Source organism: Aotus nancymaae, unplaced genomic scaffold, assembly GCF_030222135.1.
Source record: "Aotus nancymaae isolate 86718 unplaced genomic scaffold, 86718_ANA_hifiasm-v0.15.2.pri h1tg000062l, whole genome shotgun sequence".
NCBI classification, from domain to species: Eukaryota; Metazoa; Chordata; class Mammalia; order Primates; family Aotidae; genus Aotus; species Aotus nancymaae.
Genome location: NW_026988476.1, coordinates 39,680,215 through 40,180,925, shown reverse-complemented (window position 1 = coordinate 40,180,925; position 500,711 = coordinate 39,680,215). Strand labels below are relative to the sequence as shown.

At 39.8% G+C, this 500,711-nt stretch overlaps 5 protein-coding genes, 2 non-coding genes and 2 pseudogenes across 12 annotated transcripts; 6 read left to right on the top strand and 3 right to left on the bottom strand.

Moving 5' to 3' along the window:
- The first annotated feature begins 143,044 nt into the window (after positions 1-143,044).
- On the top strand, positions 143,045-198,313 carry SPPL2A (signal peptide peptidase like 2A). Of its 2 annotated transcripts, XM_064365672.1 has the most exons (16): positions 153,314-153,391; positions 158,548-158,658; positions 159,261-159,443; positions 159,926-160,015; positions 160,854-160,987; positions 169,070-169,218; positions 171,701-171,797; positions 172,228-172,329; positions 175,846-175,927; positions 177,241-177,315; positions 181,587-181,643; positions 181,838-181,891; positions 182,589-182,691; positions 185,537-185,614; positions 187,287-187,447; positions 198,009-198,313. In XM_064365672.1, exons 2-16 carry the CDS (start codon positions 158,590-158,592, stop codon positions 198,081-198,083), a joined length of 1,509 nt encoding a protein of 502 aa, XP_064221742.1. In that variant the 5' UTR covers positions 153,314-153,391; positions 158,548-158,589; the 3' UTR covers positions 198,084-198,313. The 2 variants fall into 2 exon arrangements, with proteins under 2 accessions (XP_021528825.2, XP_064221742.1); XM_021673150.2 differs by lacking the exons at positions 153,314-153,391; positions 181,838-181,891 and adding an exon at positions 143,045-143,116.
- LOC135270531 (U6 spliceosomal RNA) lies at positions 191,174-191,280 on the bottom strand. The gene has a single exon (XR_010338692.1). It is a non-coding gene; the product is annotated as a U6 spliceosomal RNA (small nuclear RNA).
- A 3,830-nt stretch (positions 198,314-202,143) lies between the features above and the next one.
- On the bottom strand, positions 202,144-202,221 carry LOC135270503 (small nucleolar RNA U3; annotated as a pseudogene).
- Positions 202,222-220,610: 18,389 nt separating this feature from the next.
- Positions 220,611-343,583, top strand: TRPM7 (transient receptor potential cation channel subfamily M member 7). 5 transcript variants are annotated; one of them, XM_064365668.1, is made up of 39 exons: positions 220,611-220,694; positions 244,324-244,403; positions 249,505-249,543; positions 253,969-254,167; positions 258,924-259,137; positions 263,292-263,416; positions 264,885-265,056; positions 267,000-267,174; positions 268,838-268,961; positions 270,427-270,499; positions 273,915-274,015; positions 277,797-277,931; positions 280,239-280,292; positions 286,163-286,303; positions 286,585-286,719; positions 287,290-287,570; positions 295,185-295,413; positions 296,497-296,652; positions 296,731-296,874; positions 299,126-299,254; positions 301,075-301,353; positions 306,389-306,563; positions 309,325-309,451; positions 311,204-311,388; positions 312,147-312,279; positions 312,946-313,661; positions 315,755-315,822; positions 320,614-320,719; positions 323,849-323,916; positions 325,820-325,854; positions 328,061-328,086; positions 330,919-330,969; positions 331,049-331,114; positions 331,827-332,110; positions 332,237-332,319; positions 332,471-332,676; positions 337,536-337,587; positions 337,694-337,800; positions 342,085-343,583. In XM_064365668.1, exons 1-39 carry the CDS (start codon positions 220,692-220,694, stop codon positions 342,213-342,215), a joined length of 5,607 nt encoding a protein of 1,868 aa, XP_064221738.1. In that variant the 5' UTR covers positions 220,611-220,691; the 3' UTR covers positions 342,216-343,583. The 5 variants fall into 5 exon arrangements, with proteins under 5 accessions (XP_064221738.1, XP_064221737.1, XP_064221739.1 ...); XM_064365667.1 differs by having other exon boundaries at positions 323,846-323,916; XM_064365669.1 differs by lacking the exons at positions 306,389-306,563; positions 309,325-309,451; positions 311,204-311,388; ... (13 more) ...; positions 337,694-337,800; positions 342,085-343,583 and having other exon boundaries at positions 301,075-301,362.
- Positions 343,584-348,101: 4,518 nt separating this feature from the next.
- On the top strand, positions 348,102-406,566 carry USP50 (ubiquitin specific peptidase 50). The gene is given in 7 exon segments (XM_064365722.1): positions 348,102-348,177; positions 356,949-357,196; positions 359,608-359,824; positions 361,474-361,566; positions 361,569-361,594; positions 406,269-406,351; positions 406,353-406,566. Coding segments are annotated over 7 exon segments (843 nt in total). The 3' UTR covers positions 406,453-406,566.
- LOC135270510 (U4 spliceosomal RNA) lies at positions 361,625-361,767 on the top strand. The gene has a single exon (XR_010338672.1). It is a non-coding gene; the product is annotated as a U4 spliceosomal RNA (small nuclear RNA).
- Positions 406,567-407,307: 741 nt separating the features above from the next.
- USP8 (ubiquitin specific peptidase 8) lies at positions 407,308-491,476 on the bottom strand. Its single transcript, XM_012442299.3, has 20 exons — positions 491,350-491,476; positions 475,402-475,557; positions 472,389-472,533; positions 466,528-466,613; positions 448,431-448,593; positions 446,824-446,866; positions 443,960-444,104; positions 436,832-436,994; positions 432,916-433,060; positions 432,409-432,632; positions 427,028-427,609; positions 422,824-422,910; positions 417,200-417,280; positions 416,251-416,513; positions 413,569-413,781; positions 412,221-412,431; positions 410,580-410,816; positions 409,765-409,907; positions 408,349-408,481; positions 407,308-408,176 (listed from the first exon to the last, which is right to left on the bottom strand). Exons 2-20 carry the CDS (start codon positions 475,503-475,505, stop codon positions 407,991-407,993), a joined length of 3,354 nt encoding a protein of 1,117 aa, XP_012297722.2. The 5' UTR covers positions 475,506-475,557; positions 491,350-491,476; the 3' UTR covers positions 407,308-407,990.
- Positions 423,895-424,366, top strand: LOC135270385 (large ribosomal subunit protein eL22-like). The gene has a single exon (XM_064365666.1). The coding sequence runs from the start codon at positions 423,923-423,925 to the stop codon at positions 424,307-424,309; it is 387 nt and encodes a 128-aa protein (XP_064221736.1). The 5' UTR covers positions 423,895-423,922; the 3' UTR covers positions 424,310-424,366.
- A 1,950-nt stretch (positions 491,477-493,426) lies between the features above and the next one.
- On the top strand, positions 493,427-494,033 carry LOC105709988 (serine hydrolase RBBP9-like; annotated as a pseudogene).
- Positions 494,034-500,711: the final 6,678 nt, after the last annotated feature.

Sequence of the window (500,711 nt, the reverse complement as noted above, 5' to 3'; positions counted from 1 at the left end):
GTGGAGATTTCTGTAAATGTCTATTAGGTTTGCTTGGTCCAGGTCTGAGTTCAAGTCCTGGATATCCTTGTTAATTTTCTGTCTGATTGATCTGTCTAATATTGATAGTGGAGTGTTAAGGTCTCCCACTATTATTGTGTGGGAGTCTAAGTCTCTGTAGATCATTAAGAACTTGCTTTATGTACCTGGATGCTCCTGTATTGGGTGGGTATATATTTAGGATCGTTAGCTCTTCTTGATGCATTGATCCTTTTACTATTATGTAATGCCCTTCTTTTTGGCTTTTGATCTTTGTTGGTTTAAAGTCCATTTTATGAGAGACTAGGATTGCAACTCCTGCTTTTTTTTGCTCTCCATTTGCTTGTTAAATCTTCATCCCTTTATTTTGAGCCTATGTATGTCCTTGCATGTGAGATGGGTTTCCTGGATATAGCACACCAATGGGTTTTGACTTTTTATCCAATTTGCCAGTCTGTTTCTTTTGATTGGGGCATTTATCCCATTTACATTTAAGGTTAATATAGTTATGTGTGAATTTGATCCTGCCATTTTGATGCTAGCTGGATGTTTTGCCCGTTAGTTGACGCATTTTCTTCATCGTGTTGATGGTCTTTACCATTTGGTATGTTTCTGGAGTGTCCAGTACTGGTTGTTCCTTTCCTTGTTTAGTGCTTCTTTCAGGAGCTCTTGTAAGGCAGACCTGGTGGTGACAAAATCTCTCAGCAATTGCTTATCTGTAAAGAAATTTATTTCTCCTTCGCTTATGAAGCTTAGTTTGGCTGGATATGAAATTCTAGGTTGAAAGTTCTTTTCTTTAAGGATGTTGAATATTGGCCCCCACTCTCTTCTGGCTTGTAGGGTTTCTGCAGAGAGATCCACTGTGAGTCTGATGGGCTTCCCTTTGTGGGTAACCTGATCTTTCTCTCTGCTGCCCTTAGCATTTTTTCCTTCATTTCAACCCTGGTGAATCTGACGATTATGTGCCTTGGGGTTGCTCTTCTTGATGAATATCTTTCTGGTGTTCTCTGTATTTCGTGGACTTCAATGGTGGCCTGCCTTGCTAGGTTGGGGAAGTTCTCCTGGATAATATCCTGAAGAGTGTTTTCCAGCTTGGATTCATTCTCTCTGTCACATTCAGGTACACCTATCAAACATAGATTAGGTCTTTTCACATAATCCCATATTTCTTGGAGGCTTTGTTCATTTTTTTTCACTCTTTTTTCTCTATTCTTGCCTTCTTTTTTATTTCATTGAGTTGATCTTCTGTCTTTGATATGCTTTCTTCTGCTTGGTCGATTTGGCTATTGAAACTTGTGTATACATTGCGAAGTCCTCGTGCTGTGTTTTTCAGCTCCACCAAGTTGTTTATATTCTTCTTTAAGCTGTTTATTCTAGTTAGCATCTCATCTAACCTTTTTTCTAGGTTTCTTAGTTTCTTTGCATTGGGTTAGCACATGTTCTTTTAGCTGTGAGAAGTTTGTTATTACCCACCTTCTGAAGCCTGTTTCTGTCAATTCATCAGATTAATTCTCCATCCATCTTTGATCCCTAGCTGGTGAGAAGCTGTAATGCCTTGAAGGAGCAGAGGCATTCTGGTTTTTGGTGTTTTCATCCTTTTTGCACTGGTTTCTTCCCATCTTAGTGGCTTTATCTACCTGTGGTCTTTATACTTCGTGACTTTCGGATGAGGTCTCTGAGTGGATGTCCTTTTTGTTGATGTTGAAGCTATTTCTGTTTCTTAGCTTTCCTTCTAACAGTCAGGCCCCTCTGCTGCAGGACTGACTGCTGGAGGTCCACTCCAGACCCTGCTTGCCTGGGGATCACCCGCAGGGGCTGCAGAACAGTAAGGGTTGCTGCTGGTTTCTTCTTCTGTTATCTTCCTCCCAGAAGGGTACCCACCAGATGTCAGCCTCAGCTCTCCTTTATGAGGTGTCTCTTTGGGTATACAGGGGTCGGGGAGCTGCTTGAGGAGGCAGTCTGTCCCTTATAGGAGCTCAAGTGCTGTGCTGGGAGCTCCATGCTCCGTGCAGAGCTGCTGGGCAGGTACCTTTAAGTCTGCTGCAGCGGAACTCATAACTGCCTCTTTTCCCAGGTGCTCTGACCTAGGAAGGTCAGCTTTATTTATAAGTTCCTGATGTGTTGCTGCCTTTATTCAGAGATGCCCTGTCCCGCACAGAGTAGTCTAGTCACAGTCTGTCAGCAGAGGTGTTGCTGAGCTGCCTCAGGCTCTGCCCAGCTGCTGTGTGAACTGCCTCGGTATTGGTGGTCTGCCTCAGTAGTGGCGGATGCCCTTCCCCCCACTGAGGTGGACCATCCCAGGTCCAGCTGCACTTGCTGCAAAACTCTCAATCCAGAGTGTTTCAGATTGCTTGTTTTGTAGGGGTGGTACCTGCTGAGCCAGATTGCCTGACCCTCTGTCTCAGCCCCCTCCCTTTCAGTTGAATGGGCAGCTCTGTCTCCTAGGTGTTCCAGGCAACAGGTGAAACAGCCACCTAGATTTGTGTGATTTTCTGTGTGCCAACCTGTGGAACCAGCTGTGCTGAAAACTCATGGCGTTTTTTGGCTTGGGAATCTCCTGGTCTGTGGGCAGTAAAAACTTGTTTGGAAATGCGGTGGGCACTCACCCTCTGTGTTGTTCTTGCTGGGAACTACACTCCGGAGCTGTTCCTATTTGGCCATCTTGGATCCTCCCCTGAACCAACGTTCTTTCATGGAACACCATTTTTAGATGAAAGTGATAAACAGTGGTTTTCTTGAAAATAAACAGTGAGCCTTTCAGTTGTAGGGAAATAAAAAATCTTTTTCCTCTTACCCTTCTAAGTTCTCAGCCGGGGTCCCTGTGAAAAAAACAAACATAAGTTTATTAAAATGTATGGTGCATATAACACATAGCAATACCTAGAAATGAGTAACTCAAAGAAGATAGAACTCTGACATATATAGCATCTTTAACAAAATATAATACATTTGTAGAGAAATAACAGAACAAAGGAAAGCAGTTTAGTCTTCCAGGGTTGGGAATCTTGGGGAAGGAAAATATATGAGAAGAAACTAACAGAGTGCAGATTCCTCTGGTGCCATCTCTGTGCTAATAGAGTTACCTCCAGTAAAGGAAGTTGTATCCTGCCTTTAAACAGAAAAGGAGGAGGGTAGAGAGAGTGTTTCCTGCCTTTGTTGCTGCTTAATTGCCTTCAGCTCAAAATAATATTCATGTCAAAGAGGAATATTTTGGGGTGACAGAGTCTGGTTTCCTTTACACTTCAAGGAAGATAACTGACAATATTTGTTTCCAGCAATAAAATCAAGCTTTCAAGTGAAAACTAAAATTTTGAAAAATGTTTGTTTACTACAATTTTGATAATTTCCTGATACATAAAGACCGTTCTGATAAGATTCGTGATTATATTAGTGCATTTTTTGTATTGTTATAATTAAATGTGTCAACATTTGGAAGGTCTACATAATTCAGTGAACCAATATTTTCCAAATGATCAATGCACAATGTTATAAAATTATGTACCAGCAGAACATCCATTTAAAGCAAATAGTGTAACCATAATAGAGCTGTTGCCTAATATGTGACAAATCAATATGCCCACACACCAGGTTGTAGCAGAGAGAGAGGTTTAATTGTAGGGCTGCCAAATGAGGAGATGGAAGGAAACCTCAAATCCGTTTCCCCAAGGAATGTGGAGCTAGGATTTTTAAGCATTTTGGATTAGGCCAAAATGTAGAGATTGATCAGAGAGTGCAGGGTGAAGCCATGGGACAAAGAGATGATACTGCTTCGGTTCCTCTGTGGGGATTTTTAAACTGGTTGGCATCAGCTGTTCAGCTGGAATTCAGGATCTGCTTAAGCAATTCTTTTTTTTTTTTTTTTTTTTGAGACGGAGTTTCGCTCTTGTTACCCAGGCTGGAGTGCAATGACGCGATCTCGGCTCGCCACAACCTCTGCCTCCTGAGTTCAAGCAATTCTCCTACCTCAGCCTCCCGAGTAGCTGGGATTACAGGCACGCGCCACCATGCCCCAGCTAATTTTTTGTATTTTTAGTAGAGACAGGGTTTCACCATGTTCACCAGGATGGTCTCGATATCTTGACCTCGTGATCCACCCGCCTCGGCCTCCCAAAGTGCTGGGATTACAGGCGTGAGCCACCACACCTGGCCAACAATAAATGGCTTTATAACATATATAGATGTAATATGTATGACAGTAACACAAAGGAGAAAGTATAAGTGGAACTATATTGGAGCAAAGTTTCTATATTTTACTAGAGTTATTAATCTGAAATCAATTTTGATAAATCAAGATGCATATTGTAATTCTAAAAGTGGCTATTTAGAAAATAACTTAAAAAAATTAACACAGAAATTAAAATGAGATATAACAAATATCTATTAAACATAAAAGACAGTAAAGGAGGAACAGAGGAACAAAAAAGACAAGTGGCCTATAGAGAACAAATAGAAAAATGGCAGACATGAATTCAACCATATTGATAAATTATATTAAATCTGAATGGGGGGTGGGCACAGTAGCTCATGCCTATAAATCTAGTGCCTTGGAGGGCCAAGGCAGGAGGATCACTTGTGGCCAGAAGTTCAAGAACATCCTAGGCAGAATAGCAAGACCCTGTCTCTACAAAATAAAATAAAAAATTAGCCAGGCATGGTGATGTGCACCTGCAGTCCTAGCTACTTGAGAGGCTGAGGCAGGAGGATCCCTTGAGTCCGGAATTTCAAGGCTGCAGTGAGCTATGATTGTGCCACTGCACTCCACTCTAGGTGACAGAATAAGACCCTGTCTCTAAAATTAAAAAAAAAAAAATCCGTATCGGTTATTTCATTCATTCTGTTAATATGGTACATTACATTGGTTGATTTTCTTTTGTTGAACCATCCTTGCATTCCAGAAATAAATCCCATTTGGTCATGGTGTATAACCCTTTTTATTAATTGTTTGCTAGCAGTATTTTGAGACTTTTTTAAATCAATCAATATTCATCAGGGATATTGGTCTGTGATTTTCTTTTCTTGTAGTAACTTTGTCTGATTTTCCTATCAGTGTAATGCTAGCCTCTTAAAATGAGTTTGGGAGTGTTCCTTCCTCTTCAGTTTTTGGAAGAGTTTCAAGAGGTTTGAGAGAGTTTGGTGTTCTTTCTTCTTTAAGCTTTTTTTTTTTTTTCCAGAGACCAGGTCTCACACTATGTTGCCCAGGATGATCTTGAACTCCTGGACTCAAACAAGCCTCTTGGCTCTGCCTCCTAAAGAGCTGAGATTACAGGCATGAGTCATCATTCTTCTTTAAATATTTGGTAGAATTCACCAGTGAAGCCATCTCATCCTGGGCTTTTCCTTGTTGACAGATTTTTGATTACTGATTCAATCTCATGCTAAGTGTAGGCTATTCAAATTTTCTTTTACTTTATGATTCATTCTTGACACATAGGAATTTATCCATTTCTTCTGGGTTATCCAGTTTGTTAGTGTATAGTTGTTCATAGTATTCTCTTATCCTATTTATTTCTGTGGCTTTGGTTGTAATGTTCCCTCTTTAATTTCCGATTTTGGTTATTTGAGTATTTATTTCTTAATCTAGCTATGGGTTGTCAATGCAGTTACTCTTTTTGAAAAACAAATTTTGGTTTCACTGATTTCTCTATTGTGTTTCTATTCTATATTGCACTTATCTCTGCACAAATTTTTAGTTTGCTCTTCTTTTTCTAGTTCCCTAATGTGTACAGTTAGGTTGAAAACTATTCCACCTTTTTTTTTTTTTTTTTTTTTTTGAGACAGAGGCTCCTTTCATTACCCAGGCTGGAGTGCAGTAGCACAATCTTGACTCACTGCAACCTCTCCACTTCCCAGGTTCAAGTGATTCTTGTGCCTCAGCCACTTGAGTAGCCAGGGTTACAAGTGTGCGCCACCAACCACTCCTGGCTAACTTTTGTATTTTTAGTAGACACGGGGGGTTTCACCATGTTGGCCAGGCTGGTCTCAGACTCCTAACCTCAAGTGATCTGCCTGCCTTGGCCTCCCAAAGTGCTGAGATTACAAGCTTGAGCTGTCACATCTGGCCTCTTCCACTTTTTTAATGAATGTGTTTACAGCTATAAATTTCTCTCAGCACTCTTTTGCTGTGTGTCATATGTTTTGGTATGCTGTGTTTTAATTGTCATAAATCTTAAGGTATTTTCCAGTTTCCCCTTGTATTTCTTCTTTGACCTATTTTTGTTTAAAAGTGTGTGGTTCTGTCAGTGAAATCTGCTTAAAAAGAAATTTAAAAAAATAAAAGTGTGTGGTTTAATTTCTACATATTTGTGAGTTTTCCAGTTTTCTTTCTGTTACTAATTTCTAGTTTCATTCCATTGTGGTCAGAAAATATATTTTGTATTTCAGGCTTTTTAAATGTATTAGTGTTTGTGTTGTGGCCTAACATACAATCTGTCCTGGAGAATGTTCCATGTACACTTGAGAAGAATGTGTGTTCTGCTGCTGTTGGGCAGAGTGTGCACATGTCTGTTAGATATAATTGGTTTATAGCATTGTACAAGTCCTCTATTTCCTATTAATTTTCTGTCTGGTTTCTAACCATTTTTGAAAGTGTGTATTGAAGTCTCCAACTATTTTGAATCACTATTTTTCCCTTCAATTTGGTTTTGGTTTTTAGGGTGTTTTTTGGAGTTTTTCTGAGACAGAGTCTTGCTCTGTCACCCAGGCTGGAGTGCAGTGGTGTGATCTTGGCTCACTGCAACCTCTCTGCCTCCCTAGTTCAAGCAATTCTCCTGCCTCAGCCTCCCAAGTAGCTGGGATTACAGGTGCACACCACTACACCCAGCTAATTTTTGTATTTTTAGTAGAAATGGAGTTTTATCATGTTTGCCAGGCTGATCTCGAACTCCTGACCTCAAGTGATCCACCCGCCTCAACCTCCCAAAGTGCTGGGATTACAGGCATGAGCCACCGCATCTGGCCTGATCAATTGCTTTTTGATGAAGTAGCCAAGACATTTCAATGGAGAAAGGACCATCTTTTCAACAAATAGTATTGGGACAATTGAATATTCATATGCCAAAAAGTGAACCTAGGCTCTTATTTCATATCATATACAAAATGGAACTCAAAATGGATCTCAGACCAACATGCAAGAATTAAAACTATAAAAGTTCTAAAAGAAAACACAGGAGATGGCCAGGCATTGATGGCTCACTCCTGTAATCCCAGCACTTTGGAAGGCCGAGGCAGGTGGATAATGTGAGGTCAGGAGTTCAAGACCAGCCTAACATGGTGAAACCCTGTCTTTACTAAAACTACAAAATATTAGCTAGGTGTGGTGGTGCACACCTGTAATCCTGCTACTCCGGAGGCTGAGGCAGGAGAATCACTCGAATCCAGGAGGCAGAGTTTGCAGTAAACCGAAATCGTAGCATTGCATTCCAGCCTGGGCAACAAGAGGAAACTCTGTCTCAAAAAAATAAAGAAAATAAAAAGAAAACACAGGAGAAAATTTTAATGACCTTGGGCTAGGCAGAGTTCTTAAATATGACATCAAAAGCACAGTTCACAAAAAAGTCTGATAAATTGGATTTTATCAAAATTAAAACTTTCGTGTTTCAAAAGACATCTGTAATAAATTGAAAAAATAAGATGTACACTGAAAGAAAATATTTACAACTCATATATTTGATAAAGGGCTCATATCCAAAATATACAAAGAACTCATAACTTAGTAATAAGACGAATAATCTAATTTTAAAATGAAGTAAACATTTGAATAGACATTTCACCAGAGAGAATATGCAAATGGCTAATAATCACTCAAGAAGATGTTCAACATCATTAGTCATTAGGGAATTGCAAATCAAAACCACAATAAGATAGCATTAACACACCCACTAGGCTATAACCAAAAAGTCAGACAATACCTAGTGATGGAGGGGTTGTGGGAAAACCTTCATATATTGCTGGTGAGAATATAAAATGGAACAGCCACATTGTGAAACTGTTTGGCAGTTTCTTAAAAAGATTTGCCATATGACCCAGTGATTCTACTACTAAGTATCTACTCAAGAGAAATGAAAACATATAGTCATGCAAACACTTGTACACAAATGTTCATAGTAACATCATTTATAATAGCCAAAAACTGGAGACAACCCAAGTGTTCATCAACTGATGAATGAATAAATGTAATGTAGTTTATCTATATATGATGGACTATTATTCAGCCATAAAAAGGAATGAAGTACTGATACATCCTACAACATGGGTGAACTTTGACAACATTATGCTACGTGAAAGAAACCAGTCACAAAAAACTATATATGATTTCACTTATATGAAATGACCAGGAAAGGAAAATTTTTAGAGACAAAAAGCAGATTAGCAGTTGTCTGAAATTGAAGGTAAAAGTCAGGATTGACTGCAAATTCTCAAGAGGAACTTTCTGGGTGTTAAAAATGTTTTAAAACTGGATTGTGACAGTGGTTGCACAATGCTATCAATTTACTAAAAATTATTCACCATACACTTATAATGGATGAAGTCTTATGGTACATAAGATATATTTCAATAAAACTGTAAGAAAATGTCTCATGAATTTCAGAAATGCTAATGTATTATTGATTGACAGTTTGCAGAAATAGAAAGATAAAAGAATTTGTGTAGAAAAATTAGTAGATTGAGAAGAGTTTGTAGGGAGTGGTCAGAGAAAACCTTGGGAATGGCCAGAAGTTAGTCAGGAAACTCTCCAGGCTGAGAAAGGCCTATAAAAAGAGACACTAAGTGGAGTTCTGGGGACTGCAGCAACCGGGATTTAGGCAACTTTAAAGTATACAGTTCCACTCTCACACCCAAGGGGGCGCCAGAGCAGCAAGCCTCAGTAGAGATTGTAGACATTCCCAGCCCCTAGTGCTGGGTCACTGTAGCGCATGCATTCAAAACCTGACCCAAGTTCTTTAGAGAGCAGGGCTCTCCATTTTGTTTTATTATCTTTCTTGAAAGGCAGAGGAACTTGCCTGAAGGTGGCTTCCTTTTAAGTCTGAAAATGCAGCAGGAAAAGCCAGGCGAGGCCCTGTGACTCTCTATGGAGAGAGGCAGTGGTTACAGCCCAAAGAAATAACCCTAAGAAGAACTTTTTCAGAGTGACACATACTAGTTTCTTCCTCTCCTTTCATGACTCAGATCCATATTTCACACAGACCTTTGCCTGTGTTTTCTTTCCTTTGCCTTGACTGCTAGCCAGCAGACTGTGTCCACAGTGTTTTCCCACTCCTGCTCCCCAGTCCGAATCAGCCTGGTAAAAACATTAGCTGGAAGAGATCTGTTTGCCGGGTAAATTCCTCTACAACAAAATACCTTTGCAATGATAATCTCTGTTTAACCAAAAGTTCTCCACAGCGCAGCTTACCTAGTTCAAGCAGTAATCCGTGAAATAAAACTCTACTCCATACCATATATTTAGACAGTCAAGTTGAGCTATTTGTAAAGAGATTTGACCTGTAATACTTTTCTTTTCCCCAAGGAGCTGGAAATACAAGTAGAGGCAAAAGCTGAGTCCCCTTTGCACTTGGAGAGTATTTTCCCACGTGCACTCATTTTAAAAATCCAGTTCCCAGGAAATCTTTGTAAGGAATTTTCCCAATAGTCTACCAGAGTCAGGACAAGAAAGAAAGACAGGCTCCAGATTGGCTAAGCAGAGACCTTCCCAGAAGAAAACAATGGGAATTTAATATTCAAGCAGGCCCTGATCCAGAGCATTATGGGAACTGATCAAGGGATCAAAAATGAATCAAGTTAAAAGAAACAAAATAACATTCCAAAGAGGTGATAGTACTGTTGAAGCCTGAGGCTATACTCCACCATGCCCGGCCCTGTACTAATATATTAATGAGAATCAAGACTTAAAAAAACTACAGTATGTAGATCAGATGACAGAATTAATTGCATCAGTAGGCCTTATATACTAAGAGCAAGATGTTACATACAGATGATGCTCCTTGATTTACAATGGGGTTACATCCCAATAAATTCATCATAAGTTGAAAATATAAGTGGAAAATGTATTTAATACACCTCGCCTGCTGAACATCATAGACTAGCCTACCTTAAAAGTCTCAGATCACTTATGTTAGCCTAGAGTTATTTTATAATAAAGTACTGGATATTTCATGTAATTTATTGAATACTGTACTGAAAGGAAAACAGAATGGTTGTATGGGTGCTCAAAGTATGGTTTCTACTGAATGCATATCACTTTTGCATCTGGTAAATTTGAAAAATTTTAAGTTGGGGACCATCTGTACTGCAAAGGGCAATGTTATTAGGGGAAGCCATTTTCTCCCTCTCCTAGGCCCATAAAATAGAAACTTCCTCTTGAGAAGAGTGACTCATCTGACTGGACCACTGAGGAAGGAACTGAGCATGCTCATCCCCTTTTGCAACCTTCTTGGGCTAGCCTGCCTACTAGACAGGTGCATCATCCCACCAACCCCACCACTGAAGCATACGCACCTCCCCACACACATACACTCCTGCCTACCCAAAAAGTTTAGGAGTCAAGTATAGTCATGTATCACTTAAAAACAGGGATACATTATGAGAAATATGTAATTAGGTAAGTGACTCCCAACCTCTTTGGCACCAGGGAGGGACCAGTTTTGTGGAAGACAATTTTTCCACAGACTGGAAGGGGTGATGTATGGTTTTGGAATGAAACTGTTCCACCACAGATCATCAGGCATTAGATTCTCATAAAGAGCATGCAACCTAGATCCTTCCCATGTGCAGTTCACAATAGGGTTTGCGTTCCTATGACAATCTAATGCCGCTCCTGATCTGACAGGAGGTGGAGCTCAGACAGTAATGCCTGCGTCCTGCTCACCACCATCACCTCCTGCTGTGTGACCTGGTTCCTAACAGGCCAGGGACCAGTATCTGAAACCAGGAGGTAATGCTGGGTCCTGCATTAGGTAATTTCTTTGTTGTGCAAACATCATAAATCACACTTAAATCTAGATGCTATAGCCTACTACACACCTGGGCTATGTGATATATCCTATTGCTCTTAGGCTACAAACTTATACAACATGTTAGTGTACTGAATACTCTAGGCAATTATAATATAATGGTAAGTATGTGTGCATATAAACATATCTAAACATAGAAAAGGTACAGTAAAAATACAGTATTAGAATATATGCCATATATGTGTTCATCATTAATTAAAGAGTCCTTATGCAGTGCATGACTGTGTTAGGAAGTCTGATTGTGAGACCTGACCTGCAACTTCTCTACTTTGTCCTCACCCTCATGAAAGCTGATGCTTTTATCTCCATCTGTCTGATTCTTGTGTCTATTTCTAAATAGGAATTCAGATGGTTAACAGCTGTGATTTGTCTCTCCAAGGCCCCCAAATCAAGACTTTAAGTAGCCTTGCCACTGAAAAGGTTGAAAATCAGTGAAAAATGCAAATAAATGACTCTAGTAGAAGAGTAAATTCATCGTATGCCCTTGAGCAACGGTTGAGCTCCTCAGTCAAAGAAGAGAGCCACCTTTTCCATAAGAGAATGCAACTCAAGGGGAATGCAGGTAGGGCAGTGAAGGATAAAGAGACAGCTTCCCAGAAGCCTCAAGTAGGGGAACCAGCATCACTACCAGATTTCCTCATGTCTGTAGTGTGAAGTGGTAGCAAAAGCCCCACATTGGGACCCAGAAAACTTGTGATGAAGTCCAAGCTGTTTTCAGATGTGTAGCCTTTACCATTTTGAGCCTCAGTTTTCTTAGGTCTAAATGAGCATAAATATCTTCCCACCTACCCTATAGGGTTACTGTGAGAATCACATTTATATCATGTATAAATGTTCATGTATACTGGAAAGCATAATAAAAATATAAAATAGCATGAAAAAAGTAGGGAGGAGAAGGTGCTTCATATTTTGTGATAGAAGTGCTGGATATTTTCCATCTGTTCACCCAACTCTACTCTCTACACTGATCCGTATTCTAAAGGCTGAATTGTCTGGATTGCATCAATGGGTCCCTTGACTTTGGGCTGCTGGTTGAGTTTAAAAAGGAGCAACAGAAGGAATTGGATAGGGGTAGATTTGGATGATTTGATTAGATTCTCTTGGTACATCCCTGCTGGATCTCCCATGTTGGCTGCATCTCGCATCTCTCTGTGGAGGCCGATGCTTGTATCAAATTGCCTTTTTTTTTTTTTTTTTTTTGGCAGTCACCCAGGCTGTAGTGCAGTGGCACAATCATAGCTCACTGCAGCCTACACCTCGTGGGTTCAAGCAGTCCTCCCACTCAGCCTCCTTAGTAGCTGGGACTACAGGCATGCACTACAATGCCCAACTTTTTTTTTTTAGTAGAGACAAGATCTCATTATGTTGCCTAAGCTGGTCTTGAACTCCTAAACTCAAACAATCCTCCTGCCTCAGCCTTCCAAAGTGCTGGAACTATAGGCGTGAACTACACACCTGGCCCCAAATTGCCTTCTCCACACGGTTTTCTCTCCAGACCAGTAGCATTGGCATCATCAGGGAATTTATGAAAAATTTTACTCCTACCTCAGACCTAGTGAAGCAGAAACTCCAGGGTGAGGCCTAACAATCTGTGTTTTAACAACTCCAGGTGATTCTGATGCATACTAAAGTTTGAAAACCCCCTGTTGTAAGGACTTACTCTCATTTGCTTGCAGTAACCCTAGAATACTGCCCAATTCATTTCTGCTTCCCCAGAACACTTTTACTTTATAAATAGTCCTTTTATTATACTCTCCTCAAATTAGTCCTTTTCTTTTTCTTTTTTATTTATTTTTTAGGCTCTTTCTTTGAATTCTAAACATTTTTTATTTTGTCTTTTTAGTAGAGACGGGGTTTTACCATGTTGGCCAAACTGGTCTCAAACTCCTGACCTCATGATCCGCCTGCCTGGGCCTCTTGAAGTGCTGGGATTACAGGCATGAGCCACCACACCCGACCTAAATTATTCATTTGAAATATGCTATCATTTCCTGCAGGACTCTGATGTTGAGATCTCAAAAATAAGACAAGTAACTGCTTTGTATTATACCTGCATAAAGGATAGGCACACAGATCAAGGTGAAAGAAAAAAATCTGTCAACGGAATACCCAAATAAAATTTAGTTTGAGATCATTGTGGACTACACACTCCCAAAATCTTTTAGGTCAAAGCTCACAGTGAGTCTCTGTGTCTCAGGAAATGTCTCTATTTAGTAAACTAAGAAATGATGTAACATCCTTGCAAGACATATGACTAAAATCTGAGGTTTTTGTGTGGGCTTTGGCTGTAATTTTGGTTTCTACCAAGGGCTTTAGTTTGAAGAGGGAAGCACTAAAATAAGTTGCTACTTACAAAAAGAAGCTGCTGGTATTTCTTTTGTTTAGCTAAGACCAAAGCTAGAGTGAGCTAAATTCATATCATTTATTTTTCGTCTAGCATAAAAGTTATATGGGCCAATACATAACATTTGAGCACCGTAGAAGTTAAGTTCAAAGGGTCAGTGTGACTTGAGTGTATAATGCCCAAGACAAAGAGAGACAAAGAGGTGTTTGTTTCCTCAAGTCTCTTGTCATAGAGACTCCTCTTGTTTCCAGAGCATAAATCCAAGGCAGAAATATTCAACAGAGGTTGGGAAGGAAGCCTAGAGTAGAAACTGAGAAGCCCTGCCCCAGCAAGTCATTTCCTTTGGAAATATAAGTGTTAAGCAGCCTGGAGTCAGGTTAAGAAAGAGGCTTTGGGAAAATTTAGGCCAAAGTGTTAACTCAGGTTTTTCTTACCTTTGTGCATTGAGTCCATTGGTTTTCAAAACATATCTCTTATTTCTGCCTCATGATTTATTTATTCAGTCAGTGAGAGCTGGACCCTGAAAAATGGTGAAGTAGGTTAAACTTGTCTTCAAATTTTTTCCTTAATCCACTTTTTAAAACAATTTCTCTCACACAACACACACACACACACACACACACACACACACACACACACACAGAGAGAGAGAGAGAGAGAGAGAGAGAGAGAGAGAGAGATCTGGTATCTTCAAGCCCTAACCTGTCTGTTCATGGCTACCACTTGAACAATCTTCCCAGATTTTCCCCTTTGAACTATTCTAGAGTCCAGTCAGAATTTAAAGGAATAAGATCCTATCCCTCGTAGTCTATTATAGACATGATTTTCTCATTAGCCCTGATGGGCAATGGCTTGATGCTAGAAACCCTCTCACCTAAGGCAGCCCAGTGGAGTGGACCAATCAGGAACCAAAGGCTTTATTATCTGTGTGACCTCGGGAAAGTTACATAGATTCTTGGGGTTGAAAGGAACTAGTCCTTGAATATATAGCACATCACTGAGGTGTAATCCATCTTGTATTTCATTTTCTACTGAAAATAATTTCTACTACTTCTTTAGCACTTCCTATGGGCTAGGGCCTAGGCAAAGTATGTGGTATACTTTATCACTAGTCCTGAAATTAACCCAGCAAGTGGTTAGTACTAGTCGCATTTTACAAATGTAGAAAGTGAGACTTGATTGTGTGACATAATTCATCCAAGTAAGTGGCAGAGCCAGGATTCATACCTTTGATTCCAAAGTTGGAGCTGTGTGATTGCCTAAGAGATCCCATTTTTTTGCCCTATAATCGAAGCATAATTTATAATGAGCTGAATTCTATCTTCCTCTAACTCTGGCTTACCACCACCTCCAAGTCCTACCCCTCTGGGTATAGCAAGCAAAGCCTGCTCCCTCTTCCACATGCCACTCCTTCAGATATTTGAAAACTACAAACTACTTCAACCATCCTGAAATTGTTCAACTTTTCCTCCTACAAATGTTTAAAGTCCCTTAACAGTCCTGTGATTGTCCTTCACTTTGTCTACGCCCCATTAAAAAAAAAAAAAAAACTTGAAGCTTAAGATACGTACAGAAAACTACACCAATTATAAAGTGGTGCAATTGACTTTTACACAGTGAACACTACTTGGTCAAGAAACAGAAATATTACCAGAACCCTAGAAGTTCATGCTACCTTTTTTATCTCTGCCTCCCCCAGAAGTAACCACCATCCTGACTTTTAACATGTGAATTATGTCAATAGAATCACACACTATGTACCCTTTTATATCTGGCTTCTTTTGCTCAACATAGTAAGAGTTGTCCATGTCATATTGTGTTTAGCTATAATTGGTTCATTCTCATTGCTTTCTGTATACTTTTTTAAAAACTGCTAAAATAGACAAAGTTTATCACCTTTTTTCAAGTGTACAGTTTAGTAGTAGTGAGTATATTCACAATGCTCTATTACCATCACCACCATCCATCTCCACAATTTTTTAATCTTCCCAAAGCAAAACTCTGTACTTTAAACAATTACTCTCCATTTGCCTTTCTACTGACCCCCCAGAAACCACATTTGACTTTCTGTCTCTATGAATTTGACTATTCTAGGTATGTCATATAAATGTAATCATATAGTATTTGCTCTTTTGAAGCTGGCTTATTTTTTACTTAGCATAATGTCCTCAAGGTTCATTCATGTTGTAGCATATGTGAGAATTTCCTCCCTTTGTAAGACTGAATAATATTCCATGATGTGGATATACCACATTTTGTTTGATTCTGTGTACTTTTTTTTTTTAAGACAAGAGTCTCTCTCTGTTGCCCAGGGTGGAGTGCAGTGGTGCAATCTTAGCCCACTGCAACCTCTGCCTCCAAGGTTCAAGCAATTCTCCTGCCTCAGCCTCCTGAGTAGCTGGGACTACAGGCATGCACCACCATGCCTGGCTAATTTTTGTATTTTTATAGATAAAGGGTTTCACTATGTTGGCTAGGCTGGTCTCAAAATCCTGACCTCAAGTGATCCACCCACCTCAGCCTCCCAAAGTACTAGGATTATAGGCATGAGCCACTGCGCCCATCTGATTCTGTGTACTTTTTAAAGCATGTTGTCTAAATGGGATTTAGTGTCCCCAGGTCTGGTGTAAGCAGGCACTTTGCACAGTCACCACTGCTCTGATACACTTTAAAAATTGCTTCCAAGCCTGGCTCCCCTCTAGACAGAGTGCCCCATATGTGTTACCCATCTTTGTTTCCTCAGCACCCTGCTCTAAGTAGAAACTCAATGAATAATATTGTTAGTAAATGAATGAAAGTGTAACAACCCTATGAATTCCCTTCATTTTACCTCTCTGAGCCTCAATTTCCTCATTCTTGATCTAAAGGGCTTGGACTATTGATTTCTCAAGTCTTGCCTACTTTAACAGCTCTTATTTTGTGACAGACTTGTACTTAACAAGACTCTTCAATGATCTATTCAAAAGGGTTTTCTAACAAAAACAACAGTAATTTTTTAAAATACATTTATGTGTTCTAGTTTATGTAACTTCATCTTATCCTCTTGATGTCCCTGTGAGGTAATGTAAGAATACGAGGCTCTGCACAAGAGAAGCCTGCACAAGGATATAGGAGACAGACTTCCAAAGTAGTTCACTAAGGTATTCTCTGTTAGGAGGACGTTTGCCAACCGAATTTCTCTCATTCCACATCTGCAATCGGCAGGGTGAATCGGCAGGCTTCCCTAATCTGTAGGGAAGCTGCAATTCCCAACCTGGGTCACTAGATGGCCACATAACTGCATCCAGAGGGGATAGACAAGGAAAACAGCTCTGTCCCAGAACCAGAATCCACCGGGGACCAGAATCGTCCCAAAGTGGCAGTAAACCAAATTAGCCTTTTTCTGGGAGCCTTTCTAGATATAAAATGGTTAGGAGGTGCTCAGTGTTCTGAAATACACCGTGAGGGCATTACACTGAAAATGCTATTTACTCTATTCCTGCATAAGTTAAAACAATCGTAATATTTTTATCCTCCATCTTGTGGCTGTTTGATCTCACTCTTTACTCTCTTCCTTCTCCCTCACCCATCAGAATTCATAAGAAGAGGCACAAGGGTAATTTTTTTTTAGACAGAGTCTCACTTTGTCTCCCAGGCTGGAGTGCAGTGATGCGATCTCAGCTCATTGCAACCTCTGCCTCCTGGGTTCAAGCTATTCTCATGCCTCAGCCTCCCAAGTAGCTGGGATTACAGTCGCCTGCCACCACGCCTGCTAATTTTTGTATTTTTAGTAGAGACGGGGTTTCACCATATTGGTCAGGTTGGTCTCGAACTCTGGACCTCAGGTGATCCAACCATCTCAGCTTCCCAAAGTGCTGGGATTACAGGCGTGAGTACAGGCATGAGCCACCCTGCCAGGCCTAAGGGCAAATTTTTTATGGTCCCATGACTGAAACACAGTGACTTAAAATGTATCAAGGGACAGTAAGTTTACAGGTTAATCAGTAGCTCTCCAGCTGGAATTTTAAAAGGAGACCAAGTTTACTGTTTTATGAAAAAAAAAAAAAAAAAAAAAAACTCACATGTGTTTTAAGAACATTTGGAAACTTCTATATCAGATCAGATAAAAATCCATACAAATAGATATTCTTTCCTTCATAATTGCTGTAACATCAGTGTACATGCCTCCAGATGTTTTTTCAAAGTGCATACTAGCATGTTTCTTCTTTATAAAAACTAACACTTAAAAATAATCTTTACAGCTTTATTATAAAAAGAACTATTGATCAAACTGAGGACTGAGCTCTGATTTTTTATCTTGCTTAAATTCCTGGGGGTCTAGGGAGTCATGCCCTACAAACCATAAATTCTCATCAGATGGGTTTTATTTGACCCTGTATATCGTGACTTACTTTTCAGTCTGACTCTGGCATAACATTATGAGACAAGTAAAATATACTTAACCCCCAAATATATTTCCTTGCCATATCTTGAAATTGCCCTGTAAAGTCTCTTCTGGGAAAAATCCACATTCTGTAGAGAATCCCCTTCCCCTTTTGTTTTCCTTTCTTTCTTTTCAGATCCAGGAGATAATCAACTAAGAGCCAAGTACCCTTTTATGTCCAATAAGGAACATTGTACAACCTGCTTTCTCTCTGAAGTCTATCTGAGAGATTCCTCTGCATAATAAAACTTGGTCTCCACAATCCTTTACCTTAACCTGAATTCCTTTCCATTGATCCTAGGTCTTCATGTAAACTCAACCAATTGTCAACCAGAAAATGTTTAAATTTACCTATAGCCTAGAAACCCCTGCTTTTGAGTTGTCCCACCTTTCTGAACCAAACCAATGTATTTCTTAAATGTATTTGATTGATGTCTCATGCCTCCCCAAAATATATAAAACCAAGCTATACCCCAACCACCTTGGGCACATGTTCTGAGCACCTCCTTAGGGCTGTGTCACAGGTCATGGTAACTTATACTTGGCTCAGAATAAATCTCATCAATGGCCGGGCGTGGTGGCTCACGCTTGTAATCCAAGCGTGGGCCAAGGTGGGCGGATCACCTGAGGATCACCTGAGGTCGGGAGTTCAAGACCAGCCTGGCCAACGTGGTGAAACCCCGTCTTTAAATTAAAAAAATATATATATATATCGTCAAATATTTTACAGTTTGACTCTTTTCGTCGACAATAATCTGGAGCCCAAACTGGGGCCTCAGAGAAGACTCAGGAGCCTAAAGGAATTGCCTGAAACCAGAGCCAAGGAACCAGCAGGGGCCCATTGAAGCCTCACCAAGTTTGAGCTTCTTTTTCAGTGGAACTGGTAAGTCCTACTGAGCCCCAGATGTCCTGTTTTGGTTGATGGTCCTTGATTTATTCTAAGCTGTTTTTTTCTCTGTCTCTTTTCTCCTAGGAAGTTGGTTAAAATCTTAATTTTAGTTTCAGAAGTGCATTCAAAAGGGTCTTACTCCATTGCCTTTTCTCTCAAAATTAATCTCAATTGGCTTGTCTGTGTGCACTCTTGCATGAGGAACTGAAGTGTTATTTTTCTTTCTTTTTTTTTTTTTTTTGAGACGGAGTTTCGCTCTTGTTACCCAGGCTGGAGTGCAATGTTGCGATCTCGGCTCACTGCAACCTCCGCCTCCTGGGTTCAGGCAATTCTCCTGCCTCAGCCTCCTGAGTAGCTGGGATTACAGGCACGTGCCACCGTGCCCAGCTAATTTTTTGTATTTTTAGTAGAGACGGGGTTTCACCGTGTTGACCAGGATGGTCTCGATCTCTTGCCCTCGTGATCCACCCGCCTCGGCTTCCCAAAGTGCTGGGATTAAGTTTCGCGCTTGTTACCCAGGCTGGAGTGCAATGGTGCCATCTCGGCTCACCGCAACCTCCGCCTCCTGGGTTCAGGCAATTCTCCTGCCTCAGCCTCCTGAGTAGCTGGGACTACAGGCACGCGCCACCATGCCCAGATAATTTTTTTGTATTTTTAGTAGAGACGGGGTTTCACCATGTTGACCAGGATGGTCTCGATCTCTTGACCTCGTGATCCACCCGCCTCGGCCTCCCAAAGTGCTGGGATTACAGGCGTGAGCTACCGCGCCCGGCCCATGAACTGTTATTTTTCATAAATAAATGAGAGACTGAGTTGCTCAGCTCTGAAGAGAAAGGCCATTTTGCTCCTCCCAACCGAAAGGCACCTCTGGGTGACCAGGGGACTCATGGAGTGTTTGGGGGGTTGATCCCCTGTGATGTGCAGCAGCCCTATGGGAAACTCCCCAACAAATACTAATTTGAAAAGGCTTATCCAGGAAACACATATAAGGGCTTATCACCCAGCGTTTTGAGCCCTCTCAGAGGTAAGAGACCCCTGAAGAGAGAAACTGAGACATTTAAGAGTGTAGAAATGACTCAGTGGTGACACACTGTGGAGTCCTGCCCACAAGCAGCACATATAAATCCACTACACAAAAATCTTAGCCACATGTCAGTTCTCTTTAAAAAAAAAAAAGGCGGGGGGGAATAACCCTTCAAAAAACAGGAAAGGCAAGGAGAGCGGTCCCCCATGGGCTCCCCAGCTAGGTTTATGTTTAATAATTATGGTACCTTTACTTGCAAGTATTTATACAAATGGAAAGATCTAACTAACAATGACCTAGGTCTAAGGTTTCCAAAATGGGGAACTTTTGATGTCCCTAAACTGGTTTTCCTGCATGCTAGATTAGAAAAATTAGGCTCCCAAATCAAAGAAAATAAATGGCAATCGTACTTTAGCTGGCACCTAGAATCATCAAAAAGAGAGAACGATAAGCTTGCCTCCCTCCAGGAAGTTAATTACAAATTTTTTCAAACTGTCTCAGAATTTAAAAAATCAGTAAAAGCCACTTCTAAAATCAGGAAGGCTCCAGAAACCGTCTCCCCGTCTGCTCCTGACCCTCTGCTCTCTGAACTTATCTAGACAGTTTTATTTTTCCTCCTCCTTTCCCTCCTCCCTTGCCTCAAGCCACAGGGGGACCAGAAATAGCTGCACAAAATAATATAGTAGTTGCTCCTTTTAGAGTAAAACCCACAGGCAGAGAGGATCATAACATAATATATACCCCTGGACCAAATCAGAGTTAAGGCCCTGGTATCTGGATTCTCCAATCCTACTGAAGATCCCTTTGGGTTTGCTAAGAATTCCAATTAATTCTTAAGACTTATGATCCACGGTTCTCTGACCTATGTCAGCTGATTCAGTTACTGGTCTCCAAAAACAAAGCTGAAGAATGGTTTAGAACAGCGGATTGGAAACAGCCTTTAGAAGATTTTGACAAAATAGGTGCAAATGCAAAGCTTTGCAATTGCCTCTGTGAAACCATACCACAGATATTCCCCAAGGTTATAGATTCGGCAAAGGTGCAACAATGTAAAATCGGCAAAGGTGCAACAATGTAAAATACGCCCAAATGAAAACATGCCTGACTTTTAAATCAAATTTGAAAAGATATTCAAACAGTTTTCAGGAATACCTCCTGAAAACTTTGAGCATGATAAAAGTGACACTTTACTAAATTCTGGGTTTATTCAAGGTTTAGATAAGTAGTTAGCAAACCTAATAAAGAAGAATAATGTGGCTTGGGCTTGCTTTCCCACTAGCCACCACCTAGTCACCCTAGCTGACCAATTGTCACAAGCAATCATTAAGAAAGAAAAGGAAACAGTCTCTAAAATTATGTTTACAACCAAAACAACTTAGTAACTAAGTTGGGAGTTTACGAGGGTCCCATGGTCCCCAGGGATCTAAGCAATCCCAAGAGGAAGCAATTTGCCACTATTGCAAAAAGAAAGGACATTTTTAAAAAGAATGCAAAAAAAGTTAAATGGGTGCTTGCACAAAGGGGAAGCACCAGAACAAGTGAAAAATCAGAATAAGGATGCTCTGAGGCAACAGAGAGGGTTCTCCCCTACTTCTAACTAATGCTTTAGGAGAAGTAGAAATATCCAGAAATGGGGAAAATATCAAAGCCCTTGTTGACACTGATGCTATACTGTCAGTCCTCAACCCTGCCTTGATTTAAAACCCTCTCCCTTGGAGTAAAGAAAAAGTACACGATAGGGGTTTCAAAGTCTCCTATTATAGCCTTTAAATGAAATCCCCTTCCATTTCAATTAGGAGAACTAGTGGAGGATCACATTTTTCTTACAGTAGATAGTGCCCCCCACCCCGTCCCCGACACACCTGCTGGGAACGGGATTTCCTAGAGACTCATAATGCGCACATCTCATTTTCACAAAAGGGAGAAATTATTCTCAACTTGGAAGACATAGAAGACTTACAAAAGCCCACATATTATATTATGTTTGGGAAAACTACTCAATATTCTGGAGAGGAAGAATTAGAGCCTTTCTTATCTAACGTACCAGACTCCTTATATACAAGCTTTTCCACAGCTATTGGGAGATTTAAGTTAGCAGTCCCTATAGAAATAACCATAAATACGTCCAAACTCCTGCCAAATGTGAGGCAATATCCCCTTAAACCTGAAGCCTTACTAGGAATCAAATCAATTTTCAGGACTATTTAAATAAAGAACTCATAATACTCTGCACCAGCCCTTGAAATACACCAATCCTCCCAGTTAAAGAGCCAATGGGAAAGGCTGGAGATTTGTTCACGACCTAGGAGCTATAAATAAAATAATAATTGCCAGGAGCGGTGGCTCACGCCTGTAATTCCAGCACTTTGGGAGGCCGAGGCGGGTGGATCATGAGGTCAAGAGATCAAGACCATCCTGGTCAACATGGTGAAACCCCGTCTCTACTAAAAATACAAAAAATTATCTGGGAATTGCCTGAACCCAGGAGGTGGAGGTTGCGGTGAGCCGAGATGGCACCATTGCACTCCAGCCTGGGTAACAAGAGCGAAACTCCGTCTCAAAAAAATAATAATAAATAAAATAAAATAAAATAAATAATAATTCCTAGACATCCTGTTGTTCCTAACCCTCACACCTTACTTTCCAATATTCCTATCACTTCCAGCCACTTTTTTGTTATTGATTTATGTAGTGCATTTTTCAGCATATCTGTAGAGCAAAGTAGCCGGTATCTTTTCACTTTCACTTGGGGAAATTGCCAGTATACATGGATAGTCTTATTCCAGGGCTACTCTGAAAGTCCCACTTACTTTTCTCAAATACTAAAGGCAGATTTAGATGACATTAAATTTCTAAATCAATCTGCTCTAATTCAGTATGTGGATGATTTATTGTTGTGTTCTTCCTTCCTGCAAAAATGCAGAGAAGATACAGTCCACCTATTACAACAGCTTGCTTTTAAGGGACACAAAAAGTCAAAAGATAGATTATAATTTTGACTCCCCCAAATTAAATATTTGGGGCATATGATTTCCCCAAGGGGTCTATTAATAAACCCTGAGAGAATCTCTGCTGTTAGGACCTTTCCCCTGCCCAAAACTAAGAATCAAGAGGCTTCTTACGATTAACAGGCTATTGCAGGAGTTGGGTTTCAAACTACTCCTTAATGGCTCAACCCCTATTTAAAAAACTAAAACAGAGCCAGCCAGGCCCAATCCACTGGAAAAAGGGGGAAAAACAACACAGAGAAGATCTAAAACTGGCTCTGACCCGAGCGCTTGCTCTAGGTCACCCCAATTGCAGTCTTCCTTTTTCTCTCTTTGTACATGAAATAAAAGGGAAAGCTCTAGGAGTATTAACTCAAAAACATGGTAACAATCACAGACCAATTGGTTATTTCAGTCAATAGTTAGATCCAGTTGCAAGGGGGCACCCTCATTGTAAGAGGGCTGTATCAGCTGCAGCCACACTATGCAAAAACATCAAAGAATTTGTCCTAGGGTCCCCTCTGACCATCTATGTCCCTTACTCTGTGAAATATCTTCTAAGCTCTCACCACAGTCAACATTATTCTGTAAGCCACCTTGACTCTTAAGAAGTACTCCTGCTTTCTGCCTTCAACATCACTTTGAAGCTCTGTGACACTCTTAACCCTGCTACTGTGCTCCCCGTTCCCGGCAGACAACAAAAGGAAGAGGAACATTACTGCATTCTACTAACTAATATTTTATCCTCCCCTAAGCAAGATTTATAGGAAACTCCCATTGAGAATGATGAATTAATTTGATTCACAGATGGTTCTTATTTAAGGGACAACCAGGGACATTACCAGGCAGGATATGCCATCACTTCCATAACAGACATAATTGAAAGTGCCCAACTCCAAGGAGTCAAATCTGCCCAGATGGCTGAATTAATAGCATCAACTAAAGCTTTTAAATTAGCTGAAGGAAAAGTGGCAAATATATACCGAGAGCCAATATGCTTTCGGAATAGCCCATGATTTTGGCATGCTATGGAAACAGAGAGGATTTCTTACCTCATCCAGACAGCCCATATGAAATGGGCACCAAGTCACGGAGTTACTAGAAGCAATTCAGAAGCCAAAGCAACTTGCAATCACAAAAATTCCTGGGCACACAAAGAATAACACTGAAGAAGCAAAAGGAAGTAATCTAGCTGATGCTGCAGCAAAGAATACTGCCCTAGGAAAGATGGCCTATCCTGTAAGGGAATGTACCTTTTGTCTTAAAAATACCCTCACTAACATTCTTTTACAATGTCAACAAGCATCTACCCCTCAAGAGAAACAACCCGGCAGCAGAAGGGAGGCATGTTTGACCCAAGTAAGGAATTATGGCTAGGGCCTAACAAAAAACCCATAGTTCCCATAGGTGTCCAATTGCCTTTCCTTCAGTTTGTTCATGAAATGACTCATTGGGCCCTTAAACAAATGGTATCATGGGTAAAACAATACTTTTGGAAACCATCGCCTACAGTAGCCCAAAAGGTATATTCTCGATGTACTATATGCCCAAAACAGAACCCTGGCAAGCCCTTATGTGGCTCCCAAGGTCATTTTCCTTTGCCAATAGGACCTTTTGGTATGGCAGTTGGGATTATAGACATGAGTCACCCAGCCACGCTCCTCTTTTCAAACCTGAAAATTTCTTCTCATCCCCTGCAAACCTCAGCCTCCTGGGTTCAAGCAATTCTCCGCCTTAGCCTCCTGAGTAGCTGGGATTACAGGCATGCGCCACCACGCCTGGCTAATTTTATATTTTTAGTAGAGATGGGGTTTCTCTATGTTAGTCAGGCTGGTCTCGAACTCCTGACCTCAGATGATCTGCCCACCTCAGCCTCCTAAATTACTGGGATTACAGACATGAGCCACGTGCCCAGCCACACTTCTCTTTTCAAACCTGAAAATTTCTTCTCGTCCCTTGCAAACCTCAGCAATCTTTCTGCAGGCAGAGTCTACATCATTTGGTATGATATAGACCAGGAGGAAATGAAGACTATTATATGGAACAGCACCATTCTAAACATTCCCCAAGGTCCCCACTTTTTAGGGTACCTCTGTTATAGGGCTGCAAACTAGTATGACGCCCTGCAGGAATACTTGCCTAATAGTGCCTCAGGGCAATCACTGAGGGGGTCTAACCAGGTAGAACATTGCATAACAATAGATACTAGGGATGATCAGTTGAGACAAGTGCCTGGTTCCAATGTCTCCTGTATATACTACCATAGCATGGCCTGCCCAAATAACCACCAGTCCTGTGCTTGTGGCTGGATGCTCCTATGCAGCACCAACCATACTGACACTGCCCTTAAAGAACTGTTTATGGGAGTCAATTGGTAGACAGAGGTCCCTGACAGCACAGATTCCACCCTAAGACCAGGGCACCTCTGGGAAGCTTTATAGAATACCTAGACAAGGGTAACCTTCACTCATCTAACAATTGTTTGGGATACCCAGCGGTTCTGCATTGACTCCATTTATCCAAATTGTACAAATGCCATCAGTATACAATGGCAACAGCATTCCTAGTGGATTCACCAAAATTGGCCACCCACAAAACTAAAGCGTGACCTCACTGGAGTAATCATAGCTGGGCAAGGCATACTGGGGCAAGCTGAGTTCATGGCTAAAGAAGAGAGACATTCTTTAGAAAAAATATTCCCTATCAAAAATAGGCCACATAGAAGGAATGCTATTCCAGGAAGAGGGAAAAGGATGGGAAATGCTTTAAAAGATAATGCAGCATTCATTAAATGGATAGAAGAAACCAGACAAACCATGAAAACATATTCCCAAACCCAAAGATGAGAACAAGCATGTACTCTTACCTGATAGCAGCTCATGTCTATTTTATTACAAATGGAATCTAAGGTGGCTATGAAGCAGTGGCCTACAATCTTCAGTGCTGAGGCACAATCCAAACACTTGTGGGAAGTATGTGGTCCCCTAAACTTATGGAGGTTTTTGGATGGTAAATGTGACCTTAAACCTTGTATTCACAGAGCATAGGCACTGAAGTTAAATGAGGCTCAAAGATACTACCCCTGGGAAATAATTGGGCTATTTTAGCTGATAATAACACATGGTATCCCATCTCCCTTTCAGGTTACAAAAACAGAAAAGGAGAATGGCTATGCGCTTAAACCACTTGGAACCCTGATTTTTCCCAAACTTGGCCTCTAATATTCACCCCCATGGGACATAGCATCTGGTATGTGGGGAAGGGCCGTTTCTGTTGGAAGGGATGACAAAACAACACTATAGAATTATATGACTTCTCCTGTAACAAAACCTCCTTTTCTCTCCCAAATACCAGTATGTGGTGCAACACAGAAGTGGTGGGAAAAATAGATTTGTCCACTGTTAATAAGTCCTATAACTATTTAGACATTGAGGACCAGGCATTCCTTGCATTTGACTTATACCCTCCTCAGGATGTTATACCAATGGAGAGAAATTGGCCAGAAGAGAGACTAAATTTATTAGATTCTGATTTAGTGTCAATCCTATAATCCTTAAATAAGATTTATCATAAGCTTCAGATGACCCTTGATATGGAGGGTAAACACATTGTGAGTCTGACCAAATAATATGATGATGCATGCAGTGTTTTGTTTTGTTTTGTTTTGTTTTGTTTTTTTGGCTGGTTAGGTTGTTTACTGCCCTCTGACTCTACCTATAACCTTCTTGAACACCTGATCTTTGCTGTCTTTGTGGCATTTGTCACTGTGTTAGCATTATATATGTCTCATAAATGTTATGCCAGTTACAGCAAAATGAGGAAGGCACAATTAAAGACCCGGATCATGATAGCTCACAAAATAGACATGATCCAGGATTTTTTTTTTAAACTAAACCCTAGGTGTGACTCTATCTCACCCCTTAAACTATTGGCTATTACATCAGGTCAGACTATGTCCTCCCCATTATCCAAATCGCAAATATTTAAAACTATTATCACCAACCAGACTACTCTAGGAATGAGCATTCTTAGCATCGTGGGACCTGTTTCTGTTTGTTGGCCTGCATATGCATTTTCTGGAATCCTTTTTGGCCAAGAAGAGGGACTGAGGACTAAGCTCTGTTTTTTTGGTTTTTCGTTTTGGTTTTTTTTTGTCCAAATTCCTACCTAAGGGGTCTAGGGAGTCATGCCCTACAAACTATAAATTCTCATCAGATGGGTTTTATTTCACCCTATATATCATGACTTACTTTTCAGTCTGACTCTGGCATAACATTATGAGACAAGGAAAAGATATTTAACCTCCAAATATATTTCTTTGCTATACCTTGAAATTGCCCTGCAAAGTCTCTTGTGGGAAAAATCCACCTTCTAGAGAATCTCCTTGCCCCTTTGTTTTCTTTCCTTTCTTTCCAGATCCAGGAGATAATCAACTAAGAGCCAGATACCTTTTTACGTCAGATAAGAAACATTTTACAAGGCCAGGCGTATTGGCTCACGCCTGTAATCCCAGCACTTTGGGAGGCTGAGGTGGGCGGATCACTTGAGGTCAGGAGTTTGAGACCAGCCTGACCAACATGGTGAAACCCCGTCTCTACTAAAAATACAAAAATTAGCTAGGTATGGTGGTGCCCACCTGTAATCCCAGCTACTCGGGAGACTGAGACAGGAGAATTGCTTGAACCTGGGAGGCGGAGGTTGCAGTGAACTGAGATTGTGCTCCTGCCCACCAGCCTGGGAGACAGAGCAAGACTCCATCTTGGGGGGAAAAAAAAGAAACATTTTACAACCTGTTTTCTCTCTAAAGTCTGATATCTGAGGTATTCCTCTGCATAATAAAACTTAGTCTCCAAAATCCTTTATCTTAACCTGAACATTCCTTTCCATTGATCCTAGGTCTTCAGATAAACTTAACCAATTGTCAACCAGAAAATGTTTACATTTACCTATAGCCTAGAAACCCCTGCTTTGAGTTGAGTTGTCCCACCTTTCTGAACCAAACCTGTGTATTTCTTAAATGTATCTGGGTTGTTTGTTTGTTTGTTTGTTTGAGATGAAGTCTCCCTGGGTTGCCCAGGCTAGAGTGCAGTGGCACCATCTCAGCTCACGGCAACCTCCGCCTCCCAGGTTCAAGCGATTCTCCTGCCTCAGTCTCCAGAATAGCTGGGATTACAGGTGTGCACCACCACACCCAGCTAATTTTTGTTTTTTAGTAGAGATGGGGTTTTACCATGTTGATCAGGCTGGTCTCAAACTCCTGACCTCAAGTGATCTGCCCGCCTCGGCCTCCCAAAGTGCTGGGATTACAGGTGTGATCCACTGCACCCAGCCCTTAAATGTATTTGATTGATGTCTCGTGCCTCCCTGAAATATATAAAATAAAGCTGTACCCCAACCACCTTGGGCACATGTTCCCAGGACCTACTGAGGGCTACATCATGGGCCATGGTCACTTATATTTGGCTCAGAATAGATTTCTTCAAATATTTTACAGAGTTCGACTCTTTTAATCAACAAAACCATGACACCTAACTACTAATCTCACTCCACATCTTCTTCTTTTACTTTAAATATTCATGGCCTTTGGTAAAGTTCTGTTCAATTATTTCTTTCTGTCTTTTAAAAATAATTATATTTATTTAGACCTCCTTCTAAATCCTTAAGCATTATTGGCATTTCTGCTACAAAGGTATTCTCACCAATTCCTACCAACTTTCTCCATTCTTTGAAATTGCACATTTGATGACTGAACCTAGGTTATATTTTTTAGGTTGATTTATCACTTTTGAAACATGTTACTTTGTTTTATTATCATTGCTTCTCTTGTTTTGGGCCCTACTAACTTTAGGTGGGATTAGCACACTTTACTATTCATCATTCTCTGGTCTTCTTGGAAGTTCTGTGACACTCCAGTTTTGTTCATTCTTTAGCATGGTAAATGCCTGGATGGAATAAAAACAGACAGAAAAGTAAAATATAAATAAATAAGTAGCTATTTTGGCAACAACAGAGAACAATTTCAACTACATGTTATTAGTGTTATATATGAATATAATGAAATAATGAATGTGAAGGCACTTTGAATTACAAAAGTATGCCATGCAAATGTAAATTAATGTAATATTTGGCTGGATTTGAAGTGGAAATTAACAACTGCTAAAATAATGGCTTGTTAAGATTTACCAGATTCTTGGGGTTAAATATCTGTGGGGAGAGCATGGAGACACATCACTAACATCATTTCTTAAACTACTTGAATACTCTTTACGTTATTTACTTATTAGTGTTCTGGCTACTATTGTGACTTAACACATCTTAGTAACAGAGCAGTGGAAGAATGCATTTTTAAAGTAACCCAGAGATTACAGTGAATATCAGGGACATAAATCAGCACAAAGTCTTAAAAGTGACTGGTTTGACAAGACGAAGCCAGTGTAATTTGGCTTTTCTATTAGCTTGGCTATAAAGTTGGCTATTAACTTAGCACTTAATTGGATCCTCCTGCAGTGGAACCATAAGAGCATTCAGTCCTGCAGGCTAAAGAACATGGTGTACCTGCTGAATAGTGTTTAAGGTACTTTAAAAGTCTAGTTATAATTGAATAATGACTAAACACAACTCTATTATATCAGACTTTTAGAGGTGGTAGGTATAGTGTCTACCTGCACACAAAATTGTGTCTGAACATCTGAACCTGAATCCATTTACAAACTGTGTGACTTTAATCATATATTTTAGCCTTTATGAGCCTGTTTCTTCATCTGTATACTAAAGTAACAGCATCTGTCCTTCTTACTTCAAAAAATTATAAGAAGTCAGATCATACACAGAAAAGAGACATAAACACCACACAAACATTAATTATAATTTTTTTTTAAATTAAATATGGGATTTCACCATGTTGGTCAGGCTGTTCTTGAACTCCCGACCTCAGGTGATCCGCCTGCCTTGGCCTCCAAAGTGCTTGGATTACAGGCGTTAGCCACTACACCCGGCCACATTAATTATAATTACCAAATGTAGCTATCATATCTTACAAATTAGGAAACTGAGGCCCAGAAAAGCTGAATGATTGGTTAAGGACCTATTGTGGCTGAGTTATATCTAGAACACAGATTTTCGAGGCCTCTTTTCTTCTCAATATATCAATCAGTACTGGTTTTGACATTTTATATATACTAAGGTCTCCATGACTCATTTACATACTATTTATTACTCAGCCATAAAAACTCATTAAAACTTAACTTTAAGTTTGTTGGAAGCTAGATTTAATTACCATGTATGTGTAGATGCATTACTGAACTTTCAGCTATAGCTGGGCTAGTCCCTGAAGGAAAAAGGTTTTTGTTTTTATTTTACATGTCAGTGCTTGGTTAAAATGTCTGTTTTTATAAAAGAGTCACATGAGATACTCTAAACCCTAAATCTCATTACTGGGAAGAATCTAAAAAACAAATCCAAACCTTGTATGAAAGCCAAACCTTCATTGTACTTTCCAGTCTTCCTAAAATAACATTTTTCTTCTTCATCCTAGCATATATTTTAAACCTTTAATTTTACTATTCACATAAAAAAAACCAGTTATGGCCGCAAAGATAATTTATTCTAATATTATTTTTGTCCTAATAAATTTATCAGTAGTATGTGAAAATAGCATTATATCTAAAGATGCTTTTGTTTTAAATGAAGCTATTTTGAGTTTTTCCTTATAATTTGTGATAGAGTAGGACTAAATAAGGTCTAAAGTTTGCCTCTACCTCTAAGGTCCTGTGAACTAGAATTCAGAATTATAGGAGGAAACTAGATCAATATTTATTTTTCCAGCTACAGTTGCATGGAGATTTGGGGCTAGTTTCTTTTTCACAGAAAAAAGAAATACACAAGGACATGTTCATCCTTAAGGACTTATTAAGGAATGTTTTCAAAGCTTTGTGAGGCTGGGTGCAATGGCTCACACCTTTAATCCCAGCAGTTTGGGAGGCTGACGTGGGCGGATCACCTGAGGTCAGGAGTTCAAGACCAGCCTGGGCAACATGGTGAAACCCCGTCTTTGCTAAAAATACAAAAATTAGCTGGGAGTGGTGGTGTGCACCTGTAATCCCAGCTACTCAGGAGCTGAGGCAGGAAAATTGCTTGGACCCAGGAAGTAGAGGTTGTAGTGAGCTGAGATCACGCCATTGCACTCTATCCTGAGCGAAAGAGCAGGACTCCATCTCAAAAAAAAAAAAAAAAAAAAAAAAAGTCTGTGAATGTGTGGTAATTTAATTTTACAGTGTTCCACCATGGAGAACACATGGACTTTGTAGCTGAAGATTTGACTCATGTACTGGCTGATCTGAGCTTAAGCCTCTCTAACTCTCAATTTTCTAATCTTTTAAATGGGTTTTTTTCAACCGGATGCCCAAACTTAACCCATAAGATTTATTTTTTAAAGGAAGGGGGAGGGCAGGGTACTGAAATAATCTAAAAAAGCTATTATTTTAAAGGTAGAATTTTTCAATCTAGAAAGATGTAAAAACTTGACTATTCATTGTATTCACCCTTTGTTCTGGAAAAATTGCCCAACTGGGCCCTTTACAAAAAGTAAAACTTCTAGCTAACCTGGGTCATGAAGAGCACTTTGAGAAAACTTAACTGCGGATATTTCCAGCAGAGAAGCTAACTAAGTATTCTGGTTAATACAGCAATTATTGTGAGTTTCTGAGCTTGTACTTCGTCTCTGCCTGCTTTGTTGCTTTTGAGGTGGAGGCAGTGTCTCTTTTCTTTCCGTATGTATCTAAATAGATTGGGCAGCCTTCTTGCTTGTCCCTGGGAAAATACGTATTCTTGCCTGAGAAGGTGCTATCCAGAAATCTGAAGCTGAGGCCCAGGAGATGGCAGGGTGTTCCTTACTTGACACAGAATGCTACATCATCAGCCCACCCCTGAGCTGTACTCTTTGCCTTATTTCTCCAAGAATATATGAGCTTCAGCCCCTTCCTCCTTTTTCCAGAAGTGCCAAAACAAAAAGGTTAACAAAGCTAACAGCCAGAGCATCTCTATGCTATCAATTTTCCCACAAAGTGGTTGAGATGAGATCTTGAACTATTTTAATGCAAACAAAATTCTTTTTTCCAAACTTCTAAATCACTTTAAACATTCTGTTCACCGTTTTTCAACCCAGTGGTTTTTCTTCATTCTGACTAATTTCATGAAAGGAGGGAATAGATATTTTATCATAAGAGAGTAGTAGGCTTTCAAGAATGCTTGTGGAATGAGGAGGAATTATTGAGTCCTTCCAGAAATGAGTGAAGGGAGAGGTGGCACTGTGTAGCACAGATCTACTGACAAGAGCTTCTCAACAGGGTTTGATGATTCTGATAGCCTGATACCCGTTTTTTTGGTTTTTTTTTTCTTAGTTTAGGCTACTATAACAGCATATCACAGACTGGGTGGCTTAAACAGCAAAAATTTATTTCTTTCAGTTCTGGAGGCTAGGAAGTCTAAGATCAAAGTGCTGGAAGATATGATGTCTGGTGAAGGCCTGCTTCCTGGTTCATAGATGGCCATCTTCTCACTATGTTCTTACATGGCAGAAAGAGGGCTAGAGAATTCTCTGAAGTCTTTCTTATAAGGGTACTAATCCCATTCCTGAAGGCTTCACCTTCATGACCTAATCACCTCCAAAGGTCTCACTTCTTAGTACCATCATATTGGGGGTTAGGATTTCAACATATGAATTTGCAAGGTACACAAATATTCAGTTCATACATTTCTAGTCTCTTTCTCCTGGGGTCGGTATATATTAAAGGAGCAGAATCTTACTCCTTCCCCCTTGGAAGGTATGCTTCAGTGGAAAGGCAAAGATTGCAGTATTTTAGATAGCTCCTGATACTGTGTCCATAGAGGGAAACCCGTAGGCATAGGCTATTTAAAATAATTTCAGTCCTTTCTTTTTATGGACTTGTTATGTTCAGAAAAAGCAAACTTAGCAAATTAAATTAAATTAAATACATGCATTCATTTAACAAATATGTATTGAGGGCCTATCTTACAACAGACACTATTCCAGGTACTCAAGATACAGTAATGAATAAGAGTCTCTGCCTTCCCAGAGTTTGCATTCCAGCGGGGACAAGGATAACAAATAGGTAGCCACACAGTAAGCCAGGTGGTAGATACAGCAAGAGAAAAATACAGCAAGATAAGGAGGATATGGAGTGTCATTATATATGAGGGAAGAGATGTAACATTGATTTCTCTTCCAGATATTCATTGCCACATAACAAAACACCCTAAATCCTATTGGTTAAAAAATATTAGCTGGGTGTGGTGGCATGCTCCTATAGTCTCAGCTGTTCAGGAGGCTGCGGCAAGAAGATTGCTTGAGCCCAGGAGTTTGAGTTTACAGTGAGCTATGACTGTGCCACTGCACTCCAGCCTGCGTGATAGGGTGAGACCCTGTCTCTAAAATTAAAAACAAACAAAAAAAATGTATGATCTTGTAGGTTCCCTGGGGTCTTTACACAGTTGAGGTCATAGGACAATTGAGGCCAGAGTTATCTGAAAAACTGAATGGGGTGGACATTCCAAATGACTTCTTCATTTACATGGCTGGCCCCTCAGCTGGGAAGGCTGGAACAACCAAGGTCTGGCCAGATACTCTGCATTTATCTTTCTATGTAGCTATCTTGGGCTTTCTCATAGAATGGTGGGACTGAGTAGTCAGGCTTCTGACATGCTGGTGGCTTCTCCTGAAGCAAGTATTCCAAAAAATCCAGGTGGAAGCTGCAAGGCTTCTTATGATGTAGACTTGGAAGTCATGCAAGCTTCACCTCCACCACACCTATTGGTCAAAACAAGTCACAGGGCCCACTAGATTCAAGGAGAGAGGACTCTATGAGGCTGAGAATATTGGAAGATGTGGCACATTAGGGGGCCATTTTTGGACACTCACTACCACAGTTATTAAAGGGATGGCCTCACTGATAAAGTGATATTAGTGTGGAGATGGAAGGGAAGCGAGGGAGAAGCCATGTGGATATCTAGAAGAGATCTAGCAGGGTGAACAGCAAACACAATGTCCTGAGGCAGAAGTAGTCATAGTATATTTATGAAAACAAGGAGACCAGTGTGGACAGAGTGAGATTAATGGACAGAAGTAGAAGTAATTCAGATAGGGAAGGAGGGGTTAGATGATATATAGCCTTATAAGCTTTTTAATGACTTTAACTTTTATTTGGAGTGATATGAGAAGCCAATCCATGATACTGAGCAGAAGGATGATAGGACCTGACTTCTATCTTTCTTTTTTAGGCTAGTCATTTGAAGCTGTGGGAGTGGGGAAGACTGACTTCTGTATTAAAGGCTTACTCCGGATCCTAATATTGAGTGAAGACTGTAGGGAGACACAGAGGTAGGAAACAAGTTATTGCCATCATCCAGGCCAATAGAAAATGAAGCTTGGAGCAGAGTAGTAACAGTAATATAAAATAAATTCTAATATATTTTAAAGGTAGAGCCCTCAGTATTTTCTGATGTTCTATGACAGAAAGAGAATTAAAGATGGCACAAGGGTATTTTTTTTTTTTTTTTGCCAGGCCTATTAGAATAATGGAGTTACCATTTATTAAGCTGGGAAAGACTACATGAGCTACAGTTAGGGGGAGTTGGTCTTCAGGAATTTGGTTTTGTACGTGCTAAGTTTCAGATGCCTATTAGATGTCAAAGTTGAAGTAAAAGTAAATACAAAGTTTATCAGGTCATGTTCATGCTCTGATTTTGTATAACTGCATGCATTAATAAAAATTGTTGCACTTAGCAGAAGGTAAAAGATTTGGGTAGCACACAGCATTCTGTGAAAGCTGGAGACCCATGCTGAGGGTCTCCAGTGAACTCTAAGTTCACATTTTGACATAAATGAATAGGCAGTAGTGTCATGAAAAGAGCATATAGGCTTTGATCTCAGGCCGACTTGGGTCTGGATGCAGGCTCTACCCTTTATTAGCAGTGAGGCTTCTGCATATTACATAATCTGAAACTCAGTTTTCTCATTTATAAAATGAGAATAATGACACCTTGGAATGCATTTGTTAGAATTAGGTGAGCTAATGCTGGCACACAACAGATATTTGGTAAATGGTAGACATTATGAATGTGCCCACTGTTTTTTTTTAACTAATTTTTTACATGTCCTCTTCCTCTGACAGACATCAGGGGAGGTGACAGAAAGCAGGGCAGGATTCAGTAGAGGACAGTCCTACTGAGGTGCTGACCTGTGTGGTTCCACCTTACTCCTGGACATACACCTACAAACTTTGGGCAGGTCTCTGGGTGACAGCTTGATAGGGTAACAGCAGTGAGAAGCAAAAGCAGTCTGTACATCTAGCATCCTCTCAGGCTGCCCAGCAAGACATGTGAACTGTAGTTCAGCAGCAGTGTGGGTAGGGGACACATGCTTAGGTCCCTGGGTTACACAGGCTTGCATTCACTTACTGACCTTTCAAACAATAGAGGCACAGCAACACCAGGCAGAGGAACACTGCTGCCAGTGAACATGCCTAGGACAGTGCTATCTTGTTGTTTTAACCTTCAGTAAATATGCTGCCCTTGAGGTAAATGACAACTAGAGTAGGGGTCTGTAGCCAGTGCTGTGTGCCATCTGCCCTCCTGTGGGAATTGGGGTATTGGGAGTACATAGGCATTTTTAAGAAAACAGTTAAGGAAGGTGATCTACTGAGAGAAAAGCAGGGGACAGGTATGACAAGCCATCTAGGAGTATAGGTGATGTGATAGAATAGCCAGGCAGCATGGCTGGGCACAGTGGCTCATGCCTGCAATCCCAACACTTTGGGAGGCCGAGGTGGGCATATCATTTGAGGTCAGAAGTTGGAGACAAACCTGACCAACATGGTGAAACTCTGTCTCTACTAAAACTAGAAAAATTCCCCAGGCATGGTGGCAGGTGCCTGTAATCCCAGCTACTTGGGAGTCTGAGACAGGAGAATTGCTTGAACCGGGGAGGTGGAGGTTGCAGTGAGCCAAGAGAGGTCATGCCACTGCACTCCAGCCTAGACAACAGAGCAAGACCCTGCCTCAAAAAAAAAACAAAAACAAAAACAAAACAGCCAGGCAGCATGGAGGGCCAAGGATGTCCATGATCATGAACTTAAAGTGAGTCTAGTCAGTATGGTTGCATGTCTTCCCCCAACACTTTTAAGCACGAACTAGGCAGAGAGTTGGTTTTAAACACAGCTAGGATTTTGCCAGGCACATACTGTACTCTGAAAGGAGAGAGAGGCAAATAACTTGGTGCATGCAAGGACCACAAATGGAAGCTGGCTAAGGAGGGCAATGAGGACACAATGGCCATGATGGGCAGTAGAAGGTGTCAGAGTCAATGGACTCTGGGTCCCCATGGAATTGAGGACATTCTTTGAGCAAATCTTGGCATTACAATTCTTTTTTTTTTTTTTTGAGACAGAGTCTCTAGGTCAGCAGGCTAGAGTGCAGTGGCAGCAATCTCAGCTCACTGCAACCTCCGCCTCCCGGGTTCAAGTGATTCTCCTGCCTCAGCCTCCCAAGTAGCTGAGTGCGCCACCACACTCAGCTAATTTTTGTGTTTTTAGTAGAAATGGGGTTTCACCATATTGGCCAGGATGATCTCAATCTCTTGACCTTGTGATCCACCCACCTTGGCCTCCCAAAGTGCTAGAATTACAGTTCTTTTTTTTTTTAAAGGTGTTTAAGAATGGGACATTTCTTTGCCATCTTCTCACTTCACCTTCTTTATTCTCACTTTTTTCATTACCTTTGCACCATTTAAATAGTAAGTTTATGAGGTAGAGTGTTGCTAGCTGCTTTGCTTCTATTGGGGCATGGGGGGCAGGCGGGGCAGGGGATGGGACATCCCTCAGAGTACAAACTCTTATAATTCTGGCAAATAAAGAGTTAAATAGTATTATTTGAAAGTCCTTTAATATTATCCAGATTTGGCTTAGAGATAGGATTATGCTGCTGAACTTTATTTTTCTTCTTAATTTACAAAGAGTTCTCTTAACTCAAATATTCCAGTGCTTTGTTGGAATTTTCTGTAATGCAGCCTATTACAGAGCAATTTTGAGGGGAGTTGCAACTTGACCCCTATCTTGGAGCACGATCCTAATAAAATATAGGTCTCCTGACCAGAGCTTCTTGCTCAGCTTCCTAACAGGAATGTCTTCTCTCCAAAATGGCTGCAGGAGATCAAATGACAGAGGCAGTTTTATCAGTTTGTTGTGCTGGTCTTTCACCTGCCTGAAAACTATCTTTAAATGATTGCTTTCCAAATGCAATGACACAGCAGTCTGTTTTCTAGAGACCTGTAGTTCAAATAAGCTTCTTGTGTGGAATGTTGCCCTGGTGATTCTGGAGGTGATTTAAGGTAGAAAGAGCAGTTCCCAAAGACACAGAAAGGACCAAAAATAATAGAATCTTTAAGATTTTGAAATATTAAAAAGTGAAAATGACCCACTAAGTCCACTACCCCTGCCTTGAATTGTCTCCATTTTCATCTTCCCATCTCTACACAGGATTGCAGAGAAGTTGTTCTAAAAGAGAGCTTTCTGCCCGTTTGGAAATTAGGTCCAATGTTCTGTCAATGTCTTGAGAATTTTCTAAAGTTATCTTATATTTATCTTTATGCAGATTTACTCTTCCACACTTGTACTCATTCTTTCATTGGCTACTAAGGGATATTCCCAGTTTGGAAAGTAATTCATTTCTTGTTGCTACAACAAACAAACCTAATGGTTAAATTATTTTCTTACCACAAGAAAAATTAATCATGATAACCTAGGGCATAAATCTTGATTTTTGGTTTTTTGAACCTATGGAAAACATAGTCTTGTGAAAGGTGACTTGAATTCTCCCTGAGTTCAACTACTTCATCTTCCTGGCATTGTGGAATGGTGGGAAGAGAAAGAGAGCTGAAGTCAGAAGCCTCAAATCCCAACTCTGCTTTTATAAGCTGCATCACAGTTTATATTATTCTTAATTTATAGCTCCAGCCTTTTTATCTGTAAAATGTTAAGAAGCATACCTATATTTGTTACCAATAATCAGGTAACAAATAGGAAAACTACTTTATAAACAGTAAAACATTGTAAACACTGTGTTTATTTGTAGAGTTTACTACAAGATGCCCCATGTTAGCTTGTTTGGGGTCCTCCCTGAGCCCCTGTCTATCTTCCCTCCTCTCTCTTTCCCCAGCTTTCTCTCTCCTTTTTCTAGTGTTCAGCTTTCCTCCATGGAATATTACTGTAGCAGAGTTCCCAGAAATGACACAAAAACTAAAACTGCAGCCAAAGAAGAAAGTAATAACAGTGTACAGAGACCTTCCATCTACAAAACACATTTTTAGAGGGTACTATAAGAATGGGCAACGGAGGAACAAGAGGAAAAAGCAGATTGGAGAAGCCAGTGACAAAAAAGCAGGAGATGGGGGGAGGAAGAGTAACACAGGCAGGAAAGAGTCAACTAGAAAGAGAGAGAATACACATCACTCCCAAGTGTCTGAGCTCAGTTGGGAAAGGAGGATAGAGGGCTGCATAATGCCAATAAATAATAAAAGTACATAAAAGGGAGTTTGTACAGAAAAGAGAAAAGTAAGCACAACAGAACAACATTCTTTTCCAGGAGTGAGTATCAGGTAGCACGGCAGGTAGGCACTGTGATAAACTAAAGTTATGATGCAGTATAAACTGCTAGGAAGAGTTTAATAGGAGTATGTGATTCCTACAGCTAATTACTAGAAAGAAAATGTAATCACTGTTATATTTGTATTACAGGTAAAATTATACTATGACCAGTAAAATATAGAAAAGATTTGCCTAAAATGCAAATGCTCTGTGCAGATGAGGGAGCATGTGTAGGAAGTTAATTTGGAGCAACACACAATCCCATCTACATGCTGCCTGCCTCCGTGGAATAAAGTGGCACTCTGCAGAAGCTCAGAAGTGGGTTTTTGGTAGACACCAGGTGTGGAAATTGGAAAAATGCAGGGGCTGGAGGAGGAATAACCAGTAAGACTTGAACTGGTATTCACAGAGGGAAGAGTGTTCTACATGGAACAGCAATCCTGTTAAGGACTAGACTCTCTAGTGGAATTTCTTTTTTTTTTTTTTGAGGCGGAGTTTCGCTCTTGTTACCCAGGCTGGAGTGCAATGGCGCGATCTCGGCTCACCACAACCTCCGCCTCCTGGGTTCAAGCAATTCTCCTGCCTCAGCCTCCCGAGTAGCTGGGATTACAGGCACGCGCCACCATGCCCAGCTAATTTTTGTATTTTTAGTAGAGACGGGGTTTCACCTTGTTGACCAGGATGGTCTCGATCTCTTGACCTCGTGATCCACCCACCTCGGCCTCCCAAAGTGCTGGGATTATAGGCGTGAGCCACCGCGCCCAGGGTGGAATTTCTTGAGTAGGATAATTGCTAATACCTAGTCTACTTTGTAATTAAAGAGAGCCACATAAGCGCACATGCAGACCTAGGCTCCTGTGTAAAGATTACCAACCAATCCTCAACCTTCTGACAAACATATATAAGGTGTCTTTCTTTGAACCTGGGTAAGGGCAGTAGCAGACCATATTACATCCTGGTCGTTTACTCTCACAAGACTGTTTCAGAACCTAACATTAGGGGTAGAAACCAGAATAGTGAGCTAACGTTGGGAGCTACATACTCTACATCTTCAAGCTTCTCAGATAACAAAACCATAGAAGAGGTAAACTATATCTGTTTTCACATTCCTGAAGTATCCTATGACTCATCGCTTTCTTTTTTCTTAATTGTTCCTTCTCTTTCATATCACATCCATCTCATCTCAGATGAACCTAATCTCTTACCCCACTGTGAGCACCACAAAGAGTCTTTCCTTATAGTGTTGTCTTGAGATTCACCAGGTTGATTTCACTTCTGCTTTGGCTGCTCTGAAACCAACCACTTTATGCAAAATTGAATGTAGGTGCTTTATCTAAAGGTTAGGCAAGGTGCTAGTGAAGAGAGGTCCTCTTCTGTTAGCTGGGGAAGACTGCACTTTCTCTCCCAAGTAGTTCAGGTAAAAGCCTTGCTGCCAGGCCTCTAGGCAGCTTTCAAAGCCATCAGTTCTCTTATTATGCTTAGTGGCCAACAGAAAGAAAAAACAAACACATAAACAAAAATTCCAGGCTATTCCATGGGCCTCAAAACTAGGACTTCATGACTTCTGAGGTCTGACCTCACTTGCAGGTTCAGAATCCTAAGGCGGTAGCTTCTACTGTCATGTTCATGTGAACAAGTTAAGCAACTTTTATGTTGCCAGTCTCTGAAGTCATTGTGTAAGGGAAAGCATGCAGAGAGAATGAAAACCTTTTGCCCTGAGGAAAAAAACTCTTCAGCTTCCACTTTGAATACACCCAGCGAGACTGAGCAAGAAAACATCTTTCATAACTACTTGCTGGGTGTTATAACAGAAGTCAGGGATAGGTTCTTTGTCTAAATCAGGGCTGTTCTGGTTTTAAGGCAAGAAAGCAGGCTGGATACAGTGGCTCACACCTGTAATGCCAGCACTTTGGAAGGCTGAGGTGGGTCAATCACCAGAGGTCAGGAGTTTGAGACCAGCCTGGCCAGCATGGGGAAACCCCAACTCTACTAAAAATACAAAAAAATTACCTGGGTGTGGCAGCAGGTGACTGTAATCCCAGCTACTCAAGAGGCTGAGGCACGAGAATCGCTTGAACCTGGGAGGTGGAAGTTGGCACTATTGCATTCCAGCCTAACCCCTAACCTTAACCCTAACCCTGGAGACTGGAGCCTGGAGCCTGGGCGACAGAGTGAGACTCTGTCAGAAAACAAACAAACAAACAAAAAAGCAAATGTAGGAGAGCCAGTCCTGCACTTATAAACACTCAACTTTAGAAAAACTAGTACACAGTGCCTTTTATGTCACAGGGCAAAAGGGGTTTATCTATCTGCTTGTGTGGGAAAATTCCAAATAAATCTTATACACATATCAATTACCAAATAAAATACCCTAAAAGCAGTCCATCACATTTCTCTTTTTGTCTTGGTTTTCCAAATAGGCAGTGAGGTTGCTGGAAATGGTGGTGCATGTCTGTAGCCCCAGCTACTTCGGAGGCTGAGGTGGGAGAATCAATTGAGCCCAGAAGTTCAAATCCAGCCTGAGCAATATAACTAGACCCCTAAAAAATGGGAGAAAATACCCTAAATATTATTAAATTGATCTGTTTACCTACAATTCTGAAAATTCCTTGGTTGAAACTGTAACCAAGAAAACCAGATTTTGATGAGTTTTTTTTAAATTTTTTTTTAATTGCATTTTAGGTTTTGGGGTACATGTGAAGAACATGCAAGATTGTTGCATAGGTACACACGTGGCAGTGTAATTTGCTGCCTTCCTCCCCTTCACCTATATCTGGCATTTCTCCCCATGCTATCTCTCCCCAACTCCCCACCCCCCGCTGTCCCTCCCCTATTTCCCCCCAACAGAACCCAGTGTGTGATGCTCCCCTCCCTGTGTCCATGTGTGTTAATTGTTCATCACCCGCCTATGAGTGAGAACATGCGGTGTTTGATTATCTGTTCTTGTGTCAGTTTGCTGAGAATGATGGTTTCCAGGTTCATCTATGTACCTACAAAGGACACAAACTCATCGTTTTTGATAGCTGCATAATATTCCATGGTGTATATGTGCCACATTTTCCCTGTCCAGTCTATCATCAATGGGCATTTGGGTTGGTTCCAGGTCTTTGCTATTGTAAACTGTGCTGCAATGAACATTCGTGTACACGTGTCCTTAAAGTAGAACGATTTATAATCCTTTGGATATATACCCAGTAATGGGATTGCTGGGTCAAATGGAATTTCTATTTGTAGGTCCTTGAGGAATCGCCACACTGTCTTCCACAATGGTTGAACTAATTTACACTCCCACCAACAGTGTAAAAGTGTTCCTATTTCTCCACATCCTCTCCAGCATCTGTTGTCTCCAGATTTTTTAATGATCGCCGTTCTAACTGGCGTGAGATGGTATCTCAATGTAGTTTTGATTTGCATTTCTCTAATGACCAGTGATGATGAGCATTTTTTCATATGTTTGTTGGCCTCTTGTATGTCTTCTTTTGTAAAGTGTCTGTTGATATCCTTCGCCCACTTTTGAATGGGCTTGTTTGTTTTTTTCTTGTAAATCTGTTTTAGTTTTTTGTAAATTCTGAATATCAGCCCTTTGTCAGATGGGTAGACTGCAAAAATTTTTTCCCATTCTGTTGGTTGCCAATTCACTCTAATGACAGTTTCTTTTGCTGTGCAGAAGTTGTGGAGTTTAATTAGGTCCCATTTGCCTATTTTGGCTTTTGTTGCCAATGCTTTTGGTGTTTTGGTCATGAAGTCCTTGCCTACGCCTATGTCCTGAATGGTTTTGCCTAGATTTTCTTCTAGGGTTTTTATGGTGTTAGGTCTTATGTTTAAGTCTTTAATCCATCTGGAGTTAATTTTAGTGTAAGGTGTCAGGAAGGGGTCCAGTTTCTGCTTTCTGCATATGGATAGCCAGTTTTCCCAACACCGTTTATTAAACAGGGAATCCTTTCCCCATTGTTTGTTTTTCTCGGGTTTGTGAAAGATCAGATGGTTGTAGATATGTTGTGTTGCCTCCGAGGCCTCTGTTCTGTTCCATTGGTCTATATCTCTGTTTTGGTACCAGTACCATGCTGTTTTGATTACTGTAGCCTTGTAGTAGAGTTTGAAGTCCGATAGTGTGATGCCTCCTACTTTGTTCGTTTTGCTTAGAATTGATTTGGCTATGTGGGCTCTCTTTTGATTCCATATGAAGTTTAAGGTGGTTTTTTCCAGTTCTGTGAAGAAGGTCATTGGTAGCTTGATGGGGATAGCATTGAATCTGTAAATTACTTTGGGCAGTATGGCCATTTTCAAGATATTGATTCTTCCTAACCATGAACATGGAATGTTTCTCCATCTGTTTGTGTCCTCTCTTATTTCATTGAGCAGTGGTTTGTAGTTCTCTTGAAGAGGTCCTTTACGTTCCTTGTTAGTTGTACTCCTAGGTATTTTGTTCTCTTGTAGCAATTGTGAATGGCAGTTCGCTCTTGATTTGGCTCTCTTTAAGTCTGTTATTGGTGTATAGGAATGCTTGTGATTTTTGCACATTGATTTTGTATCCTGAGACTTTGCTGAAGTTGCTTATCAGTTTCAGGAGATTTTGGGCTGAGACAATGCGGTCTTCTAGATATACAATCATGTCGTCTGCAAATAGAAACAATTTGACTTCCTCCTTTCCTAATTGAATACCCTTTATTTCTTCTTCTTGCCTGATTGCTCTGGCTAGAACTTCCAGTACTATATTGAATAGGAGTGGTGAGAGAGGGCATCCTTGTCTAGTGCCAGATTTCAAAGGGAATGCTTCCAGTTCTTTCCCATTCAGTATGATATTGGCTGTTGGTTTGTTGTAAATAGCTTTTATTATTTTGGGATATGTTCCATCAATACCTAGTTTATTGAGGGTTTTTAGCATAAAGGGCTGTTGAATTTTGTCGAAGGCCTTCTCTGCATCAATTGAGATAATCAGGTGTTTTTTGTCTTTGGTTCTGTTTATGTGGTGAATTACGTTTATAGACTTGCGTATGTTAAACCAGCCTTGCATCCCCAGGACGAATCCTACTTCATTGTGATGAATAAGCTTTTTGATGTGCTGTTGCAATCGGTTTGCCAGTATTTTATTGAAGATTTTTGCATCTATGTTCATCATGGATATTGGCCTGTAGTTTTCTTTTCTTGTTGAGTCTCTGCCGGGTTTTGGTATCAGGATGATGTTGGTCTCATAAAATGATTTGGGAAGAATTCCCTCTTTTTGGATTATTTGGAATAGTTTCAGAAGGAATGGTACCAGCTCCTCTTTGTATGTCTGGTAGAATTTGGCTGTGAACCCATCTGGACCTGGGCTTTTTAGGGTGGTAGGCTCTTGATTGCTGCCTCGACTTCAGACCTTGTTATTGGTCTATTCAGGGTTTTGACTTCTTCCTGGTTTAGGCTTGGGAGGATGCAAGTGTCCAGGAATTTATCTATTTCTTCCAGGTTTTCTAGGTTATGTGCATAGAGTCGTTTGTAATAATCTCTGATGATGGTTTGAATTTCTGTGGAATCTGTGGTGATATCCCCTTTATTGTTTTTTATTGCATCTATTTGGTTATTCTCCCTTTTCTTTTTTATTAATCGGGCTAGTGGTCTGTCTATTTTGTTGATCTTTTCAAAAAATCAGCTCCTGGATTTATTGATTTTTTTGAAGTGTTTTTTGTGTCTATCTCCTTCAATTCTGCTCTGATCTTAGTTTTTTCTTGTCTTCTGTTAGGTTTTGAGTTTTTTTGATCTCGTTCCTCTAGCTCTTTCAATTTTGATGATAGGGTGTCAATTTTAGATCTCTTCTTGCTTCTCATGTGGGCACTTATTGCTATATATTTTCCTCTAGAGACTGCTTTAAATGTGTCCCAGAGATTCTGGTATGTTGTGTCTTCATTCTCGTTGGTTTCAAAGAACATCTTTATTTCTGCCTTCATTTCATTGTTTATCCAGTCAACATTCAAGAACCAGTTGTTCAATTTCCATGAAGTTGTGCGGTTCTGAGTTAGTTTCTGAATTCAGAGTTCTAACTTGATTGCACTGTGGTCTGAGAGACTGTTTGTTATGATTTCCATTCTTTTGCATTTGCTGAGGAGTGATTTACTTCCAATTATGTGGTCAATTTTAGAGTAGGTGTGATGTGTTGCTGAGAAGAATGTATATTCTGTGGATTTGGGGTGGAGAGTTCTGTAAATGTCTATTAGGTTTGCTTGTTCCAGGACTGAGTTCAAGTCCTGGATATCCTTGTTGATTTTCTGTCTTGTTGATCTGTCTAATATTGACAATGGGGTGTTAAAGTCTCCCACTATTATTGTGTGGGAGTCTAAGTCTCTTTGTAAGTCATTAAGAACTTGCGTTATGTATCTGGGTGCTCCTGTATTGGTTGCGTGTATATTTAGAATCATTAGCTCTTCTTGTTGCATTGATCCTTTTACCATTATGTAATGTCCTTCTTTGTCTCTTTTGATCTTTGTTGCTTTAAAGTCTATTTTATCAGAGACGAGAATTGCAACTCCTGCTTTTTTTTGCTCTCCATTCACTTGGTAAATCTTCCTCCATCCCTTTATTTTCAGCCTTTATGTATCCTTGCATGTGAGATGGGTTTCCTGGATATGGCACACCGATGGGTTTTGGCTTTTTATTTAATTTACCAGTCTGTGTCTTTTGATTGGGGCATTTAGTTTATTTACATTTAGGGTTAATATTGTTATGTGTGAATTTAATACTGTCATTTTGATGTTAGCTGGCTGTTTTCCCATTAGTTGATGCAGATTCTTCATTGTGTTGATGCTCTTTACCATTTGGTATGTTTTTGGAGTGGCTGGTACTGGTTGTTCCTTTCTACGTTTAGTGCCTCTTTCAGGAGCTCTTGTAAAGCAGGCCTGGTGGTGATGAAATCTCTGAGTACTTGCTTGTTCACAAAGGATTTTATGTTTCCTTCCCTTATGAAGCTTAGTTTGGCTGGATATGAAATTCTGGGTTTAAAGTTCTTTTCTTTAAGGATGTTGAATATTGGCCCCCACTCTCTTCTGGCTTGTAGGGTTTCTGCAGAGAGATCTGCTGTGAGTCTGATGGGCTTCCCTTTGTGGGTAACCCGACCTTTCTCTCTGGCTGCCCTTAGCATTTTCTCCTTCATTTCAACCCTGGTGAATCTGACAATTATATGCCTTGGGGTTGCTCTTCTTGAGGAATATCTTTGTGGTGTTCTCCGTATTTCCTGGACTTGAATATTAGCCTGCCTTGCTAGGTTGGGGAAGTTTTCCTGGATTATATCCTGAAGAGTATTTTCCAGCTTGGATTCATTCTCTTCGTCACATTCATGTACACCTATCAAACGTAGATTAGGTCTTTTCACATAGTCCCATATTTTTTGGAGACTTTGTTCATTCCTTTTTACCCTTTTTTCTCTAATCTTGCCTTCTCATTTTATTTCATTGAGTTGATCTTCGACTTCTGATATCCTTTCTTCTGCTTGGTAAATTCGGCTGTTGAAACTTGTGCGTGCTTCACGAAGTTCTCGTGTTGTGTTTTTCAGCTCCATCAATTCACTTATATTGCACTCTAAGTTGTCCATTCTCATTAGCATTTCGTCAAATCTTCTTTCAACGTTCTTAGTTTCTTTGCAATTGGGTTAGAACATGTTCTTTTAGCTCACAGAAGTTTCTTATTACCCACCTTCTGAAGCCTGATTCTGTCATTTCTTCACACTCATTCTCCATCCAGCCTTGTTCCCTTGCTGGTGAGGAGTTGTGATCCCTTGTAGGAGGAGAGGTGTTCTGGTTTCGGGTGTTTTCATCCTTTTTGTGCTGGTTTCTTCCCATTTTTGTGGATTTATCCACCTGTCATCTTTGTAGTTGCTGACTTTCAGATTGGGTCTCTGAGTGGACATCCAGTTTGTTGATGATTAAGTTATTTCTGTTTCTTAGTTTTCCTTCTAACAGTCTGGCCCCTCTGCTGTAGGACTGCTGAGGTCCACTCCAGGCCCTGCTTGCCTGGGGATCACCTGCAGCAGCTGTAGAACAGTAAGGGTTGCTACCAGTTTCTTCTTCTGCTATCTTTGTCCCAGAAGGATACCCGCCAAATGCCAGTCTGATGTCTCCTTTATGAGGTGACTCTTTGGATATACGGGGGTCAGGGAGCTGGTCGAGGAGTCAGTCTGTCCTTTATAGGAGCTCAAGTGCTGAACTGTGAGCTCTGTTGTTCATTCAGAGCTGCTGGGCAGGTACGTTTAAGTCTGCTGCAGCAGAACTCATAAACCCTTTTTTTCCCCAGGTGTTCTGTCCCAGGGAGTTAGGGCTTTATTTATGAGTTTCCATTGTGCTGCTGCCTTTTTTTTCAGGACTGCCCTGCCCAGCAAGGAGGCACCCTAGTCACTGTCTGCCTGCAGAGGCTTTGCTGAGCTGCTGTGGGCTCCGCCCAGCTGCCGTATGAACTTCCCTGCATTTCTGTTTATATGGCTGTAGTTAGAACTGCCTCGGCAATGTGGCCCACCTCTGTAATGACGGACTCTCTCTCTGTAATGGCAGGTTGCCTTGGCAATGGCGGGCTGCCTCAGCAATGGTGGACTACCTCCGTAGTGGTGGAGTGCCTCAGTAATGGTGGACGCCCCTCCCCCACAGAGCTGGACCGTCATGGGTTCAGCTGTGCTTGCTGTGAAACTCTCAACCGAGAGCGTTTCCAATTGCTGTTTTTGTTTTTTTTGTGGGGGTGGGACCAGCTGAGCCTGATCACCTGGCTCCCTGCCTCAAAGCATTTTTTTTTTTTTTTTTTTTTTTTTTTAGTTGAATGGTGGACTCTCTCCCAGGTGTTCCAGTCGCCTAGTCGCCTGTTGAAAAGGCGCCAGGATCTGTGTGATTTCCCATGCGGCAACCCACTGAGCTGGCTGAAACAGCGGCGCTGAGATTCGTGGCACTATTTTGCCTGGGAATCTCCTGGCCTGGCTCCCTGTTTCAGTCCCCTTTTAATCAGATGAATGGGCGACTCTGCCTTCCCAGAGCTCCAATCACCAGCTAAAAGGGCACCCTAATCAGTGTATTTTGTATGGAGAACCACCGCACTTGGGCACCTGCAAAACAGCCACGCCGGCCACAACAGCCGTGCTGGCAACCCGTGTGGCTCCTCCACCTGGGAATCTCCTGGTCTGTGGGCAATAAAAATCTGTCTGGAAATGCGGCGTCCACTCACCCTCTGCGTTTTCACTAGGAGCTGCAATCCTGAGCTGCTCCTAACCAGCCATCTTCTTCATGAGATTTTTAAAAAATAGGTAGCTAGGTTTTATTCTCACTTTTAGTAGTTCCCCATAGCATAAATATACTCCTAACATTACATTCATGCTTCATTACTTGACTGTTGTCTTTTTGCTCTTGATTTAATAGGTTTATATTTTAATGTTCCTATTTCTTTTATTGTGTCTATCCCTCACCTAATTTGGAAGAATAAAGAACATACAGAAGAAATTTTTTTTCTTGTTTTGTTTTTTTTTTTTTTTGAGACGAGTCTTGCTGTTGCCCAGTCTGGACTGCAGTGGTATGATCTTGGCTCACTGCAACCTTTGCCTCCCAGATTCAAGCATTTCTCCTGCCTCATCCCCACAAGTAGCTGGGATTATAGGCTCGTGCCACCACACTGGGCTAATATTTTTAGTAGAGACGAGGTTTCACCATGTTGACCAGTCTGGTCTCAAACTCCTGCCCGCAGGTGATCTGCATGCCTTGGCCTCCCAAAGTGCTGGGATTACAGATGTGAGCCACTGTTCTCAGCCTAAATATACTATTTTGAAATAACAGTAATGGTTATGGTTTCCAATCAATGAAAAGACTTTTTCTCTTTGCTATGAAGTGAATATTTGTGTGTCCCCACCCTGTGGGGACATTTATATGTTGAAGCCTAATTCCCAATGTAATGGTATCTAATCCCCCTCCCAGAGGTACCTCTGGGAGATGATTAGGTCATGACAGGGGGAGCCCTCATTAATGGAATTAGTACCTTGTAAGAAGAAACTCTATAGAGTTTGCTGCTTCTGTCTCTCTTTGCTTTCCACTATGTGAGGATACAATGAGAAGATGGTAATCTGCAAACCAAGAAGCAAGCCCTCACCAGATACTTGGCACCTTAATTTTGGAATTCCCAGCCTCCAGAACTGTGAGAAATAAACATTTGTTTTTAAGCCACCTAGTCTATGGTATATTTGTTACAGTATAACAAATATACCATATATACGGTATATGGTATATTACAGTATATGCTTTAACAAATATACCATATATATAGTATAACTATATATATATACACACACACAGTATATAGTATAACAAATATATGTAATGAACTCACTAAGACACTCCTATTCCAAACATATACAAATAAAACAAAATATAACAACAAAAAATAAAATACATGGATGAGTTCAAAAACAAGAAAGGTAAATCTCTAGATGCCAAAAATGAAGCAGAAACTAAAAGCCATAAAAAGATGTGAGTGAGTGGCAAGGCAGCCAATCTGTACCTTTCCATGAATCAGAAAATAGACCAACTCCCTGAGCAAATTCACCCATGGGTTCAGGAATTGGTGAGTAGAGTTTAGGCTTGATATTACCCCCATACACCATCTTGCCCAGGTGTCTTGATATAGGATATAACTGGCTTACCTGTGCCCAGCATCCCTGAACAGTGAGAGCAGAAGCTACATCACTCAGAGGGGTTTTGAAATTGGAAGTGGGCCTTTGGTGCTGAATAATAAAGTTTAAATGCATATATGTAGAGAGGATACTAAATCTTAAGTCCACAAAAGACAGAGAACTGATTGTACACTCATGCTTATAGCAGCATTATTTGTAACAGCCAAAAGGTAGAAGTAACCTAAATGTCCATAAATGAAGGTATAGATAAATAAAATGTGATGTATACATACAGTGGAATGCTTTTCAGTCATAAAAAGGAAGGAAATTCTGACATATGCTATAACATGGATGAACCTTGAGGGGTAGTATGCTAAATAAGCCAGTCACACACACACAAAAACACTATAATGATTCCACTTCTCTGAGATATTTACAGTAGTCAAATTCTTTAAGACAGAAAGTAGAATAGTGAATGCCAATGCCAGTGGAGGAGGGAGAAATGGGGAGTCATTGTTTCAGGGGGATGGGATTTCAGGTTGAGAAGATGAAAACTTTGGAGATAGATGGTGGTGATGGTAGCACAACAATGTGAATATACTTAATGCCACTGAACTTTACATTGAAAAAGAAGGTGAGGATGGCAAAATGCAAAAATGTATTTTGCCACAATTTTTAAAAATTAAAAAGTCATAAATAATTTTTAGTGAGACCATAATTTTTGTAAAAGATAAGGACCTTTTCAGGCAGCTCTGCTGCAGAAACAAAGAAAGAAAAAGAATATAAAAAAAAAAGATAAGGAGCTGGAACCAAAGTCCCCATATAATTCCAGGAGCCACAAGGGTGCTCTTGAAGTAAACCAGGAAGCAAGTACTGTGGTCCTCAGCAAGGGAAGTAGCAAGGAATACTGCTGAAATGAATCAGATGAATTCAAAGAAATCAGAAGCACAGACCAGTGTCAGTCATGGACAAAAGATCTGAATTCACACTACCTGCAAGGTGTAGGAACTCTAAGTAAAAAAATGCACATGAGGAGAGATCCAAGATGACTGATCACTAGCAGCTCGGGCTCGTAGTTCCCAGTGAAAGCGCAGAGAATGAGAGAACGCCACACTTTCAGACGAATATTTGTTGCTCATGGACCAGGAGATTCCCAGCAGAGGAGCCCCACGTGTCACCAGGGCGACTCTTGTGGCCGGCGCGGCAGTTTTGCTGGTGCCTTAGCGTGCCAGTTTTTGGTGCAGAGTCCGGAGATTCCTGGGCAGAAAAGAACCATCAATCTTAACACCACTATTTTGGCCGGCGCAGTGGATTGCTCAGATTTCGGCGCTGGGAATCAACAAGTTTGACGTCAGCTCAGAGACCTAGTTAGAAAGTCGGTAATTACAAAGACAACAGACGGATAAATATATAATGAAGGGAAGAAATCAGCGTAAAAAGGCAGAGAATACTCAAAATCAGAATGCCTCTCCCTCTACAGGGGATCGCAATTCCTCATCAGTAACAGAACAAGACTTAATAGATTACGAGTGTGTTCCAATAACAGAAGCAGGTTTCAAAACGTGGGTGATAAGAAACTTCTGTGAATTAAAAGAACTTGTTCTAACCCAATGCAAAGAAACTAAGAACCTTGAAAAAAGGTTTGACGAAATGTTAACGAGAATGGACAATTTAGAGAGGAATGTAAGTGAATTGATGGAGCTGAAAAACACAACACGAGAACTTCACGAAGCATGCACAAGTTTAAACAGTCGAATTGATCAAGTAGAAGAAAGGATATCAGAAGTCGAGAACCAGCTCAGTGAAATGAAATGAGAAGACAAGATTGGAGAAAAAAGGATGAAAAGGAAAGAGCAAAGTCTCCAGGAAATATGGGACTATGTGAAAAGTCCTAATTTATGTTTGATAGGTGTACCTGAATGTGATGAAGAGAATGAATCCAAGTTGGAAAATACTCTTCAGGATATCATTCAGGAAAACTTTCCCAACCTGGCAATGCAGGGTAATATTCAACTCCAGGTAATACAGAGAACACCACAAAGATATTCTTCAAGAAGACCAACCCCAAGGCACATAATTGCCAGATTTATTAGGGTCAAAATGAAGGAGAAAATACTAAGGGCAGCCAGAGAGAAAGGTCAGGTTACCCATAAAGGGAACCTGTCAGACTTACAGCAGATCTCTCAGCAGAAACCCTACAAGCCAGAAAAGAGTGGGGACCAATATTTAACATCCTTAAAGAAAAGAACTTTCAACCCAGAATTTCCTATCCAGCCAAACTAAGCTTTATAATCGAAGGAAAAATTAAATCCTTTGTGAACAAACAAGTACTTAGAGAGTTCACCACCACCAGGCCTGCTTTACAAGAGCTTCTGAAAGAAGCACTATACATATAAAGGAACAACCAATATCAGCCTTTCCAAAAATATATCAAAAAGAAAAGAACATCAACACAACGAAAAATTTACACTAACTAATGGGCAAAACAGCCAGCTAGCATCAAATGCCAGTATTAAAGTTATATATATTCTAATCGGATAAAAAGCCAAAACCCATTGGTATGCTGCATCCAGACCCATCTCACATGCAACGATACACAAAGACTCAAAACAAAGAGAAGGAGGAAGATTTATCAACCAATCAGAGAGTAAAAATAAACAAATAAACAAAAAGCAGGAGATGCAATTCTCGCCTCTGATAAAGTAGACTTTAAAGCAACAAAGAGCAAAAGAGGCAAAGAAGGACATTACATAATGGCAAAAGGATCAATGTAACAAGAAGAGCTAATGATTTTATAGATCAAGACAGAAAGTTAACAAGGACATTTAGGACTTGAACTCAGACCTGGAACAAGTAAACTTAATAAACATTTATAGAACTCTCCACTTCAAATACACAAAACACACATTACCACCTCACACCTATTCCAAAAGTGACTACATAATTGGAAGTAAATCACTCCTCAGTAATCGCATAGCATTTCATAGGTTTAAATGAAATATTGGTTGGCTGCTCGTTTGTTATTTTCTTCCCTTATTCCTTCCTGTTTACATCAAGTATAATTATTGGTATAAAAGAGGTTTTCAATACCCATTACTAAACTGCATTCTAGCCTGGGCAAGAAAGCAATACTCCCATTCTCTCTCTCTCTTTCTCTTCCTTTTTCCTCCTCTTCTTTATTCTTTTTCTTTCTTTCTTTCAAAAAAGAAAGAAAAATGCACATGAAAAGAAGTCCAAATACAGTGTTTCTTGTAGGGACAGAGACAGGGAAACATAAAATTTCCTGAGACCCCTCCCAACCCAGGGCACAAGAGACTCCCATGTAAAACAACCAGCTACAGATGAACTCACAGCCAAAACTTACAGATCACATGCAGAAACACCTCGCTGGGCAGAAGAAAAAGTACATTGCATATCTTCCATTTGCCCCTGTAGATCCACTCTCCACTATTCTACATCTTCTATTGCTGGAGGCAGACCTACATGGACACATCAGTGAGTTCTCATGTCCTCTGGCCTCTTGTTGGATTCAGCCAATGGGAAAAACCCTAGCAGAAGATTGGAGAGTGGGATCAGTTTTATTCCCCAGTTGACTCTCTCTCAGCTGTTGGCTGTGTCCCTCAACAGAAGGTCATTGCACCACTCAAGGTGATTTTCTCTTCATGAGTTGCTTTCAAATTCTACACACTTCTCCCTATCCTAGCCTCTTCAGATCAAGGAGTAGTAATAGCTCCACTGCAACCATTTCCAGGTTATTGCACTATCCTCTGTGGCCACACTACACCCTGCTCACACCTCTGTAAATGGTTCCTTTGTAGATAAACCACTGTGCAATCAGACGAATTTTAGTACATTATCTATTTCCTGTTAGGAATCTGATGAAATAATCATAAACAGGACATGGGGGAATTTGAAATTTAAGAGCTAGAAATTTTTAAAATAAGCAGAAAGAGACTTTAAAAAGAGTAGATTCAAACCCATAAAAATAATAAAAATTTTAAAAATAAATAAATAAATTCTTTTCTTTTTCTTTTTTGAGATGGAGTTTCACTCCTGTTGCCCAGGCTGGAGTGCAATGGTGTGATCTCAGCTCACTGCAACCTCCGCCTCCTGGGTTCAAGCAATTCTCCTGCCTCAACCTCCCAAGTAGCTGGAATTACAGGCGCCTACCAGCACGCCTAGCTAATTTTGTATTTTTTTTTTAGTAGAGACAGGGTTTCGCCATGTTGGTCAGGCTGGTCTCAAACTCCTGACCTCAGTTGATCCACTCACCTCGGCCTCCCAAAGTGCTAAGATTAAAGGCATGAGCCACCACGCCTGGCGAATTTTCTTTTCTTTTTTTTTTTTTGAGACAACATTTTGCTCTCGTTGCCCAGGCTGTAGTGCAATGGTGCAATCTCGGTTCACTGCAACCTCCACCTGGGTTTAAGCTATTCTCCTGCCTCAGCCTCCCAAGTATCTGGGATTACAGGCACGCGCCACCATGTCTGGCTAATTTTGTATTTTTAGTAGAGACGGGGTTTCACCATGTTAGTCAGGCTGGTCTCAAACTCCTGACTTCAGGTGATCTGCCTGCTTGGCCTCCCAATATGCTGGGATTACAGGCAAAAACCACCACATCCAGCCAAAAATGTTTATTAAATAAAATAAAAACAAGAGTAGAGGCCAGGTGTGGTGACTCACACCTATAATCTCAGCACTTTGGGAAGTGGAAGGGGGCAGATCACTTGAGCCCAGGAGTTCTGGACCAGCCTGGTAAACAAGGCAAAACCCCATCTCTGAAAAAAAAAAAAAACCTACAAAAAAAGTTATGTGGATGTGGTGATACACATCTGTAGTCCTAGCTACCTGGCAGGCTGAGGGGGAAGGTCACTTGAGCCCAGGAAGTCGAGGCTGCAGTGAACTGTGACCATGCCACTGCACTCCAGAGCCTGGGTGACAGTGAGACCTCGTCAAACAAAAAAAAGAAAAAAAAAGAGTGAGAGAGAGACGGAAAATAGAAAAGATAGGAACTTCAGGAGAAAGCAGAAAGAATGGGAGGAGGAGATAATATTTGAAGAGATAATGGCCAAGAATTTTCAGGAATTAAAGAGTAATAAATCCTCATACTGGAGAAATATGCTGGAGCCAGCTTATGAGAGCTGTTTATTAAATATTTAGAAAGTATGCAAGCCAAATGTTAACCACCATTATTAAAATTAAATTGCATAAACTTATGATTAAATATATTAAAAACAAAAGTACTAAATATGTAAAGCTTATTAATTCCTAATTATTTTACTACATTTTACTTTGTTTATGCTCTTGAAGTTATTTATAGCTATCATGTTTGCATGGCTAAAATAAAATGGTATGCGACTTTGCATCCCTTCTCAAATCCTTATTTAAAGATGTCACATTGGTAGCTTGAAATAGGTTATTAAAGGCTGGGCTCCGTGGCTCATGGCTGTAATCCCAGCACTTTGGGAGTCCGAGGTGGTGGCAGATCACCTGACGTCAGGGGTTCGAGATCAGCCTGACCAACATGGAGAAACCCTGTCTCTGTTAAAAATACAAAATTAGCTGGGCGTGGTGGTGCATGCCTGTAATCCCAGCTACTAGAGAGGCTGAGGCAGGAGAATCGCTTGAACCTGGGAGGTGGAGGTTGTGGTGAGCCAAGATCATGCCATTGCACTCCAGCCTTGGCAACAAGAGTGAAACTCCATCGAAAGAAAGAAAGAAAAGGAAGGAAGGAAGGAAGAGAGAGAGAGAGAGAAAGAGGGAGGGAGAGAAGGAAGGGAAGGAAGGAAAGAAGAAAGAAGAAAAAAAGAAAGGAGGGAGGAAAGGAAGGGAGGGAGGGAGGGAAGGAGGGAGGGAGGGAGGGAGAGAGAGGTTATTGAGGGAATGTTTATGTCACAGAAACTGGCAAATTGCTACAAATCAGCCCCTACTCCCACATTTACCAGCACACCACTGTCCAAACATTATACTATTCAAACAACAAAAAATACTTCTACACACTCCATGGTGAAATTGAAAAATGTTAAGAAAAAAAATCTGAAAAAACTACCAGAGATTCAAGATAACCTTTGTACCCAAAACAAAAACAAGCAAAAAACCTACCAGAGAAATCAATTAATTGAAAACATGAAATCAACCGAGAAAATCAATAAAGCAAAAAGCTGTTTCCTTGAAAAGATCAATAAAATCAATAAGCCTCTAGCCAGGATAACTAAGAAAAAAAACATTACTGATACCAGAAATGAAAGAGTAGATATTACTACAGATCTCATGGACATTAGGAGAATAATAAAAGAATACTATGAATAACTCTATGTCCACATATATGATGACCTAGATGTAACGGAGCAATTCCTTCAAAGAAACAATCTTCCAAGACTCACACAAGAAGAAATAGACAATCTGAATAGGCCTATATCTATTTAAAAATGTGACAATAATTAGTAACTTTCCAAATCAGAAAACACCAGGCTCAGATGTGTTCACCATTCTACCAAACATTCATGGAAGAAATTACATCAATTCTCTATTATCTTCTCCAAAAGATAGAAGTGCAGAGAATACTTTATAAGTCATTCTATGAGGCTAGCCTTGCCCTAATACCAAAATCGGAAAAAGACATAACAAGAAAAGGTAACTACAGACTAGTATCTCTCATGAATGTAGCTGTAAAAATTCCCCCCAAAATATTAACAAATTGAGTCCAATGATATATAAATTAAAACCAAGTGAAACTTATCCCAAGTTTACAAGGCAGGTTCAATATGCAAAAATATGAAATCCCTATTGATAGACTAAAATCACATAGTCATATCAATGGATGCAGAAAAGGCATTTTTTTAAAAATCCAACACATATTCATGGTAAAAACTCAGCAGATAAGAAACAGACATGGATCTTCCTCAATTTGATAAAGAAGAACTATAAAAAACTTACACATTAAAATCGTAATGTGGTGAGAAACTTGAAGCTTTCCCACTAAGATCAGGAACAAGGCTAGGATATCTTCTCTTACCACTGCTTTTGAACATCTGAAAGTCCTAGCTACTGCAATAAGATTTTTAAAAGAAAACAACCAGTATATAGATTGGAAAGGGAGAAATAAACAGTCTTTGTTTACAGATGATGTGATAATCTATGTAGAAAATCCAGAAGATTCAACCAAAAAGCTCTCCTCAAACTAATAAGCTAATCATATCCTGTAATTAGCCAGACTATAGGACATAGGTTAATATATAAAAGTCAATCACTTTCCTATTTACTGGCAATGAACAAATGGAATTTGAAATTAAAAACACATTAACATTTACATTAGCATTTCCAAAAATGAAAGCTTAGGTATTATGATGGTATTAGGTTTCTTTTCCTTTTTCTTTTTCTTTTTTTGAGACAGAGTTTCACTCTTGTCACTCAGGCTGGAGTGCAAGGCGCAATCCCAGCTCACTGCAACCTTCGCCTCTTGGGTTCAAGCGATTCTTCTGCGTCAGCCTCCCAAGTAGCTGGATTACAGGTGCCTGCCACTACACCCAGCTAATTTTTGTATTTTTAGTGGAGACGGGGTTTCACCATGTTGGCCAGGCTGGTCTCAAACTCCTGATTTCAGGTAATTCACCCGCCTCAGCCTCCCAAATTGCTGGGATTACAGGCATGAGGCACCGCGCCTGGCCTATGATGGTTAATTTTATGTGTCAATTTGATTGGGCCAAGGGATGCCCAGATCTCTGGTTAGACATTTCTAGGTGTATCTGTGAGGGTGTTTCTGGAGAAATTAGCATTTGAATTGGTGACCTGAATAAAGTCGGCCCTTCACCATATGGGTGGGCATCACCCAGTATGTTGAGGGACTGCATAGAACAAAAAGGTGAAGGAAAATTGAATGTGTTCTTTGCCTGACTGCTTAGGTTGGGACATTAATCTTCTGCTCATAGTGCTCCTGGTTCTCAGGCCTATAGACTCAAACTGGAATCTACACCATCCGCTATCCAGGTCTCAGGCCTTTGAACTACACCATCAGTTTTCTTGGGTCTCCAGCTTTAGATGGCAAATCATGGGACTTCTCAGCTTCTATAATCACATGAGCTAATACTTTCTAATAAATATCTACATACATATGTTCTGACTAATACAGAAATTGGTACCAAGAAGTGAGGTGCTGCTGTAACAAATGCCTTAAAATGTGGATGCATCTTTAGAACTAGGTAATGGATAGAAGTTGAAAGAGTTTTGAGGTGCATGCTAGATAAAACCAGTGGTGCCATGAAGAAATTTTTAAAGATGATTCTGGTAAGGGCTCAGAAAGAAAGGATTTCTGGAGAGAAAGCCTCCATCTTCTTAGAGATATAAAAGTAATTACATACACAAAGTTGGTAAATATATAGATAGTAAGACCACTCTGATAGTAAGACCACATCCTCAGATGGAAATGAGGAACGTGTTATTGGACAATGGAGAAGAGGCTATCTTTTTTTGTTGTTGTTGAGACAGAATCTTGTTCTGTTTCCCAGGCTGGAGTGCAGTGGCATGATCTCAGCTCACTCTCCTGCCTCAGCCTCCCAAGTAGTTGGGACTACAGGTGTGTGCTACCATGCCCTGCTAATTTTTTGTATTTTCAGTAGAGATGGAGTTTTACCATGTTAGCCAGGATGGTCTCGATCTCCTGACTTTGTGATCCGCCCACTTCAGCCTCCCAAACTGCTGGGATTACAGGTATGAGCCACCATACCTGGCCTAGAGGCTATCTTTTTAAATTTTTATTTCAATAGTTTGGGGGAACAGTTGGTCTTTTGTTACATGGATAAGTTATTTAGTGGTGATTTCTGAGATTTTAGTGCACCCATAACCCAAGCAGTGTACACTGTGCCTGATATATAGTCTTTTATCCCTTACCCCCCTCCCACTCATCCCTCCAAGTCCCCAAAGTCTGTTCTATCATTCTGATGCCTTTGTATCCTCATAGCTTAGCTCCCACTTATAAGCAAGAACATAGGATATTTGGTTTTCCATTCCTGAATTACTTCACTCAGAATGATGGTCTCCAGCTCCATCCAAGTTGCTGCAAAGGCCATTATTTCATTTTGTTTTATGGCTAAGTAGTATTCCATGGTGTATATGTACCATATTTTCTTTATTCACTTTTTGATTGATGGGCATTTAGGTTGGTCCCACATTTTTGCAATTATGAATTGTGCTGCTATAGACATGTGAGTGCATGTGTCTTTTTCATATAGTGATTTATTTTCCTTTGGGTAGATACCCAGTAGTGGGATTGCTGGATTGAATGGTAGTTCTACTTTTAGTTCTTTAAGGAATCTCCACACTGTTTTTCATAGTGGTTGTACTAGTTTACATTCCCATCCGCCATGTAGAAGTGTTCCCTTTTCACCATATCCACATCAACACCTTTTTTAAAAATTATTTTTAAATTCTGGCCATTCTTGCAGGAGTAAGCTGCTTTTTCATTGTGGTTTTAATTTGCATTTTTCCTGATAACTAGTGATGTTGAGCATTTTTTTCATGTTTGTTGGTTGGTTGTTTATATATCTTCTTTTGAGAATTGTCTATTCATGTCCTTTGCCCACTTTTTGATAGGATTATTTGTTTTGTTTTGTTTTGTTTTTCTTGCTGATTTGAGTTCCTTGTAGATTCTGGATATTAGTCCTTTGTCAGATGCATGGTTTGCAAATATTTTCTTCGACTCTGTGGTTGTCTGTTTATTCTGACTATTGTTTTGCTGGCAGAAGCTTTTTAGTTTCATTAGGTCCCATTTGTTTATTTCTGTTTTTGCTGCATTTGCTTTTGGGTTCTTAGTCATGAATTATTTGCCTAAGTCAAAGTCTAGAAGAGTTTTTCTAAATTATCTTCTGGGATTTTTATGTTTTCAGGTCTTAGATTTAAGTCTTTGGTTCATCTTGAGTTGATTTTCGAATAAGGTAAGAGATGAAGATTCAGCTTCATTCTTCTACATGTGGCTTGCCAGTTATTCCAGCATTATTTATTGAATAGGGTATCCTTTTCCCACTTTATGTTTTTGTATGCTCTGTTGAAGATCAGTTGGCTGTAAGTATTTGGCTTTATTTCTGGGTTCTCTATTCTGTTCCATTAGTCTACATGCCTACTTTTATATCAGTACCATGCTGTTTTGGTAACTATAGCCTTATAGTATAGTTTGAAGTCAGGTAATGTGATGCCTCCAGATTTGTTCTTTTTGCTTAGTACTGCTTTGGCTATGCAGGCTCTTTTATGGTTCCATATGAATTTTAGGATTGTTTTAACTAGTTCTGTGAAGAATGATAATGGTATTTTGATGGGAATTGCATTGAATCTGTAGATTGCTTTTGGCAGTATGGTCATTTTCACAATATTGGTACTATCCATCCATGAGCATAGGATACATTTCCATTTGTTTGTGTCATCTACGAGTTCTTTCAGATTTTTTTTCTGTTGCCCAGGCTGGAGTGCGGTGGGACAATCTTTGCTCACTGCAACCTCTGCCTGCCAGGTTCAAGCAATTCTCCTGCCTCAGCCTCCCAAGTAGCTGGAATTACAGGTGTGTGCACCCATGTCTGGCTAATTTTTGTACTTTTAGTAGAGATAAGGTTTCACCATGTTGGCCAGACTGGTCTCGAACTCCTGACCTTGTGATCTGCCTGCCTTGGCCTCCCAACGTACTGGGATTACAGGCATGAGCCACCACACCCTGCCCTATGAATTCTTTCAGTTTTGTACTTTTTCTTATAGAGATATTTTACCTCTTTGGCTAAATATTTTCCAAAGGTTTGTTTGTTTTTGCTATGTTTTGCTTTGTTTTTAGATAGAGTCTCACTCTGTTGCCCAGGCTGGAGTGCGGTGGTGCCATCTCAGCTCACTGCAACTTCCGCCTCCCAGGTTCAAGTGATTCTCCTGCCTCAGTCTCCTGAGTAGCTGGGATTACAAGCAACCACCACCACCACCACCATGCCAAGCTAATTTTTTTTTTTTGTATTTTTAGTAGAGGCAGGGTTTCATCATGTTGGCCAGGCCTAAGTAGTTTATTTATATATTTTCTTTTTGCAGCTGTTGTAAAAGGGATTAAGTTCTTGATTTGATTCTCATTTTGGTTGTTGTTAGTGTATAGCAGTGCTACTGTTTTATGTACATTGATTTTGTATCCTGACACTTTACTGAATTCATCTATCAGATTTATGAGCTTTTTGGATGCATCTTGAGAGTTTTCTAGGTATGCAGTCATATCACTGGTGAACAGCAACAGTTTGACTTCCTCTTTTCCAATTTGGATGCTTTTTATTTCTCTTGTCTAATTGCTCTGGCTAGGACTTCCAATACTATATTGAATAGAAGTGGTGAAAGTGGGCATCCTTGCATTGTTACAGTTCTCAGTTACCAATAATAATTCTTTCAATGATTACCCATTCAGTATAGTGATGTTAGCTGTGGGTTTGTCATAGATGCCTTTTATTACTTTGAGGTATGTCCCTTCTATGCCAATTTTGATGAGGGTTTTTATTAAAAAGGGATGCTGGATTTTTTCAAATCCTTTTTCTGCATCTATTGAGTTGATCATATGTTTTTTGTTTGTTTCTTTGTTTGTTTGTTTGTTTGAGACAGAGTCTCACTCTGTCACCCAGGCTGGAGTGCAGTGGTATGGTCTTAGCTCACTGCAACCTCTGCCTCCCGGGTTCAAGTGATTCTCCTGCCTCAGCCTCCTGAATAGGTGAGATTACAGGCACCCACCACCACACCCAGCTAATTTTTGTATTTTTAATAGAGATGGGGTTTCCCTATGTTGGCCAGACTGTCTCGAATTCCTGACCTCAGGTGATCCACCCATCTCGGCCTCCCAAAGTGCTGGGATTACAGACATGAGCCACCACACCCAGCCTGATTTTTGTTTTTAATTCTGCTTATGTGGGGTGTCACATTTATTGGCTTGTGTATGTTAAACCATCCCTGCATCCCTGGTATGTAATCCACTTGATCATGGTATATTATCTTTTTGATATGCTGTTGGATTCAGTTACCTAGTATTTTGTTGAGGTTTTTGAATCTATATTCATCAGGAATATTAGCCTGTAGTTTTCTTTTTTTGTTACATTCTGTTTGGATATTAGGGTGATACTGTCTTCATAGAATGATTTAGGGAGGATTCCCTCTTTCTCTATGTTATGGAATAGTTTTAGTAGGATTGGCATCAATTCTTCTGTGAATGTCTGATAGAATTCAGCTGTGAATCCATCTGGCCGTGGGCTTTTTATGTTGGCTTTTTTTTTTTTTTTGAGATGGAGTTTCACTATGTTGGTCAGGCTGGTCTTGAACTCCTGACCTCAAGTGATCCACCTGCCTTGGCCTGGATATATATCCAAAGGATTGTAAATCATTCTATTATAAGGACACATGCACACGAATGTTCATTGCAGCACTGTTTACAGTAGCAAAGACTTGGAACCAACCCAAATGCCCATCAATGATAGACTGGACAGGGACAATGTGGCACATATACACCATGGAGTACTATGCAGCCATAAAAAACGATTAGTTCATGTCCTTTGTAGGGACATGGATGAACCTGGAAACCATCATTTGCAGCAAACTGACACAAGAACAGAAAATCAAACACCGCATGTTCTCCCTCATAGGTGGGTGTTGAACAATGAGAACACATGGACACAGGGAGGGGAGCATCACACACTGGGGTCTGTCAGGGGGAAATAGGGGAGGGATAGCAGGGTGTGGGTAGTTGGGGAGAGATAGCATGGGGAGAAGTGCCAGATATAGGTGATGGGGAGGAAGGCAGCAAATCACACTGCCATGTGTGTACCTATGCAACAATCTTGCATGTTCTTCACATGTACCCCAAAACCTAAAATGCAATAAAAATAATAATAATAATACATAATAAATTTTTTAAAAATAAGAATAAAAAAGACACATGATAAATATTGATGAAGATGTGAAGAAATTAGAATCCTCATACCTGCTGGTAGGAATATAAGATGGTCCAGACACTTTGGGAAATAGTCTGGCAGTTCCTCAAAGTTACCACATGATCAAGCAACTCCACTCCTAGGTGTATGTCCAAGAGAAATAAAATCATATGTCTACACAAAAACTTGTACAAAATTGTTCATAGAAGCATTATATACAAAGCCAAAAACTAGAAACAACCCAAATATCCATGAACTGATGAAAAGATAAATAAAATCTGGTATATCTCTTTAATGGAACATTATTCAGACATAAAAAGAAGTGTTGATGCATCTACAACATGGAAGAACTTTGAAAACATGATGCTAAGTGAAGGAAGTCAGTCACAAGTCCAAACATTGTATGATTTCATTATATAAACTGTCAAGAATAGGCAAATCTATAGAGATAGAAAGTAGATTACTGGTTGCCTAGAACTATGGAGGTTGGGAGAAATGGGGAATGACTGCTAATGAGTACAGGATTTTCAGGGAGGTGATGATAATGCTCTAAAACTGATGGAGGTGATGGCTGTACAATTCTGCATATATACTAAAAACTGCTGAATTGCATACTTTAAGTGGATGTATTGTATGTAAATTATATCTTCTTCAAAGAGCTTTATATATTTTATATTTAGACATATTTCCAGAGTTTGCAATTTAATTGGGTCAGGACATCAGGTTTAAAAAAAGAAAACACCCTCTCCGGGTCATCCAAATGCACAGCAAGTTTTGAGAACCACTGACCTGAGCTGGTTAGCTGGCTAGAGATTGGTTTAGACAGGGGCGTATGTGCAATTCTGGCCAATGAGATGTAATAAGTCTGCCATTGAGATTTCTGGGAAAGCTTTCTAAGAGAATTGTAGGAAAAGAAAGCCTCTTCTTCTGAACCTTATATCTAGAACTGCAACAGCAGTCTCACAGCCATGGAAGAGTTAGGTCAAGGAAAAAGCTGACACACTAAGGATGGAAGAAAACAAATATGGAAAAGAACCTGGGACCTAGGTGACTTAGTTCAGCTGCATAATTAACCAAAGCTTGAGTCAGTTACCTGAACTCTGGACTTCTTATAACATGAGATAAATTTCCTAATTTTTTTTTTTTTTTGAGACGGATTTTTGCTCTTGTTGCCCAGGCTGGAGTGCAATGGCACAATCTCGGCTCACTGCAACCTTTGCCTCCTGGGTTCAAGTGATTCTCCTGCCTCAACCTCCTGAGTAGCTGGGATTACAGGTGCCCGCCAACACGCCCAGTTAATTTTTTGTATTTTTAGTAGAGACAGGGTTTTACTATGTTGGCCAGCCTGGTCTTGAACTCCTGACCTCAGGTGATCCACCCACCTCGGCCTCCCAAAGTCCTGGGGTTACAGGCATGAGCCACTACGCCCAGCCATATTTCCTTATTTTTAAAATCTCTTTGAGGTAGGTTTTCTGTTACTGTCAGATGAAAGCATCTTCATATATTGATAAACAACATTTAAGGGCCAAATGAAGACTAGCCTACAAAGAGAACAAGAAACAATGAACAGAGATGTACACAGAAAACCAGAAGACTATACCATCACAAAAGCCAGATACAAAGGACTGTTTCAGAAAGAAGAAATAGTCACCAGTGTAAAATATTTCAAAGTAGGTGAGATAGGATTGAGAGCACTGTGAAATCCAGTTCATTTTGATTTACATCCACTTGCCATAGTATACCTGCATAGACAATCTCTGCATATAGACTTATACCATCCAATACAGTATCTACTAGGCATGAGTGTCTCAGTTTAAATTGATTAAAAGTAAATAAAATGTAAAATTCACATTTTTAGCAACATTAGCCAGATTGCAATTGCTCAATAGCCACAGTATTAGGCAACATAGATATCAGACACTTTCATCATCACAAGAAGTTTCGTTGGACAGCTTGAAATAGACAATTTGGAGACCCTGACTCTTAGACATTTTGAATTCCAAGGCCAAGTCTATTTCTCCTTCTATTCACCTTTCTCTTCTTGAACTCTAATCTTCTAAACTGGTCTATCTATAATATTTTTCAGAATAAGCATATTGTAGCTATTCATTCTTTCTTTTTGTGCCAAATATTTTCCATTTGTCATTCAGATCTACTGTCCACTTTCTTCTGCTCTGTTCTATACTGCAGGAGGCTGACCTTAGATGAAGTAGATCAACAGCTTCTCATTTCTGGTTGTGTTTGGCCATTGGGAAGCACCAACAGTAGATTACAGGGAAGGAGGAGAAAAAAACAAGATACTTATGCCCTGGCTTGCTCCCTGCAGGACTGGTGCACTGGATGAGTCCCTCCATCAAAGGTCTCAGCCCTACAAGTGGGCCTCTTTATATGTCTGTCTAGTTCCAGGATCCCCTCAGGTAGCCCCTCTCACTCACCACTTTAAGCCTAGGAGTGGTAAAGGGAGCTCTGCTGTTACTCGTCCTGGAGTATTATACTTTCCCATGTGGTTTTCCTAGGTATTGCCCACACCTTTAGAAAATATGTATTTTGTTAAATTCTCCTTCCAATTATTTTAATTGAAGTGTACAAGGGGACCCAAACTAATAGACTTTCTTACATTCATTAATTATCTAAAAAGACGTGCCTATAAGTAGGGTGATCAACTTCCATTTGGCCCAGAATTGAGTTCTTTCCCAAGATGAGTGCTAAACTCAGAACAGTTCCAAAAAAACTGAGATCGTGACTACCCCATCTATAAGTATCTTTTAATATGACATTCACTTACATGATAGTCTTTAAAAATTCCTAGGTACAGGCCAGCCATGGTGGCTCACACCTGTAATCTCAATACTTTTGGAGCCAAAGAGGGAGGATTGCTTGAGGCCAGGAGTTTGAGACCAGCCCGGGCAACATAGTAACACTCTGTCTCTATAATATATATATATTTAAATTCTGGGTACAAGTAATTATCTCTCCTTTATTATACTACCGGTTTAACCTTTGTTCCTCTCTACCTATCTGGATTTTATCTTGGGAGCTATTGGTTTCTGTCTGATATTTCTCATCTACTTGTATTCAGTGCCTTTGTTCCTTGATGTTTTGTGCCTTCCTATGCTAGTGGAATCGTTTTTCTAGTGTGGGCAGAAGGCACATACAGCACCTGTCTGGAGAGATAAACTGCATAATACTTGAAGATGTTTCCTTAAATCTATAATGTTTGTGGAAGTAAATTATAGGTTATTTTCTTGCAATTGCCTGTCTTGGAATCTGTGAGTGACCTTTCATTCAGGGTGATTAGGATTTGAAAGTTTCTCAATTATTTCTGGTGTAGATAAAAAGAATACAAAACTGGTATAAGGGTTACTATAGGAAGAGACTTCAGCCCACTCAACATGTATCTTCTAGGATGCTAACTTCTAGTTAAAAAGATAAATATCCTCTAAATGAATGCAATGTTTCCTAAGAGCTCTTCTAAGGTTCAGGGTATGGATTTGGTACCAGGGTCTGAGATCTCAGAACTATAAGAACAAGCAAAGCCAGGATCAGTTACTGCTTTAGCCCTAAAGGTAAATACGAGGCTAAGCAAGAATTGTGGAGGCTCCAGGAATGACAACAGTGCTCATCCTTGGAAAGATTACACAACAATCTCCCAGACCCTCCATGACACTAACAGCTATTACCTACTCAAATTCAAGTCACACTTCTCTATGGAATCTCTTTATGTGGAAAATCTTGATTTTTTCACTTTATGATACTTGCTTTTTATTTTTTCCCCTATTCCCAAATAGAGGCTTTTTGTCTCCTGTCTCTTCCCTGTTTGCTGATCCTCCTACTACCTGACAGGACAGTTGATCAATGCACATCTATATGTGTTCTATGCAGGATAGAAGTGTGTCTAAAAATTGAAAGAGTTAGAAATCTTTCTGATGGGTACTTTGGGAGGCCGCGGCCGGTGGATCACTTGATGTCAAGAGTTTGAGACCAGCCTGACCAACATGGTGAAACCCTGTCTCTACTAAAAATACAAAAAATTAGCTGGGGGTGGTGGCGGGTGCTTATAGTCCCACCTACTGGGGAGGCTGAGGCAGAAGAATCAATTGCTTGAACCTAGGAGACGGAGGTTGCAGTGAGCCAAGATCACACCACCACACTCCAGCCTGGGTGACAGAGCGAGAGTCTGTCTCAAAAAGAAAAAAAAAAAAGAAAAAAAAGAAATATTTCTGATGGGCCAAACTCGCAGGTAAGGGGGGAAATGCTTTTTTTTGGAAACTTGGTGAAGCCTAACTTAAAATTCATGATATCGTCCCACTTTATGGTTCTTAATCCTGACTGCATATTAGAATTACCTAAGAAGTTTCCTACTCCCAGGCAATTGAGTCAGACCATCTGGGATTTGAGGCCCCCAGAGTGGTTATTTTTTAAAGCTGTCCGGGTGATTCTAATGTGCAAACAGGGTTAAGAACCTCCACCTTACTTTTTTTTTTTTTCTTTAAACATAGTTATTTTTATTCAGGTTTCATTACTCCAGTTTCAGGAGAAAGTGTAGTAAGTGTGTCTCAACAGATTTTTTTTTCAGTGTTTCAGCGTTTGACGCTGAATTGCTTATTTCCCTTGGAAATGTTTCTTTTTAAATTTTTTTTCAATAGTTTTTGGGATACAGGTGGTTTTTGGTTACATGGATGAGTATTTTAGTAGTGAACTCTGATATTTTTGTACACCTGTCACTTGAGCAGTGTACAGTGTACCCAATATGTTGTCTTTTATCCTTTGTCCCCTTCCCAGCCTCCTGGCAACCGAGTCTCCAAAGTCCATTATATCACTCTATGTTTTTACATCCTCATGGCTTAGCTCCCACTTATAAATGAGAACATATGGTATTTGGTTTTCCATTCCTGAGTTAATTCACTTAGAATAATGCTGCGCCTTACTTTTAAGGATGCAAGTGCATATGCATATTATGACTGTCTCTACTATGAAAGCAGAAATCACTGATATACCTAGAAACACATGGAGAGACATTCATTCTCTTTGTTTCTCACCATATAAAAAAAAAAAACCCCAAACCAACACTGTTCAGCATGACACCAACTGGCTGACATGGCACATTCTTGATGACCATTATCTCAATTTCCCTGTGAATCACTACACGGTTTTTTTCAGTTCACCCAAATCTCCTCCCACAGGCGGGTGCAGGGAGCAGCTGTCTATTGTGCAATAGCAGTGGACTAGAAGATAGAAGACATGGATTCTAACCACATACTGTCCCTAACTAGCTGTGAGGCATGAGGCAGGACACTCATTACCTCTGAGGCTTTGTAAAATAGCAATGATTTTACTGTCTGGTCTATACACTTCATAAGTTTGAATAATAATCAAATGAAACATGAAAGCAATAAGCCATAAATTGTCATGTCAAGATAACAACATGACTATGGACTTAAGAACCTCTGAGATAGAGCAGAACCATTCCTCTCCTTATTTTCTCTAGGTAGTCCTCTATGCACCTGCAGTTTCCCCTTTAGTCTCAAGGGAAACTATGTGCCCTCATAAAGAGATGAAGTAAGACAGGTATATGTACAAGAAAGTATTTTTGCAGTGCTTACAAAAGAATACCATGTGCCTATTTCAAAAATGAGATAGCGGCCAGGTGCAGTGCTCACACCTGTAATCCCAGCACTTTGGGAGGCCAAGGCGGGCAGATCTCCTGAGGTCAGGCATTCGAGACCAGCCTGGCCAGCATGGTAAAACCCCATCTTTACTAAAAATACAAAAGTTGGGCATGGGGGCAGGTATCTGTAATCCCAGCTACTCGGGAAGCTGAAGCAGGAAAATTACTCGAGCCCGGGAGGCAGAGGTTGCAGAGAGCCAAGATTGCACCATTGCACTCCATCCTGGGCAACAGAGTGAGACTCTGTCTAAAACAAAAATAAAACAGAATTTTTAAAAATGAGGTAGCGCTATACAACCCATACAAAACGATGTTAATGATATATAGTTAAGTGGAAAAAACTAAGTTGTAGTACAGTATACAGGGTATAATCTCATCTTAAAATTACATAAGAATGTTTGGTAACGTGAAAAATGTCTAGAAGGATACTTTCCAATCTGTTTCCACTGGGCACTAGGGTTGACTGAGGAAGGGACTTTTTATTTTTACTTTGTAAATTTCTGTAATATTTGAATAGTTTTATAATAAGCACATATCATTTTCATAATTTAAAAATATATACTAAAATCTAAATTGAAGGAAAACAGATGGTGAGAGTATTACAGCCCAGGATTAGTGAAGAGTCAGAGAGTGGTCCACGCACAGTGGCTCACACCCATAATTCTAACACTTTGGAAGGCTGAGGAAGGAAGATCGCTTGAACCCAGAAGTTCAAGACCAGCCTGGGCAATCTAGTGAGACCATGTCTCTTTGAAAAAATTTAAAATTGGCCAGGCGTGGCTCACGCCTATAATCCCAGCAATTTGGGAGGCCGAGGCGGGTGGATCACGAGGTCAAGAGATCGAGACCATCCTGGTCGACAAGGTGAAACCCCGTCTCTACTAAAAATCCAAAAATTAGCTGGGCATGGTGGTGCGCGCCTGTAATCCCAGCTACTCAGGAGACTGAGGCAGGAGAATTGCTTGAACCCAGGAGGCGGAGGTTGCGGTGAGCCGAGATCACACCATTGCACTCCAGTCTGGGTAGCAACAGTGAAACTCCGTCTCAAAAAAAAAAAAAAAAAAAATCGGCCAGGCATGGTGGTGTACACCTGTAGTCCCAGCTACTTGGGAGGCTGAGGCAGGAGGATCTTTTGACCCCAGGAGATTGAGGATGCAGTGAACTGTCATCACACCACTGCACTCCAGCCTGTACCACAGAGCAAGACCCTGTCTCAAAAAATAAATAAGTAGATAATAAATAAATAAAGAGTCACAAAGAATAATTTTCCTAAAGTTGTTCCAGTGCCTGGACCCAGACAAAGCATGCTATAAGGGAAACATACAGCTCTCACAATCCATTATCAACAACCTTTGAGAATTCACAAAGAAGATTAGAGGTGACAGAAAGCGGAAAATGGTTGAGGGTTCTGATTTTCAAAAATCAGAAATTGTGAACTACAAATCTTGAGGGTTATCACCAAGAAAAATCTAGAATGGACTATTATCAAACATTTGGTTTATGAACATGTTAAAAGGCAGGCTTGTGGTAATCATCAGCAGATGACACAGATTCACAAAGAACAAACCATAATAAACCTATTATTTTTTGTTAGGGTAACTAGATCAGTAGCTCAGGGGAGTCTCACAGACTTAGTAAACGTTGATTTCAGCAAAGCTGTTCACAAAGTCTCCCACAAATCATTTTGGAAAATACACACAATGCAAATTATTAAAGGATTCATAACTGTTTATAAAATCATATCCAATGACTATATCTGGATATATGTATCCAACACGTTAAGTGCCTGTCTTTGGCCCACTTCTCTTTCTTTTTCTTTTTCTTTTTTTTTTTTTTTGAGATGGAGTCTTGCTCTGTGGCCCAGGCTGGAGTGCAATGGTGCGATCTCGGCTCACTGCAATCTCCCTCTCAGGTTCAAGCAATTCTCCTGCTTCAGCCTCCTGAATAGCTGGGATTATAGGTGCATGCCACCACACCCAGCTAATTTTTGTATTTTTGGTAGAGATGGGGTTTCACCATGTTGGCTAGGATGGTCTTGATCTCCTGATTTAGTGATCCACCTGCCTCGGCCACCCAAAGGGCTGGGATTACAGGTGTGAGGAACCATGCCTGGCCCTCTTTCATTTTTTTTTTTTTTTTTGAGACGGAGTTTTCGCTCTTGTTACCCAGGCTGGAGTGCAATGGCACAATCTCGGCTCACCACAACCTCCGCCTCCTGGGTTCAAGCAATTAGCTGCGCCACCATGCCCAGCTAATTTTTGTATTTTTTAGTAGAGACGGGGTTTCACCTTGTTGACCAGGATGGTCTCGATCTCTTGACCTCGTGATCCACCCGCCTCGGCCTCCCAAAGTGCTGGGATTATAGGTGTGAGCCACCGCGCCCGGCCCCCCCTTTCATATTTTTAACAATAACCTAGACACAGACATTGAAGGCAGCCTTACCAAGTTCTCAGATGACACAAAGATGAAAGGAATAACCACTAGCTAAAGCACAGGATCTATGTTCAAGATATTATTAATTCACCAGAATGCCAAGCTGAAACCAGAGATGGAACTAATGGGTGGTAGGATGAGAAATTTCAGTTTCATGCAAGAAAGAACTTTTAACTATAGTTGTCTAACAATGGGGTAGGTAATTATTGGGGGAGAGGATAGGAGATCAGCCCATTAAATGTTTCTACAGATACAAAAACTAGTTGATTCTGACTGAAAAATTAATAACAGATATTAAATGCTAACAGATTTCAAAGATAGTGGAAATTAACAAAGGGCATCAAATTTGTTTTTATAATGAAACAAACCCAGAGCAGGACCTTGAAGAATCAGTAAATGATATAGATGCATGAAAGAGAGTAGATCACTCCAGAAGCAAGACTAACATGGCATTTTCCAGTCACAAAGTGACTGAGCTGGCTATGGTTTTGGTGAGTAAAGGAAAACAAGGTTGGGGCCAGATTATGGAGGATCTAGGACCAGGAAAGAAGTTTATACTTTGTACAGTGGAGAAAGGATCAGTCAGGCTCTGCTTGCACGCATCTGAAACAAATTCTGGCAAATTCAAGAGAGGAATTTATTGGAAAAATATGAGGAGCTCCCAGAACACATGCAAAGACTAGAGAACCAGGCCTGGAAACATTAGAAAGCAAAATGGACTCTAAGGCTAAAAAGTAGGAACTTGAAAAGTAGTCTTGAAGCAGGCCAAGGCTCCAGGCTAGCAATGAATGCATGCCCAGCCATGTTTAATCTCTTTATTACATTGCTAAAGATTCAAATTAGAGGAATAAACATTCCAAAGCCCTACTTTGAGTTACATGTTTTTCCCTTAGCTGAAGAAGAGAAGTACTAGATTAATAGTTGGGTTTTTTTAATCCAATAGGAAGAAATAATCCCCAAAAGGGAATTGAGGTGTGAAGGAGAAATAAGCACTGAGCAGCTAATGGACAACAAAAGCTCACTATTGGCACTGTTGGAGGTTTTGAGCAAGGAGGCAATGTGTTGAAAATAGTGCTATATGGCGATCTGGCAATTTGCAAATGGACTGAAGGAATGGAAATCTAAAGGCAGATAGTGAGTTTTCCAGGTATATAGTGTGGCAGTGGGAATAGGATAGCAATGATGTTCAAAATAAAAACAGCAAGCCTTGACAACTGCCTAAAGGTTAAGGAAAAGGAGAGGAAAGAGTCAAAAATTCCCATAAATGTTCTTCCTAAAGACTGAAGGAATGATGGTGGTAGAAGTATCACAGCTTAGAAAGAGAGCAACATCTAGGAAATGATGCTTACAGTGTTAAGTTTAGCTGACAGGGAAAATGCTCACTAGGAACTAGGACTAAGTAATCCATGAGAACTTCTTTGGAGATATAGACTTAGGAGGATTTGGGATAAAGATTACAATAAAGACCTGGCTGTCTTACAGAATATATAAAATAATATGCAGAAATGGTTGAAAATTTCCCTCCAAATTGTAAGAAAAAAAGAGTATCCCCCCAATAAATGAGTTAGTAGAGGAAGTTTTGGGAACTTAAAATGAGAACTTCTGTACTATAAACTTTTAACCATAAGCAGTATGAATTTTTCCATTTTTATTCTTATCCCATTTTCTCCCTCTACCCCAGATACCCACTCTAATTATGTCCTTAAAAAATACATATATATACACACACATATATATTTTTAAGTGATATATATACATGCATACACATATATCCCTGTAAAATGCGTGGAGTTTTGTGAAGTTTGTGTTTAAATTTAAATACATGGCATTATGTGGCAGACCTCATTTTGTTATTTTTTCACTGAACACATCATGTTGCTATAAGAACAAGAAAGCCAGTTGCTGCTTCGAAATTATGCGACAAGTTTACATTTCCACCAGCAGGTCATGAGAGTTCTCAGTTCTAACATTTTCACCAACACTCAGTAATATCTTGTTTTTGCCAATTTGATTAATATGAAATTGTGCCCAGTTGTTTACAGTCTTTTCTTCCTAGTGAGATGAAATACCTCTGAAGCCCTTAGGTTTCTCTTTCAATACACTGCTCGATTGTATTATTTCTCCATTTTTCTGTTGTTTCCTTTTATTTATTGATTTGCACTAGTATCATTTATGTTCTAGAGCTGTGCAGTCCAGTACAGTAGCCACTAGCCATTAACCATTAAGCCAAGAGCTCTCAAATACTTGAAATATAGCAGTCTAAATTGAGATATAACATTAGTATAACATGCACACCAGATTTTAAAAACTCAGTACAAAAACAAAGAATGCAAAATATCTCAATAATCTTTATATTTATAATAAGTTGAAATTACAGTATTTTCGATATATTAAATAAAATGTATTTTTAGAATTAATTTTACCTATTTATTTTTACTTCTTATATTGTGGTGACTAGAAAATTCAAAATAACGTGCATGGCTGGCTTGTATTTGTCCAAGACACAAATTATATTTCTATTGCAAATGCTGTTCTAGATATCCTTAGCTAGTTTTAGACATTGACGATATCTTCTCTGGCTCTGTCCTCCATCTTAAGTTTGTATATGGTGTCTCATCAAATCTATCCATTTTTCACCAGGCCACCACATTACACAACAACAGCATCTATGTAAATGGCCCCTGAAGTTAGGCACTGAATAACGTATGCAGCCATATGTAGCCCTGATGTTTGCCTGGTGAATTGTATTTTGTGCATCTTGTTTAATATTTTCTTCCCCACAGCTAGATCACAAAATTGTCCTTGTATTATTTTTATAATTAAAAAAGAGAAAAACAGGATGGTGTTGTGCCATAGGAGCCATAGAAGAAACTGGTTTATAAGGTCAAAAAATGCAGATTTTAGCCAAAAAGGATGATGATAGGGAAAATCATTTATGCTGGATTTTATTATTTTTGACAGCAATTTTATCTTTTTCATTATGTTTGGGTTAGACAAATGTTAAAATTTACATTCCAATGAGCACATTAACAGATGGTAAGGAAGACAGGCCACAAGCATGCTGAGTGACAGGCTGACTCCAGTTTCTAGTCTAAATATTCACTGAGATTAGTTTTCACAATAAGTAAATAACCTTGATGTAGATAATAAACAGCTGGCAATAATTGCAAAAATCATAGGAGAATGTTTAGATTTATACTTATATTATTCTGAAACATGCTTTTTGGAATATCACTTGCTTACTCTGAAAAGTCATTCAGTCTCCATTCCCTGTGAAATCCAAACTGCTTAAATCTGTCAGTGGAGACACCCTAAACTGGCCCCATCCAGTTTCATGTGTCTCATTTTCCCAGCAAACTGTACATTCTACATAGATAGGTACCATGTCTAGCATTCATACTTCTTCATCAACATCTTGAGAGATGTCATGGTTTAAAATTTTCTATATTACTTGAGTAAATGCTCTGTGCTTAACATGACATGGCTAAAATTTATTTGAGCAACAATTTTCACCTTGAAGTAACTCACCTGACCTCATACACAGAAAAATACCAATGACAGAAGCAAGTAGAAAATAATATGTTCAAAATGAGATAGCAAATGATAAGGTATTTAAAAGTTGAGGTCAACCTCAGAACTGCTAATATGCCCATTACAACCACAGAAATATAGGTTTGCAGTAATAAGTATTGTAGTCTTCTTCAAACCCTTTAATTCAAGAAAGAAGTGAAGGGTTCCAAAAAGTCAAAGGTAATCAGACCAACTCACCTCAGACCAAGTTCAGGATGTTTAGAGATTGAAGTCATTTATTCCCGATTAATACTGGGAATTCCAACTCACTTTAAGTATTAACACTTACCAGACTTTAAAACAGTTAATTCCAAATTAAAAGCTGACCTTTCTTTTTACTCAGCCTCTAAATATATGCTTAATTATGACTGTGTGAATGTATAATTTTCATTTTTAAGAGTTTGTAATACTTGTAGTACAAGTCTAGGTATTACATTAAGAAAACCAAATGTTTTTTATGACAGTTATAACTTCAGTGTCTACTGGAAAAATTTGCAAAGGAAAGAATTTGTCTTTTAACATTGTATTTGACATAGAATAGAAATGTATTTCCCAAGGCAAAATTGTACGTACATACTTTACAAAATTCAGCTATGATTGTTCCCAAGCCCAATTCTTCTCTGTGTCCACTCCTCCATCTAGATTTATTTTCCTTCTTGTTGAAGTACATTTTTTGGTGGTTTGTTCAAGTATCTAGGGATAATAAACTATTTGTATATCAGCAAAGGTATTTTACCTTTACTCTTCAATGATAATTAATCATGATATAGAATTTTATTTTGACAGCTATTAAAAATGAAATTATACATTCATATACTCATAATGAAACATCAGCACACTGAAGATATTATTTTACTGTTTTCTGGCATTTATTTTTGCTAATGAGGAGTTCAATTGTCTTTCCTCTCTGGTTAACCTTCTGTTAGTTTTAGAATATTATTTTCTTTTTCCTTGTTCTCCCATTTCATTAGAAGTAGCTAGATGTTAACTTAGTTTTTAAATCCATCTTGAACACAAATATGCTCTTTATGTATTTTATATTTTTTTTGCCTGAGAGTTTCTCTTCAGCTAATTATAACTTCTATAGTGTCCTATGAATACCTGGGGAATAGAAGCCTCCCTGTGGGATGGTTTCATTGTTACTTATGCCTGAGCCCTGTGGGTTTTTTAAATCTTTATATTTGTTTCTTGATTTTGGACACTCAATATTTAGGATAACCCCCACTCAGAGGTGGTTCCTAAGGCCTCTGTTGCTTGCAGGTCATCATCCTGTTTTCATCTATGAAGGGTTGGCTCATGTTTGCAGTAACTCCTGGCCTTTGGGTTTTCCTGGTCCCCATTCTTAGACAGTGCAGTAATTTTGCAGCTCCTTGCAGGCACCAGGCACAAGGCAGCAGCTTCAGCTCCCAGCCCTTAGATGTGCCCTATCCCAAAGACACAGATCAATTTGATTCCTCCTATAGGCAGCAAAGCTTCAACTCCTTCTCCCTTTTATATCTATACATTTATGGAGAATTTTTTTTCTTGATTTTGAGCTTGAGTAGATATTTCTTAAATTATTATTATTACTTTTAGTTCAACATTCTGTATGTAGAGTGGGGCAAAAATGATTCTACATAGCCATCTGGACTAGATCCTTTCACATTACCTTTTTTTCTTGTTTTTGTTTTTGTTACTTTGGTATAGATGATTTTAAGAAACCAGAGAGTAGATCCAAGAACAAATGTTAACTGTGGCCTTCTGTCTGTTTATCTTTCCATACTGGGAAGTTCTTAGCAATTAGAGCCATCAAAACAAAACTGGAAAATTTTTTCTTTATTCAGAACAGGTAACTTTAGGAGCACAATAAAATCTAAAGACATCCTATTAAAAGTGACAGCTGTATCATAGTAGAAGCATTAACTTGACATTTATAGATTGGATTCAAGTAGAAAATTGGTCTAAAGATCAAAACTTTCTGAGATCATTTGGAATAAAAGCTAATCCTCACATTGAAATTAATGCAATGAATAGTGGCCTTTTGTTGAAGCACTGATGAGATCACATCTAGTCCAAGCAGAAGTCTGTCAATCTCATACTGTGGTCTACGTTTAATCAGGCCTTTGTTTTCAAGTTCACAAACACTAGAAATTCAATCTAAGGTTTACACATTGTTAACTCTAACGTCATCAATTTACAGCTTTGAAGTTGAATCTGCTAGTCCATAGGGCATGAGGTCTTTTAGGTCTGCATAAAGTTCATCAAAATTTTGTCAACAATATTTGGGTTTTTTTTGTTTGTTTATTTGAGACAGGGTCTAATTCTGTTTCCCAGGCTGGAGTGCAGTCGTGCAATCTCAGCTCACTACAGCCTCCACCTCCCAGGTTCAAGCGATTCTCCTGCCTCAGCCTCCCAAGTAGCTAGGATTACAGACATGTGCCACCAGGCCTGGCTAATTTTTGTACATTTTTTCTAGTAGAGACAGAGTTTCACCATGTTGGCCAGGTTGGTCTCGAACTCCTGGCCTCAAGTGATCAGCCTGCCTCCCAAACCACTGGAATTACAGGAGTGAACCACCACATCTGGCCTCAACAATACATGATATGAATCAAAAACACATAAACTAAGAAAGCTTTGAGGGCATAATTATGTATTCTTAAAATTAAGGGAAAAAATCAACACGAGATTATAGTGAAATCCATACTCAAATCCTGCTGATAAATTGTTACAATCCTTTTGGAAAATAATATGACAACATAGGTGGCAAAAACCACAGTATTTTTTTTTTAACACCATTAAGGTCACTTCTGAGAGTTTACGCTATATAAATCATTCAACAGAAGATTAAAACTAAGTACCTGAAGTTATTAATATGCAATAGTGAAAAATCAGAAACAAGTTAAATGTCTTTGTAAGTTATAATCTTTTAAGTTTTGAATTACCTTAACTAATGATGGCTTAATGAGCAATAACATGACTTGTAAAGACTGACACGTAGTTCCAGAACTAGAATCTCTTGAAGCATAAGACATTTTGTTGCATTGTCATCATCAAAGTAATATTAACTTCTCAATCCCTAGTCAGGTACTCTGCTTTTAAAGAGACTTGGATATTCTTTAACTCTGCTTCCACGATTCCTACTACTACCAAACTATTATGTCTCACATTGAAATGTCCTCAAAAAGAGTATCTGATTATTTGGGGCATTTACTTTGCAATATTGGGGGGGTCTTTGTTGGGCAGAGCTTGCCCACAAGACTATCATAGATCTCTGACCAAGGTCCAACGTCTACAGCCCTGATCCAATTAGCAGTACTAAGGATGGTAAGGTGACACAGTGCTTTTTATTTTTGGTCTTGAGATTACGTGATTTTTGCAAGCTGAAAGAGAAAATAAAAGGTTTTTTTTAAATGAATATTACTTAGTTATACATGTAATACAAGTTGCCCTTAATTGTCCAGATAAAAACATGACCATACTCTGATCAGCATGATTCATATTTGCAGACAGATTTCTAAAATTAGGACAGGTCATTGCCCAGCAAAGAGATACTTCATTATGTAACCATTTCTGAGATTCTATAATAAGAAAATATAGTGCACTTGTTTATCATTTCCTGGACCTTAAAATCTATTCCTGTTATTTTTTCCTAAAACTGTAGCTATAGAAAAACATAAATACTTATCAAATAGGCAGAAAAGGTGCCAAGAGGTTTACTCATACTCATGTTTATCAGAACAAAACATGTCTAGAAAGGAGTTGCCTATGTTATGCATGAACAATGTGAAATGAAACTTTATGAAAAACATAAGCATGAACAAGATAAAGGAAAACACAGCAACTATGCAAATAAACTCAGCAAAGAAAGCAGCAGTAAGGAAAGGAGGATGGCACACCAAATACTATCTAAACATAACACAGAGACTAGAAAAATGTAAGAGCTATTTGTGTTAGCATGTTTGTGATAAAATAAGAACTTATTGCAAAATGATAAAATAACAAAATAAAAGGTGTAAAAGAGAGATTGCATAATCTAGGAATCAAAACTGTATTTAGTTAGGAGCCAGAAACTATACAACTTATTTTAACAGAAAAAGTTGAAGAACTGCTAACTAGGTCATCAAGAATTAACAAGGGAAAAATAAAACACTAAGATTATATATAGATATACAGATTATAGATAGATTGTAAAAAGGAACTTCTTCCCGTGGGGCTTGAGGAACAGAGGGAAAAAGCTAGAATAATTAAAATTTAGAAGCTTGGAGGAGGAGCTCCAAAAAACTGAGTATCAGATCTCTGAAAAGGAGGTGCTACTTAGCTGGTGCTATGGTCTTTTTGCTCAGAGAAGGGTGTCTATGGAATTAGCACCTAAATATCTAAGGAAGTGGTGCTGACCAGCTGATACTAGGTATTTGAGGGGATGTGATGAGTTTAGTTCTCCAAGTGTTAAGCAAACTGTGACTGTAACCTGGACTGTATAGCTGATGTACTGATACTGGATCAAACTTACTCAGCCAGAGTTAAAAATGAGACTGGGGCACTGCTATAAGAGGAGGAAACCAACAGGAAAGAAGGAAGTCCATCCTCCCTCTTCCAGCCCTTCACACTCTCTCTCTCTGATATTCCCTCTTGGAAGCAACTCACAGAGAGCAGCTGGCAAAGCAGAAAGGTGGTTTGCATAGTCCCAGCACCAGGATCATAAAACAAGATTAGGAAAGGGTGGATGTGGCACTGAGACATGATATTTAATAACTGGCCAAAGGACCAAAACACTGCTCTTACAGAATTAATAAACAAATTTGGAACAGCAAAAAATAAAAATTAAAACAAAACACAAAAAAACAGATCTGTGCTCAGTGAGTTGGCAAAAAAAACAAAAAACAAAAAAAAAAACCAGATCTAAAGACAAGAAAGGAAAGAAAGAAGGAAGGTCACTGCTACCAGTGACTCAACTTGCACGGCCTTTGTTAAGGCACACTTGATTCTAACATTAAATTGTTTGAACTTCTTTTTCACTGTTTTATTTGACAGTGGCCTCTCCTGTCATGCTGGTGGATACGTTAGCTAGCAGAATAGCCATAGTTATGACCTGGCCCTGAACAGCCAAAATAGGCCATATCAGATATCAGAAACTTGAATGATCCTCTGTTATCAATGGAGATATAGACAAAAGTAAAGTGTATGGTCTCTGAAAATAACCTATGAAGTGCTCAGCAAATGTCACATTCTACATTGTCAGTGATTAATTTTATTGTTACCTTGAAATGTATTTCAAAAATTGTTCTGTTTTTTTGCCATTACTCTAATATAAAACTATTCTCTTTTTTCCTACAGTGTGATTTGCACCATTTATTACTTTCTAAATGACATCTCTTTCTTACTCTGTGTAACATGTGTGTATCTTCCTGAAGAATCAATAAGCAGGCAAGGGTTTTAAAAGAAATGTGTGTGTGTGTGTGTGTGTGTGTGTGTGTGTTTTTAAGCTTTGGGAATTTTTGACATCATTCCTTGTGTTCAGGTTCAAAACTAAACTTCACTGGAGTATATAAACTGTTATAGTTAAGGGAACGCTTTATTGTTTCATGCTAAAAACTTTTCCTAGTACAGAATCTGTTGAGTGCTGGGATCTGCTTCCTCAACATTTCAGAAGACGCCAAAACTGAAATCATAATTTTCATATTTGATTGTTCTTTTACAAATAAAATCTAAATAATTATTGGAATTCATACAGATCCTGTAGGCATTGAACTTGAAAGAAACAGATGTAAATTAATTTTATTAGTTGTTTTTACCTTAAAGTTCTTCTGTGGCAAAGCGGTTTTAAACTGGATGTCTTGACAGCAGACTATTTGCACCAAAAATCATCACTTTTGCACCAAAAAGTCATCACATTCAAATATGCAGTTGCATATTAGCAAGTGAAAATTTGAAGATAAAAAGAAAGCTAGTAAGAAAAGAAAATGGGAGTTGGGGAAGAAAAGAAGAAATACATAAATATATGGCCGGGCGCGGTGGCTCACGCCTGTAATCCCAGCACTTTGGGAGGCCGAGGCAGGTGGATCACGAGGTCAAGCGATCGAGACCATCCTGGTCAACATGGTGAAACCCCGCCTCTACTAAAAATACAAAAAATTATCTGGGCATGGTGGCGCGTGCCTGTAGTCCCAGCTACTCAGGAGGCTGAGGCAGGAGAATTGCCTGAACCCAGGAGGCGGAGGTTGCGGTGAGCCGAGATTGCGCCATTGCACTCCAGCCTGGGTAACAAGAGTGAAACTCCGTCTCAAAAAAAAAAAAAAAAAAAAAAAAGAAATACATAAATATTTTAAACAATTTCTCCCACCAGTGTTACCAGATAAAGATACCAATTCTGCTGTGAACCTCTTTACTACCTAGCTGTGGAGCTCCTTGAAAGATAAGCAGGCAGTCAAGTGAGCCCGCCCTATCCCTGTCTGCCCCCATGCCTTGGAGGGTAGAGTTACAACCCAGATTACCTAAACACCACCAACCTTACAGCCTCAAGGTAAAGGGAACACAAACACACCTAAAACTACTGCCCACTCCTTTCTTCTGCAAACTTTCTCTTCCTTGTCCTTTCCTGTTCCTCTGTTCTTTCTAGAAAGAACTTCTGGAAACTTCTCTGGCTCTTAGAGTTATGGGTGTTGGCAAGCATAGGAATGCAGCATTTTATGGGTCCTTCTCTCTAAATTTGTACGTGGGCAGGGATTCATGCTACTGGGACTGTCTGTCAAGGTTGTACCATCGACGAAGGATAGACACTGGCATAATGGTGAACTCTTGATTTTTCCTTTTCAAGACAGAATCTTGCTGTGTCACCCTGGCTGGAGTGCAGTAGTGTGATCCCAGCTCACTGCAACCTTTGCTTCCTGGGTTCAAGCAATTGTCCTGTCTCAGCCTCCCGAGTAAAGCAATTCTCCTGTCTCAGCCTTCCAAGTAGCTGGGATTACAGGCACCCACCACCATGCCCGGCTAAATTTTGTATTTTTAGTAGAGACAGTATTTCACCATGTTGGCCAGGCTGGTCTCAAACTCCTGATTTCAAGTGATCCACCTGCCTCAGCCTCCCAAAGCGCTGGGATTACAGGCATGAGCCACTGTGTCCGGCCATGAACTGTTGATTTTTCTGACAGCTCCCAGATCACCTGAAGGTGAATTTGATTCCTCATGGTCTGAGGATCACCATTTCAGAAGTACCCTCTTATCTTTATTCCTTTGTTAGAGGAATTTACTTCCATGTTCTAGTTTAGTTTGAGTGCTCCTTAAAGGCCAGGGCTATGAGAAAGCTATCTTCCAGAGAACTCATAATCTTTATTATTTACCAAATCCGTGAGCTACTTATTGGACATTTGCTAATTGAACAAAATCCAAAAAATAAAAATAATTTAATACTCCAAATAATGTATTTTTAAAGTTTCAACAAGAAATAGAAAGTGTTTAAAATGTGGACACAGGAAAACCATATGGTGGTTTCTAAAAGAATTAAACATAGAATTACCATATAATGTAGTAATTCCATTTCTGAGTATTTACCCAAAAGAACTGTTGGCAAGTTTGGCAAAATGGTCATAGACCAAAAAATTAAACAAAAAAAAATAATTAAAAGCAGAGACACAAACAGATATTTGTACATCAACGTTTATAGCAGCATTATTCACAATAGCCAAAAGGTGAAAGCAAACCAAGTGGCCATCAACAAGTGAATGGATAAATAACATGTGATATATACATACAATAGAATATTATTAAGCTTTAAAAAGAAATGAAATTCTGACATATGCAACAATATGGATGAACCTTGAAGACATTATGTTAAGTGAAATAAGCCAGACACAAAAGGACAAATATATGATTCCACTCATGTGAGGTACCTAAAGTAGTCAAATTCATAGACAAAAAGTACAGCTGGGCACTGTGGCTTCACCTGTAATCCCAATACTTTGGGAAGTGGAGGTGGGAGGATCTCTGGAGCCCAGAAGTATGAGACCAGCCTGAATAACATAGCAAGACCCTGTCACTAAAAAAATAAAATAAAAAAATAGCCAGGTTTGATGGAGCACACCTATAGTCCCAGCTACTCAGGAGGCTGAGGCAGGAGGATTCCTTGAGCCCATGAGTTTGAGGCTACAGTGAACTATGATTTCCACCACTGCACTCCAGCCCCAGTCTGAGCAAGAGAGAGAGACCCTGTCTCTAAAAGTAAAAAAAAATAAAAAAGCAGAAATGGTGTTTGCCAGAGGCTGTAGGGTAGGAAGAATGGGGAGTTATTTAATGAGTATGAAGTTTCAGTTTAAGAAAATGAAAATTTTCTGGAGATGGATGGTCGTAATTGTTACACAACAGTGTGAATGTACTTAATACCACTGAACTGTACACTTAGAATGGTTAAAATTGTAAACTTTTATGCTATATATATATTTCCACAATTTTTTAAAAAAAGAAATAAAACTTTAAAGAATATTGGTCTCTAGAAAGTATTTTTTTTTATAAAGGCGGGGTTTTACCATGTTGGTCAAGCTGTTCTTGAACTCCTGACCTCAGGTGATCCACACGCCTTGGCCTCCAAAGTGCTTGGATTACAGGAGCCACCACACCCTGTCAGGCGGTTAGCTGTCTCTAAAATCATTGGTCGCAGCCAGCACCAGGGAAAGGCAGTCTCCCTATAGATAGGAAAAACCTGAAACCTAGTGATCAGTAGCTTCTCAAGAGTTGGTCGAGTGGGCTCCGACGTGCGCACTAAGAAGCCAAATGGCAGAGTTTAACTGGTGTTTGACCTCCTAGGGACATGCAGCCGGTAAGGGAAGAACACCTCAAGTGAGAGTGCGTACAACTCCAGTAAACACGCTACACGTGCTCACTTCCCAAGTGCTAGCAGGCCGCTACGCATGCAGACAGCCAACCCCAAGGGAAGAATAAGGGAAAAAGGACGCAAGACCCCAGAAGTATGCCAACGTACCAACATATAAAGTAAAGCCCCAAGTCAAAAGTGCACTTGATCTTTTTTATTTTTTTTAGACAGAGTTTCGCTCTTGTTGCCCAGGCTGGAGTACAATGGAACGATCTCGGCTTACTGCAAACTCCGCCTCCCAAGTTCAAACGATTCTCCTGCCTCAGCCTCCCGAATAGCTGGGATTACAGGCACGCGCCATCATGCCTGGCTAATTTTTGTATTTTTAGTACAGAAGGGATTTCACCATGTTGGCCAGACTGGTCTCGAACTCCTGACCTCAAGTGATCCACCCGCCTTAGCCTCCCAAAATGTTGGGATTACAGGCGTGAGCCACCGCGCCCCGCCTACTTGGTCTTTCAAGTTGTCAGGTTGGTCCTCTTCCAAGTGTACTTTACTTTCTTTTCATTCCTGCTCTAAAGCTTCACCGCACCACCACCCCCACCCCCACCCCCGCCCAACCTCTTTTTGCCCAGGCTGGAGAGCAATGGCGTGATCTCAGCTCACTGCAACCTTGGACTCCGGGGTTCAAGTGATTCTCCTGCCTTAGCTTCTCAAGTAGCTGAGATTACAGGCACCAGCTACCATGCATGACTGATTTTGTATTTTTGGTAGAGATGGGCTTTCACCATGTTAGCCAGGTTAGTCTCAAACTCCTGACCTCAGGCGATCAGCCCGCTTTGGCCTCCCAAAGTGATGGGATTACAGGTGTGAGCCACCATGCCGGCCTGCTGCTCCAAAGCTTTTTTTTTTTTTTTTTTTTTTGAAACGGAGATTCTCTCTTTTGCTCAGGCTGGAGTGCAATGGTGCGATCTCAGCTCATGGCAACCTCTCTCCTGCCTCAGCCTCCCGAGTAGCTGGGATTACAGGCATGCGCCACCAGGCCCGGCTAATTTTGTGTTTTTAGTAGACACAGATTTCTCCATGTTGGTCGGGCTGGTCTCAAACTCCCGACCTCAGGTGATCCGCCTGCATAGGCCTCCCAAAATGCTGGGATTACAGGCGTGAGCTACCGCGCCCAGCCTCTAAAGCTTTTTAATAAACTTTGTCGCTCCTGCTCTAAGACTTCCCCAAGTCTCTTCTGCCTTATGCCCTTCAGTCGAATTCTTTTTCTGAGGAGGCAAGAATTAAAGTTGCTACAGACTCCCAACGGTAACATATTTTCGTGCTGTGTGACTGGAATAACTTCCACCGCTAACGCTATTATACTTTTTTTTTTTTTTTTTTGCGACGGAGTTTCACTCTTGTTACCCAGGCTGGAGTGCAATGGCGCTATCTCAGCTCACCGCAACCTCCGCCTCCTGGGTTCAGGCAATTCTCCTGCCTCAGCCTCCTGAGTAGCTGGGATTACAGGCACGCGCCACCATGCCCAGCTAATTTTTTGTATTTTTAGTAGAGACGGGGTTTCACCATGTTGACCAGGATGGTCTCGATCTCTTGACCTCGTGATCCACCCGCCTCGGCCTCCCAAAGTGCTGGGATTACAGGCTTGAGCCACCGCGCCCGGTCCGCTATTATACTTTTTTTAAAAAACTTTCATTTTGGGTTTGGTGGTACATGTGCAGTTTTGTTACATAGGTAAACACATGTCATGGGGTCTGTTATACATTATTATTTCCTCACCCAGGTATCAAGCCCAGTACCCAATAGTTATCTTTTCTGCTCCTCTCCCTCCTCCCAGCCTCCTCAAGTAGACCCCACTGTGTTGTTTCCTTCTTTGTATTCATAAGTTCTTATCATTTAGCTTCACTTATAAGTGAGAACATGTGGTAGCTGGTTGTCTGTTCCTGTGTTTGCTAAGGATGATAGCCTCCAGCTCTATCCATGTTCCTGCAAAAGACATGATCTCTTTCTTTTTACAGCTGTATCCATTTAAATTTCTGGTATGGTAAATAATGATAGTTATGGCTGGGCAGGGTGGCTTATACCTGTAATCCCAGCACTTTGGGAGGCTGAGATGGGCCGATCATGAGGTCAAGAGATCGAGACCGTCCTTGCCAACATGGTGAAACCCTGTCTCTACTAAAAATACAAAAAGTAGCTGGGCATGGTGGCCCACGCCTGTAATCCCAGCTACTCAGGAGGCTGAGGCAGGAGAATCGCTTGAACCCAGGAGGCGGAGATTGTAGTGAGCCAAGATCACGCCATTGCACTCCAGCCTGTCGACAGAGCAAAACTCTGTCTCAATAAACAAATAAATAAAATAGTTACAGTCCACATGAGGAAAAGCTCTTTAAGGTCATCCATGTGTATAGGGGTCCTGAAACCAAAAAGTTTAAAACCTCCTGGTTCAGTTTATAGGGTGATCAGACTAAACCTATTAAGATGCCAGCAAACTGACATTTTTATCTTAGAATTCTATCCATTACCTCAGGTTAATCAAGGATTAGCCAACCTCTTCTAAATTCAGACAACCCAAAATTGTCTGTGAATGTAAACAGTTGTGTCAAATGTGAGTTAAGTGATACTTGCTGATAAATAATTCTGAGTCTGCAAACTTCTGGGCCAGACTTCATTGCTACTGGATCAAAATTCATGCCTGTGCGTAGAGGATGGTAATTAAATATCCTAACACAAATGAGAGGTTTGGAAGAAATGTACTCTTTAATTGGGTACCTTATCTATTCTGTGGTCACTTAAATATAACCCACTAACTATAGAGTTCTTACTCTACTTAAACATGCAATTTAAAATCCATTATCCAGCAATATAATTCGAAAAGGCTGTATAAAGTCTAGTTATGCAATAGTAACATCAGAAATATAGTCATAGTTTAAGATAGGTCATTCATTAGTCTCTTTTTTTTCTTAATTCTTCCTAAGGTATTCTATCATACACTCTAGTTTCTTAAGATAGTCTTCTTATTAGTTGGCATAACAATGTTTTGCTATCTGAAAGCTCCCTCAGAAAAAATGATACTGGTAAATGCTGACTGAAATGAAATGTCTTTATTTTTTTTTCCTTTGCAGGAACTCAGGTCTTTATCAGATCACTTACTGGTACAGTGGTTAAAAACATAAACCACTTTGAGAGATAGACAGACCTGCATTTTAGTCTCCACTGGGATACTCAGCCACTGTGTGACCTCAGGGAAATTGCTTACCCTCTTTAAATCGGTTTACCCATCAGTAAAATGGAGATACTAACACCTTTACTCAGTGGATTAAGAAATAATTAAATTAAGTAATTGGTAAAAAGCAATTAGCCCAGTCATGTCCATACTGCGCATCCGATAAATATTAGCTACTATTCATAAATTGTTATTGGCCTTTGTTACATAATTGAATTAGCTCTAGTTAGAAGTAAGAGAGGCCGGTCGTGGTGGCTCACACCTATAATCCCAGCACTTTGGGAAGCTGAGGCTGATGGATCACCTGAGGTCAGGAGTTTGAGACCAACCTGGCCAACATGGCAAAACTTTGTCTCTACTAAAAAACTACAAAAATTAGCCGGGCATGGTTGTGGGCACCTGTAATCCCAGCTAATAGGGAGGCTGAGACAAGGAGAAATGCTTGAAACTGGGAGGTAGAGGCTGCAATGAGCCGAGATGGCACCACTGCACTCTAGCCTGAGCAACAGAGCAAGACTCCATCTCAAAAGAAAAAATAAAATAAGAACAACAAAAGCAAAAGACAAAAAAATTAAAAAAAAAAAAACAAAGTAAGTCTCCTCCAACCCTGTCTCGTTGGTTCTGTAATGAATAATTTTACATTCTAACACCTCTGTGATTTAGATACATCTTAAAACTGATAATACATATTCATTGCTTAACTGGCAAGTTATTTTTATTTTATTATGCTAAATAAAATAATGGCATATCTTACAATTCATGGGTCTTAAGTTCAATGAAATGCAGTAATTGAGCTTTCTACTAAAAAATAGTAACAGCACACAAATAATTCCCCATAATGCATCCTCTATCATTGTACTTATCACACTAACCTGTGATCTGTCCCCCAGCCCTCAGCCCTAAAACACTTATCATCTGGCACAAAGATATTGCTTACATTTGTTGAATAGCTGCGTGCTTAGACTTGATCTGACCTTATTCACCTCTCATACTGTAAGCCTCTGAGTGTACCCAATGGGAGTCTATTTCTCTTTTCTCGGAATTCAACAGTCTTTAATTATATTGTGTCCAGTGTTGCTCATACTTGTTTTATGCATGTGAATCTCATCTACCTGGCTATACTGTAAGCTTATAAGGACTGTCTGAGTCTGATAAATGTTTTGCCTATCCTAAAGTGCTGGCAGCATGACATTTACAGATGCTACTTGTCTTTACCTTGGGGTTACCACCTGATAAACCCATCCAAGTTGAAATATCTCGAGTTGAAACTGCATTTAATACACCTAACCTACTGAACACCACAGCTTAGCCTAGCATACTTTAAATGTGCTCAGAACATTTACATTAGCCTATAGTCAGGCAAAATCAACTAACATAAAGGCTATTTTATCCTAAAGTATTGAATATCTCATGTAATTTATTGAATACTATGCATTACTTCAAAATTACTTCAAAAGTAATGATGGTTTTGTACCATCATAAAGTTGAAATATCGTAAGTCAAACCATCATAAGTAGGGGATAGTCTGTACTTAGTGATCAATTGCCTAAAAGGTTTTTTGACACTGTGTTAGGAAATATGATATCAGAAGTTTGCATTAGGAGATATAATCGCTTGAGATCAGGAGTTTGAGACAAGCCTAGCCAACATGGTGAAACCCCATCTAGTCTGATTCCCCTAGAATCTGGGCAGGAAAATGTTTGAATTCCTCAGGCTACTCTAACAGTTCAAAGCCCTGAGAGTCTCTTCCTCCACAACTACTGGTTGCTAATGAAGCTTTTGCCTGTTAATTGAAATAGTCAGATGTACAGTGAAAGTATTAAACTATAGAATAGATGGTCTTTGGCATAGCTGATACTGTCAGTGCATCACCCACAGCTTCTCTGATCCTTTTTTATTAGCTCTGGGGCCCATCTCCCACTTTCTGTTTGGTTTCCTGATCCACTTCACTATTATTCCCCGAAACCTAGAATTGTCCCAAGGGAACCATAGTGATTGTCTGAGTAGTGTCTGAGAATGAAAGCACAACTTATTTGCCTCAAAGCTAGATAATTCTGAAGGCATAATTTATGCTCCAGAGCTCTCCACAGGATCAGCCTGAGGCCAGACATCATCTGAAATTGTACCTTTGCTTGGCTTCTTTCCCCCTTCCCTATCTTAGTCCTCATTCTCTTCTTAAAGTAGTTAGTGAGGCAATTCAGATCTCTACTTAATAGTGTCTGGGTTGTAGCATAAAAGTAGTGAAAAAAAGCTTTGTGTTCCATGATTTTAAATTTTGCAATTTAATAAGTTTTTGTTATTCACACAGAATGTGTATCTTTGAAACTCATAACGAGCAATATAAACCATCAACAAAACCAGACCTCAGAAGTCTTTCTGCCCTACCCTTTAGAAGGACACATTCTGCCCTGAGCAGGATGATAGGAATAAAGAAAGAGCACTTTGGGAGGCCGAGGTGGGTGGATCGCTTGAGGTCAGGAGTTTGAGACCAGCCTGGGCAACGTGGTGAAACCCCATCTCTAGTAAAAATACAAAAATTAGCCATGCGTGGTGTTAAGCGCCTGTATACCAGCTACTTGGGAGCCTGAGGCAGGAGAATTGCTTGAACCTAGGAGGTGGAGGCTGCAGTGAGCCTGTAGCAGGATCAGCAGGGAACAAACCTCTTGAACACTGAACTGAGAAAGGAAGTGGCTTTTCATTCGGCCTCGAGCTGCAGGAAGCTAATGCCTTGACCACCAAGCTCCCCAAGAAGCAGCCTCTTTCCCTTTTTAAGGGCTTACAACTTTAAAGGGGGAGCAGAAGTGAAACTGTGTCATTGTCCACTAGCTGGACATTCGACCTCACAACCTTTGGCTTTATTGATTTGCTAGTTCATATGCAGCACAGGAACAGGCAGGGGAGGGGGCTTACAGAAACAAGACAAAGGCAGTAAATTATTGGTTGGCAGAGGTATTTCCAGGAGGGGCCTGGGTTGTGCAAATGTGGAGGATGTGACCTAGCACCGAGCTCCGGCCAGTAATGATACATTCTTTGCAACTCTTTCAAGGCTTATAGATAGCAGAGATGCTGGGAACCGAAAAGGTAGTTATTGTCCCAGTCCTTGGGCCTCATTATGGCCTGGTCAGTGGCGTCAGCAAGTCGCTTGACCACAGATTCCAGTTCTTTGGTATTTTATCTCTCTTTACCCTTCTTCTCATCCAGAGGGAGGAGGTGGAGGCCTGCAAGGAGGGAGATGGGGAGGGGGTCTCCCCTCTCATTCCCCACTTTGAGAACCTTACTTACCATTTTTTTTAGTGAGAGTTCTCACTTTTACCTTCAGTCTTACTGTCAAGATTTTCTGGTGAGACAGATTGGTAGTGGTTCGTGTAATAGGCCTGGGTCAAAGTCTTTTCTTGAACCATGGTAGTAATAAATTCTTTTACCACCTGAAGGAGCAAGGACATTAAGCAAGGGAGCAATATGCATGTTCCTACTATTAATAGCACACTTATGACAATGGTCTTGAGTCCTCCTATAGCAGGAAACCAATTTCCAAACGTTGATCCAGGGTTGAACCCATGCCAGACCTGCACGGGCACATGCTAGTTTTGTCATGTTCCTTACAGTCCAGCTTTCCCATCAGTACTGTCATACCCTTTTCTATTTTGGTCAAACAATATTGTCCAATGATGGAAGTTTTTAAAATTCAAAAGCTATTACTTAGGCCTTTTTGCAAATAAGTCATACTAGGGACAGGGTCAGTAGGCACATGCTTGTGTGCTTTTGATGGCCACCAGTCCCCCATAGTAGTTCCTCCACATACATAACAGGAATGCACTTTTAAAGTCTTGACCACATTCTCAACTAACTGAAAGATCAAGTTTTGTTCTTTCTGAGGGAATTCTGGAACTGGTTTATTTAATATATTATAAAAAGTTTGAAACACCAGTGGGGTGATCGTTTCTAGATATTACCCTGAATTAGAATGACAACCCAGGGGTTTAGTCCTTAACCTTATCTTGAATACAGTGGACATGGTAGGCTTAGATGGGTTATAACATATATTAGATTGGTCGTTTCCTGGGCTGCATCCTTTTAGGATTCCAGTACATTCATAGTAACTGTAAAACAAGAGAACTGTGGTAGCCTTTTGCCCTAGCTTAGTGACGTTGTGTATATACTGGGAACAATCCTCAGATGGGAAGTTTACATTTACTGGGGTAGCAAAGATATAAGGCATGGGGGCAGTCCTCATGCTTCGGCGGTGCGTAGACCAGTCAGATTCCGGGGTGTGACTGTAGCAGGGCTTGTTGTCTCAGTTCTCCTTAAGGTGATCTTGCATGGTTATGGAGATCTGGCTTCACTTCCCAGGTGTCTGGTGCTGCAGGTTTTACACAGCTATGATGGACCCGTGCAGGAACTCCCTCAACCTTCACGGCAGTTGGAGTGGTTAAAATGACAGTTTGGGGTCCTTTCCATCTCGGTTGTAGGGGAGCCACATTCCAGTCCTTGATCCAAACTTGGTTACCTGGTGAAGAAGGGTGAGATGGGGAGAATAAGCTAACAGAACATCTTTCATTAACTCATTTAGACACCTTCTCCGCCACCTTTCCCAAAGCCTGTAACTGCTAATATAATTCAGTTTCCCCGAATTCCCAGGGAGTTCCTGGGAGTTCCCAGAGGATGCAGGGAGGCCTATGATACAGGATCTCATATGGGGAATATCCAGTTTTTTTAGAAGGTCTACATCTAATTTTAAACAAAACCATAGGAAGGACCTGTACCCATTTTAACCCATATCATGGCACACATTTCCTAAGCTATTCTTAATAGTTCAGTTGATTCGCTCCACTCTGTCTGAACTCTGAGGCTGGTAGGCGGCATGTAGTTTCCAGCTGATTCCTAGTATTCTTGCTGTACTCTGCACCAGGTTGGCTACAAATGCAGGCCCATTGTTTGAGCCTACTTGCAAAGGCAGTTCAAATCTAGGGATGATGTTTTTTAAGAGAACATGAGTCACTTCACGGACCTTCTTAGTCCGTGTTGGATAGGCTTCTACCCACCCGGAGTAAGTACATACCAGAACTAGCAGGTACCTATTACCTACGCATTTAGGCATCTCAGTGAAGTTCACTTGCAAGTCTTTAAAAGGAGTGCTTCCATAAGCCTGGATTCCTGGTGGGACCGTAGGTCCTTGTCTGGCATTATGCTGTTTGCATGTAACACACTGTTGTGTTACTGTTTCTGCTTGTGCAGATAAAGGAGAAATGTAAAAATACAGGCCTAACAATTTTTCAAGGGTTTCTTGACCAAGGTGGGAGGTTTCATGGACAGCCAAGAGCACTGCAGATTCTAGCACTTGTGGTACTGCTACCTGTCCATCTGGCAGGCATATTTATTCTTCCTCTGTTTTCTTTCCACCTTCAGTTTGGAGGAAGTCTTTCTTCTCCTCTAAGTAAACTGGCACCAAATCCAGGACCTGGGGCAGTAGGGGGGCTGCAACTGATGCCTGATATGGGATGGATGCGGCCCTCTGGGCCTTCGCATTTAAATGGGCATTTCCCTGGGCTACGTGGTGGAAGTTTGCTGATGTTCTCAGCAGTGGACAACTGCCACTTTTCGGGGCTTCCATACTGCTTCCAGTAGCTGCAAAATTTCCTGTTGGTACTTTATTTCTTTGCCCCTAAAGTAGGCCCTTCTCCTTGTACAGTGCCCCATGTACTTGGAGAGTGAGGAATGCATACCGTGAGTCAGTAAAGATGTTAACAGTTTCCCTTCACTTAATTCCAAGGCACAAGTTCAGGCTATTAACTCCATTTTCTATGCTGAGGTGCCTAGAGGTAATGGCTTGGCCTCTAGAGTTGAATCCAGAGTAACCACCGCATATCCAGCACACCTTTCCCCTAGAGGGTTGACAAAGCTGCTTCCGTCCACATACAGTTCCCAATCAGCCTGAGACCATAGCTGGTCCCGCAGATCCAGCCAACTAGAATAAACTGAGTTCAGTACTTCTAGGCAATTATGTGTTACCAGGTTCTCTGACACCAAGAGTAAGGTGGCTGGGTTTAGGGTGTTGCAAACTTTTATGGTTATCCATGGATTCTCACACAGTAAGCCCTGGTACTTAGTCAAGTGGACATTGATGAGCCAGTGATGGCCCTTCGTGTTTATTAAGGTGAACACAGCATGGGGGGCTTTTATCTTTAAATTCTGTCCCACAGTTAGCTTGTCAGCCTCTTGTGCCAGTAGGGCAGTGGCCGTTAATGCTTCTAGGCATGGAAGCTTCATCCAGTTTTTTGAACAAGTACACCACAGGTCAAGGCCATGGTCCCACAGTCTGAGTCAAGACCCCAACTGTTATTTTTCCTCTCTCAGACAAATACAGTGTAAAGGGTTTTGTCAGGTCCGGCAACCCCAGAGCCAGGGCAGACATCAGTTTTTCTTTTAACTGAGAGAAGGCCTGCTGCTGCTCTGAGCATCACTCAAATGGCTTTCCATCTCCCCAATTTGTGGCTTCATACAGGAGTTTAGCCAGAACTGCAAAGTTAGGGATCCACAGCTTGTAGAATACTACTGCCCCCAAGAATTCTCGTACCTGCCTTTGAGTCTTTGGCACTGGCAGGTTACTAATAACCTGCTTCCTTTCTATTCCTAGGCTTTGCTGCCCCTGCTGGATAGTAAATCCCAGATAGTGCACCTGTTGTTGGCAAATCTGGGCCTTCTTTTTAGAGACCTTGTATTCACAGGTCTCCAGGTGTCTGAGCAACAAGTCAGTTCCCTGGGCACATCCAGCTGCTGCCAGGTGCCCCAGCAAAAGGTCATCCACATACTGAAGCAGCACACAACCTAGGTCCTTGGCAGGGAATCTCTGGAGGTCCTAAGCCAATGCGTCTCTGAAGATGGTGGGGAGTTCTTGAACCCCTGTGGAAGCCGAGTCCAGGTGTACTGTGTGGTTACACCTGACTCTGGATCTTCCCACTGAAAGGCAAACAGTTTCTGGCTCTCAGGGGCTAACTGGATACTGAAGAAAGCATCTTTTCTTTCAAAAAGAAAAAAAGCTAGTTTGAGTAAGTGAACCAGCTTGTCTCAGCTGGCAACAGTCCTAGCAACGTATAGGGATTGGGCACCGTGGGGTGCAAGGTCACAGTTGCCTGGTTGATCAAGTGCAGATTCTGCACTGGTCTGTAGTCCTTAATCCCTGGCTTGGGGACAAGCAGGAGAGCGCATTCCAAGGAGACTGGCAAGGAACTATAATACCATAGCTTTCAGGCATCTGAGATGGACCTGGATGCCATTAAGAGCTTCCCTTGGGACTGGTTACTGTCTTTGTCTGACTGATAGTGCCCAGTCAGACAAAGACACCACCCAGATAACCACCAGGGCTTGGTTTACTGCCAACCCTGGGGGGTTGTCTTCTGCCCCAACCAGTGGCCATTGCTTGGCCAGTGCAGGGGTTAATTCTCATCTGGGCTCAGTCAGAAAGAGTCTCCCACTCCTCCCTCGGGACTGTGAGAGCCATGATAATTCCTGCCTGAGGCAGTTCAAGCTGCAGGGAGCCCTTATCAGTAAACGTGATAGTAGCTCTTAGTTTGCCAAAGAGGCCTGTGAGGAGGGAGATGGGGAGGGGGTCTCCCCTCTCAAGCCCAGATCGTGCCACTGCACTCCAGCCTGGGAGACAGAGCGAGACCCTGTCTCAAAGGAAAAAAAAGAAGAAGAAAGAAAAGAAAAAAAGAAACAAATAGGACAACAAACAGTAAGAACTGACCAAATATTTCACAATCAATTCTAATTGATTTACAGGTGACATTTATCTATTTCCATTTTTGACAGTGCTTTTCTGATGAGCATCTTAGTGGCTTTTTGGAACTAAATAATGTAAAATGAGTTCACTAATCCCCTAGTGCTGTCCAGCATACAGTCCACATTTGGATAAAATGCTGTATGATCGCATTATAGAAATGCATCCCCTAATTGGCTCCAGTTCCCCTCTTGCTATATCCCTTGTAATACTTTGGATTCTCAAAAACAAATCTCAGGATCTATTCTAATGAATGGAATAGTTACATAGAATAACACACTTTGGCCAGCAGTTTCACAAATTTGATTTTTAAAATTTCTTTAAAACTCTTAGATGTGGTAGATGCTGGTGGATGGTGAAAAGAGCACAAGCCTTGAAATGAGACAGCTCTGAAAATTGTTTCTTTTTTTTTTTTGAGACGGAGTTTCACTTTTGTTACCCAGGCTGGAGTGCAATGGCACGATCTCGGCTCACCGCAACCTCCGCCTCCTGCATTCAGGCAATTCTCCTGCCTCAGCCTCCTGAGTAGCTGGGATTACAGGCACGCGCCACCATGCCCAGCTAATTTTTTGTATTTTTAGTAGAGACGGGGTTTCACCATGTTGACCAGGATGGTCTCGATCTCTTGACCTCATGATCCGCCCGCCTCGGCCTCCCAAAGTGCTGGGATTACAGGCGCGTGAGCCACCGCGCCCGGCTGAAAATTATTTCTAGTTCTTCCCCTTCTTTTTTGCCCTGAAGTGAGTTGTTTAATCTTCCTGAGCCTCAGTTTAATTTCCTTAACAAAACTGTTACAAATAAATGAGTGGCCCAGGCATGGTTGCTCACGCCTTTAATCCCCATACTTTGGGAGGCCAAGGCGGGTGGATCACCTGAGGTCAGGAGTTCAAGACCAGCCTGGCCAACATGGTGAAACTCTGTATCTACTGAAAAAAACCACACACACACACAAATTAGCCGGGCATGGTGGCAGGGGCCTGTAATCCCAGCTACTCAGGAGGCTAAGACAAGAGAATCGCTTGAACCCGGGAGGTGGAGGTTGCAGTGATCTGAGATCACACCATTGCGCTCCAGCCTGGGTGACAAGAGCAAAACTTCATCTCAAAAAAAAAAAAACTAGCCAGGCATGGTGACACCTGCCTGTATTAAACCCAGGAGGCAAAGGTTGGAATGAGCCGAGATTGTGCCATTGCATTCCAGCCTAGGCGACAGAGAGAGACTCCATCTCAAAAAAAAAAAAAAATGAGATAATATATATCTGTGGGTGGCAGGGGCAACTGAGATGTTAATCTGTGTTTTGCTCAGGCTGCTGTGGGTATTTTTCCCTCACTCATCTAAAAAAAGTAGTGCTCTGCCCCAGGGAATGGGTAATAGCCCTAATGTTGCAGAGCCAAAATTAAAAGTTGCCTGACACTTAGAATACAGCCTTCCATCTAGTGTCAGAGGTGATATTGCTGGATTGTTGCAGGTAGCAAGAGGCACCAAGGGTTGGGAGAAGAAGTAGACCAATACTGGAATTAAAGTTATTTGGGGACTATCTCTCCAAGTTTAGAAGAATGTGTTTATAGGTTTCAAGAAAATCAGGGACACGTGCCCTACTCCCACACAGTACTTGTGTCCAAGGCCTCTGATGGTGATGGCTGACTTGGCAGTGTGCTGCACTGCAGGGGGCAAGAAGGGTTGGCCACTAGACTTCAAGGTTTTCAATTTTAATGTTCATTTCTGTCTCAACCTGTCCTCAAAAATAGAGGAATCACCTACCCACAAGGACAGAACCACCTGTAGACCTAGGAGAGATGAGCTCTTGTCCTGTGTCCCACACTTTAGAGAGCCCTACTCTGGCCCTCCGTGGGCTTGTGCCTTTATTTCTGGTACAAGAGGTACACAAGGGACATGTCCACCTGGAGATCACACCTCACTCTTACAGACAATGCTTCATATAAATGGGACCCCAGAATTCCCAGCCCAAATAGCCTGAACTAGTTCCAGGTCTTTCCAGGATCTACATTCCTGAAGGCAGCCATGCCTCTGTGTACACACCCTCACATGAAGGACAGACAGTTAAAAGGTGACTTTTTGGCAGGAATGGGGATTGGCGAACAGAGCTTGGATGTGTAAGCTGGTCTATACACACACATGCATGCAATTACCTTTATTGTCCTGGACAGAGCTGGGATGGGAAGTCAAAAAGGGAAAGTGTAAGAAGGAAAAAACACCAAATATACAGGAGAAACCAACTGTTTTTTTCTATACTTACACCAGTCTCAATACTTCATGTCTGACACCAGATGTGTGCAGTTTTGCTCCCATACTAAGCAACTCTCCAATTCTCTATGGGAACCAACTGGGAATTAAACTCACTTCTGACACCATCTAGTGGGAGTCAGTGTAGATTCCGAAGGTTAAGGGGTCAGTCCCACAAGACCGCCCCCACGTCAACTACCAATCACAAGTCCAGGTTGCCACCTGTGCTCTGACAGACTGTCCATAAACCAGAGGTTCTTATGACCTCCTCGTTAGGCTCAATCATTTGCTAGAATGGCTCACAGAACTCATGGAAACACCTTACTTACATTACCCGTTTATCACAAAGGATACAATTCCTGAACAGCCAAATAAAAGAGATGCATCAGGCAAAGTATGTGGTAAGGGGCATGCAGCTTCCATGCCCTCTCTAGGTATGCTGCCCTCCCAGCATGTCCACACATCCCCAGCCTGGAAGCTCTCTGAATACTGTCCTTCTGACTCTTTACAGAGCCCTCATTATATAGGCATGATTGAATAAATCACTGGCCATTGGTATCAACTCAACCTTTAGCCCTTTCCTGCCTGGAGGTCAGGGGATGGGGCTGAACATTCCAACCTTCTAATCACATGAATGGTACCTCATCATCCAGCCCCCATCCTTAAGCTATCTAGGGACCACCAAGAGCTGCCTCATTAGAAAAAACACTGCTATCACCCAGGAAATTGCAAGGGGCTTAGAAGCTCTATGCAGGAAAAGGAAGAAGACTCAGTATATGTTTCTTATTTTGAATCGCAGTATCATCACAGGCCACAGCTAGGGCCTAAGGCCAGCTTTTCTTACACCAGCACAATCAGGTACAGAAGCCTAAAATGTCTTCAAATTCTAAATTTGAACCAGGACTTCCAGCTTATTATGAAAATGTATTTATCAAGACAGAATGACAGAATCTATTTAACAGGTTGTCAGCTTGATTTATAACTTTCAAATATTTTTATTTATTTATTTATTTTATTGCATTTTAGGTTTGGGGGTACATGTGAAGAACATGCAAGATTGTTGCATAGGTACACACATGGCAGTGTGATTTGCTGCCTTCCTCCCCATCACCTATAGCTGGCATTTCTCCCCACGCTATCTCTCCCCAACTCCCCACCCCCAGCTGTCCCTCCCCTATTTCCCCCTGACAGACCCCAGTGTGTGATGCTCCCCTCCCTGTGTCCATGTGTTCTCATTATTCAACACCCACCTATGAGCAAGAACGTGCGGTGTTTGATTTTCTGTTCTTGTGTCAGTTTACTGAGAATGATGGTTTCCAGATTCATCCATGTCCCTACAAAGGATGCGAACTCATCATTTTTTGATGGCTGCATAGTATTCCATAGTGTATATGTGCCACATTTTCCCTGTCCAGTCTATCATCGATGGGCATTTGGGTTGATTCCAAGTCTTTGCTATTGTAAACAGTGCCGCTACGAACATATCTGTGCATTTGTCTTTATAGTAGAACAATTTATAATCCTTTGAGTATATACCCAGTAATGGGATTGCTGGGTCAAATGGAATTTCTATTTCTAGGTCCTTGAGGAATCGCCACACTGTCTTCCACAATGGTTGAACTAATTTACACTCCCACCAACAGTGTAAAAGTGTTCCTATTTTTCCACATACTCTCCAGCATCTGTTGTCTCCAGATTTTTTAATGATCGCCATTCTAACTGGTGTGAGATGGTATCTCAATGTAGTTTTGATTGGCATTTCTCTAATGACCAGTGATGATGAGTATTTTTTCATATGTTTGTTGGCCTCATGTATGTCTTCTTTTGTAAAGTGTCTGTTCATATCCTTCGCCCACTTTTGAATGGGCTTCTTTGGGTTTTTTTTGTACACCTGTTTTAGTTCTTTGTAGATTCTGGATATCAGCCCTTTCTCAGGTGGGTAGACTGCAAGAATTTTTTCCCATTCTGTTGGTTGCCAATTCACTCTGATAACTGTTTCTTTTGCTGTGCTGAAGCTGTGGAATTTGATTAGGTCCCATTTGTCTATTTTGGCTTTTGTTGCCAATGCTTTTGGTGTTTTGGTCATGAAGTCCTTGCCTATGCCTATGTCCTGAATGGTTTTACCTAGGTTTTCTTCTAGGGTTTTTATGGTGTTAGGTGTTATGTTTAAGTCGTTAATCCATCTGGAGTTAATTTTAGTGTAAGGTGTCAGGAAGGGGTCCAGTTTCTGCTTTCTGCACATGGCTAGCCAGTTTTCCCAACACCATTTGTTAAACAGGGAATCCTTTCCCCATTGCTTGTTTTTGTCAGATTTGTCAAAGATCGGATGGTTGTAGATGTGTTGTGTTGCCTCCAAGGCCTCTGTTCTGTTCCATTGGTCTATATCTCTGTTTTGGTACCAGTACCATGCTGTTTTAATTACTATAGCCTTGTAGTATAGTTTGAAGTCCGGTAGTGTGATGCCTCCCGCTTTGTTCTTTTTGCTTAGAATTGACTTGGCTATGTGGGCTCTCTTTTGGTTCCATATGAAGTTTAAGGTGGTTTTTTCCAGTTCTGTCAAGAAGGTCATTGGTAGCTTGATAGGGATAGCATTGAATCTATAAATTACTTTGGGCAGTATGGCTATTTTCATGATATTGATTCTTCCTAACCACGAACATGGAATGTTTCTCCATCTGTTTGTGTCCTCTCTTATTTCATTGAGCAGTGGTTTGTAGTTCTCCTTGAAGAGGTCCTTTACGTTCCTTGTTAGTTGTATTCCTAGGTATTTTATTCTCTTTGTAGCAATTGTGAATGGCAGTTCGTTCTTGATTTGGTTCTCTTTAAGTCTGTTGGTGTATAGGAATGCTTGTGATTTTTGCACATTGATTTTGTATCCTGAGACTTTGCTGAAGTTGCTTATCAGTTTCAGGAGATTTTGGGCTGAGACAATGCGGTCTTCTAGATATACAATCATGTCGTCTGCAAATAGAAACAATTTGACTTCCTCCTTTCCTAATTGAATACCCTTTATTTCTTTTTCTTGCCTGATTGCTCTGGCTAGAACTTCCAGTACTATATTGAATAGGAGTGGTGAGAGAGGGCATCCTTATCTAGTGCGAGATTTCAAAGGGAATGCTTCCAGTTTTTGCCCATTCAGTATGATATTGGCTGTTGGTTTGTTGTAAATAGCTTTTATTATTTTGGGATACGTTCCATCAATACCTAGTTTCTTGAGGATTTTTAGCATAAAGCTCTGTTGAATTTTGTCGAAAGCCTTCTCTGCATCAATTGAGATAATCATGTGTTTTTTGTCTTTGGTTCTGTTTATGTGGTGAATTATGTTTATAGACTTGCATATGTTGAACCAGCCTTGCATCCCCCTGATGAAGCCTACTTGATCATGGTGGATAAGCTTTTTGATGTGCTGTTGCAATCGGTTTGCCAGTATTTTATTGAAGATTTTTGCATCTATGTTCATCATGGATATTGGCCTGAAGTTTTCTTTTCATGCTGAGTCTCTGCTGGGTTTTGGTATCAGGATGAAGTTGGTCTCATAAAATGATTTGGGAAGGATTCCCTCTTTTTGGATTATTTGGAATAGTTTCAGAAGGAATGGTACCAGCTCCTCTTTGTATGTCTGGTAGAATTTGGCTGTGAACCCATCTGGACCTTGGCTTTTTTTGGGTGGTAGGCTCTTAACTGCTGCCTAACTTCAGACCTTGTTATTGGTCTATTCGGAGTCTTGACTTCTTCCTGGTTTAGGCTTGGGAGGATGCAAGTGTCCAGGAATTTATCCATTTCTCCAGGTTTACTAGTTTATGTGCATAGAGTTGTTTGTAATAATCTCTGATGATGGTTTGAATTTCTGTGGAATCTGTGGTGATATCCCCTTTATCGTTTTTTATTACATCTATTTGATTATTCTCTCTTTTCTTTTTTACTAATCTGGCTAGTGTTCTGTCTATTTTGTTGATCTTTTTGAAAAACCAGCTCCTGGATTTATTGATTTTTTGGTGTTTTTTGTGTCTCTATCTCCTTCACTTCTGCTCTGATCTTAGTTATTTCTTGTCTTCTGCTAGGTTTTGAGTTTTTTTGATCTTGCTCCTCTAGCTCTTTCAATTTCGATGATAGAGTGTTGATTTTAGATCTTTCCTTGCTTCTCGTGGGAATTTATTGCTATATATTTTCCTCTAGACACTGCTTTAAATGTGTCCTAGAGATTCTGGTATGTTGTGTCTTCGTTCTCATTGGTTTTGAAGAACATCTTTATTTCTGCCTTCATTTTATTGTTTATCCAGTCAACATTCAAGAGCCAGTTGTTCAATTTCCATGAAGCTGTGTGGTTCTGAGTTAGTTTCTGAATTCTGAGTTCTAACTTGATGGCACTGTGGTCTGAGACACTGTTTGTTATGATTTCCATTCTTTTGCATTTGCTTAGGAGTGATTTACTTCCAATTATGTGATCAGTTTTACAGTAGGTGTGATGTGGTGCTGAGAAGAATGTATATTCTATGGATTTGGGGTGGAGATTTCTGTAGATGTCTATTAGGTTTGCTTGGTCCAAGTCTGAGTTCAAGTTCTGGATATTCTTGTTAATTTTCTGTCTTGTTGATCTGTCTAATATTGACTATCAGGTGTTAAAGTCTCCTACTATTATTGTGTGGGAGTCTAAGTCTCTTTGTAAGTCATTAAGAACTTGCCTTATGTATCTGAGTGCTCCTGTATTAGGTGCATATATATTTAGAATCATTAGCTCTTCTTGTTGCATTGGTCCTTTTACCATTATGTAATGTCCTTCTTTGTCTCTTTTGATCTTTGTTGCTTTAAAGTCTATTTTATCAGAGACGAGAATTGCAACTCCTGCTTTTTTTTGCTCTCCATTCGCTTGGTAAATCTTCCCTTTATTTTGAGCCTTTGTGTATCCTTGCATGTGAGATGGGTTTCCTGGATACAGCACACCGATAGGTTTTGGCTTTTTATCCAATTTGCCAGTCTGTGTCTTTTGATTGAGACATTTAGCCCATTTACATTTAGGGTTAATATTGTCATGTGTGAATTTGATACTGCCATTTTGATGCTAGCTGGCTGTTTTTCCCGTCAGTTGATGCAGATTCTTCATTGTGTTGATGCTCTTTACCATTTGGTATGTTTTTGGAGTGGCTGGTACTGGTTGTTCCTTTCTATGTTTAGTGCCTCTTTCAGGAGCTCTTGTAAAGCAAGCCTGGTGGTGATAAAATCTCTGAGTACTTGCTTGTTTGTAAAGGATTTTATGTTTCCTTCACTTATGAAGCTTAGTTTGGCTGGATATGAAATTCTGAGTTGAAAGTTCTTTTCTTTAAGGATGTTGAATATTGGCCCCCACTCTCTTCTGGCTTGTATGGTTTCTGCTGAGAGATCTGCTGTGAGTCTGATGGGCTTCCCTTTATGGGTAACCCGACCTTTCTCTCTGGCTGCCCTTAGCATTTTCTCCTTCATTTCAACCCTGGTGAATCTGACGATTATGTGCCTTGGGGTTGCTCTTGAGGAACTTCTTTGTGGTGTTCTCTGTATTTCCTGGACTTGAATATTGGCCTGCCTTGCTAGGTTGGGGAAGTTTTCTGGGACACTATCCTGAAGAGTATTTTCCAGCTTGTATGCATTCTCTCCGTCACATTGAGGTACATCTATGAAACGTAGATTAGGTCTTTTCACATAGTCCCATATTTCTTAGAGACTTTGTTCATTCCTTTTTACCCTTTTTTCTCTAATCTTGCCTTCTCATTTTATTTCATTGAGTTGATCTTCGACCTCTGATAACCTTTCTTCTGCTAGGTCAATTTGGCTGTTGAAATTTGTGTATGCTTTGCGAAGTTCTTGTGTTGTGTTTTTCAGCTCCATCAATTCACTTATATTCCTCTCTAAGTTGTTTATTCTCATTAGCATTTCATCAAATCTTTTTTCAAGGTTCTTAGTTTCTTTGCATTGGGTTAGAACATGTTCTTTTAGCTCACGGAAGTTTCTTATTACTCACCTTCTGAAGCCTGATTCTGTCAATTCATCACACTCATTCTCCATCCAGCCTTGTTCCCTTGCTGGTGAGGTGTTGTGATCCCTTGGAGGAGGAGAGGCATTCTGGTTTTGGGTGTTGTCTTCCTTTTTGTGCTGGTTTCTTCCCATCTTTGTGGATTTATCCACCTGTCGTCTTTGTAGTTGCTGACTTTCAGATTGGATCTCTGAGTGGACGTCCAGTTTGTTGATGATGAAGTTGTTTCTTTCTGTTTCTTAGTTTTCTTCTAACAGTCTGGCACCTCTGCTGTAGGACTGCTGAGGTCCACTCCAGGCCCTGCTTGCCTGAGAATCACCTGCAGTGGCTGCAGAACAGTAAGGGTTGTTGCCAGTTTCTTCGTCTGCTATCTTTGTCCCAGAAAGATACCTGCCATATGTCAGTCTGAGCTCTCTTTTATGAGGTGACTCTATGAATATATGGGGGTCAGGGAGCTGCTTGAAGGGACAGTCTGTCCTTTATAGGTGCTCAAGTGCTGAGCTATGAGCTCTGTTGTTCATTCAGAGCTACTGGGCAGGTACATTTAAGTCTGCTGCAGCAGAACTCATAAACGCCCCCCTTTTTTTTTCCCAGGTGCTCTGTCCCAGGGCATTAGGGCTTTAATTATGAGCTTCTGTTGTGCTGCTGCCTTTTTTCAGGGCTTCCCTGCCCAGCGAGGAGGCAGCCTAGTCACTGTCTGCCTGCAGAGGCTTTGCTGAGTTGCTGTGGGCTCCGCCCAGCTGCCATGTGAACTTTCCTGCAGTCTTCTTTACATGAGTATAGTTAGAACTGCCTCGGGAATGGTGGCCCACTTCTATAATGGCAGACTCTCTCTGTAATGGCGGGCTGCCTTGGCAATGGTGGGCTGCCTTGGCAATGGCGGGCTGCCTCAGCAATTGCAGACTACCTTTGTAGTGGTGAACTGCCTCAGTAATGGCAGATGCCCCTTCCCCACAGAGCTGGACCATCCTGGGTTCAGCTGTGCTTGCTGCGAAACTCTCAATCCAGAGCATTTCGATTGCTGTTTTTTTGTGGGGGTGGGACCAGCCAAGCCTGATCACCTGGCTCCCTGCCTCAGAGCCCTTTTTTTTCTTTTTTTTTTTATTTGAATGGTCGACGCTGTCTCCCAGGTGTTCCAGTTGCCTGTTGAAAAGGCACTGGGATCTGTGTGATTTCCAGTGCAGCGACCCACTGCATGGGCTGAAATAGTTGCACTGAGATTCATGGCGCTTTTTTGCCCAGGAATCTCCCAGCCTGGCTCCCTGTTTCAGTCCCCTTTTATATCAGTTGCATGGGCAACTCTGTCTCCGAGGAGCTCCAATCACCAGCTAAAATGGCGCCGGGACCTGTGTATTTTGTATGGAGAAACGCTGCGCCGGGGCGCCAGCCAAAACAGCCACGATGGCCAACACAGCTGTGCCGGCCAACACAGCCACGCTGGTGACCCGTGGGGCTCCTCCACCTGGGAATCTCCTGGTCTGTGGGCAATAAAAATCTGTCTGGAAATGTGGCGTCCATTCACCCTCCCTGCTTTCACTGGGAGCTGCAATCCTGAGCTGCTCCTAATCGGCCATTTTGGATCCCTCCAAATATTTAGCATATAGTATATGTACTTCCATTTGTACTCTCATCCTAGATCCTGAAAATATTAGGGGTGGCCCAGCCAAGAAACCATAGGACTAGGATCATCAATACCCAGCAGTGGTAGCCAGTGTGGTCTGAAGACCAGAGAGCTCACCTCTGAATATTCTGGAATGTATAGGATCCTGAGAAGGTGAAGATATCCCTAGTAAATGCCCCCCTCCTGAAAGTAAACATGACAAAACCCAGTTTTTCCTTCTTCCTTGACCAATGTGGTTCAGAGCCTGATTTAACTTTATTTAGAAGAAAGCAAGGCAAGGACTTTTGCCTGTCCTGTTCACTGCTTTCTCCCTCCCTAGCACTTATAACAGTACCAATTCATTCTTTATTTCTTTTTCTTTTTCTTTCTTTCTTTCTTCTGTCTCTCTTTCTTTCTTTCTCTCTCTTTTGTTCATTTGTTCATTCGTTTGTTCATCTTAGAGACAGGGTCTCGGTATGTTGCCCAGATTGATCTCGAATGCCTGGTCTTAACCGATCTCCTGCCTCAGCCTCGTAAAGTGATAGGATTACAGGAATGAGCCACCGTGCTTGGCCCCAATATACTTTTTTTTTTTTTTTTAATCAGAGTCTCGCTCTGTTGCCCAGGCTGGAGTACAGTGGTACAATCTTGGCTCACTGCAACTTCCACCTCCTGGTTCAAGTGATTCTCTTGCCTCAGCCTTCCAAGTAGCTGGGATTATAGGCACCAGCCACCATGCTCAACTAATTTTTGTATTGTTAGTAGAGATAAGGTTTCATCATGTTGGCCAAGCTGGTCTAAAACTCCTGACCTCAAGTGATCTGCCTGCCTCAGCCTCCCAAAGTGCTGGGATTACAGGTATGAGCTACCGTGCCTGGCCCTAATATACTTTCAATGAATAAATGAATTCTTGCTCCCAGTGTGAGGGACCAAACTCATGCCTTCCACATGTGTAAAGCTCCTGGTTTTGTGCTACCTTGTATTAGTTGTCAATGTCAGGTACATTTTATTTTATTTTATTATTATTTATTTTATTTTTAGAGACAGGGTCTCACTATGTTGCCCAGGCTGGACTCAAACTCCTCCCACCTCAGCCTCCTAAGTAGCTGGGGCTACAGGTGCTCACCACTGCCAGGTATGTTTTGTTTATGCTGAACACCATATGATACTTATTTGTATCTAACTTGTCAGATGAATCTAGAATACCCTGTTTATTTACTAAATTATTTTAGCACCTGTGGACTGTCTGCTAGGCCCAGACTACTGGCTAGGACTTGCCCATCAGGTTCTCTTGCTTACTATCATCATAAAGAAATGACATCCTACTTTCTGATGAAGCCCCTATCTATTAAAATCTCAGAGTTTCTTGGGTCCTGGATCTGAAACCACTTCTGTTTCACCCACAGCTTTGGGGCTCTAGACTTTCTCTATTTATGACTTTCCTATCCTTCTGGTGCAGGCCTGTTCACTGGTTGTCCCTGCATTTAAGGTAGTACGTGCCTTCTCTCCCATCCTAGATGCAACCCTAAAGTTAGAAATCCCACTTCCAAAGGGCTCATCACCAGGCGTCTGCACCAGCAGACATGTCCTTTGATCTCTGGGCCAGAAAGTAACACTCCTACTGTCACTCTTTAGGGCAGTTTATTCAAGGGAAATATAGAAAGAGTGACCATCTAAAAGGCATCTTCTTTCTTGACCTTCTAAAGGCTGAGGAGTACTGTTTTAGAGATCTCTTTAAGTCCCTGTGCACCTCTTTGTGCTTCTCAGCTCCCTGCCATCTGCAGAGAATGCATCCATTCTCTAAGGACTAAAAACCATATGATCTCTATCCTGTTGTTTGGCTGTGATCACAATTGCAGCTAGGATTTTATTAGTCTGAGTTTGACCACCTTCTGAGTTCAACTAGCTTCGTAATTTTGCTGCTGTGGAATTCTACTAGTAGTACCAAGCTCAGTAAGCTCCTAATCTATACACTGGAGGCTCCTTGCAGGCAAGAACTGTGCCTCTGGTTATGTATTCTCAGTACTCAACATCCTGCCTGGCATGTAATATTATTCAGTGAAATAATAAGCAGTCTCTCCCTCTGGAGACAGCTTCAGTCGACATGGGGAGAAATGCCAGATATAGTATGCACCTAAAGTAAAATAAAGAAATTTAAAAACAACTGTAAGGGATCTGAGATTTTACCCTACTTGCAAGTTAATGCATTAGCCTGTCATAGTTTCATGGATGCTAATAGAAGACATGAAACTCCTGGATCAAAGATAAAAATAGTTTATTACCCACAGCAATAGCAGTAGCTACAGTGTCTGCATTTTTTGAGCCAGTTCCCCAAGTCCCATTCCCCACAAGGTAATGTGAATAGGGCCAGTTAACGCCTGTACAGGGAACTCTGAGCTTAGGGAATCTGAATCTTTTTTTCCCAGAGTTTTTATGGTTTTATTTAACACAACTAAAACTTACACATGAGCTATGTGAGACAACAAAATTTCAACAAATTGAGTTTCAAGATCTTTTTTGTTTTCTTTTCTTTTTGGTTTTTGTTTGTTTGTTTGTTTTTTGAGACAGAGTCTCACTCTGTTGCCCAGGCTGGAGTGCAGTGGCGATCTTGGCTCACTGCAACCTCCACCCCACCAGGTTCAAGCCATTCTCCTTCCTCAGCCTCTTGAGTAGCTGGGATTACAGCCTTCCTCAGCCTCTCGAGTAGCTGGGATTATAGGTGCCTGCCACCATGCTGAACTGGTTTTTGTATTTTTAGTAGAGATGGGGTTTCACCACGTTGTCCAAGCTTGTCTCAAACTCCCAATCTCAGGTGGTCAGCCCACCTTGGCCTCCTAAAGTGCTGGGATTACAGGCTTGAGCCATCGTGCCCAGCTGAGTTTCAAAGATCTGATTGGCTTTTGTTGGCAATTTATAAACCAGGCAGCCACCTCTCGGACACTTGGAAAGTCGAAGACAGTCTACAAAATAGAAAGGAGTTCTGATGAGCTAAACAGAATGGGAGAGTTTAACAGGCAGAAAAAAGTGGAGAAAAGCAGAAACAAGAAAGAAATAACAGATGGTCATTTCAAAGTTATCTTCCTTATAGGGACATAGGCAAAATCTTGTTGGCTTAATGGGATTTGGCTATAATCTGTCTCCTGATTTCTCAGAGGGTTGTATCTTACAAGTGTACAGCTTAGGTTTCGGTTTGGTGAACGTCAGCATGAATGACTCCATTTCAGGTCTGCTGTCTTTTAACAGCTGTCTATTCATTTTCTTTGCTGGGCAACCTGGCCTTGGGATTGGTGATTCATGGCCAGTCAGGCTTCTCTTCCCTCTATGACTTTTCAGTTCTTAGACATTGTGAGCAGTCTCAACACAGTAAGATTTATTGCACATCAGCAGCACTTACAGCTCCTTGACATTGTAGACTAGAAACCCAGAAGCCACTGAGCAGAATGTGCTTTGTCTTCTTGTTGTTCCCATAACCAATGTTGGGCATCAAGATCTGGCATTTGAACTTTCTCCACACATCTGGTATCAATGCCTCTGGGTTAGAGTCAGATTGCAAACAGTCCTTGTTATCTGGGTACCCTGTCAATCTATCCTTTCCTGCCTCTGTGGATTTTTAGGGTTTTTTTGTTTGTTTGTTTTTTGTTTTATTTTTATTTTTTATTTTTTATTGCATTTTAAGTTTTGGGGTACATGTGAAGAACATGCAAGATTGTTGCATAGGTGCATACGTAGCAGTGTGATTTGCTGCCTTCCTGCCCTTCACCTGTATCTGGCATTTCTCCCCATGCTATCTCTCCCCAACTCCCCACCCACCGCTGTCCCTCCCCTATTTCCCCCCAACAGACCCCAGTGTGTAGTGCTCCCCTCCCTGTGTCCATGTGTTCTCGTTGTTCAACACCCGCCTATGAATGAGAACATGCAGTGTTTGATTTTGTGATGAGAAATAACCAGAGTAAACACACACACACACACAAACACAAAATCTATAAACGTATTTCCATTGCAAAAGAACAAAACAATTAAAATATTCTCAAACTCTCTGAATATCATATTAGAAATATGTGTTTCTTTTTTCTTTCTTTTTTTTTTTTTTTTTTTTTTTTTGCTTTTTTCTTTTTCCAGGCTTTAGACTCAGGCTGAAGGAAATTGTGTCTCTAATTACATTTGATTGGTTCGGTCATTTGGAATTATACAACTAGATCTTTCAAGTAAAAAAATCCTATTCACCACTACTGAATTTAACTTTACATCGTAAACATTTAGTCTAATGGGATAATTGTCTTATTAAAAATAAATTAAAATTGTTTCATCTTTAAGCAATTGGCACAGTGTATTCTCCATATATTTTCTCTACTTGGTGGCAGTATAAACTGGAAGTACAGGTTAAGCCACCTCTTGGACACTGGGAAAGTTGAAGACAGGCAGCAGAAAGGCCTGTCACAGCTGGTGTTATGACTTGTTAATAGGCCCAACCCAACTGCCCTTGCAGTAGTTCAGGGAATTAAAAAAGGCATCCTCAGGGGTATACAGCAAGAATATTTCTTGCATGACAGGATTGGAAAAATAAAGGGGGTTTCTTTGAAAATTGTGCTTGATGGCCCAGGTCAAAATATATGCCAAAGGATAAAAATTCTTTTTTTGGCCGGGCGCAATGGTTCACCCCTGTAATCCCAGCTCTTTGGGAGGCAGAGGCGGGCAGATCACCTGAGGTCGGGAGTTCGAGAGCAGCCTGACCAATATGGAGAAACCCCATCTCTACTAAAAATACAAAATTAGCTGGGTGTGGTGGCGCATGCCTGTAATCTCAGGAGGCTGAGACAGGAGAATCGCCTGAACTCAGGAGGCGGAGGTTGAAATGAGCTAAGATCGTGCCATTGCACTCCAGCCTGGGCAACAAGAGCGAAACTCCGTCTCAATTTTTTTTTTTTTGAGATGGAGTCTTACCTGTCACCCAGGCTGGAGTGCAATGGCACGATCTCGGCTCACTGCAACCTCCGCCTCCTGGGTTCAGGCAATTCTTCTGCCTTAGCCTCCTGAGTAGCTGGGATTACAGGCACGTGCCACCATGCCCAGCTAATTTTTTGTATTTTTAGTAGAGACGGGGTTTCACCATGTTGAACAGGATGGTCTCGATCTCTTGACCTCGTGATCCACCCGCCTCGGCCTCCCAAAGTGCTGGGATTACAGGCAAAAAAAGAATTTTTTGTATTTTTTAGTAAAGATGGGGGTTTCTCCATGTTGGCCAGGCTGGTCACTGGTCTCGAACTCCTGACCTTAGGTGATTCACCCATCTCAGCCTCCCAAAGTGCTGGGATTACAGGCATGAGTCACCATGCCTGACCAAAAAATTCTTTTCATTCAACGTTCTTATCAATCATCTTATTGTTGCTCTCATCTTGTCTATAAGTAAACCTGGAAAAAGCTATGGTCTCTGAAATCCATCAGCCTGGGTTCAAATCCCAATTCAATGTCTTGGCCAGAATATTTAATTTCTTTTTTTTTTTTTTTTAAGAGGAAAGCTCACTCTGTCGCCCAGGCTGGAGTGCAATGGCGTGATCTCGGCTCACTGCAACCTCTGCCTCCTGGGTTCAAGTGATTCTCCTGCCTCAGCCTCAGCCTCCCGAGTAGCTGGGACTACAGGCTCACACCACCATGCCCAGGTAATTTTCGTACTTTTAGTAGAGATAGGGTATCACTATGTTGGCCAGGCTGGTCTTGAATTCCTGACCTCGTGATCCATCTGCCTCGGCCTCCCAAAGTGGTGGGATTACAGGTGTGAGCCACCACGCCTGGCTTAACTTTCAAAGATTTATTTTCCTTACCTGTAAACAGGAATATAATAGCACCTAAAGGATTTTTATACAGATTAAATGAGAATATAGAGCTCTAAGCATAGTGACTGATCAATGGTAAGCAGCAAAGAACTGTTTTGTTGTCTTGCAAGTGTTAAAATAAAATTTAAAACCAAACTTTGATATAAGTTTGTAATAAAGAAAGCAGACCATGCTAAAAACTCCTGAAGAATTAATCACAAGACTGGTAAGAGAAGATTTTAATGGCAAATAATCCATTTATTAATCATTCTATCCTCTTTCTAATCTCTTCACCCTCTGATACTAAAAGTTATATGCATAGTTTTGAAATATGGAATATTTCATCAGAATATACTACTTTGCCTGGGCACAGTGGCTCACACCTGTAATCCCAGCATTTTGGGAGGCCGAGACGGGTGGATCACCTAAGGTCAGGAGCTCAAGACCAGCCTGGCCAACGTGGTGAAACCCCGTCTCTACTAAAAATACAAAAATTAGCTGGGTGTGGTGGCACACGCCTGTAATCCGAGCTACTCGGGAGGCTGAGGAAAGAGAATCGATTGACCACAGGAGGTGGAGGTTGCAGTGAGCCGAGATTGTGCCATTGCACTCCAACCTGTGCAATGGGAGTGAGACTCCATCTCAAAAATATACACATACCTATGCATATATGTGTGTGTGTGTGTGTGTGTGTGTGTGTGTGTGTGTTTATAACTTTGCCATATTATTTAGGAATTACAGTCCTGTTACTGCTTGTATTTTTTCCAACTGGTTACATGAAAAAGCCCATTAAGAGATTTATAAACATGAAAATTAAAAAATGGTTTTTCTTTTCATTTTAAAACTTATTTATCACACAGTAATATTATAAGAAAAACTTTCAATGAAATTACATAAAACAGCCAGGTGACGTGGCTCACACTTGTAATCCCAGTACTTTGGGAGGCAAGTAGATCACTTGAGGTCAGGAGTTCAAGACCAGCCCGGCCAACATGGTAAAACCCCCATCTCTACTAAAAATACAAAAATTAGCTGGGCACCTATTTTTTATATATATATATATATTATACACCTATAATCCCAGCTACTTGGGAGGCTGAGACTGGAGAATTGCTTGAACCCAGGAAGTGGAAGTTGTAGTGAGTCGAGATATGCCAGTGCACTCCAGCCTGGGCAACAGAGCCAGACTTCCTCTTAAGGCAAAAAAAAAAAAAAAAAAAAAAAAAATGACATAAAACGCTCTGGAATCATACAAGACTTAACCTTTACTTTGTCCAAATGCCAAGGAGTTTGGCCCAGTTCAGGTTACTCGTGTTCAACATCTTTCAGTTGTTCAGCTCTGGACCTAAGAGAGGTTTGAACTGAAAGTTTGGTCTTCTCACCAGGTTCAGAGAAATTCAAAATCTTGGTTTGGCCCAGAATTGATCTGTTCCCTCCCAAAATCCTCCAATGAGAATTTACCTGAGACAAGTTAAAATCAGACCAGTCACCAAGGTCTGGGTTAGGAATCAGAATTCTTCACTTTGGTCCACCATCTGCCTTCATTATAAAAAATAAAAAAGAAAAAGAAAAAAACTTAACACATTTTTTAAAGTAAATGCAGGGTGCAGTAGCCAGTAATACTCACATAATACTGTTCTCATTTCTCATACGCTGCCCAGTCTATTGCCGTTAGTTGGGGCCATGTGACTAGTTCTGGTTAATGGGCTACGAGAGGAAATGATGTATGTCACTTCCAAGCTGAGGAAGAAAAATGCCGGATTCTCTAGGCTTTCTTTTGCCATTCTAACTCAAGTGGCCTCCTGGGTCCCTGAGTGATGTGTGGAGTAAAATCCACAGCACACCTGTCTGGAACAGCATGGTTAAGTAAATGTATTTGTCCATTTTCACACTGCTATAAAGAACTACCTGAGACTAGGTAATTTATGAAGAAAAGAAGTTTAATTGACTCCGAGTTCTGCAGGTTGTACAGAAAGCATAGCTGAGAGGCCACAGGAAACACGATCACGGCAGAAGGTGAAGGGGAAGCAGGCATATCTTACTATATCAGAGCAGGAGAGAAAGAGAGCAAAGCAGGAAGAGCCACACACTTTCCAAACAGCTGGATCTCATGAGAACTCATTCACTTTCCTAGGAACAGCAACAGGTAAACTGCCCTCATGATTCAATCACCTCCCACCAGGTCCTTCCTACAATGCATGGAGATTACAATTTGAAATGAGATTTGGGTGGGGACACAGAGCCAAGTCATATCAGTGAGAAATGCAATTTTGTGTGTTAAGGACTGAGATTTGGCAGCTGTTTGTGACTATAACTTTATTTAATCTGACTTATATCATAACAGTTCGCAAATGCAACATGCTCTTTCAGTCCTCATTTGCACATGGTGTTCACAACACCTAAAAAGTAGGTCTTCACACCTTATCCGTCCTTTCATTTCCTATCTATACTTCAAGATCCAACCTTAATATCTTCTTCTGTCTAATGAAAGGCAGCATGGCAGATAGAGGAAAGAGTATATGTTTTGAGATTGGTGGGGCTCAGGTTCAAATTTGGGTTCCATCTCTTACAAGCTAAGTGAGTTTGGGAAAGTTGTTAACCTTTCTCTGCTTTAGTTTACTCATCTATAAAATCAGAAAAATAGCTTCATTGGGTGGTTGTGAGATAAAGTAACATAGGATATGTAAATTGCTTAGCACAGTGCTTGGCCCATAGAAAAAACTCAATAATTACTAATTGTGTTATTATTCCCAGACCACCATAACCCAAGCTAAATTCAGATGCATTTTCCCCTGGGTTTCCATAATGCCTCTATATAACACTGATCATCTTACATTATATTTATTTGTATCCATAACTATACCCTCCATTAATCTATGAATATAACTAGAAGTCAGCGGCATTGTCTGAGATTTTATTCTCAGTTCCAGTCTTAGCACCTACAATACTGTTTGGCAATAGTAAGTGCTCCACAAATATTTGCTTTAAAAATAGAAAAAAGGGAAAAAAAAGCCAGATATTGTGGCTCATGCTTGAATCCCAGCACTTTGGGAGGCCAAGGCAGGAGGATTGCTTGAGGCCAGGAGTTTGAGACTAGCTTGGGCAACATAGGGAGACTCTGTCTCTACAAAAGAGCAAAAAAAAAACAGGTAAAAATACAAAAATGTTTTTCCCACACTCACAAACCATTTAACACAATACTTGTGACACCATGTTTGTGTGGGGAAAAAAAACCTCACAAGTATTTCTGCAGCAGACACTAGCTGGGTGTCCTCTAATTCAATTAAATCCTGACACTATTTACCTAGAGATAGTGTCAGATCGGACCAGCTCAAAGCTAAGTCCCATAAGGATGCCCCCTACTTCAGATGCCAGTGACAAATAGTAAGTTGTCACCTGTACTTCTGACTAACCAGCTATAAATCATGGATTCCCATGAAACTCTCACTGGCTTTGATTAATTCACTAGAACAGCTCACAGAACTCAGAGAAACATGTTAGTTAAATTTACCCATTTATTACAAAGGATACAGATGAACAGCCAGATGGAAGAAATGAATAGGTCATAGTACATGGAATGGGTGCAGAGCTTCCATGCCCTCTCAGGGAGCAGCACCCTCCAAGAACCTTCACGTTTTCAACTATCTGGAAGTTCTCTGAACCCAGTCCTTTTGGGTTTTTATGGGAGGCTTCATTATGTAGGCATGATTGATTACATCATTGGCCATTGATGATCAACTCAACCCTCTCCCCTCTATGGCAGTTTGGGGAGTGCCAATCATGGCTCAGTCTTTCCAGTGATCAGCCCAAATCCTGAAGCTATCTAGAGGCCCCCAGCCACCAGTCATGTCATTAGCATACAAAAGACACTCTTACCATTCAGGAGATTCCAGAGTTTTAAGGGCTGTATGCCAAGAAACAGGGAAGAAGACCAAATATATACAGTCCTGTGTTGGTATCTTTGGGGGATTTGTTCCAGGACCTCCCTTAGATACTAAAATTCCCAGATGCTCAAGTCCCTTTTATAAAATGACATAGCATTTGCATATAACCTAGGCACATCCTCTTGTATACTTTCAATCATCTCCAGATTACTTACAATACCTAATACAATTAAATGCTTTGTAAATGGTTGTTATATTGTATTGTTTAGGGAATAACGAAAAAGAAAAAAGTGTATACAGTACAGATGTAACCATCTTTTTTTCCTGAATATTTTCTTTTTTATTTTATTTTATTTTATTTTTTTATTATTATTATTATTTTTATTTTTTATTTTTTTCCCGAATATTTTCAATTTGTGGTTAATTCATTCCACTATGAAATATGGCATACAATATGGCACCTCTGGTTCAGAGCTCTAAGATGGAGTCAGAAGGCCATTTTACAAAGGACCTGTAACCTTGATTTTTGAAAACCCAGGAACTTGCCTTTACCTTTGAATTGGGCCAAATTGCAATCACCACAACATCCTGGAAAACAGCTGAATTTCACCAGCACTGCAACTCCTGAATAGGATCAACCAATGAACTACAGACTCATGTACTAAGCCAGCTGCCTTTACCAATGACAATTCTTTCAAAACAACTTGTGTAATCACCCTTAACTTCGTTATAAATCTCCTCTCTCCTCCCTCTTACTGGAACACAATTTGGCTTCTAGCCAAATTTAAGTCTCCCAAATTACAAGTCCTAAGACCCCAGTAAAGGCCTTGTCTTACTGCTTTGCAGTCTGGTCTTTTGCCTCTTCTGCATTGACACTAATGTATGCAGAACAGATACAGATAACCAAATGTATACATTTTATTGTAAATTACAATATTATAATTTGTTAAATAAATTCGTCTTTATGGGCCCAGTACACTCGGTCGTCAATGAACTTTTTATTGACTGAATAAAGTAATGAATAAATCAATGAATGACTATATGATTATAGCTTACTTTTCCCCATAAATTAACTTTTTGGCCAGGCACAGTGGCTCATCCCAGCACTTTGGGAGGCTGAGGTGGGAGGATCACTGGAGCCCAGGAGTTTGAGACCAGCCTGGGCAACATAGAGAGACCCCATCTTTATAATAAAAAAAAAAAGAAATTATTTAAAAAATAAAAAGTAGGCTGGGCACAGTGGCTCACGCCTGTAACCCCAGCACTTTGGGAGGCTGAGGCAGGCAGATCACTTGAGATCAGGAGTTTGAGACCAGCTTGGCCAACATGGTGAAACCTCATCTCTATCAAACATATAAAAATTAGCCAGGTGTGGTGGCACATGCCTGTAATCCCAGCTACTCAGGAGGCTGAGGCAGGAGAATCGCTTGAACCAAGAAGGCAGAGGTTGCAGTGAGCCGATATCATGTCACTGTACTCCAGCCTGGGTGACAGAGCGAGGCTCTGTCTCAAAAATAAAATAAAATAGGCCAGGTGCAGTGGCTCACACCTGTAATCCCAGCACTTTAGGAGGCCGAGGTGGGCGGATCACCTGAGGTCAGGAGTTCAAGACCAGCCTGGCCAGCATGGTGAAACCCCATCTCTACTAAAAATACCAAAATTAGCTGGGTGTGGTGGTACATGCCTGTAATCCCAACTACTCTGGAGGCTAAGGCAGGAGAATCATTTGAACCCAGGAGGTGGAGGTTGCAGGGAGCTGAGATTATGCCACTTTATTTCAGCTTGGGTGAAAGAGCAAGACTCCGTCTCAAAAAAAAACTACATTCAGAGCATTATATTCACCCCAGTTCCTTGACCCATCCAGGGCTGGAATAAAAAAACACTTAAACAGCCTGGTATATGCCAGTCATCACCCACAATTTATAAGGCCTTGGAAGGAAAGAGCAGGTCCTTTCATTAGCACTTACCACTGGGATCCTGTGTTGTCTACCACTTCCTCCCTGCTGTATCTAACCTGAGATTTGGTCAGTGCTACTCATGGAAGAGCTGAGTTGCAGCTTTTTTTTTTTGGATGGAGTCTTGCTCTGTTGCCCAGGCTGAAGTGCAGTGGTGCTATCTTGGCTCACTACAACCCTCTATCTCCCAGGTTCAAGTGATTCTCCTGACTCAGCCTCCTGAGTAGCTGGGATTGCAGACATGCACCACCACGTCCGGCTAATTTTTGTTTTTTTGGTAGACAAGGGGTTTTAACCATGTTGGCCAGGCTGGTCTCAAACTCCTGACCTCAAATGATCCACTTGCCTCAGCCTCCCAAAGTGCCGGGATTACAGGCACGAGCCACTGTGCCCAGACAGGATTTGTAGCTTTTAATGCTCATGAGGTAGCCTGTTCTGGTAATGGGCACTGCTTCCTGAGCCCGAGTTCCACTTTTGCTTGAACAACTTAGTCTTGATTTTGGGGATTTTAGCTTAATATACAAGGAGTTCCTAGAATAAGACCTTGCTTTTCTTCTGCTGAGTCCTGTTGCAGAGGCATGTTCTATACTAATGAACCATGGTTAACATCCTAAAGCCAGCTTTCTGTACATTTGGAGTTGTGAGTTTTGTCTGTTCTCTTCATACCCTGCCCCTGACTCATGCTGGGGAATCTTACTGTGCTCTGGTGCCCTAGTTGGCAGATCAATCATTTGTTTTAACTATGCCCATTTCCCTTGAAGTCTATTGGGCCCATTTGCCCTACTGAATTGCCAGAGCATTTACTTCCAGCTGGGCCCACACCTACATTTTACTACCTGGTGTGGATGGGTCTGGAGCCAGATATCCTCTTGACCTTCCTCTCCAGCCTACAATGACCTGTGTGGTGCCTCACAGAGAAGTTCTGATATAGTACATTTCAGAGGTTATAGAGGCATTTTGTTTTCACATTGGCATTTTGTACTTTAATAAATCTTTTTATTATGATAAATGTGTTTTACTTGTAGAGTATCATAAGTGAGTTAATCGTTTTAGGGCCTTATATCTTTATGAGATATGGATCTACTGCATTTGGTATATGTTTGTCATGCACACATTCTTTTACTGTGTTAAATCCAGCCTACCTCAGCTTAAAGTTTTGATGACTCAACATACAGGTTTACAAAGGTTCCAGCCAGTTGCCCTGTTGTAAAGTCATTGTGTAAGCAAACTTTGAAGTGTTTTCCTTCCTTAATCTTACTTTTTTCCTACAGTTCTTCCAAATATGTCTTGCTTTCATTAGCTGGCTTATAACTTTACTATCTAGCTAAATAGGCCTAGTTGTTTCTCAACAATGACTTCTATTATTGAGTTTATGAAAGTAAGAAAATAAAATCAAACCTGCTGCTTGTAGGTACAAGTTGTCAATTGTCAATTCACAGGAAAGCAGCTGCTTTAAGTAGGCTGTCCTACACCCCTGGCAGCAACAATGACAATAAAAGCCTCACCCCACAGATGTTCTGGAAACACCCAGTTTCCACGCTGGAAGGGCAAATCTATTTTCACACAAGCATCACCACCTACACTAAGGGTGCCTGCAGAGTCCAGTAAAGATAGCTAACACTGAGTGGTTTTTTTTGTTTGTTTTTGTTTTTGTTGTTTTGTTTGAGAGAGAATCTCACTCTGTCGCCCAGGCTGGAGTGCAGTGACGTGATCTCAGCTCACTGCAGCATCTGCCTCTCAGGCTCAAGAGATTCTCCTGCTTCAGCCTCTGGAGTAGCTGGGATTACAGGCACCCACCACCATGCCTGGCTCATTTTTGTATTTTTAGTAGAGACGGGGTTTCACCATGTTGGCCAGCCTAGTCTCGAACTCCTAACCGCAAGTGATCCACCTACTTCAGGATTACAGGCATGAGCTACTGCGTCCAGCCAACACTGTGTGTTTATTATGTGCCAAGCATTATGCTGCACTTTTTATGTATTTATTTAATCACTGCAGCATTTTTAGAAGGCAGATACTACTATGATTGAAACAGCTTTTGCAAAATTATGACTGAGACAGTGAAAGATCTAATTTAACCAACTCCATCTTGCTTCTAACCTCCAAGCTATCCTTGTTTGTTACTGGGTGTAGGCTGCTGAACTAACTTTGGGAGAAACTTAGTTTATAGTTTAAAACAAAAATGTTTAAAACAAAGACAACTGTAAGGGTTCTTAGGTTCTTGCTGAGTTTAAAAATGAGGCCAGCACAAGAAGATCCAATGCGAATTTATTCAGCTCCTGGGCGAGGTTCTGTGGTCCGACAGGAGGGGCCAGAGAAGTCACACGGAGGCCTCTCAGACATGGGGTTTTATAGGGAGCAGGCAAGCTTGCTATTGGCAGGTAGGCAGGGTTTGAATGCTATTGGGTAGATTTACAAGACTTGACTGCTATGGGGTAGATTTACAAGACTCGACTGCTATTGGGTATCTAAGACTCGAATGCTATTGGGTAGATTTACAAGACTACTTTTGCATTTTGGCAGGGTTCTTTAAGGGAGGGCTAGGCTGTGTGAGGAGGGGTGAGCTCCTGGGCGGGGGTGGGGGGGTTGGGGGGTGTGTCCGAGCTCCTGGCAAGGCGACTGGCCTTACAACAACAGCCCTTTCCCAAAGCAGACCTCCTTCTTGCCTGGGGACTAGATTGCCTTTGTAGGACGAACAGCCACAAGATTAGAAATTAAGGTTTAGCTGGGCACCGTGGCTTACGTCTGTAATCCCAGCAGTTTGGGAGGCTGAGATGGGTGGATCACGAGGTCAGGAGATTGAGACCATCTTGGCTAACATGGTGAAACCCCGTCTCTATTAAAAATACAAAAAAAAATTAGCCGGGTGTGGTGGCATGTGCCTGTAGTCCCAGCTACTCTGGAGGCTGAGGCAGGAGAATTGCTTGAACCCAGGGGGCAGAGGTTGCAGTGAGCTGAGATTGTGCCACTGCACTCCAGCCTGGGTGACAGAACAAGACTCCATCTCAAAAAAGAAAGAAAGAAAGAAAAGCAATTATTGTTTAGAAATCATGCAGCTGGAGGCTACAAGATCCTGACCCTCCCTAAACTGCTCTTAAGATCAGTACTTGAGATATTTTGCTAAGCCTAAACTTGATGTATCAGTTTGCACCACCTAGATTAATAAACTGCCTCCTCTGATCTTGTGGCCCCCACCTAAGAACTGACTCAGCACTAGAAGACAGCTTGGACTTCCTGTGATTTCATCCCTAACCAGTCAGCACTCCTGGCTCACTGGCTTCCCCCAACCAACCAAGTTCTTAAGAACTGATCTGAGGCCGGGCGCGGTGGCTCACGCCTATAACCCCAGCACTTTGGGAGGCCGAGGCGGGTGGATCACGAGGTCAAGAGATCGAGACCATCCTGGTCAACAAGGTGAAACCCCGTCTCTACTAAAAATACAAAAATTATCTGGGCATGGTGGCACGTGCCTGTAATCCCAGCTACTCGGGAGGCTGAGGTAGGAGAATTGCTTGAACTCAGGAGGCGGAGGCTGTGGCGAGCCGAGATCACGTCATTGCACTCCAGCCTGGGTAACAAGAGTGAAACTCCGTCTCAAAAAAAAAAAAAAAGAACTGATTTGAGTAATAGTAAAACTCCTTCTCTCTTACAGCTGGCCCTGCATGAACTATTCTTTCTCTATTGCACTTCCCCTGACTTGATAAAGGGGTTCTGTCTAGGCAGGGAGCAAGGTGAACCCCTTGGATGGTTACATTATCACCTGTATTTTACAGATAAGGAAACTGAAGCTTATATGTCTTGGGTAACATGGAGAATGTCACAGTGTCAATTAGGATGGATTCAACTACAAGAAATAAAAACTTAGAGGAATAGCTTATACCAGTGTTTCTCAAAATTTAATATGGATAAGAATCACTTGGGACTGGGCATGGTGGCTCACACTTGTAATCCCAGCACTTTGGGAGACCAAAGCAGGCGGATCACTTGAGCCCAGTAGTTTTAGACCAGCCTAGGCAATGTGGGCGACCCATCTCTACAAAACACAAAAATTAGCTGGGTGTGGTGTCGGATGCCTGTAGTCTCAGGTACTTGGGAGGCTGGAGTGGGAAGAATTGAATGAGCCCAGGAGGTCAAGCTTGCAGTAAGCCGTGATCACACCATTGCACTCCAGCCTGGGTGACGGAGTGAGACCTTGTCTTAAAAAAAAGAAAATCTTCCTGTTAAATGCAGATTATAATTCAGTGGTGGGGGTGGGGTGTGGTTCTGCAATCAAGGGATGCCATTACTAGTCTGCAGACCACACTTTGAATATCAAGTGCTTACGCCACAAGAACACTTACTGCTCACCTAATGGAGTGATTTGGAGGTAGGTGGTTCCAGATTAATTCAGCAACTCTACAGTTGATGAATTAATAGTAGGCTCTTGAGTAGCTGGGATTACAGGTGCCCACTACCACACCTGGCTAATTTTTGTATTTGTAATAGAGACAGGATTTCACCATATTAGCCAGGCTGGTCTGAACTCCTGACTTAGGTGATCCATCCGCCACGGCCTCCCAAAGAGCTGGGACTACAGGCGGGAGCCACTGCACTCAGCCTTCTATCTTTCTGATATACCGTCATAAGTAAACTGACTTCTTTTTTTTTTTTTGACAGAGGTTTACTCTTGTTGTCCAGGCTACAGTGCAATGGTGCGATCACTCCCAGGTTCAAGTGATTCTCCTGTCTCAGCCTCCCAAGTAGCTGGGATTACAGGCATGCCCCACCATTCCCAGCTAATTTTTTGTATTTTTAGTAGAGACCTCTACTGAAAATAGAGACCTTTAGACCCAACCTCAGGTGATCTACCCGCCTTGGCCTCCCAAAGTGCTGGGATTACAGGTGTGAACCACCTCACCTGGCCAGTAAACTGACTTTTTAATCTTAGGCTATTTTCTCATGGTCATAAGATGGCCACCTCTGCTCCAAACATCATATTTATAGCTCCAAGCTGTAAATATGATTTATGCCCTGAGACTGCACACACAGCCAAATGGAAAAAAAATCTAGTAAGAAAGACCTGGAAGTTGATGGAAATAGAAGTAGAAGACGTAAAGCCTAAAAAAGGCCGATAGGCAGGCACTAAACAGTGTCTGCCATAGCTAAGAAGTGGTATAGTCAGGATTCGAATGAACCTGTGTTAAAAGCTGTATCACCTCGCATCTGTTGACTTGCCTGTCACTGAGGTGACCTGGAAAATCTCAGAAGGCAACCCTAGAATATGATTGTTCTATACATGTTAAACTCTGATGACCTGTACCATGCCAGCCTGAAGAATGAGTATGCTATAAAAAAGGGAAAGAATTGTTCAGTGCCTAGAGATGAAGAGCCAGATAAGCATTGTCTAATCACAAATATTCTGCTCAGCAGAGAGCTATTCCGTTTTAAGGAAGGGATTATTTTTCTGGATTAGATGTACCCATAAAAATATTCCTTAAAGGCCAGGCGCGGTGGCTCATGCCTGTAATCCCAGCACTTTGGGAGGCCGAGGCAGGTGGATCACGAGGTCAAGAGAGCGAGACCATCCTGGTCAACATGGTGAAACCCCGTCTCTACTAAAAATACAAAAAATTAGCTGGGCATAGTGGCGCGTGCCTGTAATCCCAGTTACTCGGGAGGCTGAGGCAGGAGAATTGCTTGAACCCAGGAGGCGGAGGTTGCGGTGAGCCGAGATCGCGCCATTGCACTCCAGCCTGGGTAACAAGAGCGAAACTCCGTCTCAAAAAAAAAATATATATATATATATATATATATATATATATATATTCCTTAAAAAGATATCTTCTATTTTAACTCCATGCTCACCAAGAAAATCACTGATTCTTCATTCGATTTGCCAGGTAATTGGATACCAGAAAGAGATGGGTCTGTGGAGTGCTCTGATAACTCGACGCAAGTTTTTGTTTCTCTGAGGGTGCGTAATTCCCATTTGAAATAAATACATGGATTAAGAGAAGAGCTCCAAGACAACCCATGTCCAGATTGAAACTTGTTATGCAATAAAAGTGGAACCACAAGTCATTATGAAAGAAACAGATTGTGTAGGAGATGTTGGAAAACTAGTTCACCATATGGAAGAAAATAAAACATAATCCACATCTAACATCACATATGGAACCTAGACCGTTTCAGGACCTAAATGTGAATGGTAAAGCTATAAAGTTCACAGATTAAAAATATAGACCAGTATATTTGTAACTTAGAGGCAATTTTTTTTTCTTTTAGGTTCTGTTTTTGTAAAAAATAAATTTTTAAACAAAATTTTAAAAGCACATTGAGAAATCAGTTTACATGGAGTAGTCTGTTTCTCAGGGAGCATGTAAGAAGAGGGTGTTCACTGAAGAAATGTATAGGGTGTTTGGGAGTATGAAGCAACTTGGGTGCCATCACTGAGAGAATAGGTTGGGCTGGGTGTGGTAGCTCATGCCTGGAATCCCAGCACTTTTGGAGGCCAGTGAGTGGATCACCTGAGGTCAGAAGTTCAAGACCAGCCTGGCCAACATGGTGAAACCCGGTCTGTACTAAAAATACAAAAATTAGCCAGGTGTGGTGGCACAGCACCTGTAATCTCAGCTGCTCTGGAGGCTGAGGCAGGACAATTGCTTGAACCCAGGAGGAGGAGGTTGCGGTGAGGCAAGATTACATTACTGCACTCTAACCTGGGTGAGCCACAGAGTGAGACTCCATCTCAAAAGAAAAAAAAGAGAATAGGTTGGATGTAATGGATCAGGTGTACCCTATAACAACAAGCACATAAAATCATACATATTTTGTATAATACATTCAAATAAAAAGATACCTGTTAAATACATTAAGTTGCCCACGGGAGTAGGGGAAAGGAAATAGAGTTTGGTGATAAAATGGAATGAATGGATGAATGGATAGGTACGTAAATAGAATGGGGGGGGGTCTTCATGGGAACAATGATAACATGCCAGTTACTGAAGAATGCCTTTAATTCAACCCTCTGTACCCAAGATCCAAATACATAAAAAAAATACATAAATTAACACATGTAGACGTGCATATATGAAGCAGAAAATCTGAGACTTGGAGAGACTGATGGGGTAGCAGGAGGAATTTATTTAACGTGATCACAAGCCCAGTGGAATTGCTTCCGAAGACAGAGCAAAGTAGAAAGAAACTGAGGGCCTTTTAAGCATCTTTGTGATACAGGATGACTAAGCAGGAAGTAATTTTACAGAACCAAGAACAAAGAACAGTTATTTAACCTGTAACATGTCTTGTGATGTAGGTTGCTTTTGAAAAATGGCATTTTGAGAAACATATTGTACCTTCTTTGGGTGTTATCTTGCCCTGTGACCTTGCAGCTGATCTGCAAGAAAAACAGGAGTCTTGAGATGCCTGGGAACTTTGCTGAGAATGTGGGAGAATAGATAAGGAAGGTTTTACAGGAAGTTAGTTAATTTTAAGCAGAGCTAGGGGTCAGGTTTTATATTGAACACAACATAGTAAATTTGCTTTATTGTACAGCAATTGCAAATTATTAATTTCTCTCTTCATATATACAGACATTTATGTACAGTTACATATATAAATTATTTGAAGTTAAAATAAATACATGAAGATTCTTGTTTATTAGTTTCCCTGTGATTTCTTTTTTCTCTTTTTTATTTTATTTATTTATTTTTTGAGAAGGAGTCTTGCTCTGTCATCCAGGCTGGAGTGCAGTGGGGTGATTTCAGCTCACAGCAACCTCACCTCCTGGGTTCAAGCAATTCTCCTGCTTCAGTTTCCCAAGTAGCTCTGGGACTACAGGCATGTGCCACCATGCCTGGCTAATTTTTGTATTTTTAGTGGAAATGGGGTTTCACCATGTAGACCAGGCTAATCTTTAACTCCTGTCCTCAAGTGATCCACCTGTCTCGGCCTTCCAAAGTGCTGGGATTACAGGTGTGAGCCACCTCGCCCATCCACTCTTATTGTGATTTCTTATAGAAAATTCAGTCTCAGGACTCACAAAGGTGAATCAGAGCCTGCACCTGGAGACCCATCAAAGCCCTGCCCCCCTAAGTAACCCTAGTCCACGAACATCATGTCTCTTTCTAACTACAACCATAAATTTGGAAGATTTCAGTTATTAAAATTGGATTACATCTTTCTATCTAGTTAGAATGTATCCTTCATTTCCTTCAAACAGGAAGCTATACGTTTTCTTTTCTTTTTTCTTTTTTTTCGAGAGGCTACTTTTTGTATTTTTAGTAGAGATGGGGTTTCACCATGTTAGCCAGGCTGGTCTCGAACTCCTGACCTCAGGTGATCCACCCACCTCGACCTCCAAAAGTGCTAGGATTACAGGCGTGAGCCACTGCGCCCAGGCTACATTTTCATTTTTATTTCTACTTAGTTACTGTTTCTTTGTCTAACTAAGTTCTTCTGATAGGAAGAGTTAGGCTGTTATTAACGATATATAAACTTATTCACACTAACAATTTTCACGTTCTTGCTATTAATACGGTAAATAATTTTCTTGGTCAATGTTTTTTTGGTGTGAAAGTAGGCATCTTTTTTTTTTGTTTTAGAATTAACTCCTGATATTTGAGGGATAACATTTAAGGTGAAGACCCTATAAATAGAAAACTCTCTCACTGAATTGTAAACTGGCATTTAGAATGGAAAAAGAAAAAAAGGAATGTGTCCATAAATGGAAGAGAATGTTTGTACAGGAGGCCAACTGTTGTTTTTAAACTAACCTTGATGCTAGGATTTAACCCTTTGCTCCTAAGGACATTAAATAGGTTAATTTCTAGCCACTTGGAATCAAAGGGCAACAGGGACAAAATTATGAAAATTCTTAGGTAATGCTTCAATTTGGAAATTCTGTAATCTAAGTGCCAAGTAAAAGGTCAAGACAAATCCTTTTTAGGCTGGCTTTTTATAAAGGCAAGTTTGTGAGATACATAACTAATATATTTAAGGAAAACAGCTGCACAAGTAACGCAAACTGTTAAAATATCTGCCTGATTAAAAAAATCCAAATGAATATACATGAACTTTTATAATAACCAATAGAAAACTTAGAACAACTAAAAATGTGTCTACACTTTGTGCTTTTATACTTCCAGTCCAGCTTTAAAGGAACATTATGACTTTGTGGCTTTATGCTTTCTTCCTTTTAAAATGCCATTTATATGCGTACAGGTGTAGCTCACTGCTAGTTCCTGACGTTCCAGTTTGCCTCCAGGCTAGACTAGCTCAGAATGCATTTTGCAGATGCTAGACACTACAGGCCCTAATCTCCCATAAGATATAGGACCTAAAGTCAAAATTGTAACAAATTCTAGTTATATGCCTTCCAGACTAAAATCTGTGGACCAAGTCACTGTAGTTGCAGAAATAAAAAATGAAATCAATCCAATCAAACTGCCAGTATGAAGAAATAATTCAATAAAAGGAGTTCTCCAAGGAAGCAAGTTTTCCTAGACAAATAGGAATAAGTGTTTGAAAAACGAATTACTAAATTGATAAGGAGTAATCTAGGAAATATTTGCTTCTTTAGGATTTTATTCAAGAACCAAGATGTATTACATTATTTAAACAATTGCTCAAACAAACAAGATTGCAGGCACTGTCATTTGTCTCCTGGTGCTTTCCAATTTGAGAATGAAAATTGAAAAAGAAGAAAAAGGCATAGAGATGATTAGAGGAAGCTGACTCCCAGAATTTTGAAACTATTTTGTCTTGTATCTGTTATTTAGGCTTTGGGCAGAGAAAGGGCTATAAAATATGATGACTATTTAAGTTATTATCCAGATATTTTGAGAGTAAAAGGGAGCATTGTTAATAAATATGCAAGGCCAAGACCAGGCACTGTGGCTCATGCCTGTAATCTCAGCACTTAGGGAAGCCGAGGCAAGATAATCGCTTGAATCCGGGAGGCAGAGGTTGCCAGTGAGCCGAGAGTGTGCCACTGTACTCCAGCCTGGGCAACAGAGCAAGACTCTGTCTCAAATAAATAAGCAAGGGCAATAGGTATAAGCCATGACTGTCCCAGACAAAATGAATGTATAGTCCCCCAAACTATAAACATGGTACTAGTTCAGAAACACTAAAGATGCTTAGCTGATGTCTGAAATTCCACAAGTTTATTCCTTTTTTTTTTTTTTTTTTTTGAGATGGAATTTTGCTCTTGGAGTGCAGTGGCGTGATTTCACCTCACTGCAACCTCTGCCTCCCAGGTTGAAGCAATTCTCTTGCCTCAGCCTCCCAAGTAGCTGGGATTACAGGCACCTGCCATCATGCCTAGCTATTTTTTGTATTTTTTAGTAGAGACAGGGTTTCACCATGTTGGCTATGCTGGTCTCAAACTCCTGACCTCAGGTGATCCACCCAACTTGGCCTCCCAGAGTGCTAGGATTACAGGTGTGAGCCACTGCTTTATTCCTTTGACTTAAGTCAACAAGGCAGTTCGCTCAGTTTCCTGGAAGAAGTAACCACTAAATCTATCTGTCTATATATGTGTGTGTGTGTCTGTGTATTTGAGACAGAGTCTTGCTCTGTCGCCCTGGCTGGAGTGCATAGGCATGATCACAACTCACTGTACCTTTCATGCCTGAGCTCAAGCCATCCTCTTGCCTCAGCCTGCCTAGTAGCTGGGACTACAGGCATGAGCCACCACAGCAGGCTAATTCCTTCCTTCCTTCCTTTCTTTCTTTTCTTTTTTTTTTTAAGAGATGAGGTCTCACTGTGTTATCCAGGTTGGTCTTGAACTCCTGAGTTTAAACAATCCTTCTGCCTCAGCCTCCTAAACTGCTGGGATTACAGATGTGAGCTACCCTTCTTCCTAGTCAATCATTTATATTTTAACATGAACAAACTTTTCAGAGCCTTCTTAGAGGGCAAGTTGGGAATGACTCTTTAGCTAATCTGTAGATCTCTGAACTATTTTTGGCTGAGGGAGGAGGAAAAAGATAGACCCACCCCAACCCAGAGAAGTATCCACATGCAACCACAGGTGTCAGCCAGGCCTCCTTAGCCCAAAGGATCTGTGCTTACCTTTGCTCATAAAACACACATGTTCCCCCAAAGATCCCATTTCATATCAGAATATAGAGAATGAGCTCCCAGCTGCTCATGGATCATTCTGCTCCAAGTAAGCCAGTTTAGAAGCTCACAGGATAACTTCCTTCTTTATGAAGCTGAGTGACTGCTTTGCCTTCATTACACCACCTAGAGAAAGTCCCTGGTCAGAGCTCTAACAGTTCCATACCACACCCAAAGTGGGAGCACTGAGGATGAATGGGGTGAAGAACCCTGAATTAATGCTAAAAAGCATCCTTTCTTACGGAAAAGATTAAGGATTTTTTTTTGTACTTCTTGCCTCTGAGCAATTTATCTCTCAAAGCAATTTATATCTCTGATTTGATCACCATTTAAACAATCCATGCATTAAAAACAGCCACAAAATAAATAAATGAATAAATTAAAGTCTCTAGGCTGTAATTTGGGCCATCTTTGACCAGTAATTTGCATCAATGCCATCCTTGCTTTTCACAACAGGTTATACAAGCAAGGTAATAGCCAGTGATCACTCACTTTTTATGAATATATAAATGAATACTAGAGGATGTCTCTGGAGAAGATTACAGGTTATATAGAAAGCTACTTTTAGAAATAAGGTCCTGAAATAGAAACTTACAATCTGAGCAGAAATCAAATGGCTCCAGGATTCCTGAACCAAGTTGTTCTTGCCAAAAGATCTGCTAGGGCAAATGCATCACCCATAAAAAGGCTAAAAACCAGCCTATAGTCAACCTCAGCAAGGTTTGCTGTCTAGAGTAGCCCGCATCCAATAGAACATTCTGCAGTGATGGACATGTTCAATATCTGTGCTGCCTGACATAGTAGCTATTAGCCAAGGGGGCTGGCTATTGAATACTTGAAATGTGACAAGTACATCAGAGGAACTGAATTCTTATTTTATTTTAATAAATTTAAATTCAAATAGCCACATGTGACTAATGGCTACTTTATTGAACAACACAAATCTACAGGTTAATCCACCCTAAAGAAAGCAATCCAGGCCAGGTGCAGTGGCTCACGCCTGTAATCCCAACACTTTGGGAGGACAAGGAAGGCAGATCACCTGAGGTTACGAGTTCAAGACCAGCCTGACCAACATGGTGAAACCCTGTCTCTACTAAAAAAAATACAGCATTAGCTGGGTGTGGTGGCACGTTCTTGTAATCCCAGCTACTTGGGAGGCTGAAGCAGGAGAAGTGCTTGAACCCGGGAGGCAGAGGTTGCAGTGAGCCAAGATCGTGCCATTGCACTCTAGCCTGGGCAACAAGAATGAAACTCCATCTCAAAAAAAACAAAAAGAAAGAAAGAAATCAATCAAAAAGTCATCTTTGAATTCAGCAAGGAATCTGAGAAGATAACATTTGATATATCAGTATTTTAGCTGTATAAAAAACTCTACTTTCCCCTATTAAATTATCTCAAGTCTTCACAATGGTTTTCTAGGCCTTTCATAATCTGGCCTTCCACCCCTCACTACCTTTACCCATTACCTCTAGGATTTCAGCTCCTGCTCTATCTATCCTTACTCATGCAGCCTGGGATTCTAGTGGCCCTCTTGCAGTATTCCTGCCTGAGAGTCTCTGCATTTGCTGTTTTCTCTGCCTAAACCACTCTCTTCTTACCTATACTCTCAGCTTGTTCCTTCCCTTCCTTTCAATTCATGTTCAAATATTATGTTCTCAGTGAGGCCTTTCCTGACCACCCTATTTAGAATTGTAATGCCTACCACCACCCAGACTCCTTATTTGTTTCCTTAACTTCACTTTTCTCTTTAGTGTTTATCCTTTCCTAATATGCTTTTTCTTTCTTTTCTTGTTTTTGAGACAGATTGGAGTGCAGAGGCACAACCATGGCCCACGGCAGCCTCAACCTCCCAGGCTCAAGTGATCCTCCCACCTCATCCTCGCTAGTAGCTAGGACTACAGACACATGCCACCATGCCCAGCTAGTTTTTTGTTTTTGGGGCTTTTTTTTTCTGTAGAGATGGAGTCTTCCTATGTTGCCCAGGTTGGTTGCAAACTCCTGGGCTCAAGCAATTCTCCTACCTCGACTTCCCAAAGTGTTGGGATTACAGGTGTGAGCCACCATGTCCAGCCTTTTCTAACATACTGCTAACAGAATTCAGTCCCTCTATTTTGTCTGTCTCCCCATGTAGAATGTGAACTCTATGAGGACAAGAATTTTTGTTAGTTTTGTTTACTTCAGTACTCAGTGGTGTACTCATAGATGTTTAACATCTAGCTCAGGGATGGGGGCAACACCCTGATTTGCCAATTTCTGTGGTGTAAATACTTCCACTATGGCCAGTTTCAAGCTACCAACATAGAGCTGAATGTAATCTGAAATTTAAGAAAAGACAAAACTAATATGTGGTGATTGAAGTCAGAAAGTAGTTATTCTTAGGAGCAAATGCCAGCTAGAAGAGAACACTAGAGGGACGTTGGAGTAGCTAGAAGTGCTCAGTTTCTTATAAAGGATGCTGGTCACACAGATGTGTTGAATTTGGGAATGCTCATCAAAGTCTACACTTACAATATGCACACTTTCCAGTCTTTATATTATACTTCAAGAAAAAAGTAAATTTAAATAATATATAGGGCCAGGCGCAGTGCCTCATGCCTGTAATCCCAGCCCTTTGGGAGGCTGAGGTGGGCGGATGACTTGTGGTCAGGAGTTCAAGACCAGCCTGGCCAACATGGTGAAACCTTACCTCTACTGAAAATACAGAAAATAGCTGGGCATGGTGGCCCACACCTGTAATCCTAGCTACTTGGGAGGCTGAGGCAGGAGAATTGCTTGAACCTGGGAGGCGGGAGATTGCAGTGAGCCAAGATTACACCACTGCACTCCAGGCTGGGCAACAGAGCAAGACTCTGTCTCAAAAATAAATAAATAAATAAATATAAATATATTATATACATATATATATGTATACTGAGTGCTCTCTTGACCAGGCACAGTGGTCACTCAGGTAATCCCAGCACTTTGGAATGCTGAGATGGGCAGATCACTTGAGGTTGAGATCAGACTGGGCAACATGGAGATCAGCCTGGGCAACATGGAAAAACCCCATCTCTACAAAAAAATATAAAAAATAGCTGGTTGTGGTGGTGTGCACCTGTATCCCCAGCTAGTTGGGAGACTGAGGTGGGAGGATCACTTGAGCCTGGGAGATGGACGTTGCAATGAACTGAGACTGTGCTACTGCACTCCGGTTTGGGCAACAGAGTCAGACCATGTCTCAAGAAAATTAATTAATTAATTATTTTAAAAAGAATATATAGTGCCCTTTTATGTTCATAAGTTGTAAAATACTATTCTCACTCCTCCCAATTTCCAGAGCTCCACCCTATTGTTACTGAATTTTAAACTCATGGCCTTAAGTCTTTATCTTGAGATAGTGGGTTACCTCTCTATATACACCTTCATTTAAACTGATGTTCCCATCTCAGCTGATCCAAGTGGCTGGAAATGACCGGCTATACTTGCTGATGGGGTCGCACACGAATGCCTAGACTAGGCCAGCAATATCACATGGCCCTATCATTGTGATCTCTGGCATGTACACCTGAAACAGAATGCCAAGTATAAGTTAATGAAAAACAAGAAAAACTGGAGGATGGGGCTAATAATGTCAAGACTTCTTAAAGAGAAAATATAATTATATAGTTTGTATTTTCAGCAAAGAACTCATGGGGGTCAGGCTACACATTGTTATGAATGTAACATTCCTACCAAATTGGATCCTTGGTATTAACATTTAAATACTGACTTAAAGGCCAGCCTGGGCTCATGCCTATAATCCCAGCACTCCGGGAGGCAGAGGCAGGTGGATCACCTGAGGTCAGGAGTTCGAGACCAACCTGGCTAATATGGCGAAACCCCATCTCTGTTAAAATACAAAAATTAGATGGGTGTGGTGGCACGCACCCGTAATCCCAGCTACTTGGGAGGCTGAGGCAGGAGAATTGCTTGAACCCGGGAGGTGGAGATTGTAGTGAGCCAAGATCACACCACTGCACTCCAGCCTGGGAGACAAGAGCGAGACTCCATATAAAAACAAACAAACAAACAAACAAACAGAAGAAAAACTAACACATACTGATTTAAAATGCACTTATTTATTTATTTATTTAGAGACAGGGTCTTGCTCTATTCCCCAGGCTGGAGTGAAATGGTGAGATCTCAGCTCACTGCAACCTCCGCCTCCCAGGTACAAGCGATTCTCCTGCCCCAGCCTCCCAAGTAGCTGGGTCTACAGGTGCATGCCACTGCATCCAGCTAATTTTTGTATTTTTAGTAAAGACAGGTTTCATCATGTTGGCCAAGCTGGCCTCAAACTCCTGACCTCATGATTCGCCGCCTCAGGCTCCCAAAGTGCTGGGATTACAGGCATGAACCATGACGCCTGGCCTAAGATGCTAATTTGCTTTTATGAATTCTTGTCATAATTTTTTTTTTTAGACAGAGTTTTTGCTCTTGTTGCCCAGGCTGGAGTGCCATGGCACAATCTTGGCTCACTGCAACCTCCGACTCTTGGGTTCAAGTGATTCTCCTGCCTCAGTCTCCCGAGTAGCTGGGATCACAGGCATGCACCACCATGCCCAGCTAATTTTGTATTTTTAGTAGAGACCAGACCTCAGGTGATCTGCCTGCATTGGCCTCCCAAAGTGCTTGGATTACAGACATGAGCCACTGCGCCTGGCTGATGTCATCATTGACAGGGAGGCAGCAATGGTTTATTCCTTATTCCTCCTGCACATAATATTTCTTATTCCTCCGCACATAATAGGAGTGGCTATTAAGGGAATTGCACTATTAGTCAAAAATCCTGAATCTGTTTTCTGCTGAGCAGGCAACAGTTCATAGAATCATAGTACAATAGAGCCAGAAAAGTCATGTGGAAAGTATACTGCTATATAATAAATGGCACCTTAGAAGTCTAAAATTATCCTTGTGCATCAAAAAACATCTTACTGCATTTACTTGCTTTGGATGATAGTTTATTTATCTGGAGGGTCCCATAAATAAATAACTTTAGGCTCGGCGCAGTGGCTCACACCTGTAATCCCAACACTTTGAGAAGCCAAAGCGGGCACTTGAAACCTGGAGATCGAGACCAGCCTCGAACATGGTGAAACCCTGTCTCTACAAAAACAATACAAAAATTAGCTGGGCGTGGTGGTGTGCGCCTGTAGTCCCAGCTACTGGGGAGGCTGAGGCAGGAGGATTGCTTGAGCCAGGGAGGTAGAGGTTGCAGTGAGCTAAGATAGTGCTGCTGCTCTCCAGCCTGGGTGACAGAGCAAGACTCTGTTTCAAATAATAATAATAATAACAACAATAATAATAATAAACAACTCTGATTTTATAAGCCCAGAGTAGTCTCATTATGTCAATAGTTAATACTGTAGAGTCCAATCAAGAAAATCATATAAATTAATTCATCTGGAGTCAGAGGATTTGAGTAACATGTGAATCAATCCACTATGCCTGAAAACTTTGGAAATGGATTGGGTTTTGCTTTTCCCAGCAATATCTAAAGTCAACTACTGTTCCTTGCAGCAACACTGCCTCTCTGCTCCTAGTCACCTCCTGTGAACCAGGAACCAGGAAGCACTCAAGTCACATGCTTTGCTCAAGGAGAAATGTCTCATAAACAGGTATCAAGGAGGCAAGCATTTAGCCAGTAAGGTATTCAGAAAAACACCACCAGGAAACTCTGAGCAGCATTTTAATCTGTGAACAAGATAATTACCGAGACTGAGGTGGTAACATTGATTATTCCCATTCAAAGGGTAATAAGCATATTGTCCCCTAGAAGTTGTGTTCTGAGATAGGTATTAACAGAAAAACCCAAACTCAACAACACAACCACTAAATGAAAATGGTGGGATCCAGCAATCCCATTTCTGTGTATATATATCCAAAGGAAATGAAACCAGTATGTCAGAGATATCTGCCTGGCCATGTTCATTGCAGTCTTATTCATAACAGCCAAGATATGGAAAACAACCGAAGTGCCCATCAATGGATACATGGATTTTAAAATGTGGTGTGTATATATATATATATGCTAAGTGAAAGAAGTGAGGCACAAAAAGACAAATACTTCATGATATCACTGTTAGAAACAGATGCTCGGTGCTGCAAAGAAAAACTAGAACTGAGACAAAGGATCTTTTAGCAATGCAATTTTTACTTCCTGGACTGCAGGAAGGGGACTCTTGCTAGCCATCTTGCCACAAGAGTACAATGAACAAAGGAAAACACACAAATTTATCCCTTAGGCATTTGGGGTCATCGTCCTTACTGCTGTGTCTGATCTCCATTGACTGGAGCCAGACCTCACAATTTAAACTAAAACCTGATTGGCTAATAACTTAAAACTTTTCTAAACAGGTGAAAGCAATGGAGAGCTGAGACATGCCTGTGAGCACATTCAGCACACATATTTTGGTTAAAGTACAAAGACATAGAATGTACTATGTGCTTATAAGCATGGCATGTCTAACAGCTAAATAGGATAGGGCTTAACAAAGTTATTAGCACACTTACTCTTTAACAAGAAAGGAAGCTTTAAAAAAAGAACTTTTCTACTTCCCACAGTCACTTAAATGTGGAATCCAAAACAGTTGAATTCATGGAAGTAGAGAGTAGAATGGTGGCTACCAGAGACCTAGAGGTAGTGAGTGAACAGGGAAAGGGGAGACATTGGTCAAAGGTGCAAAGTTTCAGTTAGACAGGAGGAACAGCTTCTGGGGATCAATTGCACAGCATGGTGACTATGGTTAATAACAATGTCTTGTATACAGTATTTAAAATAGCTAACAGAGTGGATTTTAAATATTCTCCCCACAAAGAAATGAAAAGTATTTGAGATGATGGATACGTTAATTAGCCTGATTTGATTATTCCACAATGTTTGCATGCATTGAAACATCACTTGTTCCTCATAAATATATATAATTATTATTTGTCAGTTAAAAATAAAATAAAGCTTTTTTTAAAAAACTCATGAGATAACTTTTCCCACTTTTAGAAAAGAAAAGAATGAAGCAATAAGATTCGGTTCATATCCACGTTGGCTGGAAACTTCTAGAAATTATTTGAGTTTACTAGTGATAAAAAGTTGATTTCTCTGCTTGAACCTGGGAGGTGGAGGTTGCAGCAAGCCAAGATCGTGCCACTGCACTCCAGCCTGGGCAACAAAGCGAAACTCCATCCCCCACCCCCCCCAAAAAAACAAGTTGATTTCTCTATACCAGTAGTTCTGTTAGGCATATGATGTTTTAAATTTGCATCTCTCTAATGACCAATGATGTTGAGCGTCTTTTCATATGCTTACTCATCATATGTGCATCTTATCTGGTGAATTATCTATTCAACTATTTTCTTCATTTTTAAAATTTTTGTCTTCTTATTTGGTTATAAGAGCTCTTTATATATTCTGGATTCTTTTTTGTTTGTTTGTTTTTGAATGTAGGTTTTGCAAACATTTTCTCCCAGTCTAGGCTAGGCTTTCATTCTCTTAACAGTATCTTCTAGAGAGCAGGTTTTATTTTGATGAAGCCCAATTTATTGATTTTTCTTCTTTTGTAAAAGTTTTGCTTTTTGTGTCCTATTGAGAAATCTTCACCTAACAACATGTTACTAACATTTTCTCCCATGTTTTCATGTAGAAAATTTTCAGTTTTAGCTCTTTCACTTAGTTCTATGATCTATTTTGAGTTATGTTTAGAATATGGGTTGAGGTAAGAATTGAGTTTCATTTTTCGGGGCATAGATATCCAGTTGTTCCCATACCAGTTGTTTTTAAAAAGATTATCCTTTTCCCATTGAATTGCTTTGGTGCCTTCCTTGAAAATCAATTGGCTCTATATAAAGTCCATGCATAGGTCTAATTATGGACTCTCCATTCTTTTCCATTGATCTATATTTATACCAACACCACACTGTCTCAATTACTGTAGCTTTAAGTAAGTCTTGAAATCAGATGTTTAAGTCCTTGAACTTAGCTCTATTTTTTTTTTCAAAATTGTTTAGGCTATTCTAGCTTCTTTGTATTTTCATGTAAATTTTGCAACTGGCAAGCCAAACAAGTTTCTTTTTTCTTTTTTGAGACGGAGTTTTACTCTTATGGCCCAGGCTGGAGTGCAATGGTAGGATCTCGGCTCACTGCAACCTCTGCCTCCTGGGTTCAAGCGATTCTCTAGCCTCAGCCACCCAAGTAGCTGGGACTACAAGCATGCGCCACCATACCTGGCTAAGTTTTTTTGTATTTTTGGTAAAGACAGAGTTTCACCATTTTGGCCAGGCTGGTCTCGAACTCCTGACCTCAGGTAATCCGCCTGCCTCTCAAAGTGCTGGGATTACAGGGATGAGCCGCCATGCCCGGCCTGGCATGCCAGTTTCTGTAACATTTCTCATCGAGTTAAAGGAGGAAACAGAGACCAGAGTAAGGAAATTAAAAGCCAATTTATTCAGCTCCCGGGCAAGGTTCTATGGTCCTGGAAAGGGGCCAAAGAAGTTGCACTTCTCTTCTTGGGGCGTGGGGTTTTATAGGGACTGGAGATAGCTGATTGGCTGCGGGGAAACAAAGCGGAGGTAGTTTCATTGGTTATGAAAGGACTGGGCTACTGGCAAGGGGCTGGTCGAGGATGTACGGGGCAAGCTGCCATAGGGCAGGTCTTTGGCAGGATTTTTCAAAATTTCGGCGAGTGCAGGACTGAGATTGGAATGCGGAAATGGGTGCGGGGAGCCCGCATGGAGGGGGCAAATGCTGAGTAATGCGCTCAGAATGGTGACGTAGTTTTCAGGTGAGGAGAGAGAAGGGCGTGTCCATTTGGCTCCCAGCGAGGCAACTGGCCTTACAGTTTCTACTAAAAACAATTGGCTGTTATTTTAATTGGAGTTACATTATTCTAAAGATTAATTGACATTTTAACAATATTGAATTTCCCAACGTATCAGCTTAGTGTATCTCCCCATTTACTAGGTCCTCTTTAAAACTCACAGCAATATTTTGCAGTTTTCAATGTTTCAAACTTTTTTTTTTTCTGAGATGGAGTTTTGCTCTGTTGCCCAGGCTGGAGTGCAGTGGGGCTCACTGCAAACTCCGCCTCCCAGGTTCAAGCAATGCTCTTGCCTCAGCCTCCTGAGTAGCTGGGATTACAGGTGTGCACCACCGTGCCCAGCTAATTTTTGTATTTTTAGTAGAGATGGGGTTTCACCATGTTGGTCAGGCTGGTCTCAAACTCCTGACCCCATGATCTGCCTGCCTCAGCCTCCCAAAGTGCTGGGATTACAGGCATGAGCCACCACGCCTGGCCCATAATCTTAAAAATTGAATCTGTGGCCAGGCATGGTGGCTCACGCCTGTAATCCCAGCACTTTGGGAGGCCCAGATGGGAAGACTGCTTGAGCCCAGGTGTTCAAGGCAGGCGGATCACTCGACGTCAGGAGTTCAAGACCAACCTGGGCAATGTGGTGAAACCCCATCTCTACTAAAAATACAAAAATGAGCCAGGCATAGTGGTGTGCCCCTATAATTCCAGCTACTCAGGAGGCTGAGGCAGGAGAATCGCTTGAAACCAGGAGGTGGAGGTCGTGGTGAGCTGAGATCACGCCACTACACTCTAGCCTGGGTGACAAAGTGAGACACTGTCTCAAAAAAAAAAAAAGCAGATTCTGATCCAGCAGGTTTTTTGTTGTTGTTGTTGTCACTCAGGCTGGAGCATAATAGTGCAATATCAGCTCACTGCAACCTCTGCCTCCCAGGTTCAAGCAAGTCTCCTGCCTCTCAGCTTCTGGAGTAGCTCAGATTACAGGTGCTTGCTATCATGCCTGGCTAATTTTTTTTTTTTTTTAAGTAGGGATGGGGTTTACACCATCTTGGCTAGGCTGGTCTCAAAACTCCTGACCTCAGGTGATCCACCCACCTCGACTTCCCAAAATGCTGGGATTACAAGTGTGAGCCACCATGCCCAGCTGATCCAGCAGGTCTTAATCACACCTATTCCATGATTATGTATTTCTAACAAGCATCCAGGTAATACTCTGATGTTGGTCCAGAGTATATGGTTATAGACTTTATTATGAATAGTAGTGAAACTACTGGTCTTCTAAACAGTACAGGGGTTCCTTAGGAGTTTTCTGAAGAGATTACAGTCACAATGCATCTGTAGTCTGATGGCACAGACATTTGTGTTTGGGCAAGCAGTTCTCCCATTCCTCTCATGAGTTTATTTAAAACTCTTCAGTAGACTTGTCAGTGGGTCCCACTTTCACCATCTGCCTCAGCCTCCCAAGGTGCTAGGATTACAGGCATGAGCCATTGCACTCAGCCCATATATCTAATTTCTAATTATCTAGGGATTTTCCAGACATCTTTCTGTTACTGATTTCCATTTCTGTTGTGGTCAGAGAACATACTTGGTATGATTTAAACCTCTTAAACTTATCAAGATGTGTTTTATGGCCAAATAGTTCATTTGGTAAAGGTCCTGTGTACCCTTGAAATTACGCAGTTGGTGGGTGGAGTGTTCTATAAATGCCAATTAGATCAAGTTGGTAGATGGTGTTGATCAAGTCTTCTGTATCCCTGCTGATTTTCTGCCTACTTGTTCTTTCAATTATTGAAAGGTTTCACTTGAAATATTTAACTATAATTATTAATTCATCTATTTTTCCTTTCTGTTTAATTTGTATTGGAGCATAGAATTTATTTAGTTTCATTTTAATTTCTCAGATGACTCTAATATGCAGCCAGAGTTGAAGGACATTGCTTCAAACCAATGGTTCTCAAACTTCAGCATGCATCAGAATCATATAGGGGGTTTGTTATTAATAGAATAGATTGATGGACCCTACTTCCAGAGTTTCTGGGGTGAGGCCCAAGAATTTGAATTTCTTATAGTTCCCAGGTGTTTCTGATATGCTGGTCCAGGAGCCACACTTTAAGAATGACAGTCTAAGACAACATTTCTCAACCTTAGCTGAATATTAGAATCATCTAAGGAGCGTTAACAATCCTGATTCACCAGGCCGCATCCAGAAAATTAAACTTAGGATCTGTGTGGGGAGAGGGGAAGTATTGGGACTGAAACATCAATATTCTTTAAAGTTCCCCTGTGTGATTCTATAAGTAGCCAAGATTGAGGATCGCTGGTCTATACAGATGTTCCTTGACTTACAATGGGATTACATCCTGATAAACCCATAAGTTGAAAATGCATTCAATACACCTACTTTACTGAACACCATAGCTTAGCCTAGCTTATCTTTTTTTTTTTTGAGACAGAGTCTTAGTCTGTCACCAGGCTGGAATGCAGTGGCATGATCTCAGCTCACTGCAACCTCTTTCTCCCAGATTCAAGTGATTCCCCTGCCTCAGCCTCCTGAGTAGCTAGAACTACAGGCACGTGCTACCACGCCTGGCTAATATTTTGTATTTTAGTAGAGAACAGGGTTTCACCATGGCCAGGATGGTCTCGATCTCCTGACCTCGTGATCTGCCCGCCTCGGGCTCCCAAAGAGCTGGGATTATACACATGAGCCACCGCGCACAGCCTAGCCTAGCTTAAACATGCTCAGAACACTTACACTGGTCCATAGTTGGGCAAAATCACCTAATCCAAAGCCTATTTTGTAATAAAGTGTTGAATATCTCATATAACTTATTGAATACTGTACTGAAAGTGAAATACAATGTTTGCATGGATATTCGAAGTATGGTTTTTAATGAATGTATATTGTTTTCACACCATCATAAAGACAAAAAATTGTAAGTCAAACCATTATCAGGAACCATGTACTAAAGTAATTATCCAGTTGCCCAAAAAAGTCCTTGCAGCTCATTATCCCCTGGGTAAAAACACTGTGCAGTGCTGGCAAACAACACGTCCTATGAATGATCTAGTGTGCAGGGACAGGACAATGAGTTTCAGCTCCTCTTCCTCTGCTGTCCATCTGGCCGTTTCTCTTTTGTAAAATGAAGCCGATATTTTCTGCCTGTTTCCTGGAATATAGAAAGGTTCTGGCCAGGCGTTGTGGCTCACGCCTGTAATCCCAGCACTTTGCGGGGCGGAGGCAGGCAGATCATCCTGGTCAGTATGGTGAAACCCTGTCTTTACTAAAAAAAAAAAAAAAAATTAGCTGGGTGTGGTGGCGCGGCCCTGTAATGCCAACTACTCAGGAGGCTGAGGCAGAAGAGTCACTTGAACCCTGGAGGCAGAGGTTGCAGTGAGCCGAGATTGGACCACTGCACTCCAGCCTGGATGACAGAGCGAGACTCTGTCTCAAAAATAAAAACTAAAAATAAAAGAAAGGCTCTGACATGCTATCTTTTATTATATAGAAAAAGAATAAATTGGATGGGCGCAGTGGCTCACATCTGTAATCCCAGTATTTTGGGAGGCCAAGGTGGGTGAATCACTTGAAGTCAGGAGTTCGAGACCAGTCTCTACTAAATACAAAAAAATTAGCTGGGCATGGTGGTGGGCGCTTGTAATCCCAGCTACGTGGAAGGCTGCAGCAGGTGAATTGCTTGAACCTGGGAGGCGGAGGCTGCAGTGAGCTGAGATTGCACTACTGCACTCCAACCTGGGCCACAGAGTGAAACTCCGTGGAAAGAAAAAGGAAAGAAGGAAGGAAGGAAAGAAAGAAAAAGAAAAATTCTGGTTGGGTGTGGTGGCTCATGCCTGTAATCCCAGCACTTTGGGAGGCCAAGGAGAGCAGATCATGAGGTCAGGAGTTCAAGACCAGCCTGGTCAACATAATGAAACCCAGTCTCTACTACAAATACAAAAAATTAGCTGGGCATGGTGGTGGGCACCTGTAATCCCAGCTACTTGGGAGGCTGAGGCAGGAGAAGCACTTGAACCCAGGAGGCGGAGGTTGCAGTGAGCAGAGATCGCACCACTGCAATCCAGCCTGGGTGACAGTGTCAAGGCTCCATCTAAATAAAAAAAGAAGAAGAAATTCTATCAACTAAATATATTTACAAATCAAAATGGTCTTTAATCTATTTATACTTATTTTTCATAATTGTGTTTTTATATGTAATTTCTTTATAGAAGAAAAATACTGACTAAAAAATACCCAGATATTCTTTATCCTACCTAATACTTGCAGGGAAATTCATGTGTAACAGCCTTTTCAGCAGTAAAGTCATTAAACAGGAATCTTTTAATTTTCCATAAATCCTCCCATTTTCCTTCATTTCATCCTGCACAGGGACTTTGATCAAAGAGAAACCATTCTGGCAGAAGAATTATGACAAATGGTGCTGACATTTTAGATTACAGCCTTCTATTTTGCTGATTCTCCTTCCCAGCCCCTCCTCCTTTCGTTCTTTCTTTAATTTCCAGAGTAATTTTACACACATTACAAATCAGTTAATTTTTACAACAATCATGCAACATAGGCTGAAGAGGTATTACTGTCCACATTTTTCAGGTGAGAAAACTAAAGCAGATAAAGACAGATTGCACAAGGAACCAGCCATATAACACATGTTCCTTGGCTGCCAACATTGTTTTTTTCCAACCAAGAGAATGGAAAAATGAGCACAAATGGAAGCAAGAAAACTAGAGAGCTTCAGGCCCAGAAAAGTGGCTCATGCCTGTAGTCTGTGAACCCCAAATATCTGAGATAGGTCTCAGTCAATTTAGGAAGTTAATTTTGCCAAAGTTAAGGACATGTGCCCATGACACAGCCTCAGGAGGTCCTGACGACATGTGCCCAAGGTGGTCGGGGCACAGCTTGGTTTTTATACATTTTAGGGAGACATGAGACATCAATCAATATGTAAGATGTACGTTGGTTCCATCTGGAAAGGCAAAGGTGGACAACTTGAAGCGGGGAGAAGGCTTCCAGGTCATATGTAGGCAAGAGAAAAATGGTTGCATTCTTTTGAGTTTCTGATTAGCCTTTCAAAGGAAACAATCAGATACGCATTTACCTCAGTGAGCAAAGGGATGACTTTGAGTTCTGTCTGTCCTTTGTCCACAAGGAAACTCGTTATGAAGGAGGTATATAGCTCTTTATCTTAGTAGCTATCTTTTATTAAGGAATAGAATGGGAGGCAGGTTTGCACTAAGCAGTTCCCCCACTTGACTTTTCCCTTTGGCTTAGTGATTTTGGGGTCCCAAGACTTATTTTCCTTTCACAAGTTCCAGAACTTTGGGAGGTAGGCAGATCACCTGAGCTCAGGAGTTCAAGACCAGCCTGGGTAACACAGCGAAACCTCATCTCTACAAAAAAAATACCAGAATTAGCCAGTCGTGTTGGCGCATGCCTGTAGTCTCAGCTACCCAGGAGGATAAAGTAAGAGAATTACCTGAGCTGGGATGTTGAGGCTGCAGTGAGCCGAGATCGTGCCACTGCACTTCAGTCTGGGCCACAGAGTGAGACCCTGTCTCAAAAATAAAAACAAACAAAAACTAGAGCTTTTCCGATAGCCCAGGAGCCAATTTGGCAATTCAGTAGGCAAAGGGATATGAGAAGCAGAAGGCGATATTTAGAGATGAAATCATCTAGTCCATCACAGCTTTTCTATAAAGGGGGAACCTGGGTCGGGTACAGTGGCACCACTGCACTCCAGCCTGGACAACAGGAGCGAAACTCCATCTCAAAAAACAAAGGTGGCAGGGGGTGATCTGGCTTGCTGTGGGCAACTTGAAGGTATGAAAAGAGTTCAGAATTGACAGGCAGCAAATGAGGCAGTTCTGGCCTCACTGTGCTCCTAAGCTTCAGACCAACCCACATAGCCATCAATCAACAGATATTTACACGTGGATATCCTACAAGCATTTCAGACTCACATCCAAAAGTATTTCTCCTCCCTCATTTATCCTATCAACTTGACCTGCTTCACCTGTGGCACCCAACTCAATAAATAGCCCAGGGCAAGACCCTGGGAATCGTACCTCTCCCTTTATCTCCATGGTCTTCTCAATCACCAAATTCTTCTACCAAACTTTTAGATCCATGTCCTCCTCCCCATTTCTTCTGCCACAGTTCAAGTCCTCACTGTCCCTGGATTGTTACTGTAGATGGTCTAACAGGTCTCCTGGCTTCCATTTCTTGCCCTGTTTCAACACGTCTGCCGCCCTACCAGCCACCACAGAGAGCTTTCTAAAACAGAAAGTGTATGTCATTGCCCTGTTTATTATTCATTTGTTCTTTACCCCTGGCATGACAAAGCCCAAAGTCACAAACAGTCCCAATGTATTTGTGATTTGGCCTCTGACCTCTTCTCACATGTCATCTTTCACCACTCATAACTTCAGCCAAGCTCAAGTTTTGCAGTTCCTTCAATGCCACCTTTGGCTTTGACACTAAGGGCTCACTCTTCCTGGAAGTGTCCCCCTTCTTCTACCCTTTGCCTTGCTAAAATTAACTGACATAGACTCAGCTCAGGTTGGTGTTTTTCCCGTCACCCCTTTTATACCTCCTTTTGATATTTCCATAATATCTTGGGCAAACAAGAGGCACTACTCACCCTGAACTGTGTTTGCTCACAGGTCTGTGTCCCTTACTAAACTATGAGCTGTGGGGTGGTAGGGACACTGTCCTTTTCAGCATTTGAATATTTAAATATTTAAATTTAAATTTTCATCCAACAAATATCTGAGGACCTACTATATGGCAAATGCTGCAGATATAAAGGGTATAGCAGTGAACAAAGCAAAGACACTCTTTGCTATCAAGAGGAGGTGACATAAATAAATAAGCCTATACATAGAATGCAAAGTGCTATGCATAAAATTAAAATAAACCATGATATGAAAGTGACTGAACAGGCTGGGCACAGTGGCTTACACCTATAATCCCAGCACTTTGGGAGGCCAAGGTGGGTGCATCACCTGAGGACGGGAGTTCGAGACCAGTTTGACCAACATGGAGAAACCCTGTCTCTACTAAAAATACAAAATTAGCCAGGCATGGTGGTGCATGCCCGTAATCCAGGCTACTCAGGAGGCTCAGGCAGGAGAATCACTTGAACCCAGGAGGTGGAAGTTGCGGTGAGCTGAGATCTTGCCATTGCACTCCAGCCTGGGCAACAAGAGGGAAACTCCATCTCACAAAAGAAGGAAGGAAGGAAGGAGGGAAGGAGGGAGGGAGGGAGGGAGGAAGGGAGGGAGGGAAAGAAAAAGAAAGGAAGAAAGAAAGGAAGAAAAGGAAGGAAGGGAGGGAGGGAGGAAGAAAGTGACTGCACAGGTACTTTAGATTGGGTATGTCGGGAAGTCCTGTCTGGTGAAGCAACATTGAAGCTGATACATGAAGGCAGGTATTCTGAGTTTTGGAGAGCAGAGCACTCCAGTAGGGAAGACTACCAGAGCAAAGGCCGGAAGGGCCAAAGGTCCGTGCGCCTTAAAGTGTAGGAAAGTGGTAAAGATGGAAAGACAGGAAGGCAGGGGCCACATTTAACTTTGCAGGCCAGAGTAGAGTTTTGATTTTATTCCAAGTGTTACACGATTGGAGAGAGACACGATCTGATTTATATGTTTTGAAAGATCACTCTGGGACTGCTACGTGGCCATTGGGCTGTCCAGAGGGGAAACTGAGGCCCATCCGGAGGAGAGAGACGTTGGTGACCTGGATAGAGTGGTGGCAGTTCTGGAGAAAGTGGATGGATTTGGGTTATGCGGTGAGTTAGATTGGCCAGGATCAAATGACAGGCAGATGAATTAGGGTGACCCTTAGATTTCTGGCTCCATGGAACACTAGGGTAGTTACTGGGGAACCCAGCAGACGCTCAGACGCTTCCAAGCCTTGAGAAGCAGGCCTCGAGAAATCCCTTCTCCTGCCAGGCTTCGGCGTAAGTTAAAATCAGGCAGCCGGAAAGCGACAGGCCCAGGCCCGCAGCCGGTGGCCTCGCAGAGCCGGAACGCCCGGACGCCGGGAGAGCGCGGGGACTTTTCAAGCCCGGCGCGGGGGTTTCCGTATCTTACGGGCGGGGCCGGAAGAGGAAGTCGGCGCTGCCGTGGCGGTCCCTGCAGCAGTGACGGTCCCATCCTAGCCCGGCCAGCCCCTGTCCGGTCCGGTCCGGCCACGGAGGCAGCTTAGCCTCGGGACCCCGAGCGTACCCCGCCGAGTGAGCCGCGCCGCGCCCCCCACCCGGCTCCCACCAGCCCGATGGGGCCGCAGCGGCGGCTGCCCCCTGCCGCGGCCGCACTGCTCTTGGGTTTCCTGCTCCCGCTGGTAAGGGGGCGGAAGGGCGCGCAGGCCTCCCAGTGGCTGGGCGGGGCCGGAGCCAGGCCCGGGGCTCCCTTCCCCTTCTCCCCACCCCGGCCCTCCGCCCGGCCTCCCCTCTGCCCGCGCCTACTTGGCCAGCTCTCGCGCTTCCCTTTCCTCTCCTCCCCTTCCCATTACTCACCTCCTTCTTTCCAGCCTCCCCTTTCCCCCCCTTTTCCCCCAACTTTCTTGCCCCCCACTCGGTTCCCAACGGTTGAAGTCCGGCGAAATACCTACCCAAAAAGATCAGAGGAGCCTCTTAGATTACATTGACCTTGGTGCTTCTCGATAGTTGCTGACTGTCCCAGTGTGTTTTAAATTGACCTCTGGATTTTATTGTCTAAGCCTTCCTTAACCGCTTCATACCCCTGGGAAGAAAAAAAAAATTATACAAGAAGCCAGGGTGTTTAGCGGTTCAAGGACTGCACTTTAATTGCAATAAATTAAAGACACAGATGTCTTTTTAAATTTTCCTTCCCACACAATAGTTCCTGCTTCGCCTTAGGGCTCATTTGGTTCTGTCATAAGGGTTTTTTTGTGGGGGCGGCCGGGAAGGGTTGTTTTGTAATAACAGTAATTTAAAATAAGTTTTAAAAGAAGACACCAAAATGTAATGCCTTTAGTTGTTTTCAGTTTTCTGCCTAATATAAAGGGTTGGGTGGGGAGGGTCGGTTAAATATAAGTAACAAATACGTGTTCATAGGTTTGTTGTCATAATTACAGAGAAGTAATAGTGTTTTAAAATTCGGCCTCAAGTAATTTGAGCTTCAATGTGGGAGGGGGGTTGTCAGGAACCTAGTGTTTCAGTTTTTGTTTCTAGTAACTTTCACTTAGGGAGTTTCAGGTTGGAAACTTATGAATGTTACTTATACAGAATTGGTGCAGTGTAAGCCTGTTTTGTTCTATTAGAATGTGTGATTTCTTTGAAAAACAATGTTTTGCGGACTCTCCAGTTTAAAGGGTTAGTAGTAATGAATATATACAATACAAAAGTGTCTTTAATATTTATTGAAAAACCAAAATCTAAGCCAAAAAGTAAGTGCCTTTTGGTGTATTCATAACTTTGATAGGCAACATGAGGAACCTGAGAGAATGTGTCTAAAAATTGCTGGGGGAGGGGAGTACGATATAAAAAGAGTAACAAAATAGCAGCGTTAGTTTGAGTTTTTAAAGGTGTTTACTGTGTAATACAGACATATAATACTTATGTCCAAAAGATATTCGGATACTATGTCGATGTATGCAAAACTATAACCTAGATATAAAACTTCCCAAAGTGTTTTTGTGCTCATTTTCGTTTGAATGTCTTGAGCTGATTTTAAGAATGAATATTTAAAAAAAATGAATATATATAATATCACGTTCATACTAATCCTTTCTCAACATAAATTAATAGCTTAGTGATATATCGGTTCTTCATAAACTCACATTGAAATTCTTCTTAAAATCCCTGAGCCCTCTCAATAGAAAACTCTACTTAAGTAGACTTGTCATATTATTTCACAGCCTTCACAAATCTAAAGATCATCCCTGTCCTAAATTGTATCTAGGCTGTGTCCCACATTCTGGATTTTAGGCTTTTTATATTGCACCTTTGTACTTTGTTGTACCTCACCATGGTAATCTCGGGTTGTATACTTCTCGGTCCTAGGGTGGTTGTGAGGATTAAGTAACGTTCTTCTACTCAGCAGATATTTGGTATACATCTTATTATATGGTAGATACTGTCCTGATGACTGAGTAAACTGACAAGATCTGTTTAAATTGTAAGGATCTTTTTTCGATACCAGCCAGTATCACTGATTTTTCTATTTCTTGTTGATTTCTTTATGGATTTGTTTTCTTCTTGATTCCTCCTTCCTTTAATTTCTTGAGGTGGTCTTTCTCATTCCTTTCATGTTTTGAGAACTTGAGCAGATCTGGTTTCCTTTTCCTCAGCTTGAGCTCTCTTTTCTTCTTTCTGGATACCTAGTTCCTTTCCTCCAACTCTGAAGTCTTTTACCATTTTCTCCCTAAAGCCCTTTGTTTATTCCTCTTCCCTAATTTTATAGCTCCAGGTAGCCTTTCTGAGTTCATTTGATTAGAGATGCCAGCGCAGTCATTTCATTTCTCCTCTCTGGGCTCTTGAAGCTGGCACTACTTTTCCTTAGTCATGTAATAACAGGGCCAACATCCTCATCTATAATAGAAGTTGCACATAGTCTTCTGAAACCACTGGCACATCCATGTAGAAGAGGCAGCGGAATTAGTATTGGAAAGGCTTTTAAAGATCATTTAGCCTACCCTCCTCATTATGCTCGTCTTCACATCAGCATGACCTCACTGTGTATTTTGAACTCAAGCTACAGCACTTCTGGCTGTTTTAATATTTTTTAAATCCATTGGGTCTAGAAATAAAATGAATGCCTAGCAGGTAGTTAACTGTGTCTTGACCTTGCCATAATTACATTTTATTTTATCTTTATTTATTTATTTATTTATTTATTTCTGAGACAGAGTCTCACTCTGTCGCCCAGTCTGGAGTGCAATGAGGCAATCTCGGCTCACTGCAACCTCCGCCTCCCGGGTTCAAGTGATTCTCCTACCTCAGCCTCCCGAGTACCTAGGATTACAGGTGCCCGCTACCACATTTGGCTAATTTTTGTACTTTTAGTAGAGATGGGGTTTTACTGTGTTGCCCAGGCTGGTCTCGAATTCCTGACCTCAGGTGATCTGCCTGCCTCGGTCTCCCAAAGTGCTGGGATAACAGGCGTGAGTCACCATGCCTGGCTATCATAACTACATTTTACACCTCTCCTTCCCCAGTTCAACCCTGGTCCTGGGCCCCAGTGGTCAGACTTTTATTTCACAGTGTGGATCCAGTCATGGGATTCTGTTTCAAAGAAAATGGATGATGTTTATTCTGGCTCTGTCTTTTTACTTTATTTTTATTTTATTATTATTTATTAATTTATTTTGAAATGGAGTTTCACTCTTGTTGCCCAGGTTAGAGTGCAATTGTGAAATCTCTGCTCACCTCAACCTCCACCTCCTGGGTTCAAGCTATTCTCCTGCCTCAGCCTCCTGAGTAGCTGGGATTACAGGCATGTGCCACCACACCCAGCTAATTTTGTATTTTTAGTAGAAACGAGGTTTTTCCATGTTGGTCAGGCTGGTCTCAACGCCCTACCTCAGGTGATCTGCTGCCTTGGCCTCCCAGAGTGCTGGGATTATAGGCATGAGCCACCGTGCCTGGCATCTCTTTCTAAATTGCTCCTAAGTTCTCTGAAGAATCCTGAGTCTTCCTCACAGTGTCTTTTTTTTTTTTTTTGATTGGAGTCTCACTCTGTCACCCAGGCTAGAGTGCAGTGGCGTGACCTGAGCTCACTGCAACCTCTGCCTCCCAGGTTCAAGCGATTCTCCTGCCTCAGCCTCCCAAGTAGCTAGAACTACAGGTGCCTGCCACCATGCCTGGCTAATTTTTGTATATTTAATAGAGATGGGGTTTCACCATTTTGGCCAGGCTAGTCTTGAACTCCTGATCTCATGATCCGCCTGCCTCAGTCTCCCAAAGTGCTGGGATTACAGGTGTGAGCCACCACGCCTGGCTCCTCACAGTGTCTTTATTAAAGTTCTGTTTGAGAGACTGAGGCGAGAGGATTGCTTGAGGTCAGGAGTTTGAGACCAGCTTGGTCAACATAGCAAGACCCCACCTCTACAAAAAATTAAAAAATTAGCTGAGCGTGGTGATTTATGTCTCTATTCCCAGCTACTTTGGAGACTGAGGTAGGAGGATCACTTAAGCCCAGGAGTTTGAGGCTGCAGTGAGGTATGATCATGCCACTGTACTCCATCCTGGGTGACAGAGAAGACTGTGTTTGTCTTAAAACACACACACACACACACACACACACACACACACACACACACAAATAGTTTTGTTGATTTTTTTTTCCTTCAAAGACTGTGAAGTAGAATATAGCTGCATCTTGAACTTGATACAATGAAATGATAATCAGGATCCCCAGTAGAAAAATCTGTTGCTGAAAATTTGCATTCCATTTATATACTACACCAACTCAAAGAATCTTCAGTTCTTTCTCTTCTGCTCTCTTCTCTCAACCTCCAGGGGAAAGTAGGTATGTTCTGCTACCCAGGCAGTCAGAAATCTGCTGAGCTGCTGTGCTATGGAATGAATTGTGTCCCCCGACCCCTGACAGCCCCACCCCAAATTCATATGGTGAAGCCATAACCCCCAAAGTATTGGTATTTGGAGATGGGTCCTTCAAGAGATCATTAGGTTTAAATGAGGTCATGAAGATGGGACCCTCATGATAGGATTAGTACCCTTTTAAGAAAAGACATCAGGCTAGGTGTGGTGGCTCATGCCTGTATTCCCAGCACTTTGGGAGGCCAAGGCAGGTGGATCATGGGATCAGGAGTTTGAGACCAGCCTGGCCAACATGGTTGAAACCTTGTCTCTACTGAAAATACGAAAATTAGCCGGGCATAGTGGCGGGTGCCTATAATCCCAGCTACTCAGGAGGCCGAGGCAGGACAATCACTTGAACCTGGGAGGCAGAGATTGCAGTGAGCTGAGATTGTGCCTCTGTACTCCAGCCTGGGCAACAGAGCAAGACTCTGTCTTGGAAAAAAAAAAAAAAAAGAAGAGAAAGATATCAGAGAGCTTTCTCTCCCTTTGCCATTCTTTGCCATGTGCGGACACAGTGAGAAGGTAACTATAAACCAGGAAGAGAGCCTTCACTAGAAACTGGCCCACCTGGCATCTTGGTCCAGAACTGTGAGAAAATAAATTTCTGTTGTTTTGAGAAAATAAATTTCTGTTGTTTAAACCACCCGGTTTGTGGTACTTTATTGTGGAGCCTGAGCTGACAATGACATTCTAGGTTTATTACATTCCTCCTTTTAACTTTCAGGTTCTTCAGAATTTTTCTTTTACCTTGCCTCTGAGCTGTCTGTGAATTTCCACATCCCGTTGACTCTTTTCTAAGCCACTGATGGCTGTATATCTCTTTCCCAAAATGCAACACCTATAATCTCCTTTGAAACTCAAAAAATCCTGAGAAGATTCAGGAAAATTATGACTTATCCTAGATCATATGGAAAGTCATGAAAAATATGACTAGAACTAAGGTCTTTTGGTATCTTTCCACTAAATTGTGCAGTAATTTTTTTTCTTATTAATGTAATTTAAATATGTATGTTTTAATAGAGATAGAATCTTGCTATGTAGCCCAGGCTGGTCTTAAACTCCAGGGCTCAAACAGTCCTTCCCCCTCAGCCTCTCAAAGTGCTAGAATTACAGGTGTGAGTCACCGTACACAGCCAATAACTTTTTTCTGATCAATAATGGGCCACAAGACTGATAGGATAGATTTGTTAACTTTATTTATGAGGCTTAAAAATAGGAAACGTTGGCCAGGCATGGTGGCTCATGCTTGTAATCCCAGCACTTTGGGAAGCTGAGGCAGGAGAACTGCTTGAGGCCAGATGTTTGAGACCAGGCTGGGCAGTACAGTAAGACCCTGTCTTTAAAAAAGTTTAAAAATTAACTGGGTACAGTGGCTCATGCCTGTAGTCCCAGCTACTCAGGAGGGTCAGGTGAATCACACAGAAGTTGAAGGCAGCAGTGAGCTATGACCCTTCCACTGTTCTGTAGCCAGGGTGACAGAGATTCTGTCAATAGATAGATAGATAGATATGCTTATTATATATTAAATCAATTGTTAAAAATCACCTGAAATTTTGTCTGTTTATGAAAATCCAAACCATAAAGTCTCCAAGTATAGGCCCTTCCCTCAAGATATTAAATTTTTTATTTTTTATTTTTATTTTTATTATTTATTTTTTTGAGATGGAGTTTCACTCTTGTTGCCCAGGTTGGAGTGCAGTGGCGTGATCTCGGCTCATTGCAACCTCTGCCTCCCCAGTTCAAGCGATTCTCCTGCCTCAGCCTCCCAAGTACCTGGGGTTACAGGCATGTACCAGCATGCTGGCTAATTTTGTATTTTTAGTAGAGACGGGGTTTCTTCATGTTAGGCTGGTCTCCAATGTCCAACCTCAGGTGATCCACCCACCTCGGCCTCCCAAAGTGCTGGGATTACAGGCATGAGCCACCGCACCCAGCCAACATTTTTTTTAAAGTTGATTACCTTTAGGCCAGAGTTTGCCAAGCTTTACCATGCTCTGTTGTTTTAAATCTGTTCTGACTTATGCATTTATATTACTTGCCTGGCCTTGTAGGCATTTGAGTTTGTGAATTCTAATGTAAATCATAAATTCTGTAAACTTGAGATATATTTTTAAGTGGTAAGATTGTTTAGAGAAAACCAGGAAGAAGGCTGGATCTAGGTAACAAGTGGTGTATAAGCCCTGTGAAGAAGCAGGATCTTTACCTAACTTATTCTCTGCCGTCTCCCCTATATCTTACAGACTGCAGAGTATTGAATGAATGAATGAATGAATAGCTGCCTTGTCTTCTCCTCACATCCTTTTACCCCTGAGCCTGTGCATTCTATGTTGCCAGATTGCCCAGATGGAAGGAATGATTCTGTTCATGCTTTTCCCATGGCCCACAGACAACTTTGATTCCCTGTAAATCCCTATTTGATGTCCTAGCTCCGACTTAATCACTATTTAAGTAATTATTCATAATCTCTGTAAATGTAATTATAGTCACTTTCAGGGCATCCTTTCTACAAACCTTGAATACTGGAAGCAGGAATAGAAACAATGTATGTTGACTTGATTATATAAGTTATTAGGAAGGAAAGAGTGAATGGTCAGAAAGATTTTAGGCCTGACTTTGGAACATGTGTCATTCAGATAATCTCAACTCTGCCTTTCCTGTAGGGGCTCCTTTCAACTCTTTCATTGTGTTGCTGTTGATTTAAACTGATGCCTGTGTAAAAGAGAAAGATATTTGTAAAGAGAGGGATATCTCTTCCATTGCTATAGTATAAGGGCAGGTGACTGTTGCTCCTTCAAATTTACCAGTGATTACACTGTAACTTTATATATTCTGGTTTATGAATATAGATTTTTAAAAATTGCTAGTTCTCGTTCTAAAAAAAAGTTGTTTATTAACAACATTTGTCCCCAAGCCTTCCTCGTATTTGGTATCTAAAAATAGAAGTATGCATAGTTTAATTTGTACATTTTATTTTATTTTTGAGACAGAATTTTGCTCTTACTGCCCAGGCTGGAGTGCAATGGCACGATCTCAGCTCACCACAACCTCCACCTCCTGGGTTCAAGCAATTCTCCTACCTCAGCCTCCCTAGTAGCTTGGATTGCAGGCATGTGCCACCATGCCTGGCTAATTTTGTATTTTTAGTAGAGACAAGGTTTCTCCATGCTGGTCAGGCTGGTCTCAAACTCCCAACCTCAGGTGATCCGCCTACCTCTGGCCCCCCAAAGTGCTGGGATTATAGGCATGAGTCACCATAGGCCCGGCCTATTTGTACATTTTATAAAGAAAGATTACAAAGGGGTTAATTGGAGAGAGAGAGAGAGTTATAGTCACATTCACATATTATCTTTTTAAATTGAAGACATAGACATAAGTATATCTAATGGAAAACAATACAAATAACACGAACCAGGTTTAACTGACAGACTGTGGAGGCGAGTGATTAAAGTAGGACCCAGTAACACATCTATGGAAGAGTTCTGAATAAACTCAGGAGAAGAATGGGAGAACTGCTTGCCTAAACACAAATGTCTGTGCCATCAGACTGCAGATGCATTGTGATTGTAATCTCTTGAGAAAACTCCTAAGAGGACTCTTGTACCGTCTAGAAGACTACTATTCATAATGAAGTCTATAACCGTGTACTCTGGATCAACATCAGAGCATCACCTGAAAGCTTGTTAGAAATGCATAATCATGTCAGGAATAGGTACAAATAAGAACTGTTGGATCAGAATCTGCATTTTTTTTTTTGTTTGAGATGTAGTCTTGCTCTCTCACCCAGGCTGGAGTGCAGTGGTGTGATCTTGGCTCACTGCAACCTCCGCCTCCCGGGTTCGAGCAATTCTTCTGCCTCAGCCTCCAGAGTACCTGGGACTACAGGCACATGCCACCATGTCTGGCTAATTTTTATATTTTTAGTAGAGACAGGTTTTCACCATATTGGCCAGGCTGGTGTGGAACTTCTGACCTCAAGATCTGCCTGCCTTGTCCTCCCAAAGTGCTGGGATTACAGGAGTGAACCACCATGCCTCGTTTTTTTGAGGGGGGCAGGTTGGAGGGATGGAGTTTCGCTCTTGTTTCCCAGGCTAGAGTGCAATGGCATGGTCTGGGCTCACTGCATCCTCCACCTTCCAGGTTCAAGTGATTCTCCTGCCTCAGCCTCCTTCCACTACGCCTGGCTAATTTTTATATTTTTAGTAGAGATGGGGTTTCACGATGTTGGCCAGGCTGGTCTCAAACTCCTGACCTCAGGTGATCTGCCCATCTCACCTTCCCAAAGTGCTGGGATTACAGGTGTGAGCCACCGTGACTGGCCAGAGTTGTCATTGCTTTAGATTTTCAGAAATATTTTGATACTTGTCATACTAAAAGCTATTTAGTAGAAAAGTGATCAGAGGAATAGGCAACATTAAGATAGATTTAAACATTAAAATTCTTCTTTTTTTTTTTTTAAATTGAGACAGAGTCTAACTCTGTCTCCCAGGCTGGAGTGCAGTGGTACAATCTCAACTCACTGCAACCTCCACCTCCTGGGTCAAAGCAATTCTCAGGCCTCAGCCTCCCAAGTAGCTGGGATTATAGGCGCCTGCCACCATGCCTGCCTAATTTTTGTATTTTTAGTAGAGACGGGGTTTCCCCATGTTGGCCAGGCTGGAAACATTAAAATTCTTTAATTTGAAAAGAAAATTCAGCGTATTTGAATACGCTGAATATTCAGCGTGTTATTTGATCCTGTTATGAGATTGATATGATGGCCCTGGAGGACTCTTGATTCGAAGACCAGTCTGAAGGAATTTGCCTGTAAAAGGAAGAATTGGGATGAGCAGTGAGGACCAATTATAATAGGAAAGGAGTTCCATGAGCCCTGGAGTCCTAGAATTAGGAATATTTAGAAGAATGTAAGGCAAGAATTTAGGATGTGGGAGGAACTGATTGGTTATCAGAGGAATTTGAGAAGTGATAGGAAACCCCATGCCAGTATTGTAGAAGGGAGGGAGTTAGCAACTAATGCAGAGAAATATGTGATCATTATTAAAACTGGAGTGTGATTGTTGGGCACTGAGAAAGAGGTGCCTGGGGATCTAGCTGTGTGAAGGGACTTGAAGTGAGAGCAGAGTTGAAAGACTGCTGATCTCTGTTTTAGAGAACTCAGTTCTAGCCCTGAGACCAACTGACATCCTTTTGATCATTTTGGGTCTGTTTAATCTATAAGATGAACAGACTAGAGTATGTTATTTCTAAATCCCTTCTACTCCTTAAACAGTTTTTTTCAATTGAGAATGGTATCTGACTATGTTGCCCAGGCTCATCTCAAATCCTGGCCTCAAGCGATCTTCCCACCTCAGCTTCCCAATGTGCTAGGATTCCAGGCATGAGCTACCATGCCCAGCCTCTTTTAGCTTTTGATACTAAGCTTTTTACTAAAATAATTTTTTTTAAGATTTTTAATTAAGTCATAGAAGACCAGACCACAGTTGATTACAAAGAAAAATTCAAGCTGGGCTCGGTGGCTCATGTTTGTAATCCCAGCACTTTGGGAGGCCGAAGTGGGCAGATCACCTGAGGTCAGGAGTTTGAGACCAGCCTGGCCTACATGGAGAAACCCCATCTCTTTAAAAAAAAAAAAAAAGAAAGAAAGAAAAATAGAAAAATTCAGACATTCTGGAGCATGTCTCTAACTTGGAAGGTGAAAAGAAAGGGCCTTTGTCAAATGATATAATACTAGCATGAGTGGACCACCTAATTTGGCACTTGTAATGTTTTCAATAGACACTAACTTTCAAGCCCATTTTCTATATGCTTCCCAACTTAATTGACACAGAACTGTGGTTTCCACTATTCTGTTCTTTTATAGCTTTGTTACTCAAGGTGTGGTCCATTGACCAGCAGCATCAGCATCACCTAGGAGCTTATTACAAATGCAGAATATCAGGCCAACCACAGTGGCTCATACCTGTAATCCCAGCACTTTGAGAGGCTGAGGTGGGAGGATCACGAGGCCAGGAGTTTGAGACCAGCCTGAGTACCATGGTGAGATCTTGTCTCCTGTAAGTACTGCTCCAATAGCAGTGGTTCTCAAACTTTAACTGATATCAGAATCTCCAGAAAGGCTTGTTAAAACATAAATTGGCCAGAACTTCTGATTCAGTAGGTCTGGAATGGGACCCGAGAATTGCTTTTTTTTTTTTTAAGAGACAGGGTCTCCTTCTGTCACCTAGGCTGGAGTACAGTGGCATGGTCATGGCTCCCTGAAGCCTCAACCTCAAAGGCTCAAGCAATCCTTTCACCTCAGCCTTTAGAGTAGCTGGGACTAAAGGTATACACCACTACGCCCAGCAATTTTTTTATTTTTTTTTGAAGAAACAGGGTCTCTCCATATTGCCCAGACTGGTCTCAAACTCCTGGCCTCAAGCGGCCCTCCTGCATCAGCCTTCCAAAGGGTTGGGATTAGAAGCATGAGCTACCATGCCCATCCAGATTTGCATTTTTAATACGTTAAGAATTATTAAAGTTTTCCCTAGGAAGTCTTTAACTTTAATTACATCCTGTTCATGATTATCTGTTTCAGGTTTGCTTTTAATCTCCCCAGACTTTACTTTCTTGTTTTGCTAATTTTTTTTTTCAAGATGGGGTTTCACCATATTGGCCAGGCTGATCTCGAACTCCTGACCTCATGATTTGCCCACCTCGGACTCCCAAAGTGGTGGGATTACAGGTGTGAGCCACCTCGACCTGCCACTTTCTTGTTTTGTGTTCTTTTTTCAGCAGCTTTATTGACATATAATTTGCATACCAAACATTCTATCCATTTAAAGTGTACAGGTCAATAAGTATATTCACAGATACATGCAACTATCAACTATCACCACAGCCAATTTTGTAACATTTTCATCATCAGCAAAAGAAACTCAATAAGTGGCACACTGAGGAATTTTAGGGGAGTGAAACTGTTTATTACAATGCTGTAATGATGGACATGTGTCATTGTACACTTACCAAAACCCATAAGATGTACAACACCAAATTAACCTTAAAGGAAACTGTGGGCTTTGGATGATAATGATGTGTCAATGAAGGTTCATCGGTTGTAACAAATGTAACACTTTGCTTTGGGATATTGATAGTGGGAGAGGCTACACATGTGTAGGATAAGAGGATATATTGAAACTCTGTATTCTCTGCTTAATTTTGCTGTGAGCCTAAAACTGCTCTAAAATAAAGTCTTAAAGAAGTTCAGGCATGGTGGCTCACACCTGTAATCCCAGCACTTTGGGAGGCCAAGACCAGTGGATCACCTGAGGTCCGGAATTCGAGACCAGCCTGGCCAACATGGCAAAACCCCATCTCTACCAAAAATACAGAAATTAGCCAGGCATGGTGGTGTGTACCTGTAATCCCAGCTACTCAGGAGGCTGAGGCAGGACAATCGCTTGAACCTGGGAGGTAGAGATTGCAGTGAGCCGAGATCACGCCATTGCACTCCAGCCTGGGCTTCAGCATGAGACTCTTTCCAAAAAAAAAGGAACAAAGAAAGGAAGGAGGGAGGGAGGGAACCTCATACCCTTTACCTGTACCCCTTATCTCCACATCCCACCAGGACCCAAGTAACCACTAATCTTCTCACCATTAATCTTTTGTAGTTCTTTTACATTGCACAAGTGCTTGGCAAGGTGCTAGATATATTTATTAAGAGCTTAGTATGTATTAACAATTGCATCATCTAATTTAATCCTTATCATAACTGTGAGGTCTGAGTGTTTATTGTTATCTCAAAGCTGAGGATATTGAAACTTAAAGATAGGTTAAATCACTTGTAACCAGTAAATGGTGAAACTAGCATTGTATCCTTGGATTATCATTTTAAACCTCATGCTCTTAACCTAACCTTTGTACCATAATATCTATTGTAGTAAACTGAATTTTTGAAGCTATGCAATATCTATGAGAAATTTTACTGAGATATTTAAAATGTACTGGAAAGGCTTAACTTGTTGGGGAATGCTGCATACTGGCTCCCTCACAAAATTTGCTGTATATTCTTTTAATAGCCTCTTTGTGTATCTCTCCACATTTTTCTTCAAGCTCATATAAATGTACAGATACATTGTAGGGGTTTCTTATGGGGTTATTATATAAAAATAGGATTATACTATAAATATCACTCTAAAACTTACTTTTCTCACTATGGACATCTTCTATTTTTTTTTCTCTCTTTTTATTTTTTATTTTATTTTTTTATTTTTGGTTCATTTGTTATTTTATGGATATCTTCTGTTTCTGGAGATAGACCTAACTCTTTCTTTTGAGTAGCTGTGTACTGTGCATATCATAATGCAACAGGTACCTTATTGGTGGAGGTTGGGTTTTTTTGCTATTACATACAATATTGCAGTGAATATACTTATAACTTTATTTTTGCGCTTTTGCATACTATATATGTAGATAAGAATCAGAGGATTCCATGTATTAAAGTTTTTGATAGATGCTGCTAATTATTTATTAAAAAGGTTATACCTTTTTTGTGCAGCATGCACAGTTAGGACCCAGATCCTGATCTGGGTACCTTTCCTCTCCTCAAGGAGCTTAATAGAATGGCTAGATCTGGATGTGTAGCAGATAAAGGACAAAGTCAGCCTAGGATACCTTGTGCCAAAAAAAACAAGAAGTCCTCAAAGATGAATGAAGTCTTGGGTTTCTTTTGTGTTTTTTATTTGTTTGTTTTTTCCTGCTCAGAGTAAGACTGTGCCCATAGAAGGGTTTTTTTGTTTTGTTTTGTTTGAGATGGAGTCTCACTCTGTCGCCCAGGATGTAGTGCAGTGGCATGATCTCGGCTCACTGCAACCTCCACTCCCCGGGTTCAAGTGATTTTCCTGCCTCAGCCTCCTGAGTAGCTGGGATCACAGGCATCCACCACACCACACCCAGCTAATTTTTGTGTTTTTAATAGAAACGGGGTTTCACCATGTTGGTTAGGCTGATCTCAAACTCCTGACCTCAAGTGATCCACCCGCCATGGCCTCCCAGAGTGCTGGGATTACAGGCATGAGCCGCTTCATCTGGCCTAATTTTTGTATTTTTAGTAGAGATGGGGTTTCACCATGTCGGCCAGGCTGGTCTGGAACTCCTGATCTCAGGTGATCCCCCCATCTCAGCCTCCAAAGTGCTAGTATTACAGGTGTGAGTCTTGTATAAAGGACACAAAGAGTCAGGTAGGAGAGGCTCTAAATGACCAAATTCGGGACAGTTTGGATATCAAGCAAATCATTGTAATTATACCACCCTGAATTTTTTAAAACATAAATTTATCTCTATTGATACTAAAAGATGGTAGGGGAAAGAGTAGAGCTCTTTTAAAAAGAAGGATACGGCCGGGCGCGGTGGCTCAAGCCTGTAATCCCAGCACTTTGGGAGGCCAAGGCGGGTGGATCACTTGTCAGGAGTTCAAGACCAGCCTGGCCAACATGACGAAACCCCCATCTACTAAAAATACAAAAAAATTAGTTGGGCATGGTGGCAGTCGCCTGTAATCCCAGCTACTCTGGAGGCTAAAGCAGAAGAATCACTTGAACCCAGGAGGCAGAGGTTGGAGTGAACCGAGATCATGCCATTGCACACCAGCCTGGGCAACAATAGCGAAACTCCGTATAAAAAAAAAAAAAAAAAAATGGAGACTAGCCAGTAAGGGTAGAAGGAAAGACAATATTTTAAAAATTCACCATCTTGTAATCCTCAGTGTGATATGGGAAATTACTTTTAGGCAAGGATCATTATGGAGGCTAATATCCTGGTGAGAAGAAGCTGTTGGGCTGTTCACATGGTGTCATAGATTACTTACTTATCAAACATAAAAGGGAAAAACATATCTTTACACTGGAGAAATCCTACAGTTACCACCTTAAGCAGATCGTCAAATCAGCAACACTAGTGCAGGAAATCATGGTGTTAATGTGTCATTTTGTTGGTTGCAGTAAGAAGTACCCAATTCACTTGTGAAACATTCTTTCCAAAAATAAACCCTCCTGATTACTTTCTATAGTTAGAATTGAAAATGATTCTACTATATGACCTTCCTTAGGCAGGTTATGATAGTGACTTGTCTGAGTCTGAGAGCCCTTGTTTGTAAAACTGGGACACTGAATCAAAAAAATGTATGAAAGTAACCTAGCATGAAGTTTGTTATATCGTAAGAATGTAACGTATTAGTTCAGCTGTGCTGTCAGAATCCAGTCATAGCCACCAAGTATATAGCTGAATGAAAACTGTATTTCTCTTTTTCTCATCTTATTTTCTTATCTAATTCTATGTAAGGTAGTGGGAAATGAGACAAAGCTTTTCTTTTTCTGTGCTTTAAATTCTGGATTGGTCTTTTTGAATAGGCAGTTGGAGAATGTTGAAAACATGAGCAAGAATAATTTACTTAAAGTTCCAGCTGGTTCTCTTCCAAAGATAGCCCTTAGAAATAATAATGTACTTTTTTTCTTTGTACTCTAGTTCCTAGTAGAATATGGAAAGTAAGACAGATTGAGGATTTTGAGTACATGTCATTTTATAGAATATAAACAGTGGCCAGGTGCAGTGGCTCACGCCTGTAATCCCAGCACTTTGGCAAGTCTGGAGTTCAAGACTAGACTGACCAACATGGTGAAACCCCGTCTCTACCAAGAATACAAAACTTAGCCAGGCGTGGTGGCATGCACCTGTAGTACCAGCTACTTAGGAGGCTGAGGCAGGAGAATTGCTTAACCCTGGGAGGTGGAGGTTGCAGTGAGCCGAGATCGTGCCACTGCACTCCAGTCTGGGTGACAGAGCAAGACACAGTCTCAAATAAATAAATAAACAAACAAACAATGAAGTAGTAATTCATAGGAGATTGGAAAGGAAAGTTTCCAGCTGTCAAGGGAAGACTGAAGTTACATCATAGCAAGACTCCTCCCTGGGGTACGACCCTTATAACAAGTCATAATTGTTATTCCCTTAAGAAAGTGACCTATTTTCCTTAAAGAAGGTGTGCTGGGCAATTATGTATAGTTTTAATATTCCTAAGCCTCCTTTTCATTTCTTCAAACAAGATTAAATAAATTCATGGAAGGCCATCCCTCTCAAGGAAATGTGATCAACCCTGTACATAAATAGCTTTATTAATATCCTTAGTTGTTGAAAAGCCAAATCATTGCTGGTTTGAAAGTTATTGTTTGTCTCCTAGACAGCCGCTCAGGAAGCAATCTTGCATGCGTCTGGAAATGGCATGTCCAAGGACTACTGCATGCTTTATAACCCTTATTGGACAGCTCTTCCAAGTACCCTAGAAAATACAGTAAGTAAATCACAGTTACTATTCATAAACATAAAAATAGTGAAGAAGGCTGGGTAGAATGGCTAATACCTGTAATCCCAGCACTTTTGGAAGTCAAGATGGGAGGATCGTTTGAGACCAAGTGGTCAAGACCAACTGGGCAACTTACTGACACCCCATCTCTACTAAAAAAAAAAAAATTGGGGAGCCGCGATAGCTCCGGCCAGATGTCCTGGAGCTTGAGGAGGCGAGGTTATGAGTTCGATGCCAACCTGGGCAATATGATGAACCTCTCATTCATTAAAAAATAAATAAATAAATAAATAAATAAATAAATAAATAAATAATTGAAGAAATGAGAATGTGTGACAATTGTGTTTTACTGTATAAAACCGTTGTAATATGTGGTTGTTAATAACTAATAATTTCATTGATTTTTCTCAAGTGTTTTTCTCTCTGGGAAAATAGAGAATTTTAAATACTTAATTCTAAGCCTAAATATTTCTAATTTAAAAGATAGTGTCTTAAACCAATATTGATAACTGAATGCAGTATTTATAACTGAATGCATTTAGGATGAAATATGATTTTTATCATGTTAAGAAGAAATTTCTTGTTTTCAGACTTCCATTAGTTTGATGAATCTGACCTCCACACCACTATGCAACCTTTCTGATATTCCTCCTGTTGGCATAAAGAACAAAGCAGTTGTGGTGCCATGGGGAAGCTGCCATTTTCTTGAAAAAGCCAGAATTGCACAGAAAGGAGGTGCTGAAGCAATGTTAGTTGTCAACAACAGTGTCTTAGTAAGTTATAAAAACAATCATAACTTATTTTGAGCTTATGATGTGAAATTTCACAGAAATGGAATAGACATCTTTATATATGGTTTAGAGGCTGAGTTTTGAGCAATCTGATAGCAAGATTCTTTGTAAATAAATAAGACCTCATAGGCATTCACTTGGAAAGTTTTGCAGGTTTTCTATTCCTAAAACAGGTAAGACTTTGTTAGGAACAAATACATATATATGCATATATATAGACATATGCATATTATACTTACATAATAGGATATATATCATATTATAAATGCCATGTGTAATAGCATTCATCAATTTAAGTTCATGTTAAAAGGATTCAATTTTGAGAACTTACAGAATATTAAGAAAGAATACCTGAAATTTTGTCTTATAACTTAAAGAAAGATATAATATTTATATTTCATGGAATAGTATTTTATTCTATAAATATTTTAGTAAACAAGTTTTCATACTTTTTTTTTTTTTAGTTTCCTCCCTCAGGTAACAGATCTGAATTTCCTGATGTGAAAATACTGATTGCATTTATAAGCCACAAAGACTTTAAAGATATGAATCAGGTAAATTAGTAATTACATATTAGATAAAGTTTATAAATAGTATATCTTTTTATTTTTAATTGCTGCTATTTAATTTCGAGTGTTACATTTGCTCCATTTGCTAACAAGAGGGTATAAGGCCTGGCCGGGCGCGGTGGCTCAAGCCTGTAATCCCAGCACTTTGGGAGGCCGAGGCGGGTGGATCATGAGGTCAAGAGATCGAGACCATCCTGGTCAACATGGTGAAACCCCGTCACTACTAATACAAAAAAATTAGCTGGGCATGGTGGTACGTGCCTGTAATCCCAGCTACTCAGGAGGCTAAGGCAGGAGAATTGCCTGAACCCAGGAGGCGGAGGTTGCGGTGAGCCGAGATCACGCCATTGCACTCCAGCCTGAGTAACGAGCGAAACTCCGTCTCAAAAAAAAAAAAAAAAAAGAGGGTATAAGGCCTATCAAGTTTTTCTTTGGAAAGTACTCACGTCTCATTTGGCACAGTGTCTCAAAGCCTACTAAACCTGAGAAAGGATGTTTGTCTTCAGTTCTTTAAAAATCTCTTGTCTCAAGAATGCACTCTAGAAAAAAAGGAAAAAAAAAATGTCTTGTCATGTCATTTATTTTAACTTTAAATTCTTGAACCAAATATGATTGTGTGGAACACTGCACTTTCAAGATTTTATAAACCAAAGCATGTCATACTTTTGACTAGAGAATATATTACATCATCAGACAATAATTCTAGTCTTCTTGACTGTCTGATGTATAATATCCATTCCAGAGTAAAATGTGGACTATTGCTGTTACGACTATAGTACAGAGAAAAGTTATTCCTGTGTTTAACTGTTATTTTGTCTTTCAGACTCTAGGAAATAATGTTACAGTGAAAATGTATTCTCCATCGTGGCCTAACTTTGATTATACTATGGTGGTTATTTTTGTAATTTCTGTGTTCACTGTGGCATTAGGTGGATACTGGAGTGGACTAGTTGAATTGTAAGTTTAATTAACTTTAGCATTTTTGTAATAAATGGTTAATTTTTTTTGCAATCATTGTAATCATATAACAACATTTAAAAATGTTATCTGCCCTCAGAATATGATGCCAGTAAGCCCAGTCTGCAGGTTTGTCGTCATGTGGATCACTTACATTTTCTCTAGGAAGAAAAGATTCATAGATTTCTCTAACTCTTCCAATGGCAGAGGAACATTAATGTCACATCAGAGACTTTTTTTTTTTTTTTTTGAAACACAGTCTCACTCTGTCACCCAGGCTGGAATGCAGTGGTATGATCTCGGCTTACTGCAACCTCCACCTCCCAGGTTCAAGCGATTCTCCTGCCTCTGCCTCCTAAGTAGCTGGGACTACAGGCACGTGCCACCACGTCTGGCTAATTTTTTGTATTTTTAGTAGAGACGGGTTTTACCATGTCGGCCAGGATGGTCTCAATCTCCTGACCTCGTGATCTGCCCACCTCGGCCTCCCAAAGTGCTGGGATTACAGGCATGAGCCACCACACCCAGGCTCCATGTTTGTTTTTGATTTTGCTTTATAAAAACCACTGATAAATTGAGGCATCTCTCAAATATAGGATTTCTCACATTAAAAATTATATTTTCTGTTTTTTCTTTTTTTCTTTTTAAGATGGAATCTCACTCTGTCACCCAGGCTGGATGATCTCAGCTCACTGCAGCCTTTGCCTCTTAGGTTCAAGCAATTCTGCCTCAGCCCTCCGAGTAGCTGGAATTACAGGGATTACATGGTGCCTGACACCATGCCTGGCTAATTTTTGTATTTCTAGTAGAGATGAGGTTTCACCATGTTAGCCAGGCTGTTCTCGAACTCCTGACCTCAGGTGATCCACCCACCTCAACCTCTCAAAGTGCTGGGATAACAGGCGTGAGCCACCATGCTCAGCCTAAAACTTATATTTTCTAACCTTGGCAACATAGTGAGACCTCATCTCTACTAAAAATAAAAAAATTAGCCAGGCGTAGTGACACATGCCTCTAGCCCCAGCTACTCAGGAGGGGGAGGTGGGATGATTGCTTGAGCCCAGGAGTTCCAGCAGTCCAACCTGGGCAACAGAGAGAGACCTTATCTCAAAAAAAAAAAAAAAAAAACCAGGTTCAGTGACTCATGCCTGTAACCTCAGTCCTTTGGGAGGTTGAGGTGGGCAGTTCACTTGAGCCCAGGAGTTCAAGACCAGCCTGGGCAACATGGTGAAACCCTGTCTCAGCTGGATGTGGTGGCTCACACCTGTAATCCTAGCTCTTTGGGAGGCCAAGGTGGGTGGATCACCTGAGGTCAGGGGTTCAAGACCAGCCTGGCCAACATGATGAAACCCCATCTGTACTAAAAATACAAAAATTTAGCCAGGTGTGATGGTCTCAGCTACTATAGGCACATGCCACCACACCTGGCTAAAGGCAGGAGAATCACTTGAACCCAGGAGATAGAAGTTGCAGTGAGCCAAGATCGTGCCACTGCACTCCAGCCTGGGCAACACAGGGAGACTCCATCTCCAAAACAAAAAAATAAAAAACAAAAATTATATTTTCTAAATATTTTTATTGAAAGAAATGAATAAACCACAAACTGTATTGTTTGCCATAAATTCATACATCGAAAAGTAAAACGCAATCCAACTGAATCTGTATATCCTCCTTCTTCTCCAACAATAGCTTTAAATGTTTTCTATATACTTTATAAGTTTTATTAAAATTAGTTCTAATGTATGCAGATTAGGGGAAATGAGTTATAATAAATTATCTTTCAAATTACCTTCTACAGGTAATTTGAAACCCTTCTAACCCTACTGTCCCTGTAACCGCATCTCCTGCTAAAGTGAATAATGATGTAATGTACTATTTGTGGGGGCCCAAAGCATCTGTAATCTTAATTTCCTAAATAGCCAAAGATTTCAACTTTCTGCCAATTTAAACAAAAAGACTCAAATGGCCAAAATTATGCAGTTAGATGAAAAATCTATAGCATGAAGGTTAATTTAAAGTTTTTTTTTTTTTTTTTTTTTTTTTTGAGACGGAGTTTCACTCTTGTTACCCAGGCTGGAATGCAATGGCACAGTCTCGGCTTACCGCAACCTCCGCCTCCTAGGCTCAAGCAATTCTCCTGTCTCAGCCTCCAGAGTAGTTGGGACTACAGGCACTGGGACTACCCAGCTAATTTTTGTATTTTTAGTAGAGATGGGGTTTCACCACGTTGATCAGGATGGTCTCGATCTCTTGACCTTGTAATCCACCCGCCTCGGCCTCCCAAAGTGCTGGGATTATAGGCGTGAGCCGCTGTGCCCAGCCAGATTAATTAAAATTTTAAAGTATGTCATAATTTAAATATAGAAATTTCATATGTACATAAAATTTGGATATTCCTATTTAATAGTAACCTGAACTTGGTCTCCCTACAGTTTTGTACCTTTGGCTCTAAATTAAAATAGGCAATATACTATAGGAGAGTCAATGTATATTCATAACTCACAATGAAAAACAAAAGAAAAAAACTGCCCAAAGCATATTATTTCATGTATGAAGGGCAGAATATATTTCCCTTGTGAATTGATGTATAGCTTCCATTTAAAAGGTCTTATTTGTAACTAAATGAAGCTAGGGTTATTTGTAATTTCTTAAATACTAAAATTTGACTGACTTACATCAAGAGGGAAATTTTAGAGTTTAACAAGTGTAGGTTCCTGGAGTGTTGAACTGTAAACATTTTACGTATTTGGAAAGCATGTTTCAACATATATCAGTCACATCTTTCATATAAGTAAGCATGTTTTTGTCCTTGATTATTAACCTTTATTCTTTTTTTTTTTGAGATGAAGTCTCATTGTGTCGCCCAGGCTGCGGTACAATGGCACGATCTCAACTCACTGCACCCTCCGCCTCCCAGGTTGAAGCGATTCTCCTGCCTCAGCCTCCCAAGTAGCTGGAATTACAGGTGTGAGTCACCACACCCAGCTAATTTTTTTGTATTTTTTTTTTTTTAGTAGAGATTTTTTAGTAGAGATGGGGTTTTGCCATGTTGGCCAGGCTGATCTTGAGCTCCTGACCTCAGGTAATCCACCTGTCTCGGCCTTCCAAAGTGCTGGGATTACAGGCGTGAGCCACTGTGCCCGGCCTGCATTTTTAACAAGTTCCCAAGTGATTTTGCTTGCCCACGAACCACACTTTGAGTTTAGCAAGGCAAGCTTTTTTTTTTTTTTTTTTTGAGACGGAGTCTTGCTCTGTTGCCAGGCTGGAGTGCAGTGGCGCAATCTCGGCTCACTGCAACCTCTGTCTCCTGGGTTCAAGTGGTTCTTCTGCCTCAGCCTCCCTAGTAGCTGGGACCACAGGTGCATGCCACCACGCCCGGCTAATATTTGTATTTTTAGTAGAGACGGGGTTCCACCATGTCCAGGATGGTCTCGATCTCTTGACCTCATGATCTGCCCGCCTCAGCCTCCCAAAGTGCCTGGATTACAGGTGTGAGCCACCATGCCTGGCTGGCAAGCTTTTTTATATACATGCTAGGACAAGCTCCTCCTTGAGAAAATTGGAAATTGGAGGAGAATACATACCAGCTTTTTTATTCGTAAAACATGACAATAGAGCAGAAACAAGTAATTTGTTGCCTTCAGTAACCAGACTGGGAAAGGAAATGTCCCATACCTGCAGGATCATGGGTTTTAAAATTGAGGGGGCTGATTCTAAGAGCAAAATAAAGATAGAGAGAAGTAAGTGTATGTGGGAGGAGAAGGGGGTGGTGACCATATGGAGAAAGAGAATATGAATCAGTGATATAAAGGAAAAAGTTCCATAAAAAGAATTATTACAAACATAAGACACATCATTTAGCAGGTAAAGACAATTGGTTAGAAAGAGAATAAGGCTCAGGAAGGGAAAATTTGCCAGAACAGGGCCTCACAACCCAAAATTACTCTACCAAGTGAAAGATGTACCTTAAGCAAAAGGGATAGATGCCTGGGTTCTATGGAAAGACTTTTCAGCAGAGTGTTAACTTTTTTTTTTTTGAGATGGAGTTTCACTCTTGTAGCCCAGGCTGGAGTGTAATGGCACCATCTCAGTTCACTGCAGCCTCTGCCTCCTGGGTTCAAGCAATTCTTCTGCCTCAGCCTCCTGAGTAGCTGGGATTACAGGCATGCACCACCACGCCCAGCTAATTTTTGTATTATTAATAGAGATGAGGTTTCACCATGTTGGCCAGGCTGGTCTTGAACCCCTGACCTCAGGTGATGAGCCTGCCTCGGCCTCCCAAAGTGCTGGGATTACAGGCATGAGCCACCACACCCAGCCTAAAATCTTTTTTGTTGTTTTTTTTTTGAGACGGAGTCTTGCTGTGTCAGCCAGGCTGGAGTACAGTGGCACAATCTCAGCTCACTGCAACCCCCGCCTTCTGAATTCAAGTGATTCCCCTACCTCAGCCTCCAATGTAGCTGGGACTACAGGCACGGGCAACCATGCCCGGCTGATTTTTTGTATTTTAGTAGAGGTGGGGTTTCACCATGTTGGCCAGGATGGTCTCGATCTCCTGACCTCGTGATCCACCCATCTCGGCCTCCCAAAGTGCTGGGATTACAGGTATGAGCCACCGCACCCAGCATAATCTTTTTATAATAAGGTCAGTGGTCAAGCTTAGGTTTGTATTGCATATGGCTCTCAAGCGGATATGAAAGTACTTTTTTTTTCAAAAAAGATGAAATGTAATTTTTTTTTTTAAAAACCCGACTTATTTTTTTTTGAGATGGAGTCTCACTCTCACCCGGGCTGGAGTGCAGTGGTGTGCCATCTTTACTCACCACAATCTCTGCCTCCCAGGTTCAAGCGATTTTGCTCCCTCAGCCTCCCTACTAGCTGGGATTACAGGCCCACGCTACCACACCTGGCTAATTTTTGTATTTTTAGTGGAGATGGAGTTTCACCTTGTTGGCCAGGCTGGTCTGAACTCCTGACCTCAAGATACTCCTGATCCACCCACCTCAGCCTCCCAAAGTCCTGGGGTTACGAATGTGAGCCACCATGCCCGGCAGAATTATAATATTTTAATGTGATGTAAATCTAATACTCTGCATGCTTTCCTTCAAGAAATTGCCTGTGCTTTTTAGTCTAATGACTATGAATATATAAATCTTTAATTATTACAGCTTATAGGTGATTGTGACAAAAAATTGTCTTTAAATATATCTCTGCAGTGACAGAGACCAAAATTAGCACCTTTTTACACTCAAGTACCACATTTATAGAAATTTAATACCCTGTCATTCAGCTCTAGAGTTTCAGGGGAGGTGCTAGTGTGTCTCTATCAACTCTCTCCTTGCTCTTTTCCCAGGCAACCTACTTAGAATCACAGATGCTTAATATGGTGGCCATCTCAGCCAACATTTTTCTTATAAGAAAGTGGCTTGTTGGTACACAGTTGGCAAATATGCAGTTTGAAAGGAATAAACTGGGCCGGGCGCGGTGGCTCGCGTCTGTCATCCCAGCACTTTGGGAGGCTGAGGCAGGCGGATCACGAGGTCAAGAGATGGAGACCATCCTGGCCAACATGGTGAAACCCCGTCTCTGCTAAAAAAATATAAACAAATTAGCCGGGCATGGTGGTGCGCACCTGTAGTCCCAGCTACTCAGGAGACTGAGGTGGAAGAATCACTTAAATCTGGAGGCGGAAGTTGCAGTGAGCGGAGGTTGCAGTGAGCCGAAATTGTGCCATTGCACTCCAGCCTGGTGAGAGAACGAGACTTTATTTCAAAAAAAAAGAAGAAAAGAAGATAGGAATAAACTGTTTTAGGCCAGGTGTGGTGGCTCATGCCTGTAATCCCAGCACCTGGGGAGGCTAAGGCAGTTGACTCACTTGAGTATTGTGACCAGCCTGGGTAACAGGGCAAAATTCCCCCTTTTTTAATTTTTAAATTTAATTTTAAAAAATACATTAAAAGAAATAAACTTTTTTAAACCTAAAGTTTGTATTGAGCTCAGACCTAATGAGCAGGGTCAGGATTTGCACAGGAGGGAGCAGAGTTAGAACAGGGTTATTGAAAAGTATTCAGTAGTAGTAGTAATAATATGTCATTGGTTGCATATAACTAGGAGGAAACAGTAAGGTTGACAACAGAGATTGCCCAACAAACAGTAGTTGCAGCTCTTTTCCTCTTCAACTTCTGTTTCTCTTATTAGCTCTGTGGCCTAGCAAGGGTTGAGACGATATTTTGCTATCTTAAATAAAGGTAGGACAAAGTTATGTCTTGAATTTCTTTTGAATCCTTCATAATACACTGATGAATATAGACTAGGTATATAGTAAATGCTAAGTTGATTGAGAGGATAATTTAGAGTTTACATTTAAGAGAAGATAATTTTTAGCTGGGCATGGTGGGGCACGCCTGTAATTCCAGCATTTTAGGAGGCTGAGGCAGGCAGATCACTTGAGGTCAGGGATTTGAGACCAGCCTGGCCAACACGGTAAAACCCTGTCTCTACTAAAAATACAAAAATTAGGTGGGACACAGTGGCTCATGCCTGTAATCCCAGCACTTTGGGAGGCTGAGGCAGGATCACAAGGTCAGGATATCGAGACCATCCTGGCCAACATGGTGAAACCCCGTCTCTACTAAAAATATGAAAAAATTAACTGGTTGTGGTGGTGCGCACCTGTAGTCTCAGCTACTCAGGATGCTGAGGCAGGAGAATCACTTGAACCTGGGAGGTGGAGGTTGCAGTGAGCCGAGATTGCATCACTGCACTCCAGCCTGGCGACAGAGTGAGACATCGTCTCAAAAAAAAATAATAAAAAACAATTACCTGGTATGGTGGCACGCGCCTGTGGTACCACCTACTTGGGAGGCTGAGGCAGGAGAATCCCTTAAACCCAGGAGGCAGAGCTTGCATTTAGCTGAGATCTCATCACTGCCCTCCAGCCTGGGCAACAGAACGGGACTCTTTCTCAAAAAAAAAAAGAGAAGCTACTTTTAGAAGTACTTCACTATCTGTAAGTTGATAATAGTAAGTTTGTAAGAAGCATTGGTTTTAGCTTGAAATTTGTTATGTCAGTATAATTTTCAAATTATATAATGTAAACATCCACAAATATTAATTTGTTTATATAATGAATATCTCTTTCAACAATTTTACCTGCAGAAAAAAATGTTTTAAAAGTTAGTGGTTAGGAACAGATCATCTCTGGAGGATAGTACTTAAGGGGTTTTTAGTTTCTAGATTAAATTTTTTTTTTTTTTAATTGAGACAGAATCTTACGCTGTCACCCAGGCTGGAATGCAGTAACACGATCTTGGCTCACTGCAGACTTCGCCTCCTGGGATCAAGCAATTCTCCTGTCTCAGCCTCCCGAGTAGTTGGGACTACTACTAACAGGAGCACACCACCACACCTGGCTAATTATTGTAATTTTAATAAAGATGGAGTTTCACCATACTGGTTAGGCTGGTCTCAAAATCCTGACCTCAGGTGATCTACCCGCCTCGGCCTCCCAAAGTGCTGGGATTACAGGTGTGAGCCACCGCGTCCAGCCTAGATTAAATATTTCTTCTAGATTAAATATTTCTTTTCGGGGTGCAGTTTTTAAAAGATATATTAGTTGCTATAACAAGGTATCTTAGGCTGGGCACAGTAGCTCATGCCTATAATCCCAGCACTTTGGGAGGCCAAGGCGGGCGGATCGCCTGAGGTCAGGAGTTCAAGACCAGCCTGACCAACATGGAGAAACCCCATCTGTATTGAAAATACAAAATTAGCCAGGCGAGGTGACACATGCCTGTAATCCCAGCTACTCAGGAAGCTGAGACAGGAGAATCACTTGAACCTGGGAGGTGGAGGTTGCGGTGAGCCGAGATTGCACCATTGTACTGCAGCCTGGGCAACGAGAGCGAAACTCTGTCTCAAAAAAAAAAAAAATACAAGATATCCTAGAAAAATAATAAAAAATATTTTGATAAATAAAAATACATTGCTTTCTTGATCAGAAACTAAATTGGTGTTAGAGAGAGATTTTTTTAATGACTATGCTTGGCTAAGATTTGCTAAAGTTCTTGTGTGTTTACACAGGGAGAACTTGAAAGGAGTGACAACTGCAGATAGAGAAATGAGGAAAAAAAAGGAAGAATATCTAACATTTGGTCCTCTTACAGTTGTAATATTTGTGGTCATCTGCTGTGTTATGATGGTCTTACTTTATTTCTTCTACAAATGGTTGGGTAAGAAGTCATATTTTATGTTTGCTATTGTTAACATACATTCTTTTCATTGATTAATACTAGATTTATCTTTTCCTTTTAGCCATTCTACCTGGAAAACTTATGTGAATAATTTGGTTAATATTAATTTTTTAATTGTCTCACTGACTAATACTAGATTTATATTTTCCTTTAAGCCATTCTACCTGGAAAACTTACGTGTAAAATTTTATTAATATATTTTTTTTTATTGTCAGAGTGTTAGGTCTCTGTTACTCTGAGATAAAAATACTCAGATTAAAAATACTCTCTGTTTTCAGATGAGAACACTTCTTCATGGATGACTTGAAATAATTGCCATGGTCCCTAAGTTTTTCTCTCTGTAGATGAAGAATGATATAGCTCAATATCTAAGCAGTGGACTAAGGAGTTCTTGGTGGCTGTGTTTAGTTACATGAAATAGAATATTATTCAAATTATGATGTATTGCCTCTTTTTCCAAAGTATAGCAGTTTGCAAATAAAGGTGTTTTATTGCTTGAATTTTATTTTACTTATATAGGCAGTTAGGATCATATTATATCTGAAGACACACAGGTACTTCCCTGTGATCTAGAGAGTAGTAGCTAGTCCTTTATTTCCTTGAAGAAAGTGGGAGTAGGAACTGTAATGGCTTGTCCATCTCCTGAGCAGTCTTATTAATGGTCTAACAGAATGAAAATTTGCCATCCCCGGACAGTATACAGCACAAAGAGAAGGGAAACCAGGGAAAAAGGAGTGTACCTGATAAGGACTAGCAAAAAGCTTGTTTAAGAACCACTAAAGGCTACCATGCTTATGTGTATAGCATTAGCATAAATTTCTGGTTTAGAGAACTAGGCCCTAGGATTTGTTTCATTCAGTTTTTGTTCAGTTTCTCTTGTCCTGTGACAGCATTTTAAAAACTAGACCTATGACATCTTTTTTTGGTTTGTTTGTTTGTTTTTTGAGACAGAGTCTTGCTCTGCTCTGTCACCCAGGTGGGAGTGCAATGGTATAATCTGGGCTCACTGCAACCTGTCCCTCCCACATTCAAGCCATTCTCCTGCCTCAGCCTCCTGAGTAGCTGGGACTACAGGCGCATGCCACCATGCCCAGCTAATATTTGTATTTATATTTTATTTATTTATTTATTTATTGAGCTGGAGTCCTGCTTTTGTCACCCATGCTGGAGTGCAATGGTGCAATCTTGGCTCACCACAACCTTTGCCTCCAGAGTTCAAATGATTCTCTTGCTTCAGCCTCCCGAGAAGCTGGGATTACAGGCATCTGCCACCATGCCCAGCTAATTTTTGTGTTTTTAGTAGAGACGGGGTTTCACCATGTTGACCAGGCTGGTCTCAAAGTCCTGACCTCAGGTGTTCAGCCTGCCTTGGCCTCCCAAAGTGCTGGGATTGCAGGCATGAGCCACTGTACCTAGCTTATGGTGTGTATTTTTTAATTTGAAAGAACTCATTCTGGCTTGATGCGGTGGCTCTCACCTGTAATACCAGCACTTTGGGAGGCCAAGGTTCGTGGATCACTTGAGGGCAGGGGTTCAAGACTAGCCTTGCCAACATGATAAAACCCTGTGTCTACTAAAAATATAAAAATTAGCTGGGCATGGTGGCATGTGCCTGTAATCCCAGCTACTCTGGAGGCTGAGGCAGGAGAATTGCTTGAGCTGGGAAGGCGGAGGTTATGGCTAGCCAAGATCGCACCATTGCATTCCAGCCTAGGTGACAGAGTGAGACTCCATCTCAAAAATAAATTTAAAAAAAAACCCTCATTTTGTGAATATCACTCATTTCAACCTGTTGCTGATAGAGCGAGTACTAGGATGATATTTGTATTATGTTGGCATCAAACAGATGATTTTATTAATACTCCTTCAGATTAATTTGTGTTACCAACTCTCAGTTGATAGTAGTCATTGATAGAGAAAAGAGAGCCCTCTACCCAAAAGCATATTTTAATTTTTGATGAGAAATTTCCTTAAATTAATCATTATTTAAAAAGAAGACAGTTGGCTCACACCTGTAATCCTAGCACTTTGGGAGGCCAAGGCAGGGGGATCACTGAGGTCCAGGGTTTGAGACCAGCGGGGACAACATGGCAAAACTCCGTCTCTACTAAAACTACAAAAGTTGGCCGAATGTGGTGGCGTATGCCTGTAGTCCCAGCTACTCATGAGGCTGAGGCAGGAGAATTGCTTGAACTCAGGAGGCGAAGGTTGCAGTGAGCCGAGATCGAGCCACTGCACTCCGGCCTGGGCGACTGGACGACTGGGCAAGACTCTTTCTCAAAAATAAAAAACCCTCAAGATCTAAATTTCAGCTTAGTAAGTAATTCAGGTCATAGTATAGTCACTTCATTGGAAGTATGATTCAATAAAGAAAGCTAAAGAAGTAACATTGCTTATATAAATATTTTCTTATCACCTTTCTTTCTGTTCTCATGTAATTTAGTGTTTTGTTTTTTTCTAGTTTATGTTATGATAGCAATTTTCTGCATAGCATCAGCAATGAGTCTGTACAACTGTCTGGCTGCACTAATTCATAAGATACCATATGGACAATGCACGTACGTATCTCTTACAGAAAATCTTATGATGTTGGTATTTATAATTTAAAACATTACAAGAAAAAGTAGAAGTATTATTTGAAAAGTATGCAGTCTGATACACACTGGACCTATAGGTGTTTAAATTTAAATTTAAGTAAAATTAAATAAAATTAAAAATTGAGTTTTTCATTCTCATTAGCCACATTTCAAGTACTCAATAGCCACATGTGGCAGTAGCTACCATATTGTACAGCACAGATATAGTACGTTTTCATCATCATGGAAAATTATACTGGACATTTTATTATGTCATTTGTTTTACTTAAAATCAAGACTTCTAAATTGGTATTTCAGTCACTTTTGACTGTGGTTAACATTTGCCACTTCTTATATCAAGTGAACATTGTACTTCATCTGCAGTGTTAATTATTTCAATTTGCTTTTTTAGGATTGTGTGTCGTGGCAAAAGCATGGAAGTGAGACTTATTTTTCTCGCTGGACTGTGCATAGCAGTAGCTGTTGTTTGGGCTGTGTTTCGAAATGAAGACAGGTATGAATACTCAATATATTTGCTTTTAGATTAAGGATGAATTGTTTCATATCTTTCCCTGAAACTTATTCATTATGATTATTATGGAATTTTTTTTTACTTCTGTGCCAGAACACCAGTCTTGTAATGAACTACTTTTAAAGTAAGCAGATCTTTTGCTAATGCATTTGAATGCATATAGAGAAGGAAATATGAATTACGATTTCAACACGTACCCTGAAATAGACTTTAATAGTATACTTAATTTTGGTATAGCCACACAGTAGAGTGCAGTGCAGCTCTAAACAGTGAAGATCTCTAGAACTGATTTGCAGCCAGTTCCAGAAGAGAGAGAGACACAGAGAGAGAGAAAGTGAGTGTAGAAACAATCCAAATGTCCATCAAACCTTGAATGGATGAATACATTATGTTATATTTACACCATGGAATACTATTCACCAGTAAGTAAGCCATATACCATATGCACAAGCATGAATGAATCTCAGATGTAATGCTAAGTCAAAGTCCTCAGAAACAAAAGAGAACATACTCTATGATATATAAAGTGCAAAAAGGAGCACAATCTATATTTTTATCTTTGATTATTATGGGAACATAACTATATATATTTATGGGATATATGTGATGTTTTGATACAGGCATACAATGTGTAATGATCAGATCAGGGTAATTGTGGTATCCATTACCTCAAGCCTTTATCATTTCTTTGTGTTGGGAACATTCCAGTTTCACTCTTTTAGTTATTTTACAATATATAATAAGTTATTACTAACTGTATCACCTTACTGTACTACCAAACACTAGATCTTATTTATTTTATTTAACTCTATTTTTGTACCCATTAACCATCTTTACTACCCCCACCCTCTACCTGTTTTAGCCTCTGGTAGCCATCATTCTACTATCTCCATGAATTCAATTTTTTATTTTTATTTTCTTAATTTTAGTTCCCACTATGAGTGAGAACATGCAGTAGTTGTCTTTCTGTACTAGGCTTATTTCACTTAACATGCTGTCTTCCAGTTCCAGCCATGTTTTTGCAAATGACAAGACTTCATTCTTTTTTGTGGCTGAATAATATTCCATTGTGTTTGTGTATAATTTTATATGTATGTATAATTTCCTTTATCCGTTTATTCACTGATGAACACTTAGGTTGATTCCATATGTTCGCTATTGTGAATAGTGCTACAATAAACATGAGAGTTCAGATATCTCTTTGATATACTGATTTCATTTATTTTGGATGTATATCCAGTGGTGGGATTGCTGGATAATATGGTAGTTCTTATTTCCGTTTTTTGAGGAATTTCTATACTGTTCTTCATAGTGGCTGTACTAATTCCCACCAACAATGTACAAGGTTTCTCACATCCTTTTCCCACATCCTTGCCAGCATTCTGGAATAAGATGATATCTCATTGTAGTTTTGATTTACATTTCTCTGACCGCAACCAGATTTCATCTGATTGGAAATCTTCAGCATTTTTTCATATATCTATTGGTCATTTGTATATTTTTGGAGAAACACCTATTCAGATATTTTACCCAATTTTTAATCAGGTTATTTGTTTTTTTCCTATTGAGTTGTATGAGCTCCTTATATATTCTGGTTATTAATCCCTTGTCAGATGAGTAGTTTGCAGATTCTTTTTTCATTTTGTAGATTGTCTCTTCCGTTGTAATGCAAAAGCTTTTTAGCTTGATTTGATTCCATTTGTCCATTTTTGCTTTGGTTGTCTGTGCTTTTGAAGTCTTACTCAAGAAATCTTAGCCAAGACCAATATCCTGGAACATTTCCCCAATGTTTTTTTTTGTTTTTTGTTTTTGTTTGTTTGTTTGTTTATAAAGATGGGGTTTCACCATGATGGTCAGGCTGGTCTTGGACTCCTGACCTCAGGTGATCCACCCACCTCAGCCTCCCAAAGTGCTAGGATTACAGGCGTGAGCCACTGCGCCTGGCCTTCCCCAATGTTTTCGTCTAGTAGTTTCATAGTTTCAGGTCTTAGATTTAAGTATTTAATCCCCTTTGATTTGATATTTGTATTTTTTTAAGTGAAAAAAGCAAAGTGCAAAAATATATAGAGAGTATGTTGTCTTTTATGAAAGAAAGAAGGAAATATAAGAAAATATACAGATATCTGTTCACTTGCAGGAAGACAAGAAAAAATATATACTTAGGTTTATATAATGGTTTATTAATAAAACTATTGAAGATTGAAAGGATTTAATGGCTGAAAATTTTAGAAACAAAGCTCATACAACTTTATGTAGCTTCAGGTAGAATAATCAATGGATAATGCTCATGTCATTTTCTGATTGCAGCAAGTGGTTGCATAGCTCTTGTTTTCTTTTTTTTTTTTTTTTTGAGACAGAGTCTTGCTCTGTTGCCCATGCTGGTGCAGTAGCTCAATCTTGGCTCATTGCAACCTCCTCCCAGTTTCAAGCCATTCTCCTGCCTCAGCCTCCTGAGTAGCTGGGATTACAGGTGCCTGCCATTATGCTGGGCTAATTTTTGTATTTCTAGTTGAGATGGGTTTCACCATGTTGGTCAGGCTGGTCTTGAACTCCTGACCTCATGACCCGCCCACCTCAGCCTTCCAAAGTGCTGGGATTACAGACATGAGCTACCGCACCCAGCCACTAGCTCTTGTATTCTTTATATTCAAACTATTTGGATCTGTGTTAACACTGATAATCTTTTGTTAATAGCTGTTTTCTAGAATGAGACATCTGTATAAGTTAAAAGGTTAAAGATAAATACTTACTTATGTCTGATATATGTTCTTCTGAGGTAGGCTTTTCAACTATTTCTTAGTATAATAATATTCATGGCCGGGCGCAGTGGCTCATGCCTGTAATCCCAGCACTTTGGGAGGACGAGGTGGGCGGATCATGAGGTCAAGAGATCGAGACCATCCTGGCAAACATGGTGAAACCCCGTCTCTATTAAAAATACAAAAAAATTAGCTGGGTGTGGTGGTGCGTGCCTGTAGTCCCAGCTACTCGGGAGGCTGAGGCAGGAGAATTGCTTGAACCTGGGAGGCGGAGGTTGCAGTGAGCTGAGGTCGTGCCACTGCACTCCAGCCTGGCTCCTGGTGACGGAGTGAGACTCTGTCTCAAAATAATAATAATAATAATAATAATATTCATTATTCTACTAGGACAGTAAAATTACCAAATATGGAATGTATGAGGGGTTTTGTTGTTATGCTTGCTGTTTAATAATTGAATAGTCAAAAATCAGCCAGGCATGATGGCGCATGCCTGTAGTCCCAGCTACTCCAGAGGCTGAAGCACAAAAATTGCTCGAACCCAGGAGGCAGACATTGCAGTGAGCTGAGATTGCACCACTGTACTTCAGCCTGGATGACAGAGTGAGATGTTGTCTCAAAAAATATATATGGAATAGTCAAATCATAGCAATTAAACAGTATTACCTCAATGATCTATGTCTTTTCAAAAGCTTCATCTAAAAATTGATAAAACAATACAGTAATATCTTTTGATTTTTAGGTGGGCTTGGATTTTACAGGATATCTTGGGGATTGCTTTCTGTCTGAATTTAATTAAAACACTGAAGTTGCCCAACTTCAAGGTAATGTATACGATACTACTTTACTAGTTAAAATAAATTTTTAAAAGACAACTTTATTAATCATAATTTACATACAATTAAATGCACCAATTTTCGGTGTACTGTTTATGGAAATTTTACAAACATGTACCTTTATAACCACTATGCTAGTGAAGTTGTAGAACATTTCTCATCTCTTCCAAAAGCTCTACCGTGGCCTTTGCAATCAGTCCTAACTCCCAGGCCCAGACAACCACTGATTTGCTGGCTAAACGATTTTAGTTTTTTTTTTCCTTTCTTTTACTTGAATAAATGTAAGGGGTTCAAGTGTAGTTTTGTTACATGGATATATTGGGTAGTGGTGAAATGTGGGATTATAGTATAGCCATCACTCGACGAATGTGTGTTGTCCCCATTGAGTAATTTCTCATTCCTTACTCCTTCTAACCCTACAACCATGCCGAGTATCCAGTGCCTACTATTCCCCACTCTTATCCATGTGTACACATTATTTTAGCTAAATGTTTTTGTTTGTTTTTATAGAGATGGAGGTCTTGCTATGCTGCTGTTCTCAAACTTCTAGCCCCAAGTGTCCTCCCGACTTGGCCTCCCAAAGTGCTGGGATTGCAGGCATGAGCCACTGCATCCTGCCTAAAATATTTTTAATCACTCATACACTATGCCACATTCATAAAATCCTTAACACGACTTAATATCAGGGAAGCACATTTCTTTTTTTTTTTTTTTTTTGAGACAGAGTCTCATTCCGTCACCAGGCACCAGGCTGGTGTGCAGTGGTGCGGCCTCGGCTCACTGGCAACCTCCGCCTCCCGGGTTCAAGCAATTCTGCCTCAGCCTCCCAAGTAGCTGGGACTACAGTCATATGCCACCACGCCCAGCTAATTTTTTTGTATTTTTAGTAGAGTCAGGGTTTCACCATGTTGGCCAGGATGGTCTCGATCTCTTGACCTCGTGATCTGCCCGCCTTGGCATCCCAAAGTGCTGGGATTATACACGTGAGCCACCGCACCTAGCCTAGCACATTTCTTTCATTCGGTGATTTTTTTAAAAAACAAGATAAAGACCCCAAAACCTAAAATGCAATTAAAAATAAATAAATAAATAAATAATAAAAAAATTAAAAGATAAAAGATAAAGAAGATAAGGGTTTTAATACGTAGAATAAAACTACACATAGTATTAACCATAAGATGTCTTTTTAAAAATAATATTCAAATGTACATTCATATGTTTATTTGCACTTGAAAAATAATTTAATGTCTTAATTTACATATAGGAAGATTGACCTTTAATTTTGTTTCTTTCTTCAACAGTCCTGTGTGATACTTCTAGGCCTTCTCCTTCTCTATGATGTATTTTTTGTTTTCATAACACCATTCATCACAAAGGTATGACCATATTTTTGAAATTCATGAAGAAACATAAAAAAAAGTAAGAATCTTAAGTCTGCTCCTAGGTTATTAATTTTGCAGATGTTTACCACTGAGTTATAATTCTCTTAAGAGAATTGTCATTGAAATTGGCCTTTTAATTTTCAAGCCTTTAATCATTTTGTTAGATTTTTAAAATGTCTTTTGGCTGGTACAAATTTGAGAATGTCTGTAATTTTCTTCCATTTTTAAAGTAATTTTTCTTATGAGCTAAATGTTTACTGTATGCAATATAGACAGTAAAAAAAAGTAAAATATCATTTCTGAAGCCTTAGTTTGAGACTAAGAAAGAGTAGCACACTAGAAATCGGAAGGCCTAGAATGCAGCTTTGCAACCCTGCAGCCATAGGCAAGTTTACTTAGCCCTTTCTGCTTCCATTTACTAATCCATTGTATGAGGGAGTATTGCTAGCTGTTCATCCTCCCACGCACTTCAGTGGAATTCTTCTGGTTCCAACTAACAGAACCCAACCTAAGCCTTCTGTACCCAAAAAGTCCCATTTATCTAGACTGTGTTTGTAGGCCAGGACGGGCTGGCATCAAGAGAAACTAGACCCAGGGCCACATACTCTCCCTTTTTTGCTTCTGTCCGTTTGTTCATTCTCTCAGACTGGCTTTTTCCATGAGGTTAGAATCAGCAACTGGCAGTTCCTAATCATATATTCCCAGGTCTGCCACTTGTTCTTCAGTAAAATGAGGAGAGGTGTTGGGTGAGTATGGTGGTCCTTAATTATTTGTCCCATTTTTCTACCTTGATCTTTTTCCTGTCTCATGAATATAATATTATTAACTATTGCTTAATTCCTCCACTTCCTCCCATTTTGAGTCTTTCTTTGTAACTTTATTTTATCCTTTGTCACTCTCACATGTTTAAGTATTTGATATTCTCTACTTTACTCCTCATTCCTTCTGTTTTTTTAAGGGTGAGTCTTGAGGCTGAAGTGCAATGGCACAATCCTGATTCACTGCAGTCTCAAACTCCTGGGCTCAAGCAGTCCTCCCACCTTGGCTTCCCAAAGTATTGGGATTACAGGCATAAGCCGTGACGCCTGGCTTCATGTCTTCTTTACCCATTCATTAAACCTACCACCTATGAAATCACTGTAAAAATCTACACTTCGGATATTTGCTATAATGGCATAAAGACAAACTGTACCCTGTTGGGGAGCTAAAATTGTAATAGGTAATGAATATAATCAACTGCCCCAAAATACAGCTAACCAATCAAACCTTTTTTTTTCTTCGTTGAATCAGGGTCTTGATCTGCCACCCAAGCTGGAGAGCAGTGGCTCAATTACAACTTACTGCAGACTTAACTTCCTCAGGCCCAGGTGATCCTCCCACCTCAGCCTCCCAAATAGCTGATACTACAGGGGCATACCACCACACCCAGCCAATTTCTGGATTTTTTGTCGAGATGGGGTTTACCATATTGCCCAGACTGGTCTCAGATTCTTGAGTTCAAGAGATCCTTCTGCCTCAGCCTCCCAAAGTGCTAGGATTTACAAGTGTGAACCACCATGCCTGTCATAACCAAACCATTTTACTAGCACCTTTCTGTCACTTAATGATGAGCCATTTGATTCATTGACTTCACTGAACAATAGTAACCTAAAAAAATAATTCATAGAACTAGTATTATGGGTTATAACTAAACTTGTTAATTTGGCCAGGCACGGTGGCTCACACTTGTAATCCCAGCACTTTGGGAGTGCAGGCCGGCAGATACTTGAGGTCAGGGATTTGAGACTAACCTGGCCAACATGGTGAAACTCTGTCTGTACTAAAAATACAATAATTTAGAGACCAGGCATGGTGGCTCATGCCTGTAATCCCAGCACTTTGGGAGGTCAAGGCAGATGGGTCCCTTGAGGTCAGGAGTTTGAGACCAGCCTAGCCAACATGGTGAAACTCCGTCTCCACTAAAAAGACAAATATTAGCCATGCGCAGTGGCAGGCACCTGTAATCCCAGCTACTTGGGGGGCTGAGGCAGGAGAATCACTTGAACTCAGGAGGCAGGGGTTTCAGTGAGCCAAGATTGTACCGCTTCACTTCAGCCTGAGTGACAGAGCAAGACTCCATCTCAAAAAATAAAATAAAATAAATAAAAAATAATAATTAGCCAAGTGTGTTGATGCTTACCTGTAGACCTAGCTACTTGGGAGACTGAGATAGGAGGATCACTTGAACCCTGGAGGTGGAGGTTACAGTGAGCCAAGATTGCACCACTACACTCCAGGTTAGGCAACAGAGTGAGACTCCATCTCAAAAAATAAAATAAAATAGTTAATTTATTAGGGCATTTTTAACTCGGTTCAAAAATGTGTTTTTGTATGATATCTTGTCAAAGATCTTATAACAAAAGTGAAATGTTCCCTCTACAAAGCCATTTCCATAAATCAACAGATAGTCCATAACATATGACACGTATATTACACAGTAGATATAGCTGTAAACTGTAACTAAACTATTTTTTAAAATAACTTTTCCATTCTGACACTACTATCACTTTGTAGATAAACATATCTGCCAGCAAACCATTTGCATTCCCTTATACATAGAATGTTTCAGAATTCTAAAGGTAGGATAATAGTAAAGGTGTCTTATAGCCTTCTTTCTTTTGTGCTTAAGAAATTTTTCATCTTAGGAAATTATTTCTGTCTTAGTTCCTACTGACTAGGAACATGATTTCTAGCAACCTGAAATGGTGAAAAAAGCTAAGTGCTCTTTGGAGTTCACTGCAGTAAATTTACTTTAATATCTTCTTCTCAGTTTGATTTGTTTGTTTTTATTAAGGCAGCAGACCTTACTTTAGTAGGCAACTGAAAATCAGATATTGCTGATTTTCCTGGTTTTCACTGTAAATTCGATAAAATATTGCATATTGTAAGCATGTTCTTGACCCACGTATTTGTTGCCTTCTAGTGAGTTGGCAAGGCAGGTCGCCATAAGAGTACAGCAATAAGAGCCTGTCTTATTTTTTTCCATTCACCACTGTGCTCAGTATTGTGTCTTACAAATAGTAGCTATTCAGGTATCTTTAAATGTATGGGAGAATGTCAACGATGGTCTTCAGTTAAATGTTTTAAGTAACAATTAGAAAGTGAACCAAAATGAACTTTTTATCTGGAAATGTTATCAAACCTGGGAATCTGCTTTAAAGAATTCTACTTAGTATGTTTGTTTTCCTAAACTCCTTTGGCTTAACGCTTGTATAACCCAAAGCTTAACATGAGCAAAAGATTTCTGCAGCTAGGAGTTTTTGTCCTCCTTTCTGCTCAGCTCAGCAATCAATGAGGTCGTTTTAAAAACACTCAAGTGGTTTATCCTGTGCACCCCACCCACATGGAAAATATTATAGTCAATCAAATTTTGTTGAAATTCAGGATTTGTTTATCTTCCCTGTACCTGTTTTGCTGATATGTTTATCATAATATGAAACATAAAATGAGTGGTTTATGCAATCTTAGCTTGCTACCTTACAATGTTTTCCCTCTCCACAACAGACTTGGCTATCAGGAAATTTTTTTTAAATGAACCCCTCTCACAGCCCACATGAAAAGTCTTTATCTAGACACAAGGGAGGGAAATTTAGCTAAGGTTAATGTTTTGATTGGATCGTAAGAAAGCAGGCAGGGCTGAAATTGGATAAAAGTTAGGCTAGAGAAGCTTCTCAGGTTCTATAGGGTTGGGTCTTTTCAAGTTTGATTTTATTGTTTTGTTATTGTGGTGAGTAGCAAGAAGGTCAGATGTGTATTTATTCAAGTAAAGTTACCAATATTTTTTATAAAGCTAAATATAAAAGATTTTAATATGACCTTCTTCACTGACATTGCTGAAAACCACACAGAGCATATAGTGTATGACATAATGTAACTAAAAGTACTGAACCTAAAATTTATATCCCATTACAAATGTCAGATATTAATATGTCAGTACAAATCAGAACTGAAGGTTCACTTGAATTATTTTTACATGATTCATTTGCCAGTTTCTGAGACTTGTTGAGCTCTGATAAAGTGGAACAACTGTGCTCGGTGAACTTTATTTTAGATGACTTCAATTTTTGCTATCTACAGAAACTTTTAGGAAAAAGGCAGTCTGTAGCCCATTTTCAGTCAGTGTACAGTAGGCCATATGCCATGGGGCTTAAATCATACTTGAATAGTGGCAGATTGTTCTCTTTAAATAATTAGACAACTTCCTTTCTCTTCCTTCTCAATTTTAGAATGGTGAGAGTATCATGGTTGAACTTGCAGCTGGACCTTTTGGAAATAATGAAAAGGTAGGGATGGCAATGAAATAGAAATGGCTGTCCAGTGTATGTATGTGTATCCAGTTAATAGTTTGCCTTCCTGTGTAATTCATTGGTCACATAGTGCATGTTAAGGTATTGTAAAACTTATTTCTCAGAAAATATAGCTCTTTTCTTAGTTATTCTAAATTATTAAATACCTATTGACTTGGGTTTCATCCTAGAATGATGGAAACTTGGTGGAAGCCACTGGTCAACCCTCAGCTCCCCATGAGAAAGTAAGGATTGTATTTCAGATATGTTCATTGGACTTTAAATCATACCCTCTGAGACAAGACCCTTCTTTGGGGGAAAAAAATCCAGGTTGCCAAAAAAAAATCTGTTTCAAGTCCTGAGTTCTATTCTTGATAAAGAGAAAAAAAAAAAAGGTTAAATGTGGGGATAGTTGATTAATGCTGTTAATCCTATATGTGTGTTGGGTTTTATTTTTACAAAACTAATCTATTTCTTTTGGAAATAGAAACAGAGTATTTCAAGTTCCTTTAAACTGTCAAAAGAATTATTCTAATGTTAACCATTCCCTTTCTAGAAGATATGGGTGGCCAGGCATGGTGGCTCACGCCTGTAATCCCAGCACTTTGGGAGGCCAAGGCAGGGAATCACCTGAAGTCAGGAGTTCGAGATCAGCCTGGCCAACATGGTGAAACCCCGTCTCTACAAAAATTAGCTGGGCATGGTGGCTCATGCCTGTAATCCCAGCTACTTTGGAGGCTGAGGCAGGAGAATCACTTGAATCCGGGTGGCGGAGGTTGCATTTGCAGTGAGCTGAGATCTCACCATTGCACTCCACCTGGGTGACAGAGTGAGACTCTGTCTCCAAAAAATAAATGAATAAAAGATGTGGGTAAAGATTGCTAAGAGGTTCATTGGTGGCCTCTTTTTTGTTTTGTTTTGTTTTGTTTTATTTTTGAACAGTTGCCAGTAGTCATCAGAGTACCAAAGCTGACCTATTTCTCAGTAATGAGTGTGTGCCTCATGCCTGTTTCAATATTGGGTTTTGGAGACATTATTGTACCAGGTAAGCAATTGTAACAATTTTAGTAAAAAAGATATACTGATGATTTTAAATCGTCATTTGTATGGAATCTGTTAAAAGTTACCTATTCTGATTTAACTATTTCTGGCTGTCACTAGAGCTGGAATTGTCATAACAAAAAAGCTTATTGAGGGGCAGAAGATAAAGCCCAAATGGTAAGAACGAAAGTACTGCAATAGCTCCTATGGCTCAAAAAGTTAGTTAGAGGAAGCAACTAGGATCAGTTTAACCTTCTTCAAGAAGTATATTTGTGACCCTTTTTATAAGTTGAATATAATAATGCTAAACATATAGTTTATATTACTTATATTTTAAGATAACAGTTACGTTTTAGAAAAAGTAGTTTAAGAGTATTAGGCAAGGCCACGATCAAGAGGAGAAACATGGAAGAACACCAGCTTGTAGGACTGCATGATACAAAAAGACACAGTCTATAGTGGAATTGATCACCTTCTCTTAGCATGTCTGCTCTGGCAGTTAGTGTAGTTCTGCCTTATTTTCCTCATGGCACTGCCTGTAGAATAAACTTAATCCAAGCCCAGTAATAATTTAGTTTAGAAGTAATTGCCCGGGCCTGGTGGCTCACGCCTGTAATCCCAGCACTCTGGGAGGCCGAGGCCAGCGGATCACCTGAGGTTGGGAGTTCAAGATCAGCCTGACCAACATGGTGAAACCCCGTCTTTAAAAAAAAAAAAAGAAGAAGAAGAAGTAATTAATAATATTCCTCTATCAGCTGAGTTTTTCCTTCTTCATTTTTCTTACAGTCTCCTATGTATTAACTGCCTGTGGTGGATGAGTAAGGAGTACTGGTGCTTCTGAAAAAGCCCTTCTATTTACGTAGTAAAACCAGGTAGAGAGAGAGAAGCTAGCAGTGTTGCCTTGCAAGTTGACTTGGCAAAGTCCAGTGTAGCAGCTCTCTTAGCTCAGTGAATCTCCATTCAGATAATTGGTAAAATAAGGAAAACATTCTATTGAGTAACCTTACACTTCTTTGAATATCATTAAACTTATACCTGATTTTACCATTTCCACACCAAGTGCTATAAAAGATCTTCTATATAGAGCTTGGCATAAAACTGGTAAAAATAGTATTTAAATATTACATTATTGAAGTAAATGTCAAAGGTCTAAAACAAAAATATTTCCCCAAAGAGCAGAGGTGCTGACAATACATGACTTAATCCTAAAAGCTAAATTTGAATTTAGGGAGGAAAAAAGTATAATTTTAAAAAAATTTGGATATGTGATTAAATAGCAAAAACAATAAGGAACTTCAAGATCAAGATAATGGTAGAAAAAGAAAAAAGAAGAAACAAGGAACTTAATTTATTAATTTTGTAGAGATCAAAACTAATTAATTCAAATAACTAATAAAGATAGTAAAATTATTTTATAATTTTTTAAGTGGTTAACTGCCATTCTTTCTGTTTTTATAAAATGATAAATAAATACAAGGTGAGATTTCTTCTTTGGGAAGAAGAAATGGTTGAACAAATTTCTTACAAGAAATAGGTATTAAATGAGTTCTTTCTACATAATTGCACGTTTACAAATGAAAGCATGAGCCTAGCGTGGTAGCTCACGCCTGTAATCCCAGCCCTTTGGGAGGCTGAGGCGAGCAGATCAGTTGAGGTCAGGACTTCAAGACCAGTCTGGACAACATGGTGAAACCCAATCTCTACTAAAAATACAAAAATTAGTCAGGCGTGGTGGCACACGCCTATATTCCCAACTACTTGGGAGGCTGAGGCAGGGGAACCACCTAAACCCAGGAGGCGGAGGTTGCAGTGAACCGAGATTGCACCACTGCACTCCAGCCTGGGTGACAGAACGAGACTCTGTCTCAAAAAAAAAAAAGACTTAATAGTTTTCCGGTCTGTGTATATACCACATTTTCTTTATTCATTCATCTGTTGACGGACACACAGTTTGCTTCCATATCTTAGCTATTGTGAATAATGCTGCAGTGAATATAAGAATCCAAATATCTCTTTGACATACTAATTTCACTTCCTTTGGATATATACTCAGTAGTGGGATTACTAGATCATACGGTGGTTGTAATTTTAATTTTCTGAAGAACCACCATACTGGTTTCCATAATGGCTACACTAATTTACATTCCCATCAACAATGTACAAGGGTTCCCTTTTTGTTACATCCTCTCTAAGACTTACTTTTAGTCTTTTTGATGATAGCCATTCTAAAATATGTAAGGTGATATCTCATTGTGGTTTTAATTTGTATTTTTCTGATGATTAGTGATTTTGAGCAATTTTTTCATATATCTGTTGGCTGTTTGTGTGTCTTCTTTTGAGAACTGGCTATTCAAATTCTTAGCCCATTTTCTAATTGGGTTGTTTACTTATTACTGAGTTGTTTAAGTTTCTTATATTAATATATTTTAGATATTAACCCCTTATCAGATATATAGTTTGCAAATATTTTCTCCCATTTCATAGGTGCTCACTTTGTTGACTGTTTCCTTGGCTGTGCAGAAGTTTTTTAGTTTACTGTAAACCTATTTTTCTGTTCAATACATTTTTTAACTATAAATTTTAAAAGTTTTCTTTGTGACATGGAATATTGATCAGCTAATAAAAATGACAGTTAAAAATTATTTAATAGCTTGAGGAAACGTTTAAAATATGTTATTAAGCATTTTAAAAATCAGCATATAAAACTTTGTCCAGAATTTGAAGTACTTGAATGTTCTCATAATGCAACAATGAAGATTCAATGCAACATTTACTATTACTGTAGTTAACAGTTGAATTTGCATTGCTGTTGTTTTAAGAAAATAATGTGGAGTTTCTTTTTTTTTAAGGCCTATTGATTGCGTACTGTAGAAGATTTGATGTTCAGACTGGTTCTTCTTATATATACTATGTTTCCTCTACAGTTGGTAAATTTTTGTTTTTTCTTTGTATTAAATGTTGAATTTTATTATCCAGAGGAAAAGACAGAGGTCTAAAAAAATGAAGGAGTACAGTTTGGGCATGGTGGTTCACCCCTGTAGTTCTAGCACTTGAGGGCCAAGGTGAGCAGATTGCTTGAACCCAGGAGTTCGAGACCAGCCTGGGCAACACAGTAAGACCCCATCTCTATAAAAAATATTTTAAGGTAATCCCAGCACTTTGGGAGGCCAAGGCAGGCATATCACAAGGGCAAGAGATTGATACCATCCTGGCTAACATGGTGAAATCCCATTTCTACTAAAAATACAGAAAACAATTAGCTGGGCATGGTGTCACGTGCCTGTAGTCCCAGCTACTCTGGAGGATGAGGAAGGAGAATTGCTTGAACCCGGGAGGCAGAGGTTGCAGTGAGCCAAGATTGCACCACTGCACTCCAGCCTGGGTGACAGATTGAGATTCTGACTCAAAAGAAAAAAAAATTAAAAATAGCTTGGTATGGTGGTTGTGCCTATGGTCCCAGCTACTCAGGAGACTGAGATGGAGAAACACTTAAGCTCAGGAGGTTAAGGCTGCAGTAAGCCATGATCGTACCATTTCACTATAGCCTGGGTGAAAGACTGAGTCCCTGTCTCAAAAAAAAAAGAAAGAGAGAGAAAAGAACAGAAAAAAGTGAGGGAGAAGATGAAAAAAAGAAAAAAGTATAAAGAAGTTTAAAAGGCAGTCTTGGACAGGCACAGTGGCTGGCCAGACGTGGTGGCTCATACCTATAATCCTAGCACTTTGAGAGGCCAAGATGGGTGGATCACTTGAGGTAAGGAGTTTGATACCAGCCTGGCCAACATGGTGAAATCTCATCCTACTAAAAATAAAAATAATAGCTGGGTATGGTGGCACACACCTGTAGTCCCAGCCACTCAGAAGGCTGACGTAGGAAAAGTGCTTGAACTCAGGAAGCGGAGGTTTCATTGAGACAAGATTGCACCACTGCCCTCCAGCCTGGGCAACTGAGCGAGGCTCTGTCTCAAAAAGAGCAGTTTGAGGCCTCTCAGTATCGTACTCTGCAGGACTTTAACATATTAGTATCCAAAGGCAGACTATAAGAGAGTTCATTAATTTTCCTGTGTACCTTTGGACAATCACTGAAACTCCCTGATACTCCATTGCCTCATCTTTAAAATTAGGAACTAAACTAAATTGTTTATAAAGGCAATATTCTGAGATCCTGTGTTCCTAGTAAAACCCTGAGTCAATAAGAAAAGTTCAAAAGTATGTGCTTATTAACAAAGCTTAGAAAGTATGTAATCAGTGTTAGGAAGATTTTTTAAAACAACCTTCAGTACCTATTGGTACAGATTTAGTTATCTAAAATATGAAACCATTTAACATCTTTAATAGCAACAGATAATTGAAATTCTCATGAATTATTATCTTTATCAATGATTCATGGTTAGGTTAATAATAATTGAAATGCTAACCAGTTTCCAAATTTGTCCAAAAGCTCCGTAGAAGTTCTGTCCTAATCCTATCTAGGAAAATGATGAAGTCATAGAGCAAAAATGTCCTCAGAAATATTTGAAAACCAATACTTAAATGAGGGAGGAAAAAACCCACCTTTGGTAACATGTAGAAATGACTGATAGCTTGATATTCTTCTTCCAGCCTATGCTATTGGCATGATACTTACATTTGTTGTTCTGGTGCTGATGAAGAAGGGGCAACCTGCTCTCCTCTATTTAGTACCTTGCACACTTATTACTGCCTCAGTTGTTGCCTGGAGACGTAAGGAAATGAAAAAATTCTGGAAAGGTAACAGTTATCAGGTATGTGCTTATACTTTGGTTACCAAGTTATCTTATGACTTAATATCCTGATTGATTTTGGGTAGGAACAGACTATATACAGCAAAGCTTTTATGTACTTTTATGTACAAAAAGTACTGTAATACCCCATTACTCACTGTCCACTTGCTGCATCATCATTTGTCACCTCCCCTGCAATCTAATGCCAAAAGCCTGGTGATTCAAGACAAAACTAAAAAAAAAAAAAAAAAAAAAAAAACAGCAGAGGGCATCAGGGAAAACAAAATAGCATTTGTGTTTTCAGAACCTACACAAGCTGGGCACGGTGACTCACGCCTGTAATCCCAGCACTTTGGGAGGCCAAGGTGGGCGAATCATGAGATCAAGAGATTGAGACCATCTTGGCCAACATGGTGCCCCATCTCTACTAAAAAATATAAAAATTAGCTGGCGCTCACCTGTAGTCCCAGCTACTCAGGATGCTGAGGCAGGAGAATTGCTTGTACCCGGGACCTGGAAGTTGCAGTGAGCCGAGATCACGCCACTGCACTCCAGCCTGGCACCTGACAACAGAACGATACTCTGTTTCTAAATAAATAAATTAATTAAGTACTTAATTTTGAGACTGACATTAGCTATTTATAGTAAGAGTCCTAAAGTTTTACAGATAAAAGGTGTACTCTTCTGCTGGGCGTGGTGGCTCATGCCTGTAATCCCAGAATTTTGGGAGGCCAGGGCGGGTGGATCACCTGAAATCAGGAGTTTGAGACCAGCCTGACCAAAATGGAGAAACCCTGTCTCTATTAAAAATACAAAATTAGCTAGGCATGGTGGCAATGCCTGTAATCCCAGCTACTTGGGAGGCTGAGGGAGGAGAACTACTTGAACCCAGGAAAATGTACTCTTCAGCTTCTAAAAAACTTGACACCAGAGTCTCTTTTGTTTGAGTGGTTTCTTCATTGAAGTTAAACCTTTTTCGTTTTCTTTTTCTTTTTCCTAAGTGTTCTTGGTATTCCAGTAAAGTCTGTTTGCATTGAAATTAAGAAGAGTTGGGAAACCCTAGCCTATTGAGGTCAGGGCCATGGCACTGACCCCTTCATGAAGGCACTTTGTGAGGCAGTTACCTTTGCTTTGCCCTATTATAACTACTACCCTCCTCCATCCACTCTCATGCTTTGGTGTCAGTGGTCACGTGAACAAAAAGACACTTTGGGTGGGTGGCTGCAATTCTGATAGTAGATAAACAGTTCAAAGTTCATGTTCATCTTGTGCTTGATCTTTCCTGTCATTTATAGTGTTATTTAATGAGAGGTGGTTAACACATTAAGTGACAGACTACTTTGATTTGAAAAAACACTGGTTTAGAATTGTTTTGGGGAAATCCAAAAATTTCTTTGAGATTTGGTTAAACTAGTAATACCTGTCTTGCCTACCTCACAAAGCTGTTGTGTCATCTTATACTATATATATATATATACACACACACATTTTTTTTTTAATAAAAACAGGGTTTCACCATGTTGGTCAGGCTGGTCTTGAACTCCCAATCTCAGGTGATCCGTCTGCCTTGGCCTCCAAAGTGCTTGGATTACAGGTGTGAGCCACCACGCCCAGCCTCATCTTATACTATTACATGTAGAATTAGTTTATGATCCTAAGGCCCTTGACTAAACTGGTAAGGTAACTTTTAACTTTTCCATGACGATGACACTCACATAGGTTTTTTATTTTTATAGGTTTTTAAAAATAAAAGTGTATCCTATGATACATACTATACTAATAACCTCTGAAAATCACATTTCAACAAGTACTCTTCATCATTTTTTAATGGGTTTATATTTCTTCATTTAGCAAATGTTTATGAGTGATTCTGTTAGAGGATATTATTTTCGGTATTGGTGATACAAGATGATCAAGTTAGAAAGAGGCCCTATTTTCATGAACTCTTGAAAGTTACAGTCAAGTGGGGAACAGAGATAGAGTCACTAACAATAAAATGTGATAAACGTATTAGTTACAGCAGGTGCCATGAAAACCATAGATGGGACATCCAGTGCTTGTGGTTTCAGGGCAGGGTCCTAGGTGATTTGGGGAAGACTTTCTAAAGAATATTGAGTTTATGCCGGGCACGGTGGCTCACGCCTGTAATCCCAGCACTTTGGGAGGCCGAGGTGGGTGAATCACAAGGTCAGGAGTTCGAGACCAGCCTGGCCAAGATGGTGAAACCCTGTCTCTACTAAAAGTACAAAAATTAGCTGGGTACAGTGGCACACACCTGTAATCCCAGCTACTCAGGAGGCTGAGGCAGGAGAATTGCTTGAACCTGGGAGGCAGAGGTTGCAGTGAACCGAGATCACACCATTGCACTCCAGCCTAAGTGACAAAGTGAGACTCCATCTCAAGAAAAAAAAAATATATATATGTTAAGCTTATGTCAAGACTTTAAGACTGGGCTATGTGTTCCATGTTGAAGGAACCATGTCTTCAGAGGCTCAGAGGAAAAAGAACATGGCACATTCTAGGAACTTGGTGAAGGTTAGGATGGCTATAATGTTGAGTAAGGGTTAGAGGAGCTACAGGAAATGAAAACTGGAGAAGAAAGCAAGAGTAAGGGCCATGTAGCATCTTATAAGCCACATTAAAGAGTTTAGACTCTATACTGAGCACTGGAGACCACTTAAGCTTTTAAGAAATCTAGAAAATGAAGGGAGCAAAACTGCAGACAATTGTTGCAGTAAGAAGTGATAGAAGGCCAGGCATGGTTGTTTACACCGAGAATTGCAGCACTTTGGGAGGCCAAGCCAGGAATATCACTTGACCCCAGGAGTTTGAGACCAACCTGGGCAACATGTGAGACCCCATCTCTACAAAAAGGAAAAAATTTGCTGGATGTGGTGGCACATGCCTTTGGTCCTAGCTACTCAGGAGCCTGAGATGGGAAGATTGCCTGAGCCCAGGAGATAGGGGCTTCAGTGGGCCATGATACCACCACTGCACTCAGCCTGGGCAACAAAGCGAGTGAGACCCTGTCTCAAAAAAAAAAAAAGAAAAAAAAAAGAAGTGATAGAAGCCTAAATTAGCAAAGTAGTGAGATGGAAAGATATGGACAAACTTAAGATAAATTTAGAGGCATAATTAATAGGGTCTGATGATGGATTCAGTATGGGTGGAGGAAGAAGTAGAGTCCAGGGCTTCTAGATTGGGAAACAGAGTTGGGGGATAGTAATATGTTCTTTGAGATAAAGGAAAGGCAAAATGGTTAAGGAAGATGATGATGAATTCAGTCTTGAACATTTCAAAAGTACCTATTGCATCACCACACAGAGAGAAATTATAGGCAGTTGAATAAATGGGTCTGATGTACAGGAGACAGACCTGGCTAGAAATAAGTAGATACTCAGGAATGTCATTAGCATACAGAATAGAGTGAGAATGTAGAAGCAGAAGAAAAGACTCAGGACAGGCCTGTAAGCAAGAGATTTCTACTATTAGGGGTACTTATCAGATTAAATGTAAATCAGGACAAAGGGACAAGCAACATCAGGAAACTTTGTTACGAGTTGACATTAAATCTTTGTTTAGTTTAGAGTTGAAATTTAGGATTGTTAGTGAGAGCACATGTGCTGTCTTACAGAATTATTTATGTTCTTGTTATTTTCATTGTCAGCATTTATTTTTACTTATAAAAAATTTCTTTCCCTTTAATACAGCTTTTATTTATTTATTTATTTATTTATTTATTTATTTATTTTAATGGAACGCTTCACGAATTTGCGTGTCATCGTTGCACAGGGGCCATGCTAATCTTCTCTGTATCGTTCTAGTTTTAGTATATGTGCTGCCAAAGTGAGCACTAATGCAGCTTTTAAAGTTTTTTTTTTTTAATTAAAAATATGTGCTTATAGGCTGGGTACAGTGGCTCATGCCTGTAATTCCAGCACTTTGGGAGGCCGAGGCAGGGGGATCACCTGAGGTCAGGAGTTTGAGACCAGCCTGTCCAACATGGCAAAACCCCATCTCTACTAAAAATACAAAAGTTAGTCGGGCATGGTGGCGCATGCCTGTAATCTCAGCTACTTGGGAGGCTGAGGCGGAAGAAGCGCTTGAACCCAGGAGGTGGAGGTTGTAGTGAGCTGAGATCGAGCCATTGCACTCCAGCCTGGGTGATAGAGCAAGACTCTGTCTCAAAAATAAATAAATAAATAAGCAAGCTTATAGGAAATTTGGAAAATATTTTTTAAAAATATAAAAAGAAAATAAATCCACCCATAATCCTACCACCTAGAGATAGTTAAGGTTTAAGTGAATTTCCTTCTGTGCCTTCTCTAGAAAAATGAAAAGGTGGGTGACTGACACTATAAGTAGTTCTCTTTATTTTTCACTGCATTTTTATATTATTTCATTTTAAATTCCTTATAAAATTATTTTAATGGCTGTATAATATTCTCTCATATGCATATGTCATACTTTTATTATTTACTTCAATCCAGTAATTTCTCTTTAAGGTATTTCCAAAAACTGGTTAAAAATTTTGGGGAAAATGATGTGAAAAGATGTTTATTATAGTAATTCTAGTCTTCTTTGTTCTATTTTAATATCTTGTAGGTTAATATTATTATTGGTAGTTAATGTACTAAAATTTTTACATAGACCTTCACTGTTTTTGTTTCAGTAATTTTTCTTTAATTGCAAAGTAATGCATATTTGCATTTTTAAAATAAGCAATACAAAAGTGTCTAAAGTAAACGTGAAAGTCCCTTTTTTAACCATTCTTCCTCCACCCCTACCCTTACGGGGCAGCTACTGTAAACAGTTTCTTTGTAGCTTCCATATCTTTTTATGCTAACTCATACTGGAAATAGTTGAATATTTAGAGTTGTATAAATAAAGTTATTAACATTGCATTTCTTTGGAAATATCTACAGCACATTTTTTCCTCTGGTTGATTCTAGCACCTTTCCTCCTTTTCTTTCCATGATTGTTACTGACACAGGATTGTAGTTAAGGAAATAATTCAACTAAGGGGTTCATTTATATTCCCATTGAGCAAATGCTTTGCCCTGGACCATCCAAGTTTCATTCTTAGGCCGAGAGTGGAGGCTCACACTATAATTGGGAAGCCAAGGTGGGTGGATCACTTGAGGTCAGGAGTTTGAGACCAGCCTGGCCAACATGGCTAAACCCCCTCTCTACTAAAAATGTAAGAAAAAAGTAGCCTAGCATGGTAGAAATTGGAAAAAAAAAAGAAAAAGAAATAGTAAAAAAGATCAAAAGGCCAAGTGCAGTGTCTCATACCTGTAATCCTGGCACGCTGCAAGGCCGAGGCAGGCATATCACAAGGTCAGAAGATCGTGACCATCCTGGCCAACATGGTAAAACCCCATCTCTACGAAAAGTACAAAAATTAGCCGGGTATGGTGGCAGACGCCTGTAATCTCAGCAACTCAGGAGGCTGAGGCAGGAGAATTGCTTGAATCCGAGAGGCAGAGGTTGCAGTGAGCCGAGATCATGCCACTGCACTCCAGCCTGGGTGAAGAGCAAGACTCCATCTCAGAAAAAAAAAAAAGAAACCCATGGTGGTGGATTAGCTTGAGGCCTGGTGTGAGGCAGTTGGATATTGAAATCTGTTAAGGCTGGGCAGAGACTTCAGAAATAGAGTGGGGAATTTCTACTGCCTGGTGAGACAGAGGGAGACTTGATAGGGGCCCACTGTATGATAGACCTGACAGTCAGCTCTGGCTCATCTCTTAGGCTAACAGTGTAATAATCATTTGCTTCTCTCTCCCAACCTTCATCATCTCCTAAGCTTTGTCAGTTTCTATTTCCAGAATATCCCTATTTAATTCTCAACTTAAATTCTGCCTTCTCCAAGCAGATCTCTAAGAAATTAGAAGGAAGTAGGTACTCCAATTAAACTCAGGTTTATCTTTCACTGTATTTTTTTAGACTTTGTACTTTAAATACTTATTAACATCTGCCCTGCAGTGCCTCCCTCACTAAGTATTAGCTCCTACGTATTAGGAATCCACAGTGCTTATGACAGTATTTTTTATGCTGTAAATTCTCAGTTAATATTACTGAAAGTCTTCATGCAGTGCAGTTGTAATGCTCAATCCTTCATCCACTAGCCTTTTAGTTATTTTTGCATGTGTGTATAAGCTTCCTTATTATATTTCAGCAGCCCTTATAAAATGATTGTAATTGTCATATGCCACTGTAAAAGTGAGGCACTTTTAGAACATTAAACTAGACATGTATCTCTACAGTCTTTACGTGCAATCTTTTTTGTAACATTGCAAGTTTTTGCTGCTTTTTTGAAATAATCAAATATAAAACAGGTAATATAAGTTACAATCTAAGGCTAAGGCAAATTTGTTCATCCTATTAGTCATTTGGTTCACTCGAATGGCTGATAATAGAGTTGAGTGCAAGAATAGTGGTAGTAAAAAGCAGGACTTTTCACTGGAGACTTTTTAAATGTCCAGGTAGCCCTGACAGTCTTTTCGTGCTGTTTTTAGTGGGCAAATTGTACCTCACTTGTTGTAACTTGGAGACCTTCTTGAAGTACTTTAGGATCTTATTTCGAGTCTTTTAGCCCTTTCTGTGAATTTCTCTCATCAAAAGAAGTAATGTTTCTATAGGTTTCACTAAAATAATACTAATTTGGAAATACTAATTGTAAATTCTTTTCTATAGCCCAAAGCTAGTTATACCATATTTCCTATGACCTTTTTTTGTGGAATGCTTCAAGAGCTACAGTGTTCAGTCTCACTTACTTGATTTTATGTGAAGTCTTAGTTCTAATTGTATAAAGCAAATAAAGGTATGTTTTCTTAGCAGAGAAAAATCAAGCAGAATCATAATTACTTTGGCATGTAGCACAATGAAGAGGAGTCATCATTTTAGGGGATATTTTTTGTTTCTGTAATGAAATCAGCAAAGTTAAATGTGTATGTGTGTAGCAACATCCAATGGGCTATTTTACTCTGGGCAGGTAGTAAGTTTTCAGTTTGTTGATACATAGTAAACAGTTGAATTGTCTCTGTTAAATGTCACTAGTACTTCTCATTATTTTTAGAAGTCACAAGCTGTAACTGACAAGTCAGAATACAGAGATAACTTAGAACAACTCTGCTTTAGTATCAGCAAGTCTCCAGTTACCCTGCTTTAGTGAGTGTTTTGTTAGACTATTTCTGGAGATTGGTTCAGTTATAAGCAAGCAGAGCTATCAGAAAATGCCAGGTTAGCTGACCTGATTTCAGAGGCCATCTTTCCAAATCAAGTTTTCCTATTTCCAAATATGATGAAAATGTTTGCCAATTTTGTCAATTAATTGTATTATTTATGTTAACTCGTTGTATTATTTATTTATTTATTTTAAATTTTTTTTTTTCTTGAGCCACTGATTTTACTATATTTGGGCTACATTTTTCTTAAGAGAATCACCACAAAGTAATAACATAAATACCTTTTTTAAGGGCTGGGCGCGGTGGCTCATGCCTGTAATCCCAGCACTTTGGGAGGCCGAGGCGGGTGGATCACGAGGTCAAGAGATCGAGACCATCCTGTTCAACAAGGTGAAACCCCGTCTCTACTAAAAATACAAAAAATTAGCTGGGCATGGTGGTGCGTGCCTGTAATCCCAGCTATTCAGGGGGCTGAGGCAGGAGAATTGCCTGAACCCAGGAGGCGGAGGTTGCGGTGAGCCGAGATCGTGCCATTGCACTCCAGCCTGGGTAACAAGAGCTAAACTCCGTCTCCAAAAAAAAAAAAAAAAAAATACCTTTTTTTGTAATCCCAGCACTTTGGGAGGCTGAGGTGGGCAGATCACCTGAGGTCAGGAGTTCGAGACCAGCCTGACCAATATGGTGAAACCCTATCTTAAAAAAAAAAAAAAAAAGTATAAAATCTCTTTTAATAACTTTTCACTTATACATCATTAAGGAACAACATGCACACTAAATAGGGACAAAGACCATTATTTTGCATATTTTTTCATTCCCCAATTTCTGACAGAATTTTCAGAATTGTTTCTTAGTTAATGAATAGCAAATTGATTTATTGGTTAAATTAGCAACTATGGAGCTACCTAACAGTACAAAATAAATGAATAATTCACCAGAAACTAGCTCTAAGATATTAATTTTAATTACTTTGCAGCAACGTAATTTAGTATCAAATGTTTAACAAGTACCCATTATAATTGCTAAACTGTGAAGTCACTATTATTTGTATCTGACCAGCTATACAAAACTCATCAGTTTTTCTCTTGACAAAAGGTAGTAAAAACTGCAAACAATAAAGAAGACACTACTCATTAAAAGTCATGTTTACTATTCTCTGAATAGCTGAAAAGAAAGGAAAAAAAAGTCATGTTTACTAATCTAGCACCATAATTCCAGTCTTAGGACCTCCCGTGCAGTTGGAAAGGGAATACAGGAAGAAATGTAGGGTAGTTCTCAAATTGGGGTCCCATTTTGCTTGCTGTAAAGCAAAAAACTCAGGGTCTAGCAAAGAAGAGGAGCGCTGAGGCTGAAGATGAAAACAAAAGCTTTTGGTTCAAACGGTAAAGGAGGCCCCGTTTCGTCTTGGCATCCAAGTCCTTTTTAATTTCTTCAAGTTTTTTAGCCAGGTTTGGTATGTCATAGTTCTGACCCAGATACATTCCAACCACATTGCCCAATGTAAATCCAAACAGGAACTGGAGCATGATGTCGGTGGGGAGGGCGAGGAGGGTACGGAGGTCGGCTGCAGCTCCGCGGGCCGGTCCCATTGTTGTATTTTTGAAAACTTTGTTCTTTATGTTTCTGAATTGTTTTTTGTTTTTTTGTTTTGTTTTGTTTTGTTTTGAGACGTTGTTTCGCTCTTGTTACCCAGGCTGGAGTGCGGTGGCGCCATCTCGGCTCACCACAGCCTCCATCTCCTGGGTTCAAGCAATTCTCCTGCCTTAGCCTCCCAAGTAGCTGGGACTACAGGTGCGCGCCACTATGCCCAACTAATTTTTGTATTTTTAGTAGAGATGAGGGTTTCACCATGTTGACCAGGATGATCTCGATCTCTTGACCTCGTGATCCGCCTGCCCCGGCCTCCCAAAGTGCTGGGATTGTAGGCGTGAGCCACCGCACCCGGCCTCTGTATTGTTTTTATTGAAAAGTCAGTAAAGAAAAGTAAATAGAGAATAGAGATGCTTACTTCTCAATAAGTGGACTTTGAAAGTGTTTTTTTTAATTAATATATTTCTATGTTCAGGGATTAGATTATATAGTGCCAGTGAGGTACCTGAAGATTAGGAAAGAAGAGGCACATTAGATGAGACTAACACACTACCTACTGTGCTAACGAGGCACCTGGGAAGCATGGTATAATTTAGGGTATGTGGGCTGTCATTTTCCTTAGATTACAGTTGCCAGGGTAAGCAGATCATGGGGAAGAAAAAGGGTTTCTCCACCATCCATTCTGCTGAGGCTGCTCAATTCTCTCTCCACACAGCCCTAACCTCTTACACCCAGAACTTTTAAATTCCTAGAAGAAAAGGAGTTTAAATATATCTTACATACTTTTCCTTTCCCCCTTCACTTAAATTGACTAAAATTAAGTGTTCAACATCTTCACCTTATGTTTCATGTAGTGAACTGCTTAATAAATGTTGTCTGTCTACAGTTGTCAGCCAAAAGCCTCAGCTCATGTTGTATTCTTTTTGCCTGGCAAGTCAAGAGACCCTATTTGGAGATGATTCCACTTTCTTTTTCTTCTTTCAAAAAACACTAAAGCCTACAGAACCACATTTCAAAAATAGGAGCATTTATTTTGCTAATCTTTCCTTCTTCTTGATAAAGGAAAGGAAAAAAGTGCATCGCAATACTGAAATTTAATCACCAGCCTAAAAGTCTTTGACAGTCTTCACAAAGACATTAAATTCTTTTTTCTATTTTTAGTAATTTTATCTGAATTACTGAAACACTGAGCATTTAAGCAGTTTCTTCTTCATTTCCAAATATAAGAATTTTTTATGAGAATATAGGCAGAGCTGAAGTGACCATTTGAGAATCATTTAACTGGTAATTGCTTTAAAATAATCTATAGCAAATGTATTCTTGATTTTGTTTTCAGATATCATTTTCAGATATCATTTCAGATACCAAATTCATTTTTTATAGAAATTATTGTAATAATTACCTTATGGTTATTTCAATGTGTCGATAATATTACACTGTCCCAGAGCCAGCAGGTATTTTTACAGTGACTCATGGGGTCATTTTTAGTTTTTCCACTTGTATGATTGGACACTGCCTGGAATAGTATCCTGGAATAAGTGTCAGGAACATCTTCCTTTTGTGGTGGAGTTCTCACTGCCGTGAAGGGCAGTATTCATACTGGGAAATGGAGATAACGGAAGATCCAGAGAACACAAATTGGCCCTGGGTCACATGACTAGGCTTCCTAACAGTGCTCCAGAAGGAATGCTCAGTTTCATAGAGCAATATGTGTTTTTTAGAAAAACTTGGAATCCTTTTGCTAATGTAGTAAATACTGGGGGCAAGTTGAAATTTTGCATTTCCTAATGTCTTTTATTTATGCCTAGATGATGGACCATCTGGACTATGCAACAAATGAAGAAAACCCTGTGATGTCTGGTGAACAGATTGTCCAGCAATAATAATATGTGGAACTGCTATAATGTATCACTGATTTTCTACAAATAGACTGACTTTTTAAATTGACTTTCGAATTGACAATCTGAAAGAGTCTTCAATGATATGCTTGCAAATATATATTTTTATGAGCTGGTACTAACAGTTACATCATAAATAATTAAAATGCTTTGCTTTTAATGTTAAAGTTGTGCCTTCACATTAAATAAAAGCATATGGTCTGTGTAGTTACCGAGATGTATTATATACAGTATATTTTTCTAAAAAAAAAAATTGCCTTGACCCACCCCTATACTTTTTTACTAAAATCTGTTTTTTTCAGTTCTAATGTTAGATAAAAGTATTACTATCAAAGTGAGTTTCTGAATGGGTTTTACTGTAAAGAATTATGCAGATTATTTCTGCTCTATAGAAATAACTAAGACCATGCAAGAAGGCGATTCAGCAGTAAAAATTCACACCTTATATCACTGCAGAGGTTAGAAATACATAATTTTTGAATAAATATAAGTGTATATTTTCATGGTATTTTTTAAGCCCAATCTTTTCATAAGCTTCAGAACTGAAAATTACTTCAGACTGCACGTGTATATTAAGAACATTTTTTTCTATGTATAGAGAAACATATAGAACAATAGAACAAGTCACTAAAATTAGGAGACAAACTGAAATCTAGTTTTCATTGATCTGCTGTTTTTTTGAAAATGTAGCTTAAATTTCAATATTAACATTTAGTTTCACTTTGGTATTTCTGATCTTTGAAATTTGGTTCTCTTGATGTTCAGGTTTGATTTTTTTTTAATTATTTTTCTTAAGAAATTATGTATTAATACATATGGCTCATTGTTGAGTATAACATTTCTAAAATTATCCCACATTCTTCCACCCCACCCATTATCTTTTTTTTTTTTTTTTCCTGATTCCCTCCTCTTACCCCATAGGTAATGACTGTTAATCTTGGTGGAGGATGTACAAAGTGTGGTTCAGAGGAAAGAACTGGCAACAACAGCAAGAGACTTGGTGTTAGTCTCAGTTTAATTGCAATAACAAGGAAGAGTTGAGTAATTTGCCGCAGCTCAAGACACTTGTATCTCAGTTTTCTCATTGACAAAATGAGTAGGTTAGACCAGCTAATTACTCTGGTACCTTCCAACTTGAAAAAACTTTCCTCATTATTTGGTAATTTTCATATGTGGCATGAACATTCTCCTGGGAGTCAGAGGTCAAATTACCTTTCCATTTTCTTTTATCTAAGAAATTTCAAAATGACAAGTGATAACAAAGGCAGCAGGATTTTTCATTTCTCTAAATAATGTATAAAATATGTGAACAGATCTATATCTTTCATCTAAGTCCAGTTCAACTTATTAAAAAATAAACCTAATGCCTCTTAAAATGGATTAGACCTATGATGTTTGAACTAAATTTTGTATTAGACACTTTATAAAACTTGTTTGCCTTTGCTGAATAAATTGCAAATAGAGAAGCTCCATTGACAATCAGTCCCTCTTTCTGCTTAATGCAGTTATGGGTCCTTTCATTTATGGCAAATGACTTCCCTGACAGGAGTTAATTTTGCCTCTATTGTAGAGAATTTGATTTTTTTCCAAGGAATCTAATTTATTTGGCAGACTTTGAGAGAGAAGAACAGATTAAGTGCCACTTCTCCCGCCAAGTGCCATTTCTAAACTCTTTTTTTTTTTTTTTTTTTAAAGTTGGGGTTTCACCATGTTGGTCAGGCTGGTCTTGAACTCCCGACCTCAGGTGATCTGCCCGCCTTGGCCTCCAAAGTGCTTGGATTACAAGCATGAGCCACCACGCCCGGCCATTTTTAAACTCTTTTTTTTGTTGTTGTTTTGTTTTGTTTTGTTTTGTTTTTGAGATGGAGTTTCGCTTTTGTTACCCAGGCTGGAGTGCAATGGCGCGATCTCGGCTCACCGCAACCTCCGCCTCCTGGGTTCAGGCAATTCTCCTGCCTCAGCCTCCTGAGTAGCTGGGATTACAGGCATGCGCCACCATGCCCAGCTAATAAACTCTTAACTATATCTTCATTTATAATATTCATAAGGTATTTGCCAAAATACGGCTTTTTTTGTAAAATTACCTGCACCCTCATCCCAGCTTTATGATATTTAAAAGCCTCAATCACATTTTATGAAGAATGTTAAAGAAAATTACTGGGTTTTTTGTTTGTTTTACTACATTGAAATAATTTCTCAAAATAATTTGGTTTCATATAGCTGGAGTAGTAATTAATATTTTAACTTCATCATCTAGATTTTGCTCCTCAATAGCATAGTAACTGGTGCATCCAGAAATCTGAAATCTGAGTTATTTGATACAAATTCGACTTTATCCAACCATTAGTTACTAAGGAGGTAAAATCTTGTTCTAATCTGCTATTAAAATCTTATTGGTTAAATAGAGAAATGAGAAAAAGTGTAATTACTCAAGTTTCTTCATCCTCAATGTCAACTTTATATTGTAATTAAATGTGTAGCAACCAAGCTGAAAATAGTGATTAAGAAATTAACATACAGAAATATTTTATTTGGGGATTCAAAATGAACAAAAGAAAGAGGGGATGAAAATTTGACTTAAAAAAGCTGTCATCTCCAAGATTGTGGCGAAAAAGAAAAAAAAAAAAAGCTGTCATCTCTTCCTTTCTTGCACTCCCACCACCAATGATTTTAAGAGGAAGAGAAGCTGCTTTTTCCCTAAACATGTCTTTAATGATATACTGTATTTATTATTGTTGCAAAAAAAGGTTCTTAGAAAATTCCTATAAACATTTTTGTGGCTTATCAAACAGAAATCACTATCTTAAATTATAATGTAGATTGCTTTTACCTTGATTTAGTCTAGTAAAACTAAATGTGAGGCTTGTGGGAAAGACATTGATATTCTAATACATTATATTTTCTTCTCGCGTATAGATTTTCTTTCTTGAAACCAAATTTTGCTCTTGTTGCCCAGGCTGGAGTGCAATGGCACGATCTCAGCTCACCACAACCTCCGCCTCTCAGGTTCAAGCAATTCTCCTGCCTCAGCCACCCAAGTAGCTGGGATTACAGGCAGGTGCCATCACACCCAGCTAATTTTGTATTTTTAGTTAGAGACGAGGTTTCTCCATGTTGGTAAGGCTGGTCTCAAACTCCCACCTCAGGTGATCCTCCTGCCTTGGCCTCCCAAAGTGCTGGGATTCCAGTTGTGAGCCACTGCGCTCGGTGCTTGAGGATTTTTTTTTTTTTAGATTAGCAATTCCTTATTAGTAGACTCTACAATTTATTTCTCTTTTAAAGAAAGAGAATTTTAACCCATCTGCTATTGGCATTCATATATTTTACTTACATGTCCATAGAGATTTTAGTGAATTTATACATTTATAGTAAATACAAGTGAGCTTTCCAGTTTTTATGGCTCTTTCAATTTATGCTTTAGTATAAACAAATATTATATATATTTTAAAAATTATTATATATATATACATTTTATATATATATATAAATTATTTTTACATTTTTTAAAATTGTTGTGGGTACATAGTAGGTGTATATATTTATGGGATATTTTGATACAAGAATGCAATGTGAAATAAGTGCATCATGGAGAATGAGGTATTCATTTCCTCAAGCATTTTTCCTTTGAGTTACAGACATATTTTACATTTGACTTAAAAATATTTGAACTAAGGCCAGACGAGGTGGCTCACACCTGTAATCCCAACACTTTGGGAGGCCGAGACAGGCATATCACAAGGTCAGGAGTTCGAGACCAGCCTGGCCAACATGGCGAAACCCTGTCTCTACTAAAATTACAAAAATTAGCCAGGCGTGGTGGTACGCGCCTGTAATCCCAGCTACTGGGGAGGCTGAGACAGGAGAACTGCTTGAACCTGGGAGACGGAGGTTGCAGTGAGCCGAGATCGTGGCATTGCACTCCAACCAGGGCAACAAAGCGAGACTCCATCTCAAAAAACAAAAATTTGAACTAATTTAAGCTTGATCTCTAAAATTTCAGCCTGATTTTGACCAATGAAATTTTTCCTTTTTTTGTATTTTTTTAATTTTTATTTTTTTCTACACATTAAGAGAAACTTTTCTAGTAACACACTATAGAAATGATCCCTGAAAGTATAGTCTTTTTTTGTTTGTTTTTTACCAATGAAATTTCAAAAACAAAAATTGTACTTCAGTCTACAATTGAATGGAATTCAGTGTAGACCAGTAAGATAAAATGTACTGGTCTGAAAGGCTTTATAGTTTCCCATTGTTAAGAAAAAATTGGAATTTATTTAGGATGTTGCTGGATAACTAGTTCTACAATTTAAAAAAATTCATTAGCAGTGCCTTATTTACATTAGAGGAAATAAAGGGGTTAATGAAGATAATGCTAATAAAATCAAAATATCAAATATAAGCTGGGTGTGGTGGCACGTACCTGTAATCCCAGCTATACCAGCTATTCGGGAGGCTGAGATGGGAGGGTCCCTTGAGTCCAGGAGTTTGAGATTGCAGGGAGCTGTGACCGTGCCTGTGAATAGTGACTGCACTCCAGCCTGGGTGACATAACAAGACCCCACCTCAAAGAAATATATATATTTCTACACTTATAAAATAAATACGCATTTCCTGGAAGAAAGGTACTCTGTAAATTCAAGAGATGTGAATCAAATTACTCAACTTTTTGGAATTTGATCCTCTGATACTCACGTGAGATTACTGAATTTTCAGAGGAAAAAAATTGACAGGATAATATATAGGCCATATTTATAGTGAAGATCATAAGTATAAATTAACTCGTTTAATGTTTCCATACTTGGGATAGCCTCTATATAAAAATGTTCATTGGAAGAAAAATAATTTTTAAAACTAAATTTGTATAGTAGTCCTCCATTACTGGCAATTAGGGAGCAACCAACAAAATGTAGAATATTTAATGCCATTATGTGGTTCTTTGATTAGGCATGAAAAGGATTGCAAACAGTTTTTCTGTTCCTTCGGAATATGAATCTTTTTAATGTCTAAATTTAACCTGCAACATTTTCTAGTAGGACAAGTCAATGTAAATTAGGTAATTTTTGCCTGTTTTAGACCTTCTGTTGTATTTTGTTCAAATGAAAACATTTAAAAAATTTTGATTGAATGTTTACTACTCAGATAATTGGTTTGAGTGTGGAATTTCTTTTTTAACACTTTGATATGTAAGTGTAATTAATAACTTTTATAACACTAATAGGCTTTATATTTTATGAAATATGTTTTAAAATTTGAAATTTTTAAGTGTTAATTTAGCAGTACTTTAAACTATCATTATGTGCCAGTACTGACAAGAAAAACAATTTTTTATGTATTTAATTTACTATGGTATTCAATAAATTCTATTTTAAAATAAAATTTGAATTTGTTTTATTTTGAATGATGAAAAAATTAAAAAAGAAACAACAAGGCCGGGCACAGTGGCTCATGCCTATAATCCCAGCACTTTGGGAGGCCAAGGTGGGAGGATCACGAGGTCAGGAGTTCAAGACCAGCCTCCTGGCCAACATGGTGAAACCCCGTCTCTACTAAAAATACAAAAATTAGCTGGGTATGGTGGCATATTCCTGTAATCCCAGCTACTTGGGAGGCTGAGGCAGGAGAATTGCTTGAACCCAGGACCCGGAAGGTGGAGGTTGCAGTGAGCCAAAATTGCGCCACTGCACTCCAGCCTGGGCTACGGAGTGAGACTCTGTCTCAAAAAGAAAAAAACAGTGTACTAGATCATGTTCATATAACACAAAATGGTAATAATTACTTGAGAAATTGTGTATTTAGGTCTTACAAATTATCCTTTTTTTAATTTTTTTATTTTTTCTTGCATTGGAAACAAATTCTCCTTAAAACCTAGAATCTGGCTGGGCGCAGTGGCTCACGCCTGTAATCCCAGCACTTTGCGGGGCTGAGGCAGGCAGATCACCTCAGGTTGAGAGTTCGAGACCAGCCTGACCAACATGGAGAAAACCATCTCAAAGAAACAGAGTCTCGCTCTGTTGCCTAGGCTGGAGTGCAGTGGTGCCATCTGGGCTCACTGCAACCTCTGCCTCCTGGGTTCAAGGAATTTCCTGCCTCAGCCTTCCCAGTCGCTGAGATTACAGGCGCCTGCCACCAAGCCCGGCTAATTTTTGTATTTTTAGTAGAGTTGGAGTTTCACTATACTATCTTGGCCAGGCTGGTCTTTAACTCCTCACCTTATGATCCACCCACCTCGGCCTCCCAAAGTGCTGAGATTACAGGCATAAGCCACCACACCCAGACCTCATATCATTTTCTTTAGGTAATAAGCCTTGTGGGCAGGTCGAGGTAACTCAGGCCTGTAATCCCAGCACTTTGGGAGGCCAAGGGGTGGCGGGGAGGGGATCACGTGAGGTCAGGAGTTCAAGACCAGCCAGACCAACATGGAGAAACTGTCTCTACTAAAAATACAAAAATAATAATCATAATTAGCCGGGTGTGGTGGCGGGTGCCTGTAGTCCCAGCTGCTCCGAGAGGCTGAGGGAGGAAAATCGCTTGAACCCAGGAGGTGGAGGTTGCAGTGAGCCGAGATCATGTCACTGCACTCCAGCCTGGGCAACAGAGGGAGGTTCCATCTCAAAAACAAACAAGCCTTGTAAACACTCTAATGTGTGCAGTGAGAGAAAAGGGAGAAATATTTAATCCATTGTCAAACATTTTGTCTTTAGGATTAAATAAAGCTCATTTACGTCCTCTAAAAACGACACTTATTTGCTTGAAATACATTTTGTTTTACTAGAAATTAGGAAGTAGGACTAAATTTTATATTAAAGTCATTTTTGCTTTTAAAATCCTATGAAAATTCTAGAGTTTAGATCAATAGTTTTTACTTAATTTATTTATTTGAAGTGGTGTCTCTCTCTGTCGCCCAGGCTGGAGTGCAGTGGCGCGATCTGGGCTCACTGCAACCTCTGCCTCCCGGGTTCAAGCAATTTTCTGCCTCAGCCTCCCCAGTAGCTAGGATTACAGGCATCTGTCACCACATCCGGCTAATTTTTGTATTTTTAGTAGAGATGGGCTTTCACCATCTTGGCCAGGCTGGTCTTAAACTCCTGACCTCGTGATCCACCCATCTGGGTCTCCCAAAGTGCTGGGATTACAGGCGTCAGCCACCACACCCGGCCAACTATTGTTTACAACAATAGTTGTAAACTTTATTTTCTTGTGGCCTTTACCATACTGACCCACAACAAATTAAAAATAAAGCAAAAATTAAAATATCACTGGAAAGTATTAGTGCTAGAAAATAAAAACAATGACCAATTCTAGGTAACACTAATGATAAAATGTTCTCTCTAAAAAAATCTTGGAAATTCCAATTACCTGCATATGAGCCCTTAGATTAGAAGCATTGCACTTGGAGCAATAGCCAGACTTCTTAGCAGACTTCTGGAGAGGGATTGCTGTAAACTATAGTAAGACACTAATTCTTTCTTCCTTAGGAGGTTATGGGTAAATATTATATAGTTCTTAGCCTTAGCTAAAACTGAATGTCTATGGTTTGGCATATCATTCCATCAAAAACAATTTAACAATTTAGATCAGAGTCACTTCTCTAGATTAATTGGGAAAAGGTAATTGGCTTCTAATTAATAATCACCTATAAAGAGGTTCTGCTACCTATTTTAATTAATATAGAAAACCAAATAATTTTTTCATAAATTTGAAAAATGTTTCATCCACAAATGTATTAATATGTATGTGCAACACTTTTTTTTTCCATTTTGTTTTTCGTTCTTTTTGCGCAACACTTTTCAACTGAAGCCTCACCAACTATTGACCAAATTCACTCCAGTCCCTTTCAGTGCAGAGAAATAAAATATACAAATGCAGTTGCCGAGTCCTCTCCATTCTCTCTTCCAGATGTCTCTCAAAAGAGTTTCAAGGACTGGGCACGGTGGCTCATGACTGTAATCTCAGCATTTTGGGAGGCCGACATAGGTGGAACACAAGGTCAGGAGTTCAAGACCAGCCTGGCGAAGATGGTGAAACCTCATCTCTACTAAAAATACAAAAATTGGACAGGTGTGGTGCCGGGTGCCTGTAATCCCAGCTGCAGGTGTGGTGGCCAGCACTTGTAATGCCAGAGACTCGGGAGGCTGAGGCAGGAGAATTGCTGGAACCTGGGAGGCAGAGGTTGCAGTGAGCTGAGATTGTGCCACTGCACTCTAGCCTGGGCAACAGAGAGAGACTCTACTCAAAAAAAAAAAAAAAAAAAAAAAAAAAAAAAAAAAAAAAAGAAGGCCGAACATGGTGGCTCCCGCCTATAATCCCATCACTTTGGGAGGCCAAGGCGGGTGGATCACAAGGTCAGGAGTTTGACACCAGTCTGGCCAACATAGTGAAACCCCGTCTCTTTATTAAAAAAAAGAATAGTAAGACAAGGCTTGGCTTGGTAGCTCATGCCTGTAATCTCAGCACTTTGGGAGACTGAGGCAGAATTCAAGATCAGCCTGGGCAACATAGTGGGACTCCATCTCTAAAAATTAAAAATAAAAAAAAAATAGAGGGACAGGTGTGGTGGCTCATGCCAGCACTTTGGAAGGCTGAGGCAGGCAGATCACTTGAGGTCAGGAGTTCAAGACCAGCCTGGCCAAAATAGTAAAACCCTGTCTCTACTAAAAATACAAAAATTAGCAGGGCATGTTGGTGGGCCCCTGTAATCCCAGCTACTGGGGAGGCTGAGGCAGGAGAATTGCTTGAACCCAGGAGGTGGAGGTTGCAGTGAGCCAAGATCTTGCAGTGAGCAATAGAGCAAGACTGTCTTCAGACAAAAAAAAGAAAAGAAAAGAGATAGAGGAAAAATAAAAATAGTGAGACAAGTATATACACACTCACACATATAAACACCCATAGAGTAACTCCAAATTGATGCCATTTATATTGCATTTTAGAATATTCCTTAGCTAACCTTGTAATGTTAAAATCTTACTATAATAAATTGACATCAAGGTAACAATGTTAATATATCATAGAAATGTGATTATATCCAGTATCAGAAAATCAGATCTTTTTTTTTTTTTTTTGAGATGGAGTCTTGCTCTGTCCCCCAGGCTGGGGCTGAAGTGCAGTGACTCAATATCAGCTCACTGCAACCTCCACCTCCCAAGTTCAAGCAGTTCTCCTGCTTCAGCCTCCTGAGTAGCTAGGATTACAGGCACCCACCACCACATCCAGCTAATTTTTTTGTATTTTTAGTAGAGATGGGTTTTCACCACGTTGGCCAGGTGAGTCTCGAACTCCTGATCTCAGGCAACCCGCCTTGGCTTCCCAAAGTGCTGGGATTACAGGCATGAGCCACTATGCTCGGCCAAAATCAGATCTTTTTTGAGATTCCTCGTATTCAATTTTTAACTAATATCCTACTTTAAAAAAAAAACTTTTCTGATTTAGCAATTTAGAATAATTATGAAACCAAAAAGCCTAACTGTTGAGCTAGATAATCAAATTTAAACATATTTACCTTCCTTTTTTATATATCTTACTACTTGGATTTACTCCAAACCATTGATGTATTGGTGTGAATAAAAATCATTCACAATTAAAACCACCAATTAAAGATTGAAAAATGGACAACAAATATTAAATTAAAATCAATAGCACAGTTTCATGATACCTAACATCGAAAAGCACTTAGGTGTAAAACTTCATTGTTCCATTCTTTAGTTTTAAATGGTTAAGTCTCTACCTTAGAGTGAAATGTAGGGATTTGTCATTTTTTACATAAATGACATCAGTTTGTTTTTTTTTACTTTCTTGGGAAATAGTTGAATCAAATGATTTAGAAATAGTTATACCATTAAAATTAATGTTAATTAAAATTAGCCATATATGATTGTATATCGTAGTTTGATGTATTTGCTCTTAGACCCCTCTAACCTCTCTGTCCAGCAAAAAAAATTTATTCATTAAACACTCACATATGCTTCAGACAAATCCATGCAGTCCCAACAATAACATTCTTTTTTTTTTTTAATCTCGGCTCAGTGCAACCTCTGCCTCCTAGGTTCAAGGGATACTCCTGCCTCAGCCTCCAGAGTAGCTGGGATTACAGGTGCGCACCACCACACATGACTAATTTTTGTATTTTATTTTATTATTTATTTGTTTATTTTTTTGAGTCAGAGTCTTGCTCTGTCGCCCAGGCTGGAGTGCAATGGCATGATCTTGGATGACTGCAACCTCCGCCTCCTGGGTTCAAGTGAGTCTCCTGCCTCAGCCTCCCAAGTAGCTGGGACTACAGGCGAATGCCACCACGCCCGGCTAATTTTTTCTATTTTTATTAGAGACAGGGTTTCACCATGCTAGCCAGGATGGTCTGGATCTCCTGACCTTGTGATCCACCCACCTCGACCTCCCAAAGTGCTGGGATTACAGGCATGAGCCACCGTGCCCAGCCTATTTAGAGATGGAGTTTAATTCTGTTGCCCAGGCTGGAGTCCAGTGTCTCAATCTCAGCGCACTGCAATTTCCACCTCCCTGGTTCAAGCAATTCTCCCGCCTCAGCCCCCTAAGTAACTGGGATTACAGGTGCTCGCCACCACACCCAGCTAATTTTTTGTATATTTAGTAGAGCCAGGGTTTCACCATGTTGGCCAGGCTGATCTCAAATTTCTGATCTCAGGTGTTCCACCCGCCTCGGCCTCCCAAAGTGCCAGGAGTACAGGTGTGAGCCACTACGCCAGCCTGTATTCTATTTTAGTAGAGACAGGGTTTCGCCATGTTGGCCAGGCTGGTCTTGAACTCCTGATTTCAGGTGATCTACCTGCTTCGGCCTCCCAAAGTGCTGGGATTACAGGTGTGAGCCACCATGTCCGGCCCCAACAATAACATTCTTAACATAGGGCTTTGCTAAATTCAAAGGGGAACTTCTCTCTATGGTTACTGGTAATTTGTTCTGGCTTTTGCCCAAATCTAGTCACCTGGGGCAGAGTTTCAAAGCTTTAGGAAGATACGTTTTTTCCCTTTTAGAAATAAACATGGGCCAAAGATAAGGTTATTAAAAGTAGGAAAATATGTTTAAAATTTTTTTTGGTTGTATATTGTGTAACTGATTAGCATATCAAATATAATATAATTGAAAGAAGCCTGATTTTCATCCTCTCAATTATTCAAGAAATACTTATTGAATACTTATGATATGCCAGCCCTGTACTACGGTACCGGGGTTAGAGATTAATATTTGAAACATTCCAGGTATTTTTAGTTGGCATTTTATAAGCTTTCCACTAGCAAATGGGGTTAATTCTTTTGAAAGAGTCCCTAAGAAAGAAAATCCATTAATCCTCTATCCAAAGTACAGCAAAATTTGTTGGAACTGGTTTAATCACCTTCTGCTTATATAAACAAAGAATTCTGTAGTCATTTGCCAAGCATTTATGAGTTTCTGAGTTTAAGTGACAAAATTACACAAAATGGACATTTCATATATTGACCCTATGTTTGTTTGCATGCTATAATCGATTTTAACTCTTTTAATGTTGTCAATGTTATAAGTCATTTCTTTTATTTTTAAAAATTTTTCTTAGAGACAGGACCTTGCTTTGTTGCCCAGGCTGGAGTGCCCAGGCTGGAGTGGCGTGATTGTGGTTCAATGCAGCCTCAAACTCCTGGGCTCAAGTAATCTTCCTGTCTTTGTCTTCCACACCCTGGGATTACAGGCGTGAGTCCCTGTGCCTGGCCCCTTTTTTTTGACACAGCGTCTTGCTCTGTAGCCTCCGCTGGAGTGGGGTGGTGCGATCACAGCTCACCGCAGCCTCGACCTCCGTTGGTGACTCTCCCACCTCAGCCTTCTGAGTAGCTGGGACCAGAGGCACACACCACCATGCCCAGCTAATTTTTTGCATTTTTTGTAGAGATGAAGTTTCGCCATGTTGCGCGGGCTGGTCTCCAATTCCTGGGCTCAAACAACCCACCCATCTCAGACTCCCACAGACTCCCACTTACAGGTGTGATCCAATGTACCAGCCCTAACTAGTTTATTTTTAGTTTTGAGACACAACGTGTGAGGCTGGGCATGATGGCTCACACTTGTAATCCCAGCACTTTGGGAGGCTGAGGCGGGTAGATCACAAGGTCAGGAGTTCAAGATCAATATGGCCAATATCGTGAAACTCTGTCTCTATTAAAAATACAAAAATTAGCCGGGTGTGGTGGCCAGCCCCTGTAGTCCCAGCTGCTCCGGAGGCTGAGACAAGAGAATGGCTTGAACCCGGGAGGCGGAGGTTGTGCTGAGATCGCACCACTGCACTCCAGCCTGGGTGACAGAGCAAGACTTCATCTCAAAAAAAAAAAAAAAAAAAAGAGATACAGTGTGTGTCCCTTTTTTAGTTGCCCAGGGACTCACATTAGTGGCAGATCCATTCAGAGAGAAGCCAGAAACATGATTAATGTGGAAACTATCACATAAGCCAATAATTTGTACCTAGTGCATTAAACAAAGATCTTTGACTAGTTGATTAAACAGGTTGAGGTAAAGATTTTGTGAAAGACTGAATCATATATAACCTGTTTTCTATTGTTAGTGACAAATTTCTCAGTGTGTCTTACTGTCACAAGAGGTAATATAGCATAATGCTCAAGGGCACAAATTCTGGAATTAGACCATAATGGTTGAAATCCTGGCTCTGCCCTGTGCCTCAATCTCCTCCTTTGTGCAGTGGGGGAATAATAGATTCTGGCCTACAGAGTTGAGAGGATCTAATTAGTTAACACATGTTAAGTGAATAGAACAGCGCCCAGCAAGTAAAAAAACACACAATAAATGCTAGCTTTTCAGTATAAGGAGGGAAGGACTCTCATGTCTTCAATTGTCCTACTTCAGATCCTTCAGGATTCTGCTTCTAGTTTGTGTTTTGTTTTGTTTTCTAGAGACAAGAGTCTTCCGATGTTGCCCAGGCTGGACCTAAGTGATCTTGCCTTGGCCTCCAAAAGTGCTGGGGTTACTGGTGAGTGCCACTATGACTGTCCTGCTTTTGCTTATCTAAAGTTAAACTCTGGCCTGGTGTGTTGGCTCACGCCTGTAATCCCAGCATTTTGGGAAGTCAAGGTGGGCAGACCACCTGAGGTCAGCGGTTCGAGACCAGCTTGGCCAATGTGGCGAAACCCCATCTCTACTAAAAATACACAAAAAAATTAGCCGGGTGTGGTGGTGGGAGCCTGTAATCCCAGCTACTCAGGAGACTGAGGCAGAGAATTTCTTAAACCTCGGAGGTGGAGGTTGTAGTGAGCCGAGATCACGCCACTGCACTCCAGCCTGAGTAACAAGAGCGAGACTCCCTCCAGTTTTTTAAATTTATTAATAAATAAATTAATAATAAAATAAATTTAAACCTCTGTTTTTGTGAATGTCAAGGTTTCTAAAACACATTTTAAATAATTGTGGAAAGTTATAAAGCCTAGACAATGTAAGAGACGGTAATTTTTTTTCTTTTTTGAGGCGGAGTTTCGCTCTGTCACCCAGGCTGGAGTGCAATGGCATGATCTCAGCTCACTGCAACCTTCGCCTCCCAGGTTCAAGCAATTCTCCTGCCTCAACCTCCCGAGTAGCTGGGATTACAGGTACGTGCCACCACACTTGGCTAATTTTGCATTTTAGTAGAGACGGAGTTTCTCCATGTTGGTCAGGCTGGTTTGGAACTCCTGACCTCAGGTGATCCGCCCCCTTCTGCCTCCCAAAGTGCTGGGATTACAGCGTGAGCCACCCCTCACCTGGCCTTTTTTCTTTTTTTGATGGGGTTTCACTATATTGCCCAGGCTCACCTCAAACTCCTGAGCTCAAATAATCCACCCATCTCGGCCTCCCAAAGTGTTGGGATAATGGGTGTGAGGCACCATGTCCAGCAAAATACCATAATGATTCAATGTACCAATTGTCATTCGTTTCAGAAAGTTAACAAACACTCCAAAAATTGGCTGGGTGTGGTGGCTCGTGACTGTACTCCCAGCATTTTCAGAGGCTGAGGCAGATGGATCACCTGAGGTCAGGAGTTCAAGACCAGCCTGGCCAACATAGTGAAACCTCGTCTCTACTAAAAATATGAAAACGAGCCACGTGTGGTGGTGTGTGCTTGTAGTCCCAGCTACACAGAAGGCTGAGGCAAGAGAATCACTTGAACCTGGGAGGCAGAGGTTGCAGCAAGCCGAGCTGCTTATGCTAGTGCTCTCTAGACTGCATGACAGAGCAATACTCTGTCTCAGAGAGAGAGAGAGAGAGAGAGAGAGAGAGAGAGAGAGAGAGGGAGAGAGGAGAGATGACCAATTGTAAGCTAGAGTTTGCCATTTGTATACTTTGATGAAATGTTTGTTCAGATTTTTTACTTTCTCTTTGATGTTTTCAACTTCAGATTTTTAAATTGGGTTGTTTTCTTAGCAATTTTTGTTTGTTTGTTTGTTTTTGAGACAGAGTTTTGCTCTTATTGCCCAGACTGGAGTGCAATGGCATGATCTTGGCTCACTGTAACCTCTGCCTCCCGGGTTCAAGCGATTCTCCTGCCTGAGCCTCCCGAGTGGCTGGGATAACAGGCATGCACCACCATGCCCAGCTAATCTTGTATTTTAGTAGCTACGGAGTTTCTCCATGTTGGTCAGGCTTTATTGTTTCTTTTGTTTTTGAGACAGTCTTACTCTGTCACCCAGGCTGGAGTACAGTGGCACAATTTCAGCTCACTATAACCTCTGCCTCCCAGGTTCAAGGGACTCTTATGCCTCAGCCTCCTGAGTAGCTGGAATTACAGGTGCATGTCACCATGCCTGACTACTTTTTCTTTTTTAATTTTTTTTCCCTTACACCCCCACTTTGCTGGTATTTCTTTTTCTTTTTCTTTTTCTACCTGACTACTTTTTGTATTTTTAGTAGAGTTGAGGTTTCTCCCCATTGGCCCAGCTGGTCTCAAACTCCTGATCTCAAGTGATCCACCAGTCTCGGCTTCCCAAAGTGCTGGGAGGACAGGCATGAGCCACCACACCCATCCTAGAAGTTCTGGTTTTGTTTTGTTTTTAAGATGGAGTTTCATTCTTGTTGCCCACACTGGAGTGCAGTGGTATAATATCAGCTCACTGCAACCTCGGGCTCCAGGGTTCCAGGGATTCTCCTGCCTCAGCCTCCCGAGTAGCTGGGATTACAGGCGCCCGCCACGATGGCCAACCAATTTTTTGTATTTTTAGTAGAGACAGGGTTTCATCATATTGGCCAGGCTGGTCTCAAACTCCTGACCTCAAGTGATCCGCCTGCCTTGGCCTCCCAAAGTGCTGGGATTACAGGTGTGAACCACTGTGCCCGGTCTAGAAGTTTTTAATTTTAATGAAATCCAACATCAATATTTTTTCTTACATGCATTGTGCTTTCAGTGTTATGTCTGAAAAGTCATTTTCAACCTCAAGATCACCCAGATTTTCTTCTGAGTTTTATTGTTTTTTATTTTACATTAGGTCTAAAATCTCTGTTGAGCTAATCTTTGTGAAGGGTATAAGATCTGTGTTAGATTCATTTTTTTTTTAATGTGGACGTCCAGCTGTTCCAGCACCATTTGTTGAAAAGACTATCCTTTCTCTGTTGAATTGCCTTTTCTCTTTTGTCAAAGATCAGTTGAATGTGTTTGTGTGGGTCTACTTCTGAGCTATTTTGTTCTACTGATTTAGTTTGTTTATCCTTTTGCCAAAACACACTGTCTTTATTACTATAGTTTTGTAGTAAGTCTTGAAGTTGGGTAGCATCCTGTCAGTCCTCAACTTTGTTCTTCTCCAATATTGTGTTGGCTATTCTGTGTCTTTTGCTTTTCCACATAAACTTTAGAATTAGTTTTTCTATATTCGGAAAATAACTAGCTAATATTTTGATTGAGAGTGCACTGAATCTATAGGTCAAGTAGGGAAGAACTGATATCTTAACAATATTGAGTCTTCTTATTTGTATAGATGGATTATCTCTTTGTTTAGAGCTTCTTTGATTTTTTTTGTCAGAGTTTTGTATATAAATCTTGTTCATATTTTGTATGATTTATACCTAAGTGTTACTTTGTTTTTTTTTTTTTTTTTTAAAAGATGGGGTTTCACCATGTTGGTCAGGCTGGTCTTGAACTCCCGACCTCAGGTGATCTGCCTACCTTGGCCTCCAAAGTGCTTGGATTACAGGCGTGAGCCACCGCGCCCGGCCTAAGTGTTACCTTTTTTTTTTTGGTGCTAATGTAAATGGTAATGTGCTTAAATTACAAATTTTAATTGTTCATTTCACCATATAATCTTTTTTAAGAGATGGGGTCTTTTTTAATGTGGACGTCCAGCTGTCCACATTAAAAGACTTACCAATTACGTCCACTACAAGACTTACTAATTGTTCATTTCACCGTATAATCTTTTTTAAGAGATGGGGTCTTACTGTTTTGCCCATAACTCCTAGACTCAAGTGACCCTTCTGCCTTAGCCTCCTGAGTAGCTGGGACCACTATGCCTAGCTTCTATATAATTTTTTATTTTTTTTGGAGACAGGGTCTTACTATGTTACCCAGGTTGAAGTGTGGTGATGCAATCTTGGCTCACTGCAACCTCTACCTCCTGGTTTCAAGACACCCTACCACTTCAGCCTCCCAAGTAGCTGGTATGACAGCCACATGCCACCATGCCCAGATAATTTTTGTATTTTTAGTGGAGATGGGGTTTCCCCATATTACCGAGGCTAGTCTTGAAATCCTGGACTCAAGTGATCTGCCCATCTTAGCCTCCCAAAGTGCTGGGATTACAAGTGTGAGCCACTGCACCTGGCCTCTTATATGATTTCATCTGAATACAAAAATTGCTTTAAAATAGTGACCTTGCTATGATACTTCTGTACCACAAAATGATGGCCATACCAATAGACTGAAGCATTGAGATGAAAGAAGTGTAATCAGAGTTAGTGCTTAAGGCAGTGGTCCTCAAGCTGAGGCATATCTGCCATGGTGACATACAAAGACTTTCCAAGTAATATGAGTAGTATAAGCGGAATTGATATTCACATAATTGATTTTATAAGGGAAATTTAATTTCATGTTTCTCTTACTTTCACCATGCCTGGCCCACATGTACCTTTTTATAGGACTGCTTAGCTGTTAGTTTTCTCCAGAGTAAGTTATCCAAAGGAGCAAAGTGGAATCCAAAATGTCTTTTATGACCAAGCCTCAGAAGTCATACATCATAATCATATCCCATTGAGTACACAAGTCAGACCTACTCAATATGGGAGGGTCTGCGCAAGGGTGAGAATATCAAAAGGTGACTAATATTGAGGGGTCCATTGAGGGCCCCCACAGCAATTAAAACATTTATCTTCAGCTGGGTGTGGTGGCTCACGCCTGTAATCCCAGCACTTTGGGAGGCTGAGGTGGGTGGATCACTTGAGGTCAGGAGTTTGAGACCAGCCTGGCCAAAACAGTCAACCCTGTGTCTACTAAAAATACAAAAATTAGCCAGGTGTGGTAGCAGGCACCTGTAGTCCCAACCATTCAGGAGGCTGAGGCAAGGGAATCACTTGAACCCAGGAGGTACAGGTTGCAGTGAGCCAAGATCATGCCACTATACTCTAGACTAGGCAACAGAGCAAGACTGTCTCAAAAAAAATTAGTAATAATAAGAATAGAACTAATTTAGGTTCAAATAATTCTTTTTTTTTTTTGAGACGGAGTCTTGCTCTGTCACCAGAGCTGGAGTGCAGTGGCACGATCTTGGCTCACTGCAACCTCTGCCTCCTGGGTTCAAGCAATTCTCCTGCCTCAGTCTCCTGAGTAGCTGGGACTACAGGTGTGCGCCACCACACCCAGCTAATTTTTTTTTGGTATTTTAGTAGAGACAAGGTTTCACCATGTTGGCCAGGATGATCTCGATCTCCTGACCTTGTGATCCAACTGCCTCAGACTCCCAAAGAGCTGAGATTACAGGCGTGAGCCACCTCGCCCGGTCAACAAATATATATATATATATTTTTGTTAAGACTGGGTTTCACCATTTTGGTCAGGCTGGTCTTGAACTCCCGACCTCAGGTGATCTGCCCGCCTTGGCCTCCAGAGTGCTTGGATTACATGTGTGAGCCACCACGCCCAGCCAAATAATTCTTAAATCATTTCTGTGCCTAAAACCCTTCAGGGTCGGGCGCGGTGGCTCATGCCTATAATCCCAGCACTTTGGGAGGCCGAGGTGGGTGGATCATGAGGTCAAGAGATCGAGACCATCTTGGTCAACATGATGATACCCCGTCTCTACTAAAAATACAAAAATTAGCTGGGCATGGTGGCGCGCGCCTGTAGTCCCAGCTACTCTGGAGGCTGAGGCAGGATAATTGCTCGAACCCAGGAAGCAGAGGTTGCGGTGAGCTGAGATTGCGCCATTGCACTCCAGCCTGGGTAACAAGAGCGAAACTCTGTCTTAAAAAACAAAAACAAAAACAAAAAACCCTTCAGTAGGCCAGGTGCAGTGGCTCACGCGTATAATCCCAGCAATCTGGGAGGCCAAGGCGGGCAGATCACTTGGAAGTCAGGAGTTGAGGCTGCGTTGAGCCAGAATGAGAAACACTGGTCTTATGAGACAGAGGAAGATACAAGACTGAGTCATAATGAAGATAAATGTTGTTTGTTTGTTTGTTTTTTGAGACAAAGTCTTGCTCCCAAAGACTCTGGGAGGCAGAGGTGGGCAGATCACTTGAGGTCAGGAGTCCAAGACTAGCCTGGCCAACATGGTGAAACCCTGTCTCTACTCAAAATAGAAAAATTAGCCGGGCATGGTGGCAGGCGCCTGTAATCCCAGCTACTCGGGAGGCTGAGGCAGGAGAATCATGTGAACCCGGGAGGTAGAGGTTGCAGTGAGCCAAGATCATGCCACTGCATTCTAGCCTGGGCATCAGACCAAGACTCTGTCTCAGGAAAAAAAAAAAAAAAATTTCAAGAGAGTCTTAATCATTTCATTATTTCATTATTTATTTATTTATTTTGAGACAGGGTCTTGCCCTGTCACCTAGGCTGGAGTACAGTGGCATGATCTTGCTCAACGCAGGTTCAACCTATTGGGCTCAAGCAATCCTCCCACCTCAAGCTTCTGAGTAGCTGGGACTGCAGGCATGCACCGCCACACTGGGCTAATTTTTCTTCTTCTTTTTTTTTGTAGAGACAGTGTTTCACCATGTTGCCCAGAATGTATTGTTTTATTCTCATATTATTTTGCATAGCACTTTAAACAGTGTAGTAGTAAGTGTTGAATTGTTGTAACCTGGCAAGGACAAAGAAGAGTATTAGTATGTCATCTAGTGAGAGTGAAAAAAAGACACGTCATTGACCAAAATGGAAACAAAACCCTTCTGGAAAAAAAGTGTAACAACATTTACTTCTTTCTTTATTTAGGACGGAGTCTCACTCTGTCACCCAGGCTGGAATGTAGCGGCATGATCTTGGCTCACTGCAACTTCCGCCTCCCGGGTTCAAGGGATTCTCCTCCCCTCCCTCAGCCTCCCAAGTAGTTGGGATTACAGGCACTCACCACCATGCCCAGCTAATTTTTGTATTTTTAGTAGACACAAGGTTTCACCATGTTGGTCAGGCTGGTCTCGAACTCCTGACCTCAGGTGATCAGCCTGCCTCAGCCTCCCAAAGTGTTGGGATTACAGGCATGAGTCACTGTGCCCAGTCTATTTTTAAATTATTATTATTATTATTGTTTTTGAGATGGAGTCTCCCTCTGTTGTCCAGGCTGGAGTGCAGTGGCGCAATCTCAGCTCACTGCAACCTCTGCCTCCTGGGTTCAAGCAATTCTCCTGCCTCAGCCTCCCCAGTAGCTGGGACTACAGGCACGTGCCACCATGCCTGGCTAATTTTTCTGGTATTTTTAGTAGAGACGGGGTTTCACCATATTGGCCAGGCTGGTCTCGAACTCCTGACCTTGTGATCTGCCTGCCTCGGCCTCCCAAAGTGCTGGGATTACAGGTGTGAGCCACTGCACCCAGCCAGAACATTTAACAAACATTTTCTGAAACACTGAATTATCTATCTTGTCATCACTGAACATTGACTATGAATGCTCCTGATATTCTCAGACACTGAATATATATATGTATATGCATATATATTTATATATGTATATGTGTATCCATGTATATATTTATACATATATTTCAAGATTTATTTGTTTTTTAGAGACATGGTCTTGCTATGTAGTCCAGGCTTGAGTGCAGTGGCTATCCATAGGCACTATCCAACTACTGATCAGCATGAATTTTGACCTGCTCAATTTCTGTCTTGGGTTGGTTCACCACTCTTTAGGCAATCTGATCGTTCCCGGCTCCCAGTAAGTCACCATGTTGATGCTGAACTTAGCACAGGCACCCAACACACACAGCGCACTATAGCCCAGAACTGGACTCACATGATCCTTCTGCCTCAACCTCTGGGGTAGCTGAGAACACAGACATGGGCCACTGTGCCTGGCTCAGTACCTATTTTTTTGAATGCATAAATTCATTCTCAAAAATTGATTGCTGATTGAAAGTCAGCATCTGTGAATTTCTTTTTTTTCTTTTTCTTTTTTTTTTTTTTAGCATCTGTGAATTTCAAGGCTGGTGACCATTTGAAAATTAAGGAATTTATTTTGATTAGTTCAATTAAGGATAAATTTTGTTCCCCATTTCCAACTCTAAAATTTCCAATTTACAAAAGAGTTCTGGCAAGTGTCAAGGAGCTCATATTGTTTCATTTCTACACCATCCAAGGGTATTTATGAATATAACGAGACCAGAGTTACAAAGTTCTAACAAAATATAAAGCACTCTAATCTCATTTGATTTTGATTTTCCAGTTTGTCTGTCTCCTCCTTCTAGATTATAAAGCCCCTACAGGCAGGAAGTGTGTAGGCCCAACTGAAATCCAGAAGATAAACATTTATTGAGTGCATGCATAAATTAGTCAAGATGCCTTCCCCAAGGCTGACAATTCAATGTGACACATATTTTTTCCTTTTTTTCTTTCTGAATATCAGCCGCTGATTGCATAATAAGTGGCACATATATTAAAACATTTTTAAGCCTTGGTTCGGCTGGACCTGCCAGATGGGGAAGAAATACACAATACCTGAAGATTGTTCACAAGCTAGGGGAACCAGTGGGTGGATTTGTTTTTTTGTAGAGAAGATCCTACTTCAGTGAATTGTGGGTCATCATGTTTGAGGCAATAATTATGTTGAGTGAAAGAAGCTAGATGGAAAAAAAAGGTGCATGCTGTATGATTCCTGTATATAAAACTTTAGCATATGCAAACTTACCTGTACCGAAAGTAGATCTGTAGATGATAAGGGATGTGATGGAGAGGAACGGGAGGAAGGGATTATAAAGCCGGGAGGAAACTTAGAGGTGAATATGTTGTTTATGGTGATTTCACGGGTGCATAGGTATGTCAAAACTTATCAAATTGGACATTTAAATATGTGCAGTTTGTCGTTTCAATTATTTTAAAATAAAGTCTTTTTTTTAAAAAGAGGTAAGACAGAGTCAGATCCCTGAGGGTCAGATTGAGGAACTCTTGAAGTCTCCAGGAGCAGAAAGGAGATATTAAAGCAATGTTTTAAGAAAATTAAACTGATGGTGGTCTTCCTTTTAGATGAGGAATAATATTTAGCAAACTATTGCTAATAGCCTAACCTGGGCTTGTGTGATAGCAAGAGGAATGGAAAGGTGGATAGGTAAATATTAGTTCCAGGGAACAACCCAGTCTTTGGTTCAGAAGGTGTGGTGTATGCATGTATGTGGGTGATTATCTCTGGAGGGAAAAGGATAGTCCCACAGTTAAACCAAGAAGATTCACCAGCAGCAGCAACAGGAGACGCTAGAGGAAGAACATGATTGGGGTAAGATCATTTTGCACTTTGGACGAGTTGAGAGTAACGTTTAAAGCCTCTACCAGCTCTGAAGCACTGAGAGGGTGTTGGGACACTCGAGTTTGCTGGAGCGGGCAGACAGAGGCCAGGCCTAGTTAGCGGAATGAGCCCACACAGCAACTCCAGACTGCGTCCGGAAGCCTGGAACCTTAACCCTCAACCTCCGATTCCCTAAGCTCCACTCTCGTAGCTGAGGCAGCTGTTTGTGTAAGTCCCGCTTAGGTATCCAACCGAGATATGGCGTGAATACCCCACCACCTTCGGGAAACCGGAGGCGGTCGGCACGGGGGCGCGCTCCCGCCCGGCGCGTGCACGCGGCGCGCTTGGAGGCGGCCTGGGAGCGAGGGAGCGCGCGCCCTTCACGTGACCCGACCCGCTGGCGGCGACGCACGCGCCGCGCGGCTCACGTGGTCCGTCTCCAGCCCCGTCGCCGGCGGAGGCGGGCGCGGGCGCGTCCCTGTGGCCAGTCACCCGGAGGAGTTGGTCGCACAATTATGAAAGACTCGGCTTCTGCTGTTAGCGCCGGAGCTGAGTTAGTTCTGAGAAGGTTTCTCTGGGCGTTCCTTGTCCGGCGGCCTCTGCTGCCGCCTCCAGAGACGCTTCCCGATAGATGGCTACAGGCCGCGGAGGAGGAGGAGGTGGAGTTGCTGCCCTTCCGGAGTCCGCCCCGTGAGGAGAATGGTACTGGACCCACGCAGGCCCGGGCGGGGAATGGTCCTGGGGTTGCGGGCGGTAAAGGAGAGGACCTGGCAGGCAAGTGTGTGGGGAGCCGCGTTCCAGCGGCGAAGGACCCCCGAATTGCCTTGAGGCTTCCGGATTTGTCCTGGCGGGACGAGTGTGCATTTCGTTCGGGGGTGAGGGGCGGGAGCAGGTAGCAAGTTCGACGCGACACCTCTTCGCGGGAATCCCCTGAGCCGAGACCCGTCTTCCAGCGAGAGCCTCTCGAGGCGGCAGAGGCGCGAGCCGGGGACTACCTGACTGGGTTGAACTAAGCCGCCGCAGCGCGCCCGACGCTGTGCTCAGCCTTCAAGCTCCGCATCTCCTGGGAGCACGGTCCTCCTGGCGCCAGTTGCTGGTAGATAAGGGAGCCAAAAGCTCTGCTCAGGTTCAGCATGGGAAAAGGGAGGGAGGGCTGGAAGGGCGCAGAGTGGGTAGAGGACACGGGTTTGGAGCTGTGCCTTGTTTGCTGTGCAGCGGATACTCTTACAGGTACATTTCCTTTTTGGAGCCAAAAGGGAGGGATTTGACAATATTGAAGGTAGATCTTTTTTCTTTAGCAAGAATTAAGGATTTTCGTGGGTGGGGAGAGACTTCTGTGGGGACCAAGATGTACTGTCAGTCAGTATTTAAGTCGAGCTACCTTATGCATTGCCCCAGAGTGTTTTAAACCAAAAGGTACAGAATGGAGAGAGGGAGGCGGTGCATTGCAGCTTCCGATAGACCTTTTTATTTTTGTTTTTGGATATCAGGAAAATATTTTGAAAATTTCTTAAAATGAAAGTCATTTAGATCAGGGACCTGAAGCACAGAGGAGGTAATTTTGGTCAGTACTTGAATTTGATAGGCTTTATGCAGACAACTCTCCCTCTGCTGCAGACAGCTCTCTCTCTACTGCAGACAACTCTCCCTCTGCTGCAGACAACTCTCTCTGCTGGAGTCTGGCAAGTTTGCTTTTCACTGAACCCTAATTCAGGTGCTATACAAAACTAAAATAAGGGTTTTACTTATCTCACAAATGTAGTTATATTTTGAGTAAACAATGTGTCTTCCACTATTTTACACCTTATTCTTTTTTGTTTGTTTTGAGACAGGGTCTCACTCTGTCGCCCAGGCTCCAGTGCAGTGATGCGGTCTCAGCTCACTGCAACCTCCGCCTCCTGGGTTCAAGTGGTTCTCCTGCCTCAGCCTCCCTAGTAGCTGGGACTGTAGCCACCACGCCCGGCTAAGTTTTACGTTTTTGGTGGAGACGGGGTTTCCCGTGTTTGGCCAGGCTGTCTCGAATTCCTGACCTCAGGTGATCCGCCCAAAGTGCTGGGATTACTGGCAGGAGCTGCTCCCAAAGTGCTGGGATTACAGGCAGGAGCTACTCCCAAAGTGCTGGGATTACAGGCGGGAGAGCTACGGAGCCAGGCTAAACTGGAAGATTTCAAACATACAAAGATAAATTGTAGAATAAACTACCGTATACCCATTAGCCAGTTTCAACAGCTTCAACCATGTCAATTTTATTTCTTCTATTATTCCTTCTGTTCTTCCTCAATTGGAAAATTTTAAAGCAAATCCCAGACAAATGTCATTTATGGATATTTTATTGTGTTCTTGCTTAAAAAGACAAGGACTTTTAACATAATTACAATATTATTAGCACACCTAAATATTAATAATTGCTTAATATCATTAAACATTCAGCATATTTCCCTGATTATCTCATGTTTTAGTGAGTTGATTTGTTTGAATCAAGTTCCAAAGAATTCTGCACAGAGCATTTGGTTGGTAACACAACTCTAGTGCCTTCTCTTGTGGTGTGGGCGTGTCATTTACCATTTATTTGTTGGAAAAACCCCGTCATTTGCCTTGTAGAATTTCCTACAGTTTAGATTTTGTTGAATACATCCTGTAGTGTCGTCTAACATGTTTCTTTCTCCTGTGTATTTTCTTTTTTCCTTTTTTTTTGAGACGCAATTTGCTCTGTCGCCTAGGCTGGAATGCAGTGGAGCGGTCTCTGCTCACTGCAACCACCACCTCCCAGGTTCAAGCGATTCTCCTGCCTCAGCCTTCCCAGTAGCTGGGATTACAGGCACCCTCTACCATGCCTGGCTAATTTCTTTTGTATTTTTAGTAGAAACGGGGTTTCACCATGTTGGCCAGGCTCATCTCCTCGTCCTGACCTCATGATCCGCCCGCCTTGACCTCCCAAAGTGCTGGGATTACAGGAGGGAACCACCGTGCCCGGCCTTTTTTTCCTTCGTTTTTGAGATGAAGTCTCGCTCTGTTTCCCAGGCTGAGTTCAGTGTTGCAATCTTGGCTCACTGCAACTTCGCCCTCTGGGTTCAAGTGATTCCTGCTTCAACCTCCCAAGTAGCTGGGACTACAGGTGAGAGCCACTATGCTTAGCTAATTTTTGTATTTTTAGTGAAGACCGGGTTTTGCCATATTGGCCAGGATTGTCTCACACTCCTGACCTCTAGTGATCCGCCCACCTCGCGTCCCAAAGTGTTGGGATTACACGTGTATGTCACTGCACCTGGCCTCTCCTTTGTATTTCCTGTGAACTAGCATTTAATCTAAAGACTTGATCAGGACCAGACATGGTGGCTCACCCCTGTAATCCCAGCACTTTCGGAGGCCAAGGCAGGCCGATCACCTGAAGTCAGGAGTTTGAGACCAGCCTGCCAATATGGTGAAACCCTGTCTCTACTAAAAATACAAAATTAGCCAGGTGTGGTGACGCATGCCTGTAGTCCCAGCTGCTCAGGAGGCTGAGGCAGGAGAATCGCTTGAACCCAGGAGATGGAGGTTGGAGTCAGCTGAGATTGTGCCACTGTACTCCAGCCTGGGTGACAGAGACTCCATGTCAAAAAAAAAAAAAAAGACTTAATTAGTAGTGGGCATGGTGGTGCTCACCTGCAATCCCAGCTACTCCAAAGGCTAAGGCAGAGAGAATCGAGTGAACCTGGGAGGTGGCGGTTGCAGGGAGACAAAATTGTGCCACCGTACTCCAGCCTGGGTGACAGAGTGAGACTTTGTCTCAAATATAGAAAAGACTTGATGGGGAGGGCAGTAATCCCCGCACCTTTGGGAGGTCGTGGCAGGTAGATCATGGATCACCAAGAGTTCAAAACCAGCCTGGCCAACATGGTGAATGAAACCCCGTCTCTACTAAAAATACAAAAATTAGTTAGGCATCGTGGTGGATGCCTGTGATCCTAGCTTACTGGGGAGGCTGAGGCAGGAGAATCGCTTGACCTGGAGGCAGAGGTTTCAGTGAGCCAAGATCAAGCTGTTGCACTTTATCCTGGGTGACAGAACGAGATTCTGCCTCAAAAAAAAAAAAAAAAAAAAAGAGTCGATCAGATTTCAGTTTCATACTTTGAACAGTACTCCCAGATAGTATTATGTACTTTTCGTTGCATTACTTTAAGAGGCACATGTTGTCTGTTTTTTTTGTTTGTTTTGTATTTTTGAGATGGATTCTTGCCCTTGTCACCCAGGCTGGAGTGCATGATCTTGGCTCACTGTAACCTCCACTTGCCGGGTACAAGTGATTCTCCTGCCTCAGCTTCCTGAATAGCTGGGATTACAGGCACCTGCCACCATGCCTGACTAATTTTTGTATTTTTAGTTGAGACAGGGTTTCTCCATGTTGGCCAGGCTGGTCTCTCTTGACCTCGTGATCAGCTCTCCTTAGCCTCCCAAAGTGCCGGGGTTACAGGCAAGAACCACTGCACCCAGCCTCTCTCTCTCTTTTTTATAATGTTAAGATTGACCAGTGGATTCGTGTTGTCGGATGCGTGATCTCTCAGTTGTGAAGTTCCCCATCAGTTACTCATGTAGTAGTTTTTGTAGTAGCCATGTAGTTTTTGTCATTGATCTACTATTTTTCATTCTGGGTTTCTCTTTCTCCTTTCTTTTTGGAAAATCTTTCAACATATAAATAAATTGAAGTTTGTTTGTTTGTTTTAAGTGACCTCCCTGTTAAATGTCTGCTTTAAGTCTGGTACCTGGAACAGGGTGTAGTGGCTCATGCTTGTAGTTCGAGCACTTTGAGAGGCTGAGGTGGGTGGATCCCTTAAGCCTAGGAGAGTACAAGATCAGCCTGGGAAACATGGCGAAACCCAGTCTCTATCAAAAAAATTATAAATTAGCTGGGCATGGTGACACACACCACACACCTGTGGTCCCAGCTGCTTGGGGGGCTGAGGTTGCACTGAGCTGAGATCATGCCATCCAGCCTGGGTGAAAGAACCAGATCGTGTCTCAAAAAAAAATAAATAAATAAAGTTTGGTATTTGGAAGCAAAATTTGGTGATTAAGGTTAGTTTAGGACATAAGGATTACTTGCCTAGGGGGATTGTAACTGAGTCCATTTATGTGAATCAGAAAAAGGAACTTAGATGGGTGTCACTTTTAGATGGTGCTTTGCAATTATTAGGTTAGTTTCAATGTGAATGCAGCATTTGACTTGGACCACTTGCAGTTTATAAAAGTATGATTAGTTTTTCTGCTCATATGTACTTTATTGATTAAAAAAAGAAAAACATGATTAGTTCTACTTGGGTACTTTTAGAGATTTTGTTGACTTTTTGGTGCAGTTCATTTGGGATGTAGAAAATTGCTCTGTATTTTTTTTTTTTTTTTTTTTTTAGACGGAGTTTCACTCTCGTCACCCAGGCTGGAGTGCAGTGGTGCCATCTCGGGTCACTTCCTGGTTTCAAGCGAGTCTCCTGCCTTAGCCTCCTGACTAGCTGAGATTACAGGCATCCACCACAACGCCCAGCTAATTTTTATATTTTTAGTAGAGATGGGGTTTCACCATGTTGACCAGGCTGGTCTTGAATTTCTGACCTCATGCTCTGGATTTTTTTAACCTGTTTTTCTGTGAGTATTTAGTTTTCTGACCACGTAGAGGTTTTAGAACCCTGTTAAATTTTGGTGTGTGAAAGTAAGCAGTTTTTTTTTTCTTAGCTCTCTACAAGCTAGGTAAGCAGTTTTTTGAAGTTGATAGACTTGACCCTTGACCTGACTATTTTTGCCAGGTCACAGTCTTTTGTTTTTGTTTTTGTTTTTTGAGACGTAGTTTCACTCTTTTGCCCAGGCTGGAGTGCAGTGCCATGATCTTGGCTCACTGCAACCTCCGCCTTCTGGTTTCAAGGAGCAATATTAGGATTAAATCTGTGGAATACTGTTTGCCCCTCTTACCATCGTATGAACATGTCAATAACATGACACCTCAACTATTCAACTGCCAGACTTCTGGAAACCTTAACCTTTCGAAACCAAGCTCCTTGTGAAAAGTGAGAAAAAAGCTTTTGAGGTAAGTTATCAGTAATATAGCAACCTTGAGACAGAGTTCACTGATTGAAAAATATGTGCAAAGTGAAATTTAGCAGGCTTAGTTTTCTGCTTTTGCTGGCAGTTTGATAGTGCACTGGAGATGATAGGAGGAAAGTTACCTGAGAAGCAGACTATTACTATTAGGACACTGCAGAAACATTAATTAGTCTAGAAAGACAGGGCTATACATTACCCTTTAGTATATGCGATAGTCTTCCCAGTCTGAGTATAATTTATCATACCCAATACCCAGAAGATACTTTGGACTAAGAGAAATGTGTAATAGACTTTAGGCACATTTTTACAGTAGCTAACGTGTCAGCATTTAGCTGTGGCTATTGCTGTAAATGCTTCACACACACACACACACTCTTTATGTTTTTTTTTTTTTTTGAGACGAGTCTTGCTCTGTCACCCAGGCTGGAGTGCAGTGGGGTAATCTCGGCTCCCTGCAACCTCTGCCTCCTGAGTTCAAGCAATTCTCCTGCCTCAGCCTCCTGAGTAGCTGGGATTACAGGCGCCCACCACCACATATGGCTAATTTTTGTATTTTTAGTAGAGATGGGGTTTCATTATGTTGACTAGGCTGGTCTTGAACTCCTGACCTCAAGTGATCCACCCACCTCGGCCTCCCAAAAAAGTGCTGGTATTAGAGACATCAGCCACCTCTGGCCATGCATTTTATTTTGACAAGTACAGAGACGCATACTCTGAGGCTATCCTTAGTAGATTAGAAAAGTTATAAGGTAAATAGATTTCTGAATGGGTGTAACTCTTTGTTAAAAACTGCAGGAAAGGCTTGGCATGGAGGCTCACGCCTGTAATTCCAGCACTTTGGGAGGCTGAGGTGGCTGGATTGCTTCAGGCCAGGAGTTTGAGATCAGCGTGGCCAACGTGGATAACCCCATCTCTACTAAAAATATAAAAATCAGGTGGACGTGGTGGTGTGCGCCTGTAATCCCAGATTCTTGGGACACTGAGCCATGAGAACTGCTGGAACCCAGGAGGCGGAAGTTGCAGTGAGCTGAGATCGCGCAATTGCACTCCAGCCTGAGTGGGACTCGAATAAATAAAACCTGCAGAAGCCTATCATGCATGTATCAACAAAGTATCAACACCCTACTAACTGACAGATAATGGGTTGATATGGCTTACAATGTGAATGTCCAAGTTTTCTTTTCTTTTCTTTTTTTTTTGGATAGTGTCTTGCTCTGTTGCCCAGGTCAGAGTGCAGTGGCATGATCATGGCTTACTGCAGTCCCAACCTCTCAGGCTTAAGTGATGCTCCCACTTCAGTCTCCCAAGTAGCTGGAACTACAAGCCCATACTACCAACCTGGCTAATTAAAAAAAAAATTGGGGCTGTGCGTGGTGGCTCACGCCTGTAATCCAAGCACTTTGGAGGCCAAGGCCGGCGGATCACCTGAGGTTGGGATTTCAAGACCAGCCTGACCAACATGGTGAAACCCCGTCTTTAAAAAAAAAAAATTTTGGCCAGGGGCAGTGGCCTACGCCTGTAATCCCAGCACTTTGGGCGGAACACAAGGTCAGGAGATTGAGACCATCCTGGCCTACATGGTGATACCCTGTCTCTACTAAAAATACAAAAAATTAGCCAGATGTGGTGGCACACACCTGTAGTTCCAGCTACTCAAGAGGCTGAGGCAGAAGAATCACTTGAACTCACGAGGCGGAGGTTGCCATGAGCCGAGATCACGGCGTTGCACTCCAGCCTGGGCGACAGCGAGACTCTGTCTCAAAAAAAAATTATTTTATTTTATTAATTTTTTTTTTTTTTTTTTTTTTTAAGATGAGGTTTCACCATGTTGGCCAGGGTGGTCTTGATCTCCTGACCTCGTGATCCACCCACCTCGGCCTCCCAAAGTGCTGGGATTGCAGGCGTGAGCCACCGCGCCCGGCCTAAAAAAATTTTTTTTTTTTTGTAAAGATGGTGCTATTGTTGCCCAGGTTGATCTTGAACTCCTAGGCTTAAGTGGTCCTCCTGCTTCAGCCTCCCACAGTATTGGGATTACAGGCATGAGTCACTGCACCTCGCCTTATGTTTTTAATATATAGAACTTTTCTGCTGATTGTTACAGAATTATAGATGCTTTTCAATAGTATCTTTAAGACTCACAGGGTTCACATCTAAAATTTCAATAATATCTAATTATTAGTTAATTAGTTGAGTAGTTGGCAGCCAGTTTAGAGTATGAGTGGAATTCTGCGACATAATAAAATTATGTATATATATTTAAAAAAAAGAATAGAACTTGAGATTAGGGCCTGTAAGAGTGCCAGAAAGTCAGATGTATTGGACTCTGATAGGGGAAGTCAGAGAGTGCCAGCTTATTTCAACATGTTGCTTTAGGCTAGTCTTATTTGTCATTGTCTGTGTCATCCTTGGCAGGCATGTTGACCCATGTACAAATTTATCATATAACTCTGAATTTCTAGGTCTTTAGTGTCATTTAACTTTTCTTTCTTTTTTTTACTTCCACATGAATTTTTTTAGTAGGCAATTTCTTTTAATTTGATTATCTTTCTTTTGAGTATGGGTCACATTTTCCTGTTTCTTACCATATCTAGTCATTCTGGAGTGTATATTGGACATCGGGATTGTTACTTAATAGAGGGTTCTCCTTTAATCCTCTGCTGTATGTGTGTGTGTGTTGTTGTTGTTGTTATGTACTGAATGTCTGTGACCTCCCCGCCTCCCCAGGAATTCATATCTTGAAGCCCTAACCTCCAGTGCGATGGTGTCTGGAGATGAGGACTTTTGGAGATGGAGGTAATCAGGGATAGATGAGGTCATGAGGATGGGGCCGTGGATCTGATAGGATTTATGTCCTTAGAAGAAGAGATACCAGAGAGCTTATTCACTCCTTCTTCACTATGTGAAGACACAGTGAGGAGGCAGCTCTCTGAGAGCCCTCATCAGACACTGGCCCTCTGGAATCTTGATCTTAAACTTCCAGTCTCCATAACTGTAAGCAAATTTATTTCAGTTGTTATCCCCACAAGTCTGTGTGGTATTTGTTGTGGCAGTCCAAGCAGACTTAAGGCAGTTGTTGATTGACTTTATTGTATTCAGAAGTCCAAACTGTCTCTCCTACAGTGGACAGCAGGAATATCTGCCTAGTTATTTTATTTAGCTGGGCTTCTTGGAGGCTGCCCCATGTGTACATTCTTCGTGGGTCAGCAGGAGATTTGTGTAGAGTCAATATGAAGTATTTAGGACTCCTTTTGTTTTTTCCCCCCTTTGACTTTCTTTTAACAGGAAGGACTCCTTTTCTTGACTCTTTTGCAGAAACTTTCCCATCACTTTCCAGCTTCTGTTGTCACCTTGAACTGGGTGTTCTGGTTCTTCAACCCAGTAAGACTGTGGGATTTCTATTGGTATTTAGCTGTTCATCAGATATGGGATGGGGACTGTCTTCAGGCAAAAAGCCTTAAAAATTGGGAAACTCACTCAGTACCATTCCTTTATTCTAAGTACAGATGTATAGATTCCATGTAGTTTCTACTTGCTTTTGGTTGCTCTTCAGTATCCTCAAGTCTTGATCATTAAAAAATAAAACGATAGAGATAAGGGCTTGCTGTGTTGACCAGGCTGGTCTCAAACTCCTGGGCCTTAAGCAGTCCTCCCATCTTGGCCCCCCAAAGTGCTAGGATTACACGGGTGAGCCACTGCGCCTGGCCTCTGATATTTGTCCAGAGTTTATGGTGGTTATCTGTGGGATGGTTAGCCCAATAGGACTTGCTTCTCCATAGCTGGAATCTTCTTTCTAATTTTAATATATAGAATCATAGAATGTATTTATTTGTTAAAAAAAAATTGGTTTCCACATGTTACTTTAACAGCAGAATTTTTTAGGAATCTTTAATTTTTTTTCCCCTAAATTTTTGCTAGCAGCATCTGGGCAAGAAGGATGTGCTTGCTGGTAGTGATTTGTTTAGAGAGTAAGATGTGCTTAGGTTTATATGTGCTATGTGTGCCCCTTATTGCTGGTAGACTGGTGTAAGAATTTATAATTTAAGGAATTTTGAAGTGATCACCATCATGGTTGAAATCTGACTATGTGCCATGCATTGTGCTAAAACAACTTGCATGGATTATTATTATTTTTTTTTTTGAGATGGAGTTTCGCTCTTGTTACCCAGGCTGGAGTGCAATGGCGCCATCTCGGCTCACCGCAACCTCCGCCTCCCGGATTCAGGCAATTCTCCTGCCTCAGCCTCCTGTGTAGCTGGTATTACAGGCACTTGCCACCATGCCCAGCTAATTTTTTGCATTTTTAGTAGAGACGGGGTTTCACCATGTTGACCAGGATGGTCTCGATCTCTTGACCTCGTGATCCACCTGCCTCCGCCTCCCAAAGTGCTGGGATTACAGGCGTGAGCCACCGCGCTCAGCCTGCATGGATCATTTTAATAGTCAGAGTAACTACTTGTTAGCCTGTTTTACAAATAAGGAAACAGAAGTTCTGAAACTTGCACAAGGTTGCACACATAGTAAACAGCACAGCTGGGATTCTAACTCAGATCAGTCTCTAAATCCAATATCTGTGCTGTTTAACCACTGAAGATCACCAGGTGATCTTTAAGATTCCCTCCACTACTAGCAGTCTGTGGATATAGTTATTTTTTACATTACTTGAAACATACAGATTAAAATTTCAGATTTGTGTTTGTAGTTTGCCACCTCTTGGTAAAATTTGGTAGTGCAGCCTAGCAAAACAAAAGCAAAGTGTATAAAACCAGGAATTTTTATATTTGTAATCCAGGGCACATTTGAATGGGTAACTGATGGCAGAGCAGATACTTTGAATTTCAAAAACTGTAAAAACCTTTTTTTATCATTAGGTGATATTTACAACTTTTAGCTGGGGTATGTGAATATTGGAAATGTGAGGCCAGTTCCTCTGTAATCCATAAAGGCCGTAAATGATGAAAATGCTATGTGTGGTGAGAATATATTTAAATTTGGCTGTCACATAAACAGAATGAGAGGTAATAAGTTTTTGAAGTAAGCAAAATTGGTGAATGAAGTAGGGAAGCTGTAGGAAATTTTCTTTCTTTCTTTTTTCTTTATGAGATGGAGTTTTGTTCTTGTCACCCATGCTGGAGTGCAATGGCTCAGTCTTGGCTCATTGCAATCTCAGTGTCCTGGGTTCAAGTGATTCTCCTTCCTCACCCTCCTCAGTAGCTGAGATTACAAAGTTCTGCCACTATGCCTAGCTAACTTTTGTATTATTAGTAGAGACAGGGTTTCACTGTGTTGGTCAGGCTGGTCTCAGACTCCTGACCTCAGGTGATCCACCCGTCTCAGCCTCCCAAAGTGCTGGAATTACAGGTGTGAGCCACTGCGCCCGGCCAGGAGATTTTTTGAAGTGTGCTAATGTCATTATATGTCCCTGTAGGCACAAAATTTAGTAAAAATCTGTTAACATGGGAGTGACACAATTTAAGTGACTTTTAGCAAATTGTTTGCTAAGGTTTTAGGTGGATTTGCCAGTGAGGAACAACTGTGGTTTCCAGCTCTTGGAAAAAAACCCCATAAACTACTGTGGGATGTAGTTGAGGGGATGATATATTCAAAATGTTGAAGGAGGAAGAAAACCAAAGAACCTGCCAACCAAGAGTACTGTACCTGGCACAGCTGTCCTTCAGAAATGAAGGAGGATAAAGATTTTCCCAAACAAAAGCTCAGAGTTCATACCACTAGACCTGTGTTACAAGAAATGCTAACAGAATTTCTTCAAGCTGAAAGATAAGGATGCTAATTAGTAACAAAAAAAGTATGAAAGTATAAAACTTACTGGTAAATGTAAGTATGGAGTTAATTTAGAATACTCTAATACCATAATGGTGGTATGTAAATCATTTATATTTTTAGTATGAAGGTTAAAGACAAAACTATTAAAAATAATAGCAACAGTAATTTGTTAAGGGATACACAATACAAAAAGATATAAATTATGACATTAAAAATTTATTAGAAACCAGGCACTGGCTGGGTGCCCTGGCTCACGCTGTAATCCCAGCACTTTGGGCGGCTGAGGCTGGTAGATCACCTGAGGTCAGGAGTTTGAAACCGGCCTGACCAACATGGTGAAACTCAGTTTCTACTAAAAATTAAAAAAATTAGCTGGGCATGATGGCAAGTCCCTGTAATCACAGCTACTCAGGAGGCTGAGGCTAGAGAATCACTTGAACCCAGGAGGCAGAGGTTGCAGTGAGCTGAAATTGCATCATTGAATTCCAGCCTGGGCAGTGAGCAAAATTCCATCTCAAAAAAAAAAAAAAAAAACAGGCACAGTGGCTCATGCCTATATTCCCAGCTACTTGGGAGACTGAGGTAGGAGAATTGCTTGAGACCAGCCTGGAACATAGTGAGACCCCCATCTCTAGAAAAAAAAAAATAGCCAGTCATGGTGGCATCCTAACTACTCGGGAGACTGAGGCAGGAACATTTCTTGAGCCAAGAAGGTAGAGGCTGTAGTGAGCTGATTGCACCACTGCACTCCATCCACTGCACTCCATCCAGCCTGGGTGACAGCAAAACCTTGTCTCAAAAATAAATAAAAGACACAGAATGGTTGAGTGGATTTTTTTAAAAAAAAAACTCAACCTATATGCTGCCTGTAGGAGACTCATTTCACCTGTCAAGACACACTTAGATTGAAATTAAAGAAATTGCCAAGGTATGGAATCAACCTAAGTGTTGATCAGTGGATGAATGGGTAAAGAAAGTATGGCATATGAATACAGTCATGCATCGCTTAATGACAAGGATATGTTCTGAGAAATGTGTCATTAGGCGATTTATTGTTCTGTGAACATTGTAGACTTGTACTTACACAAACCTAGATTGTAGAGCCTTCTAGATACCTAAGTTATGTGGTAGAGCCTGTTGCTTTTAGGCTACAAACCTGTATAACATGTTACTATACTGATACTGTAGGCAACTGTAACACAATGGTAAGTATTTATGTGGATAAGCACATCTAAACATAGAAAAGATACAGTGAAAATATGGGCTAAAATTTTTTTTAAATCAGGCTGGACATGGTAGCTCATGCCTGTAATCCCAGCACTTTGGGAGTCCGAGGTGGGTGGATCACTTGAGGTCAGGAGTTTGAGACCAGCCTGGTCAACATGGTGAGACCCATCTCTAATAAAAACTCAAAAATTAACTGGGCATGGTGGCACATGCCTGTAATCTCAGCTACTTGGGGATCAGACGTGAGAACTGCTTGAACTTGGGAGGCAGAGATTGTAATGAGCCGAGATCATGCTACTGTACTCCAGCCTGGGTGACAGAATGAGACTAAAAAAAGTACACAAAGTTAATGTACACAAATCAATAGCTCTTCTATACACCAGCAGCAACCAAACTAAGGATCGAATCAAGAACTCAACCCCCTTTACAATAGCTGCAAAAAAAAAAAAAAAAAAAAAAACAAGAAACAACTTAGGACTATCCCTAATCAAGGGTGAAAGACTTCTGCAAGGAAGACTACCAAACGTTGCTGAAAGAACTCATAGATAACACAAACAAATGGAAACATCCCATGCTCATGGATGGGTAGAATCAATATTGTGAAAATGGCTGTATTGCCAAAAGCAGTCTACAAATTCAATGCAGTTCCCATCAAAATACCTTAGTCATTCTTCGCAGAATGAGAAAAAAAATTCAAAAATTCATATGGAACCAAAAAAGAGCCCACATAGCCAAAGCACAACTAAACAAAAATAACATATCTGGAGGCATCACACTACCTGATTTCAAACTATGCTGTAAGGCCATAGTCACCAAAACAGCATGGTACTGGTATAAAAATGTGCACATAGACCAATGGAACAGAATAGAAACCCCAGAAAGAAACCTTAAATACTTACAGCCAACTGATCTTCAACAAAGCGAGCAACATAAAATGGGGAAAGGACATGCTGTTCAACAAATGGTTCTGGGATAATTGGCAAGCCATATGTAGGAGAATGAAATTGGATTCTCATCTCACATCTTATACAAAAATCAAGATGGATCAAGGACTTAAATCTAAGACCTGAAACTGCAAACATTCTAGACAATAACATTGGAAAAACTCTTCTAGACATTGGCTTAGGCAAGGATTTCATGACCAAGAACCCAAAAGCAAATGCAAGAAAAACAGATAAATAGCTGGGACTTAATTAAACTAAAGAGCTTTTATTTATTTATTTATTTTTAAGACAGAGTTTCATCATGTTGATCAGGCTGGTCTTGAACTCCCGACCTCAGGTGATCCGCCTGCCTTGGCCTCCAAAGTGCTTGGGTTACAGGTGTGAGCCACTACGCCCGGCCAACTAAAGAGCTTTTGCAGAGCAAAAGAAGCAGTCAGCAGAGTAAACAGACAACCCGCAGAGTGGGACAAAATCTTCACAATCTATACATCTGACAAAGTACTAATATCCAGAATCTACAATGAACTCAAACTAGCAAGAAAAAAACAGTGCGACCAAAAAGTGGACTAAGGACGTGAATAGACAGTTCTCAAAAGAAGATAATAGAAATGGCCAACAAACGTGAAAAAATGCTTAACATCACTAATGATTAGGGAAATCCAAGTCAAAACCACAATGTGGCTGGACATGGTGGTGGCTCATGCCTGTAATCCCAGTACTTTGGAAGGCCGAGGTGGATGGATCACTTAAGGTCAGGAGTTTGAGACCAGCCTGGCCTAACATTGTGAAAACTTGTCTCTACTAAAAATACAAGAATTAGTTGGGGTGGTGGTGGGTTCCTGTAATCCCAGCTACTTGGAGGCTGAGGCAGGAGAATCACTTGAACGTGGGAGGTGGAGGTTGCAGTGAGCCGAAATCGCACCATTGCACTCCAGCCTGGGCGTCAGGGCGAGACTTCATCTCAAAAATAAATAAAAATGAATAAATTTGCTCATGCTCTATTTACTTTTTGCATATGTTCCATTTATATCATAGGTTTTAAATATGCTCATAAATGGAAAATGATTTAAGTAAATCTATATAGTTGATCAAAGAGCAGTCTGAGAGCTCAGTTCACATGTATTTTTACTATTTGAGTGGATTGTTTGGATATGTTAAATATTTCGTTGTATCTGATTTGGTGGACTTCATTAGCATAATGTGATAATTGCATGAGACTGAACTGTGGTCACTGCTAGTTGTTTCTGAATAGCTCAGAGGAAGAAATTCCAAACAAATCTGTGTCTCACTTTATACTACATGTGTCTGAATTTTATTGATAAGTGATGATATTAACAAATTGTAAATAAAAGCAGTAAGAATATTAATAGCAGTAAGTAAAATTACTAATCTGCTTTTTTTTTTACAAACTAGTTTTGATTTTTCTAGAATTAGAGAAGTAAACCTTTTTTTTTTTTTTTTTGAGCTAGGATCTGGCTCTCTGTTGCCCAGGCTAGAGTGAAAGATTTGTTGTGTTTTATTTTTAAAGATGGGGAGAATAGTAACATGTTGCATGCTGATAGGAATGAGCCAGTAAAAAAAGAAAAGGGGGAAATTGGTGGAGTGTCCTTAATTTATAAGGGAGGGTTATAGGGTCTGGGGCATGCAAGGTTATCAGTTAAGAGTAAAAATGGCAGAGGAGGGTTAGAAGTTTGAGGAGAGAAGGAAATGGTGTGAAATAGGAGATTGAGAAAACGGTTCAGGAAAATAGAATGTGATTATTGGTCATCAAGTAGGGGGTGTTTGAGGTTGGGGCTTTAAATTAGTGAAATGAGAGGGCATTTGTTGTGTTTTCTGTAGTCATATTAGCAATACATTGGCAGTCATAGAGTAGGTAGGGGATTGGATTGAATCACAATTGAGTTTGCCAGGTATACACTAGGTATGCCAGGCTTGATCTTGGCTCACTGCAGCCTCAACCTTCTGGGTTCAAACGATCCTTTTGCCTCAGCTCCCCCCGAGTAGCTGGTACTACTGGTGCATGCCACCACACTCGGCCAATTTTTTGTATTTTTTTTTTGTAGAGACAGGGTTGTGCCAAGTTACCCAGGCTGGTCTTGAATTCCTGAGCTCCAGCAATCTGCCCCCATTGGCTTCCCAAAGTCCTGAGATTATAGGCAAGAGCCCCTGCGCCTGGCATACTTAACATGTTTTGAAATGTTTTGACACAGAGTTGTTGATAGTATCCTCTTACTGTTATTTTTTTGCTTTTCTTTCTTTAGTAAAGTGAAAGCAAGTTTATTAGGAGAATAAACAAAAGAATGGCTAGTCCGTAGGTTGAGCATTCCTGAGGGCTACTGGTTGCCCACTTTTATGGTTATTTCTTGATTATATGCTAAGTAAGGAGTGGAATATTCATGAGTTTTCTGGGAAAGGGGTGGCACTTCCCAGAACTGAGGGTCTTTCCCCTTCTGGATGTTGCCATGGCATCTGTAAACTGTCAAGGTGTTGGTTAGAGTGTCTTTTAGCATGCTGGTGCATTTTAATTAGCATATAATGAGCAGTGAGGATGACCAGAGGTCTACTCTCTTACCATCTTGGTTTTGGTGGATTTTGGCTAGCTTTTTTATTGCAATCTGTTTTATCAGTAGGTTGCAGTAAAACCTGCTGTTTTATGGCCTGTATCTTATGTTGAACTCTTATCTCATCCTGTGACTTAGAATGCCTGATCTGGGAATGCAACTGAGCAGTTCTCAGCCTTATTTTACTCAGCCCCTATTCAAGACAGAGTCAGTGTGATTTAAACACCTCTGACATTTCCTCCCTCCCTTTGGTAAGAGAATCCTTCATCCTAAGGGTTGCAGAGAGATGAAGATCCACCTTTTGTCACTTCTTCATGTTGAATGGGGTGATGATATTCCTGCGTAACTCTTAGGGTCTCTTGTATCCATGGTAGAGAGGGACTCATTCAGAACACATCAGTATGCTGAGGATCCATAACTCTGAGTTCTGACAAAAGATGATATCTGAAAGATTAATAAGTGTTTAAGAAAAATTCAGTAAACTTATTCTGCATTCCTATACAAAGAGTACAACAGCAATATATTTCATAACAGTAAAGCAAAATAAGTAAAACTATCCCAAGTAAGCTAAATTAGAAGTCTTTCCATGAATTGGCAAGTGTTGAAACCAAGCTGATATGCAATTGCTGATTCCATTATCTGCCCAAAATTAGAATATTGATCCAGATTTTTACATTAGCCATCCCCCCTTTTTTTCTGTGCGTCAGTCAGAGATCACTAGTTCAGGAGTAAGCAAGGTCAGCCTAAATCGCAGGGGAAAACAAAAACAACTGATGAGACTAGAATCTAGTGACTGGTGTACTATAATTCTAGAACCATAATTTTTCTCTCTCTCCAGTGTCCCATTTTTACTAAGGACAAATTACTATATGACCCATTTGCTTTGTTATACTTGGCCAGATTATTTGTGTAAAGTACAGCAAGAATAATTATTTTTCACATAGCGTTTTTAAAATGGCTTTGATGGAACTCTGTTCCATAAGGAATCTCAAGTAAGACTTAAAGCTGAGCCCAGCATGGTTTTTTTTCTTTTCTTTTTACTCTGTTGCTCAGGCTGGAGTGCACTGGCATGACCTTGGCTCACTGCTGCAGCCTCTGAACTACAACTGCTGAACTACAGATGCGAGCCACCACACCCAGCTAAGTCTACACCTCAGCCTCCCGTGTAGTTGGAATTACAGACACTCACCACCACGCCTAATTTTTTGTATTTGTATTTTATTTTATTGGGATGGAATCTTGCTCTGTTGCACAGGCTGGTGTACAGTGCGTGATCTCAGCTCACTGCAATCTCTGCCTCCCGGGTTCCAGCGATTCTCCTGCCTCAGCCTCCGGAGTAGCTGGAACTACAGACATGTGCCACCATGCCTTGCTAATGTTTGTATTTTTCAGTAGAGATGGGGTTTCACCATATGGGCCAGGCTTGTCTTGAATTCCTGACCTTGTGATTTCCCCGCCTTGGCCTCCCAAAGTGCTGGGATTACAGGTATGAGCCACCACACCCAGCTAATTTTTTGTATTTTTAGTAGAGATGAGGTTTTACCATGTTGGCCAGGCTGATCTTGAACTCCTGATCTCAGGTGATCCACCCACCTCAGCCTCCCAGTGTGCTGAAGTTACAGGCGTGAGCCACCGCACCCAGCCATGAGCCACTGCACCTGGCCTCAACTGTGGGTTTGTACCCTCAAATAGCTATATGTGTTGGGTAAATTTCTTTCCTCTTGAGGTCCCAAGATAACTTGGGGCTCCTGGCCCGTCAGAAAGTGACATTCTTTACTTACTACAGGTCAGGAACCCTGTACAGGGACTATGTAGAGAAGGTATGAGGCCAGTTTTTCCAAGTGGCTTTTAATTGGCTCTACAAGTCAAGTTTGATTCCTTAAAGGAAAGCATACCATTCCAGTGAAAGCCTTGGTAAAATAACCAGTTTCTCCATTCGTGTCCTGTTGCGAAAGAAAACGGATAGATTCTTGCTGTGCTTACACAAATATCTTTTGTAGGCCAGGCATGGTGGCTCATGCTTGTAATCCCAGCACTTTGGGAGGCTGAGGTGGGCAGATCATTTGAGGTCAGGAGTTTGAGACCAGCCTGGCCAACATAGTGAAACCCTGTCTCTACTAAAAGTACAAAAATTAGCTGGGTGTGGTGGCGGGCACCTGTAACCCCAGCTACTTGGGAGGCTGAGGGAGGAGAAGTGCTTGAACCTAGGAGTCAGGCGGAGGTAGCAGTGAGTTGAGATTGTGCTACTGTACTCCAGCCTGGGCAACAGAGCAAAACTGTCTCAAAACAACAACAAAAGCCCAATCTATTGCCATAAGTTAAGAATACTCACAAATAGTCTCCAAATTTTGGAGAAATCAGATAGAGAGAAACAAAAATGGTCTTTTTGTTCACAGGAGTATACTTTTTTTTTTGAGATGGAGTTTCGCTCTTGTTACCCAGGCTGGAGTGCAATGGCGCAATCTCGGCTCACCGCAACTTCTACCTCCTGGGTTCAGGCAACTCTCCTGCCTCAGCCTCCTGAGTAGCTGAGATTACAGGCACGCGCCACCATGCCCAGCTAATGTTTTGTATTTTTAGTAGAGACAGGGTTTCACCATGTTGACCAGGATGGTCTCGATCTCTTGACCTCATGATCCACCTGCCTCGGCCTCCCAAAGTGCTGGGATTACAGGTGTGAGCCACCGTGCCCGGCTCACGGGAGTATACTTTACTCAATTGTTAATAGCTGTCACTACCTCAAAAATTTCCTTGAATCCGAAAAACAAAATAAAGAATCAACAACATTTTAAGCAAAAAAGTAAAAAAAAAATTACTTCAGTCTTCCATTAGTTCAGTCCATAAAGTTAAATCCTGTTCTGTTTGATACACATGAACATACCAGGTCTCTGTGAGAGTCCTGAAATATTTATCCTCTCCTAATGTTACAATCTTCAAAGTTATCAGAAACCTGTATTTAAGAGCACCTATGAAAGTCCTATAGCTGATTATAAACCACCTTTTGAAGAGGATCAAAACATGACGACAGTTGTATGTTTATGACAAAAAGTATTAGGACAGCCATAGTCAAAGACACAATTGACAAAGAATTTTGGTTACCTTTGTGGCACATAATAATTTAACATGGTAATCATAATTATTACTGATAAGGTACATTAAATCATATCAGAGTTACAGGAGCTTTTCATAATTTTGAAACACATAGCAATAACATAGTTATACAAATGCAGCCAAAGAAAGCCAAATACCATTTCATGTTTGTCAATGCTTCCTGTATGATTTTTTTTTAAACAGAAAAATCCTCTGATTTTTATATAAAATAAGCCAAATTTCACTGTTGGGTTTGTCCATTATTGATGTGTGAAACCCAATTCTTAATAAAACCTTATAGACACATTTATTCAATTTTGTTTTTATTTTTTAGTTGGGGACAGAGTCTCCCTCTGTTGCCCAGGCTGGAGTGCAGTGGCAGAATCTCAGCTCACTGCTACCTATGCCTCCCAGGTTCAAGCAATTCTCCTGCCTCAGCCTCTCTAATAGCTGGAACTACAGATGTGAGCCACCACACCCAGCTAAGTTTTTGTATTTTTAGTAGAGATGGGGTTTCACCACATTGGCCAGGCTGGTCTCAAACTCCTGGCCTTAAGTGATCCACCTACTTTGGCCTCCCAAAGTGCTTAGGATTACAGGCGTGAACCACTGTGCCCAGCCAAAAACACTTATTTTTAATGAATTAAAGCTCTTTCATGTCACACATACACACAACACATAATAGATAGATAGGAGATCCATCAGTTGTAAGGTCTTTCATTTGCCAGTTTCTTAATTAGATTACTGGCTTCAAGATAGAGCTCTTGGAGGAACGGAGCAAGGAAATCATTCAGTTTCTAGGGCCTAGTGATCAGCACAGCTTCTAGGGGGCCAAGAGCATGTTTCTTGGATTCAGAGGTGCAGAGAGCTGTGTATTCCTCCGTAACTGCCATTAGCCACCCCCAAAGTCGGCCAGTTGGTGCTACAATCTATTTCCTTTGGGTTGGAGTTTTCAGTATCATCCCTTTGTGGTTCACCAGAAAGATATTACAGGAGAGGGTCCCAATCCATACCCCAGGGGAGGGTTCTTAGATCTTGTCCAAGACAGAATTTGAGGCAAATCCATACAGTAAAGTGAAAGCAAGTTTATTAGGAAAGTAAATAAACAAAAGAATGGCTACTCCACAGGAAGAACAGCTGGTTATTTTCTGTTTTATCTTTAAATTGTCTTGTATCTTTTCACTGTATTACTTGTGCTGACACTGCTGCCACCGCCACTACCGGTGCTACTGCTGCTGCTTCCTCTTCCTATTCTACTTCTTCCTCTTCCTTTTCTTCTTCTTCTTTCTCCCTTCTTCCTTCTCTTCTCACTCTGTCACCCAGGCTGGAGTACAGTGGCATGATCACAGCTCACTGCAGCCTCAAACTCCCTGGGTTCAGCTGATCCTCCAACTTCAGCCTCCTGAGTAGCTGGATCTACAGGCACATGCCACCACACCTGCCTAGTTTTTTGTAGAGTTGGGGTTTTGCCAGGTTGCCCAGGCTGATCTGAACTCTTGGACTCAGATGATCTGCATGGCTTATTGTTGAGTCTTGATAAAGGTTTACCTATTTTGTTAATGTAGGAACCAACTTTCAACTTTTGCTTGTCTTGCTATTTTATTAAAATCTGTTCCTCAATTTTATTTTTCCTTTGACTTGGTTCTTTCAATATATTTTTAAAGTTCGACAGTTAGCTCAATTATTTTAAGCCTTTTTTCAAAATTATTTTTTGAGAGGGAGTCTTGCAGGCTGGAGTGCAGTGGCACAACCTGGGCTCAGTGCAACCTTTGCCTTCCAGGTTCAAGTGATTCTCCTGCCTCAACCTCCCAAGTAGCTGGGATTACAGGCACCTGCCACCATACCCTGATAATTTTTGTGTTTTAGTAGTGATGGGGTTTCACCATGTTGGTCAGGCTTTTTTTTTTAACTCCTGACCTCAAGTGATCTGCCCACCTCAGCCTCCCAAAGTGCTGGGATTACAGGTGTGAACCACCACGCCTGACCCAGCCTTTATTTTCAAATGTAATCACTTAAGCCTATGCATTTTTCTATACATGTACCGTTAGACTGCATTGTAGAGGTTTTCAAATGCATAGAAGTTTTACTATTCACTTCTAAGAATTTAAAATTTCTTTTCTTTTTCTTTCTTTTTTTTTTTAAGACAGAGTCTTGCTCTGTCACCAGGCCGGAGTGCAGTGGCGTGATCTCAGCTCACTGCAACCTCCGCCTCCTGGGTTCAAGGGATTCTCCTGCCTCAGCCTCCTGAGTAGTTGGGACTACAGGCATACGCCACCAAGCCCTGCTAACTTTTGTATTTTTAGTAGAGACAGGGTTTCACCATGTTGGTCAAGATGATCTCAATCTCTTGACCTCGTGATCCATCCGCCTTGGCCTCCCAAAGTGCTAGGATTACAGGCATGAGCCACTGGGCCAAGCCTAGATTTAAAAATTTCTAATTAATGAATTTTTTTTTTTGCTCCTCACGTTATATAAAATACTGCATATTGGTGGTTTAAAAATTTTATTTATATTATATTAATTGCATGGTGATCAGTGGGTATGATCTGAAAGATATACAGTGTATGAAATTTGCTGAATCTTATGGTCAAGCATGTGATCAATTTTTTTTTTTTTGAGATGGAGTTTCGCTTTTGTTACCCAGGCTGGAGTGCAATGGCGCAATCTCGGCTCACCGCAACCTCCGCCTCCTGGGGTTCAGGCAATTCTTCTGCCTCAGCCTCCCGAGTAGCTGGGACTACAGGCGTGCGCCACCATGCCCAGCTAATTTTTGTATTTTTTAGTAGAGACGGGGTTTCACCTTGTTGACCAGGATGGTCTCGATCTCTTGACCTCATGATCCACCCGCCTCGGCCTCCCGAAGTGCTGGGATTATAGATGTGAGCCACTGTGCCTGGCCCCAATTGTTTTTTTTTTTTTTTTTTGAGACAAAATTTCACTCTTGTTGCCCAGGTTGGAGTGTAATGCTGTGATCTCGGCTCTCTACAACCTCCACCGGGTTCAAGCAGTTCTCCTGACTCAGCCTCCTGAGTAAATGGGATTACAGGCATCCACCACCATACCCAACTAATTTTTTATGTTTAGTAAAGACTGGGTTTCACCATGTTGGTCAGGCTGGTCTTGAACTCCTGGCCTCTGGTGATACACTCACCTCAGTGCCCAAATTGTTTATATTGTAGGTGTGAGCCACCACGCCTGGTCCGTGATCAATTTTTATAAATGCCCCATGTGTGCTTGAGAAGAGTGAATGGATTTTCTGTTTCTAATATTCAGAAATATGCCTATATTTATTAAGTGAAGCTTGTTAATATGTTGTTAAAATCTTCTAAATATTTCTGCTAATGAGTTATTTATTTTTAAGACAAGGGCTTGGCTCTGTCAACAAGGTTGGATTGCAGTGGTGTGATCTTGGCTCACTGCAGCCTTGACCTCCCAGGCTCAAGTGATCCTCTCACCTCAGCCCCCTGAGTAGCCGGGACTACAGATATGCACCACCACACCTGGCTGACTTTTTAATTGTTTTGTAGAGGTGGAGTCTCGCTGTGTTATCCAGCTGGTCTTGAACTCATGGACTTATGCAATCCTTCTGCCTCACAGAGTGCTGGGATTACAGGCGTGAGCCACCATGCTGGACTTCTGCTATTAGTTTTTGTTTGATTGACTTCTTAGTAATTGAGGGAAATGTGTTAATCATCTACTATGAGCCTAGATTTGTCTAATGCTATTAATTTTTTCCTTTATGTATTTTGAAACTATTTTATTTGGTTAATCATATTTAGGATTATCGTAGCAATCTGGTGGATTTAACATTTGTAATAACCTTTTCTCTCCCTATTGCTGTGTGGCATCCTTTCTGATACTGTCTTTCTTCTAATTAGAATTTGCTTTATGTCTTTTTATTTCTGTATCATTAATCATTCCATGCCCTTATGCTTTAGGTATTTATCTTAGAAATGGAATGTAGCTGGGGTTTATTTTTTATAAATTTATCACTTTTAATTGTCTTTTTTTCAAATTTTTTTGTTTTGTTTTTTGAGACAGGGTCTCTCACTCTTTCACTCAGGATGGAGTGTGGTGGCCTGATTATGGCTCACTGCAGCCTTAGCTTCCTGGGCTTATGGTTTCCTCCTGCCTCAGACTTCCAAGTAGCTGGGACTACAGGAGCGCACCACCACACCTGGCTAATTTTTTAACTTTTGGTAAACATGGAGTTTCACCATGTTGTCCAGGCTAGTCTTGACATCTGTGGCTAAAACAGTCCTCTCACCTTGGTTCCCAAAATATTGAGATTACAGGTGTGAGCTACTGTGCCCTGCCAGTTGTCTTTTAAATGGCTCATATCCTAGAACAATACCAGCCCCTCTTAAGGTTTTTGGTTCACAGTGGGAATCTGAAACTTGGCTTTCCTCCTCTTTGACTATTTGAAGCAATGCGATCTATATAGTACTATTAATTTAATAATCTAAGTCACTTGAGATTTAAGCGGAATTATTCTGATGTTTTGGGGTACCATCCTCAGTAAGACTATAGTAAATAGTAAATGTAGTAAATTAAAAATTATGTAGTATAGAAGTGTTTATGTATTTATTGTGAAATTGTTTTCTTCTTATTTAGTGGGTTAACTTGTAAACAGTTCTTTAAAATGTTTTGTTTTAGTCCCAGAAATCCTGGATAGAAAGCACTTTGACCAAGAGGGAATGTGTATATATTATACCAAGTTCCAAGGACCCTCACAGGTAAGCACACCTTTGTTACTTCTGGGTTCTTCTAGGAATTTTAGTGTAAATTATATAATTTAGTGTAAATTATATAAATTATATTATTTCTTTATTGGAAAAAAACACTAAATAAATTATTTGTAGTTAGTTACTTCTTATAGTTACTGTTAATTATTTAATTTCGGAGGGATTGGGTGGAGGAAACAGCATTGAAATTCAGTATTTTGGAGTCCTCATTGCCATTTACAGCATACGACCTCTTCTTTGAAGTGTTCCTCCATCTCTGAACTCCCTCAGATCATAGTTTAGTGTTTTACAAAGGTTAGGGAGTTAAGACCTTTTTTTTGTTTCACGGATTCACTGATACTGGAAATTTAAATTTGTTTATCTATTGGGCATCTACTGAGTATCCAACACTATGGTTCATGTTGAAGAAAGCAATATGAATCTAATAGTCATTCTTTTCGTTTGCCAATATACAGATACAGATTATTATTTACTGAAAAATCTGTTATCAGAGACTGTGGGTGTCTGTGTCTTTGGTCTTTAAAACAGCTTTGATAATAGAAAAAAAATTAAAAGTAAAGGACATTAAGTTAGTAACCAAAGAAAAAGTTAAGCTCATAAATAAGAAACATTTTTGCTAAAATTATTCTTTTTACCTTTTTTCCTTTTTTTTTTGAAACAGAGTCTTACTCTGTCACCCAGGCTAGTCCATTACCTGCATTCAAGTGATTCCCCTGCTTCAGTCTCCCGAGTAGCTGGGATTACAAGCGTGCACCACCATGCCTGGCGAGTTGTTGAATTTTTAGTAGAGACAGGGTTTCACCCTGATAGCCAGACTGGCCTCGAACTCCTGACCTCAGGCGATCCGCCCGCCTCACCCTCCAGAAGTGCTGGGATTACAGGTGTGAGCCACTGCGCCTGACAAATTTTTCTTTTTTCTAAGGCCTAAAGATAGAAAAAAGCTTAAACAAGGAAATCTAAGATATAGTTATTTCCTAACCTATAGACCTCTTCATGGGCACTTAGAAAACATGAAAATCAATTGACAAAAGTATTTGCAAGATTTTTGAATCTTCTTTCATTTTCCATCTCCCATCACACTTTATTCTCTATCCATTTACCTTCTCTGCAACTTTTATTTCTATTAGATGTATAACACTTAGAAAAACATAGCTAATAGACAATTTTAATTAACTGAAATCTTTATAGAGTATGTCACTTCTCTTATTTATAGTGGGTACTTAGTAAATATTTGTTGAATAGAATTTCCAAAACCTTTTGTTAAATTACACAAATGTAAATTTGTGTAATTTAATTTTAAATTTCTCTTTATTTTAACATTTAAAAAATTCATTTTGAGGCCGGGTGTGGTGGCTCATGCCTGTAATCCCAGCACTTTGGGAGGCAGAGGCAGGCAGATTACCTGAGCTCAGGAGTTCAAGACCACCCTGGGCAACATGGTGAAACCCCATCTCTATTTGAAAAAAAAAAAAAAAAAAAAGAAGAAAACAAAAAGAAAAAAATAAAAAATTCATATTGAATGGATCTCTCGCAACAAACACATTTCCATTGTAAGTGTAATGTGCATGATACATTTTAAAAACTTCTGAGAAACAGAAAGTTGGCTCAATACTTAGAGTTTCAATACATTAAGACTGTCAATAACATCTGGTGTCTTTATTTTTAATTTTTCCTCAGTGTATTGTTTTTGTTTTAAAATATTGCTACATTCAGTCTGTATGCAAAATGTTGTATCTGTTTTTTTTGTACCACAGATATTTTATAAGAATGATAGTTAATAGGCCAGGCACAGTGGCTCATGCCTGTAATCCCAGCACTTTGGGAGGCCGAGGTGGGTGGATCACGAGGTCAGGAGTTTGAGACCAGCCTCGCCAACATGATGAAACCCCATCTCTACTTAAAATACAAAAATTAGCAGGCATGGTGGTGGGTGCCTCTAATCCTAGCTACTTGGGAGGCTGAGGTGGGAGAATCAATGTGAAATTGGAAAGTGGAGGTTGCAGTGAGCCAAGATTGCCCCACTGCACTCCAGCCTGCACTACAAGAATAAGGGTAGTTAATATTCTGTTACTGTGTATACCAAAATTTATATACCTGTTCTACTATTGAGCAATTGAATAGTTTTCCATTTTTAGCCATTTTAAATTAAAATTAGGCCACAATGAAGATCTTTGTGGATAAAACCTTTTTTTACTTAAGATTTTCCCCCTTTAGGTTATGCAATGCCAAAATCTTTTCAAAAGTATTAAACCAATATAAATCATGACCCAGTTGTGAATGAGATTGTCTGCTTTACTGAGTAATGACTAGACTAACATTTTCCATCACCGTCAATAAAATATGATAAGTAGAAAATAGTGTGTGTGTGTGTGTGTGTGTGTGTGTGTGTGTGTGTGTGTGTATATATATATATATATTTTTTTTTTTTTTTTTTAGGCTGGGCATGGTGGCTCATACCTGTGATTCCAGCATTTTGGGAGATTGAGTCAGTTAAAGTCTGCCTTCTGGGTTAAAGGGGTGATTCTCCTGCCTCAACCACCCGAGTAGCTGGGACTGCAGGCATGTGCCACCACGCCTGGTTAGTTTTTTGTATTTTTAGTAGAGACAAGGTTTCACCATGTTGGTCAGGCTGGTCTCAAACTCCTGACCTCAGGTGATCTGCCTGCTTCAGCCTCCCAAAGTGTTGGGCCGTGCCTGGCATACATTTATTCATTTATTTTTAATTGACAGTAATTATAATAGTATATATTTTAAATTTGCATTTACTTACTATTGAGAAAATGTTTTATGTTTTTAAAGTACCTCTCAAGTTTTTAAATAAATTCTATAAACATTTTTGATCGGTTCTTTTTGGATCATTAAAATAGATAACCTTAACATCTCTTCCAATTATTAGGTTCTATGATTTATTCTGATTTCTTACTACTTATTAGAGACGTGTTTTATTATGAGGTCATATCACATTTCTCAGCCAGAGAGGATAAATGACATTTCGCAAGTCACATGACTGTTCATAAAGATAGGATTAGTATTTAAGCCTCCTTAGTTCAGTGTGCCAGTTCTAAAATAAAACACCGATTTTCTCCTGTAGAAATTGTTTTGCTCTATTAAAAAAATAAATTGTGTTATCATTAAGGAGTTTATTTCCTATGGGTTTATTAATTCTACTTTGCAATGGAAATAATAAAAGCACTCAAGTTGTTACAGAAATTCCAAGTTGTTTTTAAGTATCCCCACCTTTAACCATTCATATGAGATATAATTTATAAACACAGTGAGCTGGTCACTTCTTTCTACACTAGTTGAATTCTTATTTTTATGTGAATAGGTAATTCACACTTGATTCAGAACTTAAAATACTGTAAGTAAAAGTCTCCTTTCTACTACTGTGCTTTAGCTATTGGTTAGTTCCCCTTGCTAATAAAAATCTGATGCTATCCATTCCTTGAAATGCCTTCCAGAAAGTTAGATACAGTCTTTGCATGTCCAAGCAGATGTTTATCCCCCTCCCCCTTTAAAATATATGGTGTAGCCCATTGCGTCTGTAACTTACCTTGGCGATCACTAGTTTGTTAATTGTTTTATCCTAATTATGTCTGAATTATAATTTGTTTTAGTAATCCCTTATTGATGAACATTTTAGCTATTTTCACTTTTTCTTTTGGCCATTAGAAAAAAAATGCTGCAGTCAGTAACGTTGTACAGTTTGCATTTTATACATATACTACAAAGATGTTTTAGCCTGTACTTTTAGAATTGGAATTAGTGTGTGAGAGTCAATGTTTTTTATTTTGATGGATATTGCCAGTTGGCCTTCTATAGGGATTACATAAATATATACTGTCACCCACTGATACGAGACTACCTATCTCTGTATTCTCACCAAGATAGTGTTTTTTTTTTTTTTTTTTTGAGACAGGTTTTCACTCTGTCACCCAGGCTGGAGTGCAGTGGGGCATGATCATGGCTCACTTTAGCCTTGACCTCCTGTGTTCAAGCAATTCTTCCACCTCAGCCTCCCTAGTAGCTAGGACTATAGGCCTGCACCACTACCCCTAACTAATTTTATGTAGTTTTGTAGAGATGGAGTTTCACCATGTTGCCCAGGCTGGTCTTACCTGGACTCAAACAATTCATCTGCGCCTCCCAGAGTGTTGGGATTATAGGTGTGGAACACCGCACCCGGCCAAGATAAGGTCTTAAAATATGCTTTAAAAATCTTTTGTAATCAAATAATCTTCTCGTGTATGTTTTCATTATGAACTGTCAGTTCATTTAGTTTTCCTTTATAATTTTGGATCTTAAAAATTGATTTGCTGGACGCCTCTAATCCCAGCACTTTGAGAGGCCGAGGTGGGCAGATCACCTGAGATCAGGAGTTCAAGACTAGCCTGACCAACATGGCAAAAACCTGTCTCCACTAAAAATACAAAATTAGCTGGGTGCAGTGAGTCATGCCTGTAATCCCAGTGCTTTGGGAGGCCGAAGCGGGCCAATCATTTGAGGTCAGGAGACTAGCCTGGCCAACATGGCGAAACCTTGTCTACTAAAAATACAAAAATTAGCCAGGTGTGGTGGCACGTGCCTGTAATCCCAGCTGCTCAGGAAGCTGAGGCAGAGGAATTGCTTGAACCTGGGAGGCGGAGGTTGCAGTGAACCTAGATCACACCATTGCGCCCTAGCCTGGAAGACAAGAGAGAAACTCTGTCTTAAAAAAAAAAAATTGATTTGAAGAAGCTCTTTATATATTGGGGAACTAACCCTTTGCAGTTTTTTTGGTTGTTTGTCTTTAGACTTTATTACTGGCAGATTTTTGCCACATATAAATGTTGTATTTCTGTGCAGTTAAATCAGGCAGTGTTTTATGATTTCCGGATTTTACATCACAACTAATTATATTTAAAATATTGAAATATCAGTTAAAATATAGTTATTTGAATTATAAATTAAGGTATAATCATCTGTGATATCTATTGAAAAATTAAACTAAGTATGTAAATTTTCTTTGTATTTTATGGATTTTATATGCTTTAGTTTAAAATCAGAATGTTTTTCCCCTGAAATAACTTACTTACTGTTTTGTGTTCAATAGATGCCTTCCAGGATGTCAAATTTGTCAGCAACTTGTCAGGTAAGTTTGACTTAACTACCCTGCACAAATTTTGAAAAATAAATGTAATCTATTAGAAATATGAGTTAGAATACAATGGCATGAAACTCACATGCTATTATATTTGATGGGTACTTTACCTAGACTTGGAAGGTGAAGGGTCAGACAAAACTGTTTGAAACTCAGGTGAAGCTACCTAAGAAGAGTTGTAAAGTTGTGTCCATTGGGCAAAAGTTGAAGGACAGGAATTTTAGGCAGTGAGAGCAGTGTGTGGGAAGGTCTGATAGTGAAAGAAATCATGGTTCTGTCAGGAGACTGCAGAATGTCAGATGTTCAGATGGGGATTTGAGAGATTCGAGCCTGGAAAAATAAGAACCAGATCATTTAAGCTTTTTGTCTCATTTATTAATTTATTAATTTTTTTATTGTTTTTTTTTCCTCCTCCTCCTCGTCCCAATTTTTTATTGTTAATAGAATTTCAGTTACTCTACAAGGCTTTTTGTATACTTGCACATACTTTTGATTTTCATGTTAAAAGGATATTATATAGGCAATTAATAACATGCTATATGTTTTTTATTTTTGAGATGGAGTCTTCCTCTGTCACCCAGGCTGAAGTGCAGTGGTGCAATCTTGGCTCACTGCAAACTCCACTTCCTGGCTTGAAATGATTCTGCTGCCTCAGCCTCCCGAGTAGCTGGGATTACAGGTGCTTGCCACCATGCCCAGCTAGTTTTTGTATTTTTAGTAGAGATGGGCTTTCGCCATGTTGGCCAGGCTGGTCTTGAACTCCTGACCTCAGGTGATCCACCTGCCTCCGCCTCACAAAGTGTTAGGATTACAATCAGGAGCCACTGCGCCTGGCCGATTTTATTTTTTGTAAGAACAGTTTACATTTTTAGATTTGATTGGAAGAAAATAGACAAGTTGCTAAGGTTTTGGAGTGATTCTGGCAAAAAGATGAGAACCTGAAGTAAGATGTTTTTGACAATGAAGAGAAGTAGGCATTTTTGAAGGGATTAATGAGATAAATGCAATAGGATTTGGTGCATGTGAAGAGAAGGGAAGATTTGAGCATGGTAGCTACATTTCCTACTTAGGCAACTGAGTAAATTGCAATATGTATTAGGGTCTGATAAGAAAGTAAAAGAGGAAGAAGAGAAGGTCTCTGGGTGGTAGACTAGGAATAAAAGTACATAGAATGAGTTCATTTTAGATATATTGAGGAGTTTTTCAAGGAAGTTCATAAAAACAAAACAAGCAAAAAACCTGACAGGCTGGATGTGATGGCTCATATCTGTAATCCCAGCACTTGGGGAAGTTGAGGCAGGAGGATTGTTTGAGCCTACGAGTTTGAGACAAGCCCAGGTAACATAGTGAGAAAACACACACACACACACACACACACTCTCTCTCTCTCTCTCTCTCTCGCTCACTCACTCTCTCTCTCGCTCTCGCTCTCTTTCTCGGTATGCTCAGGAACTTGAGACTGCAATAAGCCCTGATATCTCTCTGAGACTGCAATAAGCCCTGATATCTCTCGCTCGCGCACGCGTGTGCACGTGCACACACACACACACACACACACAAAATATCTTCGCATGCTCAGGAACTTGAGACTGCAATAAGCCCTGATCACACCACAGCACTCCTGACTGGGCAACAGAGCAAGACCCTGTCTCCAAAAAAAAAAATCAACTTAAAGACCTGACAGTCTTTCATATTTGCCCCTATACTTACACAACTCCAGTCCTATTATTTCTTATAGATGGTGAGGTTCCATCTGGTGTCGCTTGTTTCAGGAGGCCAAAGAGTTTCCTTTATTTAGCATTTCATGTAGTACAACTATACTGAATAAGAAATTTCTCAGTGAGTGTGTGTGTGTGTTTTCTCACTATGTTACCTGGGCTTGTCTCAAACTCGTAGGCTCAAACAATCCTCCTGCCTCAACTTCCCCAAGTGCTGGGATTACAGATATGAGCCATCACATCCAGCCTGTCAGGTTTTTTGCTTGTTTTGTTTTTATGAACTTCCTTGAAAAACTCCTCAATATATCTAAAATGAACTCATTCTATGTACTTTTATTCCTAGTCTACCACCCAGAGACCTTCTCTTCTTCCTCTTTTACTGTCTTATCAGACCCTAATACATATTGCAATTTACACAGTCTTACTGTGTTGCCAATATCAAATTTCTGGGCTTAAGCGAGCCACCTGCCTCAACCTCCCAAAGTGCTAGGATTATAGGCGTGAGCCATCATGCCCAACAAGCATGGTTTTAATAGTTGGAACTCATTTATAATACTTGTTTTTGTATCATTTTGTGATAATTCCATCATCTCTTTCATTTCCTGTTGTCATTTAGTGATTTTTATTTATAGTTTTCTGCTTCTTTGCATGCCTCAGTGTTCTTTAAAATTTTTATTTATTTACTTTTTTGAGACAGGGTCTCTCTCTGTCACCCAGGCTGGAGTGCAGTAGTACCATCTCAGCTCACTGCAACCTCTGCCTCCTGGGCTCAAGCAATCCCCTACTTCAGCCTCCCAAGTAACTTGGACTACAGGCATGCATCACTGACTTGGGGAGCTGAGGCAGTAGACAGACTTTTGTATGTTTTGTAGAGATGGGGTTCGCCATGTTGCCCAAACTGGTCTGAACTCCTATGCTCAAGCCATCCACTGGTCTCCATTTCCCAAAGTAATAGGATTACATGTGTGAGCCACCACGCCTGGCCAATGCCTGGGAATTTTTTTGATGGATGCTGAAAACAGTGAATTTTATGTTTTGGGGTGCTGGGATTTGTTATATTCCACTAGGGAGTTTTGGACTTACTGTAGCATGCAGTTAGATTACTTTGGATCAGTTTGAACCTTTCAGGTCTTGCTCTTACACTTTGTCAGGGCATGGGCTGTCTAGGTCTAATTTAGTCCTGCTAATTCAATGATACTTTTTTGAGGGCTCTATCATAAACCTTGTGTTTTTGGGTTTTTTTTTCTTGAACTATTATGCCCAAAACCTTGTGTTTTATGAGATCTCTACTCTGGCTCATGGGAACATAAACTGTTCCCTGCCCTTCATAAGCTTCAGAAGTTGTTTTGGCTCTTGCTGTCTACTAACTCTTAACTTTGCCTTAAGTAGTTATTCTTTTTTTTTTTTCTTTTGAGATGGAGTCTCACTCTGTCGCCCAAATGGAGTGCAGTGGCCTCATCTCTGTTCACTACAACCTCCGCCTCCTAGGTTCAAGTGATTCTCCTGCCTCACCCCGCAAAGTAGATGGGATTACAGGCATGCACCACCATGCCCAGCTAATTTTTTGTATTTTTAGTAGAGACAGGGTTTCACCATATCGCCAGGCTGGTCTCAAATGCCGAACCTCAGGTGATCCGCCCATCTAGGCCTCCCAAAGTGCTGGGATTACAGGCATGAGCCACTGAACCCGGCCAGGTAGTTATTCTTACACATGCCTTAGGAGATCTTCTGCAGATATTTGGAACTTTCTCTTTGTAGCTCCCTCCTTGTTTTGTTTTCTACCTCACAAACTCTAGCTGACTTGGCTTCCTCAAACTCTGATCTGATTTTAAGATTTTGTTAAATCAGTGAGACTGCCCAGCTCCATTAGGTTCCTACTTTCTGTGTTATAGTCCAGTATGTACTGTTGGGTAGAATGCCATTCCACCTTTCCTCTTTGTACCCAAGCCTCAGACACCGTTGATCACCGTTTTGTGACTATATAGCTTAGTTCATGTTTTCTTGAATTTTGTATACATGGAATTATATAAATATATAATCTTTGGCATCTAGGTTCTTTCACTCAGCATGATGATTTTGAGATTTATCCATACTGTAGTATCATTAGTGGTTCATTCATTTTTTTTTTATTGAATACTATTTCTTTTTCTTTTCTTTTCTGTTTTTTTTTTAAAATTCAGTTGGAGTCCTGCTTGCTGTTTTGTCCAGGATAGACTACAATGGTATGACCAAGGCTCACTGCAGCCTTGTTGGGCTCAAGCCTCTCACCTTAGTCTGCTGAGTATCTGGGACTACAGATGTAGTCCCATTTGGCTAATTTTTAAAAAAATTTAGTCAAGTCAAGGTCTTGCTATGTTTCTCAGGATGGTCTTGAACTTTTGGCCTCGAGGTCCTCCAGTCTCGGCCTCCCACAGTGCAGGGATTACCGCGTGAGCCACTACACCCAATGTAAATACTATTTCTGTTATGTGCCTATATCACATTTTATAGATGCCCCAGGTTAAATTTGGATGATGACTTCATCTTAGACTAATTACTTAACTATTTCAGTGCTACATTGAAGGCATTAATATATGGATATCCAAAAATGAAAAAGTTCATTTTTATACTATTTGTTGGTTTATTCATTTTAATTCTGTTTTTTCATTAACTGTAATTTTTTGAAAGGTCTTTTAATCATCTGACCTTTTTCTTTTAGGTGTTTTTGTGGTCGCTTGGTCAAGCAACATGCTTGTTTTACTGCAAGTCTTGCCATGAAATACTCAGATGTGAAATTGGGTGACTGTTTTAATCAGGCAGTAGAAGAATGGTCTGTGGAAAAGCATACAGAACAGAGCCCAACAGATGCTTATGGAGTCATAAATTTTCAAGGGGGTTCTCATTCCTACAGAGCTAAGGTATGTCACATATTTGATTTTCTTTTTTACTTTATTTGTCTTGTTATTTAAATAATAAACATTATCACAATTTGTTTGGCAACATTGACAGGAAGTTGGTCTCTGTCATTTCTTTGCATAAAGTACATAGGTACATACAAATATAGAATTGTATCTTTCTGGTGGATTGAACATTTCATCATTATAAAATGTACTTTGTTTCTTGTCATTTTTCTTGACAAGGTCTGCTTTTTCTGGAATCCGTATAGTTAAGTCATCTTTTTTCCTTTTCAGTTTTAACCTTTTCTTTCTTTTTTTTTTTTTTTTTTTTTTGGTCAGCAACTTAACATTCTTGGAGTATACACTTTTAACCTTTTCTTATGCTTAAAAGATCTCTTTTAATTGTTTTTAAAAATGCTGTCTCCTGTGTATTTAAGTGTAAATTTACCATTATGTTATTAGTTATTTGTCTCACTTTTGTCTTTGTTGTTTTTTTTTCTTACATTATTTTGGATTAAGTATTTTTTTATTTTTCAGTATTAAGTATTTTTTATTATTTTCTTACTCCTTTATTAGCTTATTATTTATACAGTCATCCTTCAGGGGGCTTGGTTTCAAGACTTCCCTCAGATACCAAAGTCTACAGATAACATAGTATTTGGATATAGTCTATGCACACCCTCTTGTATAATTCAAATCATCTCTAGATTCCTTGTAATCCCTAATATAGGCCAAGCTCAGTGGCTCATGGCTATAATCCCAACAATTCTGAGAGTATGGGAGAATGGCTTGAGGCCAGGAGTTGGAGACCAGCCTGGGCAAAATAGTGAGACTCTGTCTCTACTTAAAATAAAAATATTAATAAAATGCCCAGTACAATGTAAATGCTATATAAATAGTTGTTAAATTGCGTTTTTTGATTTGTTTTGTTTTTTGAGATGGAGTTTTGCTCTTGTTGCCCAGGTTGGAGTGCAATAGTATGATCTCAGCTCATTGCAACCTCTGCTTCCCGGGTTCAAGCAATTCTCCTGCTGCAAGCTTCTGAGGAGCTGGGATTACGGGTGCTTGCCACCACGGCCAGCTAATTTTTGTATTTTTTTACAGACAAGGTTTTACTATTTTGGTCAGGCTGGTCTTGAACTCCTGACCTTGTGATCTACCCGCCTTGGCCTCCCAAAGTGCTGGGATTACAGGCGTGAGCCACTGTGCCCGGCAAATTGCATTGTTTAGGGAATAATGACAAGTAAATAAAGGCTAGTACAGGCTCAGTTTTTTTTCTTGAGTATATTTGATCCACGGTTGCTTAAAACCGTAAGTGTAGATCCCACGGATACAAGAGGCCTACTATACATTCTTTTTCTATTCTTTAGAAAAAGAATATTGGCCAGGCACGGCGACTCATGCCTCTCCCACCACTTTAGGAGGTGAAGGCGGCTGAATTATCTGAGGTCAGGAGTTCGAGACCAGCCTGGTCAATATAATGAAACCCCTTCTCTACTCAAAATAAAAAAATTAGTCAGGTGTGGTGGCACAAGCCTATAGTTCCAGCTACCAGGAGGCTGAGGCTGGATAATGGCCTAAATTCAGGAGGTAGAGGTTGCAGTGGTCCGAGATCGTGGCACTGCACTCCAGCTTGGGCGACAGAGCAAGACTCGGTCTCAAAAATAAAAACAACCAAAAAAAGAAAAAGAATATTATAATAAATGTGATAAAATGCATTTTTAAACTTATCTTGTGCAGTCATGCATCACTTAACAATGAGAATGTGTTTTTAGAGATGTGTTAGGCAATTTCGTCATGCTAACACCATAGAGTGTATTCAGACCTAGATGGTATAGCTTATTACGTCTAGGCTATGTGCTATATAGCCTATTGCTTTTAGGCTATAAACCTCTATGGCGTGTTATTGTACTGAATATGGTGGGCAGGTGTAACACAGTGGTAAATATGTATCTAAATATATCTAAACTTAGAAAAAGATATAGAAGGTATGGTATTATAATATTATGGAACCACCTCATGTATGCAGTTTGTCATTGATCAAAGTGTGTGGCACATGACTGTACTATAAATTAGTCCTTTACCACTTTTTCAACAGTGCAAGAACTTTTAGAATATTTGTAATTGCATTTATTTCTCTTAAGACTTATGTGTTCTTGTCAGCATAAATTTTAATTTTCTGTTTATTTCAAACCCCCAAAACATAGTTATTATTTGTTTAGATTTAAACATTTTAACCTTGGTATGGTAGCTCATACCTGTAATCCCAGCATTTTTGGAGGCCTAGGCAGGAAGATCACTTGAGTTCAGGAGTATCAGACCAGCCTGGGCAACATAGTGAGACCTTGTCTCTAATAAAATTCAAAAATACTAGCTGGGCATGGTGGTACATACCTGTAGTCCCAGTTAATTGGGAGGCTGAAGTGGGAGGATCTCTTGAGCCTAAGAAGTCGAGGCTGCATTGAGTCCTGACTGTGTCACTGCACTCTGGCTGAAGCGGGAGGATCTCTTGAGCCTAAGGAATCAAGGCTGCATTGAGCCCTGACCATGTCACTGCATTCTAGCCTGGACAACAGAGCCAGGCCCTGTCTGAAAAACAAACAAATACTAACAACAAAAACCATTTTAACCTCTGCATTGCTCTGCCTGCCTCTGTGTTCTGATGAGAAAAAAACTGTGCCAAACAGTGAGCTCATCATCTCTCCAAGTTTTCCTTTTCTCTTGGATCCTGATCCCCCAAGTTCTCACTGACTTTGTACCCAGATGTCTTTTTGTTATTGTTGCTGAGACAGAGTCTCGCTCTGTCAACCAGGCTGGAATGCAGTGGTGCGATCTCAGCTTACTGCAACTTCTGCCTTCTAGGTTCAAGCGATTCTCCGGCCTCTCAGCATTTTGAGTAGCTGGGATTACAGGCTCTTGCCGCTACGACCAGCTAATTTTTTTGTATTTTTGGTAGAGATAGGGTTTCACCATGTTGGCCAGGCTGGTCTTGAACTGCTGACCTCAAGTAATCCACCTGCCTTGGCCTCCCAAAGTGCTGGGATTAGAGGTGTTAGCCACCATGCCCGGCCACCTGCTAATGTTTTAAAGCAGGTATTACTCTTTTTTCTAGTTTTTCTAGTTTCCAGGGGACAAAGTATGTCCAAACCAATCTAGCCTATCACTGTAGGACGTGGAATTTCTCATTTATTTCTAATATAGTCTTGAAAGCATTAACTTTATTTATTTATTTATTTATTTGAGACAGAGTCTCACTCTGTCACCAGGCGCCAGGCTGGAGTGCAGTGGTACGACCTCGGCTCGCTGCATCCTCCTCCTCCCGGGTTCAAGCAATTCTCCTGCCTCAGCCTCCCAAGTAGCTGGGACTACAGGTGCACGCCACCACGCCCAGCTAATTTTTTTGTATTTTTAGTAGAGATGGGGTTTCACCATGTTGGCCAGGATGGTCTCCACCTCTTGACCTCGTGATCCACCCGCCTTGACCTCCCAAAGTGCTGGGATTACAGGCGTGAGCCACCATGCCCGGCCAAAAACATTAACTTTAGATTGCTTCTCTAATACTGTTTATGTGTCCAAGTATAATAATGAGTTAAACAAAACTGAAACAGAAAGACTTGATATAGAATAAAGCTGGCTGAGCGTGATGGCTATAATCTCAGCACTTTGGGAGACTGAGGTGTGTGGATCACCTTGAGGTCAGGAGTTTGAGACCGGCCTAACCAACATGGCAAAACCCTGTCCCTGATGAGCTCAGGTGATCCACCTGCCTTGGCCTTCTAAAGTGCTGGGATTAGGAGTGAGCCATTGCGCCCAGGCATTTGGTTTCATTTGTTTGTCAGTACTGAGATTTTCAGTGGTATTTGATACTTGTAAAGGAATGGAAAATACATCATTTTGCAAATATGGTTTCTTAGAGATGATTTTTAAATGTCTTAATGTCTGAATATTTGAAGTTTCTTATGAGCTAATCTATATATGTGCTTTAGGCCAAGAGAATGAATTAATGTGGATGTAGCAAGTACATCTTGTGATACCACTTAAACAGAAAGTTAATTTTTAAAATTTTTTAAAATATTTCAAACCAGAGGAAGTTATTTTACACATGATAGCTTTTTTCTATTTTTCTAATGAAAGATTTTTTCAAAAATTAAACTGGAGAATCCATCTAAACACTATGAAATGTTGATTAGGATTTTCTGATTATTTCCCAATTTGATCAAATCCACTGTTACTTCCAGCGAAGAAAATCATCTATATTAAAAATATCTTTTTAAATTATACTCCAGAGTCACAGTCGTTTATAAATGGACTAGATCATTGACAAACTTTCAAACAGGTAATTCACTATTTGCCTCTCCTCGTAGCAAGAGTCTTAGAAGCCTCCATTTTTTTCTGCCACAGTTCTCTTTTTTTTTTCTTTTCCTATCCTCTTCTGCCAGTCTAATGCTTCTCACTCACTGTGTAGTCATAGTTAAAGAAGGCAATAAATACTTCAGGTAGTTGGTGAATTGAGTCAATGGTAATTGAGTTTAAACAGAAAGAGTAACATTTGTGTCTAAATGTTTAAAAGTTAGTTTCACTATTTCTGTAGATCTCACAGAATGATTTTTTCATTTGCTATTGCTTATTCCTTGAAGTATAAATATATTCAAAGTAGCCTATGAAATCTCTTTTTACATAATCCGATTCATAAGAAATTTTCCAAAGTTGTGTAATGTCGTATTATGAAACCTATGAACATGTTCAGTTATTTTGTCCTTTAAAAATTTTTTTTTAGTATGTGAGGCTATCATACGACACCAAACCTGAAGTCATTCTGCAACTTCTGCTTAAAGAATGGCAAATGGAATTACCCAAACTTGTTATCTCTGTACATGGGGGCATGCAGAAATTTGAGCTTCACCCACGAATCAAGCAGTTGCTTGGAAAAGGTCTTATTAAAGCTGCAGTTACAACCGGAGCCTGGATTTTAACTGGAGGAGTAAACACTGGTAATGTGATGATTATACCAATTTTAGTGTGTTTTAAATTTTTTCGTAATATCAATTAGATATTTGAAATAAAGATCAACACCGAATATAGACATATTTAACTCTTGTTTAATAATCTAGAGTTTGTAGGTAAAAATGTTAATAGGACTTGTTTAGTTATTATTTTGTCTTAAAAAAACACTTTAGATTCTGATGAAGCTAGGGAAATTTGAGTTTAAAAAAGAAAAAAAAAAACACTTTAGAGCGGGGTTTGAGAAACTATAGCCTGTGTGCTAAATCCAGCCCAAACCTTGAATAAAGATTTATTGGAACACTCATTTATTTACTGTGTTAGCCCGTTTTCGTTCTGCTATAAAGAACTTTCTAAGACTGGGTAATTTATAAAGGAAAGAGGTTGAATTGACCCACAGTTCAGCATGACTGGGAAGGCCTCAAGAAACTGAATCATGGTGGAAGGTGAAGGGGAAGCAAGGCACCTTTTTCACAAAGCGGCAGGAAGAATTGCCTAGCGAAGAGGGAAGAGCCCCTTATAAAACCATCAGATCTTGTGAGAACTCAGTCACTCTCACCAGGACAGCACTGGGGAAACCACTCCCATGATTCAGTTACTTCTACCTGGTCTCTCCCAAGAAACCTGGGGATTATGGGGATTACAATTCAAGATCAGATTTGGATAGGGACACAAAGCTTAACCATATTAGTTGATGTATTGTCTGTGGCTATTTTTGTGTTACAACAGCAAAGGTGAATAGTTGTGACAGAGACAGTATGCCCCGGTAAGCTAAAAAACTGTTTAGCCTTTTACAAAAAGGTTTTTGACCCTACTGTAGAGCAAAGTATTATTCCCATCACTTTCTGACTAGTGGTAAATCGATACAAGAATGGCAGTCCATTGCCTCAGCAGCAGTAAGAAGTAGCTTTCAAAAATTAATTTGTAATATGCTACTGTCTTTTATTCTGTATCTTCCCTATCACATATACAGTTCAATTATAAGGAGGTCAGATTAATTTCAGTGCCTAAAGCATTTATTTAAGTCAGCTTGCAAACATCTAATTCATTATCAGCAACTTTATTTTTTTGAGACGGAGTCATGCTTTGTCACCCCAACTGGAGTGCATTGGTGCCATCTCAGCTCACTGCAACCTCCACCTCTCGGGTTCAAGCAATTGTCATGCCTCAGCCTCCCAAGTAGCTGGGATTACAGGTTCCCGCCACCACAAGCGGCTAATTTTTGTATTTTTAGTAGAGATGGGGTTTTGCCATGTTGGTCAGGCTGGTCTTGAACTCCTGACTTCAGGTGATGCACCGCCTTGGCCTCCCAAAGTGCTGGGATTACAGGTGTGAGCCTGTAATCCCAGGACTTTTGAACCTCATTGTGTCAGAAATTTTTCAGGCTGCTAAGAATTTATCATTCCATAAAACAGTAAAAATATCTACCTTCATGGAACTTATATTTTAGTAGGGGAGATGCAGATAAGAAACAGATAACTCAGTAATGTATAACATGGTAGATGTTGATAAGTGTTATGCAGACACATGAAGTCAAGAAGAGGGATAGTGAGGGATGATGGAAGGGCTACTATTTTGTTACATGGTCAAGGAGAGCTGATAAGGTGACATTTGAGGAGAGAAGGAAATGAGGAAGCAAAATATAAGAAAAACATAAAGCAGAGCATGTAAAGGGGAGGAGATGGTTTGTGTGTTGGAAGAATAGTAAGAACAGTCTAATATACAAAGAGTGCTAGGTGATGAAGTCAGAAGTTACTGATGTATGGTGTTAGAGAAACATGGTAACTAGTAAAGACAAAAGCAGATCATCACGTGAGGCCTTGTGGACCATTATAAGCACTTTGGCTTCTGTTCTGAATGAGAAGAGGTTTTAAGTAGAGAGTCAACAGTTGCAAAGATCACTTAGGTGATGTTTTCGAAATGTAGTGTTAAGTAGGCAGGGAAGCAGTTGAAAGACCTATGAAAATGCTATTTACATAATCTGGGTGAGGGATGAAATCTTATGCGTTATGGAGATCACATTGAGTGATGCATTAGTTTGCCAGGGCTGCTATAACAAAGTATCACAGACTGGGTGGCTTAAACAGCAGAAATTTGTTTTCTTATGGTTTGAGCGGCTAGAAGTCTTAAGAGTAAGTGTCAGTAAATTTGCTTTCTCCTGGGGTCTCTCTCTCTGGCTTGCAGATGGTCACCTTCATGCCATGTCCTTCCTCTCATGGCCTCCTATGTATAGGTATTTCTGGTGTTTCCTTTTGTATTCAAATTTCTTGGTAAGATTACCAGTTGACGGCCAGACGCGGTGGCTCACACCTGTAATCCCAGCACTTTGGGAGGCCGAGGCGAGACCAGCCTGACCAACATGGAGAAACCCTGTCTATAATAAAAATGCAAAATGAGCTGGGCATGTTGGTGCATGCCTGTAGTCCCAGCTACTTGGCTGAGGCAGGAGAATCAATTGAACCTGGGAGGCTGAGGTTGCAGTGAGCCGAGACCACACCACTGCATTCCAGCCTGACCAACGAGAATGAAATTCTGTCTTAAAAAAACAAAACAAAGAAAACACCAGTTGGATATTCAGGGCCACTCCAAAGGCCTCATTTTAAATTAATTGTCACCTATTTAAAGGCCCTGCCTCTAAGTACGGTAATATTTTGAGGTATCATCACGTTTAAAGGCCCTGTCTCCAACTACAGTCATATTTTGAGGTATTGGAAGTTAGTGGACACAATTCAGACCATAAGAAGTAATAATGGGCCAGGCATGGTGGTTCATGCCTGTAATCCCAGCACTTTGAGAAGCTGAGGTGGGAGGATCACTTGAGCCCAGGAGTTCAAAACTAGCCTGGGCAACATGGTGAGACACTGTTTCTACCAAAAAAAAAAAAGAATAACCAGGCATGGTGGTGTGTGCCTACCATCGTAACTACTTGGAAGACTGAGGTGGAAGGATTGTTTGAGATTGGGATGACAAGGCTACAGTGAGCCAAGCCATGATCACACCACTACACTCCAGCCTGGGCAATAGAGTGAGACCTCGTCTCCCTCCCTAAAAAAAAGAAGTGATAATGAGGAGTTACATGTTCTTTGGAACTGCCTTTTATTACTTTTCTCCCTCATTTTTGACTGAAAAGAGACTTTTGTAGTTGTTTATTGTGTATTTGTTTTGCGTATGGCCCTGTGCCACTGAACTGTATTCTTAATATTTTCTAAATGATGTGTAGAGGAATAATAAAAAACTGCAGTTACTTATAGGAAAACTGCAAAAACGGACGACGTAATAACGTGGTAAAAGTTAGTGTTATATGTGTTTCTGGCAGTTGTGATTTGATATTATGGGGTTTAGTGGTTTTTGTTCCTTTTGTGTCCTTGTGGGGTTTTTTTTTGTTTTGGTTTTTTTTTTTGGAGACGGAGTCTCTCACTGTCACCCCAGGCTGGAGTGCAATGGCGCAGTCTCGGCTCACTGCAACCTCCGCCTCCTGGATTCAAGCACTTCTCCTGCCTGAGCCTCTCAAGTAGCTGGGATTACAGGCGCCCTCTACCACACCCTGCTAATGTTTGTATTTTTGGTGGAGACGGGGTTTCACCATGTTGGCCAGGCTGTTCTCAAACTCCTGACCTTATGATCTGCCCACCTTGGCCTTCCAAAGTTCTGGGATTACAGGCGTGAGCCACCAAGCCTGGCTGGTCCTGGTATATTCTTTTGTAGGTTTGGCTATGACCTTGTTTTAAGTTTGTTATGACCTTGTTGCTTTATGTCTTGTATGTATAAAGAAATATATCACATATTATAGTGTTATAGATTGAGCATAGGATTGTTTTGAACACAATAAAGACTGTAATCCCAGAACTTTGGGAGGCTGGGGCAGGACAATCACATGAGCCCAAAATTCAAGACCTGCTTGGACAACATGGGAAGACCTTGTCTCTACCAAAAACAAAACAAACAAACAAACAAAAAACAAATTAGCAGGCTGTGTTACCATGTACCTGTAGTCTACCTACTTGGGAGGCTTAGAAGGGAGTATCACTTGAGTCCAGGAGTTTAAGGCTGCAGTGAGTTGTCATTGCACCACTGCATTCTTTCCTGGGGTACACTGTCTCCAAGAAAATAAAATTAACAAAATGAAAAAATTTTTTATGAACAGGTGTGGCAAAACATGTTGGAGATGCCCTCAAAGAACATGCTTCCAGATCATCTCGAAAGATTTGCACTATCGGAATAGCTCCATGGGGAGTGATTGAAAACAGAAATGATCTTGTTGGGAGAGATGTAAGAATTATTTTTAAAATTTCTTATGTTTGAAATTATGTATAAATAAAATTATAGTAACAATAGTGCCAGTTTAAAATATTTGTGATTATATTATACTTTTCAAATTAAGTTCAAAAAGCATTTTTCTGAGGATTTCTTCTGATCTTATTGAAAATGCATAAATATAAATAATTCATAACTATAAATAAGTTCATAAGTTTAAATGCTGTTATAGTATTGGCACATTTTGCTTTTAGTCTTTTATTTATAAAGTTATTTCATGTTTTTCATGTATGCTAGTCTTTGTAATTAAATTTTTAATGACTACATAAGAATTTTATTCTAAGAATAGGAAGTAGGAGTCAGATACTAGCGTTTTGTTTGAATAGGTTAAAGACGTGTGAATTGGTTATAGATATTTATCAAGACTATTAAAAAGAACTACTGACTGGGTGCCGTGGCTCACATCTGTACTCCCAGCACTTTGAAAGCTGAGGTGGACCAATCACTGGAGATCAGCAGTTCAAGACCAGCCTGGCCAACATGGTGAAACTCCATCTCTACTAAAAATACAAAAGTTAGCTGGGCGTGGTAGCACAGGCCTCCCCAGCTACTCGATAGGCTGAGGTGGGAGAATCGCTTGAAACCGGGAGGCAGAGGTTGCAGTGAGCTGAGATTGTGCCACTGCACTTCAGCCTGGGTGACAAAGCAAAATCAGTCTCATAAATAAATTAATACATACAGTTACTGAATTATAACAATCTCTTACTAAATTTCTAATGTTAGTTTTAAAGAGTCTACTCAATGGCTAGAAAAATAACAATATGACATTTTATTGTTTTTTACTGTGACTTTTTTTTTTTTTTTTGAGATGGAATTTTGCTCTTGTTGCCCAGGCTGGAGTACAGTGGCGAGATCTGGGCACACTGCAACCTCTGCCGCCTGCATTCAAATGATTCTCCTGCCTCAGCCTCCTGAGTAGCTGGGACTACAGGTGCCTGCCATCATGCCAGGCTAATTTTTGTAGTTTTTGTAGAGATGGGGTTTCACCACATTGGGCAGGCTGGTCTTGAACTCCTAACCTCAGGTGATCCACCTTCCTCAGCCTCCCAAAGTGCTGGGATTATAGACGTGAGCCACCATGCTCAGCCACAATGTCTTTTATATATTGTAGTTTATTCACTTAATCTGATAATAGTTTCTTTGCACTATTTACTTATTTACTGCTTCTCTCTTTGCATGTGATGATGAAATGTATGATTTTGTAATAGGGGTCAAGATACAATCATGTGTTTCAACCCATTGATTAATCTTCAACTGCTTAAAAGCTTATACTTTTTGATACATTCTTTGTTATTTCATATTTATTTCTATATGTAAAATAGAATTTTATTTCTTACTTGTCTTTACAGATTATTTCAAAATTTATTTTACATTATACTGTATTTAATCCTGCTCACTAACTCTTATGTTTGCTGTTGTTTAGGTGGTTGCTCCTTATCAAACCTTATTGAACCCCCTGAGCAAATTGAATGTTTTGAATAATCTACATTCTCATTTCATATTGGTGGATGATGGCACTGTTGGAAAGTATGGGGCAGAAGTCAGACTGAGAAGAGAACTTGAAAAAACTATTAATCAGCAAAGAATTCATGCTAGTAAGGGAATTCACAAATTTGTTACTGTTGGAATTGTTCTGGGCTATATTAATAGCCAACAGCATTCTAAGAAGATAGAATGTTCTTTGAAGTGCTTTTTCTTACATAGCAAGATAATATATGAAACAACCAACAGTGGTTGAACTTAGACAAAGTGGTAAGACCAAGGAAAAGGAGTCAGAATTGGGCACTCAGTTATCAAGGCTAAAACCAAAAAAGGTTCATTGGAAGCCCTGTTGTTATTGCAATCCCATTGCAGCCCAAGGAATTCATAAATATTCTTAATGTGTGATTTATTCCAATACAAGGCTATGAAATTCAAGATTGAAAACTAAATGGGAAAAAAAATTACTGAAAGAAAGAAATCAGCTTAAAATTTATAAAATGAGTATCACTGTTTGGCTAAATGTGTCTTTAAAGTTATATTCCTGGGACTGGTTTTCCTTTCCAACCATGTCTGTATTTTCTTGGTTCAACATTTAATTTTCATTTCAAATAAAGGAAAAGTTGTAATCTAAGGACATCAAGAAGTTGAGCTCTGTGACGAAGTGAAATAAAAATTTAAAAACTACAGAACAGTGTTTACAGATTATGGTGGAATCAGAGCTTTTGCAAAAAGTTAAGAAGGCTGGGCGCGGTGGCTCACGCCTGTAATCCCAACACTTTGGGAGGCTGAGGCAGGTGGATCACCTGAGGTCAGGTGTTCAAGACCAGCTTGACCAATATGGTGAAATGCTGTATCTCCTAAAAATACAAAAAATTAGCTGGGTGTGCCTGTAATCCCAGCTACTCAGGAGGCTGAGACAGGAGAATCACTTGAGCTCAGGAGGCAGAGGTTGCAGTGAGCAGAGATCTCATCACTGCATTCCAGCTTGGGTGACAGAGCGAAACTCCTTCTCAAAAAAAAAAAGTTAAGAATGGTTTATAGTTCTAAAGTTACCTTTTGTTTGTTTGCATTTTCTCAGTGCACTGCAAGTTATTGTAAAAGCAAAAATTCGTATTCTTTACTAATTTTGTTCTGTTACTCTTCTAGATTTCTTGGAATTTTATTGATCAGTTCCAATTATGTAATTCTGTCATCCATTTCTTCTTTAATTTTTAAGTTTTTTGATTTTTTCTTTTTTACAAACCCTGCATGTGGCATTTGAGACAGTCATTAATTTCTATATTAATGTCTCAGTACATTTGGAATCAGAAATACATGTTTTGAAAATGAATAAAAACAGGCCGGGTGCAGTGGCTCATGCCTGTAATCCCAGCACTTTGGGAGGCTGAGGCGAGTAGATCACAGGTCAGGACTTCAAGACCAGCCTGGCCAATATGGTGAAACCCTGTCTCTAATAAAAATACAAAAATTAGCCAGGCGTGGTGGCGTGCGCCTGTAGTTCCAGCTGCTCGCAAGTCTGAGGCAGGAGAATTGCTTGAACTGGGGAGGGAGAGGTTGCAGTGAGATGAGATTGCACCACTGCACTCCATCCTGGGCAACAGAGCAATACTCTGACTCAGAGAAAAAAAAGAAAAACTGATAGATGTTAGAAGCTCAACTAATGTAGTATTAAAAAGCAAACTAAAAAATTAGTGTTTTACATTTCTCGTCAAGAGCTCAATAAAATATAGAAAACAAATTTTTACTTTTAAGTAGTGGACATGTAAATTATTTGATGTGTGTTAAATTATCTATTGGATTTTCTAATTTTGTCATTTAGAGAACAACCTGTAAGATAGTGACAAAGTAATATATTCTTTATTTCATTTACTTATGTGAATTGGTATCAGGTGGAATGCTTAAAGTCAAGTCAACACAGTCTTACACATGTTTTTGCTTTTTATTTTAATTTTCAGTAAAATTAAAATTAGAGTACTGAATTTTGCCTACTTTTTTTTCTTGGAGAGAAACTTGCTTGGGATGAAATAATTTTTTAATTTAACTTTGCTCTTTTTAGGAATTGGCCAAGGTGTCCCTGTGGTGGCACTTATATTTGAGGGGGGGCCAAATGTTATCCTCACAGTTCTTGAATACCTTCAGGAAAGCCCCCCTGTTCCAGTAGTTGTATGTGAAGGAACAGGCAGAGCTGCAGATCTACTAGCATATATTCATAAACAAACAGAAGAAGGAGGGTAAGTTTATGACAACATTTTAATGAATTTATATATTTTATTATTATTTTTTGAGACGGGAGTCTTGCACTGTGTCCCAGCCTGGATGGAATGCAGTTGTGCAATCTTGGCTCACTACAACCTCTGCCTCCTGGTTTCAAGTGATTCTCCTGCCTCAGCCTCCTGAGTAGCTGAGATTACAGGCATGAGCCACCATGTCCAGCTAATTTTTGTATTTTTTTTGTATTTTTTTTTTTAAGTAGAGATGGGGTTTCACTGTGTTGGCCAGGCTGGTCTTGAACTCCTGCCCTCAAGTGATCCACCCATCTTAGCCTCCCAAAGTTCTGGGATTATAGGTGTGAGCCACCGTGCCTGGCCCATTTTAATGAATTTACTCAAGAGGCTTGTGGATTTTAGAATACAGAGTTGGATTCCTCTCTGTGTTTTATGAACATGAAAATTTCAGCTTTAATAAAATACTTTGTTTTTTTTTCTTCATTTTTTTTTTTTTTTTTGAGATGGAGTTTCGCTCTTATTACCCAGGCTGGAGTGCAATGGCATGATCTCGGCTCACCACAACCTCTGCCTCCTGGGTTCAAGCAATTCTCCTGCCTCAGCCTCCCAAGTAGCAGGGACTACAGGCACGCACCACCATGCTCGGCTAATTTTTTATATGTTTAGTAGAGACGGGATTTCACCATGTTGACCAGGATGGTCTCGATCTCTTGACCTCGTGACCCACCCGCCTCGGCCTCCCAAAGTGTTGGGATTATAGGCGTGAGCCACCGCGCCCGGCCTTAATAAAATACTTTGTTAAAGATTGAGGAAATAGCCTGACTCTCATGTTATTGGAACAAATTAAAACTATCTTCATGGAACACAGTTTTGTAAGATCAGTCAAATATAGAGGCACTTATCTTTTAACCTAGTAGTTTCATCTCTGGGAATTGTTCCTACAGATGTACATCTGTGAAATAATGTATGTATAAAGTTACTCATTACTGGGTTCTTTTATGTAAGAGTTAAAGATTGGAACAAAGTACAACATGAGATTACCAAAATATATACATGGAAGAAGGAAGGTATAGAGAAGCATATATATTGTGCCACATTTTATATATAATAAAAGGAAAGGGGATAATTATTTGTGTATGCAGAAAGACATTTTGGAAAGTTATATGAGTAAATGATTCCTGAAAATCATTGTGATAAAACTGGGCAGTTGAAAGACAGTGGGAAGGAGACTTAACACTGTTAATTTTAATATTTTAACATTTTATGTTTTCTACTATATTTTTGAGCCATGTAAATATATTAAGTATTCATAAAAGAAAAATGTGAGTGCTTATGTTTAAAAATATCATAGTGAAATACTACTTTATACATCATAATTATCTTAAAATTATTTTTATACAGTGTCTTATGTGAGTACTGATACTGCCACACATACTTTTTGATAAAATTCATAAAGTAGTTCAACGAGAAAAATGACTTCATATATTTTCCTTTCAAGATTTATATTGGTAGTCTCATGAAGGAGAAAACAATCTCACTCAAGGTCAAGTATTTAATATTAATACGTTATTTTCAAAGATCTTACATGGATCTACCTGTACTTCATATTGATCATACGAATAATGAAAGATGAAATCAGTGAATTAATTTATGTTTCGTTTTATTCCAGGAATCTTCCTGATGCAGCAGAGCCCGATATTATTTCCACTATCAAAAAAACATTTAACTTTGGTCAGAGTGAAGCAGTTCATTTATTTCAAACACTGATGGAGTGCATGAAAAGAAAGGAGCTTGTAAGTAGATTTCAGCAGAAATTTTAAAAACTAAGCCTTTTTAATTTCTTGCAAAGCACATTCTAAGTTGGTGAAATACTTTTGTTTTTAATTTGGATTTTAAACTTTGAAATCTTTATTAACCATATAAATATGTCATTTATTGGTCTGTTCAAGCTGAGAGGTTTTATAGGAGGATTGTAGTTTTTTATATGGCGTTGAGATTGTGTATTTGTGCCTCTGTTTTAGGAAAGTAACTAGGGCTCAACAGATCATGTTGAGTACCAAGGAAGAACTGTAAAGAGTTGTTAATGGCTTCTCTAATAAAATATTTGAAAAAAAATCTTAAATGTGCTTCAGTCTATTAAAGATCAGTGGTGCTTACTTTCAGTCATGTAAATGTGGGCTTAAGTTTTCAAAGATAAAATTTTTTAGCAAGCCTATAAATAGATAAGTAACATGATTTGATTTGCTGTCTTTTGTAAACTATGAAATAAAGTTGGCTGGAAATTTTTTATTGGAGTATAATAATCTTTCATTTCTTTCGTTCTTTATTTTTTGGAGACATAGTCTTGCTCTGTTGCTCAGGCTGTAGTGCAGTGGTGCTCAGCTCACTGCAACCTGTGCCTTCTGGGTGCAAGCGATTCTCCTGCCTCAGCCTGCTGAGTAGCTGGGACTACAGGTGTGTGCCACCATGGCTGGCTGATTTTTGTATTTTCACTAGAGATGGTGTTTCACCATGTTAGCCAGGCTGGTCTCAAACTCCTGACCTCAGGTAATCCTCCCACCTTGGCCTCCCAAAGTACTGGAATTACAAACACAAGCCATGTGCCTGGCCAACTTTCACTTTATGAAAAATGTTATTAAATTAAATGGTGTTATGTTTCAAGTAATTTAAAGACATTTACAATAAAAAGATTGACTAAAACATTTCTCATTCAAGAATGCATATATTATATGAACATGTAAATTTTCATTCTGTGGAAGGACCTGTAGGATTTATTTACTCTGATAAGGAATCTGTAGCCTCATTCCCTAAATTGTTTTCTCTAGTAAGGGACATGAGATAGTTCAAAATATGAATATAATATGAAACCAAATATTTTTATATACTTGCCATTTTAATTGGTAAATGATAAAGTCTTTAAAAATTTTTTGGCTTTTTGGTTGAAATAAAGTTACTGACTATATACATAAACATACATATGTGTATGTATTATGTATATATTATATATATACATTATATATATTATATATATTATATATGTATGTGTTATGTGTATGTATTATGTGTAATATAATATAATATATTATGTATTATATATGTAATATATACATAATACATATCTTATGTATACATAATACATACATTTCTAGATACATACATATGTATTTTGCCTCCCATAGAGTTGAAAATTACTGAGTTTTATGATGCCTTTGATTTAAAAATATAAAGGCATAATGTTTTGAATGTATCTTTGAATAGATCACTGTTTTCCATATTGGGTCAGATGAACATCAAGATATAGATGTAGCAATACTTACTGCACTGCTGAAAGGTAAGCCTCTAAGAACTTTTTTATTTGTAAGACCTTTATTTTATATATGTGTGTGTGTGTGTGTGTGTGTGTGTGTGTGTGTATGTATACAGAAGATAGAAGCTTTTAATATGGCTAAATGCTTGCTGAGTGAATTTTCAGTCATTTTTCTTTGTGAAAGACACAATGTTGGTTTCCTTGGCAGTAAGATAGCTTTTGACTTAATTTTGTAGAATTTAAGAAATAAAAGTTTTTAGCAAGGTTTATGCCACCAAACCTATTTAATAGTCCTATTAAGAATGTGTAACATCCTGGGCCAGGCACTGGGGCTCACACCCATAATCCCAACACTTTGGGAGGCCAAGGCAGGAGGATCGCTTGAGGCCAGGAGTTTGAGACCAGCCTGGACAACATAGACTCGTCTCTACAAAAAATTTAAAAATTGGGAGGCTAAGGTGGAATCACTTGAGCCTGGAAGGTTGAGGCTACAGTGAGCTGTGATTATACCGCTATACTCCAGTTTGGGCAACGGAGCAAGACCCTATCTTACAACAAACAAAAATTAGCTGTGCATGGTGCTGGGTACTTTATAGTCTCAGCTGTTCAGGAGGCTGAGGCAGGAAGATAGCTTGAGCCCAGAGTTTGAGGTTACAGTGAGCCGTGATCACACCACTGCACTCCAGCCTGAGTGACAGCAAGACCTTGTCTCTAAGAAAAGATAAAAATGTGTCACATTCTTAATCAGCTGAAAAATTAGTGTTTAAAGGTCATAAGGCATTAGTTGATAGCTTTTAAAGATAGGATTTTAAAACATGCTGTCTTCACTATGAAGGGAAAATTTGATAACTACTGGTGTCTTCTAGGACTAAGGGATTCAAGCACATGCACACTGAACTGTTTTCCTCTCAGTATCTCCCCAAAGACATCTAACAGATAAAACAACATTATAGTGAAAAATCTTTTCAGAAATTAGAAACTATGACGGTATCCCATCTGCCTACTTGAAAGTTAGTGTAGAGTGGTATGCCAGGAGCACAGCACATTAAAAGGATACCGTCTTTTTATTTACAAGAATTTCTTGCGTATTAGATCATAATAAATTGCCAGTGCATTAAGCATTTTTAAAATACTGTGATAAGATGTATTTATATCATCTGAATCAAGATCACAAGTGATAGGAAACCCAGAAACCAAAAAGGAAAAAAAAATTTATAAATGGGATTGCATAAAAATAAAGGCTGCGTGTGCTGGCTTACGCCTGTAATCCCAGCAATTTGGGAGGCTGAGGTGGGCAGATCACTTAAGGTCAGGAGTTGAAGACCAGCCTGGCCAACATGGCAAAACCTTGGCTCTACAAATAATACAAAAATTAGCAGGGGTCAGTGGCAGGCGCCTGTAGTCCCAGCTACTCAGGAGGCTGAGGCACAAGAATCACTTGAACCTGGAAAGTGGAGGTTGCAGTAAGCCAAGATCACACCACTGCACTACAGCCTGGGCGACAGAGTGAAACTGTCTCCAAAAAAGAAAGTTAAAAAGAAAATACCATGTCCAGGCCGGGCGCGGTGGCTCAAGCCTGTAATCCCAGCACTTTGGGAGGCCGAGGCGGGTGGATCACGAGGTCAAGAGATCGAGACCATCCTGGTCGACATGGTGAAACCCCGTCTCTACTAATACAAAAAATTAGCTGGGCACGGTGGCGCGGGCCTGTAATCCCAGCTACTCAGGAGGCTGAGGCAGGAGAATTGCCTGAACCCAGGAGGCGGAGGTTGCGGTGAGCCGAGATCGCGCCATTGCACTCCAGCCTGGGTATCAAGAGCGAAACTCCGTCTCAAAAAAAAAAAAAAGAAAATACCATATCCATTAATTATTTGCCATATACTTTTCTGTGTATTAACCACTGTGTTTAAGTGGTTTACGTTATTTATCTCTATTTTTACGAGTCATATTTCCTATGGTTTTATTCATTTTATAGATGAGGAAACGAAGGAATAGAAATGTTAAAGTGAAGGGATCAAAAAGAGCTGTTAAAAATTAATGAAAAGATGACTACCTTGTGGAAAAATGGGTCAGAACTTATGTAATAGATAATTAGTAGAGGAATCCAAATGCATGAAGAAAATATGAAAGGATGGTCAGTGTTACAGTAATAAATTTTGGGAGGCTGAGGCAAGCATATCGCTTGAGTCCAGGAGGTTGAGATCAGCCTGGGCAACATGGCAAAACCCTGTCTCTACAAAAATATACAAGAATTACCCTAGTGTGGTGCCATTTACCTTTGGTCCCTGCTACTTGAGACGCTGAGGTGGGAGGATCAGTTGAGCCTGGGAGGCGGAGGTTGCAGTGAAGCAAGATCACATCACTGCACTCCAGCCTGGACAACAGAGAGAAACCCTGTCTCAAAAAAAGAAAGAAACTCCCTTCTCCATGGCACATGGAGAGATGGGTATACTTATACCTCTCCCCTGGTGGATGGTAGAAGCGATCTGAAATACTTTGTAGTATATCAAAAGCCTTAAAGTGTATATCCTTGTACTCAGCAATTTGACTTCTAGAAAATCATCCTATTTGAATAATCAAGGATGTGCGCAAAAACATACTCAGCAAAAAATTCAAAATAACCTGAATGTCTACCATTCGAAGTATTTGTTAAATAAATTTTGGCTCATCTATTAGTATATATAAGGTGGATTTATATATAATTTTAAGAAGAATCAAGGTATGATAACCAGGAAAATAAAGCAAGCTACTGAACACTTGCAGTATGGACACATTTTTGAATAAACAATGAAAAATATATGTATGAGTTTGTATATGCACAGAAAAGCACCTGACAGGCTATTTTCAGAATCCTAGTGGCACTATCTCTGTGATAGAAACAGTTCATCTTTGTTTTCTTCCCATTTTTTCTGCACTTCTGAATGTTTGCAATGGATGGGAATATGTCATTTATAGTTGGAAAGGTAAAGTTCTTAACCATGGGGCTAATCTTAACTCTCTGAGGCAGGCTACTTCTGAATGGTGGCTGAAACTAGCTGTGTAAGTTAATTAAAGAATGGTGGAGAGATGTCGGAAGTGTTTGAGCTGGGCACTGTGGCTCACACTTGTAATCCCAGCACATTGGGAGGCCAAAGTGGGAGGATCACTTGAGGCCAGGAGCTTGAGACCAGCCTGGTCCACAGAGTGAGAGTCTGTCTCCACAAAAAGTTAAAAAATTAGCCGGGTGTGGTGGTGCTCATCTGTAGTCTCAGCTGCTCAGAGGCTAAGGCGGGGAGGTATGCTTGAATCTAGGAATTCAAGGCTGCAGTGAGCCATGATCACCTTTGCACGTCAGCCTGAGCAATAGACCAAGACCCCATCTCTTTTTTTAAAAAAAAGTGTTCACTTTTTAATGGAGATAAATTAATGAACCTATCAACTATTTTCTTTATTCGATTAGGTACTAATGCATCTGCATTTGACCAGCTTATCCTTACATTGGCATGGGATAGAGTTGACATTGCCAAAAATCATGTATTTGTTTATGGACAGCAGTGGCTGGTATGTAAATAATCTACATACACAATACAATTAAATTACACTAAGTAATAAAAAAGTATTTGCGGGAACTGTGACCTGAGTTGACATTTTACCTTTCTGCCAACAGTTCAAAAACAGTTTAGCTAAGTATTTCTACACTATTCTGATCCAGTTTAGGATTTAACATATACCTCTAGAAAAAACCTTATTTTTAAATAAAGTATATAGATCTCTAAGAATCTTAGAACTGAAAGAAGCTTTAGAACTCATGCTCTGTGTACAAGAGAATCCATTTTAGCATTCCCCCTGATGTTTAGACCTATTCCTTTTGTAGTCATCTTCATCCTACTAAATGGGAGCAACTTCTTCCTAGTTTCTAAGATGAGAGATTTTAGTGTTATCCTTTACTTTTCTCCTTCTCATGTATTCCAATCCAATTCCATCTGTAAATCTTGTCAGATCTACTTTCAGAGTACCTAATTTTATCATCCTGGTCTAGTTCTATCATCATTCTTTTGTGTTTTTTCTTTTACTGAAATAGTAGCATCCTTTTTGGTTTCACTACTCTCCTACTTGCTCTCCTTTTACAGACAGGAGATGAATCACATTCCATTTACTGAGAGCATAATCCAGAGCCTTACATGCTACCACTATCCTGTTTGCTCTTTTTTATCTAACCTTGTTGGTGTTCTTGCTGTTCTTTGAACATATCAAGCATGCTCCTATCTCTAGGCTTTGTACTTGCTGGTCTCTCTATCTGTAACATTCTTCTCTAGATATCCACTTGGGCTTAATTCCTCATGTCTTTCTGGCCTCTAACCAAATGTCTCCTCTTTGAACTTTCTCTGTCCGCCCTATTTTAATAGCATCCCCCTATACCAGCATTCTTCCCGGCTATTTTTTTCTCTCTAGCTTTTGTCACCATCTGACAAACCATATAATGTAGCTATTATTTATTGTTTGTCTTTCTCCAAGAAAGTAAACTTTATAAGGGCAAGAATATTTTTCAGTTTTGTTTACTGCTGTATTAACAGCTTGATATGTAGTAGATCACTCAAAGTTTCGTTACATGTCTGAATCATTAGGAGTCTGGGCAGATTAAATGTTCATCTGTACCTTGAAGTATTATCAGCCTTTATGGAGGATGAACTAGATCTTTTTTGTCCACATAGTAAATATAAACAGCAAATTGCAGAAAAGTATGCATAGTATGATTTTGTTTGTGGCAAATTATCCTTATAAATGTACAAACAATGCATATCTACATGTACTGTGTAGTCATAGTACCTTTCTAAAACTGTTAACATGGGATTCATCTTGGAGAGATGGGAGCTGAAGGAGAGAAAGTTTTATTTTATTTTTGTAGTGTTTGATTTTTTTTTTTTTAAACCGTGGGAATGTATTTCCTGTATAATAATAAAAAACAGTTTATTTAGTCACTTCTCCTCTTGCAGGACTACAGAGAAAAAAAAATTAATGTTAATCATCTGTGGTGATGACTGTAACCAACCTTATTTTTCCCTTGAATAATTTAACTGGATTTTGTTCTCCTCAGATGTAAAGTCTTGGATGAAGCATTTATTTTCTGTGTATATGTGGTTTGTCTGATGGATTTCTTCTGCATAATGTTACCTATTTGATTTTGTGTTTCTTGCTAAACTTAGAATTTGAGGGACAGTTGTTTTCTTTTCTTCTTGCTTGCCAGGAGTTCAGTATGCATTGAGGAAATGCTGCTTGCAAAGCAGACATATTTTTTTTAATGGCCTCTTTTTTCCCCATCTGATATGAAAATTTAGTTTTTGTTCTAGGGCAGTGGTTATAAACACAGATAGAATGTTCTTGTTTTAAAAACATTAATTTTGTTATATCCCCTTTTAGTCTACTAAAGTGAAATTCCGTTAAGTGAAAAATTAAGAATATATGTATAATGCCCTAACTGTAATAAGACAGAAAAAATGATTTATAGTAAAAAATAAATAGTACATAAATGTTTAAGAGTGGCAGTATAAAACACATGGTAAGTCAGATGCCTGCAGTTATAACAAGAATCAGTGTAAATGCTGCAGTTATGCATACTAATAACAAGTATGTTGTTGGTAACTTAAATATCCTGAGGAACAGATAAACACCCTTTATGAGTGTAGGAGAAAGAAAGAACAGAGAGAATACCAAGTGGGCACTGGACTAATGTTAGAATAAGTAGTAACATCAGGATTATTTGTATGTGATAAGCGAAAGAAGGAACTAACCTTAAGTAAAATAGTAGTAACATGCCATGATAAACTACAGTCTGTTAATGTAGAGAAAACTAAGAAGTATTGTTTTCTTGGAAATCAGGCCTTATTTTTAAGCACGTGAAAATATTTTCCTTGTTGTGACAGAACTGAGCAGTGAAAAATGAAAACATACTTTCCATCTTTAAATTCTGTCATGTAAAAGGCATATATTTATCAGTAAATACTTTAAAAAGACCTGGGTGTGGTGGCTCACACCTCTAATCCCAGTACTGGGGAGGCTGAAGTATTAAGGATCACTTGAGGCCAGGAGTTTGAGACCTGTCTCTATTTTTTTTTTTTAAAAAGGCAGATACAGGAGTGGACACCTGTAGTTCTAGCTACATGGGAGGCTGAGGTGGGAAGATCCCTTTAACCCCTGAGTTTGAGGCTGCAATGAGCTATGATCATGCCACTGGGTGACAGAATGAGACCCTGTCTCAAAAAACAAAAGTATATACTTAAAATATCATAAAGACTGTATCCTTGCTAGGTAATGGAAGTTGAAGATAGATTGGAAAAATAAATGGTAATACAAGTTGCTCTAGAGAAGTTGTGTAGTTGTGTGTTAAACCTCTAAAGATAGAATCAGAATAAAATTGAAAAACAGTGGATAAAAAACCAGTGGTTTTGTATTGATTTTGCCACAAAATATTAAAAATATACAGACTACATTAAAACAGCCTTTATTAATAATACTCAGTGAAATACCTACATTTCGTATCTCTACTAATTGACCAGTATTTGATTTGGAAGTCTGTTGAAGTCTATAAAATAGACTTTAATATATAAAGGACTGCTACAAATGCTGAATGATACAGGTATGTTATATTAAGCACAAATGACAGGTTGTATTGCTGTCAAATGATTTTTTTTCTCCAATGATGAATAATTTCTTTTAATGTTCTGAGTAAAACTAAGTACAGTCTTGCTGACTTTTCTGGTGGTTGTGTTTTTGCAAAATTCATTGTAGAACAAAAACCATGATAAAATACTTTGTGTTCATTTGTAAAGCAGAATTACTGGTTTTTCACTCATGAACATCTAACGGGATAATAAAAAGTTGTGTGGGATGTGGGATAGTTTCTTTCTGAGTAGAATTGTCCAGTATATTGCATGATTTCTGATGTCCTTTGACCCTACCCATTAAATATTATTAACAGCACTCAGTTATGGAAATGATCCTTCCCACAAAACCTTCCCTAAACACTGAGAGCCATTGCTCTAAGGTATTCTTTCCTGAGATTTAATTGATGATGGATTCTGTTTTTCCCCTCTTGTAACCCTTGTTCTTCTACAGAAATAGCGTTTGTGGAATATTCTTTAAGAAACGTTGTTCTAGAGAGGTCTTTTTATCTATTCCCTAAATACCTTAAGTCTTATTAGCTTTTTACTGTATTTCCTCTTTCTAATTTTGTTCTAAAACTGTTGGGAACAAATTAAGTATAAATCCTAAGGACTTAACATTTAGAAGTGTTTGTATAGTTAGAATGTGTGAAATATATATTTATTAAATTTGATACTCCTAGGTTGGATCCTTGGAACAAGCTATGCTTGATGCTCTTGTAATGGATAGAGTTACATTTGTAAAACTTCTTATCGAAAATGGAGTAAGCATGCATAAATTCCTTACCATTCCGAGACTGGAAGAACTTTACAACACTGTAAGTCTACATTAAAATTCTTTATTGACTAATTATCTCTTTGAGGAATGTTACTTTACCTAAATATAGCCATTCCTACTGATAAAACCTTTAATGTCTTCCTTGGTTATATGAAAAAAATATAGCCAGTCTTACTGTGGATTAGTTGTATTACAGTCTGAAACCCTTTCCTTGTTTTTAGAATCCTTCCCTGTCACCATATCCACATAGGAAGGAAAGGTAGACTTAATAGCCCTATCTCCCTTTTGCTCCTCTCACCCCTTTTTAAAAACTATTGGATCAACTTCTTGTTTTTGTTTGTTTTTTGAGACAGAGTTTCACTCTTGTTGCCCAGGCTGGAGTGCAATGGCAAAATCTCAGCTCACCACAACCTCCGCCTCCTAGGTTCAAGTGATTCTCCTGCCTCAGTCTCCCGAGTAGCTGGGATTACAGGCATGCACCACCACATCCAGTTAATTTTATATTTTTAGTAGAGATGGGGTTTCTCCATGTTGGTCAGGCTGGTCTTGAACTCCTGACCTCAGGTGATCTCCCGCTTTGGCCTTCCAAAGTGCTAGGATTACAGATGTAAGACACTGTTCTGGCTGATATGCTTTTATTTTTAAAGAAAAAATAAAAATTGGTGAGGAGAGGAAAACATTTTTGCAAATGTCTTTAAAATCTAGCCTTATCAGCTGAATTCTCTTATTTGCTTCTGAATGTAATCTCACTATATCACACATCAGAAAGCCAAAAACTCCACCAAACACTGAGAGAATGAGAATGAGTCAATAAAAATACAATTTTAATATGATTAGGAAAAAATTCTTGATCTCATGGAACTCCTGAAGGGATCATGGGGACCTCAGATGTCCCCAGGTCACACTTCAAGAATTGCTGTGTTAAAATACATTTATTATTTACTAACAATTTATTTTTAATGGATAAACATTTAATAGAGTAAGATAAAATAGAATTTTAAAAATTCTAAGTGCATTTCCATGTGATTATATACTGTTAGAGAAAAATACAACGAAATTTCTCAATACCCCTAAAATATGAGAAACTTCTTATTAACTTAGAAGAAACATTTATTTTAAAAAGTTAACCTGTGGGAAAGAATTGGCAGAGAGAACTTAGCCCCTGAGTGGATAGACTAAATATCGTAAAAAGACAGAACAAAGTAAAGTAAAATATAATTTGTATGCAATATCAATTATAGTCATCTTAGATCTTATATAGAATTTGAAAGCTAAGAATGTTAAAGAAAATAACTTCTTCTCCAAAGAAATAGTAGATGTACCCAGTTTAATTTGAAAACATTTTACAAAATAAATGTGATTAAAATAGAAAAGTAGATTGAATTTATTACTGTAATAACATCTCATATAAAAAATTAATACAAGGGTGGCATTAAATCCCATTTGATAATTCTTTTAAATAGGATTAAAAGTATTGAGAAGAAGTCTCTTGATTTGTGTCACCTGGAATTCATTGCATTAAATTTCAGATGGGTCGAAGGACTACCTGAAGTCTTTGGGACATTTACTTCCGTCTTGGTGGAGGAGATAATATTTGGCTCTTTTTTCAGAATTTAGCTAGAGATTACTAGAAAGATAGAACTTGCGATTAGTGTGTGTGATGAGTCTTAGTGATACTCTAAGATATACTCTAATAGTATACGTGAAGTGAAGTAAGATAACGGCGAAATTATGGCGTATGTAAATGTTAAATCAGGGATTTCTAATCTTTTGGCTTTCCTGGACCACACTGGAAGAAGAAGAATTGTCTTGGGCCACACATAAAATATGCTAACACTAACAATAGTTGATGAGCTTAAAAAAAATTGCAGAAAACTCAGTGTTTTAAGAAAGTTTACAAATTTGTGTTGGGCCACATTCAAAGCCGTCTTGGGCTGCATGCGACCCATGGGCTGCAGGTTGGACGAGCTTGTGTTAAAGACTTGTTACTAACCTGAAATATTTAAAGTCTGGATACAACTTTATTAGTGACCGAAACAGAGGAACAGACATTTTAACAAGAAGAAAGGTATTGTACAGCACCATTATTAAAGAAATGTAAATTTAAATTTAAGATAGAATTGTAAAGCTTGTAGTATTGACATGACTTGTAAAACAAAAACTCATGTATCACTTTAGTGATACTCTAAGATTCTTTGTTTTTCGGCAATAAATGTGACAATTCTTTGTTTTAGGAAATAACTCCAAAACAGTATAAGTTATATAAGATGGTTCATAAAAATCCTGTAAGGTTTAAATTATTTTAGAGGAAAAATAATAGTTTGCTGTAACTTTTTTCTCTCTAAAGAAACAAGGTCCAACTAATCCAATGCTATTTCATCTTGTTCGAGACGTCAAACAGGTAAGAAATCATTTTTGTTTTTGAAAAATGTTATTTTTAATACAATAATTAGAATATTATTTTAAGAAATCACTTATACTTAATCTTTTTCTTAAAAAAAAAATAACATTTAAATCCATTTTAGAAACACCAATAAAATGACAGTTTGCAGAACAAGTTAAATATGGGCTAAATTTGTGGTAAGAGAGGAGTAATACAGAGCATAATGTATCAGAAAACAAGAAAAAAGAGAGTTTATGATATTTTATGAAGACTAGGACCAGGGATGAGTGGGTCAAACCTGTAATCCCAGCATTTCAGCAGGTTGAGGCAGGTGCATTGCTTGAGTCCAGGAGTTCGAGACCAGCCTGGGCAGCATAGTGAAATCCCGTCTCTACAAAAAGTGAAAAGATTAGCTGGACATGGTGGTGCACGCCTATAATAGCAGCTACTCGGGAGGCTGAGGTAGGGGGATTGCCTGAGGCCAGAAGGTGGAGGCTGCCATGAGCCATGATCATGCCACTGCATTCCAGCCTGGGTGACAGAGTGAGACTCTTGTCAAAAAAAAAAAAAAAAAAAACCTCTGAGCTTCTGGTCATCAAGGATAGATAGAATGTGATGTATAAAGTTCATTGGTCCATAAAAGAAAGACCATTGATAAATGTATCTTTTTCCCTCTACCTTCAGCAGAAATTTGTTCCTTAGAAAATTGTCCCAATGTAAAGGATGTTGAATAACGAAGTTGAGGACTGGGTCATGATCTTAATGGCAGACTTTGCCAGTAAAAATGCTATAAAGTTCTCTCCCCCTTTAAAAAAAAATCTAGTATTTCTACCCAGCCATACAAAAGAATGGAATCATGTCCTTTGCGGCAATGTGAATGGAACCGGAGGTTCATTATCCTAATTGAAACAACTTAGTGAAATAGCACATGTTCACTTATAAGTGGGAGCTAAACAATGGGTACCTATGGACACAGAGTGGAATGATGGACATTGGAGAGTACAAAAGGTGGCAGGGTGGGTAGGGGGGTGGGGGTTGAACAATTACCTATGGGTACACTATTTGCTCTTCAGGTAATAGGTACACTAAAAGCCTAGTTTTCACCACTACATAACATGTGCATGTAAGAAATCTGTACTTGTACCCCCTAAATATATATAAATTATTTAAAAATTTTTGAAAAGTAAAAAAAATTCTAGAGTTGCTAGTGATGAATGCATATCACTGTCATGATCTGAAGCTATTCTGTGGCCACTAGATTAGTACACTCTTATTCCTCTTCTCTCCTATCAGGATTGTCTGTGAACTGAAAGTTTTGCACATTTATCACCACTTTTATAGCTGTTTATATTACTGATATTGGATACAGTTTTGTTTTCCTTGATAAATGGTATTTTTATTTATTTGGTTAAAATATCTTCTTAGTTTCTAAACTTAAATTTTGTTTAGAATTCTTTATTTCAGCTTTTACTTGCTACTAAATATGAGTGCACTATTAAAAACATAGAAGCCCAGGCCTGGTGGCTTATCCCTGTAATACCAGCACTTTGGTTGGCTGAGGTGGGAGGATTGCCGAAGGGAAGGAGTTTGAGACCAGCCTAGGGAACAAAGTGAGACCTTGTCTCTACAAAAAATTAAAAAATTAGCCTAGCATGTTGTCACATGCCTGTAGTCCCAAATGGTTGGTGGGGGTGTGAGGGGGAGCACTGAGGGAAGATCACTTGAGCCCATAAGTTGAGGCTGCAGTGAGCCACTGTACTCCATTCTGGGTACCCATCAAGACCCTGTCTTAAGAAAAAAGAATGACATTAAAAATGTCATTTTTAACAGCCTTGAGGATGTTTTTTAAAAATGTCATTTTCTTTGTTTTGTAACTGATTTAATACTAAACTAGTATCCCACAGGAAGGACTGAGACATTTTATACTTAAAAAAAAATTTTTTTTTTTTTGAGACGGAGTTTCGCTCGTTACCCAGGCTGGAGTGCAATGGCGCGATCTCGGCTCACTGCAACCTCCGCCTCCTGGGTTTAGGCAATTCTCCTGCCTCAGCCTCCTGAGTAGCTGGGATTACAGGCACGCGCCACCATGCCCAGCTAATTTTTTGTATTAGTAGAGACGGGGTTTCACCATGTTGACCAGGATGGTCTCGATCTCTTGACCTGGTGATCCACCCGCCTCGGCCTCCCAAAGTGCTGGGATTACAGGCTTGAGCCACCGCGCCCGGCCAAAAAAAAATTTTTTTTAATGGAGTTTCACTCTTTCTTACCCAGGCTGGAATACAGTGGTGTGGTCTCGGCTCATTGCAACCTCTACCTCCCAGGTTCAAGCGATTCTCCTGCCTCAGCCTCCCAAGTAGCTGGGATTGCAAGTGCCTGCCACCATGCCTGGCTGATTTTTTTTTTTTTTTGTGGGAGTTGGGGGACAAATCTTGCCCTGTTGCCCAGGCTGGAATGCAATGGCACAATCTTGGCTCACTGCAACCACCACCTCTCAGGTTCAAGCAATTCTCCTATCTCAGCCTCCCAAGGAGCTGGGACTATAGGCACGTGCCACTACGCCCAGCTAACTTTTTTTTTTTTTTTTTGGTAGAGATGGGGTTTCACCATGTTGGCCAGTCTGGTCTAGAACCCCTGATCTCAGGTGATCCACCCGCCTTGGCCTCCCAAAGTGCTAGGATTATAGGCATGAGCCACCATCCCTGGCCTGCATGTGCTTTTCTTTTCTGTTTTTTTTTTTTGTTTTTTTGTTTTTTTTTTGAGGCGAAGTTTCGCTCGTTACCCAGGCTGGAGTGCAATGGCGCGATCACGGCTCACCGCAACCTCCGCCTCCTGGGTTCAGGCAATTCTCCTGCCTCAGCCTCCTGAGTAGCTGGGATTACAGGCACGCACCACCATGCCCAGCTAATTTTTTTTATTAGTAGAGACGGGGTTTCACCATGTTGACCAGGATGGTCTCGATCTCTTGACCTCGTGATCCACCCGCCTCGGCCTCCCAAAGTGCTGGGATTACAGGCTTGAGCCACCGCGCCCGGCCCGTGCTTTTCTTTATAGCTTTATCGAAATGTATTTCACAAATTACAAAATTCATTCATTTAAAGTGTATATTGTCTGGATGCAGTGGCTTGAGTTCAGGAGTTTTTGAGACCAGCCTGGCCAACGTGATGAAACCACATCTCTACTAAAAATGCAAAGTTTAGCCAGGTGTGATGATGCGTGCCTGTAGTTCCAGCTACTCTCAGGCTGAGGCAGAAGAATTGCTTGAACCTGGGAAGCAGAGATTGCAGCGAGCTGAGATTGCATAACTGCACTCCAGCCTGAGCAATAGAGCAAGACCCCATCTCCAAAAAAAAAAAAAAAAACCGAAAACAAAAACATAAATTTTTTTACTTTACTGTATTCACAGAGTTGTTCAACCATTGCCACAGTCGTAACTTTAGAGCATTTATAATACTTCGAAAAGTTACCCTGTACCCTTTAGCAGTCACTCCTCCTTCCTTCTCCTTCTCTAATCTGCACTTCTGTTCCCCACCGTAGGCAACTATTAATCTAATGATTTGCCTATTTGGACATTTCATATCAATTTGATTTGGTCTTTTAAAATAATCAAAGTTCCCTCTCTTTCCCCTAGAAATCTTAAATAATGGGGAGACCTTAAGACCATGTTTCTAAACCATGATTAACTTATGTGCCTCAGAAGAAGGAATTATGGCAGTTAAAATTTTGAAAACAAGTATGAGAGTTTGCATACATTGTTGTTACACTGGTGGCTATAGTAGGCCCTATTTTTGAATTTCTATAAGTGATAAAGGCAGTAACTGAATATTTTGATTCATATTGATAACTTGAGTTTTATGACTTACCAGTATAGTTTGAGAACTTGATCATCATGACGTTTGTTAGATTATTCACATTATTTTACTTATTTCTTATTCAAATGGGTTCATACCTTAATGGCATTTGTTATTTTTAATAAATAATGAAGAATATCATAGGTGACATTCTCAATCATACAGCATATTTTGAGGTTGCTTGAGTTAAAACAAAACCAAAAATCTTGTATTCAAGATGGAAATGATGTATTTTGATTTAGAAATTCAAAGGATGTAGCTATCTAGAAATTAGAAATTTCACAGATAAAAACCAAGATTTTTCTTTCACTCTTGTTGCCCATGTTAGAATGCAGTGATGCAATCTTGGCTCACTGTAACCTCTACCTCCTGGGTTCAAGTCATTCTTCTGCCTCAGTCTCCCGAGTAGCTGGGATTACAGGCACCCGCCACCACGCCCAGCTAATTTTTATATTTTTAGTAGAGACGGGGTTTCACCATGTTGGCCAGGCTGGTCTCGAACTTCTGACCTCAGGTGATCCACCTGCCTCAGCCTCCCAAAGTGTTAGGATTACAGGCGTAGGCACTGCACCTGGCGAAACCAAGTTATTAAAAATACTGACATTGGCTGGGCATGGTGGCTCACACCTGTAATCCTAACACTTTGGGAGGCTGAGGCAGGTGGATCACCTGAGGTCAGGAGTTCAAAACCAGCCTGACCAACATGGTGAAACCCTGTCTTTAAAAAAAAATAAATAAGTAAAAAATAAAATACCAAGTTCGTGACATTATAATCAGGAAAATAAAAAAAATAGTATGGTAAGAGGAAAGAATTAGTTAATAAATACAAATTATCTTAAGATTGTTTAATAAAATTAACCAGTTTTTAAATTTTGAAACAGCCAGTCTTTCCAAACTCACTAATGGTGTATGTTCCAAAAGTGCATTTGTAAATTGCCATGGGGAAAATGAAGTCTTAGCTTTAAACATTTCAAGTGGTAGTTAATTCCTTTACAACACTATGAAAACCTGTAATATCACCAGTATAATTTTGGTTAAAAAAAAATACTTACATCAGGCCAGGCGCAGCTCACGCCTGTAATCCCAGCACTTTGGAAAGCCGAGGTGGGCGGATCATGAGGTAAGGAGATCGAGACCATCCTGGCCAACGTCTCTACTAAAATACAAAAATTAGCCAGTTGTGGTCTTGCACGCCTGTAGTCCCAGCTACTCAGGAGGGTGAGGCAGGGGAATTGCTTGAACCTGGGAGGCGGACATTGCAGTAAACTGAGATCGTGCCACTGCACTCCAACCTGCTGACAGAGCAAGACTCCGTCTCAAAAAAAAACAACAACTTGTATTTCTGGGCCAGTTTGGAAACAAAACACAGCATTATTTTTGTAGGAAAATGCTGTTTTTATATATATCACAGTGAAAATGGAATAGTTGGCTGATTAGCAGTTCCATTGTCTCTTATGTATGAAGTATTGGGGCAATGGAGAGATGAAATTGTTATCTTCCTGCTTTAGGTCATGCTCCTGTCTCAAGGCACACCTTTGAGACCTGAGAACTTCAGAATCCCATATTTTCACAGAGGAAATAGAGAAACAAGAATTTATTTCTCCTGTAAAGATAGCTGCTAGCAACCCTCGCTTCTTTCTTTTTTTTTTTTTGAGACCAAGTCCCACTCTGTCTTCCAGGCTGGAGTGCAGTGTCACGATCTCGGCTCACTGCAACTTCCACCTCCCGGGTTCACACCTCAGCCTCCTGAGTAGCTGGGACTGCAGGCATGTGCCACCACGCCTAGCTAAATTTTTTGTGTTAATAGAGATGGGTTTCACCATGTTGGTCAGACTGATTGTGAACTCCTGACCTCAGGTGATCCACTCACCTTGGCCTCCCAAAGTGATGGGATTACAGGCGTGAGTCACTGCACCTGACCCTTGCTGCGTTTAAGAAGTAAACATTTGTCATTTTGGAAAGTAAGCCTATTCCTAGGCAGGGCATGGCAGTATTGAGAAATACTATCTGATCTATTTAAAACAAATGTTTTATTTCTAGGGAAATCTTCCTCCAGGATATAAGATCACACTAATTGATATAGGACTTGTTATTGAATATCTCATGGGAGGAACCTACAGATGCACCTACACTAAAAAACGTTTTCGATTAATATATAATAGTCTTGGTGGAAATAATCGGGTATGTAAAATTTGGGGGGAATCTATATATGTGCTTTAACACTAATGCATGCACTTTAAATATTAAGAATTAACATTAGAATAGGGAAAGTAACATTGTCATAAAATTGAAGATTTTCAACTTAGAGTAATTAGAAATATTTTGTCATCAAAATCCTAAACCAGTCATATTTTGTGTGCATACTCAAACATGTTTCCACACATATATAAGTTGATTCTTGAATTTTTATAATATGTCAGCATGTTTAAATCTATAAAAGCTAATAAGATCTCATTTTCCAGAGGTCTGGCCGAAATACCTCCAGCAGCACTCCTCAGTTGCGAAAGAATCATGAATCTTTTGGCAATAGGGCAGATAAAAAGGAAAAAATGAGGCATAATCATTTCATTAAGACGGCACAGCCCTACCGACCAAAGGTAAATTTATTTTAATATTATCCTTTCTGGATTTTTATTTTCATCTTTCTAAATTACTTAGTATTAAACAAAAAAACCTGATTGATTTAGTAAGAATTATCTTTCGTTTTTGGGTATGTCTTGCAATTGTCATTTTCTCATATACAGAGATATTCATTATAAGTTAATGATTCAGTTACATTTTCATATTTAGCTATGATATAACCAAATTAAAATGTTTTAATAAAGGTTTACCTGACCCCTTTCATTCCAGTTTTACTTGATTAAGAACATGCACAACAAAAATGTTATTTAACCTTTTATTAAAATTATGTTCTATTAGAATATTAGTTGAAATGTTTAGGTGCTTAAATTTTGGAAAATGTTCATTGCAAAGACATTTTTGTTGAAATAGATTTTTATAAAATGAATTATGAGCTACAATAAAAATCAGGTTTATAAAATTTATGCCATTATGTGCAGTTTTATGGATCTGAATAAGGTAAAGAATATTTTATTAAAATTTTCACTGACATAATTTTATATGGCCTTATGATATAATGAGCTTCATAACTTTATTTTCCCTACAAGATTGATACAGTTATGGAAGAAGGAAAGAAGAAAAGAACCAAAGATGAAATTGTAGACATTGATGATCCTGAAACCAAGCGTTTTCCTTATCCACTTAATGAACTTTTAATTTGGGCTTGCCTTATGAAGAGGCAGGTCATGGCCCGTTTTTTATGGCAACATGGTGAAGAATCAATGGCTAAAGCATTAGTTGCCTGTAAGATCTATCGTTCAATGGCATATGAAGCAAAGCAGAGTGACCTGGTAGATGATACTTCAGAAGAACTGAAACAGTATTCCAAGTAAGTGATATTTTATAATTTTTAAACATTTTAAAAATTCAAAGTAGATATTGTTTGAGTGGTTGTTACAGTGCCACATACTTAATGGTGATATATTTATTTATTTATTTATTTATTTAATTTATTTTTTTTTTTAATTTTTTTTTTTAATTGCATTTTAGGTTTTGGGGTACATGTGAAAAACATGCAAAGTTGTTGCATAGGTGCATTCATGGCAGTGTGATTTGCTGCCTCCCTCCCCCTCACCCATATCTGGCATTTCTCCCCATGCTATCCCTCCCCAACTCCCCCCCCACTGTCCCCCCGACTCCCCCGCAACAGACCCCCGTGTATAGTGCTCCCCTCCCTGTGTCCATGTGTTCTCCTTGTTCAACACCCTCCTATGAGTGAGAACATGTGGTGTTTGGTTTTGTGTTCTTGTGTCAGTTTGCTGAGAATGATGGTTTCCAGGTTCATCCATGTCCCTACAAAGGACGCGAACTCCTCATTTTTAATGGCTGCATAATATTCCATGGTGTATATGTGCCACATTTTTCCTGTCCAGTCTATCATCGATGGGCATTTGGGTTGGTTCCAGGTCTTTGCTATTGTAAACTGTGCTGCAATGAACATTCGTGTGCATGTGTCCTTATAGTAGAATGATTTATAATCCTTTGGATATATGCCCAGTAATGGGATTGCTGGGTCAAATGGAATTTCTATTTCTAGGTCCTTGAGGAATCGCCACACTGTTTTCCACAGTGGTTGAACTAATTTACACTCCCACCAACAGTGTAAAAGTGTTCCTATTTCTCCACATCCTCTCCAGCATCTAGTTTCTCCAGATTTTTTAATGATCACCATTCTAACTGGCGTGAGATGGTATCTCAATGTAGTTTTGATTTGCATTTCTCTAATGACCAGTGATGATGAGCATTTTTTCATATGTTTGTTGGCCTCTTGTATGTCTTCTTTTGTAAAGTATCTGTTCATATCCTTCGCCCATTTTTGAATGGGCTTGTTTGTTTTTTTCTTGTAAATCTTTTTTAGCTCGTTGTAAATTCTGGATATCAGCCCTTTGTCAGACGGGTAGGCTGCAAAAATTTTTTCCCATTCTGTTGGTTGCCGATTCACTCTATTGACTGTTTCTTTTGCCGTGCAGAAGCTGTGGAGTTTGATTAGGTCCCATTTGTCTATTTTGGCTTTTGTTGCCAATGCTTTTGGTGTTTTGGTCATAAAGTCCTTGCCTACGCCTATGTCCTGAATGGTTTTGCCTAGGTTTCCTTCTAGTGTTTTTATGGTGTTAGGCCTTATGTTTAAGTCTTTAATCCATCTGGAGTCAATTTTAGTGTAAGGTGTCAGGAAGGGGTCGAGTTTCTGCTTTCTGCATATGGTTAGCCAGTTTTCCCAACACCACTTATTGAACAGGGAATCCTTTCCCCATTGCTTGTTTTTATCAGGTTTGTCAAAGATCGGGTGGTTGTAGATATGTTGTGTCGCCTCCGATGCCTCTGTTCTGTTCCATTGGTCTATATCTCTGTTTTGGTACCAGTACCATGCTGTTTTGATTACCGTAGCCTTGTAGTAGAGTTTGAAGTCCGGTAGTGTGATGCCTCCCGCTTTGTTCTTTTTGCTTAGAATTGACTTGGCTATGCGGGCTCTCTTTTGGTTCCATATGAAGTTTAAGGTGGTTTTTTCCAGTTCTGTGAAGAAGGTCATTGGTAGCTTGATGGGGATAGCGTTGAATCTGTAAATTACTTTGGGCAGTATGGCCATTTTCACGATATTAATTCTTCCTAACCATGAACATGGAATGTTTCTCCATCTGTTTGTGTCCTCTCTTATTTCGTTGAGCAGTGGTTTGTAGTTCTCCTTGAAGAGGTCCTTTACGTTCCTTGTTAGTTGTATTCCTGGGTATTTTATTTTCTTTGTAGCAATTGTGAATCGCAGTTCGTTCTTGATTTGGCTCTCTTTAAGTCTATTATTGGTGTATAGGAATGCTTGTGATTTTTGCACATTGATTTTGTATCCTGAGACTTTGCTGAAGTTGCTTATCAGTTTCAGGAGATTTTGGGCTGAGATGATAGGGTCTTCTAGATATACAATCATGTCGTCTGCAAATAGAGACAATTTGACTTCCTCCTTTCCTAATTGAATACCCTTTATTTCTTTTTCTTGTCTGATTGCTCTGGCTAGAACTTCCAGTACTATATTGAACAGGAGTGGTGAGAGAGGGCATCCTTGTCTAGTGCCCGATTTCAAAGGGAATGCTTCCAGTTCTTTCCCATTCAGTATGATATTGGCTGTCGGTTTGTCATAAATAGCTTTTATTATTTTGAGGTACGTTCCGTTGATACCTAGTTTATTGAGAGTTTTTAGCATAAAGGGCTGTTGAATTTTGTCGAAGGCCTTCTCTGCATCAATTGAGATAATCATGTGGTTTTTGTCTTTGGTTCTGTTTATGTGGTGAATTACATTTATAGACTTGCGTATATTGAACCAGCCTTGCATCCCCGGGATGAATCCTACTTGATCATGGTGGATAAGCTTTTTGATGTGCGGTTGCAATCGGCTTGCCAGTATTTTATTGAAGATTTTTGCATCTATGTTCATCATGGATATTGGCCTGTAATTTTCTTTTCTTGTTGAGTCTCTGCCGGGTTTTGGTATTAGGCTGATGTTGGTCTCATAAAATGATTTGGGAAGGATTCCTTCTTTTTGGATTATTTGAAATAGTTTCAGTAGGAATGGTACCAGTTCCTCTTTGTATGTCTGGTAGAATTCGGCTGTGAACCCATCTGGACCTGGGCTTTTTTTGGGTAGTAGGCTCTTAATTGCTGCCTCGACTTCAGACCTTGTTATTGGTCTATTCGGAGTTTCGACTTCTTCCTGGTTTAGGCTTGGGAGGAGGCAAGTGTCCAGGAATTTATCCATTTCTTCCAGGTTTTCTAGTTTATGTGCATAGAGTTGTTTGTAATAATTTCTGATGATGGTTTGAATTTCTCTGGCATCTGTGATGATATCCCCTTTATCAATTTTTATTGCATCTATTTGGTTACTCTCTCTTTTCTTTTTTATTAGTCTGGCTAGTGGTCTGTCTATTTTGTTGATCTTTTCAAAAAACCAGTTCCTGGATTTATTGATTTTTTTGAAGGGTTTTTCGTGTCTCTATCTCCTTCAATTCTGCTTTGATCTTAGTTATTTCTTGTCTTCTGTTAGGTTTTGAGTTTTTTTGATCTTGCTCCTCTAGCTCTTTCAATTTTGACGATAGAGTGTCAATTTTAGATCTCTCCTTTCTTCTCATGTGGGCACCTATTGCTATATATTTTCCTCTAGAGACTGCTTTAAATGTGTCCCAGAGATTCTGGTATGTGGTGTCTTCGTTCTCGTTGGTTTCGAAGAACATCTTTATTTCTGCCTTCATTTCAGTGTTTATCCAGTCAACATTCAGGAGAAAGTTGTTCAATTTCCATGAGGCTGTGCGGTTCTGGGTTGGCTTCTGAATTCTGAGTTCTAACTTGATTGCACTGTGGTCTGAGAGACTGTTTGTTATGGTTTCCGTTCTTTTGCATTTGCTGAGGAGTGATTTACTTCCAATTATGTGGTCAATTTTAGAGTAGGTGTGATGTGGTGCTGAGAAGAATGTATATTCTGTGGATTTGGGGTAGAGAGTTCTGCAAATGTCTGTTAGGTTTGCTTGGTCCAGGTCTTCGTTCAAGTCCTGGATATCCTTGTTAATTTTCTGTCTCGTTGATCTGTCTAATATTGACAATGGGGTGTTGAAGTCTCCCACTATTATTGTGTGGGAGTCTAGGTCTCTTTGTAAGTCTTTAAGAACTTGCCTTATATATCTGGGTGCTCCTGTATTAGGTGCATATATATTTAGGATCGTTAGCTCTTCTTGTTGCATTGATCCTTTTACCATTATGTAATGTCCTTCTTTGTCTCTTTTGATCTTTGTTGCTTTAAAGTCTATTTTATCAGAGATGAGAATTGCAACTCCTGCTTTTTTTTTGTTCTCCATTTGCTTGGTATATCTTCCTCCATCCCTTTATTTTGAGCCTTTGTGTATCTTTGCTTGTGAGGTGGGTTTCCTGGATACAGCACACTGATGTGTTTTGGCTTTTTATCCAATTTGCCAATCTGTGTCTTTTGATTGGGGCGTTTAGTCCGTTTACATTTAGGGTTAATATTGTTATGTGTGAATTTGATCCTGTCATTTTGATGCTAGCTGGCTGTTTTTCCCATTGGTTGATGCAGATTCTTCATTGTGTTGATGCTCTTTACCATTTCGTGCATTTTTGGAGTGGCTGGTACTGGTTGTTTTTTTCTATGTGTAGTGCCTCCTTCAGGAGCTCTTGTAAAGCTGGTCTGGTGGTGATGAAATCTCTGAGTGCTTGCTTGTTCTCAAAGGATTTTATTTTTCCTTCACTTATGAAGCTTAGTTTGGCTGGATATGAAATTCTGGGTTGAAAGTTCTTTTCTTTAAGGATGTTGAATATCGTCCCCCACTCCCTTCTGGCCTGTAGGGTTTCTGCTGAGAGATCTGCTGTGAGTCTGATGGGCTTCCCTTTGTGGGTAACCCGACCTTTCTCTCTGGCTGCCCTTAGTATTTTCTCCTTCATTTCAACCCTGGCGAATCTGACGATTATGTGCCTTGGGGTTGCTCTTCTAGAGGAATATGTTTGTGGTGTTCTCTGTATTTCCTGGACTCGAATATTGGCCTGCCTTGCTAGGTTGGGGAAGTTTTCCTGGATAATATCCTGAAGAGTATTTTCCAGCTTGGATGCATTCTCTTCGTCACATTCAGGTACACCTATCAAACGTAGATTAGGTCTTTTCACATAGTCCCATATTTCTTGTTGACTCTGTTCATTCCTTTTTACCCTGTTTTCTCTAATCTTGCCTTCTCGTTTTATTTCATTGAGTTGATCTTCGACCTCTGATATCCTTTCTTCTGCTTGGTCAATTCGGCTGTTGAAACTTGTGCATGCTTCGCAAAGTTCTCGTGTTGTGTTTTTCAGCTCCATCAATTCGCTCATATTCCTCTCTAAGTTGTCCATTCTCGTTAACATTTCGTCAAGTCTTTTTTCAAGGTTCTTAGTTTCTTTGCATTGGGTTGGAACATGTTCTTTTAGCTCACGGAAGTTTCTTATTATCCACTTTCTGAAAGCTGATTCTGTCATTTCATCACGCTCATTCTCCATCCAGTCTTGTTCCCTTGCTGGTGAGGAGTTGTGCTCCCTTGTAGGAGAGGTGTTCTGGTTTTGGGTGTTTTCATCCTTTTTGCGCTGGTTTCTTCCCATCTTTGTGGATTTATCCACCTATCGACTTTGTAGTTGCTGTCTTTCTGATTTTGGTAATTTTAAGTCTGCAGTAGCTGAACTCATAAACCCCCTTTTCTTCCCCGTAGGTGGTCTGTCCCAGGGAATTAGGGCGTTATGATTTTTCGCTGTTGCAATGGTTTTCCCTGCCCACAAGGTGGCAGCCTAGTCACACTCAGCCTGCAGAGGCTTTGTTGAGCTGCTGTGGGCAAGTTGTCCTGGGAACTGCAGGGTGTTTCCCAGTGGGTGACGCCCCTCCTCCACAGAGCTGGACCGTCCCGTGTTCAGCCTCAAAGAGGCGTCCTCTTTGCCCAGGAAACTCTTGGGTTGAGTCCCTGCCTCAGCTCCCCTTGCTGGCCCGGAGGGGATCCGGTCTCGCTCACTCTGCACAAGGGACCGCTGCTCCCTGCCTCGGGTGCAGGCAGAGCAGCCGCGCCAGTCCAACCAGTGGCGCTGGCAACCCGTGGAGCTTCTCCACCTGTGAGTCTCCTGGTCTGTGGGCAGTAAAAATCCGCTGCCCTGTGAGCCGCTGCATCAGCCAAAGCAGCGGCTCTGAGATTCGTGGCGCGCCCTTGCCCGGGAGTGTCCTGGCTTGAATCCCTGCTTCAGCTCCCCTTGCTGGCTCAGAGGTGATTCAGTCTCTCTCGCTCTGTACGTGGATCCGCCGCCCCCCACCTCAGGGCGTAGGCGGAGCGGCGCGCGGCTCCGCTCAAACCAGCGGCGCTGGTGACCCGTGTGGCTCCTCCTCCTGTTAATCCCCTGGTCTGTGATCAGTAAAAATCTGTCTGGAAATGCGGCGTCCACTCACCCTCTGCGCCTTCTTTCGGAGCTGCGATCCCGACTTCCTCCTAATCGGCCATCTTGAAAACCTCTCATCAATGGTGATATATTTATAAGTATAATCTTATTGGTACAATTGACAGAACATTTTTTTTTTCTTCTGTTACTGAGTCTCACTCTGTCACCCAGAGTAGAGTTCAGTGGTGTGATCTCGGCTCACTGCAACTTCCACATCCCAGGTTCAAGTGATTCTCCTGCCTCAGTCTGCTGAGTAGCTGGGATTACAGGCACGTGCCACCATGCCCAGCTAATTTTTGTATTTTTAGTAGAGATGGGGTTTCACCCTGTTGGTCAGGCTGGTCTCGAACTCCTAACCTCATGATTCATCCACCTCGGCCTCCCAAAGTGCTGGGATTATAGGCATGAGCCACCGCACCCTACCGGAAAATTATTTTTTAAGCATATTATTTGTTTAATTGAGAAATAAACTTTCTGCCTCTGTATATGAAAAAGAGGCTATTATATTGTTTACAACTCCAGAGTTAAATATTTCAGCAAGAAAGAAGAAGCGCAGCCTGGGCAACATAGGGAGACCCTGTCTCTACATGAAATTTAAAAATTAGCTGGGTGTGGTGGTGCTTGCCTGTGGTCCCAGCTGCTCAGGAGGTTGATGCTGCAGTGAGTTGTGATCATGCCACTGCACTCCAGCCTGGGTGACAGAGCGAGACCCAGTCTCAAAAGAAAGAAAGAAGAAATGCCAGAAGTCGTTTTAATTTTTGCAAATAATAGCAATTATATTGGGAAAAGTTCCATTTGAATTGGTAAAGAAAGGGCAGAAGTGAGGCTGGAGCTATGTTTTAGGAAAATAGAATGAATTCAACTGGGAGGGCGCTTGAGAAGCAAGAACTACATACATAGAATAGTGACATAGTTCATAAAAATTTACAATTTACTTAGGGGGCAGTATTGGAATATAAACTGGAAAAGTAGTTTGTAGAAGTTTTCTAATAGATAATAACACCTCCGTCTGCCCAAGTGGCGTCTTTAGAGGACAGTGACAATTGTTACTGAAAATAACTCTGGCAGGGATCCTATGGTTACTTAGTTGGACTTCAAAACTGGGATGTTTCTCGTAATTAAGTTAGTCCCTAGTCACATTGTTCTTTCTCTCTACCAGGTACCAACTATTTTCTGTGTTTGAAATACTGCATAAACTTTTTTGAACAGCGCATTGTAGCATTGTGAGTTTTGATTCCCTTTGAGATTATAGTTTGATTTCTAGGACCAGGAGAAAGTGCTCTGGATTCACGTTTTCAGTCTTGTACATAATGTGACATATTTTAATATTTTATGATTTCCACATAGATGTAGATGTCTGAAAACATAGAGTCATGGTTTTATTGCCTCTTAATTCTGTAAGTGTGTGTGAGACTATTAAAAAGTAAAGAGTATTATTTAATGTATGTAAGAATAGTGGTTTAAAATTGTAGTTTGTTAATTTGAGTATATTTTGGCTTTTATCTTTTTATAGTGATTTTGGTCAATTGGCTGTTGAATTATTAGAACAGTCCTTCAGACAAGATGAAACCATGGCTATGAAATTGCTTACTTATGAACTGAAGAACTGGAGTAATTCAACCTGCCTTAAGTTAGCAGTTTCTTCAAGACTTAGACCTTTTGTAGCCCACACCTGTACACAAATGTTGTTATCTGATATGTGGATGGGAAGGCTGAATATGAGGAAAAATTCCTGGTACAAGGTATACTTTAGAAATAATTTGATATAAAGTGTGTGATTAGGTAAAAAGAACAGAGGAATTAGTCTAAATATATAGTAAAGTGTCTTGATGTGTGGTGGTAATGGTGGGGAGTATGGGCAGTGAGCGGGGGAGAAGGGTGATTGGCATTTCATCCCAAGTAGCATAATGGGCTTCTTTCTTCCTCCTCTTCGTTACTCTTGAATTCTTTTCAGGTGTGTATAATGATTATGGCCTCTCTTTGAGCTAGAAGGGCAACAAATGGGAAATAATTGGAGATTATGGCCCTCAGCAGCCATGAAAAAAAGTTACTGCTTTATGAAAGGATTATTCCCAAATTCTGAAATTCTAGACCTATCTAATAATTTAATAATCTGTTACTTTTAAGTTACTTAAAGTATATTGAATGAGCATATTCATATACTCAGTTTATACTTATAGATAAGCATATCCATGTGCCCTGTTATTATGATTAAGAACTTGAGTAAAATGGCATGTGCTTTTAGTTTTGTTATGGTGATAGATACTGCTTTGGATTTTGCTTTTTGTTCTCTTCTGTCTTTTAAATAAGGTGCAGAAATGTAGGAGGCAGAAGTCAGGCAAATAGTTTAACCGTAGTCTATTGAATAACCAACAGAATCTCTGTTACACAATTATGATTTCTTCATGCTTTGGGATTTTGCAAGTAATAAGTAAAATTTTAGAAATAAACCTTTTGTTTGCAGAAGTATGAGCTGAGTAATCATGTTATGACATGGAACACTTGAAAAGAGATTTAGAATAAAGTCAAGCACATAGCACCGTTATAAAGCTTGAATTTTGTTTAAACAAAATTTGTTTTCTGAACAAATTATAATCTGATTTTATGTAAAGGAAAGTCTATAATAATTATTAAATCTATCTTATACCCCTATTATCATAATAATCAAATACTTTGTTAACAGTTCAACTTGGACATGAACTTTCTGTTCTTTTCCCTCCACTACTGGGGGAAAATGGCTAATAATATAAGATATTTATATCTTTGTTTTTATTCTTGAAGGCCATTAATTTTAAAATGCAAAATTATGTTTCTAAAAATTTTAGGTCATACTAAGCATTTTAGTTCCACCTGCCATATTACTGCTAGAATATAAAACTAAGGCTGAAATGTCCCATATTCCACAATCTCAAGATGCTCATCAGATGACAATGGATGACAGCGAAAACAACTTTAAGAACATAACAGAAGAGATCCCCATGGTAAGCAGGAAAACATTTTAAAGTAAATACAAGTTTGTTCTGAATAATTGTACAGTAATTTTTTTTTTTTAATTTTAGGAAGTGTTTAAAGAAGTAAGGATTTTGGATAGTAATGAAGGAAAGAATGAAATGGAAATACAAATAAAATCAAAAAAGCTTCCAATCACAAGAAAGTTTTATGCCTTTTATCATGCACCAATTGTAAAATTCTGGTTTAACACGGTATGTTTTTAAATTACACAAGCATAATGTTTTTAAGAGATAGACTTTGAGGGACCTTTGGTTCAGAATCCATACTTGATATAACTTAGATCACTTAAAAGGCATTTCACATTTAAAAGAGTGATATGTTTGCTTTAGTTTAATTTACATTGTCAACATCTAGAATGATAAACACTGACAAATTTTAGTTCTAATTGGAACTAAAAATGTACTTAACAAATAGATGATAACCATTGGCCTTTGTAAGTTGGTAGCAAATACTAATCATCTACTAAAAATAATGGTAAAAGATGGACCAAAAGAGATTCTGATACACGCTTATAATTTTTTGTGCTTTAAGATTTTGCAGGTAATACATAAAAGTCTAGAAATAAACCTGTTTGCAGTATTAATTGATGATGATAAAAAGTAATCCAGATCATTTGTATGGTTTTATCTGTGGCTTATTTCTTTAATTATATTAAAGTGTATGCTTGATTACCTGCCATATAATTGCTGTATGGAAAAATTGATTTTACTAGCATATTAAAGAGCATATGTCCATAGAACGATGGCCTCACCTATTATTTTAGTTGAAATGTAGGTGTTTATATGTTGTTTTGGTTGTTTTGTGTGGTGGACAAATGAGCACTAGGAAAGATAGTTGGCTATCTTGCTGGTGCCACTCTCCCTACGTGAACCAACCTGAAGGAACAGGTGATACAGTAAATGAGATTAGCTCCTACTTTTAACCAGGGGCTGAGTAAATGAGTTCTTAACTCCTCTTCTTAGGAAAACCCTTAATTAAGATGTTTTTAACTTTGTTGTTGTTGTGGAGTTTTTTCCATTTTCATGAATAAGAATTTGTTTCTTTGGCAATTGCTTTGTCACCCACACACAAGACCATTAACCTGAGACTAACATTTCCTTACTTCTCTATATGAAAATGTTCTTATTCCTTCCTATTCAGAGGCTGAAATTGCAGATATCAGTTATCTGATCTAATCTCCAAATTCTGTCCCCGCTAATGAAACTAGGGTAGTTTTCTTACATTTGCATTCATGTGAATGGCTACATTAAAATAGCCAATGTGGGTGACTACAGGAATTTCTCTCTTCTTTCTTTATTGCAGTTTAGTTCCCTAGCCTGCCATAGATAATCAAATCAAGGATGTGACTTACTCTAGGACTGGTAGAGACAAGAGAGAGTTAAGAGGATTCTTAGCCATGATTTTTCAAGGGTCAATAAATGTGGATTTTCCTCTGAAATGAAATAAATATGTTTCTGTACATAAACTTTATCACCTCTCTATAACCTGTTTTGTAAAGAGTATTAAAGGTGGGCTCTTCCCTTACCTGGGGAAAGCTTCTTCACATCTTTTCCACTTTTTGGGTTTCAACTTTACTGACTGGGAGCTAAGAAAATACCAGTTGTCTTTTGCCCCTCCCTACCCTACCCTGCCCTGCCCTGCTCTGCTCTGTCCTCTCCCTTCCCCTCACCCTTCCCCTCCTGTCCTTCCCCACTCCTCTCCCCTGACCTTTTTTTGAGACACAATCTTGCTCTGTTACCCAGGCTAGAGTGCAATGGCATGATCTCAGCTCACTGCAACCTCCACCTCCCAGGTTCAAACAATTCTCATGCCTCAGCCTCCCAAGTAGCTGGGATTACAGGCATGCACCACCACGCCTGGCTTTTTTTTGCTTTTTTGTTTTTTGTCAGTAGAGTCAGGGTTTTGCCCTGTTGGCTAGGCTGGTCTCGAACCCCCCTGAACTCAGGTGATCCGCCTGCCTTAGCCTCCCAAAGTTCTGGAATTACAGGCATGAGCCACTGTGCCCTGCCCCAGTTGTCTTTCTTAGGAATACTGTTTGGTTGGGAGAGGAAGGAGGCAGGAAGTATGTGTTCCTTAATGATTATGGTGGTGAAATTCTGCAGTAATTTTAATATATTATGATACTCTAGGTATGAGTTAAATAGAATTGTGTGACCTATGCTGAGAACATTAATCTGATTATAAAATCCCTTCTATGGGACACTAAAGGTTGACAGAGTCGTAGAACAACAGGTTTATACACTGGGGACCATTTATACTCCAGTAAATGCAATGTCTCTGCTGAAGAAGAGAAGTATCTCTAAAACTGTTTTAAAATAACGGAAACTAGGGGATAATTCATAAAGATTCATTTAATGTGTATTTTTGTGTGTGCTTGAAATGTTCATAATTAAAAGATTTATTTTGTAACCAATGTTTATATAACCTTTACTTTTTTATTAGTTGGCATATTTAGGATTTCTGATGCTTTATACGTTTGTGGTTCTTGTACAAATGGAACAATTACCTTCAGTTCAAGAATGGATTGTTATTGCTTATATTTTTACTTATGCCATTGAGAAAGTCCGTGAGGTATGTCTTTAATTTTTTTCTACCAATAATTTACTGTATACATGGAGGATTTTCTGGTTTTATTTGTTTGTTTGTTTTGGGTGTATATGTGGGTATGTGTGTGTGTGATGACATTGTAGAAGTGTAGAACCTGTGTAATTTTGCTGTTCCCAAAATAGTGATAAGAATAGAGATGTGTGTATGCTGTATACTTTGTCACGATTATAAATAAAATGATTTGTGTCAGAAATGTAGCCTATAAAAATGTAGCTTATATTTTTGTTTTATTTCCTGAACATTCACATATTTGTTCTCTATCACTCTTCAAAAGTATTAAGTATATTTGATTAAATGATTTTTAATTTACCTACCTAATTTAGCCAATCAGGTAGGTAAATTATAAATAGGTCTTTAGGTCAGGCTCAGTGGGTCACACCTGTAATCCCAGTAGTTTAGGAGGCTGAGGCAGTCAGATCACTCTTGGTCAGGAATTCGAGACCAGTCTGGCCAACAGAGTGAAACCCCATCTCTACTAAAAATACAAAAATTAGCTGGGCATGGTAGCAGGTGCCTGTAATCCCAGCTACTCAGGAGACTGAGGCAGGAGAATTGTTTGAACCCTGGAGGTGGAGGTTGCAGTGAACCGAGATTATGCCACTGCACTCCAGCCTGGGTGAAGGAGTGAGACTATCTCAAGTAAAATAAAATAATTAGGTCTTTATTTTGCTTTTATATTGTACTGCCTACTAAAATGTACTGTATTGCCACGGAATGATCATTTAGTCGTGTATCCCTGTGTCTTTCCATTTTTAGTTTAAATTGTAAAGTTTGTAATATCCTGATTTTGAATAAAATTTTTTTATTAAATATTTATACTTTGTTTTTGAAGTAGTAGGTACATGAATATTGTTTTATAGCATACTTGCATAAGTACCTCTGATTTATTTCATGTCTCTGCCTTACATTTAGAGAATACAAGAAATTGCAAAAATAATTAGAAGGCATTGTACTTGTCTCTCACTTAGATATCATAGGACTTTCTTTTCCAAACACCAACTCAAACCAGAAGGAATTTCTTATTAAATAGCTTATTTTGCATTTTAAATTCCTCTGAGTGTTATGGTCCATAGTTTTATTAAATCTGTTGTTTTGTCAGCATGTTTGAAGCAATTGACTTGTTAAATGATAAAAGCAAATTGGAAAGCATTTTAAAATATGTATATTCATGAAATATTTCTGCAAGTGTTGATGAGACAATAATAATAGTGGTTGCCTCTAGTGGGAAGAATAATTAATTGGCTTAAAGCAGAAGAGTGAAATCGAGACTTTGTAGTATCTGTGATATACCATGAATTTTGAAGATGTGAACATGTTACCATTCCTCCCAAAAGATAATTCTTAAAATCATATATTTAGGAGAAGAGGCATACGTTTTAAATAAGTTAGATAAATACAGCTATTTAAACCATTGAATTATTTACTTTCTGCAAAGAAGGCATGTTTGGCAGCTACTACCAGGATATCCATGTGCTGCTTTAATTTGAAATAAAACAATTTTTCAAAAGTATTTTACAATTTAGGTCTAGAGAACTGTGTTGTAATCTAGATTTTCAGCTTCTTAGTTGGATGAATCTCTTGAACCTGGGAGATGGAGGTTGCAATGAGCCAAGATTGCGCCACTGTACTCCACCTTGGGCAACAGAGTGAGACTCTGTCTCAAAATAAATAAATAATTAAAAGCTATGTGAAGTTCTGCTGTAATGTTATAATTGAATGCTGTATGTGTTTTAATAGGAATAAATTGATTAAACTTTTGTTTTGTTTTGTTTTTAAACCTTTAGATCTTTATGTCTGAAGCTGGAAAAATAAACCAGAAGATTAAAGTATGGTTTAGTGATTACTTCAATATCAGTGATACAATTGCCATAATTTCTTTCTTCATTGGATTTGGACTAAGATTTGGAGCAAAATGGAACTTTGCAAATGCATATGATAATCATATTTTTGTGGCTGGAAGATTAATTTACTGTCTTAACATAATATTTTGGTATGTGCGTTTGCTAGATTTTCTAGCTGTAAATCAACAGGCAGGACCTTATGTAATGATGATTGGAAAAATGGTAAGTTGAGAGATGTTTGATAATACTCGTGGGTTTATTGATTTAAAAAAATCACAAAAGTGTTATTAACATAGTTTTATTTGAGCCAGTGAATGTCCTTTATTTTGTGTTTGTTTGCCTCCTACTTCAAATCTACTATTCCTTAAGAATTTTTCATGCTCACTTCCAATCCCCTACACTCATTTTGTGCTTTGCGAGATAATGTTAGCTATACCAATACTATCTATGGTTCATATCTTTCGGTAACTCCTTCTTCCTGTCTTCACTGATCCAGGCTATTTTTCAAAAGTTAAATCCAGAATATCTAGTCTTTTCCTAAGATAATATGCCCAGTATTTTGCTTTTTTGCATAGTCTTATCTGAGTGGCAGGTTTTATTTTTTTAAATCTAGATGTCAAGTTTAATGTGTAATTTTTTTATACACTGAATCTAAAATATATTGGGTCTACTCCTTGCCATAATTCCTTTTGGTTTTCAGTGGCAAAAAAGGCAAAATTTGTAATACAGCTGTTGCTATTCCTTATTCTAAAATTCTTGTTCTTCCTAGGAAATGTCAGCAAATGCAGGCAAATCACCATTCAGAGACATTCACTGTTAACAGTTTAGTGTATATCCTTCCATCCCTCAAGACATGTATGAATGCATGTGTTTGTTTCAAACGTCTCGTGAATGAATATATAGTAGTTTTATCAAAATAGGCTTTAAAAATATATGCTGTTTCTCAATTATTTTAAAATATTTGTCCCATTTTAATTAATACAAAAATCTATTCATAGTTTCTTATACTCCCTTAATCTTAGAAAATCAGTCTTCTAAATTAAATATTTCTTAAGTAACCTTACTAAGCTCACAAGATTATCTTTGCATCTTGAAAATAAGATTTTTAGGTTTCCTAAATATAAATTATTATATAATATTTGCTGTTCCACGCTGCACTATTCCTCTTCAAGAGAATGTGTCTTCCTCCCCTTAATTGAGAATTACTTGTGTACTATTTTTCACATCCAAGAAGTAGTACTCATTATTCATACGTTTTGGCATTATTATGGTATTTCAAGGAAAAATAGGGCAATTAAGGTTTTTTGGGGAAGAATTAGGTTTAGCATAACATCTTAGCATGGAAAAAAGGTGTAGTAGCTCTTACTGCTTACCAGGTTATTTAGTGACTTAGTGGTATCTAGTTACTTTAATGGTAATGTAAATGGAAGAGTTGGAAAGTACAGAAGGCTTTATTTGTGATCTTCTCTAGAACCACCCTCCACTAGGATGTCTTTCTTCTGTCAGCTGGTCATTTTTTCCATCATTGTCTGTTTTCCCCTAGTGCTAGCTTCCCTTTACATCCCCTTCAGAAGTTTCATAATGTTTGTTGTTCTAATTCTAACATTCATTATTTCATCGTTGTTTATCTATTTTATGTTAAGAGTTAAACTAAGCTGGGGCTACAAAGATGAATAAGACATGGTCCAGATCCTCATGGAACTGAAAATTGAATCTCTAAATATAGACCTGTGAACAGATAGGTAGCTTTCGAAAAATATGTAAAATGCAAAAATACAGTATGTGAACCAATAAAAATTGTTATGTGAAGATAGAAGAGCTAGTAACCAATTCTGTCATGAAGGCTTTCACAAAGATTATGGCATTTCAAAGGAGTTTAGAAAATATATAGGATTTTTCTTCTGAGCAGGGAGTTTCTAACCAGAAGAAACAGCTTTGAAAAGCTTAAAGACAATAAAAGATGAAAAAGAAGAAACCTTAGGTGATGGGGAGGAAGGCAGCACATCACACTGCCATGTGTGTACCTATGCAAGAATCTTGCATGTTCTTCACATGTACCCCAAAACCTAAAATGCAATAAATAAAAAAATAAGAAAAAAAAAGAAGAAACCTCCCTCACATTTTATAGGCTAGTGCAAAAGTAATTACAAAAACCTCAATTACTTTTACATCAACCTAATACATCTTTTAATAGCAAACTAATGAAAATCACATGGTAAATGCTAAACTTCTCCCACTCATTCTATATACATTATACATTCAAACTAATAATCCTCATTTTCTTAAATTTTACTTTAAGACTTGTCATTTTTATGAGCAAGCTGATAATCACATATTTTTAATTAATTAAATTTATATCAACGTCATGGAATTGGTTGTCGTTTAGGCTTTATGTGAAAAGGTTTGTGAAATCCAAAGACAACTATGAATCATCAACCACAGACTATGAATAATTTTAGGTTACTTCAATACCGATTTGGGTTTCACTTGGAATATTTGACCTGGTTTTGTATTCTAAAATATGTCAAATAACATGGATAATGTTTTGATAAATTTTTTGCCTATTAATATCTTTTATCCCCGTATATTTTTGGTTTGTTTTGCAGTATTTTGTTTATTTGAAAACATGCATTCTCTCAGTAATCCTCTCAAATGCTCAATGATGGCATTATTTGTCCATTTTGCATATAAGAATATCCAGTTTAAGAATTTTGGAGCGTGTTAGGCCTCTGCAAGTCACAAAGACAGCTCTTTTTTTTTTTTTTTTTTTTTTTTTTTTTGAGACGGAGTTTTGCTCGTTACCCAGGCTGGAGTGCAATGGCGCGATCTCGGCTCTCCGCAACCTCCGCATCCTGGGTTCAGGCAATTCTCCTGCCTCAGCCTCCTGAGTAGCTGGGATTACAGGCACGCACCACCATGCCCAGCTAATTTTTTGTATTTTTAGTAGATACGGGGTCCCACCATGTTGACCAGGATGGTCTCGATCTCTTGACCTCATGATCCACCCGCCTCGGCCTCCCAAAGCGCTGGGACTACAGGCTTGAGCCCGGCCTCATAGCTCTTAATTTAAAAAGAAAATTTATTTGTTAATCTAACAAAATTTTAAAGATGAAGCGTCAAGTCTAATCTCTTCATTCGAATTAACATTTTAAGACTCTTCAGCTCTCCGCACAACTTTTCTTTCTAATCTTAAGCCTCCATAAAATTACTTTATCCAGCCTTGACTACTTATTGTCCCCTTTACCTTTCATATCTTGCCTTCCATTTCTACTGTCACTGTATATTTATTTTAAAAATATATGAAAATGTCATAATTTCTTTTTAATTTGTCATTACAATTGTTTTAAGTTCACAGGGTAATGTACAGAGTTATTGTAAATGTATTCTCTTTTGCATGAAGCCATTCTCCTCAGATAATTATTTATGAATGAATATTACATGTTGATAGAGTGAGAAAGCATTCACTTTTTTATATGTATATCCCCCCCCACACACACTTTTTTTTTCTTTGAGACGGTGTCTCGCTCTGTTGCCCAGGCTGGAGTGCAGTGGTACAATCTCAGCTCACGACAGCCTCTGCCTCCTGGGTTCAAGTGATTCTCCTTCCTCAGCCTCCCGAGTAGCTGGGATTACAGGCATGTGTCACCATGCCTGGCTAATTTTTATATTTTTAGTAGAGACGGAGTTTCACCGTGTTGGCCAGACTGGTCTCAAACTCTTGACATCAAGTGATTTACCTGCCTCAGCCTCCCGAAGTGCTAAGATTACTGAATCACCCTGCCTGGCCATATATTCCCTTTTTTATATTGTCTAGGCTGGACAATAAGTAGTACAGACTGGAGAACTCATATACCTAAATAAGTAAATAGGAAGTAAAGTTTTATTATATCATTTTGCTTAATTCTTTGAATTTTTACGTAATTATGTCAAAATACACATTGTGATTTAACAATGAAAATTATTTTTCAATGAATTACTAGGTTTTAGCTCAATTAGGCCCTTTTTCATTTTACTGAATTTAAAAATTACAAATTACACGACTTACAAAAGTATTTGTTTCCCAGGCGTTGGTATCATTTAGTTTTTCAACACCCATGCTAATAAAATTCAGATTGCTTTATTTGGCTCCTAGGAAGTTTTCATATCCCAGAACAAGGCACCCATGGATTCAGGATGGGTGAGAAGTATTCCTTTTTTTTGTGAAGTGGGCAAAGTACAATTATCAGAGGCAAGGTAGAAGAGAGAGTCTGTGCCTTCATTCTAAGAACAGAAAAGCGTCGGGTGCGGTGGCTCACGCCTGTAATCCCAGCACTTTGGGAGGCCGAGGCAGGTGGATCACGAGGTCAATAGAGCGAGACCATACTGGTCAACATGGTGAAACCCCATCTCTACTAAAAATAAAAATAAAAAAAAATTAGCTGGGCATGGTGGCGCCTGCCTGTAATCCCAGCCAGTCAGGAGGCTGAGGCAGGGGAATTGCCTGAACCCAGGAGGCGGAGGTTGCGGTGAGCCGAGATCGCGCCATTGCACTCCAGCCTGGGTAACAAGAGCAAAACTCCGTCTCAAAAAAAAAAAAAAAGAGAAGCTTTAGGAAAGGGCAGTTATGGAAATTGATTCCCTAGATCTGCCCGAGTCTCTGTACTTTTTTACTTCATGTACCCCAGAGATAGGCACACTTCAGTTTGAACTAGTGATACAGTTCATTATGTAGATGAAGGTGCCCATGACTTGCTTAGTTTAATAGATCTTTTTTTTTTCATAATCTCCTAGATGTTAAGGTTTATACAGTGATGAAATTTTTCTGAAAGCTATCACTAGGAACAAAAAGAATCTCAAAGTTTTTTTGTGTTTAGTGGATTTGGTCTATTAGAACATTAGAAACTTTTAAAATGATTTGTCAGCGGGGCTTAATGGCTCATGCCTGTAATCCTGGCACTTTGGGAGGCTGAGGTAGGTGGATCATGAGGTCAGTAGTTCGAGACCATCCTAGCCAACATGGTGAAACCCCGTCTCTACTAAAAAAATACAAAAATTAGCCGGGCGTGGTGTTGGGCACCTGTAGTCCCTCGTACTTGGGAGGCTGAGGCAGGAGAATTGCTTGAACCCGGGAGGCGGAGGTTGCAGTGAGCTGAGATCATGTCACTGCACTCCAGGCTGGGCGACAGAGCAAGACTCTGTCTCAAAAAAAAAAAAAAAAAAAAGATTTGTCATAGTGTTTAAACTTCCTTGTATTTTAACAGTGTTCATTTTTTAACAGGTGGCCAATATGTTCTACATTGTAGTGATTATGGCTCTTGTATTACTTAGTTTTGGTGTTCCCAGAAAGGCAATACTTTATCCTCGTGAAGCACCGTCTTGGACACTTGCTAAAGATATAGTTTTTAATCCATACTGGATGATTTTTGGTGAAGTTTATGCATACGAAATTGATGGTAAGAATTTTTTATTTACAAATTTATCTTTTGGTTATTTTATGTCTTAAAACCAGTATTGAATTACAGCAATATTGCTTATTTTCAGAAGTCAAACCATTAACAACCTAAGCCCTACACAAAGGCATTAGTGAACTCCAGAAGAAACATACAAATTAATTGGAAGAAAAAGTATTTTAGGATTTTTTTTTTAGTAACAAGTAATAGAAATATAGTCTAATAAATGTCCTACACAATAAGGATATTTAATAACTCACATAAAAATATTGAGCTAGGTCCACTGATCTTTAGGGTGTTGGTTAATTCATAGCTAAGGACACCTGCTCTTTTTCATCCCACTGCCAGCTCTATAGGTTTCCCTTATGATCATAAGACCATCATTAGCAACAGGAGGAAAGAGACACTGTTTATCCATGGTTCTCTTTAGAAGAAAATGTCCCTTTCACAGAAATTCCCTTTTGAACCTGTCCTTTTATTTCATTAGCTTGAGTTGGCTTCAGCCTGCCTCTCTCTAAAATGGTTACAGGCAAGGAGGATGCGATTACCATGTTTAGCCTAGATTATTCAGGGTGGATTCGATATTGAGAAGTCAAGCACAATGTTAATGACAAAAATAATGATCCTGTGTGAATACTGAAAGCTTACAGCATGTTGAGTTTTACAGTGGATGACAGATACTTAAGGTTTTTATTGCAACTTGTCATTCTCTGGAATGACACAACTCCCACTGATTCAACCCTATTTTTTTTAATGACAACCTTTAATCCATCTTGAACTACAACCCTATTTTGAAAGTGAATATTAAGTGTGTAGTTCAATTTTGTTACTATTCACATTTTGACCCTTATATTGTCTTAGTTAATGAGATTAGATAACCCGTTTTCATAAGTGATGCTGTCAGCTTTCAGGAGTATTCTGCTGACTTCCACATTGGAGTTACAGAATCTTTTGTTAATTCTCTTTCACTCTTACTCTTTATTCTTCTTTCATTCCTCCCTCCCCCAGTGTCTGTGTTACTCCCTTCTTCGTATTTATAGGTGATTAGGTCAAGGGCTGGCCATGTAGTGAGAGGATTATAGTTAGGTCCAAGGGTGGCCACATAGAAAATTGTGGTCATTATTTGTTCTTGGACGGTAGTTAAACTAATGATGTTTTACCAGCCTGGTTTAATTTTGTGCTTGATGGCTTCTGTTTGGTGTTATTTCCAGGTTTTTATTGTCTGCTACTTTTTTTTTTTTTTTTGAGACAATTTCACCCTGTCACCCAGGCTGGAGTGCAGTGGTGCAATCTCAGCTCACTGCAACTCTGCATCCCGGGTTCAAGTGATTCTTGTGCCTCAGCCTCTGGGGTAGCTGAGATTACAGGTGCTCGCCACCATGCCTGGGTATTTTTTTTTTTTTTTTTTTTTTTTTTAAAGTAGAGATGAAGTTTCACCATGTTGGCCAGGCTGGTGTTGAACTCCTGACCTCAAGTGATCCGCCTGCTTTGGCCTCCCAAAGTTCTGGGATTACAGGCGTGAGCCACCATGCCCGGCTGTCTGCTATTTTTCTAATGATATGGTTCTAACTGTGTAGTTGTAAAGCATTGGGTATAGTATTTTAGTTTCCTGCATTCTCTTTCTTGGGTATTTGCTTCCACAAACTAATCTGAATAGAATAGATTCATAAAATTATTTAAGAGTGAAAGGACCTTACCATTAATTTGCCCGTAAAGCCATTTAAAGGAATGGTAGAGCCATTAGGAATGTCATTGATGCATATACTTTTAAAAAATTACCAAATACTAAATGCTAAGTATACTATAAATATTTAGGTAGAACTTACCACTAATTCATCATTATTTAATTCTAATCCTTGCCCTACCTAAGTTTATTTACTTTATTCCTTGTAATGCTGTGGGGGGTATTAAAGCTTTTCCTTTCCTTGCTTGTAATTAGCTATGTTCTGGCTTCAGAAATTTTTCAGATGGGGTGATGAAAAATAAGGAATTTAAATCTAATCCCTGTATATTTGAGAGGCACTTTAGCTATTTCTTCAGCCTTGTTTTTGTGACATAATAAGATCTACTCAATACTCTTTATGTTTGTAAGATTATGAGTCAGCCATACTCTTAAAGTTCAGTCACGCCTGTAATTCCAGCACTTTGGGAGGCTGAAATGGGTGGATCACGAGGTCCGGAGTTCAAGACCAGCCTGGTCAACATGGTGAAACCCCATCTCTACTAAAAATGCAGAAAATTAGCTGGGTGTGGTGGCGGGCACCTATAATCCCAGCTACTCGGGAAGCTGAGGCAGAAGAATTGCCCCCAGGAGGCAGAGGTTGCAGTAAGCCAAGATCGTGCCACTGCACTCCAGCTTGGGTGACAGAGCAAGACTCCATCTTGGGAGGGGCGGGGGGAGAGTTCAGACATTTTCTTATAGAAATGTTATAATATGGTTGATTCAGGAATTTTACCCTCCTTAATGCGCCTCAGGCTAAACTCTGCCTTCAAGGGTAAATATAACACCTAAATATACTTCCTTTTCTGGAATAAAGTTGTAAAACAGGTAGCACCCACATTTCTCACAAAATATTTTGTGTTTGAACACTCTTAAGCTAGGATTTCTGTGACTCTCTGTCCAGAGGCTTTTGTTGGAATCTGTGAAACAGATTTGTACATGATCAAAACTTACTTTAAGTAAATAAATAACCTTAAACAATGATGAATAGCAGTTACTGGTGAATTACTATATTTAACTTTTTTTCTTTTTTTCTTTCTAAAGTGTGTGCAAATGATTCTTCTATCCCTCATATCTGTGGTCCTGGGACATGGTTGACTCCATTTCTTCAAGCAGTCTACCTCTTTGTACAGTATATCATTATGGTTAATCTTCTTATTGCATTTTTCAAGTAAGAATTTTGTTCAATTGCTTATTGTAATAAGATGATTTAATATGCAATTCCACGTATTTTGAAGGAAATTTACAGAACTTAAAATCTAAAAATTTTATTGAGGCTTAAACTACTAAAATTATATTTGAAAAATTTAAAATAAGACATGCTTTTTCTAATCAAATGAGTTCTAGATTTTAAATTTGGTTATCTTACAACATGCAGTTTTCTTTATAAATTTAATCGTTATCTGGGATTTTTCCTTGGTTGCCAACAGATACACATTCAATACAGAAAACAGGCAGATAGAAAAATTTTCAATAAATCCACTGTTAATATTTTGGTGTACATCTTTCTATCATTTTTTTTTTTTTTTGGTGAATATATATAAGCCATTTTTCTTTCCGAAAATAGTATTTTTATTTAATTAATTAATTTATTTTTGAGACAGAGTCTCCCTCTGTTCCCCAGGCTGGAGTAGCGCAATCTTGGCTCACTGCAATCTTTACTTCCTGGGTTCAAGTGATTCTAGTGCCTCTTGAGTAGCTGGGATCACTGGTGTGCGCCACCATGCCCAGCTGATTTTTTTGTATTTTTAATAGAGGTGATGTTTTACCATTTGGCCAGTCTGGTCAAGAACTCCTGGCCTCAAGTCATCCATCCACCTCAACCTCCTAAAGTGCTGGGATTACAGGAATGAGCCACTGTGCCTAGCCTGTTTTTCTGTTTTATGTACCATTTATAACTAAACAAAGTATCATGAAGATTATTTCAGATCAACAAATATTCCTCTTCAGTCTATTTTTAATGGCTACCTGATATTCCATGATAGACCATCATTTTTCAATCCAGTATGTTATGGTCAGTTAGATTGTTTGTAATTCTTGCTCCTAAACACCACACTGTAGTTAAATCTTTGAGCAATATTTATTTTCCTAGAATATTTTTCTAAAAGCAGGACTGTTCAGTATATGTACTTTTAGGGCTTTTTACATTTAAATCTAAATAGACCTGTGTCCTCAACTCTCTACCCACACTAAGTATTATTTTTTTAATGGTTGCTAGTTTGATAGTAAATAAAGTAACTTATTTTAATTTATTTTTTGAGACAGGCTGTTGTGCAGGCTAGAGTGCAGTGACACTATCACAGCTCACTATAGTCTCTTCATCTGGGCTCAAGCAGTCCCTGCCTCAGCCTCCAATGTAGCTGGAACTACAGGTACATCATCACGCCTGGCTAACTTTTTTGTTTTTAAATAGTCAGTCTTACTATGGTGCCCAGGCTTATCTTGAACTCCAGGCCTCAAGCAGTCCTCCTGCCTCTCGGCCTTCCAAAGTGCTGGGATTATAGACATGAACCATCATGCCCAGCCAGGATTTTGGTTTTTAAAATTTGCACTTACTTGATTACTACTAAGGTTGAGTATTTTCTTATGTCTTACCCATTTACATACAATATTTGAATTTTTTTTTCTTTTTTTTCCCCTCTGGTTCGTGTTCTCTGATGAAGTTGCAATATATTTGAAATTTTTTAAATCATTTTTTATCTGCTGATACTTTTGGGAAGTTGTGATTAAGGTTCTCAGCAGTGTCAACTTTTGCATTATACTTATTTCCTGTATCTTTTCCAGTTTCTCATTTGCTGTTAGTTTTGTTTATGGAAGGATTTTTTTTGAATTCTTATTTAGTAGAGAATTGCAGTAAAATCATCAGTACTTAAAACTTTAAGAGATGATTAGCAAAGTTTATTTTTATTCATTATTTCTCTAGCAATGTGTATTTACAAGTGAAGGCAATTTCCAATATTGTATGGAAGTACCAGCGTTATCATTTTATTATGGCTTATCATGAGAAACCAGTTCTGCCTCCTCCACTTATCATTCTTAGCCATATAGTTTCTCTGTTTTGCTGCATATGTAAGAGAAGAAAGAAAGATAAGACTTCGGATGGACCAAGTAAGTAAACTAATATTAAGACAAATGTTTTCATTTTATCACTTATCAGTTTTACACTGAAGGCTATATATTGATTTTATTCAAAAATGACTTAGTGAGTTAATGTTATGGTAAAGGTTTTTGTTAAATTTGCCTAAACATAAAGGAATTTTTTTTTCCTATAAAATGGAACATAGGAAACAGCATAAAGGAATTTTTAAGTGCAATATGATATCTATAAAAATGGATTTAGCATTAAACTTCGTTTTGAGAATGGCATCTCTGTTTTTGTTAAAATGATAATTTAAACCTAACTTCTTTGCTGTTCGACAAACTATTTTTATAGCTCTGTAAAAAAGCTATTTTAGTATATTCTAAAAAGCAATTTTAGTATATTCTGTATACTACATGAAACTAATCATATCATGTCAAATTATGCTTAAGATTTTATAGGGACTTTGTGTTCTATCAGATTAGTTCTTAAATTTCTCTGAGTGGATATGTGAGGGGAGAGGTATGAGAGAGATAGGGGAGGGATGTTGTGTAGTAAAAGGAAATCAGAAGAGAAAGAGAAAGTACCTGATCGTATTCTGTTGACATCATAGTGGTGAAGCAAAAAAGGATAGTTGTCTAGTGCTTTAGAAGCATAGTAGTAAAAGTTTAAAACGTGCAGATTATGAATGTAGTCTTAGAAACCCTGAATAATTCACAAGAATTATGAGCTAAAGTTGATACCTTGACAGCTCTTCGTTGATTTTCATCTCCATTTCCTCCCGTAGAACTTTTCTTAACAGAAGAAGATCAAAAGAAACTTCATGATTTTGAAGAGCAGTGTGTTGAGATGTATTTCAATGAAAAAGATGACAAATTTCATTCTGGGAGTGAAGAGAGAATTCGTGTCACGTTTGAAAGGTTCAGAAGCCCTTTGGTTAAAATCGATTATATGTCAAAATGGGATCTGTTAGTAATATATCTTATACATGGTCATTGTTAAATTTATTTTATCAAACAATAAGTTTAGTTATAGTTTTACATTGTATGTTGGAAAGATAGTTCTGTTAATCCATATAAGTCAATCAGTCAGTCTCTTTATTTTTTTACCCTAGTTGTTGACATCATAGTGGTGAAGCAGAGAATAGAAGAGTTACTGTTGTTTACTGTTTGGAGGGACAAAACTAAAACTATCCTCACTGTTTTACAGCATTTCTTCTTTTCTGTTGGCTTCACTACATTCTGGAAGCATATGGTGTTTGGTGTAATTACAGTAACAGTAATGGTAGTTCTATGTATATGTAGCTGTATATACTTTTTTGTGTGTTACTTTGATGTGGGATAATTGGAGTAAATAGTCTGTGGAACAAAAATGTTTTTTGAAATCTTGCATTTTAGTATAAGATTAGCACTGGATCCTTCTTAAACATAAGGTAGGCCTTGTATAATTAAATAACTGTACCTTATTTATATCTTCTTTAAATGCATGTAAAATTGTTCTCTTTTTATCATTATTATTGAGGCTACAAAATAAGTTTCTACATTATTTTTTCACATTTGTAAAAAAAGCTTATTTCTCTCCTACAGAGTGGAACAGATGTGCATTCAGATTAAAGAAGTTGGAGATCGTGTCAACTACATAAAAAGATCATTACAATCATTAGATTCTCAAATTGGCCATTTGCAAGATCTTTCAGCCCTGACGGTAGATACATTAAAAACACTCACTGCTCAGAAAGCATCAGAGGCTAGCAAAGTTCATAATGAAATCACACGAGAATTGAGCATTTCCAAACACTTGGCTCAAAACCTTATTGGTGATGGTCCTATAAGACCTTCTGTATGGAAAAAGCATAATGTTGTAAATACGCTTAGCTCTTCTCTTCCTCAAAGTGATCTTGAAAGTAATAATCCTTTTCTTTCTAATATTTTAATGAAAGATGACAAAGATCCCCAATGTAATACATTTGGTCAAGACTTACCTGCAGTAGCCCAGAGAAAAGAATTTAATTGTCCAGAGGCTGGTTCCTCTTCTGGTGCCTTATTCCCAAGTGCTGTTTCCCCTCCAGAACTGCGACAGAGACTACATGGAGTAGAGCTCTTAAAAATATTTAGTAAAAATCAAAAATTAGGCAGTTCATCTAATAGCATACCACATCTATCTTCCCCACCAACCAAATTTTTTGTTAGTACACCATCTCAGCCAAGTTGCAAAAGCCACTTGGAAACTGTAACCAAAGATCAAGAAACTGTTTGCTCTAAAGTTACAGAAGGAGATAATATAGAATTTGGAGCATTTGTAGGTAAGTCTGGCAAATTCATATTTGTATATCAATATTTATTTTTCGCCTAAGAAAAATTATCACCTTAAAAATAATAACATGTACTGCATTACAAGTCATTATCTTTTCATAGAGTATAATTAAATTTTTAAAAAGAATCAAACAGCTGTGATTCCAGTACTTTGGGAGGCTAAGCCGGGAAGATTGCTTGAGCCCAGGAGTTCAGGACCAGCCTGAGCAACGTAGCAAGACATCTCTAAAAAAATTTTTTTTAATGTAGCCGGGCGTAGTGGCATGTGCCTGAAGTCCCAGCTACTCAGGAGGCTCAGGCAGGTGAACAGCTTGCACCCAGGAGTTCAAAGCTGCAGTTAGCTGTGATCACACCACTACACTACAGCTTGTGTGACAGAATGAAACCCTGTTTCTAGAAATGAAAAAAAAAAAAAAAAAAAAAGAATCAGAAGTAGGGGAAATAGACTGAATTAGGCTGTAAGAGTTATATTTACACATACCTCTTTGATGGAATTTTAGGTTCTGTCTTTTGAATTTGAATATCTTCAGTTGGATTTCATAACTCCTGTTGAAAGAACTTGAGTGATTCATAAGTGTTAAGTACGTGAAGAACCTCCTAGGGGAGGTTAGAAGCAACTGGAAAAGAGCAGTGTACTGTAAATAGATGGCTGTTATAATTTTTTTCCAAACCAAGACACTTTGAAAATGAAGGGGTACACTATTAATAATTACATCAGAACAACAATAGAAATCTAGGAATCTACTGGGAAAGTTAGTATTTATGGTCTACTTATTTATATATTCACAGAGGAGAACATTTCAAAAAGGAACGATTTATTCTTATACAATGATAGCTTAAATAAGATAAGAACAGAAAAAAATATTTATTTTGGCAGTAACACAGTAACCTTGGTGAAAACTTCCATGCATAGAGATTGTTCAGACAATATGTTAATAAGCCCATGGAAAATCACATTAAGTGCCAGCCTAGGCACTGAACGTGTTGGTATTTATTGCTAGGCTATATGGGATTCACTCTAGATACATAGACACATAACTTTTCCTACATTAAATCTTTTCCAATTTATTTTTAAAAATGCATTTTAGCCTTTTTATTAATGTATTACCAGTGGGGTATATGTATATATTATATGTATTTTCTCTATATACAGATTATATAGGAAAAGTTATGTATTTATGTATCTAGAATGAATTCCATATAGCCTAGCAGTAAATATCAGCATGTTCAGTGCCTAAAATAACTTGCTAGGCTGTCCTTAATGTGGCAGTTTTTACATGGGCTTATTAACATATTATCTGAACAATCTCTATGCATGAAACAGTTTTTACTAAAGTCATTGAAGTGTTATTGCCAAAATAAATATTTTTTTCTGTTCTTGTTTAAGTTACAGGTGTAAGAATAAATCATTCCTTTCTGAGTGATTATATATGTAATGCTTTTATGTATTTTTTTATTAATAGAAAAAATGCTTGTTCACCTTTTTTAAATTTCAAGCTATTTATTCATACCACATGTTGGTTTCTTTTATAAGGACTTTGGCTTTTATCATTACTATAAACTTAACTATAGTCTTGGTCAGGTGCCGTGGCTCACACCTGTAATCCCAGCACTTTGGGAGCCAAAGTAGGAGGATTTGAATTTGAATATCTTCAAATATTCGAGATCAGGAGACCAGCCTTGCCAACATGCTGAAACCCCATCTCTACTGAAAATACTAAAATTAGCTGGGTGTGGTGATGCATTCCTGTAGTCCCAGCTACTTGGGAGGCTGAGGCAGGAGAATTTCTTGAACCTGGGAGGTAGAGGTTGCAGTGAGCCGAGATCATGCTACTGCACTCCAGCCTGGGTAACAGAGCAAGACTCTGTCTCAAAAAAAAAAAAAAAAAAAAAAAAAAGTCTTCATCAGCTTATTGGTAAATATTTTCAATTTTATTTATCAAAAGAGCTAAGGAAGAATCCAAAGCCATCAAAAGGACTTGTAAAACAGCATAAATCACTTATTTTCATAAACTTTAAGCAATGCCATTATTTTGATGAAGAAAAATAAAAATTTCCCATCACAATCTCTTTTCTGTGAAAGGACACAGAGATAGCATGGATTTACAGAGGTTTAAAGAAACGTCAAACAAGATAAAAGAAATACGATCCGTAAGTAAATATTAAAACACCCACAATTCTATTTATTTTGCTCTCTTGATGTTTAGTTCAAAGTTTCAGTAAAAATACAGTTTTTGCAGATATCATTATTAACATGCTGATACCAAATATTTGAAGCTATCCTCAATTTGAAAAAAATGAACAATTGAACATGAAAAGGCACAAATAGCTTGCATAATTTTACTAAGTAAATAAAAAACATCACCTATATATCTTTTTTAAATTCTTCTCCCCGTACGTTTTCCACTGATTAAATACTTAATGGGCTTACTCTTCCCACATTCAAAAGTTTATTAGAACATGACCTTGACTCTTAGAAACCTGTTGTCTAGCAGTAAGAAGCTGAAGGTTATGTACACATGCAAGATATTCGATAAATGTTTGTTAAATAAGTTTCAAAATTTATAGAACAACTTGTAAAAAAAGGTGTATTTCTTGCCTGAAGGTTGGTTTTTACTTCTTAAATGTTGCTGTCATATATTATTTGTGGCTATTTAGAGCCTTAAGAATAGTAACGTGGCTACACCAAGATAATTAAAAACACCTAGAAAGTCGTTAAACTTCTCTAGTCCTTAAAGAAATTAAATTATGGAAAAGATTAAGTGACATACAGTGAAAAAGACGGCCTTTCCTAAAGCGAGAACCAAGGAAATGATAATGATATAGGAGTTTCTGTGAATGCTTACTTTTTATGTGATCGAAGTTAATTATGAAGTTGCTGTCAGGCCGTATTATTTACTACACCACATATAAAAAGTAGACTCAAATGCCTTTTTTTTTTTTTTGAGACAGAGTCTTGCTCTATCGCCAGGCTGGAGTGCAATGGCGCAATCTCGGCTCACTGCAACCTCTGCCTCCCGAGTAGCTGGGAGCGATTCTTCCACCTCAGCCTCCCAAGTAGCTGGGACCACAGGCACGTGCCACCATGCCCTGCTATTTTTTGTATTTTTAGTAGAGACGGGGTTTCACCATGTTGGCCAGGATGGTCTCGATCTCTTGACCTCGTGATCTGCGCGCCTCGGCGTCCCAAAGTGCTGGGATTACAGGTGTGAGCCACTGCGCCTGGCCTTCAAATGCTTTTTTATATTCTAACATTTTATATTTTTAATAGCATGTATTTTGATTAAATTACTGTACTAAATCGATTCACTTAGTTCAATATCTATTAGCTAGATATCGATAACTTGGAATTAAATGGTTATTATATGCAAATTGAGGTGTAATGATTACCTAGGTTTTGTCCTTTCTGTATTTGCCTTTAAGTTTGAAAAGTTGCATGATTTTTTTTACCTCAAATAGGAACAGCAGAATGATGTAAGAAATTTGACTATGGAGTATACAGAGATGCCTAAATATGACATAAAGTCTCTTTAGTATATGCAAAAGTCAGAAAGTCAGCTTAAAATATACCCATATGCTTTTAGATGGAGGAAATAGGTATAGGTTCAGCAGACCTATCATAAGACTGTAATAATTTGCAGTGTTTTCTAACCATTTTGATTGAGGCATATTTAGACTGACAGAGGTAAATAAATGGATTGAGATCACTTAGGTAGTCTTAGCTGACATTTGATGAAAAGAGAAAGAAGAAAAACAGAAATGAGAAAAAGTGCTAAGAAGTAGAAAGAACATTTTCTTGTAGGATTGAAAAAAGTAAACAAAAATTTTTTTAATAATTTTAAATTTTATTTAAAAAATAACTAAAATTTTTTTTTAAAATTAGAAGTAGAAAGAACAGACTGCCTTCTACCAAATTGATTTTATAATTATTGCAGTATGACACATGGTATGTCTGTATTCCATATAGGATCGAAGTGGACTTTATAGGTAAATGAAGCGTTTTATGGACCTTCGTAAGTTTTAGTAAAGCCGTTTATAATGTAGAATTATTTAAACCTTAGTTTATCACATTTTCTTTTTCTTTACACAAATTATTGTTGTATTGCCACACTCTGGTGGTATTATTTTGGTATTGTGAAGCACTCAATATAGATAAGAAAAAAAAATTAGGATAAATAGACATTTCTTAACGGGAAAAGGTAAAGCATCAGGGTTTTCCCACAGATTCCACCTTTTCAATAATGAACTTAAAGAGGACCGTGCTGGAAATTTTTAAGTGGCAGGTGCTCCTTGATAAAAACAAGAAATTTCAAGTTTCTGTGAGTTAGCAGAAAAGTAGTAGCTGTGTTTTGATTTAAGCTTTTTTTTTTTTTTTGAGATGGAGTCTTGCCCTGTCGCCCGGGCTGGAGTGCAATGGTATGGTCTTGGCTTGCTGCAGTCTCCGCCTCCTGGGTTCAAGCGATTCTTCTGCCTCAGCCCCTCAAGTGGCTTAGATCACAGGCATGCGCCACAATGCCCAGCTAAGTTTTGTATTTTTAATACAGACGGGGTTTCACCATGTTGGCCAGGCTGGTCCCGAACTCCTGAGCTCAGGCAGTCCACCCGCCTCAGCCTCCCAAAAGTTCGGGGATTACAGGCATGAGCCACCGCACCTGAACGATTTAAACAACTGAGTAATTAGAGGAAAATAATTCAAATAATAAGAACAGAATAATGAGTTCTAGTTTATGATGGTCAGAGACTTAGTTTTTGACCATTTTTAGGGTATATACCCCTTTAAAAATCCAAGGAAAACTACAAAAATGCATGTATACAAAATTTTTCTAGTAAGGTAGTTTCACAGATACCTTCAAGCTTATCTATGAGTTCCAAGTTAGAATTCCTATCATAGGCTGGGCACAGTGGCTTATGCCTGTAATCTCAGCACTTTGGGAGACTAAGGCAGGAGGATCACTTGAGAGTAGGAGTTTGAGACCAGCCTGGTAAACATAGTGAGACTCCAACCCTATCATAAAAAGAAAATTCTTATCAGTGGTTCTATGAAACTGATATATCATGGCATCAAAGAGTATACTAAAGAAAGTCCTTAAAACAAACAAGAAATAGCTAGAACTGTTTTCAGGAGAAACAGTTTAAATCATACAGGAAATTAGAGTCTGCTTTGTGACTACAGGAAAAATGTCAGCACTTGGCTGGCTGTATAAATCCACTGTAGTGTGAGGAGCATGGAGCATCAAAGCCAGAGAAACTCTATTTCCTTCAGATATAAATTAATTGAATGAAAATTGTAGTTTATTGCAGTAGTAACATTTTGAAACTCATTGATTATGATAGGTGGCAGAGGTTTCAAAGTAGTTGAAAGTTACATAAAAAGTGACCTATTTATCAGTTGAGAACACAAATGTGAAAGTGTCATTTATTACCCAAATTGTTGAATGTAATTCATTAGTTCATCTGGAAAAATAGGTAAAAAGAAGAAAGTGAGCGGGATTAGGTGTTAGATCCTAAAATATTATGCGGCCAGAACAGTTGATACATAAAAATGTAAGGAAGCATTTCTGCTAACATAGAAGTAACCCTTCTAAAAATAAAACTGTAACAGAGGTCATGAGTGCGTTGGCTCATGCCTGTAATTGCAGCACTTTGGGAGCCCGAGGCAGGATGATCACTTGAGCCGAACAGCTTAAGACCAGCCTGGGCAACATAGGGAGGCCCTGTCACTCCACAAAATAAAAAATAACAAGGAGTGGTGACGTGCACCTGTGTTTCTACCAACTTGGGAGGCTGAGGTGAGAGGATTGCTTGACCCCTGTAATCATGCCACTGCATTCCAGCCTAGGTGACAGAGCAAGAGCCTGTCTTAAAGAAGTATGTAGCAAAGAGGGTTGGATTTGAAATTATTGAGGAAGGGATTGCTTTGTCAGTAAATACAGATTGGACAATTGGGTATGAATTTGGAAAAGTCTGTCTATGTTCTCATATAATTTTATAAGCTCAGATAAATTCCAGAATTAAATGTAAAAATTCAAATCACAGGAAACATTTTAAGAAAATAATATTTGGCTGGGTACAGTGGCTCACGCCTGTAAGCCCAGCACTTTGGGAGGACGAGGTGGGTGGATCATGAAGTCAAGAGATTGAGACCATCCTGACCAACATGGTCAAACCCTGTCTCTACTAAAAATACAAAAAAAATTAGCTGGACCTGGTGGCACTCGCCTGTAGTCCCAACTACTTGGGAGGCTGAAGCAGAAGAATCACCTGAATCCAGGAGGCAGAGGTTGCAGTGTGCCAAGATCACACCACTGCACTCCAGTCTGGTGACAGAGTGAGACTCTGTCGCCCCCAAAAAAGAAAATAGCAATATTTATTGTGCCAAACCAGGGCTTTCCAAACACGTAAATAATAGAAAAATATTAAGGGAAAATTTAGAGATGTAAGTACCTAAAAAACATAAAGTCAAAACACATTTGGAAAACAGATTGAAATTTGACATATAGTAAGCAGATAGATAACCTTGTTGTATAAGTAGCTCATAGAATCAATTAAAAAGTTATCAAGATCCTTTAAAAGAAATAGCTCCCCTGCCATTATTGTTATCAGTGTGTCAAGATACGTGTAAGATAATAGCTTTTTTGGGGGTGAAGTGAATTGGTAATAATTTCATTTTCCCCCACAGTTTTGTATATTTTTTGCAACTTTTTTGTGAGTTTTTATTATTATAAAAAATTCATTTGGATGAGTTTATGAACAGTAGGCAAATAGGGTGTTTTGATGCAGTTTTTGAAATTGTCATTGAAGAAAATAACCGTAATCTGTAATATACCCATTGGTGTCCATGTAGAATAAAGCATGTTGAGCATAAATCAAGGGACTCTTATACTACTTAGAACAATGGTTTGAAATTTAGTTCAGTTGTTTTCAAATTATATATATGCACAGTGTTCGCAGAATGACAGTACTTCTGAAAACACTTTGAAACGTGTGAGTTCTCATGCTGGATTTACTGAGTGTCATAGAACTTCCATTCCTCTTCATTCAGAACAAGGTGAGTATTTTCAGCATATGCATAGTGTTAAAAAACATACTTATTTACACTTTAAATGTATGTTATGTTTGTCAAACACCTGAGCAGTGAATGGTGCAGGAGTCAGAAGATGAAAATTCTGGTCTACCGTAGTTACTGTAACCTTGAATAAGTCGTAATCTTAGCATTCATTAGAATGTTTTATTAGAATATTTTTTACAAATTTTTTATTCTATAAAGATGGAATAGAAAGACTTTTTACAAATCTGCTGTTTTTAGCTTTTATAGATGTATCTGTACATCTGTATCTTCTGTTTTAATCTTTATCATCACTTATTCAACATATTTTTCTAGTTTAACTTTTAAAAATAATAGATTTTTGGTTCAAAATTAAAATACAAACACTGAAAAGTTTCGCTTTCACTCCATCCCCACATGTAACCACTGTCTACCCTTTAGAGTTTCATGCTTGTACAGTCACATATGACAGTACAGTCTTTTCTACCTCTTATTTTTTATACAAAAGGTCGCAGACAATACATATTACCTTGTACCATTAATTTCTCTCTATTGTGATGATGTTTCCATATCATGATTTTTTTATGAGTCAAAATTATATATGCATGTCATTGAAAAGTTGAATAATTATAAAGGTTCCTTAAGGAAAATAGTACTATATTGTCCACCTCACCATCACTTCTTTCATTTTCCTTTGGTATTCTGAATTCAGCAACACATATCATAACCAAATTGGATTTATTCCAGGAATGAAAGTTGTCTTAACATTCAAAAATACAATTATGATGATGCATGATCCTAGCTTAAAGGAGAAAAAGAATGAAATCATCTTAATAGCTGCAGAGAAAGTATTTGATTAACATTCAGTATCCTTAATCTCAAAAAGCGTATCAACAAAAAATTATCACAAAACATTCTACTTCATAGTGAATTATTGAAAGCCCAAGATGGGGAGCAGGACAAGGATTCTGACTGTTTCTCTTTTACATTCTAGCCAGAGCAATAAGGCAAGTAAACAAAATGGTTAGAAGGATTAGGAGGAAAGAAAAATAATTGTCAGTATTTAAGGTAACATAGATGTTATTTCTGAGTTAGTATGTTTATATGGGTTGAACATCCCAAAATCTAAAATGCTCCAAAATCTAAAACTTTTTTGAGTACTGACTGAAAGGAAGTGCTTGTTGGAGTATTTCAGATTTCAGATTTTCACATGCTCACCTGGGTGAATATAATGCAAATATTCAAAAAAAATTTTTTTTTAAGACAGGGTTTTACCATGTTGGCCAGGCTGGTCTTGAACTCCTGACCTCAAGTGATCCTCCCACCTCGGCCTCCCAAAGTGCTGGCATTACAGGCTTGAGCCATCACACCCAGTCCCAAAATTTTTTAAAAAACAAAAATATGAAACATTTCTGATCCCGAGCATTTCTGAAAAGTGATACTCAACCTTCCTTTATTGCAGCATCCTCATATTTCGGTTTTAGGCCATATCTGTTGACCTGCTCAAGAAGACAAGAATTGAACTCTCTTTTCTCACTCTGAATTCCCAGAATGAACACACACACACCCCTTCACCCTTTTCCACCAAGTATAGTTACCGTTCTGCCTAGATCAGCACCCTAAGTTCTCTGGTATTTGACCAAATTTCTTCATGATATTCAGAATGTAATGTAGTCTGTCAGTTTCATCATATTGAATACATTTTGCCCAGAGTCTTCTAATATATCTCAGTCTGGTCTTTTTGTCCTCTACTTCTGGAATATAAATTTTGTTCTGAGATTTTCCTTCTTCCATTCTGAGGTTTTCCTTTATTGTACAGTAAAATTGTAAGCTTTCTCCAAGTTGATTTGTAACTTAATATCCTTTTTTTGGAAGTAGGCTTAATTCTAAAGTTCATTTCAGATAAGGTATGACAACGAAGGCATTATCATAAGTTGGGGAAAAGGATTATTTATTGAAGCATTTTTTTATAGGAAGAGATTGGAAACAGATAAAATGTCCATCAGTAGGAGTTTGTTTAAATACATTACCATATATCTAATATGAAATAAAGAGCATCAAAACATAATTGGGAAATCTCTGTTCTTCTGTAGAAAATCTCTAAGCTGGCCGGGCGAGGGGTCTCACACCTATAATCCCAACACTTTGGGAAACCAAGGCGGGCGGATCACCTAAAGTCAGGAGTTTGAGACCAGCCTGACCAACATGGAGAACCCTGTCTCTACTAAAAATACAAAATTAGCCAGGCATGGTGGCACATGCCTGTAATTCCAGCTACTTGGGAGGCTGAGGCGGGAGAATCGCTTGAACCCAGGAGACAGAGGTTGCAGTGAGCTGAGATCGTGCCACTGCACTCCAGCCTGGGCAACAAGAGTGAAACTCTGTCTCCAAAAAAAAAAAAAAAAAAAAGTAAGAAAAGAAAATCTTAAAGTTTAAAAAAAAACAAGAGTGAGGTGTGGTAGCTCACTCCTGTTGTCCCAGCACTTTGGGAGGCTGAGGTGGATGGATTACGAAGTCAGGAGTTTGCGAGAGCAGCCTGACCAACATGGTGAAACGCTGTCTCTACTAAAAATAAAAATTAGCCAGGTGTGGTGCACACCTGTAATCCCAGCTACTCAGGAGGCTGAGGCAGGTGAATCACTTGAACCCCGGAGGCAGAGGTTTTAGTGAGCCGAGATCATGTCCCTGCACTCTAGCCTGTGCAACAGAGTGAGACTCCATCTCAGAAAAAAAAACCTAACAAAAACCTCAAGATACATATTTCCCTACCATTTATGTTAGATATTGGAGTGGGTGGTGAGGATAATACACAAATACAACTGTCGCAGGAAGAATATACAAGAAATGAATTTCCTTTACCTCTCTCAGTCAGGGTGATTTGGGAACAGGAGGGAGAGAAATTTTTTTTTCTTCATTTATTGTTGCTTTTTCACAATAAATTGAATAGTTTACTGAAAATAAATTGAATAATTTATGGTCGTCATATAACTCTTGTGTTCAACGTATTGAGGAGAGGTTGAGTTATCTTAAGAAGGTTATACTATGCCTGGAAAGCTTTGTGTTTGGTTAGTTGGTATTCATAAAACTTCAGTTGTGTAACTTTATTTATATTTTTAAATTTCCTTTTAGCAGAAAAAATCAGTAGAAGGCCATCTACCGAAGACACTCATGAAGTAGATTCCAAAACAGCTTTAATACCGGTTTGTAAATTTCAATTAAAGCAATATATATTATTAAATACATTAAAATTTTTTAGAGAAGAGCTACAAAGTGATGATATTTGGGACTATATAAAAAACTCAAAAAACTTTTCCTTAGAAAACTGACTATCATAGTAGCAGTTATAGAAAAGTTTCTTCTTACAGTGAATAGTCAGGAATTTTAAAGAAAAATTTATGCAGAATTAAGGCAGGAGTCTCTTTTTGTTTGAATTGAAGTTAATTATATGAACTCATTTCCAGCTGAGATAATAATTGATTTTGCAAATTCCCTTTAAAAGCACACACTGACAAGACAGCTCAGGAGAAGGCAGAAAAATTACTCCTTTATAGTCAAATATATAGAAGTCAGTGCTTATAATTTTGATCAAGAAAATATTGACTTAACATTCAAAATATATCTGTTCTGGCATAGAGAGATTGTGTTGTTAAAATCATGTTATTGAAAAAAGTTATTTCAGTGGGGCTAGAGGTTAGTTAACACAGATTCACAGTAACAAATCCTCCTTTCTTGAGGGACCCATCCTGACCCTGAGCTGCACAACTTTGCAACAAATTAAAGCCTTATTGAAGATGACCTCACAATGGCAATTTAGAAAACTCAATGGGAATCAACTTACATAAAGAGTATTAGATTTCTAACTTAAGATAGTAGAATTATTGGTTACAGATGATAAAATAAGTATGGTTGAAGTGATTATAGACATAAAAATATATTAAACATAAAACACAAGAAAAGGAGATACTATTCAAAAAGACTCAACTTTGAAAAAACTTGAAATAAAAAGAACTCAGTGGGGACTGGGCACTGTGGCTCATGCCTGTAATCTCAACACTTTGGGAGGCCGATGGGAGTGGATTACTTGAGGTCGGGAGTTCAAGGCCAGCATGGCGAAACTCCATCTCTACTAAAATTCAAAAATTATCCTGGTGTGGTGGCACATGCCTGTAATCCCAGCTACTCAGGAGGCTGAGGCAGCAGAATCGCTTGAACCCAGGAGGTGGAGGTTGTAGTGAGTCAAGATTGCACCACTGCACTCCAGACTGGGCTTCAGGCAAAACTTCGTCTCAAAAAAAACCCACTCAGTTGGGGTTAATTAACAGATTAGGCACATCTGAAGGAAGAATTACTAAACTGGGCCAGAATGCAGCGTGACTATAATTAAATGGATTGAATAATAATAAATTGTCCAAAAGATGATTAAAGTAAAAAAAAAAAAAAAGACAAACTACATAATAAAAGATGGAAAAGAGACAGGGAAGAGATACTAACTGGCTTTGAGAGAGTAGACAAAATTTGAAGAGATTAGAAATGGTTTAGTATTTTCCAAAATGATAAACTATGTGAAGATTCAAATTCAGGCAGAATGAGTCTCAAACTGGGAAAGTAAAAATAAACACACACCTAGGAAGATCACTGTAAAATTATAGGATAAAAACCATATGCACATATACACAACAAAGGCTGCAGTGAAATATGCTTAAATGTCATGAGCATTCACAGCTTACATGATTTTAATTTTTCTGTTTGTATTTGATGGTTATTTAACAAGAGTCACATACTATTTTTAGAATCACAGAAACAAATGTATATTTTAAGAGAATAGAATTGTCCTCAAACAATTTAAAAATTTTTAAAGAATAGATTATGTTGTGGGAAATAACAGAATTCTTTTTTCTGCCTTGTTGAATAGCCTTATGGTAGTTACATTTACAGTAAATACAGTTATAATGTATTGTTTTATTCAGTTTTATGAAATTTGTTAATTTTTTTTGCCTTTTATTCTTAAAATATAAGAAAAAAGTTAAAGTTATGCTTCTAGAGATTTGTATGTAAGGTTTTTTTTTTTACTGAAGGTGTGAGTGTGTGTTTTTTTTACTGAAGGTTTGGTTACAAGATAGACCATCAAACAGAGAAATGTAAGTAAGCTTTTTCTCATCATTAGCTTGAAAAGTATCATAATTATTGAATGTTTTTTCCTGCTGTTTGCATCATCCCTTTAACATTTTTCTTGGTGATGATTATTTATTCTAGCATCTCCTCTTTTCACATAGATGAGAATAGGGGAACAAATTTATTATGCATTAATATATAAATTTAAAATTTATTATTTTCATATAATTACAACTCTACTAAGGTCTTCCTAAAAACGATCCAATTATGATTTTATTGTTTAGTCCTGTTTCTAACTTATTCCTGAATAAATTTGTTGGGAGATCTAGTTTGAGACTTTATTTTTGTACTTGCTTGCCTTCTCTATGCATCATTCTAATCAAACCTTGCATCTACTTTTGGAAAGCACTTTGATGATTAGAACAGTAATACACAGTATACATTAGAAAGCCTGCATACAGAAAGATCCACTAGAAAGCTGATGTGGTAATCCAAAATCAAAAGTGGAAACTAAAGGCAATCTGACAGGTAATTGTCCCCCGAAAGTGAAGCTTTTTAGTACAGATTAGACATAAGGGTAAAGTGAATCTAAGATAATCTCTGTATTTCCATTCTAGGAATTAGTATTGTAAAATTCCAAAGGATTTAGAGAAAAAAAAAAAAAGTCTTGGTTTGACACCCATATGATACTGGAAGCATGGTAGAGTTATTCTCGCATATGGATTACTTGAGCAGAGAGGCCAATTGGGGGAAATTATTATTATTCAGTGTTTTTCCCCTTCTGTGAATCAGAAATAAATTTGAGTCAGGCATGGTGGCTTGCACCTGTGATCCCAGCGCTTTGGGAGGCCAATGTGGTGGATTGCTTGAGCCCAGGAGTTGGGGACCAGCATGAGCAACATATTGAGACCCCCCTATCCCTACCAAAAAAAAAAAAAAATTCTTTTTTGTTTTTTATTTAAATTTGCTGGCATAGTGGTGCACATGTGGTCCCAGCTACTCAGGAGGCTTGAGGAAGAAGGATTGTTTGAGCGCCGGAATAGTGAGCCATGGTTGCACCACTTCACTCCAGCCTGGGCAACAGCAAGACCGTGTCTCAAAAAATAAAATAATTGTTTTTTTTTTAAATAAATCTGGCTATATAGAGAAGAAAATAAACCTGGGCCACAGGATAAGTAGCTGTTCAAATTAAGTATCCGGACCCTGGAATGGTGTTCAGAAAACCTACCTATAGTCACACCTCTTCAATGAATATTTTCTTTTATAACCAAAGCCATAGATATAAATACAGAATAGGTACTTCAAGTTGGTGTTAATTCTGGTGTCTAACAAAAGAACATTGTCTTGCAGAATGCTGACCCCAAGAACTACCCATAAAAGTGGAGTTGATTGGCAGCTCTTTGGGTGCTGAGAAAAGAGTGATTGATTAGCAGCAGGCAAAGGGATGATATTAGGTTCAGAATAATTTTTATAAGAAAATGTTACCATTAAGATTTAAATCAACAGGAAACAACAGGGTCAGGTAGAATGTAGGAGCTGGAAAGAGACAAGGTTATCTACTTCCAAGGTCCTTTCTGGATCTGGTCCTTTCATTCCTGAGTAAGGCTACATGGTTGTATAATCAAAAGTGCTAAGCTTCTAACCTGTTTTCCTTTATTCTCATTCCATTCTCCTTTTTGCTATACCTGTGTGTCTAACTGACACTGGAATTTGGAAGTAAAAGAACCTTCATTTGGTGCCAGTATATGTTGTTAGAAATAATTACAGTGAACATTGGGAAAAATATTTTTCAACATTAGAAACTAAGAGGCAAAATGACAACTACTTACTTTTCAATCAGTTCTTTGCCCATCAATTCTATTGAAATATTTCTAGCATCCTGCAAAGTAATCTCAGTGTATTGTTACAGTACTGGAATGAATCTCCACAAATACAGAAGTTATGAAATAGTTTATTAGTATAGAGCCTTCAATTTGGCACCGAACTACTATAATATTTAGGCATAAATTAGAGATATTAAGTTATTAACAAGTAGATACATATGGATATATATATATATGTTGATTAGAATTGGCTTAGGGAAATGGCAAATATTCAAACAAAGGGAATCAATATCATAATTTCCTTAATAATTTATTATATAATGTTAATTTTATAAAATCAAAAAATTAAGTGATAGCCAAAACTTAAATTGTAGCACAGCTTATACTATATTTTTTGGTGTTTCTTTAGGCCATCTGAAGAAGGAACATTAAATGGTGAGTCTGTGTGGTAGATTTAATATGAAAAAATGAGAATCTCACATGAGCTGTTAAAGCATACACATTATTCTAGGTAAGACATTTTAGACTTCAAGCTAGACAAAGCCACGGTAGTGAAAAGTTCTTCCCTCTTATCATTTCTCCTTACTATAGATGTTTCACAAACACATGAACCACCCTGTGAATGATGATCTCTTTACTGTCACACTTCTTCCCTGCCTACTTGATCTCTGCTACACAGCCTGCTCCTTTTCTAATATTTTCTGTTTTAACAAATGAAACTTTTAGTCAGCCGAGTTATTCTGGACCACCTTGACGTTGTAGTCACAAAGTCCTATTTCATTTACTTCCTACGTGTCTCTAAAATCCATCCTCCACTATACATCCCACTGCTCCTTTCAGTTTAGACCATTACTTTTTCATCCTTTTATCGAAGTGTCTAGTGCATACAGAATAGTGCAAAATTCACTGAATTCTTACAAAGTAAGTATAGCCATGTAATCAGCACCCAAAAACAATTTTGCTCATATCCACATTCCTTTGTTTCCATTTCATCTTATAGTTTCTTCCCCTAAGACAGTAGTTTCACCAATTTGGGGTATGTGTGTGTGTGAGTGTTTGCATGTGTATGCATATTGGCTATATAAATGAAATTGTACAGTATATACTGTTTGGTGTCTTCCTTCTTCCTCTTAGCATATTGTTATAAAATGCATCAATATTGCTGTGTGTAGTGGTAATTTGTGCATTCTTACTAATATATAGGATTTCCTTATGTGAATATATTGAATTTACTTATCCATTCTGCTATTTGGAGGTCATTTCAGTAGCTTCCACTGTATGGCTATTATGACTTGCTGCTATAAGCATTCTTGTTCATGTTATTTGATAAACATAACTCATGCATTTATTATTGGCATTATGCCTAGGAATGGAATTGCTGAGTCAGAGTTAGCTTGTGTTCACATTTGGTAATTACTACCAAATAGATTCTCCAAGTGGTTATGCCAGTATGGGGTCCTTGCCTGTAGTTTTACTTCTTGAATATGTTCTATTCTGCCACCAAAATGATACCCACCCCTAGCCGAGACGGAGTCTTGCTCTATTGCCCAGGCTGGAGTACGGAGTACAGTGGTGCAATCTTGGCTCACTGTGCAACCTCCACCTCCCAGATACAAGCAATTCTCCTGCCTCAGCCTCCCAAGTAGCTGAGATTACAGGCGCATATCACCATGCCCGGCTAATTTTTGTACTTTTGTAGAGACAGGGTTTCACCCTGTTGGCCAGACTGATCTGGAACTCCTGACTTTGTGATCCCCCTGCCTTGGCCTCCCAAAGTGCTGAGATTACAGGCAAGAACCATCATACCCAGCCTGGTTTTTCTAAAAGATCTGATCTAGTCACTCCTCTACTTTACATTTTTGCCCATTGTTGTTTAATAAAATCCAGTGTTCTTGTTTAACGTGACATATTAGACAATTACCACCCCCACCACTCCACCCCCAGAAACATGATCTCTCTGCCACCCAGGCTGGAGTGCAGTGGTACAGTCTTTGCTCACTGCAGCCTCAGTCTCAGCTCAAGCAATCCTCCCACCTCAGCCTCCTGAGTAGCTGGGACCACAGGTGGGCACCTCCTTGCTGGGCTAATTTTTAAACTTTTTTTGTTGATAAGGGGCCTTGCCATGTTATCCAGGCTGGTCTTGAACTCCTGGCCTCAAAGCCGTCCTTCCACTGCAGCTTCCCAAAGTGTTGTAACTACAGGTGTGAGCCACTGTGCCTGACCTCCTAACAATTTGATATGCCCTGTTTCTGTAGCCTCACCTCCTACAGTTATGCCAATATTCTTGCCCATTAATTTGTAGTCTTAGCTGCATATTCAAATCATTTGTAGAGAATCACTTATATGATAACACATTCCTACAGAATTAGAATATTTTGCAGTGACATCTGGGTGGATGTATGTCCAAAAAGCTCTATAGGTCATTCTGGTGTGTATATAATTATTCCTGTTCATACTAAACTGTGTGCAGTTGCCCAAGTGTAGCATGTACTTTAACACTTCCATGACTTTGTAAATGTTGCCCTCTACACACACCAGTGTCTTGCAATACTCTGTTTTCCCCCTTCTCTTAGTCTGAGACAGACTTTGACGTCTTCTCAACCAGAAGACATTAGGTACTTCTCCTATATAGTCTTATGGTATGTGCACACATGTATGAGTATATACACATTTTTAAAGTGTATTTTTATACTTACTGTGCAGTATTAAAACTGTTGACTAACTTCCTTTTCCTGCAAGCCAGTAGGTTTCTTTTTATTTGTGTTCTAGAAATTTAGCACATAGCAGATTTGACTTGTGTCCTTGTCTTATTGCTGCATTTAAAGGTCAAGCCCCCCCCAAAAAAAAAAAAATTGGGGGAAGGGCTTTTGGTGGGTATGTTTCACATTCCAGAAGTTCATCTTCTCCTGGTAGACCTGCTAAAATGGCTACATGGCTACAGTCCCCACTGCCCAAATGTCAGAATCAAAAAGAGATTTTTCTTTTTGAGTGGGAGGTATGAAAAGAATGAGTTTATGGCAGGAGTTAGGATAGTGTGAAACATAATTTTGCTCTTGTAGGTGTCTAAACACACAGCTCTCACTAATCTGGCATAATGAAATAGGGTAATATAGCACAGTGGGCATATTTTCTCCCTCATTTTTGCTGTTTTTGTGAGGAACAGTTACACAATGGAAATTTAAGATTATTTTATAAGAATATCCGAGTTAACATTTTTACTGTACTAGTACTTTTTAAATGGTCTCATTTATTTATTTGCCATTTTAGGTCTAACTTCTCCATTTAAGCCAGCTATGGATACAAATTACTATTACTCAGGTCAGTAATGTTAAAAACAAAATTTAATAATATTTTGAACCTTTAGGGATTTCATTATTTCTCTCTCATTTTTATGCAGCTGTGGAAAGAAATAACTTGATGAGGTTATCACAGAGCATTCCATTTACACCTGTGCCTCCAAGAGGTAAATCCAAAAGTTAAATAAATAAAAGGGAAAATTAACCCTTTAGTTATTTGTAGCTATAATATAGAATGTGGGTGGGATCACATTAGGAAGTATCCATTTCAAATAAATTCTTAATCTGACTACTATAAGGGTGAGGGATGTTTGAATAGAAGAAGGGAGACATCAGAAGTATTGAATTTCTCCATTATTGGCATATCCAGAAGCAACAGTATATTCTAATTCTAAAAAGTTCTTTTTTTTTTTTTTTTTTTTAAGATGGGGTTTCACCATGATGGCCAGGCTGGTCTTGAACTCCTGACCTCAGGTGATCCACCCACCTCGGCCTCCCAAAGTGCTAGGATTACAGGCGTGAGCCACCGCACCTGGCAAAAGTTCTTGATCCACTATCTAGTAACATGTATAAATTGACCTCACAGTGTCCATGAAACAGATAGCTCTAACTTCTGTGCTCAGTTCAGAAGTGTTAATAATTTCAGCTGCTTTTTTAAAAGTCTTCTGTAAAATGCTCAGAATTTCAAAAATACCTATTATTACACATGAATTTAGAGGTATTTCTTACCTATGGCTATTAAATTTCTTTTTATAAAACTACATACTGGTCCATTGTATCTTCTCTTCCTTAATGAAAGATACCTGCTAATTTTTATTTTACTTTGTCATTTTTAAAGAGTCATAATTTAATCTTAAGTTGTTTTCATTCCTTTTGCAGGGGAGCCTGTCACAGTATATCGTTTGGAAGAGAGTTCACCGAACATACTAAATAACAGCATGTCTTCTTGGTCACAACTTGGTCTCTGTGCCAAAATAGAGTTTTTAAGCAAAGAGGAGATGGGAGGAGGTTTACGAAGAGCTGTCAAAGTACAGTGTACCTGGTCAGAACATGATATACTCAAATCAGGGCATCTTTATATTATCAAATCTTTTCTTCCGGAGGTGGTTAATACATGGTCAAGTATTTATAAAGAAGATACAGTTCTGCATCTCTGTCTGCGAGTAAGTGGTGGTGAATGTTTAATAGTGAAACATAGTTTAAGCTTTATATTTTAACTTCTGAAATATCAATAAGCCAAATATAATCTTAGTTTAAATATTAAACAAGGGTTCTCTCCCCTTTTGTAGGAAATTCAACAACAGAGAGCAGCACAAAAGCTTACATTTGCCTTTAATCAAATGAAACCCAAATCCATACCATATTCTCCAAGGTAAATCTTTAATTATTTCTGAGATCTTTTATTATATGGATAGCAGTCCATTTTGACCTTTGTTTTTGATGTTGAATGTTTAAATACCCATTTTGTAGATCAATTAGAATTTTATTAACTGCTAGTAATATTTATAACTGTTTTTTATAAGGTTCCTTGAAGTTTTCCTGCTGTATTGCCATTCAGCAGGACAGTGGTTTGCCGTGGAAGAATGTATGACTGGAGAATTTAGAAAATACAACAATAATAATGGAGATGAGATTATTCCAACTAATACTCTGGAAGAGATCATGCTAGCCTTTAGCCACTGGACTTACGAATATACAAGAGGGGAGTTACTGGTACTTGATTTACAAGGTAAATTTATTAAATATTGCTATGGTGAAACTGTACAGTAGGTTCTTACCTATTCATATGTTACACTATGCAGAATCTGCTAATTTATAGATAGATAAAATCTTAGGCCAGTAGAAACTATAAAAAAAAAAGCATGTTAGTCACAGTCATAGCATATAGCCATCAGGGCCTTGAGTAATAGAATCTGGCTATCTCTGCCCTCCACCTGCCAGGTGGAGTCTTGCTGTGTCGCCCAGGCTGGAGTGCAGTGGGTCAATCTGGGCTCACTGCAACTTCCATCTCCCGAATTCAAGCAGTTCTCCTGCCTCAGCTTCCCAAGTAGTTGGGAATCACCCACCACCACGCCCAGATAGTTTTTGTATTTTTAGTAAAGACAGGTTTTTGCCATGTTGGCCAGGCTGGTCTCAAACTTCTGACCTCCAGATCTGCCCACCTCAGCCTCCCAAAGTGCTGGGATTATAGGCGTGAGCTACCACACGCCAGCCTGGCTATCTTAATTGTTGTTAAGATAATATAGATGTTTTGATAAGCAAAAACATGTAAAAATTCCCTGTTCTAAGATGTGCAGTCTAATATTTCAAAAGTGTAAAGACTTTCTTTAAAAATAGCAAATATCTCTAGTGTTCTAGTTACCTACTGTGAACTGAATTACCTAAAAATTTAGTGGATTTAAAACAACTGCCATTTTCTTTTCTTATAGTTCTTTCATTCAGAAATTTTGATGGGACATAGTGGGAATGTCCCTTCTCTGCTGTCACCTCAGAAGGCTGGAATGACTGGAGACATTGAACAGCTTGACTGGAGTCAAGTGTCTGAGGTCTCTGTTCACTGTCAACTGAATTCCTCAATTCTCCAAGTGTTCCCTGTCTACATGGCTAGCTAGCTTGGGCTTTCTCACAGCATTGTAATTTCAGGTAGTTAGACTTCTTACATAGCAGCTGGCTTCTTCTACAGAGAAGGCAGCACTCTTTACGCTAGGCCCAGGACTGGCTGAGATGCCTTTTGCCACATTTTACTGATCAAGGCAACTTATAAGGGTAGCCCAGATTCAAGTTAGACTTCTTACATAGCAGCTGGCTTCTTCTACAGAGAAGGCAGAACTCTTTACGCTAGGCCCAGGACTGGCTGAGATGCCTTTTGCCACATTTTACTGATCAAGGCAACTTATAAGGGTAGCCCAGATTCAAGGGGAGTCAAAGTAAATTCAGCACTTGATGGGTAGAACAGCATGCATCTATAGAGGGAAAAATTGCTCATAGCCATCTTAGTAGATAGACCTTGTCATACATATGAAGGAACAAAAGTGGTGGCTGCAAGAGGGCAGGTTTGCTTGGAGTAATGTCTGCTGAGCTTCACAGTGGGTCAGAGGAAAGTTAAATTGAGCATGTTGCCAGCTCTGCTTTTCATTCTGGCTTCCATAATTTTTCTCCCTAAAGAGCAGACTTAATTTCAAATGTAAACACAGACCAGATTTTAAATCACATAACAATTGTTTAGAATGTTTATACTCAGTGACTCTTTAGTGTGAAGGTAAAAATATCAGAGTCGTTGAAAAGCAAACAGGGTATCGATTCAGCTCAAGAATGAAAATCTGTGTAAAACAACTGTACTTTTTTCAGTAGTTCATGCCTTTATAAAAATGATTAAGGTGGTATATGTAATGAAAAACTCGGATGTCTGTTATGAGTTAGGCCAATACAATTTAATATAATTTTTTTTTGAGATGGAGTCTTACTCTTTTGCCCAGGCTGGAGTGCAATGGCATGATCTCCAGTCACCACAACCACCACCTTCTTAGTTCAAGCAATTCTCCTGCCTCAGCCTCCAGAGTAGCTGGGATTTCAGGTGTGAGCCACCACACCTGGCTAATTTTTTGTATTTTTAGTAGGGACGGGGTTTCACCATGTTGGCCAGGCTGGTCTTGAACCCTGGACCTTGTGATCCACCCACCTCGGCCTCCCAAAGTAGTGGGATTACAGTCGTAAACCACCGCGCCTGGCCAGCCAATACAATTAAGTTTAAAATTACAGGTTTACCTTAGAGGTACTGCAGGCTCAGTTCCAGACCACTGCAATAAAGCAAATATTGCAATAAAGCACGTCACATGAATTTTTTGGATTTGGAGTGCATATAAAAGTTATATTTGGCCAGGCACTGTGGCTTACGCCTATAATCCCAGCACTTTGGGAGGCTGAGGCAGGTGGATCACCTGAAGTCAGGAGTTGGAGACCAGCCTGGCTAACATGGTGAAAACCTGTCTCTACTAAAAATATTTAAAAATTAGCCGGGCATGGTGGTGGGCACATGTAATCCCAGCTACTCGGGAGGCTGAGGCAGGAGAATTGCTTGAACCAAGGAGACAGAGGTTGCAGTGAGCCAGTATGGTGCCACTGCACTCCAGCCTGGGCGACAGAGTAAGACGTCGTCTTAAAAAAAAAAAATGTTATATTTACTCTATACTGTAGTCTAAAGTGTGTGATAGCATTATATATGAAGAACACAATACCTTAATTTAAAAATACCTTATTGTTAGAAAATGATAAGAATCATCTAAGCCTTCATCAAGCTGTAATCTTTTTGCTGGTGAAGTCTTGCCTCCGTGTTGATGACTGCTAACTGGTCGGTGCTGGTTTGGGATAACCGCAGCAATTTCTCTTTCTTTCTCTCTCTCTCTCTCTCTTTCTTTCCTTTTTTTTTTTTTAAATGGTGACAGGATCTCTTTCTGTTGCCCAGGCTGGAGTGCAGTAGCTCAATCACAACTCACCGTAACCTCAAAACTCCTCAGGCTCAAGCCGTCCTCCTGCCTAAGCCTCTTGCATAGGTGGGACTACAGGCTCATGTCACTGCATGCAGCTAATTTTTTAAATTTTTTGTAGAGATGGGTGTCTCACTAGGTAGCCCAGGCTAGTCTTGAACTCCTGACCTCAAGCAGTTCCAAACGTCAATATGACCAGGCAGTGGCTCATGCTGGGATTACAGGCATGAACCACTGCCTGGCCACAGTGAAGATTGCCACATTGATTGATTCTTCCTTTCATGAAAGATTTTTCTGTAGCACACAGTGCCATTTGATAGCATTTTACCCACAGTGGAACTTCTTTGAAAATTGGAGTTAACCCTTTCAAACCCTGCTGCTTTATCAACAAAGTTTATGTGATATTCTGAATCCCTTGTTGTCATTTGAACAATGTTCACAGCATCTTCACTGAGTACATTCCATCTCAACATAATGTTTATTGAGCAGTTTTTACACAGGAATATTTTAGATAATTACTGCAAGTTAAACAGTAGTATGTAAAGATATGTAAAGAATAAAGTGTTCCTATCTTTTTTATTTCTCTATTTCTGTGACGACATATACACAATGGAGACTTTTTTCCCTATTTTTTATTGTTTGGGGTTTTACCCCAACTGGGATCATGAGTTGTTTTTTTTTTTTCCCCCTACTTTTTTTTTCTATCTAACAATATATCATGGACATTTTCTAGAGTTATTTCTTTAGTAGCTGTGTGATAGTCTATAGTGTAGCAGCTATAGCACGATTTACACCTGTCTTGATAGACATTCACTCTGTTTTTAGTTTGCTTCCACAAACAGTGCTGCATCAAACCGTACTCCATGCACTGCTACTTTTATTTCCATTAAGTAAGTTCCTAAATTGGCTTAGAAAAGAGATGAGTACAATTTTAATTTTAATAACAGCTGCCAGATTACTTTCCCAAAAGCTTATCAGAAGTCATACTCAGCATTCTGTGGAAGTTCCTGCTTCTCATAGTCTTTCCAGTATTGAATATTCTTAGTGTTTGCCATTCTATTGGGTAGAAAATAATATCATGTTTTAATTCTGGGTTTTCCCTTTGTGAAATTGAACCTTTTTATTAGATTTTGTTCTAATGGGTTAAATATTTGTGATTATCAAAATATCTGTAGGTCTTAATGGTATGTATATGTGTGTATATATATTTACATATACACACGTAAATATATGAGACACTGGAAGGATTTAATCATACTTTTGGAGAGGACTGGAGGTGAAGAAAGACTTTCACAATCTTACTCTTTATGTTACATGAATGCATGAATGTTTTGCAAGGACATATGCTATGTGTTAATGTGTGTGTTTTTTTCTTTAGATCCCAAACACTTTTTTTTTTTGTCTGAGATGGAGTATTGCTCTGTTGCCCAGGCTGGAGTGCAGTGGCGTGATCTCAGCTGACCGCAACCTCCGCCTCCCGGGTTCAAGCTATTCTCGTGTCTCAGCCTCCCAAGTAGCTGGGACTACAGGCACCTGCCACACCCAGCTAACTTTTTTTTTTTTTTTTTTTTGTATTTTTAGTAGAGACGGGTTTCACCATGTTGGTCTGACTGGTCTGGAATTCCTGACCTCAGGTTATCCACTCACCTCGGCCTCTGAAAGTGCTGGGATTATAGGCATGAGCCACCGAGCCTAGCCAATCCGAAAAACACTTTTAAAGTGCTACGGATTATTGCTTCATGTACCAAATTGTTCTTTGCTAACTAAGGTGAAACAAGGGCAGATTGACCAGACCTTTTATAAGTAAGGAGGTATTTTCATCCTTGGCACTGTAGGATTGGGAACTTACATGCCTACCTACCAACTCTGACATTTAACTCTTGTTCACATTACAAGGGGCTGTGCCTCTCCCTGGTAGGATGCCAGGGTCATAAATTAAATTATGAAATATCAAGAGAGAAGAACTATACTCCTTTGAATAAATAGTTCAATATTGTAATGATTGATGATACTTTAACATCTCTTAAGATGATTTTTATTATGCAAATGTCAGTATTTATATCAATTATATACATTTTTTTTTTTTTAATATACACGCACAAAGGTGTTGGTGAAAATTTGACTGACCCATCTGTGATAAAAGCAGAAGAAAAGAGGTAATAAGTTTTAACTATTTCATTATGGCATAATTTCACATTTTACATTTGTACCTACATAAACTGCCTTTTTTTGTAATTTTTTTTTAAATTACCAATTCAACAGGTCCTGTGATATGGTTTTTGGCCCAGCAAATCTAGGAGAAGATGCAATTAAAAACTTCAGAGCAAAACATCACTGTAATTCTTGCTGTAGGAAGCTTAAACTTCCAGGTAAAAAATACTTTAATCAGTATGGTATATAAATTGTTAGAAAAGTTGGTTACTGCAATACCTCATAAGGACAGAGGTACAAAACTTTAATATAATGGTCTCTGATTGTGCCAGCTTCAGGATCTCCTTTGCAAATACACATCGTTTATTATAAATGAATCTATTTTCTTTCATTACTTATACAGACATAAAGTTTATTCATTTAATATATTATATGTCAGCAGAATGCCAGGAATTGTGTTAGGTGTTAAAAGCAGAATATCAAACCAGACAGCTATGGTCCCTGCCCTCGTGGAGTTTAGTCTAATGTTGAATATTGACTAGATTAGCAGGGAGTTACAGGACTGATAAATGCCAGAGAGAGGAAAACCAGAATAGAGTGCTGTAAAACATGTAGATAGGTCCCTTAACTCAAACATAGGTCAGGGAATGATCCTGAGAAACTAATGTATTTGCCTTTACTTGGAGAGTGAATAAATTTTCAAGTAAGCCTTGCAAAAGAATTGAGAAAAGAGTATTTGATCAAGTAGGAACAGGAACTGTAAATGTATTGTCTCATGATAGTAATATCTTTCTGTGTGGAGAATTACAAGTTATTATTTAATTGTAAATTAAAGTAAACCCGTGATTATCTCTCTTTGTTGTGCATCAAGTTCCTTGTGGAACTTAAAAAAAATATATATTACTCTGAGCTGGGTGTGGTGGCTCACTAACCTGTAATCCCAGCACTTTGGGAGGCTGAGGCGGGCGGATCACGAAGTCAAGAGATCGAGACCATCCTGACCAACATGGTGAAACCCCATCTCTACTAAAAATACAAAAATTAGCTAGGCATGGTTCCATGCACCTGTAATCCCAGCTACTCCGGAGACTGAGGGAGGAGAGTCACTTGAACCCAGGAGGTGGAGGTTGCAGTGAGCCAAGATTGCGCTGCTGCACTCCATCCTGGTGACAGAGCGAGACTCCGTTTCAAAAAAAAAAAGTTACTATGCTGAGAGTAGTGACACATGCCTGTAATCCCAGCAACTCAGGAGGCTGATACCAGAGGATAGCTTGAGCTTCAGGAGTTCAGAGCTGTAGTGCATACTTCAACCTGGGCAACATAGTGAGACCCTGTCTTTTTAAAAATTAAATTTTTAAAAAATTACAGATGTCTGGGACTCACCCTTGAGCTGTTTTATTTATTTATTTATTTTTATTTATTTTTGAGACAGGATCTCACTCTGTTGCTCAGGCTAGAGTTTAGTGGTGCAATCTCAGCTTACTGCAACCTCTGCCTCCCAGGCTCAAGTGATCCTCTCACCTCAGCCTCCCAAGTAGTTGAGACCTTAGGCACATGCCACCACACCTGGCTAATTTATGTATATATATATATATATATATTTTTTTTTGGTAGGGATGGGGTTTTGCCATGTCACCCAGGCTGGTCTTGAATTCCTGGACTCAAGTAATCCACCACGTCAGCCTCCCAAAGTGCTAGGATTACAGGCATGAGCCACTGTGCCCAGCCCTTGAGGTTTATTTTTAAAAGTTCCACTTCTTATGACTACTAATGTCATAGTTAAGAGCTTAGACTTGAGAGCCAGTATGCATGGCTCCAGAGAATACCTAAATCACCAAGGATTTTTTGAGGACTTAATGAGTTGGTTTTGTTAAGTAAATAGAACAACAGTACCAGCCATATAATAAGCATTATTCGGTATGTAAATGGTAACTTTCTTAAAATTTGTTTTTTATTTATTGGTAGTATACAGAAATGCTTTTTTTTTTTTTTTTTTTTTTAAAAAAAAAAAAAAAAGCTATGTCCCTGCAACCTTGCTTAACTCTTTTTCTGGGAGCTTTTTGTAATAGACTTCTTGGCATTTTTTTGTGTAGACAATAAAGACGGTTTCTTTCTTTTCAACCAGCATATCTTTTCTTTTTCTTGACTGTTTGTACTGGCATGGATTTCCAGCACAGTGTTGAGTGGGTGTAGTGAAAGTCAACATACTTGGTTGAACCCAGAAGGCAGAGGTTGCAGTGAGCAGATGTTGTGCCACTGAGTGACACAGCAAGACTCCATCCCAAAAAAAAAAAAAAAAAATCTGGCCCAGATCCTTCATTTTCTAGATTATGTAATTAAAGTTGAGATGATTTGCTCATTGATATACATACTAATTAATGACATAATTAAAACGAGGTATAATTATGTTTCCTTCCACTGTTCTTTGTACAATAATGGCAGATTAGCTTGTATTGCCTAAGGCCATACTGACATAGTCTTACATTTAAAATTTATCAAAAATAATTCATGTATTTGCAAATAGGTGTTTGGATTATTTATGATAGGCTGTTTCTTAGATTAAAATTAGTAGCTTATGATTCAGTAAGGTCAAATATTTTTATTTTTTTAAAGAAATAAAAAATCAGTTCATATTCTGAGCATCAGTTATATTTTATATGGATAAAATGTAAGGGTTGTTTGGGAGCAGTGGCTCACACCTGTAATCCCAGCACTTTGGGATGCCAAGGCAGGAGGATCTCAAGGTCAGGAGTTTGAGACCAGCCTGGCCAACATGGCAAAACCCCGTCTCTACTAAAAAATACAAACTATATATATATGAAAGTTTACACCATGGCACACATAAACCTATGTAACAAACCTGCACGTTCTGCTCATGTATCTTGGGGTTTTTTTTTTTTTTTTTTTAAGAAATTGAAAGAAAGAAAAATAAAGAAATAAAAGAGGCTGGGTGCAGTTGCACAGGCCTGTAATCCCAACACTTTGGGAGGTGGAGTTGGGCAGATCATCTGAGGTCAAGAGTTTGAGACCAGCCTGGCCAACATGGGGGAAACCCCACCATCTCTACTAAAAATACAAAAATTAGCTGGGCTTGTTGGTAGGCACCTATAATCCCAGCTACTCAGGAGGCTGAGGCAGGAGAATTGCTTGAACCCAGGAGTAGAGATTGCAGTGTGTGGAGGTCACACCACTGCACTCCAGCCTGAGCGACAGAGCAAGACTCTGTCTCAAAAAAAAAAAAGGTAAAATAAAGAAAAAAACATATGTATGTATGTTTATGCATGATTTGGTTAGTTTATAATGTTGATATTACTGCATTGTTTACAATTCTGCAACTATTTCTGTATGTCTATAACTTCTTAAGTTTCTTCCTATCCAATACCTATAAATATATTTTATATACTGATCATAGCAAATTTATCTGAAGACCTAACATCTTTCCCAAGCTCTGTTTCTGTGTTCAGACACCTATATTTCTACTTGGATACTCTTATTTTTGATTTGATTTGATTTTTTGAGACAGGGTCTCACTCTGTCACCCATGCTGGCATACAGTGGCATGACCTTGGCTCACTGCAATCTCTGCCTCTTGGGGCTCAAACAATCCTCCCACCTTAGCCTTCTGAGTAGCTGGGACTACAGGCACACGCCACCATGCCTGGCTAATTATTGTATTTTTTGTAGAGATGAGAGACTTCACCATGTTGGCCAGGCTGCTCTTGAACTCCTGACCTCAAATGATTCTCCCACCTCAGCCTTTCAAAATGCTGGGATTACAGGCATGAGCTACTGCACCCTGCCTTCAAAGTACTTTTTACTGCTTATAATTCTGTCATTTTTCTGTTTGCTTATTTTTTGTCACCCACTAGAATATAAGCTCATTGAGACCGGGGACCTTGTCTGGTTTGTTCTTTGCTATATTTCCATGCCTACATGAGTTCCTGACTCATGGTCAATATGTAATTATTTGTTGAATGAATGAATGAATGACTTCATTTTTATGTGCATAAATTTGGTGACTATTTATAACAAGCTGATGGAAAACAAGTCTGACGTATTTGGAGAAAAATTGAGTAGAAAATGTTCTAATTCAGCCGGGTGCCGTGGATCATACCTGTAATCCCAGCACTTTGGGAGGCTGAGGTGGGCGGATCACCTGAGGTCGGGAGTTGGAGACCAGCCTGACCAACATGGAGAAACCCCGTCTCTACTAAAAATGTAAAAAATTAGCTGGGCATGGTGGCACATGCCTGTAATCCCAGCTACTCGGGAGGCTAAGGTAAGAGAATCGCTTGAACCTGGGAGGTAGAGGTTGCGCTGAGCTGAGATCGTGCCATCGCACTCCAGCCTGTACAACAAGAGCAAAACTCTGTCTCAAAAAAAAAAAGAAAGAAAGAAAGAAAATGTTTCTAATTATCCATTTCTAAGAAATACTAAATACTAACTTTTTTTTTCTTTTCTTTCTCTCTCTTTTTTTTAATTGTTTTGGGTGCTCAATGTAGATCTGAAGAGGAATGATTATACGCCTGATAAGATTATATTTCCTCAGGATGAGCCTTCAGATTTGAATCTTCAGCCTGGAAATTCCACCAAAGAATCAGAATCAACTAATTCTGTTCGTCTGATGTTATAATATTAATATTACTGAATCATTGGTTTGGCCTGCACCTCACAGAAATGTTACTGTGTCACTTTTCCCTCAGGAGGAAATGGTTTGGTAATACAGAAAGGTGTATGCAAGTTGAATTTGCTGACTCCGGCACAGTTAAAAGGTCAATATTCTTTTGACTTGATTAAACTCATCAGTCAGAAACTCTGTATAGGATAGAGCTGGCAGCTGAGAAATTTTAAAGGTAATTGATAATTAGTATTTATAACTGTTTAAAGGGCTCTTTATATAGCAGAGGATCTCATTTGACTTTGTTCTGATGAGACTGATGCCCTATTATGTGGTGCAATACCATTAACCAAAGGTAGATGTTCATGCAGATTTTATTGGCTGCTGGTTTATTGCCATTCAACTAGGAAAATGAAGAAATCACTCAGCCTTTGGTTAAATGGCAGTCAAAATTTTCCTCAGTGTGTTTAATGTGTTTCAGTGATGATATCACTGGCTCCCAACTAGATGCTTGTTGGCCACGGGAAGGGAAATGACTTGTTCTAATTCTAGGTTCACAGAGAAGAACTGAGCTGAAGACCATTTCAAGAGGGATGGTATTTATGAATCAGGGTTAGGCTCCATATTTAAAGACAGAGCCAGTTTTTTGTTAAATAGAACCCAAATTGTGTAAAAGTGATAGTTGGGTTTTTAACATTGTTTTATCAAGTCACCGTTAACTAGAAGAAAGCCATGGTAAACTGATATATAACCTAAATTATAAAAGGAGAAACCCAACTCACTCATCAAGGGAAGTACTTTTTCCCTATCTATATCCATAGCAACAACCCGGAACTTAGATACTTCTCGGGAGATTTTATTGATTGGCATATCAAATCAGAATGTAAACATGAACTCCTGCATGTATTTAAAATTGTGTTAGAACATTTAAACATAAATGCTGTTTGTGGTACTTAAGAAATTAATTCAGTTGGATTATCATTATGTGATACCGGCAGATTGCAATGCAACCTTATGCCAATAAAATGAATTTAACAGCCCCAGATATTGTTGAATATTCAACAATAACAAGAAAAGCTTTTCATTGGACTAAAAATTTTATGCTTTAATTTTTTTTTTTCCTTTTTTTTCTTTTTCTATTTGTTTCCTTGGTACTAATTTTAATTTTTATTTGGAAGGGAGCAGTATAAAGCTTATTTGTATTCAGTAGTGTATCTCATAGATACAGACAAGGCAAGAGATGATAAGCTGTTTAAATAGTGTTTAATGTTGATTGGGGGTGGGGAGAAAGAAAAAGTGTATTACTTAAAGATATTATACTATATACATTTTGTATATCATTAAATCTTTAAAAGAAATGAAATAAATTTATTATGGTTTACAGATGTTTAGTGAGTTTAATCATTCTGAAAAATCTGACATTTTTGAGGTGTCAGTGTATCAGTTTTTTTAATGAACCATTTGTATAGCTATGCTTTTGATCGCCTATCCTGTACAATGTTTAATACTGATTTCTTACTGTCTTTTTAGAAATCTGTTTCTTGTTATGCCAAAAAAGGGCAATTTGGGCTATCTACTGATTTTTAATTTTATGTTAATTATTTTCGCAGGATGATAATAGTATCTAACACTTACTTAATGCCTACTATGTGCCAGGCATTACTTCTAAGTATTTCACATACATTAACCTATTTAATCCTTACAACAATGTTATGAAATAGGAGTTATTATCCTGTTTTGCAGATTTGAAAATCAAGGTGCTAGAGAGGTAAAGTAACATTCCTAAGATTCTTATAATTATTTAATAATAAGTAGCAATGGTAGAATTTGAACCCAAGCTGGCTGCCTTTCATCTATACTGTTTTTGTTTTTTTTTTGTTTGTCTCGGCCTGGCGTGGTGGCTCATGCCTGTAATCCCAGCACTTTGGCAGGCCATGGCGGGTGAATCACTTGGGCTCAGGAGTTTCAAACCAACCTGGGCAACATGGCACAATCCTATCTCTACTAAAAAATATAAAAATTAAGCCAGATGTGGTGGTTCACACCTATAATCCCAGCATTTTGGGAGGCCAAGGCAGGCGGATCATCTGAGGTCAGGAGTTTGAGACCAGCCTAGCCAACATAGTGAAACCCCATCTCTACTAAAAATACGAAAAATTAGGCAGGTTTGGTGGCAGATGCCTGTAATCCCAGCTACTGGGGAGGCTGAAGCAGGAGAATCACTTGAACCCTGGAGGCAGAGGTTGCAGTGAGCCGAGATCACGCCATTACCCTCCAGCCCGGGCAACATTTCGAGGCTCTGTATCAAAAAAAAAAAAAAAATTAGTTGGCTGTGGTGGTGTGCACCTGTAGTTCCAGCTACTTGGGAAACTGAAGTGGGAGGATTGCTTGAAGCCTAGGAGGTTGAGGCAGCAGTGAGCTGAGATGATGCCACTGCTCTCCAACCTGGGCGACAGAGTTGAGACCCTGTCTCAGGAAAAAAACATGTAGACAAAGTCTTGCTCTGTTGCCCAGGCTGAAGTATAGTAGCATGATCATAGCTCACTGCAGCCTTAAACTCCTGGGCTGAATTAATCCTCCTGCCACAGCCTCTTGATTAGCTGGGACCACAGGCGTGCACCACCACGTCTAGCTAATTTTGTTTTTTATTTTTATTTACTTTAGTTTTTTGAGTTGGAGTTTTGCTCTGTTGGCCCGGCTGGAGTACAGTGGCATGATCTCGGCTCACTGCAACCTCCAACTCCCAGGTTCAAGCGATTCTCCTGCTTCAGCCTCCTAAGTATCTGGGATTACAGTCACACGCCACTGCGCCAGGCTAATTTTTGTATTTTCCATAGAGACAGGGTTTCACCATGTTTGCCAGGCTGGTCTCGAACTCCTGAACTCAAGTGATCTGCTCGCTTCCGCCTCCCGAAGTGCTTGGATTATAGGTGTGAACCATTGCATCCGACCAACAATTGCTTGGTTTTAAAGTTTCTTGTAGGTTTTTCTCTCTCATCTTTGCCCCCAGCTTATATTTTGAAGAACCAACTTATTTGTCCTGAGAAGTTTACTACATTTGAGATTTTGCTGATTATATGTTTGCTGCATATGTCATAAACTAGTTGTTAAATCTAAAGGCTTGATCAGATTCAGTGTTGAATTTTCATAAGAATGCTTCATTGTTGGGGTTATATAATTCTGTTAGGAAACACCTGCCTGGTTGTCTTTTTGATGGTCATTGCCTAGGTCTATTATTAATTAGGTCAGTGGAGCTCATGGTGGGCCACAAACCCCTGGGAGTCTCCCCAGGACAGTCTCAGGGGGTACATAACATGAGGTCAAAACTGTTCTCATAATACTAAGGTATTATTTGCCCTTTGCACTCTATTGAGAGTTTTACTGATGGGATAAAAGCAGTGGTGGGTAAAACTGCCAGAACCTTAGCCTGAATCAAATGAAAATTGGGATTTTGGAAAACCAGTAGCACTACAGCTTCCTAATACTTTCCTAATTAAATCAGTGTTGATATTAAAAATGATTTTATTTTTTTGAGATGGAGTTTCTCTCGTTGCCCAGGCTGGAGTGCAGTGGCATGTTCTCCACTCACTGCAGCCTCTGCCTCCCAGTTGCAAGCAGTTCTCCTGCCTCAGCCTCCTGAGTAGCTGGGATTACCGGCATGAGCCACCACACCCAGCTAATATTTGTGCTTTTAGTAGAGATGGGATTTCACCATGTTGGCCAGGCTGGTCTCAAATTCCTGGGCTCAAGCGATATACCCACTTTGGCCTCCCAAAGTGTTGGGATTGCAGGCATGAGCCGTCGTGACCAGCCCCAATACCTGTTTAATAGAAGTTCTAGAATAAAAACACTAGAAGGAAAGAAATAATCCACTAAATGACACATTTTGTGATTCTGTAAGTAAAGAAAAAGTTTATAGGGAATGGATTGACATCAGAATTCTCACATAGTAGGCCAGGCACGGTGGTTCATACTTGTAATTCGAGCACTTTGGGAGGCTGAGGTGGGAGATTCACTTTAAACCCAGGAGTTTGAGACCAGCCTGGGCAACATGAGACCTCATCTCTACCAAAAAAAAAAAAAAAAAAATTTAGCCAGGCATGGTGGCTCACACTTATAGTCCCAGCTACTTGGGAGGCTGAGACAGGAGAATGGCTTGAACCTAGGAGGTAGAGGTTTCAGTGAGCCAAGATTGCGTCACTGCATTCCAGCCTGGGCGACAGAGTGAGACCCTGCCTCAAAAACAAAACAAACCAAACAAACAAAAAATTCTTATCTACTGTATGTAAGAGGCAGTTGAATCCAGTCATGTGACAGCATTCTCAGAAAGTCTACCCATGCTTTTTTGTGGAAAATGTTAAGGATGTCTTCAAAGAAAAAGAATCTGAATAGAAAGACACAAGAAAAAAAAAAAAGCACAGAAGTGACCAATGGTGTATAAAAGACACAAATTTAAATCCCTACTGACAAATTTTTTTTGTTGTTATTTTAAATTAGAGATGAGGTCTCACTGTGTTGCCCAGGCTGGTCTCGAACTGACTTCAAGCAGTCCTGTCTCAGCCTCACAAAGTTCTGGGATTACCAGTAGGAGCCACTGCACCAGGACGCAAATGTTTTTTGAAAAATATAAACTAGGCTGAGCGCAGTGGCTCATACCTGTAATCCTAGCACTTTGGGAGGCTGAGGCAAGTGGATCACCTGATGTCAGGAGTTCAAGACCAGCCTGGCTAACCTGATGAAACCCCGTCTCTACTAAAAATAGAAAAATTAGCTGGGCTTGGTGGCAGATGCCTATAATCCCAGCTACTCGGGAGACTGAGGCAGGAGAATCACCTGAACCCGGGAGGCAGACGTTGCTGTGACTGAGATCGTGCCATTGCACTACAGCCTGGGCAACAGAGTAAGACTCCATCTCAAAAAACAAGAAAATGTAAACTAGAATAAAAAAATTTTAAATATTGAAAGTGATTCAGGGGATAATAGTAAAAGCACACCAAAAGTTTCATTTTTATTTTGGAAAAATTATATTTTTGGCATTGAAAGGTAGTTCTAAATATGGGTAACCCTTGCTATCCTCACTTTCACTGTGTGAGCTCAGGAACCATAGATTAACATTCATTTTCACACAAACTTGGCATCCAGAGTTTAGAAACCAAATAGGTTGGAATAATACAGTATTCTTTGATATTCAAACCTTGGACCCAAATAGATTAAGGTAACAGGTTACTTTTATTTTTTTTAATATTTAAAGGAAATAATATAAAAGCAATGACCCAAATAGTTTAAACAGGTTACACACACACACACACACACATATAATTTTTTTTTGAGACGGAGCTTCGCTTTATCACCACTATGACCGGCTAATTTTAAAAAAAAAATTTCGTATTTTTAGTAGAGACGGGGTTTCACCATGTTGGCCAGGATGGTCTCGATCTCTTGAACTCGTGATCTGCCCACCTCAGCATCCCAAAGTGGTGGGATTACAGGCGTGAGCCACCGCGCCCGACCCTACTTTTATATATTTTTTAAATATTTAAAGGAAACATGAATAGAATATAAAAACAATGCACAACTCCCTGGCCATTAGAAGGAAATAAAAAAGTTTGAGAGGAGGAGAGGCTTTTTAAAAAGTAATCCGCTAGGACCAGGCATGGTGGCTCACGAGACAGTAGGATCATTTGAGCCTGGGAGTTTAAGAGGAGCTTAAGCAACACAGACACGAAGACCAGGCCTGGGAGTTCAAGAGGAGCTTAAGCGCATGCGCGCGCATGCACACACGCGAAGACCAGGCCCCAGGTCCCACACACACACACGAAGACCAGGCCCCAGGTCCCTTCCATCTTCTTTCATTCATTCATAATTTAATCTAAAATCCATTAGGTTTCAGACCAATCGTAGATGTTCATGTTGAGAGGCAACAGTGACCTGGCGGGGTTGTCAGCAAAGCAGGATGAGGATAGTACTAGTGTGTTGTGTAAAGAGGAAAGTGGGGCTGATGTCAGCAATGACAGGAGATTAGATATGTAGAGGGGTTGATCAAATAAGGAAATATATTGAGGACAATGGGAGGTGCCTCTCTGTTGGAGATGGGGTTGTAAATACGAAAAAGGGAGGAAACTAGAATAAATCCTGCAATGTAGGTTTGGAATTGGAACTACTGTCATGAATTAATGGTTCCCAAAATATCAAGATATATTCAGTATGGTAGTAATACTGAAAAAAAATGTGGAGAGAGATACCTATGGATGTGGATGTATGTATGCATAGAGGACCTGGAAGCAGCAACACTGTAATAATGTGTATACCCAGATCCTAGATCTTGCTTTCTGAATACCATTCTTCACTAAAAGGAACCAGGGCTCGGAGAAACATCTGACTTCAGGATTGGGGGAGGAATGGTACTCTAGATCTTGCTGTGCCAAAAAAGGAAGTGCTCAAAGAACAATGAGGACATGTCAAATAGAAATAGAAAACATCTTGAAGGGCTTCCTGCAGGCTACTCTTGAGAAAATGTGAACATGTAAAAAAAAATCATGGCCCGGTGCAGTGTCTCACACCTGTAATCCCAGCACTTTAAGAGGGCAAAGTTGGAGGATTGCTTGAGACCAAGAGCTCAAGACCAGCCTGGGCAATGTAGTGAGACCCCTGTCTCTACAACAAAACAAAATAGCTGGGCGTAGGGGCCAGGTGCAGTAGCTCACGCCTGTAATCCCAGCACTTTGGGTGGCCGAGCAGGTGGATCACCTGAGGTTGGGAGTTCGAGACCAGCCTGACCAACATGGAGAAACCTCCGTCTCTACTAGAAGTACAAAATTAGCCGGGTGTGGTGGCGCATACCTGTAATCCTAGCTACTTGGGAGGCTGAGGCAGGAGAATCACTTGAACCCGGGAGGCAGAGGTTGCCGTGAACCAAGATTGTGCATGCCATTGCAGTCCAGCCTGGGCAATAAGAGCAAAACTCTGTCTCAAAAAAAAAAAAAAAAAAAAAAAAATAGCTAGACATAGCGACATGTGATTTAGTCCCAGCTACTCAGGAGGCTGAGGCACAAAGATCGCTTGACCCCAAGAAGTTGAGGCTGCAGTGAGCTGAGATAACGCAACTGCACTCCAGTGAGCGGGGAGAAAGAGTGAGACCCTGTCTCAAAAAAAAAAAAAAAATCATGAAAATACCCGATGTAATCCATTGAACAAAACAGGAATTTATGAGTCCATACTGATTAAAATAATAAGTGGAGTCACAGCCAGGTGCAGTGATTCAGGCCTGTAATCCCAACACTTTGGGAGGCCAAGGTGGGTGGATCTCTTTGAGTTCAGGAGTTCGAGACTAGCATGGGCAAAATGGCAAAACCTCATCTCTACAAAAACATACAAAAATTAGCCAGGCATTGATGGCTTGCTCCTGTAGTCCCACCTACACAGGAGACAAGCTGGAGAATTGCTTAAGCCTGGGAAGCGGAGGTTGCAGGGAGAGATTGTGCCACTGCACTCCAGCCTGAGTGATAGTGAAATGCTGTCTCAAAAAAGAGAATAAGGCCTGTTGTGGTGGCTCAGGCCTGTAATCCCAGCACTTTGGGAAGCCTAGGTGAGCGGATCACAAGGTCAAGAGTTCAAGACCAGCCTGGCCAATATGGTGAAACCCTGTCTCTACTAAAAATACAAAAAAAAATTAGCTGGGCGCAGTGGCGGGCACCTGTAGTCCCAGCTACTCAAGAGGCTGAGGCAGTAGAATTGGTTGAACCTGGGGGGCAGAGGTTGCAGTGAGCCAAGATCGCACCACTGTACTCCAGCCTGGGCAACAGAGCGAGACTGTCTCAAAAAAAAAAAAAAAAAGAATCAATGGAGAAACTTCCCTTTATAATGGAGTACCAACGGATGACTGTAGTCAGAATAATGATATTAGAAACTCAGCATTTGACAATCACCATAGCGAAAATCCAGCCAAGAAACATCAATTGCTAAACTAGTTTATGAAAGTTTGATAAGAAACAGACCATTTACGTAGTTTCAAAACAAAACGAAAAAAACCCAAATCCTGGGAAGTCCTTCCTGAAAAATGCTTCCTGATGATTAACTACATTGGAGAAACCAGGGAGATCCCACTTCATTCAAGTTATCACAGTTCATATAACCAATGCTGGGACAAATCAAAATTGTCTAGCATTTGATACAATGCAATAAGAACACAGCATCACTTCAGTGTTAATAAAAATGCATGCCAGGCGTGGTGGCTCATGCCTGTAATCACAGCACTTTGGGAGGCCGAGGAGGGTGGATCACTTGAGGTCAAGAGTTCAAGACCAGCCTGGTCAACACAGTGAAACTCCATCTCTACTAAAAATATGAAAAATTAGCTGGGCACGGTGGCGGGCACCTGTAATCCCTGCTTCTCAGGAGGCTGAGGCAGGAAAATCGCTTGAACCTGGGAGGCAGAACTTTCAATGAGCCGAGATTGCACCATTGCACTTCAGCCTGGATGACAGAATGAGACTCTGTCTCAAAAAAAAAAAAAAAAAAAAAAAACCATAAAAACAAAAAAAAATGCTTAATGTGAATCTAATCATGAGGAAACATCAGAAAAACCCAAATTAAGAGATATTCCTCGGCCGGGCGCGGTGGCTCAAGCCTGTAATCCCAGCACTTTGGAAGGCCGAGGCGGGTGGATCACGAGGTCAAGAGATCGAGACCATCCTGGTCAACATGGTGAAACCCCGTCTCTACTAATACAAAAAAATTAGCTGGGCACGGTGGCGCGTGCCTGTAATCCCAGCTACTCAGGAGGCTGAGGCAGGAGAATTGCCTGAACCCAGGAGGCGGAGCTTGCGGTGAGCCGAGATCGCGCCATTGCACTCCAGCCTGGGTAACGAGCGAAACTCCGTCTCAAAAAAAAAAAAAAAAAAAAAAAAAAAAAAAAAAAAGAGATATTCCTCACAATAATTGGTCAGTAATCTTCAAAAGTTCATGAAAATCAATTAAATACATAGAACCATTTCAGGTTGAAGGAACCTAAAAGAGACATGACAATTAAATGCAAAGTGAAATCCCAGATAAACTATATCTGGTTTTCCTTTTTGAGTTTTGTTTGTTTTGAGACAGAGTCTTATTCTGTTGCCCAGGCTGGAGGGCAGTGGTGTGATCTTGACTCACTGCAATTTCCGCCTCCTGGGTTCAAGGGATTCTCGTGCCTCAGCCTCCAGAATAGCTGGGAGTACAGGCCTGTGCCACCATGCCCAGCTATTCTTTTTGTATTTTTAGTAGAGACAGGGTTTCACCATGTTGGCCAGGCTGGTCTCGAACTCATGGCCTCAAGGGATCTGCCCACCTCGACCTCCTAAAGTTCTGGGATTACAAGTGTTAGCCACCACTCCTGGCTTTTGGGTTTTTTTTTTTTTTTTTTTGAGACAGAGTCTCAGTCACTCAGGCTGGAGTGCAGTGGCACAATCACAGCTCGCTGCAAACTTGACCTCCTGGGCTCAAGTGATCCTTCCACCTCAGCCTCCTGAGTAGCTGGAACTGCAGTCATACACCACCATGCCCAATTAATTTTTTTTTTTTTTTTGGTAGAGAGGGGTGGGGAATACGATGCGGGGGAAATGGGGGAAGGGGTGGGGGTTCTCACTGTGTTGCCCAAACTGGTCTTGAATTCCTGGACTCAAGTGATCCTCCTACCTCGGCGTCCCAAAGTGCTGGGATTACAGGCATGAGCCACCACACCTGGCCCCATGTCTGGTTTTGAACTAAGTTTGGTAATTGGTTATATAGCACAGAACATTAACACATAGATCATCTAACTCACGAACATAGATACAAAATCCTTGAACAAAAAGATTAACAACGAGAACCCAACAATTCATGGAAATAGTAATGACATCACAAAATAAGCATACCTGAGGAATAGCAGATTAGTTTAATATGTGACCATCATTGATAATGAACAAAAATAACAGAATAAGGAAGAAAATCTCTATGTCTTTAAGTGGGGATAAGTCTATCCTCATTTCTATTCACTATTCTACTATATTCACTATTTTACTGGCAATCCTAGCTAGTAAAGAAGTAAGAAGTAAGACTCAGAAAGAAAAAAATTAAACTGATTTTGTTGCAGATGAATGTGTTTATAGAAAATCCAAAGAACCTATATAGTCTAAGAAATTAGACTTAAGTTAGTCAAGTTAGGCTATACGCAGTGGCTCACACCTATAATCCTAGCACTTTGGGAGGGCGAAGTGGGAGGATCGCTTGAGTCCATGAGTTCAAGACCAGCCTGGGCAACACAGCAAGGTCCTGTCTCTATTTAAATAGAAATTACAAAATTAAAGAGTAGGGTTAGAAAGGTTCCTGGATAGACTACCAACATACAATAAGCAATTGTATTTTTACCTACCAGCATCAAACACAAAATGAAACTTTTAAAAGACCCTATTGATTAGGGGAAAGTGAAGGAGTTGGGAGAGACTCACTGACCAACAGAGCAAGTTTATAGGATTTAAACCTGTAGAACCACTACTGAGGTGACTTTGAGAGACACCTCTGTAAATACATCACAAATATCAAATACCTGCAAGAGAGGACACCTCTACTTGCCTAGATTCCTTATGTGGTGTCAAAGGATTAATATTCTTAATATCTTTATGTAGCCTGAGAATATATGTGGGTTGTTTTTTGAGGGGAACGGAGTCTTACTCTTGTCGCCCAGACTGGAGTGCAATTGCACGATCTCGACTCACTGCAACCTCCACCTCCTGGGTTCAAGCAATTCTTCTGCCTCAGCCTTCCAACGTGTGCCACTGTGCTGGGCTGATTTTTGTATTTTTAGTAGAGATGAGGTTTCACCATGTTAGCCAGCCTGGTCTCGAACTCCTGACCTCGTGATCTGCCAGGCTCAGCCTCCCAAAGTGCTGGGATTACAAGTGTGAGCCACTGCACTCGGCCTTATATGTGGGTTTTTTTTTTTTAATCATTTGGACATAAGTGGGGGGGCATACTATGGACTCTTCAACACCTTGCTTTTTTTTACTTATCAGTTATATATCTTGGAGAGAAATCCATTTTAGCAAAAAATGTATCTACTATATTCTTGCTTTAAAAAAAATTTTTTTTTTTTGAGATGGAGTTTTGCTCTTGTTGGCCAGGCTGAAGCCCAATGGCACCATCTTGGCTCGCCGAAACCTCCACCTCCCAGGTTCAAGCGATTCTCCTGCCTCAGCCTCCCAAGTAGCTGGAATTACAGGCATGTGCTACCATGCCCAACTGATTTTTGTATTTTTAGTAGAAACAGGATTTCACCATGTTGGCCAGACTGGTCTCAAACTCCTGACCTCGTGATCCACCCGCCTTGACCTCCCAAGGTGCTGGGATTACAGGTATGAGCCACTGTGCCTGGCCTGCTTTTTTATTTTTTAAACTTGCAAAAGAGTTGCAAGAATAGTGCTCTTTAGTGGGCCTTCACTCAGATTCACCAACTGCTGGCGTGTGGGTGCACTGGCTTTATAGTATGTGCTTTACCACTCCACTTTCTTCCCATCCTCATGTCCCTATGTGCTTCCTAAACCGTTTGAAAACAGGTTGCATATATCATGAGTCTGCACCCTGAAAAACTTGTGTGTATTTTCTAAGAACAAGGGCATCTCCTTGCATAAACACAGTACAGTTTTCTCAAATTCAGAAGATTCAACTTTAATAGAAAAAGCTATCTGCATATTATCCGTATTCAAATTTCATATATTGTTCCCATAATGTTTTATGCCAGTTTTTTTTCTAATCTAGGATTCAGTCCAGATAGATGTAGCTCCTGAATAAAAATGAAAGCCCTCCCTCCCTAGGGTGAAAAACATTCCCTCAGGGCTCCTAGAAGTGATGTAGTCACTGGGAAGGAGGAATGACTGCGCAAAGCAGGCAGGGTTGCTGTAGTGTCCACTAACTCAGTGGAGGTAAATCTTTTGTGCACGTGTGTGTGTGTGTAATATATACATACACAAGAGAAACTGAGTGATGGAGGAAAGGAGAGGTTATATGTACAGTTCATTCTCTGGAGCCTAATTTTTTTTTTTTTTTTTTTTTGAGATGGAGTCTCACTCTGTCACCCAGGCTGGAGTGCAGTGGCACAATCTTGGCTCACTGCAACGTCTGCCTCCTGGGTTCAAGCAATTCTCCTGCCTCAGCCTCCTGAATAGCTGGGATTACAGGCATCCACCACCATGCCCAGCTAATTTTTTGTATTGTAGTAGAGATGGGGTTCCACCACCTGGGCAGGTTGCCTAGGCTGGTCTTGAACTCTTGACCTCAGGTAATCCACCCACCTCAGCCTCCCAAAGTGCTGGGATTATAGGCGTGAACCACCGTGCCCCACTCTGGAGCCTAATCTTTTTTTTGTTTGTTTTTTTTTGGAGTGGTCATTTCTTTCTTTTTTTAATTAATTAATTTATTTTACTTTAGGTGTATACTGTATCTAGCATTTCTCCCCATGTTATCCCTCCCCACCCCCTGCTGTCTCTCCTCTAACCCCCCCAACTGCCCCCAGTATGTACTGCTCCTCTCCCTGAGTCCACGTGTTCTCATTGTTCAACACCCACCTATGAGTGAGAACATGTGGTGTTTGGCTTTCTGTTCTTGTGTCAGTTTGCTCAGAATGATGGTTTCCAGATTCATCCAAGTCCCTACAAAGGACACAAACTCATCGTTTTTTATGGCTGCATAGTATTTCATGGTGTATATGTACCATATTTTCTTTGTCCAGTCTATCATTGATGGGCATTTGGGTTGGTTCCAGGTCTTTGCTATTGTACACAGGGCTGCAATGAACATACGTGTGCATTATGTCTTTATAGTAAAACGATTTATAGTTCTTTGGGTATATACACAGTAATGGGATTGCTGGGTCAAATGGAATTTCTATTTCTAGATCCTTGAGGAATCACCACACTGTCTTCCACAATGGTTGAACTAATTTACACTCCCACTAACTGTGTAAGAGTGTTCCTATTTCTCAATATCCTCTCCAGCATCTGTTGTCTCCAGATTTTTTAATGATCGCCATTCTAACTGGTGTGAGATGGTATCTCAATGTGGTTTTGATTTGCATTTCTCTAATGACCAGTGATGATGAGCATTTTTTCATATATTTGTTGGCCTCATATACATCTTCTTTTGAAAAGTGTCTGTTCATATCCTTCACCCACTTTTGTATGGGGTTGTTTGTTTTTTTCTTGTATATCTATTTTAGTTCTTTGTAGCTTCTGGATATTAGCCCTTTAGTCAGATGGGTAGATTGCAAAAATTTTTTCCCATTCTGTTGGTTGCCAATTCGTTCTAATCATGGTTTCTTTTGCTGTACAGAGCTCTGAATTTTAATTAGATCCCATTTGTCTATCTTGGCTTTTATTGCCATTGCTTTTGGTGTTTTAGTCATGAAGTCCTTGCCTATGCCTATGTCCTGGATGGTTTTGCCTACATTTTCTTCTAGTGTTTTTATAGTGTTGGGTTTTATGTTTAAATCTTTAATCCATCTGGAGTTAATTTAAGTGTAAGGTGACAGGTAGGGGTCCAATTTCTGCTTTCTGCACATTACTAGCCAGTTTTCCCAATACCATTTATTAAACATGGAGTCCTTTCCCCATTGCTTGTTTTTGTTAGGTTTGTCAAAGATCAGATGGTTGTAGATGTGTGATGTTGCTTTTGGGGCCTCTGTTCTGTTCCATTGGTCTATGTCTCTGCTTTGGTACTAGTACCATGCTGTTTTGATTACTGTAGCCTTGTAGTATAATTTGAAGGCCAGCAGTGTGATGCCTCCAGCTTTGTTCTTTTTGCTTAGAATTGTCTTGGCTATGTGGACTCTCTTGTGATTCCATATGAAGTTTAAAGTGTTTTTTTCCAGTTCTGAAGAAGGCCATTGGTAGCTTGATGGGGATAGCGTTGAATCTATAGATTACTTTGGGCAGTATGGCCATTTTCACAATACTGATTCTTCCTAACCATGAGCATGGAATGTTTTTCCATCTGTTTGTGTCCTCTCTCACTTCATTGAGCAGTGGTTTGTAGTTCTCCTTGAAGAGGTCCTTTACATCCTTTGTTAGTTGTATTCCTAGATATTTTATTCTCTTTGTAGCAATTGTGAATGGGAGTTCATTCTTGATTTGGCTCTCTGTTTGTCTGTTATTTGTATATAGGAATGCTTGTGATTTCTGCACATTGATTTTGTATCCTGAGACTTTGCTGAAGTTGCTTATCAGTTTGAGATTTTGGGCTGAGATGATGGGGTCTTCTAAATATACAATCATGTCATCTGCAAATAGAGACAGTTTGACTTCCTCCTTTCCTAATTGAATACGCTTTATTTCTTTTTCTTGCCTGATTGCTCTGGCTAGAACTTCCCATACTATACTGAATAGGAGTGACTGCCACAACACTCAGCTAATTTTTTAATATTTTTAGTAGAGACCGGGTTTCTCCATGTTGGCCAGGCTGGTCTTGAACTCTTGACCTCAGGTGATCCTCCCACCTCAGTCTCCCAAAGTGCTGGGATTACAGGTGTGAGCCACCTCACCTGGCCCTTTTTTTTCTTTTAAACAGAGTCTTGTTCTGTCACCCAGGCTGGAGTGAAGTAATGGTATTATCACAGCTCAGTGCAACCTCGACCTTCTGGGAGGTCAAGCAATCCTCCTGCATTGGCCTCCCCAAGTGCTGGGGTTACAGGTGTGAGACACCACACTTTTCCATTTTGGTGCTAACTTCCCAGACCTGGGTGATTAGGTGCCTTCTTTTCATTAAATCGGCCAGAATCATATCCCTTTCTTCTTCCAAGCGATTGCAGTGAGGTTGCCATGGCTTTTGCCTACCTGATGACAGACATGTGGCTTGGAGACTCAGACTGTGTCTCAACAGAAATATTCCGATCAACTCTTGGCAACCTCTACCCAAAATTTACGAAAAAGACACAACAAGATGGTCAGGAATTCTTGATTTATGTCCTAAATGAACTTCATGAAGCTCTAAAAAAGGTGAGTAGAATTAATGACCTTAAAATAAGATAGTCCTGCACCTTTATCAGCAACTTCCATTTTTCATTCTTTTACTTGTTCAGTTAATATTGTCTACTTTATGCCAAGCATTGTGCTAGATGTTCCATGGAGAACATTCAAGTTAGTATTTGAATGTGTAGCTGTAGTTACCAAACTTACTTGTCATAGAACCACCTGGGAAGATTTTACAACACAGATTCTAAGGCACATACTCCAAGGGTAATGAATTAGAATGTCTTTTGGGAAAGCTTACTTGGCATTTCCAGTGGTCAGCCAGGTGTGGGAAACACTAATCTACTTTTCTTTGTAAATAAAGGCTGCATGGACTGGTTTTCATTTTGTTTTGTTTTGTTGTTTTTTGAGATGGCGTCTCGCTCCATGGCCCAGGCTGGAGTACAGTGGCAGGATATCGGCTTACGGCAACCTCTGCCCCTGGGTTCAAGCAGTTCTGCCTCAGCCTCCCGAGTAGCTGGGATTACAGGCTCCTGCCACCATGCCCGGCTAATTTTTGTATTTTTAGTAGAGATGAGGTTTCACCATGTTGGTCAGACTGGTCTCAAACTCCTGACCTTGTGATCTGCCCACCTTGGCCTCCCAAAGTGCTGGGATTACAGGCGTGAGCCACCGTACCCGGACTGGACTAGTTTTTAAAAGTGCAAAATATATTCCTCATGAGAAATAATATGGATTCGTAGGTCCCAAGAAAATTTAAGCTAAATAACATATAGAATAACATTCTTAGCTTAAATTTGCTTGGGACCTACAAATCCATGAAAATATTAAGCTTGATACTAGATTAAGCAACAGATCTATGCCCTGCAAAGTTTCATCCTCAAACCAAACATGCCTAACCCGAGTTCATCACTGAATTAGGATATACACTACATTAAACGTGAAATCATCAATTACTCTAGAGGTTTTGCCTTTATTTACAAAACTCACTGCACTTAGCCTTGGTCTGAGACCCACATTCTCTGAAATGTGTCCTTGACTTTATGCAATGTTCTCCTGCTAATGTTACCTCATTGCACCTCTAATATCCAGGGAATGGTTAGCATAAAGATTGCAAAAACTATAGCTATTAATTGTTCTCATTTGCAGGCTTCAGTTCTGTTTTTCATTTTGAGTAATAAAAAGATATTATAAAAAGGTATTCATGGGCCAGGCGCAATGGCTTATGCCTGTAATCCCAGCACTTTGGGGGCCAAGGCGGGTGGATCACGAGGTCAGTAGTTCAAGACCAGCCTGGGCAACATAGTGAAACCCTGTCTCTACTAAAAATACAAAAAAAAAAAAAAAAATTAGCCAGAAGCGGTGGCAGGTGCCTAGAGTCCCAGCTACTTGGGAGGCTGAGGCAGGAGAATACCTTGAACCCAGGAGGCGGAGGTTGCAGTGAGCCAAGATCTGTGGAGCTAATGCATCTTGAAAATGTATCTTCTACTGAGGTTCTTAAATCACTGAAAATTCAGGGTGTGCCCCAGAAATGCTGTTACTGAGTATGAGCTAGATCCAAACAAGGCCACAAGTTTAGTTCAATCAGGCTGCCTTAGGAATTTAAGATTTGCTGTCTTATCTTTTATCTTTTTTTAAAAAAATTAACCCTGTAGAGACTGGATTTCGCTATGTTACCAAATCTGATCTCAAACTCCTAGTCTCAAGTGATCCTCCTGCCTCAGCCTCCCAAAGCACCAGGATTACAGGCGTGAGCCACCATGCCTGGCCAAGATTTACTCTTTTAAAAAAATATTTTCTAGAAGTTAAAGGATAAAAGGCTACAGAATGTAACCTGAAGGGACTGGAGAGAGGAAAGATTAGATTTCTTAATATTTTACCTTTAGATGTGCTTGAGTGACGTAACACTAATTTAGCTTGCTTACCCCCTTCCCAGGAAAAACTAGCTTCCAAGGCTGGTAGCTTATGGGGTCATGAATGTATGTTTTACCAAAGTTAGGCTGTCATCATTCCTCTGTTTCACCTAAAGGGAAAATATCTGAATTATCAGAAATCACACATGATACATATATATACTTTCAAGAATATCTTACTCTATTGTCTGAATCTAAAACTTAAGTGGTTTCTGGTAGCAATGTATTATTCTGATAGAAAAAAAACCAATCATTTTATTGAAAACTTTTTTTTTTGAAACATGGTCTCCCTCTGCCACCCAGGCTGGAGTGCATTAGTGCTAACACAGTTCACTGCAGCCTCGAACTCCTGGGTTCAACTTATCCTCCAACCTCAGCCTCCCGAGTAGCTGGCACCACAGACGTGTGCCACCATGCCTGGCTAATGTTTTGGTTTTTGTTTTAGAGATAGAGTCTCACCATGTTGCCACAACCTTTTTTAAATAACCGATAATTGATTTGGGTGAAATTTGCTCCTTGATTCAGTACCACTATCCCCGGAGAAGATCATATGAGAAAGGACCTACTCAGAGACGCTGCAGGAAGTCAATTACCACTGAGACATCCATCATCACCCAGCTGTTTGAAGGGTAGCTCAGTTACAGCATCATATGTTTAAAGTGTGAGAAATGCACCTACAAGAACGAAGTTTTCACTGTCCTCTCACTCCCCATTCCATCCGAATAAGAATGCTCCTTTCAGGTAGGAATTCGGGATCCCTGGACACTTTGTCTTGCTATGCTCTCAGCCCTGGGTTTTCTCAGGGCTGTTTACTATATTTGTTTAGTATGAGAGATGGCTTTATAACTTTAATTTTAAAAGAAATAGGCTGGGCGCGATGGCTCATGCCTGTAATCCCAGCACTTTTGGAGGCCAAGGCAGGCAGATCACCTGAGGTCAGGAGTTTGAGACCACCCTGGCCAACATGGTGAAACCCTGTCTCTACTAAAAATACAAAAATTAGTTGGGCGTGGTGGCAGGTACCTGTAATCCCAGCTACTTGGGAGATTGAGGCACAAGAATCGCTTGAACCCGGGAGGCAGAGGTTGTAGTGAGCCAAGATCGCACCATTGCTCTTCAGCCTGGGTGACAGAGGGAGTCTCTGTCCTAAATAAATAAATAAATAAATGAAATAAAGAGGAAGTCCATAATGATGGTATTTTTTTTTAGGGATGTACTGGCCAAAAGTTACTATGAATTCAATCATATTTTTAAACGCACTCAACAAAATACCTGATTATAAAACTGGAAATATAGTGGGATTTATTCAGTCTATTGAAATAGCTTTGTGGGCGTGGTGGGGTGGCAGTGGAAGGCAGGCGGCAATAAGGAGTAAACAAGGGCAGACACCAAAAGTTTTCTTGCAGAATTATACAAATGTGTATTTTTCTTCCTAAATTATGATAGCACATCTATTGCTGAAAGTTTCACTTACCAGAATTGGAGAATAGAATCCTATTACTTATTTAGCACTGGGCTTTATTTCTCAGCTCAAACTGCTAAAGATTGCTGGAAAGAAATTCCAAATACTCTTAAGTAAGGTTCTAATGGGTCCGCTGTAAACAAAATCTGTGCTCATCTTCTTCCAGTTAATCGTTTGCAGAACCAAACACCTAGCCACACTGGGGATATCTCCTGTGTGTATCGGATCTAATTTATCTCTGTTTTATTATGGGCCACCCCCAAACCCTGAGAGTCATTTTTGTCACCAGATCACTTTAGCAATGATATGAAGAGCATAAAACAGCTGCCTGATTTCACTGGTGAAAATTGCAAAGTCAGTAGTATTCTGAAAAAAACAGTAAAGTTAAAATGCTGATTTATAGGCCGGCCGTGGTGGCTTACACCTGTAATCCTAGCACTTTGGGAGGCTGAGGCGGGCAGAATCACTGGAGACCAGGAGTGTGAGACCAGCCTAACCAACATGGCGAAACCCCATCTCTACTAAAAGTATAAAAATTAGCTGGGTGTGGTGGTGCTCACCTGTAGTTCCAGCTTCTCAGGAGGCTGAGGCAGGAGAATCACTTGAACTCGGAGGTGAAGGTTGCAGTGAGCCAAGATTGTGCCACTGCACTCCAGCCTGGGTGGCAGAGCGAGACTCCATCTCAAAAAAAAAAAAAAAAAAATGCTGATGTATAGATTATAAGTGAGGTAGGCACTCAAATGCATTTCAGTAACGAGAAAGAAACACTTTCTAGGTGGACTTATGGGTAACCGGCTCCAGCTAGTGAGACTGTTATCTTCTGGACTTGTTGACTTTGAGAAAACCACTGAGGATTACATTTCCACAACATTTGCAAAGTTCCAATAGAAACAGAGAGTGCAGGCTGCGGTCAATCCAATTTGGTCACCAAATCCTCCAATGTTTTTTTCAACAAGACACACTAACCTGGAACAACCCAATTCACTGCTCCTTTCGTGAAACCAAGCAAGAAACTGCTGTGAGGGCATTTCCAAAGCACCAAAAATAATTGTTTTCACCTAAAAATTATGGATTTTTTTTAGCTTTGCACAGTGGCAGTATCGTAGCTAATGAGGTTTATCTGAGGCGCGATTATTGCTAATTGAAAACTTTTCCTAATACTCTGCCATGACAACTTGTGCAATACAGTCAGCACTGGCAATTTTTGACGGTCTCTACAGAGACTGATAATAATAAAAAATAAAAAAAAAGTACAGATGTTTACATTTAGAGTGTACAATTCAATGATACTCAGTATATTACATTATTATTTTAAATTATGATAAAATATATACAGTATTACAAAAAATTTGCCATTTTAGCAATTCTAAGCATAGAATTCATTGGCATTATTTATTCACAATGTTGTGCAACAATCATCACAATTTCCAGAACTTCTTTATCACCCAAACAGAAACTCTGTAACCTTTAATAACACACATTCCTTCTTCCCCTGGCCCCTGGTAAGATACTTCGGTAAAGGTCTGTTAAGGTCTTTGGCCTATTTTAAAAATTGGGTTGTTGCTTTTCTAATTGTTGAGTTTTATAAGATTTCTTGTATATTTTCTTTTCTTTCTTTCTTTTCATTTTTTTGTTTTAAAAAGAGTCTCGCTTTGTTGCCGAGGCTGGAGTGCAGTGCAGTCTCGGTTCTTGCAGCCTCTGCTTCCCTGGTTCAAGCCATTCTCTTGCCTCAGCCTCGTGAGTAGCTGGGACTACAGGTACCCGCCACTACACCCAGCTAATTTTTTTTTTTTTTTTTTTTTTTTTTTTTTTTTTTTGTAGAGACAGGTTTTCACCATGTTGCCCAGACTGGTCTCAAACTCCTGAGCTCAGGCGATCCGCTTGCCTCGGTCTCCCAAAGAGCTTGGATTATAGGCATGAGCCACTGTGCCTGGCCAGATTTCTTGCATATTTTCAATAGCAGTTCTTTACCAGATGTGTCTTTTTTTTTTTTCTGTCCATGCTTGTTTTTTATTCTCTCAACAGTGTTTTGTACAACAGGAAATTTTGACTTTAACAAAGTTAAGCTTATCAGTTCTTTTGTAAAGTAGGTTTTTGGTGTTTCTTCTAAAAAGTCATGGCCAAACATAAGATCATCTAGATTTTCTCCAGTGTTATCTTCCAGGAGTTTTGTAGTTTTTTGTTCTACATTTTGGTCTGTAATCCATTTTGAGTTAATTTTTGTGAAGTGTGTAAGGTTTGCCCGTGTGTGGATTTTTTTTCACGTAGATAATTGTCCCAACACCATTTGTTGAAAAGGTTATCTTTTCTCCATTGTATATTACCTTTGCTCCTTTGTCAAAGATCAGCTGACTATATCTATGTGAGTCTATTTCTGAGCTCTCGAGTCTATACCATTATTTTTCTATTTTGTTTTCACCAATACCGCACTGTCTTGTCTATTCTGGTTGTAAAATAAGTTTTGAAGTTTGGTAATGTCAGTCTGACTGTGTTTTCCTTCAGTATAGTTTTGGCTACTCTGAATCTTTTACCTCACTACATAAACTTTAGAATAATTCTGTCAATATCCACAAAATAAGTTGCTGGGATTCTGACTGGGGTTGCATTGTATTTACAGATCAAATTGGGAAGAACTAACATCTAGACAATATGGAAGCTTCTTATCTGTGAATATAGACTATATCTCTCTGTTTAGATTATTCTTGGATTCCTTTCATGAGAATTTTCTAGTTTTACTCCTATAGGTCTTATATATAGTTTGTTAAATTTATAACTATTTCATTTTTGAGGCTGCTAATGTGAATGGTACTGTGTTTTTTAAAATTTATTTTAATTTTAATTTTTGTTTTTTGAGATAGAGTCTTGCCCAGGCTGGAGTGCGGTGGCACAATCTCAGCTCACTGCAACCTCTGCCTCCCAGGTTCAAGCCATTCTCCTGCCTCAGCCTCCTGAGTAGCTGGGAGTACAGGCACGCACCACCACACCCAATTAATTTTTGTATTTTTAGTAGAGATAGGATTTCATCATGTTGGCCAGGCTGATCTCAAATTCCTGACTTCAGGTGATCCTCCCGCCTCAGCCTCCCTAAGTGCTAGGATTACAGGCATAAGCCACTGTGCCTGCCATGTTTTTAATTTCAAATTCCATTTGTTTAAAGCTGACGAGTAATACACTTTCTCAATATTAATCTTGTATTCTACAATCTTGCTTTGTTATTATTTTCAAGAGTTTTTTTGTTGATTCCTTCAGATTTTCAACATATACAATCATGTCATCTGTAGACAAAGGCAGTTTTACTTCTTACTTCCCAATCTGTATGCCTTTTATTTTCTTGTCTTATTTTAGCTAGGACTTCTAATACAATGTTGAAACGTAGTGGTGAGGGAGGGAGTAGGGCAAAAAAAAAAAAAAAGGAAAGAAAAGTAGTGGTGAGAGGGGACATCCTTGCCGTCTTCCTGACTGTAGTGGAAAAGCTACTTACTCACCATCAAGTATGATGTTAGCTGTGGATTATTTGTAGACATTCTTTATTAAGTTGAAGAAGTTCTCCTTTATTCTTAGTTTACTGAGAGTTTTTATCTTGATGGGTGTTGGATTTTGTCAGACACTTTTTCTGTGTCTGTTGATTTGATTGTGTGTGTGATTTTTTTCCCTTTAACCTAATTATATGATAGATTTCATTAATTTTTCCAATGTTGGACCAGCCTTGCATACCTGGGATAAAGGTATGTAGCTAGGACTACAGGTGTAAGCCACCATGCCCAGCTAATTTTTAAAATATTTTTGTAGAGATGATGACTCACTATCTTGCCTTGAACTCTTGGGCTCAAGAGAATCGCCCACCTTGGCTTCCCAAAGTGCTGGGATTAAAGGGGTGAGCCACTGTGGCCAGCCCATTTTGAAATTTCTTTCAAGATTTCTTCTTTGACTTGTGTTATTTGGAAGCGTGTTGTTTAATCTCCATGTATTTTGGGATTTCCTAGATATCTTTCTGTTTTTCCTTTTTAGCTTAATTCCACTGTGGTCTGAGAGCAGAGATTATATAATTTCTATTATTTTAAATTTGTTAAAGTGTGTTTTAACAAGCACACCTTAGGCCAGAAGGTCTAAGTTATTCTTATTTAGCCTAGCTAGAGGCTTGGTGAATGTTCCATGTGAGTTTGAGAATAATATATATTCTGCTGTTGTTGGGTGAAAGAGTCTATAGATGTTAGTTATTTCTATGGACAGGTGGTGGTGTTGAGTTTAACTATGTCCTTACTAATTTTCTGCCTGCTGGATCTGTCCATTTCTGACAGAGGTGTGTTTATATCTCCAACTATAAAAGTGGATTCATCTATTTCTCCTCACAGTTCTATCAATTTTTCCTTTTTTTTTTTTTTTTTTTTTGGTGAGACAGAGTTTTGCTCTGTCACCCAGGCTGGAGTGCAGTGCTGCAGTGCAGTCTTGGCTCACTGCAGCCTCTGCCTCCTGGGTTCAAGCAATTCTTGTGTCTCAGCCTCCTGAGTAGCTGGGACTACAGGTGTGCACCACCACATCTGGCTAATTTTTGTATTTTTAGTAGAGACAGGGTTTTGCCATGTTGGTCAGGCTGGGCTTGAAGTCCTAATCTCAAGTGACCTGCCCGCCTCTGCCTCTCAGAGTGTTGGGATTACAGGCGTGAGCCACTAAGCCTAGCCAGTTTGTCCTCATGTATTTTGACACTGTGTTGTTAGGTGCATACACATTAAGAATTTCTGTGTCTTCCTGAAAAATTGATCCCTTTATCATTATGTATGGCCCTTTTTATCCTCAATCACTTTCTTTGAAGACTGCTCTGTCTGAAATTAATATAGCTACTCCCACTTTCTTAGTGGTAGGATCGTATATTTTTCTCCATCTGTTTACTTTTAGTCTCTGTGTGTCTTTATATTTTAAATATGTTTCTTGTACATAATATATGAGTTCTGTTTTTGATTCACTGTGACAATCTGTCTTTTAATTAATGTATATAGACCATTGACATTCCAAGTGATTATTGATGCTGTTGGGTTAAATATCTGTCATATTTTTTACTGCTTTCTATTTGTTGCCCTTGTTCTTTGTGTTTCTATTTTTATCTACCACTCTTTGCCTGCTTTTTGTGTGTTTTTTGTTGTTGTTGTTGTTGTTGTTTATAATGACGGAGTTTCACCATGTTGGTCAGGCTGGTCTTGAACTCGTGACCTCAGGTGATCCGCCCACCTTGGCCTCCAAAGTGCTTGGATTACAGGCGTGAGCTACTGCGCCTGGCCTTTTTGTGGTTTTAACTGAGCATCTTATGAGACTCCATTTTCTCTCCTTAATTACCACATCAGTTATGCTTTTTGAAACATTTTTTAGATGCTGGGCACAGTGGCTCATGCCCATAATCCCAGTACTTTGGGAGGCCGAGGTGGGTGGATCACCTGAGGTCGGGAGTTCAAAACCAGCCTGACCAACATGGAGAAACCCCATCTCTACTAAAAATACAAAATTAACCAGTGTGGTAGTGCATACCTGTAGTCCCAGCTACTCAGGAGGATGAGGTAGGAGAATTGCTTGAACCCAGGAGGCGGAGGTTGCAGTGAGCTGAGATCTCGCCATTGGACTCCAACCTGGGCAACAAGAGAGAAACTGTGTCTTAAAAAAAAAAAAAAAAAAAAAAAAAAAAAACATCAAGCCTGTAATCCCAGCACTTTGGGAGGCCGAGGCGGGTGGATCACGAGGTCGAGAGATCGAGACCATCCTGGTCAACATTGTGAAACCCCGTCTCTATTAATACAAAAAAATTAGCTGGGCACGGTGGCGCGTGCCTGTAATCCCAGCTACTCAGGAGGCTGAGGCAGGAGAATTGCCTGAACCCAGGAGGCGGAGGTTGCGATGAGCCGAGATCGCGCCATTGCACTCCAGCCTGGGTAACAAGAGCGAGACTCCGTCTCAAAAAACAAAAAAAAAAACAAAAAAAAAAACAACTTTTTTTTTAGTGGTTGCCCTGGAGTTTGCAATATTCATTTACAACTAATCTATGTCCACTTTCAAATAACACCATACTGCTTCCCTTGTATCATTGCTGTTACTCATTTTACTTATACATAAAGATATACAAGAATATATATGATATATACATAAGGATATGTAATTGAATATGTTGTTGCTATTATTGTTTTGAGTAAACTGTTATGTTAGATTAATTAATAAAAATAAACATTTTAATTTTACCCTCACTTATTCCTTCTTCAGTGCTCTTTATGTAGATCCAAGTGTTTGGCCTATATCATTTTCCTTCTCTGTAAAGAATTTCTTTTAAAATTTCTTTTTTTTTTTTTGAGATGGAGTCTCACTCTGTCACCCAGCCTGGAGGGCAGTGGTGTGATCTCGGCTCACTACAACTTCTGCCTCCTGGGTTCAAGCAGTTCTCCTGCCTCAGCATCCAGAGTAGCTGGGACTACAGGCCCGCACTACCATGCCAGGCTAATTTTGTATTTTTGGTAGAGACAGGGTTTCACCATGTTGGCCAGGCTGGTTTTGAACTCCTCACCTCAAGTGATCCACCCGCCCCGGCCTCCCAAAGTGCTGGGATTACAGGCGTCAGCCACTGTGTCTGGCCTCTTTGAACATTTCTTGCAAGGCAGATCTACAGGCAACAATTTCCCTCACTTTTTATTTGTCCAGTGAAGTCTTTATTTCTCTTCATTTTTGAAGGTTAATTTTACAGGGTACAGAATTCTAGTCTGGTGGTTTTTTTCCTTTTAACACCTTCAGTATTTTATCCCACTTTCTTCTTGTTTGCATGGTTTCTGAGAAGTTAGTTGTAATTCTTATGTTTGATCCTCTAGAGGCGTGGTTTTTCCCGACTCCCACTCTGGCTTCTTTTAGGATTTTTTTCTTTATCTTTGATATTCTGCAGTTTGAAAATGAAATGCCTAGGTGTCATTTTTCTGGCATTTATCTTTCTTGGTGTTCTCTGAGCTTCCTGAATCTGTGGTTTCGTGTATGGCATTAATTTGGGAAAACTGAGTCATTATTGTTTCAAATATTTTTTTTCTGTTCTTTTCTCTTTCTTTTCCTTTTGGTATTTTCATTACACAGATGTTACATCTTTGTAGTTGTCCCACAGTCCTTGGATATTGTTTCGCTTTTTTTCCAGTCTATTTTCTTTTTTAGTAGAGATTGGGGGTGGGGTGGGGGCACGCTGACTTTGTTGCCCAAGCTGGTCTCGAACTCTGGGGCTCAAGCGATTCTCCCACCTTGGCCTACCGAAGTGCTGGGAACACAGGTGTGAGCCACTTAGCCCGGCCAGTCCCTTTTCTTTCTTCTTTTCAGTTGTAAAGGTTTCTGCTGAGGTTCCTCAAGCTCATTAGAAATTCTTTCTTCAGCTGTGTCCAGTCTACTAATAAGCCCATCAGAGGCATTCTTCATGTGTTAGTGTTTTTTTTACATCTAGCATTAAAAAAAAAAAACTAACCACTATACCAACAAGGATACCTCTAGCATTTTTTTTTTTAATTTAAAGTAACTGCTATACTAACAAGGATCCCTCTAGCATTTCTTTTGGTTCATTCTTAGGATTTCCACGTCTCTACTTACATTGACCGTATATTCTTGCATGCTTTATTCATTAGAACCCTTAGTGTGTTAATCAGTTTTAAATTCTCAGTCTGGTAATTCCCACACCCTATCTGGTTCTGATGCTTACTGTCTCTTCAAACTGTGCTTTTGCCTTTTAGTATGCCTTCTAATTTTTTCCTGATAGCCAAATATGATGAACTGGGTAAAAGAACCTGACGTAAATAGACCTTAATGACATGGCGTAAGGCAGAATGGGAGGGGAAGAATTCTCTAATTCTGTCTGTGAGTCTCAGTCTTTTTTTTTAGACGCAGTCTCACTCTGTTGCCAGGCTGGAGTGCAGTGGTGCAATCTCGGCTCACTGCAACCTCCAACTCTCTGGTTCAAGTGATTTTCCTGCCTGAGCCTCCCGAGTAGCTGGAATTACAGGCACCCGCTGCCATGCCCAGCTAGTTTTTTTATTATTATTATTTTTAGTGGAGACGGGGTTTCATCATGTTGGCCAGGATGGTCTCGATCTTCTGATCTCATGATCTGCCCCCTTCAGCCTCCCAAAGTGTTAGGATTATAGGTATGAGAAGTCTGTCTTTTAATGAAACTATGCCTCCAGACTCCGAACTTCGTAAGTGCTCCTCAGTCCCTCCACACCCCTTTTGGTGGAACAGGATAGAATGGGCTGGAGTTGGGTATTTTCCTTCCCCCAGATTAGTTAAGCGCTGATAAAACCCCAGCAGGTTAGGCTCTGGTTGATGAGTTTCTCCTGTGGGCAGGCATTGTTAAGAAGAGGGTGCTCTAGCGTATATCAGAATGGTTTCTCTCCCTTCTTCCTGCCCGAAGCATGAGAATATTTGTCTCTAATATTTACCGTGACAGTGTGGTTGGGCTCCTAAAAGGAAAACTCACAAAGTGTGGGCCCCTCTGTGACTGGGTTCCTTGGAGTTTTTAACTCTCAGACTCTGTACTGAGCCTCCAGCAATTCCTCAATTACAGTTCAGGTTTTCCTACACAGAAGTTTCTGCTCCGCAGTTTTGGCTCTCGTAAGTTTGTGATTCTCTATGTTTGCTGGTCTGTTTTTCCAATTTTGGGGGGCGGTGGTTTGTCCTGTGACCTCACTGCTCTTTCAGATCTAAGAAGAGCTGTTTATTTTTATTTCAGTTAATTCTTTCCTCCCAGGAGGAAGGAAAATATCCAAAAGCTTTATTTAGCTATTAACTTCTTGTTAGGACAGAATGGTGACTTCCAAGTTTCCTTACTCTGAAAACCAGACGTCTCTCATCATTGCTTTTGGTGTTCAAATTGTTCAAAATTGGCCAGTGGGAGCCCCTTCAGGTCAGCTTCTGGGACCCCCATTAGTTTATTATGGTATGCTTACACAAAATGTATTATTTTTAGGTGCACAGTTCTATGAATTCTGACAAACGTATGCAGTCATGTAACCATTACAACCAACATATAGACCATTTCCGTCACTCCAGAAAGGTCTCTCATGTTCCTTTTTAATCACTCTCCTCCTTGACCCTAAGCCTATAGAAATTGCTAATCTGATTTCCATCCCTATAATTGTGTTTTCCAGAATGTGCTATGTCATACTGTGTGTAGCTTTGAGAGTGTTTCTTTCACTTAGCATGATGCTTGTGAGATATGTGTTGTTGCATGCATTTGAGGTTCCTTTTTTATTGCTGTGTGCTATTCCTTTTTGTGAGTATACCACAGTAGTTTATGTCTCCACCAGTTGATGGACGTTTGGGTTGTTTACAGTTTTGGATAGTTAGGAATACAGCTTCTACAAACACTAGCAGATAGCTTGTTATGTGGGCCTAAGTCTTCATTTCTCTTGGGATTATACTTAGGTATAGAATTGCTTGTTCACATGGCATTCCCTTAGTTTTTGCAAACAAGGTATTTTGCTTTTTGGCACATGAGTGTCTCGGTCTCAGTAATTTCCCAGCCTCAGACCTACATCAGCCGTTTTCCCAAAATGAACGTAATTATTTTTTAAAAAAAGCTTCTGAGTAACTCTGACGTGAGCCCAGATTTGCGAACTTGTGATCTATGTAACAATACAAAATGTGAAAGATTTTTCACAAAATGTTCTTATTAAAACATTAAAAAAAAAAACCCTCAGCTTGAAAACAGGACATTGCCAAGACTACCTGTGCTGAAATCAAGATAAGGAAAAGCTAAGCCAGCCTGGTTAGAATAAAGAGGCTCAGTTGGAGCAAAAGCCTCAGGAATTATCGGCAGGGTTTCCTCTTCCCCCAGTGCTGTGCCTTGGATGTTACTTTCTTTTTGCCCCATTAGATTTAGTGTAGCCTGAATCTTTACGATCTCACTGCCTGATTAAAATTCCAGTCTCATTTGGTGAGGCTTGTGGATGTGGTATTTAAATAAGAAAAAGTAATTTGCCTATAAGTCTGTATCAAATAATCTTTCCAAGAAATTATTATTTTTATTATTTTTGAGATGGAGTCTCACTCTGTTGCCTAGGCTAGAGTATAGTGGTGCAATCTCGGCTCACTGCAACCTCTGCCTCCCGGGTTCAAGCTATTCTTCTGCCTCAGCCTCCTGAGTAGCTGGGACTACAGGTGTCCACCACCATACCCGGCTAATTTTTTGTATTTTTAGTAGAGATAAGGTTTCACCGTGTTAGCTAGGATGATCTCGATCTCCTGACATCAAGTGATCTGTCACCCAGGCTGGAGTGCAGTAGTGCCATCTCGGCTCACTTGAACCTCCGCTTCCCAGGTTCAAGTGATTCTCTGGCCTCAGCCTCCTGAATAGTTGGGATTTCAGGCATCCACCACCATACCCATGCTGATCAGTAGTGGGATTGCGCCTGTGAACAGCCACTGCACTCCAGCCTGGGCAACATAGCAAGACCCTGTCTCTATAAAAAAAAAAAATATTAATGCCACTGTGGCCGGATGCCATGGCTTACGCCTGTAATCCCAACACTTTAGGAGGCTGAGGTGGGAGGATTGCTTGAGTCCAGGAGTTCAAGATCAGCCTGGACAACATAGGGAGACCCTGTCTCTACACAAAATTTTAAAAAATAGCCAAGTATAGTGGTGCACACCTGCTACTCCAGAGGCTGAGGTGGGAGGATCGTTTGAGCCCAGGAGGTCGAGGCTACAGTGAGCTGTGGTTGTGCCACTGCACTCCAACCTGTGTGACAGAGCAAGACCTTGTCTCACACACAAAGAAGAAATGCTACTTATTTTGTATCCTGCAACTTTATTGAATTCATTTTAGTTCTGTAACGGTTTTTTGGTGGAGTTTTAAGGGTTTTCTCTATATGAGATCATGCCTCAGCAGACAGAGAATTTCACTTTTTCTCTTTTCTTTCTTTTTTTTTTTTTGAGTTGGAGTTTTGCTCTTGTTGCCCAGGCTGGAGTGCAATGGTGTGATCTCGGCTCACTGCAATCTCCACCTCCCTCAGCCTCCCAAGTAGCTGGGATTACAGACCTGTGCCACCATGCCCTGCTAATTTTGTATTTTTAGTAGAGATGGGGTTTCTCCATGTGGTCAGGCTGGTCTCTAACTCCTGACCGCAGGTGATCCGCCCACCTCGGCCTCCCAAAGTTCTGGGATTACAGGTATAAGCCACTGCACCTGGCCCACTTTTTCTTTTTCTATTGGGATGCCTTTTATTTCTTTCTCTTGCGTAATTGCTCTGGCTAGGAATTCCAGTACTATGCTGAAAAGAAGTGGTGAGTGGCCGGATGTAGTGGCTCACGCCTGTAATCTCATCACTTTGGGAGGCAGTTCATTTGAGGTAGGAGATCGAGATCAACCTGGACAACATGGTGATACCTTGTCTTTACTAAAAATACAAAAAAATTAGCCTGATGTGGTGGTACACACCTGTAGTCCCAAGCAGGAGGCTGAGGCAGGAGAATCGCTTGAACCCAGGAGGCAGAGGTTCACACCATTGAACTCCAGCTTGGGTGACAGAGTGAGACTCTATCTCAAAAAATAAAATAAAATAAAAAATATGCTGTTAAATTCGATTTGCTAGTATTTTGTTGAGGATTTTTGCATCTATGTTCACCAAGGCTGTTGCCTTGTAATTTTCTTTTCTTATACTGTCCTTACCTGGCTTTGATATTGGGGGTATTGTTGACCTCATAAAATGAGTTTAGAGGTATTCTCTTTGGTTCAGTTTTTTGGAAGGGTTTGAGAAGGATTGGTATTAGTTCTTCTTTAAATGTTGGGTAGAATTCAGCTGCAAAGTCGTCTGGTCCTTAGCTTTTCTTTTATGGGATACTTTATTACTAATTCCATTTCCTTGTTATTGACCTATTCTGCAATCTCTTCTGGGCTCAACTGATTCTCCCCCTTCAGTTTCTCTAGTAGCTGGGACTACAGGCATACGCCACCATGCCTGGCTAATTTTTGTATCTTTTGTAGAGATGGGGTCTCACTATATTGCGCATGCTGAACTCAAACTCCTGGGTTCAATCAAGCCGCCCATCTCAGCTTCCCAGAGTATTGGGATTACAGGCATGAGGCACTGCTCCTGGCCTATTCAGATTTCCTATTTCGCCATGATTCAGTCTTGTAGGTTGTATGTGTCTAGGAGGTTATCCATTTCTTCTAGGCTATCCAATTTGTTGGTGTATGATGGTTTATAGTAGTTTCTTAGGATCCTTTATATTTGTGTTATCAATTATAATTTGTCCTCTTTCATTTCTGAAGTTTTTTGAGACAGAGTCTTGCTCTGTTGCCCAGGCTGGAGTGCAGTGGCACACCTCAGCTCACTGCAATCTCCGCCTCTTGGATTCAAGCAATTCTCCTACTTCAGTCGCCCAAGTAGCTGGAACTACAGGTGCGCGCCACCATGCCTGGCTAATTTTTTGTATTTTTAGTAGAGATGGGGTTTCACCATGTCGGTCAGGCTGGTCTTGAACTCCTGACCTCAAGTGATCCACCTGCCTTGACCTCCCAAAGTGCTGGGATTACAGGCATGAGCCACCATGCCTGGCTTCATTTCTGATTTTAAGTTGTCTTTTTTTCTTAGTCTAGCTAAGAGTTTGTCAATTTTGTTTATCTTTTTAAAAACCAACTTTGTTTTATGATTTGTCGTTGTTGTTTTTCTAGTCCTTGTTTATTTCTGCTCTGATCTTTGCTATTTCCCTCCTCCTGCTAATTTTGGGCTTTGTTGTTCTTTTTCTAGTGCCTTGAGGTGTAATGTTAGATTGTTGAGATCTTTTTTTTTCTGAAATTGTTTTTTAAATTGATACATAATAATTGTACATATGAAGTACATGTGGTATTTTGATACATGTATACAATACGTACTGATCAAATTGGGGTATTTTGGCTGGGTGCCATTGCTCATGCCTATAATCACAGCACTTTGAGAGGTCGAGGCTAGCGGATCACCTGAGGTCAAGAGTTCAAGACTAGCCTGGCCAACATGCTGAAACCCCATCTCTACTAAAAATACAAAAATTTGCCAAGCTTGGTGGCAGGCGCCTATAATTCCACCTGCTTGGGAGGCTGAGGCAGGAGAATCACTTGCACCAGGGAGGCGGAGGTTGCAGTGAGCTGAGATCACGCCATTGCACTCCAGCCTGGGCAACAGAGCAAAACTCCATCTCAAAACAAACGAACAAAAAAACCAATTGGGATATTTAAGGTTTCCATCACCTCAAACATTTATCATTTGAGTTGGAAATATTTAAAATCTTCTGGCTATATTGGAATATACAAATAATATGCAGTTATTGTTAATTATAGTCACTCTATTATGCTATCAAACACTAGAACTTATTACTGCTATGCGTGTTTGTATCTATTAACCAGCTTTCTTTTTATCCTCCCCAAGTCCTTCCCAACCTCTGGTAACTATCTCTTTACCTCCATGAAATTAACTTTTTTAGCCCTCACATATAAATGAGAACATGCAACTTTTGTCTTTCTGTGCCTGGCTTATTTCACTTAACATGATGACCTTCAGTTAAATCCATGTTACTGCAAATGATGAGATTTCATTCTTTTTGGGAATGAAGAATATTCCTTTTTTTTTTTTAAAGAGACAGGGTCAGCTAGATGTGGTGGCTCACACCAGTAATCGCAGCACTTTAAGAGGCCAAGGCAGATGGATTACTTGAGCCCAGGAGTTTGAGACCAGCCTGAGCAACATGGTGACATCCCATCACTACAAAAAATACAAACATTAGCTTGGTGGTGTGGCATGTGCCTGTAGTCCCAGCCACTCAGGAGGCTGAGGTGGGAGGATCACTTGAACCCAGAAGGCTCGAGCCTACAGTGAGCCGAGATCATGCCACTGCACTCCAGTCTGGGCGACAGAGCAAGACCCTATCTCAAAAAAAAAAAAAAAAAAAAAAAAAAAAGAGACAGGGTCTCCCTCTGTTGCCTAAGGCTGGAGTACAGTGATGCAACCATGGCTTATTATAACCTCAAACTCCTGGGCTCAAGAGATCCTCCCACCTCAGCTTCCCAAGTAGCTAGGACTACAGGCATGTGCCACCATGCCCAGCTAATTTTTAAATTCTTTTTCATAGAGACAGAATCGCACTGTGTTGCCCAGGTTGGTCTCCAATTCCTGGCCTCAAGTGATCCTCCTGTCTTGACCTTCCAAAATGTTGGGATTACAGGCACGAGCAACTAGGCCCAGCTCATATCTTGCCTGTCATGAACAATACTGGAATAAACACGGGGATGCAAGTATCCCTTTTATATGACTTCTTTTCCCTCGGATTAATACCCAGTAGTTGATTGTTGGATCATATAATAGTTCTATTTTTAGTTTTCTGAGGCGTCTCCATGCTGTTTTCTAAAATGGTTGTACTAATTTACATTCCCACCAGCAGCATATAAGAGTTCCCTTTTCTCTATATGTTTCCCAGCATTTGTTATTTTTTATCTTTTTGCATTCTAACTAGGGTGAGATAATATTTCAGGGTGGTTTTGATTTGCATTTCTCAGATGATTAGTGATTTTGAGCATTTTTTCATGTAGTTGTTGGCTATTTTCATCTTTCAAGAAATGTGTATTCATGTCCTTTGCCCACTTTTATTATTTATTTAATTTTACTGAGAGGGAGTCTCACTCTCTTGCCCTGGCTAGAGTGCAGTGGTGTGATCTCCGCTTACTGCAGCCTCTGCCTCCTGGTTCAAGTGATTCTTCCACCTCAGCCTCCCAAGTAGCTGGGATTACAGGGGTGTGCCATCATGCCTGGCTAGTTTTTGCATTTATAGTAGAGAGGGGATTTCACCATGTTGCCCAGGTTGGTCTTGAACTTCTGACCTCAAATGATTCGCCCGCCTTGGCCTCCAGAAGTACTGGGCTTACAGGTGTGAGCCACTGTGCCTGGCCCTTTGCCCACTTTTTAATGAGATTATTTTGTTGTTGTTGTTGAGTTCTTCGTATATTCTGAATATTAGTACCTTATCAAATGAATAGTTTGCAAGTATTTTCCCCCATTTTACAGGTTGCCTCTTCATTCTGTTGAATGTTTAATTTGCTGTGAAGAAGCTTTTTAGTTTAACATAGTCCCATTTGTCTATTTTTCATTTTGTTGCCTGTGCTTTTGAGACCTTAGTCATAAAATCTTTGCTTAGACCTATATCCTAAAGCATTTTTTCTGTGTGTTATCTTCTAGTAGTTTTATAGATTCAGGTCTCATGTGTAAGTTTTTAATCCAGTTTGAGTTTTTTTTTTAATGTTGTGAGACATGGGGGTCTGGTTTTATTCTTCTGCATATGGATATCCAGGCACAATTTATTGAAGCAGGTGTCCTTTCTCCACTATATGTTCTTGGCACATTTGTGAAAAATCAGTTGGTTGTAAATATAGGTATTTATTTCTGGGTTCTCTATTCTGTTCCATTGGCCTATGTGTCTGTCTTTATACCAATATCATGCTGTTTTGGTTACTATACTTTTGTAGTGTATTTTAAAGTCAGATAATGTGATGCCTTTCTTCTTTTCTGATATGAATATTTATTGCTAAAAATTTCCCTCTTCAGAACTGCTTTTGCTGGCTGGGTGTAGTGACTCACATTTGTAATCTCAGCACTCTGGAGGGCCCAGGCTTGAGCCCAGTAGTTAGAGACCAGTCATGGTGAAACCCTGTCTCTACAAAAAATTGAAAAAAATTACCCAGACATGGTGGCATATGCCTGTAGTCACAGCTACTTGGGAAGATGAGGTGGGAGGATTACTTGAACCCAGGAGGTTGAGGCTGCCGTGAGTCTTGATCATGCCACTGCACTACAGCCTGAGTGACAGTGAGACCAGGTCTCAGAAGAAAACAAACAAAAAAAAAAAACGCAAAAAACTACATATCATGGGTTTTTGTATGTTGTGTCTCCATTTTCATGTATCTCAAGGTATTTTATGATTTCCTTTTTGATTTATTTTGGACCCATTGGTGATGTAGGAGCATGCTGTTTAATTTCCACATATTTATAAATTTTCCATTATTTCCCCAGTTATTGATTTCTGGTTTCAAGCCATCGTGATTAGAAAAGGCACCTAATACAATTTCAATCCTCTTACTTTTTTTTTTTTTTTTTTTTTTGAGATGGAGTGTTGTTCTTGTTACCCAGGCTGGAGTGCAGTGGTGCCATCTCAGCTCACTGCAGCCTCTGCCTCCTGGGTTTAAGCCATTCTCCTGTCTCAGCCTCCCAAGTAGCTGGGATTACAGACATGTGCCACCACACCTGGCTAATTTTTGTATTTTTTAGTAGAGACAGGATTTCACCATGTTGGTGAGGCTGGTCTTAAACTCCTGACCTCAAGTGATCCACCCGCCTCAGCCTCCTAAAATGCTGGGATTGCAGGCATAAGTCACCACGCCTGGCCTCCTCTTATATTTTTAAAGTCTTATTATGTGACCTCTAACATATGATCCTGGAGAATATTCTACATGTGCTTGAGAATACTGTTTATTTTGTTGCTATTTGATGGAATGCTATTGTATATATCAGATCTGTTTGTTCTAAAGTGTAATTCAAGCACAATGTTTCTGTATTTTTTGTCTAGATAATCTGTTCATTGTTGCAAGTGGGGTGTTAAAGTCCTGTACTGTTACCCCATTTCAGTCTCTCCCCTCATATTAATTAGTAATTGCTTTATTTGTTTAGGCGCTCTAACATTCAGTGCGTATATATTTATAATAGTTATATTCTCTTGATGAATTTACCACTTTATCATTATATAATGACCTTCTTTGTCTCAGTTTACAGTTTTTGATTTAGTCTGTTTTGTCTAGTTTAGTGTAACTACCACCCCAGCTCTCTGTTGGTTTCTATTTACCTGGAATATCTGTTTCCATTTTTTCACTTTCAGTCTGTATGTATCCCTACTGCCTCTTGGAGCTAGTATATAGCTGGGTCTGGTTTTTCTTGTTTTGTTTTGTTTTGTTTTGTTTTGTGTCAGAGTCTTGCTCTGTCACCCAGGCTGGAGTGCGATGGCATGATCTGGGCTCACTGCAACCTCTGCCTCCCGGGTTCAACCAATTCTCCTGCCTCAGCCTCCCTAATAGCTGGGATTACAGGAGCCTGCCACCATGCCCAGCTAATCTTTGTATTTTTAGTAGAGACAGGGTTTCACCATGTTGGCCAGGCTGGTCTCTTTGGCCAGTCTGGTGTCAAACTCCTGACCTCGTGATGCGCTCACCTCAGCCTTCCAAAGTGCCGAGATTACAAGCATGAGCCGCCGAGCCCAGTGTTGTTGTTGTTGTTGTTTTTGAGACCGAGTTTTGCTCTTGTTACCCAGGCTGGAGTGCAATGGCATGATCTTGGCTTACCGCAACCTCCGCCTCCTGGGTTCAAGCAATTCTCCTGCCTCAGCCTCCTGAGTAGCTGGGACTATAGGTGTGTGCCACCATGCCCAGCTAATTTTTGTATTTTTAGTAGAGACGGGGTTTCACCATGTTGATCAGGATGGTCTCAATCTCTTGACCTTGTGATCCCCCCGCCTCGGCCTCCCAAAGTGCTGGGATTATAGGCGTGAGCTACTGCGCCTGGCCTGTGTTGTTGTTTTTTAATCTATTTACACTTAAGGTAATAATTGATAAGTAGGGATTTGCTACTGCCATTTTGTAATTAGTTTTCTGGTTATTTTGTAGAGCCTTTATTTCTTCCTCTCTTGCTGCTTTCCTTTGTGATTTGATAGTTTTCTGTGGTGATATTATTTGAATCCTTTCTTTTTTTTTATTGCATTTTAGGTTTTGGGGTACATGTGAAGAACATGCAAGATTGTTGCATAGGTACACACATGGCAGTGTGATTTGCTGCCTTCCTCCCCTTCACCTATATCTGGCATTTCTCCCCATGCTATCTCTCCCCAACTCTCTACCCGCTGCTGTCCCTCCCCTATATCCCCCCAACAGACCCCAGTGTGTAGTGCTCCCCTCCCTGTGTCCATGTGTTCTCATTGTTCAACACCCGCCTATGAGTGAGAACATGCAGTGTTTGATTATCTATTCTTGTGTCAGTTTGCTGAGAATGATGGTTTCCAGGTTCATCCATGTCCCTACAAAGGACACGAACTCATCGTTTTTGATGGCTGCATAGTATTCCATGGTGTATATGTACCACATTTTCCCTGTCCAGTCTATCATCGATGTACAGTTGGGTTGGTTCCAGGTCTTTGCTATTGTAAACTGTGCTGCAATGAACATTCGTGTGCATGTGTCCTTATAATAGAGTGATTTATAATCCTTTGGATATATACCCAGTAATGGGATTGCTGGGTCAAATGGAATTTCTATTTCTAGGTCCTTGAGGAATCGCCACACTGTCTTCCACAATGGTTGAACTAATTTACACTCCCACCAACAGTGTAAAAGTGTTCCTATTTCTCCACATCCTCTCCAGCATTTGTTGTCTCCGGATTTTTTAATGAGCGCCTTTCTAACTGGCGTGAGATGGTATCTCAATGTAGTTTTGATTTGCATTTCTCTAATGACCAGTGATGATGAGCATTTTTTCATATGCTTGTTGGCCTCATGTATGTCTTCTTTTGTAAAGTGTCTGTTCATATCCTTCGCCCATTTTTGAATGGGCTTGTTTGTTTTTTTCTTGTAAATCTGTTTTAGTTCGTTGTAAATTCTGGATATCAGCCCTTTGTCAGATGGGTAGGCTGCAAAAATTTTTTCCCATTCTGTTGGTTGCCGATTCACTCTATTGACTGTTTCTTTTGCCGTGCAGAAGCTGTGGAGTTTGATTAGGTCCCATTTGTCTATTTTGGCTTTTGTTGCCAATGCTTTTGGTGTTTTGGTCATGAAGTCCTTGCCTACGCCTATGTCCTGAATGGTTTTGCCTAGATTTTCTTCTAGGGTTTTTATGGTGAATCCTTTCTTTTTAGGTTTTTGCTTTGTGGTTACCATTGAGTTTACATAAAACATCGTTTACTTATAACAGGCTATTTTAAGCTGATAACAACATAACTTTTTAATAGCAATCAAAAACCATACTTTTATTTCCCCTCAACATTTTATGATTTCGATGCCAAAATTTACATCTTTTTGTAATTCGATAGGTTAGCTTTAGTACATTCATTTTAACTTCTTCCATTGTGTAAATATCTATCATTTCTCCTGTTGCTGGGCAGTTAGGTTATCTCAAATATTTTGCTTTTAGAAACAGTACTGTAGAATGCATTGACACACACTAACACGTGAAACTTGTTTTTGTATATATATATGTATGTGTATGTGTATGTGTATATGTATATGTGTATATATATGTATATATATGTTTTACCAGACCAGAGAACTAGAGTCCTAAATCTATCCTTTAATCCATTAATGCAGTAAATTACATGAACTAATTTACTACTTGATTTCGTTTTTGATTTGTTTTGCTAAAGGTGTTTAAATATATATATATATATAACATCTATTATCTCATATATATATATAACATCTATTATCTCATATATATATATATAACATCTATTATCTCATATATATATAACATCTATTATCTCATATATATAACATCTATTATCTCATATATATATATAACATCTATTATCTCATATATATATAACATCTATTATCTCATATATATATATAACATCTATTATCTCATATATATATATAACATCTATTATCTCATATATATAACATCTATTATCTCATATATATATAACATCTATTATCTCATATATATATAAAACATCTATTATCTCATATATATATATAACATCTATTATCTCATATATATAACATCTATTATCTCATATATATATATAACATCTATTATCTCATATATATATAACATCTATTATCTCATATATATAACATCTATTATCTCATATATATATATAACATCTATTATCTCATATATATATATAACATCTATTATCTCATATATATATATAACATCTATTATCTCATATATATAACATCTATTATCTCATATATATATAACATCTATTATCTCATATATATATATAACATCTATTATCTCATATATATATAACATCTATTATCTCATATATATATAACATCTATTATCTCATATATATATAACATCTATTATCTCATATATATATAACATCTATTATCTCATATATATATATAAAACATCTATTATCTCATATATATATAACATCTATTATCTCATATATATATATAACATCTATTATCTCATATATATAACATCTATTATCTCATATATATATTTATCATCTATTATCTCATATATATATATAACATCTATTATCTCATATATATATAACATCTATTATCTCATATATATATAACATCTATTATCTCATATATATATATAACATCTATTATCTCATATATATATAACATCTATTATCTCATATATATATATATAACATCTATTATCTCATATATATAACATCTATTATCTCATATATATATAACATCTATTATCTCATATATATATAACATCTATTATCTCATATATATATATATAACATCTATTATCTCATATATATATATAACATCTATTATCTCATATATATATAACATCTATTATCTCATATATATATATATAACATCTATTATCTCATATATATATAACATCTATTATATATATATATAACATCTATTATCTCATATATATATATAACATCTATTATCTCATATATATATGTAACATCTATTATCTCATATATATATATAACATCTATTATCTCATATATATATATATAACATCTATTATCATAATTGAGAGAGTAACCTATAATTTTTTTTCTCAGACTGCCCTTTTCTGTTTTGGGGATCAGCCTCATTAGAATAAGTCTCATAGCCTGGGCACAGTGGCTAATGCCTGTAATCCCAACACTTTGTGAGGCCAAGGCCAGTGGATCACGAAGATCAGTAGTTCAAGACCAGCCTGGCCAACATAGTGAAACCCTGTCTCTACTAAAAATACAAAAATTAGCCAGGAATGGTGGCACACTCCTGTAATCCCGGCTACTTAGGAGGCTGAGGCAGGAGAATACCTTGAACCCAGGAGTCGGAGGTTACAGTGAGCCAAGATTGCATCACTACACTCCAACCTGGGCAACAGAGCAAGACTGTGTCTCAAAAAACAAACAAAACCCAAAAACCAAGCCTCGTAAAGTGAGTTTGTCACTCTTTTCTCTGGCACAGATTGTATAAAATAAAAATCTGTTTCTTAAAAATCGGGTAGAATTTTTAAAAATCTGGTAGAATTAAACAGGAAAATCAACTGGTCTTGGAATTTTGTTTTTCTTGGTGAGTAGATTTTAAAATACTGACTCAGGCTGTTTTAGCCATTATAGGTCTGTTCAGGATTTTGATTTCTTCATGTTTTTAAAAAAATAAACTTTTTTTTTTTTTTCACACTGGGTGCCTGTTTCCCAGGCTGAAGTGTAGTGGTGCAGGATCTCTGCTCATTTCAACCTCTGCTTCCTGAGCTCAAGTGATTCTCTCATCTCAGCCTTCTGAGTAGTTGGGACCACAGGCACATGCCACCATGCCCAGCTAATTTTTGAAAAAATTTTGCAGGCAGGAGTGGTGGCGCACACTTGTAATCCCAGTACTTTGAGAGGCTGAGGCAGGCGGATCACGAGGTTGGGAGATCAAGACCATCCTGGCTGACATAGTGAAACTCTGTCTTTACAAAAATATAAAAATTTGCTGGGTGCGGTGGCATGTGCCTGTAATCCCAGCTACTTGGGAGGCTGAGGTAGGAGAATTGCTTGAACCTGGGAGGCGGAGATTGCAGCGAGCCGAGATCTTGCCACTGCACTCCAGCCTGGGGACAGAGCAAGACTCCATCTCAAAAAAAAAAATTTTTTTTTTATAGAGACATGGTTTCCCGATTTTGCCCAGGCTGGTCTTAAACTACTGGGCTCAAGCAGTAGGCCTGCCTTGGCCTCTCAAAGTGCTGGGATTACAGGTGTGAGACACTGCCCTCAATCAAAAATAAACTTTATTGAAGTGAAACATATATACAGAAAAGTATACAAACCGTTAGGATAAAACTTGATGGATTTTCAAGTGAATATACCCATGTAACCAGAACAGAGTTTAAACAGAACGTTACCAGATGCACTTGTACCTGCCTTTGAGTCCGGAAAACCACTGACTTCTGGCAGGACAGATTTATAGATTTTTGCCTGATTTTATGCTTCATTTAAATGGAATTGTACAGTATATCCTCTTTTGTGTCTGGATCCTTTCTTTCAAAATTATGCAACGTTCATATTGTTGCATGTATTGTAACTGATTCATTCTCATTGCTGTATAGTATTCCATTATATGAAAATACTATAGTTTAGTAATTCATCCTACTATTCAGGCACTTTTGAGTAATTACTAGCTTTTGACTGTTGCAAAGAACGTTGCTATAAACATTCTTGTTTTTTGGTGAACATATGTACACAGTTCTTTTGAGTACATACCTAGGAGTGAAACTGCTGGTTCAAGGATATGCATGTATCTGGCTTTAGTGCACTCTGCTCGATAGCTTTCCAAAGTGACTGTACCAATTCATACCGCACCAGCCATGACTGGAAGTTTCATTGCCTTAAACCCTTGTTAACACTTGGTAGTCTTTTGTTCATTTCCTTTTGGCCCTTCTGGTTGCCCATATAGTAGAACGGCATTGTGGTTTAAATACTTAACTTTGTATATTTTCTTTTGCAAAATGACTAAACAAGTCTTTTGTTCATTTTCCTATTATGTTACCTGCCTTTTTCTTATGGAATTGTAGTTCTTTTTAAATCTTGGGTATACGTTTTAAAATTAACCTTTTTTCACTCTGTGGCTTGATTCTTCACTCTTTTTTTTGAGACAGAGTTTCACTCTTGTTGCCCAGGCTGGAGTGCAATGGTGCCATCTTGGCTCATTGTAACCTCCGCCTCCTGGTTTCAAGAGATTCTCCTGCCTCAGCTCCCAAGTAACTGAAATTACTGGCATGCACCACCACACTTACTAATTTTTTTGTATTTTTAGTAGAGACAGTGTTTCACCATGTTGGCCAGGCTCGTCTTGAACTCCTGACCTCAGGTGATCCATCGCCTCGGCCTCCCAGACTGCTAGGATTACAGGTGTGAACCACCATGCCCGACTGATTCTTCACTCTTTTTTTTTTCCCCCCAAGATGAGTGTTGTTCTGTTGCCCAAGCTGGAGTGCAAAAGCATGATCTTGACTCACTGTAACCTCCATCTCCCGGGTTTAAGAAATTCTCCTGCCTCAGCCTCCCAAGTAACTGGGATTACTGACTCACGCCACCATGCCTAGCTAATTTTTTTGTGTTTTTAGTGGAGACAGGGTTTCATCATGTTGGCCAGGCAGGTCTCAAACTCCTGAGCTCGTGATCCACCTGCCTCAGCCACCCAAAGTTCTGAAATTACAGGTGTGAGCCACCATGCCCAGCCCATTCTTCACTCTTTTTTTTTTTTTTTTTTGAGATGGAATTTTTGTTCTTGTTGCCCAGGCTGGAGTGCAGTGGCGTGATCTGGGCTCACCGCAGCCTCCACCTCCCAGGTTTAAGTGATTCTCCTGCCTCAGCCTCCTGAGTAGCTGGGATTACAGGTGGGTGCCAACACGCCTGGCTAACTTTTGTATTTTTAGTGGAGATAGGGTTTTGCCATTTTGGCCAGGCTGGTCTGGATCTCCTGACCTCAGGTGATCGATCTGCCTCGGCCTCCCAAAGTGCTGAGATTATAGGAGTGAGCCACCGTGCCTGGCTGATTCTTCATTCTTAATGGTAAATTTTGATGAGTAGATTTTTTTATTTTAATGTAGTCCATTTGTTAAATTTATTTTTCTTGGTTGTTTGTGGGGTTTTTTGTGCATTTTGTTTTGTTTTGTTTTGTTTTAGAGGTGGGGTCTTGCTATGTTGCCCAGACTGGAGTACAGTTGCTATCACAGGTGCAATCACAGTGCACTACAGTTTGAACTCCTAGACTCAAGAGATCCTCCTGCCTCAGCCTCCTGAGTAGTTGGGACCTCAGGCTCGTGTTGCTGCACCTGGTGTTTTCTGTTTAATAAATGTTTGTCGGCTGGGCGTGGTGGCTCACACTTGTAATCCCAGCACTTTGGGAGGCTCAGGGGGGTGGCTCACTTGAGGTCGAGAGTTCGAGACCAGCCTGACCAACATGGAGAAACCCTGTCTCTACTAAAAATACAAAAAAATTGTCCAGGTGTAGTGGTTCATGCTTGTAATCCCAGCACTTTGGGAGGCCAAGGTGGGCGGATCACGAGGTCAGGATATCAAGACCATCCTGGCCAACATGGTGAAACCCCATCTCTATAAAAAATAAAAATACAAAATACAAAAAATTAGCCAGGTGTGGTGGCACATGTCTTTAATCCCAGCTACTTGGGAAGCTGAGGCAGGAGAATCATTTCTGTGGGAGGCAGAGGTTGCGGTGAGCCGAGATCATGCCACTGTACTCCAGCCTGGGCAACAGGAGCTAAACTCCATCTCAAAAAAAAAAAACACATATAAAACATGAATGTTGTTAGTCCTTTTAGCCTACTATACCAAAATACCATAAACTGAGTAATTTATAAACAATAGAGAATTCTCACAATTCTGACACTTCATAAATCCAAGATCATGGCGCCTGCAGACTCAGGGTGAGGGCCTGCTGCCTGTTCATAGATGGTACCTGCTCTCTGTGTCCTGATGTGATAGAAGGGGTCTCTCTTACAGGGCCAATAATCCCATTCATGAAGGCTCTGCCCATGACCTAATCACTTTGCAAAGGCCCTACATCCTAATGCCACCTAATCACATGGTGGTTAGGTTTCAACATGTGAATTTTGGAGGAGAAACATTTGGATCAACACAGATGTCATGAAGCATAATAATAAGTGAATACTCATGAAATCACCGTCCGATTTAAGAACTTAAATGTCACCATACAATTGCATCAGTCTGTATACCCTTTCCCTTATTATTCCTTGCTTATACCTTTGAGGTTACACTATCCTGAATTTAATGCTTAGCTTTCCCTTATGTGTTTAATATCATTTTATTATATATCTCTCTAAACAACATATTGTTTAGTTTCTTTTTAAGCTTTATTAAAATGTATTACATTTAGACCTTTGAAAGTTACTTTTTCATTAAATATTTTATTTTTATTTGTTTTTTGAGACAGTGACTCACTCTGTCACCCAGGCCAGGCTGGAGTGCAGCGGTGCAATCTCTGCTTAATGCAGCCTCTCCTCCTCAGTTCAAATGATTCTTGTGCCTCTGCCTCCCAAGTAGCTGGACTACAGGTGCCTGCCACCATGCCGGTTAATTTTTTTTGTATTTTTAGTAGAGATAGGGTTTCACTGTGTTGGCCAGGCTGGTCTCAAACTCCTTACCTTAAGTGATCCACCTGCCTCAGCCTTCCAAAGTGCTGGGATTACAGATGTGAAGTACCACACCTGGCCTACTTTTTCTTTTTCTTTTTTTTTTGAGATGAAGTCTCACTCTGTCGCCCAGGCTGGAGTGCAGTGGCGCAATCTTGGCTCACTGCAACCTCCACCTCCCAGGTTCAGGTAATTCTCCTGCCTCAGCCTCCTTTTTTTTTTTTTTTTCTGAGTCAGAGTCTCCCTCTGTTGCCAGGCTAGAGTGCAGTGGCACGATCTTGGCTCACCGCAAACTCTGACTCCCTGGTTCGAGCAATTCTTCTGCCTCAGCTTCCCAAGTAGCTGGGATTACAGGCGTATGCCACCAGGCCCAGCTAATTTTTGTTTGTTTTTTTTTTTAGTAGAGACGAGGTTTCACCATGTTGGCCAGGATGGTGTTGATCTCCTAACCTCACAATGCACCCGCCTCAGCTTCCTAAAGTGCTGGATTACAGGTGTGAGCCACAGATCCCAGCTCCCAGCTCATTAAATATTTTAAAGATGTATCCATATTGTTGCATGTGGTTATAATTTCACTAGCCTATGATGTACATTATATGAATCTATCATAATTTATCCAATTTCCTATTGATTGACGTTTCATTGTTTCCGGATTTTTGCTGGTATGATCAACATGTGGACATTCCTGCATATATATGTGCATAAGGGTTTCTCTCATGTATATACTTAGGAGTGAGGTCACTTAGATTGTAAAGTATGTGCATGTTTAACTTTCTAGGTAACGTTATTTTCAAAGTGGTTATACTAATCCATACCCCTACCAGGATCATTGGACTTCTTAATTTTTGCCGTCTAATGGATATAAAATTATCTCCTTTTAGTCTTTTCTAGTCTGTGAAATATTTATCTTTTTCACATTTTTACAAACTGGGTTATTTTTCTTCTTATCGGTTAGAAAGAGCTCTTTGCTTGTTCTAGATCCTGTCTTTTTGTATGTTATATATGTTAGAAATAACTTCATTGTTTTTGTTTTGTTATACATGATCTTTTTATCTCCCAACTTTAACAAAAAGAAGTTCTTAGAGATAGTTCACATACCACCAAATTCACCTTAAATATGTTCAGTTGTGGTTTTTGTTGTTTTTGTTTTGTTTTGTTTTGTTTTGTTTTTGAGACAGAGTCTGGCTCTGTCGCCCAGGCTAGAGTGCGATGGTGGGATCTCAGCTCACTGCAACCTCTGCCTCCTGGTTTCAAAAGATTCTCATGCCTCGGCCTCCCACGTAGCTGAGATTACAGGTGTACCACCACGCCTGACTAATTTTTAAAAATATTTTTAGTAGAGATATGGTTTCACCATGTTAGCCATACAGGTCTGGAACTCCTGACCTCAAGTGATCTGCCCACCTGGGCCTCCCAAAACGCTGGAATTACATGTGTGAGCCACTGTCCCTGGCCAGTTCAGTGGTTTTTAGTACATTCACAGAGTTGTGCAGTTATCACCACAATCCAGTTTTAGAACATTTGCATCATCCCCAAAAGATACCCTGTAACCTGTTCTTTCTACCCCAGTCCATGGCAACTACTAGTCTACTTTATTTTTTTTTTCTTTTCTTTTTTTTTTTTTTTTTTAGACAGAGTCTCACTCTGTCACCTAGCCTGGAGTGCGGTGGCGCAATTTCAGCTCACTGCAACCTCTGCCTCCCAGGTTCAAGGGATTTTCCTGCCTCAGCCTCCCAAGTCGCTGCAACTACAGGCGCCAGCCACAATACCTGGCTAATTTTGTATTTTTAGTAGAGGTAGGGTTTCGCCATGTTGGCCAGGGTAGTCTTGAACTCCAGACCTAAAGTGGTCCACCCAACTCAGCCTCCCAAAGTGCTGGGATTACAGGCATGAACCACCGCTCCCGGCCTCTACTTAATATTTCTGTAGATTTGCCTATTCTGGGTATTTAAAAAGTTTTATTTTATTATATTTTTTGAGATAGCATCTCACTCTGTTGCTCAGGCTGGAGTGCAATGGTGCAATCTCAGCTCACTGCAGCCGAAACCTCCTGGGCTCCAGTGTTCTTCCCTCCTCCCTCCCTCAAGTAGCTGAAACCACAGGTCTACGCCACCATGACCCAGTAATTTTTGTATATTTTGGTTGAGATGGGGTTTTGCCATATTGCCCAGGCTGGTCTCAAACTCCAGAGGTCAAGCAATTCACCTGCCTCAGCCTCCCCAAGTGCTGGGATTACAGGCGTGAGCCACACTGCCTGGCCTATTCTGGGTATTTTAATAAACAGAATCATAGAATATATGACCTTTTGTTTTTAACTTCTTTTATTCAGCATAATGTTTTCAAGGTTCATTCATGTCATAGCATGTATCTGTACTTCGTTCCTTTTTATTGCCAAATAATATTCCATCGCATAGGAGATGCCACATTTCCTTTATCTATCCTGTGATGGACATTTGGCTTGTTGCCACTTTTGGCTGTTGTCAGTAATGCTGTCATGAACATTTATGTACAGGATTTTCTGTAAACATGTTTTCATTTCTCTTGCGTGTATACGTAAGTGTCAAATTTCTAGGTCATATGGTAACTCTCTTTAACCTTTTGAGGAACTGCCAAGCTGTTTTCTAAAGTGGCAGCATCATTTACATTTCCACCAGCAATGTATGAGGTTCCACATCCTCAACCACACTTGTTATTGCCTGTCATTTTGATTTTATCCCATACAAAGTGGGTATAAAGTGGTATCTCATGGTTTTGAGTTGGATTTTCCTAATGCCTGATGAGGTTGAACATCTTTTCAGGTGCTCCCTCTCAAGTTTTTGTTTGTTTGCTTGTTTGTTTGTTTGTTTGAGATGGAGTTTCACTCTCGTTGCCCAGGCTGGAGTGCAATGGTGCAATCTTGTCTCACTGCAACCTCCGCCTCCTGGGTTCAAGTGATTCTCCTGCCTCAGCCCCCGCAAGTAGCTGGGATTACAGGCATGCGTCACCACGGCTGGCTAATTTTGTATTTTTAGTAGAGATGGGGTTTCTCCATACTGGTTAGACTGGTCTCAAACTCCTGACCTCAGGTGATCTGCCCGCCTCAGCCTCTCAAAGTGCTGGGATTACAGGCATGAGCCACTGTGCCCAGCCTCTCTCTCAAGTTTTTAAAATAAAAATTTGCAAACATTCAGAAAATCTGAAAGAATTATACAGAGAATATTGGTGTACATTTCAGCTAGATTCAATGATTAACATTTAGCAGTGTATACACTTTTATTACTTGTACTCTCCATATATATGTATATGTGCATATCTATAGACATACTTTTTGCTTATTAAATCTTATGACACTTATGATAAATCAACATGTATCTCTTAACCACATTCTTCTACATACCCACAGTAGCAGAATTATATGTGAAAAAATTTAAAATTCCATCACTCATATTCATAGATTCATATTCAAATCTCAGTTGTCACAATGTTTTTTTTTACCTTTATGTCTTCCAAAAATTTAAATTGTTCTGTACTTCTGACAAAAATGTAGTGTAAATTAGGGATTTAATTTCATTTTTCTCCATATAAATAACCAAATATCTCAGCCTCCTCTTTTCCTCAGTAATGTATAATGCTGGTTTTCCTGTGCTGTGTGTGCCTTTTGGTCAATTTGTTTACATTTGGGCTAATTCCATACTGTGTTAATTATAGCTATAAAATAAATATTAATTTATTAAATATATTACATTAATATGAATTGAATTCTTTAGTTTATTACTATTTATTATAGCTATGGCTTGAAGTAAATATTGATATCTGACAGAGCAAGAACTGTCATTATTCCCTAAGTCATTACTATCAAGCTTAATTCTTGCTTTTCAGGAGTATTTTGATTTTTCCTGACCCTTGTCAATTCATGTAAAAAATATAGGTATGAGCCATGTATTTCTTTTTAGTCAGCTTGGTAACTTATTTTCTAGATATTTGTCTATTTCATCTAAGGTCTCAGTTGGCTGGCATAAAGTTTTCAGAGTATTAACAATAAATTTCTTCTGGATCTGTAGCTATTACATGTTTTTAATTTTGCTTATCATTGCCTTGTCTCTTTTTCTCTTAATATTATTATTGATGTCCAAGTTATGATTATTTTTGAGACAGGGTTTCACTCTGTCTCCCAGGCTGGAGTGTAGTGCCATGATCTTGGCTCACCTCAACCTCCACCTCCCAGGCTCAAGCCATCCTCCTTCCTCAGCCTCCTGAGTAGCTGGAACTACAGGCGCGACACCACGCCCAGCTAATTTTGTACTTTGTTTTTGTAGAGATGGGGCTTTGCTGTGTTGCCCAAACTGGTTTCAAACTCCTGGACTCATGTGATCTGTCTGCCCTGGCCTCCCAAAGTGCAGGGATTATAGGCATGAGCTACTGCGCCAGGCTAACGTCCAAATTATTTTGTCTTAAAAGACCAACTTCTACCTATTTTTTATCTGCTGTATTACATCTTTGTTTTCTGCTTTGTGGGTTATTCCTCTTATAGTATTATCTTTTCCCTTTTACCCCCTTAGGGTTTATTCTCTTATGTTTTAATGTTTTAAACTGAGTATCCAGTTTATTAACATTCAGTCTGTCCTTTCTGATATAAGCATTTAAAACTACAAATGTCTATCTGCCACTTTCTCTGCCTGTCTTAATTTTATTATAGGATATTTCAAACATATACAAAATTGGACAGCATAACAAACCCCCATGCATCCATCAACTAGCTTGCTGAAGCAAGATATTTGAATATAAAATGAGTGATCAATACATCTTAATACTGACCCACTCCCTTCTTGGCACCATATTATTTTTAAGACATTCTCAGACCTCAGTGTATTCCATGTTTCGATATAGTATTTTCATTACTATTTATTTCTAAATATTTTACTTTTATCTTATACTTTCTTATTTACAAAGTTACTTAGAAGTTTTTTTAAAATTTCCAAAAGTATTGATTTTTGTGGGGGTATCATTTTTGTATGGACTGCAAATTGTATTGTGTTCAAAGACTAGGGTCTGTATTAAACTAACTTTTTTTTTAAGATGGGGTCTTGCACTTTTATACAGGCTAGAGTGCAGTAGTGCGATCTCGGCTCACTGTAACCTCCACCTCCCAGGTTCAAGCTGTTCTCCTGCCTCAGCTTCCTGGGTAGCTGGGATTACAGCTGCCTGCGTCATACCCAGCTAATTTTTTGTATTTTTAGGAGAGATGGAGTTTCACCATGTTAGCCAGGTTGGTCTCAAACTCCTAACTTCATGATTCACCCACTTTGGCCTCCCAACCAGGATTACAGGCATGAGCCACTGCCTGGCCCAAACTAACTCTTTCACATTTGTTGAGACCGTGAACTTCTATTCAGGAGTCAGATACTGTATGTCATCCACGTATATATTGTAAAAGCTGTTATCTATACTAATATTTTTGTCTGATCAATAGTTGAAATCTTCCATTATGATGGTAGACTTGTCAAAATTTCCCTATAGTTCTGTCATTTGTTTTTTTTTTTTTTTTTTTTTTTTTTTTTTTTTATTGCATTTTAGGTTTTGGGGTACATGTGAAAAACATGCAAGGTTGTTGCTTAGGTGCATACGTGGCAGTGTGATTTGCTGCCTTCCTCCCCTTCACCCATATCTGGCATTTCTCCCCATGCTATCCCTCCCCAATTCCCCACCCCCCCGCTGTCCCCCCCACTCCCCCACAACAGACCCCCATGTATAGTGCTCCCCTCCCTGTGTCCATGTGTTCTCCTTGTTCAACACCCGCCTATGAGTGAGAACATGTGGTGTTTGATTTTGTGTTCTTGTGTCAGTTTGCTGAGAATGATGTTTTCCAGGTTCATCCATGTCCCTACAAAGGACGCGAACTCCTCGTTTTTAATGGCTGCATAATATTCCATGGTGTATATGTGCCACATTTTTCCTGTCCAGTCTATCATCGATGGGCATTTGGGTTGGTTCCAGGTCTTTGCTATTGTAAACTGTGCTGCAATGAACATTCGTGTGCATGTGTCCTTATAGTAGAACGATTTATAATCCTTTGGATATATGCCCAGTAATGGGATTGCTGGGTCAAATGGAATTTCTATTTCTAGGTCCTTGAGGAATCGCCACACTGTTTTCCACAATGGTTGAACTAATTTACACTCCCACCAACAGTGTAAAAGTGTTCCTATTTCTCCACATCCTCTCCAGCATCTGTTGTCTCCAGATTTTTTAATGATTGCCATTCTAACTGGTGTGAGATGGTATCTCAATGTAGTTTTGATTTGCATTTCTCTAATGGCCAGTGATGATGAGCATTTTTTCATATGCTTGTTGGCCTCATGTATGTCTTCTTTTGTAAAGTATCTGTTCATGTCCTTCGCCCACTTTTGAATGGGCTTGTTTGTTTTTTTCTTGTAAATCTTTTTTAGCTCGTTGTAAATTCTGGATATCAGCCCTTTGTCAGATGGGTAGGCTGCAAAAATTTTTTCCCATTCTGTTGGTTGCCGATTCACTCTATTGACTGTTTCTTTTGCTGTGCAGAAGCTGTGGAGTTTGATTAGGTCCCATTTGTCTATTTTGGCTTTTGTTGCCAATGCTTTTGGTGTTTTGGTCATGAAGTCCTTGCCTACGCCTATGTCCTGAATGGTTTTGCCTAGGTTTCCTTCTAGTGTTTTTATGGTGTTAGGTCTTATGTTTAAGTCTTTAATCCATCTGGAGTCAATTTTAGTGTAAGGTGTCAGGAAGGGGTCCATTTTCTGCTTTCTGCATATGGCTAGCCAGTTTTCCCAACACCACTTATTGAACAGGGAATCCTTTCCCCATTGCTTGTTTTTATCAGGTTTGTCAAAGATCGGGTGGTTGTAGATATGTTGTGTTGCCTCCGATGCCTCTGTTCTGTTCCATTGGTCTATATCTCTGTTTTGGTACCAGTACCATGCTGTTTTGATTACTGTAGCCTTGTAGTAGAGTTTGATGTCTGGTAGTGTGATGCCTCCTGCTTTGTTCTTTTTGCTTAGAATTGACTTGGCTATGCGGGCTCTCTTTTGGTTCCATATGAAGTTTAAGGTGGTTTTTTCCAGTTCTGTGAAGAAGGTCATTGGTAGCTTGATGGGGATAGCATTGAATCTGTATATTACTTTGGGCAGTATGGCCATTTTCACGATATTAATTCTTCCTAACCATGAACATGGAATGTTTCTCCATCTGTTTGTGTCCTCTCTTATTTCGTTGAGCAGTGATTTGTAGTTCTCCTTGAAGAGGTCCTTTACATTCCTTGTTAGTTGTATTCCTAGGTATTTTATTCTCTTTGTAGCGATTGTGAATGGCAGTTCGTTCTTGATTTGGCTCTCTTTAAGTCTGTTATTGGTGTATAGGAACGCTTGTGATTTTTGCACATTGATTTTGTATCCTGAGACTTTGCTGAAGTTGCTTATCAGTTTCAGGAGCTTTTGGGCTGAGATGAGGGGGTCTTCTAGATATACAATCATGTCGTCTGCAAATAGAGACAATTTGACTTCCTCCTTTCCTAATTGAATACCCTTTATTTCTTTTTCTTGCCTGATTGCTCTGGCTAGAACTTCCAGTACTATATTGAATAGGAGTGGTGAGAGAGGGCATCCTTGTCTAGTGCCAGATTTCAAAGGGAATGCTTCCAGTTTTTGCCCGTTCAGTATGATATTGGCTGTCGGTTTGTCGTAAATAGCTTTTATTATTTTGAGATACGTTCCATCGATACCTAGTTTATTGAGGGTTTTTAGCATAAAGGGCTGTTGAATTTTGTCGAAGGCCTTCTCTGCATCAATTGAGATAATCATGTGGTTTTTGTCTTTGGTTCTGTTTATGTGGTGAATTACATTTATAGACTTGCGTATATTGAACCAGCCTTGCATCCCCGGGATGAATCCTACTTGATCATGGTGGATAAGCTTTTTGATGTGCTGTTGTAATCGGCTTGCCATTATTTTATTGAAGATTTTTGCATCTATGTTCATCATGGATATTGGCCTGTAGTTTTCTTTTCTTGTTGAGTCTCTGCCAGGTTTTGGTATTAGGATGATGTTGGTCTCATAAAATGATTTGGGAAGGATTCCCTCTTTTTGGATTATTTGGAATAGTTTCAGTAGGAATGGTATCAGTTCCTCTTTGTATGTCTGGTAGAATTCGGCTGTGAACCCATCTGGGCCTGGGCTTTTTTTGGGTGGTAGGCTCTTAATTGCTGCCTCGACTTCAGACCTTGTTATTGGTCTATTCAGGGTTTCGACTTCTTCCTGGTTTAGGCTTGGCAGGAGGCAGCTGTCCAGGAATTTATCCATTTCCTCCAGGTTTTCTAATTTATGTGCATAGAGTTGCTTGTAATAATCTCTGATGATGGTTTGAATTTCTGTGGAATCTGTGGTGATATCGCCTTTGTCATTTTTTATTGCATCTATTTGGTTATTCTCTCTTTTCTTTTTTATTAGTCTGGCTAGTGGTCTGTCTATTTTGTTGATCTTTTCAAAAAACCAGCTCCTGGATTTATTGATTTTTTGAAGGGTTTTTCGTGTCTCTATCTCCTTCAATTCTGCTTTGATCTTAGTTATTTCTTGTCTTCTGCTAGGTTTTGAGTTTTTTTGATCTTGCTCCTCTAGCTCTTTCAATTTTGACGATAGGGTGTCAATTTTAGATCTCTCCTTTCTTCTCATGTGGGCACTTATTGCTATATATTTTCCTCTAGAGACTGCTTTAAATGTGTCCCAGAGATTCTGGTATGTGGTGTCTTCATTCTCGTTGGTTTCGAAGAACGTCTTTATTTCTGCCTTCATTTCATTGTTTATCCAGTCAACATTCAGGAGAAAGTTGTTCATTTTCCATGAGGCTGTGCGGTTCTGGGTTGGTTTCTGAATTCTGAGTTCTAACTTGATTGCACTGTGGTCTGAGAGACTGTTTGTTATGGTTTCCGTTCTTTTGCATTTGCTGAGGAGTGATTTACTTCCAATTATGTGGTCAATTTTAGAGTAGGTGTGATGTGGTGCTGAGAAGAATGTATATTCTGTGGATTTGGGGTGGAGAGTTCTGTAAATGTCTATTAGGTTTGCTTGTTCCAGGTCTGAGTTCAAGTCCTGGATATCCTTGTTAATTTTCTGTCTCGTTGATCTGTCTAATATTGACAGTGGTGTGTTGAAGTCTCCCACTATTATTGTGTGGGAGTCTAAGTCTCTTTGTAAGTCTTTAAGAACTTGCCTTATGTATCTGGGTGCTCCTGTATTAGGTGCATATATATTTAGGATCGTTAGCTCTTCTTGCTGCATTGATCCTTTTACCATTATGTAATGTCCTTCTTTGTCTCTTTTGATCTTTGTTGCTTTAAAGTCTATTTTATCAGAGATGAGAATTGCAACTCCTGCTTTTTTTTGCTCTCCATTTGCTTGGTAAATCTTCCTCCATCCCTTTATTTTGAGCCTTTGTGTATCCTTGCATGCGAGATGGGTTTCCTGGATACAGCACACTGATGGGTTTTGGCTTTTTATCCAATTTGCCAGTCTGTGTCTTTTGATTGGGGCATTTAGTCCGTTTACATTTAGGGTTAATATTGTTATGTGTGAATTCAATCCTGTCATTTTGGTGCTAGGTGGCTGTTTTGCCCTTTGGTTGATGCAGATTCTTCATTGTGTTGATGCTCTTTACCTTTTCGTGTGTTTTTGGAGTGGCTGGTACTGGTTGTTCTTTTTTATGTGTAGTGCCTCCTTCAGGAGCTCTTGTAGAGCTGGTCTGGTGTTGATGAACTCTCTGAGTTCTTGCTTGTTCACAAAGGATTTTATTTTTCCTTCACTTATGAAGCTTAGTTTGGCTGGATACGAAATTCTGGGTTGAAAGTTCTTTTCCTTAAGGATGTTGAATATCGGCCCCCACTCTCTTCTGGCCTGTAGGGTTTCTGCTGAGAGATCTGCAGTGAGTCTGATGGGCTTCCCTTTGTGGGTAACCCGACCTTTCTCTCTGGCTGCCCTTAGTATTTTCTCCTTCATTTCAACCCTGGTGAATCTGATGATTATGTGTCTTGGGGTTGCTCTTCTAGAGGAGTATCTTTGTGGTGTTCTCTGTATTTCCTGGACTTGAATCTCGGCCTGCCTTGTTAGGTTGGGGAAGTTTTCCTGGATAATATCCTGAAGAGTATTTTCCAGCTTGGATGCATTCTCTTCATCACATTCAGGTACACCTATCAAACGTAGATTAGGTCTTTTCACATAGTCCCATATTTCTTGTTGACTTTGTTCATTCCTTTTTACCCTGTTTTCTCTAATCTTGCCTTCTCGTTTTATTTCATTGAGTTGATCTTCGACCTCTGATATCCTTTCTTCTGCTTGGTCAATTCGGCTGTTGAAACTTGTGCATGCTTCACGAAGTTCTCGTGTTGTGTTTTTCAGCTCCATCAATTCGCTCATATTCCTCTCTAAGTTGTCCATTCTTGTTAGCATTTCGTCAAGTCTTTTTTCAAGGTTCTTAGTTTCTTTGCATTGGGTTAGAACATGTTCTTTTAGCTCACGGAAGTTTCTTATTATCCACTTTCTGAAAGCTGATTCTGTCATTTCATCACACTCATTCTCCGTCCAGTCTTGTTCCCTTGCTGGTGGGGAGTTGTGATCCCTTGTAGGAGGAGAAGTGTTCTGGTTTTGGGTGTTTTCATCCTTTTTGCGCTGGTTTCTTCCCATCTTTGTGGATTTTTCCACCTGCTGACTTTGTAGTTGTTGTCTTTCTGATTTTGGTAATTTTAAGTCTGCTGTGGCAGAACTCATAAACCCCCTGCTCTTCCCCCGAGGTGTTCTGTCCCAGGGAGTTACTGTTTTCTGATGTTCCCCTGTGCGGTTGCTGTTTTCCCTGCCCACAAGGTGGCAGCCTAGTCACACTCAGGTTGCAGAGGCTTCGCTAAGCTGCTGTGGGCTCCACCCAGCTTCCGTGTGAACTTCTGGGTGTAGTTAGAACTGCTTCCGCTATGTTGGCCCGCCCCTGTAGTGACGGAGTCTCTGTAGTGGCGGATTGCCTTGGTACAGAACAGCAGGGTGCCTATGGAGAACGCCCCTCCTCCACAGAGCTGGACCGTCCCGGTTTCAGTTGTGTTTCAGGTCTTCTTGCTGGGTAAGAGGGGACACCGTCTCATCCGATCTGCCTCCGGAGCCGCTGCGTTGGCTAAAGCCGCGGCTCTGAGATTCGTGGCGCTGGCCTGGCTCCCCGTTTCAGCTCCCCTTGCTGGCTTATAGGGGACTCAGACTCTCTCACTTTATACAGTGAGCCGTTGCCTCAGGGTGCCGGCCCAGCGACTGCGCCGTTCAAGCCAGCGGCGCCAGCGGCGCTGGCGACCCGTGTGGCTTCTCTGCGTGTGAATCTCCTGTTCTGTGGGCAGTAAAAATCAGTCTGGAAATACGGCGTCCACTCACCCTCTGTGCTTTCTCTCGGAGCTGCATTCCCGAGTTCCTCCTAAGCGGCCATCTTGGATCTCCAATCTCTGTCATTTGTTTTTAACATATCTATTTTGTTAGGTAGGTAGCAGTTTCAAATTATACAATTCGGGTGATTTAAACCTTTTTTAAATTATAAAGTGACTCATTTACGATGCATTTTATCTTAGAGACCATTTTAGCTGATGTATGGCTACTTCAGCTTTCTTTTAGTAGTATCTACTTATGACATGTTGTGCGTCCCTAATCTGAAAATCCAAAATGCTCCAAAATCTGAAACTTTTTGAGCACCAACATGATGCTCAAAGGAAATACATATTTTCTGAGTTCTAAATGTTATATAGTGTATAGAACTGGATTTTGTTTGTTTTGTTTTTTTGTTTTGTTTTGTTTTTGAGACAGAGTCTCACTCTGTCACCCAGGCTGGAGTGCAGTGGCACGATCTCAGCTCACTGCAACCTCTACCTCCTGGGTTCAGGCGATTCTCCTGCCTCAGCCTCCCAAGTAGCTGGGATTACAGGCACCTGCCACCATGCCTGGCTAATTTTTGTATTTTTAGTAGAGATGGGGTTTCACCATGTTGGCCAGGCTCATCCTGAACTCCTGACCTCAGGTGATCCACCTGCCTTGGCCTCCTAAAGTGTTGGGATTACAGGCGTGAGCCACCATGCCCGGCCCAGAACTGGATTTTTAAATTCCAGTCAATATTCAGTAAATTTAGTATATCCCATATATTTCAACTCGTAATAGATTCGGATTTACTTACCATTATGTTCTTTTGTGCTTATGTTAGCCTTATTTTTCTAATTCGGCAGTCCCCAATCTTTTTGGCACCAGGGACTGATTTTTGTGGAAGACCATTTTTTTCCCACAGGCAGGGGCCAGGGCAGGCATAGGCATGGTTTTGGGATGAAATGGTTCCACCTCAGAAAATCACACAGTAGATTCTCATAAGGAGCACGCAACCTAGATCCCTCATGTGCGCAGTTCACAATAGAGTTCCTGCTGCTGTGAGAATGCGCCGGCTGATCTGACAGCAGGCGGTGCTCAGGCAGGTTTGCAGCTGGCCTCCTGCTGTGTGGCCCAGTCCCCAAACGGGGACCACCAGCCCCGGGGTTGGGGACCTCTGCTATGTTGTTTTCCTGTTGTTCTTGCTGCTACTAAATTGATAAAACTTTCTTTAGTCTATCTTTCCTCTACAATTTTGGAAGTTACACATTTTGATTCTTTAGTAATTATGCTAAAAACTATAGCTTCCATACTTAAAACATAAAGTTAATCAAGATCCTTATAGTCTCCTCCCAAACAAATGGAAGGCTCTTAGAACACTGTAATTCTGATCACTGAACTGTTGTTTTCAGCATTTTTTGTTTTTTTTTTTGAGACAGGGTCTTGTCCTGTTGTCCACACTGGAGTGCACTAGTGTGCAATCAATCATAGCTCACTACAGTTTTGAACTCTGGGCTCAAGGGATCCTTCTGCCTCTGCCTGCCAAGTAGCTGGGACTACATGCAAGCCACTGTGCATGGCTAACTTTTTAGTTTTTTGTAGATACCAGGTCTCACTGTGTTGCGCAGTTTGGTCTCAAAACTCCTGGGCTCAATTGGCCTCCCTAAGTGCTGGGGATTACAGGCGTGAGCCACCATGCCCAGCTAGTCTTAACTCATTTTTTATATGCCTCTAAAGGAGACATTATTTATTATGGTTTTCTACAGTTCATATTGGGTTACATTTGCCAGGATCTTCATCAGTCTTTTTTGTTAATCACTGTTATATATTACTTCTTCCTTCTTTATTCAATTTTTAAAATTCATGTGGCATATATTTCAGTAGGCTTTTCAGTGAGTCTCTGTTATCCTAAAGTCTCTCAGTCTTTGAAAAGTCTTTAGTTCATTTTCATTCTTGGATGATAAATAGAAATCAAATTCTAGATTGACAGTTATTTTGATTATTTTGAAGCTACTGTATTATCTTTGATTTCTATGGCTGCTACGGAGAACTTCTACCACCAGGTTATATTCTTGTGGGTAAACTATCTTTTTCTTTCCAGTTGTTTTTAAGCTTTTTATCTCTGTTGTTCTGCAGTATTTTTATTTATCCCTGGCTCACTGCATTTCCTAAAGATGAAGATGCATGTCTTTCATTAATCATTTTCAGCCATTATCATTTTTAATATTGCCTTGCTCTTCTACTCTTGATTCTCTCCTCTGAGAACTTCTACTGGACATACGCTGAATATTCTCATTCAATTGTTCATGCCTTTTAACCCATATTTTCCATCACTACTCCATTCTTACTAATTTCCCCAACTTCATTTTATATAGTTTATTCATTCTCTAATTCTATATACTAATATCTTCATTAAGTTAATTTCCAGCACAGTTGTACCTCGGTATCTGCAGGGAGTTGGTTCCAGGATCCCTTTCACTACCAAAACCCACAGATTCTCAAGGACCCTATATAAAATGGTATCTTTACGGTGCTTTTTGTTGTTTTTGTTTTTTTTGAGACAAGGTCTCATTCTGTTGCCAGGCTGGAGAGCAGTAACACAGTCATGGCTCACTATAGTCTCAACCTCCTGGGCTCAGGTGATTCTCACACCTCAATCTACCAAGTAGCTGGGACTACAGGCACATGCCACTATGCCTGGCCAATTTTTGTATTTTGTGTAGACAGGGTTTTGCCACGTTGCCCAGGCTGGTCTAGAACTCCTGGGCAGACAAGTAGTCTGCCTGCCTCCTCTGCCAAAAGCACTGGAATTACAGGCGTGAGCCACCATGCCCGGCCTGGCGTAGTATTTGCATGTAACCTATGCACATCCTCTCATATACTTTAAATAATCTCTGGATTACTTATAATACCTAATACAAGAACTTTGTAAATAGTTCTTATACTGTATTTTAAAATGTGTATCATTTTTATTGTTGTACTTTTTTTCAGGTATTTCCTGTCACAGTTAGTTGATTTTGAAGATACAGAGCCTGTAAATAGAGAGGGCTAACTATGTTGTATTTCTCATTTCTGAAAATTCTACTTAGTTTCTAAAGTTTTTTTTCTTCTTCTAAATATCTTGAATTTTAAATATACTTTATTTGTAACCTCTGCTTAATAATTCTGTTATCTAAAGTCCTTAGGGGTTTAATCTTATTGCCTTCTGACTCATGATAAATTGCCTCCATGCTTGTTCTGTTATTTTGAATTGTGATCTCAACTTTGGGGTTTCATATGTGGGTATCCTGTTCAGTCTGAGTTAACATGCAACAATCTAGAAATTCTGTTTCCTTCTGGCAACTGCCCTAGAAATACTTTTCATATTAAATTCACAGGGTTCTCAGACCACACAAATAGTATAAATTGGAATCCCAAACTAGAGAGAAGGTAGGTCTGTGGTGACAAATTCTCAGGAATGAATTTTATTCTCTGTACCATGAGTCCAATCTAACACAAGCACTGGGAGGTGGATTTTTAAAAAAATCCTTTCCTCGAAGGTGAATTACTTTAAGGGTCCTGGCTTTATTTGTGGATCTCAATCCAGCTTCTCACTTGGTAGGGGGACCTAAGACTTTACCTCCAGTGTCCTTGTGTGACCTTTTTAAAGACACAAGCATAGCCGGGTGCAGTGGCTCGCACCTGTAATCCCAACACTGGGAGGCTGAGATGGGTGGATCACTTGTGGTCAGGAGTTCGAGACCAGCCTGGCAATCATGGCGAAACCCCGTCTCTACAAAAAAAATATGAAAATTAGCTGGGTGTGGTGGCACGCGCTTGTAGTCCCAGCTACTCAGGAGGGCTGAGGCAGGAGAATTGCTCGAACCTGGGAGGTCGCAGTGAGCCAAGACAGCACCATTGCACTCCAGCCTAGGCAATGGAGCGAGACTCCATCTCAAAAAAAAAAAAGAAACCAAACACAAGCATACTGGTTACAGAGACTAGGGACTGTCTTTACTCCCAGGCAGTCACAGAGCATAAACCACACACCATACTGTTGAATTTTATGTTTTGGGGCCCCGCCCAGGCTGGAGTGCAGTGGCACAATCTTGGCTCACCACAACCTCCGCCTCCTGAGTTCAAGCAATTCTCTTGCCTCAGCCTCCCGAGTAGCTGGGATTACAGGCATGCGCCACCATGCCTGGCTAATTTTTGCATTTTTAGTAGAGACAGGTTTTCATCATGTTGGCCAGGCTGGTCTCAAACTCCTGACCTCAAGTGATCCAAACACCTTAGCCTCCCAAACTGTTGGTATTACAAGCATGAGACATCATGCGTCCGGGTGATGATGTCAAAAAGTTTTTAAACATAATTCATCAACCCTGAACATAATACTCCAGTTACGGTCTATTGAATCACTTCAGCACATGACTTCATCTGCCAGATAGTTTTCTTTTCTTTTTTTAAATTATACTTTAAGTTCTGAGGTTCATGTGCAGAACGTGCAAGTTTGTTACATAGGTATATACGTGCCATGGTGGTTTGCTGCATCCATCACCCTGTCATCTACATTGGGTATTTCTCCTAATGCTCTCTCTCCCCTAACCACCCCCCCCCCGCTATCACTCCCCTTGTCCCTCATCCCCTGCCCCCCAACAGGCCCTAGTGTGTGATGTTTCCCTCCCTGTGTCCATGTGTTCTCATTGTTCAATGCCCACTTAGGAGTGAGAACATGTGGTGTTTGGTTTTCTGTTCTTGTGTCAATTTGCTGAGAATGATGGTTTCAAGCTTTATCTATGTCCCTGCAAAGGAAATGACCTCATCCCTGTTTTATGGCTGCATAGTATTCCATGGTGTATATGTGTCACATTTTCTTTATCCAGTCTATCATTCATGGGCATTTGAGTTGGTTCCAAGTCTTTGCTATTGTGAACAGTGCTGCAATAAACATACATGTGCATGTGTCTTTATAATAGAATGATTTATAATTCTTTGTGTATATACTCAGTAACGGGATTGCTGGGTCAAATGGTATTTCTATTTCTAGATCCTTGAGGAATTGCCACCACACTGTCTTCCACATCCTCTCCAGCATCTGTTGTCTCCTGATTTATGATTGCTATTCTAACTGGCATGAGATGGTATCTCATTGTGGTTTTGATTTGCATTTCTCTAATGATCAGTGATGATGAGCTTTTTCATGTTTGTTGGCTGCATGAATGTCTTCTTTTGAGAAGCGTCTATTCATATCCTTCACCCACTTTTTGATGGGGTTGTTTTTTTCTTGTAAATTTGTTTAAGTTCTTTGTAAATTCTGGATATTAGCCCTTTGTCAGATGGGTAGATCGCAAACATTCCAACCTTTTTTCCCATTCTGTTGGTTGTCGGTTCATTTTAATGATAGTTTATTTTGCTGTGCAGAAGCTCTTTAGTTTAATTAGATCCCATTTGTCAATTTTGGATTTTGTTGCCATTGCTTTTACTCATGAAGTCCTTGCCTATGCCTATGTCCTGAATGGTATTGCCTAAGTTTTCTTCTAGGGTTTTTATGGTTTTAGGTCTTATGTTTAAATCTTTAATACATCTTAATTTTTTAAAATAAGATGTAAGGAAGGGATCCAGTTTCAGCTTTCTGTATATGGCTAGCCAGTTTTCCCAACATCATTTATTAAATAGGAAATCCTTTCCCCATTGCTTGTTTTTGTCAGGTTTGTCAAAGGTCAGATGGTTGTAGATGTGTGGTGTTATTTCTTTTTTTTTCTTTTATAAAAAAAGATGGGGTTTCACCATGTTGGCCAGGCTGGTCTTGAACTCTTGACCTCGTGATCCACCCATCTTGGCCTCCCAAAGTGCTGGGATTATAGTGTGAACCACCGCACCTGGCCGTGGTGTTATTTCTGAGGCCTCTGTTCTGTTCCATTGGTCTTTATCTGTTTTGGTATCAGTACCATGCTGTTCTGATTACTGTAGCCTTGTAGTATAGGTTGAAGTCAGGTAGTGTGGTGCCTCCAGCATTTTTTTTTTTCTCTTTTTTGCTTAGGATTGTCTTGGCTATGCAGGCTGTTTTTTGGTTCCATAGGCAGTTTAAAGTGGTTTTTTCCAATTCTGTGAAGAAAGTCAATGGTAGCTTGATGGGGATAGCATTTAATCTATAAATTACTTTGGGCAGTATGGCCATTTTCATGATATTTATTCCTAACAATGAGCATGGAATGTTTTTCCATCTGTTTGTGTTCTCTGTTTTTTCCTTGAGCAGTGGTTTGTAGTCCTCCTTGAAGAGGTCCTCCACATCCCTTGTTAGTTGTATTCCTAGGTACTTTATTCTCTTTGTAGGAATTGTGAATGGGAGTTCACTCATGATTTGGCTGTTTGTCTGTTATTGGTGTATAGGAATGCAGCTGTGAATTCAGCTGTGAACCCGTCTGGTCCTGGACTGTTTTTTGTTGGTAGTTTGTACTATTATTTGCTGTCTCAACTTCAGACCTTGTTATTGGTCTATTCAGGAATTTGGCTTCTTCTTGGTATAAGTGTCCTGGATTCATTTTTTGGAAGGGTTTTCACATCTCTATCTCCTTCACTTCTGCTCTTAGTTATTTCTTCTGCTAGCTTTTGAATTTTTTCTTACTCCTCTAGTATTTTGCTTTTCTTAATTGAATTATATCACACTGTTTTGGGCACCGTATTTTTAATGTAAGGAAGCATGTCAGCTCAAAGTCACATGGCAAGGATCAGGACCAGAATCTTACCTTGATATATATATATATATATATATATTTTTTTTTTTTTTTTGATACAGAGTTTTGCTCTTGTTCCCCAGGCTGGAGTGCAATGGTTCAATCTCGGCTTACTGCAACCTCCGCCTCCTGGGTTCAAGTGATTCTTCTGCCTCAGACTCCCAAGTAGCTGGGATTACAGGCACACGCCATCACTCCCAGGTAATTTTTGTATTTGTAGTAGATACAGGGTTTCACCGTGTTGGCCAAGCTAGTCTTGAACTCCTGACCTCAAGTGATCCGCCCATCTCAGCCTCTCAAAGTGCTGGGATTACAGGTGTTAGCCGCCATGCCCAGCAGAACCTTGATCTTTCAAATGTGAATTTCAGATTATTTCTATGACCTGTAAGGGGAGAGGTGGGGAAGATGAAGGTTGAAGGGAATATTGAATAAGTAACTATCTGTACTAGCTCCTCAATACATATTTGATAATAGCTATATAAAACAAGCCTTATTCCCATTAATAGATGAGAAATTAAAGCTCAGAAAGGTTAAATAATTTTGCTAAGATCACTATGTGACCCAAATTCCAGTTGAAATTGCCTAGACAAATCCATTTTCAAGCAGGGCACAGTGGTGTATGCCTGTAGTCCTAGCTATTTGTGGTCTGAGGTGACAGGATTGCTTGTGCCTAGGAGTTCACGTACAGCTTGGGCAACATAGTGAGAACCTGTTTCTAGAAATAAATAGGTTGGGTGCAGTGGCTCATGTCTGTAATCCCAGCCCTTTGGGAGGCCAAGGCACATGGATCACTTGAGGTCAGGAGTTCAAGACCAGCCTGGCCAACATGATGAAACCGTCTCTACTAAAAATACAAGAAATTAGCTGGGCGTGGTGGTGTGTGCCTGTAATCCCAGTTACTTGGGAGGCTGAGGCAGAGGCAGAATAGCCTGAACCCAGGAGGCAGAGGTTGTGGTGAGTTGAGATCATCCCACTGCACTCCAGTGTGGAAACAGAGCGAGACTCCCTCTCAAATAAAAATAAATGAATAATCTATTTTCTTCCCTCTACACCAGAGGTCAGCAAACTTATTCTGTTAAAGGCCAAATAGTAAATATTGTAGGCCTTTTAAGCCATATGGTATCTGCTGCAACTTTTCAGTTTACCTGTTGTAGCATTAAAGCAGCCACTGAAAAGTGTAAACAAATGAGCATGGCTGTGTTCCCATAAAACTTTAAGGACAGTGACATTTGAATTTCATATAATTTTCACATGTAACAATACTATTATTATTTGGATCTTTTCCCCAACCATACAAAAATATAAAACCCATTGGTAATGCATGGGTCTTGCACAAACAGCCTGGAGCTGACCCATGGGCCATGGTTTGCTGACCCCTCTTGTACACCGTAACACCTTCTTGGAAGTACACCTCTCTTTGCCTTTGTTCCAAACAATACTGGGTTAGGAAAGACATGGAAAGAAGAAGATGAGACACATTATTTTTTGTACCGTATAGGTGATTGAGGGGTTGTTGCTACATAGGCCCCTCAATTTATGCTGTAGGAGTCTTATTCTAAGTTAAATGTTAGAATATGCAGTTGGGAGTCTTATTCTAACATTAAATGTCTCTTTTGTGGCTTATCCTAACCTTAAAATTGTAAATTCATTTAAGAAAGACAGCTTTTTTTTTTTAAGACAGGGTCTCACTCTGTCACCCAGGCTGGAGTGCAGTGGTATAACCATGTCTCTCTGTAGCCTCAACTTCCTGGGCTCGAGAGATTTTACCACCCCAACCACCTGAGTAACTAAGACTACAAGGTGTGCACCACCATGCCTAATCTTTTTTTTTAGATATGGGGTCTCGCTATGTTGCCCAGGCTGGTCTTGAACTCCTGGACTCAAGCATTCTGCCTGCCTCAACCTCCCAGTGTTGGGATTACAGGTGTGAGGCACTGTAACTATCTTCTTACTGTAAAATTTCCTTTAATGCTTAATAGTTGGTGTATAGTAAGTGCTAACTATTCACTGATAAGCATTGATCAGATGCTGCCAAATACTGTTTTTCTTTATTCACAGATGGTCAATGGGCAAAACATACAAGCAGTTACAATGAAATGAGAAGCAGTATAGCAGTCAGGCTATATGTATGATTTAACAACAAAATTATCACTTCCTTTTAGTTTAGTTTAAGGGATAATTTAAAAAGCATTTCTTGTCCCTATCATTTCAGTTCCAGTCGTTATTATGTGTAAGTGAACACTAAGTTTGATATTTCTTGCTCTCACAGAACCATTTTGGTGATCTAGACGGTGGCCACTATGCTGCTTTCTGCAAGAATTCGGTCACACAGGCCTGGTATAGCTTTGATGACACGAGTCAGCGAGATTCCAGGTACTTCTGTTCAAAACGCTACAGCCTATCTCCTGTTCTATAGCTGTCAGCCCTTTTCCATACCAATACAAAAGTGTTAAAAGCCAGGAAAATGGTGTTTCTGGAACACTGCAAAACAAGCAATCAGCATGTGGTGGTAGAGTTTTGTCATTAAACTCTTACAACATACTTGCATCATTAACATTTTTATGTCTTTCGGGAATGTTATACAACCTTTTATCTTAAGGTAAGTCTGTTGTCCAGAAGATGGGTCCTGGTTCACTGAAAAAGGCAGTGTGAAGATAATGCAATGCTAATGGACAGAGGCCTTCAAAACCCTGCAGATTACATAGTGAGTTCAAGTTTCAAAATTCAATCTTTATCAAAAATATCTCATATATAGTCAATAAATTATCTTCCAAAGATACTTCATGGAGCTAAACAAAAATAAGTTTTGTTCAAATGGCTCTGTGAGTTTAAGAATGTGATCTGGATATATCTGATACAGTAATTTAGCCACTAAGTAAGTGGTAAGTTTCTTAGACTAACTGTAAAACATGAAAAGCTTTCAGCTTCACAATTTGAACCCCATCCTTTCATCTTCTCCCTGAGAGCCTGCTAATGGTGATCTCTTTCTCAAGTACTTTTAGAATCTTATTTTTATATGGAGTGTTTTATTGACTACACATATAGCAACTGAGTCCCTCGGTTTAATATATCACTCTGTGAAGAAGATGTGGTTTATAATGCAGTTCACTTTGCAATCATGCCTGACGCCTAGCATTTTTACCTTAATATGTAGAATGAATATTCTCAATATATGAGAATACTAGTCTTGAAAGACTGACTCTGGGTGTTATTATATAGCACGTGTGTGTATAAAATCTATGGTTTTACATACACAGATACACTGTATTTGATAATACAGTATTAAAGACAAAACACAGGGTTGTCAATTATTTTTCTTATTAAGATTTTAATGTAGCTGTAAATGAAATTCATTTTAAAAAAATTAAAGAAAGTTTCCATTTATTTTTTTTTTAGAATAAAGATTTAGTGCACAAATACAGCCCAAAGCCAACAGAAAAATAGCTCTGCCCTGTAATTTCCCTAAGAAAGCAATGCAGTTACTCAAAATTGGCTGAAAGAAAAAAAAAAGCAATCCTCTGAGTTCTAGTTTTCACAAAAGGACCACATGTTAAACTATGTACATTGATTTGATGTGCAAGTATGCAATAAATATGTACACATACATTCCTATCATTTGCTTTATATCATTCTAGAGTATCTCAAGATGGGATTTAGAAATGTGAAAAGGCCGTAACAGTGAAAAGGAAAAACAAGGATACAATGGTTTTTAGACCAGCAGAATAATGCTTAGCTAGTTAATTATTTAAAGTTTGGAGCAGACTAAAAAAATTGTTTTGAAATAAATGGTACCTGTGAGTGATGCTTACTGCAATACTTGTTAAATGTTATTGTCAGCACTGACCGGAATTATATAGTGCTAGTAACATAGCTCCCACTGTCCTAGAATTCCTCTAAATGGCCAGCTATAGCTACCATTATCTTGATAAGCATTTCAAGAGTTGTGTTGCTGAGCCTTTTAAAAGATAACTAGTTTATAACCTATGTCTTCTTATGTGGCTACATCAGTTACTCGTGGTCCCAAGGAAGTATAAAAGAGGATATAAGCTGCTGAAGATTTCACACAAGAAACAGAGATATCGGAAACTTCGTGATCATCAAACTTAAACCACCGTTGTCTTGCTGCATTTTTACAATAGGCTGTATAGTGGCCTCCATCCAGCCCGCCGTAGTGATTCTGTGCCAAACAAACAGGATAGAAAATCAATTCAATTTAAATTGTTATTTATGCCAATAGTTTCAAAGCTTTATGTTGTTCTTACTCTCCCATGAGGTAGGAAACCACTTGAAACTTTTTTTATTTTAACTTGCTTTGAAACAAATAGTCTTCAGTTCAAAGAGATACTTACTGAAACGGAAAACAAATTATATTTCTTCAGATTGTTCTTTGGACCAATAACATACTGTGACAAGTCAAGATTTTCTAACGGGAAGTCCACAGATGTCTGTAATTTTTGTTTCCACCTGCCATCATAGGAAAAACTGCAGAACAAAACATTACAATTATACTGACAGAGGAAGAAACTAGGATGAATCCTCATTCATTAACATCCAGAATGTTAGCCAGGACCATAAAATCCATTTCAAATATAAAGACTTGGAATTTTAGTAGGAGAGGAACGCATTAAAGATATTTGGCTTCACTTCCATTTTACAAATGAGAAAACTGAGGCACACCGATATTTAATGATGTGCGTAAGGTCAAACAGCCAGAATTGTAGAGGTAGAACTACACTCTGGTCCAGCTACAACTGCTACATGAGTCTTCTACAAAGGTAAGACCCACATGTTTATAATGCTGATCACCACAAAAGCAAAGAATGAAAGCCAGAAATTGACAGTAGGGAGACTACTGACTAAAATAATGGCATTCATTCCATTCTGGCATATTCTGCTCCTTTAAACATCAAAACAATGATTGATATATTGGTTGGTGTAATATGGTTATTTCAGAATTTTAAAAAATATTCAGCATTAAAAATTTTAACAAATGTGTCATCACTTATAGAATGTTTATACCTCCACAATTCTCAAATAAGACAATGGAAAAAACTAGCTTTTGTTAGAAAGCTTTTGTTTTTTTATCTTAATACAAGATAAAACATTTTTAACAAATGCTTTCTTTGACACAAAAATTACAGTTCTCAATAAAAAAGTGCAACTTCAAAGTTTTTCAAAAAATCAACTCTGAGTTCTCACTACACAGATGGATTACATGAAGACAAAAGAATCAGCAAAAGAAATAGTCTGTGTTTTATAACTCTTGTCATTATTCCTTCTATTATAGGACTAGATCTTTTCCATCAATTGGAAAATCTGGACAAAATTATTTCTGCACTTAATGGTATCATTAACATTTTATCTTTAAAATTATACTTTAAAAATTATAAATTTCATTTAACACATGACTATGTCTGTTATGCTTAGTCTGCTGTTTGAATGTTTCATTTCATGTGCTATTTTGTGTTGGAATTATATGTATAACTTTTTATACATTTTCACTTGATGCTTTGTAATTATTTAAAATTATGTCTGAAACGCAATAATCGTAAGAAATGACATGAACTAGTGGTATTGTCATTTTCCTATGGTATTGAAAACACTGAGATGAACTAACATTTCTGCTTTATCTCCCTAGATCTACTGTAACCAGATAATTGTCCTTTGTTACGTACCCATGGCAGGCAGTACAAGTATCAATTACACAAGACTTAGAATTCTTTCATTTAATTTCACTGAACAGGAAGAAAAACTTTTCCCTTTACCGTTTCAGATGCACTAAAAGCACAGGTGGTAACTTCCAGATTTCTATCTTTTTTAGAGAATCCCGTCGAGCTCTGCAGTGACTGCAGTAAAATCTGTTGTTATCTGTGAGTTTTTCTTCTTTGGAAAATAATCTAAGGCAATCCTGGCAGAAAAAAAACAAGTAGCAGATACTCATTAATTCATTTCTTCAACAGTGTCAAAGAGCACCTATTTAGTCACTCTGCAGGCCCCAGTGATTCAACAATAAACTACACAGATGAGTTCCTGCCCTCCCAAAGCTTATGATCTAGTGAGGAGTGTAGACAAGTGAACAAAGACAGCACAGTGTGTGGTGAGTGCCATCTCTAATGCGTTGTGACACGACACAGGAAAGCCCCTAACCTGATCAATCAGGGAGAACCTGTTGGAGGAAATGATATTCTGGAGGTAAGACTAAAGGCATCAATAAGCTATCATATAAGAAACGTTGTTGAAATATGGAAAACAGGACATTTACTTCCTATCCCCATGTAAAGCAAATGCTTATGAAAAGTAGGCCTAAGTTGAAGTCAACAGACACCTTTCCAAATTGACTTATGAAACTTCTTAAAAACATATTAACAATTCTGAAAGAATATTTAATAATGGTACTTTAAAATTTCGAATTCTTTCTCATCTACATAGGCCTAATTATAAAATAGAATTTATATTGAGTTTTACCGATAAAATGTTTATAAGAGTAAAGACCAGAAATAAATTGAACAACATACATCTCTATATCCATATAAACAGCATTTTTATCCAATAAATCATTTTCTCTCTATCTTAAATTTACCTGTAATGTACATTTACTTGTGGATGCTAGCGGTAGAGACAAATACATGAAGGCCTCAAATGTCCTAGACTTTTTGTGACAGGTGAGACACTGTACTGTAGATTTGAATTGACCCTGAAAAAGTGCAACAATTATAGACTCATTGAGCTGCTTGTGTTTCTGCCAGGCATGTTCTGCAGCTTTAAAGTCATCGAGATGATCATTATTTTCTTCTTTATATCTCTTCCGATTATCAGCCTGGAAATAAGATTATTTAAGCTCCATATTAGTATCTCAAAGACAATACTTAAATATAAATTGAAAGAATAAAAGTAAATACAAACACTATGCAGATTTAGAAACACTTGTAGTTCTCACAAAGGAGTTGTGCTCTCATTGACTGTGGCAAAAATAATTCTAGCCAAAAATACTGAAAAAACCCACTTTATCAAAGAATGTGACTTGCTGAAATTTCCCAAATTTTTATTTAAAAAGCTGAAAAGGGTCAGATCTGGTGGTTCATGCCTATCATCCCAGTATTCTGGGAGGCCAAGTCAGGAGGATTGCTTGGGGCCAGGACTTCGAGACCAGCCTGTGCAACACAGTGAGAATCCCATCTCTAGCAGAAAAAAAGCTAAAAAGTTTGGTTTTGAAAAACGATATCCTACATATAGCTCGGAATTAAGGCTACAACTAGACAGATAAAATTTTGTTGCCCTAGCCTCACGATATGTATATATACGTATTTGTAAGTGTATTATGTGTATATATATATGTTCGGTGGTAAGAATGGTGACTCCAAAAGTACATGTTAAAAAGTGCAAAAAAAAAAAAAAAAAACGCTGTAGTATATAAATGGAGGGTGGTCATTTATATATAGATACATGCCTCCATGATAACTAGTGTCACATGAGTCATTTGGTTACATGAAATAATTTTTTTTTGGCAGTGGAGGGACAGAGTCTCACTCTGTTGTCCAGGCAACAGATTGTGCAGTGGTACAATCTCGGCTCACTGCAACTTTTGCCTAAGTTCAAGCGATTTTCCTGCCTCAGCATCCTGAGTAGTCGGGATTACAGGCACGTGCCACTGTATCTGGACAATTTTTGTGTTTTTAGTGGAGATGAGGTTTCACCATGCTGGGCAGGCTGGTCTTGAACTCCTGACCTCAGGTGATCGCCAGCCTTGGCCTCTCAAAGTGCTGGGATTACAGGCATGAGCCACTGCACCCAGCTGAGTAATTCTTATTTTATAATAAAGCATAAGAATAGGGGATGTTTCACTTTCAGCAAGGGAATGGGAAAAATAATAACATATATATATTATATATGTGAAATTATATAACAAATGCTCAACCTGTCTATAATCTTTTATAAGATCATTTGCTTACAATTTTACTTTCACATATATGTGGGTCACAAACTCCAAAAACTATTTTAATGTTTGCAAATTTCTCAGCAATACTGCTTGTTAATTAGTAATACCAACTGTATATGCTTCAAATATTACACTTACCAGATGTTTTATAATTCTCTTATAGTCGTTATTTGAATAAACAAGTAGTGAACTGTCATCAACTAGAATTTTAAATTGCTATAAAAATACAGTGCTACTGAGCAACCCTAAACAGTCTCTGCAACTTAGAAAAGTCAAATTTCTTACTTTATTTAGATCTTCATGGAGGCCATCCATTAGGAACAGAAGCAGTTCTTGTGAATCTTGCTGACTGTATCCTGCAAACTGGTCATTGATCTTCCCAATGGTGATTTTAAAGTCTTTTGGACTGATATATCTATACTGTCCTGTCCACAGGGCTTTCATGATTATACCAAATTCTTCTGCCACTTCACCTTTATGCCCCAATAAATTTGACCTGTGCAAATAAAAGTTACAAAAGACAATAAAGGAAGTTTAAAAGTTAAGTAAGGTACAGTGGATTCTTGATGTCAAGACAACATTATTCACAAATTGTAGAGCTACATTAAACTACATATTTACTTGCAGGCTTACCACCAGATTCTCATCTGAATCTGACTTGTTTACATCCCTCCAGCTTCCTTCTTTTGGTGGTAAGCCCTGCATGGTCTCATCAACAGGCTCTAGTTAATGACAGTGAGGTTCTGCCTTCCGGCACTGCTCTCATTCTCTGTCCTTTACTAATCAGAGAAGGCTTTTCTCTAGATTACTCTCTTTTTTGAGATAGATAGGGTCTCACCCAGGCTGGTGGAGTACAGTGGCACAATCACAGTTCACTGTAGCCTTGACCTTCTGGGCTCAGGTGATCCTCCCACCTCAGCCTCCCAAGTAGCAGGGACTATAGGCATGTGCCACTATACCTAGCTAATTTTTGTAGAGATAGAGTTTTGCCTTGTTGCCCAGGCTGGTCTCAAACTCCTGGGCTCCAAGTGATCCACCCTCCTCAGCCTCCCTAAGTGTTAGGATTAGCAGTGTGAGCCACAGTGCCCAGCCTTCATTATTCCTAAGAATAAAGATATTTTCCCCTTTCTAATTTGACTTCTCTGGAGCTGAATGGTAAGTATTAAGGTTTGAAAGGTAAAATAGGTTCTTGATGTCAACATGAAGTTATTCACATACTGTAGCCCAGATTCTTAACTAAATCTCACTTCAAAGATCCCAAAATTCAGGTGTTGCCAATGTGATAGGATTAAGAGATGGGGCCTTTAAAGAGGTGACAGTGCCAAGAGGGCTGCCCTCCCTGGTGAATAGGATTAGGTGCTGTTATTAAAGGGCTTGACAGGAAAAGCTTCTCCTTTTGCCCTTCGACCTTCTACCATGTGAGGATGCAGCAAAAAAGCTTACCAGATGCCGGCATCTAGATGATGGCCTTCCCAGTCCAGAACTATGAGAAAATAAACTTCTGTTCTGTTCTTTACAAATTACCCAGTCTCAGGTATTTTGTTATAGCAGCAGAAAACTAATGGACTAAGATGGTAAATATGGTTAGATCATCCTTTAGCATTATAATACAAAAAGTATGACATTTATTTACCTGTTAATATCATCCTGATAACAGTTTCGGTTGAAATAATCAGCCAAATGTGGAGCATTACATAGGCACTGCAATATTGAGTTCATATAACAAGTATTTCCTAAGTTACGAAGTCCAGTGAGAGCTGGTCCAGAACCTCCAAACACAGGATTGAGGTTCCGAATCTGAGAAGCAGAAAGCCTTGAGATCTCAGCTTTAGGGTAGCATGTGGGCCTGAGGAAGAAAAAACATGTAAGATGTCTTAAAATGCTGAACATCTAAAATTTAGGTTCTATACTATAAAAATAGCAGCAAACTGCAGTACCTGTACGACAGGCATCTTGTAAACAGTTAAAGTGTTAAATCATAAGGTGCTGGGTCTTCCAGGACATGTAATATTTCGGTTAACATCAGTCATACAACTAAGGTCTGAGACCTTTCCATGAAACACATACCTTTAACCTCTTTTTGTTGTTGAAACGGAGTTTCGCTCTTGTTGCCCAGTCTGGAGTGCAATGATGTGATCTTGGCTCACTGCAACCTCTGCCTCCTGGGTTCTAGCGATTCTCCTGCTTCAGCCTCCCTAGTAGATGGGATTACAGGTGCCCACCAGCATGCCTAGCTAATTTTTTGTATAATTTTTAGTAGAGATGGGGTTTCACTACGTTGGCCAGGCTGGTCTCAAACTCCTGACCTCAGGTGATCCACCCACCTCAGCCTCCCAAAGTGCAGGGATTATAGGCATGAGCCACTGCACCTGGCTCATACCTTTAACCTTTTATGTGGGTCATGGATCTTACACCATAAAATTATCTAGCTGCTCATGAACCAGGAACTCTAGTAGAGAAGTTTCTTTTAAACTCCTTTAAATGATCCCTGAAGTCTGGCATTATAAAATGTTTGAACTAACCCAGAAAGCCAAACAAGGAATTTAAAAAAAAAAAAATACTGTGGAGTAGAAATCAAGGGAGGCAGAGGTTATCTGTGTACTATTACTTACATTCTAGAGTGTGTTGACTATCCACGGACGGCTAGTCAAAAAATACAGTTCTGGCTGGGCATGGTGGCTTATCTCTGTAATCCCGCCACTTTGGGAGGCTGAGATGGGCGGATCACCTGAGGTCAGGAGTTTCAGACAGCCTGCCCAACATGGTGAAACCCCGTCTCTATTAGAAATAAATACAAAAAGTAGCCAGGCATGGTGGCACGCACCTGTAGTCCCAGCTACTCAGGAGGCTGAGGCAGGACAATCGTGGGAACCCAGGAGGCAGAGGTTGCAGTGAGCCGAGATCATGCCACTGCACTTTATCCTGGGTGACAGGGTGACACTCCGTCTCAAAAAAAAAAAACAGTTCCTCATTTGCTCTAAGGAGGAACAAACTTTTCAAAGTTGCCACAAATCATACTGGACAGCACAGATACAGAACATTTCTGTCACCATGGGAAGACCTGCTGGACAGTGCTGGAGCAGAGAATGCCTTCTAGACTTTTTAATGTGGTGTATTTGATTTATATATGGAACTACTAGAACTGCTGTAGCATAGGAAAATCTTAAGGGATAGGTCTTTTTTCTTAATTAATCCTTAACCTTCTTCCACCCCTAAAAGTAATACTGAGAACAAATTAAACTATATTTCAATCAGCTTTTCTCTACATGTGCTCAGTTGCATTTACTCATGTGCTCTTTTTCTGTTCTATATATATATAAAAATACATGAACAGCATGATAGTCCTTCAAGCACTGTCAAATTAACACACTTTACTAAGAATGATGATTCAAGAAGAAATTAAATCTCACTAGTTATTATAATGAACCCTAAAATAACAAGATTAACAGAATTTTTAAAAGCTCCCTCGAATAAGTCCTCACCTTGCAAGTAAGTTCTCAGGAGGAAAAAATTTCAACTACTTTCTTAGAATGTGTTATGAAGGAGGCTTTAAGACAGCCCAATGAAAATTCCCTAGCAAATACAAAAGTGTGTATAATAAATGGGGGAAAAACCCCATTTATTTATATTCCACCTATTTCCCCCCTCCTCCCAAAAAAGTAAAGATTAAAAGTAGTACACAGACTTGAAAATCATCTCCTCATAGCCCTATCAGTCATAAGCTAAGAAGATTCCAAAACAGATAAAGCCAGAACTATAGTTAAATGAGACCCTATTTTGGGAAACTTAATGAACTTATTGGTCACTATTTTTGTGAACAGAACAGCAAAAATACAATAAAGGAAAAAGGAACAGAATAAGGATTAGAGGCTGATATACTAAAGTGCTTGTTATTTTAATACCAGAGGAAAACTTTGCTGACATTATTGGCTAAGGAAAAAAAAAAGTTTGGAACTTGAGTGCTGCAACAAGACAAACTCAACAACCCTGTAAATTATGGTCCTCAAAGGGAGATTCAGGGGCCATAGGAGGTCTATGAAAAACATGAGGGGACTCTGGCATGCAGCTGTAAAACACAACAATGATATTATATTTACATTAACACTTCAAATAATCCTCTCTGGTATGATATTAAGTGAGCACTTGGGAGAAAAACCAACATTTTCTCTATTCTTTCTCTGTGGTAAATAGTAATGGCTGGTATAGACATCTGCAGAAATTTCTGACTCCCTGACACTAACATGCTGCTAGAGTTAGAGTGGAAATGTTGAAATACAGCACATTATTTTAGTTCTAGGAGTAAAGATAAACATACTTGTTTTCCCGATTAACTGTCGGAGTTACCGTTGGCTTCCTCTTCTCTTCCTCTTGAATAGCCTGGGTTATATCTGGGGAGGAGTAGGAGCGCTTCAGTTTGGAAGGTTCTCTATCCCGCTCAGCAGGAATCTGTGGCTTGGCTTTATGAGTGGGAGGTGTGGAAGGAGGTGCAGATGAAGGAGCCATTTCCGGTGGGTACATATGAACAGTGTTGGTGGGTGAATGATAATAACGAAAGGTTCCAGTGATTGGGTCAAGAAACTTAGATTAAAAAAAGAAAAAAAAAACAGGTCAAAAAACAAAACTAACCATTATATAAACAAATAAATCACTCCAAAGTATTCTGCTAAATTTACTTTTGGATTAAAATAATTTGAATAAAATGGTGATAAACTTCAAAAGAAATTTAGGTTTTAAAGTAAAACACTTTTTTTTTTTTTTTTTTTTTTTGAGAGGAAGTCTTGCTCTGTTGCCAGGCTGGAGTGCAATGGCGCCATCTCGGCTCACCACAACCTCCACCTCCCGGGTTAAAGCAATTCTCCTGCCTTAGCCTTCCGAGTAGCTGGGACTACAAGCGTGTGCCACCAGGTCCGGCTAATTTTTGTATTTTTAATAGAGACAGGGTTTCACATGTTGGCCAGGATGGTCTCGATCTCCTGACCTCGTGATCTGCCCGCCTCGGCCTCCCAAAGTGCTGGGATTACAGGTGTGAGCCATCTCACCTGGCCATTTGTAAATGACAAATGCCAGAATGCTCATATATTGTAGCCAGTATCTCAGGTTGGGTATTGAGAAATCTCACCCTGTTATAATTAGGGGAAAAACCTATGTGCTCTGTAATGGAGAAATGGAATTGACTTTGCATTACAGAATGTGTAAAATAAACATGTTAAAAACACATTTTTTAGGAACACAGTGACAATTTTATTGCTAATTTTGACTTTTACCTTGGCCCAGCCTGAAGGCAGTCCTGGTACGATCCTCCCCATTTCTTCACTTCTTGCTCTGGTCAAAGGTTCTCGTTGAGCCTAGTTTAAAAAAAAAAATCTAATTTTTCAATTAAATGTTGTCATATGAAAACAAGCTACTTGTACCAAAGAATCAAAAAAATTTTGCCTTGGCTGCCCTTAATATTTTAAAAAACAGATTCAGAGATGAAAAACAATTATCTTTTTCTTAAAGTACAAACATTACTATACCACGGTGTCGAGGAGTATGTCTAAGCCTATAATGATAGCACGTGGCAAGGTGGTGGTAGATGGCTTCTGTGGTAGTTCATGGGGAGGAAGACAGTGGATCCAAGCAAATAAGAAAGGCCACAATTTTGGTTTTTCTAAAATTTTGCATCTCAAGCTATTTTATTTTTAGCCAATTTTTTTTTCATTTTCCACAGTAAACGATTACATAAAATATAAACCTATATTCTTCAGGACTAAGTGTGCCCTTTCTCTGTATGCCAAGAGGTGTGAGTAGAGAACAGACGATATAGCATCCTAGCAAATGAATATTCATAAGAAAGGCTACAAAATTTCATTATCATGGCCTATTGTAAATCTACCTAAAGTCATCTTGCTCTCCCAACATTTCTTCTTCCGTATTCATTCATTCCATAAAATACTGATGAAATGTTATGTAAATAAAAACCAGCGTATTGAGGCATCAACCTCAATATAATTGAATATGATACTTCCATTTCCTTTAAAAAATTATTAATAACAGAAAACAAAAACGACCGATGAACCACCCATTTCTATTTTTATATTCTTCATGTCTTAAAATATATACATTCTAGGCCAGTTCACGCCTGTAATCCAGCACTTTGGGAGGCCAAGGCAGGAGGATCTCTTGAGCCCAGGAGTTTAGAGATCAGCCCGGACAACACACACCCTGTCTCTACAAAAAATTTTTAAAAATTAGCCAGGCTTGGCCGGGTACAGTGGCTCATGCCTGTAATCTGTGCACTTTGGGAGGCTAACCTCAGCACTTTGGGTGGATAAGGTGGGCGGATCACCTGAGGTTAGGAGTTCGAGACCAGCCTGGCCAACATGGTGAAACCCCATCTCTACTTAAAAAAATACGAAAAGTAGCTGGACATGGTGGTGTGTGCCTGTAATTCCAGCTACTCGGGACCCTGAGGCAGGAGAATTGCTTGAACCTGGGAGGTGGAGGTTGCAGTAACCTCAGTTCATGCCACTACACTCCAGCCTTGGCAACAGAGAGAGACTAAAAAAAAAAAAAAAAAAACTCCAAACAAACGAAAAAAGCCAGGCAGGCCTGGTGGCATGCACCCATGGTCCTAGCTACTCCAGAGGCTGAGGTCAGAGGATCACTTGAGTCCAAGTGGTCAAGGCTTGAGCTCAGGAGGTCAAGTGAGCTATGATCATACCACTGTACTGCTGCCTGCGTGACAAATTCTGTTGAATACAAACGTGTAATAAATAGAATCTGTGTGATGGAAAAAAATTCTGTCAAAATGAAGTCAAATGGCACAACTATCCACATGCAAAAAGATAGACTTAGACCCTTATCATACTATATATAAAAATTAATTTGAGATGGCTCATACATCTAAGGACTAAAACTAAAACCTTAAGAAGAAAACATAAGAGAAAATCTTCATTACTTTATGACTCTGGGTTAGACAAAAATGTTCCTTAGACACAATACCAAAAGCATAATCCACGAGAAAAATATGACAGAACAGACTTCCACAAAAACTTTTGTGCTTCAAGAAACTCCATCAAGAAAATGAAAATACAAGCCACATATTAGAAAATGTTTGCAAATATCATATAAAAAATTTTTAGAGATGGGGTTTCACTACATTGCCGAGGCTGTTCTTGAACACCTTGGCACAAATGATTCTCCTGCCTCAGTCTCCCAAGTAGCTGGGTCTGCAGGCACGTGCCACCACACCTGGGCTTGTACTCGCACTGATGATGACCTTATAGATTTTAAAAACACTACCCTCAAGCATTTAGCACAGTGTTAGAGACACAGTAGTTGCTTAGCAAATACTGTAAGCTTTAGTGGTGAGTAAATCTTGAGAAGGCTGAGCCTTCTTAATATCTGACAATTACTTTAAAATGTTATTTAATCAATACTTGTCTGTGGCATTTTACATAGAATGAGTGTAGAGTGGATTATACAGCATGACATTTAAGACAGCCAGAAGATATATTCAGTACTGTTGCTTCCTGAAGGGCAGAGATGGGGCAAGATGGCAGGTGGCCAACAAGGACAACTTTTGCTTTCCTTTCAATGTTGCCAAAGACCTTGGCTGTGGCTGGTGTGAAGCCCTGCTTAAAATGTCAGGTCCAGTAGGAATAACTGCAAACCTCCATTTTAACTTTGTATTTTTTAGTTTTTAGTCTTCACTTTGTGGTTCCAGTCATCTAATTCCTACTCTTTCCCTCTAAAAGGAACAGAAGAATGTCAGAAGAGAAGGCATGTATATATATATCTCTCTCTCTTCATTTTCTTTTATTGTTAACTCATTTTCAGCTCTCTTGGGTTTCACTTTTGGAGCACTGTTATTTGACTAGGGCTGAAGTTCTTAATCTTTGTCAGGCTTACATATCTTAAGAAATTTTATTTTTTGTTCTTAGAAGAACGTCAATAAAACATAACATGGTTTTATTTTTTCTCTATTTTTATTTTTCCATAGGTTATTGGGGTACAGGTGATACTTGGTTACAATCTAAGTTTGTTTGTTTTGTTTGTTTTTTTCATATGGAGTCTCACTCTGTTGCCCAGGCTGGAGTGCAATGGCACGATCTTGGCTCACTGCAACCTCCACCCCCTGGTTTCAAGCGGTTCTCCTGCCTCATCCTCCCAAGTAGCTGGGACTACAGGGACACGCCACCACGCCTGGCTACTTTTTGTATTTTTAGTAGAGACAGGGTTTCACCATGTTGGTCAGGCTGGTCTCAAACTCCTGACCTCAAATGGTCCTCTGCCTTTGCCTCCTAAAATGCTGGCATTACAGGTGTTAGCCACCGTGCTCGGCTATTAATAAGTTCTTTAGTGGTGATTTGTGAGATTTTAGTGCACCCATCACCTGAGCAGTATACACTGTACCCTATTTCTAGTCTTTTATCCCTTGCCCCCGCTCCCGCCCTTGCCCCTAGTCCTCAAAGTCCATTTTATCATTCTTACATAACATAGTTTTAATGGGTTATGTGTTATATTTAATGATTGGTTCCAGGACCTCCCTCCCATACCAAAATCTGAGGATGCTCAAGTCCCTTGAACCTGAGAGGTGGAGGTTACAGTGACCTGACTTCATGCCACTGCACTCAAGCCTGGGCAACAAAGCGAGACTCCAAAACAAAAAAACAAAAACAAAAAAACCCCAGCCAGACCTGGTGGCATGCACCTGTGGTCCTAGCTATTCTGGAGGCTGAGGTGGGAGGATCCTTTGAGTCCATTTGGTCAAGGCTTGAGCCCAGGAGGTCAAGTGAGCTATGATCACACCACTGTACTCCTGCCCAGGTGACAAATTCTGAGCATCCTCAGATTTTGGTATGGGAAGGAGTTCATCTTAGAGCTAAACAAATAAATTCCATAAATCATTTGACTTCTGTAGTTAATGAACATTTTTTGTATAAATATTAATGGATTTGTTGTTGCTGTGGCTCTTTAACTATTGCAGTGAAAAATAAGAAAATTGTGAAATCAGTCATTCTGGCCTTAACATATTTTATGCCATTTTTCCTCCTGTTTGAGACAGGGTCTCACTCTGTTGCCCAGGCTGGAGTGCAGGAGCATGATCACAGCTCACTGTATCCTCGATCTCCCTAGGATCAGGTGATACTCCCACCTCAGCTTTTTGACTAGCTGGGACTACAGGCAGGCGCCACCATGCCCAGATAATTTTTAATATTTTTTTCTAGAGACAGGGTTTTGCTATGTTGCCCAGGCTGGTCTTGAACTCCTGGGGCTCAAGTGATCCATCTACCTCAGGCTCCCAAAGTACTGGAATTACAGGCATGAGCAACCATACCTGGCCCCCTTTCTTTCTCTTTCTATGGAGAAATGGGGTCTTGCTATGTTGCCAAGGCTGGTCTCAGATTTCTTCAATGGCAAAATACAGGAGAATGACTTAACAAAAATTTAACATGTTAAATTCACATAGATTTAGATTGGATATGCAGTTGGTTCTCTGTATTCATCAGTTCTGCATCTGTGAATTCAACCACCCACAGATTGAAAATACTTGAAAAAAATTAATTCTGGCTGTACTGAACATGTACAGGCTTTTATTATTCTCTAAACAATACAGTATAACATCTATTTTCATAGCATTTACATTGTATTAGGTATGTAATCTAGAGATTATTTAAAGTATATATGAGGATATACATAGGTTATATGCAAACACTATACCATTTTATGTAAGGGACTTGAGCATCCTCAGATTTTGGTATGGGAGGGAGGTCCTGGAACTAATCATCTACAGATACCAAGGGACAACTGTATATATATATATCCCAGAGAAGGTAATCTATGGAGACAGAGAGTAGACTCAGTGTTGCCTGGGCTTTAGGGTAGACTAAATAGGGCATGGGGTCTTTTTGATGTGACGGCAGTGTTCTAAAATTGGATTGTATTAATGGTTTCACAACTCTAAATTAATAAAAAAAAAAAAATCACTGAACTGCATTCTAAAAATAGGTGAATTTTAAATAAGAAAAAAAGGCGAATTTTATGGTATGCAAATTGTATCTCAATTAAGCTCTGAAAGAAAAACAAAGGCAAAGATGTCTTATACAAAGCCTATGTATTTAAAAAATTATGATATACACATAACATAAAATTTACCATCTTAACAGTTTTTAGGTGCACTGGTTAGTGACATCAAGTATATTGCTGTGCCAACAATCTCCAGAACTCTTTCATCTTGCAAAACTGAAACTCTGTACCTTCTGAACAATAACTCCCCATTTCTCCTTTCCCCAGCTACGACAACCACCATTCTACTTTCTGTCTACATAAATTTGCCTACTTCACAAACCTCACAGAATTGCAATCATTCAGTATTTATCCTGTAACTAGCTTATTTCACTTAGCAAATGACCTCGAGGTTCATCCATGTTGTAATGTGTCAGAATTTCCTTCCTTTTTAAGGCTGAATAATATTCCATTGTATGTACATATCACATTTGTTTATGCATTCACCTGCTGATGGACATTTGGGTTGCTTCCATTTTTCAGCTATTATGAATAATACTGCTAAGAACATGGGGTACAAATACTTCTTGTTTGCAATCCTTTTGGATATATACCTTGAAGTAGAATTGCTAGATCATATGGTAAGGCCTAAATATTTTTTACTTTCATAAAATAGAATATGCTGTCAAACTTTAAATAGGAAGACAAACTCTATTTCCTTTAGCATATAAATGGATTGATCATGTAAAAACAAGCAAAAAAACAGCTACCAAAGATGGCAAAGATCCCATTACACTGTAGATCTCACAACAGAGGATGACAATGTGGTCAGATAATCACATAGTTATAATCCATGTTTGGTTTTTATTCCAGTTTTTTCCCTCAATGAAGTACTTACTTTATTTCTTTCGGTATCGTCTGTATCCTCTCTAAAAGTTCCTGTCCTTAGAATTCCACTTTCTGGTTGTCCTTTAATCTTAAATGGCTGTAAAATTATTAAAATTACATTAGTGAAAGAAAACTCTAACTCTCCTCCCAAAATAAGCTACTAGCTAACACAACCAAATCTATGAGACTGAAAATGTAAAAGGAGACCTCTGAAAAGTTTATTGTATTTTATTGTCACATTCCAAATACTTAAAAAACTAAACAACACTGATGAATCAGTGAAGAAAAAAAGATGAAAATCAAAGTGGACTGTGAAGCACTGGTTCACACTACATGGCAGAGTATAAAATGCTGATCATTAATGTATACTCACTATGACCTCATTAGAACATTATTCTTTTATTTAAATACTATTATGATTTTGGTTACCTTGAAAGGAGTTGTGCTTCAAAAAATTTATATTCAAGAGAATGAAGAAATTAAGAATTTTATACAGACCTATAGTCAAAAATACAAAATCCATATTTATGTCTTCTTATATCCTCACAGATTCTTTTTAAAAACTTACTTTAGTTTTATATCTTATTTTGAAATAACTCTACTAAAAACTTTTTAAAATTAGTGATACTTTTAACAAAATTTATTCTAGAATAAATTACATATTTCTCCTACTTTTAAAAGGAGCACACAAGGAATGTAATCTTTACTTAGATGTGTAGGAATATTTGGCACCTATATACTAAATGACTCCACAAATATGAATGATTTAAGTTCTAAAGACTGCATGCCTTTAGTATAGCAAGATAGAAAGGAAGTAGCTTTGGAATCTCATTGCCTATGTGATCTCAGGAAAATAACCTCTAAGTTTCAGTTTCATTTGTAAATTGAATGCCGTATGGGATTAGCATTAGGAGTAAATAAGATAATGTACTGAAAATACTTGGCAGATAGTAGATACTCAATGAATAATACTTAAATTGTATGTTAAATAACAGCTCACATGTTTTGACCCTCCTGTGAATAAAGTTAGAGAGTTTTAGTACATGGGCTTCATATTCCCAATGTGGAGTGTTAAGAAGGTTTTTGGGCTTTCTGCCTCTGCTGCCGCCATGGCTCCCGTGAAAAAGCTTGTGGCGAAGGGGGGCAAAAAAAAGAAGCAGGTTCTGAAGTTCACTCTTGATTGCACCCACCCTGTAGAAGATGGAATCATGGATGCTGCCAATTTTGAGCAGTTTTTGCAAGAAAGGATCAAAGAGAACGGAAAAGCCGGGAACCTTGGTGGAGGGGTGGTGACCACTGAAAGGAGCAAGAGCAAGATCACTGTGACGTCTGAGGTGCCTTTCTCCAAAAGGTATTTGAAATATCTCACCAAAAAATATTTGAAGAAGAATAATCTACGTGATTGGTTGCGCGTAGTTGCTAACAGCAAAGAGAGTTACGAATTACGTTACTTCCAGATTAATCAGGACGAACAAGAGGAGGAAGACGAAGATTAAATTTCATTTATCTGGAATATTTTGTATGTGTTCTTGAATAAAACTTGGGAACCAAAATGGTGGTTTATCCTTGTATCTCTGCAGTATGGACTGAACAAAAAATGGAAATCATAGTCAAAGGGCTTCCCTTGGTTCCCCACTCACTCATTTGTAACTTCTTGTTTTTTTCTGCTTGAAAATTTCAATTCTCGAGGTAATACCAGAGTAGGAGGGGGTGACTTGATGGAACTGACAGCCTTGGGGAGGCAGATGAGGGTGTGGAGGTGTGGGCTGAAGGGAGTGGCTGTTGTTTTAAAAACTGTCAATTGTATCTGTTGCTGTTCGCAAACAATGATTCAGGATACCAGTGGGTTCCTCTCATTCATTAAAAGAAAACGTGACATCTTTCTAAGATTCTCTGTGGGAAAAAGTGTCAATAAAATACGGGTTTTTGGGTCATTCGTCTTTAATTTTTTGATTACAAATTTCTCTTGACACACACAATTATGTCTGCTAATCCTCTTCTTCCTAGAGAGATAAGCTGCACTCCTTCAGCATTGGTGCGTAGTCTGTCACTCTCCATAAAGGTGTTTGGGGAATCAACTGTAAAAGTCCCAGGTTCTTTAAATTAACTAAATGTGTACAAAAATGAATGTGTAAGTAATGTTCTACAAGTTTTTGCAACAAACTGTCACTTTGGTCTCCAGCAGAGGGAGCTGTAGGAATAGTGCTTCCAGATGTGGCCTCCTGCGTGGGGCCCAGCCATGGGGGCCCTGATGCCAAGAACTCTGGAGGCTCTGGTGAAGGGCGCCACAGAGGCGAAGTGATTGGGAAGCCTCCCATGCTAAGGAGATGGGAGGTTCCCAGGAAGTAGCTGCCCCATGCCACTTAGGCCATGACTAGATGTAATGTCAGAAGTCATTCTACAAACTGGTGTGACGCAGTGCACCGGTTAGAGAATTGTGAAAGGGGCTACCAAGGCTGGGAAAAGAGTCGCAATTGTTGCTGTGAGTGACTTTGAAAGAAATTCAAACAGTAATGAAGAAGTGTCTGTTTTAGAATTTACGGTGTATGAAATTCACGTTTTTAAAAGAGCTTGCCTACAGATGGTTTCCGCACCTGAAATTGTGCTCTGTGAGTTGCATAGCTGGAAGTTCAATGCTTGATCCTACCTTGGCTCCAATTTAACATTTGGTGCTCTGTGGATTAGTTGAACATGTTGAGGTTTTGCAATTTCACTTGTGTTAAAGGCTCTAGCATTTTCCATTTCTATGCAAATTTCTTTGAAGCAAAATTGCTAGCATATTTCTCTGCCTTCACAGAAGGCAGAGTTTCTTTCAAACTTCACTGAGGCATCAGTTGCTTTTTGGCGATGCCCCTTACCGTGATTGTTAACTGTGACTTTGTGGCTTGAGTTTACAAATTTTACTTGTTTGTTGCATTGATGTTCCCATGTAGAAGGTAATTTTTAGTTTGGTTGTGAAAAAACCCTGGGCTGAAGTTACCATTTAAGTTAAAAGAAAAAAACTAGTCCCAGATTTGAAAACTTGTAATAAAATTGAAACTCACTGGTTTTTCTATGTCTTTTTGATCTCTTGTAATGGAGTTTTGATCACATTTTCTATCAAAGTGGCTAACACATGGCTACTAAAAAAAATAAAAAAACAAAAGAAGGTTTTTGGATGGAAGCTATCTTTTTTAATAGCAGAGGTTAGTAGATCTTCCCTGGATACGAGTGGCTTGACTATGAATTGTTAATTTTGGTAATAAGCCTTTATTGTGTTTGAGAAGTACAGAAATTGACGTTCTGGGGCTGGGCATGGTGGCTCATACCTGTAATCCCAGCACTTTGGGAGGCTGAGGTGGGTGGATCACCTGAGGTCAGGAGTTCGAGACCAGCCTGATCAACATGGTAAAACCCGTCTCAAAAAAAAAAAAAAACAAAAGAAATTGATGTTCTATAAAAATAGTATCCCACCTTCCATTAGAAGTCATTTTCACACTACTAAAAATGTTTTTTGCATTTATATATATGTAAAAAAGACTATAATTGTTCTTGCTATTACAAACATATATTTGGTGTTCAAAAGGAAAAGACATTGTTAATGCCATAATGAAGAAAAATAGAAAAGCATGGCATTATTAGAGATTGAACAAAAATAATGTCCCCTAAAACTATGGGAATCAATTTTGGGTGTGAAGCCAAGGGCAAAATTAATTGGGTTATTTGCCGATATTATTTGAATAGATAAAGCAAGAAACAAAATGACACAGATCTGACCAAAAAAATCATAATATGCAAAGATAAACGTTGGGCCATTTAGATGTCACTGATTTTGGATATATTCTAAGCAGATATAAATTCTATCATACAAATATTGGCATCTAGTTCCTCTATACTGAGAAGGAGATCACATTTTACTGTAGTGTTTCCATGATCATACATCAAACATAAAAATGAAGAATGTAGCTATTTATCTCAATTATTTGAAATATACTGCATTTTATAGATGCAATATACAAAAAGCAATTTCATTCCCAACCAATCATTTCATAAATGTATGGCACTGGCCTCAAAGGAGCATAGGTGAGCAAATGTGGATAGATCAGTACATTCTATCCCCCATGAAAAGACTATTTGAAATGCCTGTCCTTTTATGGAAGAATGCCACTGGTGTTATCATATTTTCACATACATTTCCTTTCACTTCACTGGCAATTTGTACTGGTGCTGCTTACCTTGCCTGAACCTGAATCCCCTGTTGCAGATGTATGGGGCACATCTGTTGACTTTTTCTGTACTTCCGGGGTTGGACACCTTTTCCCCCTATCTTCTACAGATTTCTTGGCATCGGAAGTTTCATGTTCACTTTTACTTTGTCTTTTTACTCCTGTTATTTCTTTGCCCCTCTTTGCTGAGGTTTCTTTATCTTCTTTCTTGGCCTGCTCACTTTCTTTCTTCTCTATTTCTTCTTTTGCTTTTTGTTGCTTCTCTGTAATTTCATTTTCTTCAGCTTCTTGTTTCTTTTTGGCTTTTTGTTCTTGTTCTTCCCTCTTCAGTTTCTCTTTCTGTTCCTCTTGCTGCCTTTCCCGAAGTTCTTTTTCTTGTTTGTTTTTCTCCATTAGAAGGGCAGTTTCTGCATGAATACGAGCCTTTTCTTCATCTGTTAACAAGAGAGTTGGAGAGGAAACTACTGGCTTGGTGGAACGATCAGGAATAACTTTTCCATTCTGAGGAGATGGTTGCTCATGATTTATACTTTCAGATTTTATTCTATGCTCTTCAGGCAATTTGACTGCTGGTTTTTTAGTACGATCAATCTAGAGCAACAAAACCAGAGCAAAACATTTCTGTCAAAAATCAGGACAAAAACCTCAGTTCTTGAGATAAAGTTGTGATAAAAGTATCACTTTGTGGAGACAACATCTGTCAGTACATCTATTTGTTAAGTACTCACTGTCAAGATTTCTCATAAAACAGAACTTGAATGGGAGATATTAAACATCACTGGCACTTACGTCTTCCTGACTCAACACTTTTAATTTTTCTTGAGTGTTTTGTATACAAAAGAGTTCCAAATGTCTTCATTCTAAAACATAAAACCTAGACCAGGGCCTACCTAAATGTAAGTTCCACTTCCAGATATCCAAATACTTACCCAATATCTCCATTTGAGTGTCAATACATATACCTCAAACCTCACATAGCCAAAATGGATTCACAATTCCCCTACCACCCCCAGAAACATGGTCCTAATCTCATGGATGTTAACTACTCTCTCAATGGTTGCACAAATCAAAAACCTGAGTCCCTTATGTTCTTCCCATATCCTTCTGCATGCTGATAATTTTCGTCCTATATCTGTCCCTCCATCTCTTCTGCCACAAGCCAAGACCATGTCAACCTCCTCTCTCACCAAGACTACAGCATAGCTTTCAACTAGTTGCCCATCTCTTCTCTTGCCCCACCCCCCAATCTGTTTTTCTACATTATAGCCAGCGTATTCATTTTAAAACAAATTTGACCATTTTCTCCCCTGCTTAAAACCTTATTTTAATTTGCTACCCACTGTGCTCTCATTCTATCTAAAATCTTTAGTACAGCCTGTAAGTCCATGTGTGGTCTTACATCTGCCTCTTTCTCCAGTCATATGGCTATGTATACCAGCCATACTTGCCTTTTAAAAGAAAAATCTGACCATGGCTCACACCTGTAATCCTAGCACTTTGGGAGGCTGAGGTGGGTGGATCACCTGAGGTTGGGAGTTCAAGAGCAGCCTGACCAACATAATGAAACCCCGTCTCTACTAAAAATACATAGCTGGGTGTGGCGGTGCATGCCTGTAATCCCAGCTACTCGTGAGGCTGAGGCAGGAGAATCCACTGAACCTGGGAGGCGGAGTTTGCAGTGAGCCAATATCATGCCAATATCTTGTTACTCCAGCCTGGGCAACAAGAGCGAAACTCTGACTAAAAAAAAAACTAAAAAAAAAATTCTTCAAAGATGCCATGCTCCTTCCCAACTTATGTCTGTCTATCAGCTCTTCATCCAGATAATGCCCACATTAGATCTTGGCTTACACATCTCTCCCTCTGAAAAGACTTCCCTGATTCCTAGAACCTAGCCAAGTCCCCTGATACATGCTTTTATAATACCTTATTCTTCTCCCTCCGTTGGAAATCTGATCAAATAACTGTAATTACTTGTTTAAAATCTTTCTTCCCTCCTACAATATAAGCTCTAAAAGGACAGAACTGTGCCTGACACAGTTAATAACTATGTTACTGAGGGAACAAATGCAATCTTTCCTAACAACTTTTATAGGAGGTAAAATACTGTTTTCCTTCAAGTTGAGTAATAAACTACCTAAGTTTCTGATTTAATGAGTTAAATGTTTACTACCTCAAATTAACAATATATTAACATTACATCATTTTAAGATGTGACCCTAACATCATTTCTTGCACATATTCTGTACTGGAACAAAAATAAAAACCTACAACAATATCTGCCAATAACAATCTACATAGTGTTCTTAGGAAACTAATTTATGTTCTAGTAGAAAACAAGTTGCTGGGCGCGGTGACTCAAGCCTGTAATCCCAGCACTTTGGGAGGCCAAGGCAGGTGGATCACTTGAGGCTAGGAGTTCAAGACCAGCCTGGGCAACATGGCAAAACCTCGTCTCTACAAAAAATACAAAAATTAGCCAGACGTGGTGGAATGTGCTTATAATCCCAGCTACTCAGGAGGCTGAGGTGGGAGGATTGCTTGAACCCAAGAAGTTGAGGCTGCAGTGAGCTGTGATCGTGCCACTGCATTCCAGTCTGGATGAGAGAGCGATACCCTGTCTTCAAAAAAGAAAACAAAGAAGTTAGTAGAAAAAAATAATTTATTAGCCGGGTGCAGTGGCTCATGCCTGTAACCCCAACACTTTGGGAGGCTGAGACAGGCAAATCACCTCAGGTTAGGACCAGCCTGGCCAACATGGTGAAACCTTGTCTCTACTAAAAATATAAAAATTAGCCAGGCGTGGTGGTGGGCGCCTGTAATCCCAGCTACTCAGGAGGCTGAAGCTGGAGAATTGCTTGAACCCAGGAGGCGGAGGCTGCAGTGAGCGGAGATTGTGCCACTGCACTCCAGCCGGGTGACAAGAGCGATACTCCATACCAAAAAAAAAAAATTATTTGTTTACTTCTCTTTCTGCCTCTTAAAAAAAAAATCTTGTCTTTTTTTCTACATGTATCTGAGAATAAAGTAAGAAGAACCACTATGGGGATGAAGTTAACAATATGAGGTGGAACAGAAACAAAAATAAATACTGTTTCCATTTACATTTTGGTGGCTTGATCTATTTTTCCCTAATCTTAAAAGCACAGTTATGATCATGTTACTCACAAGTTTAAAATTCTTTAATGGTTCCTTGGGCCTAGAAGATGAAATTCAAATTTGATCCAAGTCTCTCTTGATGACTCTTGTCCATCCTTCTAATCTTATCTACTATCATAACTTCCTCTTTCCAACAGAGACTAGCACCTACATATGTTAAAACTGTTCAATAGGCTGGGGCCAATGGCTCACGCCTGTAATCCCAGCACTTTGGGAGGCCGAGGCAGGCGGATCACCTGAGGTCAGGAGTTCGAGACCAGCCTGACCAACATGGAGAAATCTTGTCTCTACTAAAAATACAAAATTAGCCAGGTGTGGTGGTGCATGCCTATAATCCCAGCTACTCAGGAGCTGAGGCAGGAGAAATGCTTGAACCCAGGAGGCAGAGGTTGTGGTGAGCTGAGATCACCCCACTGAACTCCAGCCTGGGCAACAAGAGTGAAACTCCATCTCAAAAAAAACACAACTGTTCACTGGTCCCAGAGAATGCTCTGTGCCTTTGGTCATACAATTTTCTACTTGCTTCCTCTATCCTCAACTCCTACTCTTAAAGCCCAGATAAAATACTATCTCCTCCATGAAGATATCCTTGATCTTCTCAGCTAAAATATTCTCCTTGATCTGTGCTCCAGTGGCTTGTAGAGCAATTATGATATTCTGCCTTATGCTGTGGCTGTTTATACAGATCTCTCCTACTAAACATCAGAAGAATCTAAACTTTCATGCTGTCTTTTTTTTTTTTTTGAGATGGAGTCTCATTTTGTCACCCAGGCTGGAGTGCAATAGCTCAATCTCACCTCACTGCAAACTTGCTTCGCAGGTTCAAGTGATTCTCCTGCCTCAGTCTCCTGAGTAGCTGGGACTGCAGGTATGCACCGCCATGCCTGGCTAAATTTTGTATTTTTAATAGAGACAGGGTTTCACCATGTTGGCCAGGCTGGTCTCAAACTCCTGATCTCAGGTGATCCGCCCGCCTCTGCCTCCCAAAGTGTTGGGATTACAGGCATGAGCCACCATACCCAGCCCTCATGCTGCCTTTTATATAGAAGATCCTCAAAATATGTCTGAAAAACTGTATATATCTCATAAAGTTATGCTGGGACACAAAAGGATTAGGGTTTAAATAGATTTAGTTGAAAGGAAATGCAATAATATAAGTTCTTTTTAGAATTTCCTAAATTCACCCTTTAAGAAAAGTTGTTTAATAGTCTGCAATTTATTCTGCAATACCAAAAGATCTTAAAAATGAAGACATGAACCACTTCAGTTTATAACAAAAAATTACCAGATTTTCTATTCACAACCGGCTCCACAAATCAAATGTCATCTACTTTAAATGTGAAATACTATTTTAAATATATCTGGGGAAAAACTAAAAATGAATGCTAAAAAATGTTACTGGGAAATGCACAGAAGGGGAGCATTAGTTAACCTCTCTTTAAATGAAACCAAATAAAGGAAATAAAAACTAAAATTTTTTTATTGTAACATCTTGGTTATTTAAAAACCTTTAAATGATTATCATTAAACATGCCTGTTATTTGTGTGTCAAATTCTAAGGAAATGGAAGTAAAGTATTATTTTAAAACCAAAATACTGACATCACATACCTACCATAGTAAACCAAGCTATTTAGGAAAATACTATGGGTCAAATTATAATCCAAAAATATCCCAAAAGGGCTATACTAATTCACTGTGGTATGCAATGTTTATTGGCACTGTTTGTAGCAAATGGATCACCAGCTGGCTTTGAAATCCTTTGAATTATCTACTCTAACATAGATGTGGCAATAACGCTGAATTATGACGAAAAATTTAAACAAAAAATTTGTCAAAACATACATTCTTCCCATTGATACTTTTCTTTCATTTTCTCTGTATCATTTTCATTGATACAGAGTCTTTCTGTCACCCAGGCTGGAGTGCAGTGGTGCAATCTCGACTCACTGCAAACTCCACCTCCTGGGTTCAAACAATTCTCATGCCTCAGCCTCCCAAACAGCTGGGATTACAGTCACCTGCCATCAAGCCCAGCTATTTTTTGTATTTTTAGTAGAGATGGGGTTTCACCATGTTGGCCAGGCTGGTCTTGAACTCCTGACCTCAAGTGACCCACCCATCTCAGCCTCCCAAAGTGCTGGGATTATAAGCGTGAGCCACCGTGCCCAGCTACACTATATATTTAACATTAAAGCAAAAGAGAGAATAAAGTTAAAATCAAGAACATACCTGTGGAACATTCTTTATACTAGGCACTGGCTGAATTATGGGTGAAATATCAGATTTAGAAGTAGCAACTGGTTCAACTGGAGTTGATATATTCAGTGGTCCCATTCTCTCATTTTGATCACTTATCAATTCAATATTTTCATCTACTTCTATAGGTGGAGGTGACATCTGGGCAGTGGGTTTAGAAGGAATTGATTCTTCCAATGAAGGATAAGTAAAATCCACTAAAATCACAAAAATAAAAATGTTTTTTAAGAATAGCAAACCCATAAAGAGTACTTAACATTTCTCATGCACGTTAATGTAATAATTAAATGTAAAATAAGTGAAATGACAATTACAACAGTCAAAGAAAATGTGAACTTCCAGGCTTATATTTTTATGCCTGAAAACAAACTGCTCTCTAATAGGACAAATGCACACACAACCAAGAATGTTTCCGTGAAAATATAATTTTAAAGTATATTTTACCAAAGCAATTTTAAACAAAAACTTTCACATACATACATGAGATAGACACCTCTTCATTCTGGCGTCGTGGGGGTGGAGTGACCTTAGCATTTGTTGTATACTGCGGATAGCAAAGGAGCCAGTTTTCATAGCCTCCCTCTAAAACCAAAGGCTCATTGCGCAGGACAGTTTTACTTTCCCACTATAAATAAGGAAATCATATTTTTAATATGTCAGCAATCTTTCAACAGTTAAAACCATAACAAATCTAAATTTTAAAGTTGTTCCCTTAAATACAAGAATTTATCTTCTAAATAATGACAAAAAGAACTGATTCAAAATTCAACACTAAATGAAATTGTTATATTGGTGGGGTTTTTAAAACCACACAAATAATCAATGACCTTAGAAGAAAAATTAGAAAATAAATTACTTAATATAAAACAAAAATGACCCATAACCTCACCACCCCAATACCACTTTATATTCTGGAATTTACTCTTATAGTTTTCATTAAAATCTTTATAATGTTGCTTTTCTTTTATATGAACATTTTTCATCAATACAGAGCTATATCGTCATTTGTAATGACTAGATAATATTTGACTACTGATTGACTGATTGATGGACTGAGACAAGGTCTTGCTTTATCACCCAAGTTGGAATGCAGTGGCACAATCACGGCTCACTGCAGCCTTGACCTCCTGCGCTCAACTGATCCTCCCACCTCAGCCTCCCTAGTAGCTACGATGACAAGCATACACCACCATACCCAGCTAATTTTTCAACTTTTTGTGAGGTGGGGTTTCACCACATTGCCCAGGCTGGTCTTGAACTCCTGGGCTTAAGTGGTCCACCTGGCTCAGCCTCCCAAAGTGCTGGGATTTACAGATGTGAGCCACTGAGCATGGCCTGTTCTACTTTACACACACACCAATACTGAGTCAATCATTTGAACATTTGGTTTTTTTCCCCTTTAATTATAAGCAATGCTGAAATAAGCACCAAAGATCCTTATACATGCACATACCTCATCACTTCCTGAAGGAAAATTCCCAGAAAGGGAGTTGCTTAAGGTTTTCAATATATTGCTGATCTTAGAAATGATCACTTAAAAATATGCTGGGCGCGGTGGCTCACACCTGTAATCCCAGCACTTTGGGAGGCCAAGGTGGGCGTATCACGAGATCAAGAGATCGAGACCATCCTGAGCAACATGGTGAAACTCAGACTCTATTAATAATACAAAAATTAGCTGGGCATGGTGGCATGCGCCTGTAATCCCAGCTACTCGGGAGGCTGAGGCAGAAGAATCGCTTGAACCCAGAAAGCAGAGATTGCAGAGAGGCAAGATAGCACCACTGCACTCCAACCTAGTGACAAAGTGAGACTGTCTCAAAATATATATATATATGTAAAAATATACATATATATGTAATTTTTAAAGATAATTACCTAGGAGTAGAATTGCTGATTTTAAAATGATGCCCAGTTGCCCTTCAGGAAGGCTATACCAATTTACACACTTAACCAACAGGATATGAGAATGTCCATTATACATCTTTATAATTTTTATCAAACTGATGGACACAAAATGGTATTTTGTTTTAATTAGCGTTTCTTTATTAGTGACGTTGAACATTTTTTCATTTATTTACTATACATTTATATTGTTCTGTGACTTAACTATTTAATAATTACATTCTTTGCCCCTTTTTCTATAGTTATTTGCAATTTTCTTTTTTTTTTTTTTTTTTGAGTCGAAGTCTCGCTCCAGCCTGGGTGACAGAGCAAGACTCCATCTCAAAAATAAATAAATAAATTAATAAAATAAAATATTTAATCCCAACACTTTGGGTGGCCAAGGTGGGAGGAATGCTTGAGGCCAGGAGTTTGAGACTACCCTGGGCAACATAGCAACACCTTGTCTCTACTAAAAAATTTTAAAACATTAGCCAGGCATGGTGAGCACCTTTAGTCCCAGCTACTCAGGAGGCTGAGGCAGTAGGATCACTTGAGCCAGGAGTTGGAGGCTTCAGTGAGCTATGATTGTGCCATGGCACTCAAGCCTAGGTGACTGAAAGACCCTGTCTCTAAAAAAAAAAAAAAAAATTAAAAATAAATAAATTTTAAAAATATACAGTTAGGCCTATAATGATTGTGTCTGTACTGAGCATGTACAGGCTTTTTTTTCTTGTCACTATTCTCCAAACAATATGGTGCAACAACTGTTTACAAAACACTTACTTTGTATTAGTTATTATACGGAATCTACAGATGATTTAAAGTATATGGGAGGATATGTGTAGTTTATATGCAAATACTATACCATTATATATAAGAAACTTGAATATCCATGGATTTTGGTATTTGTGGCGGTGGCGGGGGGGTCCTAGCACCAACCCCCACAGACACTGAGGGACACTGTATTATTTTTTAAGCCTTTGTTAACTTGGTCAGTGAAAATGGCATCCATTGTTTTAATATGCATTTATCTGATACTAGTAAAGTTGATCATTTTTATGGTTATGTCCACTTGCATTTCACTTTCTGTTCATGGCAGTCTGTGTCCACAACTTATTTTACTATTTTATCTTAAGTATTTTTCTTATTTGTAAAAGTTCTTTGGATTTTAGGTATTTTAAACCACTGCCATATGTGTTGTAAATATTTTTGCCTATCTTCTGCCTTGTAATCGTGTGTGTGTGTGTGTGTGTGTGTGTGTGTGTGTGTGTGAGACGGAGTTTCACTCTTGTTGCCTAGGCTGGAATGCAATGGCACGATCTTGGCTCACTGCAACCTCTGCCTCCCGGGTTCAAGGAATTCTTCTACCTCAGCCTCCCAAATAGCTGGGATTACAGGCATGCGCCACCACGCCCAGCTAGAGACAGGGTTTCTCCATGTTGCTTAGGCTGGTCTTGAACTCCCGCCCTCATGTGATCTGCCCACCTCAGCCTCCCAAAGTGCTGGGGTTACAGGCATGAGCCACCCTGCCAGCCTTGCCTTATAATCTTATAAGATCTTTTCACATCTAAGTTTTAATTTTACAACGTCTAATCGACCAATCTTTTTTCCTCAATGACTTCTTCCTTTGCTTTTATGTTTTATAATCTAAATCTTAAAAAGTCATTTTTTCAGATAATTTATATTTCTAAAAATTCTAATATATTTTATATAGATCAGTGTATTGTTATCTAGTGATTTTAAAAAATTTTTATTTTACTTTTACTTTTTAAAATTTTTTTGAGGCAGGCCCTCATGCTTTGTCACCTAGGCTGGAGTGGAGTGCCAGTCTTGGCTTACTACAACCTCAACCTCCTGAGCTCAGGTGATCTTCCCACCTTGGCCTCCTGAGTATCTGGGACTATAGGCATGAGACACTATGCCTGGCTAATTTCTGTAGAGATAGGGGTCTCTCCATATTGCTCAGGCTGGTCTCAAACTCCTGGCCTCAAGTGATCATGCTGTCTCGACCTTCCAAAATGCTGGGATTACAGGCATGAACCACCAAGCCCAGCCAAAACAAGTCTTTTAAATCTGAATTTATAAAAATCCTACAATTAAACCATGATGGGCTAGGCATGGTAGCTCATGCTTGTAATCCTAGCACTTTGGGAGGCCAAGGGGGGTGGATCACCTGAGGTCAGGAGTTCGAGACCAGCCTGGCCAACATGGTAAAACCCTGCCTCGACTAAAAATACAAAAATTAGCTGGGTGTGATGGTTCAAGCCTGTAGTCTCAGCTACTTAGGAGGCTGAGGCACAAGAATCGCTTGAACCTGGGAGGCAGAGGTTGCAGTGAGCTGAGATCACGCCACTGTATTCCAGCCTGGGAAACAGAGTGAGACTCAGTCTCAAAAAAAAAAAAGCATGATGTATCTTTTAGCATTTAAGATAAACAACTAGTTAACATGCCTTTCTAACAACCAGAGGTGGCTTGCAATTACAATACACTAACAACAAAACTTGCTAACCTTGAAAAGTGCATCTTTCAGACTCCGGAGAGTTGTTCCAATTTGTAAATCTTTGGCAGAACTAAACCAGTCAAGAAGTACCACATATTCCACATTCCCCCTCTTCTTCCATGTGTCTTTAGAATCATCTGGGAGGTGTGCTTCAATCCAACTAGCAGTGACTCTGAAATGTATTAACATTTGTATTGGAGCGAAAGTTAACAAGAGGTCCTAATATACTAACAGAAGACTCTCAGTTTTGTTCTACAATCTGAACCACACCATAGCAAACTTTAAGGAGATTCCTTTCTAAAGTGAGGTTATATATTAAGATATTAAACAGCCTAAAATGTTTAACCCCTTCACTACTGTATAATATTGGAACATAGTTTCAGTAATTATTAGAGACTAAAAAAGAAGACTCAATTCTTTTCATTCTGACCCTTTATTAAAAAAAGCGGCGGGGGGAGCAAAACTAAAAACATATTGTCTGAGCTCCTCTTTTAGCCAAATATAAACTGGGGAATCACCTGGGTAAGATTATTCATATTTCAGTTCTCTTATACCTAGATAATTAATAGTCCACCAAATACCAGGATGTTTATTCAACAAACACATATACCATTTACCATGTGCCAGATACTGTTCTAAATGCTTTATTCTCATTGAAACTCATTGAGTTTTCACAACAATCCTAAGGTGGATATTATTATTATCCCTATTTCAGGGAAACTGAGGCACAAAGAAGTTAAGCAACTTGTTCAAGTTAAGGGGAGCCAGAATTAAAATTCAGGCAATCTGGCTCATGTACATGCTCTTTGCTATGCTGCCTCTTAAATCATCAACTGGGAATAACACCAACTCTACATTAAAATACAATGTTTACATCATCTTTTGCTCACATAAAAGCTAAAGTCCTTACAATGGCCTGCCATAGACATGCACCCCCAAGCCTCAACATCCTCATCTCTAACTACTGGCCCCCTTTACTCACTCCAGCCACTGGCTTCCTTGTTATTTCTGGTTCATCCAGGCATGCTCTTCCCTAAGGGCCTTTGCTCTTGCTTTTCCCTGTCTGGAATCCTCCTCCCCAGATAGCTGCATCACTCAATTCCCTTATTTCTTCAAGATTTGCTAATAACTTCTCTGTGAGGGCTTTCTAGATTAAAAATTTAAGAGCCATCCAAACACACACACACACACACATGGCATTCCCATTTTCAAGGCACCCAACATAAGACATGCTACACATTTTAAGGTTTTATTGTGTGTCACCTAGCTTACCTCTCTTAAAAGCTCCAAAGACAAATTTTTGTTTGTTCAATGGCTTAGCCCAGCACTTAGAACATAGTAACCCAGCCCGTAGAAAGTGTTCAGTAAATATTGGTTTGTTTAATCAGCTGAGCATGGTGGCTCACGCCTATAATCCCAGCACTTTGGGAGGCCAAGGTGGGCAGATCACTTGAGGTCAGGAGTTTGAGACCAGCCTGGCCAACATGGCAAAATCTTCTCTCTAATAAAAACTACAAACATTAGCCAGAAGTGATGGTGCATGACTGCAGTTCCAGCTACTCAGGAGGCTGAGGCAGAACAGCCTGAACCCAGGAGGTGGAAGTTGCAGTAAGCTGAGATCACATCACTGCACTCCAGCCTGGGCAACAGAGCGAGACTCTGTCTCAAAAAAAAAAAAAAAAAAAAGTTTAAATATTGAATGGGTGAATAATACAGATTCACACCTTTGGGTAAGGAGCTTCATATTATTCTTAGCAAAGCACTTAGTATATAGGGGCATTTCAATATTTAACTGATGATACTGGCAAGCTGGGCAGGAGTAGTGCAACTTTTATCCACAAGTAAAACCAAATAGTTAAGATTATTTTAATTTTAAAATCCAGTTCCTATATAATACTGTTGGATACTGTATCCTCTAGGAAGTAAAGAAGTAGAAAAAATATAAAATATTGTCTAATAATATCCTCTCCTGATATATACAGATTAGAAGGATACTTGGTCAACAAAGAAGGAAAAAAGGTGAAATGTGATATTCATAAAGACTATTTCCAACCCTAGGGATATATTTACCTAAATACTGTTTTCAGGATTAGTATGCTACAGAAAACACTTTGGGAAACAATAGTATCAGCCAATGTTTCTCAAACTTCTGTCTTTTATGTACCATCTTCACAATTTTCTCCAACTCTGCTCCACTTGTCCTATTATTATTTAAATTTAATTTAATTAAAAATAAGTTTTTACGAGCCGCGGTGGCTCGGGCCAGTTGTCCTGGCGCTTGAGGAGGCGAGGCTATGCATTCAAGGCCAACCTGGGCAATATGAGAACCTCTCATTCATTAAAAAAAAATAATAATGTTTTTACTTGAATAAATTTAATAGGAAATTGTATGGCCCTAAATACATGAAAAAAACCAGCATCATATCCAATAAGTAAAAGGAACGTCTGAAGATAAATATTTAAGTAAACTGTGCTATATTCACACAACAGAACAACATATGTCAATGAGAATGAACAAACTACAACTACACACAATAGAGATGACTATCACAAACACAGGTTGACTAAAGAAGACAGATATTAAAGACTACATATTATACAATTCCATTTATATAAAGTACAAAAGCAGATAAAAAGAATATATTCTGTTAGAAGTTGGTGGTTTCCTTGGACAGTGGGATATGGGTAGTAACTTACAGGGGGTATATCGGGTTCAAGAAGGATGATAACGTTATGTTTCTTGGTCTGGATGCTAGTTAAATGGGTGCATTCAGTTAATGAAAATTCACTGGGCTAGACACTTAGGACAGGAGTACTCTGATATGTATACTATAATGTATTAAAAGTTAAGGTCAGGCACAGTGGCTCAGGCAGGGCACAGTGGCTCATGCCTGTAATCCCAGCACTTTGGGAGGAGGAGGCGGGTGGATCATGAGGTCAAGAGATTGAGACCATCCTGGCCAACATGGTGAAATCCTATCTCTACTAAAAATACAAAAATTAGCTGGGTGTGGTGGTGTGTGCCTGTAGTCCCAGCTACTTGGGAGACTGAGGCAGGAGAATCGCTTGAACCCAGGAGGCAGAGGTTGCAGTGAGCCGAGATCGTGCCACTGCACTCCAGCCTGGGCAACAGAGTGAAACTCTATCTCGAAAATAAACAAACAAACAAACAAATAAATAAAAGTTAAGAATACAGGAGCTAAATGATAAGAACTTATAAACACAAAGAAGGAAACGGCAGACACTGGAGTCTACTTGAGGGGGAGTATAAGAGGAGGGAGAGGAGCAGAAAAGATAACTATTGAGTACTAAGCTTAAAACCTTGGTGATAAAATAATATGTACAACAAACCCCTGTGACACGTTTACCTATGTAACAAACCTTCACACGTACCACCAAACCCAAAATAAAAGTTAAAAAAGAAATAGGCCAGGCACAGTGGCTCACACCTATAATCCCAGCACTTTGGGAAGCTGATGCAGGCAGATCATTTGAGGCCAGTAGTTCAAGACCAGCCTGGCCAACATAGTGAAACCCTGTCTCTACTAAAAACACAAAAATTATCCAGGTGTGGTGGTGTACACCTGTAATCCCAGTTACTCAGGAGGCTGAGACACGAGACATGAGGATCACTTAAACCCAGGAAGCGGAGATTGCAGTGAGCTGAGATTGCACAACTGCACTCCAGCCTGAGCCAAACAGCAAGACTCTGTCTCAAAAAATAAAAAATAAATAAAAAAAGCTGGGCACAGTGGCTCACGCCTGTAATCCCGGCACTTTGGGAGGCTGAGGTGGGTGGATCACAAGATCAGGAGTTCGAGAACAGCCTGGCCAACATGGTGAAACCCCGTCTCTACTAAAAATTTAAAAATTAGCTAGGCAAGGTGGTGCGTGTCTGTAATCCCAGCTACTCAGCCTTCTGAGGCAGGAGACTCTCTTGAACCTAGGAGGTGGAGGTTGCAGTGGATGGCGATCACACCATTGCACTCCGGCCTGGGTGACAGAGCGAGACTCTGTCTTATAAATAAATAAATAGCTAGCTTGAAATTTTAAAAACAGGTAGGCTGGGTCCAAAGGCTCACACCTGTAATCCCAGCACTCTGGAAGGCTAAGGTTGGAGGATCATTTGAGCCCAGGAGTTTGAGACCAGTCTGGGCAATGTAGCAAAACCCCATCTCTACAAAAAATATAAAAATTAGCTGGGAGTGGTGACATGTGCCTGTAGTCCCAGCTGCCCAGGAGGCTGAGGTGGGAGGATCACCTGAACCCAGGTCAAGGCTGCAGTGAGCTGTAATCATGCCTCTGCATTCTAGCCCAAGCACAGAGTGAGACTCTGTCTCAAAAATAAATAAATAGACCAGGTGCGGTGGCTCACGCCTGTAATCCCAGCACTTTGGGAGGCCAAGGCAGGCAGATCACAAGGTCAGGAGATAGAGACTATCCTGGCTAACACAGTGAAACCTCGTCTCTAATAAAAATACAAAAATTAGCCAGGCATGGGCGTGACATGCACCTACAGTACCAGCTACTCAAGAGGCTGAGGCAGGAGTTGAACCCAGGAGGCAGAGGCTGCAGTGAGCTGAGAATGTGCCATTGCACTACAGCCTGGGCAACAGAGTGAGACTCCATCGCAATAAATAAATAAATAAAAATAGATAATGAAAAAATACAGTAATCACTATCAGCTAGTTGTAGGTATTGTTACCTACAGAAAGCTCTGAGACCTGCTCCCTTTAGTTAAGAAAGGGAGATAAGCAAGTATTTAAAAGATATACTAGCACCAAACTGAATTGAATCTCCTTTAAACTAACTCAAAAGGACTGTTAGGTAAATTAAAAGGGAATAATTTCTCAGTATGCATTTCATTGTTCTTTAATCTTCAACCTAAAATCATCTTCAGTTTCATAGTCGTCCAACTCTCACATTTGGGAAACTATCATATAAACTCAACAATAAAGACCACTAGCTTTCTGTTAATACAGATTAGACTATCCAATGACTAATTATAACTTTGTTCAAATCCTGGAAATATATTTACATGTTGAATTAGACTGAGCACTCTAATTTTTTTTTAACAACCTGTAATCAATTTATTAAAATAGTTGACTTAAGCATCTCCAATGGTGACTTCCATCTCAACTCTTGGCTCAATAGTGATGGAAGTAATCTGCTTAACAATCTCAGAAGGGCTGTGCAAGTCAATAAATTGCTTGTGGATTCTCATCTGGAAATGATTTCATGTCTCAGAACCTTTACCAAAGTGAGTTTTTTGAAGTCTTAGTAGGCATTTGAACTGGTCCTTTCACTTTTAGATTCTTTTCCCATGCTCCTCTAATCAAGTCAGCACACACCTTCTCCAGGGATTTTACTCTCCGGCTCATTAAGACTGATTTGAATTCAGTGAACTGCCACTTCCAGCTCCATGGGTGTTTTTCCAGTATCTTTAAAAGCCATGGCTGTTGCGCGGCTTCCTGACCAACTGGTTCCTCGGCGAGAGCAAACGGCAGTGAGTCAGGAGCAGGACTGGGCAGATCACAGCTTGGCACCACCTATGACCACGTCGTCCTCAAAGAGCTCTAACCTTTTTTTTTTTTTTTTTTTTTGAGATGGAGTCTCCCTCTGTCGCCCAGGCTGGAGTGCAGTGGCGCGATCTTGGCTCACTGCAACCTATGCCTCCTGGGTTCAAGCAATTCTCCTGCCTTAGCCACCCTAGTAGCTGGGATTATGGGCATGTGCCACCACACCTGGCTAAAGTACTTTTAGTAGAGATGGGGTTTCAACATGTTGGCCAGGCTGGTCTGGAACTCCTGACCTTAAGTGGTGTCAGACCTCCTACCTTGGCCTTCCGAAGTGCTGGGATTACAGACATGAGACACCGCACCCAGCCTAAGAGCTCTAATTTTTAAATAGCTTATTTACAAAGCACACTCTGTGCTTCAGGTCAAACATTTATCAAGCATCTGCAATATGCCAAGAACTATACAGATTTTATTACCTAATTTTAAAAATAATTTTAAACTAAGACCCAGAGAGATAATAGGATCTATATAAGAATGCTTGAAATAGTGAAAATGGCCCTGTATCTAGAGGTTTATTTAGCTCTGCCACTATGTCACGATTTCTAATGTACAATGTACCCATGCAAGTGGTTTTAAATTATTTCATAGATTAAAGGCCTTCTTAACAAAAATGAAAGAAAGAAAAAATTTTAAATTAAGTCCTTACTCGTGCCAGGACCTGTGCTAAAATAAAATGTGTGTGTTTGTATAACTTTTCTCATTTAAATCTCCTGAAACCTCTACAAGATAGGTTCTATTATTATCTCCATTTTACAGATGGAAACATGAGCTTAGAAATATTAGGTCACGGCTGGGTGTGGTGGCTCAGGCTTGTAATCCCAGCACTTTGGGAGGCAGAGGTGGGTGAATCACAAGGTCAGGAGATTGAGACAATCCTGGCCAACATGGTGAAACCCTATCTCTATTTTTTTAAAAATATAAAATAAAATAAAATAATAAAAAAAAAGAAATGTTATGTCACTAGCTAGAAATAATGCAGCTACTAAGTGACAGTTATTTAAATAGAGACACACACACACACATAAAGTATCTGTATACTCTTGTATCACAGATAATAGAGGGAATTTCAATATGTAAAACAATTCAATTAGTTCACAATTTTACTCATTTTGGTAACTATGATTCACATGCTTATAAACAGAAAATAATAAGAAAGATCAATCAATAAACACCTGGGAAGAGAGGAAAAAGGCGACTTCATTTCTCTTTTGATAAGATTCTAAACACCACAAATAGGAGAAAACAGCCAAATAAAAAGTTAGCAAATCCATAACTTCAATCTTCAAGAAGGGTAAAGTGTGCCTTTAAGAAGCAAAGATTGAGAGAAGTCCCATTTGGGCACTCCTCACTCCCGCAAGTGAGAGAACTGTTCTCCTTTCTTTCTTTTGCCTATTAAACCTCTGCTCCTAAAATGCACCTCTCCCCTATCCCGCCCCCAAAAAAGAAACAGATTTAAAAGGTTAATAGGAAAAGACTACTTTATCACATTTATGTTGGATGCTAAGTCATAACATTTACTAAGGTCCACAGTTGACTACTTTACTACACAATAACCCACCCTGGACTGATGGCTTCTTCAGGAACACTGAGAGAATGTAAAATACAGGAATCCAGATAATCCTGCATTCTTCGAGCATCCATTATAATCAAGCTGATGTTTTTATCCATCATCATCGTGTATAGTTCCTTTGCTGTGATTGCTCCTTGGAATTGAGAGAGACAGTATAAGTGACAAGAAACAGCACAAAATGTGCTGACATTGTAAAATACAGGACAAACAGCTTTTTCTAGAAGAGCAAACTATACTGGATACATATGGATGCCATATATTTACTACCCCATCATACCATTTATTATCTTGTAAACTAACATTAAATATAACTTGTTTTTTTGTTTTTTTTTTCTTGAGACAGGGTCTTGCTCTATCACCCAGGCTGGAGTGCAGTAGCACGATCTTGGCTCACTGCAACCTCCACCTCCCAGGTTCAAGTGATTCTCCTGTCTTAGCCTCCCGAGTAGCTGGGAATATAGGCTATTACCACGTGTGGTTGATTTTTGTATTTTTAGTAAAGATGGGGTTTCACCATGTTGACTAGGCTGGTCTGGAACTCCTGGTCTGGAACTCCTGACCTCAAGTGATCCACCTACTTCAGCCTCCCAAAGTGCTAGGACTATAGGCATAAGCTACTATACCCAGCCTTAAGTTGTGTTTTTAACACAAGTTAACACAAGAAGCCAGTTTAACGCTCTGTTTATAAAGACTTAAAGATCAAAACTTTCTGTTGAGTTTACAGCTACATCTGATATTGACTCTATTACCAATATAAAATAAAGGACATTAATATGTATATCTTAGGAAAATAGTATGTTTTCAAAAATTAAGACATTAGAAAAATGCTAACTAGAACAAATATCTATGGTTCTAAAAATCTGGAAAGGTTCTAAATTCAAAAAGTCTCTGATGGTAGTCTTATGGTAGCTACCTGAAAAACTTAGATTTCCAAGTATTCTTAGAATAACAAGTCAAAAGCTTGCTCTTCTATATGAGACACTGAAAAACTATGGCCATCTGTTTTTACTGGATAGCTGCCACACTAGTTTGTTTGTTCAGGTATTTTTTCATACTGCAACAGCAGAGATCAATAGTTGTGTCAGAGACCACAGGGCTCTCCAAGCCCATAAGGTTCCCCAAGCCTAAAAATGTTTACTATCTACCCACTTAAGAAAAATTTGCCAATCCTCTTTCTACTTGATGTTCATTTGTTAGCTCCCAGTCAGAAGGATAAAAGATTATTTTGTTTTTTAAGAAGGCTAAGAAAAAGAAAACTAAGTAAAGCTAATGCAATATTTAATTTATTTACTTCTGGGGGAGGGCAGCCATCTGTCAAAATAAATATCCCCTATGTTACTATTTTTCCTCAGCTCTACTGAAGTGAAAGATTTAAAAGCACGACAAGAGAACTGAGATATATAAAAAGCTGCTTCAGCAGTGAGCTGTGAAAATAAGTCTCAATAGCTCCTATGCTAAAAGACCTATTGCTGCTAATCATCATCCTCCTTCCCACTCTAGCCATCAAGAGTATGCTGACAAAACAGACTAAAAAAGTTGATAACAAACCACTGAGAAGGACAATATTTAAGTAGGATGACATACAAAGGAACAAATGCATAAAAACAAATCTTGGACCGAATCAGTAACAGCTTTTAGCAAAGTACCTTACAGCACATCCAGTTTATTTTTATAATTGTTATATGGCAGTATTTTAAGCAGAGAATTTATTTTACTGTTACCTATAATTATGTTTAAGTTAAACCTTTTCTCCTATCCAAGTACTAACTAGGCCCATCCTGCTTAGCTCCCAAGATTAGGCGTATTAGGTGGTATGGTTGTAGACAAGATAAACCTTTTCTGAGAGAGGAAAATGTCTCTAGCAGATGACGAGAATTTCCTAAGTCTTGTTTAGGTCACACATTTCTCACTACAGCATCAATACCACCTATGTATAACTTCCATATTATTGGTTTGAATTTGAGACAGGGTCTCACTCTCACCCAGGTTGGAGTACAGTGGTGTGATCACGGCTCACTACAGCCTCAACCTCCTGGGCTCAAGCAATTCTCCCAACCTCAACCTTCTACAGGCGTGCCCCACCACACCCAGCTATTTTTTTGTATTTTTTGTAGAGATGGGGATTTCACCATTACCTAGGCTGGTCTTGAACTCCTAGGCTCAAACAATCCTTCTGCCTCAGCCTCCCAAAGTGCTGGGATTATAGGCATGAGCCACTGTGCTTGTCCTGGATTTTTTTTTAAAGGCGGATGAAAATGACTCAAATAATTTAGTCTTTGACCACAGGATGGATGTAGGGAGAAAAAATTATGTCTACAACCTAGTCATAAATGATAAGTCCTAAAGTTTGCCATGTATTCTAAGAATTTACATGTATTAGCTCATTCAATCCTCACAATAACCCTATGAAATAGGTACTATTATTATCTACACTTTACAGACAGGGAAACAAAGGTAGAGTGTTTTACATTCTGAAAACCACACAGAAAGGGAGAGGAGGAACCAGTATTCAAACACAGGCAGTTTGACTTCTGAGACTCCATGCTCTTAACCATTGTTGCTAAACTGCGTCTTGAAAAGAAAACAAGTACGAGCTTCGGTTTTGACATTTTTCAACTGCATATTACCACTTTGTCATGTAAGGTTAAAATTATTCCTAGAATATTCCCCATGATAAATACATAAAAATAACCTCAGATATTTTCAATATAATTGTACAGACTGGGAAAAATGATAGAGCTTACGTAGAGATTAGACAACAATGCTAAGAATCTCATTGTATAAAATCTGATGCTTATTCTGATTAAAAGATCTCAGAACCTAAACAACTTCGTCTTTCTGCACACACTTACCTTTCTCTTTGGTCTCACATTTTTCATTCTTTTCACCATTGCTCTATTGCATAGAAAAAAAAAGTTTCAACTTTCATAGAAACAAAAAGTTCGACTTATAATTTAATTTACTTCACTTATATGGAAACTCTAAGAAACTTAAAGTACGCAAAGTACTGGCATTTTATAAAAATGCAGATGAATAATGGTATTAGAAGGTTTCTTTGGCAGTAGACAACATAAAATAACTAGCAACCTTTCAGAATTATAGGACATTTCCTCAAAATTTACTTGAGTTAAAGACCAAATATAACAGCACAAACTGCTACAGAAATTTAATTTGATTAGAAAGTACTTCTAAAATGAAACAAAATTCTGGCTATCCGATTCAGTGTCCTCCATGACATAATTAAAGAAAAACGAGGGCCAGGCGAGGTGGCTCACACCTGTAATCCCAGCACTTCAGGAGGCCAAGGCAGTAGACCACGAGGTCAGGAATTCAAGACCAGCCTGGCCAAGATGGTGGAACCCCATCTCTACTAAAAATACAAAAAAATCAGCCAGGCATGGTGGCAGGCGACTGTAATCCCAGCTACTTGGGAGGGTGAGGCAGAAAATTGCTTGAGCGTGGGAGGCGGAGGTTGCAGTGAGCCAAGATTATGCCACTGCACTCCAGCCAGGGCAACAGAGCAAAAATCTGTCTTTAAAAACAAAAAAATTAAGGCAAAATCAAGTAATATAAAGTACTCAAAGTACTGCTTATGCATTAATTCATTTTTTAGCAGTCATTATAAACTTAATTAGAGCAGTAGAAAGATCATTTGAGCTGAGCTGTGATGTATTATATCCTATGTCAAATCTTTTTTAACTAGTCTGGGACTCAGTTTTCTCGTTTCCCAAATTATGGTCTTGAAATAGATGATTTTTAAGTTTCTTCTTTCTAATCATGTAATTTACATTAAAAGAAAGATTTGGCATACTACTTTATTTGGTACCAAGCTTTTTATCTGTTTCTGGGGTCTCATTCTTTTTCCTTTGCTTTCTCCTTCTATTTCTCCCCCAGTTTCCCCTCTTTTTTTTTTTTTTTGAGACAGAGTTTCCTCTCGTTCCCCAGGCTCTAATTAAGTTTATAATGACTGCTAAAAAATGAATTAATGTATAGAAAATATTGCTATACAAATTCATAGAAAAATCTGAAATCAACTGAGGCTAGAATATTTAATTCAAATTAAATATTTTTCTTTTTTTCTTTTTCTTTTTTTTTTTGAGACAGAGCATTGCTCTATTGCTCAGGCTGAAGTGCAGTGGTACAATCTTGGCTGACTGCAGCCTTTGCCTCCCGGATTGATTCTCCCACCTCGGCCTCCTAGTAGCTGGGACTACAGGCACGTACCACCACACCCAGTTAACTTTTGTATTTTTAGTAGAGACAGGGTTTCACCACACTGGCAAGGCTGGGATTATAGGAGTGAGCCACCATGCCCAGCCTTAAATCAATTTCTAATTAAAACATTAAATTTTATCCTTGTTACCTAAAACAACTTTATTGTGGTAATCGCAACTCTTTTTAGGCAAATCATCTGACAAGCAGAAATGGTCTTTTAACTCACACAATAAATTTGAAATACCTTTTGGATTTTGTCTTTGGAATCCAATACATTCTCCAAAGAACCTTTAGCCAATGTGCTGCCATCCTCTCTTCCGGTTTCCTGCCTTTTTTGTTGTAGCCGCAGTGCTTCCTCCTGCCTGTCTTTTTCTTCAAGTTTTTTACGAACTTCGGCTTCTTCATATCTAGTTAAAAAAAATAAGTCAAGATTTTCTTTAATTGGCATTAATCGTGGAAATTAAAGGAGCTTCATTCAGTTCTGTAACATTAGCATCCTGCCTTAAGGTGTTTCATGACTACATGCTTTCTCCCTCCACCGCAATTCAAACATCTGCCACCTGAGAACATCTGTACATTTACCTTGAATTGCCCAGAACTCTTAAAGATAAACTATTATGTTCTCAAGTTGAAATTATTTAGTGCTTTTTGCTATTTCTCTCCTACTAATTTCAGTCTTTTATATTGAGTCAAATCTGCTGCAATTTCCTATTCCAATGCAAAGTCCTAATTCTTTCTGCAAAAGAAACAGCCCAAATATCACACTTACGTTTATGACTTAGAATAAAAATGTAAAAATGAGCATTCAAAAAGTGGTGAAAAGTATTACCAAGGTCACCAAGTTACATTTTTTTCAAAGGATGACTTCACTGAAATTTCCAACTTGTTGGCAGTTAAACAGCTATCTGAACTACAGTTAGTAGGTATCCAAGAAATTCAGAACTATTCCCTATTATAGTATAGGTGGCTGGGTGCAGTGGCTCACACTTGTAATCCCAGCACTCTGGGAGGCTGAGGCAGGTGGATCACCTGAGGTCAGGAGTTCGAGACCCGCCTGACCAACATGGTGAAACCCTGTCTCTACTAAAAATATACATAGCTGGACATGGTGGTGCATGCCTGTAATCCCAGCTACTCAGGAGGCTGAGGCAGGAGAATTGCTTGAACCAGGGAGGCAGAGGTTGCAGTGAGCCGAGATCTTGATATTGCACTCCAGCCTGGGCAACAAGAGCAAAAATGCCATTTCAAACAAAAAACAACAACAACAAAAAATTAGCTAGGCATGGTGGTGCATGCCTGTAATCCCAGCTACTTGGGAGTATGATGTAAAAGCATCACTGGAACCGGGAAGGCAGAGGTTGCAGTGAGCCAGAATCATGCCATTGCACTCCAGCCTGGGTAACACAGTGAGACTCCATCTCAAAATAAATAAATAAATAAATTATAGGCAATGTTTGCTATTATTGTCAGGAGAGACTGAATGTTATCATAGACCTTGTTTGCACTAATTATCAATGCTCAGCAATGCCTGTGACCTTCAAATTTAAAAAGACAGAGAGAGAAGATAGAACAGACATAAGGGAAAAAATTAAATAATTGACTAAGGTCATTCATTAGTAAAAGATAAATCAATAGTTTTCATTTTATTATTATTTATTATATCTTTACATTTTATACACTTTTTTTCTTTTTCTTTTTTTTTTTTTTTTAAGACAGAGTCTCACTCTGTTGTCCAGGCTGGAGTGCACTGGTGCAATCTCGGTTCACTGTAACCTCTACCACCCAGGTTCAAGTAATTCTCCTGCCTTAGCCTCCTGTGTAGCTGGGACTACAGGCACATGCCATCATGCCTGGCTAATTTTCGCATTTTTAGTAGAGACAGGGTTTTACCATGTGGCCAGGCTTGTCTTGAACTCCTGACCTCAGGTGATCCACCTGCCTCAGCCTCCCAAAGTGCTGAGACTACAGGAGTGAGCCACCACGCCCAGCTGCTCTTTTCTTCCTTTTTGAGACAGAGTTTCACTCTGTTGCCCAGGCTAGGGTATGGTCGCGTGATCTCAGCTCACTGCAACCTCTGCTTCCTTGGTTCACGTGCTTCTCCTGCCCCAACCTCCCAAGTAGCTGAGACTACAGGCGTGAGCCACCACACTCACCTAATTTTTGTATTTTTAGTAGAGACGGGGTTTCACTATGTTGCCACGCTGGTCTTGAACACCTGACCTCAGGTGATCTACCCACCTCGACCTCCCAAAGTGCTGGGATTACAAAGTGCTGGGATTACATATAAAACTGAGCCACTGTGCCCAGCCTTATATGCTCTTTTGAGGGAATATTCCAAAATGAAAAATTTCTAAATAAACTATTCAAAGAACTGTGCCAGCTTCACATATTTAAAATTCCAAGTTTACTTTAAAAATGACTTCTGAACTCAAAATTATTTCTTACCACACACTGTCAACATCATGTTAAGAGTAACCAAAAATGTGCCATCTATCAACAAGATCATTCATCCACTTAACAAGAATTACATCTGTAGCTCTTGGAGAAGAAATCAGCATGTCACACCAAGGTGCGCTATTCCTCAAGTGGAAGAAATACAAGGAAAACAGTGCTTCTCCTCTAAATGCCTGAGCAGTTAATTATTATTATTTTTTTTTAGACAGAGTTTCGGTCTGTCACTCAGGCTGGAGAACAGTGGCACGATCTCGGCTCACTACAACCTCCACCTCCCGGGTTCAAGTGATTCCCTTGACTCAACCTCCCGAGTAGCTGGGACTGACTACAGGCAAGTGCCACCACGCCCAGCTAATTTTTGCATTTTTAGTAGAGACAGGCTTTCACCATCTTGGCCAGGCTGGTCTTGAACTCCTGATTTCGTGATCCACCTGCCTTGGCCTCCCAAAGTACGTAAGCCACTGCACCAGGCCCTTTTTTTTTTCTTTTGAGATTGAGTGTCGCACTGTTGCCCTGGCTGGAGTACAGTGGCCTGATCTCAGCTCACTGCAACCTTCACCTCCCAGGTTCAAGCGATTCTCCTTGTCTCAGCCTTTCAAGTAGCTGGGATTACAGGTGTCTGCCACCATGCCTGGCTAATTTATTTGTATTTTTAGTAGAGACGGGTTTCACTATGTTGGCCAGGCTGGTCTCAGACTCCTGACCTTGTGATCCATCTACCTCGGCCTCCCAAAGTGCTGAGAATACAGGTGTGAGCCACTGCACCATCCTAAGCAGTTAATTTCTATCTTTATGCTTAGCAATTCCTTCTGGATTATTTATTCCATTGACTGAAATGATCACTAATATTGATAGGAACATGGTGATCATGACACATTATTTTTAAAATGGTATCCTTTCCCCTTAAAAAATAAAGGTAGGAGAGAGAATTCTAATTTTGGTAATGACTTAATAGTTTCCATTATTCTGAGCCTCTCACAGACAACTATAAACTACCTCAAGGCATTTGAAAACAGCCATAATCGGGAAGAAAGTAGATGGGGGGTGACACTTGAAAGAAAGAAAGAACATTAGTAAGATGCTGTTTTTCATGGTTTCACACCTAAGGCAGGCCTTAGTGCTGAAAACAGCTAAAATTCCAGCAGAAACCCTACCTAATCCCAGAGAACCAGAGTTCAAATTCTTTGTATAGACTGGCCCAAATCGCCAGCTGACACCTGAATTAAGCACACCTGGAACAGATACTAAGGCGCCCAGCTAAGTCTAAAAGAATTTGGAAGAATGTCAGTTGCCACCTACCTTAGCCAAGACAGAGAACTTAACGTTTCAGTACAGCCAAGCTAACTGCCTACTGGGACAAAACAACAATAACAACAAAACTATTCAGAGGACTAAATTAGAATGCAGAGCCTCTAAATGTGTCATTAACAATGTTCAAAATTACTAGTACCAAAAAAAAGAAAAATTGGACAACAATAAAAGAGAAAAGGCACTGCAGACTGACTCCAAGATGATGCATTTAGCATGCCAAGATTTTAGAGCAGCTGTTACAACTATGCTCAAGGGCATAAATAACACTGTGCTTGTAATAAATAAACAAATAGGACATCTCTGCAAAAAAATAATAGACACTATACAAAAGAACCACACAGAAATTCTAGAATTGGGCTGGGCGCAGTGGCTCATTTGTATAATCCTAACACTTTGGGAGACGCTGGTGAGAGGACTGCTTGAGCCCAGAGCTTGAGACCAGCTTGGGCAACATGGTGAACCCCGTCTCTACAAAAAAAAAAAAAAAAAAAAAAAAAAAAAAAAAACACACACACACACAAAACTAACTGGCTGTAGGTGGTGTGCATCTGTAGTCCCAGCTGCTCAGGAGGTGAAGGTGGGAGAATCACTAGAAGCCAGGAAGCTGAGTTTGCAGTGAGCTGTGATCATGCCACTGTACTCCAACCTAGACAGTAGAGTACGACTCTGTCATCCAAAAAAAAAAAGAAAAGAAAAAGAAAAAATGCTAGAATTGAAACATATATTTGAAAAAAATTCACTCAACAGAAAATTGGAGATGACAAAGTAAAGAGTCAGTGTTTGAAGGAAGAACTGGCCTGGACAACATAGTAAGACCCCTGCCTCTATAAAAAATAAAAAATTAACCAGGACCAGAGGTGTGTGCCTATAGTCCTACCTACTCAGGAGGCTAAAGTGGGATTTCTTGGGCCCAGGAGTTTGAGGATGCAGTGAGCTAGGATCATGCCACTGCACTTTGGCCTGGGCAATGGGGTAAGACCTTGCCTTAAAAGAAAAAAAGATGAAAGAGTAATAACAATTATCCAATCCAAGCCGGGCATGGTAGCTCATACCTGTTAATTCTGGCACTTTGGGAGGCTGAGGTGGGTGGATCACCTGAGGTCATGAGTTTGGCCAGCCTGGCCAACATGGTGAAACCCCATCTCTACTGAAAATACAAAATTAGCTGGGTGTGGTGGCACACACCTATAGTCCAGCTACTCGGGGAGACTGACGTGGGAGGATCGCTTGAACCTGGCGGCAGAATTTCCACTGAGCCAGGATCATGACACTCCAGTGTGGATGACAGAGTGAGACCCTGTCTCAATTAAAAAAAAAAAAAAAGAATATTCCCAGAGGTAAAGAGGGACATAATTCATCAAGAAACTATAACAGCCATAAATGTTTATGTGCCTAAAAACAGAATTTCAAAATACATGGAATAAAACCTGAGAGAACTAAAGGCATAAATAAATACGGTTAAATATTTTAATACCCCTCTCTAAGTAACCGTTACAACTTGAACCCCACCTTACAATCAGTAAAGACAAAGAAGATCTGAACCATATTATCAGCCATTCTGACCTAAATGACATATAGAGAGCAGTATATTCAACAGCCACATTTTCTTTATAAGTGTACATGGTACATTCACTGAGAGACCATATGCCAAGCCACAAAACAAGAATACATTTAAAAGGACTGAACACCTTTAGCCATAATGAAATTAAATTAGAAATCAGTAAGATACAAGAAGAATCCCATATATTTGGAAATTAAACAACACACTTCTAAATGATCCATGATGGGTCAAGGAAGAAAGGGAAATTAGAAAATGTTTCAAAATAAATTATAAAGCTCTACTGGGAAAACAATAGATATATGAAAATCAGTGCATTAAAATAAATAGAACAAAAGTGAATAACCCCAACAATAGATGTGAGAGAAGAAAAGAAAAACTGAATGATAACTTCAGATAGAATTTTACAGAAACAGATTTTTCACCATATTCCATCTGCTTAGGCAATAACCAGTGATAATGGATTCTCAAGTCTCCAGCAGGGCCTTGCTTACTGATATACTCACTTCCCCTACTTCTCCACTGCACTGTGTTAAGAACTTGGTCATAGAATAGCAAGCATGTATCCCTATTATCTCCATGGAAACATCAACTCCAGACTTTCCTGCCTATCGCATATGCCAGCATCATTTCACTATTAGAAACAGAATGGAAAGATTTGAAACAAGAGCAAAATTATGCAATTGTTTTACCTTGCCTCCTCAATGCAAATTACTAGAGTGCCAGGAAGAAAGACGGTACAGAACAAGAATGCTTCTACTGTTAATAACAACAAAAATAATATCACAAACACTTATTGAGTATTTGATATGTGCCACACACCATCTAAGTGTCTATAAATGTTAATTTTCTTAATACACTATGAGGTAGGTTTATGATTATCCTAGTTACAGAGGGAGGCTAAGTAATTTGCCCAAGTTCACACAATTAATAAAGCAAAAACTGGGATCCATACCCATGGAATCTGGCTCTGTATACTTACCTACTGCTCTATATTTGTTCTCTAGTAGTGTTCTATGCTGGAACAGTATGTGAACTGTCTGCCCTAAGAAGTAAACACAGCCTAAATCCAATTTGAGACAGAAATAAAAAAACTTTAAGATTCTCTTTTTTCCTTTTTTATCTTATCCACACTTTACCCCTGATTTTGCATTTGTTCTACAGTCTCCATAAACCTAATTAAATAAAGCTGACATCTCTCCTACTTTGCAGCTTCAGTTGTTAAGTTGAAGTGAGAGCGTGGCATGCTCTCTGAAACTGACTTCGGATTCTTTTACCTATCTATCTAATCCCTTTTACTAGGACTCTGATACCTCCAGACTTGGTCAAAATTACCTCTAAGACCTCCCTTAACATGAATGTAATAGAAATGAACTAAGTCTATGGTATGAGAGGTGTCCATGAAAAAAGATAATAGTAAGAAATGGGACAGGCAAATAAAGGTTTAATAAGTATTCCTTAATGGGAGGTGATACTGAAATCTATTTTCTAGCCACTTATTAGGCCTTTTCACTAAAGCATTTTTTAAGAATCTGGGGCTATGCCTATACTTGGAGTGGGAAGACACAGATCACGACATCACATGATTGAGCAGAATTTAGCAGAAAATTTACCCCAAGATGTTGAGGGCTTTCACCTGAAAGTTATAATCTATTCTCCAAACCTACAGAACCTGGCAAGAGAGAAATCCTAGTCATGCAGATTTCAGAGACTTAAAGGAGGAAAACAGCTCTGTGATTGACTTATTACAGAATTAGGACAGGACAGATGTGAAGATATGTTCATACAGAGTTGCTCTAAATGTCCATGAAAGACACCAACATGGCGCAGGAGGCTGGGAGAGGGGAGACAGGGAGAAAAACAGAGTGAAAAGGTTTTCCACATCTAGTTACAAAATAACCTATGAAAAGGAAAAATTAAAAGTACATTTAAAAAGCCTTACAATTCATAAACGGTGTTGGGAAAACTGGCTAGCCATGTGCAGAAAGCAGAAACTGGATCCCTTCCTGACACCTTACACTAAAATTAACTCCAGATGGATTAAAGACTTAAACATAAGACCTAACACCATAAAAACCCTAGAAGAAAACCTAGGCAAAATCATTCAGGACATAGGCATAGCCAAGGACTTCATGACTAAAACACCAAAAGCATTGGCAACAAAAGCCAAAATAGACAAATGGGACCTAATTAAACTCCAGAGCTTCTGCACAGCAAAAGAAACAATCATCAGAGTGAATCGGCAACCAACAGAATGGGAAAAAATTTTTGCAATCTACCCATCTGACAAAGGGCTAATATCCAGAATCTACAAAGAACTAAAACAGATTTACAAAAAAAAAAAAAAAAAGTCCATTCAAAAGTGGGCAAAGGATATCAACAGACACTTTACAAAAGAAGACATTATATGAGGCCAACAAACATATGAAAAAATGCCCATCATCACTGGTCATTAGAGAAATGCAAATCAAAACTCCATTGAGATACCATCTCACGCCACTTAGAATGGCGATCATTAAAAAATCTGGAGACGGTATATTAAGGAGGGCTTGTTCCAAGATGGCTAGTTAGATCCAGCTCAGGATTGCAGCTCCGAGTGAAAGTGCAGAGGGTGAGTGGACGCTGCATTTCCAGACGGATGTTTATTGCCCACAGACCAGGAGATTTGCAGATGGAGGAGCCCCACGGATCGCCAGTGCGGCTGTTTTGGCCGGAGCAGCTGTTTTGCCTGCACCCCACCACAGCCGCTCCAGGTGCAGAGTAAATGGGACTGTGTTCCCACTTAGTCAGCAAGGGGAGCTGAAACAGGGAGCCAGGCCAGGAGATTCCCAGGCAAAAAAAGCGCCACGAATCTCAGAGCCGTGGTTTCAGCGGCACAGTGGGTCGCCGCACGGGAAATCACACAGATCCCGGCGACTATTCAACAGGCGACCAGGTTACCTGGTAGAAAGCCGACAATTCAACGAGAAAATAAAACGCTCTGAGGCAGGGAGCCAGGAGATCAGGCCCAGCTGGTCCCACCCCCACAAAAACAAAAAAACAGCAATTGGAAACACTCTGTGTTGAGAGTTTCGGGACAGTCCAGCTCTGTGGGGGAGGGGCGTCCGCCATTACTGAGGCGGCTTGCCGTTGCTGCGGCAACCCGCCATTACAGAGAAAGCCCGTGATTACAGAGGTGGGCCAACATTGCGGAAGCAGCTCTAACCACACCCATATAAACAGGACTGCAGGGAAGTTCACACGGCAGCTGGGCGGAGCCCACAGCAGCTCAGCGAAGCCTCTGCAGGCTGAGAGTGACTAGGCTGCCTCCCTGTGGGCAGGGCAGCCCCAAGAAAAAAAAAGGCAGCAGTACAGTGGAAACCCATAAAGCTCTAACTCCCTGGGACAGAACACCTGGGAAAAAAAAAGGGGGGCGTTTATGAGTTCTGCTGCTGCAGACTTAAATTTACCAGCCCAGCAGCTCTGAATGAACAACGGGGCTCACAGCTCAGCACCTGAGCTAATATAAAGGACTGTTTCCTCAAGCAGCTCCCGACCCCCATATATCCAAAGAGTCACCTCATAAAGGAGAGCTCAGACTGACATTTGGCAGGTATCCTTCTGAGACAAAGCAGAAGAAGAAACTGGTAGCAACCTTTACTATTTGGTAGCTGCTGCAAGTGATCCCCAGACAAGCAGGGCCTGGAGTGGACCTCAGCAATCCTACAGCAGAGAGGCCAGACAGTTAAAAGGAAAACTAAGAAACAGAAATAACTTCATCAACAACAAACAGAATGTCCACTCAGAGACCCAATCAGAAAGTCAACAACTACAAAGCCGACAGGTGGATAAATCCACAAAGATGGGAAGAAACCAGTGCAAAAAGGATGAAAACACCCGAAACCAGAACACCTCTCCTCCTACAAGGGATCACAACTCCTCACCAGCAAGGGAACAAGACTGGATGGAGAATGAAATGACAGAATCAGCCTTCAGAAAGTGGGTAATAAGATACATCCGTGAGCTAAAAGAACATGTTCTAACCCAATGCAAAGAAACTAAGAACCTTGAAAAAAGATTTGATGAAATGCTAACGAGAATGGACAACTTAGAGAGGAATATAAGTGAATTGATGGAGCTGAAAAACACAACATGAGAACTTCACAAAGCATGCACAAGTTTCAACAGCCGAATTGACCAAGCAGAAGAAAGGATATCAGAGGTCGAAGATCAACTCAATGAAATAAAATGAGAAGGCAAGATTAGAGAAAACAGGGTAAAAAGGAATGAACAAAGTCAACAAGAAATATGGGACTATGTGAAAAGACCTAATCTACGCTTGATAGGTGTACCTCAATGTGACGAAGAGAATGAATCGAAGCTGGAAAATACTCTTCAGGATGTTATCCAGGAAAACTTCCCCAACTAGCAAGGCAGGCCAATAGTCAAATCCAGGAAATACAGAGAACACCACAAAGATATTCCTCAAGAAGAGCAACCCAAAGGCACATATTCACCAGGGTTGAAATGAAGGAGAAAATGCTAAGGGCAGCCAGAGAGAAAGGTCGGGTTACCCACAAAGGGAAGCCCATCAGACTCACAGCAGATCTCTGAGCAGAAACCCTACAAGCCAGAAGAGAGTGGGGGCCGATATTCAACATCCTTAAAGAAAAGAACTTTAAACCCAGAATTTCATATCCAGCCAAACTAAGCTTCATAAGTGAAGGAAAAATAAAATCCTTTGTGAACAAGCAAGTACTCAGAGATTTCATCACCACCAGACCAGCTTTACAAGAGCTCCTGAAAGAGGCACTACACATAGAAAAGAACAACCAGTACCAGCCACTCCAAAAACACATGAAATGGTAAAGAGCATCAACACAATGAAGAATCTGCATCAACCAATGGGCAAAACAGCCGGCTAGCATCAAAATGGCAGGATCAAATTCACACATAACAATAATAAGCCTAAACGTAAATAAACTAAATGCCCCAATCAAAAGACACAGACTGGCAAATTGAATAAAAAGCCAAAACCTATCAGTGTGCTGTATCCAGGAAACCCACCTCACATGCAAGGATACACAAAGGCTCAAAATAAAGGGATGGAGGAAGATTTACCGAGCAAATGGAGAGCAAAAAAAAAGGAGTTGCAATTCTTAGACTTTAAAGCAACAAAGATCAAAAGAGACAAAGAAGGACATTACATAATGGTAAAAGGATCAATGCAACAATAAGAGCTAACGATCCTAAATATATATGAACCTAAAACAGGAGCACCCAGATACATAAGGCAAGTTCTTAAAGACTTGCAAAGAGACTTAGACTCCCACACAATAATAGTGGGAGACTTCAACACACCATTGTCAATATTAGACAGCTCAATGAGACAGAAAATTAACAAGGATATCCAGGACTTGAACTCAGACCTGAACCAAGCAAATCTAATACACATTTACAGAACTCTTCACCCCAAATCCACAGAATATACATTCTTCTCAGCACCACATCACACCTACTCTAAAATTCACCACATAATTGGAAGTAAATCACTCCTCAGCAAATGTAAAAGAACGGAAACCATAACAAACAGTCTCTCAGACCACAGTGCAATCAAGTTAGAACTCAGAATTCAGAAACCAACCCAGAACCGCACAGTTTCATGGAAACTGAACAACTTTCTCTTGAATGTTGACTGGATAAACAATGAAATGAAGGCAGAAATAAAGATGTTCTTCGAAATCAACGAGAACGAAGACACCACATACCAGAATCTCTGGGACACATTTAAAGCAGTCTCTAGAGGAAAATATATAGCAATAAGTGCCCACATGAGAAGAAAGGAGAGATCTAAAACTGACACCCTATCATCAAAATTGAAAGAGCTAGAGGAGCAAGATCAAAAAAACTCAAAACCTAGCAGAAGACAAGAAATAACTAAGATCAGAGCAGAACTGAAGGAGATAGAGACATGAAAAACCCTTCAAAAAATCAATAAATCCAGGAGCTGGTTTTTTGAAAAGATCAACAAAATAGACAGACCACTAGCCAGATTAATAAAAAAGAAAAGAGAGAATAACCAAATAGATGCAATAAAAAATGATAAAGGGGATATCACCACAGATTCCACAGAAATTCAAACCATCATCAGAGATTATTACAAACAACTCTATGCACATAAACTAGAAAACCTGGAAGAAATGGATAAATTCCTGGACACTTGCCTCCTCCCAAGCCTAAACCAGGAAGAAGTTGAAACCCTAAATAGACCAATAACAAGGTCTGAAGTCGAGGCAGCAATTAAGAGCCTACCACCCAAAAAAAGCCCAGGTCCAGATGGGTTCACAGCTGAATTATACCAGACATACAAAGAGAAACTGGTACCATTCCTTCTGAAACTATTCCAAATAATCCAAAAGGAGGGAATCCTTCCCAAATCATTTAATGAGACCAACATCATCCTAATACCAAAACCTGGCAGAGACTCAACAAGAAATGAAAACTACAGGCCAATATCCATGATGAACATAGATGCAAAAATCTTCAATAAAATACTGGCAAGCTGATTACAACAACACATCAAAAAGCTTATCCACCATGATCAAGTAGGATTCATCCCGGGGATGCAAGGCTGGTTCAATATACGCAGGTCTATAAATGTAATTCACCACATAAACAGAACCAAAGACAAAAACCACAGGATTATCTCAATTGATGCAGAGAAGGCCTTCGACAAAATTCAACAGCCCTTTATGCTAAAAATCCTCAATAAACTAGGTATCAACGGAACGTATCTCAAAATAATAAAAGCTATTTATGACAAACCGACAGCCAATATCATACTGAATGGGCAAAAACTGGAAGCATTCCCTTTGAAATCTGGCACTAGACAAGGATGCCCTCTCTCACCACTCCTATTCAATATAGTACTGGAAGTTCTAGCCAGAGCAATCAGGCAAGAAAAAGAAATAAAGGGTATTCAATTATGAAAAGAGGAAGTCAGATTGTCTCTATTTGCAGACGACATGATTGTATATCTAGAAGACCCCATCATCTCAGCCCAAAATCTCCTGAAACTGATAAGCAACTTCGGCAAAGTCTCAGGATACAAAATCAATGTGCAAAAATCACAAGCATTCCTATACACCAATTACAGACTTAAAGAGAGCCAAATCAAGAACGAACTGCCATTCACAATTGCTACAAAGAGAATAAAATACCTAGGAATACAACTAACAAGGAATGTAAAGGACCTCTTCAAGGAGAACTACAAACCACTGCTCAACGAAATAAGAGAGGACACAAACAGATGGAGAAACATTCCACGTTCGTGGTTAGGAAGAATCAATATCTTCAAAATGACCATACTGCCCAAAGTAATTTACAGATTTAATGCTATCCCCCTCAAGCTACCAATGACCTTCTTCACAGAACTGGAAAAAACCACCTTAAACTTCATATGGAACCAAAAGCGAGCCCGCATAGCCAAGTCAATTCTAAGCAAAAAGAACAAAGCGGGAGGCATCACACTACCAGACATCAAACTCTACTACAAGGCTACAGTAATCAAAACAGCATGGTACTGGTACCAAAACAGAGATATAGACCAATGGAACAGAACAGAGGCATCAGAGGCAACACAACAAATCTACAACCATCCGATCTTTGACAAACCTGATAGAGGCAGGCAATGGGGAAAGGATTCCCTGTTCAATAAGTGGTGTTGGGAAAACTGGCTAGCCATATGCAGAAAGCAGAAACTGGACCCCTTCCTGACACCTTACACTAAAATTAACTCCAGATGGATTAAAGACTTAATCATAAGACCTAACACCATAAAAACCCTAGAAGAAAACCTAGGCAAAACCATTCAGGACATAGGTGTAGGCAAGGACTTCATGACCAAAACACCAAAAGCATTGGCAACAAAAGCCAAAATAGACAAATGGGACCTAATCAAACTCCACAGCTTCTGCACGGCAAAAGAAACAGTCAATAGAGTGAATCGGCAACCAACAGAATGGGAAAAAATTTTTGCAGCCTACCCATCTGACAAAGGGCTGATATCCAGAATTTACAATGAGCTAAAACAGATTTACAAGAAAAAAACAAATAAGCCCATTCAAAACTGGGCGAAGGATATGAACAGACACTTTACAAAAGAAGACATACATGAGGCCAACAAGCATATGAAAAAATACTCATCATCACTGGTCATTAGAGAAATGCAAATCAAAACTACATTGAGATACCATCTCACGCCAGTTAGAACGGCGATCATTAAAAAATCCGGAGACAACAGATGCTGGAGAGGATGTGGAGAAATAGGAACACTTTCACACTGTTGGTGGGAGTGTAAATTAGTTCAACCATTGTGGAAGACAGTGTGGCGATTCCTCAAGGACCTACAAATAGAAATTCCATTTGACCCAGCAATCCCATTACTGGGTATATATCCAAAGGATTATAAATCGTTCTACTATAAGGACACATGCACACCAATGTTCATTGCAGCACAGTTTACAATAGCAAAGACCTGGAACCAACCCAAATGCCCATCGATGATAGACTGGACAGGAAAAATGTGGCACAAAGGACGCGAACTCATTGTATATACACCATGGAATATTATGCAGCCATCAAAAACGATGAGTTCGCGTCCTTTGTAGGGACATGGATGAACCTGGAAACCATCATTCTCAGCAAACTGACACAAGAACACAAAATCAAACATCTCATGTTCTCACTCATAGACGGGTGTTGAACAATGGGAACACACGGACACAGGGAGGGGAGCACTATACACTGGGGTCTGTTGGGGGGTGTGGGGGAGGACAGCAGGGGGTGAGGAGTTGGAGAGGGATAGCATGGGGAGAAATGCCACATATAGGTGAAGGGGAGGAAGGCAGCAAATCACACTGCCAAGTATGCACCTATGCAACAATCTTGCATGTTTTTCACATGTACCCCAAAACCTAAAATGCAATTAAAAAAAAAAAAGAAAAAAAAAAAAAGGTGTATATTAAGATGAAGTCATATTAGATTAGGGTGGGCCTTAAATGAGATTACATTAAAGGATGAGGAGAGGGCACACAGGGAGAAACTCATTTGAGGATTGCTGGCAACCACTAGAAGCTAGAATAGGCAAGGAAGAATTCTGCCATAAAGTGTTTCAGACAGAGCATGGCCCTGCTGACATTTTGATTTTGAACTTCTTATTTCCATACATGTGAGAGAATAAATTTCTGTTTTTATATTAAAAAAAAAAAAATCTGGAGACAACAGATGCTGGAGAGGATGTGGAGAAATAGGAACACTTTTACACTGTTGGTGGGAGTGTAAATTAGTTCAACCATTGTGGAAGACAGTGTGGCGATTCCTCAAGGACCTACAAATAGAAATTCCATTTGACCCAGCAATCCCATTACTGGGTATATATCCAAAGGATTATAAATCGTTCTATTATAAGGACACATGCACACAAATGTTCATTGCAGCACTGTTTACAATAGCAAAGACTTGGAACCAACCCAAATGCCCATCGATGATAGACTGGACAGGGACAATGTGACACATATACACCATGGAATACTATGCAGCCATCAAAATCGATGAGTTCGTGTCCTTTGTAGGGACATGGATGAACCTGGAAACCATCATTCTCAGCAAACTGACATGAGAACAGAAAATCAAACACCGCATGTTCTCACTCATAGGCAAGTGTTGAACAATGAGAACACATGGACACAGGGAGGGGAGCATCACACACTGGGGTCTGTGGTGGGGAACTAGGGGAGGGAGAGTGGGTGGTGGGGAATTGGGGAGGGATAACATAGGGAGAAATGCCAGATATAGGTGATGGGGAGGAAGGCAGCAAACCACATTGCCATGTATGTACCTATGCAACAATCTTGCATGTTCTTCACATGTACCCCAAAACCTACAATGCAATAAAAAATATATATACAATAATAATAACAATTAAGAAAAAAAGAAAGCCTTAGAATTTGAAAGGACCTCAGACCAGAGGTTATTTATTAACAGGGATCTCATTACATTGAAAGACGGCTCATTCTATCATGGCATAAAAGTAAATATCTAAATAATGAATCATTTTCTCAATGACTTCCTTTATAAGCTGAGAGTTATTTTCTTTTTTTGAGACAGAGTCTCACTCTGTCACCCAGGCTAAAGTGAAGTGGCAAGATCTCAGTTCATTGCAACCTCTGCCACCCAGGCTCAAGTGATTCTCCTGCCTCAGCTTTCTGAGTAGCTGGGATTACAGGTGTCCGCCACCTTGCCTGGCTCATTTTGTTTTACTGTATTTTTAGTAGAGACGGTATTTCACCATGTTGGCCAGGTTGGTCTCAAACTCCTGATTTCAAGTGATCTGCCCACCTCAGCCTCCCAAAGTGCTGGGATTACAGGCATGAGCCACCATGTCCAGCCATATTCCAATTTGTCCAACATGGTAATACCCCATCTCTACTAAAAATACAAAAACTAGCCAAGCATGGTGGTACATCCTTATAATCCCAGCTAATCGAGAGGCTGAGGCCCAAGAATCATTTGAACCTGGAAGGTGGAGGCTGCAGTTAGCCGAGATCACGCCACTGTACTCTAGCCTGGGTGACACAGTAAGACTCCATCTTAAAAAATAAAAAAAAAATTTAAATAAAAACTTTATTTATTTATTTATTTATATTTTTTAAAGATAGGGTTTCACCATATTGGTCAGGCTGGTCTTGAACTCCTGACCTCAGGTGATCCGCCTGCCTCAGCCTCCCAAAGTGCTAGGATTACAGGCGTGAGCCACTGCGCCCGGCAAATAAAAACTTTTTTAAGAAAAAAACATTTTAAACTTTTTATTTTAGAAATAATTTTTTTTTTGAGATGGAGTTTCACTCTGTCACCTAGGCTGGAGTGCAGTGGTGTAATCTTGGCTCACTGTAGCCTCCACCTCCCAGGTTCAAGCAATTCTCCCACCTCAGCCTCCGGAGTAGCTGGGATTACAGGTGATGGCCACCACACCCAGCTAACTTTTTTGTATTTTTAGTAGACACAGGATTTCACCATGCTGGCCAGGGTGGTCACAAACTCTTGGCCTCAAGTAATCTGCCTTCCTGGGCCTCCCAAAGTGTTGGGAATTACAGGCGTGAGCCACCATGCCCAGCCAGAATATTTTTAAATACAAGTAACATATGATACATTCTCAGTGAAAAAAAATCAAGCCAGTAAAGAAATATGTCACCCTGGGAGGGTGAGGTGGGAAAAAAAAAAAGTAAAGAAATATGTCACCCTAATTAAATCTTTCCGTTTCCTCCTTCAACTTACTATTTGCATCATACATCTCTCAATTTGCCCTTTTTCACTAACCAGGGTTTGGCAGCTCATATGACTTAAAATCAGTTCCTGGCCAGGCTCGGTGGCTCACGCCTGTAATCCCAGCACTTTGGGAGGCTGAGGCAGGCAGATCACCTGAGGTCGGGAGTTTGAGACCAGCCTGACCAACATGGAGAAACCCTATCTCTACTAAAAATACAAAAAATTAGCCGGGCATGGTGGTGCATGCCTGCAATTCCAGTTGCCCAGGAGGCTGAAGTAGGAGAATTGCTTGAACCCGGGAGGCAGAGGTTGTGGTGAGCCGAGATCATGCCACTGCACTCAAGCCTGCGCAACAAGAACAGAAGTCCGTCTCAAAAAACAAAACAAAACAAAACAAAACAAAAAACCCAGTTCCACTGTTCTCTCCTTCTGTATCATATTGCTGAGAATGCCTTTGGTTTTATCCATTAACAATTTTTACACTATAGATACAAGCAGAAATTTATCTACTAGGATCCACACGACAGCATTATGTTGTTCATAAGGGAAACAAGTTAAATATTAAAGAATGACTAATGAATAAAAACTGAAACATACTCCTTTTGTTTTGTAATTGTAAACCTGGTAAGCAAGTCATGGCAAATACCAGAATCGGTTTTTCTTTCGTAAATTTAAATAACTTCTGTAATTAAGCAGATCAAAACTTACAGTAAATACTTCATTCCTATTAACATAGTGTCCAGAAGCATGATCCACCAAAGAACATATGAAGAATTAAAATTTTCTAAAGAATACTGCCAGAAACTTACAAATATTATAACTTAGAAATATTGGACCTGAGTTCTAGTCTAATAAACCAGTGTTTAACTTAACAATCTGTCATTCTAAACTTTTAAAAATTTAAATAAATAATATTAGTGGCAACACATCAACACTATATAAGTGATATAAAAAAAATTTTAATGTTTGTCTCCCAGTTAATGTAAGATTTATTTCTAAAAATTGGAATATGGCTGGGCATGGTGGCTCATGCCTATAATCCCAGCACTTTGGGAGGCCAAGGTAGGCAGATCATTTGAGGTCAGGAGTTCAAGACTAGCCTGGCCAACATGGTGAAACTCCGTCTCTACTAAAAATAAAAAATTAGCTGGGTGTGGTGGTGGGAGCCTGTAATCCCAGCTACTTGGGAGGCTGAGGCAGGAGAACTGCTTAAACCCAGGAGGCAGAGGTTGCAGTGAGTGCCCTGGGAGCAGACTACTGCACTTGAGCCTCAGCGACAAGAGCAAAACTCCATCTCAAGAAAAAAAAATGAAGTATTAGTGAATGGTCAGATATAAATGGGTAAATCTTTTTTATTTTTTTGAGACAGAGTCTTGCTCTGTCACCAGGCACCAGGCTGGAATGCAGTGGTGCGATCTTGGCTCACTGCAACCTCCGCCTCCCGGGTTCAAGCAATTCTCCTACCTCAGCCTCCCAAGTAGCTGGGACTACAGATGCGTGCCACCATGCCCAGCTAATTTTTATATTTTAGTAGAGACGGGGTTTCACTATGTTGGCCAGGATGGTCTCGATTTCTTGACCTCGTAATCTGCCCGCTTCTGCCTCCCAAAGTGCTGGGATTATAGGCATGAGCCACCGCACCCGGCGGTAAATCTTAAATATTACTTTTATCTTCCAAATTGACATTATTTTAAAGATTTCATAATATCTGTACCTTAGTTTAAGGCTTTCAGAGAGTCTTTCAGCTTCTTCAATGGCTTTTTTGATGTTTGCAGGTCCAAGTATTGAATGGAAGTAATCCTAAAATTACAAGAAAACCATCCCATATTGTTAGTACTAGGCATTGCATGTAAAACTAGTGCTAAAAGCATTACTATCATGGTGCTTATATAAAGGGAAGTTTGTTTTATTACAATTGAAGATTTTTAAAAACTTTTAACCTATATAAATGTATAATTTATTCTCCAAATGTTTCAAAAGTATGTCTTCATACCATTAGTAAGTTAAAAAGATCCAGTAGTTCATAAATTTGATTTATTTGTAAATAACCATTAAAAAGTATAAATAACATTCTTGTTATTTACGAGTAAGTGCCAAAGAGCAAAGCTTTCAAGAATAAGATGTGTTTTCTAATTAAAAATATGTACCTAGATTTTTCTTCTAGTCTCACAAGTAAATAATGCAAAATGTTTACAGACACAACATGGAATTTGTTTTGTTTACTTGTTCTAAACAGATTTTTTTGCTTCCCCCTGTACTCTACAATAGCTACCCACATCCCAACTGGAGTCAAAACACTATTGATACATAAAACAAGTTTTACACTTTAGGGAACTTGGAGCAACTAAAAACCAAGTAATAGAAAATAAATACTTAATACTATAATCTAGGCCAGGCATGGTGGCTCACAACTGTAATCCAAGCACTTTGGGAGGCTGAGGCAGGCAGATCACTCGAGGACAGGAGTTCCAAGATCATCCTGACCAACAAGGTGAAACCCTGTGCCTACTAAAAATACAAAAATCAGGTGGGTGTGGTGGTATGCCCCTGTAATCCCAGCTACTCAGGAAGCTGAGGCAGGAGAATCATTTGAACCCAGGAGACGGAAGTTGCAGTGAACTGAGATCGCACCACTGCACTCCAGACTGGGCGACAGAACAAGACTCTGTCTCAGGAAAAAAAAAAAAAAAAAAGTATAATCTACCTTTAAAAAATGCAAAAGGTGGCCATGCACAGTAGCTCACGACTGTAATCCCAGTACTTTGGGAGGCCGAGGCGGGTGGATCACAAGGTCAGGAGCTTGAGACCAGCCTCCATCTCTACTAAAACTACAAAAAATTACCCAGGCATGGTGATGCACAACTGTAGCCTCAGCTACTCGGGAGGCTGAAGCAGGAGAACTCCAGTCTAGGCAACAGAGTGAGACTCCATCTCAAAAAAAAAAAAAAAAGCAAAAGGTTTGGCATATAATTTACTAAAAAGTACAATGAAGTTGGACCCTACAATCAGAGATATTTTCAAATCAAGGTTGGTATGACTTGACAGTAGCCAGTTAAGTCGATTTAATGATTACTGCATCCAATTTGCCACAACATGTCAACATGACTTTGCAAATAGAGCCTACTAGCACAGTTCATTACAAATTATAATAATCAAAATTTGTAAAAAGAAGAGTTAATAGCTCAGAAGTACTCATCTTTGGCTCTCAGTTATGAAGAGCTGCAAAGTGAAGCCATATAAACATATATAACAGCCCATATAAATATATATATAACTTCTAGATTACTTACGATACAAATAAACAAAGAAATATAACTTCCGTAACTAGGTAGATCAAAACTAACAATAGGCTGGGCGTGGTGGCTGACACCTGTAATCCCAGCACTTTGGGAGGCTGAGGCAGGTGGATCACCTGAGGTCAGGAGTTTAAGACCAGCCTGGCCAAGATGGCAAATCCCCGTTTCTACTAAAAATATGAAAATTAGCCAGGCGTGGTGGTCCCTGTCTATAATCCCAGCAACTTGGGAGGCTGAGGCAGGAGAATCACTTGAACCTGGGAGGTGGAGGTTGCAGTGAGCTGAGACAGTGCCACTGCACTCCAGTCTGGGCGACAAAGTAAGACTCCATTTCAGAACAGTAACAACAAAAACTAACAGTACATATTTCATTCCCATAAGACCAGTGACCCGTAGCACAATACAACCTGGAGCATAAGAAGAATTAAATTTTTCTAAAGAAAACTGCCCGGTATTTACAAACATAATTTTGAAAACCTGGACCTGAGCTCTAATCAAATATACTAGTGCTCAACAATCTATCATTCTAAACACTTTTTAAATTTCAAAAGAGTATGTGGTAACACAAGAACAGAATATGAGTAATAGAGCAAAATATGTAATTTTTGTGTCCCAATTAACATAAGACTAATTTTTTTTTTTTTTTTGAGACAAAGTCTCGCTCTGTCGCCCAGACTGGAGTGCAGTGGTGCCATCTTAGCTTACCGCAACCTCTGCCTCCCAGGTTCTTGCAATTCTCCTGCCTCAGCCTCCCGAGTAGCTGGGACTTCAGGCGTGTGCCGCCACGCCTGGCTAATTTTTTTTTAGTAGACGGGGTTTCACCGTGTTGCCCAGGCTGGTCTCGAACTCCTGAGCGCAGGCAATCCGCCTGCCTTGGCCTCCCAAAGTGCTGGGATTACAGGCATGAGCCACTGTACCTGGCTGAGACTTATTTTTAAGAACAAAGATCTGTTGATGGCCAGGCCGGGCAGCTCACACCTGTAATCCCAAGACTTTGCGAGGCCAAAGCGGGTAGACAGCTTGTACCCAGAGGGTTGAGGCTTCAGTAAGCCATGATCACACCACTATATTCCAACAGAGAAACAGAGTGAGACACTGTCTCAAAAAAGGTCTATCAACAGTTATCATATGTCTATCTAGCCTAAAAGTAGATCATGCTGGTCAGGCATGGTGGCTCACACCTGCAATCCCAGCACTTTGGGAGGCCAAGGCAGGAGGATCATGAGGTCAGGAGTTGGAGACCAGCCTAACCAACACAGTGAAACCCCATCTCTACTAAAAATACAAAAATTAGCCAGGTATGGTGGTGTGAGCCCAGCTACTCAGGAGTAATCCCAGTTACTCAGGAGGCTGAGGCAGGAGAATTGGTGGAACCCAGGAGGATGAGGTTGCAGTGAGCCTAGATCACATCACTGCACTCCAGCCTGAGCAACAGAGCAAGACTATGTCTCAAAAAAAACAAAAAAAGTAGATCATGCTTTGTTTGCTTTATTCTCCTAAAGCCTAAATATATTAGAAGGACCCTTCACTACATAATTCCAATAAAAGTACACAGTTTGTTCAACACTGTATCAACTGAACATTACAATAATTTCAGTTAGCACACAAAATGTCATGACTACTGATGCAATTCTCTTAACAGAAAACATAATGTAATCATTACATTAACAGAATTGTTTAACAGAAATTATAATGTGATCATTCTCAATAAAAACAAGATACAAAGTAAAACCAAAAATGCTATGACTTGTTTTATTCTTTTTTTTTTTTTTTGAAATAGAGTCTCGCTGTATAGCCCAGGCTGGAGCGTAGTGGTGCGATCTCAGCTCACTGCAACCTCCGCCTCCCAGGTTCAAGCAATTCCCCTGCCTCAGCCTCCCAAACAGCTGGAACTACAGATGCACACCACCATGCCTGGATAATTTTTGTATTTTTAGTAGAGATGGGGTTTCACCATGTTGTCCAGGCTGGTCTCAAACTCCTGACTGCAAGTGATCCACCCGCCTCAGCCTCCCAAAGTAGTGGGATTACTGGGGTGACTCACTACACCAGGCCTAAACCTCAAACATTTTCTAGTACAAAATAACAGTGAATAAATACAAGTTTCTAAGGAAGTTTAATGATATATATTCAGTCCCTATCTGATCGAAAGGGTTAAAACAGAAAATACCTTGTTAGTAAATTTAGCACCTCACATACTTGAAGTACACTAGAGAGGTTGGGCTATAGAAAATACAACAAAAAAAAACAGGTCTGCAGCTGGACGAGGTGGCTCACAGCTGTAATCCCAGCACTTTGGGAGGTTGAGGCAGGCGGATGGATCCCTTGAGCCCAGGAGTTCAAGACCGGCCTAGGCAACAGGGTAAGACCCTGCGTTTCCACAAAAAATAAAAAAATTAGCCAGGTGTGGTGATACGTGTCTGTGGTCCCAGCTATTCTGGAGGCTGACGTGGGAGAATCAGCTGAGTCCAGAAAGTGGAAGCTGCAATGAGCCTTGATTGTGGCCACTGAACTCCAACCTGAGTGATGGAAGTGAGATTCTGTCTCAGAACAAACAAAAAACAGTTCTAAGACAGAAGCAATGAAATGCCCTGGACAGAGTAAATGAAAATAAGCCTTTTACTGAAAAGCAGGAACTGAACTACTGAATCATATGAAATAATGGCCTAAGTTACCGGAGCCTTTGCAGGGAACTTCTCAACCTGAACTTCTCTGCCTAGATACTCCCTTTGGAAGTCCAATAGAGACTCTATGGAAATGAAAAAATCTCTTATCTATTTAAATGCATTCACTACCTTCTCAAGAAGATAAAAAAAAATAAATCTAGCTACAAAAATATTCCCAATTTTGTCATAGAAAAAAATAACTACTAACTTCCAAGAATAAAGAAAAAAGTAAACAAATATATTTTTTTAAAAAATAAAAAGCCCTGGTCGGGTGTGGTGGTTCCTGTCTATAATTCCAGCACTTTGGGAGGCTGAGGAGGGTGGATCACCTGAGGACAGGTTCAAGAGCAGCCTAATCAACATGGTGAAACTCCAACTCTACCAAAAATACAAAAATTACCCTGGTGTGGTGGCACGCACCTGTAATCCCAGCTACTTGGGAGGCTGAGGCAGGTAAATTGATTGAACTAGGGAGGCGGAGGTTGCAGTGAGCCAAGATCGCACCATTGCACTCCAGCTTGGGTGACAGAGTGAGACTTTATCTCAAAAAATTAAAAAAAAAAAAAAACCCTACCACACAGACAAAACAACCTACCACCAAAGTTATCCTAATTTCAAGACTTTCAAAAATATTTACTTTAGTAAGCACTGTTTACCCTGCCTTTTAAGTAATTCCACTTTAACATATTTCAAAAATTTGTTTGCATTTAGAAAGGCCTCTGTCTATTATCTGCAGATACACAGGTCCAAAAATGTTAAATAATGTTTCTCCCAGGGCAGGACCAATTCAACCACTGTGGACAGATGGATGAACCTCCAAATGAAAGGGTCTCCCTCTTTCAAAGATAGATCTAAAAACCTAGTAGCTGGCCAGGCGCAGTGGCTCACCCCTGTAATCCCAGCACTTTGGAAGACCAAAGTGGGCAGATCATGGAGGTCAGGAGTTTGAGACAGCCTGGCCAATATGGAGAAACCCCCAACTCTACTAAAAATACAAAAATTAGTCAGGCATGGTGGCAGGTGCCTGTAGTTCCAGCTACTTGGGAGGCTGAGGCAGGAGAATCACTTGAACCTGGGAGGCAGAGGTTGCAGTGAGCCAAGGTTGTGTCACTGTACTCTAGCCTGAGCAACAGAGCAAGACTCCGTCTCAAAAAAAAAATAGTAATAAAAAAAAAGTTGTCACATAAAAATAAGAGACTAAACCTCAAATCTTAAGAAAGTACAATAAAAGTACTATTTTAAAAAGTCGTATTTTCTCGGCTCATGCATCGATGAAGGAAAATTTAAATTTAAATTTAAATTTAAAAAAGTCGTATTTTCTTCCTTAATGACCAAATTCAATCCTTCTACTTGACCTGGCAATAATTACCTCAGAAAAAAATTATGAATCTGTATGTTGCTGTAAACTTGTACTAATCCACAGCAAATTCACATTACAACCATTTGTGAATAACACTGTATCTTTAGTTTGCTTTTTCTATCTACATATGAGATATACTATAATACTGCATATAATTTGAGCTAATTTCATTATTATTTAAAAATTTTAGAAAAAAATCAATAGCTCCATTATGCAAAATAACAGGAAATAAAAATTCAAAAATAAAAGGTACCTGCTGTTGCTTGAAATCAGGTCTTTTTTTGATAAGATTATAAACAGTCACGTATTTCATATATAGTACATAGGCCTTTTCCTCATCACGATCTAATCTGCATTCTTCTGCTGTCTTAAAGATCTTCAGGGCACTGTGCACATAGCTTAAAATTAGAGAAAAAAATATAATTAAAGCACTTGACATCTGGGAAAAAAAATACAGGTTATATACAAAATCCACAGATAATCTTTAAGAGGGGTCCCCAACCCCAGGGCCACAGATTGGTACTGGTTCGTGGCCTGTTAGGAACCAGGCCACAAAGCAGGAGGTGAGTGGTTGGTCTAGTGAGCTAAGTGTCATCTGTATTTACAGCCACTCCCCATTGTTTGCATTACTACCTGAGCTCCACCTCCTGTCAGATCAGTGGCCGAATTAGATTCCCATAGGCGAATGTGAGGGATCTAGGTTGCACATTCTTTTCGTTCTTCTGAGATAAGAGTCTAGCTCTTGTTGCCCAGGCTGGAGTGCAATGGTGCAATCTCAGCTCACTGCAACCTCCGCCTCCCAGATTCAATTTCTCCTGCCTCAGCCTCCCAAGTAGCTGGAATTACAGGCATGTGCCACCACATCCAGCTAATTTTTGTACTTTTAGTAGAGACGAGGTTTCACCATGTTGGTCAGGCTGGTCTCGAACTCCTGACCTCAAGTGATCTTCCTGTCTCTGTCTCCCAAAATGCTGGAATTACAGGCATGAGCCACCTCACCCAGCCAAAGTTGTGCATTCTTTATGAGAAACTAAGGCCTGATGATCTGTCACTGTCTCCCATCACCCCCAGATGTGATGGTCTAGTTTCAGGAAAACAAACTCAGGGCTACCACTGATTCTAACTTCTGGTGAGTTGTATAATTATTTCATTATACATTACAGTATAATAATAATAGAAATGAAGTGCACAATAGTGCACTTCAAATGAAGTTCAATAGTGAACTTGACTCATCCCAAAACCATCCTCCCCAACCCTGGTCCATTGAAAAATTGTCTTCCACAAAACCAGTCCCTGGTGCCAAAAAGGTTGGGAACCACTCATATTAATAAAGCAAATTTCATGATTTAGGTTTCACTACTTCAGAAGTGATACAAAGTTTGGATACAACCAACTTATATATACCACTTCCTCTGGGATAAGGGTACTGCTAGAGATAAACCAGTGCTAGAAAGGAATGAGCTGTCTTAGGTCTGACCTTAAAGACTGTCCTATCTAAAGGTGGCTTTATCTTTCCCATTGTTTCCCATTTGAAAATCATTAAACATGAGTTAAACAGAGCTGTTTTCTGTCACCTCATCAACATTATCAACTTAACATGATAAGTAGCCCAATCTCTCTCCTACTCTTTCTGCCCTTCAAAATATCTTTTTATTTTTATTTTGAGGCAGAGTCTCACTCTGTCACCCAGGCTGGATGGAGTATAATGGTACAGTCTTGGCTGAATGCAACCCCTGCCTCCTGAGTTCAGGAATCCCTCAGCCTCCCAGTAGCTGGGATTACAGGTGCGTGCCACCACACTAAGCTAATTTTTGTATTTTTAATAGAGACAGGTTTCACCATGTTGGTCAGACTGGTCTCAAACTCCTGACCTCAGGTGATCCACCCACCTTGGCCTCCCAAAGTGCTGGGATTACAGGCATGAACCACCATGCCTGGCCTCAGAAGATCTTTTTTTTTTTTTTTAAATGGAATCTCACTCTGCTGCCCAGGCTAGAGTATAGTGGCACGATCTTGGCTCACTGCAACCTCCGCCTCCCAGGTTCAAGTGATTCTTCTGCCTCAGCCTCCCGAGTAGCTGGGATTACAGGCATGGGCCACCATGCCCAGCTAATTTTTATATTTTATTAAAGATGTGGTTTCACCACATTGGCCAGGCTGGTCTCAAACTCCTGACCTCTGGTGATCCGCCCGCCTTGGCTTCACAAAGTGCTGGGATTACAGGTGTGAGCCACAGTGCCTGGCCAAAAGCATCTTTTTTAAAAGTCCATTTTGTCTCTAGTAGTGTTTTAAAATTCAGTTCATTCTGGAATTTTCCATTCTTCCTTTAAAGTTTGTATCATTCTCTGGCCAGGTGTGGTGGCTCACTCCTACAATCTCAGCACTTTGGAAGGCCAAGGCAGGCGGATCACTTGAGGCCATGAATTCAAGACCATCCAGGCAACATGGTAAGACCCCATCTCTCTAAGAAATTTAAAAATTAGCTGGGCACTGGGGCACAAGCATGTGCTCCTAGCTACTTGGGAGGCTGAGCCAGGAGGATCACTTGAGCCCAGGAAGTTGAGGCTGCAGTGAGCCATGAGCATGCTACTGCATTCCTGCAACACAGCAAGACCCTGTCTCAAAAAAAAAGGGGGGGGTGAATTATTATTATTATTTGAGACAGAGTTTTGCTCTTATTGCCCATGGTGGAGTGCAATGGCACAATCTCAGGCTCACTGCAACCTCAGTCTCTTGGCTTCAAGAGATTCTCCTGCCTCAGCCTCCCAGGTAGCTGGGATTACAGGCGCACACCACCATACCCAGCTAATTTTTTGTATTTTTAGTAGAAATGGGGTTTCACTATGTTAGCCAGGCTGGTCTGGAACTCTTAACCTCAGGTGATCTGCCCGCCTTGGCCTCTCAAAATGCTGGGCTTACAGGTGTGAGCCACCATGCCCAGCCAAAAGGGAATTATTTTTATACTGTTTTATGAAAAGACAATGACTTGTGGCTGAATTTCTTTTTTTTTTAGAACTCTTATAATTCTTGCCTCTTAAACTTCTGACTTAGAGATATCTGTATGATCTGTCTGGAGAGTTGATAATATGCATATTAGCAGAATATATATGTATTATTCTACAATTGCTTTAAGATCTTCTCTAAGGAGACCTTATTTTATTCATGTGATGGTATTATTTTTCAAATTAACATCACCTAACTTTAATATGGAAATAAACTAAAAAATAATATTTGATTCAATCAAACTAGCAAAGGATACATCATACCTCTTAGTGCTTATCTTCTCTGGTTTAACTTCTGTCTTCTTATTGAGGTCTTTTAGTGAAGAACTGAGGTAGAGTTCTTTAGGAAGTGAAGCCACAGCAGGCATGATGAATTTTCTTTCACAATGGATGCTCTATTTACTTAAAAGTAGTTATTTCCTGAAACAAACACAAACAATTATATTAATTTTCCTCATTAACAATAAAACGAGAGAGCAGTTAAAAAAATAAAACTCCTAAATTAACTCCTAGGGTTAATTTTTATTTAGAATATCTATTTCAGGAGTTTAAGATATGCAGAATATAAGTGAACAATTTAATAATTTTTATAATTTAATAATTTTAATAATTTTTTTCAAATTTTCATTAACCAAATGAATTACTTTTTGTATCATTTTGCCTTAAGAGTTGGGAATCTTACCTGTCAAAGGAACTAGTAGTAAGAATAATAGAAGCTTTTACATGTTTCTTTGGTTAAAATAGCATTAATGTCATCCTGGTAAAACACTGTCTCTACTAAAAATACAAAAATTAGCTAGGCATGGTGGAGCGTGCCTGTAGTCCCAGCAACTGGGGAGGCTGAGGCAGAAAATCACTTGAACCCAGGAGGCGGAGGCTGCAGTGAGGCGAGATCATGCCAGTGCACTCCAGCCTGGCAACAGAGAGAGGCTCTATCTCAAAAAACACAAAAAACAGCAACAAAAAAAGCATTAATGTATAGATCAGAAGTAGACAAAATATTCATCTAGAAATATTTCTCTTTTCTTACTGATGATATCTATTTATTTTTTTAAGTGATTTCTTCTTTTTATTTTTTTTTTAAATATGGTCTCACTCTGTTACCCAGGTGACCACCTTGGCTCACTGCAATCTCTACCTTGGGAGCTCAAGCAATCCTCCTGTCTAAGCCTCCCGAGTAGCTGGAATTAACAGGCGTTTGCCCCTAGCTAGCTTTTGTATTTTCAGTAGATAAGTGGTTTTGTCATATTCGCCAGGCTGGTCTCAAACTCCTGGTCTTAAGTGATCCACCCGCCTCAGCCTAGGATTACAGGCATGAGCCAACACGTCTGGCTACTTCTTTCCAATCTCTTAACCTTCATTCTATCAGTTCACTATTATTAAACAAATGGACACCAATAAACATCTAATCTTAAAAAGCTGAGTAAGGTACAACTTGGAGCAAGAGATGGGGAGGCCTCTGTTCACCTATAGAAATTCCAAAAGCACCCCCATTTGCTTTAATTCTAGTAATATTTTATATTAAATATTGATACGTTGTTATTTATTGGTACTCATCCCTTGTAATCCTGTGCCACATTAGTCCACTGTCTTAGTCGCCAAACCATTTTTTTCTCTGAATATTGCGTTTTTATCATTTTCACTTTTTTTCTATCTATACTCACTCCAGGTATCTACAAACACATGCTGAATCAAACACTTTAATTTATACTTTCAGACCTATGCATTTAGAAACAATGATCTAATATACAAACATTTTCTACACTTTACCTTCCACCCAGGGTCCCGCATCTAAAGCTGTAGTGATGGGGAGAAAAGGTCTCTGGACCACACTATCACTCCCAAATGGATCCACTGATACCAAATATGTCCTTCTAGCGAGGTATCTGATTCCTCAACAATTCATCATCAAACCTGCTAAGAGCATCCATTTAGGAAAGAGTATGCCAGAGTTCCCCTAGGTCTCCTCATACTTAATAGAAACAACAGCATTGTTTCACTGTCAGTGTAAATCACCAGGAGACTTAGCTTGCAACAGTAGGCCCTGTGTTAAAAAGGGGTATTAAATAAGGGGTATATAAGATATAGTTTCTGATTCTCCAAGGATAAACAGTTTAACCAGAAAACATACCCTCCCCTCCCCACCTTCCCACCTCATCATCTCCTGTCCATCTCCCGCAATGTTGAATGAAAAACCAAGAATCTGTGTAATATGACACTCTATATAAAGTTTAAAAATCAAACTAAACTGAACAATATATTGCTTAATGATATAAATGAGGTAAAATCACAAAGAAAGACAGAAAATGATAAACACAAAATTATATTTCTTGGGAGAGGGAGAGTTGTAACCAGAAAGACACATATAAAGAGCCTCAAGGGTAGAACAAGGTTCTATTTCTCCAATTGAGTGGTATATGCACAGGTGATCACCTTATTATCATGCTTTATAACATATAAAAAGAACATATGTAATGTACTTAAAGTTTCAAAGACAGAAATAATATGAGCATAACAATGCAAATGTGAGTAAAGCTATGCAACATACATAAATATGAAGAGATTATCCAGAGAGATGTAAAAGTGAGGAAGTTATGGGTTAAACAGGCAACTAACAAAAATTACACATTTTTAAAAAATACTGATTAAAAAAAAAAAGACTTAGAACATTGGGACCGGGCACAGTGGCTCACACCTCTAATCCCACCACTTTGGGAGGCCAAGGCAGGCAAATCACTTGAGGACAGTCATTCAAGTCCAGCCTGGCCAACATAGTGGAACCCCATATCTACTAAAAATAAAAAATTAGCTAGGCATGATCATGTATGCCTGTAATCCCATCTACTCAGGAGGCTAAGGCAGGAGAATCACTTTAACCTGGCGGGTAGAGGCTGCAGTTAGCCGAGATCATACCCCTGCACTCCAGCCTGGGTGACAGAGCAAGACTCTGTCTCAAAAAAAAAAAAAAAAAAAAAAAAATAGCTGAGCATGGTGTCAGGCACCTGTAACCCCAGCTACTTAGGAGGCTGAGGCAGGAGACTCACTTGAACCCAGGAGGTGGAGGTTGCAGTGAGCCGATACTGTGCCACTGCACTCCAGCCTGGGCAACAGAGTGAGACTCTGTCTCAAAAATAGAACAAAGATACCAACAAAGTTTTAAAAACTAATGTGGAAGAGAAAGTTGTAAACATTAGTAATGCGACATAGTATGATATCAAACTATAGGGTTACAAATACTATAGTATAAGAAAAATTAAGAGAGAACATTAAGTATGAGTAGAGGGATCTTAGAAGTCATCATCAAAGAGACAATATTTGATGTGAGTCTTGGTGGGGGAAGATTTTTCAAAGAAATGAAGAGTAGGATGAAGAAAAGCAAGTAAAGAATATCTTTAGGAATTAGCCACTACATAGAATGAACGAGGATCTACAAGGCAGTGAAAAAATAGCCTTGGAACAGGTAATAGAAGGTCTTGAATGTTACTAAAGCATTTATTTTGTTTTCTAAAGGTAGCAGGGTTCTGAAGCAGGGAGGCAAATGATTGAAACTAAGAAGAGTACAAAGTTAGGCGGTAAGTGATAGGGAAAACACTAGTTACCTATTATAATGATCCTAGGGAAAGACGATAAAGGTCAGAACTAGGACAATAGAGATGGAGTAGAGGAGACAGATACAAGAGACACTGCAAAGGTAGAATGACAGGACTTAGCAAATGATTAGATACGAGGAGGGAAAGTGCAGGGATAAGATTACGATGTTGTCAAAGATTTTAGGCAAGGGTTTCTAGGAGAAAGACTGTATTTTTTTTTTTTTTTTTGGAGACGGAGTTTCGCTCTTGTTACCCAGGCTGGAGTGCAACGGCACGATCTCGGCTCACCGCAACCTCTGCCTCCTGGGTTCAGGCAATTCTCCTGCCTCAGCCTCCTGAGTAGCTGGGATTACAGGCACGCACCACCATGCCCAGCTAATTTTTTGTATTTTTAGTAGAGACGGGGTTTCACCATGTTGACTGGGATGGTATCGATTTCTTGACCTCGTGATCCACCCGCCTCGGCCTCCCAAAGTGCTGGGATTACAGGCGTGAGCCACCGTGCCCGGCCCTGAAAGACTGTACTTTTTAAAAGCTTTCTTTTCTGTTCCAATTTGATTATTGAAAACAGTTCAAATAAGTAATACTCTTCTCTGATAATGTCTAAAGTCCATTAAAAACTCATAGTTGTTTCTATTTTAGTAACAAAATCATGTAAGTTATACTGTCACTTAATGATGCCTAGTGTTAAAATACTTTCAGCGTGTTTTAATTGCTATTTGAATCTCTACAATCACACACATTTCTGCAGAAGTCAAATAGAAGGTAAAAGGTATTTTCCCCTAATCAAGTGAGAAAGTAGAACATATATAGTAATTCCTTAGTATCTGTGGGAGAGTAGCTCCAGGACTCTCCACAAGTACCAAAAATCCGCAGATGCCCAAATCCCTGATATAAAATGGTGTAAGATTTGCATATAATCTATGTACGTCCTCCCATATGCTTTAAAGTATCTCAAGATTACTTATAATATCTAATTACTTATAACACCTAATACAGCGTAAATGTTACATAAATAGTTGTTGTACTGGTTAGGGAATAATGACAAGAAAAAAGTCTGTACATGGTTCAGTACGGATGCAATTATTTTAAAAAGATTTCCAATCTGCCATTGGTTGAATTCACAGAAACAGAAGACTGACTGTGTAACCAATCTAAATCTATGTGAATTTAAAATGTTACATTTTTGATTAGGTCATTTTGCCATTAAAGAAATCTGAAAATAGAATGACATAAAGTGTATTAGACTAGAATGACTGAATGAATTCAATTTCCTTATTTTGGCTGCAATCATTTCAAAAAAATAAAAGAGCAGCAGTAACAACAAACTCATTGATACTTATACAAAAGTGTTCATTAACTACAGAAGTCAAATAATTTGAAGAATTTGTTTAGATTTAAGACAAACCATAACATAACAATGCATTAAAATTATCTTATGCAGCCGGGTGCAGTGGCTCATGCCTGTAATCCCAGCACTTTGGGAGGCCAACACAGGTGGATCACTTGAGGTCGGGAGTTCGAGACCAGCCTGGCTAACATGATGAAACCCCATCTCTACTAAAAATAAAAAATTAGCCAGACGTGGTAGCACACACCTGTAATCCCACCTATTCAGGAGGCTGAGGCAAGAGAATCACTTGAACCCAGGAGACGGAGGTTGTGGTGAGCTGAGATCACACCACTGCACTCCAGCCTGGGTAACAAGAACAAAATTCTGTCTCAAAAAAAAAAATTATCTTCTGCTTCAAAAAGGATTCCAAGTGGAAAAAAAAAAAAAACTATATGTAAGAAAAATTAACATGCTTCTAAGAACAAAAAATAAAAATTCTTAAGATGTGTAAACCTGACAAAGATAAAGAACTTCGGCTTTAGTCAAACAGCAGTGCTCCAAAAGTGAAACCCAAAAATGTTGAAAATGAGTTAACAATAAAGAGAACGTGTTCTTCCTCTGACATCCTTCTGCTCCTTTCAAAGAGAAAGAATAGGGACTAGATGACTAGAACCACAAAGTGAAGACTGAAAGGTGAAAATTGAGGTTTGCAGTCATTCAAAATGGTCCTGATTTTAACCATGGCTTCACACCAGCCACTGCCAAGGTCTTTGGCAATATTGAAGGGAAAGCAAAAGTTGTCTTTTTGGCCACCCACTGTCTCTCCCTATCTCTGCCCTTTAGGCAGCAACAATATCTTCTCGCTGTCTTAAATCTCATACCATATAATCCACTCTTCACTCATTCTATGTGGCGGTGGGGCGCGGGGGAGGGTGCCACAAATAACTAAGTATTAATGAAATAACATTTTTTTTTGAGACAGAGTCTCCTTCTGTCACCCAGGCTGGAATACTGTGGCACGATCTCAGCTCACTACAACCCCTACCTCCCAGGTTCAAATGATTCTTGTGCCTCAGCCTCTTGAGTATCTAGGACTACAGGCACCTGCCACCACGCCTGACTAATTTTTTGTATTTTTAGTAGAGACAGCGTTTTACTGTGTTAGCCAGATGGTCTCAATCTCCTGACCTCGTGATCTGCCTGCCTCGGCCTCCCAAAGTGCTGGGATTACAGGTGTGAGCCACCGTGCCCTGACTGATGAAATAACATTTTAAAGTAATCCTCAAGTATTAAGAAGGCTCAGCCACTCAAGATTTAATCACTGCTAAAATGTATGGTATTTTCTGAGCAACTACTATGTCTCTAGCACTGTGCTAAAGGCTTGAGGGCAGTGTTTTTAAAATCCATTAGAAGGTCATGATCAACATTAAAAAAAAATAGCAAACATCAGACTAAGTCACACAAAGTAAGGTTAGGTACTTCTTTATAAAATTGTTTCTGTTATGTACATGTGTATAAGATGTAACACTGGATGAAAATGTAAAATCTATTTCTTAATATAGGTAACAATTTTTAAAAACTGTCAAAGTCTCACACTACAGGAATTAACTCCAAGTATGGTTCAATGACCAGTGCTGATTGAGGAACTGTTATCAGTTTGTGATAAAATAAGAAGTTTGTGACAGACTGTAAATCAATTAAGCACACTGACCTTTTTACAGTAGCAAGACTTTCTCCATGAAAAAAGCAGTGCACTGACTGGGCGTGGTGCCTCACAACTGTAATTCCAGCCCTCTGGGAGGCCAAAGTGGGAGGACTGCTTGAGCCCATGAGTTCAAAAACAGATATTTATGTTGAGTATTGTTGCTGCTTAAAGGACAGAGATAGAAAAGATAGAAAAAGATAGTGGGTGGCCCACAAAGAGGGCAACAAGTGAGACAAAAAATTTTACAAAAAATTAAAAAATTAGCTGGGTGTAGTAGCGCACACCTGAGGTCCCAGCTACAAAAAGAAACTTAAGTTCCACCTCTTCCATCCTTTATGGTCCCAGTTCTTGGAGTTGTTTCTTCATGTGAATCCGACAATGCTTGTGATCTACATCATTCCTTCAATATAGTAATGGGACTAACAGACAATTACTACAAGGCTTTAAAATCCTCATTCACATGCAGAGCTCATGATGATGTGACGAGACAGAGAGAAATTGGCCTTGAGGATAGAATTTATCTAAGAACAGGGTAAGAGGGAAGGGCGTGGTGGCTCAAGCCTGTAATCCCAGCACCTTGGGAGGCTGAGGCCAGCAGATCACCTGAGGTCAGGAGTTCAAGACCTGCCTGGCCAACATGGTGAAACCACATCTCTACCAAAAATACAAAAATTAACTGGGTCTGGTATCAGGTACCTGTAATCCCAGCTACTTAGGAGGCTAAGACAGGAGAATCACTTGAACCTGGGAGGCAGAGGTTGCAGTAAGCCAAGATCTACTGCACTGCAGCCTGAGGAACAAGAGTGAAATTCCATATCCTTAAAAAAAAAAAAAAAAAAAGAACAGGGTAAGAAAGGACATGTGGCCGGGCATGGAGGCTCATACCTGTAATCCCAGCACTTTGGGAGGCTGAGGCAGGCAGATCACCTGAGGTCGGGAGTTCAAGACCAGCCTGACCAACAAGGAGAAACCTGTCTCTACTAAAAATACAAATTTAGCTGGGCATGGTTGTGAACGCCTGTAAATTCCACCTACTCGGGAGGCTGAGGCAGGAGAATCTCCTGAACCAGGGGGCGGAGGTTACGGTGAGCAGAGATCGCTCCACTCCACTCCAGCCTGGGCAATAAGAGCAAAACACCATCTCAAAAAAAAAAAGAAAAAGGAAGGAGGACATTTCAGAAGAGGGAAACATCATGAAGAAGGATACAAAATGAGAAATTAGTGAGAGAAAAAAAATGAGAATAATAAGGAATGTTACAGAGGTTACTGGGAAATAATCAGTTGGATAGAGGGAAAATGCTAACATGTCTTTGGATCCCAGGCACCTGTCTCAGTAGTCCTCACACAGTCACCGCTTTAATGAATGTTTCTCCCTGTCAGCTGAATTCAAGTAACAAAAAAATAAATGTTGGCTAAAAAGAATAACTAAATTACATTATGTAGGAGATGGAGTCACATTATGGAAGACTCTTGAAGCCATCCAGAATTCTTTATATTTGATTGAGCAGGCAATAAAAGCCAGTTCTTGATGGGAGAAACAGTATCTCGGGATCGTCAAATTAGGGAGACGTAAGATTGAAAGGAGATGAGAACCAGGGAATGACACTATGGAAAACAGTAATTAGAAGGTCACTGAAGAAAATACAAAATGGCATAAACATGCTTTGGTAATTGATTGACTGAAACAGAGTATTTTCTCTTGCTTACATCCACATCCACAACCACATCAACCCACCACCCACACAGACACACACAGGCACTCACATACTACCCTGCAAAATATGAAGAGCAGTAGTGCTATTAACAAAAGAATAAATGTTGCAGTTTAAAACTGATCAGTTTACAGCAGCATGTCTCAACCTTGCCGTCACTTATATTTTGGACCAGATAAACATTTGTGTGAGGGGCTGCTCTGTGCAATGGGCACTGGAAGATGTTTAGCAACATCCCTAGGCTGTACCCACTAGACGCCAGTTTACTATCATCCTTCCCTTCCATTTATAACAACCAAAAATGTCTACAGTTACTGCCAAATGTGTCCTGGAAGGCAAAATTAGCCCCAAATAAGAACCCCCGGTTTACAGCAAAGTAGGTAATTCAATGTGGACAATGTTGAATGTATGCTAAAGGAACATCTAAAGATGTAAATATTAACTAGAAATTAGTTCTATGGGAGAGCAGACAAATATTAAATCTGTTTATCAACTAAGAAGGCATCAATGTTGACTTTGATAATCCCTACTGTTTTGGAAGATAATGAAGTACTGACACCAAAATTGTACATTATCTAGGATTTGGTGAACTGCTGTGCAATATAGTGAGATCTCATCACTACCAAAAAAAAAAAAAAAATAACAGGGCATGGTGGCATATGCCTGTGGTCCCAGCTTCTTGGGAGGTTGAGGCAGGAGGATCACTTGAGCTTGGGAGTTTGAGCTTGCAGTGAACCATGATTACACCACTGCACGCCAGCATGAGCAATAGAGGGAGACCCTGTCTCGAAAATAAAAAATTCCTATTTTCTTCACTTTTATGTACATTTTTAAACTTCTATAATAGCTTTTAAAACACAGACATTGTTAATACTAGTAACTAAAATCAGGAGGATGAATCACCAAGGAAATGAGTTCTTGTTTCCTTACACCTGAAAAGTTAACTTGAGGACCCAAAATTGGGGGAGTCTAAATGAAGAAAAGGTCAGAAAAGGAAGCAGGAGTCATTAGAATAAAGAAAAACCTGGAAAGTATAACATCATGGAAACCAAAGAAAGAATATTCCAAGAAACTTCAGTTCTTAGAATGCCACGAGAAAAAAAAAAAAAAGTAAAATAACTACCCCCAGTTTTTTTCTTTTTTTCTTTTTTTTGAGATTAAGTCTCGCTCTGTCATCCTGGCTGGAGTGCAGTGGCGCAATCTCAGCTCACCACAACTTCCGCCTCCCAGGTTCAAGCGATTCTCTTGCCTTAAGCCTCCTGAGTAGCTCAACTAGCCCTAGTTCTAAAGAGTGACTGTCTAAAACGGCTTCAATTAGGTAAACAATAGATACCTACTATACACAAGGCGCAGTATTGTGATATAGGGGATACTAAAAAAACACACTTCTTAATAAAGTTTCTGCCTCTTAAAATGAAAGATAAATAAATAATGGTAACAAAGTTATTGGAAATAGATGTTTGGTGCCACAAAGAAAAATTAGCACTGAGACAAAGGATCTCTAAACAAAGCAACTTTTACTTCCCGGACTGCAGGAAGGGTACTCTCACTAGTCATCTTGCCAAGAGTACAGTGAATAAAAGAAAAGCAAACATATTTATCCCTTACGCATTTGGGGTTGTCCTTACTGCATCAGAGACAACTGTGTCTGCTGTGTCTGATCTTCGATGCCTGGAGCCAGACCTTACAACTTAAACTAAAACCTGACTGGCTAAGAACTTAAACAGGTAAAAGCAATGGTGAGCTGGGACACGCCTGTGAGCACGTCCAGCACAGATATCTTGGTTAAAGTACAAGAATATAGAATGTACTACATGCCTATTAGCATGGCAAGTCTAACATCTACATAGGATAGGGCTTAACAAAGAGTTATTAGCACACTTACGATTTATTCTTTAACAGTAAAGGAAACTTGAAACTTTTTACTTCCCATAAATTAAAGTATGGCTTAGTGCTGTGATACAGCCACTAGCAAGCCAGGTCAATGTCCGTTCATTTTATTAAGGACCATTCCCAGAAACTAACAAAAAGGTAACTGTTTTCCAGAATAGATGTCTATCTACATTTATAACTTTAATCTGTTGCTTATATCTTCTACCTCATTGTTTAATTTTTTAACAGATGCAAAATTGTTAAGTAGGGAGCCAGATCATACTTAACATGTATCAAAAACATAGTTCTCAATCCTAGCTGTATGTTTGAATTAGTTACCTAGATTCGGGGGAATCTAGGTTAGAAAAAAAAAAAAAAAGAATCAGTTACCTAGAGAACTTTAAAAAAATATTGATGCTCAGATCTCACTCCTAAACAATTAAATCAGAATCTCTAGGGATGGTACATACATACAGGTATTTATTTTCTTATTCATATATTAAAAAAAAAAGACAGACTCTCACTATGTTGTCCAGGCTAGTCTCAAAGTCTTGGGCACAAGGGATCCTCCTCCCTCAGTCTCTCAAAGCGCTGGAATTACAGGCATGAGCCAACCTCACCTCACCCACATAGGTATTTTTAAAAAGCTTCCCAAATTAATTCTAACATGCAGTCAAGAGTGGGAACCATAAACATAAGAATGAATATAAACATGCTGCTAGAAGCAACAAAGTAATATGAATATGAAGGCAACAATTTGTTTCCAACTGAAATCAGTATCTTAAATCAATCAACCTACCAAAATTTTTCAAAATCATTTTCATGTTTACAATTCTGTGATTGAGAAATTAAAATAACACCTCCAGGATTCTTATGCCCAAAACTTTTTTGTTTTGAAATTGGTATTATAATGTGTAATTATTTCATTACACTCTATTAAAAAGACAGGCAGGTTCACATCATTATTGGCACTTTTCAGAATTTGGTGTGGTAGTCACCCTTATCCACGGTTTCACTTTCCACTACTTGCAGTCAACCACAGTCCAAAAATACGAAATAAAAAACTCCAGAAATAATTATAAGTTTTAAATTGTGCACCACTGGCTGGGCACAGTGGCTCACACCTGTAATCCCAGCATTTTGGGAGGCTGAGGTGGGCGGATCACGAGGTCAGGAGTTCAAGTCCAGCCTGACTATCATGGTGAAACCCCGTCTCTACTAAAAATGCAAAAATTAGCTGGGTGTGGTGGCACACGCCTGTAATGCCAGCTACTCAGGAGGCTGAGGCAGGAGAATCGCTTGAACCTGGGAGGTGGAGGTTGTGGTGAGCCAAGATCTCGCCACTGCACTCTAGCCAGGGCAACAGAGCAAAACTCCGTCTCAAAAATAAATACATAAATAAAATAAAATAAATTGTGTGCCACCTCACTTTGCCCAGCCTGTGACATGAATCAACCCTTTGTCCAGTGTATCCACACTGTAGATGCTACCTGTCTGTTAATCACTAAGCGGCCTTCTCAGTTACCAGAATGACTACAGCTGTATTACAGTGCTTATGTTCAAGTAACCCTCATTTTACTTAATAATGGCTCCAAAGTGTAAGAGCAGAGATTCACATATGCCAAAGAGAAGCTGTAAACTGCTTCCTTTAGGCAAAAAGGTGAAAGTTCTTGACTTAATAAGAAAAAATTCATGCTGAGGTTGCTAAGATCTATGGTAAGAATCTTTCATCTGCAAAATTTCGAAGGAAAAAGAAATTTGTGCTAGTTTTGCTGTCACACCTCAAGTTCCAAAAGTTATGGCCACAGGGTATGATAACCTTTATTACAGTATATTGTTGTAATTATTCTATTTTATTATTATTGTTGTTAATCTCTTATTGTGTATAATTTATAAATTAAACTTTATCATAAAAATGTATAAATAGGGAAAACATAGTATATATAGGGTTCAGTACTATCTGTAGTTTCAGGCATTCATTGGAGGTCTTGAAACACATTCCCTGCAGATAAGGAGAAGACTGCTGTATTATTAAAAACTAAATTGTAGGCTGGCGCAGTGGCTCATACCTGTAATCTCAGCACTTTGGGAGGCAGAGGCAGACGGACTGACTGAGCTCAGGAGTTGGTGACCAGTCTGTGCAACATGGTGAAACCCTGTCTCTACTAAAATACAAAAAATCTGCCATCAAGAGGACTCGGAAAATAAAAAAAATAAAAATAAAAATAAAAAAATTAGCTGGATGTGGCAGCATGTGCCTGTAGTCCCAGCTGCTCAGGAGGCTAGGCAGGAGAACTGCTTGAACCCAGTAGGCAGATGTTGCAGTGAGCCAACATCACGCCACTGCACTCTAGCCTGGGCAACAGAACAAGAGACTCCATCTCAAAAAAACAAAACACAAAAAAAATACATTGTAATGTGTTAGTCAAAAGAGACAAGGCTTAGTTAAGCCTTATTCACTGTACATGAGAACTGCTTTACTTGAATTAGTATGGTATTAGCCAAGTGTGGTGGTGTGTGCCTGCAGTACTAACTACTCAGGAAGCTGAGGTGGGAGGATCACTTAAGCCCAAGAGGCAGAGGTTACAGTGAGCCAAGGTCATGCCGCTGCACTCTAGCCTAGGCGACAGAGCAAGACCTTGTATCAATTAATTAAAAAAAAAAAAAAAAGGCCCGGTGAGGTAGCTCACGACTATAATCCCAGCACTTCAAGAGGCTGAGGTGGGCAACACCTGAGGTCAGTAGTCTGACACCAGCCCGGCCAACATGGCAAAATCCCATGTCTACTAAAATACAAAAATTAGCTGAGCATGGTGGCAGGCACCTGTAGTCCCAGCTACTAGGGAGGCTGAGGCAGGAGAATCTCTTGAACCCAGGAGGAGGAGATTGCACTGAGTCAAGATCACGCCACTGCCCTCCAGCCTGGGTGACAGAGCAAGACTACATCTCAAAAAAAAAAAAAAAAAAAACTAGTGTGGCTATAAATGTAGACTCCCATACATTTAATATTTCATCAATTAGTACTAATAAATTTATTATGGACCTGTTGTAGGCCTTCTTTTCCATTTATTAATCATATGACTTTGAACAAATTCCATAAATCACTCCCAACACCACCACCACCACTCTTCAGTTTACTTTCATCTGCAAAATGAAATAGGAATGATTTGTCTGCTACTATAGGGATACCACAGGTATCAAGTGAAAAAATGTACAAAAACATGATTTGAAGACTATAATATGCCATTAAGACATAAAGCATTATGGTTAAAGAAATTGGAAGTGTACCTTATTCTGCATCTGCTATATAAATGCAAACTAGAGTCCAATACAACTTTGCCATCAAAATTATAGTAGGCAAAGGATGGCCACAAATTCTTTGACATTTTTCCCTTCAAAGGTAAGGGCTGGACGCCGGTCTTTCACTGCTCTAACCAACAGAGTAGGTTGGAAGTAATGTTGTGCCAATTTCGGGTCCAGGCTTTTTTGCAAGACTGGCAGCTTCTACTTCCTGCCTCTTTGAACATGTATTCTTTGAACCTAGCCACCATACTGTTAGAAGTTCAAGTCAAGTGAAGAGTCTATGTGTGGGCATTCCAGTTGACATGTCCAGCTGAACTCCTAGCCAACATCAACTGCCTTCACATGAATGAGTCATTTTGGATGTCCAGCCCAGTGAACTCTCAGATGACTCTAAACTCAGCTGCTTATCTGAAAACAAATGCATTAAACTCTAGGTGAGAACTACTTAGCTAAGTCCAGGCAAGCCAGAGAAACATGAGAGATACTACAGTTTTAAGCCACTATATCTAGAGTGATTTGTTACACAGTAATAGGTAACTGGGACAAGGCATTTTTTAAATGTTTCCTTGATTATATCTAATTTTATTAGCAACACATACTTGAAGACTTTTTTTTTCCTTTCACTTCAATAAATGAGTGTATTTTCACATAGAAAAGTTCATAATAAAGTATAATGTGGCCGGACATGGTGGCTTACACCTGTAATCCAAGCACTTTGGAGGCCAAGGCAGGCGGATCACCTGAGGTCGGGAGTTCAAGAAGAGCCTGACCAACATGGTGAAACCCTGTCTTAAAAAAAAAAAGTATAATGTTAGACTTATGAAAAAAATTTGATGTACTGGCTTTATTTTCCAACTGTCTTATCCAAAAGTCATTATGATTCTTTTCCATTACGTCCACATTTTTTATTTTTATTCTCTCAGATAGAGATTTGCTCCTGTCACCCAGGATGGAGTGCAATGGTGCAACCTCAGCTCACTGCAATCTCTGCCTCCTGGGTTCAAGAGATTCTCCTGCCTCAGCCTCCCAAGTAGCTGGGATTACAGGCGTGTGCCACTACACCCAGCTAATTTTGTATTTTTAGTAGAAACGAAATTTCGCTATGTTGGCCAGTCTCGAACTCCTGACCTCAGGTATCTGTCCAAGTGCTGGCATTACAGGCGTGAGCCACTGCACCCGGCCATATCCACGTTAATGAACAAATGTCCATAATGACTAATAAAGTTCAAGTAAATATATTAAAAAATGAAATGCTAAAAAAGGCACCTTTAAAACATTGTTAGTTTTTCTTATACATTGTTTTGTAAAAAAAAAAACATGTATATGTGCAAAATTTCATTAATGACAGGTGTACTTTTTTTTTTTTTTTACTACTACAGGATCTTTACTAATATTAAAGATGCATCCAATGTGTCACAAGAAAAGGAATACATATTTCAAGGCAGCCATATCAACATGATAAAGACATCCAACCGATATTATGTCTTACTTACTGGTCCAGGGATATGTCGTAATGAGAAACTACCCAAATCCATCATGAATGACATTCACCCAACGAATCTTTTTTTTGTTTGTTTGTTTTGTTTTTTGTTGTTGTTTTTTTATAAAGATGGGGTTTCACCATGATGGCCAGGCTGGTCTTGAACTCCTGACCTCAGGTGATCCACTCACCTCGGCCTCCCAAAGTGCTAGGATTACAGGGGAGAGCCACCGCGTCCGGCCTTTTTTTTTTTTTTTTTTTTTTTTTATAAAGATGGTCACCCAACGAATCTTAAACAGAATTGGCTGAAATGTAAAATCTGCTTACAAAGCAAAGCCGCAGCAGAACAAGTCTAAAACAGGAATACTTCCTTAACAAATACCACTTGGCATTTTTAATAGCTGCAGCAGGATATTAACAAAACTAAGGATGCTTTGCAGATTCAGAAAAGGTAACATCCTTTAGATATAAATCCCTTTCATCTGAAACCCTCAGATCTCTTAACAAATACTAAATTCCTTAGGCTCTGCAACACCTCCATGTCAAGTAAATATTTTGTTAGTGATTAAGTGACTTGTTCAAGGTCACAGAATGAACCGGAGGCAAGAAATAAACCCAGGAGGGTGATCTGTAGCTTTATATATAAATGCATATCACTGCAAGTAAGGATTCTGATAATTTCCAAGGTGGAGTGCCAGTGAAATTAACTTGTCCCACAACTGTAGGATGGAAGGCACTTTTTAGCGGGGGTGAAAAAAGCTTCTACAGTTTTAACTCTGATAGCTTATAGGGTCTTTAAACTCATACTTGAACTTCACCAAAATCAAGTGTGACTGGGGAAGAGGAGAAAACTGGGAAACAGTTTGAGGAGCTGTAGTAAGGCCTCGGATTGTAGGCAGATCGCAGAAAATTTTAAAAACGGAAGAGGAAAGAGGTCAAAGTCGGGTGTAAGTATCCAAGAGAAAGGAAGAATGGTCAAAGCCACCTTTTAAAACCGAAAAACCACACGAAACTCGCTGGGCAACCCCAGGTGAGTGGCGTAAAAGACTCAAGGTTGGGCCCTTCCTCTTCACAAGCCGGTTCTACCTTTTAGAGTTGTCCCACCCCTCTCCGAGGACAGGGCTTGTCTCCCGGGTGACCAGCAGCTGGTAGGAGACGGGGTTCGCAGCGGACGACTTCCCAGAGAACAGATACCAGGGCCCAAGACTCTCACTCACCGAGGCGCCAGGCGCGCTTCACTAACGCCAACCTTCTTGCCAGAGGCCCATCTCCCAAGAACTCAAGGGAGGATTAGCCTCGGCTACCCGGACGGAAGCCAGCCCAGCTCATCCCCTTTTCCCGATTTGCATTGCGTGGCGACGCGTCGCGTCTCCAGACGTCACGGCAGGGGCGGGGCTTCGCGTGCGCTCTCTCGTGCCTCTATTTACACCGCCGTCCCTCCCTTTGGGTGAGGACCGCGCGGAGGGGCGAGGGAGGATCGAGGAGGACCTTATGGGTGGGCGGTGGTGGCAGGGGCGGGGTTTCTCTGAGCCAGGTCATGTTAGTTGTCCGATCCCTTACCCTCCGCACCGCACCCTGCATTTCCGGGTTGTAACCCGGCGGCAGCCAAGCAACCCTGGTGTCGCTTCGCATCCTAGGCCTTGTTGTGGAAGAAGCGAGGTTGCTTTTGCGTCCCTTTACTACGTATTTTCCTCCTCAGATTGGAAATTGAAAAAACTTAAAAGGGGTTTTAACTCCCCTCTATTTCTGGCTAAACATTCTCTGAAGCAAAGCCTTTGGTCAAAGAAAAATATGTATTATCCTAAAACACATTTTATGTACAATTTTTAACGTCACTTAAAAGGCCCCGTCTAGGCCGGGCGCTCTGGCTCACGCCTGTAATCCCAGTAGTTTGGAAGGCCGAGGCGGGTGGATCACCTGAGGTCAGGAGTTCGAGACCAGCCTGACCGACATGGAGAAACCCCGTGTCTCTACTAAAAATACAAAATTAGCCGGGCATGGTGGCACATGCCTGTAATCCCAGCTACTTGGGAAGCTGAGGCAGGAGAATTGCTTAAACCCAGGAGGCAGAGGTTGCAGAGAGCAAGATCTGGCCACTGCACTCCAGCCTGGTGACAGAGCAAGACTCCATCTCAAAAAAAAAAAAAAAAAAAATTAGCCAGCCCTGGTTCGGTGCACTTGCAGTCCCAGCTCTTCAGGAGGCTGAGGCCAGGAGATCACCTGATCCCAGGAGGTTGAAGCTACAATGAACCATAATTGTGCCACTACACTCCAGCCTAGGCCAGAGAACAAGACTCTGTCTTAAACAAATGAACGAACAAATAAAGAGGCAAACAGTACTTCACATATAGTATATAGTAGTCTTACAATAAATGGTAATTTCCCTTCCATTACAATGAAATACATGCAAAACATTATTGTAGTTATTTTATACTTAAGCTATACACTATTTGCTTCCCCAAAACGTGTAACACTGATATACTAAATGTAATACCTCGAGCTACTAAATAAATAGGAAGTCTTAATGTTTTTCATAACTAAGGAAAAACTTGTATCTTTCTCTTGAGGATAGTGATATAGTTATCCTTTGTCCCCACCTAAATCTCATCTTGAATTGTAATCCCTATAATCTCTACTTGTCAAGGGAGAGACCAGGTGGAGGTAATTGAATCATGGGGTCAGTTCCCCCATGCTGTTCTTGTGATAGTGAGTTCTCATGAGATCTGATGGTTTTATAAGGGGCTCTTCCCACTTTGCTTGGCATTTCTCCTTTCTGCTGTCTTGTGGTGCCTTGCTCCCCCTTCACCTTCTGCCATGATTTTAAGTGTCCTGGGTCTTCTCCAGCCATGCTGAAGTGTGAATCAATCAAACCTCTTTCCTTTATAAATTACCCAGTCTCTGGTAGTTCTTTATAGCAGTATGAAAATGTACTAATACAGGTGAGTTCTAGGAAAGAAAGTTTCTGTTTCTGTTTTTGTTTTCCTACTGAGCACCTTGATGAATTTGGACATGGAAAGAAAAACCTAGTGGCTGAGTCTGGAGTAGGAACCAAAAAAAGAGAGAAGAATTGCACTGACAATCTAAGAGAGAAGAGGGCAAGAATGTGAGGTGAAAGAAGGGAGAAGTCATAGGAATGAGTTAACCAATGACAAAAAGTCTCTGATGATGGGGTCCCAGAAAGGGCTCTGTACTATGCATCTAAAGTTATTTTTGTTGTTTTGATGTAACTCTGCTGAAATTCCCCCTAGTAAGTGGAATTCCCCCACTTCCTAAAACTTCAGTCTCACTGTACTCATGGCTTCGCCTAGCAAGTCAGTGATCATTCCTGGGAACGGAGGCGAGGATGTGGTCACTCATGGCTGGTATGGCTGGGTGAAAAAGTTTCTGGAGCAGATACCTGGTTTCCAGTGTTTGGCTAAAAACATGCCCCACCCAATTACAGCAGGAGAGAGCATCTGGCTGCCCTTCATGGAGGTGGGACTGCACTGTGATGAGAAGACCATCATCATCATCCACAGTGCTGGGGCCATCGCGGCCATTAGGTATTCAGAAACACATGGAGTATATGCTATTGTATTCACGTCTGCATACATATCAGACTTAGGGATGAAAATGAGTGTGTAAGTGGATACTTCAACTGCCCCTGGCAGTGGGAGAAGATCGAGGCCAGCTACCTTCACAGTGTGTAGTTTGGCGCCACTGATGACCCATTCCTTCGCTGGAAGGAATACGAAGTGGCTGATAGGTTGGAAACCAAATTGTACAAATTCACTGACCATGGCCACTTACAGAACACAGAGTTTCATGAACTGATTACTATGGTAAAGTCTTTGCTAAAAGTACCAGCAGAGGACTGGATGATTTCTGCTATTTTGCATCCCCATATAGGGGCAGAGTAATAATATCTACTATCAGCCGATTACTAAACACATAAAACATCCAGTTAAGTTCCAAAAGTGCCTGAAAAACAAACACAAATTTCAAAGTTCAATCTAAGTTACAAATAGCATTTCCATTTTCCTAGAATCTAAAACTCCCCAAATTGAACTACAGCAGTATTTTCCCCATTTGATAAGAGACATAAGGATAGCTTAACTACCCTTCTTTATCCAATGTAAGTCAGAAACAGAACTCAGGTTTCCTGATTCCCACTCCCGAGTAAAACTAAATAGGTTTTATGTATGTTGCAGCTATTTTACTCTTTTCCTCTTTGAAATAAACCTTTTCTATTTCATTGAGGAAAGAAAACATGACTGAAAGTCCAAATTGTTAGCTTAAAGCTCAAAACACTACCTGCTGTTTCAAGCTGGCCAGGACATTAAATCCAGACAAGAGCCTTCACTTTTGACACCTGCCCCCGAGTCCTTCAGACATGTTGAGAGAGACTGAGACAGGGGTCTTCCAGGGTCAGGCAGGAAGGAGAAGTATATGTATAGCAATATACATATGTAACATGCATAGAATTGACTAGATTTGTTTAAGACAAGAGTGGTGGGGATTAGGGCCTTGTGGAGCGCTCATGGCCTGTCTAAATTGTTGCCTTGTGGAAATGGGGCAGAGTGTTGCCAATTTTCTGATTTTTCTGTGTGTGGGAAAAGTCTCCAAACTGTGGCTTTTAAATTTGGGGAATATGTATATAATCCATATACATATGAATTATGTTAGTTGGCAACAACAGTCTACTTAAAAATATTTACAAACACTGCAAAACAAATAAAATCTAAGCCATCTATTTGTGACCACAATCATAAGCATTAACTTAGCCAGGGGCTTTTAGATAATTCTCTGTTAAAGACAAAGTCTGAAAAAAGACTAAGATAACCAAAATGAACATAATGTCAAAGGATGATATCATGGGAACAATTTGGACTTTGTTCCAAAGTCAAATTTTTTTTGTTTGGTTTTTGTTTTTTATTTTTTGATTTTTTTTGAAACAGAGTCTCACTCTTTTGCCAGGCCGGAGTGCAGTGACACAATCTTGGCTCACTGAAACCTCCACCTCCCAGGTTCAAACGATTCCTGCCTCAGCCTCCCCAGTAGCTGAGACTACAGGCATTCACCACCACACCCAGCTAGTTTTTTTTTTTTCTTTTTTTTCTTTTTCTACACCACATTATTAGTTTTTGTATTTGGTCTCAATCTCTTGACTTCGTGATCTGCCCACCTCGGCCTCTTAAACTGCTGGGATTACAGACATCAGCCACTGCACCTGGCCAAGTGTGTTTTAAAGAAACTTTTCCTGGGAGTGATAGCGTGCACCTGTAATCCCAGCTACCCAGGAGGCTGAAGCAGGAAAATCGCTGGAGCCCTGGCAGGGGTGGGGCAGTGGGGGAAGGCTACAGTGAGACGAGATTGCACCACCATACTCCAGCCTGGCTGCAGAGTGAGACGCTGTCTCAACAAGAAAAAAAAAAAAGAACCTTTCCGTACTTTATGTTTTGTTCTCTAGACTTCAACCTTTTAACTTCTATGGCCCTTTAGATCTCTTTCGAACACATTCCATGATTTTCCTCTTGATCATATTCCCTCCACAAAAACCTTTTTCGGCTGGGTCCGGGGGCTAACACTTGTAATTCCAGCACTATGGGAGGCTAAGGTGCATAGATTGCTTGAGGCCAGGAGTTTGAGGCCTGGGCAACATAGCAAGAACTTATCCCTAAAAAATATTTAAGAATTAATCATTCTGCCAGCAGGAAAGAACAACAACAACAAAAAATTAACCAGTCACGGCGGCGCCGTTGAAAAACAAGTCCTAGCTACTTGGGAGGCGGAGGCAGGAAGATTGCTTGAGTCCAGGAGTTTGAGGGTTCAGTGAGCTATAATTCCTCCACTAAACTCCATCCTGGGTGACAGAGTAAAGACTCCGTCTCTTTGAAAGAATAATAATAATAATAATAATAATTAATTTTTAAAAATCCCTTTTTCATTTCCCTACATTTTTTGGCTACTATGATCTCTAAGTGTTATTTAAAATAATTTCCAGGGACTCCACACTTGAGTTGCTGCAGAAATATAATTTCCCACACCCTATGCCTAAAAGGGATTCAGAGCTATCACTTAAAACCAAAAGTCTTGGTTTTTAAATGTGCTTAGACAAAAAAGTCAGGAAAGGCACTGTAAATGTTTAACAGCAATCATCTTTGGGGAATGGGCCTCTTGGTAGGTACAGTGTGGACATCCCTATTTTACTTTATCCATCTGAGAGATTATTTGCACTTGTCACAGTGAACACGTATTACTTTTATAATAAAAAATAATTAAGATTTAAAATGTATTTGACTAGTAAAAAGCAAATTATATGAATCAGTTGAATAATATTAGAGATAATGTTTAACATTAAATGTTAAATATAAGATGTAACTGATATAAATCAGTTGACTAATAATGTTAAAGATGCCATTTAGCAATGATTTGACCAAATCCATATCAAAGTTTGATTCTACTTCAATTTTTTGGAAATCAGATGTTGTGTTACTCTCTGCCTTGTTCTCTGTGAGTTCTTTCCTTAAAAAACTACAAACTTATGACCAGGTGCAGTGGTTCATGCCTGTAATCCCAGCACTTCGGGAGGCCAAAGCGGGCAAATCACAAGGTCAGGAGTTCGAGACAAGCCTGGCTAACACGGTGAAACCCATCTCTACTAAAAATACAAAAATTAGCCAGGCGTGGAGGCACATGCCTGTAGTCCCAGCTACTTGGGAGGCTGAGGCAGGAGAATTGCTTGAAGCAGGACACAGAAGTCACAGTGAGCCGAGATCACACCATTGCACTCCAGCCTGGGCGACAGAACAAGACTCTGTCTCGAAAAATAAAAAAGAAAAAGAAAACAGTGTAAAGGGCTAGCAAGGACAGTGGTTTTTGTTTGTTTGTGGGTTTTTTGTTTTTGGGGTTTTTTTTTTTTGAGACAGAGTCTTGCTCTGTTGCCCAACCTGGAGTACAGCGGCATATTCACAGCTCACTGCAGCATTGATCTCCCAGGCTCAAGTGACCCTCCCACCTCACCTTCCCTAGTAGCTGGGACTACAGGTGTACACCACTATGCCCAACTAATTTTTGTATTTTTTGTAGAGATGGGGTTTCACCAGAGATGTCTCTAATGCCCGCCAAGAGCTGTGGGTACTTGGTGTGGATGAGGTTGGTGAGGTCCCCACTGATGTCCAGAATCATGTTGAGGAGCCCATCCTTGAAGTAAAGTGTCTGCTCAGTGCACCCCAGGTACTTATCCGTTTCACCCTTCCAGGTGTACACTGGAATGTCATCCTTGGCAATGACAGCTGCTGCATGGTCCTGGGTGGAGAAGATGTTGCAGCTGGACCACTGCAACAGCAACCAGGGAAATGAGGGTCTCAGTGAGGACAACCATCTCCACAGTCATATGCAGGCAGCTGGTGATACAGATACCCTTCAGTGGCTTGGAGTAAAGCTTGGAGTACTACAAACTTATGACCAGGTACAGTGGTTCATGCCTGTAATCCCAGCACTTTGGGAGGCCAAAGCGGGCGAATCACAAGGTCAGGAGTTCGAGACCAGCCTGGCTAACATGGTGAAACCCATCTCTACTAAAAATGCAAAAATTGGCTCACGCCTGTAATCCCAGCACTTTGGGAGGCCGAGGCAGGTGGATCACCTGAGTACAGCTCCCGCACATGCATCAGGCCTGGCATCTCGTTCTCCTCAGTGTCCAGGGCCTTGCATCCCCAGGTGGCCAAGCCAACGTCAGCAACTTTGTAGGGTAGTTAATGAGACATACTGGCAGTACTTCTGCACAGAATGATGGACATGGGCAAAGGGAACCGAGCCTCAAACCGGGGACAGGCATGGGGCCAGCAGTGCTGGGCAGGGCAACAGTGGTATTTGTAATGGGATAGTCAAGGAGGAACTCCCTGTGACAGTGACATTTCCATAGAGCTTTTGGTGAAAAGAGGGAACAAGTCATGTGCGAGAAGAGCAAAAGGCAGTGGGAGCAGCACAGGTGAAGGCAGTGAGGCCGGAAAAGGTGGGTGTGCTGGAGGAACATCAAGGAGGCCATATGGCTGGCATAGCGTGAGTGAGTGGGATCTGAGAAGAGATGATCTCAGGAGGGTTGGGAAGGGAATGGAGCACAGATTACATAGGGCTTTGCGGGTCACTAAAATATGTTTATCCAGAATAATGCAAGAAGTGAATCACATGTTAATAATTTATGAAAAAATGTAGCTTTTATTCATATGATACAATTAGCAACATTGTATACAAATTTTTATTTCAAATTTTTTAGCCAAATCACAAGTATCCTGTGGTTCCTTTACTGAGCATTTATTCTTTTCTATCCATCTGTTTTCTATTGCCTAAAGACAATGATTACCACTGCTAAAGACTTCAGACAAAATAAATTTAACAGTTTATTTGAGCAATAAAGTATTCATGAATCAGGCAGCACTCAAAATTGGAATAAGTTCAAGGCTGGGTGCAGTGGCTCATGCCTGTAATTCCAATACTTTAGGAGACTGAGGTGGGAGGATCGCTTGAGCCCAAGAATTCAAAACCAGCCTAGGTAACATAGTGAGACCTTGTCTCTACCAAGAAGTTAAAAAAACAAAAAACAAACAAAAAAAACAGCATGGTGGTGCATGCCTGCAGTCCCAGCTACTTGAGAGGCTGAGGTGGCAGGATTGTTTAGACCTGGGTCAAGGCTGCAGTGAGGTGTGATCATGCCACGGCACTACAGTCTGGGTGACAGCGCAAGACCTTGTCTCAAAGAAACAAAAGGCTGGGCGCAGTGGCTCATGCCAGTAATCCTAGCACTTTGGGAGATCAAGGCAGGTGGATCACCTGAGGTCAGGAGTTCGAGACCAGCCTGACCAACATGGTGAAACCCCATCTCTACCAAAATTTTTTTTTTTTTTTTTAATTAGCCAGGTGTGGTGGTATGCACCTGTAATCCCAGCTACTCTGGAGGCTGAGGAAGGAGAATCGCTTGAACCCAGGAGGCAGAGGTTGCAGTGAACTGAGGTCGCACCATTGCACTCCAGCCTAGGTAACAGAGTGAGACACCGTCTCAAAACAAACAAACAAGAAAAGGAATAACTTCAGAGAGCTCCACATGGAGGCAAAAGTAAAGAAATTACTTGATTGGCTACAGTTAGGCATTTGCCTTGCTTGGGTATGATCCAGTGGAAAGTCCCTAGTAATATAATTAACAGCCGGCTGACTGTTTGTGGATGTTGTCATTGGCTGGTAGTTGGCTCTATGATTGGCTGAAGCGTGGCTTGGGGTGTTTGTGTGTGTGTGTGTGTGTGTGTGTGTGTGTATGTGTCTGTCTGTCTAAGCAGAGCATACATACTCAAGTATTTACATCTCAAATTTACCCATCAAATAAATAACTTCCCTGGGGAAGAGCTAATAAAGAGGTGGAGGAAGGTCAGGAGTTAGTACACTAATTACATTCCCTCCACAAGGAAGAAACATCAAAAGTGGGGGAGAAAGTTCCTCCCTCCCCATTGTTCAACAACCGCCCCCTCAAAAAAACAAGTTCACAGACATGTAAGATATTATTAGCATTATGAAAAAAAGAGGAAGATTTTGCTAGAATTTGAAGACCCAGAGATTTGACAATGCATATGAATGGCTAAGGTTAATACACTCATATCACAAGTTATTTTTTCTTTCTTTCTTTTCTTTTCTTTTTTTTTTTTTTTTACGGAATCTTACTCTTGTTGCCTAGGCTGGAGTGCAGTGGCACGATCTCAGCTCACTGCAACCTCCACCTCCCAGGCTCAAGCAATTCTCCTGCCTCAGCCTCCTGAGTAGCTGGGATTACAGGCAACACCACGCCCAGCTCATTTTTGTATTTTCAGTAGAGATGGGCCATATTGGCCAGGCTGGTCTCAAACACAAGTAATTTTTTTCAATTCTCTTCCAGATTTTCTTTTCCAGAGACAGGGTCTCTCTCTGTTACCCAGGCTGTAGTGCCGTGGCACAATCAGTCCTCACAGCAGCCTTGAACTCTTGGCTTCAAGTGAGCCTCCCACTTTGGCCTCCCAAAGCCCTGTGATCACAGAGCCGTGGCAGGCCTCTTCCAGATTTTTTAATATTTGGGCTTTACTCCTGACTTCAGGCAATGATAAATTAAGTTTGCATTAGCAAGAAAATGGTGACAGAGGGAAGAGGGAAAAATGAAGGTCAGGAAATCAGGGAACTAGGAAGAAAGAAGAAAAGAGGAGACGTGTGCGAGTTGTCTGCTGTGCCTGCTCTTCGTGCTCTCTCATTTCCATCAGCGTGTATGTTACCCAGAGAACTTTCCAAACAAGTACCTAAAACTCATCTGATGTCTGAAGAAGAGTGGAGGAGACTTGGTGTCCAACAGAGTCTAGACTGGGTTTATTACATGATTCATGAGCCAGAACCACATATTCTTCTGTTTAGACGACCTCTTCCAAAAGATCAACAAAAATGAAGTTTACCTGGGGAATGTCAAATCTTTTTCAAATTTAATGTATGTGTGTATATAAGGTAGTATTCAGTGAATACTTGAGAAATGTACAAATCTTTCATCCATACCTGTGCATAAGCTGTATTCTTCACAGCAACAGAGCTCAGT

What these genes read in the sequence shown, in the direction of transcription:
- USP8 (XM_012442299.3), bottom strand. Translation starts at nt 475,505, where the DNA reads ATGCCTGCTGTGGCTTCACTTCCTAAAGAACTCTACCTCAGTTCTTCA. An exon ending in TGAAGAGGTGTCTATCTCAT is followed by an intron (nt 432,633 to 432,915) that starts GTATGTATGTGA and finishes TTGTGATTTTAG; the next exon opens with TGGATTTTACTTATCCTTCA. An exon ending in GGGATTCAGGTTCAGGCAAG is followed by an intron (nt 422,911 to 427,027) that starts GTAAGCAGCACC and finishes ATAATTTTACAG; the next exon opens with CCATTTAAGATTAAAGGACA.
- SPPL2A (XM_021673150.2), top strand. Translation starts at nt 143,051, where the DNA reads ATGGGGCCGCAGCGGCGGCTGCCCCCTGCCGCGGCCGCACTGCTCTTG. An exon ending in CAAGTACCCTAGAAAATACA is followed by an intron (nt 158,659 to 159,260) that starts GTAAGTAAATCA and finishes TCTTGTTTTCAG; the next exon opens with ACTTCCATTAGTTTGATGAA. An exon ending in CTATGTTTCCTCTACAGTTG is followed by an intron (nt 185,615 to 187,286) that starts GTAAATTTTTGT and finishes TTCTTCTTCCAG; the next exon opens with CCTATGCTATTGGCATGATA.
- TRPM7 (XM_064365667.1), top strand. An exon ending in GCATGAAAAGAAAGGAGCTT is followed by an intron (nt 268,962 to 270,426) that starts GTAAGTAGATTT and finishes ATCTTTGAATAG; the next exon opens with ATCACTGTTTTCCATATTGG. An exon ending in TAAAATTCTGGTTTAACACG is followed by an intron (nt 296,875 to 299,125) that starts GTATGTTTTTAA and finishes CTTTTTTATTAG; the next exon opens with TTGGCATATTTAGGATTTCT.
- LOC135270385 (XM_064365666.1), top strand. Translation starts at nt 423,923, where the DNA reads ATGGCTCCCGTGAAAAAGCTTGTGGCGAAGGGGGGCAAAAAAAAGAAG.